Below are 437,496 nucleotides of genomic sequence, written 5' to 3'. Positions count from 1 at the left end.
TCTGTCAAGACTGGCCCGTACGGGCAGGGGTACCTTTTTAGTGAGGAACGAAATAAGCAATTGTATAAGATGTTGCAAACACAATATTCAATGTTAATAGACCAAGAAGTGGAATGGAGAATTAAGTCAATGAAACAAAAATTATTTGAATCAGCAAATAAAACGGGGAAAATTTTGGCGTGGCAATTAAGAAAACCAAAAAACCAAAACGTGATTAACGTGATTTTGGAAGACCCTAATGAAATAAAGAAAAGCTTCCTTAAATTTTATGAAAAATTATATAAAAGAGAAGAGGAAGATATAACAGATATAGAAAAATACTTAGAAGACAATAGAATTCAATGAACGGAAGAGGAGAAAAGCCAACTAAACAAACCCATAAAAATAGAGGAAATCCAAGATGCGATAAAGAAGATGAAACTAGGGAAAGCCCCAGGGCCTGATGGTTTATCGGCTAAGTATTATAAAGTCCTGGAAGAACATCTAACACTGGTGTTGTGCGAAGAAACAAATAGCATTTTAAGAGGAGGAAAGATACCAGATTCCTGGAAAGAAGCATACATTACGTTGAGAACCAGACTCAGATACACTCAATATTAAGAACTACAGACCGATATCATTATTAAATAATGACTATAAAATTTATGCAGAAGTAATGGCGAATCGGCTCAAAAATGTTTACTCAATCTTATTCATATGGACCAAACCAGATTTCTACCCAATAGGCAATTAAAAGATAATGTAAGGCACATAATAAATATTATTGAATACTTGGAATGTAAAGATGAAATCCCCGCGGCATTAATTTTTATTGACGCCGAAAAGGCTTTCGATAATGTATCTTGGCAATTCTTATTAAAATGTATGGAAACAGCAGGGATAGAGGGCACATTCTTGGAGGGAATAAAAGCGATCCATTTGGATCAAAGAGCTAAACTGATTATCAATAATAACTTAATTGACTCATTTGAAATCTCGAAGGGTACAAGACAGGGGTGCCCTCTGTCACCTCTTTTGTTTATAATGGTGCTAGAAATAATTGCGAATAAGATAAGGAAAATATCAGAGATACGTGGAATTAGAATTGGTGTAAAAGAATATAAACTGAAAGCATATGCTGATGATTTGATGTTATCGTTAGAAGATCCACAAAAAAGTGTTGGTAAAGTGTTAGAATTATTAGAGGAATTTGAAAAGTGATCCGGCTTTAAGCTAAATAAAACAAAAACCAAAATGATGACTAAGGACATGAAGGAAGATTTAAGAAACCATCTCGAGTCACAGACTGGGATTAAAGTGGTAAAAAAGGTAAAATACCTGGGAATATGGTTAACCATGAAAAATATAAACTTAATGGAAGATAATTATACAAACACTTGGAAAGAAATTAAAAAGGACTTAGATACTTGGAACAGGATAAAATTCTCATGGTCTGGAAGAATGGTGGCAATTAAGATGAATATACTGCCAAAACTGCTGTTTTTATTCCAAAATATTCCGGTAATTAGGGGAACCTCAGTATTTAAAGATTGGCAAAAAACTCTCTCGAAATTTATTTGGCAGGGGGAAAGACCGAGAATTAAATTTAAATTACTCACGGACCGAAGAGACAGAGGAGGATTTGCGGTTCCAAATCTGAGATTATATTATGAAGCCACGTGACTTTGTTGGATCAAAGAATGGATTGTTATAAAGAACACAGATTTCCTGAACTTAGAAGGTTTTAACATCAGATTTGGATGTCACGCATATCTGTGGCACAATAAAGAAAAGGTCCATAAAGGATTCTCTAACCATATTATTAGAGGGTCACTGCTTGAGGTATGGGAGAAAAATAAAAAGCTGCTCAAAAGAAACACTCCCTGGTGGTTATCACCAATTGATATCTTAACAGTTAAAAAAATAAACACAGAAGGTGAAAGATGGACTTATGAAGATCTTCTAGTAAGAACAGAAAAAGGATGGAAAATCAGATCATATGAAGAGATAAAGAATAAATTAACAGGTTGGTTCCAATTTCACCAAATTAATGCTCTGTGGACTGAAGATAAAAAGGCAGGGATGAATGAAAAAAAATCCAGATACCAGGTAGAAATATTAGAAGGTAAATCTAAACTTCTATCCAAAATGTATAACCAGTTACTAGAATGGGATACCAAAGATGAAGAGATAAAAGAAGTAATGGTAAAATGGGCAATAGATTTTGGATATAATTTAGAATATGACAGTTGGGCGAGACTTTAGAATAAAGGAATGAAATTCACAGCTTGTACGGCACTTAGAGAAAATATGGAAAAAATGATGTACAGATGGTACATCACACCTGTAAAACTGGAAAAAATGTACAAGACTGGAGATAAAACATGTTGGAAATGTAAAACACATAGAATGTAGTGGCGTCCGCCCTGTGGAACACCATCCCATCAGATGTGAAGGAAATAAACAGCTATCTTCTCTTTAAAAGACATCTGAAGGCAGCCCTGTTTAGGGAAGTTTTTAATATTTAATGCTGCATTGTTTTTAACACTCGATTGGAAGCTGTCCAGAGTGGTGGGGGAAACTCAGCCAGATTGGGGGGGGGGGGTATAAATAAAATTATTATTATTATTATTATTATTATTATTATTATTATTATTATTATTATGATGTGTTCTCTTTTTTTAGGACACATTCTCTTTTTTGGGAGGAAATTTTCTGTCCAAGTGGATTTTTTAAATTTGCCAAAATGTCTCTGGCTATACGTTCTGAATGAGATACAGATATAAGTGGTGGTTAAATACTTGCTTTCCTCCTCTCTCATCCTGCAACCCCCTCCCCTGCAATATATCAGAGCTTCTATAGCATACATATAGTAGGGGTATTTAAAATGAGAGTCTCCATAGTGTCCTCTTTTTTTGCTCTTCAAAATATGGAAACCCTAACATGATGTGGATGCGATTACAATAAATAAGATGCTGGAAATGAATGAGGAAACACAAGTAATCTATAATTCCAGTATAATGTCTAGGAATACAGTTGGAAACTGTTAATCCCATGCACTCGGGGAAATGCAGTTTGGGAAAGGCGGGATACAAGCTGCATTTGTGAGAGCAAAAATAATAATAACCTCTTTCACCCAGTGCTTGGAGATTTAGCAAATGTATCCTCTCACACACTGCTCAGTTTACGGGTTTTTCTTTGCTCATCCAATGCTTTTCTAAGAGTAAAAGCAGCTGCAAGGGAAGCCAATGGAACGCAATGCCACAACGAAGATGCCTCATTGTCAGACAACGGAAAGGCCGGTCTTCACTTTTCTTCTGTCTATGGCTTCCCTTGAAGACTGATGGAACTTCCACTCCAATACTTAACTCTTCACTTTCCGGTGCACTTTTCAGAGTGGGGAGCGGGTTGGGGAGAGCCACGTTACCTTTTACTGCAAAAGGCAACCAACGGAGTCAGGTACTGAAGGTATTGGGACCTTTATATGTCCGGCTGTCCTTTGTCAACTACAAATTGTCACTGTTTTTTGTGTTGAATATATGCTATATGGTAATTTACACGGGTGGCGCTGTGGGTCCCTGCTCTTGCCAACCTAGCAGTTCGAAAGCACCCCAAAAAGTGCAAGTAGATAAATAGATACCACTCTGGCAGGAAGGTAAACAGCGTTTCCGTGCGCTGCTCTGGTTTGCCAGAAGCAGCTTAGTCATGCTGGCCACATGACCCAGAAACTGTACGCTGGCTCCCTCAGCCAATAAAGCGAGATGAGCGCCACAACTCCATTTGGTCACAACTGGACCTAATGGTCAGGGGTCCCTTTACCTTTACTTTATATGCTATATGGTAATTTATGGACCTAATAGGTATCTAAACCATTTGCACATGTTGCCATGCAACCAGTCCATGCAGAATGTAGGCACCCTATATATAGAAATGAGCAAACCAGTGATATTTTAGGGATCAGGCTATCAGGCCTGATTACTTACACCATAGGAGTCTACACAACACAAAACACTGTTGCTGTACGTAGGTTTTTTTTTTTATCTTATATTTTGGAAATGTATATCCAGTTTTTTCCCCTTTAATCCTCCCCCCCCCCCCCCTTAAACTATAGCTTGTTTAGTTTATACGTAAATCCGGCACTAGGTGGCACCAAGCACTGAGAAGAAATGCTTTCAAATAGCAAAGACTACCAAGTCGGCTTCCAATGCAAAACACACGGAGTTTTTACCGCAGAAGTGCCTTTAAAACGTAGCTTCAGCGACACGACGGGTGAAAAATGGCCAACGGCGTGTTTGGGCGCTTACCAGAAGCTTAGATTGAGTGTCGTTCTATTTCTTTCCTATCTCTACGGCGCACCAATGAATGGGTTCTCGCCCCGCCCCCTCTCTGCCCCCCACGCCCTATCTCTCTCTCTCCCTCCCACCAATCCCAGCACTCTGCGCTCACGCTTCTCCTTTCCGGCTGCTCCTGTGCAGCTTCGCGCGTCGCTGGGAGGTTCTTGCTGCGAGAGATGCTCGGCTTCGTGGGGTCCGTGCTGGCGCTGTTCGCGTCTGTCCCCCTCCTGGTATTTGTGGTTGCTCCTATGTTCAGGTCTGTGATTGGTGGGCTTAGACTTGCAGCCTTTTCAGCTCCTGCAACAACTTCCTTGTGCTAAACGAGCTTCGACGCGATGAGGTTATATGGCAGATTTCAAAACTAAAAATCTCCTTTTGACACCGGTTTAGCTGTTAAATATTTCTGTCTTAACACCTGTTTCTTCCTTCACTTACTGTTTTGGCTGTTTCCCCCTACTTTTTCGAAATTTGTCTGTTTTTCACCTAATCCATTCATTTCTTAAATGCTTTTGTCATAAACCCCTGTCTTTTCATTCCCCTGTTGGCTATTCAGTTTATTTTTTTATTTCTCTGGTTTTCCTTTATCCTAGCCTTTAAATATGCTTTTTCCGGCTTGGGATGGGACACAACTGCAGCAAATAACTTGATTTTATGAAATTCAAGAAGCAGGGTGGGAAGGTGGAAACAGGGCTACCATGTTCTAACTAAGGTTAAAGTTCAGCAGATAAGGGACAGGTGGAAATTAAGTGAATGCAGATCTTCCCACCTCTGAAGTTTACTGGCAGGAAAAACTGCTGTAATTTTAAAATGTATTGTGGAGAGGATTCCTAGTCACATCCTAAAGTACAAATGAAAGAGACAGGGTGTCTTCGTGCACTACTTTATATAATTCCCTGAACCAGTTAACTGATTAGGAGGCTGTCAAAGGTCTTGGAATAAAATGATCCTGTCTTTGTATTTTCCTTGGGTAACTGTTCCTACCCACTGTGTAAGATTCCCACAATCGTTTGTTAGAAAGTTTTTACAATAAATTTTAAAGGTTTAAAGAACCATGTGGGGGAGGGTCTAAGAACTCAAGGGATAAAAACCGAATAAAACTGGAAAAACACTGCTAATACTAATTCTACCTTATAATAGTAATAATAATTTTTTTATTTCTATGTTGCCCATCTGACTGGGTTGCCCCAGCAACTCTGGGTGGTTCCCAACAGAATATTAAAAACAATAAAACATCAAACATTACCCGAGAATGTTCTAAAACCAACTTAAATTACCTTTCAATTAGTTGTCTGTTATGTTTGCATAGTGTGTGTGTGAATGTTCTAACACTGTAAGAAAACAAGGACATAGCTTTCTGGTAGCTGATAATAAGGTTTTCTTTGATCAGGGGAGCCAATGGGGGGGGCGGCGGAGAAATGGGTTTTCAGCTCATGCTGAAAGGTGAACTGTGTTGCACCAGGGAAGAACATTCCACATCTGTGTGATATTTTATGTTATGGTGATATAGAAATGCGTTTTAGAAATAGAAAATCTGGACTTCCACTGTGAAAGCCAAAGCACCTTGGCAATTACTCAGTGACTGAACAGCTAGAAGGACTCACCCAGCAGATCTTAACTGCTGGGCAGAAGAATACCAAGAGGTGCTCCTTCAGATAACTGAGTCATAATTTCAGGGCTCTGTACATAAGTACTAAAACATTGGATTTGCACAGTAGCATATAGGCAGCCAGAACAAACTCTTCAGAACCAGTGTTATATGATTCCAAGCAGCTTTATCCAAACACTCTGTTCTCTGGCAGTTGCAACTGATGTAAAATACAATCTAAGCTGGAGGCTACCTGAGCATGGATTACTGTGGCCGGGATGTCACTGTTCAGGCACGGCCATAGCTGGCAAACCACCTGAAGTTGGAAATAGGTGCTCTGTGCCGTTGATGCTACTTGGGCCTCCAGTGGTAACATCTGGATCAAAGAGTACTCCTAAGCTCATGAATGTTAGAAGTATATTGGAATGAAGTTATATGGTTTTAGCAGAAGGGTTATTAAGAATTATATGAACATTAAGTGTTAATGTGCTAAATTGGGAAATTGAAAGTTAAATTATGTTATGATAAATTACAGACTAAATTGAAGAAGAGGGAAAGGATTTGCTGAACCAGATAATTTGAACCAGAATACAAAAAAGGGAGGTGCGAGGAAGTCGAGGAAATAAGCTAATGAAAGATCTGGATACAAAAATTTTGGATTTGTGTTTTTGTATTTTTTTTTATGTTGCATTGTTGTACTGTATTTTTTCTTTTCTTTATTTTTTGTTGATGTATTGTTTCTTGAATTTGTGTATTGTTCTTCTTTTTCTGTTTTTCTTTTATAAGTATAAAATATTTAATAAATTTTTATTAAAAAAACAACACAAAGAGTACTCCTAAGCTCATGGGGAGTGTGACCCAGTTCAGAACTGGTTTCTTACAAGGCACTAGAACCACCAACCCACAGCATCTCTGTCTTGTTAGGATTCAGCTTCAGTCAAGAATCGTGAGGCAATAATTGGTATAAACTTGTAGAACCAATTCTGGCTTCAATGTGATAACTGTGAAGATTAAAAATCTCTTTATAAACAACGAAGAACAAAACCTACCAGGTATTGGTTGGGCCGTATTGGTTCCATGCAACACTGAATATGATGCTATATTAGTTCCCATCCCATTGGCTGAGTTTTCTGAGTAGATGTTATAAAAAGAAGCCTTATTCACCAGATGCTCCCCAGCAGTTTTTGTTAAGAAAATTTCTCCTTGTGGCTTCTTCCTTGAATAACTCCAGTTCAGTATAGGCTGGCATTACTAATTGCCCCATAATTATTTGGTTTCTGTTCCCAGTATGTGTATGTTTTGGGTGGTGGGGGCAGGGGTCCTATTAGCTTTTAAATTAATTTCATCCCCCCCCCCTTTAGTGTGAAATAGCACTATTTTGTAATTAAACAATTATAGGAAGCAAGTAATGGAAGCCCCACACAACCACTGTGAGGAACAGGATCCAATTAATTGTGTAGAGACAAAGGGGCAATTTTTCAGTAATGCCAAGAGGGGATGGAGGTAATAATGCCACACAAAAGCAAGATGGCAGACCTCTCCCCCCTCACACTATCCTAGTGATCTCACATCTCTAAGTGGAATATTACAACTGTCTAAGCGAGGCTGATGAAGTGGGTCTTTCCACCCAACTGATACCTTCTCAAGGTGGCTGTGATATGCTTACCGTAAATTTCGCTCCATAACACGCAGATTTTTCCTCCTAGAAAGTAAGGGGAAATGTCTGTGCGTGTTATGGAGCGAATGCCTACAGATGGTGGGGGAATCTGCTGCAGTCGTGAGCAGTCCGTGGCTCGCTTTGAAACAGCAAAGCGGGTGTAAGCGGCTCCTGTCAGCTAGCGGAGCCGGGGAGGAGGGAGAGAAGCAGAGCGGGAGTTGGCTGCTTTAAAACAACCCCTGTTCTCTGTCCCTGCCTGCAGTTTTTTGCTGTCCGATTTTGGATTAGCCACTGTAGGGGCTGTGTGTGTGTGTGCTTGAGCTATCATTCTCCTCCTCCTGCTTCCCCTTCACTCTCCAAGCGCCCCTGCGACTTTAGAATTGACACTCTGTGTGTCTGTGTGTGTGAGAGGGATCGTTCTCCTCTTGTTTCCCGTTCACTCCCCCAGCGCCCTGCGACTTTAGGGCCAGTTCTCTCTCTCTCTCTGTGTTTTGATCTCACTGCGCTTGTTGGGGGAGAGTGTTGGTCACAATTTTTCTTGATTTGTCTCAGAGTGGTTACTATTGTGGTTTCCTTGCCGGGGAGGAGGGAGAGAAGCAGAGCCTGCTTGTTCTAAAGGAGCAAAGCTGGAGAGGAGCCTCTCCTGCATTATTAGCAGCATCCTTCTCCACATACCCCACGCGTGCTCCTTGTCCCTTGAGTGCTTTTCCTTCCCTCCCCACTTAAAACGTGGTTACAAAGCACGGATCCACATGGGTCCTCAGAATTTGTGCACTGGGTCACCCCAAATTCACCATCAGATCACATAGCATGTCCATGGCTACAGCCTGCACCAAAAAACACACGCACCCACTGTTTCATGGGGCCGCAATGGCGCAAAAATGTGGTTACAAAGCATGGATCCACATGGATCCTCAGGATTTTTGCATTGGGCTACCCCAACTCACCGTCAGATCACATGTCTGTGGCCACAGCATGAACCACAAAAATCATACATCCACTGTTTCGTTTAGAATATTTTTTTCTTGTGTTCCTCCTCTAAAAACTATGTGCGTGTTATGGTCAGGTGTGTGTTATAGAGCGAAAAATACGGTACATGGCTCCTGATGGGGTGGGATTGTGTCCCAGAGAAGTGACTTCCATGTGGCTGTGTATGTGTGTGTGTGTTTAGGATTGCTAATGTATATTGGTCACACACAAGTTAGAAAAATAAGCGACAGTCCCTCTCCCCGTCATCAACAGTTAAAGTGTGGCCTGTAGGTGCAATCAGAAAAGTCTGATTAGAAAACGGGCCATTCAAAGCAAATCTGGAGAGAAATTGTGAAGAGTGTTTTCTTTACGTCTGCATAGAATCATAGAATCATAGAATCATAGAATCATAGAGTTGGAAGAGACCACAAGGGTCATCGAGTCCAACCCCCTGCCAAGCAGGAAACACCATCAGAGCACTCCTGACATATGGTTGTCAAGCCTCTGCTTAAAGACCTCCAAAGAAGGAGACTCCACCACACTCCTTGGCAGCAAATTCCACTGTCGAACAGCTCTTACTGTCAGGAAGTTCTTCCTAATGTTTAGGTGGAATCTTCTTTCTTGTAATTTGTATCCATTGCTCCGTGTCCGCTTCTCTGGAGCAGCAGAAAACAACCTTTCTCCCTCCTCTATGTGACATCCTTTTATATATTTGAACATGGCTATCATATCACCCCTTAACCTCCTCTTCTCCAGGCTAAACATGCCCAGCTCCCTTAGCCGATCCTCATAAGGCATTGTTTCCAGGCCTTTGACCATTTTGGTTGCCCTCCTCTGTACACGTTCTAGTTTGTCAGTGTCCTTCTTGAACTGTGGTGCCCAGAACTGGACACAGTACTCCAGGTGAGGTCTGACCAGAGCAGAATACAGTGGCACTATAACTTCCCTTGATCTAGATGCTATACTCCTATTGATGCAGCCCAGAATTGCATTGGCTTTTTTAGCTGCCGCGTCACACTGTTGGCTCATGTTAAGTTTGTGGTCAACCAAGACTCCTAGATCCTTTTCACATGTACTGCTCTCAAGCCAGGTGTCACCCATCTTGTATTTGTGCCTCTCATTTTTTTTGCCCAAGTGCAATACTTTACATTTCTCCCTGTTAAAATTCATCTTGTTTGTTTTGGCCCAGTTCTCTAATCTGTCAAGGTCTTTTTGAAGTGTGATCCTGTCTTCTGGGGTGTTAGCCACCCCTCCCAGTTTGGTGTCATCTGCAAATTTGATCAGGATGCCCTTGAGTCCATCATCCAAGTCGTTGATAAAGATGTTGAATAAGACCGGGCCCAAGACAGAACCCTGTGGCACCCCACTAGTCACTCTTCTCCAGGATGAAGAGGAACCATTGATGAGCACCCTTTGGGTCCGGTCAGTCAGCCAGTTACAAATCCACTGAGTGGTAGCATAGTCAAGACCGCATTTTACCAGCTTCTTTACAAGAATATCATGGGGCACCTTGTCAAATGCCTTGCTGAAATCAAGGTAGACTACATCCACTGCGTTCCCTTCATCTACCAGGCTTGTAATTCTGTCAAAAAATGAGATCAGGTTAGTCTGACATGACTTATTTTTCAGAAATCCATGCTGACTATTGGTGATCACAGCATTCCTTTCTAGGTGCTCACAGATTGTTTGCTTAATGATCTGCTCCAGAATCTTCCCTGGTATTGATGTTAGACTGACTGGGCGGTAATTATTTGGGTCCTCTCTTTTCCCCTTTTTGAAAATAGGGACAACATTTGCCCTCCTCCAGTCTGCCGGGACTTCGCCTGTTCTCCAGGAATTCTCAAAGATGACTGCCAGTGGTTCTGAGATCACATCTGCCAGTTCTTTTAATACTCTTGGATGCAGTTCATCCGGCCCTGGAGACTTGAATACATCTAAACTAGCCAAGTATTCTTGTACTATCTCCTTAGTTATTCTGGGCTGTGTTTCCTCTGCTGAATCATTTCCTCCAAATTCTTCAGGTCGGGCATTGTTTTCTTTATCGGAGAAGACTGAGGCAAAGAAGGCATTGAGGAGTTCAGCCCTTTCTGTGTCCCCTGTTTGCATTTCACCATCTTCTCCTCTGAGTGACCCCACTGTTTCTTTGTTCTTCCTTTTGCTACGAACATACCCATAGAAGCCTTTTTTGTTGCTTTTAACCTCTCTAGCAAGCCTGAGTTCATTCTGTGCTTTAGCTTTTCTGACTTTGTGTCTACATGTGCTGGCTATTTGTTTGAATTCCTCTTTGGTGGTTTCCCCCCTTTTCCATTTTTTGTACACATCCTTTTTTAATCTTAACTCAGTTAAAAGTTCTTTAGATAGCCACCCTGGCTTCTTTAGGCACCTTCCATGTTTCCGTCTCATTGGTATTGCCTGAAGTTGTGCTTTTACTATCTCCCTCTTAACAAACTCCCAGCCATCATGAACTCCCTTTCCTTTTAGTATTACTGTCCATGGGATCTCACCCAGCACTTCCCTAAGTTTTATGAAGTCGGCTTTCTTAAAGTCAAGAAATTGAGTCCTAGTATGCTTGGCTGCTCCTTTCCGTTGTATAGTAAACTTCAGAAGAGCATGATCACTTGCGCCTAATGATCCTTCCACTTCTACCCCACTAACCAGGTCATCGACATTGGTTAGGACCAGATCTAAAATGGCTGTTCCTCTTGTTGCTTCTCCCACTTTCTGGACAATGAAGTTGTCTGCAAGGCCATTGAGGAATCTGTTTGACCTTATGCTCTTGGCTGAGTTTGACATCCAACAAATATCTGGGTAATTGAAGTCCCCCATTACTACTATCTCCCTTCCTTTTGCATGCTTGGCCATCTGTTCCAGGAAGGCATCATCTATGTCCTCCGTTTGGCTTGGGGATCTATAGTAAACTCCCACAATGAGGTCACTATTATTCTTCTCTCCCTTAATTTTGACCCAAATGCTCTCACTTTGGCTTTGAGGTTCTAAATCTTGGATCTCTTCACAGGTATACACATCCCTGACATATAACGCCACTCCTCCTCCTTTCTTGTCTGGTCTGTTTCTCTGAAATAGATTGTATCCCTCCATTTTTACATTCCAATCGTGGGACTTATCCCACCAGGTTTCAGTGATGCCTATTATGTCATATTTAGTTTGCTGTACCAAGAGCTCAAGCTCATCTTGTTTATTTCCCATGCTTTGTGCATTAGTGTACAGACATTGAAGTCCATTAGTCATTCCCCCGTGTCTCTTATTTAAGGATTTTTTCCTCCCACCACTAGGTCTGCTTGCTGTTTGCTCCATTTGGTCTATGACATTTGGATGATCATCTTCATCAATTAATAGACTCCTACCTTCAGGAGCACTGTCTCCCTCCCCCACATTAGTCAGTTTAAAGCCCTCCTGATGAGGTTTCTTAGTTTTTTGGCAAAAACATTCCTCCCAACCGTTGTGAGGTGCAGCCCATCGCTTGCCAGAAGTCCATCCTCAAGAAACTGCAGTCCGTGATCTAAGAATCCAAACCGTTCCTGTTTACACCATTTGCGAAGCCAGCTGTTTACTTCCACTATTTTCCTCTCTCTCCCTGGGCCACGTCGTTCAACTGGGAGGACAGATGAGATGACGATTTGTGCATTTAATTGCTTCAATTTCCTGCCCAGAGCCTCGTAGTCTCTTTTGATCTTCTGGAGGCTATTGCTTGCAGTGTCATTGGTTCCCACATGAACCAAGAGGAAGGGGTATTTGTCAGTGGGTTTTATGATTCCTTGCAGTCGTTCAGTTACATCTTGGATCTTAGCCCCGGGGAGACAGCACACTTCCCGAGACATCTTGTCAGGCCCACAGATCACTGCTTCTGTTCCCCTCAGTAGGGAATCCCCTATGACCACTATACGCCTTCTCTTAGGTTTGGTCAGGGTTCTTCCGTGAGCGGTCCATTCCAAGGTCGCCTGCACATTCCCTGAGGACTGACTTTGCTGCTCATCTTCATATACGTGATCGACTGTAATGAGGGAGAGATCCTCAAATGGAGTCTGCTCTTCGTCTTCCATGCTAGGGGAGAGGACCTCAAAGCGATTGTGTATTTCTAGACAATCAGAGCGAACCCTGGGCCTCCTACTTCTTTGAGTCACGTTTCTCCACATATCGGGCTCCTGTGTTGGTGAACTAGCCTCCTTCTCAGGGGAGTCCCCTGTCTCCTCCTTGGTGGAGACGGTGTGCTCTGTTGCTTCCAAGAAGAGCTCCAGCTCTCTAATTCTTTGGAGCGTAGCTACACGTTCCTCCAGTTGCTGGACTTTGTCTTTTAGGAGGGCAATCAACATGCAATTGCTGCACGTAAAGCTGCCTGCAACCTTTGGCAAGATGGCAAACATTGCGCAGGAACCGCAGGCGACTGCAGCTGTTCCCTCCCCCTCCATCTTGAGAATGTGTCGTTGGGCTTGAGACTAGCTTCCCTAAATCTAAAAGATGGTTCAAACTGCGCGCGCCGATAGGCGCGCGCCGCTGCCCTGCAAACACTGATAAGCTCCTCCCACAGCTAATCACCTGCCTCAACAGAAACCCTGCCCCCTCTGACCTTTGACCAGGGAAAGCAGCTAATCAGCCACAAGAATCCCACACACAAGAAACCCCTTTTGGCTCCTTCTTCAGCCGCTGCCCTGCAAACACTGATAAGCTCCTCCCACAGCTAATCACCTGCCTCAACAGAAACCCTGCCCCCTCTGACCTTTGACCAGGGAAAGCAGCTAATCAGCCACAAGAATCCCACACACAAGAAACCCCTTTTGGCTCCTTCTTCAGCCGCTGCCCTGCAAACACTGATAAGCTCCTCCCACAGCTAATCACCTGCCTCAACAGAAACCCTGCCCCCTCTGACCTTTGACCAGGGAAAGCAGCTAATCAGCCACAAGAATCCCACACACAAGAAACCCCTTTTGGCTCCTTCTTCAGCCGCTGCCCTGCAAACACTGCATATGAGGGAAGGGTCTGTTATTCCAATAGGCACCTGCAGAGCTGTCTAGTAAGCAATTATCTTCTTTCTACTTCTGGGCCTTTCTACTTGAGATATAAAGGTTGTGGTCTTGCTTCACCTTTTTGTTGTTGTTGTTGTTTTAGAATTATGGAGGTGAACTTTTCTCAGAGTCATTTTCATAGCATAGACTTGACTGTGCATATTTAACATGTAAAATAAAGTAGCAGTTTGCCACATTCATTGAATCTGTGATTGACTGGTGTGTCCTTATTTTTGTAGGAAGTTTATTGCAGGAGGAGTGTGCAAGTCTGCCGCGAAGCTCAATGGAAAGGTTGTTGTGATCACAGGGGCCAACACCGGCATTGGGAAGGAAACTGCCCGAGACCTTGCAGGAAGAGGCAAGTTACTTATCCCCACCCACCAGCAGTTTTCTCCTGTGACAAGCCTTTCACAAGGCATGCAGGAGGGATAATAAAAAGGGCAATCCTAACCATGTATTAAATTCAGTGGGGCTTACTACCTGGTGAGTGCAATTAGGCTTGCAGCCTTGAGCCCTATCTGTGCTGAAGATTTAATTTGGCCAGAACACCTTGTTCTCATGTTTGCTGGTGTGATGTGGGAAGCACTGGGAGACGAACACATGAGGCGTTCCCAAAGTAAAGGAAGGATTGAACTCTGATTAATAAGAATACACACAGAGGCTTGAACCAGCAAGACCCTGGGAAGGGTGTGTATAATAATCTCTCCATCCACTCTCTGGCCCAGGTCGTTTTATTCACAAAAGAACTTTGTACAGAGTGTTCGTAAGAACCAATCAGATTTCTTCTGAGCATTACAACAAACCCCACATGGGGACAAAGTTAAACTACCAAAACTAATAAAGCATGCACTTCTGGGGTAAATAAAGAACAGAACTACAAAGGAGTGCATTTGGCAACCCCGGAGGTGATAAACAAGCAATATACATGATAAGAAGGATGGCCAGGAGGACAGCGATCATTATCACCTTCAGGTGAGATTTGCTTCCTGGCCCCAAAATTAACATCCTAAGATTAACATATCAGAAAAAGCTACATCAAAGAAACTGCCCACTGTCTTTGATGACCCAGGACACCTGCCTAAGTGTGTACATGACTTGTCAAGCAAGAGAAATGGGCAGTAGAGGAAATGGCTAGAGATGCAGAGGGTTGTGGGATTTGATCAGAAATTATTGTCAATGTATCAAACCCAGTCAACACAATGCATTCATCGTGGACACAATGGCTTGATGCATATTTTATATTTCCTCATAGTAATCCCACCTGACCCCACACTCTGGATATTTACACTCCTACAAACACAGCATTCCAAGGCTTTATAACTGGCCCTCGGGACTCTTCCCCATGCCCTTCCCTAGCCCTTGAGGTGAAATGTGCCCTTCTATCCTTGAGACACAACACTTGAGAGTATGTATATATTGTAGCTTTCCTTGATAGAAAATATTTTATCCCTTTTCCATGAAGCACAACCAGTATTTAGCTGAGATCCAGTGTGGGAAGGAATGAGACTTAACAGCCATTTTGTGCTTAGTTTAGTTTAGTAAAATGGTTCCTGTTTGGTTTTAGAGGCTGTTCTGTACAGGAGTCCCAAAGGTTTGGCCTTCAGATTTGGCAGTAAAGGAGAAATAGAAACATAACCAGGAATTAGCTCTTCCTCTGATTGACTAGATGTTAAAAAGTTAAGGGGGACCACCCAGAAACTGAACTGAGGTTACGAATGGCAAAGTATTGGCTTTGTGAGGGGGGACGCTAGAATAGGTATGGCTGTTTATTTTTATTTGCTCTTATAGGTAACCCCGCCCCCCATTGTAAAACAAGGCTCCCCTCCTTAAAATAGTTTGCACAAAAACTGTTTCCTTCACCCTACTAAAGCTGTAAATTAATAGTTTGTTTTGGAACAAGTTGGTCCGAAGCCTTCTTATTCCCTTATATTCTGCCTTTCTCAAGGCGACTCACAGCATAGATTTGAATAGATATGACAAAGAACATACAATAAATATAACTATTAAAAAGCAAGTAAGTAACCCTATAAAACAACACTGAAAACCATTAAACACACATAAAGTACAACACCCACCCTCAGAGGTGCGACTGACTGGCTAGAGATCTGAACAAATGACATCATTTTATTGCTGGTCCTGTTCAACATAATATTGAAAATCTGTTGCAATTCTAAGGATGGGACTTGAGTCATTTACCTGGAAGCTCTTTGAGCCACATAGTTTCTACCTTCTGTACCCCTTTGTGTTGTTCATTAATTCCCTGCTTTTCCTTTTTGCAGGTGCCAAAGTCATCCTTGCCTGCAGAGATATGGCAAAGGCAGAAACAGCAGCCTTTGAAATCCGGACCACGACAGGGAATCAGCAGGTTACGGCAAAGAAACTGGACTTGGCAGACACCAAGTCGATTCGAGAATTTGCTGAGAATTTCCTCAAAGGTACGTTTGAGACTCCTTGGTCGTGTTTGCATGTAATGCTAAGCCAAAGTATGGCTTGGCAAGAATGAACAAGCATGGAATAAAAAATGTGAGCCCTTTGCTCCTTCCCTGGTCCTCCTGCTGCTGTACTAACTAGAGCAAAGCCATAATTGTATTATGTCCAAACCTGGTTTTGTGGTTTATTGGCAGCTCTGACTTATCAAACCGAGATTAAGATTCTCACGCTCTACTAACTGTTTCAACCCTTATTTGAAATCACTTGCTTTTCTTCAAATATTTTGCTTCACTGTGTATGATACATGAGCCCAGCATAGAAACATTTCTCTGGTTGTTCAGAGACTTGGATTCCAACAGCACAATCCTATGCAAGTTATGTTGAGTTTAATGGGACCTAACACCCAGGTAAAAATGTATAGGATTTCAGTGTTACCATGACATCTGACACTGTAAAACAAGACTGTTAGGTTTGAGGTAATCAGAAATTCACTTTGCCTGTGACTGGAAATAAAACTTACTATATTGCATCAGGCCACCATTCAAAGTTATTGCACAACCTGTCCTCGTACCTGTAGACCCATGCTCTGAGGCAGTCTGCAAGACTCATGAATCATGGGAGAAACTGCAAATGAGGCAGAACCTGTTGTGCTGTCACTAGGGTTTTATCTTGGTTTCCCTATTTCATAGTGTGCCCTGCATGTGCTTTCTTGTAGAGGAGAAAGAACTCCATATCCTCATTAACAATGCAGGGGTTATGCTGTGCCCGTACTCCAAGACAGCCGATGGCTTTGAGATGCATCTAGGAGTCAACCACCTGGGTAAGGTCCTGAGGTGTGGGTTGGGTGAATGGGTTTGCCCTTTTTACATTAATAATGTTTTGGAATGTTGCTAGTTGGCTAAGAGTACTGTCATATCTCGCCAGGTCCCAGGCACTACTAAAGATTAAGTTAAGGTTTGATTTCCCTCTGGTTGGTTCCATCACCAACTGTTCCAGGACACACACCCATTTAGGGTATCTAGAAATTTTACCTCTTTGTCATGACTTGAACATACCTTTACCCCATTGTATGTGTGATGGGAGCTGAAATTGCCTGTTATAATTACTAAAATACTTTGTCCCTGATTTCATACTCCCATCACCTTGAGCATTTTGGTTACACTGTTACATCCCCAGTCCTAAATAACTTTGGGGACCTGGTATTGCCACCCACAGAACTTCTCTGGAGGAATCTCCGTCTTTGGGGATTTTTACTTCATTTGGCTTTGTGTCCTGTTTGTCATACCGAGCGACATTCCTGTAACATTAAAAAGAGTTTTTGCTGCATCCTGGGTAGAATTGCATCCAAAGCTTCCTTTGCCATTTCTCTTCCAGGGCACTTCCTTTTAACATTCCTGTTGATAGACCGCCTGAAGCAGTCTGCACCCGCACGCATAGTCAATGTATCCTCACTGGCTCATCATGGTGGGAGGATTCGCTTCCATGACCTCCAGGGCGAGAAGTGCTACAATCGGGGCCTGGCATACTGTCATAGCAAACTGGCCAATATTCTCTTTACCCGGGAGTTGGCCAGACGACTGCAAGGTGAGCTGGAAGCATGTAGCGGCCTCTTGTTCAGAATCTCATCTTAAAAAGAGCTTAGTGTGACTTTGTATGGTGGGAAACTGGGATTGTTTTGGGGAGGAGGGAGGTTTAAAAGAGCGACCTTTGCAGACGATGTCTCAGTTTTCCTAAATATTTGTTCAAGGATCTGGACAGACAGTGCAGATTGTGAGCTGAAATCAAAGGGAAGACATACTGCAGCAATCTATAGGTGCTCTATAATTGCAGTCCTAAGTACACTTGAGTTTTATTTATGTACTTGTTTCTTTGTGCGAGTTGCATGGTGCCTTTCTGCCAAGGTGGTTTATAACTTTAAAACACTAGAACAAATGCACAGTATAAAATTCAAGGTGACAGAGCCCTCCAAGGCCAACTGGGAGCTGATGTTACGTCTGCTCCCTAGCCTGAGTTCTCTCACTTCTGCCTGCCTTCAGAGCACACAGGTCTTCAACAGCCCCAGGAAGGTGGGGGAGAAGCTGCCCAACATCTCTGTCTGGCTGTTGATGGTTTTATCAGAAGCTGATGCTGTGTGCTTCCTGGCTTGGCCACCCAGAGCTCTCATAGCTCCCAGTATGTTTCTGAGCACAATTCAAAGTGTTGGTGCTGATCTTTAAAGCCCTAAACAGCCTCGGTCCAGTATACCTGAAGGAGCGTCTCCACCTCCATCATTCTGAGGTCCAGCACCGAGGGCCTTCTGGCAGTTCCCCTCGCTGCGAGAAGCCAAGTCACAGGGAACCAGGCAGAGGGCCTTCTTGGTAGTGGCGCCCGTCCTGTGGAACGCCCTCCCACCAGATGTCAAAGAGAAAAATAACTACCAAACTACTTTTAGAAGACATCTAAAGGCAGCCCTGTTTAGGGAAGCTTTTAATGTTTAATAGGTTATTGTATTTTAGTGTTTTGTTGGAAGCTGCCCAGAGTGGCTGGGGAAACCCAGCCAGATGGGCGGGGTATAAATAATAAATTATTATTGTTATTGTTGTTGTTGGATTGCAGTCATATGGAACACATTGGACTTAATCCCAGTCAATGATTGATGGGATTGAACTGCACCTTCAAAAAGACAGCAGCACATTTTGGCACCAGGGACTTTTTTGGCAAAGGCTCTACCCACTAAATAGTTCCAAGGAAGTATACCTTAGGGTTGTACCTGGTGTGTGTGTGTGTGTGTGTGTGTGTGTGTGTGTGTATGTGTGTATGTGTGCTTGTTTGTTTTCAGGAGCAAGCAACAGCCAGTGGCAATAGATTGTGTGTCATATCAGTACCGTTAAAAGTACCTTTTTATATAGACACATGAGAAATACTTGTGTTTTCATTTCCAGGTGCAAACTAATCTTATGTGCCTTCTTCCAAAATGCTTTTCTAAAGCACGCATGATTCCTCCCTTGTAGGCACTGGCGTCACTGTAAATGTCCTGCATCCTGGAACAGTCTCTTCTGAATTATCCCGCCATTCAACTATATTAGATATTGTATGGAAAAGGTCGTCTTTCTTCTTGAAGACACCGGTGGAAGGAGCCCAAACCAGTGTGTATTGTGCAGTGGCAGAGGAGCTGGAATCAGTGAGTGGGAAGTATTTCAGGTGAGTTGAGGCTGTGGAAGAATTGGCATTGGGTTGCAGAGTAGGGGAAAAATGGTTTAATCCAGATCTCAAGGATGTCTTCAGGGCTAAGCAACGGCACAAGGCTTGGGAGAACAATGTCAACAGAATGAGTCAGATTGCAACCAGAACAAGCTGGACTCCTTTTGAGCCACAGAAAATGCAAAAAATTACCTACCAGGGATGGGTTTTTCTAATGCCTACATCTCTTGTAGAGAAGGGAGGGCCCCAATCTAGCTGTGTGCATGATAGTAGACTGCTAGCAGTTAGCAGTATCATATGGGCAGCACCAACTTTCTCTTGGGAAGGGCTGGACGTCCAAAACTGGCACCCTTGCCTAAATGAATGGTGATCTCAGAGCCATTGTTGACCATGTGTTCTGCACTACATCTGTGCTTAACCCAGCTTTGCCCAACCTGGTGCTCTTGAGTTGGTGTTAAGACTCCCAGTTTCCACCAGCCCCAGTTAGCATAGCGAATGGTCAGGGATGCTGGGAGTTGTAGCCTACTATCATTTGGAAGGCTGCAGGTTGGGAAAGATGCTGGTAGCGATCCATATTTGGGAGCTATGTGTACAAGCCCTCCCTGCCCTGGGTTCTTAATGTAGCTGGGGATATGTAGCCCAAAGGCATTTGCTTCATGCTTGTTAAATCAGGCTAGCTGAGAAATTCCATCATAGTATTGGGTATTAAGGTGTGTGATGTCTCAGATCTTCAAAAGGTAGAGGTAGGTTCTAATGCAGCATGGAGATGCTAAGATACCACTGAGCTGAATACATAGCAGCTACACCAACTGTTACGTTTGCAGGAAGTAGAGGCTGCATTTAGGGAAAGTGCAGACTGCTATAAACTTGTGCCAGCAGATAAGAAGACTCAAGCGATGGAGACTTGCGCATGTATTTTCACATACCTGCTTCCCTAAACTGCTCCAATTCAGACTGTAGGTGGGAGCTGACTGTTTTGTTCCCACTCCTCATAAAATCACTCCGCACCTAGGGAGATGAGAAGGGTTCTAACCTGATGCTTTTGTGTTTTTTCATATTTGCTAACACCACCTTTCAATTATGCTATCCTGAATTCCTAATAGAAACTTTCCTTTATGTGACAGTGACTGCAAACCAGCATATGTATCTCCTCAAGGACGCAATGAAGAAACAGCGAAGAAGCTGTGGGACGTCAGCTGTGAACTACTGGGCATCCATTGGGACTGAACGAGGGGTGATCTTTCCCTAGAGTTGTACATGCCTAGTGAGTTATTTCTTGGAAAAGGCAAACACTGTCAGAGCTGAAGGATGCAGCTCCTACACGGTCATTTGATACCCATGTTTTGAATTTTGTTTATTATAAAGAGAGCCGTTCAAGGCTTTCATATGCACAACATAGCTATCAGCATGCTCTGGTTTCCAACATGAGAACAGCCGTCCTCCTCTTGGTTTGATACATAAATATGGAAGGAGCAGTTGCCAAAATGCAAGTGTGCATTGTACCTAGTCTCTCACTCCTCATTGTTGATTTGTTTGATAAATTAATCACTATTACATTTAGGTTCCTGATGGAGGTTAACTGAGATCTGTCAATCCTGCTACAGTAGATACTTGCTTGTACTGCTACTTTCTTTATCTTTTACAAGAAGTCAGATTTTTGCTGGCCTCTGGAACATAAAATGTGATCAGAATGGGGTGCATTGAGAGGTTTAGACCTGCAAATGAAATATTGTTTCTGGAAGCATTATATGATAGCTAGTTGAGGCCAGTTCAGTTCAGGGCAAGTTGAGTTTAAACACATAGGTTTAACTTCCTTGTAGATTTGGGGTCCAATTACACTTTTGAACTTGAGTTGTGAGGATATCACAAAATGGCTGCTAGCCATAAAACACTCCACATAAAGCAAGCTGCTGAGATGAAGATAAAGAGTTGCTTGCTCAAATCAGTAGGTACAAGGTGTGTGTATTCTGAGCTCCAAAACTCTTGCTTTAAGCCTCCCATTTTCTAGTCAACCAGCCAATTCCCACCAATGCAAAGAAGGCCAGCCTCTCTTCTTAAATCAGTTCTTGAAAATCTGTCTTGATTTCCTGCCCCATGACCAAATTGCCTCTTGTACTCGGGTACAGACATTTCTCTCTCCTTGGTGTCAACACAACTTCGGGCTGCTAGTGTATAATTAGAACTATTTAATTGAATGTTGTCTGTGGGGAGAATGGCTAGTGGACCCTGAAAAGAAGAATGAACCAATCAAAGTGGTGGTGGTGGGGGGGCTAAACAGACAGCATGGGGGAAAGCATGAAATAACTTTAATTCTCTCTGGGTTAAAAAGAGCTTGGTGGGTGCCCTGGCAGATATCTTGGTATTACAGTAGGGAGCTTAGCTGTAAATTCATCATACCATTATTTTGTATAACGTAAGTGCTTTGTTAGTATCCAACAGCCCTTTGTCAGAACAATAGAGCCATGGGGTGGGCATGGTATTCTTAATTTTCTGAGGGAAAATGAGAAGTAAGTCCAGCAGCATGCCTCTTGAGTATTTAGTTGTTGGACAGATAACTTTTACAAGGAGTCAGATTCTGCATAAATGTTTGGTGCTGTGACCTCAAGTTGGCTACAGGAAAAAAAAGTTCTGCTTGCATCGAGGGGACTTTAACATAGTTTAAGTAAAGTCCATTTTCTTTGGCTGGAAGTTTCAGTTTGGCATTCAGCACTGGACATTTCTCAATACACTGACTAAATTAAACATTCAAACTTGCACTGCTCTGTCTTTGCTTTTAAACATTGATCTCTGATTTTAATTTAATGTAATTTAATACAAAATCCCAACGTATGTCAAAGTTAAACTAAATGAAATAAATTGACAAAATATGCTTTATTCCTGTTCATTATGGACAGAAGTTCATCTCTCATCAAGGGTCAACATTTGTTCATCTCATCAACACCAGTATTTATGAGGCAGGGCAATTTATAGGACAGGTTTTGCTGGTGCAAAAAACACACCTTAGAGTGAGCCACTAAGGAATTTTGAGTTGCAAACAATGTAAAGTGCATAGAGTACAGTGCAAAAGGGAACACAGAATTAGTCTAGAATCTTCACCATAGCAGGGTCTATTGTTTCTCCTGTGAAGACGTATGTAAGAGACAGGCAAGGGAATGAGAGGTGTATAGCAACTTAAAATACTGTATATAGGAATTAAGTGTTCCCCCCCCCCCAAAAAAAATGCTTCCCATGAGAAAACTGATCAATACCACATAGAGTCACATCACGTTCTTCTGAAGCCCAGTAGAAATTCAGTTCTGACAGACAGAAAAGCAGCTTTTGTAAGCCTTAAATTCCTAATAGGATAATCTTCAAGACTGAGGAGGTGGAAGAACTTGAAAGCTGAATGTATATAACTTAAGCTGCAAGCTATTTCTGGACACCAAATCCCATGAGCTAATTGTTCCTAGCATTTGTGGCTATGATGTAATGCTAAGGCCCATAAATAAAGGTCAACCATGTTAACGTTAAAGTTAGCAGGAAAGGACGATATTAACCTTAAAAACCCGAGTGTTTTAAGGTGTAAACAAATAAGTATGCTTATGGACTGATTGTGCATCACGGCAAAGCAGTTAACTTACCATCACTTTAGTGCAGCGACATCACCTACAATTCAATTCCCACACCCCCTTGTAATCAATTAGGTTCCCTTTTCACAGAAACGGATAGGCCCCATCAACTGAGTTGAAGGGTTTTAGCTGGATGCCCTGCCTTAGATTTAATAGGAATTTTAAAGCCCACTGCAAATTATGCTTCCAATTGTGGTAACTGGAAAGACAGCAGGATAGACAGGTAATTAGTGAATGGGATGACAAAAACCAGGTACTGGGCATTACATTTAGAATCAGTCCAGACTCCCGAAGGGTCTAGGCCACGGTCTAAGTGGCTGTGGGGGCAACTTCCTCTCTGGATTCTATTTACTATTTAACTTTATAGGTTGATTGCATCACATGGCAATGTGCAGAATTATGCACAGCTCCATTACTACTCATACTTACAGCAAGACATTGTAGCTTTCATTGAGTGCTTCTGGCTAACAGCAGCTGCTTAAAGTTGCTGCTACAGAGGCAACTTTATTGAAAGATTTGTGGCAAACAGATTCCAAGCTTGCACAACTATCTCACCCCTATAATTGCTTGGCCTAAGCTGCCACTCTGCACTCTGCTCCAGTTAGTTCACATATACACACAATAGTTATTTCACTCCATCTAAATGTCTACTGTTCTGCAAAGTTGGTTTTGGTCAATGAATAGATCATTAAAGTTATGACTTGTGAGAAAATATAATTAAATCAACCACCCGCTGAAGGTGTATTTTCTACAACAGAGAGGACAATTTTGTACAATAATTTTCACGCTATGCACATGTCGTAAAAAGCTTTGCTAAGTCCACAGATGGCAGCTTTAACAATTGGAACTTGTTTCCAAATTTCACATATCAAACCAGTTTAAGGATCTTACAACTGACCAGTGGTACAAGTAAAGTTTGCTCCAGGAATTAGGCTATCCTAGTATCTGTCAATTAGCAGCAGGACAAAGTGCATCTCAGCAAACTTGTGTGTTTCTCGAAACAGGAAAGGAAGCTTCCTCCTCATAAGAATTTCCCATTGCGTTCCAATACCTATAGGAGAAACAGCACATACCTGTACAAAAGCAAATCCTAGAGATGTATCTGCTACATATTCCAAAATTCAAAACCCACATTACTATCTCTTTATACAGATTTGCCTGTGATACAGTTTTGCTTTAGCAGAATCACAGGATAAGTTCCAAACTGGATTTAACCGATGTGGGTTTTAAATTAATAAAACAATGCCCAGCGGATACATGTACTGATAGCAGCACAGGAGAATATGGTTGATGAAAGACTGAAACATTAACATTTTTAGGTTGTGCCGGGCGGTGGGGGGAGGGGAGAAAGAGAGAGAACACCCTGAGGTAGAGATAGTTGGTTGTCATCAGGACATGATTGGCACTTTTAGTCAGCAGTCTTTTCCTTTTCGGAAGAGGCATCAGAGCAGCTCCTTTCCAACCCGCCGCCATACATAGACTAAGCTTATCTGACCAACACAATGCAGAGCCTTCCCTTTATAAAAAAGCAAACCACCAACAATGATACGCTTGCTGGAAGTCACTTCTTGGAGCCCTGAGTGAGCCAGCTTCTTGGTTTGGTGTGGTGCACTGAAAGCCACTGGCTGCAGATGGCTTGCACCACATCTTCCCCACTATCCTCAGCCAACTGCCGTACATGCAGGACCAACTGCACAGCGCGAGCGTTTTCTTGTCTCACTGAGACCAGGTAAGCGGAACGTAGCTTGTGGCATTTCAGATATGCTTGGATCTGAAACGGAGAGAGAAAAGGGTGGGATTCTTCCTTCTGCAAGTGGATTTCTACTTAACAGGGTGGGGCTCTCTCACCAGCTTCCTGGCATAGCCCCATACACTTCCACCCTCTCCCTTGCCAACCTGCTTGAGGGCTGGGGGAATCCTCCAGAAAAGCATGGGATGTGATGGAAAGGATTGCAGCTGGACGTGGGAATCGGTAAAAACACACGGAATATAGAGAAGAGTCAGACCACTGATCCACCTAATTCAGTGTCCTTAACACTGCCTAGCAGCAGCTCTCCAAGGTTTCAGACAGGAGAGCCCTACGTGAAGATGGTGAGGATTGGACCTTTTGAATGCAAAGCATATGCTCTGCCATTGAGCCACAACCTTTCTCTAAGGGTGACAAACCTCCACAAACCTTATGTGAGTGGAAATGTGGGAACTTTTGAATCAGAGCCAAAAAGCATTTGCTGGGTCCCTAGAATGACAATATCCAGCAAGGTTGGGACGATTCCAAGTATTGGAACAGCTGTCATGGCTGCTCTGTTGATCAGGAACTGGAATGCATTAATTACCAAATCTTAAAATAAATCTCAATACTGATCAGCCTGGGAAGTTGGCTAGGACAAATTCAATTTCTGTCTGGAGCTTTTAGAATTGACAAGCAAGTGATCAGAATGGATATTGCTTTAGTCTCAAGGATACTATACATCTTTCCTTGTTGTTTATTTAACAAAGGGTGGGGAATCTGAGGCTCTCCTGGTTGCCTATACTGCTTTTGGCTGATGGAATTACATCCCTACACCGTCTGGAGGGCCCAAATTCCCCACCAGCCATTCAACCTACCATTTTTTCCATTGCATAAAAAGAATGAAGCTCATTTAAGAGAGTTTGGGTTTCAATATCCACTATTGGAGAAGCCCTATTTGAAAAATAGCACAAAGCTATGCTGTTTCATTCGTGAAAAGCAAGTATTTTAGTTGTGGCTTTCTCTGAGAGCAGCAGCCTTTTGCAAAGAGAATTTACCAGCATTAGAAACACTACAATGGATGTGTTCACTAACAGGAGAGAAAGAATCAAATTCTGGAATAATGAGCAGCTCAGGGCACACAAAGGATTCATTGACGGTCTCAGCTGTCTGCAGCCTCTGCAAAAGTTTGCCACGAAAAACAAAAGTGCAGGCTAAATAATTATGCTCCAGATTCTGCAGGGGACCCTCCAGGTCTTTTGACAAGGTTTTTTCCATTGACGGGACAGCTAGATGAGGAGCCTAATCTTCAACAGCTCATGAGTTATATAAAGGGTTATATAGCCAGACTATATAACCCTTTCAAAGCAGCTTTCTTTTATTCTTTTGAGGCCACATCCTTGCAAGTATCACTGAATCTTCTGATACTTGCTGCTAAATCTAGAGAGCACAAGATAATGGAAGAAGCAGGAAAGACTACAAAAGTTGGGTCTTCTCCAGGATCAATGTATCCTATTCTTCACTTACCTTGTTTTCATCGCTGTCCATATCCTTGATCAGATCGTCCAGATCCTGTAACCCACAAAGAAAAAAAACCAGTTGTTGACATGATACTTCATTGTTAAACATCCCTTGTATCTATTCCAAATTTGATGACACATTAAGAATTACAGGGATCTACAGGACGATGCCAAAGAGACAGCTAGCCACTTTTGCATGGATGGATTTCAGTTTGTTGCAATCTATGGATATAGACATGGTGCTTTGAGAGATGGGGCCCACCATGTGTTTGCTCCACACTTGCCCTCCTTAAGTGATAACAACTAGAAGGAGAAAGGCGATTGGTTGGGCCAGGTGGTGATAAACTTCCCGGATTATGAGAGGAAAGGGTCTCAGCCAGCTTGAAAGAAGCTCCTCATAAGAAGCCCCTCATGAAAGCATGACTAGCAAAATGAGAATAATTCAGTCTTGGAGATTACTAAAAGTTGCTACCTGCATTCCAAGCACACAATACTTATTTGCAGAATGTAAACAAAATAAGGTTGTGCCTTTTCTTTCCAGGAAAAGAACAAGATTACCTCAGCAGGAATAGAATCAGACTCGTCCAGACAGTTTAAGAGGACGTTGTCCCCATCAGTTTTATCTTCAGCACCAGATTCCTTGATGCACTTAAGGAGCTGCCTGATCTCACTGTACTTCTGCTGCTTCACCAGCTGTCTGGCCACTTTAATGTATACATCAGCAGCCTCCAGCTGGAAATCCTAAGGTGGAAGAACCAATACGATTTCAAAATACACAAACACTTCCCTACAACCAGAATTGAGCTTTATTGATACAGGAGCAATAAGGATCTGGGAAAATCCCTTGTCATGCAGAAGTCCTGTGGTACTGTGTACTATCAAACCTTTACATACCTTTATATAAATTTAGCCACTGTGATGCTACAGAATCCTCCTTCAGTGGCCCCTACTCTGTATCTACCTTCCTCTGTCCCCATTTAAGATAAGTCCTCATTAGGGCTATAGCATCACTTAAACAAGTTCATGCAATTCAATCAGCTAAGATATATTTTAAATCGTGTGACAGCCATTCTCTCATATGCATCCCACCAAAATCAACACACAGGCCAAGCTATCGAACGACTCTGCAATGACTACATCCTTACACACACCAATATGACAATAAGTCCCACTGAGCTCTGTGTGACTTAGTCCAACACTATTTACAGTATGCAAGCATACTTAGGTTTTAAAAGTCAAAAATTCTTTGGCCAAAGGTTATCTGTTCCTAGCTTAATTACATAAAATTCACCATCCCAGACCACTGGTCATTATGGCTGGGACTGATAGGAGTTCAGAGTCCAGCAACATCTGAGAGGACCACAGGTTAGCCTCCTCAGATTATACAGCACATATGAAAGTGAATGAAATCAAGTCAAACCATCAGGTCAAACTGGTTTTATAGCAGCAGCTTTTCAGAGTTTCAGACCGGTCCTTTCCAGAAACAAGGACATAAAAGCTTCTGTATGCGAAGCAGGTGCTCTAGTACTCAGCTACGCCTCTTCCACCTCATTTTTAAAAGACTGGGAAAATGCTTGAGACATCTGAATATCAACACGTATCAGCTATGGTGGCATTGCATCCCTCACACAGTTATCTCAGCAAAGACTTGGCCATAATGCGGGACGGGTGTGTGAAACTCACCATTCATGTCTGTATACCTCTACAAGAGATACTGAATATTTGGCGAAGGGAACCTCTATAAAGTTGGACTCAACTAAAGCTGCAACTCTAAGTGGAGGGTTTAGGTTCATGAGACTCTTGGCAAGAAAATGTTTGCTATGAGTATTGTGAACCTGATCAGGAGAGCTTTAAACTAAATCCTGAGGAGAAGGGAGACAAAATTACAGACAGGGGAATACTGAGTACTGGGGAAAATAACGTCATAGATGCTCAGGAAGCAGAGGTGGTGCTACAGAAACGTGCTAAAGGGCAAGAAACTACAAGAAGGAAGCAGCTGGAGGGAATGACTCAAGGTTTCAGTGGTCGCTATACTAAAAACCTAACGCAATTATGAAAACAGAAGCTTCTAACTCAAGTTTTTATAGACACCTAAAAGATACATCATCGTAACTGGTAAAAATGCTGTGGTTTTCCTTATCTGCTTTGGTGAGAATTGTAAGGAATCAACATTATGCATATCATCATCTTAGGTTCACCATACCTGTAGAACTCTAAATGCAATCCCAAAGCCTTCTTCAATGTTTTTACCTTCCAGCATGACCTGAGAAGAAATAGCAGCAGCAAAAAGGTTGAGTATTGTGTAAACAACCCACAATTAGTACCGTCAGCTACATAACACAAACAGGATTCTTATTCCCTCTTTCCAAGCTTAAGGACAGCATCCAGTTTCGGAAAAGCGATGTTTATTATTTTCAATTTATTTATTTAATATACTTATATCTTGCCTTTCTTCCAAGTTTGGATTCAAGGCAGCTTACAATTATAAAACACAGCAGAATAGAAACAAACTAGTTGAATACAATTAAATTGCAACACATCTAAAACCAGGAATTAAAATATAATTTGCCCTGGGTCAGGGATCAGTATCTTCTGCACCTTAGTTTCCAAAGACCTGTCTGAAGATAAAGGTTGTAGCCTGGCAGTGGAAGAAAAGGGAAAAAGGAGGGAGCCCATCCAGCCTCTCTTCAGAATGAATTCTACAATATGAAAGCAGCCATGGATAAAAATCTCTCTTGTATCTCCTCATCCAGTCCTGCTGCTGCTGTGTGAGAAGCCAAAGTTAAGCTTAGCATGAGGTCCAAACCAGAATTTATGCACTGTCTTGCTCCAGACAAACCACAAGTTGTAACTAAGGTTGGTTCCTGGGTTTACTCCTTGTGGTTTGTATGCAGTGAGACAAACCTTGAGTCCAGGTTTGGTCAACACGCTACACGAAACCATAGTTTAGTTAGAAGTGCAGAAGCCATGATCTCTTCTCTGGGAACCTGTGTGTTTGGCCTAAGCCATAGTTTGTCCTAGTGTTAGATGCAAACCAGCTCTCTGTAGGCTACGCTCAGTGCTGCTTATAATATTCAGTTTTGATACCTACAACTATGCCACGATTTTATGAGGCACTCAGTACCTTGCAAGCTACTTCCATCTTCATTTGATTGTTTCCAAAGAGTGTAGGAACAGATGAGACAGTCAGAGATGAGGCTCCCAATTTTTCGCACCGATGAAGGAATCTTGTCACTTCCAGTTGAAGCTCAACTGTATTGATATGCCTGATTTAGGGGGAAATGCTTCATTACACAATACAGTCATACCTTGGATCTCACTGCCTTGGTAGTCGTCCATTTTGGTTCCCAAACGCCATAAACTTTTAAGTGAATGTTCCGGTTTGCAAACATTTTTTAGAAGCTGAACGTCTGACGCGGCTTCTGATCAAGTGCATGAAGCTCCTGCAGCCAATCGGAAGCTGCGCCTTGGTTTTTGAATGTATTCGGAAGTCGAACAGACTTCTGGAATAGATTCCATTTGAGAACCAAGGTACAGAAATTTTTTTTTTAAAAAAGCAATGCCTTCACACATCACTGAGTATTAATAAATAAATAAAAATATTTACTTATTTTTCCTTTCCCAGAATAAACATCTTTAAACACTTTGTGGGCAAAAGGAAGCAAAAAGAATGTCCTCATTAAAGAAAAACACACAAGCATAACTCAAGTATATCATGGAAAACATTGCATGCTAGATTTACTCTGCAAGATAAGAGAGGATGGACATGTCAACACATAAGGCAGTATTCAACAAACGCCTCCTGTCAGCTTAAGAATGTCCACTTGTGCAATTGGGATTTCCTCCCTTTCTACTCCTCACCCCCATCCCAAATATGCTCTGGAGGTTTGGAAGAAACCCAAGAAAATATATATGGGGGGAAGAGAGGTGGGAACACTTTGTTGTTGAAGCAGAAATCATTATGTTGACAGGACACATTACTTAATGCTACTTAGACAAAACCCACACTCCAAAATATCCAGAGATATGCCTTGTTAAAATGGAGTTGAGCATGAGAAACTTTTAAGAGAAATTAATTCAAGACACTAGAGTCACAATACCTCAAAAATATTGAACTGAAACCAACTGATTTTTAAGAGCATGGATGCTTATGGTAAAAGTCCTGAAGAATGCCTTATCACACTGTTCAGGGAAACTATGATCAATAAAATGAAGAATGAAAAATATGTCATCAAACGTTAACATCTGCTGGTACCTTGAGACGTCAGGAGCAGACATTTTCTTACGGAAAGTACATGTAACCTTTTTTCTTCCTGAACTCCTTGAAACTTCCTGTAGGTAAACTTTGAGATGGTCCTTGACCTTCAACAGCCAGGTATGCCTTTCTCCCAATTCAGCATAAGACTTTGCATTGTGAGTGAAAAATCTAATACAGGTCATAGCAGCACGGACTTGATCCTGAAAGACAGGAGTGTTAAGATGAGTAAGCCTTCAAATTGTGTATCATTGGTGAAAACCACTTAGCAACTCTTCAGAACATATTTAACTATACAGAAGGGATTGGACATAAGCAGTGATGGCATGGGTTTGCAAGCTCTATTATAGCAGACTTTCCTAAGTTAGGAACCCAAAAGAACCCCACCCCCACTGCATGAACAAATGGCACATATTGGGGCTCTTTCCCAAAATACAGGAAATATTGTCCAACTTTCCTGACAAAAAGTTCAGAACATTTAAAACTGCAGCACGAGAAGTACATCACCCGCCCTGTGGAACACCCTCCCACTAGATGTCAAAGAGAAGAACAATTACCAGACTTTTAGAAGACATCTGAAGGCAGCCCTGAAGGGAAGATTTAATGTTTGATGGACTATTGTATTTTAATATTTTGTTGGAAGCTGCCCAGAGTGGCTGGGGAAACCCAGCCAGATAGGCGGGGTATAAATAATAAATTATCATCATCATCATTATCACCATCATCATCATCATCAAACCCCCACTCTTACCTTCATAAATTGTTGCAATTCATATAAGATATGATAGTAATTCTTTTTCTGCAAGTGTTTGCAAGCTGCAATGAGATAAGCACCCCAGCTAGCCAGACCTGGGTCAATCGTTTCCAGTAAGTTTTCCAACATGTGAAGTTTTCCACTGGTATAGCTTGGAATAAATATCCCTTCAATAAATACTTCATGTGGGCTCTCCTAAAACAGAGAAAAATTCAAGCGTTTAGACGGACTTGCCTCATCCATATAATTACTTTAGGAAGAAAAGCCTCTGTTATTGGGCTACAGTAGACTGCACGTTTTTCATAAAAGTTACATTTGTCCAATTCTCAGATCAGGCTGAAAATTGCTTTTGGGTATGAAGGCAGACACAGCAAGTTGAGTTTAGGGGGAGTCTCAACATGAGACTTCTCTTGAAAGCCTGTGAATACCTACCAAACACTATGCTGTTCTAATAGTCACAAGACATCTTAAAACTGAAATATTTCCTGGCACCGTTTACACTTGCCAAGAAATCTTGGAGGCACTTGAACAAGGCCTCAGCCATTTTATGAAGGGAGTCGTAACATGGAAAATAAAAGGGCTATTTTCAAGGCAGAAGAGGACACAGCACACATTGTTCAAGGGCGGCTAGTCATAGCGATAAAACAGGCAAGATTTTCAAAACAGGACAACTTCAACAAAAGATTGAGACCAAGGTCAAGGTCCTCACAATATTGAGAAAACTAGTTTCATAACAAAGTAACATGTTCCCATACTATACCACCTGGAACCCATCCAAAGTAAGAGACATGGAAACCTGGAACCTGCAACCCTCCAGCTGTTGTATTCCAGCTCTCATTGTCCACATGACCAATGGCCAAGGGTGATGGGAGTTGTAGTCCTGCAACATCTGGAGGACCACAGGTTCATCATCCCTTACTAGAAAATCTCCAGGAGGAACAGGCTGCCTCACCTTATTTAACAAATGCAGCAGTGCTTCTCGCATGCAGTCGTGCCTCATATAAAAACGAATGATTGCTAGGTTGGTGCCATAGTTGTGCAAATAGAAGAGGCACTCTTGGTAGTAGCTGTTGTGTTGAATCTTCCCCTCAGGTATCAGCTCCAGGGACAGGCTTCGCGTCCTTAGTGATGCTTCCAGTTCCTTCAAAGTGGCAAAGTAGTCGTCATCCTGCTACCAAAAAAAGCAGAGAATCAAACATCACAAGTTCCTGTGAGGAGATGTCTGTTCACCATACTGTCCTGCTGGAGGAAGGAAGAGGGAAGCAATTTCTACCGATTCCTACATTCCTTGGCAATACCACCACCGAAAGCTGCTCCAAAGGATAGAGGGACCCTCCAGTACAGTGTGGAAGGTGATGCAGGATGATTAAAAAAAAAATGTTACTCCCTGTACCACAAATACCTTCCTCCCCCTTCCATGTTTCTGAGCAGAAAGACACTCTGATCCACATCATAGTCTAGAAATGAGCTGCACAGTTATGCTATGTGGGCAATATCTAACATCCAGTTTCCTCTGTCTCTGACCCGGTGCAAGTCAACACAGACTGGAAGACTGCTTAACCTCTGCAAACAGATAGGTTTCAGTATTGTACCACATCTTCTATCTACACCATAATAGCACATAGCACAATGTGGCCACTATTATCAACAGCAGTTCACAAGCAGCAAGTTGAAAGCAGCATTCCTTTATCAATTCCAATTCCTCTCCAGCCCTTTCTCCAAGGTGGTCAAAGCAGCATGCATGGTCCTCACTCCCTCTTCATGTCATCCTCTAAATCACTTTGTGAGAAGTAGGTGAATGACTGGCTCCCAGTCACCAAGTGACTTCTGTGCCTAAATTGGGTCTTGGATCTGGGTTTCCTCAGTCCCAAATCCAGCACTACATAAGATTGGATCTGCAATCAGGGATGGAGAATGTGTGGCTCTCTGTTGAACTGAAACTCCCACCAGACCCAGCCAGCAAGACCAGTGGTCAGGGATGGTGGGAGTTGTAGTCACTTTCTTGCTTTACATGCTGTTGTCCCTGTCAGCTTTTAGTAAGAATGGCAACAGGCCAGATGGTAATCCCAAATGTTAAACACCAGAATATTACATGCCTGGCATTTTGTCCCATGTCAGTAAAGAGCCATAGATACCCTGATTTCACTTTCTTCTTCCCTAGTGTACAGCTTGAAGGCACAAAGAAAATAATTCCAAACCAAGACAAGATGTTCTTGATGCACACTTTGTTGGCATGGATTTAACTGTGTCTTCAATATTTTCTGCATCTAACCTTGACTTGGACAATCTACCACATGCCATTTTTAGCTGCAGCCTGCATACCACCTAAACAGAATGTTCAGGTTATATTAAAAATAAAGTACGCACATCTCTAGTGCTGTTAGGAGTAGAAATAAAAAGAAAAGCATGGGCAATGTTCTAGCTATATGATCACTAAACCATAAACTTGCCCTTGCAATGACCACACACAGAAACACAAATAGGCAGTAAGCATTAGCTTCTTAAGTATCTTTTAAAAGTACAGAGCAAAAGGCTTTACAAAGTGGCTTACAATACTGAATGGGTAGGCATATAATTTAAAAGCAATAACAATTCAATATAACAATTTTCTTCTAAATAGCAGATTTTATTGAATTGTTATGTTTAACTGTTTTTAGTTTTAAATTGTATTCCTACCCATTCAGTAAAGTCCAACAAAACAGGACAGTTTAAAGACTCTATAAAACAGGAAGGCCTTCGGAGCAAGTCCCAAAAGCATGGGGGAGGGAGATGCTGATGATTTATTATTTATACCTTGCCCATCTGATTGGGTTGCCCCAGCCACTCTGGATGGCTTCCAATATAATAAAAACACAGCAAAACATCCAACATTAAAACTTCCCTAAACAGGGCTGCCTTCAGATGTCTTCTAAAAGTCAGACAGTTGTTTATTTCCTTGACGTCTGATGGGAGGGCGTTCCACTACTGAGAAGGCCCTCTGCCTGGTTCCCTGTAACCTCACTTCTCGCAGTGAGGGAACCGCCAGAAGGCCCTTGGAGCTGAACCTTAGTGTCCATGCTGTACAATGGGAGTGGAGCGGCTCCTTTAGGTATACTGGGCTTGGCACAGTTCCATAGAACAGCCTTTGCCAACCTGGTGCCCTCCAGTATTTTGGACTACAACTACCAATAGTCCCAACCAGCACAGTTGTAGTCCAAAAGCCTGTCACTTGGATCTGAGTTATGGTGGGCAGCAGGTTTTTAGATGCCATAACTCAAGGTTTGGGAAAATAATGTGGACATAGGCAATCACAGAGATAACTTGGTCCCAGATTAAATACAAACAGGACCTTTTTTTTAGCTGGAAATACCAAACTCAGTTCCGGTACTCTCAGGGTGCCCAGCCATGGCCCTTCTAAGAGAACGAGGGATGCGTTCATGGTGAGTTCCAGCACCTCTTTTTCCAGAAAAATAGCACTGAATACCAATACCCTAGCATGTTTAATGTTCTGGCTGTAGCTGTAGCTTAAATCTACCTCAGGAGACCAGCTGTTGAGGGAGGAGGAAGACTGGATTCTTACCACTGAGATAATGGGCTTCACTGTGGACTCCAGGTACTGTATCACATCTTGGACCAGTCTTGAGCCTGAGTCTAGCTGGTTCAAGTCAAGAGGTGGCTTTAGGCACCGGCTGAATTTCTCTCTGGCGGCAGAGAGGTTGCCAGCTTTAAGACATGCCATGCCCCAGGCGTGCCATGCCCCACCTGGATCCAGGCCAGTCTTCGTGGAAACCTAAAATGAACAGGTTATTGAAAACAGTCATCAAAAATGAGATAATCTCCCCCTCAGTCTTCCATAGTCATCTTTTGTTTTCTGAAGAAAAAAGAATGTACACATGTGCAATTGCAATGTCTACCTGGTCACTTTTGTTGCTCTTTTCTAGCTCTGCAGTTTTTCTAGCTCTACAGTATTCTTTTTGAGCTGCAGTAATCATGACCCAGAAGCTGTACGCCGGCTCCCTCGGCCAATAAAGCGAGATGAGCGCCACAACCCCAGAGTCGTCCGCGACTGGACCTAATGGTCAGGGGTCCCTTTACCTTTAATCAGAGCTGAACACTATTGGCCTATTACTCTTGTACACTATTGTGGTCACTATTGGCAGTTTTATTGGAGTGCATTTGTCACAATACTGAGAAGGTACATTTCAGATATTAAGAATTTAAGAAATCTTAATATATATTCTTAGAAACAAAGACCATGCCTAATGGGTTTTAAAAATTTCCTATTACAGCTACAATAGAATCAAATAGTCCTCAAATTAAGAATGTCTTCAAATCCCAGCCCCCCCCCAATAAAAGCTGACCTGTACCAATTAATCAACAAATGCTTAGTTGATTAATCTACTAATTATAGAGTTGCTTTTTAAAAAAAACAACACACCGAGCATTGGTTTTCTATATTTTATAAAACACAGAACCAAGCCCAAAAGGCTAATAGGTGTCTTTGTGAGGGAAGAGATGCTTCAAGTTGAAGTTCAAACACCCCAATATTTGTGTTCTCTAAATGAAGGCAATCTCTGTGCAAAAACAGAGCAATGATTTGAAGGAGCCCTGAGGCTGTACTCCAGAGCTGCTTCTCTCCCCATGCATTACCTCTACAGCTAGCTGATAGTATTCTGCTTCCAAAAGCTGATTTCTTAGCCTTGCAACTGCTGTAGGCTGCAATATCTGATCCAGACAGGGAACACGACGATATGAGGCAGTGACTAAAATATGTAGCACGTCGACTTTGCTGATGTAGCTGTTGGTGGAGTTAAAATAAGATACAAAAGTTAGAGGCAGCACACACACTGGGATCCACCAAACTGTGAAAAATTCAGCACAGTCCTTATATAAATGTTTCAGTCTCAGCTATAGACCACTTTCTGCTACTTCCACCTCAACATGAGCCAGGCATGTCTGACTACTTTGGGAAGACATCTCAGGAGAACAGCAGACCACTTACCTGTCGCAGAGAGCTAAATCTTGGCTCATCCCAGCTTTTACAAACATCATTTTGGCACTGAAGAGCAGTTGTTTCATGATATCCGTGAGGAGGCCAGCATCCACTTCGGGGTTTGTCAGCCCTCGAGAAAGCTTGCAGCAGTGATCTATCAACTGGTGACCACAGGCTACGCTGTCCGAATGGAGATTGAAGATAGCAATACACAAGGAAGCACTGGGTGCCTGAACATTAGGAGAGGCAAAGGAAAGGCAGAGGTCATTGTGATTCCACCTGCAGGCTGCAGTTGAAGAGCTAAAGTGTACTCAGCCAAAAAAACAGGAGCAGAACAATATTCTTCACTATAAAACTCAAAGAGATAGAAGAGTCTGTTGACCCCCGCTACGTTGACCAGATGTATAGTAAGCTCATAGCAGTGGAAGGACAGCAGCTTACCATAAGAGACCCAATAACCATGTCCAAAAAGGCAGGCAGCACAATATGGCCCCCTTCCCAGCACCACTACTGCCAGCAGAGAGTGCAATATCCAATTTATTAGCATGACTGCGACCCTGTCCATAGGCGAGCTTACATCTGAACTGTATAGGGTCCATATGTGCAACATACTAAGCTTTAACAGAAGATCTTCAGACAGCTAAAATGCAAGCTTTAGCTTCTAATTAGAGAAGCAAATCATCTTACAAAGAAGTGCTACCACATAAACTGCTATCATGAAGTAGGAACCCAGTCAAAGGAAGAGACAGAAGTGCCCAGGCCGCTTATTTTCTTCATTCTCTGTGCTAATCTGCCAAAAATGAACTTCAAAGCCCCAACATCACCTCATTCACTTGCTAGAGCAAGGAGTGTACACCAATTATCCCAGTGCTCCAGTAGATGATGCATTGAGGTGGAGCGGGGAAGGACTCCTGCAGCTGCCCCTCCTTGTGTTCCCTCACTACTATTTATGCATTATAACAGAACTGTTTCCCCAAAGCCCAGGAATGTCATCTGGATCTTTTCTCCCTCCCTGGTGTTCTTGGGTTCCATTTCTCAATTTCTTTTCTATCTTCTTTCCCCACTGGTTTCATAGAATCATAGAGTTGGAAGAGACCACAAGGGCCATCGAGTCCAACCCCCTGCCAAGCAGGAAACACCATCAGAGCACTCCTGACATATGGTTGTCAAGCCTCTGCTTAAAGACCTCCAAAGAAGGAGACTCCACCACACTCCTTGGCAGCAAATTCCACTGTCGAACAGCTCTTACTGTCAGGAAGTTCTTCCTAATGTTTAGGTGGAATCTTCTGTCTTGTAGTTTGGATCCATTGCTCCGTGTCCACTTCTCTGGAGCAGCAGAAAACAACCTTTCTCCCTCCTCTATGTGACATCCTTTTATATATTTGAACATGGCTATCATATCACCCCTTAACCTCCTCTTCTCCAGGCTATTTCCTATTCTTCTTTTCTGCCCTGCTGCCAACTTTTCCTTGCTTGCCCTATCATGTGCCATATCGGAAGTCCATTTCCCCCTTTTAGAGCATACACTTACCTGTTCGTAATAAAACTCGGAGCGCACAATTTCATTCTCCTCTTCTCTCAAAGAAAGAAGCCACTCGAGTTCTGTTATTTTGGGTATTTGCACCACTGCAGAGTAATCTGAGCATTCATTATCGGAGGACGCAACTGCCGTTGACAGAACACACAAGAAATCAGGACAAGAAGTCACATGTTACAATTTGGAATCAGACATCTATTCTGACCCCTGCTCAGTAGCGGCTCTGTGAAGCAGGGTGCCACTACAGCAGGGAAGGGGAACCCTGCTTCCAGGGGCTGCCAATCATCAGCTCTATAGCAGGTAAGGGAAAAGACATGGATGTTGTGTACAAATTGCAGCTCCTTCCTTTGCAAAAGATGATTAAAGCAAAGGGGGGAACTGGCTCAGTGCACTTCTGTTCCCTGTCAATATGGGGGGCAGGGAGGGAACAGTCCTTGCAAATTTGAAACTGCATGCATACGATTTTCAGAATGCAATACATTTTGAAGTTCAAGACCTTGAATAGCTCTAAGCTTACACTTCTTCTGGGATGACTGAGTTGTTTCTGCCTTGCGCACCCTAAGGGCAGATAAAGGATATCGAAAAGCTTTTCTAACCAACTTTGTAAAAGTCTATGAAGAAAACAAAGAGAAACTTGAATGATTTGGAATTAAATAGAGGCGCCTGTTTCCATGGAGAAAGGAAAGGGGGGTGACTGACCCTGTTCACTACCAGAACAATGTTCCATCAGCTTCACACCAGAGTAATGTGGCCTTCAGTTCCAAAAAAAGGTTTCTCACCCCTGAACTACAACATTACTAAAAGACAGAGCATGGGTGAGGGGTTGGGGAGTCCCAAGCGCAAATAGCCCAAGGAGTCCTCTATCCAGTCATGAAAACACATTGCGGCTTCCAAATCTTGCCATGTTTTCCAGCAAGTAATCTGGCCGAGTTAGAACAAATCCCTGTTCTCTTAAAGAAAGTAGCTGTGCTGGCCATGCAGCAACGCATTAGAAAGCTCATGCCACTATGCATTTGTTACGTCTTTGAAGATGCTTCAGGGCTTGCCCATGTTGCCCACAAGCAGCGTTGACTGTGAAGGCAGTCCTGTAATACATGCCAACAAAATGCAAATCTCCTCACCTTCTTCTTGGTCCTGATCCTCCACTTTTGTACTATGAAAAGAGAAAAACACAGATGCTATTCAAACATGCGTTGAAAAGTTAAATTCAGTAAAGCAAGTGTTTTCATAGCATTAAGTCAAACTCTGAAGCCCTACCCATAGTCCCACTCTTGGAACTAGAAACAGGAACAGCAGGAACTAGAAATAGACTTTTCCTCCTCATTGAAACTCTCAGGGGGTGGGGAGACCCACAAGAAACGCTAAAATGATTCACTAGTTGACATCGAAGGCTAGCATTCCAGATACAAAAAAACGGGGAAAGATTGTTTACACACATTTCTGCCTCAGGGGGCAAGTCCTCTGAGCCCTCCTTGTTGTAATAATTGTAGCACTGGTCACAAACACGAGCCGGGTTTTCCCTACACTCTTCCACCGTCATTTTCTTGGTTGAACACGAGCTGCACACCAGTCTCCCGCAACGTCTGCAGTGATGTCGTCTATTAAACTGAGACACAAAGAGGAACCTTTAAGGGAGCAATAGCATTTCAGTGTTTACCATTTAACCCGTTCAAGACCCACAGCCATTTGGATCTTTTGGGTACAGTAGCAAATACGACTGACAGAATTGCAGCAAGCTGCCCAAAGAGCCAATGGCAGACACACCCGTTCAAGTGTTCCCGTTACATGTCAAGTATGGCCTTGGGGGTTCCTCACCATAGTAAAACGTTCCGTTTTGCAGACCATACACGTGACTTCAGTCTCATCGGGAATCCATTGCTGTTTTGCTGGGGGCTTCTCTGGTGGCACAAACTCCTCTGGGGACACAGTTTGCTGCAGGCTTCTCTCTCTCATGCTGGAAGAATGTGTTGCATCTTGATGATAAACAAGAAACGAAACCAAAAAATGGAGAACTGAAATATAATATTTATTTATTTCATAAAATGTACATACCACTCAATTGTAAGTAAAAGCCTCAAATCAACCACTGCTACCCTTCAGTGACAAGGCAATGCAAAGGGTGTGCTAGTAGAAGTTCTTGCATGGGCTTTGGTGGGTCTCATCCATTGAATCCCACCCAGAATGTGTGTTTTTTTTTTTTTTTTAAAAAAAAACCTACTACAGCAGAAAGCAGATTTAAGAGAAAAACACAAGTATGAAACACAACATCCAGCCCTTAGACCTTCTCTCACCAGGAGAACTAACTGGAAACTGTTCTGTCGATTCTGATTTAGACAACGTATCAGACTCGGATCCCCGACACAAATTCTCCTGCATCTGAATCACAGAATCTAAAGACAAAAGAGAAAACCATTGTTATCTGCAGCCAAGAAGATTAGAATGATTCATCCAAAACTGGATCAGCACACGTGATTCAAGTGACTACAGTTTTTGTGCAAGCAATTTAGTAACCCAACGGCATGCACAAGAAGGTGTAAGGTTCAGATCTAAGCAAAAGGAGAACAAGACGGATATTTAGAAACATAGGGATACTAGGCCTTCTAATGTTCTTTTTCCTTTTGGCTACGCCACCTTAAAAATATACAAAAAGTTGAGCCGTAAGAAGTAAGGGGCTTGGTTCACTGCATTATGCAGGCTCCACTGGTCAGTAAAACATATTAGTAGTACTGCACTGTGGGGCAATAAGGGAAACAGGAGAAGAAATGAAGCAGCACAGGGGCTTTTCAGTTAAGTCGCAAGCCAAAACCTTGGGGTCACAGAACCCAAAGCGATAAGGTGGATTTGGCTTGAATCCAATCAGCCTTACTACCTGAGAATCTGTGATGTTTGGTTAAAGAGCACATGGAACATCTTCACTGATTACAGATTTCCAAAAGCAAGTCACCTGATCTTTTCTCTTTTAATGAGAAAGGGAAGTCAAGGGCTTTCCCAGCATACTTGGAGAGCAAGGCATCAATGTCTTCTACCGTAAAGCCTATCTCTTGCCCAACCAAGAGCTGGTGCAGTGTCTGTACAGCCACGGCTACCCAATCCACCTTCATGTTCATCAAGAGCTGCTCCAACATGAGCAGTGGCTTGCAGGACAGGTGAGAGTAGTTAGCACGGTAAGGCTCGGGCAGAGTTAGTAAGACCTTGGATGTAGAAACAGAAGAGAAACAAAATTAATTTATTTCATAAAATTTATATAATGCCTGATGATGATTATTTTTTTAACCCAACCCTGAAACCTCTCTCCTTACTTGAGGGAAGAACCCCAAAACCCAGCAATGCAGTTGCAAATTTCACATCTGCTTACCTTTGATCCCATATAAAGGGCCTGAATTTCATTATGGCGCATAATTGTTAAGTGTTTGTAGAAGTGTGTGGTGAGATAATCTGCAAGGAAATGAGAAGCTGCCAGGCTGGGATGTTTATCAAGACACTGTTCACTTATGACCAGCTGAATGTCTGGGTCTTCTATCCTTTGCAAGAGCTACAACGAAAGTGAACAATGGCGAGTTAATTCAGATCATAAAATAATTTCACACTGCCAGCTAAAGACATCTGCAACCTAAAATTATCTGTTTAACACAGTTCTACACTGCACTTTATGAGGTTAGGTTTTCACGGCAGCACCAAACAAATATATCAACCACAATACAGGAAATACAGATAATGAGGCAGAAAATACAACTAAAAACATTCCAAGCACAATGGGACCTAGCAAATTATTATGGCTGCTCATTTTATGATGAAGGCTGCTGAGCAGGGCTACAAGAAGGAGGCCTTCCTGCTTGTACATCATATGACTCTACAACAAACAAGTGTCATACATGGAAGGGAGATGGGTTTGTGTCCACAGGAACCAAAGGCTCCTGGGCACATGCTTGTCATTTGCTCAGACACAGACACCCACTCGAGACACCCACTGAATACAGGAAATCATCTTCCTCCCTAATGTGCAAAGCGTCCCATTACTGACATCTTTAAGATTGGAAAATGATTTTGGAGGCAGAAAAAGCAGTTACCTGCAAAGCCTTTTCTGTGTCTCCCATTTCCAACAAATGAAGGAGATGCTCTTGGTGAAGATTGATCAAATCATCTCTTGGAACAGGATACAAGTTCCCCCATTCTTCACATAATTCATGATCCTAGGATAAAGACAAACAGCTCTTTCTTGTATTGCCATCACTCTGATACTGGAAATCCGGAAAACCTTAGATGAGAAGAGCTTTCTGCAAGACCAACCAATTTATTTGTAGAAAGTTGTTCCTCTGCTAGGCAAGGAAACAATGGATGTGAAAGGTGCAGTTCCTTTCTACAGCATGACTAGGAAATAAAACCCCAACTGTCTCAGAAGTCACCAGTTAGCCATTGCGAGAAAATAGGATTTGGGACTAGATGGGACTCTGGGCTTGGGGGAGAATCTGGGGGAAATTGCGTATTGTGCAGGATCAAACTTCCAAGGGAGGAAAGACACACAAAAAATAGCCTACCTTTGCCTCCAAAATCACCCCTACAACGGTTTGGGGTTCATCAGTGCAGGCTCTTTTCAGGTCCTGCCAGTCATGCCAGAGTGTGACATCTTGTAGACTTAGAATCTGACAAAATAAAACAAATACAGTGGTGCCTCACAAGACGAATGCCTCGCAAGACGGAAAACCCGCTAGACGAAAGGGTTTTCTGTTTTTCAATGCGCTTCGCAGGACGAATTTCCCTATGGGCTTGCTTCGCAAGACGAAAATGTCTTGCGAGTCTTGAGATTTTTTTTCACTCCCCACCCCCTTTTTCTAAGCCGCTAAGCCGCTAATAGCCTTTTAGCAGCTAATCCGCTAATCCTTTAAGCCTTTAATAGCCGCTAATAGCCGCTAATAGCCGCTAAACCGCTAATAGCGCTAATCCGCTAATCCGCTAATAGGGTTGCTTCGCAAGACGAAAAAACCGCTAGGCGAAGAGACTCACAGAACGAATTAATTTCGTCTTGTGAGGCACCACTGTACAACTGAACAGCCCCTTCAGCAATCTCTCTCTCTCTACTTTTAAAAAGGACTAAGGCAGACAACTGAACCAGGAATCATTCTAAATTACAAGTGGTCTGCTGCCAAAAGACCAGAAAGAGCTATCATTGCCTTTATATAACCCAGCAGCCGAAAGACACCAAAAAATCTGGGAGAAATATTCTACCCCCAAACAGTGGCGTTGCGTGGGTTGTCAGCACCCGGGGCAAGGCAAGTAATTTGCGCCCCCCTCTGCACTGTCCCTCCCCCAGATAGTCCCTCGCTCTCTCTCCGCTCCGCACTGCATGCCTGGCACCCCCCCCTCCACAGTGGGCGGCGACCCGGCGGCTCGGATCGGATTCGCACAGCCAGCACTGCAGTGAGAGAGAGTGAGTGAGCCAGGTAGGGGCAGAGAGCTGCGAGCGAGCCCCCCCAGATGTTGCGCCCGGTGCGGCTGGCCCCCCCTACATCCCCCACGCTACGCCACTGCCCCCAAATAAAATGATTTATTACCTTTTGATAAACCTGAAGCTCTCTCGTTTTCCTCTGCAGCTCAGATCTGAGTTCTTCGGGCACCTCAGGGTCGCAGGCACAATAAGCCAAGATTTCTAGACAAGCTTCCAAGGGCCAGTTATCCAGACAGCGCAGGGCCAACCTGCTCCTCAGCAAGGCATCTCTCACTCGGAACAGGTATTGCCAACCATCCTTACCTGGAAAGGAAGAATACACCAGAGACCTGAAGCTTGGCTGTAGAGTACTGTATGCTTTAGCTGCACAGCATTAAGGTGACGCAAAGTAGGGTAGCAGCAATGGCATTAGGAGCATCAAAAGCTGCCTTATACTGAATCAGACCCTCTCTCCAGGGTTTCAGGCAGGAGTCTTTCCCAGCCTGATCTGGAGATGCTGGTCACTGGATCTGGGACCTTCTGAATGCAAAGCATGTGCTCTGCCCACTGAGCTACAGCCTGCCTCTTCCCCCTCTGTATAGAACCACAGTTGGGGGAATAACATGGCTATTGCTGCTTTTCTATTTCTACTCCACCCTACTCTCAAGAAGGCCCACTTATCAGATGTTTCCAGCTCCAGGGTTACCAGAGGAATGGTTTCCAAACATTTCCACACATGGACCACTTAAAAACTGCTGATGGTCTTGGTGGAGCCCCTAATGATTTTTATGTCTGCCACAGCAACTGTAGCGAATGGTGCTTTATACTGTAATTACATTTATTACTTTTATTTCTGATATTGCATTTTATTGTATTGCAATCTGCATTCCATAGAATTCCTAATGCAATAAAGGTAAAGGTACCCCTGCCCGTACAAGCCAGTCATGACCGACTCTGGGGTTGCGTGCTCATCTCGCTTAAGAGGCCGGGAGCCAGCGCTGTCCGAAGACACTTCTGGGTCACATGGCCAGCGTGACGAAGCTGCTCTGGCGAGCCAGCACCAGCGCAGCACACGGAAACGCCGTTTACCTTCCCGCTATAAAGCGGTACCTATTTATCTACTTGCACTTAGGGGTGCTTTCGAACTGCTAGGTGGGCAGGAGCTGGGACCGAACGATGGGAGCTCACCCCGCCGCGGGGATTCGAACCGCCAACCATACGATCGGCAAGTCCTAGGGGGGACGCGGGTGGCGCTGTGGGTAAAACCTCAGCGCCACCCGCGTCCCCCCTAATGCAATAAAATATTTTAAAAATGAAAGACGCTATACAAAAACAATAAAAATAATATGCATATTTAACACATTTAATGCCACACACAGAAGCCTGCACACCACTGAATAAAGCATGTATACCATTGTTGGTCCATGGACTACAGTTTGGGAACCCCTGAACTAGAGGAAACATCATGGGCTCAAGTCTGAGACTGAGTGGCAAAACCATGGTTTGTCACTGTATCCAAAATGCCTCAACACATTTTCCATTTCCTTCCAAAACTAGACGACTGAGCCGTCAGTTCCTGGTCTGCAGCCCAAAGTGCCATTTCTACAAGAAAAACAATCCCTTCTTTACCATCAGCAGCAGCACAGCTGAGTACGGCATCCTGCACTGTGATTAGCTCTTCCGTGTCCTGGCTGCAGAGATTCAAGATCTGGAGGGCTCTGGGCCAATCCCCTGTGCTGAGAGCTTGCTCAAAGTTCTCCATCAACACCTCAACAGCCATAACAGAATGCAACCCCAGGAAGAGCAACGACACGTAAGGCTTGCCACAAAGTGCACTAGCCAAGCCTTTTCCCTCCTCCTGAGGGTCCTGAAGGGGCTCACACATGGCAAGAAGAAAGCTCTCCAGAAATGGAAACTCCTTTAACAGCGCATCGCATTCCTTGGCAACGTGCTCTATAGACAAGGGCGCTTCCCGTTTGCCTCGAAAGTCCATCCACAACAGGCCCTGCTTGGGGGTCTTCTGAGCCTTCGACACACTAAGACAAGCCACGGCAGCTGTCAGTTTTGACTGAGATTTCAAGAAGGCGAGGGTGGAAGCTGTGAGCATGTGCTGGTTCTGGTCAGGCAGAGTGGGAGAGGGATGCCCAGAAAGGTCCTCAGAGTCCATGGCGGGATTGTGGACTGGCACCTCCACGTCAGGCAGACAGTGATAGGCATGCAGGTGTGCCAGGCTACTAATGTTGGTCAAAAGGATCCTGGTCTGGTTGCTTTGCCTGGTACAGCACAGAGGCAATGCCTTACAGCAGCAGCTGATGATCACTTCTTGCACATTTAGGTTCAGTTCTTCTTTGGCCAGCAGCAAAGACAGCCTGCACAATTGAGGAACAGAAAGTACAAAAAATTTAGCAGTACACTAAGCTCTGCTTTAAAGAGAGTGAGTGGTATACAAGGTAAACCCAGGTTTGCTATCGTACACAATACATCAGCCCAGCACCCGTCGTTGAAGAAAGTCAGTACCTGTCAGGAGCAACCTGTCTCTCAAACAAAAGCTGGGACAGCAAATGGGGGGGACTCTGCTGAAGTAATAGGAAAGGGTTTGCCACTCTTAACTCCGTAGATTGATCTAGAATTAGAGAAAGGATATTGTAAAGGTGTCATGTCAACTTGATTCCATGCTATGCTCCTAAAATCTGCTCTTGGCATGCAGCAATGCTGCATGTTTTTGAAACAAACTTCTTAGTGCTCCCGTTTCTGCTGCACAGATGCAAAATAGGTTACCTTAGAAAAAGGTAGTCATAGGCAGAGAATCAGTGACACAGGCACAGGTAAAGTTACCCACTAGGACCTGGGAGACTAGGGTTTAAATCCCCACTCAGCCATGAAACTCACTTGAGGTTAAGAAGCTAGTTCCCCCACCCATATGGATATTTCTTGAATTAAAACTTGGATTAGCTTGAGAGATCTCCCACCTAGCTCTGGAGTGAGGCTTCGGAGGAGAACGGCAGCCAGCCTGTTAATATAGTCAAAGAAGGTTTGCACGTAGAGGTTTTGCACAGGGCTCCCTTCAAGGGTCTGAGCATGTTGCTCCAGGGTTCTCAGCAGGAGTTTGAACTGATTAGAAGTGGGATGTGCCTCCAATTCCGCGGGTTTCAAAGAAGCCTGTTCTGCTAATGCAGCCAGCAGGTTCCCTCTGGAATCTATTAATACCAAAAGAGAAAGAAAAAGATTAGAGGTGAAATGCTCTCTCTCACAGAACACAGAATCACTCTTTATTTCTACGTATCCCACATAACCCTTTCCATTCAAGTGAGAGCCAGTGTGGCATAAGGGTGAGAGTGTTGAACTAGGACCTGGGAGACTAGGGTTTAAATCCCCACTCAGCCATGAAGCTCACTGGGTGGCCTTGGGCCAGTCTCTGCCTCTCAGCCTAACCTACCTCACAGGGTTTTCTGAGGATTAAATGAGGAGGGCTGAACTGTGAATGCCACCCTGAGCTCCTTGGAGAGAAAAAATATGGGATAGAAATGCAATGCAGAAATAAGAAATAAACAGTCTGTCTTGGAACAAACATTCCTTCCACCAGCAGGTGAAGTCTTGAGGAAATTTTACATCTAAGAATGTTAAATGGGAATAATTCAGAAGCACTTTTATCCATTATTTTGTACCAGATTATGAGGTAGGTATTTATGACTTGATCAGGGTAAATTTTTAAAAACCCAATATTTAACATTTTCCTAGAAAGATATACTCATGTTGAATAAGAATTATTTCAGAATTTTCCAAGTAATCTAAAATTGGGGGCTAATTTTAAAATTTAAATATGGAGAAACACATACCGTATTTTTTCATGTATAACACGCCCCCGTGTATAAGACGCCCCCGATTTTGGGGGACTACAACTTAAGAAAATGGGGGGAGATTGCCTTGAGTTGTTGAGCTTTTTTGGGGGGGATTGCCAAAACTCACTCACCTGCCTGACCTACGCTGCCACTCGCACACGTCGCAAAAGCCACCTATCGTCTGTCCCCTCACCAGTAGAAGCCACCAATCGCCCACCCAATTGCCGCAGTGAAAGCCAACCAACAAAACAGCCCTTGCAGCAGCCACCAATAACACGCCCAACAGCCACTGACAAACTCCAGCTCACGGCAGCAACCAATGCCTGGTCCCCGCTATGCACTATCTGTGTATAAGACGACCCCCCATTTTCACATAATTTTAAAATAAAAAACTCATCTTATGCAGTACAGTAGTTCAAATCAAGAAAAAAGTTTGAGTGATTTACTTTAAGATAGCCATTAAGATACACACAGACTCATGCACACACTTACCTGAAAACTCTTCTACGTGTGCCAGTCTTTGAAGGATTTGGTCAAAGTCTTGTGATAAAACAATCTGGCTGGTAATACAGTTCTCGGTCAGGACAGGGTAACAAGTCTGCATGAGGTCAGCAATGCTGCAGTGGAAGTGATTGCTTATTTTCTCATCGGAGATTTCTGTTGGGAAACAAGACGCAAGAGTCAATTAATACCAAACCTGAATGTTGTTTCAAATATGGAATAGATATGTGAAGGACACATGAAGGGGCCTAAGTGGCATAACTGAGGCTCACTGTTGAGCTGAGTCAATGCATCATGCAGACAGATGTCTTGCATTGAATAAGACCATTGCTCCATCTAGCCCAGTACCATCGAATGATTGGCAGCAGCTCTCTGAAGCATCAGCTCAGGATCACTAAAACTCCCAACTTAGATTCTCTCTGGTTTCCAAGGGCCGATTCACATATTCAATTTTGCTATCTGGAACTCAGCTTCCATGAACACCAGGTGTGGGGAACCTGGGGCCCTCTAGACATTGCTCCCATTAGCCCTAGCAAGCATGGCCAACAGCCAGAAATGATGGTAGCAGTAGTTCAGCAACATCTGGAGAGTCAAATGTTCCCCACACTTGATGTGCACCAATATTTGTGAGGGTTTTTCCTGCTTGGGTGCCCACCAGTTGGCCAGTGAACAACAACTGCTGAAACTACACTCACAACAGAACGAAGATTCAATATACAGTTCATAGCCGTAATCTAATAAGGAGAGTCCTTCTGAATAAAGTATGGGCAGTGGTAAAACTGCTCCCCCATGCCAATATATATATTCAAAGTGTACAGCCAACAAGTCCTTTAACACAGTCATCCTGTTCACATCCCTCAACTAACAGCCAGAGACCCAAATGATGCTTTTCAAGTAACTGATTTGGCCTTGGGCCTTTAGCTGCTGATTCCTATTTTATCCTACACAAGGTGTATGGATTATTGACACTTGAAACAACTTCAAGCAATTAACAACAACAAAAAGACATTTTGTGTCCACTCTCTCCTGTACAGCCTTGAATAAAAACCATAGCTGAGAGCTTGCTATTTAGAGGAAAGCAAGAAAGCCTTCCTTGGGATTCTGTTGAAATGAGCAGATATCTTATGCTACCCTCAGAAATCACTGCAACATAGGATTCCTAAGGGACCCACAGTGACAATACAAAGCGTATCTAGCGTGGCCAAGAGTCTGTGATAATATACCTAAAGCAATACTTTAATGCAGACACAAGCCCAAGAAAAACCTTATAGCCAGCTTAATAGAATGTAGGTCTGCATCCGTCCCTATCTTCTTGCTCAGGTTAATTAAATACATTTATATCCACCTTTCCTAATGGTCCACGGTGGCAAACAACAAGCACACACAATCATGCAAGCAAGCAAAAATATAAAAGCCACATAAAATACCTGTTTTTAAAAAATGTTTAAAACCAGCAGCAGGAAATGCAAACAATAAATTCACAGAGCAAACAGTCAAATGAAGTCAGTGAACTGAGGTGCAGCAAAACAGACGGTCAAAGGCTGAAAGCCTTTCCAAAAGAGTAAAGCTGCCATCAGAAGAATGGAGAAAGGAGTGGTTTTCAGTTATTCCCCCTTGCCATCCAGCCTCAAGATGCCCCAAACCTAAACTTACTCTGAATGAGAAGATGTAAGGTGTGAGAGGGGGCTGCAAAGAGAAGAGGGATTCACAAAAAATGCTTCTCTCCCTTTTCCACTGATGGAAGCCTTACTGTCAGCTGAGCAACGCCACAGGATGCAACCCTAAATCTTCATCCTTCAGCCAATGTCCAACAGAGAGGAAGCCAGATGAGCTGACCTCAGGAGGGAGATCTATAGCCCAGGGGTGACTCTCAAGAATCAGTCCTCATGGTGTAAGCGAATGAATGATGTTTAAATCAGTTACCTGATTTAGGCTGCCCTTGTGATGTGTTGATAATTTTACTTATTTGTTGAAGAACTGCTGGGAAACCCCTCATGCCAAGAAAGCCCTGGAGAACAGAATCAAGTCTTCGGCCTGGTATCAGATGCAGAAGGCAAAGAAAGAAAACACAGGAGAGAGAGAAACTAATTATGCTGACAGGATTACATACAAGGTCTATGGAGGCCATAGTTGTTGTAGTTACTTTTAGTGCTAAACATTTTGTTTTTCAAGGTCAAAGCGCCTAAAAAAAGGAGAGAAGCTTACCCTTAGTTTCAAGGCTGTTATGCAACTTCCTATCTGCTGTCTCCAAGAGCTGCTTGCAGGTTTTCCATAAGTGGCACTGAGTAGACGCCAAGTCAAAGAGAGCCATAGCGGAGGGGCAGAGGCCCTCCACAACATTTCTCAGAGGATCTGTATGCTCTAGCTGGAGACTGCTGGCCCAGAAGCTCTCTTGGAGCATAGGGACAAGGCCTTCTGAAGGGGCAAGGAGCTTGTTGGTAACATCCGAAATCGAGTAGAACACCATACCTTGGGAAACCAAGAGAGTAAGCTTCATTAATGACTTGAGGCCACAGTTAACAGGCAACATGGGATTTCAGTCCTGAATATATCAGACCCCTCCCTAGGTTCTCTCATTTTTGTCCAAAACTGGGAGTGCGCAGCTCCCTTTCATGCTTAGTATGGCTTTAGATGACAGAGCAGAGAACAGAGGCTGCTTATTCCCTCACTGTATCCAATACCAACATGGATTCCTTACTTGCATGTTTTCATTTGTCCCTCATCGCTCTTATGTAAGCATGTCCTCACTTCTCCCGTGTGTGTGTGTGTGTGTGTGTGTACGTGTCCGTGTGTCCACTTACTCTCTCTATTACTATGATTAACAAAACGGAACATTTTTTATTTATACTGCAAAACATTTTCATTTCTGAACTGCTGTGTGATGCTTTTATAGCACTCTCTTTATTTTACTGTGATCAGGAAAAAGTGAGGGACAGAAGACAATTGACAAAAGGTGCTGCAACCAAGAGTGCCTGACGCAAACGTAAGGAAAGTAATTTCTTGCTGAGCTACTCCCCTTGCAGCATTAGTTTTAGAGAACATCTGTGACAATCTTCTTTTTTAGACACTCTTCAGGGGCGGTGGGGGCGGGGAGAGACACTGAATTTCCAGCAGGCCTGCACAGCTTTCATCCCATCAAGCCAAATCCAGATTGCCAGCTTTGGACTGCAGCCCATCAGGGGCTTGCTTGCACCCACTCTATGTTTGCAGTCCCAGCAGGCAGAAAAATCGATAGGGGTTGGGGTTTGTTTATTTTTAAGCCTATGTTGTATATAGCCTGTATTTAGTTTGGTGGGACACAAAGCAGATTATATAGTAAGCTACAGTTTAATTCCCTTGAAAGTCATACCTGTCCCAAGTGTGTGTGTGTGTCTGTCTGTCTATATCCCCCACCCATTTTCCAAATTTTAAAGCCAACAGCCAAGTCTGCACCTGCTGCTGCAGCACTTCCAATGGCCTGCAGTGTTGAACGGCCACTTCCAGACTGTTTGAGGTTTCCAGATCCCTCAGATGACTGGTGCTCAATCTTGTGTTCCACTTTTGCCAACTCCTTGATCACTTCTTGGTAACGCTCCAAGAATATCAGCTCACCATAGGAAGAAGACGCCTCCAAACTAAACATAATCGCCACCTGTCATTGTGGAATTGAGAGAAACGACATACGTATATATTAGGCGGGAGAAGTATTTTTTAATCAATGTTCCAGATGTTCACTTGGGGGGGGGGAATGATAAATTCTCCTCCACTGGCAAGCTCTTCTTTCCTTTTTCTGAAGTTCCTATCAAAACACAGCATAGATCCATAGATTTTTCTAGAAAGATCAGTGAGGCAAATAAAGCTACTGCTACCAGGTTTTCTACCCCTGACAGGCTGTGGGTGAACAACACATTTCCAATATTTGTGTGTCTCCTGCTTCTCCCGTCCCAAACTGAATTTCCTTTACTAGATCTGGCAGGGGAGGAAGCGGACAGGTGGGAGAGGGCCATTTGCCACATCAAGACTGTAGATGCAGGGTCAGTATGCAGAATGGGCACAGAATAGCTAGAAACCATGGGAGATTAATCCCATGGCTGCTCTAGACATATAATGGATGCACGATAACATCCAGGAGAAACCAGCTACTTTCAAAACAAACACCACACAGTGGCTATTGAGTTACCTGATGAGCTTCTACGTAGTTACCCCTCAAGATACAGGCAACAAGAAGAGATTCAGGTGGGGAAAGCATCATTGGGATGAGGGAGTTCTGCTGAGGCTTTATCCTGTATTCTACATCACTGCAGCCAGTTAGTGAACTCTCACTTCCATCTAAAAATGGAGGGAAGGTGGAGGGAGGGAGATGTAGCAGTTATCAGGTAATCACTATTGATTCTGAACTGGGGAAGATGTACACAAAGTAAGCAATCAGTGCCAACTCCTGCTGTTTTTGGGTAATTGCAGAACATTCAAGAGGTTTTTAATTAGTTAATTAAGTTTAAAATGTTAATGTATGTGCTGCCCTTCAGCATTTTTAACCAGGATGGCCAACAGTTGATAAAGAAATTAATAATAAAACCCTTAAAAATTATATCTCTGCAACAGAATAAAAATTAACACTTCAGCCGAATTTCAGAAGAGAAAATAAAGAATATCTTCTATTATTATTAATATACTGTGCTTCTTTTGAGGGTGATAGGGTGGTTTACAACACAAAGGTGAAAACACAAAATGCATATAACAACAACAAAGAATATTAATCCCCTCCTACAAACACAAATGAATAGGCCATGCATTGTTTAATCAGCCAAAGGCTTGGTTATAGAGAAACAGTTTTTGCCTAGCACCTAAAGATATGCAGTGAAGGTGCCAGGTGAGCCTCCCTGAGGAGAGCATTCCACAAATGGGGAACCACTGCAGAAAAGGCCCATTCTTGCGTTGCCACCCTCTTCTCCTAACTCTTGAAAGACATATGAGCAGGCAGTAGTCATGTCATCATGGAGAAGGCATTTCATGGCAAGCGAAGCATGGCAGTGCGACCAAGGAAGATGCCCTGTACCTGATGTGCTGGTGAGACTTAACTCACTGCTTGTGCTTGCCAGTGATGGGCCTGAGGTTCCCTTCTTCTGACCTGAAGAAGAAAACAAGCAGTTTGTGAAATACACTTTGGCCACACAAAGCAATTGAGAACATTTTATTCCAGGTTCCATGGGAATGATAGAAAGAGAGAAGCCAGTAACATTGATATGCTTGTCTGGCTATTCAACATTGTTAAAAGAATAGCTTATCAAGCCTTGGGGAGAGAGCCTCAGAGGGGCTTCTCTCTCACATAGAGGACACTGACCAGCACTTACAACATATCGATACTTTTTCTTTGGTCCCAAGTCTAACGTGAGCACTGAAAGTTATACAGTCTGATAGATATAGATATAGATATAGATGATATAGATATAGATATATAGATATATAGAGATAGAGATAGATATAGATATATTTCATTAAATTTCCATAAAATTCACATAAACATTGCAATAAATAATGGATTTTTCTTTTATATATATATATATATATATATATATATATATAAACAGACTGCTTTTTCTTTTTTCAACAAAAGAAAAATCAGTCTGGTTTTTTATAATACTGGTAACTTATTCAGGGCTCTAGTTGTAGACCAGGATGGGTCACAGCCCCACAAATCCCCACAATCACAGACATGCAGTTCTGAAAGGGGGGAGCTGGTTTTCTTCACCTCACCTGGCTTTGGCCTTTGAGACAGGCTGTGCCTCCTCTTTGAGCTGGACCCCCTGGTTAAGTTTCCACATGTTTTACTGGGAACACGTTGACCTCCTAGAAGAGCAACAGTCAGCTACTGCGTTGGGACTCCATTATTTATTTCAGTCACAGCCCACATTCAACGCAAACAATGACAGCATAAAGTAACCAAGTAGAAGGTAGAAGCTGCAATCTCACATGTTCCGAGCTTAACACACTGAATAAAACCCAAGTTCTCCTTCAAGTATAAAACCATCAAATGATGGAGTTTTAAGTTCGAGCCACAACATTGAAGCTGTTGTGTAAACCAGGGGTAGTCAACCTTTTTATACCTACCTCTCACTAATGCATCTTTCTTGATGGTAATATTTCCTTACCGCCCACCAGTGCTCGATGGAAGGAGGATTCAGCTTGTGCTGTAGAACCCCCTACCGCCCACCTACAATCCTGAAACACCCACTAGTGGGCGGTAGGGACCAGATTGACAACCCCGTGTAAACTGACACATTTTACTTCTGGATGGGCAATAAGAGCTACGTTTTGCAGAGCTCAGGGAATTTACGAAGGGACCTGAACGGTGAGAATTTGTGGCAGATAAGCTAAAAAGAGCACTGGGAAACACTGGAATGGGCTTACTGACAGCAGAGAAGTACCTTCTAGTGCAGTCTCACAGTAAGCTGCCTAGAATTAGGGACAACCATCAAAAATAATGATGGTTACGTTTGACTTCGGCCGGTGAAACCATTTTGGGCAAACCACATCCACCTGTCCTAGCCCCAGAGTCATACATTAAGTCAGGTGTGGGTAAGGGGTTTGCCAAAAGAGGCGTTGCAAGTGCTGCCTTTTGAAACAGCTGCTATAACAAAGGCAGGGGCCTTCATTATAGGCATCTTGCTGCCTGTGAGAGATGCTGGCCCTGCCCACCTGTCAAACTGGCCCCACCCACTCCTCTCAAGGCACATCCTAATAAGGATCTGACCCATGGAGCCATGAACATGCGCTCTATTTCTTCCCTGGCTCCTTGACGGTATGAAGATTCTTGCTGCTTGCTTTTCCATTTCAAAGCGCCACTGAAGTAGTAAACCACTTGGAACCCCTTACCTGCATTTCTGTTGCTGAGCACTATTTTGTGCCGCCACTGAGCTTCAGAGAGGTACTTGGAGAGCAGCTGCACACGACAACCAAAGCCATCTCTGTTAACAGACACATTCAAGCAGTCCAGCAATGCAAGCTCTTCCTGAGCCACATGCTTCGAGTCCCAGGGGGAAGAGCCCTCCATTTCTTTCAGATGGTCATGGAGCATGTTGAGAATGATCTCCATTGCTACATCATCCGCTAAAAACCCAGAGGTGTCACGGACGAAATGCTTCAAATCCAGATGGCTCCAGCTGAAGGACTCACGTTTGTTACTATCTGACTGCAAATCTTGCAGCTTTGGGATGCTGAGATGCTCGTGAGATATACCGTAGGCAGTGCATGTTTCAGGTCTCCTTCCGGGCTCTGCCGAGTGCTGTGGACTCGCCGAGGTGGAAGAGCCTTGGCTAGCACAACGCTCAAGCCTCCTGACGGCACAGTTCTTTTTCTCGAGGACAGACTCTTCTGTGTTGTCCTCCTCGTGGGGATCATCACTGCAGAGGTCGCTGTAGGAGACAAAGAGCAAGGAGAAGATGTTCTCCAGGAGTTCCAGGCGTAGAGGAACAGGGACAGTCCTTAAAAACTGCTGGCACTTGGCAAGATACTGAGCAAAGAGACCTGCATAATCTGCATTTGGGAAAACAAAACATTAGAAACAGATTTACTATTTCCCCTGCTCTCCTCATTCAAGGACTAGACGCTCAAGATAAAGGTAACTATGCAACTATGGGAGTCATGCACCCTGACCTCTCTAGCCCTGTCTTCTTCCACTTCTTCCTCCTCCAGCGCTTTCTTCTACCCTTTCTACCTTCTCCCCCATCACATTTTATGACTTCCCTAGGAAACCCCTACACGTACCCCCTTGTAAGTTCTTTGGGGTAGGGACCTATCATATCTGTTCTTTGCAAAGCAACATAAGACACACAGATGGTGCAGAATATAAAAACACCTCTTTACATAACAAACCTCTTAGGGCATGCCAATATCCAGTATAAATATGTACGATAAACCTTTATATTGTTTACAAAAACAAAACTCAAGAGGGGGGAAAGCCTCTAACTTTAATGTCTGCCTGCTGAATATGCAGAAATATAAATGCGCCTGAAAATTAGGCAACTTTCATATCCCAGCCACCTGTCTTAAATGCCCCCAGTTTAAAAACTCTCCTGAGGGTTTTGATGCAGCCACAGAATAAAGAAGGTAGCATTTAGTTGGACATTCAACATCACTTAGGCAGCACTTGCCATTTCCAAAAACAGAATGCAGGCTGTGCCTTACACCAAGTCAGAGAGTCGATGCGTCTAAGTCAGTGACTGGCAGCAGCTCTCCAGGGTTTTCAGGGAGAGGGTCCTTTCCAGCCCTAGAGACTCGGGGGATTGACCCAGGTACCTTCTGCATGCAAGTCATGTGCTTTACCACTAAGCTACAGCTCTTGCCCTGACACATTAGCCCATCTCATCCAGATAATAGAAGCAGGGTACAGAATTAGACTAGCAGCACTAGGACAAGGGAGTCAAAGAGAAGGAGTCTACGGATTCATGTCTAACTCAATCTATAAATAAAACCCAAATGCTATCCTCAACTGTGAGCCCATATTAAATAATTCAATTCACAGCTTATCAGGAAAACAGTTAACATTTTGACCTTGTGCAACAGCTATTGTGCTATTTTACACACTTGTAAAAATAAAGAAAGACGTAATTGCTCCTACAGTAAGGGTGAATTCTCAGCCAAGGCCTCCACAAATCAGCCCATGGGTATACCCAAACCTTCTACATATGATTGCAACTGCCAATATAAAATTTCCCTTAGCTTGAAAAGGCTAAAAAAAGAGGAAATATGCCGTAATACTTCCCTGTACGTTATGGTCCACCTATTCCAGTTTGTGCACTCATAAAGTCTCCTTGTAGCAGCAATGAATGGCTTTAAGGAGAGTGGAAGAAAGAGAAGTGCATGTGGAACCTGCCCCTCCATAAAGGCTTACAGCTTAGTGGGCCAGAGTGTGGTACCCAAAGAGCTAAACCTCTGGCCTTGCTACTTTGGATCACCCTACACCAGTGATGGCCAAACTTGGCCCTCCAGCTGTTTTGGGACTACAACTCCCATCATCCCTAGCTAAATGGTCAGGGATGATGGGAATTGTAGTTCCAAAACAGCTGGAGGGCCAAGTTTGGCCATCACTGCCCTACACCTCTAGAAATCACTTACTGATCCTATGGACTCCTTTCCACACCTTTACCCATAAATCCTTACTTGGTGATCATCTCCTTCCATAAATCCCACCTTTCCCCTATGAAGTCTGGGCTACTGGAGAGATCACTCCCAAAGAAATTGATGGGACAAAGGAATGAAAGCACACCATCCCAACCGATCATGGTGAAATGATGGCACAGCAGATTGCAACCTCTCTTGCTGCACCAGCATTACAGTTCTGGGGAAGAAAACTATTCAGATGTTTCTTGTTCTGCAGAAAGAAGTAGATGAACACCGAATAAAAAGCAACAATGACTTTTGTTACAAGGTATGTAGAAGCTACCAGACCTGGGCAAAGCGGCTGATCTGCAGATTTGCATTCGCCAGGCATCTCCTCAGGGAGGCCATTGACAAAAAAGTTCCTGCAGTCTTTGCAATGTGAATCTTTGTGTGCATTGACACAGAGAGCGTATATGGCATATTTCATGGCACAAAATGCCTGGAACAGAATGAGATTGCGACGCAGGCTCAAATGACTGGAAGCTGCCATCACCGTTGAATCTAAAAAAAGAAAAAGAAAGTGGGAAATGGAAAGTTGAGTTTGCTCAGCTGTAGGGAAGTTATTAACATTTCCGTTGTTTCCAGAGCCTGGAATCAGTGCTCCCACCCAATCCCAAACAAGGTTAGAGAAGCTGCAGACCAACAACTGGTGTAGCACATGGGGTTGTGTGTGTGTCTGAGGAAGAGAAGGAAAAATAGAGAAACAGGTTGGGGCTGTATTGTGAGTGGATGTGGGCTTTAACCTTTTACTCTCATTGCAGCCCCAACAGGAACTGTCCCTGCCTATACCTTCATTTCACAATGAGGAGAGAGATTTGAATTGTAGCAGTGGGAGCCTCCCCCCCCCCCCCCGAAACACTAAACACACACACATGGTTCCAATTAGGACCACAGCAGGAACAGCAGTTCACCTCCCCGCGTGCCACAGTCCCCATCTGTCTCATCCCCATATACAATGGCTATTAATGTCACCCAAAAAACAATGCACACCAGTTCATGATTTGCTTTCAGTTTCAAAGAATCATGGCCTAGCATTCTGTATGAACCAGAGTCTTTAAACAAGCTCTGGTTAGTTTCTAAACAAGCCAACATCAAACTATGTGCTATGAAGCTGGCTTCTTTAACTGAACGTAGTTTTCTTCTCTGGTTCGTAGGCAACACTAAGCCAATATTCTTAGAAACTCAAAAGAAAATGCTAGCAAAGCTCTTCTTGCCATGACAAACAACAGTGTATCCAACAAACAGGTTAGATGGAAACTTGGTCATATCTACAGCCATCTCTCCCCCACCCCCCTTTACCTTGAGCTTGTTCTGTGTCCCTGGCTGGAATTGCCTGAAGAAGTTCAGTGACAGCTTCTTCGTTCAGGGCCACAAGATTAGTAAGATGGTGCAGAAAGTAAAGGGATGTGTGGGACTCCAAACTGTGCAAGTGCTGCAGAAGAACTTTCTCTGGGATAATATTACTGCAAGAGAAAAGAAGCCTAGTTTCAATGGCAGCAAGGTTAGCTTGTAACCGCACATTTTTTCAAGAGAAGGATTCACAACACTCTGATTCAGATTTGTCTGCATGAAGTCTTTTATATACCTGTTAAGGGGAATGTAAGTTGAGTGCTTAATGTGTGTAGCAACTGGCCATTGCACACATTCCCCAGGCCTCATGGACATCAGCCATGATGTGCACATCCATCCTTGCAGAACATTTGTATATCAAATGAATTTTATGCTTTCTCCACCCATTGTGCATAATTCTCAACAGGTTCCCCCCCCCCCACCATGCTGTTACCTATTCTGTTGAATACACCATTCAAGAACTTCCACTTGGGCACACAGTCCATCACAGAAGTCTTTTAATACTGAGTCATTGTGGAGACCCTGTTAAAGAGAAATAGGTTTGCATCCATTCAAAGCAAAAAAAGCCCTCCAATTCCTCTTCTTAAGAAACTGACTGGAATCAAAGCAAGGAAAAACACTGTGCCTTCCCTCACAGCCTTGATGAGGCCTGACGTACCTGAGATTTGTGAAGAGTCCACAGCAGCATTTTTGCCGACTCTAAACTGTGACACTGAGTCCACCCTAACAATATCAGGAGGCGACTGAGGTGGCTGAATTCTTGCTGTAGTAAACTGCTGAGGCTGGAGAAGTCTTCCCTTTTCAATAAAGTTAATGCTGTACCCTAGAGAAAAGAACCACTTGTTTGTTTTAAGACTGTGGAATGCCTGAGTGGGAAGGAGAGTTAAAATTGCAAAGTTAAATTTGCAAATGTTAAAAACAGTTCTAAGATATTTTTCATGTTCTGTTCCTCTGGCCTGTAGGAAGGCAGCCCCTGGAAAATGTATGGATAAAATGTGCTATCGCTACCCCTCTCTCTTAGTTCCAAATGACTCCTTCAGCATTTTATGTAGACACAAATCATTCTAGCATAATGATCCAAAACCTGTACTGGGCATGGACCAATTCAAAGGAACTAAGGCTATGAAGAATGCATGCCTTCTATGCGTCAAGGTTCCATGTTCAATAGCAGGCATCTTGGGTACAAAGACCCTTTATTGAGATCTAAGAGAGCTAGCTATTGCCAATTGGGTTGGACAGTACTTACAGTGGGCGTTCAGCCTGACTCCACAGAAGCAGATGCTAATATCTATATTAAGTGCTTCAACTCACTTAAATCCCATTCACATTTATACACTATTTACACTCTTGTTTCAGACCTTTTCAAAGGCACCATTTCATAACAAGCCCCTTGATTTAGATAGGTAAGCCCACCTTCAAAAATAAACAAATCCAAGAAAGAAATACCTAAATTACACTATGAATCAGAGTAAGCATCTACATGAAGCACACAGATTTCTAGTTTGCAGTTCACTAACCTAACTATTAAGCCACTAAAACTGCAGCACATTTGCCAAAGATCTTGATGATAATACTGGTAGTGAGTTCACAAAGTTCTTTGCCTAATTCAGAAACAATGGCAGCCACATGATCCATTACTCAACTCCTATGTGAATGTCTCATAAGTGATTTACCAGAATTTGTTCCAAAAAGTGCTTGTTGCTGCTCAGGCAATAGAAATAGGCAGCTTTCCAAGAAGGAGCGTGTTCACGATCCAAGAACAATGCCATCACTGCCCGCTCTACATCCAGCTGTTCAGAAGTACCTGAAACACCCAGAAGTTGGGTTAATTTCACATATAGTTAAGACACAGAATAGCAGCAAGATGGGCAGGCTCTCTATACATTTTAGCTACAGTCACCAATTATCTCCTGGTTAAACTAAGCCAACAGTTATCATTGCACAGCAAAGAGAACATGCAAATTTAAACAAACCTTTGCCAGGTGACTTCAGTCCCAGCAGCTTCGCTCTCATCTTCTCAATGAATACACTGCTGAACAGATTGAGCAAGGCATGGCTGTCTTTCCTGAGCAGACAGCCAAGCAGTCTCTCTTCTTTCAGCGGACTCCGCTCAGCCCAACAGGCATCCAGAAGCTCTCGGCAGAGAAGCCGTAGCTCTCCAGTCTGATTCTCCACCTCCAAATTCAACATGCCAAGGGCACGATAAATTTCATCCACGGCCTCGCTCCCACCAGATTCTGACAACTCTGGATTTAGCTGGAGGCGCTTCAAATATTTTAGGGACTCCCAGAGAAAGTCAACGAAGATGTGTTGTGGAGAGCCGCTGTGTGAGAGCGAAGAGCTCTGCTCGGCAGAATCTCTCTGGAGAAGCTCCAAGATGGCTTGCAGCTTCCGAGGAGCCTGCAACAGCATCTTTCGGAGAGCAGAGAACACCTCGGCACTGAACAGCTGCACGGCTCCATCTCTCGGCTTCCTATTTGGCCCATGCCTGCTTCCAAAAGCTTCATATAGTTCCTGGGGAAATAGATGGATTAGCAGAAGATTCTTTCCACAAATACAACTGAGAGACGTAAAGAGGTAAGCAGATATATAAAATATGGAGCAGCTGTCAACAGTATTGGCCCAGTTTACACTGGGGGTCTAAGAGAGCCCCAAACATAGTTAAAGATCTGCAGCTGGACAGCCCCATTCCAACTCTATCTGCATACTGCAGCTACAAGGATTCTTCATGTAGCACCAGAGGAGAATGATGTTGTTGGGTCCCTGAGACTTCCTTGCTCCTCTCTGGTGCTATAAGAAGTATCCCCTAAGTGGCAGAGAATGAATGAGCTGATGGTGAAAAAACAGAGAAAAGACTGGAATTAGGTTCACTAGATGACTGTAGAACCAATAGCTGCTGCAGCGAAGCAGAGATGTCTGGCCACAGCAAGGATCTTTTTAATTCTCCTGTGTGAACTGGGCCATTGTCTGCTATCTAGGCCAAAGAACAAAAACTGCAAACACGATTAATGCTCATAGCTATTGAAAAGAAATCAGTAAGAAGATGCAAAATTGACAGAAACAAGAGGAGAAATAAATGATCGGATGGTGATGCTGTCCAGCAATTAGAGGGCCAAATATTCCCCACCCCTGCAGCAGAGAAACTCCCTTTCTCCCCATGCTGCTCCTGCTGATAAAGGTGAATTATCAGGTTATTATAACTCCCAATCAGAGACACTCTATCCCACTTGTCACACTCTGGTTAGATTTCCTTCATTTTTGCCAGGAAATAGCTTCTTTGCAAGAAAACTTATGAACATGACTGTTAAACAAGTAAAGGGCAGAATGAGCATCAAGCATTTCTTTATCAAAATATTTTCACATGTGCTAGGCTCTCTTGTGGGACGCGGATGGCGCTGTGGGTTAAACCATAGAGCCTAGGACTTGCCGATCAGAAGGTTGGTGGTTCGAATCCCCGTGACGGGGTTAGCTCCCGTTGCTCGGTCCCTGCTCCTGCCAACCTAGCAGTTCAAAAGCACGTCAAAGTGCAAGTAGATAAACAGGTACCGCTCCGGCGGGAAGGTAAATGGCATTTCCGTGCACTGCTCTGGTTCGCCAGAAGCAGCTTAGTCATGCTGGCCACATGACCCAGAAGCTGTACTCCGGCTCCCTCGGCCAATAAAGGGAGATGAGCACCACAACCCCAGAGTCGGCCACGACTGGACCTAATGGTCAGGGGTCCCTTTACCTTTACCTAGCCTCTCTTGTAAATTTATTCTACACCTAAAGAGTAGGCCAGGGAGCACTTTAAAATCAAAGCAGTAGTTATCAGCTTTAAATCATGAAGTAAAGGTTTCAGAAAGCCTTATCAATAGCTAGTTACATTTTCAAAGGGAAGCTAAACCAGCTGCATCTTGTATAGAAAGCCGCATGGTTCTCTCTTCTTCTTTCAGTCCTATTTAAGGGGTTTCTCACCACAGCCACATGAGTTTCTGACTGCATTTTGTTAATCATGACACATGATCCTAGAGCACCTTTCTCTTCCACAAACATTCATTTTCTTTAATGAAGTTTTTTACACAAGTAGAATGATGTGGTAATATAGGATGCAATAATATCAAAAATAAACTGGTGACCTCTTAAAACAAGTAGAACTCATAAACAGTGTTCCTGAAAAAAATTAAATCAGTTGAACCATTTGGTATTTGATCTCAGGTTGGCAATATCCAGTCCACAACCGAAAGCAAAGCACTTACAGAAAAAAACTGAGAAGCCTAAGAGTTTGACACTAAGACTCAGAACGTTTCCTATTACCTAGACCTTTGGGACTAGAAGACAGAGCTATGCAGATCCACTAGCAGTCTGAACAATACTTCATTATGGACCTTAAAACTGAACAACTTTTCCGGAATTGAAGTGGGCCTAACAATTTTACTACAGAAAGGCAGGCAGTTCCCCAACTGTTGTTTATGAGTTATGTTGGGAGGTCCAGAATCCGACATATTAGGTTAAAAACAAATAACCATCAACCTTCACAAGAGAGGTGACAAAGCGATAGTAAGATAAAATCGCAACATAGGAATATATTTTATACCAATTCAGACTACTGGTCCATCAAGCTTGGTACAACCCACACAGACTCCAGAGTTTCAAGCAGGATTCTTTCCCAACCCTTCCTAGAGCTGCCGGCATTTGAACCTGGGGCCTTTTGCATAAAAAGCATGTGCTCTCCCACTCAGCTTGGCCCTTCCCCAAATTAATGCATCCAAAGTATGACTGTTCCCCTTGAAGGGATCAATGACATTCCCAATAATCAGTCATCTTCAGAAGGCTGGAGCTGACTTGCAATAAACTTAAGCATAAGGGGGAAGCCTCGCTGGCAAACATCCATAGAGATCGCAATCAAAACACTCAAGAAAACTAGGTAACATAGGTTATATTTTTTTAACAAGCCACACAAATTCCACTTAAATAGGCATGGATTCGGACCAACAACTGAAGTGGTGACTGCTCATCTGAATCACAGCCAGCTAACTCCTGGATCACCCCACATTTCATATGAATTCCAGGAGTTGGAATTATCTCAGGGCTGTACTGCTCAGCTGAATTCGCTGTTCATACACGAGCTTTGCACACATAAGAGCAACATTAAATGTAACACCTGTTGAACCAAGTTCACCCACAAGAAGCAATCACACCTTTAGTACAGCATGTGAGACATCCTTTTCTAGTTCTTCTAGGAGAAGCAAGAACTCAGTTTCTCTCTGGAGAGCTTCTGGAACTGTTTTCTGGAATGATTGGAGGAGAGAGAGAAAAGAAATTGGAATATGTATTAGAATAGGTATGCAAATAAAATACCGTATTTTTCTGTGTATAACCCCCCCCCCCCCATGTATAACACAACCCCTATTTCGGGGGACTCAAATTGATGAAAATGGGGGAAGACGACCCCGTTTTTAACATTATTTTAGAGTAAAAAAACCTAGTCTTATATACAGAAAAGTATGGTATATCTAGTGAGAGCTTCTTGGTAGACATTTTAGATGCTTTAAAGCTTTTAGGAGCTGGGGAGATATTGCAACTTATTTCCCAGTCTACTTTGATACTTCCTGCTCAAATAGACTAATTTCAAATAGACAGGCATTCAGCCAACACCTTTTACTTGCCAGTACTTATAAACTAAATATTTGGTTCAATTAGTTTAAAAAATGACAGCTACAATCTAAGGGAACAATTTATGGGAACCTTGCAGAGAGCTGGAGGGTGGTGCTTGCAGAGAGCTGGAGGGTGGTGCATTGCCAAATCTAAAAGAATGTTTTTGCCCACTGGTTCAGTAAGACTGCCAACTTTCTTACTGAGTCAACTCCTATGACTATGCCAGCTACTTAGCACACAGAAACGAAGCAGAGGATTTTCTTATCACTTTATCCCCATGACAGAATCTATATCTGTGTAAGTTCTGCAAGTCAGTCTGCCTTTCAATGAACAAGGGCAGGAACATCAAAAACTTAGAACTGCCACTGGCGTTTTGCAAGAATTGAAAAGAAAGCATCATTATATGCATCGTTTTGCTATTTGAACAGAGCTAGCTATTTTGCATTGTGGCCTATCCATTCAGAATATCAACAGGACTTGCACTATCAAACTAATTGAAGAAGAGCATAATGTTACAGTCATAGCCAGGCATAGGCAAACTCAGCCCTCCAGATGTTTTGAGACTACAATTCCCATCATCCCTGACCACTGGTCCTGTTAGCTAGGGATCATGGGAGCTGTAGTCCCAAAACATCTGGAGGGCCGAGTTTGCCTATGCCTGGTCATAGCCAAAGCCTTTTTTAATAGCCTTCCCTTTTTTTTGTGTAATTACTAAAACAGCAGCAATTCTCAAACTTCATTGGGTGCTACAAAATTTCTCAAATTAGGACAGAAGTATGGCGCTGTGAGTAAAAGCCTCAGCGCCTAGGACTTGCCGATCGAAAGGTCGGCGGTTCAAATCCCTGCGGCAGGGTGCGTTCCTGTTGCTCGGTCCCAGCACCTGCCAACCTAGCAGTTCAAAAGCACCCCCGGGTGCAAGTAGATAAATAGGGACCGCTTACTGGCGGGAGGGTAAACGACGTTCCCGTGTGCTGCGCTGGCTCGCCAGATGCAGCTTTGTCACGCTGGCCACGTGACCTGGAAGTGTCTCCGGACAGTGCTGGCCCCTGGCCTCTTGAGTGAGATGGGCGCACAACCCTAGAGTCTGTCAAGACTGGCCCGTATGGGCAGGGGTACCTTTACCTTTTTTATTTTCTTATCTGGAATGGAACAGATTTTTTTTACCTGCTCCCATGCAAGCCACGTCTGCAAAACAAGGAGCCAAAACCAAGCAAGTTTTTGAGGACTGTGGTTCGATCCACACCTGCAAGGAGATATCCCCAAATTAGTCATTTTCCATACTAACTTAATTTATCTAGAAATCTCAGTAACTTTTGAACTGCAGCCCTAGCAAGAGCAGCTCATAACCCCCCAAAGCAATGGTGCTCAAAGCACACCACAATAGAATCCATTCTTGAACAAAGGAAATTCAAAGGGAGACTACAAGATGAAAGCAGTAAATGGCAGTATATCAAGAGGTTCAGCACTATTGCTTGTCTATGGAATTGCCACAATCATTTGTGATAACTGACTTACAAATGTCAGGATACCTGTGTTTTCAAACATTGTTTTCTGTGAATCGCCCCTGTTATGTAATTCTTACCATCTTCACATTTCTGCATTCCACTTCCTTCTTTCCTCAAAGTTCATAATCACTCTTCCCCTCTGCAAATATCTATGTTCCTACTATTCAGGATAACACTTAATGTATCCAATGGTGAACTGGAGTTGACAGAAGTCAATATCATAGTAAATTTGTTACTCAATAACCTTTGTTATTTGTGTTGCAAAAGATTAACACTGCTGCCCTTTTGAAATTAATAAGGAACACACTCAAAACATACTTTAAGGCTGCATTCACTTACCTGGGAATAAGCCCCACTGAAAATAATGGGACTTTCTTTGGTGCATCTATGTACAAAACTGCACTGTAATACTTTAAAACTTGCAACTTTTTCACACACTTTCAACTGTTAGTTACCAAAAGTCAATGTAGTGCTCACCTTAGATGAGAAGGGCAGACTATTAAAGCATGAAGGATCCTTTCCACTTTTTCACAGCCATCTTCCTGCCACCGGTGTAACTGAGGAATGCAGGCCTGTGCAAGTTCCCAGTCTTCCCTCTTCACACAATCACAAAAAAACCAGAAGAGCCGTTCCAGGGATGCAGATTCCTCCTTACCAAATGGATGCATCTTCCTGCTTCAAAATGCAAACAAAAGACTAGAACTCATCAGATCCTATTCTTAAATCATATCTGTCAAACATTCACTTACAATGCACTTCCTAAAATGAGAGATGGAAATTTACAGAAAGATTCATGTCTAGAAGTGGAACTTTAGTCTTTCCCCACACAAAGTTAGAATGTCTAGCAGGACAGACAACTAACCTAATATACTTGATTGTCCACATAAACAAACAAACAAACAAACAAACAAACACTTTTATAAAATAACAAGAATAGCAGTTGTCTTGTTTGCCCATTGAAAATCCGTCAAAACATTTGCAGGTAAACAGATGAGAGTGAAAACAGGAAAGTGGAAACTGCAGGTGTCTAGCCTTCCCTCAGGCCTAACAATAACAAGTTGAGAGACTAAGCTGATCTTGAGTGGAAATACAGGGGACAGTATGGATGCAAGGGAAGCAATAAAAAGGGGTTAAATCTTTGTGAGGATATGGAAATCTCTGAGGGGGGTGGGGTTGAGCCTGAGCTAGAGAGTGTTAGCAAATTCTGCATTAAGATGAGCAAAACCTTTTAGCCCAGCAAGAATTACTCCTGCAGGTTAAAAAAAAATACCAAAACTTTAAGTCATCTAGTGGACTCATTAATAAAGCAAGGCTCACTTATTATATCTGAACAGTTCTTATGGTGCCACATTTGACTTAACTGCTCTGTGGGAAACTTTCCACTGCCAAATAAACTTTGCCCAGCTACTCTATGATGAATCAAGCCCCCCTTGATCATGCAACTTGCTCCAATTCACATTTCAGTTTCTTAAAGAAGTACCTTGAGGGGCACTACTATTCAAGTATCAAGCTTAAAAGTAGGCACCTTCACTCAGAATTACGTCCCACCAAACAAGCTCAGTAGAGCTAACTCCAAAGAGGGCAAAGGAATGTAGCACTGACGTTCCGTGGCTGCTTTTTATACTTGACAACTTTGCTAAAAGGTTACTCTCATCACGTGGGCAACTGTTAACTTAAAAGCCTGGCTATATTTAAATAACCACCCGCAACAGTCTACTAGTGCCTTCCTCGCTCGTCTCGGCAAGCAAGCTGCCGTGCCCAAATCATGTGAACTTCTCCGCCTAAATACCCCCGGCAGGAGGCTCTCCTGCGTCCTCCTCCGAGTCTCTTCTCACCCAGCGGAGTTTTTCCTTTTCGCCCCCACCCTCCGCATACTTTCCCCCGGCATGCAAAGGCAGCGCAGGCAACGAACCAGCAACTCGTGCCTCGCATAGGACCCACCAGGAAGAGAGGTCCAACCGCCAGTAGAATATACTCGCCTCGTCTCAGGAGCTTATCCTACTGTCATCAGCGCTACCTGCACTCCCAGACAGAATCAAGTCCGGTTGCCGCGGCCATGTTGAAAAGCTAATCAGGTGATCGAAGCGACAGACGGAACAACCGGCTTATTGGGCAAGGGGGACGCCATCTTTCTCTAGGGCAACGAAGCCCAACAGTTGCCATCTCTGAAGCGGGCAAAAATATCACGTGTCTGGAAAGACAGGCGCTCGTGGTCCGCATAACGTACAATTTATTTACTGATTTTTAAAAATTTGTATTCACCCGAAGATCCCGTTCTCCCTTATCCTCTCTAGTTCGGTTGGCTGGGATTTACCCAGATTTACCATACACTCCTCCTTTATTCCACTAGCTGGCCGGATCCCTAGCTTTCGTTATAGAAAATAAAATAAGCTAGTGTCTCATCAGGCAAAACGTGTAGGCCTTCCGAGCCATTCTTTTTTTAAAAAAAACTACTGTAGCCTACTGTCATGTTTTAATGTTGCTAGCCAATGAAGCAAGTAATAGCTGTGACTGACATTTAGGAAAGCAGAGCACACAGACTAAAATGTTAGACTGACACACCTACTGTCTGGAACTTCTTGATTCATCTTGAAGTCTGGTGGCGACTTCAACAGAGAAATGGTTGTGGCTCTATAGAAAACAATTTTGAAATTTAGGGTTATTGCGTAGCTGTGATTGGGCCTGTGCACCCAAAAACAAAAGGTAGTAAGTCTCTCCAAGTCATCTTTTACATCAAGAAAATGGGTCACCCTAACATTTGCAAACATATTAAACAGTTAACATGCCAATAATTAATGCTAATAAAATTAATCATTAAGAGAATGTTGGGTATTTTATATGGCAAAGTGGTCTAATATTGTTATACTCATATTGCTAAGAGGGTGGAAGAGAGTACAGTAGTTTACTACAACCCTGCAGTGCAGTTCAGAGAATCCAGGACTGGTATATTTCAGGAAATACCTTTGTGGGACCTACATTACATGTGAATGCATCTAGTCCCTTTGGAGGGAGGTGACTCTTTTATTGTGTTTATTATTAGAGCTTCTAATAGCAAATAACTTTTTAGGTCAATGAAGACCGCAATCTCTCATACCTGGGAGTAAGTCCTGCAGAACTGAGTGTTACTTGCTTCTGACTGTATAGGATTTTGATGTGTAGGGTGAAAAAACTTGTTAAATTTTCATTTCATTGGGTGCCGTTTACTTCACCATTCAGGTCTGATCGTGAACTAATTTATTTCAGCCTTATTGTCAGTTTTAGTGCTGTTCAACACAGTGAATTTCATGTACTTCCAGGCATTATTTATTTATATGCCATTGTATGTGACAAGGGTACAAGTATATCCTCTAGTATATGTGTATAAAAACTGTTGTTGTTTTTGCACCTCTGAAGCCAGTCTTTGAAACTTACTGGTTGATCAATGGCAAAATGAACAAATTCCCCTATTCCCAAAGCATTATGTCAAATATTCTTCCCTCTTACTCTGTCCGGCATCCATCTGAAGATGTTGACTGTTGTGTGACTCAGCTATCTGCATGGGTGGTGTCTAACTGGTGTTTGCTAGAGATAATGTTCCCCACTACATCCTCTATTCTGGCTCTTTTGTTTGTTTTGCTTATAGGCAGGAAAAGAACAAAACTTTTTCCATAGACTTCTAAGAAGGCCTGAGTGTAACAGGCAAAAAAAAAAACCATGACGGAAAATGACAGGTGCACAACCGTAAGTATTGAAAAACCTACTTTCTACTTTCTTGCAAGCCTATTTATTTGTGTAAGTATGTAAAGAGGAAGAGGCGAATGAGTTTTTATTTAACTTATTCATTTTATTGTTACATCTCTTTGAATCCTGAAAAAAATATCAGATATGGATTTGCCTGCCAGTGCTAATCCCGTAAATGTCTTTGTTTGGCTGCAGCATTCACATTGTTCAGACAGAGTGCTATTACCGGTAAATGCTTCTGATGCATTGAAATCAGAAGCAGAAAAAGAGGGCTCAGAGAGTGGGAGGCGAGACAAACGAAACCAGTCTGTTACCCTTTGCGAATACAGCAGCATACATTTCCCCCAATTACCATATTGTAAATAAGCCAAGCGATTCTCTACCCATTTTAAGTGACTATGTCAGTGAAAGGTGTAAGTCAAGGCTGCAGTTCCTGCCAACCATGAAAATTATTAGTTGTGAGATAACATGGTTGTTTTAGATGTTTGAAACTGTTTTAAGTCCATTTTTTTTTTTTTTTTTTAAATCACTTGCCACCTTGGCAAGAAGGGCAGGATATAAATTTAAGAATAATAAATTGCCACGGAATGCAGTGAGACTTACTTCTGAGTAAATCCATTGAGAATCAGGCTGCACAAGAAAAGCTACTGCAAAGTACTTCTACGGATGGCATTTTAAGATTAAGATTCTATAGAAATAACTGGTTAAATTGAAAATGGAAAATGTTTTGCAACTGTGAGGCTTTAGCATAACCAATGACGGTCATGAAAACTTTTTAAAAATGCATATCAGGTAACCGCACCCATCCTTGTGGATGGCAGCGCCAGGAATCAATCTAGATTGAAAGCAGCATGCTAAAGACAAGCATGAACAATTCCGGACTGAGAAAACACTATATTTTTGTGCTACAAATGGCTTGGTGTTTGTGCAGGCATTGTGGTGCAGTACAGAATCAATCTGCAAGGAGCTTTTATTTTTGGAATGAACACTTTTCAGGAGCAAATAGTAGATCTAGATTGTTTGTGTACTATGTAGATAAAAACAAGCACTCAGTCTGCTTTGATTCTAGAATAAAATGTCATGTGCACAGCTTAAGAGTCATCCAGTACAGTACATTTTTGTACTAGCAGTTCATAATTGCTCTAGGAGGTGTTTGGACACACATTTCAAACATTCCAGATTACATTCCATTCTGTGATCAGTGCTTTTTCATTGTTTAGCAAGTATTCATGCGATAGGTCCCCTCACTCCATCTCTCCAAAGGACTGGAGGGAAAGAGTTCAAAGTTATGCCAGAATACGAGATTAGTGGTTTTGTCCTTGGAGTATTCAAGAAGGTTTCAATGAAGGATTGCTATGCCTCTAGTGAGCAAGGGATGTGGCACCTTTGACCATCCAGATGTTGTTGGACTCAAGAGCTCCCATCAGCTGCAGCCAGCATAGCCAATGGTTATTTTAATACATCAACATCTGGAGGGCCACAGGTGCATTATCCCAGTTGAGTAGCCATCTCTCTTAAACAGGATTTGGCAGTGGGTGTAGGGTGGGAGGAGATTGTAATGTTTCAAAAACTGTCAAAGTATTTACAACCAGAGACCATGCTTTAGCCTATAAATAAAAAAACAATAGTTCTGAAATAAGAGGCATATTGTTATGTGCTACCCCAATCTCTGAGTGGTGAGAAATTCCAGGAGTTCCAGTGCTTACCTATGGTTTGGCTTCCTTGAAATGAAAGTCAGTGGAGACGACACTTTCTTTAGGATCAGGGGCAGCATTTCCCATTTCATCGCTTGTGTCCTCCCCTGCAGTTTTATCCTCACAAAAGCCCTTTGAGGTAGCTAAGGAAGAGAGAGATGGGTCACCTATTGAGCTTCATAGCTTAGGATTTGACTCCGAGGCTGTGTATACACCATACATTTGAAGCACTTTACCTCTCACAGAACAACAATTTCCAGCACCCTTAATAAACTACAGTTCCTAGATTCTTTGGGGGGAAGTCATGTGCTTTAAATATATGTTGTGTGTACACAGCCACAGGTCTCCGTTTCCAGTCTGACATTGTAAGCATTGTATTACACTGACTGTTCACTACACATTTATTAAGTCTAGAGCAGGGGTCAACAACCTTTTCCAGCTGTGGGCCGGTCCACTAACCCTCAGACCATGTGGTGGGCTGGACTATATTTTGAAAGAAAATATGAATGAATTCCTATGCCCCACAAATAACCCAGAGATGTATTTTAAATAAAAGCACACATTCTACTCATGTAAAAACACCAGGCAGGCCCCGCAAATAACCCAGAGATGCATTTTAAATAAAAGGACACATTCTACTCATGTAAAAACACCCTGATTCCCAGACCGTCCGTGGGCCTGACTGAGAAGGCGATTGGGCTGCATCCGGCCCCTGGGCCTTAGTTTGCCTACCCCTGGTCTAGAGTAACCCAAGTGTGAAACGAGGTTATTCAACCTTTTCGGGCTTGAGGGTACATTTGGAACTGTTGGAGGTACCATAAATATCCATTTCATGGAAGAAAAACAGGTGATGCTCACCCACCCCCATAACATGCAAAACACCTAGTCCTCCCCGCAAACTCCCCCAAATAAAATCGAGACAAAAAAAAGCAGGCAATCTTTCTAAAAGTCAGCTCCCCAACCAACCAAAAGCCCAAAAAACTACTTTAAAAAATTGAGAGGGGTCAGGGCCTTGACAAGTGCCAAGGGGGCTGTCTGAAAATGATGTAGTGCCCACATTGTGGGCCCCAGGTGTAAAGGAATGCTTTCATGAGGCAGTGCAATCCTCAGCAAGACCTGCAGTCCAAGGTAGCACTCTTGCGTACAGCTATCTGGGTGTAACCCTCAGTGAACGCCAGTTAAACGGTTTGAGCTTCACATCCATTTTCCTTTCTCCTGCAGGGTGGCTCTTTGGATGAAAGGCTGTAGCTCAGTTGTAGGTAGAGCACTTGCTCTGCATGCATAAGGTCCCACGGTCAAATCCCAGCATCTCCAGAGAGGACTGGGAATGTCCACTGTCTGAAACCCTGAAGAGCCACTGCTAGTCACATTATTCCAGTACCGAGCAAGATGGACCAATAGTCTGACTTGGTATAAGACAGATTTCTATCTTGTTGTTTTTAATGCAGAGCTTAAAAGACAGGTACACCTAGGAAGAAAACTCCTGTATTACTATTAGTAATAGATAAATATGCAGCTTTGTATTTTATTGTACAGATGTCATTTTCAAACACATATTCAGAATTATTGTTTCCCCCATTAGGTGGAGAAATACGTCGGTGAGATTAAAGGAGGACTAAGGCCAACCATGAAAATCACTATTATGGGGGTAATATGCCCTGCCCCCAAGAGGCAAGTGTGTCAGCCGGCATTCTAGCAGCTGCTTCATGGATGTATCTGGCGATAATTGCTCATAGGTGCAGACCTATTGAGGAATAGCATTAGCTGGGCAAAAAGGGAGGGATGGTATTGTCAATATGGAGAACATCAGAGGAGCACTGAACATAATTCACTATTTTTGAGCACTGTAGCTCAACAGAGCATAACTGACCATTCTTAGCTCACACATCCAGACACTAGTCCCTTCCAATTCTAATATTCTATGATTCCATACTTAAGTCTCCTGTGAACCCAAAGTAATCACTCAGAAAGGTGGCTGCCTGCTGGAACTCTGCATGCTTCTTGCAATTCGCCTTCACTGGGGATGGGTAAACCTGCTGACCCATCTCTGCTTCAGTTGTGGCTGGAGCACTGAATCATCCTGATTCAACACAGAATTACCTCTACTGTCACCAAGGCTCCCCCTCCGCATGAGCCAGTGCTGTGTGCTTCCATCCTTCCCATTGGGAGGGCAGGGGAAATGGGTTGTAACTTTGCTATAATTGTTTGTTTGACTGGATCATTCCAACACTTCTGATGCAAAGATGGAAAAGAAATAGCTGTTCCCAGAGGAGGCATTCCCAGAATAATGTCCCATGCACAGGGCCAGCCCTACCAGTAGGCAGAAAGCGGGAACCCAACTCCTTCTGTAGCCCCCAGCTGTTTCCTTCTGTTGCTGTTTTGTTCTGCCTTGTCCCTTTAATCTGGCCTGCTGCTTTATGTGCACTGCAAAAAGCTATCCCATCACCCCTGGTGCTGAAGGAAAATTAATCTGCATGTCTGGAGCTGTTTAAAATTTGCTTGAGTAGCCATGCTCAATGCATCATCGCCGCATATATCTGTGCTGTTTCTTACAGAGCTCTATGATGATGTCACACTAAAAAGGCAGGCTCTGTGTCATATCTGATGTATGTTTCTGGACAGCTCTCATAATGCTTTTTCAGGGTCTAGGCCAGTGCAGTTTAGCTATTTTTCTCCAATTGCAGCTGGAGGTAAGCATTTAATGCAGGGTTGGAGAACCTGTGGCCCTCCAGAGACATTGCTGGGCTCCCACCAACCCCAGTCTGCATGGCCCGTGGTGAAGGACGGTGGGAGCTGCAGTTCAACAGCATTTGGAGGGCCACAGGTTTCACATCCTTAGACTAGGCCATACTTACCCTGGAAACAAATATGACATTATAATGCCATGGCATGTGATAACTGAGCTCACTATCATGTTAGATTGCTGAATTGTTACTTATCACATGTTCATTCCTTCAAGTTTTTCAGTGACTTTGCTCTGTGACCCCATGGATGCCAATCTGGACATTGGGCTGTTGCTTGCGGTCAGCTTTCTTGAGAAATCCATTGTCCGGAATTCACGGATTGGTGGGAAATGGGGTAAAGAGGAAAAAACCATTCCTTACTTCCCATTTACAGCAGGGGAATCATTTAAGGTAATTTTACTTGATAGTATGGAAGACAGATATATAGATAATGATATAAACTGCCTAAGACCCTCTGGCCCAGTATTGTATTGTATTGTTTTGTATTATATCTGGCTCAGTTTTGTATTGCTGTATTGTTTTTAACACTCGATGGGGAGCCGCCCAGAGTGGCTGGGGAAACTCAGCCAGATGGGCGGGGTATAAATAATATATTATTATTATTATTATTATTATTATTATTATTATTATTATTATCTCCTTTGACTGACAGCAGCTCTCCAAGGCCTCAGGCAGATTTTCTCTTTCAACTCTTCTGATCATCTAACTATAGGAGCTTGGGACTAAAGTTGTGGTCGTGTTTGTAATAAACATGTCCTCTATTTGCTCCATCTGTATTTACAGGATCAAAAGGAAGACCATTTATTTATTTATTTATGAAGATATTACTAGGCTGTCAAGTCATAATAAAATATGGTTGTCATTTAAGTAGGACTTCCAGTGTAGTATTTCCAATTCATTTTCAAAAGCATCTACGCATAATCAAGTCCCATTAAAATCAATAAGCTTGCGACTCATTATTTTGTGGGTGCCCAACTTTATTGGGATTGCTGTCAGGCTCTGCCCCTGCCACCCATGGATCTAATTTGTTTTTTTCAGATGGAGCTCTTGTGCGAGCATCAGCAGATTCGGGTCTTGCTTGATGGACGTCAGCTCTGCAGTTTCACTCACCGCGTGCAGCCTATGCAAAGGGTGACAGCTTTACAAATCTCCGGAGACATCAAGCTCACCAAAGTGGCTTGAAGAAAAGAATATATAATCCCCTATCTCCCCTTGGTTGGTGAAGAAATGTTCTCCTTATGCCATTGGATGTTGTTCCTTACTTTTGCTCTTATGTGTGCTTCTTGAGATTTTAAATGAAGGCTGAGCTCTATAAATAGCCCTATTATACCTTGATAAGTTGCAGCAATATATTTCAATGTGCATTCTTTTCAAGCTGCAGCACTTTTGTCTATGGCTGTTTACACATCACCGGCTTAAAACTCAGATTCTTTTTCTCAATTCAGATTGAAGCTGGTTTGAGGGGAAACACATCAAAACACAGTATTTCATAAGAAATGACAGGATAGATATGAAGCGTAGCTATCATCATGTGTACACTATTTCTTAAACCAGCAATGGGAGGATGTAGAGTTAATGAGACTATGTACACAGCCTATGATAAGCTACCATATGGTAAAAGGCAGCACATATGTAGTTGTACTTTTTCCCAGCTGTACATCATTGGATCTGAAGCATTTTTGGTGTGGACAGTCATGCAGTGACAACGTGAAGAAAACAATGTGGTGAGAAATAGGAGCATTCTAATAAAGTAGTCCCTGTTCCACATCGTGTGCATACCCCAACATAAGGGTGGATCAGACTAGGAAGACAGGACTTTACATGCACCTTTTGTCTAACAGTTGCATTTTAAGAAGCAAATATACAGAATTTATATTAATTAGCCTCGAGGTGCAGCTCTCATCAAGCTTTCCTATGTGAGGGGGATGGTGAACATGGACTATAGCTCTCATCATCCCTGACCATTGGTTATGCTGACTGGGGCTGAAAGAAACTGGAGTCTCACAACATCTGGAGGGCAACAGATTCTCCATCCTTGCTATATGACTTCAGAGAAAGCACACAGAATTCTCTGTGGGTGCATTTGGGATCTGGGCAAATGTTTTGGTATGAAAGGTTGGATGCACAGAAAATAGTAATTTTCAGAACTGAGTGGGAGGGTTTCATATTATAGTGTTTAAAAATATATGCTCAGGCTTGAACCAGCAGCCAAACGCAGCAACTCTGCACATCATCTTTCCCTCTGGTTGTGACGGTTGAGTTTTATTATATAAAGTTGTTTTCCACAAACAACCAAATCCATAGGCCAACTTTAGGCTTGTCAGCAAGTCTCTTGTGCTTTTGAAATTATTAACATTTAAAGGCATACCACAAGTGGCTCATCACTGTTTATTTTTTTTTTAAAAAAAACTTTTTTTGCAAATTTACAGCTACAGAATAAATAAACAAATCGGAAATACAAACAAATCATAGAAAAGACCATACAAAAAAAATATGGAAGATCATTGAAACATACCCCAAATATCACTTTTAAATATGGTAATTACCTTCTGCGAAACCTCAGTGTCAGAGCTTCTTAAGTGTTTCATGGGACATTTTTACTTAAAAAAGAAAAGAAAATACTATATTTGGCATGCAGTTCAAACTGCAGGAGTTACCCATCTTGAGACATCTAGCCTCATTATCCTCTACAGAAATTAATTTCCCACAGGTAAAACACAACATAAAAAATATTGGACCTGCCATTTCCCCCTTTCCTCTGCCTTCTGGCAGAAGGCACTTCTGCTTGTAAGAGGTGAACTGTTCTCAGGAACTCAAACTGGCCAGTGGGCTCTATACATGAACTTTCATATGGCCACACACAAATAGGCCGGCTTAAAAATGTATTAAAAAAAGAGAACTGAATGCTATAAAAAAAAGAGAACTGAAGTTTAAAACCACCTCAAAGCTGGCAAAGAAATTATATTGATGTAAATCAGTAACACTATGGAAGGAATTCAGTGTTGCGCTATGATGAACCTTCCGTTTGTACAAGTATTTCATCTTGACAGGCAGAACAGTTTCCCCTGCTCTTCTCCCTCTGCATGCTATTCTGGGTGTTTTCTGGACACACACACCCTAGGCAACTTCAGGGGGAATGGGAGGAGGAAAGGAGAAAGACCCATTGCACAAGTGGGAATCCTTATGCAGGGCTTCTGCTGATGGGGCTTGTTAGGCGAATCCCAACCTATATCCTTCTGGGCTGTAAAGGTGAATGGAAACGGATGGCAGAGGTCCAATTCAATTTCCAAGCATGATGTCCCCATTCTAGGTTTGTCCAATTCTGTGTCATGTGATTTAGCTTTACTCAGATGAATGTACCTGGTTCAGAATTCCCAAAATGATTCTAGGAAAATGAGGCATAAGTATTGTGGACCACATACAGGAACTGACTTTTAAAAAAATCTGAATGTACAAGTCTTCAGATACGGAAAGTGTGGTAAAGGCCCGAGTAGATTTGTTGGATGCAGGATTTATGTTTGGCTGAAACAACTCACTCGTGCATCTCAAAAACCAACCATTATATTACCCCCAAAGCGATGATCCAAGTCAATGGTTTTGTCCACATAAGAAATTTGCAAATGTCTATGTTAGCTGTTTGATGGCTTCAATCCAGCTTGCCCTCTCTGCCTTGGAACTGGCCTGTATAAAGTAGTGAATGTCATTCTTTGTTATGATTTTGAAGAGGTTGCCCTGCACATTCCCTTTCACTCCTGCAACAAAAAGGAAAAGGGAGCGGAATGTTAGCAAGGCGCAGGGACAACACAATTGCTGCAGTAACAGCAAAATCTGACAAGGGAGAGAGTTTGATAACTCAACACAGTTTTGCTTTTGTTGATAAAAGAGTGTACCACTGCATTGATATGAATACAGGCTTGGATCTGGATCCAGCTAACCCGGTGTGCTAGCAGAATCTAGTGCAAGGGCTCCCGCTAACACAGTGGGTTTCTTCCCCCTCTTGTCTGCCTGAACACCCACACACCTTGTCCAAATCCACTTTGGAGGGTTGAGAGAATCCCTAGAACAGCAGGAGGGGAAAGGGCGTACCATTTCATCTGAAAAGCAGAAATGCTTGCACGGATCAGAAGAGTGATGTGATGTTGAATTCTTCCCTTTATCTTTACATGGCCTCCCATCCACCCAAGTGCCATGAAAGGCCAAAAAAGCAACACTTATTTTCTCCATACTATACTGTCCTTAATCTGGCGATATGGCTGCTTGAGCCAGCTATTTATAATCAAGAGAGCTACAGCCAGTCCTATTGTCACAGTTTTTCAAGGTGCCCTAATTGGTGTTCAGACTGGAGAAGGGGCAAACAGGGCCTGGCCCCCTGGCCTTTATGACAATTTCCTAAACTACTGTTTTTGGAAACCTACTGGGGAGGTGTGATTTGACTAAAATAGTAGGGTGCGGAATTCATGGATTTCATTACGCCCACCACCATTACCACTTAATCTCCCATAACTGGGAGCCCAGGCCCTAATATCTGAAATGGCTTCAGCTTTCCCAGTGTAAGCAGCTGATTCACACTAAACTTTATTCATAAACAAGAAAGGAACATGTGAAGAGCTCCACAACCAAAGGAACTGTTATGTTCATACTTGCCTGTTGGGACTCCATTATCTTCCAATGCTGAGACAAGGCAACCACGGAGAGAGAATCCCCCAACTGGTCGGTTATCTTCCTATGGTGGGTGGAAAGAGTCCAAATGGAGAAGTAAGGAATATGAATTATATGTTCTATGCAACACATTTTATTTTGGCAAGACATGCAGTAGCTGGCCACATCAGCACAACATGAATCTTGTCCCAGCCTGTTCCTCTTTGGGATAGGCCTCTGGAGGTTCTAGGCGTTAATTATGTAAAGAGGTAGTATCTTAATTTTAAAAATTATACATGTCTTCCTCCAAAGTGTTTTAATAACAGAGTTGAATTCTAAAGACAAGGGGGGAATTATAGGAACCTAGGAAGCTGTCTTATACTGCATCAAACAGTTTGCCCATCTATTATTTATTAGTTGATTCCATTTATGAATTGGTTAATAAAAACATTATCTAGGCAACATACACAGCAAGATCAAAAAACCAACACATATTATATAATTCAATGAAATCATCAATAAATTGATAAAATCAACCCAGCAGTGTTATAAATCCAATCTAGATCAACACAGGCTGTGAATTGTACCTTTGAAGCATATTTCCCCCCCTCAAATAATTCTGGGCACCGTAGTTTCTTAAGGGTTGCTGGAAATTATAAATCTGTGAGGAGTAAATTGCGGTGCCCAAAATTCTTTGAAGGAAATGAGGTTTAAATATATGGTGTACGCACAGCCACAGACCAAACTCCAGCAACCAACCTAATTAGCATAACAACAAAACACAGCGCCATGTGGCCTTGCCCCTACAATTGAGGGAGCGGGGGAACGAAATGCACACACACCCCAGGATGCCACATTTGTTGACCACAAGAGGTTTAGTTTCAGGCTCACATGATTCTAACTTAAGCACAAAAAAATTCAGATCTATTTTACCAAAAAGTTACACACAAGACATGAGATAGTTTATGTACTGGGAGTCTACCATCTCACCTTTGTGGGGTCATAATAGTGTAGGAAAGCAGGGTCAGCCCTCAGGACAAAGCGCCTCACCTTCCAGTTTTTCCTCTTGTGTCCCTAAAAGTTGAAAAAATTAATAGATCCATTTCACCTTCCATTTCTCAGTTTGTCCTTCTGAAACGGCCTGTAGATCTGCATACACTGAGACATTTCTCGTTATTTGTTTTACCACATTTTATCTTCACAACAGCCCTGTGAAACAGGTTTAGCCCAGAGGAATATTGTCATAGCCAAGTAAGTTAGACAAAGAAACATTGTTGGAGGCAGAACTGAAGTCATTGTGCATTTTGCTAAGCCACTACATCAACTTCCTTTCCTAGCTCAAACAATTAAAGACAGAAGTTTCTGAATAGCAACTGTAGGCTAGATTCAAATGCTTGTTTTTGAGAACCAAATTTGCTTCAGAATCGGAATATAATAATGTACACATCTGTTTCATAGAAGATCTGATTTTAGTGCAAATTATTTTGGAATTCTGCTGAGAATGACAGTTCAAAAGGATCACTTGGCACACCAATCCTTGTGGGGGATTCTGACCTCACTATTCACCAAGGCACTTCACAATGGTCTCTTAATTCCATTTTAACTTACAGTGCACTGAAGTGTGTGGGGGAACAACCTGATTTACAAAACTATTTGAAATCAGTATAGATAGTTCTGTGTCGGGGCGGGAATCAAAGGCTTTCCTGGTCAGAAAATTGTTTTTTCCGATTATGATTTGAACAGCATTTCTTATGTCACACAGAAAGCTAAACCATACATTTACATTTAGAAATATCACAAGGCCCAGTGCTTTTTGTGTTCTACCACATCAGGTGAAAGATTGTGTTTCTCAATTATTCTCCACCTCAAACATTATTTGCTAAAGAAAAGGTAGCATATCTGCAAGAAGGATGCCAGTTAGTTTTCTAAAGGCAAATATATTTCCTACTGAAGTATTAGGCATAGAACACCACACTTTTTTCTATACATTTGGTCCTATGTGCACTCTTTTGCAACACTGTTCATGTGATTGTGATCTTTGGGTTGTATTCAACAGTACACCAGCAGACTTCCCCTTCCCCTCTCCTCTCCTCATGTGCCCCCCTCAGATCTGCTCCAGATCCTCCCCCAATGCACTGGAGCAGTTTTCGAGAGTGGGCATGAGCAGAAGAGGAGAGAGAAGTCCCATTGGACAAGTGGAAGTTTATTGTACAAGCAGATACAACCCATATTATTTAATTTTATTACCCAACTTTCTTCTTTAAAAAGAGCTTAAGAAGACACTAAATACAGCATTGCCCAGTCTCCCATTCTCCACTTCCCAACATGATTCAGAAGTCATGGTCACCTGTTTTATTAAAAATCCTTGTTTTAAAATGGTGCCACTCAGTTCAATAATGTTAAGATGAATATTTTCTTTGGAGGTGGTTCTCTTCTTATAGTTTTCCGCCTGCAATAAAAATTAAAGATATTGGGGAAATTGGGGGTAGCGGTAGCAAAACGAGTACAAAATACAGAAGCGTTCCTTTCCTCCTTTAACATGGAACTTTTCATTTCTCAGTCATAGAAATTTCCATCTTCAAAGCAGTTTTTTTTGCCAGACACAATAAACAGCAGGGATGGTCTCAGCACCCAGTATCCTCAGGCAGTTGGCAGGACCCCAATGCTCTTAAAGTGCCCACCACTACTGATGTCACCCCTAGGCAGGTGGCTCACAACCACCCATTGCAGGTCTCAGCACTGCTGCCACCACTCCCAGCAAATAATGCTGCTGGAGAGGCCCAGAGGGCCTTTTGCTGCCCCCTCACTAATAAACAGGCACAGAAGTGCATAAATTAAGTTTCATTATGGCAGCTACAATGAGCTGTTCCCATATTGCATCCAGATAAACGCCAAACTGTTCCTGTTGCATGTCCACACCCAACCCAAAGTCCAACTACAGTATTAGTCAGATATAACTTGGAAAGCATTAGAAAGATTTTGCCCAAGTTATCTTTTGGCCTGATTTTCATTTGCTGCAAATCTTTCCTATCACTCTCCAATGCGTATGCACACTGTGCCCCCGTGTTTTTTTTAGTGTCCTCATTTGCAGAAAGGAGACTTCCAGAAATCCCATCACTTACAAATGTGTACAGAGCTGTAGAGTCATCCAAAAACTGCTCTGTCAAATCACCATTCCTCATGGCTTCAGCACTGCGGGCTCCCACAGGCTTAATGAAATTTTCGTCCACCAACACAGAGGCCAGGGTGACAGCCTCTAGACGGGAGGCTGCAAAACTATTGGAAATCAGCCAGTCAACCAGCACAGAGCCTGAAAAGAATAAAGGCAAAAACAGGTGAGCAAAAACAGCAAGCAGCCAGTCAATTCCCAAGGAAGATAGAGGTTTTTAGTACTCATCCTCTAATAGAGAAATGAGTCTTAAATTGTAATCTAACCTGACTGAAGAGCAGACATTTGCATGCACATTTTCATAAACTTGGCAGGTAGCACTGTCTTTCTGGATAACCTCATTCTAGACCAGCCCAAGACATTTAGCAGGCAAAGGGAACGCTTTCAACTCTACAATTCTATGATTCTGTGAAGCGCGCGCACACACAATTCACAAATGATACCTAAAATTAGAGGTGTTTGGGCTCTAGACTGTATTTTCCCCTTACATTTTAATCTTGCCTTTCCTTTAAGGAGCATAGTACAGTGTAGACGGGTCTCCCTCTTTCATTTCATCCTCATCACAGCCCAGGGAGGTAGATTAGGCTGAGACGCCATGATTGGCTCAAAGTCACCCAGTGAACTTCACGGCCAAGTAGGGAATTGAACCCAAATCCCCTGGTCCTAAAGCAATTCAGGAGTAGCCAATGTGGTGCCCTCCAACTGCAGTTGGACCAACTGCAATCACATCTAGACATTTGTTTAGCTGGCTGGGGCTGATGGAAGTTGTAGTTCAACACCATATGAAGGGCACCATGTTAGCTACCCACCCCACACTCCAGACACTACCCAAATACTAGGTTTGGAACCAACTCCCACTAATGCGTAAGTACCTCCATCTAATCACCAGCATGTGAGGTCTGGCTGTAGCTACTAGTGGGAGAGAAATCACTGAAGATGTGCTCTTATTGTTCATGTCCCAGGGCTGTGCCCTAATAATGAAAACAAAGTTCTGAAGCTGCACCATGGTGGGCCCTGGGAGAAAACAACATTCCTTTGCATCAGATTATATTGAAGTACTAGGAGGCTAATAACACGAGGTTTGCCTACCTGTAAAACTTTCTTTATATGTGCTGCCTTGTTCTGTGTTGGGTGTGAGCTTTATTCCACTGCTGCTGTCATGCATTTTGTCCACAATGTGACTGGAAAAAAACCAGCAAAAAGGTTAATGTTTAAGAAAACAGAGAATCCGGTTTTGTGAGGGGACTCAAATCCCTCTGTCTCAATTCATACCGCCAATAAAGAGCACAGTTTCAATCGAAAGTACCTCAGGCATGAGTGGAAGGCAATTCCAGTTACACACAGGAGAGTACCATTGATTTCTGTCCCTTCAGTCCTCTATCCTTGATTCAATCAAGTAGTGGCATGGGGGGGGGGCATGGGGCAATTGCCCTGGATGCACAATTGGGGGTGGCAGGCGAACCAGGCTGGGGAATGCTGGGGATGATCTTCACCCTCCACATGTCCCTCCCCCGCCTGTGAGTGCCTGCCCGGTGGCGGTGGCAAGGGCCAGATGAGCACACTCTACACCCGTCCCGGGTGCTGGCAAACAGCACTATGCCCTTGCTTGAATGCATCTCATTCTATGTTGCTGTCAAGTAAGCTCAGTCTTGGGACTATATTCTAGTGGGGTCCCTCTTTAGATGGTAAGGCATATTACTTCACTTCAAAATGCGGTAAACCAGCCTTGCTGCCTTTGGGGGTCCTCCTGGTCATTCTATGAAGTGGGGCTCTGAGCTTCTGCCCCAAAGTCCTGCCCTGATGGCACCACTGTCCAGAGAGTCCCCTGAGCCTCAGGTCTATAAAAACATAAGAGCAGCCCTGCAGAATCAGACCAAACGTCAACCTAGTCCAGCATTTATTCTCCTGCAGTAGCCAAGCAGATGGCCATGGGGAGCCCACAAACTTCTTCTCCTTAACAACCATGAGTGGTTAGCCCAAACAAACCTTGGCTACAACTTATGGTTTGCCTGAATTGAGACAAACCACAATCTTGGATTCAGACATAATGTTAAACTAAACCATGGCTTAGCTTCAGGTAGCACAGCAGCAGAACTGGAGGAGACGTGAAGCAGCCATGACATTTGCTATGAGCATGTTCACATTTAGCCACAGTCTGGATTAGTGTTATATACAAACTGGGCTACACACACCCCACAAATTGCAGGAAAGCAGATGGAGGGATTATTTAACACTTACTTCAGGCTGATATTTGAGGGCAGTTTGAAGGAATTTTTCATGCGGTGAAGTTGCTGGACTTGCACTGGGTTGCCAGCATGAATAGCACCAGTTATATCCAACGCCCAGGCATCACGCTCTTCTCGAGAGCAGAAATCGAGGAAATACTCTGTGTTTGTTTTTGTCTTCAGTTTAATGACCAACTACAAATAAACCCACAAGAAACAACAATACATTATTTGCTAGAAATTATCAGTGCATCTCTCAGAAATTCAGAAATTTGAGAGACCTTGAACAGCTTAACTTTCTGGTCATAAACAGATGTGATCAAACAGGTAAAACTACATGATAAATCTACCTGTGTTTTATTTATCACATCTATCGATCATCTATCTATCTCCTGGAAATTAGGGATAAGTGTGGGTTTCAAGTGTGCTGCTTTGAAGTGTGAGTACTATAATATGTTCAATTTTAAAAAATACACTATGATAAAGTTGTATATCTATCACTTGCCTTCCCTAGCTAAACTAGAGAAAATGTGTAAGATTTGTGATAGGATCTCACGACATTTTTCCAGAGCTTAGAAGTAGCCCGTTTCAACACTGCTCTTCACCCCTAGCTAAAGGGAGAATGCCCTAGCTAATATGACCCACACATACATGGTACCAGCACTGCCCCCTTCTAATATGTTCCATTTTCTAGAGCCAAAACAGCAACAGTAATTTATACCAAATGGGAAGAGAATTGGACATACCGGCCTGTTATACTCCAAACATGGACAAGTCATTGTGCAGCCATCCAAAATAATCCTGCCCTTTGGAGAAGACTCTTTCTTTCCTCCCACAACTTTATAATAGAGCAATCTGTCCTGGAGAAGAACAAACCATCTTGCTTTCCAGTTGTGGACAACATGTCCCTGCAAACAAAAAGTGTCGATCTTAGGTGCAGCTTATAAACAACATTTATTACCTGCTTGGGTGTTGCATACTCATGAACGTCTTACTCATTGCACTCAATTGATAATTTATATAGCCTCTAATGTGCTCTCATCTGGTAGGAGTTTAAACCGAGTTCTTACCTTCTTTACACAAATCCAAGGTTTCCCCAAATGTATTTTAGTGATTCCACAAGGGAGCTTTTTGCAACGATAGCAGTTTCCCAGGCAGTCATTACAGGTATGAGCGCAATAACCTGGTGTCAGTACTGAGTACCCTAGTACCCCCGGGGAAAAGCACTAACTACTATTGTACAATGGCAAAGATGCTGATTCGCCCCAACTAATCCATGGCAGAAATGAAATAGATTTGTCTCATTCAGATCCAAATTCAGTTTTACAGTCACTAGACATGAGTGGTTCTCAAAAGGTCCTACTCTACCATGCAGCAAGGTAGGGCAGTAGATTTTTATTTATTTTTTGCAATAGTTTTTTTTTGGGGGGGGGGGATCCAATACTTTTTGAAGTGGTGGGCCCTAGCATGGGGGAGGCATCATTTGGTACTCTGCCTCAGGCAGTGACATGTTTTGGTGTTCCTCAGCTTTGACTTTTACAACAGAGAGGATTCAAACCATACATAGCACGGGGTGGGGTTCTAGCTTTAAAAACCCAGATTTCAGACAATGCTCTCAAGTTTCATACAGCAGTTCTCATCTCTTTTTAGTTTACCCAGCTTATTGCTATCTCAACAATATGACAGAACATTTCACTGTTGGAGGCAGTTTGCCTCTGAATATCAGGTGTTGGGAAGCACAATGGACAGAGATGTCGCACTTGCAGGTTTCCCATAGATATCTGTCTGGCCACTGTGAAAGCAAGATGTTGGACTAGCTGGGCCTTTGGCCTGATCCAGAAGTTCTTTGCTTATCTTCTTCACTCTACCCCCAAGCAGATGGCTCTGTCAGCCAACTGCAGTACTACCTAGTGTCTGTTCCATTTTTCCTGTTTTCCCTTAGTGGGGCTAATGGAAACCTCTGGGGGCAACTTAGATCAGGGAAAGAGCATGGTGGGGAGGAGAAAGAATAAATGCCCAATCAAATTAGGAACTCTGTGGCTTCTCTGAAGTAGAGAAAAGAAATTCATTCATTAATCTCCTGCATCATGTGCAATTTGGCCCTTAGACATGAGCACATTGGACTGGATAAATTGTTAGAAATTAGGGCCCTTCTGAAGATCTGATAAAGACAATGACAGATTAAGAGAGGTGGTATATTTCAGATATTGCAAAAGGATAATTTGAATAACTTGGGCTACATTTTGAACCTGGAGCCCTCCTACCATAAATTGAGTGTGTACAATAAAAGGCAAAAGATCAAGATGAGCAGACAGGTAAAGCAAGAAGAACTAGATTGTTGCTCTGACCTGTTGCACCCTAGGTCAGAAGGGCAGGATATAGGGAGAGCTGCTTGAAAAGCAAGACAAGAATAAAAGATGACAGCAGCGGTGGATCTTGGGGAGATCTGCATGCATGCAAGACAGGACCTGACAGTGAATAAGGTGCTGCAGGTCAGAGCAAGAGAGGAATGTTAGCAGAATGTTAGCACAGCACTCTAGAGCAGTATCTAAACTTTATACATCCTTTCCCTAGCTATGGGAGACATTCGTGTTGGAAAAGTAATAATCTGGCAAGATGTTATTTACTTCTGACATTTATAGCTCACTCTCTTTCCCAAACGAGGGCAAACATATTTTTAAAGAGGAGGTTGCAAGTCTGAAATCACCTAGAGATAAAACTGTGGCTGCACATTACAACCGTGGCTGTGTGTGTGCTCTCCCATTCGTTCACTCTGCCTCCGGGACTCTCACACCACTGATTTGGGAAGCGGTGTACACATGCCATTAGCCATAATCCATATCTATCTTGTCGTTCCTTATGAAACGTTGCTTATTGATGTTTCCCCCCCCCCAAACCAGCAAGAGAAGTTGAGAAAAAGAACAAACTAGTTGTGTTTTAAGCTGGTAATGTACACATCGCCTGTGACTGCAGCTTACCTTTTTAACAAGAAAGCCTTCCTTCAGAATTCCACTCCCTTCCTCCATGCTGATCCAGTAGGTGAATGTGCCTTCCAAGACGTCTGCGGGCAACTGCAAGCCGATCCCTGTGCATGAGGAGTTTTAAAACAGTGACTGTTTTCTTAGCCACCTCCTCCTCTGCTGTGACGTCTACTCCCCTCCCTACCCAGGAGACAATAGGCAAATAGTGAGCTGGCACTGGGACATCACCTGTCCTTAAGGGAATACAAAACAGGGAAAGTTTAACAAGATAATTGTACCATAGCAGTACTTCCCCTAGAACTGTGAATGGATCAAGCTCATTGAATGACTCAGAAGATATTAGTCAGCCATCCGGATTATACAACACAGGAAGGAGACAGACCTTCTGTATATAGAAGCCAAGGACTGGAGGTTCCCATGTTTTGTTCACTGGGCATTTCCATTTTTAATATATTGTTTATTGTTATCTCCGTGTACTACAACATACCAGGGACAAACACTGTGGCTACCACAGGACTTGGACTCGGTCCAGTATACCTGAACAAACGTCTCCACCCACATTGTTCAGCCACATTGTTCACTGAGGTCCAGCTCCAAGGGACTTCTGGCAGTTCCCTCACTGTGAGAAGGTTACAGGGAACGAGGCAGAGGGACTTCTCAGTAGTGGCACCCAACCTGTGGAATGCTCTCCCATCGGATGTCAAGGAAATAAACAACTATCTGACTTTTACAAGACATCTGAAGGCAGCCCTATTTAGGGAAGTTTTTAGTGTTTGCTGTTTTATTGTGCTTTTAATATTCTGTCAGGAGCCCCCTAGAGTGGCTGGGGAAACCCAGCCGGATATTAATAATAATATAAATAATAATAATATTAATAATAATAGCAGCTGCAGGGAAAAGGAGCAATGTAAGTGAACTGAACTCAAGAAAGGAAAAATGAAAAACCTGGGGAATCAAAATACAAATATTTCTCTATTCTATGAAAATATTTTCAATACCAATGAATTTACTATGCAGTGGCTGTGACCCTTACCCAGCACATGTGTGCACCAAATCAACATGAATGTTAGGGTTCTTAAGCTACATTAGTCCCATCAGTACACACAAACACATTCCAGTCTCCTACTAAGTCATAAACTCGTTTTTAAATCAACAACACTAAAACAAAAAGCAGGTTTATAGTTTGACATAAGGTCAGCGCCCGTGATAAAAATGGCTGAAAATGCAAAAACACATTATTGTGCTTGCATAATCTCTTATACATACATTGGTCATTGTTTGGATTTGTAGATAAGAGTAGAATCTAAAGCCTATAATGTGCATGGGTTTCTATGAAGGAAAGTTCTAGCATACAGAAATCACCTGAGGAGAAAGCACACAAATGTTGTTGCTGGCATCTGTCCGTCTCAAGAGACAATGGAGTGTTTCTCCGGAGGCAAAGTCTGCATTAGCAGCGCCCGGGGTGCAAGCCTGGGCAGTGTGCATGGAAGTCCAAGGACATATTGGAGCTGATGGCTCACGCTCCCCAGTTCCAATCCAGTAGATCCAATGTACATACATGGGCTCCCGAAACGCACAGAGGGCTTCTGTTTGCACAGGGACTTTTCTCATAACCTCAAACCCAGGGACATTTCCAGGTTTACGGCACTGCTTCTGACATTGACATGAACAAGGAAGCCCTAAATTGTATAGAGCTCTGTATTTTTTGTTGTTTTGAATTTACTGACGTATTCTGAATTTTGTATATTTGTATGTTCATTGTTCTCTATTTTAATGTTTGTTTGCTGTAAGCTGCTTTGGGCCCAGCTTGTTATGGGAAAACAGCACATATAAACAATCAGTCACTCAATATGTGCATTGGAGCCTTATGGATCCATAGAGAAGGGAGAAAGTCTTTAGAAAAGTGGCTAACGTGTGGGCCTCCAGATGTTGCTTTAAGTTAGCCTTTCTGCTTTAGAAACCTTTAGTCTCAAGGCTAGCAACATTCTTCCGTGCTACTGTGAGGTTTACCAGTCTCCTCGATCACTGTCTGGCAGAAAGCAGGCTTTGTTGGTCAAAACATATGACTTAAAGTAGGATCATAGAGATAAGAATTCAGTAAGGGCAAAATTCATGCCATGCTTGTAATACTTCTGAAATACTTGCTGTTGTCCCGCTTAAGATAACAATCTGAACTCTAACAGTGTGAGTCACAGGATAAGAAACATTAGTCACCACATCATCGTCCCACATAGTATCCAGGCTATGGGCACACAGAAGATTGTGGAGTGGGTAGGAGACAAATAAGAAGGCATTTGTTTTTCCCTTTATAGAGCACTGATAGAATGATCTGGTATAAGAAGTCAACCCAACAACTTGCTTATTCTCTTGGCCAGGGGTGGCCAACTTCTGTATTCCTAGAGACACCTTTCAAACACTGACCTTAGGGCTGGAACGATCTGTATATTATTCCAGCCAGCTGCACTGGCTGCCTGTTCCCTTCCAGGCCCACCTACCCAGCATGTGAACCTGCCTGAGCCCTGGGTTCAGCTACAGCAGTCCTGCTTGTATGCTGGTAGTAGGGGTAGTTTTATTTATTTCAAGCTCTTTTATAACTAAGATGATAGGTTGCTGATTTTGCTATTTTGGCAATTTTGTTATTATGCACAGGGAGAGAGGAGAGAGAGAAGTAGTTCCATTGCGCTAAAATAATTACTTTGTGGATATCATCCTATGGTTTTCAATGCAAATGAGCAGTGTGCTGGCACATACTGAAATTGTGGCTGCTTTGCTTCTACGCTGCTGTTTGTTACGTAGCCAGGAAACAAGTGATGGTCTAGCGTGTCATGCTGTCTGAAAACAGCCTTCTGGTATGTTTTTTTCTAAATAAGCCAATGACAAACCTTGGTTACCACTCATAATTTGTTTGGAAAGAAACAAACCACAGGGTCTGATATAACAAGTTAGTCTATGGCTTGTTTCCTGGTAGTGGTTGGAACAAAATGCCCACCGCCTCAGCACCGGTATGCTCTTAATTCACATGAAACCGGTTTAACTATGGCTGTGATGTGCAGTCAAGTAAGTGGTTGTGGATTAGGGTTTGTATAGTTTAATCTTTCTTGAAATGAAATGGTTTTACTGCTCTATTTATATTTTGATTTTCTTGTTAATTTTAAAATGTTTTTATTCTGCATTGTGTATCACTTTGGGAAGATATTTGTAGCCTGAAAGGTGACTAAGAAGTTTATCAAATAAAAGAAATAAAGCAAACTCTAATGGATGATAAGGCTCTAGAAGTTATCACTGAGCGGCAAAGACTTAAAAAATGCAAATACTGTACTGGATAGTGGGAAGTCATAAGGGTGTGTGTATCAGGGAAAGGGGTAACTCAGAGATGAATGTGTTTCCTGAACAATCCCTCACAGATCCTTTCTAGTGTACTTCCGAAAAAGCAATTCAGCAAAATGTACATTCAACAAACGTGGAAAGCCAACATTACTTTTCCTAGAAGAGAAATGGGGTTAAAAATATTTTACCACATGTTAAACTTAAAGGTCACCAAAAACCAGATTTTTTAAAATAAAAAACCTCACTACTTTGGGTTTCTTTTCTAAAATCAAGCTGTATATAAAGTTTATGAAATAAAATAAATAAATAAAATAAGCTTGTATTCCCGCTCTCAATACAGCAAAACAATCATGGGGGGGGGGGGGGGAAGGTTTGAAGTCCTGAAAGTTTTCTGTAAGGAACAAATCTTCACAATTAAAGGAAGTGACTAGATAGGTTTGTTTTGAATGCCAGGGACTCAGAAGGGGTGTTGTGGTGGTGCAAGGAGTCTTAACCCTCTTAAGGTTATGCCTAAGAGCTCTCAGACCTTCCTAGCTATAGGAGGCTGTTGTTACAGCCAAGGGACAATTGATAAGAGAGCGGGAAAATAACATTTAGAATCATTAATACAATTAAAGATTGATATATACTAATTATTTCTAGTCTCTGCTGTGTGATGGTTTTTAATGAGGTAGCTCTAGCTTTCATATTGTTTTGTGCTGCTTTCAGATTTTAGTATTGAACTTTACTATACTATTGTGCTTTTTAATCTTTTTATATTGACTTACTGTATGCCACCTGGAGTTTCAAGTAACCAATATAAAACACACACATTACCATGTATATTATAGCATTCCACACACAAACAAGGTGGAGGCTGAATATTTGAGTGTAGGTAAGAGTTCAAAGCAGAGATCTGATTTTCAGCATTGCTTAACTTGTCATCACAAGCAGCTCCAGATTTAGTAGTAAACATAACCTCATGTCATAGAAGACAGGTAGAAGCCTGTATGCTTGTAAGACTCAACACAGACAGTGATGTCAGGCTCATGAAAACAGACATAGCTGCAGGATCTAATCAGAACCAGGTGTTTGCTCTTTGTCCTGTAGACCACCCACATCAAGAGAGGGAGAAGTGAGAAGTCACCTGTCTGAGATTTCTGTCAGAACTTTTCTGAGGTCCTCAAGATTTCCTTTGGTGGGGAAAAGTTTGCAGCCGTATTTGTATTGTGTGCCATAGGCCTAAGCATTAAATTTATCAGCTACAGGTCTCCATCAACACTGGAATACCATTTTCATTTTCTACCCTAGGAGCAGAAAAGGCTATTTTCCCCAGTGACATTCCTCCCAGTTGGGATTACTGGGAAATACACAATTACACGTGAAGATTCTCAGGATTTCTCTGTTCCACCAAAAGCTGCTGTGAAAATGAAACATGTGATTGTAATCTCTGTAGAATTTTTAGGTGCACTGCAGCATGTGTGCACTTCTCAATGCTTCCTAAATTGTTCCTACAATATTGAATCTATAATACTGCTGAATTTGCATGTTCACTACCTACATTTCCCCTCTCCTGAAATAAGGGAACCCCTACATGAGAAATTGGCCTTATACCTTCACTTAAACATCAAATGATTAACTTAAAATAATGGCAGGATTCCTACCACCTCATTCAAATTTTGTAAGTTAAGATACCTTCTTTCTGTAGCAACACTTAAACCCAACAGCCGTAAACAGAGTATCTGGATTTTCTGATGCACGACAATGAACACAGAAGCTTAGACGTGTAGAGTTGTGTCACGTAGTTCAACCACCTGCAATGCAGGAATCACGTCCCTGATGTTTCTTGGGGCGGTTGTGAGCTAGCCCAAGACATTTTGTTGCATCAGGCAAAGGACAAAATTGTGCCCTCTGCATCTCCCTTCCCCAATTCCACATTCAGAAGCTGACTGGACTGGCAGTTAAATTGACTTGATTTTCATCGCCTTTAGCAGCAAGACCTTTGCCCCATGTGCATTAAAACTCTCTTAAGAATGTGAAAAGAGGAAGAAGAAAAACCTAGATAAATATCCAAGAAATTTATTGAATATTTGCATGAGTACAGTCTGCGGAGGAATACTGGTTTCATTTCCAGAAACCTCACTACCAGACATACTGAATGGTTGCCCATCTTGATTTTTTAGATATGAAGATAGTAAATACAACCTTTAGACAATGCCTGGTTTATTGTGGGGATGGGAATTACATCTTCAGAGAGAAGCATCTTCCCTTTGAGGAAGTTAAGCAGCACTTTTGAAGCAGATAGCAGATGGTTTCTTGGCTCTTCAAAATTTGGTCTCATCAAAATTCGAAAATATTAAAGTCTTTTCTTGTGGAGTTTTCAATATCAAGACACCTTATCACTCAAAGGTGTTGTCACTGGCTGGTGTTTGTTTGTATAACTGCAACCCTTTTCTTTAATCCCATGCAATTTAGTCTTCAGTTTTTGCTTCCATCTCCTCGGCATCATCATCTCCATCCACTTCAGCATTCTCACGCTCCAATCTTTCCAGCTGTCTTGCAAGCTCAGTCTCATCAGTGTCAGTAACCACCTTGGGCTGAAACGTCACAAATATGATCAACATTTAAGTTATCTTTCAGTGTGACCCAGAAACCAGTTAAACAGATGTGCTTGCATCAAAAAGGCTTCACACAACTAGAGTGAAGGCAGCTTACTTGCCCAAATGTTAAAAACAATGATGTATCAATCTGCTAGATACATTGCCAAAAGGCTGCAAGACCAATGAACAGCAGTAGTTTGTAATAATGTCCTGCAAATGATGCTGTCGAAGCTCCATCTCAAACACTTATGTGCAGGCCTGAGTCCTCAAGGAGGTTTCACTACAGCTCAGTTTGCAGCATGCTGCCTGGTTTGCAATTGTAGTCTTAAGATCACCACCCAGTTCCCTGCAGTACCTTTTCCAACTGTTGCCGCTACTAAATAGCATTTTTTGTGTTGTATTTTATTCTGTCAAATTGCTTTGAGACAGTTTATAATAATATATAATAATACTCATGTTTTATACTGGCTGAGCAGGTTAAACCTGGAGGTAGTATATGAGATACTACCCAACAACTTAAGTGGAGTTCTCTCACAAGACATAAAAGTGCTCTACTTTAAATCCAAATCATACCTGCGATGGAGCATTGTGCTCTGAGAGTATAGTTTCCCCTGGAATCAGCGTTTGGGCTGAATTCCCAATAGCAGCCAGTTGTGTGGTTTCAAGGTTTGCAGGAGGCAAGCAGGATTTACTCATAGGCATTCTACATATACAGTTTCCAGTACAGTCGCACCTCAGCTTACAGATGCTTCAGGTTACAGACTCCGCTAACTCAGAAATAGTACCTCGGGTTAAGAACTTTGCTCCAGGATGAGAACAGATATCGCGTGGCGGCAGCGGGAGGCCCCATTAGCTAAAGTGGTGCTTCAGGTTAAGAACAGTTTCAGGTTAAGAACGGACCTCCAGAACAAATTAAGTTCTTAACCCGAGTTACCACTGTATCTTTCTACTTGAGATAAGAAGAAGTGACATTTCTAATAAATGGAAGGCTCAGTATCAATTGTGTGCTGAAAATACGGCTAGTGTTTAATAGTCCTTTAGCATATTTTCTATTAAGATGTCAGCTTCTGCTCCTATGCTAAAGTTAGGAACAAAGGCAACTGCGGTGAAGAAACCATACCCCCTGCTGGACAAAATGAGCAACCTGAAAACCTGTCAGCTGCAGAGCCGGTTACTTTACCTTCACATAACCTTTCTTTGCAAACTATTCCCCAGTCCTTACAGACCCATGTAAGCCACTTTTCAGGGCAACGGAAGGAAAGTGGAAAGATGGGAGAGAAGGATGCTGTAGTGTTCTGACTAATGTATGGCTGACCAAGGTTAAATAAGAATCCCTAAAGAAAGACACCTCCCCACAGCACCAAAGTACAGGGTACACAAAAAGATGGTGTTCAGATACGGTATAAGGATACTAACAGTATGGTCCAAGTACTAAAAATAATGGACAAGTAAATTTTTTGGAAGCTCAAGCTACCACAACACACCTTGACCCTGGCCTGATATGGCAACCGGTGCAGATCTCTAGGGTGCTATATGCTGAAAGGGTCTCACTCCTGTCCATAACTGTGCTGCAGCATTCTGCACAAACTGGATCAAAGGCAAGGGAAGCCACAGAGTGCACTGCAGTAATCTAATCTTGAAGTCACCAATTCCTGAACTACTGTGGAGTATTTGTTGTTAAGTTATAATGAGTGTTTGGTCACTATTAATGTATTGCTATTCTGGTTTTAAAATGTGCATTTTGTTTTGAATCATTATTCTAGTTCAAATGTTGTATTTTAGTTAAAGTCTATAAGCCATTTGGAGGATTTTTTTGTGAAAAGTGACAAGTGAAATAAACACAAGATAGTGGATTGGATGGGAGTATCTTTCTTTCTCCAAAGTTGAGACCCACAATCCCTGAAATTTGAAGGAGCAGGAAGGTGGTCTTGAGGTTAGCAAGCAGCACTGGTTAGGAGAAGAGACTGCAATATACTTACTTCCATCTGCACATTGAAGACTCCCCTTTTCTCTTCAATCTTTTCTTTGATAACAGCCATGGCTTGGCTAAGGACAGAAAGGCCTTCAGTCCTCTCCAGTGTTGTTGTGGTCATCACATATCGAGGAGGAGCTATCAGATTAATCTACAAAAGGTGTGCAAAAAACAAGCCTACAAGTCTGGAAAAAATATTGTACCACCACAGAGAAAAACGGGATTTCCAGGATGTGTGGAAAATGCTACTTTGATATTACAGTAATGAGTAATGAGCAAAAGAGGACATAACTGTGTCTTGTTTTCTCTTGCAACGATTTTCGCCCCAGTAACGGAAAACGGTTCATAGTAAAAATGAAACAATGTGAAATAAATACAGGCAACAGTTATTTTGCATGTGTTCAATGTACATGCGGCGCTGTTGTCAGACATGGAAGAGGGCGTAACAGGGCAAGCTTACATGCGCCCTGCTGTCGCAAGTGACGATCCGGAATACAACCCCTGCACAAATTGGGAGTTGTCTGTAACATAATACCCAGTAAAATGGGGACATTCCCAAAGTCATAATTAGATTTCCTTTCAAGTGGACTACTCTGAGAGGATTTCCCTCACCTCACCACCCTTCTCCATCATACACACAATTTACATGAGGTCTATCAAGGATGTGTGTGTTAAAACCACAAGCAAGTATCATCCAATGTCACAGCTGATGCAGGATGCTGCAAATTTCTCATATTCACAGTTTTCCAGAACACACATCTTGGCTGTCACTTACTTTGATAGGCATGCTTTCTGTGGAACAGCATAGGCCAGCTCTGAGAGCTTCTTTCACTGCATCAATGCCCTCATAGCCATAACAGGCAACTTCAATATCTAAATGGGGCATAATGACAAATTATGTTAAAATACAGATAAAATATTATCCAAGAAAGATGGCAGAGATTAAAACCTGTCATTTATTCTATTATTACTCAGCCCTCTGTATTTTAATACCCCCCTCATAAATTTATCTCTAATCAGAACACGTGCAGTGCAACTTTATAGCTAAGGCATGTCTTGTCTGATATATCAATAGAACACTGTGCACGCAGTCCATACAGACTCTTGCAAAGCAATCTTGTTAACAGGATGGCAAACTATGGACATGACAATACTTTAGTTAGATGGTTCCACAGCTGGCTGAATATCCAAGCCTAATGAGAATGACTTCATGTCAAACTGGGTGCCACAGGGCTCTGTCCTAGTTCCTGCACTGTTCAACATGGTCATAAAAGAGATGCAAAAAAGCCCTTGTGCTTCCCATTTTAACTTGTTTTATTCTTCAGACAGAATTTCTGTGTAGCACTACTTTATGAGCTAGCAGACATGTCAGGATTAGTCTCAACAATCCTGCAACCACTCCCCAGTGATTCATAACATGCAACTAGTATTGCTGCGGTCAAGCCTGATCTTGCATAATAGCATAATTAGCTCTGAGACTGTCATATTCCTTCAAGAAGCTTTAGGGAAGTCCTAAGTTAAAAACATGAAAAGTTAAATGACTAGTTAGATTGCTCAAGTAACTCACAACTATAAACTCTAAAGGCAAGGAATGACAAGCTTCAGGTAGTTTTACAGGAATCCAGTCAAACAGCTTATTTGTGTGATCTCATTCACAACATTTTGTACAACATATGTGCAGAAAACTTGTTGTCAAAGTAGGACTCACCAAGCATATCTTTATTCATCCATGTAGGATATTCTTCCATAAGAAGCTCAGTCTAAATTAACAAGCCTCGTTTCTTCAACCAGTTCTGTTCTGGGGACTTACCTGCTCGAATTTTGACTGCTTGTGGTGTCAGGCGCCTATTGATATTATCAATTAGCACACGCTTCTCATCTTCTGTCAGATCCAGTCCATCAAGGATTGCAGGATCCCTAGTAAAAGACCCATAAATGTAAGCCTGCCAGCATTCCTTAAAATGCATTTTAATAGGAGAGAAAGGACCAACACTGAGGCATTTCTCAACACTGACAATGGAAAGCAGGAGGGATTTGCGTGAACATGTTCTCCAGTCTTTCTCCTGCCTATGGTTAAGAAATAGGTACTGGCCTAAATCATTCAAGCCATCATTTATTTGTAAGCACAATTTACAATACAATACTGTCCAAGCAGTACTACAAAATGTAACTTTTTAATATAACTTTAAATATTGTAAACAAAAAGTATGTCTACATTCTCTCAAGAGAATTTTTTTTATAAAAACCCACAAATTACTATTTTATAACAATTGTTTTATTGACATAAATTTAAACTGTTACATCCTTTAAAAATTGTATTTTATAATATTATTAATAAGGGTATCACTGTGTACATGCACTTATTAGTCTAGTACATTAGTCCATTTTTCAGTGAAACAACTATCTTGTAATCTTTGTTCTCTGACTCTGATGTAGTATACTGTAACTAGTTATATTTTATATTTAATTTATTATAGAGAAGTAGTGTGTTCTTTATTTCAGACCATTACCAGAACATATTAAATACATCTGAGCTATGCAATGCTTTTTTTCTAAAATAAAGTTTAAGGGTACTCTTCTTTTCCTACTCATATTGAAATACTGCCCCTCAATGGTGCCAAACTTAGATTCACAAAATGTCTAGGGGTATGCATACCCTTGTGTCTCCCCCCCCCAAAAAAAGCACTGCAGCTATGTCAATTTCATCTTCAACAAGCGTTACTATGCCCTGTATACATTTTATTAAGGCTAACGGGGAGTTAGATACCATAAAAACAGAATTTTTACAAAAGAACCTCCCTGTACCATAATAGACACTTTGAATTTTATACATGTTTCCAAATATAATTCCATACATATATCATTTATCTAAGCACTTAAAATCTAACACAAACCTATTCCTGAGTAAACTACTTGCTATTTAAACATACTAATCTCATAGAAGCAGACCTTGTGCATCATTAGTCTTAACTTCATCTGCACATTCTGCTATGACTGTTAAGTTTGTAGTGCTCTATGGTATCTCAACTGCCTTAATTCAGTTTGCAGGTAGGGGCTCATGTGACCACATGAATTTGATACAAAACAAATCCATTTCAAATAGACCAGTGAAATGAAGGATTCTTGCAAAGCCTTCTCAGCAACATGTTTGAATATGAAGAAACATTCCATCAATAGCAATAAGCATGAACAAGAAATGAATGCAGAAAGGTAGTCCTGCAGGCTATTCTGTAGTCTTTAATATTTATTTTCCCTTAAAGGTAAAGGGACCCCTGACCATTAGGTCCAGTTGTGACCGACTCTGGGGTTGCATGGCTCATGTCGCTTTATTGGCTGAGGGAGCCAGCGTACAGCTTCCGGGTCATGTGACCAGCATGACTAAGCTGCTTCTGGCGAACCAGAGCAGCGCATGGAAACGCCGTTTACCTTCCCACCGGAGCGGTACCTATTTATCTACTTGCACTTTGACGTGCTTTCAAACTGCTAGGTTGGCAGAAGTAGGGACCGAGCAACCAGAGCTCAACCCATCGTGGGGATTCGAACCATCGACCTTCTGATCGGCAAGCCCTAGGCTCTGTGGTTTAACCCACAGCACCACCCGCGTCCCTCTTATTTTCCCTTAAACCTCATTAAAATCTAAACATTACCAAAAGTAGCTGTATCTGAACTGACATTTGGTGATCAGTCAGGCAAAGAAGGTTTGTTGCATATGACATTTTATAACAAACTAAACCCACTGAAACGTTTGTGATTGGGGTAATACAAGCTGGAAAAGTAGTGAACTTACGACACTGCATGCTTGAAAGCATCATATGCACCATATCCAGGCCTTTTATACTTGTCATCAAATACCCAAGCGGTTCTCTGGAACAGGCTCTCCAGCTGTTCATCCTTTGTGTATTCCAACACCTCAGCAACATGGCGAAGGATGCTGTAAACCTACATACAACAAGGAAAATGTTCAAAAATGCATACAATTACTTTCAAGGTGGAGAATAATTCATATGAAAAAATACAAAAGGGTGACAATTGCTTGTGCATTTTGAACATTAAAATACCCTTTTTGAAAGAAACACTGGCTACCTTCACACGTAACACTAAGTCAAACCATGGATTAACACAAAGATGCTGGCCCCTGGTAAGGAGAACACAAGCCACTTTGCTCCGCCCCAGTTCTTTTAGCTCTACATAGCAGCTAACCATGGCCAAGGAGGATTCATAGTATTGTAGAGTTGGAAGATACCCAGAGGGTCATCTAGAATGTAGGAATCTCAATTAAAGCATACATGACAAGTGAATATCAAACCATTGCTTAAAAACCTCCACAGAAATAGAGTCCCATAGGGAACGTGTTCCATTGTCAAGCAGGTCTTACTGTCAAAAAGATCTTCCTGATGTTTAGTCGGAATATCCTTTCTTGTAACTTGATTCTGTTGGTTTGTGTCCTACCCTCTGGAGCAGGAGTAAACAAGCTTGCTCCATCTTTCATGTGACAGCCCTTTAGATATCTGAAGATGGCTGTATTATCTCCTCTTTTCCAGTCTAAACATACCCAATGTCCTCAACCATTCCTCATAAGGCTTGGTTTCAGGACCCTTGGTCATCTTGGTTGCCCTCCTCTGCACATGTTCCAGCTTGGACAAAGTACTATTACTTCCCTTGATCTGGACATTTTATCTCTGTTGATACATCCTAGAACAGCGTTAGTTTCTTTTAGCTGGATCATACTGTTGACTCATGCTAAGCTTGTGGCCTACTAAGACCCCCAAATCATTTTCACCTGGACTACCGGCAAGCCAGCTGTCTCCCATCTTATACTAGTGCAGCTGGTTCTTCCTGCCTAAGTGAAGCAGCTTACATTTGTCCCTATTGAAATGTGTTTTGTTGGTTTTGGCCCAGTTCTCCAATCTACTACAGTCATCTTGGATCCTGATTCGGTCCTCTGTGACATTGGCTACTCTTCCCAGTTTGGTGTTACCAGCAAATCTGATGAGCATCCCCTCAATACCCTCATTCAAGTCATTTATAAAGATGCTGAACAACAATGGGCTCAGGAAAGAACCCTACAGCACTCCACCTGTCACCTTTTTTGACAATTATGAACCATTATTGATCACTCTGTGGGTTTGGTCAGTCAACCAGTTACAAATCCATCTAATAGTTATCTCAGCTAAGTCAGATGCTGGTATAAGTGCTGCACTATGCTAAAAATATCAAGGAGCAGCAAGGAGGGTGCAAGCTCCTTTCTGGAATGTTTGTGTCTTCCCAGTAAGTCATAGTTTGGCTTACTGTGAAATGTGAATGAGGCCACTAAAGATTTCTTTTCCTAAAAATGTTTAAATAAGAATCTGTGTAGTTATTTTAATTTTATTGTAGTATAATACAGTAAAACAAGTGTACCCCAAGGACACAAAACCTCTAGGCTAGAAGGGATCCTCTGAGGCTTGCCATCTGGTCCTCTCCTCTTTGGCCCTCCCCCTCCCCCTGTGCTGCCTAAAGGAAGAAGTGGGGAAAGCAGAAAATTGCAGGTGCTGGAAGTCCAATCTGCTTTGGCCTCCTGGTGTGTGTGAGAGTGAAAGAGGTAGATGCCCTTTGTTCCATCCGGATTTGGATTAGGATCCTCCATCCTTGCTACTGGCACTGTCCCACAAGGGCAACTGCCCAAACTTTTTGGGCAATGCAAACTGCAAATGTGGGAGATCCAACTGAGACTCAAATTCAAAACCACTTGCAAATGCTTATCTTGGTGCAGAAACCATTCAACAGTAGGAAAAGGTTGCACGGAAGAGCATGCTAACCCACCTAACAACTATAAAGCTGCATCATATTATCACACTACACTGAAATTTTGCCAGCTTTTTTAATATTCTTCATGAAATTCTGAAATGAAGCCAGTACTCTCTTACTTTTATTGTCATGCTGTATATTGCACATTGAACTACAACTTGCATTTGTATGCAATATAAAAACAAATGTGTCCAACAAATATCAGTGTTCATGCAAATTAACACATCAAGTTTATGGCTGTCCCTTCTATTTCTTTTTATATCAAATTCTGGATTGAGGTGTCACCAGTATGTTGATGACACGCAGTTCTATTTCTCCATTAGCATCTGAATCAGGAGAGCCTGTGAAAGTTTTGGACTGGTGTCTGGATGCAGTGATGGACTGGATGAGAGTCAATCAACTCTGTTTAAATCCTGGGGAGATGGAGGCTCTTTGGGTGGGTGACTCCCATATTCAGGAAATTGGCAAGTTACCTGTTCTAGATTATTATTATTTATTAATTTTGTATACCGCTCTTCACAGGCAGTTCACAACATAAAAACACAAAATGAGAACACAGAAAACATAATAATAAAGCAAGTCAATAACTCCCCTCCCACAAACACATTTAAAAGCCCATGGAATGATTAATCAACCAACAGCCTGGTAACAGAGAAATGCTTTCTCCTGGTGCCTGACAAGAATGAGAAACCGAGCCTTTAGCATCAGTCCAGTGGAATGTCTTACCAATGGAGATTCAACAGGCACCATCTGGCCAACTTCTAAATGCCTGCTGAAAACTTATCTATTCCTCCAGACCTATGAAGACAATTAAGAGTACATCCCCCACAATGGTGTATGGATGTTGGTTTTCAATTTCTTTTTTGCTTTTAACTTGTTTTTAACTTTTTCTGATGTCACTGTCAGGTTTTATATTTTTATATTGTAAACTGCTGTGGTATATTTGGTATATTTTTATGATACAATGGTATATAATTTTTATAAATAACTGAGATGAAACAGACAACACAAAATCACTTTCATGCAGGTAAATTCAGAGGCATTTTCAGTAATACAGAACAATATATATCACATTTCTTCTCAATGCTCTTGTTCATTTAAATCAGGCTTAGAAAAGTTCTTGCCAGTCCTAAACACTCTAAACAATTATTAACACTACTGCATAAACTGTCATTGCAGGGGTGGGGAACCTGTGACCCTGCAGATCAGGGTTGGCAACACAGTGCCCACACAGTATAGCTGACTACAATTTCCATCACCACTGGCAATACTAGCTGTGGCTGATGTGAGTTCAGAAGCATCTGGAGCATATACACTGGCTACCCTTGCTCCAGATGTCAGATTCCTAACCCCTCATCTGCATGGTCAATGACTAGGGATGATGAGAGCTGCACTCTAACATCTGGAGGGCTACAGCTTCCCCACCTGCATCATGAAGCAAAATAACTCAAGGTACATTTTTTCAAACATAAGAATATCATGTACACAGTTACCAGTAGAATTTACACCTACTCCATTCTGCAAAGTACTAGAATAACCAATAATATGGTAACTTACTGTTTTTGATTTGGTGAATTTGTCTTCACATTTTATTGCCTCTTCTGGAGAGACTCTTCTTTTTGACAAGTCAATATAACCTAATTAATACAAAATGAAATATCTCAAAACAGTGAGGATTCAACACAACTTCTAAACTCATAAAAATGCCACTTTTATCTACTTAAAGGCAGCAGAAAACACTTGTTTCAGGAAGAAAAGTTTTACAAACCCACTTTACTTTTCTATATAGAAGCCAGCTGCAGGTAGGCTATGACAGAATGCATTAGACTGCATACTCAGCATTTGAAATAACACTCTAGAATTTTAACTTACCTTTCTCTTTATCCACCCTTATGACAACAACACATTCATTTCTTCCAATTCGAATGAGTTTGTTTATAGAACGGATACGTCTTCTGGACAACTCACTGAGCAGAATCATGCCCTCGATATTGTTATATTCCAGTAGGCTAACATAGGCTCCCATTTCGGCAATGGAGCGGACGTTGACCATGACCACATCTTCAACTTCTGGAAATTTATGCTGGTAAAACCTACAACTTAGTCCAGGCATCCTGCAAAATTATATCGAGAGACAATTTATTCATTTGTAACAGCCCAAACCGAATCATGATACGGCGAACAGTAACATCTATTTAGACTGTTCTGGTATCGGAAAAATTTCCCATTTTCCTGCAACTGGCAGAAAAAAGGAAAACATACCAGACACGCATGTTTGCAGAACGCTGCTTAGAAACCTCCTTGTCACTCTCTGTGTTCTGGGCCGACATTATGGTCGCCGCAACAACTACATCGCTATGAAACCCTCTCGTTTTTCTCCGTCCAGTTTCCCCCCGGACGGTTATTGACTAGTTCTCCCCCCGAAACACCAAACGTGGGGGCTGTGTGACAAAGCGCAACTTAAGGAGAGGCGTCGCGGCCGTGTGAGGAGGGGACGGGTGTCCTTTTGTGACATAACCCGCACCTCACCGAGGGAGGCCTGTGTCCCAAGAGAAGCGCGGCCGGGAAGCCGATGCCTCGCGTCGGAAGAGGCCCCGCGGTCCCCTCGCGCGGCAGCCGAGGAACGGGATGGGGAGGCTCCGTCTCGGCCTGCCGGGCGCGCCCCGCGAGTTTCCCGCATGGCGGACGGAGGACACCCACCCACCCACCCCCTCGCCGCGGCCGGGCGTCGGTCACAGAGCAGCCCTCTTCCCGCTCGTAGGCCGCCCCGGATCGGCCGGCCCTCCTGCCGCTTGCTTACCTGTCTCTTCCACAGGCCGCGCTTTCTGCGCTCCGGGCTGGGGTCTCGGCCGACTGCTCGTATCCGCCTCTGGTCACAGCGTGTACCCCGCCTCAAAATGCGCAGCCGCCATCCCGCCTCTTCCGGAAGCATTTTCGGGGAAAGTAGCCGGAAGCATTTCTACCCAGCTGCTCCCATAAGTCTTTGGTTGCCCTGATAGACGGGAGGGCGGGAAGGAAAGGCTCGCGCGACACGACTGCCAAACCTTATTAGCGCCTCCCGCCCGCAGCGGAATTACTTCTCTGCATAGAGATAGAAAAGGGTAGAATGGTCACAACGGCTATTTGTATTGGGAAGACGAGGCAGAATGCAAGGATTTCTCAGGTTGCAGTCAGAATTGTACATTTACCATAGTTAGAGGTGGAGCTGAGGTTCGTTTGGCTTTCCAACCCCCAACTCCCCGCCGCCAAAAAAAGAAATCGCATGCAAGGGTGCTGCGTATTTAAATATTTCAAAACTTAAAAAAGCAAATACATCTCTTTTTACTCAAGCTCTCCCTGCTGACCCATAATATTGGACGCTGTTTTATTTGAATCCTCTGAATCTTTTGCTTTTATACTGTTGCTTTAATGGTTTTAAGTTGTACTTTTGTTTTAATGGATCTTGGCTTGTGTCCAGTGCCTTTTAAAAAAATACTTAAAAGCGGGGAAAGGGGAATCGAAATTTTGCACACGAAATAAGATCTGGTTGTGAAACTGAAGCAACTCCTGTTACTGCTGATATCGCAGCGGCTGATGTGCACACTGTGCAGCCACGGTTAAGCTCAGCTCGTGGAGGTCTCCGCACAGCTCTCTCTCTCTCTTCTGCCCCAGGATACCAAACAAACAAACAAACAAACAAACAAATAAGGAATTTGGACCGCCTGTGTGAGCCTAACGTACAACAACAAAGGCAAAGGATAAATGGATTGTATCATTAAAAATCCAAGGGATAGAGCAGCGCCACAATGGGGAATTAGAGCATGTGGCGGATTGCCACTTCTGTTGGATCCGTTTCTCTGCGACGTACAGTCGGCGGTTCCTCCGCAGTTGCACTTATCTCGGAAGTCAGGGCTTTGGACCATAGAGTTTTTGCCAAAGCTCTCCTGTCTAGCATTCTGGCTCTATGCCTTTTGACGCGGCGCCCGCCGGGCTACGCGCTCAGACGAGCCGAGCAGGAGGTGCCTCCTCGGTGACGGGCGGCGTGGAGGGCGGGGCTTCGTGGTTGGAAGCGGAACTGGAGGCCGCGGTGCCCTTGGTAACCAAGAGTAGTCACGTGACAGGAGCGGGAGCCCAGCTGAGAGAAGGAAGCGAAGGAGCCAGCGGCGTCTCCCGAGCAATCTCCTCCGACCACCCCGGACAAGATGTCAGGCAAAGACAGGATCGAGGTTTTCCCTTCGCGGATGTGAGTGGCCTTCCTGGTCCTTTCGGGGCCTTCCTTGGGCGGTGGGGGGGGGCGGTCAGTTCCTTCCCTGCGGCCCCACAGCCGGACACTGTGCGCTGGGGGGTGTTGAGCTCTCAAATTCAAGCTGCCACGGATCAGCCACAAACACCCTTTAGCCGCCGTCACGCGGGTGCATTTTCTCACCCTTGTAATTCGCAGTGGAAGGGTGCGATCCGTTTTCAGCGGCCTTAAGAGCCCAATAGAATGGTAGCTATTTTGGATTGCTTCAGTTCGCGTTGAATTTGGAGAGCGCTTTGGGGTGCAGAATTTGATACTCGTCAAATTCTGTTTCGAATCCCATAACTATCACCAATGTATTGATTGGCGTTGGTTAAATTTACAAGGGGTTGTGGGAGGAATGCGTTGGAATAAAAAGGTGAGGTTACCTGTCATGTAAGAGTCTCTCCCCCCCCCCATTCAGACAAGTCAGGCTTGTAGGCTTAAAAAATGGGGAAGTGAAATGTGAGTTGTTTCCAGGTTAAAATGGCAAATGCTTTGTCATATGGTCAGATGTCTTTGACAATTATGGAACAAGGTTGTCATTTTATCTGACTATGCAATGCTTGAAATGTCTCCTATTATTAATAATATGTTTGAATTAGAGACACTTTTTACTAGTCAGAGGATGGTAGGAAGGGGCAGTACTAAAAGAGGGGAAAGAGGAAAGTGAAGCCTCAAAATGATGCTCAAAAGTAGAAAGCTTATTCTAGTACACAAGATTGCAACCTTAGTAATTTCAAAATAGAAACTTCTTAATAACAAACAACTGTGTTCAGCTTTCAAACTGAATTTTGAGAGGGAGAACTGAGTTTCCTCATGAGCACTCTTGTTTTGAAGGCTGTAAGACTTCTGTTTCTTTTAAGTGCCATAAAATTAATTGTACTTCTAGTGCCTAGCTTGGCAGTTTCTTATTTTCGCACATTGCCATACTGTTGTATTAACTTGGAAGTCCCACTGATTTCAGTGGAATTTTCTCTAGGCAGGTATGCATTAAATTTCACCTTGCAGAGTTTTTACTATGAGTATAGATTCCTGCTCCTTACATAGATCAGCCATATTTCCAGTATGTTTGCTGAATCTGGCATGGCATTCTTGATAGTAAACAGAGCCATGTTTAATATCCACACACAGTTTTGCTGAATCTTGTTCCAACTAGTAAATGAGTTAGTCTGAGATAGAGAGGCAGTGGTACAAGCCAGTCAGTGCAGGAATACGGACACCAGACCTTCCCTTCATTTAAAGAAGTTCCAGTTCTCTTCCTCAAGTTGTTTTCCAGCTTAGTCGGTTCCTGGGAGACATACTGTATTATAAACTCTCTAAGGAATTGCCATGAAATCTCCTTATTCAGTATTTCTAGTACTGCCAAAAATTAGTTTGTTGTTATGTTTCCAATTACTTTTCCTTGGAGATCATGGGAATCATGGGTGGACACAGCAATTACTGAACAGGCAAAAACCATTGAATTCAGGCAAATCCATAGAGTGAGCACAGACCATTGTTTACTGTGTGGCAGCTGCTTGTTACCATTCTTTGAGATAATTGCAAGCATGTAGAAAGCAAGTTGTGTCTAGCCATTAGGTGAAGCCAATGTTATTGCTTCTTGCTACGATTATAAAAGTGAGGCAAGGGCCTGCAGTGGTTGTCTCATTATGTGCCAGTTTTCAAATATCCACCATTTGTCATAGGATTGCCTCTGTCCATGCTGCTGTTCATACGTTACCTGGAACTTCATATTGAGAAAAGTGGTATGTGATGTGATTTGGTTTGCATTGAATGGTAGAAGAGACAGCTCACAATGCAAAACAAATTCTTGAGTTTCCAGTAAGGAACTTAGCTTATAATAGGGTTGCGATATTTCTAAAAGTGAAAATTCAGACACAAAGGTTGCTAAGCTTCTTTTGGCAGAGTGAACCAATTCTAAAGTTCTCTTGGCAGCACTTCTGTTGCAGCCTCCCCATAAAACTGGAGTTTGTCATCTTTGCTTATTTGGTATGGGGATGCAAGCGTGTTTAGAATTGCAGTTCTGGATCCACACATCCTTCCACAGTAGGGACATAGGTTTCCAGGCAGGAGTTGATCGTAGTGAGGGTTTGCCAAGCATGCCTTCCTCTTAGCTCGTTTTCCCCTTTTGTCCTGAGTTCGAGCATCTTCAATGTCCATGACACCTTTGGTAAAGGCTGCTCTCCAATTGGACGCTCGTAGGCCAGTGTTTCCCAGTTGTTGGTGTTTATACTACATTTTTAAAGATTTGCCTTGAGAGATTCTTTAAACCTCTTTTATGATGTACCCTTCAGTGCACAGTAGGTATTATTACAAAGTAAACAAGCATAGGATTGGACTGTCAGACATGTGTTGTAAGTGTATGTTCAAGTTCTGTGAGCCAAAGAATATTTCCTCTTGTTTTTAGGAATGTGCCTTTTCAGGAACACTCTTCTCTTTTCCCCAGATCATTTCCAGTGGCAAGATCAAAAGTATTTATCACTTTTTTGAATTTGACAGGGCTCAGACCATCATGAAGGCCCGTTTGAAAGGAGCCCAGACAGGTCGCAACCTCTTGAAGAAGAAATCTGATGCTCTGACTATGAGATTCCGGCAGATTCTTAAAAAAATTATTGAGGTAGGGTGTTTTAATGTACTGAATTTACCTGTGAAATAAAGCTAAAGCATTTCCAATGTACGAACCATTATAATAGCAGGAACGAGTTTTGCTCTTTTTAAAACGAGAACAAAACAGGCCCATTCCTGACTTAACTCTCAATTGTAACCTGTATATTGGTTTCAGAAAATGTCCTTTTTTTGGGTTGTGTTTGCAGACAAAGATGTTGATGGGTGAGGTGATGAGAGAAGCAGCCTTTTCTCTTGCTGAGGCAAAGTTCACAGCTGGAGACTTCAGGTAAACCTCACAAATGGGTGTAGTTGAGGGAACTTCTGTGTGAGACATTTGGCCTCTCTCAAGAGGTGAACCATTCCTTTCTGTTTATGGGGGAGATTGGGAGAAAAATGAAAATTCTGCAGCAGATCCTATAAGAGGAAAAGGTAGAAAGCAAACCCCATAGGAAATTAAATATATTTCCAGAGTGTCTGCAAAGATAAACGAGCAGAAGAAAAATATGAGGGCAGGGAATAACACTAAAGTTGTGATAGACTCCGCAGTGTTCTAAATATTACTACCTACCTTCATATTTTAGCTTCTTCTAGTTGACAAATGACTCCTTGAGTTTCTGTGACTTTGTGTTCCAGTAGCAGTCATCGATTACTCTTTAAAACAAATTACCACTGCATTGCCCACAGCGCATCAGAGCATGTTTTGAAGACTGATCAGCATGGTTTGCTGTGGTCACTGCTTTGAACGTTATAAAAATGGCAGTTCACTAATCATGATTTCAGAAACGTTTTAGGAATAAATTGTAGGGATATTTTAAAATGCAATGTCCCATTTCACAGATATAAAACATTTCTGTTATCACATTTATGAATAAGAAAAACAGCAGTGCATTTTTATTGGTTCAAGAGTTGGAACCTTTAATTCAGCTTAGTACTGTATTTGGGGAAAAACAGAACCTCTAGTACTTTTCTGCTTTATAGGATACCATGATGTTGTATTATGTATATACTGTCCTGGGATTAAGCCTCACAAGTGAGACTTGCTCTGAGAAAACATACATGGAATTGTGCAGCAGGTGCTAGGACCAGGTTTTACATTTCTATGTATGCTGCTGTGTTCGCATTAAACATACTTCATGAAAACTAAGAAAATATACTGGCAATTGCTTCCTCAAATCCATTGAATACGTACTGATACATATTTGTTTCTGCAGTACAACTGTGATTCAGAATGTGAACAAAGCTCAGGTCAAGATCAGAGCTAAGAAAGACAATGTAGCAGGTGTGTATCTTTATGCTACGCATGATATAATTATTTTTAATTCTATTTATTTAATTATTTAAGTCACTGAGAAACTACCACATTGTTTAGTGCGGCTTATAGTAGAATCAAATAGTTGGAGTGGACTTTGAAGGTTATCGTAGTCCAATTCCCGTTCAATGCAGAATCTGATAAATTGCTATCCAGCCACTCTTTAAATGCCTCCAGCACTGGAGAGCCCACCATTTCCCAAGGTTGTCTGTGATACTGTTGAAACGGGGAAGTTTATCCAAAATCTGCTTCTCTGCCATTTTCACTTGTTTGTTCTGAATTTGGAGCAATAGATAATAACTGTTCTATATTCTGTGACAGCCCTTCATATATTTGAAGCCTGTCATGCCTCACCTTAAGTACTTCTTCTTAAGCCTACATATACCCAGCTCTTTCAGCTGTTGCTCATAGGATGGTTTCCTGACTTTTCACACTACTGCTGGCCCTGCTCTGGGCACACTTCAGTCTGTCAGGGTTTTTATTAAAATGTGGCTCATTTTATAAACTGAGCTTCAGAGGATGTATTCTGGTTCATTTAAGGCATCATTTCTCATTACATCTGAACTTCGAAACTGTGATTTAAGTGCTCCCTATAAACCAGAATCAAATTGGCTTTCGGTCCCAAAGGGTGTGGCCATGAGCGTTATGAGAACAAGATGGCAGCCAGAATAGAAATTAGGAAGTGGAATTCATTAATTGCACAACCTGCTGTGTATCTTTTACAGGTGTGACCCTGCCAGTTTTTGAACATTACCAAGAAGGAGGAGACAGTAAGAAGTGATTTTTCTTTTCTTTTCCTTATCTCAAGAGGTTTTGATGTGATCTTAGCTTTAATATGCCATGTTTGAGACCCTTGAAAACTGCGTCTTCTGTAACTGGCCTGTAGTATAATATAATAGCAATGGTTATGTGGACTATTTACAACTCTGTAAATGTTTAGGGGAGAATTTGACATTGCACTATTCTGATCATTCTGTCAAGTGCAAGTATTTCTGCTTGCCTGATGAAACGACCCCCCTCTCTGCCCCTGTGTGCTGCTCTGAGGGTTCTCACTGCTTTCTATGGCAGTTTTTTTTTGGGGGGGGAGGAGCCCCTTTACACTAGCAGGAGCCCTTGCACCGACTTCCGCTAGCACTCTGGGACTAGCCCTCAATTTTTAAAAAAACATGGGTTGCTTTTATATACTGGAGGAGAGGTTAACACGTGAAAGACCACATGGTGTCTTTTAAAATGCAATCCTGAGCTTTGGGATGTTATGGGAACTCATGCTGTTTACTTTAGTAGGGTCAAGATTGTATTCTTTGGGCGATATCACTTGTGCGATGAAACTTCCCCTTCCTTTTGTAGTCCTACCTCCACCCCACTCCCAAATTTGTTCTGGAGGGTTCTCCAACCCTGTGGATCAGACTTTGAGGGTACAGGGATTGGAGAGGAAGGGGAAATTCTATCACGCTGGTGGAAACCCATTCTGCAAGTGTCCTCCTGACACTGTCAGATATATCCCTTTACAATTATTTGCATTTTCCATATTAGAAGTGGCAGCTGAGATGAGTGGCTTTGCAGCTGTCTCATGCTTGGAACCATACTCCACCCTATAGTAAATATTCTGATGGTTTAGTTTCCTGTTTGGTGGCTGATTTTTTTGTTGCTAATGAGGCTGCTAAATGTTCTGGATGAATTCTTTCAGGTTATGAGCTGACTGGTTTAGCCAGAGGTGGGGAGCAGCTGGCCAAACTGAAAAGGAACTATGCCAAAGCAGTAGAACTCCTCGTGGAATTGGCCTCTCTGCAGGTAGGTGAAGAAAGAAAACTATTAAAAGGACCTCTGGTATGGCTGTATATATAATAATTCTTTGTGAGGTCATTTTAAAGTATCTGCTTCCTTTTCTAATTGATCATCTGTAGTTGTTTCTAAGATATACTTTGAGGACAAGAGGAACTGCATATTGTGCTCCGACCTGAGGTCGGGGGTGCATGGTGGTGCCAGGGAGTGGTTTGGGGGTAGGTGTAGCTATATGGCTTTTGTTTAAGGGGAAATTAGATTGCAGCCTTTGGATTTGGCTTCCAAAACACTGATGAGATGACATTTGCACAGAATCCCACCTTGTTGTACTAAGTTTGTGCTATTCTCTCAACTTCTTTGAAAGGAGCACACAGCTGGGTCTTTTTGTTGATTTGCTGAATCTGAATTATCAGCCTGGTAGAACTTTGTGTGCTCACTTTGTGATGCTCACAATGTGGATGTACACATTGTACAATAACCCCTTCACCACTAACAGTATATTGGCTATAGTTTCCTGTGCAAGAATTAGCAACACACCCCGCTTTCCACCTTACAAATTAACACTAGAATGTGGGTAAATCAGCACTGGGAGTGTGGGCAGCCTGTTTCTATTTTGCCATCCCCTAATACTGGACTGGTGCAAAAAACAAACTGCTAGTAAGTTTGGAAGACTGAGCTGTCAATAAAAACTATTTAGGGAAACTTGCATGTGAAATACCAAGTGAGTGACAAGCCTGCATGATGCCAGATCAATTTATCTTTCTTAGCAATAAAAGTCCCATATATTTGCTGACATGTCTCTGCTCAGGACTGAGGTACAAAGAGTTAGTGCATCATGCTTTTTTGCACAAATATCTAATTTTCTGCTCATTCTTTTCCCTTTCTATAGACTTCGTTTGTTACACTAGATGAAGCCATCAAAATAACCAATAGGCGTGTGAATGCTATTGAGCATGGTGAGTCAAAGGAGATAATCCTTAAGTTAGTCTTGTCCAGCCTGATACCTTCCAGATGTTTTGGACTACAACTGTTGGGGATGGATGGGAGTTGTAGTCCAAAACATCAGTGTGTTCTAACTATGGTGAATGAGCTGGTTTGCATAACAGGGCGAGCAATATGTGGGCTCTCAGATTGCAGCTGCTTTGCTCCTTCTCAGTCCATTTGGCTTAGGGTGTCATCTGAACCAGGTCCAAATGGAGAGCAAAACCAAAAAATACTGCTCACCATAAACTGGGTAGTAAATGAAGCTTCCTAATATGTATCCTAATACCATGATGTGATTCAGAGCTGTGCTGATGGATGGCTTTTCCAAGGCCCCATTTCATAGTACTATCTTAGAAGAGGTCAGAATCTAGAAGAACCTTCTCTCTAAGATGACCCTTTCCCCACCACCACCACTGTTTGTGGCCCCTGGAACACCACATCACTATAAGGATTTTTCCTTTTGCTCTGTCACACTCTGGCCATCCTGCTTAAATTACTGTGCCAAACAACAAACTATGCATCTAACTCAAGGGTTGACAACCTGGGCACTCCTTGGCAGGAGATCAGACTATACACATATCTATGTATGTTCAAAAACATAGATGGCAATTGCCAGGATAACTAATTTTTGCATGGCTGCGTCCTTCTTGTATTTATAGAATCATACTTACTAATAGCAATTTCTTTTTATAGTGATCATTCCCAGGATTGAACGTACACTGTCTTATATCATAACTGAGTTGGATGAGCGAGAGCGAGAGGAGTTTTACAGGTGAGTGACTTGGCCATCTAAAAATAGGAAATTATGAATCTGGAAAATATTGTTGGTGTTGTGCAGATGTTAAGTGCGGGGTAAGAAAAATACGTCTTAAGACCTTCAGCCTAGGTCATTATGCCAGTCTGGTTATTCAGACCTTGGAGTTGCTTCAGGAAAGTTTGCTTTAGCAGGAGGCTCTGCTGATTATTGTTGTTGTTGTAGACCATTTCAAAAACACTTGTTGGGAAGAGGTTTATAAACCCTTAAATGAAGAACATTTGTATATTTTTTAAAGGTATGGTTCACGTACATATATTGGCGGCATTTTTTCTCCCGAGTGATTCCTTTTGAGTATCCTCAGGAACAGAATCATATGGAGAAATAAAAATGTAAACTGGGTTGCATATGGGTATAGCCAATGGCTGCTGACACCATTTTCCAGAATCACAGTTGCACTTTTCTTGCCCTCTGTGATCTTGGGAATTGCTTCTAAGCACTGTGAGTGGAATCAAATAGCTGCCCTGGGATGGAGTCTTTTGAGCCCACGAATGCCTCTGTTAACCAAAAAGGAGTGAATTTTTGCTCACTCAATGTTTTTCCTGCAGCTCCACCACCAGTTTTCATCCTCTTTTTGCAAGGTCTCACAACTCTGTGGAGTCTATTGGGGTGGTAACCTGCAGCGAGGGAGGAGTTAGCAAAAATGGCCTCCCCCTTCTTGGATTCCACTCTGTACGAGTGTGCAGCCTAGTTCATACTGATCCCCCCCCCACAACAGTCCTTGCTAACCTGATGTACTCCAGATATTTTAGACTACATCTCCCATCAACCCACAGGCAGGTTGGCTGGGACTAATGGAAGTTGTGCTCCAAAAGATCTGGAGGACACCAGGTAGTCAGTTCCTTTTCTTACCCCTGCTCTAAGCAATAACCTCACTTTTTCTAGGAAGAAATTCAATTTTTAAATAATTGTACCAAAAGAAAGCAGGTGATTAGAACTGCAAACAAGTTTCAAAGCTACAATGGAAAGTACACCTCCACCTCCTTTGTCCTTAAATTTCCACAGAATTGATGGCCCATTACTGTCAACTATTTGAAACAAAATAAAAAAAATCCTTCCAGTAGCATCTTAGAGACCAACTAAGTGTGCTATTGGTATGAGCTTTCGTGTGCATGCACATTTATCTGAAGAAGTGTGCATGCACACGAAAGCTCATATCAATAACAAACTTGTTTCGACTACGGCACACCAACACTGCTGCTTGCCTGTAACTGTCAACTATTTCTCATTGGAATAGAATACAAATGTATATTAACTTACGTTTACAAAAGCCTTCAAATGCAGTGTGTCAAATGGAACAATTTATCATCTAAGGGGTGGCACACTGGGACTGCGACACCCACACATAACAACACAGTTGAGTTTCCTCTCCTTCTGGTGCGTGGGAAAGCACTCGGTGCACCAAGCCATTGCAGGGAATGAGAAGCCCTAGCTTTTCCCCAAACTTTGTGAAATTCGAAATAAAATCCCGATAATGGCTGTGTCACATTTCGGGGTGGGGTGTGAAATGTAGGAATGACCTGCTATCTGCACACCGGCTTTACAATAATTTGCACTATTTTTCTTTGTAGATTAAAGAAGATCCAGGAGAAGAAGAAGATACTGAAAGAAAAGAATGAAAAATTGCAAGAGTTGCAGAGGGCTGCTGGACAGCTGCGCGAGCCTGCTAATTTGCTTGCGGAGGAAAAGGATGAGGACCTTCTCTTTGAATAGTTGTGGACATCTGTTACAATGCAGGACTCAGAACAGTGAGTTTGAGATACAGTTCTGGACACATTGTGATGCTTTTGTGGCTCTTCATTTGGTGTATTAGCCTGTGCTATCCAGTCTGGATTTATTCCAGGATTTTTTTTCTGTTGTGGAAAATAGCTGGTTTGTCCATTGAACACATGCATGGAGCAGAAACATTTCCAGTTCTACATATCTCCATTTAATTTAGTTGTTACTTCTGCTTCTGCTGTTCTCTCAGCTGTACTTAACTTCATTTCCCCCACATACTGCCAAATTCTTGTGAGCAAAGTTCCTTGTTCTGACCTGCTTTGTGTTCACAAGTGACAGCAACTGTAATAACTTATTAAATGAACAGGCTTTTTTCTCCAAAACGCAATTTTTAAAAAATCTGTGTGATCTCATTGTATCTTTTTGTTTCTGAAAGAAGGAATGGTTTCCATTTTATGTTGTATTTGCCAACTCATCTGTGCTGTAAAATCAGTAAAGGAACCTGTGTCTAAACTTGTGTCATTTTTGTAAAACATCTATTAAATCTTCAAAATAGGTAGGTGGGAACTAGTTGAGTGAACAGGATTTCTCTTTTGCATCTGAACAACTATTCTATAGTTACTTGAACTCTGAAGCAGCTGAAAAAGGCATCCTCTTGTCAAAATCTCCCTTATTCAGTGCATGCTTACTTGTCCTGCAATTTGACAGAAAGCTGGCCCTAACAAGCAGGCTGAAAAACATGTTATAATATCATGCCAATGTTAGGATCGTCCTACATACACTGTCATGTGATAGACAACAATCCCATGACTGCAAACATGGAGCAGGAATCCTATCATCCATATGGTAAGTAATCCTATACAGTACAAGGCTATTGTTCTTAATGGAATAGGAGTTGAACATAGTGTTTTTGCCCTTGGGCTGTTATCAGAAAAGGAGCACCCATTTCCCTATGCAACTGGTGTGTTTATATGGGCTGCCATAGGTGGCACCAGCCTCTCTCTACTCCATAGGGGTTTATAGTTTCCTCAGCGCTGCCTACCTAACACAGCTATGGTTGTGTCCTGTGCTGCATGCATTTAGCATTCATAGTCTTACTGAATTAAGAATGTGGGAAGTTCTTGGGAGTAGTTGTGGTTTAGCTCCTTGAGATAGTGCAGCAGCTGAAGGATGCCTGGATAGGGATTCCCAAAAGATGAAACCAAACTTTTAACTTGATTCTAGCAAGTGTCTGGAAGCATCTAATGATTTGAGACAGACATGACTACTCATGAAGTTCCACACCAGCAAAGAATTGATCCACTTAGTGAACAGTTAAGGAAATCACTATCACAGCACTTAAAGCAGCAACTAATGGTGACCTAACGGAACTTAGAACAGTTCCACTCTTGAAATAAGCTTGTAATAATGGTTAAACTGGTAAGTCTACAATTTTAGAAGCGTAAGGCAACATTAGTATTGGTTTACTGAAGCAAGAATGAGTCACTGGAGTTATACTTTCAATTTACCTTGTACACCATACTTCTCTTCACCTTCAAACATAGCAAAACAGCACCGAGCAGGACTGAAATCCCCCCATCAGCTTGATAAGACACTAGGCATGGGTTGGGAGAAATGGCCTTGCGTTCCACCTTGGAAATTCTGGTGGTCTGGAGATTCATTAACCCTGCTCTGCATGCAACAAAAACAGTGCTACACCCAGAAGTGGGAGGGGTGATTCTAAATAATATAATAAGGCATTTAAAATGAGTTGTGAATTCCAAAAAAAGACGCATACAAGTTCTCCTCTCCCCTCCCCTCATTGCACCAAGTTCACATAAGGTGCTGGTTTATTTAAAGAATACACTCTGTGTGCAATATAAGTAATAAGTGACCTTTATTTTTGGTAAGCAAATAATGATGCAAGATATGCTAATTCCTTTCCAAAGGACAGAGAAAAACCTCCACAATTAAACATATGCTTATTCAAGTTTCATTTTTCAGTCAAGTACCTTATTTTCCATCATGATGTTACAAACTTGTGCTGAAGTTTTAAGCCATGTTAAATATATGCTGGAACTTTTATAAAGCAGGGTTGTTTTTAATAATCTCAGGACCACTCTGGTGTATTGGGACCACACTGGCTCCTAGAACCACTTTGCTCCTCCATGGTCTTTTTTTAGTCTTGTGCCAACTGTGTTCTCTGAACTCGCACGTGGTTAAACTCTCTTCATCATCCCCAAGCTTCAGCTAAGAATACATTGATTATACACCTTATCGTTAGTGAGGACAGAGCTTAACCAAGAGCTCAGCTCAGTGTAATTGGGGAAGTAAAAACCTGGTAGGAACAGAGATGGGTTATTTTTTTTAAAGAGGAGGCTGCAAGCTCTGGGAACCCACACATTTCCATAGGCCATTCCGGTTATGCAGTTGCCTTTAGGTACCAAATGACACAGCCAACTCTCTGCAACAAAAGTTACTGTGTGTACTGTATGGCCTATGCACTTCTGGGGAGCATATTCTGCCAAGATGGACCACACAAAGGGTCTTAGGTACCATGCCCAAGTTGGAACACACCATCCAACTCTACAAATAAGTGACTGCACTGACTGAGCTACAAGGGCAGTATCTGCTTGACAGCTCAATACAAAACATTAGATGCACAAGATTGCACTGATGAAGCTGAATGCCAATAAGGCTTCAGGATAGTACAAAGATGAGCTGGCTTTTGTTTCCCTGCCTTTTGTTAGCATATAGTGGCTGTAGGCTATACCACCATACCACCCCTGGCACTGGCAGCCAGAACAGCAGCATGGATGCAACTTGGAGCAATCTTGGTACTGCTTTCCATAACACTACAGTCTGCACACAAGCTGCAGCTGTTTTATACAACCCTCTATATTTATTTCCTGGCACAGTAGCCTGTAGTACTAAGCCACTAGGAAGTGAAATATATTACCTCACGGTTACATTTATAACAGTATACTTGAAGTCTAGGAATATTATTTTACATGTTTACATTAATGTGCAGTTTATAATAGCTCAAAATAGAGTGCAAGTAGATGTCAAGCTTCAACCTGGCCGTTGTGTAGAGATATACTGTATTACCTTAAAAAGCTATTTTGTTATCCCTTCACCCTTTCTCTTTCCATTTTTAAAGAAATATCATTACAGTCATGGTTTGTTTACAAGGCATATCTTTCACTTGGTTAATCAAATATTTTCCCCTATTTAACTAGCTTAGAATAGAACAGCACTTGTTGCAAAGCTCATTATAATACACAATATTGTATCCTCTGAATGAAGTTTAGAATTTTCTTCCCTCATCCAAACAGATATGCCCATTTTTCTGTAATTACAATATTGTGGAACATCCTTTTCCAAATTTCAGTAGTAGAGTAATTGACAGATATCAATTTAGTTATATTGGATGATTTCTGAAAGCCCTCTTAATTATTGTTTGCCACAGTTGCATTTCTATAGCCAGAGCTTAGTGTGGATTTTTAGGCCACCACTCTTATCTCAAAGGACAGCAGGTGGCAGGCACATTTAATATATATAGTAATTTCTGCATTTAGAAGACTATGTCCAATTAATTTCTTAATCATCTTAGAAATTCAGAAGGGGGATAGGAGAAACAAAGGGGATTTTACTGTTAATACATCACTCTTAACCAGTATAGTATGCCAAAACCAGTATTTCATATACTGTCCTAGAATGCATCATGGATTACATCAGCATTTTCTTAACATTTAAACCTAAGATACTGATAGAAATATTTCACATGGCTGTAAAAGTAATTAAATTTAGACCTCATGGACATCAGCACCATAACCCTTAAGATGATGAAAAATACATACATCTGGGTAATGCACAGACTATACAATGCAGATGAAACACTTTCCATTCCTTAACCATAGTTAAAGAAGTGGGAGCAGGCCATGGCACTGTGTGCGCTCTCCCTAGCCTTCTCTTTGTGTGCGGATTCTACCATCCTTAACCATGAACCTTCATCTCTGCACAATCCTGAACATTTGTTAAGTCTTGTAAGATAGGATTTGTAAACCACTTCAAATACTGATTCTGAATGCCAGTGATCAAGCTTCACCATGGTTTAACAGTAGTGTAGACATAGCAAAGCATAGTTAAGACAAGGGAGGGAAGGGGATTTGTGCGAGAAAAAGGAAGGGGAAAGGACTGAATAATCCCATAGCCCATTCCTGATCCCCTATGCATGCTTAAAGGGTGGGAAGCCTTATATCTGCACTAGCCCAATGTTTCTGAATTTTGTTGTCTACTATCACATCAAAGCAAAGCAAGGAAGAAACACAACATTCATTTTTCTGCTTTGTATTCTAAGCAAAGTTGACAATTTGAGATAAATCACTATTTTGCAGGTTGACAGTGATACATAGATTATTCCATATCACTTCTATTTCCTACCCAAAGGCTTCGTTGGATAGAGGCACATTGCTGAGTGATTTTACAATCTCTTGATAAATGTGCTATGCTTAAAGATCATATGCATATACTCTGCAGAGGAGGGGAGCTGTTGGTTGATTCCAGATTTCTCTTTTCTCCCATGGTGGGGGAGTGGATCATAATACTAAGAGAGGAATTTCAGTTCTTAAATAGTATTACCCCCCTCCCCAATTCTCCATATGTCAATGTATACTGTATGTTCAACTATGAACACAAAAAAGTTTCAATCCTGCTTGGATTTTCTGTTTAATCCTTCAGAGAAAAATATGAAAGAACATGGAAAGACTAATTCTTAACTATTAGGTTATATTCAACTACATGTTGAAGTAGTTCCAGTGTATGACAGTATATAAAAATAAAAGCTATGATTGAGAACAAAGAAAACTATTCATATTCACATTAAGGGTGCCACAAAGCAACAAAGCTAATCAGTTTCAAAGGCAGCTACAATTAGAGAAGTTTCATAAATGCAATAGCTGTAATATTTGAACCTTTATGGGTATTTTCAATTGCATATAAGGATATGCTGGTTCTAGAAACAGAACACATCAGGTTCCTAATTTAGTAACATTCACATTCTTCCACTAGTTTTGTTTTACAACAGTATCAATTAAATCCAGGATGATAACTGGGTTACTTAATATTATAAACTCCACTTTATAACTACCTACATGATCAACAGCCATGAGACACCTTGTGCCTAGGTATAAAAATACAAGAAAATATTCTAATATTCATCATCCCAAAGTCTGTTTCCTTGGTTATAAAAGACAAATTTACATTTTAAGGAAGCAAAGTATTCTTTAAAAAAATCCATATAAGAATTTCTATTTTCATAAAAATATAGCTTCCCATCTAAACTCTTCTATAGTCCCATGTGTTAACCGTGGCTCTCAATCAATTGATATAGCAAAGAGGAAAAAATTCATAAAATACCACATCTAAAATATCAGCAGATATATATATATATAACCTTCCATAGGACTTACTGTTATTTAATTAGCTGTGAATCTGATTTACAAACTAACTAAAGACAAAAAAGTTTGAAATATTTACAATGTACACATCTTCAAAAATTGCAGTGCGATTAGATAATGGAATGTTTCAACAACAATTTGAAGCCCAAGAAGGCAACTTCAAATCAAAGTAGCCCCTTTATACATTTGAGAGTACTTGTAGATTAATTCCTTCATTCCCCTTGTAGGTATATTCCTTTATCCAATATTCTGTAAAGGTTTTTTTTTGCAAACTACCATCATGTCCGCAACATAATTAACTTAAAAACGTTAAATAACAATCAGTTTTTATAGTGATCAGGGACTGTATACATATATTTACCTTGAGAAAAAACTCTAGTCAGAAAAGGTAAATTTAAAGCAGCCGCTTGAAAGTGTTTTCAAATGATTAAAAATGTAGTGGCTTGTTCAAAATGTCAATGTCTGGTAAAAAGGTAGTGAAAGATCAGACATTCAAAATCACAGTAGAATGGTGTCAGACTGTATGAGTATTTTTTTTTTAAAGCACACAGTTAATCCGTGCACACAGAGGACTAGAGGTTAATCCATCATCTATTATACAGGGTGAGCATTCTTCTATTGGCAAGGTCCTTTTCTTCCTTGTAACTGTTTCACCGTAGCCAGGAGGATGGAACCCACTGAGGTTCTGTATCAAGTTTGTTAATTAAACGAAGTAATTCTTGGTATGCTTTGTCAATATCAGAATTCACAATAGCTGTGTCGAAGTAATGGCCATTATTTTGCTCCATCTCTCGGGTTTTCTCTATAATTTCTCGAAGTTCATCAGGCTGAAATTTAAACGAAAGTATATTATGATATTTATGGATATATTACACAAAAATGTCAGAGTCTTGTGAAAAAGCAGCATTAGATTGATTAGGACGAAACAAAGTACTGGCAGGTCTGAAAGTCAAGCTGCATCTATCACTAGGGCACAATCTTATAATCCCTGGGATAATGTCCCAGGGATCATAGGAATTTGCAGAACTCCCTTTTGCTGATAACCATCGTCATCTCCTCATTCCAAGCAAAGATCAGGACCTAAACAAGACTGTTGACTAAACCTGCAGGAAAATCCCCTAATGACCTAATGACCTCATAAAACCATCTGGATCCATTAGGGTTTGGGAGCAGACCTTCTAATTTGATCCTTCCCTCCTATGGAGGTTATAAGTCAAAATAGGTCAGATGATGATCTGTCCATGACAGAATCACAACTGGCTCCCACAACATAGAAACAGTCCAGTGTGTTTCCTGCCACCATGTTAGCCCGGTTATAGTTTCAGAAAGGGCCATGGTTGGCATGGAGGCCATAACATTCTGAGCTTCTTCAGATGAAGCAACTTTGGCATAAACACTGATGATTCCCAGTACAAGCTGCCTCAAGGTCCTCAACACTATGTCCAAGATTACCTCCAAGAGCTTAGGGAGGGAGACTTTTAGGCAGCAGAATAGATGATACACCAATATAACCCCTGTCCTGTCTTGGGTTCCCAATACCAGGTATACACATGCAACCCTGATCACCTGTCAAACAGGATAGCTGATCTGGGGGCTGCACCCCGAAAGGACAAATCTACCCCCTACCCCTTGGCCAAGCTTAAATAGCTGATGTGCTGTGAAACCTGGAAGATTCTATTTTAAACAGGGAATTGAATGCAAAATTTAAGATAAATGAACTTTAGTGATCACCAACAGTCATGTCAGCCAGCTTAGATGGCTTCTGCTTTTTGTCCTGTTCTAAGTACAGTGGTACCTTGGTTTGCAGCTGCTTTGCATTACAACCACTTTGTATTACAGCCATGTGAAACCCGGAAGTGCGTGTCCCTTTTTTTTGGATTACAACCAATTTTTGGGGGGAGGCCCCATTGGCGAAAGCACGCCTTGGGTTACAACCTGTTTTGGTTTACAACCGGACCTCTGGAATGGATTATGGTTGTAAACCAAGGTACCACTGTACAGTGGTACTTTGGTTTACGAACTTAATCCATTCCAGAAAGCTGTTCTTAAACCAAAACCTTCTTAAACCAAGGTGTGCTTTCCCATAGCAGTGGGGGACACAGTTTACAAATGGAACACACTCAACAGGAAGCAAAACATGTTCTTATTCCAAGGCAAAGTTCACAAACCAAAACACCTACTTCCAGGTTTGCAGCATTCTTAATCCAAGTTGTTCATAAACTAAGCCATAGGTAGGCAAACTAAGGCCCGGGGGCTGGATCCAGCCCAATCGCCTTCTAAATTTAGCCTGCAGACGGTCCAGGAATCAGCGTGTTTTTACATGAATAGAATGTATCCTTTTATTTAAAATGCATCTCTGGGTTACTTGTGGGGCCTGCCTGGTGTTTTTACGTGAGTAGAATGTGTGTTTTTATTTAAAATGTATCTCTGGGTTATTTGTGGGGCATAGGAATTCGTTCATTTCCCTCCCCCCAAAAAATATAGTCCAGCCCCCCACAAGGTCTGAGGGACAGTGGACTGGCCCTCTGCTGAAAAAGTTTGCTGACCCCTGAACTAAGCTGTTCTTAAACCAAGCTACCACTGTAATACATTGACAAACTGAAAACACTATCAAAAACTGCTGGCCAGCACCACCTGGTGGCAGAAACTAGGAGGAACACATCAAAACAGAGAATCCAAAAAGAAAAAATTCAGCAGGAACTCAACATCTGCCGCACATTCTGTCTATAATAAAGGGAATACCAAGTAAAGTAGAATTTTGTCAGTAGAATTTGTAACCAATGCACACATGTGAGTGGAAAAATTTCAGCTCATGCAACAAGACCTCTACTTTCTCCATCCATGCTCAACATGCTAGAGGTTTGGGGGACTCTCAAGAGGAATGTGGCAGCTTCCTTGCTTGAAAGGGTGACTTGGTGACAACTTCCTCACCCCTCATATGTATATTTACTTAAAAGTGTCCCAATTCAGTAAGCCTCATCACATATTACTGATGTGTATTTGGACACAAGCTGTAGGAGGATGTCATAACCCTGAACAGGAGCAGCAGAACCCACCAACATTGAATTCTGTGGCATAAAGTTAGGTCTGCAATCCTGCCTGTGTCTTCTCATACTGAATTTTGTGACTGCTGCGTGCTACACAGTTAGCATATTTGAAGAAAATGTGTATCGGAGCACCAAGGGCCGAATGCACTGTTATAAACACTACATGTGAATATTACCTTTGGATTTTTGCCCTCTTTGGCCAGTAATGCACGAAGCCGCTCTTGTGAAGGTGGTGCAATGAAGATAATATATGGCTTCAAGTCTGAATTGCGAAGGCTCTTCAGTGACTGTTGGGAAATATAAATATGTACTATTAATATTTTCATAAAACAAAGCAAAACTATAATTCATACCAATTATCTATTGTCAATACAATTTATGCATGCAACATTATACATAAATGGTGACTCTCCACACTAATGATTGTGCAAGGCTTCTACCTAGAAAAGCCAGTTTGCTCCTGGAGAAACTAGCTTAACAAGTTACAACATGTGATCTCAAAAATCGTTCAGTTGGGGCTGCACAAATAACCAAAAAAAGGAACTTAAACTTCATGAACTACACAAGCTAGCAAATATATAGTTACATTGAAACTAGAGCTGAAAACTGCAACTAATATAGGGTAGCCGAGTCCAATTTTCCTAATAGTAGACCATGCCACTTATCCAGATGACAGTTCTTCTGACAGCAGCAAAATGGAGAAGACAACAGAAAAATGATGTAAACCTACATAACGAACATGTATGCAATTCTAAAATGATTATGTGTACAGGAACTGTGAGGATCTGACGTTTTATATTCTAATGACTAATTTTTTGGAATTTGGACAGTCCACATTCTTAATATGAATTGCTCTTTACGTGGTGAAGAATATAATATTCTATACCCTTGCTAAGTGTGGTTACAATAATTCTGCTATTTACAGTATTAGTGTATTTTTATAGGGTAATTTGCTATTTCTTCATATTTAGTCTTGAAAACACAGATAGCATAATTCAAGACTTAGCAACATGTGGTCTACAGATGCCTTTAAATGACCTAACAAGATGAGGATTCTGAAGAAAGTCTAACATGACCACAGTGAAAGTGGATGAAGCATGAAGAACCTTTGATTATAGCTGCTTCTCACTGTGTATGGTGCATGAGTTACACTGGTGATTGCTATGGTAAACACAAAATGTGAATGGGAGACTGAAAGCAACATTACTGCATGTCCACTGCATGTTTAAAGATGCATATCTTCCTGTCACATGTCTACTGGGGTAGGGAAAGTTACAATGGGGAGTTCTCCAAAGAGAAAACTGAAGAGTGATGTATTTAGAAATTAGTCTTACGAAAACTGCTCAGTACATATAACCACTGAATATGTAGAGTGGGCAACTAATGTACAAATTTATTGCCTGTATAGAAGCATATTAGGGAAGTTGCATACCTCTGATCTAGGAGAAAATTTAGTGTATACATAGACAGATTTCACATTTGTATCAAAACCAACTAAAATAAGGCCTTCATCAACAACACATTCTAACTGAACTACTGCAACACAGAACCTAGGATTTCAATGTCCAAAAGAACTTCTATTACCTGTGTATGGATATTTAAAAGACATATCTTTCCAGAATTGATCACTTGCCGGACAGAGTCTATGCTGGTACCATACAGATTCTTCTCGAATTCACCATGCTCAATAAACTTTCCTGCTGCTATGTCGGCCTCAAATACTTGCCGTGATACAAAATGGTAATCTCTGCCAGCCACTTCATTGTCTCTCCTATTTCGTGTTGTATCTGAAAAGACCAGTAAACAAATCTAATTTAAGACTTCTGTGTCTTTTAACTGTTTTGAAGGCATTTTTGTTATGTCAGTTTGCAAGGTATGAAAAACAGCTACTTGGAAAGAAACCCTTTTCAGCAGAATGTATAAGTGCAAAATTAACAATGTTGACCTTTAGAGTCTTTCAGCCAGAAAGAATCGCAAACTCTTAACTGGGCTAAAAAAATAGTTCCATAATACAGCAGTCTCTGGCACATGTCCAACTGTGCATAACACATGTCCAGTCATGCAAATGTACTTCGAACAAAAACATGAAGCAGGGGATGTCAGATGCAACTGAAAATACAGGAGAATGCAAGGTAGCAAAATCACCTTCCTGTAAATGAGAATTTAACTAAGTTATTTCAATAAACTGCCTTGTTCTTATGAATGGGATCAAAGTAGTGGTACAATCAGAAAAGGGACTTTGTGGCAGAAGTCCAGGGCTCCACTCAGCAGAATAAGTAGAAGGGCCCAAAATGGAACAGGGCTGCCTTGCTACATTTTTAGTTACACATCATCATCCAATGATGTGGGGGGAAGAGTTATAATACCAATAAAAATTACATATCTGCTTCACTGGGTCAAAGGACATTTTTTATGGTTAACTCCCTACATTTGTATTGGGGAAGAATTTACTAAAGCAACTTCCCTCCATACTAAGGTATATAGTGTGGTACTGAACTGAACTTGCAAAAATGATGTAAGGCCAGGCAGCAAGGGTTTGACATCAGAACACAAGACAGTTACATGCCCCAGCCTTTCAACTTACGAGGAACTGCAGAAGCAAATCTGTCAGCTTCATGATTCATTAACCTTTGCCGAAGTTCATTTTGGCCACAGTTTTGTGGACCGATCAGGACAATGGGTCGTTTCCTATTCGCTGGTTGGTGATAAAGGGACATTTCCTCATAAGTCAAGATCTCCTCGTTGTCATAATCTTGAGAAAACAAGGCCAAAATAAGTATGGCATTTTTTGATTAGGAAGAAATAAACATGGGGTGATATTCAACTATATTTTATTCAAAAGTAGGCCTGCTGAAATTAATGTACCTAGCTGCCATGTTCATTAATTTCAGTGGGTCTACTCTAAGTAAAACTGAGTTGAATACCTTAGAACAGCTTTAAAAAAATAAGCCTTTTATTGTTGTGTAATAGTTTTTTAATTATCATTTCTTCACATTAATTGAATGCCAAAGGATCAGTGTCCAAGGCTTATCACTTCTAAAATCAATGTTTATTACAGTCACAGACCAGCAGTTTACTTCTAAAACATAAAAACCCATAGAAAATTCACTATTATAATCAGGAAAGAAATATTAGAAAACATATAGTCCAGATAATATAGAAATAACTATGGGTGAATATTTATGCACAATAATTTTAACACATCATAAGCTGAAAAATGAATCAGTTGCACTAACCAGAAAAAATACTGGAAGATAGCTGAAATCCCTTCTTACCGTCATTTTTATTGGCATTATACAGAACCTTTTTCCTTTTCTTTTTATTTTTCTTCGCACACCAAAGTTTCCCTAGAAGTTAAAAAATAGAGAGACAAAGTTGTCCAAATATGTAACTAAGGTTCCAGCTGCAATTATTTATTTTATAAAGCATGTTAAATTGATAGCTGTTGTACACAAATTAAACACAAGGCAGACCCTGCTCACACAGACTTACAATCTAAAGGAGGAAAGGAGAACGTGTGCTACTTCAGATGTTGCTGGTCTACAACTCCCATCATACCTGATCATTGGCCATGCTAGCTGGGGATGATGGGAGTTGGACCAACAACATGTGGCCACCCTGATCTCAAGGAACAGCTATGACATGTTAGGGAGGAAGAAATAGTAAGTAAAATGAATAAGCCATGGGGAAAGAAGTGTCTTAAGGAGGCACTTGGAATATCAAAACAGAGGATAGTTGTTATATTGGAAATGTGATATCATTTTTTAAAAGAACGGGCTATACTAGCAAGAACAAGTAGAAGAAAAGTTCATAGAGGTTTGTACTCCCTACTTGGTCTGTATATCAGTATTAAGGAACTGCTACTTCTGTCTTCTGTCAATGGGACCACACAGGCAAAACTGTTCATTCACTTGGTTATTTATCTTTTAAATTTTAAAAAAATAAACACACACACCCCTACCTGATTGCAATATATCCATATATGCAATCAAGGAGGACAAAGCACATGGTACCACTTCTAGATTCTACCTGAGTCAAAGTGCAATAGATGGCTAAATCACACTCAGAATAGACCCATGTAGATCAATTGCCTGCTGATTTCAGTGAGTCTAACACTGAGTACATTAAGTTTCACCCAAAGAGTTGGATATGATGACAGTATCTCAGCTAAAGTTGCTTGGTCAGTTCAGCTCTCCTTAAACATGTTATGAAAGCTGTGGATAAATGCTCACTATCACTGAAGTATTTGAACTGAAAAAGAGGAGGCACAGTTCAAGGACTGAGTTTCTTTTAAGATTATTAGTTATCACAGGTATTTCATGAAGATTTTCATCTACCTGATTTTTCTGGTTCTTTGTCTTCCTCTATAGTTTGCTTCATAGCTTCTCTTTGTTGCTGAAAACTTTTCCCTTAATGATAGAATACATTTAATAATTAGTAATGAGAAATTATTGCCATTTCAGAGTACACCACTGTTTCAAGACTGATCACATTTCAAAATGGACTGAGATTTTGATCCCTATAAGCGCTTTGAGGAAGATAATCTCACAATAAGAATTCTTCTCATACCTCTGCATCAGTTTTTTCATTTTGTTTTTGTTTTTAAATGCCAAAGTTAAAAGACACCTACAACATTAGGACTCCTGTTGGGAATTTGGTCACATCAGAAGTCTCAACTCACCAAAGGAGGAGACTATGCAACAACAATTCAAAGCAACATCCCAGTAGTTCAACGACAATGGTATCTGAAACTTCTTTGTAAAAAAACATATTCAATATACACAAATACTCCATGATTAAATACCTGGAATGAGGCCTGCCAAAGGCTGATTTTCCTCATCTCCATCTCGATAGGCCTGCCACCAGTTTGGATCTTCTTGGCTGATGACATGGAGTATATCTCCCTTTTGAAAGGATAAGCCTAGCTCTCTGCATGGGACATAGGGGTCATCAGATGGATCATAGTCAAAGTGAGCTTTCACATGGATCTAGAAAATATAGAGGTATACACATAAATATGGACTGGAATTGCAAGTATTAATCTCTGACAATATGTTCCTTTTGTATATAAGAGATCCCACTTTCACTTCAAATACAGAATGAAGAGCTCAAGCATAAATAAAAATATAAACTACTGGTATAGAAGGGAATTAAAAATTAGGAACAATTAACTGGGCAGTAAGTAACTTGGAAGTGGCAAGAGGGCTTCCCCTCTACAGCTTAGACCTGAAAAGGCAGACTCAAATTTAAATCAGAGAGACAGGAGAGCACTAATTTTCTATTCTCTGATGACCTCCAAAGGAAAGTTTGCCTCTGCCCAGCCATTATAGATTGTGTGTGAACTCAAGCTGGGTCTGCCTGCTCTCCTGCTTAACTATCCCAAGCAACTTGTCCCAAGCAAGCTCCAACCAGTTTCTCCATCCAAATTGTCAGGGAAAGTGCAGCATTACAAAGCTGCGGCACATGTACATGTACGTGGGAGATGGCTAGGAAAAGTGTGCTCCAGATATTTCTGTGCACTCATTATTATCAAGGTGTTTTTTCCAAGCACAATCAACCAAGTAACACAGAGATGTCAGACAGCTAGAACAAACTTTCTTGTAACAAACTACCAATTTTAAAATAAATTTGACACTTGCGTTATGAAAACATTGATGACTTGATGTTTGTTCCTGCTTCCCCCCGCCTCCACCACTTTCATTTTTTAATGAGAAGTCATTCTGCTTACATAAGGCGGGGTGGGAAATGTCACTCTGAGCTCAATGAAAGGGCACTTTGATGCATAACTATAAGAGGAATATCCCGGTGGGGATATTCCTCTTATAGTGGGGTGGGGTAGGCGCAGGCAAATGAATCTTAATGGAAAGCACACCCCAGATCAAGGCACTATCTACCATTTTGCATATACAACTCACTACAGAAACAAGACACTTAATAGCAAATATCTAAGGAGGTTAAGGAAAAAAATCAATACAACAAATGTGGTTTCTGCTCTCAGAATCTAGTATGAAAACCTTATTTCTTCACTAAGACATAAGTAAACACTCAAGACATTTCTAAACTGAAAGGTTCCCTGCTTAAAGCTGATGCAGTTTTGTGATGAAAATGAAGATGGTTTGTAACAGATGGTAATGTAGAACCTGAAATGGGATAAACAAGTAACGGATTGTACTAAAAAATTATGTGCATGAAAAAGGTCATTTGCACAAGAGGGCTTCCTTCCCCTTCTCTACTGGCCACTGTGCCCTCCCCAAAGCCTCCTGTGGAATTGGGACTGCAGGGAAGATCTGGGAAATAGTACAGGGAGAGTTAAAAATCAGATGAAGATAGCTTGTATTAGCAGCACATGACATGCTAGAAACATCTGTTGTGTTTAACAGCTCACGTCTAATCACCCAGAAAGCCTTTTGCTCCATCATCCAATCCTTATCTACTTTTCTCCTGCCCCTTAAACAGGAAATCTTGCTCTCAAAACCATTTTTTCCTCCTCCTCAAAATGCCTACTCAGGAAATGGTACTGCTTGGCAAGGCCAAGGATAAGAATAGTTTTATTATTACTTACTTACTTACAAGGATAAGAATAGTTTTATTATTACTCCTTACTTCACATAACAAATGGATTGCCTGAGTCATGTATTTTCAATAGTGTCAAAAAGTGATGTTATGGTAGGGTTGCCATACGTCTGGAATTTCCCAGACCTAGCTGGAAAACTGAAGCTGGAAGCACTGTCTGGATGTATGGCAACCCTATGTTATGGGACAACTTACAATTGCTGCCACCAACATTTTCAAAATCTCTTCTTAAATCATGGCTAAATTAAATGTAGTCTACTATTCAGTGAAGGAGACACACGAGACTTCAATAACAACAAAAAGAGAATATAAAACCGACTGAACACCTGCAATTAAGGTAAGTTATACACTGGAAATATGCCACAAGAACATACCACTGTCTCTTTTGTGGGTGGTGGCTTACTCTGCTGACTGGGAATCAGGACAAATGTCAGCGTGCCGTGCATGTCCGCCTGTGAGGAAAAGCACATTCATTAGTAACTGACAACTTAAAAACAGCCTTGAAGTTAGACACTCGCTCATGGGGAGCAACAATGGGTTGGGTGAAGGGGAGGGGAGGAATTTCAAGCTGCTGCTCTTACAGGTCTTTCTTCTCCCTGAACTCTAATCTTAGTTTCCCTACCTCTATTTGGAAGTGCTCTTGTCTAGCATATTTATGTGACAAATTGCCTCCACTTTTCAGAAAACAGCCTGGTCCCCAAACAAGGAGATAAATGGCTTCACATGCTTCAGGTCACCATTGAGACAAAGAATGCTTGATTAAGTGGACTCTGGTATAACCCAGGAAGGCAATTCTTGTGCTTTATGTCTCAAGTCTCACCTCTTAATGTCAACAGGCATGGCTAGCCCAGACACTACACCCATAAGTAATGTGCCAGGCTAGGTAATGTTAGAATAAAGTCAGATGGTGCTCCCAGGGCAGCACAACTGGAATTTACTAAGGAAATGAAAATGACACCCAAAGCCAGGATGATGCAGCTTTGTAGCTGAAGCCAGTCCATGGGAATTATTCAATTCAAAGCTGACTGGACAAAAAGTACATGGAACCTTCTGGAGTGCCAGGTTAAAAGAAGAGTTGGACTTTGATCATTTCCTAGTATGTCCTAATACAAACTTGGAACATTTCCGAATATGTTCTGGCATATTCAGGAACAGGTGGTGCAGAACAATCCAAATTCTAGACATAAAAGTCTCGTACAATTACACATAGCATTCAAGTAATATAATCCTAAATACTTTTATAAAGCCCTGCTTATATAAAATGTCTCACTCCTAGGACTGCACTCTGCTACACCTCTGGGAAAGAAGCATTTCAGAACTGATGAGCAAGTATTAACAACCCTGCAAGCGGCTACCATTTGTGCTGAAGGCAATTTCAGAAGGCTGTCCTCCTCTGACCTTTGAAACTGTAACAAGACATAGGCTGTCTGCAAGGTATGCAGGGGTCAAACATTTTAAGCATAGCTGCTGGCAAAACATATCAAAGTCTGAACTGGAATTTAACAAATTTAAATGCACAAGTCGGATCATAGTAAGTAGCAGAATACCATGAAAGCAAGGCTCAACATACCAGTAAATCAAAAACCTCATTAACATCCTTTCCACGAATTTCAATTCCGTTAATTTCCAGAACTTCATCACCTTCATGCAACAGCCCACTCTTCTCTGCAGCACCTCCCTTCACGATTCGACTAATGATGACTGAATCCATTTCATTGCGTACTGTAGCACCCTGCATAATTAAAAGTGATAATTTAAAAGTGTCAGAAATTTTCTATAATTGTGGTGCAGTGGATAAAGTAGAATTGGGAAGACACAGGTTCAAATCCCAGATCAGTCTTGGGTCAGGCTATAACTCTAGTCTAACTCACTTCATAAGACAATGTATGCTGAATACTACCCTGAATTCCTGATGATGGGCAGAGGAGAAATATAACCAACAATAAATAACATTTCTGAAAATACAAGTTCTCTACAGATTCTAAGGAATACTGTAATTCTATAGTTAGCACATCAGAGAAAAGTCTAAGAGAAGACAAAAACAACAAAATGAGCCTGAATAAGCTTTTCTTGTTTTGCAGGGAGGCACAGTATCCAGCTCATCAAAACATATTCTTCCCATTTTTAGTTGGGATTTTGAAAACTTCTCTTCTTAATGAATTTTAATTATTGATTTACACTGTTTTTATGATGCTCTTATATTGCTATCTTGTTGTGCTTCTAGATGATATGGCATTTAATAGATCTATTACTGTTATTCTGGATTTGTTAGCCACATTGACATTTGAAGAAGAGAATGTGAAATGATCATGCAATCACTATTAAAAACATTTAATGATTGCAATTAAAGGAACAAGACAGGGAGGGTCTTAGCCTTACCTGCAGCACCTCATGTAGTAATCTGTGCTAAGGACTTTTTGCCTTGGGTATTATGTTGTAACCAATCTTTTTTAATTACAGAATGTGTTACATTAGCATCAATATTTGTGGCTCAATGAGTTAAAACCTGCCCTTTCCTTTTGTTGCTATATAGCCGTAGTCAAGGACAGTTACCCACAGCGTTGGAGGGGGATCATTTCATCCCCATGAAGTGACATTTTATTATTCTTTCTGATCCACAACACCAGAAACCTTGTTTAGGTGGTGATGAGGGTTGAGCCATGATCAGGTCCTAGTGGAACTACCAAAAGGTGGAGCCTAGGCATGCTTGCTTATTGATCTTTATTATAAATTACCACATGGAAATTCTGAAATGCATAAAGCAGTCAGGAAAATACTAGTGTATGAAGAAACACAGTAGCACTACCAAATCTGTATCTTAAATTCGAAATACTGTAGCTTCAGTCACTGATCAGATTTGAGAGGTACGTGAACACATTAAAAAACCTTTTAAAAACCCACAATGTTAAGGATACTGCTTTCACTCCAATTAAGAACTGCTGTTTTCAAGGGGAGCACTAAGGAACCCCTGAAAATATGTGTAACCGTTTTATAAAAGCAACAGCACAGCTGAATTTTCCCTCATTAAAAACCCAATTGAAGTGTGGGGGCTAAGGACATTTAGTTCCAGGAAGAAATTAATTAGTTGAGAGCCAGTGTTCCAGCTGTTTTAGATCAAGGGAAAGGAGAAAAAACAGCTCTGAATCAGGAATGCAGGGCAAACAATAAATAAAGGAAGGGTACCCCTAAACCTCATTCATCCTCTTCAGGGTAACTGCTCTTACTGTTCACCAACTGTGCATTTTCCCATCCACATTTGCAAAAATATTGTGATGCTCCTCGTAAGACCGTCCAAGGTAAGAAAAAAGATGGATGTAGACTAGGAAAATATGGGAGGATTACAAACAGATCACAGTGCCATGTGGGTCAACTGTACAATTTCATGAAGAAGGCATGTCAATTGCACATTAAAAGCATAATCTGGGATCACCCTAAGAAAAGGGACTTGCACCTGTCCTTTCTTATATCTGAGTGTGTCAGCATTTTTTTAAAGAGAGAATGTGCCACAGAGATCAGACCGAGTAATACAAAAGCACTATGGTATTCATCTTTTTATTGGCTCTCTTGCCTCAGTATACTCACCAATGGAATATCTCTAGCCTTTTCAATGCGAACTATTTTAACTGTCTCTCCTCCATACAGACCTACATTCTCATAAATCTTTTCATCCGTCACTGGCTCTGGTTGCATTTCCTGCTCAGCAACTTTATCATGAGCCAACAGCAGTGCCTAGTGTAAAACAAACAATGCCATTTATAGAAAGTGATATTCACACATTAGAGGTAATTTATTATAAGTGGGACACTTTAAAAAATCCAAGCAGATAAAGATTCAACGTGCAGGCTATGGTCCATACAGTTATATCATACATGTTTTCTCTTGCTTTCAGCGTGGATGGGTAGCTACATAACAGAGCTATAACCAAGAATTATGGTTGAATGAACAAAGGATTGTGCTTTCATAAATGCAGGCTGTGACCATTAATACAACAGAAAATAGCCGCTGCCCATTTGTTTTCATTTTAATTTTTAATTGCAGTTGTCCTGTGAAGGTGTAGCACCTGAGGCAGCTGCACATTCCTCATGAGATATTTGACTCATACCTGTATCTTACTGGCAAAACTTCAAAATAGCAGGATACACACATAGCAGAGAACTTCTGTAGCTGGAATTTTGAAGTTTTTAGTCCAAAAGGAAAGCTACTGTTTAGGTGCGTTTTTGCAGTATGCAATTATTATTTCTTTGAATCGTGACCATGGAACTTTACTATATTAGGCAAGGGGGGAAGTCTGAAATTTACAATACGTAGACATTAAGAAAACAATGGAAATGTTTTTTCAATTGCAAATAAACAGTTTATTCCTACCTGAATATGAGGTGCATTCAATAAAGAATTAAGTTCCAATCCATCTTTCTGATGGCTTGGCTTCAAAACACTCTGTACCTGAAACACAGGTGAACACCAAAAATACGATGATGTCTACTATCCTACCCCATAACACACACAAACACCCGAAATAAGAGTACATTCATACACCCTATAAGAATACATTTCCAGAATTAAAAAGGGCAGAACTTCATGTTACATAAACAAACACTGGTTCCCAAACCATTTTCATAGACTAAAGAACATACACACAGACACTTTTAAGAGCAAGAGAGAGTGAGAGTATTTAACCCTTTCTTCCAACCACAATTATTTTTCCTCTAGCTAGGCCAGTCTGGAAATAGGCTTGCAGAGTGAATACTGGTGAGAGGGCAGGGCTGACAGGGCAGAGCTGAACATTCCTTCCTGCAACATCTTCACTAAATATCTCTCTACCCATGGATACATCTAATTCTGCAAATATGAGACTCCACCCAAAGCTACCAGTTTGTTTTTCTATGAGCTGATGCTGATTTTTCTATATAACACTTTATATCAGATTAAAATAATAATAATTATAATAATAAAGGAATGGCTACACAAATTTCTATTTTGACAGAGGTGCATGAGATAGAATGCGTGAGAGGGATTCAACATAGCACTAAGGGGATTGCTCCATCATTTCTGCTTGCAGGGTTGGAGCAATCTCCCCTCTCCATCTAAGCATGCTGTTCTGAGGGTTCTCCTGATCCCCCTGAACCAATTTGGGGGGCACACATGGGGAAGAGAGGGGAAAGGCCCTGTTGTGCTGGCAGAAGTCCTTGAGTGGGCTTCTGTTAGTGGGACTAGTTGGTTGAATCAGATCCTCAGTATTCATAACATTTTCATTGAAAAAATATTCACGATTGAGGCTATGAGACAGGCAAAATAATTTCAAAGAGAAAGGATGTCTGCAGAATATACAGATCACACTCATTTCTGTACTTCAAAGTGAATGATGTTTCCTTCAAAACCACTGTGGCACTAGCTTTGATCCACCATCAATACCTTGTTAACAGTTAAAAAAAAAGGGGGGGGGGACCAGAAACCGAGGTGGAACAGCAAAAAAATCTGTGTGAATATTGGGGGAAGTTTGGCACTACAATATTAACTCCCATACCCTGGAAAAGTCAATTGCTTTACAGACTGACATTCAGATCTGTAAGGAGTCTTGCTTAAAAGATGCTGAGTCAATTGGGCAGTTAGGATGTACAACACAGAGGTCATGTGAGTGCATGGTTCAGAGATCCAGGGATCAGGTGTATTTTTTATTCTGGGCGGGGTTGCACTTTCCCTGAAAGAACAAGTATGCAGTTTGGGGTTTCTCTTGAGAACCATCATTGTTACTGGAGGTCCATGTAAGTGCAGTGGCAAAGAGCATCTTTTACTAGCTCTGGCTGGTATGCCAACTACAATTCCTTCTGGATGATTACAGTTTAGCCACAGTCATGCTGGTAAACTCAAGATTAGAGTGCTGTAACAAGCTGTCCATGTGGGGCTGCCCTGAGACTTGGTTTGGAAGCTGCAACTAGTGTAGAATACCATGGGTAGGTTGCTTACTAGCACATCCTACTGCATGCATGTAACACCTCTCCTGAATGAACTGCACTGACTGTCAATTTGCTCCCAAGCCAAGTTTAAAGTTCTGTTATTTACACAAGAGCCTAAAGAATCTGGGAACCAGTCAACTAAGATCTTCAGAGAGTCCCTTCCATGGCCTGCTCTGATCTATCTAGCATCAACCAGGAAAGGGCTCTCACTACAGCGGTGCCTGTGCTGTTAAATGGTTTCCCCTCAGTAATTTGTTTCTGCGAGCAATTAACAACTTTTTTGTTCACCCAGGTATTTGTAGATTATTGAGTGCTGGATTGTTTACTCTCCATTTCCTGCATTTATTATATGACTACTTTTCTACATATTTTAATTTGTTTTAATGCAATGTTGTTTTAAACATGCTGTACACCGCTTTGGTACATCATGTGAAAAGCAGTATAGAATTGCTTTTATAAACAAACAAACATTTCTTCCGTAGAAATGCTAAACAAACTGTCACTTAGAAGGTCCACTCTATTATTATGCTATGGGGTCTAGAATTTTAATATCTTGCCAATGTGCTACAGAGCATTCCATGCCGGAAACTACTTTCTTGAATCTTGCATCAGCTGATCTTTGAGGCTCAACACTCAGACTATTTCCCCCTAATCCTAGCCCTCAATTTTGCCGCGTTTAACTGGCTTTAAAATCAATGTAATTAAATTTGATGTTCAACAGCTATTTTTATAACAGAGACAGAGTGCGCCACATTATTTTAGGGAGTTAATCTCCACATAAATTCCTTAAGCCTGCATGCTTTGCTCAGCCTCCTAATTAAATTAAAGTTTCAGAAAAATAGATAAATCATATTTTCCTTGCCTTGTTATTAAAACTACCTTTTGTCCGTAACAACAGTGAGGAAATAGTTGGATTGAGAATTATCCTACACAGTACTCACATTTAAGCAATAAAGCAAACAACATCCTCTATTTTGAATATTAGTCAGAAAGTACAAGGAATGCCTCCCAGTAGGGCATATGCACAGCATCCATGCACTTATCCAAGCTATTGAAAATACTTTCTTATGGCCCTTTTTAAAAGGAAAACTAAAAAATGAGGACTCTTCTGATACAGACATAGACCTCAAATTAAGCAGCTGGTCCTATTTTCTTGTGGTACTGAACATGAAAAAACTTAGGATAGTTATTTATTGTTATTGACCCAGGCTTCCAGTTCTCATAGGGACCTTGCAAAGTAGCTGTTCAAAACAGACTGTTCTTAAAATTGCAGCCATATTTTCATTAGATAGATAAAAACTAATATTGTTTTCTTTTTGTTATAAGACAAGGCAGCCTAATAAATGTTTGCTCAATATTGTAAGCTATTCAAATATAACAGAATGCACAGTATGTGTGTATGAAAAAATAGAATCTCAACATGCAAAATATATTTTAGCCTGAAATGCTTTGAATACTTTACACCTATTATATATTCTAAATATTATTGTTATTATTTTAAAAAATAGTATTAATAAAGCCATCCACATCTCAAACATCCCAGGAATTCCAGATGGCAAGAAGCAATGTAAACATTCAAAGTAGCAAAATAAACATATAGGCTGTTAAAGTACTTTATATAACTGGCTAGTCCAAAGTAGCAGTAGTTGTCAGTCTTCTGAACATTAGCAGAAACAAAATCCAATTCATTCTACAGAATTTAAGTTAACAAGATTCACTAGCTGATTTGTTGAGGTACTGAATGAACTCAGATCTGTGCCTGCATGCAACTGCTTCGCATTTGTAAAAATTACATGTGCAGTGTCTGCTACTATCAGCCTGGTAGTAACAAGAAAAGTGGACATTTACTGCCAAGTCCATGTTAACTTTTGCTTCGTTTAGTAATTTAAATGTGTTAGAAAAATAGAACAAATTGCCAGAAGTGGTAGAAACAGAAAAGGTAAAGGCTTGCTTCAAGCACCTATTTAGGTGATAACCAAAACACTGGTTTGTTATAGTAAGCTGTTTTATCTGCAATACACTTTCTTTTTTAGAGGCTATTAATTTAGTAAAAGCAATTCAGTGCTGAATAGCATACCATGCTGATGTTATTTAGTTTTTGGCCAGATCTTATGAGCTACTTTAAGAACATACAAGGGTTTGGGGGTTTACAGTGAAACTTTAAACTATTTCTCTGACCAGACTACCACTCCATACCAAAATGTGCTTTTGGGAGACTCCTTAGGCTATTTGAAATGAGATATGGTAGACTGCTGTTTAAGACACAACAGTAATAAGCTCAGTGTCCATTTCGGCATGCATAACTAGTCAGATGATCCTTTGGGTCCTGGGTATTGAATTGTATCCGAAGTACGAAGCCTAAACGAGGAAGCTTGCAGAAGAACAGAGATATCTTTTAAATCAATTAGGATACTGAACTGTTGTCTGCCATCTTACATTTCTACTGATAAAACTTCTACCTTCTCAGAGTCTGAAGTTATTTTCTTCTGGACAAAGAAAACAGAGAGTAATACAGGCTATATGCTGGTTCCCCACCCCATTTTAATGACATAACTATGACTGGCAATTTGAAATAAGTTACTACTAGTTTCATTATTGGATGCAAATGTACACTATACATACCTCTTGTGCAAGCTCTTGCGCATTGGAGATAAGTGGGTATGGTGGACTGGTTTTGTTCATATGCACGGTAACTGCATTATGTATTTTAAATGCATTTTGAAAGTCGGTGTTTTGAACCAGCTGTAAAATTAGAGCTATTTCCTCTTGGCTTTGGGGATCTACCAGGCTGTGCTGAACATGTTTCAGAGATGATAGAAGCTCCTCAACTTCTAAAAAGAAAATTGAAATACATTACTTAGCCTGAATATATAAGGTAAATGAAACAAAAAAAGAAAAACCTCATTCTGAAGAACTGGTTATGATATAAGATGAAAGGCACAAATAGAAGAGCAAGGCTTTGCAGGGGAAAAAAATTAAAACTGCCCTTTTCAAATTATTTTTGCTATTATAAATATTAGGCTTGATAAGTTAACAGTTAACAGTGGTATAAAATTATTATTCAACAATGTATCTTTTCTATGCTTTTTAGCATATTGCTTCAAGTCATAATTAGTGTCCAATAAATTCCAACATTAGTATGTAAGATCAATGGCTGATTACACAATGGCCCTGTTCATACATCACAGTAAAGTTCAGATGTGTTTTAAATGTAAATGTACTTAATTACTGCAATTCCACATCACACATGAGTTGGCTCCTAATGAAAACGCTTACAAAAATCAGACAACTTGCAAAAAACCCGTGGCTGCTTGCTTTGTTATACAGCAGGGGAAATGCTAGACATCCCAACTGAGCAAGATTTAACCCTCAGTCATCAGCTGATGTGCAGGGGATTAAATTTTGCTGCTTTGTCTGGAAACAGGTGCACAGCAAAGGCAAAATTGAACCCTGCTCTTCTGGGCATCAGATGACATGCATGATATCAGCAGACTGACAGGTGGACATGATTTTGGAAAAATAGCCTCACTGGCCAAACTGGACCCCCTGGGGGCCAAGAATGACCCATGGGCTAGAGGTTCCTCACCTCTGCACTAAACCACAGTGAAACTTTGGCTTCACATGGTGGCTTGTTTGGAGTGCAAACAAAACCCTATTTCAGATACAATGCTCAGTCAGGAATTGTGATTTATTTCTCTCATGTAATACCAGGGAAGAGCAAAACAGGAGAGTTCAGTGTGTTCATGGTAAACAACTCACTGTGGTTTGCTGTGATGTGCAAGGTAAAGGAAAAGGATCCCTGGATGGTTAAGTCCAGTCAAAGGTGACTATGGGGTGCGGTGTTCATCTCACTTCAGGCCAAAGCGCTGGCGTTTGTCCACAGACAGTTTTCAAGGTCATGTGGCCGGCATGACTAAACCGCTAATGGTGCACGGAGGACCATGACAAGTGCCAGAGTGCACAGAAACACCATTACCTGCCTGCCACAGCCGTACCTCTTTATCTACTTGCACTGGTATGCTTTTGAACTGCTAGGTTGGCAGAAGCTGGGACAGAGCAACAGGAGTTCACATTAACAGGAGTTTATTTGATGTGAAAATAAGGTCATCGTCACCATTATGAGTGTCAGAGTTTCTGAACTTGCATCCTTCTAAACCTATAGTGCCTTCTCAGGTGGAAAAACTTGACCCTAATAAACTTATACAGAAGGATGGGAGGATAGCCTTGCATGCAGCTATGCGTACGCAGTCTGCTATTGTGTGCTTGTGCAGTAAATCCAACACTAGCATTAAGAAGAAAAGAAGCCACATACAAAGAAGCAACTCTTTCTGAACTCCCTTCTCAAGTCATATTGGAGGTCAGGGCATTACAAGGGCAGTCACCCACATTAATCCAATGTAGATCACTAAGGCTCCACAATCAAGAAACAGTCTATGTAGGTCTTGTTTGGTAGTAGCAGCACTTGCTTTAGGATCCTATTCCTCCCTGGAACTTCATGCCACTTCTTCTGGGTGTCCCACACAACTTAATTCAGAACTGCTCACACTCATGAGACTGTTTTTCCTGAACAGGAAGGGTTCATAACACCACTGTGCTATATACTCAGATGATTACACAAAGGAAGATAAATTATGCACTGTTGTCAGTTCTATGGATATAAAAGTCACAACTTTCTTATGGCTTAAAGCCAAATAGTTTAATTGTGGGGGAGGTGGAGTAGAGGATAAGGTAGAGATAGCTCTATCATTCCACAACACACACACACACACAGCCTGAAATATGAAAGGAAAAGAGAAAAGAAAATGAATTCTCGAGTTGTGAACTCTCATTGGAACATAAATGATTTTTATCTCATTTCGTACTTTGAAAAGTAGTAAAGATTTGCTATCATTCTCTGGAAGGGTTTCAAAGTAAGTAATATCTAGACACAAGTGGCATGCATATTTTATCAGAAACCTTTAATGAAAGTCAACATAAAAAGTCGCCAAAAGACATACTCTATTGGAAGTGAATGACCTGGTTCATATGTCACTTTAAGCCATAGGATAAACTCTGATTTAAAGTCAATGAGTTTACCATTGTAGTTTGTTGGGAGAAAAAGAAACCATGAGCACAGGTTCACATATTGTGGAAAGAGAAGCCTCTGGTTTGTTTGTTTCCTAGCACACTAAGGAAAGGAGCAGGGGAGGAGTGAAGCAGAGTCTTTTGAGCTAACCTATGGTTTAATGTGACACGCAAGCCAGTTTAATATGTTAATACGAATTGATAGGCAATTTGTACCCATAATTCCAGTGTAATTTTAACTCTGCAGAAATATTTCTCTCTCCCCGCCCCACCCTCAGAAATTATTAATACACATGTGATGGGTACATTAGCCTGCTTAGCATTTTGCCTCTTCTGCATAACCACCTCCTCCCAACAAAAACAAGGCTCTTATAACACTTCTTGTGCTCCTGTATTCTCTCACTTCCAGATATGAACTCTGGCAGCTCAAAGAAGCCAAAACAGAGCATGAAGGCTGCCCCCCCCCCAACACACACACAGAATGTGTTGGGGGGGGGAGAATTCCCCCCAAGCACCACCTCTTCTCACAAAATATGAACACCTTAAGAGGCTAAAGAAGGACTGCAATAAGAGTGAATGTTGAAAAGGTAAAAGAGCAAAAACATCCCATTGTTCTCATACAGTAAAGACAACCCTATTCTATCTCGGCTTCACAAACAGCAACATAGGCATTACAAGTTTAATTCTAGATTTGGTCTTAAAAATATAGATAAATCACAATAACTCCCATTTTCTAGCTAAAGCGATGAGTCATACATTAAGATTTACTCCCCACAGATTTTCACAATTAAAAGAAAACAGACTGGCACAAAAAGTACTACAAATGGTATTCTGTGTATGTACAGGAGCTTTTTAGCTCTTCTCTCATGCTGACAGTGGACAAGGGTCTGAAGCAGAGTAGCATCTCAAGAAGTACAAAGATATGCTGGCAGAAGGAAAAAGCTGTCCACCCTTCCTCTCCCAAACTTGAAGAGAACATAGTTTGCTCACAATAAAGCAAGATTTCTTCTCAATACTTTGGAACTGTTACTATTACCTTATGCGATACTCTATATTTTCTGATTTCAGCAGCAACAGGGTGGACATCCAAAGTGCCTATCGCTCAAATTAATACCAGAGAATAAACAGAAGTACAACTAAGGGGAGGATTCTTTTTCAGCATGACTGGAAAGCAGATTTGAAGGAGGGAGAGGAAATTGTGCTGGGTCATATTAAATAAATGTTGAACTAGGCATCTCTGAAGAATAGGACAGGCAATAATATATGCCCTGCTCTCTGAAGCAAATTCTTATTTGGGAACATCACTAGTAATTACCAGGTGAAAGGACTATTTTCTTTTGGAACTTTACAACCCAAGGCAATGCATGCATGATTTAAATATGACAAAATCTAAAAGCAGCTATATTTAAAGTAAAAAAAGAAATGAGGAAGAGGAGGGAATAGCTGCAGGGTTTTTTGGGCTTTCTTCCTTGAAAAACAAAATTCAAACTATAGCCAACTTGCATCCTGAAGAAAAATACAAACGCAAACAGAAACAACAGTTCTGTGTGAGTATGTGTTATTAAAAATGCAGAATTGCTTATGCTTAACATACAGAACAGAAATACCGTATTTTTCTGTGTATTAGACAAGGTTTTTTGACTCAAAAATCGTGTCAAAAAACTGGCGTCATCCAATACACAGATAGTGGCATGGGGGGGGGAGCGGCACACCAACCCGCCAGTTGGCTGGAGCGCAACTTCCCGCGATGCCACTGCATGCGGGAAACACTCCCTAGATCATTTCCCGTGTGTAGCAGCATCAGGGGAAGTTGCGCTCCAGCCAACTGGCTGGCTGGCTTCCCCCGATGCCGCTGCAAGCAGGAAACACTCCCTAGATCATTTCCCGCATGCAGCAGCATCAGGGGAAGTTGCGCTCTAGCCAACCGGCTGGCTGGCGGGAGCGCAACTTCCCCCAATGCCACAGTGTGAGGGAAACGATCTAGGGAGTGTTTCCTGCCCGCAGCTGCATGGGGGGAAAAGCTCAACAACTTAGTGCCATCTCCCCTCATTTTCTTAAAACTGAGTCCCCCAAAATAGGGGGGGTGTCTTATACATGGGGGAGTCTTATAGATGGAAAAGTATGGTATATCAACGGGTGAAGTGTTTGATTTATTCATTTATGATTTTTTAGGAAAAGTACTCATATGACAAACCAGTGAGGGAAGGAACAATGTTAGCAAACTGCCACATTCCTGGGGTACAATAGCAGTTATATGCTGCTCCTTTCCAAATAAAATATAATAAAATATTATATAATATAAAATAAAATAAAAGATATAGAATTCTTTGCACAGCACAGCCACACAATTAAACCAAGCTTGACAGCTTTCAGAGCAAGCTAGAATTTTGTTTTGAAGTTCAGCAAAAGTGTCAAATGTTGAATCTAGAAAGCAGAAAACATGCCACGCTTACAGAAAAATCCATGCTATAAATACACAGTGCAGTTCTTTAGTGCTTATTTTCTTCTACCCTTTGAAATTTAAAGATGTCAATATTCAGCTACTTGTAAGCACAACTACTTTGAAGGCTGAAGATTTGAGACCTCACTTACATGTTATCTGCAAAATTTCACATAAATGTGGGTATTTCCCCTACAAGTTCCTCAAAGTAGCAAGTATTTATTCTAGTATTTATGCACTAATGCATAAAATGTCAGTCTTATTTTACTGGAGACTGAAGAAAGACAGAGTCAAAAAATATTAAAGCAGGTGAAAAACCATAATCCCTGCAGATGTTGTTTAACCCTTTCCACCCCTGCTGAAGGAAATCCCTATTCTGAAGGTTGCTTTAGCAAGTTAATGTCACAGATTTGGATGCAACCAAAATAATTCTAGACCTTTGGGACTTTCTCCCCACAAACCCATCAGAATGAACTGATGGGACTAATCTGTAAGCATGCTCAAGCCAGCCTCGGTGGCTTGCCACCCTACAGAACCAACATGTAAATGGTATCAAGAAGGACTACACATGGAACAAGAGCTTTGCCAACTAGTAGGTCCTAACCAATGCCTATACTGTGAATGCTACTCAGGCTGTATTTTGGTGACAGTTGCCAATGTCTCGATGAAGTCCCATCTGGCAGAGCTTTTCCAAATAGTGAAAGCCATCCTTGGATGGGTTCTCTCTCAGCAGAGATTAAGCCATTCCACACCTGCTGTGATGGGCTTTCACATATATTAATCCTCCCTGCATGACACTGTAACTGCCAGGAATTTAGCAGAACACTCTCATGAGTAAAAACCATAAGGCAGAATGCAGAATGCAGTCAAATACACATAACAATTCTGCAGCATTTCCATGAGGAATGCTATGAAAAATAAAGCTTGGGGGAACAATGCCTGGGTATTGGTTAGGACTTTGGCTACAGAAAGCAGAATCTTTTAATGAAATAAAGAATTAAGTGTATGAATACTGGACCTCCTTCATATACTGTATCTACGACTGGTTACTGGTCTGCAAAAATCAATTCACAACTGTAGCATTTTCTCAAATTAAATCTCATCATCACCACAGCAACAGGATCAGACTGCTTGTTCTAAGTCATGGGTAGGCAAACTAAGGCCCGTGGGCCGGATCAGGCCCAACTGTCTTCTGGAGTTGGCCCATGGACAGTCCAGGAATTGCTGCGTGGATCGCCAGCATGTGTTCTTTCCCTCTCCCTCCCTCTCCCTCACACGGCAGTGGCAGCTTCTCCCTCCCTCCTCCTGGCTTCTCCCTGCCCTGCCTAGAGGAGGAAGGGGGCTGGGCTTTGTTGGTGCCAGCAGCAGCAGCACTCAAGTGGCCACCATTTTAAGCAGCCTTCTCTGGAGCCCTTTCATGCGCTGCTCATCGCCATGCCGCCGCCAGCCTCTGCCGCTCGCAATACACAGGTAAGCAGCCACCGGGGCTCATGGTGCTCTTGCATCATCCCCCCCCCCCAAAAAATATAGTCCCTCCACAAGATATGAGGGACAGTGGACCAGCCCCCTGCTGAAAAAGTTTGCTGACCCCTGCTCTAAGTCATATTTATAAAGTTAAAATACAACCAATGCCTTTAAAGGCAACACAGGTCAACAATTTGTAAAATTGATGAAAGTAACAGTAACTAAACTGAAAAATTGAAACACTATTATATTTTAGCTAACAAATCATTTGTTGCAGATAGAAAGTAAAAGTGCACATCTATATTGTTGTGATTACCTATGATGGATGTAGCTACTTTCATTAAAAACCACGTATTGTTCCAGAAACATTTTCTTTTAAGTCCAGTGGCAATTTTACCCAAGTTCCTTACTACAAAACAGTTCAGATAATCTATCCAGCCATATTTACTGACACTTAATCATGGTTTCATGTGATGTCTGAACTGACAAAGGATGGTTAGCAACTGGCTAGCAAACCACAAATCAGAAGTTACGGGTACGGACTACAAGAAAATGTTTCAGTATAGAATGCTCCTGTTCAAGCCTTAATCCACTTCATTTACCCCCTTTTCTGTGCCCATCCTGCAAACCAGTCAGCATTGTGTGGGTTCCTCCTTTAAGGTTTTGTTGTAAAGTGTTACCTGATTTCTGTCATATGTGGGAATCTATCAACCCTGCTTCTATCTCCTCTTGTGTTTGGATGGTGCTATTTTAGCTACATAACAAACCTGGTTCTTTTGAATGCCAATTCTTATTAGTGTATATATGATTATGGTTTGAGGTGGATTGCAAATCATAACTTGTGTGGCATGATGTCTGACTTGACATGCTATCGTTATAGCCACTGCTTTGCCTCCAGAGGTCACTGCAACTAGAGACTTAGGTATTGAAAAGACAGAAAATGAACTAGAGAAGAATTTGCACAACCCAGTTTGGTGTGATTTACCAACTCCCATAATATAAAGAAAACTTTCAGTCTAACATTATAGCAGCTAGAAAATTACCTTTAACCACCTTTATATATCTTACTGCTTTTCACTTAATTTACCCCAACAATTATATTAGGTCATCATTTTACTCAAATAATATGCCCATCAGTAGGAATGTATATAGGAATACAGTCCAAACCTAGGGGAATAGATATTTGCTTTCATAAATTCTGCACTATCATTTAATTATTAATTTATACAGCACTATCTGTGTACATGTTTCTTGACTGGTCCTCACACTAAGGGCTCCAGGAATGGGAAAAATGGAGGTGGAATAAACAGAGGGTAAATGTGTTATACATACTTTGGCTAAGCTATAATAGGATTGTGGTTGTTATGTGCCCAGGCAGTAGCTTTGTTGCTTGTTCATGTATAGCGACACTAATTTTTAACTGTTAACTTCCAGTCCTGGCAGGCATAGCAAATATTACTGTTGCCCTTTGCCTGGTGTCTCCCCAGGCATGACTGTTTGGCTTACCATGTATTTCTCCTTAACATCTCAGTATGTTAGATTTGGATTAATTTATTTGCAATACAAACATTTTGCTTAGAGCCTCTCTGTTGTTCACTCTCATTAGTATGCATCTCATATTCATGCATGGCATGTGCTTTGACTAGTAAGTTTCTGAAATGCTTTCTGAACTTAAAACAAATATAAAAGCAGCATTTTTAAAGCGCTCTCCAAATGTTATCCTGCAGAGCACATGGTTCCTAAATTTTATTTATTTAAACAATTTATACTGCTATACTACAATTGTCTCTAAGTAGTTTACAATGATACCATACAAAAAGTAAAAATCAATTAAAACCATTAACATCAAACTTCAAATTAAATTCCTGCTGGGGGAAAAAAAAGTCTTCATTAGATGCTGCAAGTTCAGTAGGGAGGGGGCCTGTCTGACATCAACCAGAAGGAAGTTCCACAAAATTGGGCCCACAGTTCTAAACACACGGCTCCTGGTGGTTATGGGCTGTGTATATGATCCTTGGGGAACCACTAACAGTGGCTTCCCTGAAGACCTGTGTTCAATTTAGGGATATAAGTGATTAGGAGATCCTTGAGGTATCCTGGACACAAATTGTTAAGGGCCTTGTAAATTAATACAAGCACCTTGGTAGCATATGGGCAGCCAGTGAAAAATTTCTGAGCACCAGAGTTAGATGCTGGTGATAGTCTATCCCCATCAACTGTGTAGCTGCAGCATTTGGCACCAGCAGGAGTTTCATTAAAAAGTTTCATTCCAAGTTATACATACCTAGGATTTTCACAGCACAATGTGGGCTCTCTAGAATAACTCCTTCGCCTGTGTCAAACATAGGGTTGTCTATTCCAGTTTTGGGAGGAATTTGAGCTAGCTTCTTCAACCGCATAGAAGAATTAAGGTCCAGTTCCTGTTTCTTTCCATCTTCTTCTCGCCTTCGCCTTAGGTCCTCTTGTTGTTGCCTAATTCGCTCAAGTTGAGCACTCCTCCGCAGTGGCATCATCCTGGTTCCCAGATCACCAGGGCAATCAACAGCCATCTCTCTGTGCCTCTGAGGCTCCTCAAGCGGTACAAGATCCACATTTTTTGTTTCACTGTCAGAATCTTCTGTTATATGCCCATTCATATGAGAGGTTGTCATTGTTGTATGCAGTAAGTCGTACCACTTGTCAGACATAAACTCTATTATAAGGCCTATTTTCTTGAAGGTACCACTTAAAATCCATTATAGCATGAACCAATTCTTCATATGCGTCACCAGATCAAGATGAAAATAAATTTCCAACAAGAAAATCTGAGAAAATATAAAAACAACACAGTAAAATTAACTTCACCTAATGTTACAGTTGCATTCAGTTGCTACCAGTAAATTTAGCAGAAATACTTGGGTACAGAGATTTCCACATTCTCCCTTCAAGGTAAAAAGCCAATTGCTCATATTGTGGGGGAATTTGTACACTGCTACATGTACAAATGCAGATAACTACACTGGCAGAGGAAGGGAAGGACCCTCAAAACCAGCAGGTAACCTAAAAGTTCCCAAGGCTGTATGTGCTATGTACACAGGCGAATCAGTACTTGGATAAGGAGAACATAATATAATTTAGTAATTAGTCGTTCATTTAAAAAAATAATTGTTAAATATTTCTTTGCCAAAATATGTGCATTGTCCTTTTTCAAGTTGTATTTTATTTCAGATCAGTTTCATTTGTTGTGAGACGCGAGTGTTGCATAGAGTATGAGGATAGGAAGAAAAGAGGGGGGAGGAGGGAATGGTGAGTGGGGTGAGGTCGGGTGGCAATTCTTCTATTCTTCTACTTGGTGTTTGTGTGGGGTTTTGTGTCAGCATCACTTGTATGGGTTCTCTTAATATTTGCTTGTTTATTTCTTTGGCGGTGAGAGGTTGGGGGTGGGGCCTAAGGTGTGGTAGGTTGTCTTTGGTTGGCTGTAGTAAGATTTGTTTTTGTTTGCGAGTGGGGTGTGTGTGTATTTTTGGATCAGGTTAGCCAAAATGGTTTGTATGCTGTCAGCGGATTCTTGTTTTGTTGGGTTATGTATGTGATAAAGGGGAACCATACCAGGGTGAAGGCGTCTTCTCCTATTTGTCTCTGTGTCAGTTTCAGTTTATTGGTTAGTTTTTCTAATAAGGCTTTCCCCCCATACTATTTGATACCCTTGGTCTATGCTTACTCCTGACAGGTCTCCTCAGTGTCTGGCTATGATGTTTCTGGCTGCTGAGAGAAGGTGGGTTATGAGCTCTTTATAATGTGAGTGGGCATTATTATCTTGGAAGATGTTCACTATGGCCAGTTCTGGGGTGTGTTCTAATACCTATTTAGTTATTTTGCATATTTCTTGTAGGACTGCTGTCCAGAAGGATTTGATTTTGAGGCATTCCGACCGCATGTGGAGCTTCTGAAAATTTAATTTACAGGAAGTTTGTTACTCTAATTTTATCACATAGATTTTCCCATCAGTAAAAGTCCTTGCTTTAGGAATCACTGACAGCTTCCTTATTTCCCTCCTATGAGTTTTCAAGGCTCACAGTCTTCCCTCAACTAAGACAGCAATCCTAACCCTTGATATGCCTGCTGGTGGGAGCTACTAACTCCATCACAATAAAGGAACCTTGGCATGTCCAGTGAAAGTTTGGAAAAGTGCATGCTACCACCAGCAATGTTCCCACTGGTGGCAATGACTAATGGAGCTAATGCAGCAAAAAATGTCAGGAACAACTGCCCTCTCCTCCACACCTTTTACCAAGGTTGGTAGAAGGGGTAGGACTTTAGATGCAGTTGTGGATCTGCCACCCTGTCCTATTCTGCTGTTCCTGGCTAGTCCTTTAGATTATTCTGTTGCCTAGCTTCAGGTTAACTGTGCCTCTGTTGCAAACCGGTACTTTTGTAGACCACCATTATCAGTTTCTGACCTCTCTCATTTGCCTTTGTTACTCAGAAGAACAACAGTTCAGTTAAAACGACGACGACTAAAAATGTTTTTGGTTTCATTATGCCCATCTTCAAAGCTTATAGTTTAGAAAATGATTATTCTGCACTGGCTTCAAACTGGGAGGATTCCTTCCCACTTTAGTTCACAATCCACAGTTGGCATATCTCATTTTGAATATTGTGGTTTATGCAAAAAACAAAGGACACAGACTTCAAATTATGTGACATACAGGAGGTGTACTTTTTTTAAACTTTATTGCTGAATGGTCTGAGTGATCATCATTTAATTAGCACATGATGGCTGTTAAGGAAAGACTTACCATGACAAAGTTTCAAACTTAGTAAAACAAGTTTCTGTTTACACTGTTTAATTCCCTTTACTCCCATCTACTTAAAATGAATGATAGAATCTGGAGGAGTACATTGGCCTTGGTCTTAGTAATTAGCAATAAAGAAAACATGCTATGTTTAACTTTATACTACAAGCCGAATGATTACATTAAAAGTGTAATACTACAAAATCTGAAGAATCATAAATAACCAGGACTATATTAATTTGCAAGTGCATTCTTTAAGCAAAGATCCCTTGTGGATTGACAGGCGAGAGAAAGTTGGTGGGTGAGAAAAACACACTAACAGTCAGGGACACTGGCCTCAGGAACAGTAGAAGTCATTCCAGCTACTAGGTTTTACAAGCTCAAATATGTGTAAGTGAATGTCTAGCTCATAAAGGGTAAGCAAGCAGAAGTAAGTCACCAAGCTATTTTGTCTATAGAGTATGAATGTACAAGAGAAACTGGGAGATATTTCATGATTTTGCTATGAAAAAAGCCAGAAAAGATTTTAAGTAAAATAGTCTATTTATAAATGTTTACAATCACATTGGTTCATTAGAGTAAAAAATGAAAAACATTGGAGGATAAATTTAAATTAAATTTAAATTATTAGGATCAATTTAAAAGTTATAAAAACTCCATTTATGTTATGCCAGTTAGGCAACCTGTGACTTTCCAGACAATGTTGGTCTCCAGTAATCATCAGCACAGCTAATGGCCCAGGATTACTCTCTTTCTCTCTCTCTCTCACACACACACCATTCTTCATCCAAAATTCACAGGGCAGTTCATGACATAAAAATACAAAAGAACAGAAATAATCTAATCTAAGCTAAGCTAATCAAACCAAACTCCCTCTTTTCACAAACACATCTAAAAGGCCACAGAATTTTCATCAGGCAAAAGGCCTGGTTATAGAGAAAGGTTTTGCCTGGCACCTAAAGATATGTAATGAAAGTGCTAGGCAAGCCTCCCTAAGGTGAGCATTCCACAACCAGGGAGCCATGTTCTCATGTTACCACCCTCTGGATCTCTAGTGGAGGAGGGACATGAAGAGCATCTGATGATGATTGCAGGGTCTGGGTTGCTTCATTTGGGGAGAGGTGGTCCTTGAGGTATTGCAGACCTGAGCTGTTTAAGGCTTTATAGGTCAAAACCAGCACTTTGCACTGGGCCTGGAAACTAATTAGCAGTCAGTGTAGTTGGGCCAGGATTGGTGTAATATGCTGGAAGCCTCTTGCACCGGTGAGCAGCCTGGTCACCAAATTCTGCACCAGCTGAAGTTTCTAAACCAACCAGAGCACAGACGACGGAAATTAGGGTATCCCTTTCCAGATAGAGGCACAGCTAGGCCACCAGCCGAAGCTGATGGAAGGCACTCTGCACCACTGAGGCCACCTGAGATTCAAGTGACAGCAAAGGATGCAGGAGTATCCCCAAGCTACATACCCACTGCTGCAGAGGGAGCGAAACCCCATCAAGAGCAGGGAACCTTCCATCCATCCTGTCTAGAGAACTGCCCACTAACTGAGCCTCATTCGTATCTGGATTGAGCTTGTTTGTTGGCTCTCATCCAGTCTATTACCAAGGCAAGACCAAGGTGTTTCATGTTGTAAGGGCCAGGGCCTTTTCAGTACTGGCTCCGATCTGGTGGAACGCTCTGTCACAAGAGACTAGAGCCCTGCGGGACTTGACATCTTTCTGCAGGGCCTGCAAGACATAGCTGTTCTGCCTAGCCTTTGGTTTGGACTCAGTCTGACCCTTATGTTTCCCTCCCCTTATGTTTTTTTTGATCTAGGGGCTACTATTAAAATGAGGCTGCATTTTAAATTGTATTTTAACCCATATTTTAATAAATTGGTTTCTCCCCACCCCACCCCCATTATGTTTTTATTGTAATTTTACTGGTGTTAGCTCCCTCTGGCCAGGGAGGTCAGGGTATAAATAAAAAAATTATTTTTTATTATTATGCCACCCTGTGGTCTCCATGAAGGTTGGTATATAAATATAATAAGTACTACTCAGAATTGTTTTAAAGATTTTCTTACACATCGAATCTGAGCATATTGATTTCAACTGTACAGCAGAGCAAGATGTCTTCAAATACAAGCAGGTTGTCATTATAGATGTGCAATTAATTTAATTTAATTAAACAAGTAATACCACGATACAGTTTCTGTAAAACGAAAGAGAGCATTATTTTTAATCAAATTTAGAATTTGTTGGAAAGAGTTGGAGAACAACACTAAGAGTCCCAAATCAACTCCTTGCTTGTTGTCAGTCTCACCAATTTAGCAGGATTTAAATCTGTGACTGAAGAATGTTGATTAATCACACCACTGCACCAATCTTCATAGCCTGATTATTGCACTAGCGAAGAACAACATTGAGTTCAAAGTCACTTCATAATTTCTAGTAAACATCTAAAATATGTAGATGGTGGGAAATGACCACAGTAATGGAAGACTTTAATTTTTGTATCTATAATGGAAGCATTTTATTTCCTGCTACTGCAGTCTTTAAAGCTCATATAAAAAAATGCCAACATTGAGTAGATAGATCCTGAAAAAGATGCCAATCAATATTGAGTAGATATATACTGAAATAATGGAACATGGTTTAATTCCCTTCATTTCCTCTCTCATGTCTCCCACCTTTGGGCAGCAGCTGGAACTCCTCATTTATACCAGATTAGCATTCCATTGGCACTCTCAGGAGCTGACTGTTTGTTTCCATAGCAACAGCTCTGCCAGCTAGCCTGCAACTTGTGCAAAGAAAAAACTTAAATCATGAAATCGCAACCAGCCATTCCTCTGTCTTCTCAGATTCTTTTCTACTGAAGTCAGGTAACAGTGATTAGCATCCTAAGCCTGTTAAACAGAAAATTAGATGATTACTCATATGCAAAGCTGTACTACATCTTCCTACTAGCTGTATCAAGCTCAGTTGGCAGATGGCTAAAGCTTCCTAGTAAGTAGAAGTAATGATGTCAAAACCTCTAAAGAACAGCACGTAAACTATCTGCTCTATTTACGTCAGTTATCTGAGACCACTTAATACTGACTCGGGTGAAAATTCACTTTATGTGATAGGCAAAAATAATAATAATTGTAGATTTAATTTAAAAGTGTAAACTATCAGGTTCACTTATACTAATGCTGTGTGCACTTTAGAAAACCTTGAAGAGTGGACTGCTTAACAGTTCAGCTGATTTACTGGTCTTCCAACCACCATGAAAAGATATCCCCACTATTCATTTCCTGTGAAGCTTATTCACAAAGGGGGGAAAAGAGTCTACCCACCTACAAAGTAGTTCTAGTTTCTACAACCTGGAGGATCAGACATCAGTTTCCTGGCACAGGTAAAATGACAATTTCAATGCCACCTCTTAGAAAATGCAACTAAGTGTTATAGGTCTCACTTATAAATATTGTGAACCCCATTTTGATTGGCTCCAAAGCAGTGTTAGAAACTCAGTTATATAAGCTAGGTGCCAAACCAGAGTTACAGTTGCCAAAATGGAATGCCTAGTTGCCATTTTGGGGCCAGTCGGTTCAAAAGTGGTATTTTTCAATATGACTTTTTGCTTCCTGACATTCATTCTGACTGTGCAGATAAAATGTAATGAATACAATTCTACAGGATGTGTTGCTAGTGTGTGAAAACAGTCAAGATCCAAGCATCCCCAGGCATGCACCTCCAGAGGGTGGAGACGTCAGGCACCATCCTGGAACCTAGGCATCTTCACTCGGTTGCAAGTGCTGATAGCCATGTACAAAATGCACATGGCGAATTTTAAACACTGTTCCAAAGAACAACACACAGTGATTCATGAACACAGTGGCTTTTCATACCCCAAATCTTGGTACAGCCTTTCATGTCCTCCAAAAATCCACTTGATGATCAAAGGGCTACCAAGAGTGGTTACAGTATGGGACACCAGGGATGGGGGAGAATTGACAACTTCTCTATGAACAAATGCAAGAGACACCTCAGATCCAAACCTTCTTCCAAAACAGTTCAACATCATGGTTAACTGTTCCTTAGCTCCTGGCAATTTGCTTCTCTGGAACCTCCCCCTTTGGAATAAAAATTTGTTTGTGCCACACAGAATTTTATATTGGTAAGAAATACATTGGAAAACAAAAAGAAACAATTCCTAGCAGTGCTAAAACACATAGAACACAACTACTTTATAATATGACCATGAGACATCCAGAAAGTATAAAAGAACGCAGCTACATAAGAACATGAATCATTCTCAAAATATAATTATAAACAAGCCTCTCACATATGTACCTTAAGTATTATACAAACTAAATGAGAGGTGGGAGCTTGCTTTTGCTGGGTAATCTCATTTATATTGGGTCTAATGTGAGATAAACACTCTCATCTCCACACCACAAAGAAGCCTTTCTCTTTTCTGATCTTTCATAATTGTCAGAGTTGTAAATCCCTGTTCACAATATGTCGTGGAGAACTGTAGAATAATAGCCCATGCTCTTGAAGAGAGGCATGGATAGTGTTTCTGATCATAGATTTTTTTTTTTTTAAAAAAAATTAATACTAACTATACTGCACTGAAATGTTTAAATGTTTCTTTGACTGTCCTTGAATATTCCTACCACACTTGCTATCCTCTCCGGCCACACCTGTGTGGTGCGCCACATCCTTTAAGAACCACTGTCTTAGGGGGATGAGCAAGTGCTACTCTTACTCTTGCTTGACTTTTGCTGCAGCTTTCAATAGCATGAACCATGGAATCCTCCTAGATTGTCTCTGCAAGTTGGGGGCACAGTGTAGGAGGTTCCACTACTTCTGTGATCATTTCCAGACAGTAAGCACTGGATGACGGCCTTTCAGCTCCTTTGAAATTGTGTTGTAGGATGCTGCAGTGCCCCTTTCCCAAATGCTATTTAACTTCTATATGAAGCAGCTGGGTGCAGTCATTAGGTGATTTGGGTCACAGACACAGAGTCATCAGTATGCTGATGACACACATCTCTATTTCTCTGTAACATCTGAATCAGGTATTACTGCACAAGTCCTTGGCCAGTACCTGGACTTAAGAGGTGGGCTGGAGTGGTGAATAAAAAAAACCTCACTCCTGGTAAGATCGAAGTCCTATGTGTGAATAGTTCCTAGGTCTGATCAACTGCATGTTCAGGATGGAGTTGAACTACATCTGAAGAAGCAGGCTGTTAGGCTAAGAGTACTTCTCGATTGCTGATGCTGAAGGCCAAGTGTCTTCAGTGGCTAGGAGTGCTTTCTACAAGCTTTGGCTGATATGCCACAAATGGCTACAGTGATATATGCAGTGCAACCTCAAGACAGGATTATTGCAATGCACTCTTATGTGTGTCAATTCTTGACTAGAAGTTGCAGTTAGTGCAAAATGCAGCAGCCAGATTTTGTTGAAACAACTGCATGGGCGTTGGGGCAACTATATGCTGTTGGGCCAGGTTTAAGGCATTTTATTTTATAAAGGTTCCCCACCCCGTTGAAGGTTAAATTATACACTGAAACTACAATCATATGTAAGATTTTCCTATATAATTCTCAAATGCCTCATGGCTATCACAGCCCAGAACTGCATTAAATCTGAGCTATTGGAGCACCTGATGGACCTTGAGACCACAGCCTCCTCAGTTTGTAATCTGTAAAATGGAAGTAATGGCTTAATTCACAGAACTATTTGTTAGAGGCATGGGAAAGGTTATGGAATGGAGGAATAAAATTTACTGCCTGTAGCGCATTAAAAGTAAATATTATGAAAATGATGTATAGGTGGTATTTAACACCAACTAAACTTGCTAAAATATATAAGACAAAAGAGAAGAAATGCTGGAAATGTAAAGAAAAGAAAGGGAATTTCTATCATATGTGGTGCACATGTAGTAAAGGCTTACTGGGAAATGATAAATAATGAGTTAAAGAAAATGTACAAAAGTACATTTGTCAAAAACCCAGAAGCATTCTTATTGGGTATAGTAGCTGAAGAAATTCCAAAGAAAGACCAAAAACTGTTTAGATATGCAACAACGGCAGCAAGGACTTTGCTAGCCCCAAAATGGAAGCAACAGGAATTACCGATTGAAGAGTGGCAGACGAAGATGATGGAATACGCAGAGCAAGCGAAGCTGACCAGGAAAATCCGAAACCAACGCGATCAAACTTCCCAAAAAGACTGGGGCAAATTTATACAATATTTGAAGGACAACTGCAACCAATTAACAACACTAGCAGGACTGACTTAAGAAGACTTGTAAAATTTCCGATGTATACCTTTTTACACAAATATTTTAAAATGGGGCAATAGAAACGGATGAAATGTAAACAAATGCTATGACATAGAAAGGAATTATGGTAACCATGAGGCGGGAGGGAGGGAAGTTGATTAGCCCATATGAGCAAATAATAGTGTTAAAAAATAAGATTATATTTAAATAATATAAAATGGAAAATTAATAAAGTATTATAAAAAATAATAATTCACAGGACTATTCTTAGGATAAATGAAATAGGAATTATGAACCACTTCTCAACTCAAGAGACTAATACAATTGTTAAGAGGATCATAAAGCAATTTATAACCTGGGACATTCCTGAATATTTTAGGGTTTTACAAGAAAGAGACCATCAATCAGTTGATGATGTCAGCTAGGAACAGTAGGATTCGGCTACTCCCGTTTCAGGCAGGAGTGGTTATTGTTAGTCATCACTTTAGTTTCATTCCATTCATTTTACACTTACTAGAACTTTGAGAGCGCAATGACATCAGATTTCGCAAGCTTCAGAGACAACTATTTCTCTCATGACATACCACATTTTTCAGTGCACTAGATGAAGCAGAATTCTCTTTATAACATGGGAGTTTCCAGTGCCATCGTTGCTTCAACTGCACATGGGAAGCCAGTTTTGACTTACCTACCAGAGTGATACATAGCTATGTCATTTATGTTTACCATTTGGCTGGAATTAAGATAAGAATTCTAAGTGTGGTTTTAGGAATGCTGCATTATCAGCTGAAGAGAAGGTTAAACTGAGAAATAAAAACACAGCCTTTTCTTACTTTTTAAGTCTATCGTTTAGTTCAGTGGGAGTTTGATGTCTTAGCATAGCCAGTAAAGGCATTTGTTAAGCAGTAGGAGATTCAGTGAAGTCTACCTGACTTCAGAAAAATAAGCAGTTCTGTGTTTCTCTTTGTGATCTTTCTAGAATCATATATGTATTACCTTAACTACGAAAAGGTATATGAACCTATCAGTTAAGGATTTCAGCAAGGTCAGCCAAAACCTGAACTCACCAAAGACTTGACACTCCCAAGCGGAGAAGGGATAGATGTTTTTGAAGTTATGCTTGAACTCTGCAGTCCAGCATGGCTGAAAGGATGAGGCCCCACTTGCATTACCCAGTTCAGAGCTGGGAATGAAAGGTGGGCCTTGTTCCCACAATGAGCTGGAAGGAGTACTAGGCAACTCTAAAGTTCAATGTAACATCAAAGAGAAGATCTGGCCCAAGAGGGAACAAGTCCTTCTGAGGCCAGCATGGCAAAGACAAACTGCTCACTAGCTCTGAGTTGAGCAGAAGGAAGGAAACTCATTCCCATGGGCCTAGCACAACGTCGGAGTGAGTCCTTGCCCTATTCAGGGTGAGGTTTTCTTGGTCTAATGGCAACCGCAACATACTCAAATGACATATTTTCAGCATTGGAAACTTTTCTGTAATGAAAATTACACCTAACATTTTCTGTTATCTTTTTTTCTAAAAATTCATTGTTTAATGATATCAGTAGTATAATGAATAGATATAATACCAGTCAAACTGATCAGCACCAAAGTTTTAATTAATTAAATTTTATGAAGTATCCCCAGGAAACATTTCTCTCTTTGACAGTATTCCTATAAAACATCTCTCTCCCTCACCCGTCCCCCTTTCTCTCTCTCTCTCTCTCTCTCTCTCTCTCTCTCACACACACACACACACACACAACCCCCCTACCCAAAATCAAGCTCAGAATTCACATGTGCCCTAAGTGAAAGTTAAAATTTTGTTGAAGTAGATTAGTGGAACATATAATGCACACCTCATGGGGTGTACCAGTTTTAGCCTGTTAATAGTTCTTCGTAACTTTTTCTTTAAATTTAGATAGCATAAAATAAGTGAATGTCTGCTGTTGAATCCTCATGTCTTAGAATTTACCCTAATAACTAAGATCCTAGAGACCCTACATGCAGTGTTCTTACATTAGGCTCCTCAGTCCAGTAAGACGTCACAAGACCTATGATATATTAATTGGAAAAGTATGTCCACTGCACCAAGTCTAACTTAGAATCGTAGAGCTGGAAGGGACCCCAAAGGTCATTTAGTCCAACCTCTAGCCCTCTAATGTAGGAATCTCAACTAAAGCACCCCTGACAGATGGTCATCCAAGTTGCTATCATGTGAACAACAAAACCAGCCACAATGTTCCCAAGGAGCTTGGTTTGGGTGCCTGTATAACCACAACTTGAGAAAGCCACACAGGGAGCCTCATGTGGCACTGGATGTGAGATAGAAGCCATGGCACCCAATAGCACAAACTGACTGTAGTTAATTGCTGCACAGGTTTAGAGGGTATCCTGCATGACGACAGCGTTTACTTGTGGCATGAATGATTTGATTGAATTGGAAAGCAACATATAGCAATGCATTGCTGTTTTCCCCAACCTGGAGGGCTCTAATTCCCATCAGTCCAAGTCAGCATGGCTAATGATGAGGGATGATGGAAGATGATGGAAGGCTGAGGTACAGGATCTTTCTTGTTCACTCCAGTGTGACACTGTTTCCAGTATGTGGAAAGACCCAGCTTCAAAGCAGTGTACCGTCTGATTGACAATTGCAAGTCCCCTCTTTAACTCATATGAAGAACCAATCATGCAGGCTGAAAAAAAAAATATGCATGATCTGCCACTAAAGATGTACCTTGCGTTTTGAGAAAATCCTCAGGGCAACACAGAGATTGAATTGGTTGCACCCAATATATGTAACAGAAGGACTGTGTCAAGCTAAAATATTATCCTTCAGATCCAATGTAGCAAGCAGACACATGAGCCTCCCACAGAACACATCTGATAAAGCAGGACCTATTGGTAAATTTCTAAATGTTTTGTAGCCAACTTGAGTTGTATTCAAAGTAGTGCTAAGAAAGATGGCCTGTTAGCACAAGGATTTCTACTTGTGCAGCAAAACTTCCCTTTCTCCTTCCTCTGTGTGCCCCATGTGTTCTAGGAGTTCCCCACACACTCTGGAGCAGATTTGAGGAAGGAGCAGTAGGAAAAAGGGGGGGGGGAGTTCTGTTGCACATAAGAGTCCTTGCACAGAGAGGACCCATTAGTTGGGTACTGCTCCAGGTGTCTACAATCAAAGTACAGTAGTACCTAGGGTTACATACGCTTCAGGTTACAGACTCCGCTAACTCAGAAATAGTACCTCGGGTTAAGAACTTTGCTTCAGGATGAGAACAGAAATCACGTGGCGGTGGCGCGGCAGCAGCAGCAGCGGGAGGCCCCGTTAGCTAAAGTGGTGCTTCAGGTTAAGAATGGACCTCCGGAACGAATTAAGTACGTAACCAGAGGTATCACTGTAGTTCCTGAAAGCATGAATTCTGCCCATCCCTGCCCCTATGTTCCATTGTAGAATGCTTTCTTTGCCCATGAATATGAAATACATTTGTTAAAAATGACACCCTATTCTGTGCAAGACAAATTCAAAGCAGCCAATACAATTTAAAATCAAATTAAACTGAAATCTAATAAAGTGGATAGCAAATAGCAAAATATCAGCAACATAAATATTAAAAGGACCTAACTAAAATATGCCCACTGAAATAAAACTGGCTTAAATGTGCACTTTAAAAGCAGGCAGTGAAGGAGCCAGAAACCTGCCTAGGAAGACGCTTTCATAATTTGGACATTGCAATAAAAAGTCCTGTCTCTTCATCCCCAAATAAACAAACCATCAGTGGAAAACCACAAGGACTTAGAAAGCAGAGCCAAGTTCTTCAGCAGGTTCAGACTGGAGGAGAACAATTCCTCTGAACCTCAGCCCAACACAGGCAGCTTACGTTTCTGAAGACCAAAGTGGGCATTTTGAATTGAGGTTGGCAAAAGTGATGTCCAGAGAAGTTGGTACATAACTGGCATTGAATTATCAGTCCTGCTAGCCCCAGACAACAAGCCTGGCACAGCATTCTGGATCAAATGTAGTTTGAAGTCTGTCCTCAAAGGCAGTCTCACGAAGTGTAGTATATCCAAACGAACCGGAGCTGGCCTGGGAATGAATGACCATGTCCAGATCTAACTTTAGGAATGCAAACAGCTGGAATTCCAGTTAAAATTGATAAAAGGCACTCCTGTTAACTGCTGTTACCTGCACGTTCAGAAATGCAGAGGGATCAAAACTGCAAATTGATTGACGGTGCAATGTGGGGCTTTATAAAATGCATTTCAAAATGTTGATTGGATTCAGAATCTGTATCAGAGTCATGCTCATAACCCTTCATTCCAAATTTGAATTACAGTATCTGTAGGCTTCCTGCAAATTCTTCACTACACCTCAGGTCCCCAAAAGTTGGGCTTGTCATGAATATCTGCTGAAAACTGATGGGATGCCTCCTGCCACAGGGTAGAGGGCGTGAGGCAACAAGGTCTGCCTGCCTTGTGAGTGCTCAGCTAACTGAAGAACCACAGCATGGTAAGAAATTCACAAGATAAGCTTTAACAAGTCAATATACCAGAGTCCAGTTAAGTACTCTCATGCATCAACAACTAATTAAACTGATTGGCAGTAACTTAAACTAGCAAATAATGTACACGTAAGTTTACTTCCCTACAAAATGTTTAACCAGCCTGACACCAGTCAGTTAAGTACAGAGTTTGACCAGCAAGATTTATTTAAAATATTTGTATTCCAGATTTAAGGTTCAATGTGGCTCCTGCAATATGTTTTATAAATAATCAAGAAATTCAGTTTTCAGTAGCAAACATTATTACTAAAGACCAGCCCTCCATTATATAACAAAGTAAGAGGGGGAAAATGGATCTTACAGCTTCTCCAATAAGGGAGGAACTAGTAAGAAAGGTTATGTTCCTAGTTGTTGAGAACTAATGTACTGGTGTTAAATAAAGGTCTTATCAGAGGATGTCAATTAATATGGAGATTCATAAATGGAGGGGCAATCTCTATTGATTCCAGTCCACACAGGGCTTCAAAGGTAAGCACCTCAAATAGGACCCGAAAGATAACATTTCAGCAAGTTTTTAATGCTTCATTTTTTACTATGTTTTTATATGCTGCAAACTGCCCAGAGTGGCTGGGGATATCCAGCCAGATGGGCAGGGTATAAATAATAAAATTATTAAAATTATTGTTTTTACTTTTCATTCTTTCTGCTGAGGCTGGTGGACAACTGCACTGCACTGCACTTGTCAGAGTCCTCCGTGTGCCAGTAGTGGTTTAGTCATGTTGGCTACATGACCCGGAAAGCTGTCTGTAGAGAAACACTGGCTCCCTCGGCCTGAGATCAGTGCTGCACCCCATAGTCACCTTTGACTGGACTTAACCGTCCAGGGGTCCTTTACCTTTTACCTTTGCTAATTTACTTCAGCTGGTACTTAGAATTGGTGGCAAGACAGCAGCAAGATCTGTAAGTTGCCCCTTTCTTTGAATTTTGTGATGCAAGTATTCCCTGGTCAGTGTTAAGTTGCCAGATGACAGATTTGGAACCATAAAATATTAATCTTTTGGTGAGAGGTCACCATCTATCTGCTCTCGGTGTGTTTGCTGTCTCGCTACTGAATGCATTGCCATTGCTGTTTTGGTGCTTAGAGTTGGTGGCAAGATAGCAACAAGATCTTCAAGTTGCCCCTTTCTTTGAATTTTGATAATGCATTCACTAGCAATACAGCAAACCTAAAAAGGGGAGGTGATCAAGCAGACACAGGTAGTAGCAGATGCTCCAAATGCAGCAGCTATCAATCAGGGACATCCAACACACTGAGCACGCACCAGGTTCAGAATCACACTCGTATTTCAACCAGGTGGTTGAGACTGAACTACTGCAGTATATACACAGAGATATACATGCCTAAGGAGCAGCTGGCAGGACACTGAGAGAAGATGGCTAAGTTTCGCCTTGATCAAGACACATGGAATTGATGTCCGCTACAGCAATAAAGGGACACGGGTGGCGCTGTGGGTTAAACCACAGAGCCTAGGACTTGCCGATCAGAAGGTCGGCGGTTTGAATCCCCGCAACGGGGTGAGCTCCCGTTGCTCAGTCCCTGCTCCTGCCCACGTAGCAGTTCAAAAGCACGTCAACGTGCAAGTAGATAAATAGGTACCGCTCTGGCGGGAAGGTAAACGGCATTTCCGTGTGGTGCTCTGGTTTGCCAGAAGTGGCTTAGTCATGCGGGCCACATGACCCAGAAGCTGTACACCTGCTCCCTCAGCCAATAAAGGGAGATGAGCGCCACAACCCCAGAGTCGGTCACGACTGGACCTAATGGTCAGGAGTCCCTTTACCTTTACCTTTACAGCAATAAAGTTGTATCTCATCACATGTGTTTTACTGGATTAGAATGACTTCCATTGACAAATAAATGGTGCTAGATATGAACACTGGATAAAACTGTTAGATCTAATTGCATCTTGTGTACTAAATGAACCATCACAATGGCTCTAATGAGCAAAGTAAGTGATTGTTCCTCTTCAAGTTTGGAATATTTTCCTTGGCACAGCAGCATGCTTCAGACTGAACCGATGCTCTGTTCCAGCTTCTTACTTCTCATTCTATAATCAGATAGTTTTACTGACATATTAGAAGCCTTTTTTTGCTTATAAGTGCTTATATTTATTATAGTGATATTGCCAGTTTTCAATTCCAAATCAAACTGAGGAATTAATCCATCACTATTTCACCATGTCTTGTAGATTCATTTCAGACTATAACTGCTATTGCTATCAGTATTACACTGTCGTCTGTGGAATGGATACATACAAAAACGTAATATGGTGTTAAAACATGGAATAAGTGGCTCAGCTTAAACTCACTTGTGTGCAATCCAAGAAAAGTTAAGTACTTTTAAGTCTCACTGATTTCAGTGGGAGAGATATAAGCACACATTTAGTTCTCCTGTTGAAATTAATGGGACAAAGTACTTAGTTTCAGCTGGAGTGTGTTCTTAGCGTTTACAAAGTTCAGCAATCAAAAGGAAAGCCACATATTTCAAAAGCATCTGCTTACCTCTCTGAAGTTTCACCCAGGTAAGATACTTAATAGTCACTATAAAATTGCTCTAATCCAGAAATTTAAGCTTATTCAGGCAATGATTCACAGTAAAAATAATCAGAAACAGATTTTGTATTTGTAATAACTAGCAAGTGGTATTAAGTTCACATTAATTTATTTAAAACTGTTATAGCACATCTACATGAATTGATTTCTAAGTATACCATTACGTTTGCAAGGCTCCAACTCTTAAATTCATGATGAAGTTTATTTCCTATATGATCTGTGCTTCTTTAATTATCCAAGACTTGTTTTTCATTTCAAACATTTTTTGAACTATTTTGCATCCAGGGCTGACCTGTAGATTAAATTTGTGGTGAACTTTGATGAAAAAAATATTGAACACAATTCTGCCTTTCTTCTTGTTGCCTTTAAAGTCTTAATTCTGACACAGGGAAGCTTAAATTCATACTTCTATAGTATGAATTTTTGAGAGAATGATAGATTAATTACACACCTTAATAAAAATCCCTTTAGCCAATGCCCACCTCCTGTTTAGACAGTCACACAATGAAGTACACCTTCCCCAAATATTTGCATAAAGAAAGCAGATTCTGAGGGACAGGCAATACAAATATGCCATATTAGTGATAATCTATACCTACAACCACTGAAAGGAATATAAATAGAATAAGAATATAAAAATTAAATTGTGACACGATCAAAGGTTAATTGAAAATAAACAAAAAATGATGCCAAGTTTCTGTTTGGGCCCACTTTGGCTGGCTAGGGCTAAGCCAGAAGATAGGTAGGTTTTAATTTTAATCTTTTATAAATATTGTAACACACTGGGCCCACAGGATGGAGCATACTAGAAATTTGAACCAGATTGACTTGTTGCTAGCTGGTGCCCTTTTAAGCTTTAAATGACAGGATAGAATAGGTTGATTCAATGGCCAAAGCAGATCCTTAATACTACTAGCTCAAGAATGACTTATCGACCACCCAGCAGGAGAAAAAAGCCTAGCTGATCACGTCTTAGCTCATTAACTCTAAAGGTCTCACTTAATTCTACTGTTGCTAACCAAGAAACCAAATTTAGAATTCATCTTCTAGCCTCAAAAAAGTTATCTCACCACTATGGAAAAAGATTAAAAGGAAAACCACTTATTTCCCCCCAGAATTAACAGTTTCTTCCAAGGTTGATTCCTACCATAGGTCTTATATTTTGAGCATGAACAATCTTTATTTACCATTAAAAGCAAGCTAACCACACCTACACCATCCTATTACCCAGCCTAGAGAAGTCTAACAGCAATTCAGAAAGACATAAGCAAAACAACTGTTTTGCATTTATGTATCTTTAATATTTAACAGCTGCCTTTCCACTCATTGCTACTTAAGGTAAATAAACATTAAAAATACAATATAAATAACACACCGATAAAACCACCACTCTAATACAACACAAACCATGTATGTATATGACCTATTAAGCATTTTAAGTCACTGACATCAATTAGATTTAAGCCTATGTGCTGATGTCTGTCCCCCTGCAAACAATGCAACTTAAAAGTGCTTAACTTTGACCAGCGGAATATAGGAAATAGCCTTATATCGTGCTAGTCTATTGGTCTGTCTTGCTGGCAACAACTCATCAGAGTTTCAGCCCTATTTGGAGGCACCAGCGGCTAAATCTAGGACCTTTACATGGAACACACATGCCCTAATATTAAGCTACTGCTGTTCCCCTTTGGTTGGCTTGTGGCTGAACTCTGCCCCGTAACTTTAAGTGACATTAGCCGAGCAATATGTTAGCAATGATAGAATCATGTTTTCAGGTCACCTGCTTCAAATAAGAACTCTTAAGTGATCAGTGCCTTTGAAAACCTGTCTCTTCCACAAGCCTTCTGAGTATGTACATCTACAGCCTGCATAGTGATACAGTTATCAGTGTTCTTGTTTAAGTGCAAGTGATTACAGTATTATTTATGCTTAACTGGATTTTTATGCTTTATTGTTGTTTACATTGTTACCCACTCAGATCATTTATGATGAAGGGCAGGAAATAAATTCAACAAATGGTTTGCAATCTTTTTAAAAGCAAACAAACACATTGACTAGCAAGCCTTTTTTAACAGTGTTTACTGCAGAAATTGTTTCTAGGGGCAACACTACTGTTGCTTTCTTCAGTTCAAACTACAGTATTTGAACAAGATTATTTATTTTGCATTTGATAACCAGACACTGCATATTATTTAAGAATATACTATAGCCTTTAAGTGGTTTTTTATTTTTAATTAAAAAGAAAGTGATCTCATATAATCCTCACCTGCATTTACATTTGAGAATACAACTTCCTCTGTAGAACAGGAAGTGAGAAATCTGAAGCTCACTGGCTCCAAAATTTGTGGAACTCTTTCCGTGTTCCTTTTATACGAAGGTTCAACTTCTTAATTCAACTTAGCATTTTCAAATTGAATTGTCAACATATGTTGTCATTCCAACTGAGGCAATCAATACAGAACCACAGAGATGGCATATTTCAGATATTTACTTTCCCCCTTTTCTAAAATCCTACAGAGTTTTCTGAAATATTGGCTGAAAAAACACAAAATATATAGTTATCACTTACTGTTCAGCAAAAGCAAAAACATCTCTTTTCTACACTTGCTGGGCAATATGATAATATACACTGCCATATGTCCTATATACAGTTCCAACTTTCTTCCAAGATTGACCAAAACAAAGAAATTGGGATGGGTGGGGTGTAGACTCAGAGCTTGGTGTTTTAATAATTACAGTCCCAAGATACATTCACAGAGACAAGACAGCTTTATCTACAAAATACTTCAAAAACCCCACTTTCCCGATCAGAGGTTCCAAATGGTATCGCAACATTAACCCACCCAGCACGTAATTCGGAATAGATAGCGTGTTGCCGGTACACAAGGTAATCCTTCCTGCAAACGCCCTCCATGCCGGCAGAGACTAATGGCTTTACAAGGCCAACTCCCCAAACATGGGACTTCCAGCAGGTTGCGAAAAGGGGGCCGGATTAAGCACAGGACACACTGAAATAGAACGTGTGTGAGCCAACAATGGAAATAGCTGCACCTAAAGGAAACCCAAGAGACAGGGATGGCAAAAGGGGTCCTTTGAGGAAGCAGCCCAAGACGCGGGTTACACACAAACTGCAAATACCTGAGGATTAACGCAAAAGAGCGTAAAAGGGGGAGGGGGGAGAGAATAAATGTCAACAAACAAGACTGCCTCTTCAGTTTCTACTCAGGCACGTACACAGAGACAGGAGATATAAACTGGCAGGAAGAGAAAGCACAGAGGAAAGGCGGGGGTGGGAAAGGTCTCGAGAAGTAACCAGCCAGACACGGAGACAAAAGTTCACACACACACACACGCACAGGGGAGGGGGAAGGAGGAAGAGGCTGAGGAAGACAACATGTAAGAGGAGCAGCGCCACCTTCTCCCCGGCACACTCCCCGCAACCAGGCGCCTCAGGAAAGGGGTCTCGGCTCCCACAAGAGCCCAAAGAGCACACACGGGAGAAGGGCTGGGCCACTAACTTTGGGGGCCAACTTCCAACGCGCCTCCCCCCGCCCGCCCGCCTCTCTCTCTCTCTCGGAGACCTGTTGAGCGGCTTCAGGGCTAAGTCAGGAAAAGGGCGTCTCACCTTCGCGTTCCTACTGAAAGCAGCACCGGACGGGGCTCAGCCTAAATAGGGAGGAGGAGGAGGCGCGCGCCCGGCAGCTCCGCTTCTTCACTTGAGGCCCCTCAGAATAACAGACGCGGGCCGGAGACAGGCAGCGAGACACAGCCCTCCCAATTCACCCCGCGCGCAGCCGCCCAGGGAGGAAGGCAGAGCCGAGCACCACAACTTCGGCCGCCGCCGCCGCCCCGCCTCCTGTGCCAGATCCCCAGCAACGAAACCGACTTCCCACGCTGCGCGCATGTGCGCACCAGTTTCTCTCTCTCTCTCCTCCTCCCCCCTAGCCTCTCTCTCTCTCTCTCCCGCCCCATCCTCAAGCCCCTCCTCGCAAGGGTAGGGGCGAGCTCCTGGAAACGTGCGCCTGCCCTCTGCTGCCGAGTGTTCTCCAGACGTCACGGTAGCTGAGCGCGAGCGAGTTTCTTGTCGCGCTCCCTCGCGCGCAGCTACCTCGCGCGAATTCCTCCCCCCAGCTCCGCGTCTCCTGATCACCTCCAACCGCAGTTTGCCAGAACCGTCGAAAATGCCTTTGACCGTGTGAGGCGGGTGGTCGTGAGAACTCTTGAGGGGAAGGAAGGCGGGGTTGGCGCTGCCCCTGCCCGCTCCGCTTATAACAACCTCTCTGTAGGTAGAAATGGAGCAGGTGAAGTTTCTCAACCCTGGGTTAAGTTTCTCTCACGCGTTTACGTGGCGGGCCGCGTTCAGATGATTATAAACCATTTTGTGAATAATAAGCAGCCCTTTAGTTCATTAATTAAGTTAAATGTAAATGCAAGGTAACTTATAATTAACAAAAGGTGTTAGCTCATTTGTAAAAAGCCTAAGACCACATGTTGGCCTTTTTATTTAACAAAACCCGCTTGACGGTAGTACATAAAACAATTTACACAAAGAAACTCCCAATAATAATAATAATAATAATTTATTATTTATACCCCACCCATCTGGCTGAGTTTCCCCAGCCACTCTGGGCGGCTCCCAATCAAGTGTTAAAAACAATACAGCATTAAATATTAAAAACTTCCCTAAATAAAAAAAATCATTTATCAATAAAATATGATTAAAAACATTTCAAAAGCTAATTAAAATCAACAATACGCTAAAAATTATAAGGTATCAATCAAATCAAAAGTTAAGAATGGAGTGGAAGTATTTTGAAGATTATATGACAAAATATTATTCTAAAAATGACATGCTAATAGGCTTAGAATAAAAAATGTAAACAATAACAAAACCAATAAAGAAAGAAGGAAAAATCAGAATTTAACAGAAATAATTTATTATAGAATGCAAGGGAAAAAAGATAGAAAGAAATATAAAGAAGTCGAATTGCTGTGGAGGGAAGTAGAGGGTGGGTGGTGGGTTTTATAATTAAGTGTATAATTATGCTGTTGTAATTTAGATACTGTATTTTATGTGAGGGAATCATTGGGAATTTTGGTTACTATGTATATATGTTAAGTTTCAATAAAGATATGGGGGGGACTACCCTCAGACTATTAAAGAGGAACCCCCCCCAAAAACCCCCAGTACGCTAAAAACAGACTAAAACACATGTAAGTTCTACATGTCTGAATAGACCTGCCTAAACAAAAATATTTTAAGCGGGTATCAAAAAGTATAATAAAGGTGCCTGCCTGATAGGGAGTTCCAAAGTGTTGGTGCTTTTCTTTTGAGAATTTCTTTCAGAATAAGAAGCATGCACCAGAGTCAAACAGAAGTTAAAATAAATTTGTGCCATCACCTCACTAGCCCATGAACAAAATTTGCCTATAACACTTCCTTCTCACTTTATGCTGCATAAACCGACTCCACTAACATAAGAGATTGGGCTGGGGGTGGCAAGCAGATACACCTGGCCTTTGTCACCTGAAATTTATATTTTGATATCACAGGGTGGTTTACAATATAAAAACACAAAAACACAGCAAGAAAGTGAAGAGGGGATTGTGAATCAACTAAAAGGAAAGTGGGAACCAGTAGATTCCCCCTGAAGAAAGGGCTGTTTGGCTGCACATTTGATTACACTTGGAAATAAGGTCCCCTGTACAGTGGTACCTCGGGTTAAGTACTTAATTCGTTCTGGAGGTCCATTCTTAACCTGAAACTGTTCTTAACCTGAAGCACCACTTTACCAAATGGGGCCTCCCACTGCTGCCATGCTGCCGGAGCACGATTTCTGTTCTCATCCTGAAGCAACGTTCTTAACCTGAGGTACTATTTCTGGGTTAGCTGAGTCTGTAACCTGAAGCATATGTAACCTGAAGCGTATGTAACCCGAGGTACCACTGTAATAACTTCTGCCTCTTCCTGAGTGCTGTCCCTTTGAGGTGTACCTCCTCTCAGGGAATTGCATCTGGCATCAGTCCAGATTTCTTTTAAAACTAAGCTACATTCTTATTTCCAGAAGTAACATCTCCATGTGAAATGTTCACCTATTAATACTTGGAGATAACACTCAAAACATAACTCTTGGTGTAAAGGTAAAGGGACCCCTGACCATTAGGTCCAGTCGTGACCGACTCTGGGATTGCGGCGCTCATCTCGCTTTATTGGCTGAGGGAGCCAGCGTACAGCTTCCGGGTCATGTGGCCAGCATAACTAAGCCGCTTCTGGGTGAACCAGAGCAGCGCACGGAAACGCCGTTTACCTTCCCGCTGGAGCGGTTCCTATTTATCTACTTGCACTTTGATGTACTTTCGAACTGCTAGGTTGGCAGGAGCAGGGACCAAGAAATGGGAGCTCACTCCGTCTCAGGGATTCGAACCGCCGACCTTCTGATCGGCAAGTCCTAGTAAGTAACCTCTATTTCTTTCTTGAAATAAAGCAATAGAAAAAGTAACCTGAACTGAAATATTTGAACCTTGGACTTTTTCTGGAAATAATACAATAAAACAATGAGATTGATCTGATGCAATCTCTAATTTCATATTGGAGTATACCTTGGGGGTGGTTAGAAAGTAAATTATTGTGCACAGCAGAAGCACTGGCAGAATTCTAGTACACCACCTAACGTGTATTGAGTGCTGGAATCCTTACAAAGAACTTTGGTCTAGGTGACTTTAATGTAGGAAGGCATTTTTATGTTCTTAAGCAAGACTGCAGTGCAAGTTCTTAGATAATTAAGACATAACTTAAGAGATGCCAAGTATGCACTCTTGCTTTGCATATTTAACAGGTAGTGGTGTTCTTTGAGAATCATAGGTTGAATAGAAAGGGTAAACAATGCAGAGCTAAAATATTTGGAAACTTGTTAGACTAAAAATTATATAAAAATGAAACAGATAGGTAGCAAAATAAGTACCCAAATAGTAAGTGTCTTATCTTACAACCAGTTAATAATTCAGCAATCCAAAGTGACTTTTATATTGCTATTTTTAGTGTTGCTATTTTTGGATACTAACCTGTTGAATATTTATGTTACTCTGTGATGTCTTAGGGTATTTAGTAAAAGCAGATCAGGTGTCAGTTGCATGTTTTATATTACATTTTAAAGCAATTTCTACTATCAGGCTGGAAAGTTTCCTCCTCTGGGGGAAAACACAATTAAGGAAAACATTTGGTTTTTAAGATCCTTCAGATATGTAACTCAAAAGTTTATATGTGCAAATAAATAAATAGGAATGTGGAATTGTAAAAAAAACAAAAACCCCTGGGCCATGATGTCACACTTTAGGATGTGTGGACATAATTTTACTGTTAATGTGGAATTCCTTTTAAGATGCAGTATGGTGTTGTACAAGGCCATAATCAGTAACAATATTCAAATGGATGAACCATGAGCTCAGCTGAATATTTGTTTGATGCTACTGTTGCCGGTCCCATTGTCCAATAAACAAGTCCCTCTTCAGCTTTATAATCAGTTTCTCTCTTTGAAAGTAGGAACAGCTTTGAAGGCAGCAGAACGTATGGTTCTGAGCATACCCGTTGCCCCACTGAAGCATATTATTGCACACCATCCCAATTTCAGAGCAGTACAAATTACTGTACTGGAGTTCTAGGCATTCAATGGGGGTTTCTGTTTCCTTTTGGAAATGAGGCACAGTGGAGACTTGTATTTATAATATGTGGCTTATTTACACATATATACAACCTGTACCTGCGATGGAGGGGTTCACAACATCATCACCCCAAAAGGGTCTTGCTTCTTCCTTAGTCATAGCCTTGGATTCAAACAGAAATCAAACATTGTGTTCTGACCCTCCCCTCAGCTTTCCAGCTTGCTGCTTTCCTTCTAAGTGAAGTTATTGCTTCCTAACCTCTCTGTTCTAAACTCTGGCTTTATTTGTTGAGGGAGAGGGGCCCACGTATTTGCTGTCTCACACTGAGCCCTCAATCCTTTGTTCTCCTAATGGCCCAGGCAATTACCTTATCAGGAAGCTAGCCTGGCTTATTTTTTAAACACCTGCTGGACCTTGGGTTTCAGTAGGCTTGATTAGATTTCAACACATATTGGATCTGGGGATTAAAAGGGTCCAGCACCCACAAATTTGTAATAATATTATTTGCGCAGCTCCATTTTCAGTTACCCTTTTATTGGTAAGAATTCTCAGAAGATAACCATGTTAGTTTGCTATGGCAAAAACAACAATGAAGAGCCATGTGGTACAGTAAGTCAAGTCCCAAGCAAGGTGGAGAGTTTAAAGGTTTTTCCACACCATGTATGCTTGGGATTACCCAGTGTGAAAAACTCCTTTAAGTCGTTGCTTTCATTGCTGAGCAAGGCTTGCTCACAACACTGGCTTTGGGATACTCTCACCAGATTTTGCGGTACAATCATAGTTCCCTTGAGATCTTGTGTGAGCATCCCTAGCCTTCTAGAGCCAACATTGTGAGTGGGCTTTGCCTCTCAAGCAAGGCTGAGAGCTTAAAACCCCTTTTTGTACTGGGTAACCCAAGTTGACCTGGGACTCATCTACACTTGTGGTTTTTAATACTAAAAATGAGTTTTAAAATGGTTATAATCCTATAGCCATATGGCATTCTTTTAAAACGTCAATACAGTGGTACCTCAGTTTACGAACTTAATCTGTTCCTGAAGTCCATTCTTAAACCAAATCCGTTCTTAATCTGAGGCGCGCTTTCCCTAATGAGGCCTCCCGCTGCCGGTGCCCTCCCACCGTTCGGCTTCTGCTCGTAGACCGAGGTAAAGTTCGCAAACCAGAACACTACTTCTAGTTTTGCGGGGTTTGTAAACCGAATAGTTCGTAAACAGGACTGTCCGTAAACCGAGGTACTACTGCAATGCGTTATTGAAACGTGACACCAGAGGGTGCTGCATAATCCACTCCTCATCAAATAAGAGGGTAGACCTTGTAGAAAAGGAAGCGAATGAGAAACCAAATTCCTTTTGTTATCGAACGATATAAAAAACATTGTTCTAAGAACATTTAAAGAGTGAGTATAGATCCATTCCTGGTGTGAAAAGAGCATTTAAGCACTCAGCCGTGCATGGGGATGCAGCACTTTAAGAGCCAGGGATGTTCTTGTGAAGACTTGTGGGATAATCCAAGTTCTTGTCAGCTCTCAAGAGCTAGTGCTGTGAGTGGGTCTTCCCCATCAAGCAAGGCTGAGAGCTTAAAAGCTTTTTTTATGCTGGGTAACCCAGACCCATCACAAAAGAGCTTCTAAGTTCTTGGCCTTGCCTGCAGAGAAAACCCTGTTTAGTGCACAGGCTTTGGGAGTGCTGGGGATGCTCTCTCTCACTCTTCCTCACCTGCTAGCCATGGGGCCACTCAGAGGATTTGGAATATATGCAACTTACACATATATGCATAACTTTTGGAATCAAACCCCCTTGTAAGATGAGGGATTATTGTACTTTAAAGACTGGAAAATTTATCATAGCACAAGCTTTCATAGGCTAGAGTCCACTTCTTTAGATGCATGAAGCATCATCCTAAATTGGATGGATATGTATATAGAAGGATATTGGTTTAAATAGGTGTAAATAAAAATATGTACTACAGAAGTTAGCATAATATGAAATGCAAAAAATGCAAACTGTGACAATTATTGTGAAGCTGAAATATATGTAAAATAATTACAAAAACTTTTCACAAATGTTGTGTTGATAACAATTTTTTTGGCACAGGTAAGCTAATAAATACATATAGTGAGAGAAATGATATTACAGTATAATGATTCCAGACACAGGGGATAGAATTTAACTTCATGATAAATTTTAATTCAGTAGCTACATACTGGAGAGTTACTTTGAATTTCCTGTGTTCACAATTGGCTACTTTAAGGTCAGTTGCTGATTTTCTTTGGAGCCTGTCAGCTTTGGACCATATTTCATGAATGCTTATGCCATTATAGATTTGCTGGAGTTAAAGGTACAACAAAACTTACTGTACAAACTTTTTCAGTTTATCATTAAATAAACAAGGCAACGTTCAATGCTCACATTTTTTATAATTCTCTTAATTATGACAAAATAAGAATAGTATCTGCACAGAAACTTAGTTGATAGACTACAGGACAAAGTGTTTGATAATGTTGCCCTCCAGAGGAGGAATGAGATACCACAGGAAGAAAAGTGGGAAGAGGAAACAATTTCCAGGCATTCTCTAATGGCAATCATGGTATTTCACAAATAATGAAGTAAGTAGTGGAGAGAGTCCATTCTTTCTAATGGGCCTACACTCAGTCCAATTGTTAATAATTTATTTGGCACTTTTGCAGTCCTGTCCTGTTATTGTTTACTCAGAAATTGTCTGCATTGGGGCTCAGGATTTTCACAAACTTGGCGGAGTTTCAGGCCTGATGAAAATAGCAGCTCATGCCCTGTAGGTCCTACTCCATGAAATCAGTTACCAAGACTAAAAGTTGCTGCCTCCCCACAACCGTCTATGTCTCCTCCTCTCCAGGGCTTCTTGCAGGCAATCAGAGATCATGTGCAGCCTGTCTTTGCTCTTCCTGTTTCATACGTTTCCTGGTTCTGGGAGTCAGGGGGAAGAGGAGCTTGTCACAGCAGGAGAGGGGAGACACCTGTGACTCTTCACTAGCTTGATTCATCTCTGCCTCTCGACCTCCCCCCTCCCACTCACCTACTTCAGCTTCTGCCCCTGATTCTTGACTTCTCTCTGCCATAGGCTTTCCCCACTCTCTAAGTCTAGTTACCCCTTTGGCTTCCAACATTTCCTCTTCTGAGTCTTCTCCCTCTTCTCCACTCATCATTGTCCCACCACCACTCCCCAGGCTCTGAGCCTTCTTCCCTTGGTGGTTCCCCAGCTGGGGATTCATCTGTGTCCAACCAGTCAATGACAAGTGGATAGACATCTTTCTATGTCTGCCTATATACATAAAAATGTAAAGCTGTCATCACTCTGCAGTTTGCAGTCTTCCACAGTATGTTCACATAATGTGTTACACTCCTAATACCATGTGTTGTCTTTAACACACAGTTCCAGAATCAATGAAGTGGTTTAGAACAGGAATATTATTAACAAGCAAACACCCATGTAGGAACAATATTCACCAACTGATCTTAACCTTCTCTAATAGAAGAAGCTAAGTGACAGGCTTGATCCAAGTGACAGACTTCCTCCCAAAAGTGGAAATGTGTTGACTCATTGGCCCCTTTCAACATGGGCATTACATGAAGGGGGATCACACATACTATGGGGTTGTGACACCACACCTCTGGTCCCCCTTCTGCAGTACTGCATAAGAACATAAAAGCCTGCTGGATCAGGCCAGTGATCCATCTAGTCCTGCATCCTGTTCTCACAGTGGCCAACCAGATGCCTATGGGAAGCCTGCAAGTAGGACCTGAGTGCAACAACACTCTTGCCTTCTGTGGTTTCCAGCAACTGGTATACAGAGGCATATTGACTCCTTTGACAGTGAGGGCTAAACATTGCCATGGTAGCTAGTAGCCATTGATAGTCTTATCCTCCATTAATTTGTCCAATCCTTTTTAAAAGTCATCCAAGTTGGTGGCCATCACTACCTCCAGTGGAAGCAAATTCCATAGTTTATATATGCACTGTGTGAAGTTATTTTGTTTGTCCTGAATTTTCCTACATGTAACTTCATGGGATGTCCCTAAGTTCCAGTGTTATGATGGAGAGAGAAAAATGTTTCTCCATCCACTTTCTCCATTCATGCATAATTTTATACATGTCTATCATGTCACTTCTTACTCACCTTTTCTTTATACTAAAATGCCCCAGATTTTGTAACCTTGCTGCAAAGAGTTGTTCCATCCCTTTGATCATTTTGGTTACCTTTTGTTGAACCTTCCCAACTCTACAATATCCTTTTTGAAATGAGGTGACTAGGACTGCATGCAGCCATGCCATAGATTTGTATAGTAGCTTTATTATATTAGTAGTTTTATTTTCAATTCCTTATTTTCAATTTCATCCTTGGCATGCAGTTTGACTTTTTAACAGCTGCTGCACATTGGGTCAACATTGTTATTGAACCATTCACCATGACCCCAAAGTATTGTTCCTGGACAGCCACTGCCAGTTCAGACTGCATGAGCATAGATGTGAAAACCAGTATTTTTACCCCAACATGTATCACTTTACACTTTACACTGAATTGCATGTGCCATTTTACTGCCAATTTACTCAGTTTGGGGTGGTCTTTTTTTAGTTCTTCACAGTTCGTTTTCACATTAATGACCCAGAAAAATATAGTATCAACATTACTGGCCTCATCACAGGTGTCTACATGTGAAGCATGGAATAAGGGAAAGGTTATGTATGAAGACCTCTTCATGTGTAGGCTTTCTCTGAGTTCTGGATTCCTGATTGTACAGGCCCAACAGCAATGCCTAATGTGGATGCTAGGGATGTGTCCAGGTACATTACCTTTCTAATGTGATTCTCCTTCTTGTGACAACATAAGTGTGAAGGGACTATTGCATGTTCTCAAAACTAGTTGCCAATCTTTTCCTTTCTTTCACATGGTCTGAGTGCATTGCGAACTGGTATAGATTATGACATTATTTGCATCACTATAGCATATTGCAAGTTTATTTGATAAGCAAAAGAACTTAAGATATACCCACATCAAATTTCCTGTAATATAAGTGTTTTAAAAAGAAAATTACAATTCTGAACCGTCAGTGGAGATGATGGTTAAAACACTGACAAGTCATGTTGCTAATGTTTGGTGAAATACTCAACAAAAGAAGAAATATGTACTACTGTTTTAACCATGTTTATTTTTATTATATTAGAATGGAACAATTCTACAGTTTCTAGATTTCTAATCCCCATCTGAACATGTTGTTCTCTTCTTTTGCTCAGTGTCTTCAGTTTGTTTGCTTCCTTTTTGTATCAGATGTACAGAGATCCGTTTTTAATGCTAGTTGTAAAAAACTACCTTGGCTTACTGACATTCTTTAGGATCCCTGTAAAGAAACAGGAGGAACATGAGGAAAATGCAGCCTAGGAAAGCAGATAATAGAGTGTGTGAGAAAAAGAGAGAAAGGAAGGAAGCAGAACACAGAGAGCTGTCATATCTCTTTGTCAGATTCAGAGTGCTGTCATGTGACGTAATATGAAAATAGTAATGTGAAATATAATAATGTGAATTACATGAAGCATCACATGAAAATTAGATCTTATTACTGAAAAGTTGTGAACACAGCTGAAAAATACACAGCTTATAAGTGTGCATGCAGGGTGGTGGCAGCAGAATATCCTTTTTGGGGAATAGTATAGTGGAAAATGGAAAATAAATGAGGAAAAGGTGTGGCAGTAAGACGAAACAAAAAAATGGCAAGATTACCTAGAATAGAAGGGGGAAAGAAAGGTTAATCAAAAGTGGGGCAGTTATACTAGAAACAGCTAAAGAGTGCAGAAAAAGCAACAGTGTGAAAAGAGAGAGAGAAAATGAGGGAAGAGTCAGTTTTTGACAGTTTATAGATGTGTTATGAAAAAATGCACAAAACACACATCAACATTTTGTTTTCCTTTCTCTCAGTACCAGAAACTTTGTTCAAGTAACCAGAAAGTGACTGTGAATTCAGGGTAATGACTCAAGAACTCAAGTTTGACTTATTTTTTGCCTTTGATGCTGGTCCTATTTTTCAGACAATGAACTGGCTAAATTGCAATTCTGGTGCTGGTGACTGGCACATATTTTTGGTACAATATTTTATATAATATAGCTTACTCTGCAAGCAAAGGTAACATTTCAGTCTGCCACTGCAAATCCCTCCTCTTCCAATCTGAGATTGAATAACGTTTTCTGCACCCCTCTATACTCTTGCACATGTGGTTAGATTTATTCTTTGTTGGAATGCTCATAGTGGGACTATATATTCTCCATTTTGAGCAAGAGAGAAAATGATACATAATTTCCTGGCTTTTCTAGTAATCATGGTATCTGGAACCATACATATAGTTTACACTAGGGGAAATGCCTGTACTATCTTTTTATTTCCACAGGAGGCACATATAATTATGGTTACATAATGTAGAACTTAAATTCCATTTAAGTTAATTGCATAGTTTGTATGCATACAGGCTTACAATAAAAATAAAAATAAATCATAAATGAATTGATTTCTAAAAGGCTGTAATGCCCTCATTCTTCAATTTAACACTGAGCATGTTGCACAAAAATGTTATTGTTGCATGATGAAATTTAAACTACTCTTGTTATGCTAAGAAAATGGGCATATGACACTGCACACTTTCATCAGTTTATTGTTCCACATTCTGACCTTTACATTGGCATGTAATGAAATACTGTTAGTGCCTTCCAAACATTTTGGAGAGGTTCTGCACAGTCACTGAATTGTGTGTTTGTGAGGGTAGATTACAGCAGCAAAGCATGCTCCCCCCTTTGTACAGTAAGCATTCTCCAGGTGTCTGAAAGGGGGCTTTGAAGTACAGGACTATGGGCTTAGATTGCTTTTGCTATGCTCAGGGACAGAAGGAACAAAAAGAAATTCACAAGATGCTGTAAGATTCAACAATTCTTCATTGGCTCTTTGAATTGAGTTTATATTGGCCATTATGACTTACAGTGAACAGCTTGACATTCAGACTTTCATTTCTATCCATTGGTTGTGTTACCTTTCTAACTGAAGCTTTTCTCAAACCCTCTTTGAATTTTTTGTGGTTTGTTTCCAGTTATAAGTGAGTGCTCATAAGATGCAATACATTGAATAATGGCAAAGAAACCAAAAAATACACCACCCATATGGCATCAAATTTTCCCCAAAAGTGAAGCTTGGATTCAGTCTCTCCATTACATACAAGTAATGGACACTGTCAAAGCTGAGAGCACTGAATTGAGCGAATGCTCATCAAATTAGCAGATGACACCAAACTGGAAGGGGTTGCTAATTGTTCCACAATTTAAGAAGGATGTTGACAAGCTGGAACATGTGCAGAGTGGGGCAATCAAGATGATCAGGGGTCTGGAAACTCAGCCTTACGAGGAGCCCTTGAAGGAGCTGGGTATGTTTAGCTTGGAAAAAAGGAGACTGAGAGGAGATATGATTGCCATCTTCAAATATCTTAAGGGCTGTCACATCGAAGAGGAAACATGCTTGTTTTCTCCTGCTCTGGAGGGTAGGACTCGAACCAAAGGCTTCAAGTTACTAGAAAGGAGATTCCAGCTAAACATTCAGAAAAAACTTTCTGACAGTAAGAGCTGTTTGACAATGGAACAAACTCCCACAAGAGGTGGTTGACTCTCCTTACTTGGAGGTTTTTAAGCAGATGTTGGATGGTCATCTGTCATGGATGCTTTAGCTGAGATTCCTGCATTGCAAGGGGTTGGACTAGATGATTCTATGATCACCTTTTGGAAGTGTGTATGTACACATAGCTTTTCATGCATAGGAGATAACATAATCCACATGCAGAAGACTATTTCTGCAGGCAAATCACCCTCTCTAGATTGACGTGACAGGCTGTAAAATACTTTGTTGATGAGAAGCAAGTAGTGTCACAGGTAAGCAGATAATTAGAGTTCTTCAGGTTGCCTGATCAAAGCTGATGTGAATTAGGTAGTAAAATATTATTAAATTAAAAAGATAATCTACTGAATAATAAATATGAGTCACAGATAAATATCGACTTCATAAACTACTCAAATGCCATATATGTATTTCTGAAAATATATATTGCAAACCTTTGGTGGGGGAAGAACGCCTGTGCCCACCTCAATCCCTGCTCTGCTGGCCCAGCTTCTGCTCATTAATTGCATGGAGTTGAAATGCAATATGCATAGTCCTCCACTAACCAAGTATTTACTGTACTGTCCAAATGTGTGCTGGCCTAGATTGCACAAACTGGACTTAGAACATTGAATTTTATGCTTTATTTCCCATTTAAAAGTTGCTTCCAAAGTCAGCACAATTCTGTTTCTTCATCATGCATAGATGCTACACACTTTCAGATATAGATGCACAGAACAGCACATAAGTAGATGCCTGAGATATCTATATGCCTATCAGGAAATTAAAAGCTAGCTTTGTATAATGTTTTAGGGCACTTGTTATGATTGCAGTGTCACAGGTATAAGAGTAAAGCACAGAATCCATAGATTTGTAAACAGATGGTAGTTTTGGCTGATGAAGTCTGATGAAATCAATAAAAGAAAAAGAAACACTGAAGTAAATGCAGTCTTTCAAACATCTGAAGCTATTTTGGAAGTTTTGACTTCAGTTGACTGAACTGGCTTAGCTGCTGAGGTGTTATGGAATATTTGTAAACATCCTCACAGCTCAGAAGTTAAACCACATGCACACCAGATCTCAGGAAAGATAGCAAAAAATTGTTCATGTGAGTGCAGATGAGAGGGTTATGTGCATGATCTTTGTGTATATGTATGAGCACTACATGAATGCTGTAAGTCTGTCTAAGTGAAGGAGAGAATGAAGGAGAAATTGCATACAGGGAAAGTATTACAAAAGTATTACAGAGAAAGTATTACAAAACTCTTCTGCAAATGGTTATAGGTCTCCACATGTCATTGACCTAATGCTGGACATACAGCAGAGAGTGTTGGACGTGTAAATATATTTTTGTGTGGCTGAATTCCAAAGGGTAATGACTGTTTAACTCACAGAGACAACATAGGTGTTGTTTTTATTAGTCGCCTTTGATTGGACTTAACCGTCCAGGGGTCTTTTGCCTTTACCTTTTACCTTTGTTTTTGTTTTTATTTATTATTAATTTTTGTTCCTCACCTTTCAGAAACCTGTTCCAAGGTGGCTTGTAATGAAATATAAAAATACAGTGAAACAAAAATATCAAAGCATAATAATAAAACAACAAAACCAAGAAGCAGAAAAGAGAACAGCATAAAAAACCAGGCACTGGAGATAAACTAGACAAAAATGCCTGGGAAAATAAAAAGATATTTGCCAAGCACCAGAATGACATTAAACTAAGCAGCAAGTGAGAGTGTTCTATAGTTGGGAGAACACAATAACAAAGGTCATTTTTCTATTCACCACCTGCCACGGCTGTGACAGCAGCTCCCAAAAACACACCTCTGAAGATGGGGAATTCCCATGTTGCATAACCCAGAAAAGATGAAATACCACTAAGCTGAATAGACAGACCATTCGCCAGTGGCACCTCCCACTTACTGGGATAATTTTTCAGTTTATGGCTCCCATATGGAAAAATATAACTATAATAGCTATGAGGGCAGAATGGGAAAAATCATTTCAAATGTCATTCATACCTGCAGTCTGCAGTCTTTTCCCCGTAATAGAAAAAAAATCTTGTCCCCTGAAATCAGTAAAGATAATAATAATGATACTTCAATTGAAAGCAATAATATTGAAATGAGTTTCTATTTCAGGGCTGTACACATCTAAGCAAATAGTTTCCCACCTCCATGCTTACTGAATAAAGCATGACTTTTTCCAGAGATGAAGCAGTGAGTGGGAGGGGAGGGCTTTTCTTTTTGCTGTCATAACCTTTAGTTCTGTTTTTGAACTCTGAAAACTGGCAAATTACTCCCAATTAGCTACATATAGCTGTGCTGCCTTTGCTAAAATATGTGGGAATGTAAATATCACAGATCTGTAGTTCTTCAGCTTTTCAGATCCATGGCCCATTTTGATAAATCCATGTGGACATTTTATGACGCAGTTAATAGCTTCAACCGCACAGCCATCTAGTCCCAAATGCCAATAGCAATCTTTCTATTTTACAGAAGGGGAAATGAGCCCATTAATTGAAGAAAGGAGCCACAATGACCAGAAAGTACATTCACTTTTAAAATGGCTTTTCCCCATTAGCTACATTAGCTACATTTGGAAGTGGTACATTAGACACTAAAAGGTGATTTTAGCATCACTTTTGAAAATGACTATTCAATCTGTGAAAAGGTTGGGAGTTAGACTTGGGTCTTACAACTCCTATATAGCATTGATTGGACCACATCAGTTCTCAACATATCAAGTGCCCATCAAGTGCCTTTTGTTAATGATTCTCCCCCACTCCACCCACTGCCAAACAGTGATTAAAGATAATATTTTAAAGAACACAAAGATTATTAAGTCTGTATGACCTAGTGCATTATTGTAGGTTTCTGTTCTATGGAAATAACTGACTTGTAATGTCAAAAGCTCTCTGCTCAAAAATTATCAGTGACCCTGGTAATATTTTTGTGCAGAAGCTCACCATAATTTGAGACTTGCTACACTTGGTTTTGATTATCTGTGTTTTGGTATCTTGCTCTAAACAAGGCTATGTCCATCTTGGGTCTAAAACTGAGATCCTACATTCTGAAAAAGGAGCTTCCTATGAAGCTGAACTTTTTGTATGTTATAATGAATTCCTAAATAAATCCTCAAGTTGATTAGATTAGTTTGACAGCAATGACAAACTGAGCTTTTAGTGTCATTGGTCCAGTCCTGTGGAACACCCTGTCAATAGAAGTTCAGCGGGTGTATTCTGTGCTAACTTTAAAATGCCTGCTGAAAACTTTTCTATTCAACCAGGCCTATGCAGGCAATTAAAAGTACAGTACGGTACATCCCCCACAGCAGTCTCTTGTTTTTATTTTTTACTTTTTGCTTGCTTTTAACCTTTTAATGATTTTATTGTCTGTTTTTATGTTTTTATATTGTTGCATAAATATTTTTATAAAGAAGGAAATAATAAAGAGCTCGAAAGGCTGTGTTACTGAGCAGACAAACATGATGTAACACAAAATAAAATTGGAATAGATGCTGGAAGATTGTGTTATGGGTTAGTGGGGGAACAGGGATTTCTCCAGATCCCTGGATGCCAGATTTCCACCTCTAGTTTCTTGGGTGCTGGGGTTTAATCAGAGCTGACAGGCTGAGCTTGACATTAAACCATCTACAATACAAAAGACCCTACAGGAAACTGAGGGGGAGGTTGCCAGGTCAACGTGGGTGTGATATGAGTCAGAAAAAAACTTGTCCTTTTATACAGGTTTCTTTGGTAAAGTGTTCTAAGAACAAGAATGGGGAAGTAAGGAGAACTCCAAGTGGTGCTGGCTGGAGGACACCAGGGGCTATGACTGGCTGCTGCTTTGGACCTAAGCTCACTGAATCTATCAGAGGAGCCATGAGGTACACTCTTGGGGCATAATGTTCTGTACCCCCTCCAGTGAAGGCTGTAGCTGTAAATATATGTAAAATAAGGACACTAGTCTCCACCGCACCTCAATTTTCCAGCAACCCTGGGTGAGCACCTGGAACCCCCTGGAATTTTGCTATCGCTTGGCAGAGATTGTGGGTGGCGTGTAACAATAGATAATGATTATGATGGATCACATACTTAGATTTACTCCTTGAGATAGTCCTCTTCATTAATTCTTGACTATACGTCAGTTTTTCTGAGCTTGCAGCACTGGGATTTTTCATGCGGCTGTCAGAAGAAACTGTGGCCTGGCTATGGCTCTTAGGAAATTCTTCAATAGGACCTACTATATCAGAAATGGTGACTCGTTTTGAAGGCATTTTCTTGATTATTTCTGGTTTTATTATTGGCTCTTCGCTGGTTTGTGGTTTTGTGGGAGTTTCTGCTTGATTGTATCCCTTTGGGAGCAACAAAGACAAGAGGGAGTACAGCATATGTTAAAAGCTCATACAGAATCAGTCCCACTCACATTCTTTGAGCTTGCCGTGGAGAAGTGTGTTCAAAGTGACGACAGTGATTAACTGACACACACTCAAAACAGTCTGAAACAATTAAGTGAAAAAGAAGCCCAGCATATATCACCCTTCATCCAAAGATCACAGGGCGGTTTACAGCATAAAAATACAAAATGAAAACACAAAATACATATCTAGGACTACATTGTGCAGGATGGGTTTCTTGGCATTGGGCAAACCAACAGGAGCTTGCTCATGCAGGTTTTTAAAAACTACACTTTACAAAAAAAAAATACGATTTTATGTATCAAGGTCCTCCCCACCTTTTTTTTCAACAATCTTAAGCTATATACCCAAATAGCACTCACTTGTAGTGCCTTGCTTGTTGTGGCTCTGTTTTCCTCCTGAGTCTTAAAATCTTTATATAGGGTATTGACTGAAGAAGTTTTATATTTAGATTTCAGTAGACTGATGAGCCGCACCCACTGTCGGAAGAGCTGGGGCTGTTTCTGTAGTGGCTCACAGAGTTCTAGGTAGTAGGCACGGCCACTCACCAGCTTCAGTTTGATGCGTCTTTTCTTAGCATTGTGAACAGTAACGTCTACAAACTTCAAGGGTAAGAACCTACAAGAAAATGATTGTGTGAATTCCTGCTAGCTGTACTTCACTGAATCACTACATAAAGTGAGAGGAAAATGGGATCCAAGAGAGTAGGGAACTGACTGAAATAAATGGAGGCATATTTCAAGAAGGCCACTGTGCACTGTCAGTTTGGGTTACATGAAGGCAACAGAAAATAAAGGCACATAGTGTATCCACTGTCTTTTTTTATCATAGAAAAACTTACTTATGTGCATATGACTGCAATAAGTCACATGGCATTCTTTTTCAATCCACCCTGATCTCCCAACCACCTGCACTGCTGGTAAAGAGAACTTTGGCCTAATTGTGCAGTCCACAAAGAAGGATCAGCTAATGTCACTAGAAAAACCTGTCCAATTATGTACCTTTTCAAGGTAGCCCTCTTTTTTGCGCAATGGGCTAACTAAGAATACGGAATTCCATACATACACCTACTAAAGCTGGCATTTGTGGGAGAAATTCCCACCATTTATTGTGTTACCTGTTACTTGTGTTACCTGTTACTCTTGTTGAAGGCTTTAGCGGAAAAGTTACTCATAAATATTCGAAATAGGTAATTTATTTAACTATAAAATGGCCAAGAAATTACCGTAAATATGCACAATAATGCCCGCATTGGTAAGGCATAGCGGATATTTCATTCTACAGTGGTGAAGCCGGAGCATTCTTTGAAATCTGGAAGATTTATTCAAAATAAAATTCTATGGCCTGGGACTACCTCGCTTTTACAGTTCTTAAACAAGCTGCTCTGGAATCCTTTTCATTTGAAGAATGGAGTAGCAATGCTTAAAAATATATAGTTCCTGCTTCTTGATCTCTTGTTGGCTTTTGATACCGTCAACCATGATTTCCTCCTGGACTGGCTCCAGGGAATGGGATTTGTGGGCACTGCATTACAATGGTTCCAACCCTGCCTTCATTCAGGACTACTCCAGTTTTATCTCCGGTGGCATTTAATATCTACAGTTGTTAGGAGATTTGGGCTAAGGTGCCATCAGTATGCTGATGACGCTCAGCTTCCTTTTGCTATAATATCTGAATCAGAAGAGGCTGTGAAGTCCCTGGGTCATTGCCTGGATGCAGTGGTGCAGTGGATGAAGAAAAACAAGCTGAACTTGAATCCTGGCAAGACAAAAGCACTATGGGAGAGTAGCCAGTTCTGAGAAATTGGTCAACTGCCTACCTTGGATGGGGTTGCACTCCCCACGAAGGAGCAGGTTCACAGTTTGGGGATGCTTCTGAATCCAGCTCTGCCACTGGAGTCTCAGGTAGCCTCAGTGGCTAGAAGTTTGTTTTATCAGCTGTGACTGGTTTGACAGCTATGGCCCTGCCACAGTAGTTCATTCATTGGTTACTTCAAGATTGGATTACAGCAATGCACTTGTATATGGGGCTTCCCTTGTGCTTGATCCAGAAGCTACAGTTAGTGCAGAATGCTGCAGCATGATTGCTAACGGGTGAGGCCTTGTAAACATTTAATATCTTTTCACAGATATCTGCACTGGTTGCTGATTTGCTACTGGGTCAAGTTCAAGAAGATTGCCTTACCCCACATGTACCCAGATGACCTCTTTGTTGAGTGGAAATAGCACTACCACAGGTGCCACATAATACCTGTTACGCAGTGTTTAGATTGTTTAGTGTGGCAGCACCTACACTTTGGAATTCCCTGCCTACTGATATCAAGCATGCACCTTGAGTGTATTCTTTTTGGCGCCTACAAAAACATTGTTGCTTAGACAAGCCTATCCAAGTGCTTAGAAGGTTGACGTGAATTTTAACCTGTTTTAGTGTTTTTTGTTTTTGTACGCGGAGGTGCTAAAAACTATGGCAAGCTGTCTCCCTAGATGGTTTGTGGGTTGCCTCTGGTTCTGGTGCAGGTCAAATAAATACAGCCCCAGCTCCCTCATTCTCTTAGATACAGGCGGATGGCTAGGGCAGCTCGGAAGGGCCTTTGCACAAACGTGTGTGTGTGCAATGATAGAGGCCTGGTTGGAAAGCTTAAAGCCTGCTGCTGCTACATGGGAGACAGATTGAAGAAAAGGAAATATGAATTGGCTCTACCCCGTAGCTTCAATAATTGCAGCTAGGAGCAGCTAAGGGCTAGATAGAGTCCTAGATCTAAAAAAAGTGTAGATTTGCACTTGTTGGGCAGATTCTGTTTTGACTTGAAATGTTTGTTTTGGGCTTCTCAGAAGTACATAAAGTCAAGAAACAGCAGTGGGGAGTGTTGGCCCAGCACACTCTGGCTGAAAAAAACAGCACTGCTTATATTTCTGTTTATTTAAAACATGTATACACCACCCTTCATTGTACCAGATTTCAAGGCAATATACAAAGCACAAAACAATTCAATAAACTCAGTCTGAAGATAAGAGCAACCAAGCAAATCTCAAAACTGACACTAAAGTGCCTGGGTAAATAATATTTTTTGCCTGGCACCTAAAAGATGGTTGTGTTAGCACAAGGAAAACATATTTGGGGAGGGTATAGCCAAACCTGGGGTAGCACAGCTGAGAAAGCCCTTGCCCTGAGTGATGTCACCCTCAATTCAGAAGGGATAGATCTTTCTCTCTGCTCTGCATAAGTGCCTTATGCCAGTCTTATAACTATGGATGGAGGACATGGCATTGTTTCTCACCCCATCCCCTTGTGTAGTACTAGAAATTCAGGCATTTAAACAATGTTGCCATTAGAGTTGGGGTGCAAACATCACATATTTTCATCCTAGCCATAAAAGAGTGCTACCAGCTGGACAAACGGTGCTGCTGAAAATTTCATTCATGATGCGCATTGTGGATTCTTGGTGAAAAAGGTTTATGTATAGATACTTTACTATTTTAATACTCTGTAGAAATTGTGAAAATTGGGAGATTCTGTTACCATTTCCCCATACCAAATTATAACAGTCAACTTGAATTTATGCAATATCAGCAGTCTTTTCATGCCTCCTCAGTACTAACTCACCTGGTGAGCACTAGTTCATCTTCAGAATTTGATTGCTTTCTACTTGCTGGGCGTGCTGAAATGGCTTCCTGGGAGGACGAAGAAGCTGCATGTGCAAGCACCATTACATTTGGCCATGACTGGCTTGAGCTGGAGGCACAAATGCCCATGGTCACATAGTTGGGGCGATTGTGAAGGTAAATTGATTCACCCCTTCTATTCACCTGCAAAGAGATAAGAGGTTATTTTAGGCATATAAAATAAATATTATTTCAAAAGCATATGAAAACACATTGTATTGCAATTATGATATTGGAAAGGGAAGGAAGGTTCAAGAAAGATGTGTATGTGAGAAAAGAGAAGAACTTAAGTCAAAAGCTTGCAAAATTAACATAGTGGAAATGTTGGAAGTAGCTTCAAGTGTGATGCTGGAAAAGCCAATGACTGCTATCCTGCAAGCAGGGTGGATAAAAATCTATTTTTTAAAAATAAAAAATGGATTTTTAAAATTTCAATCAGATTTTTTAAAAATTTCAATTGGATTTATAAAAATAAAATGCTTTTGGAGGAAAAAAATATTTCTAAAGATAGTTTTCTATTTAAGTTAAATTATAGTCCAAATGATTTGTTTTTAATTATGTAGCATGAGGCTTTATATGGAATGTTGGTAAATGAATTCCATTAATCCATTCAAAATGTCATGCTCTTCCAGAGGTTTCTGTAAGATTATTTGGGGCAGTTTTTCTAACAAGAATATATTATCACAGATGCTTGTTTTTGCAGTTATCAGAAGTGTGAATTTGTGTGCAGAGATAACATGCCTTTTCTTCACAGGAAAAATGTTATAAAATAAACATACAGAGTTGAGGAAAAAAACTTAATCCCATTGTTCCTTTGCAAATTTATATACACAGAATCAACCCCTTACTACTTAAATGCTAAGTTCCGTGTGAAGCAGTAAAAATGAAAGTGCAATCTTATGAGCAGAATACTCCACAAGTCTTGGGATCTTTGTTTTAATAATTGTACAAGTCAGTTGCATGTCTGTGCAACTCAGACTTGAGGCAAGTGCTGAACGTACTTCAGGGCTGGCAACCTCTTCCCAATCCTACTGGGTTCCAACAGCTGCACTGATACTTAACTGTACAGAATAGGCACCTGAATTTAAAGTAAGGTGTCATCAGTATACTGATGACACCAGTTCTAGATGTGCAGGTCCTGAACTGGTGTCAAATGGACTCGACACTGGTAAAGAAAAATCCAGTCTGGGATCGGGTGTATTGCCTGCTTGGTATTTGGTTCTTATTTTTTATTTATATAATACCATCTGCTTAGAGCAGATTCATAGAGCAGACTGTTCCCCCCCGTATGAACCTACCTGAACACTCAAGTTGGCCTGGGGTATACGTGTTTGAAGTATGCCAGGTTGTCAGTTGAGAGAGGCTCTTTCTGATCATGGTGCCTAAGCTGTGGAAAGTTTTTATCAAGTCCTACTGGTCCCATTATTGTTCTCCTTTGGATGGCTGGTAAATACTTTCAGGGGGCTATTTGAGATGGCTCTTAGGCTGGGTAGAGATAATTTAGTTACTATTGCTTTGGATTATTATTTTTTACTTTTTTATTCCAAGCAGTTCTACATTTTTAAAAAACCCTGTGTTGTTAGCCATCTTAGGGGGAGGCTTTCAAAGAAAAGTTGGGTAAATAAAAAATAAGAAAAATCACCTGTTGATGAAGCTCTTGTTTCCGTATGCCCACTTCTCTGTGCAGCTCTACAATTCCTGTAAAACTAGATCTGAGTTTCTAAGCCAAAACAAGCCCCAGGGGTAATCTTTTCAGGCAACCAGGGCAGTTAGCCTTGAAACTTAACTGAAATTGATCCAGACACTTTGGAATTTATCCACTGGAATTTCCCCTCCCTCTCCTCCACCCATATACTCCTCCAGTATCCCCAAATATGTTCTGGAGAGTTGAGGAACTGCCAGAGCGGATTTGAGGGGTGCACAGGGAGAGGGGAGGGAAGGAAAGTTCCCTTGCGCTCATGGAAGTCTTATCTGTATCTGTAGGTACTAAGTTTTAGGCTGTATACACATTACCACTTCACTCTGGCTTCAGTGCACACCTACCAACAGTGTTTGAATTTGTGTACACATTTCCCCTCAAATGCTCATGAGACAGCTTCATGAATAGGAATTGGGAGGGTTGCAGGCATGGTAAACTAGACTCTGTTTTCTGCAGTTGAGTCTGTGGCATTTGTAGGCGTTCATGTTCTGCTCAGTTGCCAGTCTAAACAGTAGTAGTCTAAAAAAATTAGTTACCTGAACAAAATTGCTTTCAAACACAGGAGCAGATCTCAAGGGAATATATTCTCCTCTTTCAAGAATTTTTTTAAGATCTCCCATAATAGGAATGTGAAATGCAGATTTGGTGTGTTTAGTGGGCTTCTTAAACTCCGGTTGCTTTTACGCCTACACATAAGACAAGAACAAAATGACATTGGAAATTAATAAGAGACAGCATGGAAAAAGGCTAACTCAGAATAGCATTGAGAGCTAAGAAAATTTATAAATCTTTGCCAGGCACATAATGTAGTGAAGTTATGACTATTCTAAATTACTGCATGTTCTCAGGAGCCTTTCCCATAGGCTATTACACATAGAATCATAGAATTGTAAAGTCAGAAGGGACTTGAGGGTCATCTAGTCCAGCCCCCTCAATATAGGAATCTCAACTGGTCATTCAATTTTTTCTGGCATGGCTTGAGTCCTGGAACATCTATCAAAATGTGTTGATCATTTTCTACAGTCTCATGTTAGTAAGTCAGATACGTTTATTAAGGATACTACACATTTCATTCAAATCATAGAATAAAGTACAATGATGGAATCAGATATTCTAGTCACTTTAGATGGTTTGATCACAATTTTTATTACAAAATCAGAGTTGTTTCAGTGGGTTCACCATTTGCCCCTAGTGAGGCAAATTTATTCATGTGTCAATCTGAAAAACAATGGGTTTTGGATCTCAACACTAACCCTTATTTCCATGATACCAAGTTTTTAAAATGCTATATAGATGACACATTTAATATATTTTCCAGTGAATAGCATTTGGATGCCCTGGACAATTGGCTTAATTCAGTTCATCCCACGATTAAATTTAGTTTGCAACATAACAGACAGGCCATCTCCCTTTTAGACATGACTGTATATATAAGCTTCCAAAGGGCAATTGGGAGTTAAAAATTATACTAAATCTGCAGATAAACATTTCCTTTTAATATATGAGTCCTTTCATTCAAGACACTTGAGAGACAGCCTCCCTTCCAGTCACATGATTAGAACAAAACGGAACTCATCTCAACCTGGGGGTTTTGTTCAGGACTCCAGAACATTAGCTAAACAAATTCAAAATAGAGAATGATGTATCCCTTTAATTGCAAACAGTAATTGTGCTACTTATCTGATTCCCAGTATTACTTTTGTCTGATATTTTGTCTCCCTAAAGGAGCTTCTGTATCTTATTCTCTTATTTTAGAAGAGTAATGTCTTACATGGAGGGCCAAACCAAAGGAAACATGTGGCACCAACATTTGATCCAAGTCAAGTAGCATGAGTTACTTTATAGAGTTTCTCTAGGCAATGGCTGGTATCCAGAAGTGAGGTAATGCCATGTCACAATAGGGGCAATCTATAGAAAACAGAGCCCTGAAGCAGTGTCATCATAGTGCATGGCCTAAGATAAGACAATAGAACATCAGTACACATAAGAGACATGAAAAAGGCTTTCAGAGAGAAGGCTAGACTTGAATCCCTTTCCCTGACATCCTAATTTCTGGGTCTAAGGAATATTCTCTTTGTGTGGGAACATTACAATGCGCACTCCACAGCTGTTGCCTTAAGTAGTATAGCTGAGAAAGAGTTTTCCATTTCATCCTGCAGCATCATAAATAAATGTGTAATCCCAGTTGGTATTGCATTCTAATTCTTAAGCAAGAATCTTGCTGCAAGATCAGGAGTGTTGAATTGGGTTTGTCTACTGCAAAAAGTGGACCGAACAAATTTTCCCATCATCCCTAGCAAATATGTGGTTGGGGTGGGTTCTGTTGTAATTCTTGGTATTGTTAATTTTTTATAAGTAGACTGAAGACACCACACCCTTCAGAAACATACTGTGTTATAAGATACAGTTCTAGGAAAGGGGCACAGTCAGGGTGTGGTGGGAAAGAAATAGGATTTTTAATCTATGGACCACCATCTAGGCTTCTAAACTACAATACATGCGGCTATTCTAGTGCAAACTTGTAGGTCTACTATTTTGTAATAAGGCTTCAGTGACTCATTTGTAAAGTTCATTTTGGTGACCTTGATCCAATAATTATTATTAGTCTAACCTATTTTATAGGGTTTTTGTGAGGATAAATTAGATCCCTGTATGTCACCTTGAGCTCCTTGGAATGAAGGTGGAATGCTATTTATTTTTTATTTAAATATTTCTATCCCATTTTTTGCAAAAACATTTCAAAGCAGTATGCATCAATTTAAAACAATATAACTATTCAAGAAATATAGACATCATAAACTAGATTAAGAATAAACAAAAAATGAGTGAACTGGTGACATACATGTGATTTCAAAAAAATAAGTGACATAGCAAGATAAACCTGCCCACCTGCCTGAAACAAGACAGTGCATGCCTGTTTGTTAGTGAAGCTAATTCAGCTATGCATGTGTGTTAAAATTGTGATTTCTTACTAAATTTCTGTATTCAGTATTTTTAGAGATCAACTTTCAAAATATGCTCACAAAATCAGTTGACTAGTTTAGATTTATAGTTACATAACAAAGATAGTGATTAATCAGAAAGGTTAAAAATTCATAATTTTAGTTCTGAAAACAACAGGCATTTAGGGATAAAATATCAAAAAAATTGAGGTGATAAACATATAACCAAATAAATACACTTGCCTGTATAGTTGCTTGTGTAGGGTGCTGGACTTGCTTTCACTCTTAACAAAAATCTAGTTTTCTTAATGCAGAAGATTGCTGAGGATTGGTTGGCTGATAAAATTAGAGTTGTAAAGTTGGCAAGCTGCATTGGCATTCCATGGTTTCTCCCCAGAAATGCCAAGCTCCTTTTAGTCTTTCATGACATCAACTGAGGTCATCGTTCAAAAGGTCCTCCTTGACCTGGTCAGGAGCAAATAGTGTACAAGTAACAAAGGTTTGAAAAATAAACCAACCTCCCCTGTCCCAGAAGGTTCTGAGGTAATAATACCTTATTAGCATATTTCAGTCAAGTAAAGGAGTCATTACTGTCTTTGCTTTGCAGCCTTTTCTAGGCTAGGATAAGGAGATGTTGTAAGATGCAAGCAAAACACCAGGCACATCACTATTTCCTGATGTAAAATTTTAAATATTCTGGTGCTGTATGCCACATTTGTTAATATGGCAAACCAAATTTGGTGACAGGCACCAGACTTTGTGAAAAAATAAAAACAGTAAAAAAAATTGTAAGCAGGAAGTTAGAGTGGAAAAATGAACAGAAAAGTGTGTGTGTGTGTGTGTGTGTGTGAGAGAGAGAGAGAGAGAGAGAGAGAGAGAGAGCTAGCTCAGACACTTGAACACACATTATGCTATTCAGAAAAGTCATTTGAGGTTCAAAATGCAGTTTTGAAAAATAGTCGGCACAGCAGTGATACGATCTTGTTTTCATCCTGTTCTGAATTCCAGAATTGCAGACTCCTGTAGAGTAGATGCCAGTAGAATTTTAGAATAATTAACAACTTCTAGAGATCTGATCAGGATCAGGCTAGAGTTCCCCTTGCTGAGCTCAAGAAACGATATTTGTATTGAATTGTGCAGCAATCTTTGTTATTGACCATAGTTTCCAATTGTCTTTTCTATTATGGACCATCAGCCTGCCCCTTACATTCAACCTCCTTCCAGGTCTGTCAATGTCATAGAATTTACAAGGATTTTAAAAAGATCATTGTTTTGTTCTTTTTCTTAAGTGTAACTGGTGTATTTAGTGTAAAACTTGACCATTGTTCGTGTTTTACTTTTTGTTTTCAGCACAGCATATTCCCATCTTTAACTGACTGACAAAATAGTGCCTCTGTTGTGCAGATTGACTGCTTTTCACATCTGTTTTCTCCTAGATATGTCTCTAATATTGAGCCATTACTTCCAAAAAGCAAAATTGTCATTTTCCTTTTCTTCATCCGCTATTTTCTTCAACCAATATTCAAATGCAGTAATTGTTTGATCCAACTGGGAAGTGTAGTCAGTTATAGGGTATAGAATATGACTACAGATGACTAGCAAGAATAGTTTAGAAAAATAATGATCCAAAATGGTGCATGTGAGACTTAATAGTATGTTATACGCTATACAAGTGCAAATATGCTGAACAATACTTAACTGGCATATTTTTGTGGATGGGAGAGAGATTTACAGGCCCCAGGGTAGAAGTGACCTCTCCAGAATAGAAGACTGTGCTGTTACATTGGCTAATATCTTCCACACACCATATGCAATTAATGTAAATGAAAATTGGGCTTGTAATCAGTAAGATTTGGTGTGGTGATGTAAAACCAGAACTAATTAGGAACTGGGTTTTCATAAATTTAAATGTTAAGAGAATGTACTGACATCACCAATGAATGGCTAATAAACTATAATAAACAATAAAAAATATCATGTGTAACAAGACTAACATTTTCAGTTAGCAATAGTCATCATCATCATCATCATCTGAGGCAGATTTGACTAAATCCTTGATAATAAATCTCTTAATATTCTGATCAAGCACATGGCAATTCTTAGGAGTTTAAGAAACCCCCATCAACCACCTTCTGTTTTCGAAGCTTTCTCTGACAGCTAAGTTGAAGAGTTCATTACGTTTGTGATTTTCACAATAGCACTGGACAGCTTTCGGATGATAATTTTTAGCTCTAGCCATTTCCCATAAGCTTTGAACTAGTGACAAATGAAAGACTCGACACCTATTAGCAAAACCCTTAGTCATCCAGTTCTCTAAAGGTGATGTATTATCTCTTTTATGTGACATGAAGGCTGACAGAATTTAATATCCTTCTACAACAGAGAATGAAAAATGAAATTGTTGTAATAAGAGACTAAGAAATAGGTTTAGAAAAAAAGCTGTTAGGTTAGCTCATAATTCTGCTCACTCAGAGGATAGTGTGGGAAGTGTTCCATAGATGAGTCCTGTGTTTAGGTAGTAAGGATTTCGGTATCAGCTGACCCACATGCAGAGAGGGCACAGCTAGATTTGCAGAGCTTCATGAAGAGAATTAAGAACTGCTGAAAAGCATTTTGAAGTATTCTCATGACATATATTACAAAGAAGAGGACAAGAAGGAGAAAAATCAAAGAAAAATTGAGATTATAGGAAAATGTCTATTACTTCATCCATTTAAACATATTTTAACTTTTATAGTAGTTACACTAGATTGAAACTGGCATATGCATTCTTTTGACCAGGTCATGTAGAAGAGCAGCAAATATCACTTAACTTCTACCATTTTACCTAAAATGTATCTGAGTAAAAGGAGCCAATATTATGATACTATATATGCCAGATAAAATTTGTGCTACCTATAGTTAAGAACCCAAACCATGGTTTAAAGGAAGAGTGTCCCCTTTCATTTCTTGTCTGCTCAGTACTCCAGTAGATGCAGAAAAGCAAAGATCAGTTGTATCCAATGTGCCATGAACGGAATTCTGCTCATGAAATGGGAATTCTCCTTTTTACCTCTAACTCAACTTCTCAATCTGCTCTGGAGTGTTCCCCAACACTCCGGTGCTGCTTTTGAGGGCATGTGTGGGGCAGCAGGGGAGAGGAGAGGAAGTGCATTGTGCAAGTGGAAGTCACTTGCCTCCCAGAACACGAATGTTGGATACTGCACATAGCACAAACTATAGTTTGCAAAACTGTTTCCAACTATGGTTCCTGATTCTGGTTTGCTAGCAAGTAGCAAACAATGGTTGGTCAATTTAGATGGCATGTTAAACAATAGAACATACTTACTTAAGGAAACCCACCCTAAGGTAATGCATCCCCTATTCCCAAGAAATTGCAAAGGAAGCCATTAAAATTCAACACACAGACTATAATTCAGAAGCAGTCTGCCATTACTAGTCTAAATAAACCTAAGAATATAACAATTCTTTCTGAATAACATGCACCATATGAGCATAAACACATGAATACATTTGAAAGAACACTAAGTCAGCTTCAAAGTTGTAATCATTTTCTCCAAGGCAGCCAGTAAATCATCTAGAAAAGAAAAGAAAACCTAGGACCAGTGAGATCCATCAGCTGGAATCGGGTGCAAAGATATACACTTAATTAAATAGTTTTGAGCCCAGTAATTAGTTTTGAATACCAGAATGAACTGATGTGCTACACACAAATTCATTTGTTAGACCCAGTGCTTTTTTCTGGGGGTATGCAGGGGTATGCATACCCCTAAACATTTTGTGAATCTAATTTTGGACTCATTGAGGGGCAGTATTTCAATATGAGTAGGAAAATGAGAGTACCCCTAAACATTTCTTTAGAAAAAAAGCACTGGTTAGACTCAAGCTTTTTGGATTTAAGCAGAATATTTTGGCACGTGAGTTCAGTATTTCACGTAATCCCTGTTTCTCAACTGTTTCTTCAATTTGGCTCCAAGTACTCGTTCCACTTTGCCTGTTAAAACAGCCTTATTTGCATTGATCTTGTCTTGGCCTTTGAACTATGAATTCAACTCATCTTGGTTCCTCTGCTTGGCTACACTTTCTGATACGACCTTCCTGGTTATTCTTGTTATTCACCAATGTTCCTGATTAGGCGGAGAACTGCCCCTTTCCCAAGGCAAGACAGCTTTTATTTTATTTATTTGTTAAATTTCTATACTGCCCTTCATCCAGGGATCATAGGGCAGTTTACAGTATAAAGTCACCTTTTCTACCAAAGATAAAACTGCAGGGTTTCAACCTAGTTTTCATCATGTGAACCCTTTCATTCCACCTGGTCATCTGGGAATTGTGTTGGGCTGCTGTTGGGCTTCCAAGCAGATAGTGCTACATATGTAGCTGGCACAATCTTGGCAATGATGGCCGTTCTAGGGTCATTGCACTGTTAACTTGAAGCACGAAGCTGAAAACAAAAGGTTGATGCCAGACTTGTATTCTAAAAATATTTAAGAATTAGCAATAGGTGCAATATATACATGGTTCACCACTGAAAAGGGCTAAATGTGTGGAGAGGAAAAGTCCAGTTTGCCTGGTCACCATATTTGCACTGTCTTTGTCTTCTCAATATTTTCTTCTTATTGCTGACACAAAAAATGATCACACAGCGGGAAAGCATATTTTTCATTGGATCTTCTGGTTTTTTTGGCATTGTTTTGCGCAGTCATGCTTTCATGAAAGAGTTTTGCTCAACGGTACAATGCATAGTGATATTTTTGTAAGTTAATATTATAGGGAGAAGCATAGCCCCACTAATAGCACAAGGGAGGAAGTAGTGCCAATGAAGATTGGGAGCAGTTCCTTCTGGAAAATAATGAACAACTATTTGTAAACGCGCGCTTCATTTCTAATTCAGCAGTTAAGATACAAAAGCAGTACAAATCCTGTGAAAGAAACACCACGTACATCTTGAGCTGTCTGAAACTGTAACATAGCCAAACTCTCAGTACACTATTGGGCAGCTCACACTTTTGCCACAGCTTTTCTCTGCACTAAGCTTCAAGTATTTTATAGTCATAATAAATATAGTTAATGCAGAAAAGAGGATGGGTAGATTATCTAAATTATAACCATAAACAAATAAAAGAATGAATTAGGTGCCCTATGCACCAGACAACATCACACACACCTGACAATGCTATATTCACATAGTTGGTTTATGTGGTAGTTGTACTGTGTACAGGGTACTTTTTATGTGAGTCTTTTTGTTTTTGTTTTTTAAAATAAATATTGTTAAGAAGGCATAACAGCAGCAAATCTATTTGCATGAAGAACTCAGATGAAAATCTGTTTCATTATTCCACATCTTAAAGGCAATTCTTAAAACTGTCTGCCTGAATTACTTGCATTTTTTACTTAGTAACCTGGAAATACATCTAGTTTAGCCTAGTGACTTTTGGTATACACGATTGTACTTTAGTTGCAGCAAACTGTTCCCAAAATAAACAATTGTAAAAGTGAAGAGGAAGTTGACAGAAAGAGTAGTTGTGGCAATCAATGTTGCCATTTCTACACTTGAATCTCAGCTCATTATTTGAGGACTTAATTATCTACATGTGTTAGCATTGTGTCTTAGAGCAATGATGTCAATTTCTTAGGACCAAATGTTTTAATTAAATTAAATCTCAACGTTAGAGACACATACTCTATATAGGTGGCATTGACAATTGCCTACTTGGATTTTATGACCTGGATCCAAACAATCCCGTGCATAAGCACTAAGTGCAGGATAGTAATGGCCAAATTCCCTTTCCAGCTATGTCCTCTTCTGCTAAGTTTAGCCTGACCCCATAGTATCCCACAACACCCAGGAGTGTCTTTTTTTCAGGGATGTAAAGGACTGGATGGGGAGCACCCAAGTAAGCACTGGTATGTGTGTGGTAATCTGCATGCGGTCCTTTGGATCCCTGTCTGTTTGTATACATCAGTGCAACATATTCACTGAAATTCTGTCCAGGGACCCCAGTCTAAGATTGCACAAACAAGAAGATAGCACTTCATATTTTTTTAGAGAGGTCTCTGCAAAATCTCCCCACTGGCATCCTCTTTGCTCAAATGTGTTCTTTAACCATAAAATCCCCACCTCCCAAAAAGAAAGGAGAGTTCTTTTCTCTTATTAAACAACAAGGCTAACACAGTCACCTTTTAAATAATGATCCAGGATTCTTTTTTATTCATTTAAGTTTCAGTATCATTACAGAAAATGTTATGGTACAGAGTTGTTTAACATTAGTTTTATTTCTTTTCTCATTTAATTTCCACACGAATGCTGGTAACACTAATATCTGTACAAGATCAGTCTTTGATTTTTTAAGATTTTAATTCTGTACATTTTTAAATGTATTGGTTAAAAAGGCTGTCAGCACTTAAGGAAGCAATTTTTGTTGTTTGTTTAAACAAAAGGTATCCAGTTACTGCCCAATAGTACTGAGCTGGGTGGCTGCTGGGATGACAGATATCCCTGAACGCGCAGCAAGGGGTGAAAACCTCGGGGCTTGGTCGGGTTCCCAATGCAGCCACTCTGCTTTTGGCACTGTGCACATCAACACGAGATACAAGATAAAGAACAAGCAGAAGCTTTCTGTGAAGCGGTTATGAAGCATACTAATAAGGGAAATCCAAGTGTTGTCTACGCTAGTATAAATAAGCAGACAGCCTTGTTTTAAGAGCATAAGTAGTTGTATCTTAAAGATGAGAAAAAACACAAGTTCTGCAGGCACCTACCGCTGTCTACTAAAAGCTACCGCTATCAGAACTAGCATTGAACACACAAAGCAATTGCAAGAAAGGAAAAAGTTGCTTTGATATAATCAGAATAGATTTCTTTAAGATTTGTTTTTAAAGTTTTTTTTTAAAAGGTATTTATTTAAATTCATTTGAAATATAGTTCAAGGTGTTGACTATACTGATCAACTTTTATCCAAATCAGAAAAACTAGCTGTGCCGTTGCATATTACAGGATACAGTCAATGATATGTGGACATGCATCAAAACTTCTCTCTTGCTGGTGACATCATAGTCTTCCAATGACCATGACATCAACCACCTCGCCCTTATGAAGTTCCACATACTGCTCTGTCTTTGGAGGTAGCATCAACAGTCCATTGGCACTGCGCATACTCATCAGACGACTGCTCATCTGGTTCCCTACAGAGAAGCAAATAAGTCTTGTTAGCAGGATAAATGCCACAGAACAGTGCAGCATATGAAGCCAGTTCCCAAAAATTAATTTTAAAGTGACAATTGTCACAAATGGTAAAGATCTGTTGTTTGAAGTAAAATGTGGGCAATATCCAGGAAATAGATCTCTCCTTCCCCCTTAGAATTCTCATGCAGAAATGCCTTTTTACAACATTTATTTTAGGCTTGCACATTTTAATTATCACATGCACCACTTTCTTAGTTTATCTTCCAAATAACCCCATACGGAATTATAATCTGCACTAGGATGTGTCAAAACTGAACTACTATAGCCCTACGCCCAAATTTATTTCATATAACATTAGCCTTAACATTTAACATATACCACTCAGAGATGATAGTGTTATTTTTTGTTCTTTCATATCTAGCAGTTTTAGGCACATTATAAGTATGCTAGTATTCCAGAATCTGAACACTGGTGTGGACAAAGCAGTTGACATATGAGGTTCCTGTGCAATTTTTAGCAATGGTTTAAAATCTTCTAGAACTAAATAAGCCTCAAAGAATACACTCCAGAATCTAGATATATTTTTTCCATTTCCAATATCAAACTTAGATACTGAGTTTTATTAGAAAGGAAGCTTGAGTTTGAAGTGGGCAACTTGTCTAACATATGTCAGCTTTTTCTCCTGAGCTGTGCAAGGTTTTAAAAGCTTTTAGCGTCTCTCATTATCCCAGACATTGGGTAGAGGTAAAATGGAGGCTCTCTTATTGGAAGTGACATCACAGGTAATGTCCAGTAGTTATGTAATACCTCACACACTCCTAAGAAGAAAAAGTCTTGAGGTGCTGACAGTGAAGGGAATTAAAATATTGCTAGAAATGATACGTTGCAGTCTGAACACTAGTAAAACTTGTTTTCCCAGCAAAAGAAAGAAAGGCTGAAGGGAAAATATCTGTACTCCCCTACAATGTACAATGAGTACAAATGGATCACTCCCAGCCAAACTTAACTCAAGACTAGGGCTTTTTTCCAGCCATAACTCCCCAGAACTCAGATCTACCACCTCTCAGGTGAGGTCCGGCACCTCTTTTTCTAGAAAAATAGCATTGTTCAAGACCTAAGTGAGCACAGTATGCCAGTGAAAATGGGTGAAGCTTCTTGGTTCTCAAGATAGACATAGTGGCCATGAGACCAATGCAGTCTTCGTCAACCAGATGTTTTGGATTACTATTCCCATCAGTCCCAGCCAACATCTTGACGGCACTAGGTTGGGGAAGGCAAGTCTAATGTCTACTGTTGCTGTCTTGAGCACATTCTTGAGGAAAGGTAGTGTGTGCATGTATGTGTGCATTTGTATCTATATACAGTGGTACCTCGGGTTACAGATGCTTCAGGTTACAGACTCCGCTAACCCAGAAATAGTACCTTGGGTTAAGAACTTTGCTTCAGGATGAGAACAGAAATCGCACAGCAGCAGCAGCAGCGGCACAGCAGCGGGAAGCCCCATTAGCTAAAGTTGTACTTCAGGTTAAGAACGAATCTCCAGAACGAATTAAGTTCTTAACCTGAGGTACCACTGTATATGCATCTCTATAAGTACACACACACACAGTGGTACCTCTACTTACGTTCACCTCTGGTTACATAACCTTCGGGATACATACGTGGCAAACCTGGATTTTGCTATGCGTGCATGCGCAGAAGCGCTCTACTGCCACACATGCATGTGCAGAAGCGGTCCCTCCAGTTGCGGAAACCTCGGGATCTGACCGGAGCTCAGGAACGGATCCTGTCCGCAACTGGAGGTACCACTGTATATATATTTATCTATATCTGTCAGTCTATGTATTTATATCTGTATCTGTATATTTTAGGGGTAGTAATATGGGCTCCTATCCTGATTTGCATAGTTTGTGGCCTTATTATCTAATAGAATATTAATTTCTTCATATAGCCCAAACTCCTCCTTCTAGAATAGTAGTCATGCTGGCGGTAATAAAGGTAAATGGACCCCTGACCGTTAGGTCCAATTGTTACCGACTCTGGGGTTGCGGCGGTCATCTCGCTTTATTGGCCGAGGGAGCCGACGTACAGCTTCCGGGTCATGTGACCAGCATGACTAAGCCGCTTCTGGCGAACCAGAGCAGCGCACGGAAACGCCGTTTACCTTCCCGCTGGAGCGGTACCTATTTATCTACTTGCACTTTGACGTGCTTTCGAACTGCTTGGTTTGCAGGAGCAGGGACCGAGCAATGGGAGCTCACCCCATCGCAGGGATTCAAACCGCTGACTTTCTGATCGGCAAGTCCTAGGCTCTGTGGTTTAACCCACAGTGCCACCTGCGTCCCTGCTGGCGGTAGTATCCATGTTCAAAGAGCAGGAAGCAGTAGTATTTGAAGATTTTGCTTCTATAGTGTTAAACAACAAAACATTGGGAGGGATTCAATGTTCTCTTCTGATTGTTCTGTTAGCGTAAGCATTTTGGCTTGCCTGACAGAACAATCCCCTCTCTCCTACCCTGCATGCTGTTCTGTGGGTTCTGCTATCCCTCCATATCAAACCTTGGGGAGTGCAGGAGGAGGAGAGGGTGGAAGCGATGCTGCACAAGTGAAAGTGCTTTCACAGGGCTTCTGCTATTGAGATTCATTAGTTGAATCCTGCCCATTATTTGTGAAAACTAAAGTACAGTGAAACCTCAGTTTTTGAATGTAATCTGTTCCGGGAGACCGTTTGACTTCCAAAACGTTCGAAAACCAAGAATCAATGGGCTGGGTGCAGAGTCAATGAAAAAAAGTTAAAAATGCACCTCGGAAGCTGTGCAACTTCCAATATGCGTTCTATGGCCTTTGAAACTGGGGGGGGGGGGGCGCTGTTTTGTTTTTGTTTGTTACTGTATTTTTGAGATTTTATATTGTAAACAATCTTGTAATCCTGGGATGAAGGGCAATAAAGAAATCATCATCATCATTTTAGCTTGTGGGAAGGTAGGTTGGGACTACCTTTCACATGGTACATGGCCATCACAAGTAGAGAAAGCACAAGTCATTCACGGTTCCTTTCATTTCTCCATATTCTGCAACCCGTAAACCCAGTCAAGGAGCACAAGAAATAGAAAATGATAGTAAACAGCTAACCTGTACTTTGTGCCCAAGGCAGTGGTTCTTGGTGATGCCAAGTCAGTATGCACCGATGATATTCTGGACGAGGGTCCAATTTCACATCACATGATAACTGTGGAAAAGCATGCACAGAAAGAAAATACTATGTCATGTACAAAGTTTGGAGGGTGGTTAATACAATGTTGGCTGTTTATTGAACAGTCATTTTGATTTGTTTGTTGGGAAGTTATATGACATAATGGCAAGCAATTATTATCTCAGTTGCTGTGTTTGTAGTGCAAGAGCACCAAATCCACTTTAATGGTGCAGCCTGAATTTCCCCATAGGTGATTGACACCATGTGCAAAAACGGCAGGAATCAGGAAGGGTGCACACAGAAGTTCGTTGCATATTTAAAAACTCACCCTGGCTTTTATGATAGTGGGACGAGGATCCAGGATTCCCTGCATCTTCCTCAGTGCTGGGACAACAAAAAGATTGCAGGTAACAACTGCTGACACAGGATTCCCTGGAGGAAAAAGAAAAAACCCACAACAGTTGATAGATCAGCAATGTAGAATTATTTAGGGAATGACCCCCGCCCAATGTTACTTTGCTGTACAGCTGTGCTAGGAACAGATGATATATTTTACCTGCAGCAGAGATAGTGAACCAGAGCCTTCCATATGTTGTTGGACAATTCTCATCACCACTGACCATTGCCTATGCCTAGGGGTGACAGATGTTATAGTCCAAAAACATCTGGAAAGCTGCAGGTTGCCTTCACTAGAGCCATAGGCATTATTGCATATTAAAGATGTAACTATATAGTGCACAAATGTGAGATTACAAAGATAATTCATTTAGGAACTAGAGGTCCAAACATAAAAACCTTTGCATTTTGTTTTGGATTTTGTTTGTGTTATCCATGAAGGACAATTATAATTATAATTCAACGAACCTTACCTGGGAGTGCAAATATTATTTTTCTTACACCATCAATATCCAAAGTTGCAAAGGTTGTTGGCAACCTAGGGAAAAAAAGTCAGCTGCTAAAACTATTTATTTAACAAAATTTGTATAAAACTTAATTGTAAACAGACCCTCTAAACAGTTTTTAACGAAACTATAAAAATAAAATTATACCTTAAAATTGTCAATAGAAATCAATGTTAAAAGCAAGTTTATAAATAGCAAAACGAATAATATCATCAGTTAAAAGAACTAGATATAACATGGGATGTTAAAAGAAGCAGCCCTGTGTCTCCTTCACCTATCTCCCCTGTAATGTTTAGTGAAACAAAATATGTGTAGTAAAGTTGATATGACTTTCCCTCTCCCCTCAAACAGCAGCCAAGGGCAGAGAAACTCTCAATGTGATCGTGATGTGTAATGGGGAGAAACTGAAGATGCATCCTGCTTTGGTCTTTTATACAGTGATTGATTGGCAATACATCTGTAAGTGACAGGGGATTAGAGTTGTATCTGTGCAGCGAGGTTAAAAGACTTAAGGAATGTTTCAGGAGGAAGGTCGATAAAGGTAAAGGACCCCTGGATAGTTAAGTCCAGTCAAAAGCAACTATGGGGTGCAACACTCATCTCGCTTTTCAGGCTGAGGGAGGTTTCATCCTACAGACCTTTTCTCTTCCCCCCCCCTTTAGACCTTTCCTCTGCCACTACATAGTTGCAAAATGTTCCTGAAGCCCCAAACCTGTGTCTGCTGGAATTATAGGAAACTTCTACCAGATCGGACTATTTTGCCTATTTGGTAGTATATCCAAGTCCATATCTAACTAGGAAACATTACTCACCCTGGTTTCATAAAAACCCTGCCAAAGTGAATCTGAGCGTGAAGATCAATGTCCAGCACCTGTTTAAGATAGTCCTGTTTTAAAAATAAAAACAAAGTTTTCAAGGTATTTACAACACCTAATTTTTCAAAAGTATTAATTAAGATACGTAGGATGATACCTTGTCCAGTCCTAGAAGTTTTATTTATTAAGTAAATTTGAATCCTGCCTTTCTATCAAAGGGCACTCAAGGTAGCCAACAAAAAATTACAAATACATCAAAACACATAAAATATAATAAAATGGCAATCATAGATCTTTTATTACTGAACCCCACTTGTCATTCTAAGAAGTTGGATGTTGACGCTTGGGGGGTTTCAAAATTAATCAGCATGTCAGAGTGAAGTTTACTATCAAAATTAACTAGATAAATCACTAGACCAATTAAGAATGGACATTAATTGCCACCCACAGAACAGAGGAAGAACAACTAATATGTCAATTATTTCCATGTGTGGGCTAGTTCTGACCAGAATGATCCTTTGCCTGGTGTACTGAGATGCAAAGGGATCCTCAAATTACGTGGGTTACTTATGCTGCATTATTAAAACTGAGGCATTTCAGAGTTATCCCATATTTAAAGGTTTTTCCAAACAATTATTGAAAATGTGGCACAGCTTCACAAGCTCATCTCACCACTTCTTCAATTCTATTTAGACCACAAAAACATTCTACCAGTATCTAATAGTTTGGGGGTAGGAAGTGGTAATAGCTTAGCAATGGGTCACATGACCCTGTTGCTCTTTGTCCTGTTAAACAAGAAGACGACAATATATCTTTGGTTCTCAGTGACACAGAATATCTAAAAGCCTAGCAGTGGTGAACTATGGTTACCCTTTCTTTTATACATTTATTTCTGAATTTTATACCTGCCCTTCAATGACCAATTGATATTTCCAGGGTGGCTTACACAAGAAAATAAAATAAACAACAAATCCTTTAACCCTGGAAACCCTGTTCGGTACAGTAGAGTACAGGGAAAAAAATAAGGGTTTTTCTTTCTTAACTTGGAAACCTTTCAAGTAGCCTCCCCCCAACAATAGGAGATCCAGACCATGCTCAGATTTCCTCTGTTATCATTAGCACTTGTCATTTCTGAATATATTTTTCTTCCTATTGCTTCATCTCTGGCTTAACTTCCCGGCCTCAACATAGTTTTTGCACATACCTTTTCACCCATGGACACACCTCCTGATGTGATGATTACATCAGCACGACTGATACCCTCATTCAAGGCATTAAGTAAATCATCTGGACTGAAGGAGAACAAAAGCAAGCAGGTTAATGACCATTAATTTGTACATTCCAAGTACTTTAAAAGGGGGGGGGGGGAATACATACATCTCTGCAAAAACAACAACCAAAAAACGCAACCAAATGTAAATACATCTTTTTAAGCAGGCAGAACATATTCTCCAAGAGTAAAACTATCAAGAAACAGTAATAGTAGGCACAGTATTTTGTTCGTGTACCGGAAATGTTAACTGAATGCACAAGCAATCTTGGTATGCAGTTAAGCTAGTCCAGACTAATTCTGAATATAGCAATATTAATGTAGTCAGTCACATAGTGCATTACAACAATTCAGATGGATGGGCTACTACAGGATAACATTAAGCAGCAGCCAGAAAAGGAGGGAGGGAAAGAATCATAATTTACTTTATACCTTTCAGAGAGGTAATGAAAACCCCATATTTTCCAATTTTTTAAATTTTATTCTCTACCGCTCATGATGAATGTCAAAACTATAAATGGTCTCAGCTCAGTTAATGCTGTTGGAAACTAACACTGATTAACAAAATCTGTCCCAGATTCAAACTGTGCTGCTGTTTGTGAGCTCTCATTCCTACTCCAGTGCAGCCCCCAGCTGCAGCTGGATAGGGTTAGCTGTTCAGGAGGTCCTTGTCACATATGATTAGAGCATAGTTGGGCATCTCTGAAGTTCACCACACCAGAGGTGTGTGAGTGTGTCTGAACTGCAGACTTCCTAAATTGGTTCCTTCAACCTTGTTACTACCTGATCATCTGTTCTCCCAGCATGTGTGTGGCAATTAGAGGAGATAGGGCAGCATTCTCCTGTCACCTAGCTCTCTGCTTCTGGGTGGCAATGTGGTTTGGGCCCAGAGACAGAATGCAAGCAAACTGATGTAGTGAGGTGCCTGCAGCCCTGTTCAGGGAGCTCCCCCCCACCCCCAGAAGGCATATGGCCAAGATGGCCCCATATCTTAGAGCTAGCACTGATAAATGGTATCTTGAAACTGTCTTGGTATCTGTAAACTTATACGTTATGAACTTTGAACACATTTGTATCATCGTCTGTTATGTAATATTCCAGATAAAAGGAAACTATGAACGTTAGTTATATGTTTTGAAAGAATTATCTAACCAACACCATCATAGAAACACCAAAAAACAATGAAAATGTATAAAGAGTAACTTATGAATGAACAGTTAAGACTACATAATGAACATGTATATATGTAAACATGAATGATGGTCACTGTTGTGACAATTGAAACAGTTTCTCCAAACATCTCAACTGTTAGATAAGATCTAGAGTGCATATCATTTCATACTTCATCATTGAAAGAATTATCTGCCATCACTTTCCCACAACGGTTTCCTTCTTGTGTAGGAACAGACCTGCAAAGATTTACTTCCAAAGTTCAAATCTATAACCATATGTTAAGAATATGGGAATGATCCACTCCCACTGTGAGCACAGCTTCCAGATAGGCATGGGCATAGTCAGGATTTATTGGGGGGTGGACAGACATTATGCAGTGTAATTGGTCAGTTAGTTAAGTATCTTTATTTACTTGATGGGGGGCAACTGCACCCCCTGGCTACACTTATGCACATAGGAGCCCTGTTTTCTTCCTTGGCAATGTATAAGACCATTATGTGGAAAGGGAGGTCTTTGGGCATCTCCAGTATCTCTCCTTCTCACCTGGATACAAGTTACTTGTGCTCAAAGTATGACACAGGGATCTGGAGTGGTGGTAACAAATGAGGAAGAAATTGAAGTTATAACTAAAGTCTTCCAGAAAAGAAGGGTCACCCAACAGAATGAGACGTCTCTTTGGAGAATATGTCCTGAGGAATAACAGTATGAGAATTTCTAAGCACCTTCTATAGATGCAATTGCCCTTCTCACAACAATGCAAATAATATAGTTGGATATTTCAAAGTGAATAAAATCTACTAATGTCATGAGGGAAGTTAAAGATAGAATATAATGTCCACTGGGAGATCTAATATTAAGTAGAAAGGTCTTTAGAGAAGTCACGTTCAGAGAAAATTGCAAGAGATTTTAAATTTTTAATTAAACCTGTGTGCAGCAGTGGATGAGGGATGCTGCTTCTCTCCTGGCTTCCAAACACAGCATGTTACTGGTGCTTACTAGAAGGGGAGTGCAAGGTGCAGGAAGCTCTGCGTAGTCTGGGTGCATAATGGCAAAAGCAGCAGATTGGCTCCACCATGCTGTGCTGTACTGAGTTCCCCATGCCTTGCCACTCCGGTAAGCACCAGCAACACACTGTGCTAGGAAGCTGGGAGAGCGGTGGTGCCTCCGCTGCCTCATTGGCCACTACTAGCATGACTGAATCGGTAACTTCAGGTACACTGAGTTTAGTTTAGAAAAATGTAATGAAATACGTCATTCTTGTAATCTGCATCATACAAAAAATAAACATGCACATCACTACGGAAAGCTCAATGAGAACTCCCTGTTTATATGTAAAGTAGCAAGCCACACTTCATTGGAACAGGCAGGATTTGTCTTAGGAGAAGGCCAATACACAGAAGGACCATGGGGAAGAAATCTGTATGTTCTGTACCTAGAGATGTATTTTTCTCCCACCCAAAGCGTCCCTGCTGGGTCATCCCTGTATCAGTGATGGTGGACAAGCTGTGTTCTCACTGCAAAGTTGTCACAAATTGCAGTGATTTAGTTTTCCCCACTGGAATGAATGGCAGCCATGGATGAAAGAAAAACAGTATATGCAGGGATATCAGTGACTTGGGGACTAAACCTGTATGTTGACACCCACAACCCCAGGGGCAGATTCCTTCCTCTTTAGCTCTCTCCCAAATTACTGACCATTTTCTTGTCCAAATAACTCAGTGAGAACCATGATGAATTACATGACCCTATACCCTTATATATATAGGCTCAATTCTAGGTTTCCTTACTTGGTCATAATGGTGTGTGCTGGAACCCAGGATCCAGGCACCTAGCTGTAAGGGAGTATGTGGGAAGCTGGCCTCACTAGGGAAATTCCAGACCCCTTTACATATATATTCAAGGTTGTGGGTTTTTTGTTTTTAGTCTAGCCCCTTTACTTGCAGAGATATAAGGAAAAGCATGCAGGAACTATTCTAGCTGCTCCTACCTTCCAGAGTTCTGGCCAATGAGTTCAAAGGTACTGAAAAGCACAAGGTATATTTTTAAACTTTGAAAGATTTGAAACTGTTTTTTAAAATATTTAATACAATTAGATACTTGTAAACATATATGGCAATGTGTACCTAGGTTCTGGCTGTTTGGCATCAATTGCTGTATCCTTAGCTCCCCTCGCCACAAAGTTTCTGACTACATACCTGCTAGTAACTGGTTTTATAGAGAGTCAAAATAATTGGAAGCACCTCAAAATCTACACGTTGCTAACTGGTGAAAATCTTTTGTAAAGAATAATGATCTGATAAAAAATATGCTGTCATATGTGAAGAAACAAAGTTAATTTTTAAAAATGGATTTGATGCTTATATTATATAACCCACTTAATATAGGGTTCAAATAATCTTTGTGAGAGTTAATTTCTAATATGTACTTTTCTACTCTTTCCCAAATATTCTGGCAATTTCACGTTAAAATGTATATGCCACATGTGTCTATATAATATATTTTACACCAAATGCCAATGCAACTTTTGGTAGTCTTTGGTTAAAATACAGCTAATACAAAGCAAACAACAGTTATGTTTTACTCACATTAGCAGACAGGACAAATTAGCAAGCTCATATGCACCCAGCAGGTATTAATTTTGTCTCTTGCTTCATCTGTCATACCACAACCAAAAAGCTGGATTTGGATTGATGGAAAATGGACAAGAGCATCTGATAAGTCAGCATAGCATTTACAATTGCCATGCTATGATCAGGATATACCTGTCTCACATGACTGTAAAAACAAACAAGACAGGAATGCAATGCACACCTTTAAGGTATTTTATAAATTTTAATCTGACTGCGCTTATCAGGCTTGTTGTAAAAAAGATGGTTACAGACCAGAACACAACACAGCATAGCCAACTGCAGATTTAAGGTTTGAAACTTTGCTCCCATGTAATGTATTTTTCCAATGAGTTTTTAGCCTATGGTGCCTCATCCAGTGATTTTCTGCCCTTCATGAAGTTCTTGCTAGAAAATACACTCTTTCACACAGCTTAGTAAAAGCTCCCACTAGCTTTCCTTTTGCACTGTCACTGCCAATATGGTATGCTAAGAATTGCGAGTCATCTCATATGCCACACCTCTATATTGGGAACACCAACAGGAACATGGGGAAATAACGAGATAGGTGTATGTATTGTATCAATAGGTAAACAGAATATTCCTGTGGATTGTTATTCATAATCTTTATAATCAATCTTTCCATTAAAAATGCCAAAGAGAGCTAATTGTAAAATCCATAATTAACCCCCCCCCCACTAATCCACAAACCAGTAAACAAAATGACAATGAAGTTAGATAACAGCAACTAGTTAAAAACAGGGATGCATCCAATTAAGTTTTATGCAAAGTAAACTTAATGAAATTAATGGGCTGTCCATTCATTTCAACACTTTACTCGGAGTATGACTAATGTTGGATACCAACCATAATTAAATTAGAAATACAAATGAAAAGACAACAACTTAAGCCTAACAGGCTAAGTCTCTTTAAATTAAAAGGTTTTTGCCTGTCAGTAGAGTGAAAACTACTACAAATATACAAAGGAAATCCAGGGTAATCAAACATATCACTGAAATTTTCCTCAGTGCAATTAATGGTGCTTTTAAGATTGCAACCCTCAATTTAAACTTTATCTCCCTCCCTCATGGGCAAGGGTTGCTCATGCCTTCCACATTGGGAGATAAGACAACTGTTACTCTGGAGAAATAAGACAACTGTTACTCTGGAGAAATTCCCTTGAAAATAAAACATGTGAAGAAATCTTGTACAGTATCACACATTTTATCACCTGCTAACTTGAGGAAGAAGATGCTTTTTGGATTATTTGTCTTTAAAAAGTTCCCATAGAGGACTTGACAGATGATTCCTGGCAGTGCAATTCATAAAAGAACATATCTATGCTCAAATGTTTCCTATCTGAAGAACAGTAAAACTTAAGAGATATTCACACATCACTTCCCTTATAAGGAAACATGTACCCCACTTTGCCTTCTCCAGAAGGAAAATTGGCCAGGCCAGGCTAAGGGCTGGCTGAAGCAGTTTTCTAGACTGAAACCTTTGTGTTTCCCTGACGTCCTGGAGAAATGGAAGCGCTGCCACATACTGACCCTTTGTTGTCCTTGGTGGCACTAGCAGTACCTCACTCTGGAAACAGCATTTGCCAAAGACTGAAGAGCAGTTGCTGCCAGGTGAGGCACAGCTGTTTTCTGAGAGTACAGAAAAAAGCAAGGGGGTGTGCTGCAATGTGGCGTAGTGGTTAAGAGCGGTAGTCTCGTAATCTGGTGAACCGGGTTCGTGTCTCCGCTCCTCCACATGCAGCTGCTGGGTGACCTTGGGCCAGTCACACTTCTTTGAAGTCTCTCAGCCCCACTCACCTCACAGAGTGTTTGTTGTGGGGGAGGAAGGGAAAGGAGAATGTTAGCTGCTTTGAGACTCCTTAAGGAGAGTGAAAGGCGGGATATCAAATCCAAACTCTTCTTCTTCTTCTACAGTACTTGTGGAAGCCTTCTAACTAGTTCTGTCTTCCTCTGTTAGCTAACAGTGGAAGGGTAGAGGCTCTCTTCTAAATTCCAAAACAGGTGGAAGGGAAGGCAAAAACAGGTTCCTCTTTGACTCAACCCTATGTCTAGGATCATTTAGTATTATCCACATGCAGCTATCTTGAGGAGAAAGTGCTATGATGACTATCCTGGAATCAAATAATTTGGTGCAGATAAGCCTACTACACGTTTGTTGTCATTCTACAGAGTGTTAACTCTCCCCTACGCTGCCTTAAACTGTCAATTGCCACAGAGCAACATCAGTGATTATTCAACAGAATACGATTCTTGTGACAGATAATAAGAGGAGAATGATAATGATTTACATATCAGGCTCTATATCTTTTTATTTAAGATACTGTATATGCTCTATAAGGAATATGTGTGTTTTATGGAACTATGCATGTTGCCAATTAAGCACAGAACTAAGCTTTCTCTGGTTAATTAGAAATCATTGCTTTCATCATACCGATATAAGGAAGCAAAGTACAGTGGACGCTCGGGTTGCGAACGTGATCCGTGCGGGAGGCACGTTCGCAACCTGCATCATTCACAACCCGCAGCGCCGCGTCTGTGCACGTGCGGGTTGCGATTTGGCGCTTTTGTGCATGCGCAAAGTGCAATTTAGTGCTTCTGAACATGTGTGAGCGCTGAAACCCGGAAGTAACCTGTTCCAGTATTTCCAGGTTCAGCGCGGTGCGCAACCCGAAAACGCACAACCTGAAGTGTCAGTAACCCGAGGTATGACTGTACTGAGCTCACTGTGCTATGCCTGTGCCTAAAATGCTTCTGAATCTGTTATGATCTCTGTTACCTTTGCCAATCCAAGAAGCATCGCAAACATCTAATTGCTCCACTGTTCTACCCTTAATCTGTAGACAAAATTACTATGCAGCAGATGGCAGATCAATTTTGTAACTAATTTGCAGCATAACAAAGCCAGCAGTATATATATATTTAAAACAAACTGATACAATGACATCATCACAGAAATATTAGATTATTTCAGACTGGAAAAGTCTTACGAGTCCTTCTGGAAGTAACACTCTTGTTTTTCACCACTTTAAAACTAATGGGATGCGAATCACTTAATGAACAGATTGATTACTAACTGATTATATAAGTGATATTAAAAAAATCCAAAAATTAATGCTCAATACTTGGTAGAATCTGCTTGGAAAACTTCATCAGCAGTACAGAACATCTTGATTGCATACATTCTTTTATTAGGGCCAATTGCATTAAAATGGTAAAATCTGTTTCTGGACTGGATAACTTTTGACTATAGGTGGGGGCTCACATGATTGCATGCTCCTCTATAACAAATTATTTCCTTTCTGTAGAAAATTAAATATGAGGCAAAAAGGTTTTCACCTAGCTTTCTCCCTGACATGCTGTTTTTCTGTGTGGAGCAAATCCATAGGTAGGAAAGGAGTGCTACTTCCAGAAAGGTTCACAAGGTTCTTTCAGTCTGAAAGAATCTAGTACGGCTTTCTCTGGAAAGGTATAGTGTGGCTATAGTTATCCATACTCTAGTAACCTCTAGGATGGATTACTGCAGGGCACTTTATGTAGGATTGCCCTTGAAGACAATCTGGAAGTTGCAACTACAGTAGAATACAGTAGCTAGGGTGTTGGTGGAAGCAGTGAACCATTAGCATATAGCTTCTATCCTCAAACATCTACAGTACATTGGTTGTCAATATCCAATATCCAGTATCCGTATCCAATACAAGCTGTTTATGTTGACATTTAAAGGTGTGAATGGCCTGTGACCCAAATATCTGAGTGAATGCCTTCTCCCATAGCAATCTGCCTGCACGTTAAGATCAGCAGGAGAGGGTCTCCTGGTGATCCCTTCATTAAATGAGACATATAGTGCAGGGGGCATGGAAATACCTTCTTAGGGGTGGCTCCATGTCTCTGAAACAATCTCTCTATGGATGTGAGTCTTGCCCCAGCCAGGAACTTAAAACTGAAGCTGCTCCTGGGAATACCACCTATGAAAGTTCTGGTGAGGCAACTGCCTTGAGCTAATCCCACCTGAGTCCAGTATGCCAGCATGGGAGATAGTCAACATTTTTTTTGTCAAACTTTTAGAGACATGGGCTAAGTCATTTTTATGCTGTTGCTAACTATGTTATTTATATAATTTAGGATAATGATTTTAATGTTTTTGTTCATTATGTATTTTGCTTTATTTTTATTTATTTTTTGCAAACTGTCCTGTGATCATTTTGGTGAAGGGTGATATAGAAATCTCTCTCTCTCTCTCTCTCTCTCTCTCTCTCTCTCTCTCCATATATAGTGATGTCATTTCAATCCTGACTCTCTACCAGCAGTCAGGTAGCCCAGGCACAAGTTTACAATCTTAATGGTACCAATTAAAATGAAACACCTCAAAAGTCCTCATCCAATAATCCAATGAGCATTTAAGGAGACTGTTTTAACTGAATTTCCAGTAGAGTTTTACTTGACCTTCATTTTAATACCTCTCTTTGCTAGACTATGCTTTATTGATCCCTTATGAATTTTTTTCTGTCACTTGTTCATTAAAACTGGCAACCATCTCTGTTAGCCTTCTCATTATATCATCACTCTGAAATATACAGTTAATATGAAGTCAAAATTAAGCAATATGGCATGACAGGATTCAGCACAGGGGACTGAATTATCACAGTCTTGTTCCAACTCAATTCTCTATAGATCACAATGTACTCCATGGATCACTCGTACAGTGTTCTCTTCTCCACTAATCTTTTTACCCAGCTGAATCTCTCAATTACTGCAAGTCACTTTTCCCATATTTGTTATATTAATATTTGAAAATGCAATGATTCTTACAATTTAATACATCAACCAATTTCACTTTGAAGATTTTGCCTCAAACCTGGAGCAAGAGATCCCCGTAATTAGCCATTTTACACTATGGTAATAGTACACATGAGGCCTACAGAGAACATGGCAGGACTCTATAATACCAAACCAAGGTCAGTGTCTAAATCTAGAAAAATTAACTTGCTTATCAGAACTCAGTTGCTACTATCAGTTTAGTCTAAGATGAAGGAACGGAAACAAAGACTCCAAGCAATTCTACACAAGGAGAAAAATTCAGAGCAAATAGGGCAGATGTTCAAATATCACCTCTCCCACATTTCTGTCTTCACCCTTTTCTACAAGTCTTTTGGAGACGTAATGAATATTAAGCATTTCACTGTCAGAGCTGGAGTTACCGTTAGACACACCAAGGCGATTGCATCAGGTGTCATGATCCTGAGATGGCATAGCCCACTGCTGTGCCTGCTGACTGCCACTGCCACTAAAAGCAGTGAGAAGCAGTGAGCTCTCGCTGCTGTGACTGCCTTTCTTCACTTCTCTGGCAATGGGGGGGGGGGGAGGCATCATAGGTAGTGCTGGAGCTCCCGCCCTCACCCCCAGCACCAGAAAAATGAGGAGAAGTGGTGGTAGCAGCAGAACTCCAGCTTCGGCATATGAGTGGAGCTGGAGGCAGCAACGTCCTGTTTTCTTCAGGTGGCGAAATGGGATGGGTTGCCCATGCCCACCATCGTTTCATACTCACCAAAGGGCTAAAACAACTAACATTTCATTTGTGTGATCATTTACATAACTGTATCATCAAATGGCTTAATCAGAGGGAAAAGGTAACTGAAGTCCCATCCACAGCCAATCTACCAGGCTGCATCAGAAGAGGTCATTCCCTGCCCCCCGGCCCCCAGTTTAGCAGGGAATAACTTTTAGAAAACACTTCCAATCATCATCTAAAAATTGGAAGAGGACTTAATAATTAAGAATTGGTGCCTTCGTTTGTGTATTTGCCTATTCCTTTCCTTTTTCTTTTGTTATGTTTCTTACAGTGTAAGCTATTATTTTTAATGGCATACTACTTTGAGTGTTTCAGAATAAAGCCAATATACAAAGGTATTAAATAAACAGACTCTATATATCTATATCTATAGGCTATGTAGCAGTGGAATATTAAAGATAATGATTTAACGAGTATTGTGGGAGATGAAAGTTAGAATTCTACACTCAGTATGGTGGGCAACCATATTCCTTGGAGGGCTCTATTGCCTTAGGGGTAATCTGTTTGGGCTGTGTGCTAAAACACCCCCACCCTCTTACAAGGAATGGGAAGTGATGCTCTTATCACAGAAACATAGGAAGCTGCCTTATACTGTTATTTTTAATGCATAATTTTTTTAATTAAAACTTTTCTGATACAACAAGTTAAATGGGGGGGGGGGGGGAGAAAGAATGAAAGAAGTATAGAGAAAAGAGAAAAGAGAAAAGAAAGAGAAAAGAAAAGAAAAGGGCTTCTGATTTTCCTTCTGTCAGTTACATAAAAAGAATTATTCAAAACTTTCACTCCACAACATCTAACTATTCCATTTTCCATGATCTAGTATTTTTCTCATCTTCAAACCCAAATATCACGTGTTCATCTTCCTTTTCATGCAAAATGTCCAAAACAGGTTCCCAATTAATACTGAGAAATGTCAGCAATAGTTTTTCTCTAATTAACAGTATCACCTTGGCCTCCAACAATTGCAGCAACCATGCCTCCATATTAAATAATGGTAACTCTTTCCTATTCTGAGGGCATAGGAGTCACTCCACTGTGAACATACATTGATACAGTATTCCATATCCATTGGTCCAGACTATGTTCTGTATCCAATTTCTACTTCCTGTCGTATTTACGTTTTCCCCAGCCTTATCTTATCCATATAACTTCATTTTTGTTTTCCAAAATCTCAGCTTTATAATTTAGTTGCTTCATTTCTCCATATACTTGTATAGTAGGTTCTTCCATTTCATCAGATGTTCCTTCTACCTTTGCTATAGCTTCATCTCTCAGCCCTGCGATAGTTTCATTTCTCAGTCTTTTGTCATTTAGATCCACCATGTCATTTTTGATCCCATTTCCCATTTCAACCATTGCTTGTTTAGTTTCATTCCTCATTTCATTTACTCCTTTTAATCTTGTCAATTTTTAATCTGTTTTTTCCTCTAAAGCCTCTATTTTTCTGTTAATAAACTTTGTTAGCTCTGTCATCATCTGCTTAAGAATATCCACAGTAAGCAAGGACCCTGAAGTTCTCCTTCTTTATCCCACCTCTTCCCCCCCTTCTGCCTGCCTCTCTCTTTTCTCTTCTTGTAAGTGGCATTCTGAATGTTGAAGCTTTTCCTGCTTCACTTTTTCAAATTATTAGGAGTTCTGTCTCTAAACAGCTTCCGCCACTTCAGCAATTTCACAGCTTGCAAAAGCTTAACGTTGTCTACACGGAGTGACAGCAGCTCTCCAGTGTTTCAGACTGGGGGGTCTCTCCCAGGCCTACTTGGAGCTTCTGCGGATTAAACCTGAGATCTTCCGCATGTAAAGCAAACACTCTATCATTGAGCCACAGCACTGCTTTGAGTCATGGCTCTTCCCCTTAAAATAGACAGAGAAGCATTCAGGGCTGCTCCAGCTATTGGGATTAATAATAAAAGTTTAATACTACATTTTCTCAGCGTTTCAATAAAAAGAAAATTCTAAATATGACCTCCTTGCCTTCATTGTTTTATCTAGGGGAGGGTGGGGGAGGCATAGCAGACAACTGCAAACTAGGGTCCATGTGAGGAAACCCGAGAGCTTGAGGGGAGGAAATACTGTGCAAGCCCAAAGCTTTTTACCCACTTTCCTACTCCTTCCCTACTCCTTTCCCATCTCAAGCTCCAAGATGGCCCTTCTTGATCCCTACAAGTCATTCCTCCACCCTCTCCAGCCAGCGTTCGTGGAACAAAAAGCAACTGGTGAGATTATGGTTCAGGAGAGGAGGTACTGTAGGAGAGTGAGAAAACCTATCAGATGAGCCATGGGGTACACAGAGGTCTGGGAAGATGCAAAACTGCACTGCGATTCCTCGTGGCAGTGAGGACATTAAAGCTTTTACTTTCTTGCGATCCCGATGCAGCCAAGATTGCCCTTAAACTGATAACAGGCCGTGATATTTTGCAGCAAGAGGTGAGGGGAAGGAAGCATTTGCAGCCAAGGGTCCTGTGGTTGCCTGCATATGGTGTTTGTGATTAATAAGGAAAGAGATGTGTGTTTGTTGGGGGGAACAACTCTCAATCATATTTTAAGTGATTCAGATATACAGGCTCAGTGAGCTTGAGAAAGGCATATACTAATGGAGAAAGCTATAGGGAGGCAGTTGACTGCCTGCTAGTTGAATCTCTAGCTTGTGGCTCTTGATGGAACTGTTTACTTTCAGTGGCACGGACAATTAACAGGCCTGATATGTTCCTTAACAATACAGAAGTACTCTTATTGATAAAATCAAAATAAATAATAAAAGTTGAAAATATTTTCTGTTTTCACATTCTGAAATAAGCACTTTCAACTGTTTGCTTCAAGCACTTGTTTCAGATACAAATGAAGTGCTTCATGTTAACCATCCTCCAAAATAATTTAATGCTTTGGATGTAATTACACTACACCATATAAAGAGGTCAAGTTAAGCAAAAAGACAAAATTAATGTCCTGTGTACATTAGTCATGCTCTCAGAAGTCACTAAACAGCTGGAAACAGTGGCGGCTTGTATTTCATGCAGATAACTTATTGAATATTGTATTTTGAATTTCCAAATGTCTAGAGACTGACATATATTCATGATAAAAAGAATAGACTAAAGGAGAATACAAGACTGTTACGTATTTTACTGCTAAAACTATCCTTTTTTAATTTATAACCAGCACCTAACAGATTAGCTTAATGCAATAGCTGCTTGTCTCAATGTCAAAAGATTCCTTGCATGTGAGAATTTCAGGCTAGTGTTCAAACTGTACATTTCATAACAACTATTAAGCATGATAGACATGGAAACTGGGCCACCGTCTTAATACAGAGATTATTTTTTAAAGATTTTATTTTCAGTAGCAAAATATTCAAAATGGAGTTAATAATTTTAATGGTATAAATATACTAAGATGTGATTAATATGGGAGAATCTGATTTTGAAGATAAGGGATTCTACAATTGTGGACTCGTGGCCCAACCCAAATGATGCTTACTCAAGAAGTGTGCTTAAGATCATAACCTTAGAAACAATTGCTGATCTTCTTTTAAAAAATAAGGGTGTTTTATAAAGAATCTTGTCTATGATAAATGTATTCAACTATATGTGTGCCAACTTATTCACCAAACATATAAGAGAGATTTATAGTGATAGGCTGGGATAATAATAATAATAATAATAATAATAATAATAATAATAATAATAATGTTTTATTGGTTATAAACTCTTAACATTCCAAGAACTGCTTAAGGCCTGCCCCCCTAAGGAAGTTTCAAAAGATGTCACCATGTTCAATGCTATTTACTCCCAAGCCTTTTTTAGGATTGTAGCCTTATAGACTTAAGGCTTATGGGTATAATACTTAGCACTTATTCAGCATATCTAAAAATAAGAGATAATTTTGTAGTGCTTGTATTGGTGACACCTTTAATTTGATACTAATTGTTTAAACTGTTTAATCTTAGGCAATGATAATCCTATTACAAATACAAATATAGATTTGTCAGAACATTCTGTTTATCTCACTGATGACAACGGTCATCATGTATCCAAGAGAGACACATGTTTAATTCCTATCTACCTTTCTGAAAGTCAGCCAATAAAGTGATTTAAAACCATATTATGGATAGTCCCAGGATGTCATTCCCCAAACCAGAAACACTTGGAATATAACAAACAAACAAATAACAATAGTTCCCCCACCCCAATATATTTCCACAGTTGAAAGCTTAATGTCTAAGTGGGTCATTATGGAGACTGAATAATAAGTATAGTTAACTATCATGTGAAAAAATATCTGATGAGTCATCACATGCCATAACTAATAAACAGGGTTTCTTTGAATTTCAGTATTAAGCTCAGATGAGAACACACTTTCAAATGTAAACAAGCAATAAACAAAGGTATACAATAATGACAGATTATGTTCAGGAGACACAAATCTATAATAAGTATTCAGAAATCCATCTAGATTTTCAGATGCTCCCTGAGAAGTAATGTTGAAAATGACATGTACTTTTTCAACTAAACATGTTGCAATGCAGGTCTGACTTTTCTGTAATGAAAGCTTACTTCAAAACAAATGAAATACAAGTAATTTTTAAAAATGCAACAACAAAAATTAATGAAGTAAATGCAGTCATGGGAAAAAGAAAGTGCACCCTCTTTGAATTCTGTGGTTTTACATATGAAGACATAATAACAAAATCATTTTGTTCCTTAGCAGGTCTTAAAATTAGGTAAATGCAACCTTAGATGAGCAACAACACATGCCATACTACACCGTGTCATGATTTATTTAACAGAAATAAAGCCAAAATGGAAACGCCATATGTGAAAAACCAAGTACACCTTATGATTCAATAGCTTGTTGAACTACCTATAGCAGCAATAACTTGAAGTAATTGTTTTATGTAGGACTTTATCCGTCTCCCACATCGTTGTGGAGGAATTTTGGCCCACTCACCCTGAGATGTTTTTTTTTTCCTTTCCAATTTCTATGAACATTGAACTCCTGAGAAAATTGGCAACTGTCTTGAATGTTTTCCACTTTTGAATAATCTTTATCACTGTAGAATGATGGACTTAAAATTGGTTGGAGATGACCTTAGAACCCTTCCGAATTTCATGGGCAGCAGCACTTGCTTCTCTAAGAGCATTGTGTTATCATTTCCTTGGCACTGTGTTAAAACACATCTGAATGCGCCAGACCAGCAAACTGCTAAAACATCAGCTTTTATAGAGATGGCCACACTTGCTGATGCTCAATTAAGCAAGGACATTTTATTAGCAACCCCTGCCTGCTACTTAGCCTCTTAATTCCCATGGAAGCAGTAAGGGTGTACAGTCGTACCTTGGGTGACGAACAGAATCTGTTCCAGAAGTCCATTCAACTTCCAAAACTTTCGCAAACCAAGGCGTGGCTTCTGATTGGCTGATTGGCCCCAGATACAATGCGGACAGCTGAAACGGATGTTCGGGTTCAAAACTGGAACACTCACTTCTGGGTTTGCAGCGTTCGGGAGCCAAAACGTTCGAGTCGCAAGGCGTTTGTCAACAAAGGTACGACTGTACTTAGTTTTTCACACATGATTTATCTTGGCTTTATTTTTGTTAAATGAAGCATGACACCCTAGACAGCATCTTAAAAAGCAGAGACATCACCTTGCCAACAAAGGTCCGTATAGTTAAAGCCATGGTTTTCCCAGTAGTGATGTATGGAAGTGAGAGCTGGACCATCAAGAAGGCTGATTGCCAAAGAACTGATGCTTTTGAATTATGGTGCTGGAGGAGACTCTTGAGAGTCCCATGGACTGCAAGAAGATCAAACCTATCCATTCTGAAGGAAATCAGCCCTGAGTGCTCACTGGAAGGACAGATCATGAAGCTGAGGCTCCAATACTTTGGCCACCTCATGAGAAGCGAAGACTCCCTGGAAAAGACCCTGACGTTGGGAAAGATGGAGGGCAGCAGGAGAAGGGGATGACAGAGGACAAGATGGTTGGACAGTGTTCTCGAAGCTACCAGCATGAGTTTGACCAAACTGCAGGAGGCCGTGGAAGACAGGAGTGCCTGGCGTGCTCTGGTCCATGGGGTCACGAAGAGTCGGACACGACTAAACGACTAAGCAACAACAACAACAAAGCATGACACGGTGTAGTATGTCATGTGTTGTTGTTCATCTGAGGTTGCATTTACCTAATTTTAAGACCTGCTAAGGAACAAATGATTGCTATTATGTCCTGATATGTAAAACCACAGAATTCAAAGAGGGTGCACTTTCTTTTCCCCATGACTGTATATAAATGATTGGTCTGATTGTAACTTGATGAAAACTTACTTCTGTTTACATTTTCTGTTTTCTACCTAGAATAGGCTTAGCGTAGGGGTTATAGTGTGGGAGACCAAGGTTCAAATTCTCTCTCAGCCACGAAGCTTACTGACCTTGGGCTAGTCACTGTTCTTGGACTAACCTATTTTACAGAATTTGAGCATAAATGGGGAGGAGGAGAACTACATATCCCACATTGAGATCCTAGGAGAAGGTGGGATATAAATGGAACAACAAACAAATACATTTTAAAAACATTTCACGCTGATCTTGCCGTGACAGCAGCACTGCATCATCACACACACTGCACCATATTCTTCACTGGTCTACCATCATATCGCCTTGCCATTTCTCCTGCCACTCAGCTCCCAGCTCTTGTCTAAACTCATCACCTTACACAGAAAACTTGACACAGATTTATGGGGTGTCCCCCCCCCAGCCTGTGCATCTAGTGGGGGGCAGTTTTGCCAATCCCTAGGTATGCTTCTGGCTATGGCCATTCTCTAATATCCTTAGGCCTTTTCTTTCTCCGTCTCATTAATTGTATTTATTTATTCACCACACATATATCTCACCTTTCCTTCAAGGAGCTCAAGGTGGCACTCATGGTTCTCCCCTTTCTCATTTTATCCTCACAACAAGCCTGTGGGATCGGTCAGGTCACCCATCTGACTTCATTGAAGATTTGAACCCTGCTGGTCTCCCCATGTCCTAGCTGGTATATTTATGAGTCTGCTTCTCTTGCCCCATCTCACAGTACATTTCTATGTGAATCTATCACACAACGACATTCTCTCTACTTTACTGATGATCATCTGCATATCCCTCCACAATTTTTTGCATCTCTCTCACATGTGCCAGTGAATCTATGTTGTCTCAATCCACCCCATCCTTGGATCTTAGATGTGCTTGTGCATGCATGCCCCCACCCACCTTACAGGTAACCCCCCCATCTCCTGAACCTTCCATCCCTTACAGGCTTTAACCTAACTTAGCATCCCAGTTCAATGAAGTCAAGCACATTCCAGTTCACCATCTGGGAGAGGTGGGTGGCAATGTAGTGTTTTTTTAATCAGCGGAAAGAACTTTCTGCTCTTGCTTAAAAAGAAATTAGTTTGGAAAACCCATAGTGGTAAGGAAATAGTCTGAACCCACAAAAGGCTAAAGCTCCAAGTTGTTGAACTCACTAGTCAGAGAGGAATATATTTCTCTCTACAGGAAATCAATTCTGCTTCCAAGGACAAAATACGACATTGTCAGATATTTTTAAATCACCACTGTATGGAAAATAAGTCAAAGAGTTATAAACATGCAGTACATACTTATCTCCCACAATCCCCAAGTTGATTGTTGGATACCCATGTTCTTGAATTGTTGCTAGAAGAGTTGAACGATTACTGTCTCTAATCTTTCCTGGTAGCAGGTCATCTTCAGGATTCAATAGCTATAAAACCAGAATCAAAATACCTGAATATTCACCTTCACACTGAATAAAACATAAAACAGCTGTTTGTAGATGTTTTGATGTTGGACTACTGCAACACGCTCTACAAGGGGCTAACTTTGAAGGTGACCCAGAAACTACAACTAATCCAGAACGTGGCAGGTAGACTGGTGACTGGGAGTGGCCGCTGAGACCACATAACACCAGTCCTAAAAGACCTACAATGGCTCCCAGTACGTTTTCAATTACAATTCAAAGTGTTGGTGCTGACCTTTAAAGCCCTAAATGGCCTCGTCCCAGTATACCTGAAGGAGCGTCTCCACCCCCATTGTTCAGCCCGGACACTGAGGTCCAGCACCGAGGGCCTTCTGGCGGTTCCCTCACTGCAAGAAGTGAAGTTACAGGGAACCAAGCAGAGGGCCTTCTCGGTAGTGGCGTCCGCCCTGTGGAACGTCCTCCCATCAGATGTCAAATAAATAAATATCAGACTTATAGAAGACATCTGAAGGCAGCCCTGTTTAGGGAAGCTTTTAATACTGGATGAATCACTGTATTTTAATATTCTGCTGGAAGCCACCTAGAGTGGCTGGGGAAACCCAGCCAGATGGGCGTGATATAAATAAATTATTATTATTATTATTATTATTATTATTATTATTATTATTATTATTATTATTTTATTTGACTTTCTATTCAGATCATAAAATGATAGTAGATTTAGTCTGTAGTCTGTAATAATTTTGTTGGGAAGTATGCTTTATGTATTCGGGATAAGGATTATGTTGCCAGTATCTCAAATGGAGCTGTCTGAAACCAAGCAACTATTTAGAAATATAATTAAATTACTTTGCTCGTAACAATAAAATTCTCTATCGCAGAATGTGCCCATTACTATTGGACTTATTGAACAGTGTGTATGAATCAGCATTTGTGGTTTATTTCTTCCAACAACCCATGAGTGGCAAGCTAATAACAAACTTCGTTTCTCTCTGCTCTGAACTATTCATAGAGTTGCTACCTTGTTAAGACCAAGATGTTGCTGGTAGTGAAACCAAGGAGAGGGAAGAGAAATCTTGGTAGTGGAGATGTGGGAAGAAGGGGGGAAGTCTGAATATTTTAATCACAAGTATTCTGTATGTTTGGTATAAACACTGCTTTGCATCAGGCCTTCTCCAAACCATGAACTGTATCACCCTTTCCCCATCCTCTTTTTCTCCTTCTACTTGAAATCTCTAGCACCCAACCTCTGCTTTTTGTTGGGAATTTCCACCTTTGACCATAGGTGTATAGCTGTAGTATTTCTTCTATTGAACACTGAATTACATCTCTTCCTGGTCAGCGTCACTTTCTCAACCAGTGTCCCACCACTTTATTTTGCAATCCATGTAAGTTTATCTTTGGTTTTAAACATTTGGGTAATAGTGGTTAATTTTTTACTTTTGCATTAAGTGCATACATATAAAGTAAATATAGCACATTTACAGAATCTTCCTGTGAAAGCAGGCACAAAAATAATAGTTTTTGGCAGAAAATCATCCTTAACCTTGGAAACAGTCCATAAAAAGGTGCTGGCAGCTTTAGTCAAAATACAACTGCCATGCTTGTAGAAGTTTGGTTAGCAGAGTTTTCCTTACTTCATTCCCTGTGGACATTACTGCAACCACTGGAAACTTGTTAACTTCAACTTCTGTTACTCCAACAGTTGCTAGGAGACCTATCTCTGATGGACCCATATGGGTTCCCTTGGCCAGCACACATTCACCTCTTTTAATGTCATGTCCTATAGGTCTAGAAATGCATCAGAAAAGGGAAAAAAATGGATTCAAGTTATCTGACCAAACACCAAGTAGGGCTGATAAAACTTATAAAATTTCAAAAGCTATTTATGCTAGAAACATATTAAACTGCTATTTTAGTTTTCAAAAGCAGTATGCAGTTGTGAAAACACGTAATTCACCGACCTGATATCTTGGCCTGGTCGAGCCTGCACCAGAATGCGCACCTCAAGTTCTTCGGTGCCCTGCAATAAAAGAAACAAGCTTTCTTCATATGTGTTAAACAAAGTTAAATAAGGTACTGTCTCTTATCAGCCTTCATTGGGTATGAATGAAACTCAAGGTATGTTATAGAATGTTCTGTTCATATCAGGTTTAAGCTCATATAATTCAAACATGCAGGCAATGTCAGAGTTATGTGTGTCCAACTTATGCACGACTGCGACTGCACGCATCACAGCAAACCCGTAAGTGGCCAGAAAAGGATGCGGAACAGGAGTGGGGCAGGGGTGTAACAGGCTTATGCACGCTGTACCGTCGCACGCAGTGACCCAGAATATGACTCGCATGTAAACTGGGGGGTTGCCTGTATTGTTTTAAAAATGTGTTCTAAAGAATGTTAAAATCCTACTGTAGTTTTGAGTCTATTGTGCTGGAAAAAGTGATTAATTTCCCATTGTGTCTTCTTTATTTGATTCAGAATATTAAGAAGCGCTGGGGTGTATTGAAATGGCATTTCTGTGCGCTCTGGCTTCTGTCACAGTGTCCCGTTGCCCCAGAAGCAGTTTCGTCATGCTGGCCACATGACCCGGAAAGCTGCCTGTGGACAAATGCCGGCTCCCTTGGCCTGAAGCGAGATGAGCGCCGCAACCCCATAGTTGCCTTTGACTGGATTTAACTGTCTAGGGGTCCTTTACCTTTACTTATTGAAACTAATAACAGTATACATGCCAGTTCAGTAATCATGAAACCTAAAGGAAAAAGCTGAATTCGTACACACCAAAAGGGTAGTTTTGCATTGACATCACAGGGTCATCAGGTGGAGCTCTTCCTCCACCTGCTGGACAACAGTAGGAGAAAACTCTTGGGAAGTTGGTGGCTCCCATTTCAGTTTTGTGGATTATCCAAGCCTGAACAGCCATTGAGGTCACACACATGCATTAAAGGAAACAACCTAGCTGCCAACTTCCCTAACTCTAATTTACTAGAATTTAAGAAGAGCTGTTGCCAACTGGGCTGTAAAAACATCAAAACATCATGTTGCATTCCACACTGAGGTGTGGCCCCGATGACCCTATGTGGTCAATGTAAAACTACCCTTCAGGTACCCATTGTACATTTCCCCATTGACATCATAGTTTCATTTTGTTGGGATATACAAAAGCACTCCCAATTATGGTAGGTCCTAACTGCACCAATATGCACCATTACTGTGGGAGGGCTGCTGCTTCTGCTTCGGTGAAAACATCCATTTTATAGTGCCTTATAAATGTGCTGGGAGCTCAGGTATCCATCCTGCATACCCATGCAAGGGTAAAAAAGGCCACGGAGGCAGCTCCTTCCCCAGTAGAGTGAATTGCCATTGCTATGCAGGCGCGTATCCATCTGGACAATGCAGATGGCATTGTTTTCTTGCCCAGTATAGGGGTGGGATGAAAGGAGCAACATGTGTCTCCATTTGTCTGAAGTCCTTAGTTGTGAAACTGAAATGAGAGCTGCCTAGTTTTTCTTCTGTCTTCATCTGCCAGATGGAACTAGAGCCCAGCCTGATGACCCTATGATGTTAGTGGGAAAATGGATGCGTGGGGAAGGATATACCTCTCCTTCTCCTAGTGATAAGCTGACAGACAGGTTGAGAACCAATTATCTTTTAAAAATAAAAATAAAAAAAATACTCTTACTACATGTGCCAAAATCTGTGAACCGCCCTGAGACCCCCAGGTATAGGGTGGTATATAAATTCAAATAACAACAACAACAACAACAATAATAAGGGGTGGATTTTTAAGGATTCTGGAAGGATCTCTTAAGCATGCAATTGCTAAAGCTTTAAATAGCGCTTTTGAGACCTATGTAGTATAGGAGAAATGAAATATCTCAGTCCCCCGTCTTCCAGTAGTCCCTCATCCTGCTCTCATGAGTCCTAGTCATTACCTGCCTCAATCCAATCAAGGCAAAATTAATGATAAAAATTCAATGCAAACAAAAGCAAGAACACAGATTGCAAAATTGCACAAAGTGTTATTTGTTTCAAATGTGTATTTCTATGTATAGCCACACTTATTTGATTACGGACTGCTGAGTGATTCTCTGGAGCCATGCTGCTGTACGTAGCAGGAACAAGGATTTTTAACGTTCTCACTCACATCATCTGATTCCCTGATGAGTTCTGTGTCTTCCACCTGCACCACAGCGTCAGCACCACAGGGTATTGGAGCACCAGTTGTAACTCTCATTACCTGACCAGGCATTACAGTTTGAGTTGGCTGAAAAATATCAGGGAATGTAATTTTAATTTTTTTAAAGGAACAAGAGGTCCCAAGAGGCACTAAATTATGTCGAAATAACTTGGAATAAAAAAAAGTCTTTCTATTAGTAACATATTTTCTTACCAAATTTCGATTAGCTCTATTCACAAAACAAATTGCATATATAAAAACAATTTAAAAATTATATTTATATAAAACAGTTTAAAGCAACAACAGCACATACATAAAATCAATAGAGACCTGCTTTTGACATGGTATGGAATGTACCTGCTGATCAGATGGTATCTGTGGGATACCTTCTCCTCTATAACATAGTGAGTTTGTAGGGTGTATGGCACTCTTTTAGGTATCCTGGACCCAAGCTTTATAGAGCTTTGTATACTAGTTCTAGCCCCTTCAGCCTAGCTTGGTAACTAACTGGCAGCTAGCGGCTGACATGCTCTACAAACTAGGCTGTCTATAGTATCATCACAAATTATTTATACTTCCTTTTTAAAAGCAGTGAAATGTGTACATCATATCATACTAGGGGAAAACAATTTAATAACAAAGGAAAATTAAAATATAGTGCACTTACTTGTTCACCAGCTTGGGATTCCCCAATGATGAAACGATCCCCAGGTCCATCAGCAGCTGTTAATAATACAGCAAGAAGATAATTACAATTGTTGCTTAAACAGACATTAATAGGATTATTACTATTGTTCTTTACTTCATAACTCTTCCTCCAACTCCAAATCCACTTGGCAATTATGATTGCTATAGATTATTATTTTTTTTAAAGTGAAGAGTTTATCAAGTTGTTCCACATCTCTCTCCCTGATTTTATTACTGATGCACACCAAGCAGGACTCCTTTTCCATTATAAGATTCTGGATTATCCAAGATTTATTGGTGTTGAACAACAGCACTAGCAGTTGAGAGGGCTGACTGTGCATCCCACATTCTGTTGGCTGGAAAAAGGTCAGAAGAGGGGACAGCTCTCAGATATCTCTCCCTTCTCCTTCATGTTCCTTCACCCTGGGTGCTAATTAAAAAAGCCCCCAAAGAACAATATTGAGTAGAACACAGCACAATGTTTCAAATAAAGTTACTTTTAAAGGTATGTACGAAAAACATGTAAAGACTATTTGTGTTTGTTCTGTAACTAACCTGAATCAATTTCATAAAGGGAAGGACTAATGTGCCCCCTTGCCCTTTGGGCACCACTGAACATGTAAAGCAATCTAGTGTAAAGCTGAACTCTCAAAAACATTATTTCATGGACAAAACCACGAGTATTTACCTCTGACAGCATAGCCATCTTTTACTGAAGCTGGGAAGGGTGGTAGGTTGTCTTTTGCATAAACATCTTGGGCAAGGACTCTGCCCATTCCATCTAATATGAGAGAGGCAAAATCTTTGTTAGCAAACATTGACTGCAAAACAGTTCCAATGACAAACTAAGTTCATATGTGCACAATACTGCTAATACTGCTACTGTGTGGTCCTCCAGATATTGTTGGACTCCAAGTGTCCTCAGCCCCAGCCAGCATGGCCGATGATCAGGGATCATTGGAGTTGTGGTCCAGTAACATCTGGAGGGCCACAGTTTCCTGGCATAAAAACAGCTTTCAATTTATGTCAACGATAATTATGATAATTAGTGACTAGAGAAATTCAGTCTGGAACAGAGGTAAAAGATTAGATTCAGCCAGCCATCAATTTACATTACAATTAATATGGAGATAGTGAGAGCAAGGACAGATAACAGAAGAGTAAATGCGTCAACCTCTTATCCATCCTTTGTTCAAGCAGTGCAACTGTATTCTATCCTCAGAAAGCTATGAATCGGGGGGGGGGGGGGCTTATTCAGAAAAGAGAATATTGTATACCACATGCTATTCTTAGCTGTGAACATAACAGCAGCATTCATGATGAGCATTTCCCCCCTAGTTTATATCCTAACTGCTGCCACCTTCTCAATCGCCTTGCCCAAAAATGGTTTATTGGTGCCTGGGAGGTAGTTAGCACAGACTTTTTTTTGTGACTGGCTGCACCACTATGTCCTTCAAGGCAGTGGGGTACACCATCATCATGTAATAAAGTGGTCACCACACCCCTCGATTCATCCAGTCAATCCTCCACAGCTGACACAAACCAGCCAGGACTGATGTGGGTCAAGACAGCATGTAGTAGGCCGCAGGGCTACAAGTGTCTTGTCCACATCTTCAGCATCAATAGCTGAAACTAACAGAAGAAAATTGCATGCGATGGTATATCAGACATCTCAACAGATGTGTGTCATTCAAGTCCACATGAAGACAGGTGATTTCTTCCCTTCAAAATTCCCTGCAAATTTGACACAGTAGGTCTCTGAGGGCTCAAAGACTGGGTTAACCATGGCAGATGAAAGCAACCTTGTATCACTTGGAAGTTCTGTTGGATGGGTACTTGAGGATGCAATGGAGGTGGCAAAATAGGCCCTTTTGCTATAGTTTCAGGCCTTAGCAACAATTGTGGTTCACCTCTGCTACATGTCACTAATTTGCTTCTGACTGGGGCTATCCACACACAGCCGTATCATGTAGTTGCAATGAAATATGTACATTTTTATTAGCCAGTATTTCTGATATTTTCATACTTTTGTCATCATGATATTAATCTCTACTTGAGATTCAAGAGACTAAACAGTGAAGCAGGGTTCCCATGACCAAATTGCTACAATTCTAAGCTGTAGGCAAACCATTCTCTCAAATTCAGCCCCCTCATATCCAATACAGGGATAGTAACACATCCACTCCAACTAAATAATTGATGTAAAGATTACCAAGATGGGGGTCTGCTTTGCATGTAATGCAACTAAGCCATGATTTATTAGACCACGGTTTACTAGATTGTCTAAACCCTGTCCTGTAGCTTAAACATTATTTATTAACCATGAAGAAATCACACACAAAAGCCATGATTTGTTTCGTTGGTTTATCAACCTTGGATTATGTCACCAATGGATTAGTGTGATGTGAGAACTTGGCTCTTGTATATAAAATGTGCCGAACCCTAAAGAGCTATGCACTACACAAAAAGCAAGTAAATAAAAATTCAACAATGCTCCCCTTCCTTACTTTCTGGATGTTTGAGGTTATATGAAATACCTCGATAATTTATTATTTCTGTTCCAAGCACTGGGGTCATCTCCAGCACTGTGATGAAGGCTTTGTCCATAGATGTTAATGGAAATGGAGACATACGGTGTCTTCTTGCCACCTTTGTAATGTCTACAGCACTATGACCTGCAGAAGATGAATATGTATGTTAGGGGGGAAAGAAACATGGTATTTTCTCAGGAAGATAACACTGTGATATAAACATTTCACTGCCCCTTAACAGTTGCTTGCCAACAATACAGTCGTACCTTGGATCCCGAATGCCTTGGTACTCGGACGTTTTGGCTCCTGAATGCCGCAAACCCGGAAGTGAGTGTTCTGGTTTGCGAACGTTCTTTGGAACCCGAACGTCCAATGTGGCTTCCGTGGCTTCTGATTGGCTGCTGGAGCTTACTGCAGTCAATCGGAAGCCGCGCTTTGGATTCCAAACATTTTGGAAGTCTAACAGACTTCTGAAACAGATTCCGTTCGACTTCCAAGGTACAACTGTACAGCACACAGTACTCTCACATAGGGCCTAAATGTGCACTCCGGGCTCCATCTTTCCCAACAACTGCCAGGTTGTACATGGTTGTATGAAAAGAAAGCCCAACATGCAATCTCCTGTTCATGAGTAGGGGCTCCGCAAGATTGGGAAACTTAATTGTGATTGTGCCCCAATCACTATGAGTCCCTAACCTGTGAGCAGGAGTTCATGTGTTGAGCTTCCATTTTACAAAGCTCTGTACCACATGGGCTGTTGGGGGTGGGGAAATCAATGTGAGGGTAGGGCTAAAAGCGTGGCCCTGCTCCTCACTCTACACTTATGTCCTAAGCATGAGTAACATTTGAATAGGAATAAATTCTTGACTACATCCGGTTGTGAAATGAAAACGTCATTTAAAGGTGCACATCAGTTTAGATCTGTTGATTTATAAAGTACCACACTAAAAAACAACAACCCAGACACAACTGGGAATACAGCATGTAATCAGCAGAACTGGTAATGTTAAACAGTGTTAAAGTGACTATTCTATTGAAGAATCCATTAGACGTTTTATTGACCACCAAAGTGTGTTTAAGAGGCAAATGAGTTAGAACACCTACATTGCTTATCTCCTAAAAGTTATTTTACAGAACTGAGGCAGATATCTCCAAGAACCCTCCCATGCTCACATACAATGAAATGCCATATTCTGAAGTGCTAATATGCAGGTGACATTAAATAAGCATTTCCATCTCAAAGACAAATTACACTAAGTCACTTTATTATCTAGAAAATCAGAAACTCTTGGAAGCAAAATTGTTGTTAATTTGGGAGAGTCATTTTGAATCAATACTATGTCATGTTTCTCTAAACATGCAATTAACACTATCTTGTCATTATTTCATTTTTATGATAGTGCTTGTTATGATTGGCTTTTTATTCAGCTCTTCCTATGACTTAAGCAATATTTCTGTGGCAAATCATGTCAATTGTTGGAGACTTAATTAAGGTTAGAGGAAAAAGGCTCTAATTTTCTAAGGTTTTCTGTTACTCAAGCTGGCATCTTGCTTCAGGTTCAGGTTTATTGATTGTGTTAATAACACAAGGACAAAACAGCCTTTATGTGAGATTAAGTTTAGCATACTTCAGAGTAATGGCAAACACCCTTCAATGGATGCTGATTTGTGGACATTACTTTCACTAAATGCAACAAAAGGATCAATCACGATATTAAAATTATTTCTCATGAAATTCAAAACTACTATCATGGTTGCAAAATATTTACTTGAAGAATAAAAGAAGAGCCCTGAAAGCTTATGAGCATCTAGCTGCAGCAAGTGCCAAGGAAGGCAGCGTCTCTGTGATATATTCCCTACTGATACAATCCCAGTTCTCTTCACTTACTACTTTTAAATTAATATGGGAGATGATTCTGAATGATTCTCAGTGGATTAAGATCTGGTCCACCCGTCCTTTTAGGTCTGTGTCTGCTAACATTAGAGATAATTTTTTAAAGGTGGTCCCCTGTTGGTTTTTAACCCTGGTTCAACTAGCTCATATTGCAAGATCTGGTTCCCTCCTATGCTGGTGGGATTGTAAGGTATGAGGAACATATTGGCATATGTGGTGGGGATGTAACTATGTACACAAGTTCTGGAAGGCAGTTGTAATGGAGATTGGTATTATTGCCGCCAAACAAGTCATCTTAGACACTAAGCTATGCCTCTTATCAAATTTTGATAGTTCCAATGTTGACCTTGATTCTCAACAATTAATTTTGTAACTGTTGGTTGCCGCTCATCTAGTGATCTCTCAAGGGTGGAAGGATAAATCTTGTCATTCTACGGATCCATGGTTTAAAAAAGTCACGATAAACTGACTCATAAAATACATGCCACCAACTTTGCTTCTGCTTGACCAAACAATCTTGTGGTTGGCACATTCCCAGTAAATAGGAGTTTAATTGGCAACATTCATGAATATTTGTATGTTTGTTACAAATATGAACTTTGTATTCCACCATAGAATATATTTTAAGTCACTCATTCTTTTTTTAAGCTTTCTATAATTATTATTTTATTATCTTGCAATTTTATTCTGTTTTTAATTAAAAGAAGAAAAAATAAAATGTTATAAGAAGACCAAAGCCTGCATTTATTTGGTTTTCCCTCTGTGCATAGTTGAAAACACTCATGGAAATTAAGTCTCCAAATAAAATCTGATTTCTGTAATTTGCCACCTTTCAAGGAGTGATTTATTATTAAACAACCTCAAGAGACTGAAAAGTCGGAAAGGAAAAAATCAGGAAGATCAACAGGAAGAGACAGCTTCAGATTTTATTTTAAAACACTGTGTAATTTTTTATACTGTATAGTTGTTGTCAAGGGGAACATCGGTTACAAGGATGAGTTTCTTCAGCCTCATGGGATTCCATGCTGCATATACTAACAGATTTAAGTTAACTTCTAAAGTAACTCATTATATTCTTCAAAGCAGTATGTATGCTGAAGAGGAATGGGGAAACCCCAGAACAGGTTTAGGGGTGGAAGGAAGGAGAGGGTGGAAAGTGCTGTTGTCCAAGTGGAAGTCATTCTGGGTGCAGATACAGCTACTTAGTACTACATTGAATACAACCCTTTGCCCACTCCTCCAAAGGAATTACTCTGCTCAATAAATGGGTGGAAAGCAATGCCTAATTGTTGTTTATATAGCCCGCCCCCCTTCTCCTTTCTTGGGATTAACTGAAAAAGTGCAATAAAATATTTTTCAAAATACCCTCCCAAAACATTTTTAGATGTACACACATGAGTGAGCATGCGCACACTGTTTTGCATTTATCTGCAAAGATCCCTTCATAGTGATATTTCTGGATACACATTTGCCCATGTTACTGTATGGTCAAGCAAGGAGCGTACTTCCATCACTGTCTGTGCTTAGCTGGAACACAGTTGTGACCAGGCAGAGAAATGGAAAGAAGGGCTGCAGCCTTAAGACTGCTCTGCCCATGGTCTTTCCTCACATTCTCAATTTCTAGGTTGGTGAAAGATAATAGCTCGATCTCGATGTAATAATAAATTATGGTTTATTATTAAATGAAGAAGTCTTGGGCCTGTCAACTCCCTCCCCCACTCTTCAACTAGGCTATTAGGAGATTGGAAACTTTCACTTTGATTTGTTGTTAACCACACAGTTTAGCATTATGTCTGAATAAATAGTGGCTGGTCTTAAAAACCGTTTCTGAAACAAGCCAACTTCCAATTATGGTTTATGAACCTGACTTGTTTCAATAAAGCATAGTTAAGATTAACCACAGTCCAGGTTTAGGCATAACAGCAACTTGTGCTTAACTGAAAACAGATGCGAAAACTTCTCATCTCCCTATGGCCAGAGGAGGATGGGTACGGTAGTAGTTAAGGCTTGTTTAAGTAACAATAAAGTGGGACATTTACCATTATGTCCCAATGATGTTAATAGGACCCTGACATTTTGGGCGGTATTAAACTAACTCTCTGCACATGGAATAAGGCCCACTAGTGCAATGGGACGTCCCCTGTTCCTCTCCCTGTAAATCTGCTCTAGAGGGCTGAAGCAGAACAGATTTAGCGAGCATGTGTGGGGAGGAAGGGGGAGGGTCTTATGGGCCAAGGGGTTTTGCTTATACTAGTCATAGTAAGACTTTTAAAGTGTTCAGGGAATGTGTCTATTCGTGACCGCTGGCAGGGCTGGATTAAGACCTTTAGATGCCCTAAGCACCTAAAAGATTTTGGTGGCCCCACATCTAATTCAAAATATAACCGATAATAAACCGTAAAACTAAGAAATATTTTAAAAAATGAAATAAAACCTACAGTAAGATGGAAAATAATGTTTATTTTTTCTGTATTTGTATAATGTTTATTTTTGTTCAGCTATACTATATTTTCCACAGTAAATCTGGCAGTGAAACATTTCTGTGATGTCCCTTCCCTTCCAGTTCTGACCACTGGAAATGTTATTTAACCACAGGCATAACCCATGCATATTCTGCAGCCACAGAAGGCCTAAAAGTTGCTTTAAAATAAATTTGGGTATCTCAGTTCCGCATTATATTATCTACTCTCATTGTGATTGCAAAAAATCTTAGAATATGCGCAGCTTACACTATGAATTGCCATTTACTAATAAATATTCAAGTATACAATACTTACTGGCTCTGAGGATATTCTCCTTACTGCTGCACCTGGATTGGACCTGTAGAGACAAGCACAGAACTGGTGAGGCAGAACAAACAGGCACAAGTCACCATAGAAATTTAATGGGCAAGCTCCTGGGACCTGGAGATAGAGGCTTTACTCTCTTTTTTGCACTTTACCATTTATATCTGTTACATGATACATACTTAATACAATTATTGGTTGACAGTCTTAATCATACATAGGCATTAAAAATAAACCAACCTATAATAGAACAAACTTTGGTTAAATAAGTAAGAATAATATTTCAAGATGTATATTTAACTTTAACGACAGATTTAAATTCAAGCTTCATTACAAATCGTGATAGAAAGGTGACTAGTTCCAATTCTTGCATTTTACTCCAAATCACACAGTATTTATGTGAATCTAATGCGCACCTGTTTTCAAAACCTTGAAACAAAAAATTTGCTATGTCAGCAGTGTTTTTCAAGCTTGCAATCAAATATAATCTAATGCGCACCCTAATTTTCAGGACGTAATTTGGCCAAAAAAGTGTGCATTACGTTTGAGTAAATCTGGTAGTACAAAAATATTAACATATTATTGAAAATACTTGAAGCTTATTTTAATCAATTATCTAGGATATAAAAATAAGATAATATGAGAAGAAATTGTTGGGTTTTGGTAACTTTTTACAACTTAATTTCACAAGTGTATCAATTATTTTTCCTAAGAATATGAATAATACTGAGGTGTTTAAAACTACTTTGAAGAGATACTTCTGTTGTACCTTGGATCCCGAACACCCTGCAAGTTGAACGTTTTGGCTCCCGAACACCCCAACCCTGGAAGTGACTGTTCTGGTTTGCAAACTATATTTGGAAGCCGAACGTCCGATGGGGCTTCTGCGGCTTCCAATTGGCTGCTGGAGCTTCCTGCAGCCAATCATTAGCTGTGCTTTGGTTTCCGAACATTTTGGAAGTCAAACGGATTCCGGAATGGATTCCGTTCAACTTCCAAGGTACAACTGCATTATTCATCTGCTTTGGTGGTATTGTTTTACATTAAAAATGCCAGCTCCTACTTAGTCTATAATATGATTTGCCATTAGGGACTTTTTGGACAACTAGGCAGAATGTATTACAGTACTGTATATAGAATCTATATGAAACAAGGACCTTGTTTTGATCTTTCATTTACTAGATATACTGCTATTCATTTACTGGATATATTGCTAAATCATAGTTTAGCAAAACGTGTACAAACCGCTCCAAGCCTCAGGCTTGTACACCCTTCCCCTCTCCTTTGCACTTCTAAGCTAACCGGAACACCATTACCATAACACTGAGAACTCTGGTTAATTTTAACTATGGTTCAAACAAATCAGGATGAATTAATAGATTACAATACTGAGTTTGGAAATAGAGGGGAATAATGTGAAAGCAGATCTCCTCTTCTGGAGTGTCAGAGGACAAGTGTGATGGAGAAGTATGCAAGCCCAAGGCTTCCCACAGCTCATGCTTAAACCATGGTTTGGTGTTATATCTAAACTGGCCCCCACACACTGTTGAATCTACACAAGTGCTCTAGAAATATTTGGAATAGATGCTCAGAAGACCAATGCTTTGGGAGTGAGCAGATAATGCATGGATACCAGTGCATGGATATATTTTAGCAAACACTAAAAAACATTTGGATCACCATTTGAAAGCATTCCTTTTGCACAGTTCTAATGAAATTGTTTATGATATACTAGTAATCTCAACAATATTTATAATCTCAACTATTACAGATGTAATTTCCTTAAATCTGTGAATGACAGGACAGGACAAATATTTGTATTCTTGTTAAATGTTCAGTAATGCATCAAGGAGGGAAAGAATGTAAGTTAGATTGAAGTACTGTGTGAACAATGACATACTTACTGGATTTCCCTTCCAGGGCCAAAAAATAAAATATTTACAAACATAAGACACACCACCTGCCTCATTTGAATGGAGAGTGTCAAAGGATATGTGAATTTGTTGGTGCACACAGAGAAGTAACCACCCTAGAATTCACACATATAAGAGATCTGTGCAGGCATTGGTGCACATATTGATCTCGGAACCTGGGAGTAGAACTTTCTTATGTTCTTCTAAAGACTCAATGGGTCTTCAAAAATATTTGGAACTTCTGAAGGAGGAAGAAAGGAAAAAGAACATCTTAAAATTCAGATTCCAGATTGCATTTGTAGATTGACCTGTAAATGAAGCACATTTGATATTTAGATTACTAAGAGGAAAAAGCAGGAGGACTGTATAATTGTTCCTGCAATTCTTTTTGAGTAAATGGACATCTGAATTAATTAATAATGTAAATTTAATTAAATTATAAACCTCTTTCTTCTGTTCCACAGCAGCTTGCCCCAAACACATATATCTACACAATGAGTTGGAGGTCTACATCATTTATCACAACTCTATTTATTACAATGGAATACATTATGACAATAATGTTGCAACTTATAGTGGCTTATGGTTGTCCTTCCCTGAAAAAAAATGTTATGTTTTAAAGTAACAAAAACAAAAGAAACCCACCCGTCTCCACCAAACATTACAATTATATTTTAAATAAAATAATGATGCCACATTTTGGCCCACTGTTGGTCTCCCGTCCCAGGTTATTGGAATCAAAGTAATATAAATTCTAATAACGGAGGAAGTTGTTATATTGGATCTATCATAAAACAATTCTGGACCAAAGAGGTAAAATGGTACATGTGTGCACTGTGTGTGTGTGTGTGTTGGGTTCGGATTCCAAATATGTGGTATGCAAAAAATGGTGCTGTTTCTAACTGGTGGAAAAACAAATGGGCAAGATGCAAATAACATAATTAAAACACACAGACCTAAAAGGAGAGAAGGTACAAGAACAAAATACAAACACAAGACAATCTAGAAAATGATGTATGGAAATATAAAAATGATCCATAGGGCACAGATAAGAGGGCAGATGATAAAGACAATACTGAAGTAGTAAAAATGGAAGTCAAGAGAATCTGCAACAAAGTGTAAAAACAGAAGGAGCCCAAAACCATAGCGCAAAGCTAAGTTTGCGAATGGAAAATAGCTCCTTTGAGCAGTAATAGTTACTCTCGAGTCGTAGCCTCTATTCCTCCTGAGTTCATCTTTAAGCCCTTCCAATTTATAGTGGAGCTAGTGCATGGACAAAAACAAGAAATTTATAATGAGCAAAGCAGCTGAGACTTGTAGGTTGACTCATCTAATATTAAAAAGGCTCTCAGACTAACACTCTAGCCATGTTGAAAAGGAGGTGGCAAAAATAGGTAGCTGGTTTTAAAAGCAGTCTCTGAGAGGAATTTTCTTTTGCAAATACAAATTACTTAAATGACAAATCTGTGGGCTGTTTTGGAGGCCTCAGGATTTCAAATGGGCTCATTCAAAATGGTTTTAAATGCCAAAAGAGACCACGTTGTTCCAATACACGTGTGCCTTAATTAAGAACGGCTACAGGACTTAGGGGAACAGGAAGAACATGTGCCTTGTACTGTTCCTCTGTACTTCTGTGCATAGTATGAAATAGAACTTCTGTATCTGTACCTTTATCCTCCTGAAGGAGGGAAAGGTTGTGTATCTTACTGCAAGGTAAGCAGCAAAAGTTCTATTTTAGAAGCTTCAGGGGAAGCACAGGAACAGAAAGAAAGAAAATAATGAATTTCATGCCCCACTTGCTTATCCAAACCATCCAAAGCTACTGTGAGACTTGGTTCTGGTGTTATGCAAACTGTGAACTGGTATGGCTGCTTCCCATATCATTCTGGTAATGTTTGAAAGGAAGTGATTATGTGGACAGATTTAACTGATACTGTTACTTTCCATGCTTGTGTAAACATCAGTGTGCAGACATATGTAGACTGAAATTCTTTATTTTGCGACACTGCAGGATATCTAGGCTGCAGTTCTATGCACATTTACTTGGGATTAAGCACTGTTGACTACAGAGGTCCTGGAACATGTAATTAAACAGCCACTCTGAGCACTTAGAAAATGATGCTGTGATTACTAAGACCCAGCATGGGTTTCTCAAAAACAAGTCATGCCAACTGAATCTCATTTTTCTTCTTCTTTTCTTACAAGCTTGGTGGATCAGGGAAATGTTGTGGAGGTAGTGCATCTTGATTTCAGTAAGGCTTTTGAGATGAGATTCTTCTGGAGAATCTGGGGTGGCTGAGGTTAACTGTTAGTTGGATTTGTAGCTGGTTGAGTGACTGAACCCAAAGAGTGCTCACTCATGGTTCCTCATCATCTTGGAAAAAAGTGACAAGTACAGTGCGGCAGGGTTTTGTCCTGGACCCATTGCAGTCCAACATCTTTATAAATGACTTGGATGAAGGTGTTGAGGGGATGCTCATCAAATTGGCAGATGACACCAAACTGGGAGGGGTATCCTATTCCACAGAAGGCTGAATTGGGCTTCAAGATGACATCAACAGATTGGAGAGCTGGGCCCAAACTAACAACATGAATTTCACTTAGACAGGAATAACCAGCTGCATTAATACATGAGAGGGGTTGCCAGTAGTACATGTGAAAAGGATCTAGGGGGTCTTAGTAGACCATCAGCTTAACATGAGTCTTTATTGTGATGCTGCAGCAAAAAAACCTAATATTGTTCTAGGCAGCATCAACAGAAGTACAGTGCCCCTATCAAGGGAAGTAATGGTGCCACTCTATTCTGCCTTGGTCAGACCCTATCTGGAGTACTGTAACTAATTCTAGGCATCACAATTCAAGAAGGATATTGATAAGCTAGAACGTGTGCAGAGGAGGGCAACCAAGGTTATCAAGGGTCTGAAAACCAAGCCATATGAGGAATGGTTGAGGGAGCTGAGTATGTTTAGCCTGGATATGTTTAGCCTGCTTTCACTGTTTTGAAGTTAAATTAGTGCACTCTTGTTATATTTGTGTTTTAAACACTGAGGAGCACTTCTTCCACAAAAATGAGCATTAAGCCACAAGTGAAATAAAACACTTAAAGCAGACAGAGAATGGTTAAAACATACTTGCTAACATAGCTACCAACTATGATAGATCAAAGTCATGAAACATTTGACAGCAATAAATGTTTTTAAAATCCATCTCATTTTTTATTGTAACATTAAAGTGCCTCAGGGATTAATGCTACAAAAGAAATTATATGAAAAATCCATGCTAAACATGAAAAATTAAATAAAAACATAACCAACCGCATCAAACCAAAACCACAGTTGAAGAAGAAAGCAGAGAGAAACCTTGAACATGTGACTATAATCTTTAGGAAAGATTCAAGAAATTACTTACCTTTTATAGATCATAACAAGATTAGCACAGGGCAGGTACAATTAAAAGCCAAGAGTCAAGGTAAAATGAATTGCTATACAATGATGAAGAGTTTCGAAGCCAACATGATAAGCTAACTCTTATGAAGAACATTTCAACTCACATTTAATACAGTACAGAGGACACTGACATCAAAACAAATTTTTGCCACTGACAGAGAATAGTGATTTTGTTCAAGAGGAATAGTGGAAAGCTAACCCATAATCTATACAATTTATGGGAAAGCTTATAATTCATCTTCATAGAGACATGCAGTATGTGGAACCACCAGCAGAAAAGCAAATTAGTAGACATATACACACAGTGTTGACTAAGATATAGGAAAGGGTAATGGATTATCTAAGCTATAATGAAGGAAGCAAGAGAAGCAAAGCACAGCAGCAACTATGAAGTGAGAATTTTCTTTTAAATTTATGCATATTTAAGTCTGCACACAAAATATAATTCGTATAATATACCACAGGTTGTGGCTTTGCATAAATGCAGAGCTCTTATTGCCCTTCATACAATATTAAAGTTGGTGGCAAAAGAGCTATATTTTCATATAGGTACGAAGTTCTTCTGCTGACGTTTTCATTGAGCACAGAACTAAACATCCTAAAATTTATCCGTGAAATATAAGATCTTAATTACTGTTTTCTTTTGTTTAAATGCTTCATTTGAATACAACTGGTATCTATTATTTTAGCAACATTCAAGCTTCATCCAATGTTGATATTTGGGATTATGTCTCTGACAAATACAATCTATGAGGCTTTGGATGTTACTGACACAGGGCCACCAGCAGAAGGTGTTCCTTATTCAGCTGGCAAGTTGTTGTTTTGTAAAATTTTGAAGGAATTTCTACAGACATCTCTTGCCTACTTTCCAAAAATCACTTGACATTGTTTTTGTCATGTCCAAAGTAATTTGTAAGTTTGGAGACATACGAAAATACCTGAGGCATATAATAATATATCAAACATGGAGCAAGTTACTTGTAATAACAAAGATTAGTTTTGTGAACTGCAGTATAATACATTTTTTTGTATCTTCAGAGATGGATAATAACTGACTGAGTGTACTATGTCAATTCAATATTAAAAGATATAAGTAGTCCCCCATATGATTTTTCTTTAGAAACCTTTCATCTCTTAAAATGAACATTCACTTCGGTCCCATCTCTTTCATAAATGTCTTTTGTGTGTGTACCATGGTCAGGATCCCTTAATCACTGAGGATTGAATCCAGTTGTGTCCTTGCATTCACAGAAAGGCTTTTGATCCAGGGGATCCACAGGAGGGGAAAAGGAGGGGAGGCAACTTTTGTTGCTTGCTCTTTTTCCTTGCAGCCCCCTGAAAATGTGGTGCAGAGGCTTGGGGGAGCCTTCCTAACAGCATGGGAGAGGCACAGGAGGCTGCAGGAGCAATTGGCCCGGATATAAGCCATACTCCCCCCCCCCCCAAATTCCGATTGTGAAAAGTTAAAGTGCGGCTTATATTCGCGACCTTACGGTATCGCTGCTGAAACAGCTGCCCACGAGGGCCGTTGGGGGTGCGGGACAATGGTACCCGTCCCAACCGTGTCTCCCAAGCCTCCCCCGAGCTGCCGTAAGGAAGGGAGAATGGGGGGAGGCCGCCAGCAAAGCAGCGTGGCTCCCCCCCCCCCCTGAAGCAGCCCGGGAGCGTGGGACAATGGTGCACAGTCCACCTGCTGCTCCCAAGCCTCCCCTGACACTGGCTTGGGGAGGTAGTGCCTGGAGGCGGTAGAGCCGGGAGGTGGGCCACACCCGCAAATAAGCCTCGAATTTTAAAAGTGTGGCTTATTTGTGGGTGCGTCTTATATTCAGGCCAATACAGTATCTCCTCTTCTATTACTGTATGCCTCTGCTAAATCAAAGACTCATCTGCAAATGGAAGGACTCTTGCGGAAGAGCACCGTTAGAGACATCCATGAAATCTTACAGAATTGTATGACCCTCATAATGTCTCCCCCTTTTTTGCCGTTCATAGTTGATTAGCTGAATAAAACCTATAATTCAGAAGAATCTGCCCTCCTACTGACAACTTGCAGGCATACAGCTAGGTATTGACCTGCATGTATTTTTAACATTAACCATATTACTTGATGTAGCTATTCTGCCTTAAAAATTCCCTTGAAAATATATCAGAAAGGTTTTTATTTTTTAAAAAATAAAACCCTCAACACATCACTGAGGTATAATGGCACGGATATGGGATAAGTTGTACTTAAAAAACATTATTGATCTGATTTTAAAAAGGCATTAATTGCCCCCTTAAAGACTTTGCTTGAAGCAGGACTACACCTTTCCTTCATTATATTAGTATGCTTACCAAGCTAGTACTACAGGATTGAGGCTAATTTCATTTTAGTGCTAAATCACATTGCTCCAAAGTAATCACCCACACATAATACGTTGATGGAAGAAGTGCTGTGACAGGAATACTGATTGTTTTTCAGCAGGAATATCAACTCAGGATCCAGCAAAATACCAATAAAGCAAACATAGAAGTTCAAACTTCTGGGTTGTTTTTTTTTAATCTTAAAAGTACTTTATAGGCCAAACACATCACATTAGAATGGGCCGGAACATTGTAGATTCCAGAATATTGATGTAATACGCTTCTGGCAACTTAATATGTTGGTGAAGCAGCTAGAATGATCTATTTCTACACATTTTCAGGGACAGGCCAGTGCTTTCCTACTAATAAAGTAAGAGTGATTGTAAGCACCATGTAAAAAAGATTTCAGAAAGTGAAAACAGTCAAACAAATTAATGCAAATTAATGCAGTTTCTAAAACCATGCAAGTTAACAAACACCTGCTTGATGGGTCACCTGTCAAAGTGGCCTAGGGAAGATTCACCCCTTCTGGATTCAGCCCTCTGGCTTGATCCATTTCCCCACCTCTGGTTTAGAAACTAAAATTGAATTAATGCATGCTACACAATTACTGTATTTTCCATTTATAAGGCTATATTTCCTATATTTTTGAGGTTTAAAATAAGGGGCCATTTTATACACAGATAGTGCATACTGCATTTTCTTAATTTTGAGTCCCCAAAAATAGGGGGCGTCTTATACACGGGGGCATGTTGTACACGGAAAAATACGGCATCTCCCTTTTTAGACTATAGTGGCCTCCCTTTCCTAAAAAGAAGATAATTTATTGGAGGCGTATAGTACTGTGCATTACTCTATCTTCTTGAACAGGAGAGGCCGACATACATTTTCTCCTTTTGTCACAACTCTAGGAGACTGACAGATATATATGTCCCACTTTCCTCCTATATCAATCATGTTCATGGAAGTGAGGCCTATTTTATTTCTCAAGCAGCTAGGGAAAGAAAATAGTAAACCATATTTCTCCTTGCTTCCATGTGCAGCCATACATCATGAATTCTTGTTTTGGTCCCATATAAAAAGTGTGTGTCCCCTGATTTCATCTAGATATAGTTAAGTCTGAACTATCTATCAGGGAAGAAGAAGTTTTAATAGATATTGGTGATATGAAAAATGGATCCATGCTCAAAAACTTTATCTAATATTTATTTTAAAGAAGTACCGGTAAGTTCTCTTGCCATTTTGGTAAAAAGAAAGAAAAATCACCAACAATAATTGTATATTAAGATAGATGCTCCCAAATCCAGTAAGAAATAATAGGTATCTAATATAGATCTATTTAACAATTAATTTTAGATTGAAACAGTGTCAGAGAGATTGCATCTGTTTTTCCCAAATTATATTAACAGTTAACAGGTGTTATCTGGTCGTAGTCAGTGGTTGACTCATCTTAAATAAAAGCAGGCATAAAATTAATACCTCATTAATCCGAAGAAGGATCGGAATAGGGAAAAGAAACAAGAGCATACAAATGTAAGTCTACAATACAGCAGAATTAAGGGATGCCATAGACTGGAGAAATCAGGAAACTGATTTCTGGGCTGAGGGTAGCTAGATCTACAAAAATCCTGCTACATGAAATGAGCAAAGGTAAGGGTAGTTATATGATGTAGGTGGAGAGGGTGTCTAATAACTTGGGTTGCAAAATGGAGTATAAATTGAATATTGTATTAAGTACAGCATTGCGAGATTACATTGATAAAGTTAAGAGTGCTTGTTTATTATTTTACAAGTTTGGCAGTTATTGTTGCTGAGTTTGGAGAAAGGTAGTAGAGCTCAGGTATTAAGAAGTTTGACTTAAATGTGCACATGATGGGAGTTAAGAGAATACTTCCATAATAAGTTGACATGATTAGCAATATAGTATAATTTCCCATTGCCCAGGAAGCTAAAATAAATATACAATTATAGTCTATTTTTATGTTCTTCTGAAAATGCCAAGCAACATTTGAATTTAGAATGCATAGGGACATCGGCTTTTCACAGCATTGGAAAGAATAAATGAATCACCCTAGTCCAATTCACTGGTCTAAGACTGGATATTCCACCAGATCACCAACAAAGTCCTGACCAATATTTTATATACACACCTTTCCCAAAAAGTAGTAAATATCTAAGTTAAGATGGAAATGAAAACAAAAAAGTAAGGCTGCCCATTTTAATTGTATGCACTTGGGGGGATATTTTTCATTCTTAACTTACATACTGTGCAGTAACTATGTCTAAAGTGTGGTGTCTAGGAATGGATTAACTGCTCAATTTCTCAGTTTGAAATTCAATTCACATTTCCACATCAGTTCGCGATTTTTTTTCATAAAATCCTCATGAAAAATTTATCAGACTTTTAGTGTTGATTTATGTCTCAAGACACTTTTGTTTGTAGTTTTGACTAATGTACAGATTTTTGCAAGCAAATTATAATCTATTTTTGTGTGCTATTCTTACCAATATATAATTTTTTATTTTACCTCATAAAATTTATACAGTGCTTGATTGTAAAAAATCTCAAAGCGGTTCACAAAAAAGATAAAACAATAACATTGTCAATAAGAAGAATTAACAACAATAATTAAAGGCTTCCAAAAAGTTAAAATAACAATCAACTAAAAACAGATTAAAACTCGCATCAACTTTCTAAATATCTGGGTAGGCTTGTCTACAGAAAAATGTTTTTAGCAGTGGCCGAAAGGAGTAACAGTGAAGGCACCTGCCTGATATCAATAGGCAGTTTCAAATTGTAGGTATCACAACACATCTTTATACACATCTTTCCCTAGTATATGCGAGTTTCAAAGGACAGCTGTGTTTCAGTTTGTGTCTTATTTTGGAAAGTGTAGATTAGGTAGATTCTTGTTGAAACTGAAACAAAATCAAATTTCTTTCCCACCCCTAGTGGTGTCCTGTGAGGCAAGAAGAATTGTACCCCTGGATTTGTGTTACGTCTCAGCCAGGGAAGTCCTCATCAGAGGAGGGTGTCATGTCAAGGTCTGCAAGATCTCAAGGACCACCTCTCGCCATATGAACCAGCCTGGATCCTGTGATCTTCATTTGAGGCCCTTCTTTGTGTGCCTCCTCCATGAGAGGTCTAGAAGGTGGCAATACAAGAATGGGCCTTTTCTGCGGTGCCTCCCCGTATGTGGAATGCTCTCCCTAGGGAGGCTCGCCTGGCACCTTCATTACGTATTTTTAGGTGCCACGCAAAACTATTTCTCTATAACCAGGCTTTGGGCTGATTAATATTCAACAGGCTTTTAAATATGTTTGCTTTTATTATGTATTTTGCATTCTCATTTTGTATTTATATGTCGTGAACCGCCATGTGATCTTTGGGTAAAGGGTGGTATACAAATTTAATAAATAAAAAAACAACAATAATAAAATAATGTCCCAGACAGGAAAGTCCTCGTCAGGATAGGCCCAGAAGGGCCCAGGCTTGTACCTCTATCTGGAGGTGAAAAGAAGAAGAGTTTGGACTTGATATCCCGCCTTTCACTTCCCTTAAGGAGTCTCAAAGCTGCTAACAATCTCCTTTCCCTTCCTCCCCCATAACAGACACTCTGTGAGGTGAGTGAGGCTAAGAGACTTCATAGAAGTGTGACTAGCCAAGGTCACCCAGCAGCTGCATGTGGAGGAGCAGGGAAGTGAACCCAGTTCACCAGATTACGAGTCCACCGCTCTTAACCACTATACCACGCTGGCTGGGATCCTGTGATAAAGCAGAGGAGGGGCCATCTATACTCAGGGTGAGTTCAGCCTCCATCACTGAAGCTGAATGGGTCCCAAGTCCAAGGGGAAGGTGGTGCCTTAAACACCAGATGGAAACCCTGACCTCTCCTCTTGCCTGACCCTTTGTTGTGGAGCTGGACCTTGGACCAGTCATGGATACAGCTTTGGTCGCTTCTCCATTGGTATTGCTGCTGGCAAGTCTCCTATTTACTCAAAGGCCCAGAGAGAATAAGACAATTCTGAAATGTATTTATTGATGTGTGTTTTTCTCTTTTTAAATCTACCAAATAAGAAAATAAGGGGGGGAAACGGGATTAAGGGACAGTGGAGAGTGTGTATCGCATTGGGTAGTAGTGGCGGCACTCACCATTCTTCTGTTAGGAAATGCTCTATGGGGGCTGGAACAAAAAATGGGGAGTCGAGGAGGATCAGTTGGGGTGTGTGAGAAACATTCCTATTTTCATATGAGGAATATTGGAGGGTGGGAGCTTATGCCTTAAACAACTGCTCCCTTTGCTTTTTTCACATAGGAAATGTGCACAAACAGTTCATGATGTGTCATGATGGCCTGTTGTTCAAAGAAAAAAAAGTTCCACTAGGCATGTCTAAATTCTTGGGGATGCCTAAGATAGATATCTGGATCTGTTACTGACATTAGATAAACAATAAAAATGTTTGGATAGACCTGAACTCTACAATAACCAATTACTATAAAATAGAAATATTGTTTATTAATGAGCTACCCCCTCTAGTGAAACTTGCAAGGGGTCATTTCTTAATTAAGCTATTAAAGCTGCAATATTTGCCATCAAACTGAGACATGGTTCCAAGTAAACATGCCAAAGATTACATTGCATGATGACTGAAAGAATTAAACAGAAAGCTCAGAAAAAAGGATGACAAACTGCAAGGAGTTCTGCATAGGCTTTTAGAAAAGTAGAGGTGCCCTGTAATACAAAACTTCTTAAAACACTCAAATAACATTACTTGCAATTTGTCCCTGTTAATGAAGAACTCCAAGCTGGGATATCTACATATCCTTTCAACAAAACCTTTTCATAAGCTCACTTTACACTGTACAGATATATGCTATCCCCTGCTTTAGGCGTCAACCCCAACACCAAAGAATATTTAACAGATACTTAACATGCAATGATGAAAACCTAAAGCATCAAGTAAGCTTTTCTTGATGTAGATTGGCGTGGGGTGTGGCAGTTTGTTATGAGAGGCGTACGAGTTTGAATAAAGAAATAGAAAGTAAATGGAAAACGTTATTTTCTAGCCACTTCATCTGTGTATATGCACAAGCACATGCGTAGGAATTCTGCCTTCTGGAAGAAAATAAACATTTCCCAAATGCTACTAAAAATCCTACTAAAAACTGATTGCAAGGTGTCTTATCTTCAGGCTTAAAAACAATCAAACCAACATAAAACTGTCAAGATGCTCTGGATTTTAAATGTGTCAAATATCAGCTTTCAATCTAGTGTGGAAGCCAGTCAACTATTTTCATATCAACCATGTCAGGTATTTCTAAAGTCATAGTGACCTGAAGACAGAATAAGGATTCAAGATGACCTAAACAGATTGGAGAACCGAGCCAACACTAACAAAATGAATTTCAATAGGGACAAATGGTTCTAGACTAGGAGGAGACATGATAGCCATCTTCAGCTATCCAAAGGGCTGTCACATGGTTGATGAAGCAAGCTTGGTTCTCCTGCTCTGAAGGGTAGGACCTGAACCAATGGATTCAAGTTACAAGAAAGGAGATTCCGACTAAACATCAGAAAGAACTTTCTGGCAGTAAGAGCAGTTGGACAGTGGAATGGACTCCCTTGGGAGGTGGTGGACTCTCCTTCCTTGCAGGTTTTAAGCAGAGGTTGGAGAGTCCTGCATCACAGGGGGTTGAACTACATGACCCTTGGGGTCCCTTCCAACTCTAGAATTCTGGCTTTCTAATCAATACTGAAATATCTTGATTCATTTCAGATATACTTCATGACCCCTTTTTGAAAAGGACTCATTTTACTTTCAACTTCTCCAACAATATAAACTGATACCAGAAAAAAATGCAAAGGAAAATAAGAACTGATTTCATGATGTACATTTATGTTTTATTTTCAATCTGAAGGCTCTTGGTAGTTGTGACTGTGAACAACATTTTATTGCTTTTTTTCCAAGCCAGAAACTTTTAAAAGATGTATACAAAATACTGAATTAAAAAATCAACTTTATTCATGATGCCCCCCCCGTGTCTTTACCTGACAATAGTTGATATCGTGGCACTGTGGGTTAAACCACTGAGCCTAGGACTTGCCGATCAGAAGGTCGGCGGTTCAAATCCCCACGACAGGGTGAGCTCCCGTTGCTCGGTCCCTGCTCCTGTCAACCTAGCAGTTCGAAAGCACGTCAAAGTGCAAGTAGATAAATAGGTACCCCTCCGGCGGGAAGGTAAACGGTGTTTCTGTGCGCTGCTCTGGTTCGCCGGAAGCGGCTTAGTCATGCTGGTCGCATAACCTGGAAATTGTACGCTGGCTCCCTCGGCCAGTAAAGCGAGATGAGCGCCGCAACCCCAGAGTTGGCCACAACTGGACCTAATGGTCAGGGGTCCCTTTACCTTTACCTTTTAGTTGATATTATTTATTTGCATATTGTGCCTTCTTTTCTTTTGGGGTAACATAACCCACTTTTTAAATAGTAACATCCTCTATCACAACAGGCATTTTGAAATAGTGCCAAATAAAAGAGCAAGCTGTAAAATATTAGTTGTTCTTCTCCATGATAATATTGTCTTTAAACAAATGCAAACTTTTGATATAAAAGCTTATTTCTGGTTCTAGTCTTATTGCAGGAATTTTATAAACAGTTTTTTCCTCCTTCTTCTGTGAGAGGCAACAAATCACTGCAGGGGATACTCAGATCATTCACACTTATTTTTTCATTGTACAAAATCGCATTGGAAACTGAAGGATATTGTTACTGAAGTATATTGAAATGATATAGTTTTGGCAGATATATATTTGACTGCTGCTATGCCTTCCGCAAGCAAACTGAAAGGCTTCCTTCATTATTTTGTTTCAGCATTTTTCAAACATAGCGCATGCAAGAAGCCAGAAAGAGATGGATAGAATCACAGGAAAGGGGAAGCTGAAGGTGACAGTAAATGGCTGTGATACAAAGGCAGATATATATGTTTAAAAAAAATGTGTCCACTGAAAACTATCTATGGGGAGTTTCATAAATAAGCAGTGTGGACCATCCAGTTACATACCAATTATAGGCAACACTGTATAAAATACAGAGCTGAAGGCCAAGTAATTTTATACATGAGTGCAGCTAATGTGATCTAATATTTTAAGTGAGAAATTTTTAAAGAAATGTCATTAAAAAAAGAATAGATATATCTATGACCAAAAGAGCTACACTTAATTATGATTGCATGTTTAATAAAGTGTGTATTAAAAGTCTCCTTGACAAGAATTATACATAAGAGAATATTCATCAAAGGGTCAACCTTTCTCAGAGATTACTAAATTCTACCATAGCTAATAATAAAAGTCAATATAGAGTGTCATAATATAGCCATAGGTCCTGCATACTAGGAAACTGGAGAAGCAGAACTTTAATGGTCCAGGACTGACTTGGTGGCATATTGAAAGTGTAACCCTATTTAATGCAAGTAATCTATAACGCTTTGAGATTATGAAACATTTTAGTGGAGTTAATTACTAGATATTTCTATATACAACAAATCAATTAAGCTACGACACAGCTTGGTTGCAGCTATTCAGTAACAGTTTATTTTCTTTTGGAAAAGGCTTCAGAATTCTTCCAAATTGTCTGTCTCCCTTGCGTCGTCAGAACTAAATTTCTAAATCAAAGTTTTCTGCATACTAGAACTAATCTCTTCCAAAGCTGTGTGTGTGCTGCTCAGATGCACTGCAACAGAAATTTATCTTACATATCAAAATTACGAATCCATACAATAGAGCTTGCTGTTGCTTTTGTTTTGATATAGGGTGGTATTTGACAATATGTATATACCACTCAATTGTAAGAAAACCTTTAAGTAGTTTACAAAACTATAAAACACTGAAATTCTCAAAAATAGTTAAAACTGGTATGTAAAAACATTCTAAATATGATTAAAATCAATAGTAGCCCAAAAGTGATAAAACACATGTAGCTTCTACATGCCTGGATAGCCTTGCTTGAACAAAATATGTATTTAGCAGGCACTGAAAAAATACAGCAAAGGCCCCTATCAGATGTCAATAGGCAGGGAAATCCAAACTATAGGTGCTATGGCACCTGTAATAGTGGCAGTTTCACAGATCAATGTGGTTAAGTGGATACATATGGGGTAAGGTGATCACACAAGTCAACTGGTCTCAATTTATACACAAATAGTAACATTTTGAACTTGGCCAAGTAGGAAATGGGCAATCAGAGCAGATGTCTGAGCCTAGATATTATATTCAGACAGAGTCTCACTCTCATCAGCAATCATGCTTCAGTATTCTGCATTAATGGCAGCTTCTGGATCAAGCACAAGGGAAACCCCACACAGTGCATTGCAATAATCCAGTTTTGAAGTCATCAATGCTAGTCTTACTCAGGACTCAACACTAACTCAATTTAGAGTAGACTTATTGAAGTTCATGGGCATGACTTAAGTTTATTGATTTCAATGAACAGGACTTAGTTGAATACAAACCTTAGTTTAGTAAAGCTGGAATTCAATGCAGTGCGAAGGGGGGTATGTACGCAGGGAACAACCAGGGCACAGTGTGTGGTGTGTGTTAGTGTGCCAGAGGGGCCGTGTCTCTGGGCATGGATTTTTGAGGGGGCCCAAAGCAGGTGTGCGCACACACACAGCACTGGAGGAACCAGTACTCGTGGAGAGGAGCACTAGGCAGGGCCATGCTGGGGGCACTGGTGTGGGGGGTATCTGCTTTGCACTCACCAAGTGCCACATCAGCTGGCAGGGCTTCCCCCGTGTGGGTGGGCAGGGATGAGATGCCTCAACAGGCTCCTCCACCCTATGTGCCCTGCCCTCCAGCACACTTGTGTCCGCTCTGGGCACTGTGAGCTCACTCATGCCACTGGGAAACAAGATTTGCTTGTGCAACAAGACTCTCCCCTTCTTCACCAACCCTCCAGAGCAGATTTGGGGACGCACAGGCAGCAGAGGGGATCTCATAGTGCAAGAGGACTTCATTTCATGCATGCGTCAACTTAGTTGGTGCCCTTGGTCTCTGAAGGAAATATTGGGGCCTGCACAGAAGCCAGTGCAAGGGGTCCTGCTAGCACTGTAGGGCTTCCCCCCTCTCCTCTTCTGTGCACCTCTTGTGCCTCCCCCAAATCTGCTCTGGAGGATCAGAAGAACCCCCAGAAAAACACGAAGGGAAAGAAGAGGGGGGCATCATTTTGCCTGGCAAGCATAAATGCTTGTGCTGATAGAACAATCAGAATAGTGTCATGTTGAATGCTTCCCTATAGCTATTATCTTGGTAGAGGCTCTTATTTCACTGAACATAAGGAACTGATAATGTATGGAAAGATCCCATAATAATACAGTGTCCTGTAACTATAATAGACACTCATTCTGTTAAACCCAAGTTGTTGTTGTTTCTTGGAAACAGTTCGTTGTGGTTTCTTGCAATTTAAAGCTCTCATCCTTTTAATGACATGGGTGAAATTAACTTTCAACAAGCTTTAACAGCATTGAAAGTTTGTGATGCATTTACATGATGGAACAATTCCAAGAACATGAATATCCATCAGGATCAACTATAAAGGAAGACATGTAAAAGTGACTTTTTAAAATGCAAGAAAAAGAAGATGGAAAAAGGGGCATCTGCTAATGCAAGAATATGCATAGTTTCCCACAAACAATATTCACTAGAAAAACCAAAGAAACAACATACGCATCAGCAGATGTCTGTAGAGAACATACTATACTTTAATCAGTCACATAAACCCTGCAGACTAATAAATTTGTTTAAGGAATCAACAAAATGTATTAGGTTTATGTTCAGTTCAAAGAAGACATAAAACTCATATAACCAGTCCTTTTGGAATATAGTATTCTCAAGAGTTTCAGTTTTCCATGAAAACACATAGAGAGGTTCATTTTCCAAATATCAGTAGTACAGTCCAACTGGTAGTCAGGGAATGGCTTTTGACTCAGTGGATACCTCTGGTAATGGAATAAGGGGTGAGGCAATTTTTGCCAATTTTTTCTCCCCATGCAGCCCCCCCCCCCCATATGCTCCAGAGCAGGGTAGAAGAGGGCTACAAGGGGAAATAAAGAAAAACAAAACAAAAACCACCCCAAGCATCTTTCCCTCTTCTGTTAGCAAAAGTGTCTACTAGATCAGAAGCCCTCTTGTGAGTGCAAGATTTGAAAGATGACAGGATGAACTCAGGTCTTCTGTATATCATGCCTAACATGTGCAAGTGCTTCACAGTGGCCAACCAAATGCCAGGGGGTGCAACTATGCAGGTGATTAAGATTATGGTCTTCCTGTTTGTCTCCAGCAGCGGGTGTTCAGATAAGCACATCAACTAAAGCAACAGTTGCCACTGCTCATCATAGTGATCCTAGCTAAGTCAAGACTAAACCTGTATATGCCTCCCCATGTATAAACAAGGAAAAAATGTTTTCAACTTCTAATATTTACTTTGGGTCCTAGTAAGGGGCAGGAAAAAATGAAGCTCAGGGTGAAACGGCTCAGGGTTGTTATAGGGATTAAAAAACTGATTTGATAATAACAGAGCTTGCCAAAATATTGAGTAGTCTCATTAGTCCATATCCCATTCCATCAACCCAAGTAATAAGGCTAACTAAGTTTATGTAGCTGCTTGTTTGGAGCTGACAGGGAAACATGACAATAAACATCAGGCCAACTTAAGAAACAAACAAAGCAAGCCTAGTTGGGGTGGCGATGGGGTGGGGGAGATAGAACCTTGTTCCACAAGTTCTCATATCATCTTATTTTGAAGATAAAGGTACTAATGGCTTCTGTGTTTTTAATATGGAGCGACTGCATGTATTTATTTATTTTTTTTGGGGGGGGGAAAGGAAAGCCACATGCATTTAAAGTTCAGGAAAGCCGTGGTAAAAAAAACGGCCCTAATTCTAGCCCTTTCAATTGTACAATATAATGAAACAAACACTGAATATCAGATGTATTGTCACTTTTTAAATGCGCACAGCAGTTCACATGGTTGGACAGGAGAGTTTCAGCACTACAGTGACTGGTCTTCTCATGTCAGTGCTGGGATTAGGCTATAAATCTCTGTAGCAGAACAGGGCAGATATATTGGTGCTTTCTTCATACATGACACAGTTGCTGTTTGTTAGGGGCATTCAGCTATTATGTGCACAATGTCCCGGGAACCCTTGAGCTGGTGCAACATCACACCTCTTAGTGAGCTAAGGGATTTTTTAAAAAAGAGTTTAGCATCATTTTCCAGGTACTGAACGCAGTTGCAGGGCTGCAAACTACAATCTGCATCATTTTGCTTGATAAAACTGACCTATCTCCAGACCGCATGGACTAGAGATAACCATTGACTTCTATGGAAGAAAAGTAAATCCAGCCAGCTATATTGGCTACACTGGTAGATACTTAGCAAGCATTTTTAATTATATCTAGCATGATCCATTCCTTCCCATATATAAAGAGTTCTTCTAACTTTAAAAGGATCCCCACTGAAAGTCTAATGAGACCTCATCCAACTTAATAGGCATGCTGCCACTCTGCTGACTGTACTGCAACAGACCTGCCTATTCCTTATAATGCGAGTTCCTTCAACACCTTACTTAGTTCTTCAGTAATCTGATCTTCTCCAGACCTCTGGTGTGCAGCCTACTTCCACATAGAGCATGAATAAGTGAACATGAGTATATGTACAGAGCAGGTCAGTGGATAACTAAGGTATGGGAAGGTCTCGTTTATTGGGAAGTAGCCACATGTGTTGCCTACCACAGCAGCACCACATCTGGCTAGAGGTGGGAAGGAAGGGCTGAAAACAATGCCTATGGGGAGTTCTTCTATGTCTGCCTGTGGAAAGTCTCTGTAAGCACAGGAGGGAGGCTAGCTGTATGCATTTTCTATATAACAGTTATGTTCTGATGTTTGAATAGCAAAGGATGCATAGTAATTTGTTAGTAGACATCTGATTAGGATAGAACAGGGGTTGCAATCTTTTTTGGGCCAGTGGGCACATTGGCAGTTTTGAGAATGTGCCGTAGGCACCAGTCACAAAATGGCGGCTGTGGGGTGTGCAGCATAAGACAAAATGGTTGCAACATCTAAAAGAGCAGAAATCACGAAATAATGCAAGCATGTCCCCTCCGCCTCCCCAAAATGGAAAAAAAGGCACCTAAACCAGCCGAACGCTCACAGAGAAGCTCTTTGCACCTTTCATCTGCTCAGGACAGAAGGAAGGGCGAGTGTCCAGTTTTGCCATCTAATAAAATGTGGGCATGTTTAAGAGACGTGTTCAAGGGAGGAGAGGCTGAGCTAGTAGTGCAGATGGGAACTGAGCAGGAATAAGCAAACAATCTCTCATGCATTGGGAATCTTTGAGGGGATATTTACGGAGACTTTCCATGGGAACCATAGGAGGCATTAGTACAACACAGAAGTGCTGCATTGGCATTCTCTGGGATAGATATTACACCTAAAATATCTTACAGTGCTTTCTTAAAGGAACAGATACTACATCATAAATCCTGTTTCAAAGAGATTTATCAGATGTATTTGATTTGTGTTTCTGAATATTTCACATTATAGAGAAACTTTGTCCAATATTTGCAAGCATTCTATTTCAAAAAAAGAAGAATTAAGGGAAAGCATTGTTGGATGAAACAACAAGCAATTCTACCACTATCCCTGAAAACACAGGGACAGTTTGTGTGCATATGATTTTAATGTGACAATATTCAGTATTAAATCTGTATATCCTCAAAATAATTCATATATAAAAAGGTAACTATTAATCTGAAGGAACTTTTTAATTTCTGGATGGCCTTGTTATCATCAGAGTTCATGAACTTGTGGAAGGAACATTTTTAAAAAGCTGTAGAGCATGTTATATTTATGTGTAGTAATTACACAGCATAATCATAGATTATCAAATGTGTCTCCTATTAAAGGTATAGTGCTATGCAGTAAGTGTTGGCATTTACACCAGGGTGATTTCAAACTGCTATGGTGGTATTAAACCATGCTGGACATGGTTGCAGGTTATCATGCAGAACCAATCGCACAAACTGATTTTTCCTCACTTGTGTATGGTGCAAGACCAAATAAAATAAAATAAAATAAAGGGTGATGAGTGACAATTTTGACTGTGACAGATCACGTGCAAAATATACCTCAGAAACACTATAGGTGGATGAGCACGAAGGGAGCCGAGCCTGGTTGTGCAGTGGGGAAAAGAAAACATTGTTAAAAAAGAAATGATGGCACAGTAGGTCTTAGAAGGTTTTCTGTTTAGGTGGTTCCAGCACTGAGACATTAGCAGGGGGTTCATTTCATTCACAAAACCAGATTTTTCATACACATTTTTTTAAATAGATTAGGCCATTTAAGGTGGAAACTCTAAAATACAAGTACTTTAAAACTGAACTTACATCTTACTTTATTTCCTAATAAGAAGCACCCTCTGGGATGACTGATTATCTTGATTTCAGAAATCCGTAATTGTCAACTTTTTAAAAAGCTATATACATACAAAAGAACTTGAAGATTTATATGGGCAAATACTCCAGGTTTACTATTATTTAAATTCTACAGCCTGATCATAAGCATATTTACACAAGAATAAATTTAACTGATTTGGGGATCTGTTTTTGGATTGTAGCCTTAATGTATTCATGATCTACCCCACAGGTTCCCTATCCCCAGTTTCAGGGGATCAATTGATTGAGACAGTCTTAACTGGCAAGGGAAAATGTTCATCTGTGGGAATGTTGCTAAGGACATACTAAACTTCTTGCTGGAGTGGGAATTGGGAGGCATGGTGGCACTGATACATTATGGAGTGGCTAGGCTTGCCATATGTCAGGAAAATTCCTGACATGTCCTAGTTTTCAGGTGTAAAAATGGCATGGGGGAATTTTGCCGAACTGGCAAAATGTCAGGGAAAACCAGGATGTATGGCAACGCGATGGAAAAAGCAGTGGAAAAACTAAAAACCACTATTCTTGCATTCTGTTTCTCCCCAAAAGCTCTACAATTTTGTGGGTGTCAGGAATTTTCCTTTTTGAAATATGGCAAGCCTAGGAGTGGCAGGTCCAGAAGTGGCATTGTGAGACTAAGGTTCTACTCCATACTACATACTTCATTGCTTGAAGTGGCAACACAGCTCCAATCATCAGCCCACTGCCTTCTTGTGTTCTACACAATACCCAAATGTAAATGATACTATGTCATGACATGGTCTTGTTCCCTGGCCATTGTTGGCCAAGTCATCTTTTGATAAAAACAAACAACCACAATGATGCCCTGGGTGTGGTGCTGTCTCATGACACAGGCAGTGCCATTCCTGTTCAGACATTCTGTGCTTTTCACCATAACCCTGAAATTTCCAAAAACCATGAAACTGAATTTGCATCTATTGCAATGGTTACTCAATTTCCAGGCTCAGATTAAAGCACTAGCACTTACTTGTAAAGCTGTGAATGGTTTAAGACTAGGTTCTTTGATGGACTACCTACACCTATAATAACTTGCCTGGGCCTTAAGGCTGGCTACAGATTTCCTCTGGCCTGCCACTATGATAAATAAACCTGGTGGGTACCAGGAATAGGCCCTTTTCAATTGTGGCATGCCATCCTCTAAGAACTCAGGCTGACAGACTCTGCTGCAATCTCTTAGGGGACCCTAAATATATTTTTATTTCACCAAGTTTTTAACTGATGACTCCTTATACCGTATATAATTTTATGTGATATGGCTTTTATTACATGTAAGTTGTTCAATTATTTTGCCTTTAGAATTTTACTTGTAAGTTTTCTTCTGAGGAATTGCTCTAAAAGTTTAAGCAGGAATAAATAAAATAACAACTAAGAGTGGTATCTAACATTAGTCATACTCAGAAGATGTACAAAGAACTTAAGCCTGTTAACCACCCTGAGATGGGGTGATTAAATCAATTAAAATATTTTAGATGAGTGTCATTACATATATCCATTATATATAATAAAGCATATGCATACTGATATACATGGTGTTATGACATTAAATGGTTCTGGCTATGATTCTTATGCTATGCCCTGAGAAAATATTTGACTTTGATTTCAGCATATGAAATTACTGGGGATACTGAACTCAGTAACCCTGAGAAATAAGAATAAACAGCACAAAAATGCTCATTTGTAAACCATGTGGTCAGTTTTCATATAGGCAGCTTATGCTGTGATATCAGAAGTTGTTTTAGGATAATATACTGCACAGGATAAGGAGGTAATCCAAAACAAATTTATTTTGATGAGTTCTCTTAGTTTGACTTGGTGCAAGTGTTTTTAATGATATCTGACAAGGCAGAGCTATTCTGGTTCCTTTATTCATATACACGTTTCAGCAAACTATGTTAATATATATGCTTATATATAAGCCTGTGGTGCGAAGAATCCTATATCACTTGTGTGGTCAAATTATTCTGTGGTCTCATTATACTTAAGCTAAACTTGCCTTTTAAGTGTTAGAAAGTTATTCCTGCTGACATTAGCTACCATAAAAGTTTCCTTTGCCTCCTCTCATGCTAATATATTTTCATCATTTGAAAAACAACACTAAATTACTTTTCTCTATATACAACTAGAAAATGGAGTAACAGTTCAAAAGTTTACTGCCTGACATGTCAGTAACCGTTAATCATATCTGTATGAAAGATAAGTTCCAAGATAAATCTGTCTCTCTTCTTCTTATGAACTCCCTTAGGAAGGCCTTTGTCTCACAGCCTGAGTGCCTTCACGCTTGCAATATGGGTATAATAATACTGACCTCCCTTACAGGGCCAGTATTACTTGAGGGTTTCAATGCATGGTTTGAAGGAATATGGAGCAGTGGCCTTGCTTGAGCCAAGGAGGTTGGGATCTGGTCAGTGCCTGGATGGGAGACTGCTTGGGAACCCCATGTCCACTGCCTTGAGTTCCAGACAGCATATAAATGTAAACAATAAGTAGGTAGATAGACAGGTAGAAAAATGGTGTCAGTTCAATCAGTGTAAAATGGCTACTAAATCAAACCAGAACCGAACTAGAGATAAGAATGGGGAAAAGCAAATAGTATTTGCCGCAATTCTTAATTGTTTCTGCCGATGAAGACCTAAATGTTCTTAAACTTGAGACATAATTGAGGGAACAAACAGTACCCCTAAATCCAGTCACTGAGAAACAGAGGCAGATGAAGACCTACTCCAATGGTGTCTTTAATTTACACCCTGCATGTTGTTCCATTAAATTAATTGCTGCGATTTATTCCAATGGATTTTTTTAAAAACATGCTCATTATCCTAGACACTAAAGGGAGCACAGAGCTGGGGCAGGGCTTATACTGTTACTTTTTCCAACCATTTGCATCTAATCTACTATATTCACACCTATGTTTCCTAGTTTTCTACTTTTTATTAATTATTAATTATTATTAGATATTGATCATTAACAGCTGTCCTTTGGCAATGTTCAGGCAACATCTGGGCAATCTGATGGTAGTGTCAAGAACCTGGAGCACAGACTGAAGTGGAAAGAGCACAGTGACTCAGAAAGAGATCTTTAAAAAAAGAAAAAAAGCTCATATACAAAACAAATCTTGGGACCTGTGCATAATCCTTAAAATGTTTTAAAATATTATCATTCATTGCTTTATTAAGAACTTAATTTACACAAAACTATGGATACGTTTTTTTCTGTGATGTAAGAAGATTAACATTTAAAAAGGGTCCTTTAAATTTAATATTTTTGGTAATGTTTAGCATGTTTAAAAGGTTGACTTTTAAAAGTTTGAGACAGCCAAAATGTCCTTTTGGTTTATTAGTGAGGCGACTAATTAATGCAACAGATACAGCGTTTGAAACAATGCAAAGGTTCCACCTTAAATAGGCACAGAATTATGAATTACCTTAGTTTTCAATTTATTTGGGAGAGGCAGTAGCCAAAGCTATTAAACAAAATGCTTAAAATACCATACATCTATCCCACTGTACATCTGCAATAAATCCTTTTCCAAAACCAGGTTGGTATATATGACAATGAACTTCAACTCTCACCTACTTTTCCCCCTTTGCTTTTGTCTCAGATTATTTCAACGAATAAGTTATATTGTTGTTTTGTCATTGTATCATTGTTTGGTTGTATCACTGTGTGGTTTGATCAGTGAGTCCATCTTCTTTTCCATCCATCCTCATAAGCAAAACATATGCTGCAAGTGCCATATGAAATCTGGCAGATGAACCCCAACCGCCACAAGATTATTCATGGCACCTGTGCTATTTTCTCTGTCCATAAAGTAACTCTCCTCAGCAACATTAAATATTGTAGTGTGAAAGAGAACAATTTTATGTTTCAATCTCAAACCATTTCATCAAAATTTATGAGTAGTTTATGGTTTGCTTTTATACTACAACTGGAGAGAAAATTCAAACAATATCTGCCCAAACTCAGGATCACTATTCAATTTTCTGTCTTTGTGTTAATTATTATTGCAAAAATGATGACACAGGAGAAATGGAGTTAAGAATTAGCCTTTCATTTTCTTCAGAGAATGAATGAATTCAAAATGGCAGGAAAAACCCACAAAGGTTGCTTCCACCCTAGCTCTTTTTCTGGAATTGGCATCATTATTACATGCAGTTTTAACAGAGAATCTAAACGATGCTGCATTTTCTGAGTTGATCTTTTAAAAAACAAGCAAGCAAGCAAACAAAACAATTGCAAAATATTGATATTCTGCATATTCTTTGACATTTGGGGAAAATAAAGTAGCACAATCTCCTTACATCTGACCATTGGGATTTGACTTCTATGTCCAGATGGTATATATTTGGTGATTTAAAAAACAACCACTTTCTGTCAATGACATTACTATTCTGGATCTTGAATCAAACTTGTGATCTATTAAACAATGATCCACAACCTTGAAGACAATGGATGAAAAAGGGTATGTGGACATTACTGTAAAGTGGCAGATGTGCAATTCTTACTCCATTTTCAGAACTTGGTGCATTTTCCATGTTTTTATTGTAATGCTTAGTGTCAAACTAGAAGTGATATTTTTTCTTGTACTTTGCCCTGTGTGGTTGATTTTTATTTTTAAACTATCTAGTGCTCCTGCCACTGCTATTCCTAGACTTGGGGCCAAACTGCACATTACATGTAGTTGCTTAATCTCTTTGCTTCCTACTAACTGTACATGCAAGACCACATGCTCCAAGCTGCTGTCCCATCCATGAGGGGAAAAGCACCTAGAGGTTGTTTTTCACTAAACAAAACTTAGTGAAACTAAGTTTAGTTTAGTAAACCTCACTAACCAACTGCATGTAATATATAGCTTAGCTGCCAGGAATAACACTTTCCCCCCATGTTGTAAATCCGTAATGTTAGTGCAGTTCTAGAAGTTAAAAACAAAGAATTTCAAAGAAAGTGGTAAAAAAGCGAAGGTACAGATGATCTAAAAAGTGTTCATTTAAATGAGGACAGGGGAAGCTTTGGATCTTCAGATGTTGTTGGACTACAACTTCCATCATCCCTGACTGCTGGTGGAGGCTGATGGGAGTTGGAGTCAAACCATATTTGGAGTATCAAGGTGCCCCGGCCATGACTTAACCTGATGCCTAGGGTAGGAGTGGCCTTCCAGATGTTGTTGGTTTCCAGCTTCTAGCAACCCCAGCCACCATTGTCAATAGGCAGAAATGATGGGAACACTAGTCCAACAACCTGCAGGAGGATCACAAGCTAGCTACCCTAGCCTTGAAACTTGCTTTACAATTAGGAATGACTTCAGGTGATAGTTTAATTTTGGAAAGGATTTTTTGTTGTTGTTCAATGGGAAAGCCCAAAATTTACTTAATATTTAACGCATATTAGGGTTTTCTCTTAAATTAAACCATGTGACATTATGCTAAATTTTAATGGATATTTGAATGAAACCCCAGCTAGAAAAAGAAACAGAAGAAGGGAAAAGAGAGAAAGGGAAAAAAGATGGGGATGAGAGGACAAACCAATCAGATTTGGTGTTACCAGCCAACGGAAGTTTTTAAAAAACAAATCACCGAGTGAAATCGTACATTTACTCGGAGAGAGCATCCTTTGACATTTCCTTCTAGGTGATCTCTGAGCTCCTCCAGCTTTCGATGGAGCTACATGTAAACATCAGAAAATGAATTGAAAATTATACCTATTCTCTTTTCATGTTTGTTGTTTCCGTTCTTTTTATAAAAAAGATAAGATCATAGCGCAACACATTTCTCACTGCCTTTGCAATACATCAAACATTTTATCAACACAAATATATGCTCCATATACTCTGACAAGAAAAGCAACTCATTTGGTTAAATCAGCAATTATTTTTTCAACATGTAAAAGTTAGTTCAGTTAGTAAATACAGGTTGTGTAGTGATCACTGCCTTTAGCAAACTTCCTAATTTTCAAGCATTGTTTGTAGCAAGGAGAGTGCTGAAATATTGTAGATTGTTTTCAGTGGGTGCAGTACCAAATATAGGGTCTTCCATGCAATTTCTAAATGTTCATAGCTCATTCTAATGCCTAAATTGGCTACTGCTGAACGCTAACAGCAACAATTCTTATATTTAGTACAGAATTAAGAAATATAACGAAAGTATCAATAGGTTTTGAAAGATGACCTAAATTTCAAAAGACACGGGGTAAATGAACTTGGATCCAAGGATAAGTGAATGCATGGGATTTCACAGAAGGAAAGTTTACCATCTCCTCATTCTGCTGCAGTAGTCTGAACCTCTGAAAAAACTCTCCAATGTGGAGCATGGGGCTGCTGGATGGGATCATCTCAAAACCAGGCAGACACACCTTTTATGAATGCCTGGTTTGAGGCTGCCCTCCCTCCCTCCCTTGGAAGGGCCTGGGGAGGAGCAGTTGGCTGTGGTGGGGAGGGAATAGCAAAAGTTCCTTCTAAGAGCTTCCTTGTTTTCACTGATCTTAGGATCCAATCCACTCAATTCAAAACCCAAAGTGCTGCATTTATTCAAGTATAAACTTACAAATCTTGCATACAAGTTTGCGGTAAGGATAGATCTTTTTTCTTGGAATACAATTTGAAAGCTGGATTCACAGTTAATTATGTACATATATTTTCAATGGCTATTTTTATTTTCCATTAAACGTGGACTGAAACTTGTTCTGTCCACTGCAGCAAAAGTATCCAACAATGCAAAGTATATCTTCGCCTGCACCACAACCATAAATTAAAAGGGGGGGGGGGGAACTCAGCCTCACAGAAAGACAGTGAGGAATGTTGTAGTTGCCTTTCGGCATCATTGGCATAAGCGTAATAGCAACTTTTTTCTTTTTTTCCATTATGAAATCAATTGTATGGAATTGAATATGGGAAATAGGTGCATAATTACACTTTTCCCTTCCCCCTGTTTATGCTCAGTGCAACAACACTTTCACACGGAGCAGCTGTATAGAGCGGTATTAAGAGAAAAGAGAGGATGGCTTGTCCTGGAATAAAGGTGATACACACGCACACACACACAAACACAAAATATATTTTTGAAAAAAATTGAGAAGGCAGGATTGGCAAGGAGTGTGCAGAAAAAAGAAAGAAAATTAGTGCTTCATGTGGTGCAAAAAAATAAAAAAAACAACTGAAGTGAGACGTGAGAAGTGAAATAGTGCAAGGATTAAAAACGAGAGGCCACAATTATTGCTAAATATTAACAAGGTAACCTATGCCATGCCATGGGTTCAAAACATGTTGATAAACTGGATTTTTAGATGTGTTTTTTAAATAACATAACAGCATCTCTCAGAAGACTGTATGGGCAAGGGCAGATTAAATAATAATCTTGGAACTCAATGTGATAAACTATAGATGGAAACTGGTTTAGGAAGCTGACTGATTTTGCTACAGTTTTGACTTAATTAGTTGCACTTAGTTCCCATTAAAACGAATGGGGAAAGTTAGCCTTAATTTAAGTCTTTTTGATTTCACTGGAAATCAAAAGGCAACTAATTTAGCATGGATCCAGCTCACCAGACATTGTGTAATTCTTTAAAATGAACAAAGAAGGCAGTAAAGGGGCCTAGCACTGCAGTAATTTTAACAGCCTTGTTATTCAGAAATGTCTCACAAGATCTCTCTCCCCATATTTCCCATTTCCACTCTTCTTAAGCATATACACACACAACAAATTCAGCTAATTTGATTACAAAATGAGTATTTTAAAAGTACAAAGTAAAAACTGAGAAGTCAATCAACAATCTTACATCTGAAACAGGAAAACTGCATGTTTTAATCTGACTTCATCCACAAATCACTTAAACGACAAAACTTGAATCTAAGCAACCTTATCCTATTTAAATAAATGAAACTAAGGCATTTTAGTGCCACTAAGTGGTTTAAGAGAGAAGAACGTGTCATTGTTTTTATATAAATGTAGCATGAACATAATTTTATTCTTGCCATCTATCAGAGAAGTGTTAATTATTCACAAATGGTAGGCTCCTTAAGGAAACTTCGGCTAGTCCCCCGCCCCCCCGATACGTAGTAACATCCAGAGCTAGGCACTTGGCAACTTGCCTTCAGCTAACTGCGTTATGGTGGCTCTTGGGTAGCACAGAAACAAACAAAATGTGATCCAACAGTGATAAAAACACTGAAATAAAAACAATGAAATGGTGAGAAAGATAATAGCCCCACCCTCTGCCTCCCCTCCCCGCTCCCTCCAAAATAAAAGTGTAGGCTATAGAAGAAAACTTGCAAAATAAAAGTTAGAAACATATTTACTTTGAGGGATCCAACTCTACTAGCAACTCCTTTGCTTTCATCCGGGCGTCTAATTTGCTACAATGGGGGAAGATGGATAAAAAAGACAGAAGAATAAAGAAAAAAGTGAACTTAAAAAAATTTCCACACAGTCAGTTAGCAGTGCATGCAAGACATCAATTTGACTTTCTGACACACTTCTAGGGAACAAGGACACAGACTCTTATTTCTGGATCACATTATGACTCGTTTGCTGAATTCTTCTCTTTAATTACGGATTCAGTACTGAAAGTGTGCATGCTATAGTTGTTACTAATATTTTAAAAAATACATAAACCGTAATATATTTGAAATCCTGGATTTGGTTCATGACGAATGAAGTACTGACACAAAGATAGGACAAATGTCTTTGTCTTTAAGCCAGGTCAGTGAACTTGTGCTATGTGCGATGGTTGAAGAGTGTCAAGCACACAAATTAGAGACATGAGTATTGCAAAGCTTTCAGCCCTGCGAAATATTAGTGATAACTGGCAGAATTATATACAGCTGCCCCATGTTAAAAGAAATTAGGATATTAGACACAGTCCTTAGTTCCCAATTAAATAATTTTGCTGCCCAGCCAGAAAATTTTAATGCCATACCAACAGCAACTTAACAATAGCCAAGACACGTCTTAGTTTTGCTTTCAATACGAGCCTCCTTGTTGTTTTCCTTGCTTATGTTACGGTAATTCTGTATTGTGCAGAGGAATGAAGAAACAGTTCTGTAGCTACTGCTTATCAAGCTTTCATATTGCTAGGAAGAAAATTTAAAAGTAAGCAGAAAAAAGTTATACACTAAAGAATCTTCATTTTTATCATTTATATTTTTATAAAAATGGTAAATAAGCTTACTAAATAATATCAAGTCCAAAGTTTTGTATGTGATTCAGATGAAACATTTAAATTTATGTAAATAATGGAAAAGCTTCCGACTAGAATGGACTGGATAACAAATAGGCAATACTAGGAATACATAATATCCCATGCTGCCCTACTAGATGCAACAGGACTTCTATCTCCCCTCCTCACCACCAAAGGCCCCCCAAAGAAGCTCCTCTGAACTTCCTCTCCTTGCCTCTTTCCTGCAGGCCCCACCCACCCTGCTCCAGAAAGTTCCTCAACATTCTGGAGCAGACTTATGGAATACACAGGGGGTTGGGAAGGAATTCTGTTGCAAAAGCAGAATTCCGTTGCAAAAATGAGCTGACGCTATTTGATGTCATCCAATAATAGATAGTCTTAAAAGGTAACTCATTTTGACATTATGGAAGATTCCAATTGGTTCAAAGTAAAGTGCACATTTTCAGACAGAGTAAAAGGCTGGGCAGATCTCTTGTCATTTGGCTGGCTAACAAGTAGTTAGCTGCAGACGCTGGTCATCCAACAGGTCAATAGGACAATAGGACATAAGGACTCTAACCTTGAGCTAGAGCAGGCCTTTCCAAACTTTTCATGTTGGTGACACACTTTTTATCATTTCGCGACACAGCATCATTTCATGACACAGTAAATAAGTTTTACTAGCAAGCCAGAGGTTTCCAGCCCTGGGAGGAGCATGGGGAGCGTTTGTGCGACAAACCTACACACTGCAGCCGACACACTAATGTGTCGCAAACGCACGGTTTGGAAAGCCCTGAGCTGGAGGCTTAATATTTCTGTGCCTTAATTCCCCATTTATTAAAATGGCATATTGCGCAAGTGTTTTGATTAGAAATTCATAGAATGCATACAAGTGTAAGCAGAAAAGATATAAGAGAAAATGAGAAACCCACAAGTGAAAAGGCTTGTTGCAATATTTTCTTCTCAAAAAGCAATTCAGACACTATGTTTGCTAAGCACCTAGGTCAGAGAAATAAAACAGGCGAAACTATATAACAGGAAAAATGGAAGTCAGGTAACATAATAAAGCAGATAACAAAATGCAGTGGGTTGGAATAATAAACAACGGGGAGTGAAAAGCAAAGAAAGAGGAAAAAGATCATACAACAAGAGATAAGGGGGAGGGGTAAATGAAGTAAAGGAGTTTTTATATTGGCTCCAAAATACAGACAATTGCACTGGAGGTTCAACATTACAGAAGATACAGACATCAACATCAATTCAAAATATTGAAAAAAAGTCTAAAGATTGCATTCCTAAAAGTACCTAACTAATCAATTTCTCTTATATTATATAATGGGAACAATTCCTCCAATAGGAGCTGAATTATTAACAAAAAGGGAATGTACAGCAAGTCAAGTATTATTATTTTTTTGAACACAATAATGTGTTCAAGCATGTTTTTCTACTATTTTATCTTCTTTCAAATGATTTTAAACTTGTTACTGCTAGATAGCAATTTTTGAAACTGTTATGATGTTTCACTGTATTGCACAATCAAGAACAAATATAGGGCACAGGGCTTCCAGCGCTGAGGCACAGGGACATTTTTGGCTGGGATCCAAAATATACCTCTTCTGCTTGCGCATGCGCAGAATTCTGCCTCATCTGCAGCTGCCCCAACCTGCCTCTAGAGGCTCCAGAACAGTGTATTGCAGACTGAGGGAGGTGGTGAATAGATAACTCCAACCTGGTTTCCTAGAATCTAGCAACAGGGAAAGCAGTTTCCCAGGAGGATTTGAAGAAGAGAAACAGCAAGCAGTGAAAGTTTATAACACTCCACTCCTTCTCCCTGTTTTATCTCTGCTTTAAATCCTCTACTAATACAGGGAAAATTTGACTGAGAGAAAAGTAAGGAAAAGTCATGATTCAATAGGATTGAAGGAAACCGTCAGACACACACTATTGTTTCATAAGCAGCTCTGAGGTGAACGGAAAGCAAGCATGTCTGTGAGAATGTGTATTTTATTCTACAGATGTCTTAGGAGTCAGTTTGCACAGCCCAAGAAATACAAATAGGCAACTGATGGTGAATATGCAGCAGAATATATTTCTGAGAGCAGCCCGAAGCATCACAAGCATTTGGAAGTAAAAGTTTTCACAGGTTTTTTGCTAACTCAGGGCTGTACCTGTAAGCCCAAACATTTCATGAAGAAATTTAGGACTATAGAAAAATGAAGAAGCACCCTGCATACAGTGGTAGTTAATAACAATGAATTAGAAACATATCTCAGGTGCTCAAAATTTTGAGCTAAACACTCCTTTATCATCTCTCAAAAAAATGAGCAACCAAAACTTTGTGGATATTTATCACACTTTTGCAAAACGTTGTATGAATCTATTGAGGCATATGAGGTCTGGAATGGAGTAGAAAATACTCTTCCTGAAGGAGTAGTTTTTTATTCAATAACTCCTTCTGTAAAACGCTCCCCCCACCAAAAAAAAAAAAAAAAAAATCCTTTCGAAAAACGAAGGCTATGGCCTGTGAAGTTTTGTTTTTTTTGTTATGTGAAGTCCAAAACAAACAAGAAGGTTCAGAGAAAGAGAGACTGTTGAAGGTATTCTAAATGATGACTCAGGGTAGCTATTTGTTATAGTTCTTTTAGTGCCAATGGTTTTGGAGCTGTTTGTGGCAGGCAATTTGTACATAGCATAGCTCCAGGATGGGGGTTAGAGTGTATTCATCTGTATCTAAACTAGATGAAGTATGTAGATGAGTTTTGTGGTCAGAGAATGATCAACCTATACAAACATATAAATATTGAGTTATATTAATATTGATACCATGGGGTAAGGAAAGCCATGAATCTAAATAAAACTGCTAGTACATGAATGCTAGCAATGGATAAGAAAGCCTCAAACATATGGCCAAGCTTTAAAAACTGTCAAGAAGTAATTTTAATGGAAGTAACCACTTGGAAAATAATTCTAGAAAAAAAATTTAGTATAGAATCTCTGGTTTATTAAGTTAGAAACTGATCTTTCTCAAAGAGAGCAAACACTGTTATGCTATGTCATAAATTATAAGTATATTTTAACCATTAAGAAATTTAATGTTTTGTTACGCCACCCATGCATTTCTACTACCTCATACCCTCCAACATTTCTCCAATGAAAATAGGGACATCCCATTCCATAATGATAATTTTACTATTTATAACCCACAAATCTTACTGGGTTGCCCCAGCCACTCTAGGCAGCTTCCAACATATATAAAAACATAATAAAACATTAAACATAAAATACCTTCCCTATACAGGATTGCCTTCAGCATGCTCGGGGGGCGGATAACTCCATACCCTCTAACATTTCTCCAATGAAATAGGGACATCCTAAGGAAAAGTGGGACATTCCAGGATTAAATCAGAAACCGGGACAGCTTCTCTAAATCAGGGATGTCCCTGGAAAATAGGGACTCTTGAAGGGTTTACTATCTCCATTCCAAGACATAAAAATTGTGTTATAGTTCAGTTTTCATAAAAAAATAATTACACTGAAAAGAAAACTTTTCTGAAAGGAGACACAGGTATGCAGAAGTTAAAGGCAGACTTCTGAAAACTAAAGGGACAATATGCATTCTCATAATTCTGATACAGTCAGACTTCATTAAGTCTCAATGACTTAAGTGTGCCCATTCTAAGCCAGCAGCAGTCAATAGCATGGCTTACTGACACAGTGGGCTGCTGGAGCTTACTGAGAGGGAGAGGGGAGGAGCTTGGCCGGTTCAGCATGTGGCAGCAGGAATATCAGACTGCCTCTGCCATCATTCACCACACCCTCTCGGTAAGTGTCAGCCTCCCTGGTCACTACTGCTCCAAGCATAACTAAGTCTGCACCCATTCCATGAGCCCTTATCAAAATTAAGTAAATGACACTTAAATCCTATTGAAATCAATATCACATCAGGTGATTTCATATTATAGATTATCAACCATTTTTAATCATATGGCTAGGCAGTCATAATCAAGTATACATCTCTACTGCCAGCCTTTCCCATCAAATTTGTGCACACTTTGGACACCTGTTCAAGTTCTCAGATATAAAACAGGAATGCAGTACAATAATTGAAAACATCTTTAGGGAATGTGAAACACAACTCACACTTTCTATCTATTCAATTTAAAATAGAAAACAATTTATTTGTCAGAAAAAAGATTCAAAGAAGTATGTATGTTAAAATATTACTTAGTTGGTTTTGTGCTTCTAGATCAAAGGTCTAAAATAACCTATAAAATACCCAATTTCTATTTATTATCCCTTAATATAAAATGAAATATAACATTATTCATGTATATAAAACATTAGGCTTTCCATATTATACCTATGGAAATCTCTTACCTTTAAAACAAAATTCTATTAGAAATTCTTTAAAATATTCATATACATATTTCCCAACACTCAAATCAGTTAATATATAACAAACACAAGAACAATAATTAAGCATACAACGCAAAGTCCAAAAAGCTCAATAAAACTTAGCAGCAATCAAATAAATCCAAAACTGTCTGTAAATGCCTTCCAAAATAAATAAGTGTTCTGTTTTGTGCAAGCTGTAGAGAGTAGTTTGGGTTAAATTTCTCTCTCAAAATACTAGAACCTGGGGCCATCCAATGAAGCAGAATTTGGAAGATTCAGGACAGAAAAAAGAAAGAAATTCCTTCCACAAGACGTAGCGGTGGCCACCAATATGGATTATTTTAGACTAATTTATGGAGGATAATACTACTATAATAATATCTAGTCATGACAGCTATGTTCTACCTCCATTGTATGCCTCCTGAATACCAGTACAGGTCTGAAGAGAATTTTCAAGGACCCCAGTAATATTTGCAGGCTTCAGGCTCTGAGTTAACCTCAACAAAGGTTTCAACCTCATATAGTGAAGAGCCTGATTTACAGGGCCTGATTTACTGTACCCAGAATGGAGGCTCAGAACAGGCAAGACACTCTTTTAAGTACATTATTTCCAGTGTGTGAAAATCTTAAGAAAGCTACACTTTAGCATCATACAATTATGTGTGGAAGCTCACAGGCAGTCAGTGCAGCTGCCACCGACCTGGTTGGATGCTTTTGCCTCCCAAAATCTATCAAAAAGCAATCTGCAGCATTTTGTGCAAGCCATAACGCCAGAATTGTCTTCAAGGACAGCCCCACGTAAAGCACATTGCAGCAGTCAATCATAGAGGTTATGAAAGCATACATCTATGAATGTAGCATGGTATAGAAATTTAATGAATAATAATAATAAAAAAATAATAAAAGGTAAGCATGGTCAGATCCTGGATCTCAAAAAAGGGACACATAGACCTAATAAAAGTCTATATTTATTTAGTTAGACTGTGAGATTATTGAGTAAGATGTGCCTGCAGAGTATTGCAGAGTTAAAATCATTTGTAGAGCAGTATGTGCAAAATATAACAGCATGGATTTTTTTAATCTGACTGCTGGATGGCCCAATGTTGAAGCAACACTTTTTCTCCATTTTAACACGGTCATTTGTAGTCATCTCACAGTGGTGACCCACGTAGAGGTCAGCCTGTTTAATGCATGTAATCCCTTTTAAATCTCAGTTACCTAATGGTAGGGTAGGTCAATAACATGATGCACACATGGATTTATGACTTGAAGAGAATGTAGGGGTAGCCAGTGTGGTGCTTCCTGATGCCTATGGCCTTATACTCCCATCAGTTCCAGTTGGCATGGCTAATGGTCAGGGATGAAAAATAAATAAAGAAGAGTAGTAACAACTCCACAAGATAAGTAAGATGATATATATCCATTTTTGTAAACTTAATGATTATATTATATGGACAAAAAAGATTTTGTCCATATAATATAATCATTAAGTTTACAAAACAGAAGAGCACCTCCCATTAATGGAAGGAATGTGACCCAGATGAGGCTCCCTCTTGCTCTCAGTGATGGTGGGGACTGGGGAGGTGATTTTCATTGGTTACCTCTTCCTCCTGCTGCCCCCCCCTCCCATACTGATCTGGAGCATCCCCAACACTAGAGCAGAACCTTAAGGGGCTACGGGGGAATTGGCAAAATCTCCCTTCCTCCTAACAGCAACATACCAAGTGGAGATCTGCTAATGAGAACATAGGAACCAAGTCATAATGTTTAGATACGGAGAGATGAATCTCAGATATCCAAAATGGGTGATTGGAAGAAAAATACTAGTCTAGATAGACAACGTAGAATCAAAATAAGTAATGAAAAAGGGGCAAAAAATGTTCTATCAGTCAGCTTTAGTCAATCCCTACTGGTTCAAGGTAAGTGCAAAAGAAAGGAGAGTTGTAAAAAAATACCTTTGGAGCCTTAAAAATGCCTGCTACTTAATATGAAGTAAAAACATTGTTATTACAAAGTAAAGGACATGGGTTTATATAGTTTAGCGTCACAAAACTAATACCAAAGGGAAAGAACAAAGTAGCAAACACTCCCTGATTACCAAAATATGCTAGGAGGGATGTCCTTAAAAAGCACAACCGCCCCTAGCTCTGAGCATGCTCTGATAGGTCTACTAAATCTACTCTGAGGCAGACCTACTAATGTTGTGCTATGGCTGTACGCTAATTTTTGTGTTCTGATTGGTGGGACTGCCATCATGACAACAGGAGGAGGCTGGAACCTGTAAAACTGCTAGGGCTACTAAGAAAATACATTTTTAAAACTCGGCTCCTCTGCCTGGAGATGAATGGGAGAAACCTCCTGGCCAAAGCAATAGTCTGGATCAGGCATGACTGAACAGTGGAGAGAGCTGACTGCCCAGAGAACGGGAGACTAGCAGAAATGTCTCTAGCGAGTTCCTCTAAGTTGAAATGAAATTTTGGGCAAAACTACTGTATATGTATTAGGCGCGGGTGGCGCTGTGGGTTAAACCACAGAGCTTAGGACTTGCCGATCAGAAGGTCGGCGGTTTGAATCCCTGCGACGGGGTGAGCTCCTGTTGCTCGGTCCCAGCTCCTGCCAACCTAGCATTTCGAAAGCACGTCAAAGTGCAAGTAGATAAATAGGTACCGCTCTGGTGGGAAGGTAAATGGCATTTCCGTGCGCTGCTCTGGTTCGCCAGAAGCGGCTTAGTCATGCTGGCCACATGACCTGGAGCTGAACGCTAGCTCCCTCGGCCAATAAAGCGAGATGAGCGCCGCAACCCCAGAGCTGGCCACGACTGGACCTAATGGTCAGGGGTCCCTTTACCTTTACCTTACTGTATATGTAAAAAACAAAACAAAAAGCTTTTGCCTTTTATTTTTTAACTGGGTTTTTGCTTCCATAAACAGCGTTGTAATCCTAGGGTCAGATTATTCTTCAGGGGATGAGGCTGAGGATTTGGAGTTGGAATTGCCCTCAGGGCCAGTGGCCCTGGATGTACATACTAAACCAGAAGCACTTGTACAAGAGGAGCCCATTGTGCCAGTACCTCCTGGGCCTGAGGAGGTTGTATTGCCCTCCTTGAACAGCAGTTCAGAAGCTTCAGTAGAGCCATTGCCTCTTCTGCTCCACTGGAGTCAATAGCTGCTAAGACGAGTTGGGTCCCTTCATATTCAGAGAATTTCATGGAAAGCAGAACTAGCGACTGTGGCACAGCGCCAGCTCCTATTTAAGGCTCTTGTCTTTTTTTTCATGTTTTTTATGACAGAATATGTTTTTTTCTGTCAGTCTGCACTTTTTATGGTCATGCCTATTGCCCCTTAAAACACGTTAATGTCTAAATGTTCAGCCGTCGTCTGCCAATTGATGTATTTTCCTTTTTAGCAAGAATTCTCTGTATCTTTGGGTTATTTTACAAGACCACTATTTATTATATTTACCAAATATCTTAATTTTTCAATAGTTCATCATGAGAAAAGATAAAATGGTTTGACCAAAATAGTTTAGTTAACAAGAAATTGGATTAGAAAGCACAAAGTCTCTGCACCATTTTTTAGCAGATTGCTTCTCAGTAACCTGTCCAGTTTTTTGCACAGAGGTCACATTGCCTGGTGTAGGGGGAGGAGCAATTGACAAGAGATGTGTGAATAACAAAGGATATATTTTTTACAAAGACTAAAATCTTTGACCTAGTTAGTGATTATCATTTTCAAACTCCGCTCCTCATTTTATATCTAAAATTAGGATAGCAGCAGGATGAGAAATTTAATCTTCAGCAAATTAAATTCCCCATCATGCTCTCTGAAATAAGAATTAGATATAGCCTTTGGCTAGATAAGTAAGCCATAGTACAAATATTTAACAGTAAAGAAAGAGACTTAGTCATAATGAACATTATTCCCCATTTTATTTTCCCCAGTCTTACTGAAGAATAGCTATACTCACTTAAAACTGGTGCAATGAAATGGAAAGCAAGGCACTTTGTCGGAAATGCTTAACCCTTCAAAGCCTGCTACAATTTCCCCCCTGTTTTTGGCTACCATTGCCAGCAATTCTACTTTAGATTTCATGTTATTATATTTATCAGGATGTATTTCAAAGATGTCTGGCAAATGCAATTTCAACGAGTTCAACCTAACAAGTCAAAGTGATCTCAGGGCTAGTTTATACACGGAAGCTGTCTGCTTTCCGTTGCTCCATACAATTCTTCCCAATCAACCCTTGAGTGTGAAATTGAAGAGAGATACAACAGCATGTACAGAGCTGCAGACAGATACAGCCAGCAGTGGTAAGCAGCGATTTCTCTGAGAATACTTGCTGGACAAAAACCTGACATGATAGTGAAAATTACTGCCTTCTACTGCTGGCTATATGTATTTAGAGCTCAGGTCACAGTGACATTTCTCCATGTGCTTCTGTACCAGGGACAATCAAGATAGATTGTACAAAAGGGAAAAGGGGGGGGGGGAGCATCCTGTTTGCATGAGTGAGCTGGCCGATACACTACTAATGACCTAGCTACCACAATAAGCAAAAAACAAAAACCCCAAAATATATTAAATTTACCTATCAAAATTAACAAGGGATTTCTCTCTCTTTTTTTTTTAATATCATGGGATGCCAAAAAGATAAAATATCACGTGTGTGTGTGTGTGTGTGTAATATATATATATATATATATATATATATATATATATATATGTGTGTGTGTGTGTGTGTGTGCGCGCGCGCGTGCGTGTACTACATCATAGCTGTAACATCCCTGAGGCTCTGTACCCAGCACACTCCCTTAAATCCACCTCTGAATCTGGGTATGTGTATAGATAAATATAGATATAATATAGATATATGTGTGTGTGTTTATGCTAAAACTTTGACATTTACTCAGAATGCAGCTTTAATTAGGTTACAAGTATCTCTCCAAGATGTAATTTTGAAAACAGCATAGTGCATCAAATTATAAACCAAATAGAATTTCGTAAAGAAATCATGAAGCAGTTTTCCAGCACTCCTGATTAAATTTTACTATACAGGTTTTTTCTGAAAAGAGGAATGAAACCGGTAAAAAAGTTCCAGACATTTGAAATCTAATAATTTTCCTCTGACATATAAAGTGGACACTATTTAAATTTCACTTAACAAGATAGAACCTGAAAAAATCCTAAACTATCCAGTCCAAATTCAGTATGAGCAGGAAGGAAGGAATGTTCTAGCATTCAAACAATGCTTAATGGAATTCTCAAGTGCATGATTTCTCTAACTTACACTCTACTGTCACAAAAATCAAGCAGTACATCATCACAACATTGGTTCACTTGGTAGTATTAACGTATGTCAGGAAGTAAGTTAGCCTATCAATAGCAATAGCAGGATAATTCAGAGTTTATTTAACAATAATAGTTACAATCCCAAACTTTTCTTGTTTGCCAAATGTTGGCATTGAAGGGTTTGTTTTTTCTCAATAGTCTAAAAATAATTGAAACCTGGAAGGTTTCAATCACCTTTTATTAGGTACTGGTAAAGAGAAGGCATTGCCCCCAGACACACCGTGCTGATATAGTAAGATATAAAATGTTCTATAAAGTATTCACTGCTCTAACTCAGTGAATAACAGAACCCTTGAGTCATGGATCTTCTTGCACCAAAGGCTAAATGCAATCTGTGCATCTCCTCTCCCTTTCCCCAGCATAATAGGTTAAAAGTCAACACAGGGCATCTGATAGCAGATAGCCACTTGTAATTCTCCAAGCTGTCCAATCCAGCACTGCTATTTGGCTTGGGCATGCACATGTGGTTACAGGTGGCTCTGGGAACTTTTGGAAGTGGCTGGTGAGCAGTAAGGGACATAAAGATTTAGAGATTGCTGGGAAATTAGAGGGAAAGGAAAACTGGAACCATGTGGTATCAAAAACTGTGGGATCTTAGGTCATTGGTACTACATGCTCTGCATGTAGAAAGTTCAAGGCTGAATATCCAGCTTCTCCAGCTGAAAAACTTCAGTGTATCTCTGCACAGCAACAATTGACAAAAGGAATTTGAAACATTAAAATTCTGCTTAAACTCAGCTTCTAAAAATGGCACCTTTTGTATCAACATGTTTTTCTACACAGAGAAATTAAGGCACAGACCTCAAGAACTGAGCCTATAGTTTTTACTTATCTTGTTCACTCAAGTTTAATAAACTTCCAAGTTTACCCCCAATAATAGTATTTCAAAGTATGTCTCAGTTTATTTTGAACCCCGCTGATGAAAGAAACAAATTCAAGTGCAATTTAAAGTTCCAACAAGATTCTTTAGGAAACCCATTTTATATTGTCCACCAATTCCTCTAATCTGTTTTAACATAGACATGCAATCAGTATTAAATGCCAAAACATTGAAACAAAGATAAGTCAGTGGCTGGGTATGTTACTATGACTTGCTGATACAAAATAAATAAATTCGGTAAAAAAAGTTAACTGCCAGACACTTGCAATCATTTTAAGAATCTGGGAACCACAATCAATTAGATAAGATGGATTACTTTTTACCATTTCCTTTATTAAACACTGCAATATTGAACAAGTCAGAAAGAAAGCTTTTTGATATGATATGTACCAACTGAATACAGATGAGGAATTCACTTGCTAAAATAAATTATATATTTACTGCTCTTGCTAGTTGCCGAACTTTGCTACAAATATATCACACATTGAGTGTTATACCAAACATATTGGATCACCTGCATAAGTAAAACCAGTCTGAAATAATACCTAAAATACTGACTAGTAGTCTAAAAGGTTGGCATTAAAACTTTCTTTCTATGTAATTTAGAATTTCCAAAGAGGAGGCAGCAAGTATCCAAGTTAAATAAACATTGTTTGGCTTGAAAGTGTTTTAAATATGCTAAGATGATGCTGAGGCAGAGAAATGCCACAGATCAAGAAGTCACAAATGTTTTTGCAGAAAGCATACTATTAGTCTAGTTCTACTGATTCAGGGGCAGGGTTAACTGCACTTTCCTGGAGGAATAAAACACTGTAAGGGATTCATGACTAGTATTGCAATAGAGAAGAGACAAGCACTTTTAGATATAAGAAACTTTTGCATAGAATTGCAGGCTTAACGGCAGTGGTTCAAAAGAACAGCAGCCATTTAGTCTAAGAACTTTCATACCCTCTTTCTTCTTTCACACTATTGCTTGGACAGCAATGCATGTACAAGTGAACTATCTTTCACACATGTATCAGTCTCCACAGAGTAAGTTTCCATGCGAGCAGGAGAAGGCATTTATCAACCAGACAAATCACACATCCCATGAGTATTGGACAGGCACAGTACTTACTTTTGGTGTTGGGCAGGAAGCAGTGGAGAGGCGAGAGGTGGCCTGTGCACGAGGAGATTCTGAAGGGGTAGTGCTAAGTGAGGCCGTGTCTCGTGGAAGCACCTGAACACCACGAGATATGATGGAATCTGGAATCTAAGCATAAAAGTAAATTTAGTTAATTTCACACTGCATTATAAAATGGATCAATATCAAAATATTTATATTCAAAATAAGACTATAGTGCCAGCTTGAATAAAATATTGCGGGGGCCCAGGTAAGCCTCACCCTGAATAATCAATCACATGATGCAGTGCACATACATCATTCAAATCACAACTCCCCATCAACTTAGGGAGCCCCAGCCCCCTCAAAACTTTCATGGGGGGGGGAGCGAAGCCCCCATGACACCTAGGAGTTGGCTCCTATGGAACAGATTATCATTTTCCTCCCTCCTGGTAATCAGGGTGGGGGGCACTAGACAGTCTTGGGGTTAGGGCTCGCATCCTCTCCGACACAAATGCCTGCTCATAGGGCTCTAAGCCCCCTTTGTTGACACCAGTCATCTCTGAGTATATTTCTATATGAATTAAAGAAAAATGGTAGCATGTTGCCCAAAGAATTTTGAGGGAGTGAGAAGTTACCCCGAGGAGAGCTAATGGGTAGAGAAGCATCATGCTGAACTTGAGAGTGGAGCTTGAACAATAAGCTTCTGGTTCTTCAACTCTTCAAAAATATTTATGAGCCATTTCTTTACAGTGCATTTGGGATCCCTTCTTAATTTAATTTTTAATTTAATATTTACAACCTGTCTTCACCCCCTTTTAGAATAGAATAGACTTTTTAGAATCTAATATAATGATACTTATATAGTTTCCAGCATTAGTATTAGTACTAATTAGTACCATCAGTACCAGGAGAAGAAGTAGAAGTCCTTAACCAGGATCTGGAGGTAGTAAAGGACTGAATGTTTGCAAAAAACTGAAGCTCAATCCATAAAGAAAGGAAGTGCTATGGGTGGATGGTTCCCACATCCAGAAGCTGGCAGAATAACCAGTTCTTAATGAGGATGCACTCCCCTTGAAGGTGCACATGTGCAGTTTGAAGGTACTTCTGGACACTTTTGAGAGACTTGGTGACACCTATACCCAACTTTGGCTGACGCACCAGACATTTGTAAATAGGGATCTCCTGGCTGTGGTTACTTGTACTCTGAGAACCTCCAAGCTAGACTATTGCAATGGTCTAGCATTTAAGAAGGGATCAAAAGAATATAGATATAGATATAGATATATATCACTATTAGCTTGTGCAGTTTTTCAGTTTTGTGAAAATCTGAGGGATCAAAAGAAAAAACACACACCCAACTTTCTCCATTCAGGAGTACACTAGAAATAGTTACAAGCACAGATGGAAAAGAAATGAAAGCACTGAGGAAGCAATGAGCATGGAAAGGGGAACTGCCGAAAGTGATGATCGATCCACCCACCAAAAAACATCAAAACAAATTGTCTGTGACTTTGCATGGAGCAGTTGGGAGCTCAGTTTCACCAAATCAAACTATCCCCATATAGGGTAAACTGAAATTTACAGGGAGAAGGCATAGAGATTGATGTTGTTTGAGGATAACATCACATATACTACACATATTAAATGTAAATGCAAACAAGATACAAATACGCTAAACTCTGATGCAGGCAAGCCCATAGTCTTGCCCTTGTGGAAATCAGCAAGCAGTCCCTCTGTATGAAGCCTCAGAAGCACAGCATCCCCTCCACCACTTGAACAGGATAATGGTATCCTTCTCCCATGAAACAGCAATGGGAAGAAGCAGAGTCCCTGGAGGAGAAAGGACAGACTAACAGGTGTGACCAATGGACTCCATACTGATCAGTCAGGGACTCAGAAGGGCAACAGGGATTCCCATACTAGGCAATGAACATTGCTGGTATATGGGCTGGGGTATGGCTTCACTTAAGACTAATTGGGCTGCTTCTACTTTGCTTATATTTCTTACACAAATATGAGGCTAGGAAGAGCCTTTCTTCTATCTGTATGCTCTGATGAAACGTGGGGAAAGCCTGTGTTTTATTTTTCTGTGCAATTCAGGGGTTCAGAAGTAGGGAAAGCTGCTTTCAATAGCAGTTTCTCTCTTAATTTTGGTGGGCAGAGGAGGGGGGCAGGGGCGCCGGGTATAGGGGTGCAAGGGGCTTCAGCCCCCTCAATATTTTTAAGCAAGGAGCTGATCCCCCCCCCCTATTGAGGGGGCTGCCATCCCCTACTGCCTCTGGATGATTTTTTGCCCTCTGCACCCCCACAGGAATTGCAAAAAAATTGTGGATGAAAGATATAAACCAAGGAATTAGGGTCATCTAGTCCAACCCCCTGCAATGCAGAAATATTGACATGATTTTTGGCAATTTCTCCATCCTTCTGCAGACCTCAGTGTCACTTCCCATGCTGTTCCAGAAGGCACTTTATGGAAAATATTTTTGAGGGGCACAGTGGGCTGAAGGAATAATTAAAAAAAGCCCCCACCTGTAGGAATACCCAGTTAGTGGAATTCTGCTGCAGGCAAAGCTGGAACCAAGCCAGTAGTATTCAGATTCAATTTAGCCAGGGATTTCTGATTCATATGTTAATATTCTAAAGAAATTAAGTTAGTGAAAACTGAATTTAGTAAATAGATTTCTTCTTATTTCTTCTATTTTTGCTCTCATTATTCTGTTTCTCTGAGGAAATATTCCAATGATTTTGAGTTAGCTGACTAAATCTTCTACAGGTTCCTTATGGATGCTTGTGAAAATCAGAGAGTAAGGGGACATTTTTACATTTTCCCTAGGCTACTCCACAGTATTGGGCAGCTTAGAGAGGTAAACTCACATAGCTGGTTTTCTCAATTTCCCTTAAGATTACAAAAACCCTATTAGACTTTTGTAAGTTTGTTGAATTATTCCATTTTTGCCACTTATATTTGTAGAAATACTTACATTTCAAGCTAAAATCATATCTACATGTGGCCATTACTGATTTTTTTTTAATTCCAAATTTCAGTTTTACCATTACTCTGAGAATAAGGCTACTTTTATTAATGAGATTTTGGAAAGAAAGCCAAGTAAGTGACCAGCAACAGCAGAATATGTCTGATAACAGAGGAAGAAATTAGCACAATGAAATTAACAGTGAAGCACTCAAAAGGGAAGCACTGTTTAAGCCTTGGGGCATGAAAATAAGCCACCCGTTTAATACAAGTGAATGGAGATGAAGACACACTAAGACGTTTGCTCTATAGAAGCAAATGATATACTTCAGGATAAAAGCCTTCAAAATGGTCAATTAGGTCATGAAAGAAACTGGTGTCTTCCCTTCTCTTATGGGATGCTCCTCACTTTTTCAGGAGTTGGTAAAGTGATTCTGCCCAGGATGATAAGCTGCTCACATCTCTCTCTTTTCAGCGCCACTTCACTGCTTCCTCTCTGTTCCATTAAGGCATATATTCTAGGATAATGTACCACTGAGTTTTCAAGTCACAAATTTATTGCCCAGTAAATACAAGTGAGATGGCTAGCACAAGCACTGAGGAAGAAAACCATCTGCAAAAAGCAGATGGTGGCAGCACCAGCAGCATGACTTCAAAATAATTTTTTGAGCATGCATGGGGAACCTCTAGCCAACGGCTCAAATTTGGCTTTATTTTGGCTGTTTCTCCTGAAGCCACACACACTGCTCTCATACACGCACACTGGTGTCATATGGTATCAGATGTGAGGCAGGTAAAGCCACAGCTGCAAATTAAGAGCTCCAGAGTGCTTGAAATATGGCACCAAATGGAGCTCCTGCAGGAAGATTATCCTTGCTTTTAAGCAATAAAGTTTGCAGCTATGGTTTAAATTCAAGCTGGGGCTACAAAGCAAGAATCAGGAGCACACTCTGAAGTTTAATCACTTGAGTCATATGATGTCATCAGTGTAAGGCTAGTATCAAATAAAATAAAAACTAACCTGCAGTATCATCATCATCATCATCACATCATCACAATCATATTTCTATACCAGTGTTGAGTTATTAGGGGAGGGGGTAGTATTTCTGGTGGGGGACACATTGTGCTCCTTCTGGGGTAGTTTGTCCACCTTTGGTCTCTACCCCGCACTCAGCTCTCACCAGTGGCTGCTAGAAGCTGTCAGGATGCAACAGTGGCCACTCCCCGGAAAACAGCTTCAACTGGCCAGCTAAATCAGGTGAGGGTAGTCAATAGGTCCCAAACCCTCAGTGAGTTAAGGACTTCCCTGCATATGAATACTAGCTCTGGCGGATTGAGTGGACAAGACCAGTAGTGGATTCAATGGTCAAGAAGTTACTGCACATGCTGTTGTAGAGGGAAGTGAGGGGCAGATGGGGTTCGCCAGCCTGGGAAGGTAGCCCATCTAGGAGAAGGAAAATACTGATCCTAAACCTCTGCTGCCTTGCGACTATACTCATTCATGATAAAGGCTTTGTTTTGGGAGTAAACCCTAAGGAAACATCCATGCTTGTTGTGGGACATCTTTGCGAAAAGACAAGGCTAAGGAGTAAATGCTACACAAATCTGGAGTCCCTAAGATGGTTGGATGGCATCTTGTATGCCTCCTTCCGGCAACTCCTGTAGCCCACTTTCTTTGGTGCTCAATGAGGCTGAAAGTGGGGTCTTGTCATCTGGGCAGCCCAGGACTTCCATACACACTTGTGTCCTGGATAGGTCACAATGCAGGAGGAAACAGTTATGAGTTACTGGTCTCTACAGTCACAGCAGGCACTGTAATTCTCTAGCGGTTTGACTTCAGTCCCAGGTAAAGGTACCCCTGCCCGTACGGCCAGTCGTGTCCGACTCTAGGGTTGTGCGCCCATCTCACTTAAGAGGCCGAGGGCCAGCACTGTCTGGAGACACTTCCGGGTCACGTGGCCAGCGTGATGAAGCTGCTCTGGCGAGCCAGCACCAGAACAGCATACGGAAATGCCGTTTACCTTCCCACTATAAAGCGGTACCTATTTATCTACTTGAACTTAAGGGTGCTTTCGAACTGCTAGGTGGGTAGGAGCTGGGACCGAACGCCGGGAGCTCACCCCGCCGCGGGGATTCGAACCACCAACCATACGATCGGCAAGTCCTAGGCACTGAGGTTTTACCCACAGCGCCACCCGCGTCAGTCCTAGAGGCACACTCTATTGCCTCTTGAGACAGACGGATGCCAACAACATCTGAGGATCACAGGGTGGTTTACAATATAAAAACACAAAACTACATACCATAGTAACAAACAAAAAGAATACCACCCCAGTTTAAAAGGCCTTGGGTGGTTTAATCAGCAAAGGCCTAGGAGAAGATGAATGCATTTGCCTGGTGCCTAAAGATATGTAACGGAAGTATCAGGCAAGCCTCCCTGGGGAGAGCATTACACAAGTGGGAAGCCCATTCTCATGTTGTCATCCTCTGAACCTCGCATGGAGGAGACACACATAGAGGGGTCTCAGATGATGACTGAAGGGTCCAGGTTGGTTCATATGAGCAGATAAGATTCACATAAGACTTTTATATTTCTTTTCCCAGTCACCTGTCAAAAGTGGCCTGCAGAGGCTAGGCCAGTTCTGGATCCAACCTGCTGGTCAGATCAATTTCCCTACCTGCCCCTGCTCTACAGCTCATTGGGAAAACCCCATCATATAAAAATTTGAAAATTGTAAAATTTGATCTACTGTTACAAGCAATTGAACCTGAAGATACTAGGACAAACTTGAAGGGATATGTACTTTCATATTTTTTCTGCTACTAAATTATCCAAAGATTAGTATAAAATAAAAACTAACCCACAAAATAAAGTCCTTAAGATGTTATCTCTTTCTGAAGCTATGAAAATTTGAAGCTGTTTATCCCATAGCTGTCAACTTTTCCCTTTTCTTGGAGGAATCCTATTCGGAATAAGGGAATTTCCCTTAAAAAAAGGGGATACGTTGATAGCTATGGTTTATCCACATACAGTATATACTTAACTGCTGAATTGAGTGGACCGAGGTCATACTGATTCTTTCCTCATGTCTTCTAAATCTGAGAAACTGGCACATTTTACATAATTAGACCATAACAATCTCTATGGTACTATAGAACTTTTTGGGGGAGTTTCTTGCTACAAATCAGTTTAGCATTTCTACTTAATGATCTTCTTTAAAACAACAGTAAACCATGAAGAATTTCACTTATTTAAAAATAAACTAGGTTTATGACAAAAGTTTAAAGAAGCATGGAATTTAAGACCAGATGGCACAAGAGGTTGTTAATATTGCAAAAATTGGCTGATGTTGCTCAATAGCTTTCATGTTATAATGCTTTTTATATAATTAAAAATTGTAGTTCACGAGAATGAAATTACTTTGGTAGCCTTTTTAGGAACAGAGGGCGATATCCAGCATAAGAAATACTCTTGAGTATGGCTTTTTAACACCAGTAGTTCAGGAAAGTTTAGTAGAAATGATTCATAGAAATGCATTAGCTAAATAAAGGGAGTTCTGATAAAATGAAGTCATCTTTAAATCTACAATCAAACATATATTTCCTGGGAAGGTTCTGTGTCAGTATGACAGTCCTTTCCCTTTATCTGTAACTGTCTGCATACGGATGCAGAGGATACAAAACTGGGGGTGGAAGTGGGCTACTTACTGGACACAAATATTTCATGACTGAAGAGAAGCAAGAAGACCAACTTCTGCTTCGTCTCAGCTGAGAACAAAGACCTGGTCGCTGCTTCAGGTGTTAAGGCTGGCTAAGCACAGTAAATTGTTATCACCCCATCTCATTCCCTCCCAAAGCAGCCACTGGATATGCAGTTTGACCTCAGAGAGCCCAATTCATTGTTGTAGAGACACAACTCCAGGGGCTGTGAGTCCCCTCTCTTTCATCTCACCTGAGTCTGGGGAAGAAAGCACATACCCTGAAAATAAAACAACTGATTTTTCCACATCTCTATCTGGAAGATACCCATTCCACCTGTTTGCTTCCTTTTTCTTTGCGCAAGCACAATGGTGTGTGTCTGGGGGGTGGGGGTGGTGCAAGCATGAAGGAAAAAAAGGAAGGAGAAAGCAGAGGGTGGGAGAGTAGGCAGGGAAGAGAGGGAGTGGAGGCGAGTAGGGAAAAGAGACCAAGAGGGGGAGGGCAGGAATGGTAGGGCAAAGAGTGATGGGAAGGAGGAGGGGTCAAGGATCAGGAGAGAAGGGGAAGGAAGAGTAGGTCAGTGGTGGATTTTAAGTACTCAAATATCAGTGGTGTCCTATGCAACGCTAAAATTCAGATGGGCATCACCCCCCACCTCTCATGCTCCATTCTACAGTATTGTTTTGGTGCCTCCTGCAGTGTGATGCCCAATGAGACTGCACCATTTGTGCCACCCTAAGACTGTCTCTGGGTACGTGAAAATTAGATAGGCAGGAGGAGAGATGCGAGGAAGACGAAAACAACTGAGTACATTGTTGCTTGTTGCATCCTGCAACTTGCTTAACAGCAAACACAAAAGTTAATTTAATTGCTACAAATGGCTACTTGCATAATATTTTTTGGAGAGTAGTAATATTTCTGAAGTGTTGAGTTATAGAAAAACTGGGATTAGAGCAGCAATCTTTACTTAACTGAAAGGGAATTAATTAGCTCTGTCTCCACAGGAAAAAAGAAGCAAAAGGGACCTGCACTTGATTTGTTTTGTTGGCTGAGTGAGCATGCAGGTAAAAGAAAAGGATAATCACATTTGTCGTTACCATGGTAATCATTCCAGCTAACTTTATCCTTGTAGAAAGTGCAGCAAAATGATTGCTGCATATCCACTGCGAGGAAATATTTCCTTGGGAGAGGCTGAAGAAGGGAGACTTTGTACACAGAGGCCTCTGGGAGTTAAAACTGGGAGATGGAGAGTCTCCTTCCTTCTCCTGTTTCTCCACTCCCTCCATCAATATCTTGCCAATGAGCAGGAAGTGAAAGAGATCTGTGTCCTTCCCTCTGCCCCTCTGAGGGTTTATTTATTTTGTAGGTTTATATTCCACTTTTCAACCAGAGTCCTCAAAGTGGCTAACTATAGTTTTAAAATGCAACAGTTATGTTGTAAGTGGGAAGGTGAAGGTCAAAGGGAAGGAGATCCCCACTCTGCTGTTCCTTCTCCCATGTCTTCTACATTTCTATGCACATAGGGGCAACAGAGATGAGGACATTCATTTTTGCTGACACAGTTTGTAGGACACAAACAATGGTGCTTTAAGTTCAATTATAGATTCTTTACTGATTCTATTAACCTCAGCTTTCTAACACAGCCAGTCAGATACCGTTTTTCAGAGTCTGAAGGAGGTTATTGTCCAGAATCCAATTGTATGCTGAGGGAGCAATTATTTGCCGTGACAAAATGATTTGATGGCTGACTAACTGGCTATATTAATATTCTCTTTAAACCACAATGTACTGCTCACTTAGGAGGGGGAACTGACACACATACAAAAGACAATTTAGATACTATCTGTTCAGTTTTCACTTTCTGAGTCAAGCAAAGCCAACAACAAGAACTGGATTAGGATTAGGATGAATAAGTGGTAGAAAAGTGTTAGTGATGGATACCAGAAATATCTGGCTGTCATCCAAGGCCAAGCAATTTGAAGCCCAGATGCAGCCACCAATGCTCTATAGAATTGAAGGAACCTTTGAGCGTTGCAGTAACAGAAATACCATAATACAGAAAGTAAAAAATGTCTGAGGCAGTTTTCATTGCTGATCAAATTGCCAGAATGTCTTTAAACCAAACCAAAAAGCTTCTATCTGGGAGCAACCAATATCTTACAATTATTGCTTCACATCTAAAATAAATGATCTTAAACTCTATATACTTGGTAAGAGTGTATTGAATAACAATTTAGTTCATGTTTGCTCAGAACACAACACTATGATAGTGGGAATAAACGAACAGCTGTGTCTCCTCCTTATACAGAGTGGAGGAGGCAGGCAGAATGTCTGCAGATATTCATGCAAAACCCTCTGGTAGGTGTGTCTTACCGGTTTTCCTGCACTGCCTGATGCGTGATGGGAATAACAGATGAGACCAGGAATGGGATGTTCACCTTTTGCCATGATAACAGCAGAACTGGTGTAGGATGGATGCTTCTAATGTACAATACATAATAACTATGAATACAGTGACAGCAAAACATGAAACTAAACAAGCAGTGACATAGAGGAACAAGGATGAAAACATGGAATACCTGAATACAAGTTACTTAATGAGCACAACTAGTTTAGATCTCAGGTATTTTTCTGCTTTTAAAAGAGCAAATGGATAACATAACCACAGTACCTTGGAGGAGCGCACACCAAGGGTGTAGGATGTTGCCCAATATCCAATGCCTGGGTTGGTTGCCCAATTGGCAACAGTCTTATTCTGCTGCCCAATTGGCAACAGCTATGGAAGGAAGCAGATTGAAGATTCCTCCATCACTTGCTTAGTCACCTCTTCCTTGGCATCCCATGCCAATCTGCAACATGAAATGTTGAAAGCAACACAGGCTCACAAGAGGCTCCTAAGCTCTTGTGGGGTGCCCAGGACTTTCAGTGAGCACATTTCTTCCCCATCGCTGTGGTAACAAGGCTGCAATGTGCAATGCCCTTTACTTGTGCTGCTTTTAAAAGAGCTGTGTGCACTGCCTAACAGTTGCTGCATCAGGACTTTCCTCGCCCAAGACTGTGGGTGGACAAGAACCATCCAGATCACTGTGACTGGGGTGGTGAGGGCACAATTCCATGTAATATTATGAACTATTGTTTAAAATTCAGCTTCCACTGGTCACAAATGACTACCTGCATCATGCTTGCACAATCTGATATACACATTTAAAGAAAACAGCTTTATACATGGGGGGAAATATTGTATTGAGATCATTTGAAGACATGATCCCTGAACTACAAAAATGCTGATATTCAGGGCTCAATTCATAAAATGAGGGGTTTCAGGCAATGTATAAGACATGATGCAGACGTCTGGACCTCCATTCCAGGTTTCAACTCTACCTTGCTAGGACTTGAATCTCTCTTAAGCTTGAGTCAGGCTATCGATTACTGATATCCCAATTGAATAAGCATGTTTAATCTAGCAAAAACAAATTATTCACAGAGACAGATAGATATACCATTTGTGCCTATTTAGCTTCCATTGATTTTTTAAAAGTGAATCTTGATATCCAGAAGCTTAGCCTGAACTTCTTAAGGCCCATCTGAATCCAGAGACGTGGAAGAGCACCAAGGTGGACTGCTGCAGATGTACATAGAGAGCCCCATCACTCAATCCAGTCTCCAGGTTTCTTGATAAACAGGTGCTCTGTGAGTGTGTGTGTGTGAGTGTGTGTGTGTGTGCGCGCGTGCGCGCACACATAGTGATTCTACAAGGGCTTCATTTTCATATCAGAAAATGACATTTCTCAAGTTATTACTAGGTTCTTTCACCTACCATGGCTCATGGTTTTGAATTAAAGACCAATGGCTTCTAAGAGCAAAAAGTGCTCATGCTTCCTTCACTGAAGCATCTTGAACCCACTGCTTCTGACAATGGAGGGAGCCCTGGCATAGCATTCAATGTTGCATGGATGGTGCAGTCAGAGAGGAAAACTAACAGAAATGGGTGACCCTTCTTTGTTTAAGCATAAATGCTTTCCTCTTGTGCTACGTTATTGTGAGATCTATGCCACTGTACTTCATGTAATGGGGGGGGGGGGAGGAAAATGCTATACAGAGAAAACTTAAAATTATGTGATTAAAATGGAAAGACCTCTTATGTCTGTAACTCTAGACTGACACAAATAAAACGCATTCCTGAAAAGTAACTAGCTGTTCAGGGAAAGTACCTGAGATAGAAACCAGTGTGCCGCTTTGCACAGAACCTTAACTCACCTTAGCTGCAATGGCTGCAGCAGTTATATGTGAGGAGGAACTATCCTCTGTTGATGCAACTCCACTATCTTTTTTCTCTTCCTCCTCTTCCTCACACTGTACACCTTTGTCTTCTGTCTGCTTGTGTGGGCTGATGGTTGGAGGTGGAGAAAGAGGTGGTGGTGGTGAAGGTAGATCTTCAAGTTCATCATGCACCTCTTTTACTTTTACAATGGCATCCCGCAAAAGGTCAATGGCATGAGGTAGGGCTGGCAGTATAAACTGAAAGCATTCCTGTGCACAATGAGAAAAATGACAATGAACACTTACCTATAAATGATAATAGCTATTGAGCAGTTCTAATATTAAAGTTGACTAGTGATCTGATATGTATGTTGTTTTTAGGGGCATGTTATTGATTTGATATTATATTGATTTGATATTCAAATTCACTAAAGCTGCAGACATCTTAATTTTCGGTTTTACTTTATAATGTGTATGTCACAGTTAAACTCTCTAGGCTTTTCATTTCCTTTTGTCCTAATGGGCTGTAGAAAATTATAATTCTGTGGCTGAAGAAATTCTAGAAATATAAATTTTATACAACACTATTTCAAAAAGTGGTAGGGTTGGGTTTTTTTCATGAAACAAAGTGTTGAATTATTTCAACAATATTTAAATAAATAGCACTTAGTACTGAATCTAGCAACAACACTATCATCTTTCTTCTGTGATTCATTATACATTTTCTAGAGGTGTCCTTTTGATTTTAACATTTAATGTACCTTCTCACAATTCAGTCTTTACATACCTAGCATTTTTTTCTTGATTTTGCCCACATAACAACATTCATGTGGGGTAAGCACATATTTTCTTATTTAATACAAAGCAAACAGTGGCTGAGAAGGTATGATTTGCTCATAGGCATGCCCTCAATCCCATCAGGCAGGACTTGGACTCAGTCCAAATCCAACTTTATTTGCACTAGTAGACATAGTCCAATTTTTGTCCATACATATACCAAACTGGATAAAGGAATGTTCTTATATATCTTAAGATCACACTAGAAGACTTTCAGAATAAATAGAACTGGATTCAGAGATAAAAAAGGACTCAATGGGGCAGTGAAATCAGACTTCCCTGCCTCTTCTCCTTCAGCTGCTACTTCCTCCAAGCTTCCTAATGGTTTAGGGACTCTCCTTAATGTGCTGCAGTACAGTATAAGGGAACTCTGGCAATCAGGCAGAGGCAGCTTTCATGAGTGGAGTTCCTGCTGGTGGAAGTTACTTCTGCCTGATTTCCCCTTCAGTTCCCCTGGTCAAAACCACTCCATTCAGCAGTGGTCCCTAATCCTCAGCACCCTTTTTGGGAGATGCTGGTAGGAGAATGGGCTGAGGAAGTCTGCTTTCATCAACCACATAACATATGTTTCTCTTTTGATCCCACTGATAGTATTATTCTGACTTAACCACTGGCAATGACAATCATTTGGATGACTGTTATTGCTTGGTGCTTGTTTTTATCCTTCTAAGACAGAACATATGATGTTGACTTATACCACGTCAGACCAATGGTTCAGCAAGCTCAACAGTACTACCTGGGATCCTTAAAGAAAAACAAGAACTGCAGATGGAGGAGACTGAACCTGGGACTTGTACAACTGTGGCACTAAAACTGGCAACAAAACATCAGATAAAGCAGCAGGAGTAAATAGCAGGTGATGGTAGCAGAAAAAACAATTCCAGACAACCTCCCAGGAGAAGCCTAGAAAAAGTCCTCTGATGGCAATTGCATACTTAAAGCAGCCCTTCCAATACTCTGATTCAAGTCATTTGTATAATCTTCCTTTTGAAACTTAACACTCATTGGTAGACCACATAAGAATAAAATTATCAGCCCCAATTTAAAGGAATGAATAGATGATGTTTGATTGTCAGTATGAAAGTGTTTAGACTCTGGCTTGGTAATACTCAACTTATTGTACTTATTATGCTTATTTTCTATGCGTCTTAGTAGTTTCTATTCCAGGTTATTCTACTGTTGGAAAAGTTCAGAAAAGGGCAAACAAAATGATAAAGCTGATGGAGGAAAGGTTACAACATTTGGGGGTTTTTCATTTAGAGAAAAGGTGAGTAAGTTAAGTTCTGAAAGGAAACCTTCATCTGAACTATCTTGGACATTGGACCTGTGGAAAGCAGAAGAAGCAGTTGCTTTATAAGACAGGGTTCTACAACCCGAGGAAGGGGTTGATATGCTAAAGTAATTGAGACTGAAGCCAAGGGTGCTTTCACATCATTTCCTGGGTTGGATGAGGATGATACCAAAGAGGATGGAAGGGTCCCAAATCAGTGGTAGAGATTCTGTCTTGCATACAGAATGTCCAAGTTTCAATCCCCGGCATCTCCAAATATGGGTGGGAGATAACCCTGCCTGAGATCCTAGAGAGCCACTGCCAGTCACTGTGGATGATACTGAACCATGTAGACCAATGGGTGGGTTTCAGTATAAGGCAGCTTCCTATGTTCCAGTAATCCATGTTCCAGTCATCTTTGTGGCTTCTTAACAACCATGAAGAAAATTTTCCAGAGCTCTAGAGTTCTCTACAACACTGTTTTGAAACTGCTAAAAGAGAAGGAGAACCAAGCAGAAAGGTGTTTGCCTGCCCCTCAAGTTATGTATATAACTTAGGAACTTCCGTTTAATTCTATTTTTCTGAGCCTTAGTTTTCCAAGGTTTTGTTCTATTTAGGTACAGATTTCTTCTTTTTCTTCTTTGGCCGAGTAAGATTGTCTTACATGAACATGGTCTTAACAGTGAGTCCGTAAGTGACTGTGGAGGCCATTTCTGGAGCCCCACGTCCTTCCACAGTGTGGACATTGGTTTCCAGGCGGGAGTTGATCATGGTGAGGATTTGCCAAATGTACCTTCCTCTTGGACTCAGGTGGCGCTGTGGGTTAAACCACAGAGCCTAGGGCTTGCCGATCAGAAGGTTGGCGGTTCGAATCCGCGCAACGGGGTGAGCTCCCGTTGTTTGGTCCCTGCTGCTGCCAACCTAGCAGTTCGAAAGCACATCAAAGTGGGAATAGATAAATAGGTACTGCTCCAACGGGAAGGTAAACGGCGTTTCCATGTGCTGCTCTGGTTCGGCAGAAGCAGCTTAGTCATGCTGGCCACATGACCCAGAAGCTGAACGCCAGCTCCCTTGGCCAATAAAGTGAGTTGAACGCTGCAACCCCAGAGTCGTCCGCGACTGGACCTAATGGTCAGGGGGTCCCTTTACCTTTACCTTCCTCTTAGCTTGTTTCTCCTTTTCACCCTGAGTTTGGGCTTCTTCAAAGTCCATGACACCTTTGGTAAAGGCTGTTCTCCAATTGGAGTGCTTGCAGGCCAGTGTTTCTCCCAGTTATCAGTGCTTATACAACATTTTTGAAGATTTGCCTTGAGAGAGTCTTTATACATCTTTCGTTGTCCCCCAGTATTTCACTTTCCATTCTTAAGTTGGGAATAGAGTAGTTGCTTTGGAAGACGATAACCAGGCATCCAAACAACATGACCATATGTCAGGAGTGCTCTGATGGTGTTTCCTGCTTGGCAGCGGGTTGGACTCGATGGCCCTTGTGGTCTCTTCCAACTCTATGATTCTATGATTCTATGACCAGTCCAACAAAGTTGATGTTAAAAAATCATTGCTTTGACACTGATGATCTTTGCTTCTTCCAGTACACTGACATTAGTTCACCTGTCTTCCCAAGTGATGTGTAAAATTTTCTGGAGACATTGTTGATGGAATCTTTTGAGGAGTTGGAGATGGCCATGTGAAGAGCTTGTGGGAACAAGATGGGGTGATCATATCATTGTGTACAGAAACATTTGAAGGATATCAGTTTCAGTCAAGCATAACTGTTTTCTTTTTTGCGGTTCAAAATCTCAAAAATGGAAAAATAGTGAGCTGACATGCCAGGTGGAAGATGCAGACTTCCCATAAAAAAGTTAGACTTTAAAAGTTGTTTCCTTGAAGTTGTATCCTTCATGCAACTCACTGACTTAAATGCTTTATAGAGATAGGTGTAGATCACATTGAAACATTTATAAGGCAACCAATCACTTTCAGAAATGCAGTCCTTGAGGTCTGGATTTTTGTAGTGTGAATGTGAACTCCTAAGAGATCCTATACTTGGACTAAATTGTAATATAGTTTTAATAACTAAAACAATCCATCCGGAAACAAGACTAGGCAGAAACTTTATTCCTCTCTCCAAAATGTTTATTAACTCTATGAAATCTTCAGCAACAGCTTGCCTGACACTCAAGGTGTAGCGCACTCACCCATTATCATCCTGAAGATCAGAAAAAAATAAAAGCCCAACATAATATATTTAGTGAAATGAAAATGAGAAACTTGCTTTAGAGTATTTACCTAATAAGAATGAAAAATGAAACTTAAGATATTATACATCTCAAAGCATAAACTGCAAGTAATCAACATGTCAGATTTTTATTGTTTATACCAAATAGCCATTACAATATACATCGCAAGACAAAATATATTTCAACAAAAAATTAATACAGGAGGAGGTTAGCTTATACATTTTCAAAGGTGCAAACTGTAAAAACTTAAACTTGTAATGTTCCCCTAATCTTCGAAATAAAAAATCCTGTTGCCAGTCAACGCTGCTTTAGGTAAAAAAACTTTACTTTCTTACACTTTACTTTCTTACAGCTGGCACTTATAAAGCTACACTATAGTTAACAAATCTGTTTACAGTCAGCAATCATATAACTTTAAATTAATTTTATTGACCTTCCATAAAATTATGAGAAGAAGATAGAGATCTATCCCTTGGTAAGTTAGATAAAGGACAATACAAAACATAAAGCAAAATGTATTCAAACTCATCTGACCTGCATATACTGAAATTATAATTTATGTATTTATTTTTAAATTTACTAGTCAGGTAATATTTGTACATAATTTAGAATAAATCCAAGCCTTTGCTGTAAAAAGGCCTGGAGACCATATGGCTATTAGCTCAAAGAATTTTAACACCAACTTCAAATGAACAAGGGAAAAATTCCCTTGAGGTACCCGAGTTTTTCTAGTGGGTATAAGGGAACCAAACCTCTAAGTCTTAACATCTAACTACATGCTACATTAGTCATTCACCTGAGCTGTTGGATGCAGTTTTGTTTTGTTTTTAAAGACAAATTGCCAGTGTGTAGACTTGATCTAACCCTCTAGGCCTAATTGAACTCTTACGACTGAAAGAGCCAACAATTCACTTCAGGTCTAGCAAATTAAAATCCATTTTAATTAACATTTCTTAAAGAAGCGACTGTTGGAATATTTTCCATCACATAATATATTAATAGTGTTTCTCCACACTTATAAAAGAATCTCTACTGAAGATAGGCTTCTGAAGAAGAGATACGATCTCTAAACTACAGTTCCCGTCATCCCTGACCACTGGTCCTGCTAGCTAGGGATTATGGGAGTTGTAGGCCAAAAACATCTGGAGGGCCAAGTTTGAGGAAGCCTGCTCTAAACCCTCAGATGAAGAGACTGGGTATTGTGATATAACAGGGACACCTCTATTGGATATTAATAGAACCGGATGTGAAAGGAAAATGTGAATAACTGAAAACACTTTCTGTAGGTTACATAATGTAGCATTATCAAAAGCAATAATCTGGGAAACAAGTAAAGTTGTCGCTAGAGGTCATTTTATATCACAACTGCCTTCCTATATCAAAAAAGAAATGCTTAAAATTACAAAAGATATAGAGATTTTAGAAAGCAAAAAAAAATTTTAACCCTCTAAAGAACCATATGAGAACTCCATTGACAGTAAAGCTACTTGTTTTAGGAGAGCTTTCTATTAGTTCAACAGGGATCAAATTGATCTTTGGCACATACCCACACACCCGAAAAACTGCTCTAAAACAGTATAGGAGGTGATGTTGGAGTCTGCAAACGGAATTGCTGAAGACTGCCTTGAACCAAGTTTTGCTGATAGAAGGCTCAAGTGGAGGCCTTCCATCAATGGAAAGACACCAATATATACAAACTCCTATCTGAGAAAGGGTAAGTTATATAAGTTGTGATATTGTTATGAGTTAGTGGGTGGAAGAAAAGTATCCACATGACCGTGACCAGAGTTATCACTCTAACAATTAAACATATACCTTGGGTTGCGAACGTGATCTGTGCGGGAGGCACGTTCGCAACCCGCAGCGCCGCGTCTGCGCATGTGCGTGACGCGATTCAGCGCTTCTGCGCATGACGCCATTTTGCGCTTCTGCGCATGCACGAGCGCCGAGACCTGGAAGTAACCCGTTTCGGTACTTCTGGGTTCGGCGCGGTCCGCAACCTGAAAACACGCAACCCACAGCATTTGCAACAATGCCACTTATCAGAATAATGGGGTCAATCATGTTATTTTCTGGTAAACAGATGAACTATTTATAATGGATCATGAACTTCTTGACTAGGAAAGCACCCCCACCATCTAACTCTCCTCTTCATACCAATGGTATAACCTCAATGTCTGATGTGCCTGCTTCCCTCCAGTAAAGTGACTGTTTTCTAGAAAGTGGCAATATTTCCTTCATTGCTCCAGCACTAATTTCTCATTACTTGTAGGAACTGGCCTTTTGTTTTTTGTTGCTCTCTCATCTTTTTAGATTCCTTCTGCAATGGTTCTAAATAAACTTTGCCTCTGAAACTTGGCCTTCTTATGTACTAATCCATTTAGAGTAGAGGGAGGGATCTTTCAACATGGCCTTAGAGTTTTTGGCACTGAGGTCTTCTCGTGGAATCCATGCACATTTCCCTTTCATTCTGGACTCACAACTGATATGGATAAAAATGAAATGGGTTTCTGAGGAGTTTATAGTCATATTTTTCATTATGACTTATTTGCATTTGATAGGATTGTTATAGGATGTACAGCGTTTGTTGTATATTTTCGCATTTCTGCCTTGTGTACAGCAACGTAGGAAGGTGGTAAAAATAATAATAATGAAATGAGCTTCCCAATGGAAGAGGTACTCCATGCAGTTTGGCTGGCTACATATATATATATTCCATCACACCTCCCTCCCACAAAGCTGTCTATAAATTAGAAGTGCTGTCACTTCAAGACATAGAAGACTGCTGAAAAATCTGATATGGCAACGTGCACTCTGAACAAATAATAATGAGGGGTCTGTGGTCAACCAAATGAGTGATACCATTTACTGAGGTAAAAATTCTAGATAGTCATCCACAGCAATACTATAAACTCATCTAATTAATTATATACAAATAATAACTCAGAGTGTAAGTTGAAGTAAAGAGTCAGAATATGATTTCCAAAGAGGAAATGTTTACAGACATTTCAGGGAGAGAGAATGCTGTCCTCTACCTCCCCTCAGCGTGAGTGAAGATGGATAAACTAATCAAAAGGAAACAATTTATGCTGTTGAAAGATCTCTGGAAGACATAACTAGCTTTCATTTTGCTGCACAAGATGACCCTACCACTGAATTGCCAGGCTCCATTCAATGAAAGGATCGGTTTCATTATAAAACTGGCAAAATCTAAAGGGGCTTCCAGTTACTGAACACATTTGCCAACAAATAGGTACATTTGTATATTACATATGCACTACATACAAAATCAAAAAGAGAGGCATTAAACTGTACAACATCTTTACAATACTTCTACTTCCCTTCTGAGTGAAACTGTGGCCAAAACTTTTAACATATACTGGTTACAATTTGATAAATTTTCTTATCCAGTTTACTTCATTGAATGTTTCTTGGTCTTCTATTGTATTTTCTCTACTCAAGCTCACATATCTTATTATAGTAGCTTGTGAAAAATAAATACTTCATATCACCAATGGTTTAGAACAAGGGCAACAGATAAAAAAGTAATTTTCTTAAATGTAGCCAACTTGATTTAGGGAGACAGCCACATATTTTTCTGGCAGTGAAATAAATAAATATTATTTTCTAATTCCAAGTATTATAGCAATTGATTTCTACTATAGGTATATACAAATTTTTAAAAGCTAAACAATTATCTAATCACTATCCTAATATCTTATAACTTCCATTAATCAATGATATGGTGGCATAAAAGTGACAAACAATTGTTCACACAGAAAATTTTGTTTTGTTTCCAGTGTGGGTCATACGTACTCTGGTTGAGGTATAAGGGGGTCACAGGTTTTTCATCTCACATTATTAAGAGTCCTTACTGCTGGATATTAGTGAAAGCTACCACATAAAAGAATCTCAGATCTCTCAAGTGTTACTGACAGGAAGATTCAGTTTTAAAGCACCCTAAACCAGTTCATGTTACCTTGCTTCAAAATTTATTGAGGGAGTTTGCTGCACCATGAATATATGCTCCCTCCTCCTCTTACATTTTCAGCTGAACAGAACACTTGCCGACATATAAACTGTGGTTTAAGTAGTTCCTTGAAACAAGGGTTGCAAACCAGTTTCAAACTGATTTGCATTGTTTTAATTCAAGGCATTTTAACTCAAAGATTTATATTAGTAAGAAGAAAATCTGCTTTTTATATAACTGATTTAAATCAAGTTAAGCAAACTTAATTCAAATATTTCTTAAATAATGGTGCAAATCTGATCACCAAAATCATGTTATTTTATCACTAAATATATTATCATTTGTAGGGCTTCATTTTTGCAAATATATCTTGCATATCCTTTCTTGCACTACATACAATGTGCACTGTTCCCTTTTTAACCTATAAAATATTCCCAAAGATAATACAGAAATCTGCACATTGGAAAATTTTGTCATTTTTTCTTTCCAGAGTTACTCTTTTCTATGTCACTCTGACTTTGCACAATCTCACCCTCACAAAAACAAAGTAGAAAGTGAAACTGAAATACCCACAACTGAAAGCTCAAAGCATAGCCTGATAGTTTACTGGGCAGACCAGAGAGGTTTCTCTTTATTGGGTGAAAAGGAAATGTCTGTATTTTGTAGGAAACTATTCATAGCTATGAAATTATAAAATTGGTTCTTTATTTCAAAAGAAAAACCTCCTTTAACTTAAAGCAGTGGTACTGATTCAGTTTCCAGATTAAAAATAAAATAATGACAAATAATACTATTTGTTACTGCAGTTGTTGTTATTATGATTATTATATCATTGATTTTTATCTACTCTACCACTCTTTGCCCATTTGGACAACATGGCAAACTATTTTGACAAACCAACAAGGGTTATATCTAACCAGGTATGTGAGCATATAAGAGAAAAGAGCTTATGTGAACTAACACCCACAGCTGCCATTTTGGTTTCAAAAAGCAATCATGTATCACTGAACAATGATGCCACATAATGTATAGATTTGCCCCAACACATTCTAAATCAACTTGGTAATGTAGCTTCAGATATGTGCCGTAATTCAGCAATATTCCATACGTAAGTGGTATGATGCACATATACCCACCCAGAAGCGCTCCCTCATTCATTTCTGAGGATTGGGCTGAATGATTACCAGTTGACCTTCAGATACCAAACAACTCAAAGCCTTTGTTTTGATAACTGGGATGATGGCATTGTAGGTTTCACAAGATAGAACACTAATGTTCATTAAAAATAATGTTCACCTTATTGTTTCATTGTTAATTTCATGGTTTTTACATTTCATGGGAGAAATAACTTAAAAGGCAAAATTATTCTCCTTCCCCAGATTCATCATGAATATTAATGATTCCCCCCCCCCCCCCAGAATACTGCTTACCTGGGACCCCTTCTTGCTACCTGGAAGATTAATTATAAGAGTTTTCCCTCTGATTCCGCATACAGGTCTGAAAAGAGAAGAAATTGTGATGAATATCAATGCACAGGAAACATCAACACTGGACCAAAAAGTTTTATTATCTATAACTGTCTACCAATGGTCAAGACAGGGGAGGTCTTAAGATGTGCTCAGTAGAAACAGACTATTCAATACAACGGACCAATTTGATTTAAATATATTTGATTAAAGTGTTCCATCAACACATTAAGCATGGTACAAGCGTGAAAGCTTTCCAAATGTGGGAACGAAAGTAGCAACTCTTAACGGTTTCAACAGTAGCAAAGCATAATTATTACATAGCTTCTCTTTCAAAAATAGTGCCCTCATTGATTGATTGATTGATTGATTGATCGATCGACTGAGTGATTGAACTAGTAAACAATCTATGTTAGGGTTAGAGGGAATACTTCATTCCCATGATGTTTTCAAGAAATGTGAGGCGAGGCACATTGTCCACAACCTGTTAAATAGAATACTTCACCATTTTATTTATGGGTAGAGAAGAGAAGTAAGATTTCAAATAATACTTTCTAGGTTGGCCAGAAATTCTCCAACATTTTGGAGGAAATCTAAACAAGAAAATATTCCTTTCTTTTCAGCACCGGATTAAACATGACTTTCTCATGCATGCACTCTTGAATTTTGGCAACTGGCTAAAATGTTTTAAACAGTTCTAATTTTGGTTCCTCAGTTTTGTTTTTGTCAGGTTGATGTTGGTGAAATGTTTAGTTGGGGTAGTCACTATTTTAATTTGGGTATAACTGTAAACTGTTCATTATTGTTATTGTTGTTGTTATTGGTTTCTATTGATTTATTGGTTTGTTTGTTGTTTATATAGGATATTTTGTTTTTTAATGTTTGATGCTTTGTTGTGTTTTTATATATGTTGTAAGCCACCCAGAGTGGCTGGGGAAACCCAGCAAGATGGGCGGGATATAAATTACAAAATTATTATTATTAAAAACATTTTTGTTTGCTCAGGTTTAATGAGCTTTATGCTCATTATTTTGTTGTATTTCATTGTTCTGCTCTGTGTCTTGTTTTAAATTGTGAGTTTCAAAGGTTTTTTTTCTTTTTGACTTCGCTTTTTTATTGTAAACAACCTGAGATACAAATAGCAAAAAGTAATAACCAAATCAGTTTTCAAAAAAAATGTTGCTATGTCCTGGGCCATATTTTGCCATGGAGCAGAAAGGAAGATTAAGGATCCAGGGTACCCTTCAAGATTCTAAGACTAAAGAGTAATTTACTGACTTAAATGTGAATATCGTAATTTTATATGGCTTTTTCTCCCGTTCTATATTCTCTGGTTTCATGAAGTAACCATTAAAATCCAACATAAAAATAAATTTTGTATTCTGTATTATCTAGCTGACTATACCTGCTACAGTTAGACCCATAATATGATATAAAGGGTGTAAAAGAAAACACATAATTTAATTAAGGTCTAAAATACATTCTACAGATGAAGTGTTAATATAGGTCTTTGATTAATTCAGACATGTACAGAAACTCTGTTTACAGAGAAATGACAGTTTTAAATTGCTTTAACTTTATTGCAAGCTTATGAAAATGCATAAAATACACAAAATCCAGAGCAATGGTATTTAATTTTAAATAATAATATTTCTAATTTTTTACTTATGAAAGGTTACCTAACAATTCCAACATAACAATTCCTATCAGTAGGCTTGAATGTTAAATTTTACTGATAACTCTTGAGATACATAGTCTGAAATGAAAGGCTTATATTTTGATAGCCTCCCTTCATATCATGCGAAAAGCAAAATTTATGCATTATCTTCATGGTATCCCTAATTTTCTTTAAGCCTTGTTTCACATCTTGTTGATCAGATGACTGCTTTCTGTCTTTTGCATTACAATTTTTTTCTCTGGATATTATAGCCCTTGTGGTGAATATTGAGAAATTGTGGGGTACAGGTAAAGTAGAAGCACACATTCTTCATTAAAGAAGTATTTTTACCTGCTACTATATTTCTGATGAGTTGTCCTAAATTTTTTCAAATGAAGTTCTTAGCACTATAACCCTGACTCACCTGAATACATAGCAGCCAAGGCTCCAGGCACTTAGCTCCAGTCATATCATCATCAGTCTAATCATCGGTTCAAGGCAGGAATGAATCCATTTCCTGGTTCATTCATCCTGATCAGATGTTCAGTGCTATGAACAATAAGCTGATGAATGTAAGCCCTCTGGGGCTAAGCCAGGACAAGAACTGCACATACTGCTCTTGCTTGCAAATGCAGATTCTTATGCAGCTAGGAACACATGTGCAGAAGACTGCTTCTGTGTATGGCATTACTTCAACTAGACATATCTGTTTTTCTTCATGCAAACATCACCAGTGCAGGAAACAAAGCAAAGAAACCTTAAAGGTACGCTGGAAGCACCATTTGAGGCTCAATATGCTTTAAATCAAGATAATCAAGGGCTAGCAATAAAAAAATAATGTCAAATAATCACAAAAACTGTTAAAAACAACAACACATTGTGACTCATTGAAAATAAAAATATGGCACAGCTTGTTGCATGGAAAAGCCAAGCCACAAGTAACTGTTTCACAGAAATAACAACTCAATTATTTCTCTTTAAGAAAACCCGCTCTGAATCCACAAGTATTTTCAACAAACACACATAATAATCTATAGTAAAACTGTATGTTTTTTTACAGATGATAAGACAACCACAGACTCCTAAAATGCTATTTCTGATACCCCTAATTTTATAAGAACAAACACTCAGCATACTATAAGCAAATCAGCAAGGAACCAGTATATATTTATTATATTGCCATTTTTTATCTATCCATATAGAAAGTGATCACTATCCTTTTGAGCTTATTTTAGATTTCAATATTGCTGGAGGTCAGCTATCTTACTGACATAATTGGAGTCAATGGGTCTTGGGGACCAGAAGAATGAAGTAGTCTGAGGCTCTGTGGCTCTCAGATTAAATTGATGAGATCTGACTAATTAATAATACTTCATCCTCATTGTCTTTTGTGGAAAGCCTCTTCTTTAATTATTTACCAACAGACAGCAGACAGACCTTTTCTAATTACACCATATATCTCATATCAGAATTTTGGCCCGTCCACTTGCAGATAAGAACTGCAAGAATGCTAAAAGGACTCTGGTTAAATTCTCCAGACAACACTGTAAACTAAAAATGGAAGTAGCCACTGAACAGCTCATCAAATTTAGATCACTTTATAAATGCCTCATACATAAAAAAAAGCAGAAAGCAAGAATATAACAGAACTCAGTGGAAAGTTTTAGACTCGGCTGTCAGAGAAATAATGAGTATAAGTTTTGGGCTATCGTTCCTTGTGGACTGGCTAAGTGAAGAGGGGTTACTAAAGCTTAGATTTCAACTGATGATTAGACTAATTATTTTACAAAACTATATAACTCTTCAACAGCTTCTCCTCCCCTTTGGTGGATTATTGAGTTTTCCCTAACTGGGATCCAGCAACTTCATGTATGGTCAAATCCCTGAATGTTCCAACTAGGTCAAATAAGGCCTCAGGGGAAGATCACATGCATCTCAAACTGTTTAATATGCATTCTAACTGTGGCATCCTATTCTCAATAAATTGTTTATTGATATTGGCTTGACAGGCTTAATTCCTTTATGGTTGGAACTGTCTGTGGTTTATCCTTTTTTAAAATCAGTTTGTTGCTTGTTTCCTGTAAAACTTATTTCTGCTTAAGTTGCAGGCGTGTATCTCCTGCAACTGTATTCTGCCTGAAGAGAAATCTGGGGTTAGAAATTCTTTTTCCACTATTAATTGTTGCCATACTCTGTTCTATCTTATTGGGGAAATGGTTAAAAATATCCATTGTTGACCTATCCTCAGCTTTTGAGTTGCTAGATAGAAGCAGTCTGTGGGCAAAGTTGCTGCCCTAGGCTGCCGATGCTTCTTCAAAGTCTGGGCCATGATACATTTGTTAAAATTAAAGTAGGCAGGAGTGGACCTCTATCTGACCCAATTCCAACTATGAACATAGTTAAAGAGGAATATTTTTGGTGCTTTTGCTTTTCAGCCTTTATGTCAATGTTCTGGGTAAATTGTTTGGGAAATTGGATGCCATAAGAAATAGAAAGGTCAGCATCATTCTATGCATGGGGCAGTCTGAAAAAGCAGATGGATCTGCTGCCCAATTTCTATCAGAAGGAACAGCTTAATATTAATATTTTTTCTAAAACTAAAGTGCTTGCATTCAGTAAGCAATCTCCCACATATAACTGGATAAATTATTTTGTTATTTAGGGGTTCACTTTGCAGCTAATTCTTCTTTGATGGCCCATAAGGATGCTACTCTAATTAAAGTAAGACATCTTGTTGGAACTATTTTGAATTCTTTTTATACAATGGGAGGACAGCAGATTGCTCCAGCCCTTAAAATCTTTTTGACCAAGGTTGATTCTTCCGTTGAACACTGTACAGGAGTTGGAGAAAGTTCAAAATTCATTACTAAAGGAAGTACTGCATCACCTGTTGGTACTCCTGTTGCTTATGTTGGTGCAGAAGTAGACTGGCCCTCCGTCCAGACTAAAATACAAGTCAAATTATTTGAGATTTTCTAGGCGGTATCCATGTATCAAATTGGCTCACCAGAAAGCTAATTATTTGGATCTAATTAGTAGAGCTGCACAACTGATTTATCCATATTCGGAACAGAGTCAATTTATGCCAAATCCAAATCAGGCCAAGGCAGCTACAAATCATTCCAGAGCAGTTCAGGTGGACTCAAATTGATCTGTAGTCATTTGTGCCAATCTGGAACTAAAGAATAGTTCATCTAAGGCCAAGGAGAACTATAAGGAGAACGCTAGTGGGGAGAGACTGGGAACTCATTTGTGTTCCAGAAATATGATACTCATTACTATAGCACAAATGGATAACATATAGATGTTTTGGGCTGCCACTATTCTCTCATGCACTAACATATCTGGAACCACACTCTGCCCAGTGCCCCAGAAGATTCCTCCCTCCCTGCATAGTCACATAAAGAGGGAATATAGTGACATTCCTGATCTGAAATCTGTTGCATTCCAAGCTGGAGAAACACTAATAACAAAGTATCAGAAATCTGAACCGCAGGTTTATACCTAAAATGGAGTGACTTCTAGGTTGGAAATTATTAATTTTTAAAAAAGAGGGGGTGAAGGAGATTGACTACACAATCATTTTCTAAATAACAGAGACAAATGCTTGTCTAGATCCTGGAAAAGAGCCTGTACAGGCAAGGCAGATGTGAGGAGTTGACAAGAAGGAAGCGAGACAGGAATGAGCAACCAGGAAAAGGCTGGCAAAGTGAAGGAAGAACAGCAGGGTGGGGCGCAATCAGGAACAGCATTTGTGCACGTGGAAATGTTTGTTGTCCGATGCCAGCAAGGAAAAAATAAAGCCCAATCACAGTGGGAAAGGGGTAGAGTTATTTGGGTCAAAGAAAGCTTGTACCATTCCAAATACATACACTGAGTCAAAGAACAGGGTCCTAGTTCAGTTAAAAGAACATATGGCAATAACTAACAGCAGTACATAGAGTCTCTAGCTCACCATTATGTGTTATGAACCAGGCCGCTGTAATTATGTCAGATCACATAGGAAGTTGAATTAGAAGGTACAGGGGAAGGGGGAAGACTCTATTTGCGGTTGCTATTTTCAGCAGCACCCTTGTGTTCTTTGCAAAACGCCATTCCATCAGAAGCTACACTTATCTCTTAGCCCCCCTCCACTTTGCATTGACATCTCCTGTACACATATGTGAGGAACCTTATGTTCCTTATTTCAACTCACAAAGCTGGAGCATCATGTTCTAAGGCTGATAACTTCCTTTAGTAGATGGGCTATTTGTGAAAATTCAATGAGTGTAGATTAGTTCCATCATAATTAGTGCCACTCAGGACAACCACTGAAACACCCCTAATTTATAACAATGTAGATTTGGTGGATAACCACCATCATAACTCAAAATGTTTAAAAAGTTTCAGATTCAGAAGAATCTAGGTCTAATATAGACTTAGATATAGAATCTAATCACTATTTGTATACAAAAAGCACCATGTGATAATTTTACAAAAGTGGTTAGGCCAGAATAGTAATAATGGTCTAGAAACACCTCATAAGCACAGAGTAAGGGAAACACTGGCAGGTGAAGTACTGATTCATATAGAACAGATATTTCCCACCATGTATTGCTACATGATCACCAAGTGTATTTTAGCACACCATTTCACTACTGCTTCGTTTGAAGCGAATACATTCAGAAGCAATTTTTGCAATTGGAGCTGCCTCAACACAGTAATTGAACAGTCTTACTGAACAAGCATGTTAAGCTGAAATCACATGAAGGAAAGTAGCTGAGTAAACACAGCCTCAAGTTACAAACAGAAACTGCATAGACCTTGAAGATGGATTCCAAACAGGCTTGTGCAATACTTTCTTACAGTTAGGGATTCAAGAAGGAAATGCCATTTGACATCTGTGAAGCAGATTTGTGTCATTTTCCTCATCCTAGTAAGTGTATCAAACACATTAGCAACAAAGCAAGCAAAGTTAAAATAACCATCAGAAATACAGTAACTGCTTTGGTAACCATTCAGTAGCAAAGTCTCAAGCCTGAACTAGACATGATAGTAATATATCAGTGTATTCCCTTCACATAATCACCTTCCTGCAATCTCTTCCCCCAACCCCATTTTCCTCCTTAGCAGGGTTCCGATTTCAGAAGTATTATTGGTCGGGAGAAAAGGACTTGGAGAAAGGGAGTGTGGAGAGGTAAGCAACAAGGCGAGGCTTTGTACTCCTCACCCATGCACCCCTTTGCTTTTTTAAAAAGAGATACCCCTTCTCTTTCTATATGGGGGGAACTTATTTAAATTTAAGGTCATCACCACCTTGCATACTGTTTTCGTCTCCCTCTCACACAGCTACTCTTATTTACACAAGTACACCCTTCACTCCCATCTCTGTATTCATACACACGCAAATCCACCCACATTCCCTACAACCATTTCATTCTCCCCATCACCCCCTTTTTCTGCTCTCCTCCCCCTTCTTTCCCCCCTGCCTGTGGCAATTAAGCTTAGAGGGAAAAAACTCCCGTGGGCATCAATAGGAGCTTTTTCTGTTTAACTGCTGTGCAAATATAATTGTTGGTGGAGGTGGCAATGCACGGGTGAGGGTTAGCCTCTTTCTAGTTGCCATTCCCATGAAAATTGCCCGTCCATGTGACAACGGGAACTCTCTGCCTTCTAACATCACATGAGAGTGAGCAAGGCCAACGGGCAGAATATGCAAGGCAAATCCAAAGGCTCCACAGATTGGCTCCTCTATGTGATATGGGCAGATCTGTGTTTAAAGCCCACCCCCATTTTAGAGTACTTCCAGAATAGTCTTTGTTCCTCAGTGATATTTCAAAGTCTTATGAGATTTACAGTTAATTAAGCTGCTTAACGGACACATTACGCACAATCCCAATCACATTCATACACAATGACAATTTCACTGCCACTTGGGCGGCAAGGAGGAGAATAAAGATAATCCAATGCCTGAATGGTACAATGAACTGTCTAGTTTTGGAAATGAGTCTACTTTTAATTCGTTTAACATTTCCCCCTTTAAACTGCAAAAATTAGAAATACAATAAAATAATGATAGGAAAGAAACCCAATGAACAACATTATTTGCCAGTCTTCTTTGCCATGGAAAGAGCAGAAACACTAACTTTTATAGAACACTCATAATGTGTTCTTGTTGAATTATTTATACTTAAGTATTTCATTTTACAATTCATCTTGAAAGCTAAATGTGACCACCTAATCTCTGTTCCCCCACCCCATCATAATTATGTTCAACTCAAGAGAGGGACAGTATTAATTTTCTCTAATACAGACTTCCTCAATCTGGTGCTAGATGGTTTGAATGATGAACTCCCATCATTCCTGACGACGGGCTAGGCTGGCTGGAGCTGATGGAATCTGCAGCCAAAAACATCTGGGCCTGGGGGAAGGGCTGGGGAAGACTGTTCTAACAAATACTTAGTAAAGTGAATTTCCTTGAGATCTCACAAACGTGAACCAAGTCAGTTATACCTGTGTCATGTACAGACAGGCCACAATCCCATGACGACGACAACACATGTGCATACCACTTATTCAGCCTCTGGCATTAAAAAAATAATCCCTTCTTAGCAACTGCTCTTGTTGTTGTTATAAAGTTGTTATAAAGCAGTTGTTATAAAGAAAGCTGGGAGTTTAGTGGAGGCAAAGTGAGAAGAAAATTCTCATAAAAATGCAGGGATATGTACCAAGCTTTGTTCTTTGCTAGTTTTGGGACTAGCAATATGACTATAAATAATTTATTTTATTATGACTAAATTATTCATTTTTATTTATTTTCTATATTTATAGGAACCGTTTTAAAGTATGTTCTCTGTTGAATAGTGCTTACAAGCTAATTAATGAGCAAGTTTCATGCCATCTTAAAGTATGACTACATTAGAAGTTAATTTATTTCAGGGGAAACTTACAATACAGTCCTTTTCTGGATTGTGTCCATGATAAGAAAATCACTGCTAGGTGAGCAGGGCTACTGAATGAAAGAACAAGCCAAGAAGTTGCTAGCAGCCATTAATTCACTAGACAGCCTTAGGCAAGTCAGCATTTCTCTGCATCAGCTGAAGTAGTGTATAAAAGTGCAATGTTTTTATACATGCAGACTCACAAGAAAGTTTCAGAATAAGATCCTCAACCAGATTTCCCCCTACCAAACACCTCAATGTCATTTTTAATTTTTACCAATACTAACCAATCAAAATGTCATTTTTAAAAACTTAAATCAATATTAGCATTTTAAGAATTAGACACCTATGCCAGTTCAACTGTACATAGAGTGACAAGTTACACTATTTTTGGAAAAAACTGTTGTAGATGTAAAAGACACTATACACAAAAAAAGGTAAGGAGCAGTGCTAACAAACATATGCTGACAGCAAAGGTCTATCTTTGAAGGGTGAAGTGCTATAAGGTCTCAAGCAACAAAAGCACTGGAAATCTGTAGCCAAAACATGTTTTCAAAATGCAGTACTGTTTAACCATTCTACATAGCTATTTCAAGCATTTTAAACGTTAGTTCTTATAATCTGATGTGGGGAGAGAACTTCCAGCCCGTGGGTCAAATCTGGACAATGAGGCCTCCCCATTTGGCCGCAAGGCTGTTTTGGCCAAGCCACATCCACCTGCCTTGCACCTGACATCATAAATGTCAAGGCTTGGCCAGCTGTTTGCCAGGTGCTTCAGAAGCTCTGAGCCAAGCATTTTGCAAGCCCTGAGTTCATCACTTGCCAATTACAGGGCTTTGCAAAGCTCATTGAGCAGCACTTCCCAAGTGACCAACAAACGGTTGTTGGGAACTTGGGAAGTGCTGTGCAAGGGCCTTTGCAAGCACTCCCAATTTACAGTGTCTACCAAACCCCTTTTGGCCAAGTCATATATAGATGGGCCTGCTTTTGCTATCGGCTAAACATTAGGAAGAACTTTTAGATGGTAAGAGCTGCAGGACAGACTCCCTCCGAAGATGGTGGACTTGGTTTTGAAGCAGCAGTTGGATGGCAGTCTGTCATGCATGCTTCAGTTGAGGTTCTTGCATTGCAGGGGGCTGGACTACATTACCATCATGGTCCCTTCCAACTCTTACAATTCTAGGATTCCATGACAGAAGTCTATTGGTATCTAAGTAACACCGATCCCATCCAATATAAGTGAGGAGGTTGCTTTAAAACAATATCTTCCAGCAGGGCATCTTTCCATGGCTATTGCAAGATGATACTATGCCAGAGCCTGTTAGGCCATGGAAGCTTAGCAAGTTCTTTATATGTTTCAAAAAAGTTGGGCAGTGATGTGCAATTGTATTTGAAAACGCTTTCATTTTCAAGTTGTTAGATTTCAGTTGCTCTTGTGGCCAGGAAGTGCAACAGTAGAATCCTCCACAACATATTGAAAGATTGGAACAGTCTCTCTTGGCTGATCAATCCTCATTGGGTTTGGTGATGTCACCAGCTGTCTACACCTCTTCTTATGAGAACATCAGACAGAAAGTGGGCTAGATTAGCAACATTTTCATCCATGGCAATACATTATCTCCATATCTGCAGTAGCTGCACATCAAGCACCCCACCAAGTTGTATTGGCCCCTTCAAATACATTTGAGGGGATTGTGTGGCAGCCTTTGTAGAATACACTTCAATGTAATAATCAGAAATGTCACCAACTTGTGTGAACATAAATTTGTGAGTTATAGTAACAAGGTGGTGAATAATTCCAGGTGCAATGTCCTGGTTGTGATCCCTTTCAAGATTTCCATAATTCTCATATAAATTGTTCAGATTACAAAGTTTGAATTGTCACAACTGAGCATTTAAGTTCTCTAAAACTATTCCAGAATGTGGCAGCTAGACTGGTGACTGGGAATGGCCACTGGGACCATATAACACTGGTCCTAAAGGATCTACACTGGCTCCCAGTACGTTTCTGAGAACAATTCAAAGTGTTGATGCTAACCTTTAAAGCCCTAAACTCCCTCGGCCCTGTATACCTGAAGGAGCGTCTCTAGCCCCATCATTCAGCCCAGACACGGAGGTCCAACTTCAAGGAACTTCTTGCAGGTCCCTCACTGTGATAAGTGAAGCTACAGGGAACCAGGCAGAGGACCTTCTCAGCAGTAGGGCCCTTCCTGTGGAACACTCTCCCATCAGATATCAAGGAGATACAACTTTTAGAAGACCCAGTCAGATGGGTGAGGTATAAATAATAAAATGCTGTCCAGCAGTTCAAGCTGCTATGTGGTCAGAAAACCTGGCCAATCTATTACACATTATTGGTATTATCATTTTTAGCAAAATTTAGCAGCTTCTCTGATTTGTTAGATGTTGTGAATGACATAGTGCACCTTTGTTGTTGCCATTTGCAAAACATACAAAGTTCACACTGACTCCTTTAAGCTTCAAACAAGAGGCATCAAAACTCCATCAAAGTTTTATTTTAGGAGAAAGCAGGTAAAAATATGAAAAGGAGAACTCACGGTAAGGTAGGCCTGCAGCTCCTAGCTAGAATAAACCCTCTTCTAAATTACCCAGCTTACATCACCTCCCACAATAACCAGGAAATCACTTTTAAATAAAATGTAATGGTTTGTTCATGTTCCATAGGCCATGTGCCTCAGTTTGGCAAGTCAGTATTGTACATAATTGTTACCTTTATTAGCAAGAAGCAGCTTTGATGACATGGGTCAGGAACACTGAAGTTAGTATCTATATGCTGTTTATTTTATTTCATGTGGTTCTTTTTGTCTTGTAACTGTTTTAAGAGGTATGGCTGTGTCTTCTATTCACTGTAATTTTGTAAGTATCTATCTGACTTAGACATTCAGTGCAATTGTAGGAAAAATGTTGGCTGCTAAATATATAGTAGACTTGAAATAGCTGTGTGGGATGGTTAAAACAGTTCTGTTTTCCAAAGCCATGTTTTGGCCAATTTCCAGTGTGCTTACTGCTCTTGCCCTTATGGCACTTCACCCTTAAAATGTAAGACTACTACAGCTATTATATATTTGGTAGCACAGCTGCTTACCTTCATCTTGGTGTACAGTATGTCTAAATCAGTTCATCACTTTCAGAAATGCGACAGTTAGCCATTCACTGATATGTGACTTTGAAAATGAACGTTTCTTTGTAGGTGGCATCCACCCACATCCTCTTTGTCCCCCTACGTAAAATTGATCTGGCATGGATACCTGCTTTTTAACACACTGAAACCATTAACTCATTTTCTAAAGTACTTTCAAATATTGGCTGGCTTATTAACATGCCAGAGGTCCCAAAAGGATAAATCAGGAGGCTCAAAAAAGTGTATCTACCTGAATCTGAAAATGATGAAGGGGCCAAGTATTAATGTATTGCTCAATGCAACCATTACACCACCTTAAATATTTCTAGAGAAATAATTCATGGTATTTTTGTTAATATTCTTACCTAGAGAGCATGCCCAGAGGTGTAACATTAAGTGATCCCATCAGCATTGCCAAGGCCATCCCTGGGGCCTCTCGTTCTATTACTTCTTTAGTAGCCTGTAATCAAAGATTAAACAGCAGACTGAGTGAAAACAACAAAAAGAAAGTAAAATTAATTTAAAACTAAATAAAAACTGAAATCTCCGTCCTTTTCCTGAAGACTATGTAGCATGAATTTCAGTAGTGAATGTTACAGACTCAGGGCATATAACCAGTAGACACTCATCCACTAAGATTAGCTTCTGTGGAAGCTTGCATTACATTCCACTACAATTTCTAGGACTTTCTGCTGATCATACACTAGTCAGGTTTGCACATCAAATTAAACCATAGTTTAAAAACAAGCTATTGTTTAATGCAGTGAACTAATGCATGCTGTTGAAAAGTTCTCATTCTGTTCCTCTCCTGCTGTTCTGTCACCAGGAAACAAGCCAAACTCCAAACCTTGACTCAAAGTTTCTCAAGTCAGTGCCATAGCCATAATAAGAGAACAAGGGAGGTGTTAATGGCGAGTTCCGGCACCTCTTTTTCTAGAAAAATAGCACTGCATGAGTGGCAGCAGCAGCAGGACGTGGGGGAGGAGAGGCACAATAACTTCTCAGCAGTATGCACCAGTATGCTTACATGAAACCATAGCTTGTTTTAAACTAATGTGACATATGAATGAGGCCAACGTATCTGTTTATGCAAAAGTAAGTCTATATAACTATAAGGATGCTCAATTAACATGACATTTAGTTTGCGAATGGTTAACAACCATTGGCCACAAAATACTTAAGCCATGGAAATAATAGATTTGATTTGCTTATAACCTTACCTGGCCCAATAGATTTCTCACAGAAATCTAAGTAACCTTAACAGTGCATATGGTTAATGAAAGGTAATGACTTATATAACCTTTCAAAATGGTTACTATCTTTTGCCAAGAATGCATGTCTTCCATCCATGACTTGCAATCAATGGTTTTCAAACCTGCTATATTTCCACTTTAGAAGCTAAGATATCATCAGCGTGCTACAGTAACGTTTGCCACCTACTTTGCATAAGAAATTCCTCAATTAAGGAACTACAACTTCCAACAGAGATGTCAGAAACAGTAAGAAAATATATGGGGTAGTTTTTAGAATTGAAATAATAGTATATTTTCAATTGCAGTAAACTTCTAAAATAAAAGAAAAGCTAGGCTTAAAATGAATCCTAAACTTAATAAAATGTATTCAAAGAAGGTTAAAATTATCCTTGACCAGTCAAACCCCAAACTCTTATCAAATACAGGAATACGGTAGATAGAAAATTATGGACTGAAGGGACAAAGGAAGAAAAGGAGAAAAACACTTAAATACAACTAGATCAGATGCTTATGTGTTCTGGTTTTCTACACAAATCTTCAGCTCAAACCAGCAACTGGGCAGGAAGGAGCAAATGGCATGATGGATAAAGCTACTTGGTTTCAGGAGTGAAGACGTCTAACTCCATCCCTTGTGGTGAATCTGTTTTCTTCAAGCCTAAGCTTGAAAGCTAAACTTCTGGTGGCCTGTTAGCTTCTCCTCTCCCTGGTAAAGGCAAATATAATTAGCTATCTCTTGGACTAAGGGGGAAGTCCACTACTTATGTGCTGGAGTCATCTGTGTGGGAGGGACATTTTTTTGGCTGCAGCCCAAACAGAAAGTAGGCAGCATGAGTCATCCTGAGGTTCACTCTGACACCTCTCCCCTTGCTCCAGGTTTCTGGACAGTATTACCTCTGCCCTATGTTGCATACTTAAGCAGCCAGATCCTAGCTCTCTCCTGCATGAAATATATGAGGTCATTTCCAAACTGTGAGTGTTCCTATGTTTCAGTTCATTACTCTTTGATATTGAAAATGGTGTCTTTCCCCTAAGACCATAAACTTAAGCTGTTTCACATGTTTGGGAGGTAGGGAAATTGCAAGTTGTTGAATTACTTAACATTTTTAGGGGGGAAATTCTAACGAGATTCTAAGACCCAGTTCACATGTAATGCTCTCAAAGGTAGGCCTACCCTGTAGAAATTAGAACTTTATAGACCATATAATATGCTATATTTGGGCTGTGGCTCAGTGGGAGAGCATTTGCTTTACACGCAGAAGGTTCCAGGCTCAAATTATGGCATCTTCAGATAGGGCTTGGAATTTTCCTAGCCTGAAGCCATGGATAGACAATGCTAGTCAGCAATACTGAGTTAGACAGACCAATGGCCTGACTTGGCTTTCTGACTTCCTAATACCACTGGCAATGACATGCCAATGACATCAATCATTAGGTGAGCGTTTGCGTAATGAGTTGACAATTTCTACTGATTCCTATGGGGGGGAAATCTAATGTGCTCCTGACCACAGAATTGTGACCCCCCCAAAAAAAAACCCTCCCCAAGAAACTTCAGAAAAAAGCTCTCTGATTTGTCCAGTTGCTCCCCTTCCCGCAGCTAACTATGGAAGTAAAAAAATCTGAATCTGTGCTTTGTATAGTGAGGTTTGGGTACTAATTCCTAGTGTTCAGATAAGTGAATTTTCCCATAGCCAACTTTCATAAAGTAGGACCAGCGTGTACAGGGCCCTCCACTTATGCACATTCCACTCACACGTGACTGCATTTATGCAGGTCGTCGCTAAATAAATAACTAGGCCTTCCCTTGGCCAGGGCTGCTGCCTGGAAGTTGCTTGGGGGCGCTGTCTGAACGAGGGAAGGTGCCCTTCAATCAACTAGCAACACAGAGCAGGAGGCACCTTCTCCCGGCACCTGCTGCTCCGCTGCACATCTGCACCCCAATCCTGGCACCATTTCTACTGGGCGTCGTCCTCAGCCAGCCGCTGCCATGTGCACTGGCTCCCCTCAGGCAAGCAGGCAGGCCCAGGCACTCACAGGTTGAGTGATTTTCAGCGCAGGTGTCTCTCTCTCCTCCCCCTTCCCTGCACACCCTCTCTATTAAAGTGGAGTCCTCCCCACTTTTCACAATTTCAATTATAAATGTGGGTCCCCGGAACGTAACTCCTGGGTAAGTGGGGGACGGGACATGCCTGCAGTGTAAACTTTGGTTTTAGGAGGTTGTTTTTCAGTTATACAGTTTTTAAACACAATATTAATGAACACTGAAAGTAATGTTCTATTTACAATTTGTATAGCAACAAATTACAGGGTTAGTTTGTGGTAGGGGGAGTCTTGGGCACCCAAAGGATGAAAAGGTTTATGGATTTTGTGGCTCATGAAAGTTTACGTCACAATAACTTCAAAGGTGCCACAGGACCCTCCCTTGTGGAAGTATGTCCTGGGTAGCAGACAGAAAAAAAGAATAGTAAAAATGACTATAATAAATAAAATTAGAACTATTTTCTTTAATCGTACTTAACATTTGTATAGTGTTTTCACTAAATGCTTCACTCACATTATATAATTGCAATCCTTTCAAACAACCCTGCAAAATATGTCAGTATTATTACTTCTAATGTTGTGGATAGGGACTAAAGCTGGGAGGGAGTAGTTGTCTAAGTTAGGTTCACTTAGTGATTTCATGGTGGAGGTGAGGTTTAAACAAAGATTTTCATAGTTCATCTCTTAACCACTATAACCATCATACTACATCAGTTTTATACCAATTTTATCAGTAAAATGGAGGTTGCAAAACAAATTATAAAGTCCAAATGCTTTCACAGCTTTCCCTCCTTGAAATAAGCGATAGATGGAGGGGAAACAATTTGGTTGGTACAGACTGTTGCACAATGTAGACTTTACCCCACTGGAGCAAGCCATCATTTTTAATGGAACTACTCTGTATAACAAAACTACCTCCTTGTATCCAGCTATGTAAGCATAAGTTATAATTTCTGAGGAACACAGAAATCACATTCTGAACATGATCAGATTTCATATTTGAGCAAGTTGAATAATTTATCAACATCAATCAACTAATATTAACCAACTATCAAATAGAAAAGCAGTATCTCCATCACTATAAAAGCAACTTATATTATCTGAATAGAATGGTGGCAGAAGAAAGGATTAGTTTGAAGATTCAAATAAAGATTCAATGAGGTTAATCCAAGGAACAATTATTGCTAATTGAAATTCACAAGACTAGTCCTGTGCAAGATTCAACCATCACAACAGAAATAATGTAAAAGTGGAGTTGCTTTAGCCATTCAGATATAATCTGCTATTGCTTTGAGGAAAAAATGTCCTTCAAGTACAATGTGCTAATGATTTTGGACTTTTATTGTTAAATACAAATATTAAAACCTCACTTTTCTTTTTAAAAATTATATACTCTATCAATACAACTCATTCATGAGATTTTCAAAAAGTGCATCAGATTACAGAAGTTCTAATAAGATAATGAAATTATCCTCTAGAAATAGCAAAGGCTACCACTCTCTGGCAGACTAGGAAGTGAAATAAACACTAACACTAGGGCCTAATACTAAGGACATTCTTATAGTTATGTATGCTATGAAAGTACATTTCTAATCTTATCAGGATGCAAATCCTTTTTGAGTGTTCAATCTTAAAACAACAGAATATGATTTTCATTGTATATTCCAAAATGCGTACGTGCTGCAATAAAGATTTATTTGCAAAATGCATGCAAGCATTCCTTACTGTCTAAGAGGCTCTCTAGGCAGTTTAATCACAAGGTAAAACTGTTTCTGGAAGGTACTGGTTTAGCCTGCAAATGGACAATGGAATGATCACAAATGATGGAAGGCTCCCTCACAAAAATTATTCTTACACCAAAAAAAGTAGCCTGTCAGGGAGTGAGGTTTCCTTGACATTTAATTTTATATGAAGCTATGTTAGCAAGCCTTAATGTGTCCCTGATAATATGTTTAACACTAAAACATGGATGTACAGTGGACCCTCGGCTTACGTTTCCTTCTGCATGTGCAGAAGTGGTCCTCCAGTTACAAAATCTTCAGGATACGGCCAGGCCTCCGGAACAGATCCCGTTCGTAACCGGGGGTACCACTGTATGTGTATTACCATGAATTTATGGTATTTTGTGATCTTGGATTAAGACCTGTGGCATACTATGAAAAGAAGGGGCCCCTGTATTACCAGGGGAGGTTAACATGAACCACAAGGGCCCAATGTTAATTCAAAATGATTTTGTTTATTATTACAAGTATGAAAATGACATCAAGGAGTAAATTGCATAATTTGAATCATCAAAATGCAATTATCTACAGAGAATTATAAAATTATAGAGTTGGAAGAGACCACAAGGGTCATCTAGTCAATGCAGCAATGCAGGAATCTTTTGCCCAATGTGGGGCTTGAACCCATAACCCTGAGATTAAGACTCGTGCTCTATGAACTGAGCTATCCTTGGCAGTTTGTGGAAAACACTGAGTGGAATGATCTAGCAGGATGAAATGAAAAGCTAGATGCAATAAGAAAAGTTTGAATGCACATGACACAGGTTTGAGCAATCCAAGGACAGAAAAGACAGCAGGATTTGGAAAGTGAAGAATACAGAGAAAAATGTGTCAATAGTTATGGTTCCAGGTAGTGTAAGTTTCACAGATAAGAAGGAGACTCTGGATCTAAGCCATAATCTACCATTTGTTTTGCAGATGGTGCTTTCCCCTTAATATCTTGATGTAAAACTCAACGGTGGCGGCCGGGGGGCAACCTCCTAAGATGATTCTGAAATAAAGGATTTCTTCAAAAATTACACACTACAGTGGTACCTCGGGTTATACACGCTTCAGGTTACATACGCTTCAGGTTACAGACTCCGCTAACCCAGAAATAGTACCTTGGGTTAAGAACTTTGCTTCAGGATGAGGACAGAAATCATGCTCCAGTGGCGCGGCAGCAGCAGGAGGCCCCATTAGCTAAAGTGGTGCTTCAGGTTAAGAACAGTTTCTGGTTAAGAATGGATCTCTGGAACGAATTAAGTACTTAACCCAAGGTACCACTGTAATTGTAGTTTCTGACTAAGCCAAAGAAAGCAACAAATGTGGAGAAGAGGCAAAGGAACAGAGGAGAAAGGGAATCAGCTACAGTTGAAGGAATCTGTTTTTGTGGACATCCCACAAACCGAGGCAGGATGATATTGGGAGTTCTGTGAGAGAAACAGAGGTGGTAGATGCTATCATTAATAGATGCAACTAATTCCTGACTAGTTTACTGGTTGAGGCAATGCTGTTATTGGCAGGGCTAAAGAATGGCCAAATGCTAGGGATGTATGTTTTAGAAGAAGCTGTTGCTGCTTCTTCTCATTCCCCTCAGAGCAAGACGATCCTTCAGATGCCACTATGGTGGCAGTTGGGGGAAGGAGGGTCACTCTGGGAGCTGGATGGTGGCAACTCTCAAGCTTCTTCTTTTTCAACTCCCCTCAGGGAGCATTTTTAAAACTATCCAAGTTGGTGGCTATCTCTACATCTTGTGGGAGAGAGTTCTGTAGTTTAACTATGCATTGTTTAAAGAAGTACAGTGGTACCTTGGTTTACAAACTTAATCCATTCCGGAAGTCTGTTCTTAAACCAAAACCTTTCTTAAACTGAGGCACGCTTTCCCTAATGAGGCTCCCATCGCCGGTGCCCTTCCACCATTCGGATTCTGTTCTTAGACGGAGGTAAAGTTCTCAAACCGGGACACTACTTCCGGTTTTGAGGAGTTTGTAAACCGAATCGTTCGCAAATAGGACTGTTCTTAAACCAAGGTACCACTGTACAAATCTCGGTTGTCGAACATAATCCGTTCCGGAAGACTGTTTGACTTCCGAAATCTTCGACAACCGAAAACTGAAAGCAGAAGCCTCAATACAATAGGGAAACTCAAAACAAAAGCTGCGTAGCACATTTGGCTTCCGAAAATTGTTCAAAAACTGGAGCAGTTACTTCCAGGTTTTTGGCGTTCAGGAGCCGAAACATTCTAAAATGGAGGCGTTTGGGAACCAAGGTTTGACTGTACTTCATTTTGTCCATCCTGCACTTTCCAACATTCAGCCTCCTTGGATGGTGACTAGCTCTATATGACAATGCATAAATTTAGACCTCTGTCATCTCCCTCCCCCTTAAAAAAAATGTAACTTTGCCTCATTTCACTCCAACTCCTTGATCATTTTAGTTGTCCTTTTCTGAACCTTTTCCAACTTTTCTGTTTTCTGGTACAACCGTAAAATGTGGGAACATGAGTAGGAGACATGTTTAATATTCTATCTAAGAAATTTTATTACAAACATTAAGGAAGAATTGCCATTTTTAAAGGAATCCTGTAGCAGGTTTAGTTAAAGACTTAGGGTGGGATTTACAATGAATGAATCCTATCAGAAGAAGCCCTGTGCAAGGGCTTCTACTTTTAAAAAAAACCAGGGCTTTCCTCCCTCTCCTCCCCACACACTCCCCAGTGCCCCCAAAATTGGCTAGGGTAGGATCAATATAACCCCCAGAACAGCACAAAGTGGGAGAAGAGGGGTATCACTCCATCCAGAAAGCTGCAATGCTTGTTCTAATGGGGCGTTCATCATGGCACAATATTGAATTCCACTCTAAACTTGCATGTATGCATGTATTTAGAATATCCCACTATATAGTCTCAAAAGGCAACTTAAAAAAAAATGTACAATTCATCTATATTTGAAAAAAGAAGATCTGCATATATAAGAAATAATATGGTACCAGGTTTATTCAGGCAATGTTTTTTGCCATCAATTGTGGTCTCCTGTGGTGTTGTCAGGCTGCAGCCCAGATGTTCTATGAGGATTTTTTGTTATATGATTTTTCACAGGCTACAAATAGCTCTCAGATGCAGTTTCCCCTAGCTAGATCACTGAAACTCTCTGCCCATGGGTTTTGGAAAAATTACTCTGGATTTTATCTATTTAATGATAATTGTTGATGAAAGCAATTTTTTTGGCATGTAAGCTCCTTCCTTAGGGTCCCCAGAATGATGATCAAGTGATTTGATCCAATCATGCTATCACAAGGAGGCACTACACAAAATGGAAAGAATTCACACTCTGCTTCAGAGCCTACTGAGAAAATCGAAAATTTAACAAGATACAAAAAGTATTTACATGAATTGTCAGAGTCTGACAAGTATGAAAGACTTCTGAGTAAGCTTTGCAGCCGAAGACAATTTTGTTTCAACAAGCTTTTCCAACTGAATGAAAAGATCTCTGCTTTATGTGTTCATTTTGTATTGTTTTAAACCCAGCTTTAGTTAAATTTTGTGCTGAATGTTTTTTAAAAAAACTATTTTAGATTGCTTTTTTAATTGTATGTAGTGACATTGCCTTGAGTTGCATGTAAAAGGCAATTTGTAAATTAAACAACAACATATCCATACATCTATTATATAATATGTACTAATGGGGTTCTGAATCTCCTAATTATCAGTTACATGAACTGCAGCTATCTGGCCTCAGAATGCTCCAGTAGGTAACCAAACCTGGTCTAAACAAGGATTTAACAATACACTGTACACATAATTTGTAATGCACATACAAGGATATTATTCCTCACTCTTCAAGTAATGAAATGCTTTTCTGAGCTTTTCACAAACACTTCTACCTTAATTTATGTAGTAAGATCCCTCTTCTTTGTCCTTGAGCAGAATGACACTTTGAAGAGGGTGCTAGTACAAGATGCAAAAGAGCTCCATCAACAATGATCCTGCAGCCCAGGGAGCCCTTCAATAGAATTCAAGTCAGGAAAAAAATGACCTTGACAAATAGCCTTAGCTAGCAGGCATTGCAATTATTAAATATGTATAGGCTATGGAAGACTAAAAATGGAAAGGACAGCAAACTCAGATAAGCAATTTTATCCTATGTGTGACATTAAATATAGTGACTGTAGAGGAGGTATCTGTATCTTTGTCCTGTAGTATAATTATTCTTATGCCAGATCTCTAAACGATGTCCTTTGGAAGAAGTTAGGTATTATTGCCCCTTAACAAAACAGAATTATCCACTTTCACCCACAAAAGCTGGTGCTTTATTTCACAAAAAAAGGCTGACACAATAAAAAGTAGCAAAATTCCAACTAAACACATCTCAGTCCTGGTAAATCAGAATGAGAAGTTCCATAGGTACATAAAGACTGCATGGACATCACATTAATCAAATAGTTGGACAACTAATTGATGTTAAAAGGTCTTAATTTGAGGTTGGGTTCTAAAAATAAAAGGGGAAAGAAACTCATCCAGGGCAACCCCTGAGATCAGGAAAACATAGTTTTGGTGTAGCGCATTGGGTTGAGGACATGAAAACAGTTACACAGGGAATGGCTCTGCAAAATGTAGAGGGGTACAGATAGGAACTGGTTAATGTTAGCCTATTGACTGTCTGCACTACAGAGAAAACAGGAACTCACAAAGGCCTTGCATACATAAAGATGGGGTAAAATGAAGGCAGATAAGAGAACTGGGTGAGGAAACTGTTCTTCTACCAGTACCAGACCCTCCTAAGAAAAGCTTGCTCATTCTTTGCATGTGCCAGATAATATGTTCACATCATGTTTTTTTTTTTAATCTCCCAAGTTTATACCTTATACAGATACACATTGTAGATTACTGATAGTATTCCAATCAATGGCCTGTGTCTGTTACTCTAAATTATACTCACCTGGTTTTCTAATTAGTAATTTGTCAAATGCTATAGTTTTATCCATCATTTTGACTTTCACTACAGAACACTGGGGACAGGGATGGGTAGAAGATAAAGCATTTGCCTCTGCTTCTAGCTCCAGTCTTAACAAGTTCATTTATTTATCTGCATATAAATTACCAGAGGGATATGTGAGTCACTATATTAATACTGTGCCAATACACAAAAACTTGAAATATGGTGCCTACGTTCTATTTGATTAACTACTTTACATAATCTGTGCTCCGATTTCTTCATAGACTTAGCAACCAATTGTATCTTACACAGTTAGTTTGTTAAACTACATGAAACAAAAGTAGAGGAAAGTTTGAGATCAGAAGAACTGAATACACTGCAGGGGAACTGAGATACTGAATGAAGAGACTGAGACATAATGAGTATAGAAAGTGAGCAAGCTGTGAAATTGCAACTACTACTTAACAGCCAGTTTAGAAGAGTTACAGGTAATGACTGGTAATGCTAAGGTTTGATGATAATAATGTCATTATGTGACCTCAATCAAATAGTGTATTTTAGGTATTTCTGCTTTAACTGTCATTGCTTACAATGTGGCTCATTGACATATAGCTGAACAAAACTTTACACAGGCTTTTCTCCCCTGTCTGTTGCACAAATGTACTGAGTACAATCCCTGAACTATAGATGCCACTGAGGCAATGTCCTTTGCAACTGTATAGCGCAAATTGATTAACATCACAGTAGTTTCACATTTCGGAAATTCTTAAAAATACCGGGGACCAATTCAGTTTCCCACAAGTGTAGCATGGGTTGAGGTTCCTATAAAATTAATAGAACCCTACCCCTCCATTCCCTGCCCTAGTTGCTTGTATACACTAACACATACAGGTTCATGAGCAGGTGCCACTACCGGCCATCAAGAGAAAGTCTTGGTTTACCTGTCACGTACCTTCATCCAACCCTCAGCCAAATGACTCATGCTCCAATCCACACAGGCTAACACATTTCCCTAGTGGCCATTCACTCTGTCTGCATGCATAGGCTCCATTTTGCCTATGGGAATCATTTGCATTCAAGGTGGTCAGGAGTACAATGAGTTATTTTTTTAAGTATAAAATTACTACAGAATGCACAATTATCTTTTGCACAAATGCAAACATTATCTGGAAATAACATAATGGCATCTAATGTAAATGAGATGTCAAAGAACCATATATCACCAAAAATAATCATGTAGAAAAAGGCGGAATCATAATATAGCAATACAATGTGGACAATGGGAAGGAACAAGTTTATTGGTGAATTGTGGAAAGAGTTTTGAACTACAGAAAACTAAAAACTGTGGGAGGGGAAGTACAATAGCGCAAAAGACAAGTCACTAAAGGCACAAAAAATATTTTAATAGTAACTGCTCTTATTATTTTCTGTTTCAAAAATAGAACACTCTAGGAAAAGAGACTAAAGCCATTTCAAACCTTAGACAAAACCCACAAGTATCTTTGAGAAAAAGGTGAAACAGATAAGTGAAAGGGGGATAGTTCTAAATATGTGTTTGATTTATAGTTAGGTAGGTGCTACTGATCTTAAGTTCTAAAAGAATACATATATTTATTCCTGAAACCTAAAGGTGGATATACAATGATGAATAATGCTGGATTTGCCAGAAAAATATAAAAGGTAATTCCTAGAAAGTCTATAGATATTAACACTCATTTCAAATTTGAAGTATGCTTTCTGTTTTGGCTCTTTTCCTTAAACACAATGGGAGTGATTGTGAACCACCCTAGGCATTTTTAATTGAAAGGTGGTGCAGAAATGTTTTAACTACAGAACATAAAATACACAAACATGGATCTGGTAGAGAAAAGATGCTTATACAACTCTCCTATGGGGAAAAAATCTATTATGTTCACATGTGTACCACTTCCAACAGGGAAATGTACAAGCGCTCTTTAACATTAGAGAGGCAAATAAAAGGAATGCAAGTCATTCATACTTTGTTTCTGTGATTGTCAGAATGTAGAAAGATTTTGCAAAAGAAATGAGTCTCCCCAACAACTGTTGCATTTGATTCCTGTATTGCACAACATTAAAACTCATCCGCAAAAAAGCCCTCACACTAGTGGACAAAGAACATTGGCTACAGCCCATTGTGTTGAATATTCTGTGCTGCGTAACATAAATTGATAAGGCCTGAAATCCAGATAAATTTATAATTCTTTCCTATAAAAAACTGAGTATTATTTAAGTTCTGTTTCTGCAGTCAGGCAAGCAAGAAGAACAGTTTTTCATGCCCTTAAGTGGCCACCATAAAAGACTAGGGCTGTGTCTGTTTTGGTAGGTCAAACATTTTGCATGGTCTAGTAAGTTTATTAAAGCCAATTAGAGTTTAAACATGAATCCATAAACCTCTAGAATAGTTTATAGTTCAGATAGTTTAAAAACTCACGTAGTTTATTCAGAGTGGGTTCTCCACTACTTCAGGTGTATTTCAATTCTTTACCACCTCCTGGCGGCTGCACACACACACACCACAGGGTGTGTTGACGTCATGCCCACAAGCCGGGGGACACCCGCAAGACACGTCAGCATGCCCTGCGGATTGTGCGAGTGACAGCAAACCGCAGGGTGTGCACACACACTGTGGGGCATGCCTTCATCATGTGTGCATGCCGTGGCGCGTGTGTGCATGGTGCAGTGATGCTGCACAGCCCTGGGCCGCCTCAATTGTGAGGGCAAGGCGGCGACCGTGTTGTGCGATGATCACACATTCAGGTTTTTTGCTCTATTATCTGCATGCATGTTATCTAAATTCCTTCTGTATATAGATCGTAGTTGTGATAAATTCTGAAATGTGTAAAGTGACCCTGAGAACTTTATTATCAGTATACCTCTTAGCTGTGATTTGCTACTACTCAAATGCTAGGCTGCTTTTGTGGACAAAAGGAATGCTTTAGGTATTCTCCAGTTTCTCAGCTGGGGATTCTCCGACTGGCATTATAATCCTTCTCTCCATCTCTGTTTACTATAGTATGCAAGGGAGGCTTAGTTGAGAGTTTGCAGATACTCTCTCATCTGAAGAGGCCTTCTTCTGACTACCTTTGGACAGTTTGGTGACTGAGCAGGTGGGAGGGCGGATATATACGGTCTATATATATTGTGTGGTGATGAGTAATTACCTATTATTAATATGAGATGTCAATATAGTTTTTTTAAAAAAAAAAACCCACAAGATTGTTCATACTGAACTTTTAAGTTCAGCTTTAAACAGTATTATTTCCACTTCACTACCCACACTTCAATGGTATAAAGTAAGCTGCACTGATGATTCAAAGGCTTAAAAAAATCTCTGAAAGGTTTGCAGAATGATCACCTATATTCCATGAAAATACTACAAATGATATCAACAAAAACTACCACCACCAGGACGCAAAACAACTCTAGTAACCACAACTATCATGTTTGAGTGGAGGCAATATGGATACAAAATTGTCTAGAACAACAACTTCAAGCATGCTTTGTCTAAAACTTTGAAAACAACACATGTTGGATAAAATATGTACATGCTTTTGATACCATGAACTTTGCAGGCAGCACATTGCTAGAGAGAAGTCATGACTTGGCAAAATGAGATGTACCTGGTTAGGGGGGAAAGAACTATCTTTATGAGGCCAGAAACTGAACTGACTACATTTGATGTTCTACCTTTATCTAACTTACAAAAAATATTGTAAGACCTCAATGGTCCTATTGCTACAATCTGTATGGCTAAGTAATTTCTTAAATCCTATTCCGTAGAGTAGGGCTCAGATGAAGATAATGCCCTGAATCACACATCATTTCATTTTTTGAATAAATAAATAAATACTTGGTTAAAAGAAAATCACAGAAGTCCACATATCAGCAAAATTAAATCTTTGAAGCCTCATGAAGATCAGAGATCAGATTTTTGTACTGTCAATAGATATGCCAGCAAGGATACAAACATTTTCCACATACAAAATGGAAACTGTTTCAAAGGTATAAATTAATTTTCTAAGTTTAATGAGAAATAAAACTACAACTCTGGTGCCATGTGATTCTAAAGAGCTCAGGATATTTTGTGATTACATGACAAAAAGACAAAGTGCTTATTGTAAGGAAAATATAACAGAACAATAAGGGCTAAAGATATAGCTGAGAGTTTTAATTGGGAAGTTTATTTTTTAGGATTTCAAAGGTGTGTGTTTAAAAATCTGAACCTAAAACAGCTGAAATGTCCAGACTAGATCAAGATAGCATACACATGTTGGGTGTTCTTAAAAGGGGGAAAGAAAAGGTCTATATAAGAAATTATATAAGAAATTCTGGTTGGACTCTGGGAAACCAAAATGTTGCAAATAATTCAGTACACTTATTTTAATTAGAAACTAATAAGAAAACCACCAGCCTTAAAAAAATATTAAAAACTTTGGTTAATATAATAAGAAAAAGTTCCTTGGAAGAGATGCTAAAACAAACGAAAATTATTTTGAATGAAAGATTGTAGTTTGGCTTCAGACACAAGAGGCAATGGACTAAAATAAATTAAAATGCTATAAACTGATAAGCACACAAGACAAAGTAGTTTTCAAAAAAGAAGAAACTGAAGAATAGAATTTCAGTTTGAATGCGAGGAATGTCAGTCAAGAAAAACTAATAACATTGGGAGTAAAGTTGCAAATAAAAATAATGCAAGTTTACATTAATTGTGAAAAATCACAGGCTTCATAAAATGAAACAAATATTGCTATTATGTTGCTAGAATGTGTGTGCATCATTCACTATTTCTCTTGAAAAGTCCATCCTACTTTATTAGTAACTTTCCTTTTGAAATCCCCCCTGATATTTCAGCAGTTACAATTTTCAGTTGAAAGAGTATCAAATAATCCATTTGCAATTAGGTTTGCCGGCTTTAAAAACAAAAACAAAAGCAGTGAATTGGATAGTATATGTTAGAAAAGTTTAAACCTAACACTTTCAGTTATACTTTTAAACTTTTACATGATGTAGGAAAGCAAAAATTTATGTCGGTTAGAATTGGATAATGGGGATTTATCTACGAGCCACTCAGTCCCATACAACACAATTTGTTGTCATTTCAAAATGCATGAAGGAGGGAGCAAAGACATTAAAAACGTGCAGAGAGCAGTGACTGGAAATTAGAGGAAGTCATGCAAAACTTACTATTTCCACTAGAATTCCTTATAATTTAAGCAACTATACAATATTCCAAGAAAACCAGCCTTCCCAGTGCTGCAAGCTCCACAAATTCTAACAAAATTCAGACTTTAGTTCATTCAATGTGAAGCCATTAATACAAGTCTCAACTACATTCTCTGTTAGTTGGCCGGCTGCAGAAATGTTTTTTTAAAGTTAGGTGATAATGGGAAAGAGAGTATCAGCAACAGACATGAGTTATGTCGGTTGTGTGGAACACAGGTAGAAGTTAAGAACACAAGTTCTTAGATTTTGAAACTTATAACAGAAGTGATAGTGCTGTGAATGAACATTTTAAGCTGGGATACATTTGGTACTGCACTAGGAATATTTTCAAAAGAAAAAAGTTACAGTCTTTTAAAAAGCTGATATCTTTTGCCAGACTCCTCAGAACTTTTTTATAGATAGAATGTGATGGTCAAAGGTTTGCTCAGCAACACCTCCCCCTCTTCAATTCTGCCATAAAATCAATACATTAAATGGAATCTTTTCTACTTTTTCTTTAGGATAGACTACAATAAGCTGGAGGAATCACACCAGCTAAGTCAACAGTGAGATGTTTTCAGCTTTGCCCTTCATACAACAGAATGACCTGCCACGTATCTAGTAATGGTGAGAAAGCCATTTGTTTTGTATGTTATATAGCTGGCTTTTTTGCTCTCTTGTAATAGATAAACTAGATATGTTTACCTATTGGGCTCCCTAACTCTTTAAAATCAACATTGCAAAATAAGTTAGGGTACACTTAACAGGCAGTCAAACTCAGAATCAAGTAACTGAAACATCACCCTTGCCATTCCTTCCCTCATTTATGATCATGGTCTAATTTGCTGAAACAAGAGATCCAACTTTAATCTGCCTGAGTTTGTTTCACTATCAATAAAATGATGGGATAAATAATTAACTATGTTATGTAGCCATAGTGAAATCATTTCCGTAAGTTTGGTATGAACCACTTCATAAACATAAATTGTTCTTGCTACTAATCTTTATGCATATTGTAAAGTATCTTCGTTTTATGAGGTAAATAATGGAAGAAAAGACTAAAAATGAGATCCAGACTCCCTCAATCTATCTAGAGGCTGAGATTGAGTATTCTGATGAAAATAGAAAGGAATACATTTACAAAATGTGGGTATGTGAGAGCTTGAATAAGGGCATGTTTGAGCCAATCAGAGCATTTTTCACTTCCTCACATTTTTACTTAGATTTTTGGAAGAGTAAGCAGTAAAGAAGCAAAAAGAGGAATGGCAAACAATCAGCAGATGAGCACGATTGCATAAACACAGCAATGCTGATGTGTAATCAGAGTCCGAGGGCAGCACAAGTTATATGTAAGCTAGTGGTCAAGCGGACAAGGCAGGAGGGAAAAGACAAAACAGGCAACAAGTTGATAGAGCAGTATCAATCAATCAGCAGGTGCACAAAGCATCAGAACAGCAGTTCCATGAAGTCAGCAGATGCACACAGCAGCAAGGGAGAAATGCTAGCCAGTGAAAAGAGAGAAGTTCAGTTGGAGGTACTGCCTATAAGCAGTCATATACAAATGGCAGCAAGGATACATGGGCAGTACCTTGGGCAGTCTTATGCCACGCAGTCAGTGGTGAAGAGGACCATTCCAGGAAATCAAGCAGCAAAATAGTATATTGCAATGCCAGGCAGCCAGCAAGTAGACAAAGCAGAAAGAAAGCAATGAGCGCCATATCATTTTTTAAAAGCAGAGTTTGAAGAGGGCTGTGCCCATGAATAATCAGATAAAGCTGCTGGCAAGGAGGAAAGAGAAGCTCTTGAACAGATTGCCAGGGCAGTGAGATGACATTATTCTTTCGGAACTAAGAATATTTTAAGTGAAAGAACCCCAGAATCTGGATGCTCATCTTCCAGTAACAGCATTAGATCAACATAGTGTATTGTGAAAATCCACAAGAGTACAGCACACAAATGGAAATGAGGCTGAGCCCTAGTGCCTGAGGGAGGCCTGGGGACCCTCCTATAAATGAAATTAAAGAATGAGAATCCACAAGGAAATTAAAGAAATGGGAACGCGTCTAAAATTGTTTCTAATAAATGATTTCAAAATAAAACAAACCAAAATACTAGCAAAGAGCTGGATTAGAAATGATTGGCTGGGATTGAAGATGTTGCTTACCCCTCTCTGGAGCCCACAAAATGGGAATGTTGGGAATTTCTGCAGCAGAAAAACAGAAGAGAAAAAGGGATTTCTGACTCCCAGGTTCAAGGAAAAGCAGGTCAATTTAGGGATGGTGACGTGCTTAGAGCACAACAAGAACTGGACAGAACCTTTGCCCATTCCCAGATGCAAACGTTTTCTGAGATTTGAGAAAGGTTTGAAAATCCCACAGCATTTTAATATCACAATCTCCCACCTCTATTCACAAAAACAACAACATCACTTACCTGCAGTTAGTTTTCTTCGAAGAGTTTGACGACATAGAGCCTACATATAGCGTGAGGGCATCTCTCTTGGGAACAGGTATAGGCACACACACACAAAATCAAAAAACCTTTCAAAATGAATTGATTTAAAGAAACAGGAACTGTGCAGATGGTAGCAAGTGGCAAAATGATCTCATTAAGTGGATCAACACTTCTAAATTCAAATTTACCTTTTATTTCTTGAAATATTTATCTGTGTTTGAGGCTCAGAGTGCAATTTAGGTGGACAATAGTTTCCTAAGAAAATTAGTTACACCAGGGAGCTTTCATTCCTTCATTAAGTGGTCGCCCACAAAGAGCCACACATACGGTTGAGCAAAGTCATGTTCAGAAATCAGAAATGGACACAAGGACCCTTAAATCTGATTATATTTATATTATTAGTGAGTATTCTCATAAAACCAGCAGTAAAGTAATTCAATGGTGTTCATTATGTGGAAAATTGAAGGATAAAGATTGTGTTATATCATATATTAATTTATAGCACACTAGTATGATCCATTCTTCCTACATTTTGTTCTGGAAAGGCAGTATGATTATGAATCAATGAGACTGTTTCAGCTACATGCCTGGCAAAACTACTCTTTGGTCATAACTTTAGTTGATGTGTCTGCTGGGAGTTAAGTTCTCTTTCTTTCTCAAAATACAATGTATAAATCTGCAATATTACACAGAGTGCATGAGACATATGTTGGCAGAAATGTAGTTTAAGTTTATTTTATGTAATTAAGAGATACAAAAATAAATAAATAGATCAACATACTTTCATGAAAGTATTCATTAGACAAAACTGTGCAAACAGACACACCAATGTGCAACAAGAAATAAATAAATAAGTGATGGTAGTGCTATCACATTTGGTCTATTATGGCAAGGAAACACAGCTGGAAAAGTAACATGCACTGTACTTTATACAAAAAACCAAAGTTGTGTGCCTATTGGGTACATATTCAGGTGAAATAGTAGACTACTTAGGAATTTATTATGTAAGAACATGAAAATTTTGTAAGATAAGAATCATGCTTGCCATATCCTGTTTGCCATACAATAATATGGCAATGGTTCGTAAGTGGAATAATTCATCAATTACTTTACATTTAAGACAGGGATCCTCTCTCGGAATACTTCTTCACAGAAGTACTGCAGAAGCTAATTAAAATATATATATTTCAATGCAGTTAGTGATGGAGACTCCAGGAGATAAGTCTGTCTTGAACCCAAGAACAAGATTTATGACTAAAAGCAAAATAAGAGCAAGTATGGATTTAAGTGTTGAAAGGATATTTTTAGAAAGTGTATGCAGACATTAATAAATGTAGTGACAGTAAGAGGATGAATGGATCCCATAACTCTGATTTAACAAAAGATGGCACATTTGCTGTACCTCATATTGTGACCTAAATTAAAGTCGCTTAGAAAGGAAAACTAGCATAAACAGAAAGCCCATAGGAGAACAGAAATGTAAGTAACTAACAGACTATCATACCAAAGGCTAATTCTCTCATTGAGCATCAACTCATGAATCACAGTCACTGTTCTAGATGCTATACTAGTATGTATAAATTTGCCTAAAAATAAGACACATAAAAGTAGCAGCTTTCGTAGCATAAGGCACAAAAATGTTATTAAAGTCACTAGAATTTTTTTTGAAATAAATGAATTTAGGATTCAGGTTCTAATCATTCATATTCCACTAATAAAATGAACCAAGCTTACGTCTAATTGCAGTATGTATAACTAAGCATATGTTTTTTTTTAAATGTATCCTCCTCTGCCTCCTCCTCCTCATTGATTTGTTAATCAGCTTCTAAGCAACCCTCTCAAGGCATTTTACACCTGAGAGTATTAAAAACAGTTAAAAACACAAAAACGGCAAATATGTTTAAAAGGAGATTAAAATGCTAACATAGCAGACACTCATGGTAAAGACCCATTTTTAAAGCTGGGAAGGCCTGCCAGAACAAAAATGCCACTAATGGTTTCAAAAAACTGCAGATAGTGGGCCCTGTTGTATTTCAACAGTAATGCTATTTTACACAATGGAGAGGCCACACTACAAGCCCTGCTCCAAATTACTGCAGAACAGGCTTCTGAGATCTTTGGAATTTGCAGGAAAATTGTTCCACACACCACAGCAATCTGTTTGATCTACTAATGCGTAACAAGTATCAGAAATATGTGATATACCCATCCTGAAGGAATGTTAGAATTTTCCAGTAGTATTCTGTTGCTGCAATGCAGGATTAACAAGGGAGAGATGGGTGAAACAATATTCTGAATATGGACATGAATATCACAGCTGTGCTATAAGACTGCATGATGATATGATAGAACAAGCTGTATTTCCTCTGATCCGGCCAATTATAATGTGGTGCCATCACATTTCAAAAGTCAGTAAATACTATTAAATGTGGGGTGGGATTCAATTAATGAGTCCCATCAGAGTATGTGCACAAGCACAACAGAAATTTAATAAATAAAATACAATACTGTGGGAAGAATTGTTTTTGTTTGTTACTATGCTATATTATGAATTTTGTGTTTCTATATTGTAAACAGCCCTGTGATCCTCAGATGAAGTGCGGCATAGAAATTTAATAAAATAAATAAATAAATTTCAGTTCAGTTCAGGGGAATGCTTTCCTAAACAGGTGTCTTCATGAGCTGGAGAACTGTCATTACTCATTGGGCCTCTTGTATTTCAGCAGGGAGGGCTTTCCACAACACTAGTGCCACCAGTGAAAAGCCTGGCTTCTGTGTTACCACAAGCTGGTAATCATTAGGCTGTGGCAAAACTAACTGGGTTACATTAGCTGATGATAGTACCCTACCAAGCAGTGAAGAGGAAGATCGTTTTTCAGGTAACATGCTCCAGAGTTTTTTAGGACGTTGCATGCAAGTAGCAGAACCTTAAGACTGGCTTGGTGGCTAATAGGGGAGGCAATAGTGTGATAAGGAGCACCACTTACCACACAGGCTGCAATATTCTGTGCCAGCTGCATCGGGGGAGACCCATATAGAGCACATCACAGTAATCCAGACACAAGGTTATCAATGCATGTGTCACAGTGGCCAGCTTAGCACTGTCCAATAAAGGGCACAGATGACATACCAGCTGAAGCTGATGACAGGTGCTCTTTGCCACAGAGGCCAACTGGGCCTCAATGGACAACGATGGCTCCAAGAGTTCCCCTAAACTGCATACCTGTACTTTCAGAGGGAGTGCAACCCCATCTAGAACAGGCAGACTCAGCAGTGATCAAATCTGGGAACCTCTTACCCAGAGTGTCTCTGTCTTACCAGGATTCAGTACTCGGTAACCCTATATCCTTCTAGGTTGGAGTAAATAACACAAAACTCATTAGCCTGCTTGTGGAAATCATGGCCATCAGGAAAGCTATTGTGAATATGAGAAGCTGCAGATTCCAAGTAGTTTCACAAAGTTTTGGTAAGATACACACAGGTTTAGCTTCCTGAACACAATTTGTCCCTTGGGAATTGTTCGTTAGGCAAGAGTTTGCATAATGGGATGTCAATTTCCATTTATCCCTATGGGAAAATTTCTAATACATTTATGGCCATGGAATTTTGACCCCCGAAAGCAAAACAACAGAAAAAATGTTCTCTGATTTGTGTGATTGCTCCCCCACTCTTCTTCTGTTCCTTAGTCAACCAAAGAAGGCAATGTGCCAACCACAAAAAAATCATGCATCAAAAGCAAAATTTTCAGTATGCCAATTAAAAACCAGATCTCAATGCACAAATCCTTCCATCTGTAAAATCCAATATCTAGGGCAGTATTTTCAGGTAGCGCTAAAAGCTAACTAAGATGGTACCAGACTAAGCTCAAGAGAAGGATGTTCTACAACTGGGGTACTGCCACTGAGATGGTCCTTTCAGGTATCCTGGTCCTGATGCTGGTATAACTAAAAGCACCTCCCCAGTAGATCTAAGCTCATGGGCAGGACAGTCACACCTTCAGACAGCTTGGTCCTATAACTTGTAGGGTATTAAATGTTGGAGTCAGCCCTGTAAATTTGGCTCCGTAGCAAGCAGGCAGCCAGTGCAGATCTTTAAGGATTGGCGCAACATGGTATTGCACAGTCAATTGCTGGCGGTATCAGAAGCCATTGAAAAAATGTGAGCAATTAGTTGTGTTGGCCCCTTCCTGACACATGTTATGAATCAGAGCAACCAAAGTCATGTTGGTGCCTAAAATGGTCTAGATAAAATCTTTCCCCATTCTCTCAAGTACCTTGTCTGAAAATGGGTATTTGTGACCAGGTGATAGTTGTTATGCACGTCTGGGTTCAGAGAGGGCTTACTGAGGAGGAGACCAATGGTTTAAAGCTATAATACTTTCCCCAGAAGATATGGACAGAAGATATTGTCCATCTGGACAATACAGCCCCCTGCCCCTAGGATACTGTTATGTGCTTCCACCATTTTTTAATAAAAAAGATAAGATCAGGAAGGTTTTGATGACTGTTGAAAGACTAATAATCCTGTCATGGTCTTGCAGGATTTATCATTGGACACTCTGAAACAACTTCGCCCCATAACACTCAAATGGCAAGGGGCAGGAATAAGATGCTATTGGGCTTTTCCCTTTAGTTTAGTAGTCACCAAAGGAAACACATCACTCTCAGCCACCAGCCTCAAAGAAGCCCCAGAACTATTAACAACTCTAGAACAGGAATGTCCACCTGAGGTTATTGATTTTTTGGAGAGCAAGATAGTGAGCCCATTGGTGAAGATGATCCAGCTCAGGAGCCCATCCGAGAGCTAAGGAAAGCCATCAACAATCAAAAAGAAGAATGGGACAAGGAACAAGCAGCACTGCACATATTTCAGAAAGTTTACTATATTCTCAACTGCCCAGAAAATGAACAGGAACTAAGGCAGAACTAATACAAGGCTAGAATGCTGTTTCAAAGAGAAAAGGACTCCTTTTCTACAGAAGCAAAAGCAAATGGACTGGATGATAGGAAAATATAAACATCTGGAAGGTACCTTGGATTTTGGGCATGAGGTTTAAAATAAAATGTCTACTTTAATGTACCCTATCATTTAAAATAAGCTTGTTTTTTATGCTTATGGTTTACTCTATACCCACAGTGGTACTGGAGTGCCCTCTACTGTTGAAAGAGGACACACACCTTGATGTATGTTTTAAAGGTTTTAGGTTAAAATTAAAAGGTTTTTTCCCCAAAGTTGTGATATAAGTAGATTTATTATAAAAATAACTGAACTGCCTAATAAGAGCAAAAATGTGGAAGGTTTAGATTGGTGAAAGGCACTATTGATTATTTGCTAAAATAAATACAAGTATTAATGTAGTTACTTTAAAAGTGAAGTAGTTGGGAGATCCAATAAAACGGGCCAGAATGGCAACTTATTTGTTCAAATGGATCCACATATAGCCATTTTGCAATAAATCCATAAAATAGATGAAAAAAATGCAGTGCTTATACAGTCATAGGTCAGCCAAAGGTTCATAGTGAACAGCTCCAATAAATTAATACATTCACGATTTAATTGGAAAATATTTTGAAATTACATCTGCTACAATTAGGATAAATAATACAGATTCACAAAAATGTCCACTCAGCTGCAGGACAAAACAACGTTGTCAATTATCACCTTTATTATTTGCTCTAATTATAGAACCCCTGAAATTATGCCAATTCTGGAAGGAAAGGGTGTAACTATCAATGGAAGGGAATACATTTTGGGATGATATTGTTTCATGTACACCAGGCCCGGTTGATGCTGGAAAGTTATTGAGTATAGACAGTGATGGAGGAAGCTGCTCAGGCACCTGGGGCGGTGTGCCCGGGGCGGGGTGAGCCGGCTATAGGGGCGGAGCGCACTGTGGGGCCTCCAGAGTCTGCCTGCCTCCTCCCACTCAGCCACCCTACAGCTGGGGGGAGGCAGCGGGCTGACCATTTGGGGCAGCGTGGAGCCTGCACGCGCCCAAGCCACAGCATCTCTCCCAGGAGAGACGAGTGTCTCAGGCGCACTGCAAGCCCTGCGGTGAGTGCTGCCCAGCATTTTGTCACCCCCCTCAGTGGTGACACCCGGGGCGGACCACACCCACCGCACCCCCCTTCCTCCAGCCCTGAGTATAGAACTGGATACCTTTTTTAATGTCTCTGGACTTAAGGTAATTTTTCAAAAATTGGCAGTAATGTTCTTTCAAACTTCCCTGCAACTTCAAGAAATCTTCTCCAAAATATTACAAATCCCAATAGCTAGAAAAAGCTTCAGATACTTAGGTTACCCATTCAGGTTACCCATAATTGAAACAAATTATAGCAAAGTATGGAAAACAATAAATATGGATATACAATGTTGGAGTAACATGAAATTTTCTATTATGCATCAACTGGCTGCAACTAAAAATAATGCTTGTTCCAAAATTACTCTTTTTATTTCAAACATTACCAGTTTGGATCCCACCAGCCCGTATGTCCAAATGGCAAAAGCAAAGCAAATTCCTATTTCAATCAGGCAGACCATGCATTTAAAATACCTTTGCTGTACCCTCAACCAACTGTTGGAGGATGAGGACTCCTAAATCTAAACAGCTATTACCACACATGTCAACATAGCCACATGACAGACCTAATGTCTGGCAATAAGGGAACTCAATGGAGCACATTAGAGAACACTGGCTTAGTAATCCATTCACACTTACAACTTTCAAAATTTGGACAAAATGGGCAAAGGTTTTGATTCCAGGCCTCTCATCCATTATTCCATTACTGTTCTACACGGTTTTCAAAAAAACAACACCCCCCCCAAAGAGCCTATAATAGAGATTTGTGGAAGGAAAATCAATTCTATTATTTGAAAGATTTTTACATAGATGGGACAACCACTTACCATTAATGTTGTGGCGTTTCCCAGCACATACACCAGGTGAGGGCAGGGCACAGAAGGTGAAAGTAACCCACCACACCAGCCTAGCCCTTGCTGCCGATGCAGCCAGGCATGTGTGTGAGAGGGGCATGGAGGGTTCATGGAACCCGTGTGCCAGCTCAACCCTAACCACTGAAGGCAAGCAGGGCTGCACTGCACTACCTGCCCGTCCACTCAGGGAAGAGTCCAGCTGGCTGACATGGCTCTTGGTGGGTGAGTCTCCCTGATGCTGGACAGTTGGCCATTTAGCGAGGGGGCTGGGGACGTGACAGTGAGGCCAGGCCGGGCTCTGGGGCTCACAGACCCCCAGCAGCAGGCAGGATGGGATGGGGATCCCTGTATGGGTGTATTTGGCTCACACTCCCTAAAAATCATGTGCCCAGGGCTACAGCCCCCCCTGGGCCCCCCATGCTAGGTCCCTGCATTAATGAGATGCAAATTCATTTGGGAAATGTTCAGATATCATGGCTATTAGGCTACCAATTAAGGTCCTTTTGAACAAATTGTCAGGTTAAAAATGACGCCATAAGACAATCAACAAAATATGAAAAAATAATAGTGGAAAAAGGGCTAATGTCTTATTTGTATAAATCTATTATAGACGTTCAATTTTGCTTGCAGCAAAATTTGCGGCAAAATTTGAGAAGGTGGTGGGAACTAAATTGGAATTTAGAAATTGTAAAAGAGGCATGGAAAACACTGTGGACAAAAGTGCCGTACAAATCCCTATTGGCAACCACCTGAGAAAGAGTTTTTAAAATTGTGTATTGGCTGGTTTTTAAGACCTAGGTGCCTAGTTTATATCAAACCAAACAGTTCTCCGCTGTGTTAGGGAGGATGTCCCACTACAGGGACATATTAATGCATGTGGTGGGAGTGTCCAAAAATAGAAAAGATCTGGGAAAATATATTTACAGCAATAACTTTGATAACAAGGCAGACAGTCCCCATGACCCCAGGACTCTCTTTACTTAACGTGTATAGTCATGATGTGTTGTAAATTAAAAACAAAGAGCTCATAACAGATATATTAACCATTACAATAACAACTATTGCTAGAACATAGAAATCATTGCAATGATTAACTGTGGACCGATGATATAATGCAATTTGGCAAACAGCATTACTGGAAAAACTGGCATAAAAAAATAAAAGTAGTGAGAGGCCAAAAGAAACACGACAATTTTTACATAGTCTGGTGTGATTTTATTGATTACACAAATAATGAGGAATATGGTAGAACAGTACCCATAGCTTACAGAACAGTCTGGTGTGCATGAAGTACATATTTTATTTAATTTTCCCTTCCTCCTCCCTCCCCCTTCTTGTAGATTCTTATAAATTCTGTTATTGATACAAAATACCTTTTTACTTATGGTCACCAATCAAAGCAATACACATTACTATACATCATTTCATATATGTAATAATTTTGATATATATACTTTGACCCAACTTTGTCAATATATTCAGAAATGTTGAACTGAGCGTTTATTGTAGTTTTATTTTTCAATTTGAATGTTATGTAATTGCTGCAAGTCATATGCTCTAATGGAAACAAAGATATATAGTGGTACCTCGGGTTAAGTTCGTTCCGGAGGTCCGTTCTTAACCTGAAGCACCACTTTAGCTAATGGGGCCTCCCGCTGCTGCTGTGCTGCCGGAGCACAATTTTTGTTCTCATCCTGAAGCAAAGTTCTTAAACCAAGGTACTATTTCTGGGTTGGTGGAGTCTGTAACCTGAAGCGTATGTAACCCGAGGTACCACTGTATCTCAATGCAACCATGTTAAACAGTTCAAAGGTAAAGGAGACAACGGCATGTTTGAATGATGTAGGGAAGGAACCACAGGAAAGAGAGGATGATTGTATGGCATAGAGGAGAAATAAGGTTGGGGCAGTACCAGTCAGAAGATGGGAAGTAATGGGACTGGAGAGGCACACAGAGAGGTGAGATGAGGACAACAGGGTAGTTGACTCATCAAGTGAAACAGAGAATAAAAAGGAAACAGTTAATAAAGGTGTATGGGGGACCACTGAAGATTCCCAATAAGTGCACATTCAGTAGCAAGGGCTGATTAAACATAATTTTTAGCATACATGTGTACTGCATAGGCTAAAAAAATTAAAGTGCCATGTTATATTTTAATGGATAAATGCCTTCTGTTGTAAGCATACATAGCGGTGAATTCCTGATATAGGTTACTCTGCATGGAGACTTAGCCATAACAGCAATACTCTCATGATGTGCTTGTTTCGAAAGATGATTGTGAGTGTGCTGCTGTAATAATGTGATGCAAATTCAAATAAAAGTCAGAATATTTTTCCAAAATAAAATATTGGCATCAGATTTATAATGGTGTGTACCTTCTACGGTTTTGTGCTCATAGAAGAGTCTCCTCAATGAGTGACTTATCAGCTTGGGATGTAACATGTAAAAATGACTTAGGGGACCAGGACAAGTCTTGCAAGGATAAAGACAAGCCATTTTTCTTACGGTTGGAAAACTGCTCAGCAAAATAATTTCTAGTTTCTCCCCAATCAAATTTCAGTGGAAGTAAAAGAGATTTTTAGCAGATTACCACAGACTAATAATAATGTTTCCTGATTCACTCTACTTTCTTTAGCAAAACTTAATCCCTTTACTATTTACAAATCATATTATTACATAACACAGCAAGTGCATATCAAGTAAAATGGTATTTTACTGCTGCCTGCTATACATAATCAAATCTATTTCCACTACAAACAAACATACACGAGAATCATTATAAATTGTTCTCAAGGATATTAGCAATCAAATAAATACCTCAGCAGTGTAGCCCAGAGGAAAGAGATCAGAACACCTAATGCACTTTATATGTACCCAACAAACTCTCTCTCTTTTTTCTGCAACATAAAGAAATATATTCCAAAACTTGTGCTCATTACAATGGGAACTTGGAAATAAATAAAAATAATAAATAGTATGCAATATTAAAAGTATTTAACATTTATTGTCTTGCAATAATCACTTCAGAGCTATTTTGGTTTGCATGTTGCTTTTGTACATGAACTTTCCCCCCAATTTGATCAGAATGGCATTTTAAGCTGTGCATTGGGGCTGAGCAACAATGCAGTGATTTGCCTATAGTCACCCAGAAAACGCAGGACCCAAAATTTTACACTCAAACCTACTGTTGATAGCTCAGTGGTTTTGAAGCTATGTTCCAAGGAACAATGGGATTCTCCAGAAGCTTATGAGTTTCCTCAATGAAGTAGCTAATGGCAGAAAGTAACTCTAGAAAGTAGCTTGTTCATTTCTACCAATTTGTGCATGCGGTTCATGCAGAATAACAGTGAGCCCCAACAGGCCTGGGCAAAGGCCAGGTGAACTGAGTGTATACTCTAAAACGTTTTCCGGAATTCTCTACCAGATACCACAGTTCTTTAGTATATGTACTTGAGTTCCTTGAAAGACAAGTTAACACGGAATATTCCCTAAAGCTAGAAAGTTAGAAAACCATTCCTCTAGCTATGTACCATATTAGTTCTTCACAGCCATATCATATAATATTGTACATTTCTACTGTTTCAATCAAATTCTAAGACCTGACAAGGGAATAGGGTAAATCCAATTACCACTTTCCTTCAGTAACTGATAGGAAATGGATTGGGGACCTGTAGACAGAGCTTATACAAATTACAAAAGAAAATGGAAGAGCAAGGTAAAATAGAGTGGAGAGTGAGTAAAACAATAGCTTTAAACCAGGAAAATATTGAAACAGATTTTGTTTTTTAAATACTTGTACCCTTATTTTCTGTCTTGCCAATGAGACACCTACTAGGCAGCTATACTTTCCACTACAAAAAAATACAGTAATATAGCTGAACAATAATGGTTAACAGCGTGAAGGACAAGGATGTCTTCAGGTCTGCTAAAGTCTTGTCTATGGCTGGGTACATGTGAATTCCATGAAGCAGAATTTAGATTAGGGATGTGAGCTGACATGGGAAAGCATGTAGAAATAGGAGTTTTTAGCAACTAACAAAATGTGTATGCATAACTTCAATCAGCAGCATGCTACACAAGGCAGGTCTCGCTATTAAAAGTATTTATAATAACCCACACAATATTGGAGGGTATGCTATAACCTCCTCCTATAGGAGCCATCATAGTCTCTAATACTGAGTATTCTCCAAAAATACAACTAAATGCCAAAGAAGGGCTGCAACTCAGTGCAAGGGCACATACTTTGCATGCAAAACATCCCAGGTTCAAAACTGTTTCAGATGGACTAATGATCTGAATCTGTAAGCCAGCTATGTTTATATGATGACTTGAGGACATTTTTGTGATAGACCCCCAGTTATTTATATATAGACCTTTTTTTTGGATCAAATAATTACCATTGCAATATCATTTTACACATTTTGAAGATTAAGATTTATTGCTTACTTGGGGGAGGGACCTCTATTAATGAGCTTTTGGGAACTGTTCCTGTTTCATACGTCATTTTATTTTCTGTAGTCCACATAGACTAGATATGAATTTGTATTTTTTTTGTTTCTTTGAATTTGTGTTTATATTTTTGCATTTTAATAGGGAGTTCCTAAATGATAAACAATTAGGGTGGTATGGTAACCATTTATTTAATTTATATGCCATCCTAAAGTCACAGAAATCTTTGGAGAGATCTATTGGATTAAGGACTTAAATTACTATTGTGTCTGTCTTTTACACGTCTATGCAGATACCAGGTTGTCTATGGTTCAACAGAATGATCATCCGCTTTTGTTTTGGTTCATGTTTACAATAATTTAATCACAATAATAATTTATTTTTAATACCCCGCCCATCTGACTGGGTTACCCCAGCCACTATGGGCGGCTTCCAAGGGAAATATAGGAAACAACAACATCAACATCAAACATTAAAGCTTCCCAAAACAGAGCTGCCTTCAGATTTCTCCCAAAAATTATAAAATGGCTTAACTCTTTCGACATCTGCCAGGAGGGCATTCCATGCTTTTTACAAGCGTGATAATAAAAGTTAATTTTAAACAGGGGGATTTGACCTATGGTGGTTTTGCATCAGGTAGAGGCTATAATTTCAGGAGCTGACCCTTCACAAATCCCCCTTATGAGGGGTCTGCAAGTCGCTTGGAAGTAAATGGGTGGGAAACAGACTGTCAATTTCAGGAATGGATTGAAAACTGCAACTGCAGGATAATGGGAATGGGTTATAGGATAGACAAGATGCACACTTTCATGAATCATTCTTCCCTTTAACATTATTCAGTATTTGAACTTGATTGTTCATTGTGTCGGCAGTTGGGCTATCAGCAACAACCACCTATTTCCAGCCCACTTTATACTAAAAAAGGTGGAAGTTTCAATTTAAATAAAAACTTGCAGCCTGTTTTGTACCTAGATCTGTAAGTTCCTCATTTTCAGCATGCTGCAATTGCGACAAGATGCAATTAACCCTAGCTGGCTCGGTACAGTGGTACCTTGGTTTATGAACTTAATCCATTCCGGAGGTCCGTTCTGAAACCAAAGCTTTCTTAAACCAAGGCATGCTTTCCCATAGCAGCGGGAGACTCAATTTACAAATGGAACACACTCAACAGGAAGCGAAACATGTTCTGCTTCCAACGCAAAGTTCACAAACAAAACACCTACTTCTGGGTTTGCAGTGTTCTTAAGCCAAGTTGTTCATAAACTAAACGGTTCTTAAACCAAGGTACCACTGCACAATGAACGCTCAGATTGCGAACATGATCCATGCAGGAAGCACGTCCGCAACCCGCAGCACCACGTCTGCGCACGCGCGGGTCGCAATTCAACGCTTCTGCGCATGCGGCGAAACTCGGCAGTAACCCGTTCCAGTACTTTCGGGTTCAACGCGGTGCGCAACCTGAAATCGTGCAACCCGAAGTGTCTGTAACCCAAGGTATGACTGTATACACTAAATTCATTTTCTCTTTCACCTCTCCTACTTCTTAGATAATTTGTTACTCTCTGCATGTAAATTCAGTACTGCACTTCTCATCCTACACATATGAACTACAATACGTAACTTTGATAACCTTTTATCTTTCCAGTGCTCTGCTTAAAAAAAAACACCATTCATCTCTCCCTGTACTCTGTAAAGTGCAAGGGAAATTGATGGTGTTATCAATAAGGAATATTAATACAGCATGTCAAACACTGACACCTTTCCAGGTAGACTGGGAGCCTGCTTGCAAGTAACAGATTGGATAGATTTTAACCAATAGGTTCCTCTTCTTTTCCTTATTCCGCTTCATCTACTGCTTTCATCTCTTGGTTTTTATTCTTAATAAAACTTCATATAATTCGGGTCTTGGTGTCTGAGGTGTGTTTATGCCAAACTCCAGGATTCTGGGAATCTCCTATGTGCCTACCCACCCAGTGGCGTAGCGTGGGGGGTGCAGGGGGGGCCGGCCGCACCAGGTGCAACATCTGGGGGTTAGGGTTAGGGGGCGCAAATCCATGGGTTAGGGGGCGCAAATCCATGGGTTAGGGGGCGCAAATCCACGGGTTAGGGGGCGCAAATTACTTGCCTTGCCCCGGGTGCTGACAACCCACGCTACGCCACTGTACCCACCTACTACATAGGTGAAAAGGGGGAATTTCATAGGTCAAAGAGCAATCTGTGCAGAACACTTAGGTGGGGTAGGCAGCTGGATGCTAGTCCTGTGGTTCCTGATAAATCAAGAGGGATTTGGCTGAGAAGGGCAGGCTGTGCTGTTTCAAAGTAATAGCTGTGGCCTCCCAGAATTCACCCCACCTGGGGGTTAATAGGGAGCTAATAGGGTGTGTGGTGGCAGCTTGGGTCACAACTGGCCTATCTTCTAAGACAGTTGTGCAAAGGAGTTTATAAAGAAGCTCTATTATCCTATCCCTTCTGTTAAAGGTTGCATAATGGACGGAGTGGAATTTTGAGAAATTTAATTTCTCCGCAAGTGTTCAACCATCTTCAGTATCAGTTAAGGTCCAGATTGTTTAGCTATGCATTCACATAGCATCAAGATCAGGTTAAGAAAGTAAAATGGACTTCCAGAAGGTATGGGTAAAAACGTTCAGTCAAAATTCACAAAGCACATGCTATAGCTGCTTCCTCATTTTTGCGTTTTGAGTTTTCCTTCTCTTAATATGCTACTCTTGCCAAGATGAATCAAGAGTGTCGGCCCGCCACTGCCTTAAGTCATAGGATCGCTGTATGTTAAACTTCCAAACAGTGAATATAAGTTGAAAATTTGGCAGAAATTCAGATTGGAGAAGCACAAGGAAAATTAAACAGAAAACATAAGGGGTGGTCAGTGCCAGGGGACTGTCAGGACACTGGCAAATGTGTACCAGGAAAAGTGGGGCTGGAGTCTGACTCAGGAGAGGAGGGCAGTGATTTGTGACGCCGGGGAAGCTTTAGACCTGGAGGGTGGAGCACAGGATGGGTCAAAAAAAGAGGAGGAAGAGGCAGGTCCGGCAAGTGAAGGGCTGGGTGCTTCCTGCCTCCCAGAACCAGAAGTGAATAGAAGAGGGAAGAGCAGAGGAAGCTTCCACGCAGGTGTAGTCTCTGATTGTGTGCATGCAGCCCATCAGGGAAAAGTTCATAAACCGGTGGAGAGGAAGTGGTCCCTTGTTGCTGAAACTGCTTCATAAAGCATAGACCTGGGAATAGCTGCCTAGACTCTAGTAGGTAAACGTGGGTATTCAGAGCCATAGAAATGACTGTTAAGTGTCAGCTTGACAATAAAGAGTTAACTATTATCTGCCATGTGCATTCCTTTGGCTGGTGAGCATCCTTAACAGCACATTTCAAACTAGCTTGAAACTCTGTTTTGCAATCCTGGTTTTGAGGACAAGTGCAAACTAACGTGTGGATGAACTAACAATCTATAGTTTACCACAATCTAAGAGGCAACAAACAAAGCAGAAAGTAAAGAGAAGAGAGAGAAGAAGGCAGGGTTCATTCTTGAGGCACTAAATCATGGCTGGGCATTATGGGCAAAACTGACTTTAAAGTTGAACACAAGCAGGAAAAAAGGGAGATAAATTAAACACAGGCGGAATGCAATAAACACAAAGAAGAAGAGAGCAGCAATACAAATGTAAAAGAGCAGACAATGCATACATAATATAGACATATATTCTAAATTCAAAATAAGCAATGAAGAGATGAAACCAAATATGATTCTCTGGTAAAATATCTTCTGAGGAGGAGATATGAGGAGAAAAATTCAGAAGCTCTAAAGGAAGTTCTTTTGTTGTGTGACTTAGTCAACAGCGGTAACCCCTGGGGGGGGCGCCTACGGATGTTCATCTCGGGGGGCTCCCCCTGTTGGTGTTTAACCCTTCCCGGTTAGACCGGTTAGAATGTTAGGGCCAATGCCTAAAGCCAATACCTCTCTTACCTGTAATCAATAAAGTTGTGGCCATTTACGCCCATTAACCTTAATTCTTGTGTCCGAGTCGTTATTTCTACACCTGTGGGAGGGGGCGGGTGTTGCCACGCAAATGTAAAAGAGCAGACAATGCATACATAATATAGACATATATTCTAAATTCAAAATAAGCAATGAAGAGATGAAACCAAATATGATTCTCTGGTAAAATATCTTCTGAGGAGGAGATATGAGGAGAAAAATTCAGAAGCTCTAAAGGAAGTTCTTTTGTTGTGTGACTTAGTCAACAGTCAAAAAGAAACTGACAGAGCCTTGGTCCCGCCCTTGTGCTATGCAGGGGCACAGGATTTCCCTACTCAGGTGTAAGGGCCTCAAGGCTATTCTGAGCACTGGAATTTCAAAAATGGTATCTGTGCAGGTAGAGATCTCATTTACTAACTGCCCAAAGACCAAAAATAAGAACCAAATTAATTCATTGGAGGTTTTTAAGCAGAGGTTGGATGGTCTTATGTCATGTATGATTTGGTTGAAATTCCTGCATTGCAGAGGACTGGACAAGATGACCTCTGGGGTGCCTTCCAACTCTACAATTCTATTAGTCTACATTATTCAGAGTCCTTTTGGCAATTCATTTCATGATTAAATTACAGGCCCACACAGGTTTCAAAATTGCAACCAGCCTGGCATACAACCTAAATAGGTTCTAAAGTATTCAGAATACCATATCTGAGAAAACTGGCTTGTGGCAGCTAACAAAAAGCAATACACTAAAGTCCTGGTTATTTTTAAAAGAAGAGCATTGAATATTGATACACTGAGAAACAAACTATTTTATGTGCTTGTTTAATTTGTGTGGTTCTTCCCACACAAGAGTCTCAAAATGACTAACAACAGTAATAATTTTAAAAGTACAATAGATAAAAAAGTCAATTCTAAAAACAACACACTCAAAGTTAATCCACAAAATCAATCACAGGACCTTCCCATCCTCTCATTAGTAAATCCCAGAATCAATGCTTTCCTGAACATAATACTTGCAGGGGTTCTTTGTCTTTTCTACATTCTCTCCCTCTCTTGTTTTTAAATTTTAATTTACTGGATTCTGCCAATGCAGCAAATATATTATTGAACACTGATACAAATATATTATGCTGTTAAACTTGACACAAAAATGTTAGCATAATGGAAAAATGAGTGATCTCCAAGCAATGCATCTAGAATGAGAGAAATATAAGATAGATAAATATTTAAAGAGCATTTGTGTCCTTACAGGTATAATTCCTAAATGACCCAACTTGTTCAGAAGTTAAAATAAATCTTAAGAACAATTTTTCCATCTCTGCAGCACTTACTGCTAGTCATAACTTTTAGTCATACTGAATACATTATTTTTCCTCAACTTTTTGTCTTTATTTTCCAACCTGCTTTTTTTTTTGTAACAAAGCAAGAATATACAGCTAAATCTAGAAATGACACTCACAAGAAAGGCTGGTAGATCATGGGAACTGTAATTACAAGTAGTTAACCTCTGGTTTAAAAATCTATCAAAATTATATTTCTACAAGTGGGCAAAGCTACAACAAAGCTTTGCCCTGGGCAACAGTGGAGGAGATTTTCTCACTATCCTCCTGGCACTGACAAAAGGCATGGAAATTTCTCTCATTAACAGCCAGTCTTTGCCAGTCTCATGAGGCAGATTGCCAACCCAATCTCTTGCCAGGCTGTCTGAGCCTGGGTGCCAGCAATGTGACACAGATGGCACTCTAAGTGGCATGTATGATGAAACTGACTTTGTTCTTACGCATTGCCTTCCCTCTTGCATTTGCTCTCAACTGTTAAACTGCAGCTTGTGCTATGGGGGGACAACTCAGCAGACCCACCCCCTCCTTGCCTTCCTGCTCCATCCCCCCCTTTACATGCATGGTTTTCCTTTATCTGTTTTTGATAGGTTAGTCCCTTCTTCGTGGTTGTTTTAATTAAATATTTTATTTTTTCATACCTTCTAGGAAAAAACAATATATGTCACCCAATGAAGCAGCAACCTCAATTCTGTTTGTGGGTGGCTCCGATTCACCTCAACCTGGTCCACACAGGGCCCCAGAAAATGATTAAAAAGCAATACTGAAACTAAAAACACCACAAACTATTCTGAGAGCTTGCCACCCAAATACCTCTGCTTTAGATTGTGATACTTCCGTTGCATATATGCCCTCCACTTCTCAAAGGAATAAATCAATTGCTTCCAAATTCAAGTGATGCTTATCTTCAAGGCGGAAGCTTTTAACCTCAAGCCAACCTTTATTCTAATAGTCGTTTTAAAGATTGATGTTAAAAGATTGATAAAAGTACAGCAATACACCATGAATAAAGTACTAGTGTCTTTAGACTATTTGAAGTGTAACAAAGTAAATCATACTATTATGGAGATTAATCCTGTCTCTGCTCACTCCCCCCACAAGCACACACTACACATGAGGGACTACGTCTGACACCTGGATTGGGTTGAAATCAAAAATAAAGTCCTAGTCTTTCTGATGGAAGAGTCATTATTAATACGCAGAGCATGTATTCTCCCAGGTCCTGCTAACATATACAGCCACCCTTATGGAATTCATGGATGCATGGTACAATCCCACGTTACTGAGAGCAGAAGTATTAAGGATGTGAGCATACAAATTTATCCATCTGATTGGTACCTTCCCTCCCAAAAGGACTCCAGTGGCATGGGAAAGATTTGTCTTGCTGGCCTAGCCGCACAGTCTCTTTATTCATATTCACATATGGCCCTGCAGTGTGGGGCTGTAACTCACAGAAGCAGCTCTCATACTACTGACTGCATATGTGAAAGGGACCTGACACTGCCAGGATCGAGAAAATCAACTGCTTGAATATCCCTAAGATTAATGAACACAAGGAAAGATAGTTTCCTCACTATGGCCTTGTACCAAAGCAGACCAAAGGAAAAGAGTAGAAGCATAGTACAGTGGTGCCCCGCAAGACGAATGCCTCGCAAGACGAAAAACCCGCAAGACGAAAGGGTTTTCCGTTTTCAGAGGCGCTTCGCAAGACGAATTTCCCTATGGGCTTGCTTCGCAAGACGAAAATGACGAAAATTTGAGGGGGTTTTTCGCTCCCCAACCCCTTTTTCTGAAGCGCTAAGCTGCTAATAGCCTTTTAGCAGCTAAACCGCTAATCCCTTAAGCCTTAAAAGCCGTTAATAGCCCTTAAACTGCCAATAGTGCTAATAGCACTAATCCGCTAATGGGCTTGCTTTGCAAGACGAAAAAAACGCAAGACAAAAAGACTCGCGGAACGGATTCTTTTCGTCTTGCGAGGCACCACTGTATAGTTAAAGATTCCTGTGGGAGTAACCTTAAGGAAGAAAAAACTGCAAAAATGGGTGGAACAGGAGTAGGCTGTCATAAATCCTCCTTGGCAAATCAAAGCACACATTGTGGGGCTGGTGCACCTTCTTTGGTAACTATCCACAGCTCCCTAGGGAGGCCTGCTTTATACTGTACTTTGAAAACAACTTCCATGGAATAATCTCCATGTCCCTGTTAAACATATACATAGCTGTCAACTTTCAGATTTGAAAATAAGGGATCAGCAGCCTCGAAAATAAGGGATCAGCAGCCTCACCTGTCCCGGGGACAGTCTATGGGATATATAACAATCTGGGATAGCAGTGGGAAATGGCTCTGGAATAAGGGAATTTCCCGCAAAAAAAGGGGGAGGTTGACAGCTATGGACAGATGTCAGCAAGTGACACAACTGAGAAAACAGGAACACCGTAAAGTAGCCTGCACACAAATACAAGCCTCCTTATGGCACCGAAGTAAAATCAATTGTTTGCTTTTGAACTATTTAATACAGGTCTTTTTTTGGTTTATTTTAGAAATGCAATGGAATTTTATATTATATCAAATTCCTTCTGAGACATCAGATATAGAAGAACATTATTGGTATTTTCAAAAGGCAGATGGCTTTAAAGATAAAACTCTCTCACCTCTGGTGTGACATCCCTTGGCGCAAATCCTGTTCCTCCAGTAGTTAAAATCAAGTTTAGCTCCTTTTCATCACACCAGTCTATCAATGTCTCCTGGGGGGGAAACACACACACACAAAGAAATATGTTATCAGATTTTCATGTTCATAAATAAATAAATGTCAAAGCAAATTCAAACTGTGCATTTTATTTTATGAATAACTGTATTGCCTTTAATTCAATCCTAAATATTGATAGTAAACTTCATTTAAAGCACTGATATTAATAGATGTGGAGGAAATTTAAAATAAATTTAAAATACCAATCGTTTCCAGTTCCAAAAATATATCAAGTGTAGGTTGATATCTAATAGAATACAATTGCTCATCCTGTTTTGTCACTCCTTTCTCCCAAGAAGCAGCCTAAACTTTTGGTTTACAAAATACCAAAGTTCCCAACCCTGAAAACACAAACAAAACTGTTTAGTATTAGCAATAGACTATCCTGATCATAGGAAAGAAATATTCGTAACGGATTCCTTGAATTTCTAAACAAATACGTAACAATATTTTCAAGAGCCCATAAAGCCTAGAATTGCATGACACATGAAAATGTAGAAACCATGAAAATGAAACTTTATATTTGTTCACACTCAGCTCTTTTTGCCATTCCTTCTTACTTTACTCTCTTTTGCCATTTTCCAACTTCAAAACACAGGCAATAAGGTCCATAAAGCAGGAGCCTCTATTGTGATTATATTGCCCTGTAAAGTGCTGTTTATTTTGATGGCTTTGTATAAATAATAGTATATTTGCCACCCCAGAAATAGCACTTCAGTACAAAGGATTGAATCAATACTTCAATGGAAAAAGTACATGGTTGAGAAACAAATTTATGTTGGAATTCATAAAAAAAAATGTACTACTCTGTCCAGTTTTTTTCCTACCAGGAAGCAAAAGGTACAGTAATCTTAGCAGATGTGTCCTACGGTTATCACTAGTAAGCCCGCAACTTACATGGGGGTTAGTAAAGGTAAAGGTACCCCTGCCCGTACGGGCCAGTCGTGTCCGACTCTAGGGTTGTGTGCCCATCTCACTTAAGAGGCCGGGGGCCAGCGCTGTCCGGAGACACTTCCGGGTCACATGGCCAGCATGACAAAGCTGCTCTGGCGAGCCAGCACCAGCGCAGCACACGGAAACGCCGTTTACCTTCCCGCTATAAAGTGGTACCTATTTATCTACTTGCACTTAGGGGTGCTTTTGAACTGCTAGGTGGGCAGGAGCTGGGACCGAAAGACGGGAGCTCACCCCGCCGTGGGGATTCGAACCGCCGACCATGCGATCGGCAAGTCCTAGGCACTGAGGTTTTACCCACAGTGCCACCTGCGTCCCTTACATGGGGGTTACATTCCTGCAATCACACCGAAAGCCAAAATCACATACAGTCAAAACACACTGGGTTCAATGGTGGATGGGACTGCCAAAGTCTTTTTTTTCCTGGAGCGAAAAAAATAATTCAGTAGAGTGATCTGAATATTGCCAGACGCTGATCATTATGATCAAACTATCTCGATTCAGGAGGGCCCACAGTCTGCATACTAGCCAAACATTATTGAGGGCAGGGGTAAAGAAATGGGAGCAGCATATTGGGGGAAAGTGAGATCAGTGTGATCCTTCCTCAATCCACATCCCAGAGCTATACAGCATTCTTTCCCCATGAGTTTAATACACTGTTTAGAGGGGCATGACCCTGACAAAGGCTAAAGATTCTGGAATAAATTGGGGAAACAAGAGGAACTCCCTCCTGTGGTATGTACAATCAACCCTACCTTGTATCAGGCCTTATTTCTATTTGCTTTCCATTATTTATACTGGTCTGGAGTTTTAAAATGGTTATTTCTCTCTGTGTTTTATCTTTGGTGGTCTGGATTAGGATATTTACATGCTGCTATTTTGTTAATATTTTATAACATGTTTTTTACATTGCTTTTAATGAATGTTTGTTTACATTAAATTTATATTAGGTTGGTTCTGTTGTCAGCCACTTTGTGGAAGGTTGTGTCTGGGAAAAAATGTGATATAATATAATGATTTAATAAGAAACATCAGCATTAACCACTGCTACATTAGTAGATACATCAAAGTACTAATCTTGCTATACATAGACAATTTATTTCAAAAATTCTTTAAGCTACGTTTATTAAAACAAACATCACAGAAATTGTAAAAACTTTAGATCCCTTACTAGGAATTTGATTTTCAACCAATTAAAATTAAATAAATTAAATGATGACTTATTGCCAGTTATTTTTCTCAGCAGGGTTGCAAGCATCTGATATACAGCCCTATGATTATTTCCAGAACATTTTAGGCTAAAACAGCAATTATAGATTACAATGTAAGAAAATAGGTCTAAGATTCAAGAATAGCTTACAGCTAGATGTTAACCAGAATTTCTTTACTCAGAATTGGCCATTTGTCAATGTTTCAAAGAGATGAAACTGAAGATTGCTCAGTTGCTACTGAGGCCACAAATAAAATGGTTACTTGTCATTAAATTAGTAACAGCTGTAGATAGCTTAAAATTCAAATCAACAGGGAGACTTCAATAATTGGGGCCTCAAGAGTTAACAGTACCATCACTTATATGAAACACAAAAGTTAGCTGTCTACAACAATGAAAGGGAGTGAACCTGTTCTGCTCTGCATACCAAACAAAATTTCATTTTATAGCATCATCTCAATCAAAGCAACACACAACAGAATATACAACAGAATATGATCAAATAATTATAACTGCTAAAGAAAATGAACAATCAGCAACACCCATGTTAAATGACCCATGTCTAGGAAGGTGAAAATGATTTTCTATATACCTTTTAAAAAATGTTCTTTATACACACACAAGCCCACACACCTTAAATTTTACTTGAAGCAAATTCTTCAAGGTGCTTTAGTAAAAAGCTAACATGGAACCATATAAAAATAATTTAATAATTTTGGTGTACGGTTTTTAAAGAAATGAATACAATTATGAATTGTTATATTATTCCTTCTCCCCAGCCTGCATTGCTATCTATTTTTTGTCTCATTTCTAGAGAGACCTAAACTGAGCTATTATTTCTTTTTGGTATTGGAACATGCTTGACCCATAAACTACACACCTGCAGGTTTGATTTTATTACATATGTCAATAAGGAAGAACATAGTTCATCCCCTCCCTTTGCTTATTAGTGGATTTGGTTAATTCAAGGATATATTATATTGTTATTCAGTAAGATTCATCTCACCCACAGAAATTAGTTGCTAAGTTGCTGGGCGAAGGGTCCTCCCCACCCCTCAGTTAAACCTCACTGTAAGCTTAATGGAGGGGGGCAGGTGCTTCATGCCTGCCTCCCCCCGCCTTCATTAAACAGCTTGCCTGGGCTGGGCTGGTGTTCCTCATGTTGCAGTTGGCATGGATGCCTATTAGCAGCCAGCAAACTGCAGAGTGTGGTGACATTTTACACTCTTACGTATACAGGAAGATGGTGCATATAAGAATTAAGAGTGTTAAAGGGAAACACATTCTGAAGGTTTTTGTCAAGCTGCACACATGAAGACACAGCAGTTTTGGTACTAAGTAACATGAAATCTGCATCATTGTAATTTTAATATGGGCAACCAAAATTAGTGTCCTCGGCTATTCCTGTTGTGTTTGAATCAGACACCAAGTGGCGCTTTCTTCTATGAAAGGACTATTCCTGCATAGAAACAAATTTCCTTGCGCAAAACATGAGTCATTTTTAGAACTGTGAAAACTCATGGAAATCCCTCAGGGCTACAGAGTGTGCATATACACACTCACACTCATAACACTGAAAGAAAGAGACACACAGAGCAACCTTTAAAAGAATACCAAGCTATTTATGTGCTTTCAAAAGGCTCCTTATAGTAGTGATGAGCCCACATCATTTTCGTAACATCTGACTACCTCTTTTTATTCTACAGGATAAAAGTACTTCTAACAACCCAATCCTCTGTGTCTTTCCTTTAAATCCTTCCTTGCATTTGGCTTTACTGCTGGTAAATTATCATTCAACTCATCTAAAGCTATTTAAAATCACCCCACTTAATAGTACTTCAAGTTTTGAAAGGTGAACCAATAACATTATGTTTGTGTGTAGTCAAAATATCTTAGTAGCATTTGAATGAATACAGAAATTTGCTCAGCATTCAGAAGCTCACAGGTTCACTCCCTGGCATCTCCAGGTAGGCTTAGGAGAGAACCTTGTATGGAGACCTGCTGCCTGACCATGTAAACAGTTCTGAGATAGATGGACCAACGGTCTGACTTAATATAAGGCAGTTTCCTATGTTTCTATAGTTGCATTTATACAAAGAATATCTGAGCACTGTGATTCTGTAAAAAAATAAAATAATGCACCTGATACTAAAAGAATTCAAAGTGATCAATCAACTTCATTGGAAAACATTTTATCCTCTTAGTGCAGTGCTTACGATTTCATTATCAGCTAGAAAAGATTTAGAGCATGTTCACATATGCACAGACTTAATTTGATTTCTCTGCACATCTTGAAGAACTGAAAAGCGCAGCAGTGCTGCACAAGGGGCTTTCTAGACACTGCCAATCAGAAATCACTGCAAAGGCCCCTTTTGCCAAGCCTCGCCTTTACCTGCCTTGTACCTGCCATAAATGGCATCAGGAATAGGATAGGGGGGCATGACTTGCACAAACAGCCTCGTGGACCAAATGGAGAGGCTTGATGGATCAAATTTACAACATAGACTGGAGGTTCCCAGCCCCTGAATAAAAGCAACCAACACTGTTCTTAGCAGAGCTGAGGTGCTCTGTTAAGATAACTATGAAGCCCCAATGTGCTACTGAGATACATGGAGGTGCCAGGGTTTGGGTTTGTTTTAACTGGATTGGGGGGCAGGGCGGCTAGGTAAAGGAACCCCTGACCATTAGGTCCAGTTGTGGCCGACTCTGGGGTTGCGGCACTCATCTTGCTTTATTGGCCGAAGGAGCAGGAGTACAGCTTCCGGGTCATCCCAAAACACAGCCCAGTGAGGATTGAGCATGTTCAGTGGCCACAAAATGCAGAGCGTACATTGGGGGTAGAGCAGGATGGAATGGATTATTTTGAAAGAATGGACCTGAGCAATCTAACAGATCAGTTACGTGAGTCATTGCATCTGTGAAGACATTTTCATGTGTAAAATAGCCTTTCCTGACAATAAACAGGGAAGAAGCTTCTCATGCTTGCATTGTTATTTAACTCTACTCCACATTTTTTTAATAGGATAAAACCAGCCCTTCAAAATCTTTGTACTGTTAAGTTATTTGTAGCACAAGAGAAGGGAACTTCAGGCCCAGGTCTCTCTTCTGGCGCTTGAGACTCTCCCAATCGAAATGTGACAATGTTCCTTACTTGCTTGAATGAATGGAGAGATAAGTTTATAAACCTGCATCGCTAGACTGTAGTCTACAGTATAAAGTTACAACTCACACCTGTTGCTTGCCCACTTTGGCCTGCTCATTCCTGGCATGCAGTCAGGTTCCCCACCCCTGTCCAAATGGAACATTAAATTAATTAAAACAGATGGCTTTCAAAATGTTGGGTGAAAATAGTAAACCATCGAAAGAAAAAAATCTTTTTAGAAATGTCAGTAAAATTAGTAAAAGCAAAAGCAGCAACAATTAGTAAGACCATATATCTTCCATCTCAGTTTTTGAGATTGCTACCCTGGGGTCCTTTGAGAAGAAGAGTGGGGTATAACTTTAACAAACAAACAAATCTTTCCCCCTAAACAACAGTCTCCATGTGATGCAATACAAGCCAGTTAAAAAACCTTTATGAGCTTCAAAAGCAGCTGGGGATGTGTACACCAAAGTAACTCCATCTTGGACCTGATGTATCTGAAAGGTTACTGAAGGTTATTTTAAAAGTTTGATGAAAGAGTCCATCCCCCGTCCCCACCACCAAACGGTGTAAGCTTTGCAAAAAGGAATTCAGTTAACGTCTATACCAAAGATGCTTCTTTTATTGTGTAGGCGTTATCTTCAGAATTACCACTGAGATCACTAATTATCTTAATTCCCTCTGATTTATGAGAGTTCATTTGAATTTGTGTGGGTGATGACAACTTTAGGATTATATCTTAGACCTGCTCTTTACCTCACTGGGTAAAAATACCCTTTCCAAGATCACCAGTTCCTTGATCTTCAAAAGCAACCCCACGGGAATGCTAACTTGTTAAACCACCACCACACTTTCCCAGTGCCACTTCCAAATATCCAATGCCCTACACCTCATAAAAGCGTAACATGGGAACATAAGAAGGCCCATCTAATCCAGCATTCTGCTTTCACAGTGGCAAATCAGATTCCTATGAAAGCCCATAAGCAGGGCATGAGCATAATAGGCCTCCCCCTCCAACAGCTGCTTGTGAGAAGTGAAGTTACAGGGAACCAAGAGGGGTCTTCTTGGTAGTGGTGCCCTCCCTGTGGCACACCCTCCCTTCAGATGTCAAGAAGATAAAGAATTCTATAACTTTTAGAAGACATCTGAAGGCAGCCCTGTATCAGGAAGCTTTTAATGTTTGATGTTTTTATTATGTTTTTAGATACGCTGTAAGCTGCCCAGAGTGGCTGGGGAAACCCAGACAGATGGGCGGAATAAAAATATTATTATTATTATTATTGGGAGCGGGTGGCGCTGTGGTCTGAACCATTGAGCCTCTTCGGCTTGCTGATTGGAAAGTTGGCAGTTGGAATCCCTGCGACAGGGTGAGCTCCTATTGCTCGGTCCCTGCTCCTGCCAACCTAGCAGTCTGAAAGCACAATAGTGCAAGTAGATAAATAGGTACCACTGTGACGGGAAGGTAAACGGTGTTTCCGTGCACTCTCGCTTCCGTCATGGTGTTCTGTTGCGTCAGAAGCAGTTTAGTCATGCTGGCCACATGACCCAGAAAGCAGTCTGTGGACAAATGCTGGCTCCCTTGGCCTGAAAATGAGATGAGCACCGCAACCCCATAGTCACCTTTGACTGGACTTAACCGTCCAGGGGTCATTTACCTTTACCTTTTTTTAACCTATTATTATTATTATTATTATTATTATTAAGCCTAATAGGTTAAGAAGTCAAATAATTCAAGTTAGGAATTAGCATATTGTTATGTTTCTTCTCCAGTCTTCTATTTCTCATGTGCTGCTTCTTGAGTTTTACAATGTTATAAATTTGATTCTACACTTTATGAAGCTGTATTGTGTGCTAATACAGTTTTGCATAATATTTGTACTTTGTGTCTCCACTGAAAATTAAATAATTTATTTGGACAGAGCTGCAAACTGGGGAATTACTTGCCTTTATCACCTAAACTTAATTAGGGCCAATTTGCCAAGGACAAACTACTAGGGGGAAAGTCAAAATACTCAAGCCTTTCAGTACACCTAACCATGATCTCACAGGATCATGATCTCACAGTCATGATTAAATGTTAAATTTTCTGATTGGCATTTTCTGATCACACAAGTTAAAAAGTGCAATCCAATACATGTATATTCTGAACTAAGAACTTTGTCATGGTCCATCCAGATAACGAAGACACATGTCTGATATAGTTAATTCTTTATTGGAAATAGGAACACTTTCAGTGCTTCCACAGTGCTCTGGATACACATGCTAACACACTTCTGGCCTCTAGGGAGCTATCCACAGATCTGGGCCAAAAGAGCATTTGCAGCAACAGTGGGGCCCCTTGCCTCCTCCAGCTTATATACCCTCCTTTGATGGGCTGTGTGCTCACAACCTGTGTTGTGTGCTTCTCCTGCATGGAAGTTGTCACTGCTCTTCCCTTTTCAAGCCCCTCCTGGTTCTAGGAGACAGTGGGGAGGGGGAAGATGAGGAATCTACTGACCCGTTCCTCATATAAACTGTCCCTTCCTCCTCTACCTTGGACTGTCCCACCTCTCCTGGCTCCTGCCTTGCAGGTGGTGTGACACCCCATAAATCATTGGTTCCCTCTCCCGGGTCACTCCCCCTGGTGCCCTGCTTCTGCCACACACTTTGTAGCTCTGTCAGTCCCTGACACACCACTGAGTTCCAACAGAACTTACTCCCAGGTATGTGCACATATGATTGCAGCCTAGAAAATGTAACTCAGTTGGTGCTGCACCTTTATTGAACTCTGATGACTCACTGACAGTATTTCTTCTTTGCACTTCTCAAGGATGGTCAAGTCACATCATTTCTAAAGCCCTACTGGTAATCCAAAGATATAAACAGACAAAATACTGCCACAGAAAATCAAATCAGACTATTAGTAGGTATACTCAAGCATGTTTTCACTGTGGTAGAGCTTTCCCCCATATTTGTGAATATCCAAAAAAGAACAAACACTAATTCAGTACCCTGTCTGAAAGTGTGGGGAGGCTTTGGAGGACACTTTTTATTTCACGAACTGAAATTTGTACCTGAAATTTTTGCAGCTATGAAATATTTTTCCTCTAATATATAAGCATGGGGAAGAGAACAAATGAGAAATTCTATTTATCTCCCATTTGGATTAAGGCATAATTGCAAAACTCTGTGGTGTCTGGTTAAACTTGGATCAGAACAAGGATACATATGTGAGAAAAAGGGCACGAGATTTGGATCTAAGAATAACCAGGAAAAAATAGAACTGGATTTGGGGCGTTCCATTTTAATATTATTTCAAGAGATCTAAATGAGAACTATTTTAAAACCCTCTATCAATGACATTTAACACCTTATAAATTGAATTTAATATGGAAGTTAGGATCAGATAAATGTTGGAGATGTGGCTCAAATAAAGCAGATTACATACACATCTTTTTCTTGTTATAGCAATTCCAATATGCCAGAATATCTAACATGTTTCTGATGCTATCTTTTAACTGTCTTTTAGGCAGAAATCCACATTGATCGTGATGAACATGATCCTGTAAAATCCAACCTTATGCTGCTTTCAACCTTTCCTTTATGCTCTTTATCTTTAGTTTATTTTGTGTGTGTTTGTGTGTGTGTGTGTGTGTGTGTGTGATTAAAAAATTACTAACATTATGAAAATGTGCAAAGATAATCAATTTATTTTAAAATTGGTCTCTATTCATAGTGGAATTATTCTTTGGGTGGGTGGGTGAAATTAATAATGGAGCAATGCCCCATTGAGATGTAAAAAGAAAAGTTGATTTTATATATTTTTTTCTGCAGAGGAAAGAAATAAGAAATGACTGTAATAAAGAAAATATAACTCAAAATTGATATTAAATTAAAATTGCTATTATTTTTTTAAACAAAACAGAGTTAACATAAATATTCAATATTAATTCACAAATAACAGAACTATACTGATGTAGTAACATGTTGGAAACAGCTTGTAAGACAGTGCTTTTTTGCAGAGCAGGAGTGGGGCAGGGGCAGGGGCAGAGCGGGGTGTTCAAATTGCATGTGATTTCACGCAAGCATGCAGTGACCTGGAATGCATCCACAATGCAAATCAGGGGTTGCCTGTATTTCCCACTTAAAGATTATTTCCTGGGTTTCCTTCTTGTTGCTTTTATATTTCTTTACTTGGCTCTGTTTTCATGTTTTTTTATTTATATATATATTTTAATTTCCAGGAAAAAAGGTTGTAAGATATTTTGCATAAAGCATTATCTAACAAGATCTGGTGACAATCTACATAGTACATATACAATTATAGATCACTGTTGAACAAATACAGAGATAGAATAAAACCAAAATAAATAAACCTTTTCATGTTTTTTAACCCCAGGTGTTGTTTTCTTTTCCTTACACAGATGACCTTCAGCTCAATTTTCCTTTTCTGATTTATCCTCTTCTATCTTAACTGATATTGCTTAATCGCCCACTGGATGACTTCTCATTTTCTAACACTGAACTCTGGTAAAACTGGGCTCCAGCTCTTTACTCCTCATTCTTTTCCTTTTTCTCAGGCATTCTTTCAATTTTCTTTGTCAGAAAAAAATCCCAAAATTTGTTATCTCTTTGTGAGTTCAGTGAGACACCTCGTGAGCAAATATGATTGGGACTGCATTGTTAAGTATTAATGGTCTAGATGATATCAGATTGCCATCTCTCACCAGCCCCAAATAGGATGGCCAAAATGATCAGGAGTGTTGTGTGTGGTTGTAGTTCAGCGACAACTGGAAGGCATCTCCCATATCTGGTTAAACAACATGACTTCAGTCTGGAGCTTTGACGCTTAGCAGTTTTCAAACCCAGCAATACTTTACAAACAGATTTGAAAGGCTACCGCTAGATTGAACAAAATGAGGTGAGTCTAGATACAGACAGAAGCAGCTGCAGATTTGGATGGACAAAAGTGTATCTTGATTTAATCAAGAAAAAATATATTGAGAAAATGATGTTTTTGTTAGTGATAGAAAAGGCAGCAGCAGCAGCATTTATTTACACCTGCATGAAATTAACAAGAGCAAAGGCAAAAAGAAAACCTTTATAGCTACCATTGAACATAACTGCTGAAGAAATTTATAAAGATCGTGCTGAGATGAAATCAACTACTCTCTGAGGTGTCAAGAGTACTTTGTTTTTAAATTCATACCATGGGTATTGTTGCTAATTTCAGAAATGTATGCACACACATCCACAAGAGATTTCACGAGAATGCCAAAAAACAGCAGCAGGGTAGAGGATATAATTTGGGGTTTATAAAGAAAAAAGGCACAAGAGGAATGGAGGAATATGGGGAAAACAAAATAAACAGTGTTTCCCCAAGCACCAAGCCTATGGTGATGAAAGCAGATAGGCATTTATATAGTTATGTCACTGAAGTCCATTGCTTCCAATTTCAAATCTGTCTGGATTGTAATGTTTTAGATGTATTCTGAAATGAGTAGAAAAGAGCCCGCATTACTATTAGCCATCAACAGCCTTATCCTCCATGAATTTGTCTAATCCTCTACTAAAACCATGGTTGGTGGCCATCAGTACCTCTTGTGGGAATGAATCCCATATGTGATATGTTAAGAAGCGCTGTGTTTTGTCTGTTCAGAATCTTTCAGCTTCAACATTCAGTTTCACTGGATGCCCACAAGTTCTATCACCATCATCATCATCACCATCATCTTAATTTATTCATACCACACTTTCCCTTATGGGACTCAAGGCAGCTTATAGATAAAGGAAAGAAGTGCTAAAACACAAAAACTCAGTAATTAAAATACTAGTAAACCTTGAGAGAATCAAGGTATTAAATCTGTTTAGAACATGTTCTAATGTTATGGGAAAGAGAGAAAAACTTTTCTCTATCCATTTTCTCCATACCATGCATAATTTTATATACTTCTACTATATCACCTCTTTTTGGCCTTTAAACAAAAAAGCCCCAAATGCTGCAACCACAGGGGAATTGCCTTTATCATTTTGGTTGCCATTTTCTGAAACTTTTCCAACTCTACATCCTTTTTGAAGTGAGGCAATCAGATGTTCAAGTTGATGGCCATCACTACCTCGTATGGGAATGAATTCTATAGTATAACTATGAGCTGTGTGAATAAGCTTTTTCTTTTCTCTGTCCTGAAAATTTCAACATTCAGTATCCTTGGATGGCTCCGAGTTCCAGTAATATGAGAGGGAGAAAAACCTCTCTATTTATTTTTTTTCTATATCATGCATCATTTTCTACACTTCTAGAATGCCCTTTACTTGCCTTTACTCTAAACTAAAAAGCCCCAGATTTCATAACCCTTAAGAAGTCTCACTTCTCAGCCTCCATTGCACCTGCTAGCTCTCGCCTGGCACAACTTTTTAGTATAATTAGGTCTTTAACGTCCCTGGAGGGACCGCCGAATTTAAATAACAAATTGACAAATAGCTGTGAGGCATTTGCGAGCTTTTTTGCAGAGAAGGGCTGGTTGCTCCGCCATGACCTCCCTGCCAGTTTGGATACAATAACGGAACTGGAGGCCCCTCAACTGTCCTCGGGTCCAGTATTGGCCCACTTCGACCGGATATCCCCGGCCAATGTGAACAGACTCCCATCTCTTGTGGAGGCGCAATTAGTGCCAGCGCCATCCATTAAGAGTTTGGGTGTAATCTTCAATACCTCCCTTTCTATGGAGGCACAAGTTACAGCTATAACAAAGGCGGCATTTTTTCATCTCCGCCAAGCTAAGCAGTTGATTCTTACCTCTCTCGCCCTGACCTAGCCACTGTGATCCACGCGATGGTCACCTCTAGACTTGATTATTCTAACTTACTCTATGTAGGGCTGCCCTTGAGACTGACCCAGAAACTCCAGCGGGTGCAGAATGCCGCGACGAGACTCCTTACGGGCTCCTTGCCGCAGGATCACATTCACCCAGTGCTATACCAGCTGCACTGGCTCCCAGTGGAGTACAGGATCAGGTTTAAGGTGCTGGTTTTAACCTTTAAAGACCAATACGTCCTAGGACCCTCGTACCTACAGGACCGCCTCTTCTGGTATGTCCCACGGAGGACCTTACGGTCTTCAAATAAAAACATATTGGAGATCCTGGGCCACAGGGAGGTTAGACTGGCCTCGATCAGATCCAGGGCTTTTTCGGCTGTGGCCCCAATCTGGTGGAACACTCTGTCACAAGAGACTAGGGCACTGCGGGACTTGACATCTTTCCGCAGGGCCTGCAACACAGTGCTGTTCTGCCAGGCCTTTGGCCAAGGCACAATTTGACCCCTTTCTCCTTCTGTAATCTTCATAGAACTCTAACCCGATGGTTGCCATTAATTTGATGCTGAATTGAGTCTAGAATGTATTTTAATTAATTGACTGTGCAATTTTATGTACACTTTGCTATTTTTACTTGTTGTTAGCCGCTCTGAGCCCAGCTTTAGCCAGGGAGGGCGGGATTATTATTATTATTCCTCATAAGGGAGTTGCTCTGTAAATGTTACTCTGTGAAAGCCCCTATGAATGCATCACCATAAGGACAGCCTCATTTTTAAAGTGCAGTCATTCCGCTGCCAAGCAGATCATGTAGCTTTGCATTTTGAAATTGTTTAAAATAAAGGAAAGCTTTGATACCAACAACAACAAAAAGCTAACTGTTTAAACTACAGTTGGGATAAAATGACTCCAATGCAAAACACAAGAGTTCAGCAGCTTAAATGGATGAAATATTTAATCAAGTCATTGTCTCATTTCTGGCACACAGTCCAATAAGAAATAGTTAGACTTAAAACATGGTTTAATATGAATTTTCATTTTGTCAAAGGTCTCCAAATTATTTACAGCTACAGTCCTGCTCTACAGGAGTTCCAAGATTAAAGCTATTTGCTGCCCAAATAAGTACATAATACAAAAGAGATACATAATCTTGAGCCCCAGCCTTATCAGGTGTAACAGATTATAATGAGAATTAGCTACTCTAGCTGTACTGCAGGCCCAATCCAAAGTGCTTAAATGGCCCAGGCAGCAATATCTCAAAGACTGTCTCTCCCCCTATGAACTGCCCCGGACCCTGTGATCATCATCTGAGGTCCTTCTTTGTGTGAGAAGTCTGGAGAGTGGCAACACAAGAGTAGGCCTTTTCTGCAGTGACTCCCCATTTGTGGAATTCTCTTCCCAAAGAGGTTTGCCTGGCACCTTCATTAAATGTCTTTAGGTGCCAGGTGAAAACGTTTCTCTATAAGCAGACGTTTGGCTGATCCAACTTTCTATAGGCTTTTTAAAGTGTTTGTGGGAGGGGGATTAATGGTTGTTGTTGTTTTTTCATTATATATTTTGAGTTCTCATGTTGTAGTTTTTTGCTGTGCACTGCCCTGTGATCTTCAGTTATCACGCTGTATACAAATTTAATAAATAAATCAAATCAATAAATTGACCAGATGTTCTGATAGGCTTCAGTAGGAATATTTTTATTGTTACAGAGCTGGCTTTCCAGAGATCTGAACAGATAGTTTTATCATAAATTGATTTTTTTTTTTATTTGCACATTAGAGGCTGGGGGAAAAAATTTCTGTGTTGAAGCACTTATCAGGTTTTTCAATTGATCTAGCGGGTGAAAACAAAGAATGCCACTCTTCCCTAATTTTGTTTCACTTGCCTAGATGAATTTTCCATCATCAAAAGCAAATGGTAAAGTAAGCAGTTGAAACAACCACCTTCCCTGGCTCTTTCCCTCCACAAACTGTAGCTGTCTCAAGTCACACAATCCTTTTCTTGCAACTCCAGTATAACCAGCTTCCTCCAGGGGGGACAAAAACTCGTGTGCTTGGATTTATCAAACATGTAGTTGTTCATATACATATAAAATGGAGGCAGGGTCTACTTTTTATATCAAAATGAATGCAGGGGGGAAAGGAGCAGAACCTTTCCCCCCGCCCACCTAACCTTATCATGTCTATTTGCTGCAAGTTAGTTTCTCCCAGCCCAACTCATTTACAGAATCAGAACTAGACTGGGGGGAAACAGCTTAAAGCAGTCAAGCAGGGAGAGTTTAAGTACAATATGGAAGTTTCACACTTCTCTCTCATGCGCTTACTTACCCCTATCCTTGCTTTATAGGTCAATAGACAAGTAGTTGTTCAAGAAACATGTAAACATCTGTTTGACCCTCCGTTTCTAAAAATGCTAATTAGAAAATTCCTTAGGAGCAGATTCCATTTTTCGTAAGCATGGACTCACTGAAGGATGAGGCACACATGTGTAATGATCCACAGGCCTGTGGAAGTGGTTTGATGCAGGGATAACAAAGCAAGATGTCCAAAATGACAGTGATCAGTTCTAATGCTTTATTAGAAGGCACAGACTTGCAACACAGCCTGCAGAGCCTTTCTGTCTTTACAGACTTGGGACAGACACCAAACAGCGTACAACCAGGAAAGCATTTGTGCATTACTTATACAAAACCCAGTATATGTCAGTTTGGCCAGAACCTCCCATCGGTTCACCTGCTGATGAAGGCATATGTGGCAAGCCTCCAAGTCTTATGGATAGCTCCCATTCCTAGGACAATAACCAAACTTACCAAGCCCACAGATCAGCATAGCATCAATGCAAGCCAATTTGCACATCAAAGTAAGTGTATAAACATATATGAGCTCATTCTTGCAGCAACTACCAATTAATCCAAAGTATATCTTGACTACCAAGATGGAGCTCACAGGCCTTCCGGAACATTATCTCCTTTTGGTTCTACACAACATGTTAGGATGCACTAAGAGATTTTCTATATAACTGTTTTATAACATACATATATCTTTCTTGGCTGCCTTTAAAATTGTGTGGATTTGTCATGACTTGCATGCGTCTTTTAAAATTGAACTCATACAAGAAAAAATAACGCCAATTCCTTCCACTCCTCCTACTAGTTGCTTCAGAGAACTAACACTGAGGGGATGGAGTGGAATAACCGCATAATTCTGTGTAGTAATAATAGGTTTCATCATAATCCCAAAGCAATTCTTAAACTAGAGGTTAAAATATTGGAAACAAATATGAACATCACATCTTAGCATAGGATTGTAATGGATTCTACTAAAACTGCTAGGATAATCTTGCCTCTGCAGAAGAAAGTTCATATGAAACTTTCTTTGATAATGAAGATAAATTGACAATAATAAACCTAGGCTGCTGGTGAGCTAATAATCCTAGGGTGGTAGCCAAGCAGAGTAAATGCTTCTTTTATAAGAATCTGGCAAATTGCCCCACTGTCTGTCTGCATATTCTGTTTCTTTTGAGGAATGCTGCATATTAATATTTCCAAATTGCCTTAGGAAACAAGAGCATCTCTGATCTGAAAGGTAGAGCAGAAATTATAGTCTGCCCTCTGTGTCTGGGCCAGCTATTTCAAGCTGAAAGCAACAGTTGTAGACAAATTCCTAGCAACTGTAGCTCTGTGAGATTTGGGAATAGGAGTAATCGCTTCTCACTTTTTACCAAGGATTATTTTGCTACATTTAAAACAATCCTTTAAAAAATAAGATTTTTACACTACATTCTTCTCACAGCTTTCTGTAAATAACTTAGAAGAATGAATCTTTAAATATTCTAAATAAGATTTTTATGTTGAACCATCAGCCAAATCATCAAATTTACAGAGAGTAGATCTGTTGCATCAAAAAACCCCAAAAGAGCCTTGTGGCACCTGAAAGACTAACAAGTTGTTATGATGTAAGCTTTTGTGAACCACAATCCATATTAGCAGATGAATGAAGTGTCATCCTGACCTCACCCCACCCCCCTAAAAAACACAGGTCAGGATAAACCTTGATGGTATAAACTGTAGTCCTCAAAAATGTATGCCATAAGAAACTTGTTAGTCTAAGATGCCGCACATCATTTTGTTATAGTTAAAAAAATTAGCCAGTTTACTTTGCTGATTCGACTAGAAAGCAGAGCTTAACTATTGCCCAATTAAATGCTCAATAGCATTAATTAATACACAAGCTAAAAATAGAGTATGACAGGAAAGCTTTTGTGCTGTTTCCCAGGTTGATGCAAATGGTTTTGACTTTGCAGAATTGCAGCTAAAATAATTAATCAACATTCTGTGCAAAAAGGAGCTTGAACAAATGAATAGAAGAGACAAAAGCAATATTTCCATTATGTTATTCCAGGTGTTGTGGTAGCTGTTGAATGACCAAAAACTTGAATTTAATTATTAATTAATTTAATTTAAAATCAGTAAATCATCATTGTACATTTCAGCATACATAAAAAAATTAAAGCACTGAACAAAAATGGTTATTAAAATGATACCTTGATTTCATCTATTTCATCTGGCACTATCTTGTATGCAGATACAGTCCCGCCTAACCTGAAATTTGGAAAAGAAAATATTCTCAAAATCCAGTAACAGTATGGAATAAACAAGTTGATGCTAACCACATAAGCCCATCTCTATGGTTCACTTCTAGGAGCAAACCGTGCTTAGATACCCAAGAAGCTTATGCATTGCTGCAAGAGTGCACACTGGCATGCTAGACAAAACATCTGAAGTTGGTACATTAGCTAACATAGTGGACATTTGCATACATGAGGTTTAAAGAAGCTCCTGTTTTAAATGTGCTTGCAATTTTTATTTGAATATTACAAATTACAAAGTCATCCCTAGATTCAGGTGGGTAGCCATGTTGGTCTGACGCAGTAAAAAAAATAAATGTCCAGTAGCACCTTAGAAACCAACTAAGTTTGTTCTGAGTATAAGCTTTTGTGTGCATGCACACCGCCTTCAGCCTCCCTCCCAGCTGTAGGGTGGGCTGAGTGGGAGGAGGCAAGCAGACTATGGAGGGCCTGCGGCTCGCCACTGCGAGAAGCTGGAACTGTCAGAGCATGTATGGCGGCAAGTACCGTATCAATTTATATATTTAATTGCTATATTCCATGTATAAGACTGGCGTGCTCTGGTCCATGGGGTCATGAAGAGTCGGACACGACTAAACAACAAATGTATAAGACGACCCATGTTTTTAAACTTCAAAAATTGGGGGGAAACCTCATCTTATACACAGAAAAGTACAGTATATAGAGGTCTATACAGTAGTAGAAAAAGCTTATTATGGTCACAAACCAATAAAATTCAGTACAGAATGAAGCATACATTTCAATTAAAACACATTACAACAGCTAAAATATTCCAGCAGTTAAAACAAGTACAAATACTTATACGTTCTTTTCCTGCTAGGTGCCAGCAATTTCCCCCCTGATCTGCATTAATATTAGATATTACCGGAAGAAAAGAGCTGCAGAGATAAAAATGGAATTTACTAATATGTGCCCTTGAAAAAAAGAGTAGTAAATTACTACGGGGCCACTAACAAATCACTATGAAACTCCCACTTGTTTATTTCCATGCAAGTGGGAAGTTATTTTTCTGAAATTTTTCAAGAACCTGTCAATTCTTCAACCACCTCTTCAACCACCTCCAGAGTGGCATTTGTAACTTCTGGTGATATTACTGATCTGACTGCCCAGCTAAAGCCTGGCAAAGCCTCTGACCCATATTCTATACTACCTGATCTCTTAAGAATCTCATCCAAAATGGCGGGCTCCTCTACTCTCAGTTCTTTTACTTCTATTAACAAAACTGGAAAGACCCCTGACATTAGGAGCAAAGTAATTATAGTTTCTATTTGAAAAGAAGGTGTTAGGACTAATCCATCTAATTACCATCACCATCTTTCAGTTATTGGGAAACTTTATGTCAGATTTTTTAAATGTAAGCTTTTATCTTGGATAGAGACTAATAGCATCACTGGTGAAAAACAGATTGGGTTCAAAGCTAGTCATTCAACCTTAGACCATTGCAGTGTATTAACTCCTTTGGCAGAGGAAAACACTGGTGATAAGCTTTTCACTGCTTTTATTAATGGGGGTGTCTTATAGATGGAAAAATATGGTATATCCCCTCTTACAGTGGAGATCATGTATACACCAGTATATAATTACATACCTTCTGAACAAATTTCTGTTAATAAGAGTTCTGGAATTGGGGGGGGGGGGGCTACAGGAAGTAAGTCCTCATGTACTAGACACTCTATATCATTGATACAAGAGCCAACTTCAATTTAAAAAATAACTCCAAAATTGGGTAGCATATTTTTTCTCAATCTTGTGGCCTATATTACAAACAAAGACCCGTCTTTGTTAGTTTATTCTCAAAACCCACAATAAAGTAAATCAGGACCAACAGGAGTCACAAAATAGTTACCAAGCTTCTTTATGGGCTAACACCTTTGTTTTGTGTGTCACTTTGAGTGTTACTCTCGCAAGTTAGCTACACATACTGATTGTTGCATGAAACATGTGTAACATTAGTGCTTTTCAAAGTAAACATGCAATATGTGGGCACTACACACACTGCTTCTAGAAATTGGCTCAGTCTAAGAAAATTGTCAGACACTCAAATTAAATCTTTCATTGACCCAAATTCTGTTACAGGAACACCTTTTCAATGCTCCGACACCATATGTATTGATCTAAGGTGAGAAAGATTTCCAATACTGTGCAATCCAGTTACAAAGGAGTCAATCAATGCATAAAGATTACAGCTTCTGAAAGTAATCTGATAAAGCTTCAGGTTCGCTGTTCCTAAAAACTAGCTGTTTCTTATCTCTAACCATGTCCTTTTTTCAAATCAGGGTTAGGGAGCAAGAGTTAAATTGTCATTTAAATCTTGGATTTTGGGTGTGCAGAGCAAAACTTGTGCTCCTCATCTGTTTGGTATTTTTTTAGCCAAACTGTATGGCTACATAATAGCCTTCCCCATCCTGGGAATACAACTCCCATTGTTACAGACCACTAGTCATGCTGACTGGGGCTGATGGAATTTGTAGTCCAAGACATATGCAAGGCTGGGGACGGCTGTACTACTCCGTGATCAACTGTGGATTTAGTTCCAGCTTACTACATCTTTGCCTTAGGATCAGCAACTTTTTCCTCTTGCTTTCTAACTTCAGGAGAAATGATAAAGAGCTGCTAGAACTTATCTGGGTGAGCTAGAAAGCTTCAGTAACATCTTAATAGTACCTTAATACTACTATAGAAAGCTATTGCTGACCAGTTTAACATAAGTTGTTGCACACATTTCTAAAAATAATGCTAGTAACAGGCACTATACTTCTAAATATAAAAAAATGCTTTGCTAAATTTTATTTAAAGAACTCATTTTATACAGAGATAGTATGAACAAATCAAAGAACACATTTGGGGAGAATGTGCCTTGTTGTTTGTGGTCTGTCATCCCAAACTACAGAATATGGAAAATAAAATATTTTATCATTTTGATTTCTTCCACATCAGGTCTTTTGTGTTGAATGCCTTGGTATGTGTTGAATTGTGTTGTACAACAGTCATGAATAACTGAAGTATTGAAATAGTAGAGCTTCACTCCCTATTGCCACCCATGTTTAGAGACGCATTTAGTATGAAATCAGATTTCAAATAAAATTATAGTTGTTTTGGGACTGTGGTCCATATTGCTCTGTTCATGTAATTTCATTATATACAATTTTATGTTTAGAAAATTGCAATAAACTAAGCCACTTTTAAAACCTTAATAAATGAGTCAGCTGAATTCAGTGAAGCAATCTAAAAATAACTCCATCTAGCCTAGTTGTTGTTATTTGCAGAAGTGCTCAGATGCCAATTTAATTAACATGATCTTTTGCTCAGTAGATAATAATATTCAAATAATACAATATCTTTCATTGCCATCCAAAAACTAATTATTAAAATTGAGTGTTTCCCTCCTAAAGCACATACTACTCACATTTTATCAGATCCATCATGCATGTGCTCTACTTTCTCATGGGTTATATTCAATATTTTTTGGGGGGAGGGAATGCTGTTTATGTTCAGAGTTATAGGTATCTTATGTTGGCTAAAAGTCCACAATCTAGAACACTGGAAGTGAAAGCTGATATCTTAACAGATGTACCCTGTGATCAGTGATGATGTGCAACACCACAAGTGATACTTGCTTACAACCCACCCTCCATGCACCCACACTTTTCCTTTTAGGGTTTTTTAAGGCCCAAATTGAGAAGGGGATGATGAAGTGCTTGCAATAGAGCAAAAGCGACCCACATTGTTCCAATCCTACATTGCCTTATGAAGCACCTAGGTCTAGCCTTATTGCTAGAAGTATACTCCTGTCAGTTGACCCATGTTTGTTAATTGCTTACGTCAGTAGTTAGCAGGATTGGTTATAGTGGGAAACTTTATTCTAGCTCCATCTTTATGCAGGCTCGGAGAGCAAAGCAAGATGGCGACGGAGGTAGTAGCCTAGTTAACTTCGTCTGTTTTTAGATTAAGTTTTAAGTAGTTTTAAGTAGTCTTTTTTAAAAAAAACCCCCTCTGGGCTTTTATTGTTTTATTGTTTTAGATTAAGTTCCAAGTAGTTTTAAGTAGTTTTCAAACCCCTCTGGGCTTTTATTGCTTTATTGTTTTATCACCTGATTCGAGCTTCAGCTTTGCTGCCTTGCCGCACCCCCCGCTGTGCATCTGGTGCTGTGGAGCTGAGTAATCTCCTGAAACGAGTGAGTGGGGAAGGGAAGAGGTCTGGCCTGACTCCCCTGCCGTGAAGGGATCCCCCGTCACTGGAAAGGAAAAAACTCAAGACGGTAATTAACAGACGGGGAGGCCAGCTACTCCTCTGGAAGGACGCCGAGCTTTTCATCTAAAAAAAAAAAAGGAAGGAACTGAAGCAGCTACAACCCCAAGAAACATAAGGCAAGTTTAACTCGATAATCATTCCAAGGGGGCTTTTCTCTTTGTTATACTGCCTAGCTACTTTACTGGTTACGTCGTGAGGCTGCTGAATGAGGGAGAAAGAAAGGAGTTATAGTATGAAAGCCTAGGACCAGCAATATTTTCTAACATCTTAAATGACTGACACCTCACAAGCCCCGATGTAAATTGCTGGAGAAATTAGCAAGTTGGTGAGGTTTAGGAGGTAACTTCCACAAACCGGCATCTCTGCTATTATTTACTCCAGCTTAGAACAAAAGATAAATCGCCGACAAGTAAGCACCCTCTACCATATACCCATATATACTCATATATCCACTATGGTCCTCACTAGGAAAAAATACAAGGACCAAGGAATTTTGCCTAACTCACCACAGAGCCCGATGGAGCGCCGAGAGAGACAAAGTAAAATTATCAGCTACTTTCCCCAAGAAGACTCGGGTAGGAGAACTCAGAAGGAGAGTATTCTAGATGTAGCTATGCCTTTGCCACCCACAGTGCTGGATTGGTCAACACAGCTAAAGGACTTGCAAACAAACAACAAGAGGACAAACTATTCAACAAATCTGGCCCAAGAACTTGCCATAGCAGAGAATGCTACAAAGGCTAATACAGCCAACACACCTGATGCTAATCCGCATTTGCCATCGCGGGAACTTGGAAGTAACCTTTCAACCTATTGGTTGAAAGCCAATGACAATGGAACAGAAACGCGAGGTGATTATCTTCGGGAGCAGATACGCCAGATCTCTACGGATCTCCTTAACGTCAAAAAATTTTTAGCAATAACAAACGGGCTCCTCCTGACTCTAGTGGATAATTTCAAACAACATGTGAGCGCTTCAGACCAGATTACAAATCCCCTAGCCAGCCCGGATCCACCATTGTCCACCAAACCCCGGAGGAAAAAAGCTGAGCGTAAGACGAAGAGAAGCAAAAATATGAAAAACCTAAGGCGGCCTAAGACAACTCACTGTACTTGTAAAAAATATTGGCAGAAGCTCTTTAACCTTCTCCCATCCCTCTCCACAAGTGGAACAAACAAATCTAACTCGAGTGCCACCAATGAGACACGTAAAGTAAATACATCCATAAAAGAATCTAAACCAAGTCTTGAAGAATTAACTCCGAGCTGGGACAAAGGACCTAATCCATCTACAGTTATACCGCCTCAGAGTCCTCTTATGGCCAGCACAGAATCTGCAGACAGAGGTGCGCTGGCGACCCAAACTATTAAGGGGAACCACTCCTCTCAAGTTCGACAGATGTTGTGTCCCAAAAGAGAATGGAGTTTAGTCCTAACCCCTCAAAAGCTCGTCTTTGCTAATTACCCCAAACCGCCCAGATTTTATGTAGGGTCGGACCGTATAAACCATTTCTTGTCCATTATAAGTGGCATTTTACCGGGGGTAGTAAAAGCAACTGACATAGCCGCTATAGAGTATTTACATCAAGATGATTGCTCGGTACGAGCATTGATTACTTTTTTAGACCACAATCTGGCCAGTTTTATGTTTAGAGCTAAAAACCTATTCAAAAAAGAAAGAATAGTCCTATTAAGAACATTTGAAAACAGAGCTCCTTTAACCTCTCTGATGGGGCCCAAGGGCATAGGAATGGAAGTTCACAAAAGGGAAAAAACCAACCATCAAAACCATCAAAATAGAAAGCATAAGTTCCAGCAGGATCATCTCCATCAAACAGTACCAAATGAAAAAAAGGAAGCCCCACATCCAACTGGCGCCTGGCCTCTCACGTGTGACAGTGAGGACTCCGCTTGGGAGGAAGAACTCTCGCTGATAAAGCGTTTCTGGTCACTGCATTCTCCAGCTCAAACTGAGATCTTGAAAAGACTTGATTTACTTAGAAGCAGACTAGTAAAAAAGGATGACCAAGGTGAGACAATGAAGGACCCTTATGTGCAGCCCATATCTCCCAAATGTCTAGTGGATAAGAAGACAGTGGGAGGCACCTTCAAATGTGTAGACGTGGAATTACAATCTGAGCCCCCTGTGATGTACAATAAAGTAAAACCTAATCAATGTGTGAAATCTCAAAGCTCCTGGCACAGCTACCTTAAACTGTCTCCGAATGAATTAGCTTCCCCCCCAACTCCAAAATCTAGCCCCAATTCACCAAGAAGAGAGGATCAATACACTCTCTCCAAGCAGTCATCCTCGAAAAGAGCCAATGGGTGTGTTTTTTTAGACACCAAAGAACTGCTGGACGTGGTGGTGACATAGATCCAGCTCCCCGAAGGGCCCGGGGCCTAAAAGTGCTGTCTTGGAACATTGCGGGTTGGCACGCCAAGAAAAATAACCAACAATTTATGTGCTACCTTAAGCAATTTGACATCATCTTCTTTCAGGAGACATGGCAGAACGACCCCATATTTCTCAATGGGTATAACTGCCACTACCTGCCTGCCTCTCCATCTCTAAAGGGCGGCAGATCTAGTGGCGGCCTAGCTTGCTTTATTTCTACGGAGCTGGCGCATTCTGTAACAGCCCTACCCAGCTGCAATTCTTTAGCAACAGCCGCCCTACTTAGCCTCAAGAGAACTACCCTTTTGCTGGTCAATGTCTATATTCCCCCAGGCCAAAAAAAACCCGTTGTCAAGGCTACATGGGCTGAACTAGAGGCGTTTTTAGAACCTCTTGAATCTACTTACCCGTCTGCCCTGACTATTGTGTGTGGAGATTTTAACGCTCGTATAGGAACAGATGACATCAGTCTATACACTCACTTCAACCTATTTATGGACCCTGAAGAACAGACGGATATTGGTGCGACACGACTGTCCAAAGATAGCAGAAGTAATTTTTCAGGTCTCTGCCTAGTGCAGGCTGCCAGACGGAGGGAACTGCTGATATTAAACGGCAACATAGAGGGGGATCGTCCCGGGGAATATACTCATTTTTCCAAGGCAGGGGGAAGCGTTATAGATTATATTCTAATTTCAAGATTTGCCCACAGCTTTGTAAGGAAGTTCCAAGTAGGCCACAATACTCTGAGTGACCACCTACCTCTAATCCTAGAGCTTGCAGGTCGGCCTTTTGACTATTCCATTGCCGAGCCACAATATATACCCTCTGTAAATTTGGGTATACTTGCTCCCAAAAGACTCAAATGGTCCCCAATATTGAATGAAAATCTAACCCTCCTCCTTCAGTCAGCGGAGTTAAAGCTTATTCGATCCGCTATTGTGACAGGCAATTCAGTAGATGCGATTATGGAACGCTTTAAATTACTTATGGAAAGACTGAAATCCAATTTAACAACAGCGATACATAGCTCCGCTACAAAGAGGGCAAAGAACGGAGCTAGCTGGTTTGACTTGGAGTGCAGGCAAACAAGGAGACAAACGAGATCAGCCTACCAGAGATATAGGAAATCAGGGACTGCCATTCTACTTAATGCTTATATTTATCTGAGACGGTCCTACAAACAATTATTAAGGAGAAAGAAGTTGGAAGCTGAACGAGCCGCATGGCAAAGTTTGGTTAAGGCATCGCACGAGAAAGATACTACTTGCTTTTGGCGAACCATATCTGGTCTACTGGACCAGGAGCGCACTAATTCCATCTGCACAGTGGAACCAATGGAGTGGTTGCGCCATTTTCAATCTTTGTTCTATGACCAGGAAGTCCAACATTACAAACTATGCATCCAATTGGAGGACCTACCTCATTGGCCACCAGTAACTGTAAAGGAAGTTGAGAACTTAATCGCACAATTAAAGAACAATAAGGCCCCAGGGAATGATTACATCCCTGCCGAACTTCTGAAGTCCAATATGGGCTGGTGGGCCCCCCTGCTGGCCTCTTTATTTTCTTGGATTGACTCAACGGGTCTACTTCCAGATGGTTGGACAGAGGCAATAGTTATTCCAATCTACAAAAAAGGACCCATGCCAGACCCGGCGAGCTATAGACCAATCAGCCTTCTGCCTATACCCAGCAAACTATATGCCAAACATCTTCATATTAAGCTAACTAGCTGGCTGGAAACCGAAGCTATTCTAGCGGAAGAGCAAGCGGGTTTCAGGCAGGGCAGATCCACTATAGACCATTGCTTCACCCTAGCCTATTTAATTGACAAATATGCCAAAAAATCCCGTGGGGTGCTATACGCAGCCTTTATTGATCTAAAGGCTGCCTTCGATTCAATTCCACGTGCAAGACTCTGGGACAAATTGAGCACATCAAGTATAGACAAAAGACTATTATTTCTGATCAGCTGTTTATATAAAGACACGGTGCTGCATGTAAGAACTTCGTTAAACGGCCACCTTATAGGACCAGTTCCTGTCAGCAAGGGGGTCAAGCAAGGTTGCATCCTGGCCCCAGTTCTATTCAACTTTTACATCAATGATATGGTCAACTGTTTGTCATCTCCGGACTTCCATGCCCCCAAACTGGCTGACAAATCAATATCCGTGCTTTTGTATGCTGATGATGCGATACTCCTATCTCGAACAAGAATAGGCTTAAATAGGCTCATAGGTGAATTTTCAGCATACTGTAGGAGAGAGCAACTGGCAATAAATTATCAGAAAACCAAAACCATGGTTTTTGCAAGGAAATGCAGACAGTACAGCTGGAGGATGGATGACCAGATAATTGAACAGGTTAAAGCCTTCAAATATCTGGGTATCGTTTTCCAGTCGACCGGGTCCTGGGATGCCCATCAAAAATATGCCAAAGAAAAAGCAGCTCAAAGTATTAAGATGCTGTCGCGCTTTTTCTACACGAAGGGGGGCAGATACATCCCAGCAGCCTTTGAAGTCTTCCAAGCAAAACCTCTGGCGCAGTTACTGTATGGGGCACAAATCTGGACGGGGAACCACTGCTCCAGTCTTGAAACTGTTCAGTCTAAATTCCTAAGGCAGATATTCGGCGTCCCCTCCTGTGTTCCAAACGCTGCTTTACGACTCGAGGCCTGCCTTCCATCTGTAGAAACTCAGACCTGGCAAAGAACACTCAACTATTGGCTTCGTCTTAATTTAAATCCATCTGGTCTACTGCCTCTAGTAATGCAAGACCCTCATAAAAGCATGTGGTTCAAAACTGTGCATCAAAAACTCCTTACATGCGGTCTGCATTCGCAATCCCTATTATCAATGGGCCTCATTAAAGCAAAGAGTCTAATAGGCCAGCGCCTGAAAGACATTGAACGGCAAAACAACCTGACTATCTTAAAGAAACTGTGCCCATGGTATACCTACTATCACCCTTCCCATTTTGACTTTCCAGCTTCATATTTGTTTAAATTAACCATCCCAAAATACAGACGTGCCTTTACATTGGCTAGATGGGATGTTCTTCCCTCTGCCGTACTCGAAGGTCGTTACCAAAAGACTCCATTTGAAAAACGACTCTGCCCATGTAGAGATGGTAACACGGAAACAGTGTCCCACGTCCTCCTATCCTGCCCCCTTTACAAAGACCTAAGGAATGAGATTATTACTCCACTCATTCTCCCCAATCCTGGCCGCTCACAGGACATTATACTGTTTTTTCTCTTATCTGATACGGATAGTCAGACAACAGAGAAGGTCGCGAGGTACATCGAGAGAGCTATGAAATTGAGGGCCACCATCTGAGTGAAAGACTTGTTCATCTGACGGACCTCCTTCTGTTTGCTCTTATCCTCCTTTTATTCTCAGTTTATTTTATTTTTAATTCTTGCATAGCTGTGGCCTGTTGGCTTTGCTAATAAAGTTCTGATTCTTTATGCAGGCTCACCAGTAGGGATATATTAAGTTAGCCATGTTCATTGCTTCATGTATTCACCCTAAGACAAGTTGTCTCTGTTCTGCTGCAGTTTGGTTGCTACCAAATACATTACTCTTCTCACTGTCCACACCATGGGCAGAATCTTAATTATTTTGAGGCATAATTATTGCATTTACTACAGGATTTCACAGCCTTCTCTGCATCTCCCCCTTCCTCACTGCCTTTGAAGTGCTTTGTGCTTCTTTAAAGTATATGTGTGTTTTGTCATTGTCTTTTCATAGCAAATGAAGTAACTAATTACCCATCAATTAGCCATCTCCCCACAGAGTTTATTTGTGTACATGTGTACCTTTTAAAAATTGGTGCTTCCCTCTACACAGATCTATTTGTGTTCATTTGAAAAGCATTTTCCCCTTTAGCTGCTCACTAGTCTGTTACATCCTGTAGTGACTGCTGAGAAGGGGAAATGAGGTCACCCGGGAAGATCATTCTCTGTGGTAAAGGATGGCAGTGTGGGGGATGGGAGAGGAGGAGAGAAAGCAGGGAAGCTGCTAGCCAAGCCTAGTGGTTGGCAAAAGGGGAAGAGGGAAGCTTGAGACTGAGAAGCGAGATGTGGGACAGAGGTGGACCCTTGAGGCTCTAAAGGCAGGGGCAAACAGTTACTGGGGTGGGGGGTGGGGAGCCTCCATCTGAAGCTCCAGAAGAGAAAAGGGGGACTGAGCAAATTTCTCTCAGTTTTGAAAAAATGTACAGTTGCATACAGGGCAAGTCTATAAATGTCTATTCATAAGTAAGCATCGTTGAATTCATAAACTGGATTGCAGCATTAAATATTAAACAGTTTCATTAATATATCTTATTATAGTTACCCAATAAGATTATTCTTTGTTTTTGCTGCAGTAGCCTGCTCCTTGGGAGAAAGGCAATGGGCAAACCTAGACAGCATCTTAAAAAGCAGAGACATCACCTTGCCAACAAAGGTCCGTATAGTTAAAACCATGGTTTTCCCAGTAGTGATGTATGGAAGTGAGAGCTGAACCATAAATAAGGCTGATCGCCGAAGAATTGATTCTTTTGAATTCTGGTGCTGGAGGAGACTCTTGAGTGTCCCATGGACTGCAAGAAGATCAAACCTATCCATTCTTAAGGAAATCAGCCCTGAGTGCTCACTGGAAGGACAGATCCTGAAGCTGAGGCTCCAATACTTTGGCCACCTCATGAGAAGAGAAGACTCCCTGGAAAAGACCGTGATGTTGGGAAAGATGGAGGGCACAAGGAGAAGGGGACGACAGAGATGGTTGGACAGTGTTCTCGAAGCTACAAACATGAGTCTGACCAAACTGTGGGAAGCAGTGGAAGACAGGACTGCCTGGTGTGCTCTGGTCCATGGGGTCACGAAGAGTCGGACACGACTAAACGACTAAACAACAACAGCATCATAGACTACTGTTCTGATGGTATTTGGAGTAAAAACCCAATCTTATATATGAGATTTACATGTATAATCTTACATGCGTTCTCAGAATATGTTTCACTGGGTGCAATGTAGCTTACATCCAAGTAAATGTTCATAGCTTACAGCAGTAATTTCTGCACCCATTTGTTTTTGTCATAATTATCCGCTATCCCTACATAGGGTATTTGTGTGCGGCAGTACAGTAAGATGGAATGTCATGAACAAGAAGAACAGCAGAATATTCATTCACTACCATGTTGAGATTTCCAGCAGAAGGCACACTGCAAGATTGATTTGGAACTTGAGTTGCTTGTTGCCAATAAAACAGGATGCATGGTATAGTGCTGCAGTTGAAAAGAAGTGATATGTGGAAGGGTTTTGCATCCTCTTCCAGCTCATCACCTCTTTCCTTCAAATTCCACTTTCCCCACACCACTTCACAACAGAAAAATATATATGGACTAAGGTTTCACAGCTTAGCTGTCAAACTTCCTATTTTATGTAAGTCCCTGTGAACACCTTTTATAGGGGAAGAGGTATTGCCCTACAAATGCACTGGAATGTAAAAAATGAAGCAATCCATGTCTTCTCAAAGTCTGAATGTTCACTGGCCTCACGCTGCAAAGATATGCCGTTTCTTGTTGCCTCATTAAAATCTATGAAATAGAGTTTCATATTCTCATTTTTCATTACTGGGATCATCATTAGTCACAATGGTGCTATGAAACAGAGCTACATGCACCACACCCCAAGTACCACTCCTGCATCAGAGGAGACCCTCATCTCCCACTATTTAACTCATCCTGTAGTAAGAAATAGGCATGGCTGACTCACAGGAAGATTCCTCTGACAAGGCTTCGCTACTTCATAAGGCAAAACAGGAAAAGGACAAAATGAGACATTTTGGTGATCCCAAGCATTTACTTCATCCTTCCTATTTGGATTTGTGCTTAAAAGACCAAGAAAAACTGTAGATTCATGAAGGGTAAGTTGTTTAAGAACAATTTGTGATGTTGCACAACATCATTACTGATCACGGGCTGTATCTGCATGCAAATCATTCTTAGCTTTCAATTTCACACATTGTGGAGCTCGAGCAAACATGAGAAAACTGACAGGTTTTTTATCATTGATTTCTGCGGTTTTTGGAAAGGAAAATATTGGGTTCCGTTAAATGTATTGTTTCAGTGTTTGGGGGAGTGGGGGGCATGTGATAGCATACGTGTTGGAGAGCTCAGGGAGTGTGTGGTTGCAGGAGGCAGGTGCCCAAAGTTGGCAACCTTCCCTTATCTACCCACTGCACGACACTGTCATATGTATAACTAAAGGGATAGGCATAGCATATGAAATCCACAAGGGCACTCTCCCCAGTAAACAATGAATTACCAGCACTTTTACGGTGTGTTCACTGTATTAAATACTGTATTTTTCCATGTATAAGACAACTTTTTTTATTAAAATTTTTAATGATAAATTGGGTTAATATGGTACGTATAGGTGTCATGATATACATGGGGAAATATGGTAGTTGGATTGTTAATTCAAAACATAGAAGGTGTTTATAGAAAAACACAATGCCAGCATTTATTATACTTATCATATACTTTATACAGTGTATACATATTTGCAGACCTAAATATTATGTATATATACCGTATTTTTCGCACCATAGGGTGCACCGGACCATAGGGTGCACCCAGTTTTTAGGGGGGGAAATCAAGAAAAAAAATATTTCCCCTCCCCCAGCCCCAAAGAGCAGCGTACAGGCTGCGCACAACCTCTCCCTGCCGGAGGGGTTGAGCGGGGCTATGGCAAAAGCCAAGGCAGCAAGCAGGATGGATCCCGCTCGCAGTTTTGGCTTCCTCTTTAGCCCAGCGCAACCTCTCCTTGCCAGGAGACGCTGCGCAGGGCTAAAGAATCCATAGCCCCGTGCAGCCTCTCCTTGCGGAGGGGTTGCGCGCAGCTATGGAGAAAGCCAAGGCAGAGAGCGGGATGGATCCCGCTCGCTGTTTTGGCTTCCCCTTTAGCCGCGTGCAGCCTCTCCTTGCCGGGAGACGCTGTGCAGGGCTTTCCTGGCTTTACTGGGAGGTGGGGGGATTCCCTCACCTCTCCCAAAAGCCCGCAAAAGCCGCGCAACCCCTTTAAAGAGATCACGGCTTCTCCTGGCTTTCCTGGGAAGTGGGGGAATTCCCCCACCTCCCGCAAAACCGGCAGAAGCCGTGCACACTTTAAAAGGGCTGCACGGCTTCTCCTGGCTTTCCTGGGAGGTGGGGGAATTCCCTCACCTCTCGCAAAAGCCCGCAGAAGCCGCACAACCCCTTTAAAGAGATTGCGGCTTCTCCTGGCTTTCCTGGGAAGTGGGGGAATTCCCCCACCTCCCGCAAAACCGGCAGAAGCCGCGCACACTTTAAAAGGGCTGCACGGCTTCTCCTGGCTTTTCTGGGAGGTGGGAGAAGGGACTGATGCGGCCAGTCAGTCCCTTCTCCCTCCTGTGGAAAAGCCTGCAAGAGCGCACGGAGCTTGTGTGCGGCTCTTGGGGGCTTTTCCCGCCTGCCTCCCCCCTGCATTCGCTCCATAGGACGCACACACATTTTCCCTTGCTTTTTAGGAGGGAAAAAGTGCGTCCTATGGTGCGAAAAATACGGTAATCTTGATTTTACTAAGAGATGTGAATAAAAATAAATCAAATTAGAATTTATTCCAATCCACAATTTAGAATAATGTTTGCTTTTCAACAACAGCAGATATATAGGCTAAAGTGCATTCGTGGTGATCCAGACCACCACCTACTACCTTGATGAACCTTGATGTTTCCCCCACCCATCACCAACACACTTTGGAGATCAGTTGTTTTAGTTCAGTTAACCCTGTGCATGCAACATTTTGTTTGATTATATATATAAAATCATTACAATAAACTTCACTGACTTAAGGACTTTAGTGCTTTCAAGAGGAGATGTGGAGATCCTGTGGCCCCCCAAATGTTGCTAGATAAACTGTATTCAGCCCCAGCATGGTCAGTGGCCAGGAAAGTTATTTCACTCATAACTGAGCTGAGCAACAATATGGTCAAGCTGAGACAATATTCTTCCTGATCTTGACCCTACATATTGGGGCGGCAGTGGGGGTACTCCTTTCTACTTCACCTAACTGGTGTGCTCTGACAACACTAAATATCCATATATGGGTCAAAGTAGTATGTGCATGACTACAATAAGTCCAAATATATTTCAATATGCATTATGTCAGTAGCAAGATCCCACTAACAATTTAGTAGTCAATCATCTGATAAGCAAATAGCTAGTTTAAAATATAGTCACACATGGATGTCCAAAGCAGTTTGGAGGCAGAGCACAGCAATCTTGTTCCCCATAAGGGATATTCCAGGTATAAACACACCCAGTATATGCTTACGCAATTTTAAGCAAGGGAATTGCCTGCATGCATTTTTTCCCAAGCAAGAGGCAGTATTTCAAGCAGTACACAATTCTTTGGGTGGGCAGGATTCATATTGGGTAAATCTATTATGATCCTATTAGGAAAAATTATCCTATTTTACTATTAGAAACCACTTTATTCCAATGTAGGTCAAAAGTACAACCTAGAGTGGCTGGGATTTTTTATTCCCTGTAAAAAAAATGGTGTTGGGCCACAAGAAAATTCCAAAATCCATATTAGGTCAATACTAGGCCAACCAAGGGGATGCGGGTGGCACTGTGGGTTAAACCACAGAGCCTAGGACTTGCCGATCAGAAGGTTGGCGGTTCGAATCCCCGCGATGGGGTGAGCTCCCGTTGTTCAGTCCCTGCTCCTGCCAACCTAGCAGTTTGAAAGCACGTCAAAGTGCAAGTAGATAAATAGGTACCGCTCTGGTGGGAAGGTAAATGGCGTTTCTGTGCACTGCTCTGGTTAGTCATGCTGGCCGGAAGCTGTACTCCGGCTCCCTCAGCTAATAAAGCGAGATTAGCGCCGCAACCCCAGAGTCGGCCACAACTGGACCTAATGGTCGGGAGTCCCCTTACCTTTACCTTAGGCCAACCAAAATATCACAATATAGTAAGAAAGCTTCCAAGTTCTCCAGAACCTTGTTGGCTAGCTGATAAACTGATTGGAGACTTATAGTTAAGCAGTATATAAATGACTATATAAATAACAGAGCAATTCAGAGGGAGAAGAAAATATTTTTTGCTGATGTTGAAACCATACATGTAGTCGTAATCTTAAAACTATGATTTCCATTTTAAGACTGTGGCCATATAACCGTTTTCCTGCCATCAACATAAACCAAGAAACAATACAAATCATTCCACCAACCCACATTATTCGTAGTTCACTGTAATAGGTAAAAAGATATCCAGAGTTTTGTCTCTGAACAAACATCCAGGAGTTAAGCTCTTTACACATGGCCCCTCTAATTGGAATTGACAAGGACTTTCATAATCTAAGTTCAGAGCATTAGGGAGGTGGATTTGTCCTCTAAGTAAAAGTCTCATTGGCCACCTAGACTACCAACATCAAAAATGAAGATTTCTTCTCTACTGGACAAAGTGGCATGCTGTCTTAAGAAAGAAGCCTGTTTATCTAGCCACAAGCTCCCGCAAGTAAGTGAGAACTTTATCCCCAATCCTTGCCTTCTTAGAAACATATTTATTTATTTACTTCATGTGCCACCCTTTCTTCACAAGGAACCCAGGGTGGCTAACAATATAAAACTGCATAAAGCACTCACAGTGCAAAATAAAACCAATCAACAACAAAATAACACAATGGGGAATTCAATATAGTGCTATTGCAATTGTTCTGTCAATGCAAGTTTTTCAGCTTGCCAGATGGAAGGATCAACCCTCTCCCAGCCCCATCCTGAGCCAATATCCAGCATGCAGGAGAAGACTGGGGAGAAACCCAGTTGCACTAACATAACTTCTTGACTATAACAGCCTATCTCTCCTGTTGATCATTGACAGCAGATGGAAGGATATTGGGCAAGATGTTCTATCAGGCACTTAGGCTGTAAATTGTTTAGGGCTTTATATACCAGTAACAAAACCTTGAATCAGGCCCAGTAACTGAGAGGCAGCCAGGGCAGTACTTTAGGAATTGGAGTGACATGATTTTTCCTTGTTTCCCAAAAGCAACCGAGTTGCAATATTCTGTATTGGCTGCAGTTCCCCTTCTTCAAGGGTAGCACCATGTAGAATGTGTTACAGTAATCTCTCTGCAGGATGTTATCAGAGCATGTATTACTGAGCCCAAGCTTTTTTAATCCATGAACAGTTGGATGATCAGGAATTCAAATATGCTCTTCCTCAGAAACCCATTTAGTACAGCAAACTATGCACATGCTTTGTTCTCTGAGATTCTGTTCAATCAGGAAACGTACAACATATAGCTAAATTAACTGATTTTACTGATTTTATTTCCATGCATAAGTGTATATATGTATGTGACTGTTACCTTTGCTTTTTCCTTCTTTCCCTTTCCAACAAAATTATTTATATTTTGATATTTGGCTTCCTTGGTTTTAAAGGGCAATTCTTTGGAATTTCTCATTGGAATTTTCACCACATGTGTCTTAAGGATATTTCACAAGGTTTTGTTAAGTTCTATATCCACTGGGCTTTGGGAACATAAATCTAGAGCTTCTCTCCTTACTTTTCCTGCAGCTGAACTAAAGAGAAAGATCCTGGGCAAAAAGTTTAGAAATTCTACAAGGAGCTGGGCAGACTAGGCTGCAACAGGTTCACCAACACACTCTTTTTTAGGGGGGGAGGCGTGTACAAAAAGGAAAACCCTATACCATCGCTGCCATCCATCATGTTCACATAGAAGGTTTATTAGCTGACAGTTTTAAAGAATTGAACAAAGTAAATTTATTGGAAGAAAATGTCCATGCTCATCTTGGGTGCCCTCCAAGCAATGCACTACAATCACATGTGTCACAGAAAAGGACCTACTCATAACCAAAACTAGCTATAATGCCGTTTGAATCTACTTTCTTTGATCAAAATATGCAAATTTAGGACTTCAAAACTGGACTGCCCCAGCTCAATTTTCACCTCTTAGCAACTTTTTAGCATTAGTCTCTCACTCTCTTATTTTTTATTAAAATAATATATAAATGTAAATATAGGGCAGATAGCCCCACAACAAAGACTAAGCACCTTCAGTAACCATGAGATGTTGACTAACTGTTGTGGGAGGATGGGGGAAGGAGAAGGCACTGGGATGGCTGTAATGGTGTATCCTGGAAGAAAGCACGGCTACTGGGCACTCTGAATTGCCAGGTAGTGAGGATATACTGCAACCTTTATTACAGGTTCCATTTACAGGGCTTTAGTGCTCAAGCCCACGAGCACAGACTCCATATTTCAATGTTTCCCACATGATTGTGAATTTGAGGCCTTCTGTTCACAGAAATCATTGAGTTAACTGTGAAACATTGGGAAAGCCACCCACAGTTCTAGCCCTCAAAATCATTTTCTGGGTCATCAAGTGCTTGGTGCATTCTACATTACTCCCCAAATGTGACACTGGACATAAGGTAAATCCTTATTTAAGACTGCTCACAGTTGGATTCCTGCCAGCCCTGAAGCCTTCCCTGTAGCTGATTACCCTTCTAGTCAGCTGCACTCCGCAGTGTGACTGGACAGAGGAAAGAATTGTTTAAAAGACTGAATGTTACGGGAGGGGAGGGAGAGTACACAGGAAGACAGAATGTTCAGGATTTGTTTGTTAAAACAGTTGGTGGGTTTTGGACTAGGAGAAAGAGTTGAGAAGTTTCTTAGGTTTGGAATAAGACTAGGAGAATAGATCTCCTGTTTTGAAAATTTCTGTGAAAAAATAAGAGTAAAAATAAACAGGCTCAGAGATTGAGATTTTCCATTTTCTCTGAAGGAAAAATTTTTAATGCTGCTATGTCTTACATGAAATTAATGTTTTAAGGATTTGCTCAGTCACCCCAAAGTCAAGTATTCATGGTGAATAATACTTAACAAACTTGGTGGCAGTAGTGGAATATAAAAGGTAAAAACAAACCATTCAGATCATTTGGTGTTATTAAATCTGAGTCCATTCTATCTGAGCTTAAGAATGTAAGAGCCCTGCTGGATAAGACCCAAGGCCTATCTAGTCCAGCATCCTATTCTCAGAGTGGCCTACAGGAAACCTGGAAGCAGAAAAGGAATGCAAGGACACTCCCCATACAGTGGTACCTCAGCTTAAGTACTTAATTCATTCCAGAGGTCCGCTCTTAACCTGAAACCGTTCTTAACCTGAAGCACCACTTTAGCTAATGGGGCCTCCTGCTGCTGCCGCGCCACAGGAGCACAATTTCTGTTCTCATCCTGAAGCAAAGTTCTTAACCTGAAGCACTATTTCTGGGTTAGCGGAGTCTGTAAACTGCAGCGTATGTAACCTGAAGCGTATGCAACCCGAGGTACCACTGTACTTGTGATTCCCAGCAAGCGGCCTTCAGAGATACCATTCAGAGGCATTCTGCCTCTAATACTGGAGATAGTAAATAGCCATCATAGCAAGTAGTCATTCATGTCCTTATCCTCCATGACATTATCTAATCTTCCCTTTTAAAACAATCAAACTTGGAGGCAACCACTGTGTCTTGTGAGGGTGAATTCCATAGTTTGACTATGAGGAAGTATTTGCATTGAATCTGCCAGCATTTAGCTTTATGGGATGACCCTGGGATCTAGTATTATGAGAGGGAGAAAAACTACCCGCATTCTCAGCACCATGCATATTATACACATCTATCATTCCCTGGCCCACATCACCTTTTCTCTATACAAAAAAGATACAAATATTGTAGTTTTTCCTCAAAGGGGGAGTTGTTCTATTCCCTTGATCATTTTGGTTGCCCTTTTCTAAACCTTTTCCAGCTTTGCAATATCCTTTTTGCGGTGAGGTTGAACTTATCTGAGAATACGGCAATGGGCAGCTGGGTTTCTAATTCTTAGTTTCAATATATATTTTAAAAAGCATTTAAACTGCATCCAAATCTGGACAGAATCTCAAAATTGTGCAAAAAAAAATTTGCTTGCATATTTACAGCATGGTGGAGCAATTTTTGTCTGCTCCATCTGATTGGTAATTTATCTATGGATGTCACACATTAAATCCAACAGACAGGAATGTCAGCTAGGTTTAAGGAAAATGTGCTCAGTGACTTTGAAAGTTCCCACTGGGGCATCAGATGCTTGACCGGCCAGCTCATTAAACATGATAAAGATCTGAAGCTTCATGAGGGGAGAAATATGCAGAACTTGAAAAAAAAATCCCCATAAAACATTCCAACTCTCATTGTTTAGACAAAGAAGAATGCTTTTTAAAAGCCATTCTGAGATACAGTTGGTGGGCTGATGACTCCCTAAAGTGCAGCTATTTATTACAATGGGGATTAGGTAATAAATTATGTTCCTTGCTTCAACTTAAAGACAGTGCTTTTTTATACAGGGATGGATATTTTCAAAGCAAGTACTCCTTTGGGAAGGGCACAAAAATATGTACCACTACAGCAATCAATGAATTATCACAGAATTATTTCTCCCTTCCTTCAGTAAACCCCACTCTACTTGGCAAGAAAAACATTTCTGTAAGAGTAATTTGCCTCCTTTAACCAGATCAATTATTCTGGTTTTTTTTCATAAACACTACACATAACACCTTTTCATAACACTTTGCATTACTGACCCTATTCCACACTCCATTTCATTATTCCTATCAAGCATATCAGTTCAGCAACTTTACTTCATTACTTGAACAATGAAGACAACTACGCATATGTAAACTACAATGTGTGTATACATAAACTACAAAACGGAAACAACTTCTAATTCAACTAACTGTGTGGTGATTGCTGCAACTTGAATGGATAGTGTGTGAAACTCAGCCACCGTGTATAGTCACTGGACATTGTGGAGCATGTGCATGAATCAACAGTCATAAGAACATAGGAAGAGCTGGCTGGATGAAGCCTATGGCCCACCTAATTCAGCATCCTGTTTTCACAATGGCCACCCATTGTCTTACCTGTGGGAAAGCAACAAGCAGGACGTGAGCACAAGAGCACCCTTCCCTCCTGAGGCTTCCAGCAACTGACATTCAGAGGCATTACTGCATCCGACAGTGGAGGAAGAGCACAGCTATTGTGGCGAGTAGCCATTCGTATACTTATTCTCCATTAATTTGTCCAATCCTCTTTTAAAACCATCCAGGGTGGTGGCCATCACTGCTTCCAATGGGAGCAAGTTCAATAATTTAACTATGCGCTATGTGAATAATTGGATGCGGGTGGCGCTGTGGGGTAAACCACAGAGCCTAGGACTTGCCAATCAGAAGGTTGGTGGTTCAAATCCCTGCTCGGTCCCTGCTCCTGCCAACCTAGCAGTTTGAAAGCACATCAAAGTGCAAGTAGATTAATAGGTACTGCTCCGGCAGGAAGGTAAACGGCGTTTCCGTGCGCTGCTCTGGTTCACCAGAAGCGGCTTAGTCATGCCGCCACATGACCCGGAAGCTGTACGCCGGCTCCCTCGGCCAATAAAGCGAGATGAGCGCCGCAACTCCAGAGTCGGCCACGACTGGACCTAATGGTCAGGGGTCCCTTTACCTTTACCTTATGTGAATAACTACTTTTTTTTTATCTGTCCTCAGTCTTCCAACATTCAGCTTCATTAGATGTCTATGTACTGCAGTTATGACAGAGGGAGAAAATAATTTCTCTGTCCACTTTCTTCACGTCATGCATAACTTTATAAACTTTTATCATTTTGCCTCTTGTTTGCCTTTTCTCTGAACTAAAAAGTCCCACGCTGCAACCTTTCCTCATATAGCTTCATCTCTTTGAACATCTTGGTTGACCTTTTCAGAACCTTTTCCAACTCTACAATATCTTTTTTGCGGTGCAGTGACCAGAAATATTTATAGTATTCCAAATACGGTCACCCCATAAGTTTTTGTAATTATGAAATAAAGGCTATGTTTATATACCGTCTTGATTTTCCTAATTCCAATTTATGTTCTATCTATCTTATTCCAGCATATTTACCCAGCACAAAATTGGTGACTTAGGAAAAAGAATGTGTTAAGACAACAAGCTCAGTGAAGGACCACAGTGAAGCTACTTTAAAAACTGGTATTTTGTTCCTATGGAAAACCTAGAGACAACTAGGTTACAAAAGGATAGGAAGCCCACAGAGCATCAAACTAAAGATAAAAAACATTCATTCAAAACCCACTATTTTAAAGCAGAGTTACTATTAATAGGCTTTAATGCAAATCACCATAATGGCAGTAGGCTGTTTTTTACCTTGAATATCTTTTTCAGAGCACAAAAAGCAATGCTATCCCTTGCAGCGGCAATCAAAGCCTCACTTGGTTTTTCTCCAAGCCCTATCACCTGACTTGAAATGCTTATTCATGCATATTACTATCCTGGATAAATGTCAAGGTGTGTTTCATAGCTGTAATGCTTCTTATTTTAAGCTGCCAAAAGTGTATGCTTCCAAACTCACAATGATACTCTTCAAAGCTGATGAAATTTTGCTGGAGAAGTCTCTCTTTCCTCTGCAAACCAGCTACAGTTATAGTACCTGCCAAAGGACATCACATTTTTTTCAATCCTGACTTCCCAATGTTTTGGTTTTCTGAATAACATAATTAATAAAAGGATTTCAAAACCTTATCTTGCAGTGTAGCATTTAGCAAGGAGTGAACTATCAGGCAAATCTTGCCCCCTATCACTACCATCTATAAATTACCACCACTAACAATCTCTCTACCAACTCCAACCCTGGTACAGGGTTTCATATTATATAATCTTTCTATCATTTACAGCAGGCTTCCTTAACCTTGGGCCCTCCAAATGTTTTTGGCCTACGACTCCCATGATCCCTAGCTAGCAGGACCAGTGGTCAGGGATCATGGGAATTGTAGCTTCAAAACATCTGGAGGGCTGAGGTTGAGGAAGCCTGATTTACAGCATCTTCCAGGACTACGTGAAGAAGGAATCTGAAAAATGCACATTTTTCAGTGGGTTGTAGACTGTGGAGAAGTGACAAAGGGAATATAGAGTGGTTGTAAGGCAGCTATTCCACATGTTCATGTTTTTGCTCTTTTAGCTCTTTTAGAAGAGAAAGCTAAATAAGGCTACTTCCTATGCACTGATCGCCAAAAAGAAGACCAAACCTATCCATTCTTAAGGAAATCAGCCCTGAGTGCTCACTGGAAGGACAGATTCTGAAGCTGAGGCTCCAATACTTTGGCCACCTCATGAGAAGAGAAGACTCCCTGGAAAAGACCGTGATGCTGGGAAAGATGGAGGGCACAAGGAGAAGGGGACGACAGAGATGGTTGGACAGTGTACTCGAAGCTACCAGCATGAGTTTGACCAAACTGCGGAAGGCAGTGGAAGACAGGAGTGCCTGGCGTGCTCTGGCCCATGGGGTCACGAAGAGTCGGACATGACTAAACGACTAAACAACAACAAAGCTCTGTGGCCCCATAATCAGCTCCAAAGGACTGGGGAACTATCCAAAGCTGTCCCCCACCCCCCACCCAGCAGAAGTGGTGATAAATTTCACTGATAGCATGAGTGTAGAAGTAGAGATGCCCCACCTTTCCATATGTGATGGATGTTGGTTTTTCTTTAACAAGGAAACTTAACTTTGTAGGTTTTTCACAGAAGAAATTCTCTGAAACTGAGTTAAGTAAAAATAATAATGAAGTTCAAATTGTAAGGTAAGAGGGCTGAGGCAATTTGAGATTACCAAGTAAGGCATCATGAAAAATGAACTACAAAATAAGTGCTATTTGGACTTTTCCTACAACTTAAGATGATCTAAATACAGCTGAAGTGATGTTAAAGCTGAAAACTAGGAACTACTGGTGCCAGGGGAAATGTGAATTCTTCAAGTGTATTTTCCTTATAGAAATTCCTGGACTTTTATTTCTTACTTTCCTGTGTTTTGAACAAATATTTCAGTATGTATTTATGTCCATTTTGTCTCATGTGCTTATTTTAATGATTTGTTTGGTACAGGGTTTCATATTATATAATCACAAAAGGAAGAAAACAACTGACCATTTTGTTTTACAGTATAAAAAGCAATGCATGCAGAGACTAATCTGTTCACCTCCTAGGAGTAGTCTCCTGCTACAAACTCTTGGATTTAGAAGTGAAAAATAAAATAAAAAATCTGGGTTTAATTTTCTCTCTCCCACAATTTCATTCCATAATTGTTCAGGGAAAACCTGAACAAGTTTACATTAAAAATAATTATACAGAGAGATAGCTCCTTTTGTAAGATTTAACACGCACACACACATACACAAACTCCTGAAAGGACCAATACTCCCCAAAAGGAGTCAACCAGTGAAGGCCAATGAAACAAAAAAAGTATTTTATCCAAGAAATTAACACCTTCCTGAATTAACAAACCAAAATAAGGTCCATCAAAGTAGAAATAGCCACCAGTTTTTAAAAGAAAGCTGCAACATTTTCCTATTTCTGTGTTAAAAGGTAGAAGTGAATAAATTGGCAGGAATTGGTTTAATTTCCAATTATTCAACAGTACTCCACATTATTATTTATCAAATTTCTTACTTGCCTTCAACAAGATAGATATATATACAGTCATACCTTGGGTTGAAGTTGCTTCAGGTTGAGCGCTTTCGGGTTGCGCTCTGCAGCAACCCGGAAGTAACGGAACGCATTACTTCCAGGTTTTGCCGCTCGCGCATGCGTAGACGGTCAAAATGACGTCACGCGCATGCGCCGAAGTGGCAAATCGCGACCCGGGTTGCGTTCGCTTCAGGATGCGAATGGGGCTCCGGAACAGATCCCGTTCGTATCCAGAGGTACCACTGTATAGAGATATAGATATATATAATTTGTATTCCGCCCTTCATTTGTAGATCCAAATATTTCTTATATTTCTTTCCTCAAAGACGGTTGATATAGCTGCTCCTTTAATGGAAAAAGCCAGAATATTCTGACAAAGGCAAATTTGTAAACCAAAGCAATGCATTTCTTTAATCATGTAGATTTAGATAGGAATGCTTGAGCAATGCAGGATGACAGGAAACAAACAGGCTGCAAAATTGTTCTTGTGGTTTAGGGTGCTTTCAGAAGGAATTCCATGCCGTTTAAAAAAACCAGCAACAATCACACACTGGCAAACTCAGGTTGTGCAATTATAGTTGATTTGGAGATTTTGCACAAAATAACCTTGCCTGCCTCACCAAAAAACCAGTCTTTTGTGGGGAAATCCACTGGAAAGTATATGATAATGCTTGCTTGAGACAACATCTCAAAGAAATCAGAATAAATTGCTCAGTTAATAGCAAGTGCCATCTAACCTCCACACAAAAAACTCAGGATGAATTCTCAACAAATAGGTTTTCTAGAAGTAACCTTAGTGTGTGACTAATGAGGAATCTGAGAACTCAGAAAACATCAAAAAAATGCAATTTCTTCTTACAAGTTACCAGGTGAGCAAAGAAGCGATTTCAATGAGACAGTTCTTAAGGGGCTTGAAAGCACACTGTAAAAGAGTACGCTGCACAACACTCAGGCTACATGAGGAGGCATAATGACCTAGTGGAGGCAAAATCAAAAAGATGTGCCTCTATGGAATTTTTAAAAGTTAAGAGGTTGTGATTTTCTGTTCATCCAGTTATGCCTGAAGGTGAGAGGCTGGAGGTCAGATATATTTCTGGAGAAATATAAGACATTACACACTAAGACTGTAGTAGGAGATTTCTCCATTATATGCAGCAATCAAGAAAAGGCCTTCCATATACTGAAGTATATGAAGAGCATATAATTAAGGTCTTCCGTGATACTAGGAAAGTGAACATCAACTGAGGGCACCATTTCACTGCAAATCAACAAAGAATCAGCTGAAATAGTTGCATCTAAGGGTAGAGGAGTGGGCTTTGATAAAGGTAGTTAGGGATCCTCACTCACAAAGACCACTGGGGGGGGGGGACACGACTTGGTGAGGACTTTGTCCTCTTCTTGGTCCCTGAATAATTGTTCTGATAAATAGTAGAGGTGGAAAGGCATACAGAACAACTATCAGCCAGCATGACTGTAATGCTACTTGCCTCCCTAATCTTCCTACCTATCTCTTTGCATTGCAGACAAAAATTAACATTCAGATCCATTACTTGACAGAAGATGGCCTGATTCATTGCCCACTCTATGTGGTCTATCTGCTGGTTCTGCTTGTCAAGTTGTACATCAAGCTATCCCTTCAGATGTCTTTCCAAAATGGATTTCAGCCTTTTTTCTGCCCACTGAAGATGTTGAACGCCTATTGGAAGTTGTGGGAAGAGAGTGCCTCGTTATCAGCTCAGTGCTGTCTTCCCTGATTAAAGGTAAAGGTACCCCTGCCCGTACGGGCCAGTCTTGACAGACTCTAGGGTTGTGCACCCATCTCACTCAAAGAGGCCGGGGGCCAGCACTGTCCGGAGACACTTCCGGGTCACGTGGCCAGCGTGACATCGCTGCTCTGGCAAGCCAGAGCCGCACACGGAAACGCCGTTTACCTTCCCGCTAGTAAGCGGTCCCTATTTATCTACTTGCACCCAGGAGTGCTTTCAAACTGCTAAGTTGGCAGGCGCTAGGACCAAACAACGGGAGCGCACCCCGCAGCGGGGATTCGAACCGCCGACCTTTCGATCAGCAAGCCCTAGGTGCTGAGGCTTTTACCCACAGCGCCACCCACAGTTGAGGGAAGAGTTGTAGCTTGGTGGCAGAGCACATACTTCGGATGCAGAAGTTCCCAGGTTCAATTCCTGGTTATCTTTGGGTAGGATTGGGAAAGACTCCAACCTGAAACCCTACTGACTACAAGTCAGTGTAGTCAGTGCAGACTAGCATTGGAGTGGTGTGGCTAAAAAGGTGCCTCTGCTCTTAAGTGAATCTCTTAAAAGCAACCAGAGGAATTTTATTTTCCTATTTTAGTGCTAAGTACCAAAGCGATAAGACCAGAGCCAAACCTCAGACCACTGTGAGACAGGTTAGTTTTACCCTACTAATGGGTGCTATAGTTGAGGTTCCTGCATTGCAGGGGGTTGGACTAGATGACCCTCAGGGTCCCTTCCAACTCTATAATTCTATGATTCTATCATTCTGACTGCTCTTTAACAGTAAAAGTCAGCATTTCTCCCCACCTGATGTTATCTCTGATTTTGGCATGGTGGTGCTTAGATCACAGATCTTTCTAACGGATCCACAACTAGATGAGTGTGTTTTGCCCAAAATTGCTTTGGAGACAAATGGAGATGCCTGGTGGGTCTAATATGGCTGAAAGGGCAGAAGTTCCAGACTGCTGGAATAATCTAAGGTTGAAAATTTACCTAGAATTAAGATACATTGTGCAAAGTAGGACCTGTTTCCAAGCAAACATGCATGGGAATGTGCTGCATTCAGTTATTGGTTGAGCCCTAACGTTTACCAAATTTTCAGAGTAGGAATACGTCAAGCATTTACTGGACCTTAAATAAGATCTGCTCAGTGATTTAGTTTCCTGTTTTATTGTATATGTGTGAAATGCCTTGCCGATCAGAAGGTCGGCATTTCAAATACCGCTCTGGTGGGAAGGTAAATGGCATTTCCATGCACTGCTCTGGTTCGCCAGAAGCGGCTTAGTCATGCTGGCCACATGACCCAGAAGCTGTACTCCGGCTCCCTCAGCTAATAAAGCGAGATGAGCGCCGCAACCCCAAAGTTGGTCACGACTGGACCTAATGGTCAGGGGTCCCTTTACCTTTACCTTTAATGCCTTGAGACGTGTTAATGGCAGTGCATAGTTTTTAAGTACCGTATTTTTCGCTCTATAAGACGCACCAGAAGACAAGACGCACCTAGTTTTTGGAGGAGGAAAACAAGAAAAAAAATATTCTGAATCTCAGAAGCTAGAACAGCAAGAGGGATCGCTGCGCAGTGAAAGCAGCAATCCCTCTTGCTGTTCTGGCTTCTGGGATAGCTGCGCAGCCTGCATTCGCTCCATAAGACGCATACACATTTCCCCTTAGGAGGGAAAAAGTGAGTCTTATAGAGCAAAAAATACGGTAAGCAAGTAAGTAAGTAAGTAAGTAAGTAAGTAAATGACTATAAGTATTCCTTTTTACCAGGGTCCCTAGCCACTTTTATCATTTTAATTTGTCACTCACTGTCATATTTTTCAGTGTGTCTATATTCTTCTTGGATTATAGCTATAAGTGGGGAGATGAAAACTGTAGAACTTGTAGTATTGTAGGACTGCTGGAAAGGCTAAACAGAGTTTGTGCTCTGGATGGATCAAGACTGCCCAATGGTATCACAATATTTCTGAGGTAAGATCTCAGTCTCATTCTATAAATTCTGGGCTTAGAACTCCCCATTTACAGGCTTGGTTTCTGTTTTTCCATAGATGAAAAGATACTAAGATATTCATGACTGGGTACAGATGGTGTGCACTCTTTTGCATTTTCTCCATGTCAATAGACACTTTGACCTGGCTTGCCTCCTATTAGAAATTAAAATTATTTTTCCTACTCTTTTTTCCCTCTCTCTCCCCATCTGTTCAGAGGAAAAAAAATAAGAGACACACAGAGGGCACTAAAATGTTCTGTGCTATTTTTATATGCTTTTCCACAATTCTGAAGTCACAGAAGCACAGCTGAAAAAAATCTTTCTTAGTCAATTAATAGAAAAAAACTAGTGTAGATTTTTTTAAAAATGAAAACAAAGCCAAAAAACCCCCACTGGAAATATTATGAAATATAACTCTCAATGAGATAGGAATGAAACATTCAAAGTAGCAGGCTTTTAGCTATGCAATGCCTTGTTAAAAGTATCAGTCTGGGTGGGGGCCAGCAGGTGCTGCCTCCTAGGCCTAATCCAGTCCCTTGATTATCAGCTACCCTTTCCCACCAGTTTTCAAGCACATCCTCAAATACCATAGGAGAATGGGAGGGAGACAGACATACAGAGAAATTAAGCAAGGTTTGTGGTCTAGGTGGTTCCTGGATCTAGTTGAATCCACAAACCAAGTGATGGATGTTGCCAGGTATGCTTTTGCTTGGCTTAGCCTGGTGCACCAGCTGTGCTCGTTTCTGTAAGAGACATATCTGGCTGTGGCAACACATGCTTTAATCACATCACAATTTGATTAATGAAATATGCTTGACAAGAGGCTGCCTTTTAAGATGCTTTGGAAACTGAAATTGATGCAGAATGTGCCAGTTAGGTTCTTTATCTGTGCCTTAATAACGTCACATGTTCCTGCTATAACAGGTTTCCTAAGTTCCAATATGTTTCCAGTCCTAAATTGAAACGCTGGTTATGATCTTTAGAATCCTAGTAAGGTTCAGACTTGGATAGCTGAATAACTGCGTGATTTTGTTTGTATTAGCCTCATTAAAACCATCAATGCATATTATTTTTCATATCCTGCCAATGGCTGAGGTGCATTTTGCCTAGTGAAATGGGGGCAAAACTTGGCTCTCACCACAATTCCAAGCCCACCCATTTGAAACTCAAATTTCTGGCTAGAAAACTGTCTTGGGAAGAAATTGCTAACAACTTAATGTTAAATTTGGTGAGTCACTAAAAATATTTTTTAATAAGAAGCTAATTAAAGCAAACATTGTTCTTTGTTAGAGGAAGGATAGGTAAATCCACAGTTTTATAGTAAGTTATGAAAATTAAATACTTACTGAGATGTATAAGAATGCTTAAACCTCACACTTTAGGCAAAGTTTGCTGGTTCAAGGTAATTATAGGAAAAACATATTCAGCTTAATTCTGCCAGTGCAGGCAGAACCTAGAAAGCAGGCGTTTGTGCGTTTTTTCTTCAGGTACCTCCACACTAGACATTTAGGGTTGTATTCGACAAAGCGCTAAGCAGATCATTCCATCAGTACAATAATCCCTCCTTACACAGCAGAATGGTCCACCACTCCTCCCACTGTGCACCTCCTAAATCTGTTTTGGGTTTCCCTCAACCTTTCAGACCAGATTGGGGGATAGCATGGGGGACAGAGAGTGGGGTTAATACCCTTGCACTAGCACAAAAATGCAGTTGAATACTGCCCTTGAGACGCGGGTGGCGCTGTGATCTAAACGACAGAGCCTAGGGCTTGCCAATCAGAAGGTCGGCGGTTTGAATCCCCGCGACAGGGTGAGCTCCCGTTGCTCAGTCCCTGCTCCTGCCAACCTAGCAGTTCAAAAGCATGTCAAAGTGCAAGTACATAAATAGGTACTGCTACGGTGGGAAGGTAAATGGCGTTTCCGTGCGCTGCTCTGGTTCGCCAGAAGCGGCTTAGTCATGCTGGCCACATGACCTGTACGCCAGCAAGATGAGCATTGCAACCCCAGAGTCATCTGCGACTGGACCTAATGGTCAGGGGTCCCTTTACCTTTACTGCCCTTAGCGTAAATTGTCATGGTTTATACACTCATTTTTGAGGGGCATCCAATCAATCATTGTCCTGCCCATACACTAATATTCTTCCATCTTTTCTCAGACCACAAAAAGTCCCATTTCTTTTTTAAAGTAACATAGTACTAATCTTCTGTCTTTTAAAAAAGGTGGGCTTTCACATAGGCAACGACGTATCAGGGAAGTGAAGATATCACAGCTCAATATATAACCTTTGAGGTGGTTATCTTTTTCTCTATTTTCAGCTTTTTTAAAACTGAAAGTTTGCTACAGAATAAAAAAAATACCCCACTTATTATCCAGATTGCTAAAATAGTGGTAAACAGATAAGTTATTTCAAGAAAATAGTAATGCTGTATGCTCAACACTATTTTAGAAACTTGGTTTATAATGGCACTGACCAGAAAGGGTTATTTAAAATCCTTTTTAATATATATAATTAACATTATAACACTACAACACTCTTTCATTTAAAAAACGTAGCCAGAAAAATGTTTTAGTGCTAATTAATCAAGAGATCAAAAAAATAAAATAAAAATACAGTAGTGATAAAATGGCAACCACCACAAAAATTATAGTGAATGCCTATTGGACTTCAACTGGCTGTTCAGGTGAGCTGGACCTTCTCCTGTCCCACCAACAGCAGCTATGTCACACCCATTGCTGGAGATGGAACGTTACAGGATGAAAACGTAGAAATAGTTGGATTTACACATATAAAACACACAATACTCCAAATGGCTTGGAAAGTCAGTTGCAATTCCACTTGTAGTGTACAATAGAAAATTAATGACTTCTTTTAACATGAGAGGAAAATAAGTTCATGTTATCAGATTTTATTTTCCTATTCCCTATAGACTGAGCATGGAACTGAGTATTGTAAGACTTAGTTGACAAAACAATCATCCCTCTGGCCTGACCTATTGAGGTGGTAATGTTTGGGTTTTCTGTGTGTTTATTTATTCTACAGATTATCCGTTATCAATTTGTGGCTCAATTAGAAATCCATTATTCATACATTGAGATAGATACTTACAAAGAAGGATCTTGGACGAGGTCTTTAAGGTTTATCCCACTACGATCCTCTGCAAGGTTCCTGAAGCAACTGTCACTCACTAAAAAAAGAGAAAGAGAAATACAAGAGATGAAAATATGTTACACATGTATAGTACCTTCAAATCAATTAAATGATGTTGGTCTTATGGTAAAATTTTACTAAAAGACTGCAGTATTTTACTGTATTCTAAAGATTATTAATATGAAGCAATGCTGACTGTAAAAACACAATGTCAAAATCAGGATACTGAATACCAAGAATAGAAAATGCCTCATCTAGGAATTAAAATACTGCAAACTTATTTGGTTCTGAACAGTTAGACAACCCTAACAAACTATTAAAACAGGAGAAGACACTTTGAGGACCAAACTAGACACAACACAGACAGGGACATGAAAAGAAGTACATGCCCATCATGTGTAGATCGAAAGTGGTGGGGAGAGAGTCAGGAAAACATACTTTAACGGTAAAAGTTACTTGGGGTGGAAAGAACTATGACAGTAAAAAAAAATCCCACAATATTGCTGGGAGTGGCTTTCACACATTTCTGTAGAACCCGTGGCCCTCCAGATTTCCTAACTACAGCTCCCATCAGCCCTGGCCATTGATGATGTTGGCTGGAGCTGATGGGAGACCAACACCTGGAAGCCCAAAGGTAAAGACTCTATCAAGTTGAGCTTTTTAGTTTGCTGGTGACTTAGCTTTGCCTACTTTTTAGCCAATATTCTGTCTTTACCAAGCCCAGCAGCTGCCAGAACATTTAATTTCACCTGTTCTTACCCCAGGCCACAAAGAATTTGCTGATGACAGAAAACTGGGACAAAACTACCAATCCCACAGAGTATAAGATTAAAATTCAAAATGACCTAGATAATTGCTGAATTTCATTTTGTGTTTCTTACATCTCAATGTTTCAAAGCCAAGCATAAACATATTACTCATTACAAAGAAAAAAATGTATATGCAAAATTCAGGAAGTTGGGGGGAAGAGCTATAGTCTATGTCAGGCATGGGCAAACTCAGCCCTCCAGATGTTTTGGGACTACAACTCCCATCATCCCTAGCTAACAGGACCAGTGGTCAAGGATGGTGGGAATTGTAGTCCCAAAACATCTGGAGGGCCGAGTTTGCCCATGCCTGGTCTATGTGTTAAGGAAGCAAAGTACAGCCTCCAGCTGAGGTTACTTTATGGGCTATTTTAATTGAAGGAAATATAACTGTTATAGTGAATTACTGAGGATTAGTATGAATAAAAGGGGATGCAACAGAGCCTCTCTATTCAGCACTATCTAGGCCTCAGCTGAAGTACTATACCCAGATTCCATTATTCATAGACTTACTGTTGACATTTGGAGAAACCAACATTCTAGTTGAAATCTAAAGCTCTGGCATTTTCAAATCCTGCTAAACTGTGGCAGTCATATTGAAGTCTACCCCCAGGATTTTTTGAACTATCAAATTTTCCTCACAAAATGAACAAGGAAGACCATGCCTCTGTATGAACCAAGCCTCTGAGCCATCAGAAGCTTATAAGAAGAGCCAAACTCACACAAGATGTTGTCTGCATGGTGGAGGGTTGAGCTCACTCCACCAAGGACAATGCTGGCATTTGAGAACAAATGGTGACTGTGAAGTTCCTTTGAGATGATCAAAGTTCTTTTGTGTTGCCTCAGCTGCCCCCTGGTCCTTAAGGCTAGGAGGAGCAGGTAGGACAGTTCTGCAGTGCTCTTTCCATCAGTTAAAGGAAGAGACTGAACAGGATAGCAATTGTAGGGTGTACAGGCAGGCTTTCCCTTAACAATTTGCAAGTTTGGAATATGTTTCCAGCATTTTCAATTTAACTTGCTAGACCTGTAGGTCTCATGGTGTATGGAGTGTTATTTTAACACTCAACACCTAAAGTAAATGTGAGCTTATAGTGTGTAAACATCAAGCAAAGCAAGCATTTCCTAATGCTCTTGAGAACAGCCCAGAGGAGAACTTCACCATAATGTTCTTGTTCCATTGAATACTAGATCATACTATCACCCAAAGAGGCTCTCCTATTATGAACGCATGTAATCGGTAAAGGCAGAAAACTAAGCACAGTTTCACACACACATATACAATATATAAAGATAAACTATATTAATGACTCATTTCAATTATTAACATACATAGCTGGTATGCATGAAAAATGATTTTCATTTAAAGATCAGAGAAATTTTCTTCTACAAATTATTTTAAAATATGCAACGTAATATTTGCGTACAACCATAAAATATGTACTGCACCTTTTCACTTGTTCAGTTCACCATTTTACAGCATCTTGTTCTCCCACAGATATGTCATATAACTTTTCTATACATATCTCAAATTACATTTACCAGTAGCATTCAATCTGTGTTTACTTTCTGTTGGTGGTTCATGGCGTTAATATCATTGGCAAATAATTTGCTAGTGTATCAGCACTGGCAGTTTCCTGAAGAAAGTAGTTTTGGGCACAGTAGAAAGCAATATTTGTGTGAAAAAAATATTTTTTTAAAAAATGCAGACATCCATATATTTCAGAGAACAAAGTTTCTGGATTATGTCACCATTGTTCCAATATTTTCCATTCTATTAAAAATGATGGTTTCTAGTATCCTTCTGTCACATCGCCACTCCTGCTACTCACTCCACGTGTTATATATATAGCTGAGCTTCTGCAGAGTGGAGCATTTCCACTCATAGGCTCCCTACACGATTTAAAACCCTAGAAGATCAACATTATGAGTTGTACATGAGCAAGCATCCCACTATAGAATCTCAGCTCCCAACATGTGGAAAGCAGCAGAGAGAATGACAAAGGGGGTGGATGCAATTTCATAGACTATTTTGGCTCTTCTATGGAATCTGTTGCCCCACCACACTGAAAAGAGCATAGAAGGGATTGATTTCTTTCTTTGAGGGTAAAAAGAAGTGGATACTGAAAACTATGAAAAATCTTGTTCCTGGAAATGCGCTTCTGCACTGGGTGTAAAAGCAGCTTCCCAGAGAGTGTATGCCAACTGAAGCAAGGCTGGTGCTCAGTAGCCATTTCTGATATTTTAAATCACTATCAGTTTGCACTGAATTCTATTAATTGTTTGAATAATTTGTTTGAAAAGTAGAACACAAATATCAAATCAAATCAAGTATCAAACCAATTCTGTCTCAAAGTCAGGTCTGAATCTGCACAGAAATCAGTTTTCTCCAGGACTGTCTGCAGCTTGCCTGCCACCACCCTCTCAAGCCCCTTATCCAAAATAGGGTGTACTAGTGCTGGCCAGCTACTTAAGGATGCAATGGAGGCAGCAAAATAAGCCGCCAGGTGTATGGGCTTGTTAATAGTTTCCATATTCTCACCTGGTCACCATTCCCCAGCACTTTGTTAGCCACACACACACACATATTCATTCATTCAAGATTTTTATGTCCTGCCCTTCCTCCAACCTGAAGTGAAGTATTAGAGCAAACAGTATGCAATACTACTTTTATTTTCACCCCCCCCTCAAAGTAGAACACCCCCATTAAAAAATATACTGCACAGGAAGCTCCTTTGGGGTGGGAAGGTGCCAGAAGAAGCACTCAACAGAGGGAAATACTGCTCAGAATACTTTAGTCCTGCTGTACGTGCACAAAACCAGGACAAAAAAATATGAATAAGAGGGCTAACTGGATCAGAGCCAAAGTGTTTTTAAGCACAGTCGGGAAAACAAGAAACTGCAGATTGAGATTCTGTTTTTCACAGGCTGTGTCATACTCTCTAACCATAATGAAATGAGACATTTATCTTTTGTAATCATTGACCCAGTGTATTACAACTGTTTCTAATGATGTATTTCTTAAGCCTTGCAACATTTTCTGTGGCCAAGGGCCACTGAACCTATTTGGTGTTCCTCAATCTTAATTTTATTCATAACTCAGCTATGCTGGAATGCAACTGTGCTTTCCTATACACAATAAGTCATGCTGGAGTTGGAGGCACGACTCAAAACTGAGTACATTCAAATGAATAATAATAATAATAATAGCCATTATTTGCACACTAGACAGAAAACAAAAACAGAGTAAAGGCAGCTTTAAGTTAGAAAGGTGATGCCCTCGATCTTAGGAACTATGAGCAGAGTTCCACTAATTGAACAGCGATTTTCCACTTCCTTCTTTTAGGTGCTGTCTTCTACAACCCCCAAGAAACCGTATCATTCAATTCAGCATAGACAGCTGAAGCTGTCAAACACACTCTTTCATTGCACAGCAGAAAGACTTTAAACATGGCCCAGTAGAATAATGGCAGCCAAATTCAGCTTTTCCAGCACAAGTGTTACACACCACCTTCAACAGCCTTGCCACAACATTCCACATTAGCTACTGTAGCTTCCAGGATTCCCAACACAGAGTGCACTGCAGTAATCCAGTCTGGCGGTTACCAATACCTGCAGTACTGTAGGCTAACATATCCAAATCTAGGAACAGCCAAAGCTGCTACACTAGCAGTAGCTGGCAGGAATTACCATTGGCTACCAAAGCCACTTAGGTCTCCAGTGACAGAGATAGAGCCAGGAGTAACCCCAACCCCAAGTTATGTATCTGCTCAGATAAAGTGCACTCACATCCAAAACAGGCGACTGACCTATTTCCTGGACCCAGTAACTACTTACCCACACAGCTTCTACCTTATCAAAATTCAAACTCAGATTGTTGGCCATCATCCAGCCCACCACTGTGCCCAAGCATCATACCAGTTCCTGCACTGTCATACCTTATGGAGAAGTAAGTTATATTGTCACCAACAGCTTGATGAGACCACACTCCAAATCCCCTAATAACCACTCCCAGCAGTTTCATATAGATGTCAAAAAGCATTAGGAATAAATTAGTGCCCTGCAGAACCTCACAACAGTGTAACACCCAGTGGGTCAAAGAACACTCGCCCAATGATGCTCTCTGGAACAGACCCTGGGGATGGGAACAGAACCACTGTAAAACAATGCCCACCCCACAGAGTCAGTCTTAAAGGATACCACAGCTCTTTGTATAAAAAGCCTCAAAGAGATTGAGAAGAAGCAAGATCACACTTCCCTCTGTCTCTTTCTCTGACAACGAAAGTATCTAATATCTAATATAGTAGCTAATATCTTCCAATAATCTTTGCAGTAGTCCCACTACCCTCTACAAGTCCCTCCCCGGACATATATATTTGCAACTAGTTGGTCGCTCTCACAAACCATGAAGTTCAGGGTACAGAGAAGTACTTTCTTTTCTCCATCCTGAATCTTCACATTCAGCTTCATTGGATGTCCCCAAGTTCTAGAGTTATGAGAAGGGGAATTCTCTATCAACTTTCTACATACCATACACTTCTATCATGTCAGTTCTAACTTGACTTCTCTCTAAATTCAAAAGCCTCAAATGCTGCAGCCTTTCTGCATAGAGGAGTTTCTCCATCCCATAATCATGTTGTTTGCCCTTTTCTGAACCTTTTCCTGCTCTACAATATCCCTTTGAAAGTGAGACAAACTGAATTATACATAGTATTCCAAACACAGCTGCACCATAGTTTTGTATAACACCATTATGATAATGGAAGTTTTATTTTCAATTCCTTTCCTAACAGTGCAGCCACACACTAGGTAAGCATCTTCACTGTATGACCCCATAAGTGTATATGTGAAATATAAGACACCCCCCCCCCCGCAACTTGCATCACATTACTCTTGTTTACATTTTTAACAAGGTGGACATATTGGACTCAATTCAAAGTTCCTTGTGTTAATGTCCTATTCCAAGCATGTATGCTGATGATTCCAAATGTACACGCCAAGCTTACCAACTCAAAGAAAATGGAAGTGACTTTTACAAAGGGGCCCTTCCCACTAGATTCTAGCCAATGTCTGCACAAATCAGTCAACTGGTTCTTTCCAAGAAGAGAAAAGCCTGAAGTTAAATAATTTATCAGTGTGCCTTGGATGTCTAACAAAATCCAGGAGTACAAAAATAGTCTCAAGACATATAGAAAGAAAAAAGATTAATTGCTTCAAAACTACCAATGGCAAAACATCTGGATTATAGAAGTGTCGTTCTCTGCCACAAGTTTATATAGTATCATCTGCAGAGAAGACTCAATACATTTTAGGTAGAAGATGCAAATGGCATCCCCACACCTACCCCATCAAGGTGGAAGAAGCAAGATTTAAGAAATTGCTGCCATCTAATGGAAACTCAAAAACTGTTGCTCAGTATGAAATTATGTTTGTGTAACTACAAAGTCTGTCCTTTTAGGGATTTTCTGACAATGTATCTTTATTCCAGGCCATGGTTGTGAAATTTCTCCTATCATGCCCCTTTAGAATTCGTCTGGGCACTTCAAAATCATTTTGATGGGGGTGGTGAAAAACACCTATTTATTCTACAGAAAAATGAAATCCAAAGTGGTAATGTTCAACACAGTCCTACTTTAAAGTTTTTTCCTTATTTTGTAAGCTGCAGACCTGTACTACTGTATTCAGAAAGAAATATATTTTATTCTTGAGCATTCAGAACCACAGGCTATATGGGCAAATGTTAGGTTGTGCTTTTACCCTACTAAATACCTATATTTTTCTTTGAATCCCTGTTGAGTCATTGGAAAAACTATAATATCTATTAGACTTAAAGAAACCTGCAATTGATGTCTTATTTTAAACTTAGGATTGCTTGGGCAATTTGCCATCTGAATTTCTCTTCTGATTTTGGGGCTCCAAGTTACCTTATCTCACTTGCAGAACAGCGCCAATGAATTAACAACCCACCATTAACCAGGCTTTGTTCATGCTGCTATACATGGCATGTGTAATTTGAAACATTTTAAAGTTCATAACTCTTACTGGTTACTGATGTGCATGTGCATAACTTCATCAGGATACCTTCCTGGCCAATGCCTTAATCAATATGTATATACACTTATGCACATCAGTAAAGAAAGAAACACCTGAAAATTGCTGCACACGCACTAATTCCAAAAAGAAGTGTTCAAAACAAATTAAACTAGAGTTCAGACAGAGAAAAGCATAAGGCAGAACAACTCCTGGAATAATAGTGACACACAAACCATCCACTCATCCCCAGTTTTAATCAATTGAGTTCTCTTACTAAGTGGTGACATTTCCTATTGGAGCCACTTCAAACTAAGTTTCAGTTTTGTCCAATTTGCTTATATTTTTTAATCAAGGCACGTTAACAGCTATCATTTAGATTTAAATGTTAACAGTCTTAATTGTTTAATTAAAAGCATAAGCCCTCCCTCCACACAACAAGATGTATTTAACAAAACATATCCATAATTATTTAGACATGTGTGAAAGATTTGTAGTTACATAATCTGTATTATTTTGCATAATTTGAAGTTACTGAATGAAGAACGAGCTAGACTGTTTTTTAGAACACTGAAGCAGAGCAGGTGTAGCTGAATAGCTAAGATTTGCTATTACCATGCTAGGCTTAGTCTTGTAATATGAGGAAATAGCACACAGACCTTAGTTTATTGAATATAAGAAGGAAGCAAAGTAAACCTGCATAGATAGAAAAATGAACATGTGATAAATGTGTTAAATTTTAGCTTAGGCAACATTATGTAATAAGTAACAATGTCTGACAAGTCAGTAGAAAATACTGAGGAGGTTTATCAAACTATGAGCAACATATTAAAACAAATATGCAGAGTGTTCACACTACAACGTCTGAACTCCGAAGGACCGTAAAGTGACTGTTAAAAAAAAAAAGGTTTAAAATCTTTTGAAAAAATATAGTTATTCAGGTTTGTCTTTCAGTTGTCATTTACCTTCTGAAATTCTCTAGAGACAAAGCATTCCCCCCCTAGCTTCTTGGAAAATTTAACACCACCTTCACTAGTGTTGCTCTACGCTGCAACCGTAACAAAGGAGCTTGTATCAAAGACATATAATTAGTGTTTGGTTCTTTGATCGTAAGAGGTGCTGAAAATTGTAAGTCTTTATTAATAGCCACTTGCAAAATCAGACTTTAGATGCCATAATATCTCTAAATTAGATTCTGTGAACTATCTAAAGATAAAATAACTCATTACTAAAAATATCTTTGTTTCTGAAGGAAATATAGTGATGTTTCTTCCACAAGAGAAAATGAAAGCATTTTAGCTCAAGGATTGTAAACTACTCAGACCATATAATTCAGAGATTCTGAATCATCTTCATGTGCGAGTTCACATCTTCTAAAATGTTTCCTCACAGGCACGGTCTTGCCAACTATATTGTGATTGGAAATTTAATCATAGCCAACTTGCATGTTTTTGCATACGTTAGCGTTCTAGTGAATTTTACAAAAGCTTTGCAAATTCTGTCCCTGATATTATTTCCTCTAGTCAATTTGTATCTCCAAGTGTGTCCTTTAAATGACAGGAAGCTCTTTGATCCAGTGGAAAGGGGAGAAGGCAATTTCCTTTTCTCCTGCAACCTCCAACACCACTCCAAAGGCTTCCACAAGCCTCCAGAGCAGATTTGATGGGGTGCAGGGGGCTGCAGAGGTAAGGAGGAATCAGAAAAGATTTCATTCCCTCCTCCTTTCTACTCATGGCAGCTTCCTCTGGAACAAAGAGCCTTCCATCAGAGGATGGATAAAACCCTTAGGAAAAAAAGTAATTCTACATACAAAACCATTATTACTAAATACGCCTTGCACCTGGACAAGAGATTGTTGTTCCCAAGTTAACACAATACTAAAAAGAAAAAGAAAAACCCAAACCAATCTGGGTAACACTTGCAAAGCGAAGAGGAGTGTCCTGCAGCCAATCGGAAGCCGTGCTGGATGTTCGGCTTCCGAAAATCACTTGAAAACCGGAACACACACTTCCGGGTTTCGATCGTTTGGGAGCCAATTTGTTTGGGAGCCAAGGCCTTTGAGATCCAAGGTAAAATACAGCTAAAATGCAAAAACTAAAAACTTATTAAAGATAATTGTTAAAAATGATTAAACTATAATAGAATTAAAACAATATTTAAAGAGCAACATACCAATGAAAATCAACTGCTAGGGTCCAGCAATAGGTAAGGTCTATTTCATTCTTGTCTGTAAGCTTCCCAGCAGATTGCTGGACTCAATGGATCTTTGGTCTCAAGAGTAATGTTCTTGTGCTCATCCTTTTATATTAGCCAGTATGTTGGAGGAGGGGGTGTAGTGATGTACAGTCACATATGGTTCTCTCAAAATCTGCATCTGCTCTTAAACAAGAGAACTTGGGCACATCTCTTAGAGAATGGACACATTTGAATGAAATCCTCATATGTTTCAGAGAAATGCAGTAAACAGAATATTTGAGATTCAGCATAGATTTATACTAGGTCACTAAAACTGCCATCCCAGCTGTTTATGGTTCTCCAGCTTTTCTGCAAGGACACTCTGCTTCGAAACAGCAGTTAGAGCCCCATTAAAAAAAGCCAGGTGCAGCAATCTGGTATTTAAAAAACAGCCAGAGAAGCCAGCAATGGAGAATACTCTTCCTATATTCTTACTAATTGTGAAAAACCCTTACTACTCTAGTCACACAGTGCATAGTGATTCGTAGGCAGACAAGTTGCTATTTTGAGCTTTTGCACTCTCAGATTGATCCACAATATAGCTGTTCTCTTGAAACTGCAGCAATTGTGTAAGCCGCTTATTATTATTTTTTGAAATAGAAAATTTGAAAGACTGGCTATATGATGACAAGATGCCTCCTGCTTACAAGATTATAATATTTTGTCTATAAACACATGTTATTTTCTCATCTATCCCTTTATTTAAGATGAGTGGGTATAGTTTTGCATTACACAAGTACTACTGGTATTCCAAGAGTAAAAGAAAATGATGCCAGTGGAACCAGATTTTTACTCCAGATACTTTAGGAATGTAGTAGTAAAACTTAGAAACTTACTATCTGAGAGATAGAAGCGTCAATACCAATATCAAGAGGATTCAGAGATCTGCTTAAGCATGGCAGAATATCAAAGCATCAATTGAAGACATATGATGGGATCTGAAGGGCTAAGTGAGCATGCCTAAGGTACTTCCACATGAATACCATGGGGGGGGCGTTGTTGTTTTTAGTAGTAGTAGTAGTATACCGCCCTTCATCTGAAGATCTCAGGGCAGTTCATAGCATAAAAATATAAAATAAAAACACAAATGTCATAATAAAAACAATAACAAAACAAACCGATAATCCTCCACCCAAACACATTTAAAAGGACATAGAATGGTTGAAGACTGGTTGAAGAACATTTTTGCCTGGCACTAAGATGTATAATAAAAGTGCCAGGTGAGCCTCCCTGGGGAGAGTATTCCACAAGCAGGGAGCCACTGCAGAAAAGGCCCATTGTCATGTTGCCAGCCCCCAGTCCTCTTATGAAGAAGACACATGAAGTAGGGCCTCAGATGATGATTTCAGGGTTCAAGTAGATTCATATGGGGAGGGGCAGTCTTTGGGGTATTGCGGTCCCGAGCCACTTAAGGTTTTCTGGGTCAAAATCAGCACTTTGAATTGGGCCTGGAAATTAATTGGTAGCCAGTGTAGTTGGGTGAGGATCAGTATGCTCAAACTTTCTTGCCCCAGTGAGCAACCTGGCCAGCAAATTCTGCACCAGCTGCACCTGTATTCAGAGTTAACCCCACATACAATGTGTTGAAGTAATCTAAACTAGAGGTTACCATAGCACAGACAACAGAAGTTAAGCTACCCCTGTCCAGATAGGGGCACTGCTGGGCTACCAACTGAAGCTGATGGAAGGCACTCCACACCACTGAGGCCAACAGCAATGGATCCAGAAGTATCCCCAAATTGTATACCTGCTCTCTTAAATCCAATTCAAAACTTGACCGCAGATAGACAACTGCTGCACGTGGAAGTTCCAATTTTGACAAACGATTAGCTTTTACTGGAAGGGATGCTCATTTTCCCTTTGGTCATACAGTCATAATACTTCCTAGGATTCTTTTGTATTCAAATGATATACTGCCTACTTTTTATGTGGTAATGTTTGTGTTTGTTAGTTTTGTATATATGTATGTATGTATGTATGTATGTGTGTGTATGTATGCAAACACTCATCCGGGAGGGTAGGGTAGGGTGCCAAACTGGGTCTTTGACCCTGGTGACAGAAAGCCTAATTTCAGCCCTGATGAGGGAAAGTAAAGCCTAAATGGTTTGGGTCTTGACTATCTTACGCAACGTCCTCTGTAATGTAAATATTCCCATGGAGGCCATGCTTCAGGTTCCATTGTATGGGGAGGTCTAGATTAGCCTTTTCAGGAGCAGATATGATGCAGTGAAATGAAACATTCAATCAGTCTTCTCTCTGGCAGCCTTCCAAAAACAGGATAAAATATTTTTCTACTTCATTTGACTCTTTTGAGTTTTGTTCTTTTTGCTTGTGTTTTTGTTTTTGCTTGTGTCTTATGGGCATTTAATTTATAATATTAAAAAATATCTTACTGGTCATTTTATAAATTGCTTTTGACGTATAGAAATATTTAAATCAAAGTAAACTAGCAAGCAGTACCAGCAGCAGGGGCAGCAGCAACTTTCACAGGGTCATACACCACAAGTGGGTTTGAGCCAAAAGACTGTTGGGAGCTAGGTCATTAAACCATTGCAACTCTCTGGAAAACCATCAAGATTCTTAGACCCAAGTAATTTTCTGCATTCTTTGTCAAGTTCTACCCATCCCCAGTGGGACTGGGCCCTTGCAGATTTTGTTACCTGCTCTCCTCTCCTCACCAATCCATACAAACATTTCAGAATCAACTTTAGCCTGCCTCTCTAACCAACAGTTCCTTAGAAGAATGTCACATTTCAGGACAGTTGCATCCATTTGCCTAGAAGCACCTTGATGGGGGTCTGAAAGTTGATGCAAAGGGACTTGCATTTCCAACACCTTGAGGTATTCTGCTGGGGATCTGACAGGTGATACAAAGACAATCCTGGGAAAGTGTATTTGCCATGTAGCTCTTGCAATAAAAAGGAGCATGTACAACTGGCACATTGGTCTCAAAGACTGAGTAGGAAGTATAAGAACTTAAGAGTTACAGTCATCTTTGAAGAAAGATCTCTACAGCACACAAAGGAGCAATATGGAGCCTTTATATCATCCTGCTCCATTCCCTGTGTTACTAGAATGGCCATTTAGTTAGGCAGAGAAACAATTGCTTGTAACTATATCCCTGCACAGCACGTGGTGTATGACTTGGAACTCCTCAATAAATGAAGTTATTACATATTTTGAAAACTGGAACCAATGCCTTAATTTCTATATCTTCCACCTCTGATTTGCATTCATAACATGGCTAGGGTGACCTGTGTGAAACCTGGAGAGTCACTGCCAGTCAGTGGGTACAATACTGTGCTAGATGGATCAATAGACTGACTTACAATGAGGCACCTTCTTATGTTCCTGTGGAAGAGATTGTTGAGCAGGGTTTCATAATCTCACACATCCCTCTCATGAGAAATGAGCCAGGCTCTGCTGAGGAAGATGAACTTGAGGTTTCTGCCAAACCTAGAGGTAAAGAGAAGGGACAAAATCCTATCCCTTTCCCAGCTCCAAGGTTGGGCTGAAGTCTGGGATTTGTGTCAGCTCTGTGCTTGCTAGGTGCAAGTGCAGAGCCCAACAAGCACTCACCTCCAAAGGTAGAGGTGTAAGGTTTATCTCTGCATCTGATAATTACCCCAAGCTTGGAGCACACTGCATTGATGGGAACTTGGGAGCAGCTTTCAGGCACAGAGACAGGGTAACCCCCCTTCCACTTCTGAACTGGGGGGGGGGGATGGTTATATTCTGCAGCCCTCCCCAGTTCCAAGTTTAGAGCTGGAGAGAAAATGATATATTTTCCAGGTTTGAGCTACATTTCAGAGAGGCAAAGGACAAAATCATGCCCCTTGGGTGAGGAAAGGCCCTGGCAACAACCTTTTTTCTTGGCCAATAAACATTTTGTGTGAATTTTAAATTTCAGTCAACTACTCAGCACAAAATTCTTGCAGGAGCAGTTGTATTCCATAATTAATTCATAAGGAAACAACATTTCTTACATTATTCTTTTGACAGAGTGAATTACAGTAAAAGTGGGTGTGCAACTCAAGACTGCTTAAATGTGTACCAGTATATACAAGCACTATAGAATAATGGAGCAAATGTGAAAGGGGCCACTAGGGGCGCATCGGAAGATGGCTGACAATAACATCTCTCCGACCCACACGAGGTAATTAAGAGGCTGTGATGGGAGTAAACAGCCTCCCGGCCCCCCAAGCGTGTGGGGGGACGACTGCCCTTGCCTGCTGTGCCCTATACCACCCCCGAATTTGTGGGGGTGGAGGCACTAGGCAGAAAGCCCTTGTGCGGATCTCGGAGCTCCTGGACACTGTCTCTGATTCGCGCCTCTAGCTGCAGCAACTTCAAAAGAAACAATTAGGAGGAAGCTAATGCACATATTTCAAGGAAGAAGGGGGAGTAAAGACTGCTAACGGAAGAGATCTCTGATAAACAAGACGGGTCGGAGGAACAAGAATAAATAATGAGAAGACATACCAAGGCTCGGTATGTTCGGCAACGGGACTGGATGGGGGAAGGGGGAAAACTTTCCTTTCTTTTCTCTATGTGATTAACCAAGAATCCCCCCCACACACACACAAGTCACAAGTCAGAAATGCCATTTAAATGACTTAAGCTGTGGATTTAAGACTGTGTGGAGATAATTTTCTAACCAAAGCATGTTTTAAGAAGATCGTGGAATGCATAAGAGCTTTGGAATGACGCAGCAAAAAATAGTGTCGCCATATTGGCAAGTTCTGTCGAAAGACTTATGTCTGGGAGGAGAAACAGATCTGTTTTCATATTGTGGGTGAGCCTCCTCAGAGGGACAAAAGAAGGCAACAGTTTTGCGAGACTAATGATAGAAAGAGTGCTGTTATTTATGAAAGTGATGATATATGGAAACCATCTTGATATGATAATTGGACGAACTGAAAAATTCACACAGGATTATAATTGGTGTTTACCTGCTTAAGGAGATTATCAGAAGAGATCATAAAGAAAAAAAAGAAAAATATATGAACAAGATGAGATGTGGAAACAGCAAGATAAGACTGGATAGAATTATGAACATTATTTGGACAGATTTGTGGATATTAACGCAGCAGCAAGAAGATGATCGTAATCGCCCTACGGAACTTGAAATATGAGTCCCCCCAACAAAAATTTAAAATTCAGCTTTGTAATTCTGAATTTATGTGATGTGATTTGATTTGATTGGTCGGTTAATAAAAATTATTAAAAAAAAAAAAAAAAGACTGCTCAAATGTGTACCAGTATACACAAGCACTATAGAATAATGGAGCAAAATAGACCTTTGGGTTCATTGAAACCAGTCCCCCTTCAGAAAATTCTTTCTTGAAACCATCACTGACAGATGTTAACTCATCCTCTTCTAAAATATCTTATTTAATGCTGATATCTTAATAATTACTATGCCATATAGTTCTGATAGATCATAGTCCTAAAGGCCTCCCGCGCAGATGAAGAGAAATCATCAGATTACAGCATTGATTTCTGGTTTAGTTGTAATTTATTATTTCTTCATAAGCAGCCAGTGAAGGATGAGTGATACTATACAGCAATAAGTGAAGACTTGCTCAGAGCAACTCTCCCATATACCAATTAGCATTGTTCATGCAAAAGTTCCCCTGCCTTAGAGAAGGTACTTAATCTGAATTTGACAGAAAATTACTCACTTTGTTTCTGTCATGAAACTATTCAATCTTCTCACTAAAATCATGCATGTGATCATCCTCTTAACATCCAAGTATAAGTAGTACATTAAATAGCCAAAACAATTTGTACCCTTCCAATTGAGATCTTTTGTTAGGTCTTCAAAGGAACTTTAATAAGCCAAGATATGAACAAACTGCTTGGGGTGAGGGTAGGAAGTACAGAAAACAAAGTGGGAGGAGGAATGAAACAGAGTATCCTGGAGAAGGGCATGGCTGGCTGACAAAATGAAAAGGAGCCCATCACACTGCAACATTTCTGTTAGTCTACTGCACAGACTAGGGACGCGGGTGGCGCTGTGGGTAAAAGCCTCAGCGCCTAGGACTTGCCAATTGAAAGGTCAGCGGTTCGAATCCCCGCGGCGGGGTGCGCTCCCGTCGCTCGGTCCCAGCGCCTGCCAACCTAGCAGTTCGAAAGCACCCCCGGGTGCAAGTAGATAAATAGGGACCGCTTACTAGCGGGAAGGTAAACGGCGTTCCGTGTGCTGTGCTGGCTCGCCAGATGCAGCTTGTCACGCTGGCCACGTGAACCGGAAGTGTCTGCGGACAGCGCTGGCTCCCGGCCTTTAGAGTGAGATGAGCGCACAACCCTACAGTCTGGCAAGACTGGCCCGTACGGGCAGGAGTACCTTTACTGTACAGACTATGGTAAAAACTTGTGCTACACACTCTCCAGAAAACTGAACATCTGGCTGGGAAAGGGCCACGGCTCAGTGGCAGAGAATCTGCTTTGCAACTTTAATCTCTGACATCTCTGGATAGGGCTGGGAGAGATTGCTGTCTGAAATTCTGGACAGCTGCTGCCAGTCAGTATAGACAATACTAAAAGTTGGATCAATGATTTGACGCCTATATTACTGTCAGCATCTCATATGGCAAATAGAAAAAGATCAAGAATGACACCTCAGGTTTGGAACACAGCATACAGAACTGAACTGGACATAGCCATGCACCGGGCAGAAATTCTTCAAAACAAGGGAAGTGATTTTTTAAAAAAATAATTCATTTATCTAAGGATAAAGAAAACTAACATATGTCTCTATTGACACCCTGAACTCACCTAGCAATACTGTAAATCAAGATGCACACTGAACCAGGCAGAACAGTCCTTTCTTTCACAAGGCCTGACCTTCTGCCCTACTAAATCTACACAGATGATACCATTCTGTACTATGCAGAAGCATTTTCCTGTCACCTACAACTCAAGTAATATTTCTATCATGAAACATTCCTTGAGTTGAACCAGCATCAACTACCTTTTCCCCATGACACCAACGGAAAGTGCACTGACAAACAACAAACATATTCTCAACAACTCAGGAAGAATTCTGCATGGACATCTCTAGATGCTTGTTAATTAGATTAGATTCTTACACTGAGTGCTACCACCATCATGCCCAAGCAAATGTAATCAACAAGCAGGATAATTTACCTCACTATCTCAGCTGTACAGAACATGATGCCATTCACACTCTCAGAAGCAATACTGAAGTCACAGTCAAAAGCATGAATGTGATATATGGCATGATCTGCAAGCAAAGCCCTTCTGCATTCTACATAAGACAAGCTAGTCTCTACACAAAATAATAAAGGTAAAGGACCCCTGACAGTTAAGTCCAGTGGCGAACGACTCTGGGGTTGCGGCGCTCATCTCGCTTTACTGGCCGAGGGAGCCGACGTTTGTCTGCAAACAGTTTTTCCAGGTCATGTGGCCAGCGAAACCAGAGCACCGCACGGAACCGCCGTTTACCTTCCCACCGGAGCGGTACCTATTTATGTATTTTCTTTCCTCACTATTCAGAATTCCCAGCATCTCAGGACAGCACTTCACACATCTAATGAAGTAGGCTGTTCTCTGTTAAATCTTGTGCCATAATAAGCTGATTAGCCATTATTATGCTTGCGTATGAGCTACACATTACATACAGAACTATGGCAATCTAGAATCAAACAGCAATTAATGTATCATGAGTTCCAAACCCTTTGTCAGAAGCAGGAATGCAAAGCTTGCCCTTTAATGGGCACACCTGGTCACATGGCAGCAAACAACCATGAAAAGAGGAGCTTATAATTAAGTATTGAACAGGTAGTTGCCCACGTCATGCTCCAGTGTTCTCCATATTAACTGAATGGTGATTGCTTTGGAGCAAATTTTTATTTTTAAAGCATGTGTCAAAAATTACAAACACACACAAATGAAGATCTCTAACAAATGCAATTGGGCAGTCTTCCTTAGAAGAGAGCCAGCCTAAGGGAGACAAGAGATAGCTACATCGCCTTCTCTCAGATATAAACAGGGTTTGTTTTTCACAAGGGAGGAAAAAAAGGAAATTTCATCTACCCACCCATCCATGCTGGCCTGTATGTGAAAATGCTGGAAACAGTGGAAATAGCCTATCATCAGTGCATATGGTGTGGCTAGGAGAGAGAGAGTAAAATATTGCTAAGGTCCATCAGTTTAAAGTTAAAAATGGAATGGAAGTTGTTGGAGGAATAGTGATCTGTTGAGGTGTAACAGATGTGCACTGGGCAGTGGAAGGTGGATTGTGAGCACCCTAAGGAGAGCGACACTTTAAATATAATTATTATTTATTAAATTTACATACTGCCCTATACCCACAGGTCTCAGGGCAGTTCACAAGATAACATCACAATATAAAAACACAAAATACATAATCAAATCAAAAACAAACCAATTACCACATCCACAAATCCATAAATCCCATCCAAAGTACCCAAATCAGAATGTAGTTTAAAGAGAAAATACTGTAGTTCTGTTCTACAGTTGAGTAACCATTCTAAAAAAAAAACTCCAGTCTTTACCATTATTTCTTCCAAAGCAAATCTCCTTAATGATTATATGATAGGTAAGTGTCACACAAGGGCAGTTACAGTTTCTTCGATAGTAGTTCTACAAATACTGTAGCTACAATGCCTTCTGTAATAGTTCTATAACAGGTCCTATTAACCTTTCAATTCAAGGGTTAAACATTTATATCAAACAGCACATTACAAAGAACCTACTCATAACTAACTTTCTAAATCCTCTACACAACTCATGCCGCATCAACATTTCATTTTTAATATATTTGTAGCCCTCTTCCAGTTGCAGCTACTGATTTTGTCTGTAAAAATGTTAACTCAATAGCCTCTTTAAATGTATGATAAATTATGTGTGGCAAATAGAGCTCTATCTCAAAAGTACATTTTATATACTTTTTGGAAAGAGATGCTATGGACTAAGAAAATTAACAGCAGTTAATTTTGAAGAGCAAGACACTTTGATCTTTCTAAGAATAAACTTGAGGTGTTTAGAAAATCCTGTTCTGATAGAACATATCTCCATGAACACTGTAAAATTAGGCAGAACACTAATTTTACTTTCTGCTGTGTGAAGTAGTACCTTCTTTTATCTGTCTTGAATCTTCTAACATTCAGCTTCATTGGATGATTCTGGGTTCTATTACTTTGATGAAGGGAGGAAAAAGTCCTCTGTCTACTTTCTATACACCATGCGTAACCTCATATATTCTATTAGATCCAACCAGTACTATTTTTCTAGAAAAAGAGGTGCCAGAACTCACCATGAAAGCCTCCTTTGTTCTCTCATAATGGCAATGGGGCCTACCTGAAAGGTGCCAAAACTGAGTTCTGGTGAGTTCTGGCTGAAAAAAAGCCCAAGGTCCAACCCATGCTGTTTTTCTAAACTAAAAGGACCCTAATATTGTAACATTTACTCACAGATGAGTTGCTCCAACCCAGGGGGGATAAAAATCAATGTGTTGTTTTTTAAAAAAATAAAAATAAAAATCAGATTTTTTTATTTTTAAATCAGATTTTTTTAAAAAATCAGATTTATTTTTTAAAATCGGATTTTTTTAAAAAAATCAGATTTTTAAAATAAAATGCTTTTGGAGGAAAAATCTTTCTACATATAGTCTTCTATTTAAGTTACATTATAGTCCAAAGGCTATTCATCAGGAAATAAGGATTTGTTTTAAGTTTTTCATGTGTGCTAAAACTCAGTCGCGGGTGGCACTGTGGTCTAAACCACAAAGACTAGGGCTTGCCGATCGGAAGGTCGGCCGTTCAAATCCCCATGACAGGGTGAGCTCCCGTTGTTCGGTCCCAGCTCCTGCCCACCTAGCAGTTTGAAAGCATGTCAAAGTGCAAGTAGATAAATAGATACTGCTCCAGTGGGAAGGTAAACGGCGTTTCCGTGCGCTGCTCTGGTTTCGCCAGAAGCAGCTTAGTTATGCTGGCCACATGACCCGAAAGCTGTACACCGGCTCCCTCGGCCAGTAAAGCGAGGTGAGCGCCGCAACCCCAGAGTTGTCCGCGACTGCACCTAACGGTCAGAGGTCCCTTTACCTTTAAAACTCAGTCTAAGTTTTAAAAAATGTACTTTTTTAACCAAATCAGTTAACAAACATGGATACATATGCTATAATGTTATTATTTTAGTTAAATAAATTGTTTAAATGGTTATTAAGGAAATGATTTTTCTCCTTCCAATAAAGTACAGCAGAAAAGTTGTCCAAATATAAACAGTTAACTTATTAAACCTCACAATAATTTCATAATTATCTATGTATTTCTAGTAGTATAACCAAATCAGTAATTTTTGATATAACTTTAAAAACTAGTCTGAAAATTTATTATTCCAAAAATGAAACCTTCATATGGTTGTAAATATAAAGATTATACCAGCAAGAATGAGTCTTTCTGTAAAAAAAAATGATTCAAATCAAGCCTTACTGACTAGTGATTTAAATCGTGATTTAAATTGATTTGATTTAAATCAAATCCACCCTGCTCCAACCCCTTGATCATTTCAGTCTGAACCTTTTCTGACACTACAATAGCCTTTTTGAGCTTAGGTGACCACAACTGTACAGAGTATTCCAAGTGTACCAAAGATTTGTATAATGCACCATAGATTTGTATAATGGCATTGTGACAGTTTTCATAACATGGGATTCATACTTTTGAGAGCTACACACACTGAGTCAACATCTTCATGGAGTTATCCTCTATGATCCCAAAGTCTCATTCCCAGTTAGTCACTGCCAGTTGAGACCCTATTAGTGCATATGTGAAGTTGGAATTCTTTCCCTGATATGCATCACTTGCATACACCAAAGGCAAAAATTCATTATTTGAAGTGATACAATCCTGATTTGATATTCTTTGGATTCTGAGCCAGTACTCAACAATATCAACATTTTGCCCAATCTCATCTCTTCTCTTCTCTTCTCTTCCATTTGGCACTGATCTGTGGGCTAGGACTCCCCATCTTTAGGGTTACCAAACGTTCGGATTTTCCCGGACATTATCAGGATTTCAAAGATGGAATTGATGTCGGGTGTGTGTGTGTGTGTGGATTTCTGAAATGTGTTGCCTTGTACTAGATCTTAGGCAAATCAATCTTAAAATCCTTTAAAAAGCTCAATAACTTGTTCTTATTTGAAATATGGCAACCCTACCCATCTTGGAGCAGAATCTAAATGCAGACCTCATGTCTAGAACATGCACCCTGATTTTTGTACTTTTGATGCCCAGGCCCCAGGCCCTTGTTCCCCTTACTCCCTACTGTACAGTGGATGCTCGGCTTGCGAACATGATCCGTGTGGGATGCACATTCACAACCTGCAGCGACGCGTCTGTGCACATGCAGGTTGCAATTCGGAGCTTCTGCACATGCGCAACCGCCGAAACCCAGAAGTAACCTGTTCCGGTACTTCTGGGTTTCAGAGGGTCCGTAACCCGAAAAAACGCAACCTGAATCATCTATAACCCAAGGTATGACTGTATGTTGTAAGCCGCCCAGAGTGACTGGGGAAACCCATCCAGATGGGTGGGTGTATAAATAATAAATATAATAATAATCATCATTATTACTTTGTGTGACATTCAGCCTGATGATTAGTTCTGAATAACTTAAAGGTTACCTTACTTGTGTGACATTTGGTTGCTCCTAAAAAGAGATGTTGCCAAAGTATGGATTATGGAGTTTTTTCTTGTCAATCAACATGCATGTATCTATTTCCTTGTACTTATATGATGCTCTTCTCCCCAAGAAGAGCACAGAGCAGTCAACAAAATGACACAACAATAAAAAAGTCATAACTTACATATAAAACATCAGTGTCTGCAAGAAGTTTGATTACATCCCAAAGGCCTAGTTAAAAAATGCTTTCACCTTCTGCCTAAATGAGGACAATGGGGGGGGGGGGAGAGGAGGAAACCAACTGTCATTTGCCAACTTCATTTTTTATTCCTTTAGCAAGTTTCAAGAAGGGTAAAACTACAACATTCCAGTCCTCAATTGTCAATAGGCTTCTGCTTAGAGCAGGATCAGAGAACCTGCGGCCATTTCAGACACTGTTTGACTACAACTCTCACCATCCCCTACCTTGTGGGCTGGGGCTGATGTGTGGTCAAGATCAATAACATCTGGAGGACCAAAGAGTAAAATTTTAATGGAAACTTCTAGAAGCACATTTCTACATTTGCTTTACACACGTTTATGCCTACAATAAGCAATGGATTGCATCAACTGCCAATAAAGTTAAAAGATTAAAGGAGTAGGAGTATAGGAATAATCACCATGTTCCAAATGAGCTGGCAGTATCAAAGCCCAGTTAGTTTCCAGAAATTCAAACACACAGAATGAGCAACAGAAAGATGACACAAGTTGCTGCAAGTTGGAACTGGCCAGATTCCAAAAAAACAGAGGGAAAGTAAGAGTTAGAGATAGGCAACAGAAAGGGAAATGGCTTCAAGAACACATTAAAAACAAAACTGTGTACACTCTTATCACTTGAACCAAGTAGATATACAAATATGTGAACCCTAAGGACAATGAGATAAAGTAGAAATACCACCAGAGTTGGAGACTGATCATCCTTTATTAAATAGAAATACCTACCAATAAAAACCAACCAGTGTGCTTGGCATTAAAATGAAATTAAAGCTTTAGCAGCAGCACAAAAACTGTCTGGACGATGTCACTCGCAGCTCCTTACTCTGAGGAATCTGCACCTCAGAACAAAGTTTGTGAGCCTACATCGCCAGTCAGTGCAAGCACGAGCACTTGGGGTGCTAGCTTGAATAAACTATTGGGGGGACAATTAAGCCCTGACCCGCATAATCAGTTGCAAGGCACGCGCGCACACACACCATTTGAATGGCACTGCCCATCAACGTGGGGGGGGGGCAGCCACCTCAAATATTTTAGGGGGGGCAAAGGGACTTCAGCCCCTAGGAACTGGCGCCTATGTGAGCAGTCATAAAGGAGTGAATTGTGACAGCAATGGGTGGGCAGGAGGGAGGGAGCAGCAGTGTTTGAGAATGGCAGTCAGCAGTGCTATTTGCAGTAAAGGTGGCTAGTTCAAAACACATGAAATGGAGGGGGTTCACAAGCTATCAGCTGAAGAGAGTGTCTTAATTCACATCATGGAAGGGTTTGTCCTGCTTATCTCCGCAATACCCTCCTTTTGTTGGGAAGCGTCTGTAGCACCCGAACAACCTGTCTTTGACCCTCACGTGTTCCCTCCCTTTTCCGGACAGGAGCCTTTCCAGGCAAACAGGTTGCAACCACTACATTCTACACTTCAACTATGTACCTAGCCTGCAAGTGTCTTCAGGAGATGGGAAAATGCAGCGAATGGATGAAGCCTTTTGGAATCCTAAACTAGAAATAGTAAAGGATTTACCTGTCTAATTTTTGTGTGCCATGTAGGTATGAGGAATTTCTGCGAGAAAGAGATGCCAACACTAAACTATTTTTGCTATTCTGCAACCAGAGACACCTGTAATTATATTTTATACTGACATTACAAACTCTTACAACAGAGGCTGAGCAGGCAAACCTGTGATATGTAAGAATGTAACTTGTACTTTGACAGCAATGTGGCAGACAGTTCAACATAGGAAATAATGGAAAAACTTCACCTCTAAGCCAAGAAAAACTGCATCTGATTTCCTCCCCTGCTGTGCAACTACTAAAAGCAATGGAATAAAAAGAGGTGAGAAATTTGCTCTGGAGGGTAAAGAAAAGAGGTTTCCATTTTATTCACTGAAAGGAAAGAACACTTACACCAGCACACATAAGTTATAAGTAAATCATCTACTGCAAATTGAAATAAGGCAGCAGACCTAAGCATGCTCACTTGAAAAATAGCTATCAAAATCAACAGAACTTACTTTAGAAAGCATCTGTTAGGAATGAAAGCATCCAAACAGCCATTGCTTTTTCACAGATCTAGCATGCAAGACAAATATTTCTCATCATAAATGCATCCCCCCCCCATCATGCACCCCTCTCCACATTTTCTTGTGGTGCTGCCATTGGTCTTCATTCAGATGAACAGAATATAAGGCAGGGACCACCAACATTTCAGGTTACTGGGTAACTCTGAAATGGGTGTGGCTCTCAGTCACAAAATGGCTGTCAAGGGCTCGCTCCCACATCTAAATGAGCAGGAGCGGGGGAAACAAGGCTGTTAAATGGTACAGGGGTTCTCCCTCCATCTCAAGGCACCTACATCAGCCACTAGGTACACTCACGCACAGAGAGAAGCTCTGTTCACATTTCCTCAGTTTAGAAAATATGATGATCATTGCTATTTTTCTAGAAAAAGAGGTGTGGAAACTCACCATGAACGCCTCCCTCGTTATCTTATAATAGCAATGGTGCCCACCAGAGAGGTGGGCAAGTCAGAGAAGTAGGGGGCTGCTCAGCTGGGGAGAGCAAAGCTGCTTCCTCCCTGGCGAGGTGAGGCTCTGGGGTGAAACCGTCTCAGTGATTTCACCCCGGTGCCTCACAGCACTGTGGTAGGAAGCAGGGTTTTGAACATCGTGATGTACCGTCAGATCACTATGTTTGCCTGATAATACTCTGTACACTACTCTTTTCAATGCCTGCTGATAACATTTTTGTTTAGATAAGCCTACCCAAATATGTAGAATGTTGACATACGTTTTAATCTGTTTTTAGTTTATCATTGATCATAATTGTTTTTGAATGTTTCAAATAATTGTTTGTAACTGTTTTCACTGATAATTTATTGCTTTTTTCTTTTTGAAGGGTTGTTTTTTTTACAGTCAAGTAGTGTGTGTGTGTGTGTGTGTGTGTGTGTGTGCAATGAAATAACACACCCTCTTATACCCTACATATTCTCATCAGTTCAGGAACCCCTTGAACAATAATGAACCAACAAACTTACTGCCATTTTAGTTCTATGTAGCCCATGCCTTCCCAAACGCCCATCGTTTTCAAACCACAGTCCATAATCTAGGGAATTAAAGCCCATCTGTTTACAACAGCTGCACATGACCACTAGAACATGACTTGTCCCTTGTGGATCTCTTCATTTTACCAGGAGTATTGATTAAAACCCCACAGTGCCACCCCTCTGCTTCAACCTGACTACCAATGCGTTATTGTTTCGATCCTTTCAGCATTCTTCATTACACCACACTAGTGCCCACCTGGATAAGCAACATTGGCTGACTGCCAGTTGTTTTAATAAGCTTTGGCAACCTTTCAAGAATGACTTTAATGCACACTCAAGGCAAACAGTGCAGGCCTCAGGATACTAAAGCAGGTCAGCAAACAAATCCCTATCAAAGTACATACCCAATCACAACAATCCCGCTGTTTCTTTTGGAAGTGGGAAACTTCCTGCTACTCACCTCTAAACATTTTTCAATATTTTTTTGTTTTTTAGTATCTTCTTCACCATATTACAATAACTCTAATCTCCCATTTTCCAGCCTCCAGTTTGTGTTTTAAAAAATATTTCTTCATTTATTATTTTGCACATCAAATATTCAATACTAAGGGAAATTTCTCCAGACAAGGTTTTCAGCAGTGCAGTTTTCCTGACTGTTGGTCTAAAGGCTTTCTTCATGCCTTCGTACATTTTTGCAAGTGTTGCTGCTGTCAGCAGTGAGTTGAATACTCTGACACAGCCTTAACCAGGAGTAACTGGCACATCATCTGGCAATCCACTGGGCATCTCTCCTTGCTTTTCTCAGTGCAGCAAGTGTATTCTTGCAGGGCGCACACTTGAAGTTTGCAAGAGCCTCGTGCTCTGCAGCAATAACAAGCTCCATGTCCTCAATGCCATCCTCAAACCAGCCAGGGATCTACTTCTATCTTTTGCCAAAGGAGGACATAGCTGTATTGCAGGTTGCCTCTTTGATGTAGTTCCTCCTTTTTTCGACACTGTCTCTCAATAGATATTATTTGATGGAATCAGAGAAGCAATCCCAAAGTTCAAGTACTGCTGGCAGAATTAATTCATGGCCACACAAATTGTGTTATTGGTCAGTCCTCTTTGGCTGCAGAAGGATCTTGCTCACCATCAGAGAGTGATCAGTGTTGCAGTTGGCATTGTGATAGCTCTGTGTGACACAAACACAGTTCAGTATTCATCACCTGGTGATAATCAGGTCCAGATGGTGCCAGTGGCCTGACCCTGGATGTCTCCAGGACACTTGCTGTTGTTGTTTTTAATTTTATTTATTACATTTAGACATACAGCATTAAACAGTTACATAAAATGAGAATGAAAATAAACAGTCTATGTTCAGATAAACATTTCTGATTATATTAAGAGTATAATAAGTATATATATCTTATTTATTACAGATATGAAATTATGTATAACAATGTGTATGCTTAGATTGTAACCATTAGTAAAAGGTATTTTCTATCAAGAACAATTTTAATTTTTGTCAAATTGCATTATACCATTGCTCCATAGTGAAAAATTGTAATGATTTCCATCTCTTGACAATGGCTGTTTTTGCAGCAATTAACAGATGTGTTATGAGTTATTTATTTCCAATTTGCAAAATAGCATTATACAAATTAAGCAGAGCTAGTCCTGGAGTCATGGGAACTGTTTGCCTTGTACTTAAAGGTATTTCAGTAAATGTGTTTTTTTCCAAAACCTTTCTATTTTTGGACACTCCCACCATATATGCTGATATGTCCTTATAGTGGTTTTCCTCTCCAACAAAAGGGAGAACTGTCCAGTTTTATATTAGCTAGGAATCAAGGTGTTAAGTACCAGCCATGTACAATTTTAAGGGCTCTTTCTTTTGTTGTTGCCAATACAGATTTGTATGACGCTTTAATCCACAGACTGTTCCATGTCTCCTCTTCAATTTCTAAATTCCAATTTCAATTCCCACCACCTTCTCAAATTTTGCTGAGGGCAAAATTGAACCTCAATAATAAAAAGGTAAAGGGACCCCTGACCATTAGGTCCAGTCGTGGCCAGCTCTTGGGTTGCGGTGCTCATCTCGCTTTATTGGCCGAGGGAGCCGGCATACAGCTTCCAGGTCATGTGACCAGCATGACTAAGCCGCTTCTGGCGAACCAGAGCAGCGCACGTAAACACCGTTTACCTTCCCGCCGGAGCAGTACCTATTTATCTATTTGCACAGATGTGCTTTCGAACTGCTAGGTGGGCAGGAGCTGGGACCAAGCAACGGGAGCTCACCCCGTCGCGGGGGATTCAAACCACTGACCTTCTGATCAGCAAGTCCTAGGCTCTGTGGTTTAACCCACAGCACCACCTGCGTCCCTAACCTCAATAATAGATTTAGACAAATATGATATTAATCCATTTGCCGTTATATTTTATTTGACTGTTATTTTATCATATATTGTTAATTGCCTCATGACTTCGTTTTTAACCTGGAAATTTGTTTAAAAGGACCTTAATTGGTAACGCATGGTATTTCTATTTCACAAATGAATTTGCATTTCCTTGAAGGTAAGTGGTCATCCATTTTTGTAAAACTCTTTCAAATAATACGGTTTGTTTCCACACATCTATATTATAGGCTCTATATTTATCTTTAAAAAGTACGGTGGATCCTTATCAGAGAGATGTTGTTTGCAGATGATGCATTCTTGACAGCACACTCTGAGGAAGTTCTACAGTTTCATCCACCATTCTGCCCAAACCTTTCAATCAGCCTGACAGATACCAACATTCTGGGACAGGGCGTTTTCTGCATTCCACGCATTAGCAGCGCTGACCACATGCCTAAGGTAGTAGGCGATTTTGTCTATCTTGGCTCCACCATAACTAGCAACCTCTCAACCAATGCTGAACTGGACAAGCATACTGGCAAAGCCGGCTATGGCAATGACTCGCCTTTCCAGAAAAAAGTATGGGAGAAAGTGATGCTAACGACCAATACCAAGAAGAAGGTCTAGCAACCATGCTTGTTGAGCATGCTGCTTTATGGTAGTGAGACATGGGGAACTTAAACCCACCTCAACGCCTTCCACATGCACGCTGTGTCAGGAAGATTTTGGGCATCATATGGCAGGACAGAGTCTTAAATGTCTCCTGTATGTTCACAGTCCTGTCTCAGCAACATCTATGCTGGCTTGGTCATGTCAACAGAATGGAAGATGGCAGGATCCGCAAGCTCTATGGGGAGCTGGCTTCAGGCACCAGGCCCACTGACTGACCAACCCTGCATTACAAAGATGTCTGTAAATGCAACATGAAGGCTGGCAACATTTGGAATCCCTTGCAAATGACCACAACCTAGAGACAGTCAATCAGGTTGTGTATCCCCCCAGTGACCAGAGGAGGAATGTCCAGTGGGAGGAGCGCAGAAAGAAGAAATGGCACGGTACACCTGCGTCAGCACTACCCAATGCTTTCATCTGCCATAACTGATGTCTTTATCTGCCCCAGCTGAAACAAAACACCTCTCCTGTATTTGGAGCCACAGCTGGCGCTGAAACTCTGCAATGGTTTGACTTCACCCACGAAGGCAGACTCTTCCATTTCCATGTAAGAAATGCAGATATATAAGCTATTCACAAGATGGCTCCTGAAACATAGGTTGTGAGTGCCACAACAGAATGTTTAGCCGCTTTTTTTTGAAGTTGCACGTTTGATTTATTTTTTTGAAACACATGAACTAATGCATAGTTCACATCTGTGACACACTGTTAATAGCACATTTTTAATAGCAATTCGTAATTGGACACAACAAACACATATAGTGCTCAACCCCTGCAATAGTGGCAAAAATTAATATTTACAAATACTGGTGTGTGTGTGTGTGTGTGTTATGCAAGGTATTGTGCTAGCTTTGAACTTACATGTTTGGGGTAGGGAGGGAAGGCAAAGTGGCACATGGAAGGAAGCCAGCAATCTCACTTTGGGATCAGATGGTGATCTCATTTTGGGGTGGGGGGAAGAGGCAAAGTGACAATGTGAATTGCCAAAACAAAGGTAATTTAAAGCACTAAAATCTCAAAGAAATACTCTGATTTAAGAAACAAAGAAGACTGAAGAAAGTTTAGCAGCATCTCCTAGAAAAAGCCCTCAGGTTGAATGTAAGCTTATAAACCTATCTGGGGGCTTAGCATACTGCAAGGCAAGCAATAATAATACACACTTTCCTCTCCATCATATATATAGGTAAAAGGTAAAGGACCCTTGGACAGTTAAGTCCAGTCAAAGACAACTATGGGGTGTGGTGCTCATCTCGTTTCAGGCCGAGGGAGCCAGTGTTTGTCCACAGACAGATTTCCGTGTCATATGGCAAGCATGACTAAACTGCTTCTGGTGCAATGTAACACAGTCGCAGAAGCGAGAGTACACGTAAATGCTGTTTACCTTCCTGCCGCAGCGATACCTATTTATCTACTTGCACTGGTGTGCTTTTGAACTGCTAGGTTGACAGAAGCTGGGACAGAGCAATGCAAGCTCACTTTGTCGCAGAGATTTGAACCGCTGACCTTCTGATCGGCAAGCCCAAGAGACTCAGTGGTTTAGACCACAGTGCCACCCGCATCCCATCATAGGGAGGGAGAGAATGATTTAACAAACAGCCGTCTCCAACCTGGTACCCCTGAGCCATTTTGTAATTCCCATTAGTCCCAGCCACCATAGCTAACAATTTGGGATAATCAGAGTTGCAGTTCACCAGGTCTGGAAAGGCTTACTTAGCATATGAGTCACGGTTCCCACTTGACTGACTGCTCATATGGAAACGCCATTTCGGGAGGGAAGAAAACTTGCCTAATATTATGAAGGGAATAGTTAAACTATACCTTCAGATTCCTGAAACTTTAGGACACATATTATAATAGCATTAATATGCTCTAAATGTTATCTTCTACTCCAGTATACATGAAAAAGATACATATATTCTAGGGTTAAAACATTAGAGGGAGTTGCTTAGCAAGTTAAACAGTATCTGGCACCAAACATCTAGAAATAATAAATTATGAGATTATATGTACCTGTTTACCTGTACATTCCAATCTTACTCCTTGTACTCTGTCCAATAGAGACCCTAGACAACTAGATTAGAACTAAATGTCAAGCATAGTATTTACATTCCTATGTCAAGATAAGATGGAGTGTTAAGAATAAGATGTAATTACATGATGACTGGATGCATACTTGAATGTGTAATCAGTATGTGTGCGTATGTGTTTAATGTGCAAATGCATCTGTTTATAAGTTTATAACTATAGACATTGCTTTGAAGAGGAATGCCAATAGTACATTATATTGAATCCAGGGAGAAATAGAAGTTCCCAGCTTCACATCCTATGAAAAGTACCAAACAGCACCCCAGCTGACTCAGTATACCAAGCAGGGCTTTTGAATCCTGAACCACAAAACTGTTTCTTTTTAAAAAGGGTGTGTGTGTTGAGATTAGTTTCAAAAGTGTATGATGGAGCAAGAGAGCTCTACTGGTCAAAGAAAGATGTCAGAAGTTCCACTCAGAATGCTCAGGCCCTTGGGTGCACCTAAAATGGCTTTCCAAATTGTGATTATGGAAGGCTGTAAACAAGACACACATAGGAATGCTCTGCTGGCTCAGTCCAAAGGTCCATAAAGTCCAACATCCTGTTTGCCACAATGGGAAACCAAATGCCTCCGTGAAGACAAGCAGTGCATGAACTAAAAGCATGGGAAGCTGTGGTCTTCCTGATGTTGCTGAACTCCCAACTCCTATTGCAATTTTCCCCTTTAATAAATACTGGGTGAGCACCTTAGAACAGTGATTCTCAGACAGTGAACTGGGAGCCTGGGTCCTGAGTAATTTTCAGCTGGGCCTCAATGCTACCGTCTGCCAAGTCCCTCCTCACTTGCCTGCCCCACCCCCTCCTATTGATTTGATATTAATAGAAAATTATGTTGGCAATTGCCAACGGATGATGTCAAATACTTCCTCTATCTGCCATCGTTATTGACAGGCTGTGTGCCCCTGTTTTGTGAGTGATAGGCTTCTGCAATTTTCTGCCCTTTCAAGTGGGCTGTGGGGTAGAAAGTTTGGGAACCCCTGGCTTAGAAAACTTTGCCATTACCTTATCTTTGCAAAGAACAAAAACCACTATTGGAGTATGGATTTGACTTGAAAGAACACATTGGCAAAGTAAATATGCCATTTATTCTCCCTGTGCCCATTAAATATGGTTGCTGCACTTGCACTGAGTATGGAAGTCCTAACTACTTACCTTCCACCAAGGGGGTGATGAAATTGACAGCAGCATGCCCTAGATTACACCAGAACTATGCCTATGATTCCTGGGTAGGAAAAAAATTAAGTAAGAGTGTTCTGGTGGAAAACACATAGTGTGGTTTTAATTGAAATCATTCCTGGCCAATGGATGCTTAAAGTAAGTGCATACAGTAGGTTTTTTTTACAGCAACTGAAACCTTCTCTTATCTGAAACCAAGAGAAAGTGATGATTTTTGCAGCATTATGATTGTTTTCCAATTACATGGTAGATGACCAGTCAGAATCTGAACCATATTCACATATATCAGGAAACAAGTTCCATGGCATTAATGGAACTTACTTCCAAAATCCTGCTTAAGACTAGGATGTAAGTTTACTAACTTAATAATTTCAGGATAGACTACATGTAGTACTCAGAACTCCTTGGTGATGAGGAATATCTCAAGCCTTATTTCACTATGGTAGCAAATCCATCACTCAATGGTTCTAGCTATTAACTATTATTTCCAGGCTACACTTCTGCAGCCACTGAACTGAGATCAGCTATGCCAAAAAGTTCAAAGTGATCAACATTCACAAAAAAGAGCATAGATGTTAATAACATTATTTACTGTTCAAAAGTGAACAGAAAAATAAATTATAACCATTTATTTCTAAATACCAAACTATCACAAGACATATATTAGCCTACATTCCAACCACGTTCTATATTATAGCAGCACTGGTCAAGTAATACTACATGTTCCAGTAATTATTTGTATACCCATGAAACATTCACTTGAAGGATCTTACAATGAAATTCTATACGTCTACTCAGAAGCAAGGCCCACCAAGTTTAATGGGCCTTGTTTCCAGGTTAAATGAGCATAGGACTGCAACCTTAAGAAACTTTAAGGAATTAGACAGGCCTGGGAGGCGGGGGAGTTGTGCTAAAGAAGTTTGAATATTTTTCTAGGTCCCTGAACACATTCTGGACAGGGCCTAACATAGCCAGGAGACCTGGTATTGTTGCAGTGTCTAAAGTTAACCAAACACCCTCAACCATGATAACAGCAATATACTGCACTAATCTACGGGACATTCCTACTGGTTGCCCTACAGTTGATTAACTAACTTCCCCAAAAATTTAGAAATTTAGCTCTAACCTGACAACTTTCAGAAAGCACTAAGACATTTTTTAAAATTTGAATTGAATTGTGGGAGTAACCAAAAGGTAAGGATTTAACTTTTACATCAAATTATATTTTTAATCGTATTTTTAAATGTCTTGACAAACAATGCTATCAAAGATCACATATAAAACAGGTAGAGTTTTGTGGACAAAGCTCTTAAACACACAGGATACCTTCATACTATTCACTATAGAACTACTGTATCTGTCTCACAATGAAAGGAAAGAATAATAACATACTTCAATATAATTGCTATGAAAAACCTATCAGTACTTTTAGCATTTGCCTAACCAATCAATGCAACACTTATAGTACATTAAAATATTGATGCTTATAGACTCTTTTATAAACTTTATGAATATGAAACAACTGACTTCCAATTATTTCTAAAATGCTACATAAGAAACAGTAGCGATGATTATACCAAATCCAGAGGAATTAAAATTGGTTCTACATCATAAATTACTTTGATAATACCTACAGATTCCATCTGCAATTCTAATAAACATCCATCAAACTGTAATTATTAAATTACAGGAGGCAAAACTTAAAAGACACAGAAAACATTCAGGTTAAAATAATATGTATTTTGAATCAGTTTCACATCTTTCTGTAGAATAGGAATTACACCAACCAGACAAATAAAGAAATTTTGCAACACTTGCAGGAAAATCATTACACTAAGACAGATTACTTTTCAAGAAGCATATATCATGTACAACCATCATTTGTTTTTATAATTTTTCTTAAAAATGATGAAGTCAAACAATTGGGTTTGCTTTATTCCCAAATGCAACATAAAGACAGTCAGAACTACCATTTAATAAAGTAAACCTGGCCCCACAAAACAAAATTCAAAATGTATTTGCATATACTTCCCCCTAGACATTTATGTGACTTCTGTAAGAACCCCTGCCTCTGAGAGTATAGATAAGGAAAATATGCAAATAGGAAGACAAAACAATTCCAGCAGTTTGAATTTCATACCTTGCCAAACCACATCTGCCATATTTAACGATCCAGTTGTCTACAATGCCGAAGCATCATTAAGATTTATGTTTTTCTTACAGCAGCGGCTTCTAGAACTTTGTACACTGCCACAATATTCTTGCAAGAAAGGCTTGACAGAAGGAAAAGGAAGAGAATTTCAAGCCTAACAACTACATTCTATTGGCAGCTACTGAAGATGAAAATCAGAGGCTGGTAGTTTCAGTACCAAGAGAAGAGAACAGCGCATCATCAGACTGGGATTTCCCAGTCACATTCACACTCAGGAAGGTTCCAAGTTGCTATTCATAGGCAGGCCATAGGCTCCCGCAAAATCTGGGGCAGCCAAGTACGCAGTACATGAATACAGAACCTTTTTTTCTAAGAAGAGAGGCATTTTTATTTAATACCACAAGGCAAAAAAATAATACTTTGCTGTTCTATTTCTCATTCAGCTGTTTTATCTTCTCACATTCTGTAACAAGATTCCTTCAGGGGACAGAGTGGCTCTCACCCAGTCTCAATTAAAAGGAATATGAAAATATGTGCAAGAAAAATCTCTAGGGTTTTCCAACTCCCACTGGCCTGCCTCCCCCTCCTACTGATCATCACACACACATCCAATTTAATCTCATAGATCATTCAAACCCTCTAGCTTTGTCTTCAGCTATCTAAGACAGACATCTAGGCAGCCATATCACCAAAAAGAGAAATGGGAGGGGGGGATCAAAGCTCCACACTACATACTCACTAGAGAGCTATGCCCTGGAAGAAAATTCCCAAGTGAACAGAAGGCTGGTATTGGAGATCAGCCCCATTGGGCAACTGCCAAGATCCCAGCCTCTTAGGCACACGCACTGACACCAACCCTAAGTATCTATCTGCCTCTGAATGCCACAAGCCAAAAAAGAAAAGTCACCACACAAGATGCATTGGTTCCCTGCTTCTGTGTACAGGCCACCTTCCTCCAGTGGGGCACAAAGCAGGCAGCAAGGGGAACACTTAACCAACCTCTGTCTTCAGGTGATGGTGAGAATTGGTTCCAACACTGCTGCTCAGAGAGAGCCGGGAAACAAGTGGCAGTGGCTGCTTGGGTGGGCTGGTGAGCAAGTGGCAGTGGCAAGCAAGAGTGACTGCCCCTACTCAATCACTCCTTTTCTCTAGTTGGCACAGCTGGGAGGACTGGGCCTTCTGGGTTCAATTCCAATCAACACATGACCTGCCACCTCTGTTGCTTGGTCACCTGTGCACTTAAGTAACCAGGGCAACAAGCAGTCAATGCCACCCAACTCTTCCCCGCTCCCTCTGGCCAGTGCAATGGAACCAATTCAATCCACCACAGGACAGCAGCAGCTGCTCCTTGCAGCTTCCTTTGCTTCTGTCCACCTGGTTAGGAGAGCCAACAGCAGCCACCCAGCTCACAGAGTCGCCCTCTGGGTGGCAAGGCTGGGCCCAATCCCTTCTGCCGTGCCACCCAAAGAAAGTGTGGAGGCGTCGGTAGCGGGTCCCTGGCTGCTGCCTTCGCTGCTCACTTGCCCGCTCGAGCGGACGAGAGGTGGAGGCGGTTGGTTACGAGGCGCCGGCTGCTGCTTCTCCCTCTGGGCAGCGCAGTGGGGGAGATCGGTCCCACTAAGGGGGGGGGGTAAACGAGGGGAGGGGGGTGACCAAGGGCATGTTACTGGTGGGGGCGGCATCCAGCGTTTGGAAATAGCCCTGCACCCATTAGCAACCCCCCTCCCCCCACGCCTCCAAACACACACACACACACACACACACACACACAGCCTCCTCCGGAATGAAAAGGACCCAGTGTGAAGAAAGGAAAATTTTGCAAAGGAATGCCACCTCGGCCCAAGCTGAAGGCGATCCCCTCCCCGGTGAAAGCGGAGAGGGGTGCCCAGCTCGGATTCCTCCGGGGCCTGTGGGAAGCCAAGGGGAGCATGCCGCTCCTGGCCATGCATCCGCTTTCCCTGAGCACCTGGATCTCCCTCGGCGCCCGAGGCAAACCCAACACCGCCGCTTCTCCCTTTTTTATCCCCCCCCCCAATCGCCTGCCTTCCTCCCTCCACGCGGGTTATTTACGGGCCAGTCCCCAGCGGGAGCGGAGAACTCGAGGCTGCGGCACTGAACAGCCTCCCGCCCGCATGCGGCAGCAACAGCAGCGCCCAATCCCACCAGCAGCAGCCTTACTCTCGCTCGCCCGCCAAGCCAGCTTTTCCCGTCCTCCCTCTCTTCCACCTCAGCCGGCGACGCCGGGGACGCTGCCGAGGCCGAGCTCGGAAGGAAGCCGGGGGTGGTGGGGGGCGAAGGGAGAGAGAGCACACACGCGAGCCGGCGAGGGGCGCTCGGGCTCCGGGTGCAGCGGCGTCGGAGCCACGGCCGGGAAAGGAGGAGGAGGAGGTGGCGGTTGAGGCAGTGGCAATGGAGCTGGCAGCGGCACGACGGAGGCGGCGGCGGCGGCTGAGGGGACACCCAGCGTGGAGCGGCCTGACCGCGAGCCCCGACCCGTAGCCACCTCTGCCCCGCTTCGCGGTCGCGGTTCGTTACCTGTGAGGACCCCGACGCGGATTTGGTGGTCGTGGTTCGTTAAAATCATCCCCTCCGACGCCATGTTTCCCAGCGCAGCCACCGCACTGACAGGGAGGCGGGTGGGGGGGAAATTAGGGGGGGGAGAAGGAGCGCGAGAGCGGGGAAGGGGGAGGAGGAGGAGGGGAGAAGGGAACGCGCGGGAGGCGGAGCCAGCGGGGAGAGGGGGCGGCGCGGGGGCGGGGCTGCGAAGCAGAAGTGCATGGAGCGGGGCGGGGAGGGGGAGGAGCCTCGGGGAAAATGGACGAACCAGGCTCGGCGCGGGGCGGAGCCGAAAAGAACGCGGGCGAGTTCCTGGCCGGAGGAGGACTTCTCAAGTGCTGGGCTCAGGCAGCAGCAATCGAGCGCCGGGAGAGCGGGCCATGCCTTGGCTCGTTTGGTTCTGTTTCTTTTCCGCCTCCTCCGTCGGATCCGATTGGGCTGCGAGGAGCGTTGGGGGAGGTCCTGCTGTACCGGTGCTGGGGGAATCCGAACAGGGTGCTTTCCCCCCTTTCTTTCCTTTCCCCGCCGCAGAAAATACCTGAATCTCGCCTGTCTTCAGAATCCCCATTGCTTCTTTTCCGTACTAAATGAAACGGCAGGAATATTCGGGGACCTGGAGCAGTCGGAACATGCCGGCATTTTCCGGCATGTACCTGCACTGCACCCACACCAACATCAGTCACCATTTTTACATCCACACGTACTTGACTGCATCACGCTGCACTGGCACATACTGCACTGCATTCATACGTGCAGGCAACTGCACGCGCACTTACTGCATTTGACGGGCAGATTCTCGCCCTCCAAACACATCGCTCAGAGACTCATTCACATTGCAACCACGTTTCCTGCTCTGTATTGTATGCACGCTCCATATGCCCAATGGGAGTTTATTGGTATGGCAGGGCGTAGAAAGGTTGTGAAATGGAAGAAGAGAAATACAGCGTTCAGGTATTTGGAACAGCTAAATTCAAACCACAAGAGCTTTGGTCGTTTAATTTTGCTCATTACTGATGTATAGCACATGCAAACACACTGCGATGCATTCTCCCACATTCCATTCACATTCACTCATTGCATTGCATAACCCTGCATCACTCTGCAGGTTCACACACCTGCATTGCTTTAAAATACATACAGCAAAAACACATGACAGTACTGTACCCACTTTCACTTTCAGTGCATGTACACAGGCTTTGCAGTTGCATTGCTAAGGGCCATGATAGGAGCTTGGCAATTAATGTTAATAAACTGACAGAGTATCAAATTCACAAACCATAACACAGTTGCTCACCATAAACAAAAATATGCATACACCTGTGTTTTTCATGCATACACTCTAAAGGACCTTGTGCTGTTTTGCAAAGTTCAGTGGCATTTCATACAGCAACTTTTAAAATATTAGATTACACAGATTAATTAACTCTTCTAGTTTAATAATAGTGATAAACAGTGAGATTTCACTAGCAGATCTTCCAAATAGTGCAGAAGTCATTGATTATAAGAACCAAAAAGTATAACTACTGAAAATCATTTTAATATAACTTGTTTTGACATTAAGCTCTTCGTCAATAATTCGAATCCACTCACAGCATATATAAACAAGAAGGTATAAATAAAATACAAAAACTATAGAAGGTAAGATATTCAAAATGAAAGTCCAAACCAGAATAAAAACAAACACACATATTCAATGTAAGTTTAATCCTGGCCCTTAGAAATGCATCAAAATACAAATATTTTACCATAGGTTTCAAACAGGAACTCTACAACTGTGGAACAGTCAACAATGCACATCTCTTTGTATGGAACCATTGTGCCAAATTGGTATTTGCAGCCTAATCCTATGCATATTTACTTGGAAGTCACTCTCACTGGGTTCAAATGCAGCATACTCCCAAGTAAGTGTACATGGGATCTCAGCCTTATTTATATATTCATGTGGCGCATTTTCCGCTGTTCACATGGTATTCAAAGCAGCTTACAAACAAATAAAAGTATGAGCTAGTAGTACACATAAACTAATGGAATAGTCGATGATTTTTTGGCCAAACACAGAGAATGTGATAGGAGTGTGATGAGACCATGGGGAAGAGCCAGTTGGAGGCCCAAAGAATATTAGGATCAAAGATAGCACCTCGGAATTGATTCAGAAAGTTATATAGGTAGTGTAACTTTTGGAATCCTGCTGAAATACACTGGCCCGTTACGAGGCAGGATAGCACATACAACCACTGAGTTAGAAAAGACTATGGAGGTCATCTAGTCCCTCTGATCAATGAAGGATTTGCCACCTCGAGTGAAACTACAGCATCCTTGATCATTCTAAGCCTCTTGTTAAATTCACTGCTGAATTACTGTTAAAGGGGTTAACCCAAAACCTCTTCCCTGCAGTGCCCACCCCTTTGGAGTAACAAAGTCTGTTGAATCCTGCATTTTTTGTTTGGTTTTGAGTAGCTTATATATTGCCAGCTGCTTTAACCAATAAACTGATGGAAATGTTGATCAGAATCAGATGCAGCATTATAAGTCTTTCCAATCTGATGTTAATCTTACCAGTAAAATCCACTTATTTTTCTGAGGAAATTGAATATATGACATTAACTGGGGATGGGTTTTAAAGGCATCTTGTGGGACATATAACAGCAGACTCCTTGTGGTATAATAATTTATTATCATAATAATTCATTATTTATACCCCTCCCATCTGGTTGCATTTCCCAGTCAGATAAATATTTATTTATTTAATTCATTATTTCATAATATATATATATTCTATAATATATATATACTGCTTGTGATTATATATATATATATATATATATATATATATCCCACCTCGCAAAGCTTGTTTACAAAAACATGATAGTGTACTTTTGTGGGGGGAGGGGGAGTATGCTCCAAGGTTCCTACAGGGAACCAAAACAGGAAGGGGTAAAATGGAGACAAAAGTAAGCAAGGGAAGAATGTGTATTAATTTCAGTTAGAATAATGCAGCTGGATTAGGGGAATAAGCGGAAGGCTACCTGTAAACATTGAGTTCTGAGGAAGTTCTGAGGAAGTGCTTAAATAAGAGGCATTCCAGGAGGTAGGGTTATTTCAGGAAGTAAGAGACTTTGGGGTGGCTGAGGATGACAGGGTTCCCATAGAGGTTAATTCTTCCCATAAATGACATTTATGGGAAGAATTAACCTCTTAATCACATTTTCCTCTAAACAAAAAAGTCCCCAATGCTGTAATCTTTCCCCGTAAGGGAGTTACTCCATCCCCTTGATCATTTTGGTTGGCCATTTCTGAACCTCTTCCAGTTCTACAATCAGTTCCTTTCAGAATGATCCACTAGCATGGAATTTGCCTTTTTCACACGCTGGGTCGACATCTTCATTGAGCTTTCCACTGCGACTCCAAGGTCTCTTTTCTGCTTAGCCAGTTCAGACCCCATGACCTTATATATGAAAATAAATTCTTTTGCCCTGACATGCTTCACTTTACACCTTTTGCATTGAATTTAATTTGCCATATTGCCATTCATTCTGTTTGAAGAGGTCCTTTGGGGGCTTGTGACAGACAGCAGAGCCAGACCAGAGTCTTGTGATGCAGTCTGCCTGAAATTCCACCAGAGTGCTGGAACCGCTCTCTGATTGGCTGCAGAGTCAGCTAGACACAAAGGGGGGGGGGCAACACTTGGGGGGGAGAATAAAAGGAGCAGTTTCTGAGGGAGAGACCCGGAAGCTGCTGCGGACAAACGCCAGCTCCCTCGGCCTATAGAGCAAGATGAGCGCGCAATCCTAGAGTCGTCTGTGACTGGACCTAATGGTCAGGGGTACCTTTACCTTTACCTAAGGTTCAGGTTGAGAGATAGGGTTTGGTTTTGAGAGATAGGGTTGGATTTGAGAAGACGGATAGGATTTGATTTGAAATGTTAGACAGGTTTCAGGTTGGGAGGCAGAACCAGTTCTCTCTATCTCACTCCCTGAGTTAAACATACACACTAAGGAGACTATCCATAGCGAGAGGACAGAGCCTTGCAGCTTGGATAGGGAGACTGGGCTGAGGGTCTGGGAAAGGTATATAGACAGGAGTGTCCTAGGAGGGCTGAGTGAGCCAGGAGAGGTAGATCCTGTGGAAATTTAGGCTTCTTGTGTGTCAGTATAGCCAGAAGAGGAGAGTTCCTCTAGGTACTTGTTATGTACTGAGTTGAATAGGATCCAAAAGGCAGCATTCTGATTGGTCCTAGAACAATAGGGTCCAGAATACAGCAGTCTGATTGGTCCTAGAACAATAGGGTCCAGAATGCAGCAGTCTGATTGATCCACAGGAGCCACCCAATCCAGCTCCAGGTGGAAGTGAATCCACAACCAGATTGGCCTACAGGTGAATTAGCCAATCACGTGGGGCCCATTGTGTAAATAATGTATATAAAGCAGACATTCTGGGGGACCTTCCATTCCTCCTCACCACTATGAGCTGAATAAAGAGCATGAAATCCACTCTCGACTCCGAGTATATTTCAGTACTGAAGACTCCCAACCAGCAACAAGGGGTGAGGTGATCTCCTGGATCTATTATACCATTTAGAAGACCTCAGGTGTGGGATGGTTAAGAGAGTGGGTAACTGAGGAAAAGTGCCCCTTGCACATGAACCACAGTATTAAGCTGTGAAGGAAGCGATATGGTGTTGAAAGTATTTAACTGTAATATCTAAGTGACAGAAACTGAATTGAACATTTTACCATCTATTCTGGAAACTTGATATTTATCTACTGTACCTGAAGCGTCCCAACTGATTTTCAGTAACTGAAGTTTAAGAAGACTTGTGCCTATAATATTTTGTTTAAGCCTGAGACATCTTATAGTTAAAGTAAATAAGTTAACTTCTATCTGAAAGAACACGTTTCCTGACCCACTTTGTTTCATAAACTTCCTTTTGTTTAATAAAACTTTTCTTGTTTGTTTGATCAACTCCTGCCTGAGACTCTAAATCATTAAGTTTTCCCTCACACAAGTCCCCCACTGGATAATCTGTGGTAAATTTTAGAAATTAATGTAACTGGTGTACCGTGAGGTGGGTGCACTATATTTAATTGGGGTGAGTTAGCTGGAGTGGGTCCGCTGCATTATTAATTGGTGGTATTAAGTGATCGTGTCTGCTATAGGATCTTCACAATCTCTTTTTGTTTTAACCACCCTGAACAATTTAGGACTCAGCTAAATTAGTTAAAAAACAATATTTGAATTTTTTAAAAACATGCAACACCAGATGACACTAGAGAGCAAAAGAAATTTCTATGCAATTTTTACATAACGTTTTTTTCCTTTTTGCTATAACAATTTAATTTCTGACTTATTTATAGTGGGGGGTTTTCCTGTGTGTGGATCCACCCTTATTATCACCAACAAACCTGGCCACTTCACTGCTAACTCCTAACAGGTTCAAAAGCACAGATCTCAAGAGCAATTTCTACTCTGTTATCAGGAGCAGGTGTCAGCAGTAAATCACATGGCATCAGTGAAGTTAACTCTTTATTCAAGGAAACAAGTTCAACCCAGGAGGCCTAGTGAGCACAGCAATTCATCCCAGTAGATCTTGCCTCTATGAAGCAGTTGTTGGGGCTGGAGATCCCCCACCTTCCCATAGTTGTCTAAGTCTCTTCCTCTCTCATGTCCTTTCCAAGCAATCTGAGACTGTGTCGCCGTGCCTGTCTCTGCTCCTTCCTCTTCATACCTCTTCTGGTTCTCGTTCTAGGAGACCCCCTGGCTTCTTCAGCAGCCTGACTCATCTCTGCCTCTTGGCCTCCCTCCTCCCCTGCTTCTGCTTCTGGATTGCTTCCTGACAGACTCTTCCTGCTCAGTAAACCCAGTTACCTCTTCTGCTTCCAAAACCTACCTCTCCCAGTCTGCTCCCTCTTCTCCCTCTGACCACTCATTGTCACCACCAGCCCTCAAACTCTAAACCTTCTTCCCTTGGGGGTTCCCCAGCTGGCACCTCCCACCATTCCTTGGCATCCATCCAGCCAGTCCATGACATCTGTGCTTCATGTTAGTTAACCAATTCCTGATCCTCAAGAGAACCTCTCCTCTAGTTCCAGGACTACTAGGCTTACTCAGGAGTCTAATGGGTTTGTGAGACAGGACTTGCCCCTGCAGAAGCAATGCAGGTTCTGCTGGTTCTCAGCCACAAAGGTCAAGCTTTCTTTCAAAAATGTGGACTGTGGTCAAAACCTTTTGTTGCAAAGCAAAACTCCATAAAACTTATTTTCCTGATTGATTTATTCCAGATAGCAGACTATTGGTTGCTCTATATAACATGAATACAGGATTTGGAATCATAATTATAGCCATGTTGGAGTGTAATTAATGTACACAGAAAAATTCTAATCATCATAAACAAATGATGGGAACTAAAACTAGAGAATATTTGCATTAGATTAATGAGGTTTAGTATAATCCTGGAGATTAAAGTGTTGTATATGTGGCAGGGATGCTTTAAAAAGAAATTGTCTGAAAATTATCTGAGGCAAACACTTAAGAAGATTTAAAACATCTGCCTGATATTAATTCCTTAACTCAGTATTTTACAGTGCCTGTGGCTTTTTTTTTTTTTTTTTTTTGCAGCAATTCCTTTTATTTTAAAATGTGCTATCTATTGCAGATAGTCTATTTGGCTAGCTCAAAAGGTCAATAATAGGATCCAAGATTTTACTTCTGTTTCACTGGTGCAAAGCCAATGAAGTCACAATACTAGCTGTCTCAGTAGACCATTAATAGAATTTTATCTCCATTATCCAAGTGAGGTAAAATGACTAATTGGCTCAATGGACCAGTAATGCAATGGATACATTTATTTCATTTATTGCTGTGAATTCAAGAAGCTCAAGTACCTGTCATACAGTAAAAAATAGTAATAGCATATATAGCCTACCAAGTAACATTTAGCCTTGTGGTGGGTATTCAAGTTGTTGTTATCTGATACTCTCAAGGAAAACATTTATCAGTAAGAATAAACTCTACAAATGTCTTCCTTTTCTGAAAATGATACCTCTGAAAAAATAAACACACAGTCAACAAGAACCATCATGGCAAATAACCACATATTTTCTTTTGAATTTAGTATAGTTATACCTCAACTAGTTCTGCAAAATTTGGAGTGACTAATAGCAAAACAAAAATGGAATAGTAATACAATAGAGACATCTCATTTCCCCAGTCAGGTAACTGTCATAGGGTAAAGATGGTGATAGCTTACATTGCCTTTCATGTTTAGGTAACAACTCTACTAAATATGTAAATAAAAACCCCATTTTGTTAATGCTAATTAATGTTGCTGCTTTCTGACACACTCTTATACTTGCATTTTTTTCTCTTTAGAAGGAAAAGAAATCCAGTTGTAATTGCTGAAACAAGTACAGCTGAATTGTAATTCACTCAAATACAATAAACATTCAACCACAATATAAGGGAGGCTTGTATGGTCTGTACATTTGAAAATTTAAAAGATATAGTGAAAGTGAAGTTTTAAGCACCTTTTTTAAATACATAAAAATGCCCATATGCTCCCCTGCCCTGCAACTCAATATGCATATTTGCAAATAAAGCAGGGTTGCAAAAAGCATTTCACATTTCTAGTACTTCCTTCTCACAAAGAAATTGACCATGTGAAAAAAATGAGGGTGGAAGGAGAAAGCAAGGGATGCAAAAGCCCTCAGGACAAGCATGCATTTGAAACATATGGGCATGGCAGAAGGCACCTTTGGGTCACAGGTGTATCTTTAGACCTGTCCAGACTGTTGCTATTTTCAGGTGGGATTCAATCAATTCTGTGTTGACGTCTACAGATGTGACATGAATGTTGGCAACATTAACCTCACTGTGTGGGAATCCCTTGCAGACGACTGCAATCAGGTATCCACGATCAGGTATCAACTGCAATCAATGTATCCACAGCAGTGACCAGAGGAGAAATGACTGCTGGGAGAAGCACAAAAAAGAACCGCCATGGTGCATCTGCACAATCAGACACCTTAATCTCCCCCTGCTGCAGCCAGGGGTGGAGGAAGGGGGGTGTGGTGGGTGCACCCCAGTCCGCTCTGGGAGTCACCACTGAGGGGGTGACAAAATGCCGGGCGGCACTCACCACGGGGCCTGCAGCACACCTGAGCCACGCATCTCTCCTGGGAAAGACGTGGTAGCTTGAGTGAGTGCAGACTCCGCGCTGCCCAAATGTCTGCCTGCCGCCTCCACCCCAGCTGTAGGGCGGCTGAGTGGGAGGAAACAGGCAGACTCCCTCCCCTATGTGTGGCTCACACCGCCCCAGTTGCCCGAGCGGCTTCCTCCACCGCTGGCTGCAACAAAACATCTGTCTCTCATATATTGGTCTCTACGGCCACAGCAGGTGCTGTAACTCCTCAATGGTTTGACTTCACGCCTAATAGGCACACTCTTCCAGATGCCATCGAGACAGATGCCAACAATTTTGCACAACAAACTTCCTTCTCCCAAGGATCTGACTTTTTGCAATAAAGTGACAGGAAAATGCACTGAAAAGTGTGGGGTAACAGCTGTTTTGACGCAATGCCAACTAATCAGAATGAATCCTCAATAAAGAGATCATCTGGAAATGCCCCTACATCAGAGCTGTAGCTAGGTGATCTTGCGCCCCTGGCAGAACCGTCCAGATTGCGCCCCCTAGCCATGGACAAATGAGCTCTTCTTTCTGCCTCTCCTCCAACCCCCTAAAATACATACATATTTATCAACATATTTTAAAGCCAATTTTGTGCACCCCCCCTCGCCTGCGCCCCTGGCGGGGGCCTTCCTCACCACCCCCAGCTACGGCCCTGCCCTACATTACTAGAGTTGCTGCACCCAGAAGCCGGGCAGATCTGCAGATACAGGCAGTGACCATTTCATGGTGGGGTTCCATTCCTGGCTCTCACACACGTTGGCAGAGCACACATAAACCCACCCTGCCCTGTTACTCCCGCCATCTGCAGTCAGCAGTCGTGCGTCAATTGGATGTGCACAAAATGGTCGCCGCCTGTACTTCATATGTCATCACTACTGAATTTCCTTCCCATTGCTTTCAAACCTGACAGTGCATGTTGCACAAACAAAATTATGTGAGTACGGTAAGCCTGCAACTTAAGTGGGGGTTACATTCCAGGGATCGTGCCTAAAGCCAAAATCATGTATAGTCAAAACACAGTGGGTTCAATAGCGGGTGGGATTGCCAAAGTCTATTTTCCTGGATGCGCTTCCCCTTTCTGCCCCCTTTTCATTCATTTATTTATTTGCCAAGTGCATAAAGCTAAATGCGCACAAGTTAAATGCTTGCAAGTTGCGGGCTAACTGCTGCAATCCTGAGCATGCTTACTCTGGTGCAACCCTCAGTGAGGCGCATCTGTATAAACACATAGGAATTGGACTGCCAGTGCCTGAACTTTCAGTTATCTGCAGAAATGAAACATAATTTAAATCATGATGAAGATGCCAGGAAATGCATGTAGGTAAGGTTATACAGTATTCTCTTAGAATCCTTCCCCTTGAGTTCAGGTACACCTGAGAGCTCTAGAGAGCTAATCAATCTGCTGCTGGCACAATAATAAAAATCTATGAATAGGGAGAATGGTTTACCAGCAGTGCTTTGCCTGGATGAAGCTCAACCAACCAGTGAGGGAGCTGAGACACCTTGACAGGTTGGGTCAGAAGTGGATGACATTGGGTAATGACATCTGGGATCAATTGCTGCTGAGCAAGATCAGGCCTTCCTCTCTGAGAACAATCTCCATCTCTGGCCAGTGTCTCTATAGCTGGGAGACGGCCAGGCTGGCTGCTCATTTTGGGTTCATCTGAGAACTGCTGCAGCAGAAAAAAAGATATGCTATTTTATATTTTATCTTTCCCTAGTTTGTTGGGGAGCGAGGATACTGGACAACAGGGAATCTTTAGCTATCCAGCATTCATTTGGGCAAAAGGTGGTTGGAAAGGGTGGGGGGATAAAATAACTATTTGTTTGGAAAAGGGGCACCAACATTTTGAAAATATGTTGCCTTCGGCAGTTCTCAAAAATACAGAAAAGCAGATTGCCATGGCTCCGTTGTGGGATATGAGCTGGAAGGGAGGATAATTTAAAGAATGGGGACAACAAACTACAGTATTTGGGTTGGAACTGAAACAGAAGTGAAAGAGGAATTAAACAGGAATAAAATTATATTAAAAAGACTCTGCTGGGTCAGGTCCATTTAGTCTAGCATCCTATTTTCACAGCAGCCAACCAGGTGCCAACAGAAAACCTGCAAGCAGGACTGGAATGCAACACCACTCGCCCCACTTGTGATTCCCAGAAACTGGTATTCAGAGGCATATTGCCTCTGACAGTGGAGTTAAGTAATTGGATACTCACTTGGAAAATATTTTGTGCAAAGCAGAACATACCAAACAATGGACAAATTGTTTAAATGCCCTATAAATTTAAAGCAGTATCATATGACTTTAAGAAGTCATGCCTTCCTGCAAATAATATCTGGAAGTGTAGCTTTTTAAGGGGCCTGAGAGTTTTGGGGAGATCCCTATTCCTCTCACAAAGCTACAATTCTCAGAGTGGTTTAGCAATCCCAGGGTACTCTGGGAATTGTAGCTCATATTTCAAATACAAGAATACAGGTCAGATTATTACCATTAAAACCCAGATTACCACAAATTGTACTGCAATACACATAGATGAGGCATATGAATCTTGCCCTGCATCATGTCCCAAATTTGCTCTATCCTCTCTCTTAAGACTTGGCAATTCTGCAATAAACAGACCGCAGAATGTTATGCTTCTTACCCTCCTTGTGGGTCCCAAATTCCAGCATGTCTCTTATGGCCATAACCATCTGGTGAGCCCTGCCCCACTTTGAGGTGGAGGTTCTTTCCATCAGTAGGCATCCCCTTATGCCTGTTTGCTTTTACTCTTACCACATCACCAGCCCCTGGGGTATGCTTCCCCCTAAGTTTAAAAAACTTCCTCTCTGATCTGTTTCTTTCCCCTTTGGTAATGCTTG

At 40.4% G+C, this 437,496-nt stretch overlaps 9 protein-coding genes and 2 long non-coding RNA genes across 72 annotated transcripts; 5 read left to right on the top strand and 6 right to left on the bottom strand.

The window, feature by feature from the left end:
• Window positions 1-2,853: 2,853 nt before the first annotated feature.
• Window positions 2,854-22,029, top strand: LOC310685521 (retinol dehydrogenase 12-like). Of its 6 annotated transcripts, XM_083457829.1 has the most exons (8): window positions 4,690-6,296; window positions 6,740-6,950; window positions 13,785-13,903; window positions 15,825-15,980; window positions 16,691-16,795; window positions 17,350-17,559; window positions 18,966-19,155; window positions 20,280-22,029. In XM_083457829.1, exons 4-8 carry the CDS (start codon window positions 15,854-15,856, stop codon window positions 20,380-20,382), a joined length of 735 nt encoding a protein of 244 aa, XP_083313955.1. In that variant the 5' UTR covers window positions 4,690-6,296; window positions 6,740-6,950; window positions 13,785-13,903; window positions 15,825-15,853; the 3' UTR covers window positions 20,383-22,029. The 6 variants fall into 6 exon arrangements, with proteins under 6 accessions (XP_083313951.1, XP_083313956.1, XP_083313952.1 ...); XM_083457825.1 differs by lacking the exons at window positions 4,690-6,296; window positions 6,740-6,950 and adding an exon at window positions 2,854-3,438; XM_083457830.1 differs by lacking the exons at window positions 4,690-6,296; window positions 6,740-6,950 and adding an exon at window positions 3,378-3,447.
• Window positions 22,008-66,989, bottom strand: ZFYVE26 (zinc finger FYVE-type containing 26). Of its 5 annotated transcripts, none has more exons than XM_083456191.1 (42): window positions 66,858-66,989; window positions 65,394-65,591; window positions 64,576-64,654; window positions 62,955-63,044; window positions 59,751-60,291; window positions 59,451-59,581; window positions 58,436-58,600; window positions 58,211-58,299; window positions 57,727-57,890; window positions 56,716-56,928; window positions 54,142-54,801; window positions 53,023-53,115; window positions 52,325-52,396; window positions 51,449-51,597; window positions 50,722-50,920; window positions 49,495-49,758; window positions 49,213-49,323; window positions 47,281-47,445; window positions 45,919-46,146; window positions 45,467-45,572; window positions 44,579-45,318; window positions 43,077-43,273; window positions 42,063-42,167; window positions 41,595-41,717; window positions 40,883-41,059; window positions 40,472-40,718; window positions 39,819-39,917; window positions 39,343-39,500; window positions 38,964-39,133; window positions 38,649-38,680; window positions 37,522-37,655; window positions 36,000-36,220; window positions 35,648-35,795; window positions 34,578-34,787; window positions 31,971-32,189; window positions 31,016-31,213; window positions 30,265-30,467; window positions 29,134-29,275; window positions 28,213-28,272; window positions 26,568-26,750; window positions 26,017-26,061; window positions 22,008-24,534 (listed from the first exon to the last, which is right to left on the bottom strand). In XM_083456191.1, exons 2-42 carry the CDS (start codon window positions 65,582-65,584, stop codon window positions 24,325-24,327), a joined length of 7,731 nt encoding a protein of 2,576 aa, XP_083312317.1. In that variant the 5' UTR covers window positions 65,585-65,591; window positions 66,858-66,989; the 3' UTR covers window positions 22,008-24,324. The 5 variants fall into 5 exon arrangements, with proteins under 5 accessions (XP_083312317.1, XP_083312319.1, XP_083312318.1 ...); XM_083456193.1 differs by having other exon boundaries at window positions 31,971-32,186; window positions 66,858-66,983; XM_083456192.1 differs by having other exon boundaries at window positions 65,394-65,588; window positions 66,858-66,982.
• LOC310685597 (galectin-related protein A-like) lies at window positions 66,886-74,422 on the top strand. Of its 7 annotated transcripts, XM_083458309.1 has the most exons (6): window positions 67,998-68,016; window positions 68,539-68,636; window positions 71,552-71,740; window positions 71,913-72,001; window positions 73,290-73,464; window positions 74,113-74,422. In XM_083458309.1, the coding sequence occupies exons 4-6, from the start codon at window positions 71,958-71,960 to the stop codon at window positions 74,254-74,256; spliced, it is 363 nt and encodes a 120-aa protein (XP_083314435.1). In that variant the 5' UTR covers window positions 67,998-68,016; window positions 68,539-68,636; window positions 71,552-71,740; window positions 71,913-71,957; the 3' UTR covers window positions 74,257-74,422. The 7 variants fall into 7 exon arrangements, with proteins under 7 accessions (XP_083314431.1, XP_083314430.1, XP_083314432.1 ...); XM_083458305.1 differs by lacking the exons at window positions 67,998-68,016; window positions 71,552-71,740 and adding an exon at window positions 66,886-66,991; XM_083458304.1 differs by lacking the exons at window positions 67,998-68,016; window positions 71,552-71,740 and adding an exon at window positions 67,021-67,128.
• A 1,026-nt stretch (window positions 74,423-75,448) lies between these two features.
• On the bottom strand, window positions 75,449-86,627 carry PLEK2 (pleckstrin 2). The gene is made up of 9 exons (XM_083457822.1): window positions 86,085-86,627; window positions 83,853-84,014; window positions 83,120-83,301; window positions 81,971-82,062; window positions 80,835-81,022; window positions 80,060-80,161; window positions 78,703-78,786; window positions 77,719-77,797; window positions 75,449-76,826 (listed from the first exon to the last, which is right to left on the bottom strand). The coding sequence occupies exons 1-9, from the start codon at window positions 86,130-86,132 to the stop codon at window positions 76,699-76,701; spliced, it is 1,065 nt and encodes a 354-aa protein (XP_083313948.1). The 5' UTR covers window positions 86,133-86,627; the 3' UTR covers window positions 75,449-76,698.
• A 4,972-nt stretch (window positions 86,628-91,599) lies between these two features.
• EIF2S1 (eukaryotic translation initiation factor 2 subunit alpha) lies at window positions 91,600-103,622 on the bottom strand. Of its 2 annotated transcripts, XM_083457823.1 has the most exons (9): window positions 102,472-102,826; window positions 102,015-102,401; window positions 101,625-101,866; window positions 101,310-101,389; window positions 97,753-97,904; window positions 95,776-95,882; window positions 94,741-94,838; window positions 93,973-94,116; window positions 91,600-91,990 (listed from the first exon to the last, which is right to left on the bottom strand). In XM_083457823.1, exons 2-9 carry the CDS (start codon window positions 102,080-102,082, stop codon window positions 91,865-91,867), a joined length of 1,017 nt encoding a protein of 338 aa, XP_083313949.1. In that variant the 5' UTR covers window positions 102,083-102,401; window positions 102,472-102,826; the 3' UTR covers window positions 91,600-91,864. The 2 variants fall into 2 exon arrangements, with proteins under 2 accessions (XP_083313949.1, XP_083313950.1); XM_083457824.1 differs by lacking the exon at window positions 102,015-102,401 and having other exon boundaries at window positions 102,553-103,622.
• A 134-nt stretch (window positions 103,623-103,756) lies between these two features.
• ATP6V1D (ATPase H+ transporting V1 subunit D) lies at window positions 103,757-113,741 on the top strand. The gene is made up of 9 exons (XM_083458123.1): window positions 103,757-103,974; window positions 106,513-106,630; window positions 106,827-106,906; window positions 107,832-107,899; window positions 108,655-108,699; window positions 109,617-109,720; window positions 110,601-110,667; window positions 111,389-111,467; window positions 113,081-113,741. The coding sequence occupies exons 1-9, from the start codon at window positions 103,934-103,936 to the stop codon at window positions 113,220-113,222; spliced, it is 744 nt and encodes a 247-aa protein (XP_083314249.1). The 5' UTR covers window positions 103,757-103,933; the 3' UTR covers window positions 113,223-113,741.
• A 1,346-nt stretch (window positions 113,742-115,087) lies between these two features.
• On the bottom strand, window positions 115,088-165,279 carry PALS1 (protein associated with LIN7 1, MAGUK p55 family member). Of its 6 annotated transcripts, XM_083456965.1 has the most exons (16): window positions 164,963-165,245; window positions 151,304-151,353; window positions 150,656-150,871; window positions 145,493-146,012; window positions 136,863-137,071; window positions 132,652-132,729; window positions 131,869-132,015; window positions 129,857-130,018; window positions 128,661-128,738; window positions 126,518-126,701; window positions 126,051-126,122; window positions 124,950-125,060; window positions 124,298-124,465; window positions 123,298-123,500; window positions 121,890-122,000; window positions 115,088-119,493 (listed from the first exon to the last, which is right to left on the bottom strand). In XM_083456965.1, the coding sequence occupies exons 4-16, from the start codon at window positions 145,893-145,895 to the stop codon at window positions 119,317-119,319; spliced, it is 2,103 nt and encodes a 700-aa protein (XP_083313091.1). In that variant the 5' UTR covers window positions 145,896-146,012; window positions 150,656-150,871; window positions 151,304-151,353; window positions 164,963-165,245; the 3' UTR covers window positions 115,088-119,316. The 6 variants fall into 6 exon arrangements, with proteins under 6 accessions (XP_083313091.1, XP_083313090.1, XP_083313092.1 ...); XM_083456964.1 differs by lacking the exon at window positions 151,304-151,353; XM_083456966.1 differs by lacking the exon at window positions 151,304-151,353 and having other exon boundaries at window positions 150,656-150,765.
• Window positions 165,280-165,372: 93 nt separating this feature from the next.
• LOC310685648 lies at window positions 165,373-184,632 on the top strand. Of its 2 annotated transcripts, none has more exons than XR_014515381.1 (3): window positions 165,373-165,619; window positions 167,403-167,470; window positions 183,199-184,632. It is a non-coding gene; the product is annotated as an uncharacterized lncRNA (long non-coding RNA). The 2 variants fall into 2 exon arrangements; XR_014515382.1 differs by having other exon boundaries at window positions 165,373-165,638.
• GARIN2 (golgi associated RAB2 interactor family member 2) lies at window positions 174,165-189,886 on the bottom strand. Of its 6 annotated transcripts, none has more exons than XM_083457954.1 (8): window positions 189,617-189,886; window positions 186,968-187,117; window positions 184,674-184,876; window positions 181,619-181,688; window positions 180,748-181,007; window positions 178,673-178,719; window positions 174,749-174,807; window positions 174,165-174,368 (listed from the first exon to the last, which is right to left on the bottom strand). In XM_083457954.1, exons 2-7 carry the CDS (start codon window positions 187,049-187,051, stop codon window positions 174,749-174,751), a joined length of 723 nt encoding a protein of 240 aa, XP_083314080.1. In that variant the 5' UTR covers window positions 187,052-187,117; window positions 189,617-189,886; the 3' UTR covers window positions 174,165-174,368. The 6 variants fall into 6 exon arrangements, with proteins under 6 accessions (XP_083314080.1, XP_083314076.1, XP_083314077.1 ...); XM_083457950.1 differs by having other exon boundaries at window positions 181,433-181,688; window positions 189,617-189,883; XM_083457951.1 differs by lacking the exon at window positions 189,617-189,886 and adding an exon at window positions 188,203-188,370 and having other exon boundaries at window positions 181,433-181,688.
• A 5,668-nt stretch (window positions 189,887-195,554) lies between these two features.
• GPHN (gephyrin) lies at window positions 195,555-426,634 on the bottom strand. 35 transcript variants are annotated; one of them, XM_083456674.1, is made up of 28 exons: window positions 426,431-426,610; window positions 391,364-391,442; window positions 360,197-360,254; window positions 343,467-343,559; window positions 323,819-323,857; window positions 306,807-306,901; window positions 294,687-294,753; window positions 284,940-285,212; window positions 283,056-283,163; window positions 274,025-274,159; window positions 261,425-261,481; window positions 258,723-258,794; window positions 252,811-252,852; window positions 231,920-231,962; window positions 227,225-227,392; window positions 225,406-225,498; window positions 224,698-224,753; window positions 223,998-224,117; window positions 221,818-221,876; window positions 221,491-221,644; window positions 219,735-219,856; window positions 205,899-205,931; window positions 202,673-202,760; window positions 201,466-201,539; window positions 200,621-200,685; window positions 200,080-200,183; window positions 199,691-199,787; window positions 195,555-196,558 (listed from the first exon to the last, which is right to left on the bottom strand). In XM_083456674.1, the coding sequence occupies exons 1-28, from the start codon at window positions 426,492-426,494 to the stop codon at window positions 196,425-196,427; spliced, it is 2,592 nt and encodes an 863-aa protein (XP_083312800.1). In that variant the 5' UTR covers window positions 426,495-426,610; the 3' UTR covers window positions 195,555-196,424. The 35 variants fall into 35 exon arrangements, with proteins under 35 accessions (XP_083312800.1, XP_083312811.1, XP_083312833.1 ...); XM_083456685.1 differs by having other exon boundaries at window positions 227,255-227,392; window positions 426,431-426,609; XM_083456707.1 differs by lacking the exon at window positions 283,056-283,163 and having other exon boundaries at window positions 426,431-426,611.
• Window positions 243,299-248,819, top strand: LOC310685679. The gene is made up of 2 exons (XR_014515395.1): window positions 243,299-243,433; window positions 246,501-248,819. It is a non-coding gene; the product is annotated as an uncharacterized lncRNA (long non-coding RNA).
• Window positions 426,635-437,496: the final 10,862 nt, after the last annotated feature.

The sequence above is a fragment of the Podarcis tiliguerta genome (genome assembly GCF_965153285.1).
Source record: "Podarcis tiliguerta genome assembly, chromosome: 1".
Taxonomy (NCBI): domain Eukaryota; kingdom Metazoa; phylum Chordata; class Lepidosauria; order Squamata; family Lacertidae; genus Podarcis; species Podarcis tiliguerta.
This window is presented reverse-complemented; position numbering and strand designations above follow the sequence as displayed.

Coding starts and splice junctions, on each gene's coding strand:
- GPHN (XM_083456674.1), bottom strand. CDS start 426,494: ATGGCGTCGGAGGGGATGATTTTAACGAACCACGACCACCAAATCCGC. Junction 360,255..391,363: donor CTCGTCCAAGATCCTTCTTT/GTAAGTATCTAT, acceptor TCCAAATTTCAG/GTTAGGCGGGACTGTATCTG. Junction 258,795..261,424: donor GTAGAGTTGGATCCCTCAAA/GTAAATATGTTT, acceptor GTTTACATGTAG/CTCCATCGAAAGCTGGAGGA.
- ZFYVE26 (XM_083456191.1), bottom strand. CDS start 65,584: ATGCATCCATTTGGTAAGGAGGAATCTGCATCCCTGGAACGGCTCTTC. Junction 39,918..40,471: donor ATTAAAAGAGAAAAGATCAG/GTGACTTGCTTT, acceptor TTTTGTCTTTAG/ATTCTGTGATTCAGATGCAG. Junction 36,221..37,521: donor CCGAGTTTTATTACGAACAG/GTAAGTGTATGC, acceptor CCTAATGTTCAG/GCACCCAGTGCTTCCTTGTG.
- ATP6V1D (XM_083458123.1), top strand. CDS start 103,934: ATGTCAGGCAAAGACAGGATCGAGGTTTTCCCTTCGCGGAT. Junction 106,631..106,826: donor TTCTTAAAAAAATTATTGAG/GTAGGGTGTTTT, acceptor TTGTGTTTGCAG/ACAAAGATGTTGATGGGTGA. Junction 107,900..108,654: donor TAAGAAAGACAATGTAGCAG/GTGTGTATCTTT, acceptor TATCTTTTACAG/GTGTGACCCTGCCAGTTTTT.
- EIF2S1 (XM_083457823.1), bottom strand. CDS start 102,082: ATGTCGGCCCAGAACACAGAGAGTGACAAGGAGGTTTCTAAGCAGCGT. Junction 95,883..97,752: donor GCTTTCAAGCATGCAGTGTC/GTAAGTTCACTA, acceptor GTCTTTTACTAG/GGATCCTGCAATCCTTGATG. Junction 94,117..94,740: donor CAGAAAGCATGCCTATCAAA/GTAAGTGACAGC, acceptor CACCTTTTGTAG/ATTAATCTGATAGCTCCTCC.
- GARIN2 (XM_083457950.1), bottom strand. CDS start 187,051: ATGGGAGATCTTAAAAAAATTCTTGAAAGAGGAGAATATATTCCCTTG. Junction 181,008..181,432: donor CAACAAGCAAGGCACTACAA/GTGAGTGCTATT, acceptor TTGCTCCCAAAG/GGATACAATCAAGCAGAAAC. Junction 178,720..180,747: donor ATCTCAAGGAGTAAATCTAA/GTATGTGATCCA, acceptor TACTGATTTCAG/GGGACAAGATTTTTTTTCTA.
- PLEK2 (XM_083457822.1), bottom strand. CDS start 86,132: ATGGAGGAAGGGAGTGGAATTCTGAAGGAAGGCTTTCTTGTTAAAAAG. Junction 80,162..80,834: donor CTACAGCTCTGTACACATTT/GTAAGTGATGGG, acceptor TTTTTATTGCAG/GCGGAAAACTATAAGAAGAG. Junction 76,827..77,718: donor AGATAATGGAGTCCCAACAG/GCAAGTATGAAC, acceptor TTTTTGTTGCAG/GAGTGAAAGGGAATGTGCAG.
- LOC310685597 (XM_083458305.1), top strand. CDS start 68,610: ATGACGGAAAATGACAGGTGCACAACC. Junction 68,637..71,912: donor AAAATGACAGGTGCACAACC/GTAAGTATTGAA, acceptor TTCCCCCATTAG/GTGGAGAAATACGTCGGTGA. Junction 72,002..73,289: donor ATATGCCCTGCCCCCAAGAG/GCAAGTGTGTCA, acceptor CATTCCTTCAAG/TTTTTCAGTGACTTTGCTCT.
- PALS1 (XM_083456967.1), bottom strand. CDS start 145,895: ATGTCTGACAAGTGGTACGACTTACTGCATACAACAATGACAACCTCT. Junction 130,019..131,868: donor AGGCTAGAGATATTCCATTG/GTGAGTATACTG, acceptor TTAATTATGCAG/GGTGCTACAGTACGCAATGA. Junction 126,123..126,517: donor TTTGGCAGGCCTCATTCCAG/GTATTTAATCAT, acceptor TCTATCATTAAG/GGAAAAGTTTTCAGCAACAA.
- LOC310685521 (XM_083457825.1), top strand. CDS start 3,323: ATGGAACTTCCACTCCAATACTTAACTCTTCACTTTCCGGTGCACTTT. Junction 15,981..16,690: donor TGCTGAGAATTTCCTCAAAG/GTACGTTTGAGA, acceptor GCTTTCTTGTAG/AGGAGAAAGAACTCCATATC. Junction 16,796..17,349: donor TCTAGGAGTCAACCACCTGG/GTAAGGTCCTGA, acceptor TTTCTCTTCCAG/GGCACTTCCTTTTAACATTC.